Source organism: Mastigoproctus giganteus, chromosome 11 (genome assembly GCF_048544385.1).
Source record: "Mastigoproctus giganteus isolate SK-2022 chromosome 11, ASM4854438v1, whole genome shotgun sequence".
NCBI classification, from domain to species: Eukaryota; Metazoa; Arthropoda; class Arachnida; order Uropygi; family Thelyphonidae; genus Mastigoproctus; species Mastigoproctus giganteus.
The window spans coordinates 113,932,808-114,337,828 of record NC_143585.1 but is presented as its reverse complement, the minus strand read 5'-3'; the positions used below and the strand labels follow the sequence as shown (position 1 = coordinate 114,337,828).

The following is a 405,021-nucleotide window of genomic DNA, read 5'->3' as shown; positions in this document are numbered from 1 at the left end:
AAGGTAGGATTTGGAGGTGAGGGTTTTCAATGGGATGAGGGGACCCAGTTATGTCCACGAAAACATCCCCCAAACCATGATACCACAGCCACCAGCCTGTTTTCATTCAACCGTGCAGTCTGGTTGCGGCTGTTCACCTGCTCACCCGTCCATCGGCATGATGGAGCTGGAACCCTGATTCATCACACAAGGCAAATCTTTTCTAGTTAACCCAATATCCAGGAATGGTGTTCCTATGCCCACTGCAAGTGTCGATGACATTTTACTGAAGGGATTTCAGTCAGCATGAGCAAATAAACAGGTCACTTACTCTATAGGCCTATTGACAAGATGGTGTGCTCAGAAACAATTCTGTGCACCTTGGTTGTAGGCTGCCATTAATTGAGGGATTGTGAGTTGTCTGTTGTTCTGGACAGCAAATACTAACCTTTATTCACCTCTACCTTCAAGCAGTAGTGGTCTCCCCTTCTCAGCAATGTTGAGTGGTTGTGTGTCCCTCTTCAGACCCTTCCCACCACACCTTCACTATAGCAGTCATTGAATATCTGACAGTACCTATGGTTGCTGAGGTCTGCCTTCCTAGCAGTACAGGAATACAGAAGATGCAGGAATACAGCCTATGACATCAAATTTGCAAATGTGAACATTAGGAGTGATTAATGACCGGAACCAAGCAGCACTCCTTCAGGATTATTTGGATAGCCTTGCAGAAGGCCAGATAACTATCAACTACATTTTACTGCTGGAAAATGCAAGATTTTACACTTTGGACAATAATTACCTCAAAACAGCCTCGGGTGCCAAGTGTTTCCATGGCCAACTGATTTCTGAGCTCTATAAAGTGATTTCAAGTGTTTTCCTTCAAAGGAATCACTCTTCTTCTAGTTTAAAGTTAGCTTCTCTTAAGTTTTCATAAAGCATGGTATACTTCATGTTACAAGTATTAAGTTAAGTCAGGAAAAAAAAAAAAAAAAAAAAGACACCTTTCCTTTTATTTTTTTTTTTATTAGAGTTACTAACCTAATAACTGCTTGGCCACTTGTGGCATTACTGCTGCCTCCTCGGGCAGGAGTAAGTTGGTTTTCCCACTCTGGTTGCTGGTGGAGCAGCAACCTGAGTGGGAAAACCAACCCTCAGGGCCAAAAGGAGAGCAAAATGGACAAAGAAACCTTTCCACTATTTGATCCATTGAGATCATCTACTGATAGGGACCAGCCTGATCGTGACTATTATCAAAATAAAGACAAAAAAAAAGTATCCATGTCAACAAGATCACCCCAGCTTTCTCCTTATTCATTCACTGTCAGATTTTCCTGTGAGCAAATTATCGCCATTTATAATCTAGAAATGCTGCTTGGAAAATGCTGCAGGATCACAGAAGACGGTAAGATGAGTACAGTCTGGAGATCTACTGGTAGAAATGATAAAAGCAAAACATTAATGACTACAGAACACAATTGGTGGAATACCTGTGAAAATATCACAAGCCACTGAATACCTCCAAAGGAGTTATAGCAGAATGGGACCTCATTAATATCTCAGAGGAAGAAATTGCACAAAAGTTGGCAGATCAGAGTCATACAAGCAAAGAGAATATCAATCCTGAAATATCGAGAATTAACACCTACACGGAACATAATACCGACTTTCAGTACCCCCAAACTTGCCAACAATGATTAAAGCAGGGCATTTAAATTGTTGTATACATCCATATATACCACACCCCATCAGGAGTTATAAGTGCCAGAAATATGGACACTCCTGGGTAGCATGGCACTATATGTCCAAATTGTGATTCTACAGAACACACACACAAGCTGATTGTACTGTAACCTTCCTTCACCTGTCCCAATTGCAAAGGTAATAGGGACCAGCATATTCAAACAAATTGTGGAAAGTTGGAAAAAAAAAAAATTACAAAACAGAAAACAAAATCGCATACCAGGAAGCCAAAATGTATGTATGTATGCTCAAACAGTCCAACAGAGTCATTCTATTGCTACACAGACTGACATTTCATTCCCTCCAAACACTTCATTTGCTGATTGGGCTAGGTCCATGCTTAATGCTATGCTGCAACCTGCCAAACCAAACCTACTAGAACAAGGAATTAATACTCTAATATGCCTGAAACTACTAAAAAGCAAACAAATCAGTACCAACAGATCATGCTCAGACCAAGAAACAATCCCCTACACATGGATATTGACAACAAGACTGACCCAGATTGACTCAAAAGATTGGAACACTGCAGCATACTCCACCATCGATTCTGATTTCAATTCTTTCAGTGTTGGAAAATGTACCATGCAGTGGTTTTTCAGTTAAGTTACAAAAAATTGCAGCATTGATTCAAAGCTCTTGATGTTGACAAGAAGAGAGGTAATAAGTTGATCTGGTCCTCTTAATTTGAAATTTAGATCATTTAAGTGGCTAGTGATATTGGCCAAATCACATAACCACTTTTGGTCCTCTAATTCCATAATGGGGGAGCCTTTTATATCCATGAAGAGTTTCACTTCATCTTTCAGCTCAGAAGTGCCTACGCATGCACCCTTTGCTTAGTCAGTGAACCTCACAATGGTACAATAAGTCACCATATTCCGCTTCTAGGTCCTTTAACGTTTCTTTAAATTCTCTGTTGTTCAATCCCTTATTTTTTATGAAGTTAATACATTTTGTTACCACTTTCATTACACTGGTCATTCTTAGAGAATGTGCACATAAATTTTGTTGGTGTGTAATACAGTGACACACTATTAACACAGATTCCAGTTGACTGCTCTCCAATTCTTTCTTAATTAAAGCAAGAAGTACTTTTTGAGATCCTACCATAGATGGCACACCATCTGTAATTATACCACTCAATTTTTCTTAGGATAAATTGAAATTACTTATTGCTGATTTCACTTCTAAAAAGAGATCTTTTCCTGTGGTAGTTCCATGCATCAATTTTAAAGTTTGCCATTATCCCATGTACAAATATAGCCAAATGTGCTGTATTTGCTATATCTTTTTATTATTTTTTTTTATTTTATTTTTTTTTTTAGGAGCATTAGCAACTGAGGCCATATTGCTCCAGGGATATGCAGTGGTCATTCTCTGACCTTTCCGCATCTGCTGTATTTGGTGGTCACGGGCTCGAACCCCGGTCTAATCAAGAAGCGTGTGCTACGCACTGCTGCTCCTGCCCACCTGGCTATGGAGGCGCCTTTGCTATATCTGTTATCTCATCTACAGCTATGGAATAAACCACAAATTCTGATGCTGCTTGTTTTAAGGATACTTGGAAATCATTAGCCATGTCTTTTATATGGGCAGAAACTGTTCTCCATGATAAACTAATATTCTCAAACAATCTGACTTTTTCTGGAGTTAAAATTCTTGCAACAGCAACTATACACTCTTTAACAAACTTGCCTTCGATGTGTAGTTTCAGTTTCTTTGCAATTAGCTCACACACTTCACAACTTGATTGCATTACAGATGTATTTTCATGAATAATATACCTTTTGAAAATAGATTGCTGTTGGCAATCTTTAAAGATTCTTGTCTAAACAGTCTCTCAGTTTTTCTATTGCTTATGCTTGGTCAAATAGTGGCATTCAAGATTGTACTTTTTATAAACTGCAATTGGTCCTTTACAAATGAGACACTTTTCATTTACTTCCATGAAAAAATAATTACATGTATTCCCTTTTTCATCAAAGAACTTTTGACTGCAGCTCTTCTTCTTTTATTACTAGTCATTGCTTTTATTAACTTTACAATATTGACTTAAATAGAACTAAGCAAATGAACCATAATGGTTCATTTGCCAGCATTCAAAATTTTTGCAATAATGTGTAACAACACAACCGACAACCAACCAAGACAAAAGACTATCCGTCACCAATAACAAGACCTAATAAGACAAAGCCAATCGTTTTGGGGAAGAAACAAATGCTAAATGGCTATAACATCATTAATTTGTACATATTCCAACTCATTAATGTCATAAGACAAGCATATAATAACTAATTTGTTTATGAAGTGTTTTAAGCAGTCCATAAACAAATTTCAGTCAACAGACAAAATGGCTGTTTTGCCTGTAAGGTTTATGCTGTTTTTTCACTTGGCGTTTTAGAGGGCTTCGTCAATGGGCAGTTGAAAATTTTTGGAACTGCCCATGCTAAAATGGAACTATCCATGCTACCATCATGCTAAAAGAACTAGATCTTATTGCACAAGTGCCAACATTCTGTCTCTTTGGGGATTTCAATGGACATTACCATTATGGGGATCTTTCTACATAAATCAAAGAGGACAACTGATTGAGACCTTACTGAACCAACAACAGTTAACCTTACTAAATACTGGTCATCACACTTATTTACATCTTCCCACAAGATCCACCTTGGCAATTGACCTGTTCTCCAATGTTGTTTCCCAGTATGGAGTGGGCAATCCTAAATGATCTGCACAACAGCAATCATTTTCCAATTATATGCAAAATTCAAACAAAACAATCTCTGTCCAAATTACAGAGTAAAATGGAAGTTCTCAAAAGCAAATTGGACAAAATACTCCGTGTCTCCTTTTTAAATTTATTATAACACTAAACACAACTGATAGCAAATTAAAACACATTAAACACAAATTTTGGCAGCAGCAGCATCTGAAGCAATTCCTCAGTCCTCTGCTGACCAACACAGACATGCAAAACAATGATGGAAATGAGGCTTGTTACAGTGCCAAAAAATAAAAAAATAAAAAAAAAATAGCCTGGAATCTATTTCGTAGGTTTCCCACAACTGCCAACCTCATATTATATATAAAAAAAAAAAAAAAAAAAGGTAAGAGCACGACAAATCAGAAGAAAAGCCAAAAAAAGACTCCTGGATAAAATTTGCCACTACCAACACAAAGAACAAGCAGTTGGCTAATATGGAAGAAAATCCAACAATTAAATAAAAAAGCATTCCTTTTTCTGCTCCAATCTTGATTAAAAATGGAGGAGAACTGTCCTCTCCTAAGGAAATAGGCAATTTCCCTGGAGAGACTCATTCAAATGTCAGCAACAAGATAAGTCTCTTCCTTATAATCAGCCTTTCATCTTAACTGAACTCCAAGAAGCTCTGAACAGTGCAGCAGGACCAGATGGAATCTACTATATAATGTTCACATATCTAAATAATACAGACTTAAACCGATTATTAGTATTCTATAATCGGATATTTTTTGAATGTGTGTTTATCCTTCCTCATGGCATCATTCTGTAATTCTTGCTTTCTCAAAATCAGGAAAGGATCAGTCACTTCCACAAAATGCTGTTAAATAACAACCAATACGATTTCCGACAAAACAGATCCTGCTTGGGCCTTATGATAAGAGCTGAAATCAAAAATGAACATCTAGTAATGATCAGCATAGACAGAAAAAGCTTTTGATACCATATGGAGGTATGGCATTCTTTGAGAGCTCTATTCCCTAGGGTTGAGGGGACAGTTACCACAATTCAGAATTTTCTTAAGCACAGAACCATTCAAATTCATCGCCAGAATGTACTTTCACAATATGGACTGTTGGGGTGCCTCAACGGTCCATACTTAGGCTAAATTGCAATTAGGCTAAATACCATGATGCAGAATATTCCAAAAACTAAAAATATATTTATATGCTGACAATCTTGCCATTTACCAAACATTAACACAATTGAGAGCCAGTTACAACTTTCCATAAATAAGTTAGATACATGGACCTTACAAAATGTTATCACCTGTCAAAACAAAAGACAATTGCGATTCGTTTCTGTAAAAAGCACAAATTACACACCTGGAGCCTGAACTTAAATTAAGAAATCAACCAATCCCTCTTGCCAGCAATATCCGTTTTTAGGTTTAACATTAGATACGAAACTCAATTGACATCTTAGAGCCCTCTGATTGAAAAAACACTAGGAGCTATCTCTGCCATGGCATGGGATGCAGATAGATAGATACACTTTGCATTTGTATTGTTCTCTCATCAGATTTCATCTAGACTAGAGTGCAATCATCTATGACTCAGCTAGGAAAACTGTACTCGCAAAACTAAATATCATACAGCACAGTGCTCTTTGCACTGTTCTTGGGACCTTTCAAATCTCCCCAGTCCAAATTCTCTTTATAGAGACAAAACAAATCCCCACTCCACCTCAAAAGGACAATGTTACTCCTCAATTATGCAGCCAGACTTAAAATACCTTCCAAATCATCCCAATTAATTTCTACACTTCAATCCTGAATGGACAACATTTCATAATAATAAACCTGTTGAAAATAGATCCACTGGTATTATACTACAAGAGTTGATGCACTGCTGAAATGTACGCTTTGAAAAAATGTTTAAAAAGAAACAAAATACCTGGTTCACAAACCTTTAAGGAAAAAACAATAGTTTAATAACTTGTCACGAGCTAATTTTTTAAATGTGTTTTCTTATTTGCAATTTCGATTCCTTCAAATTCTTTCCACTTAACATGCTCTTAACTTTAGCTTTATAATTTCATCAGAATTTTGCAAATTAGCAATATTATTATTATTAGTGATATGGGGCAAGAAAGCCTGAGGCTTATGCTGCACCAGCCAAAAAAAAAAAAAATCCGAGTTACCTTGAGAGAGAGAGAAAGAAAAGTAGAAAATCACCAAGAAAGAGAAGAATGATGATAATCAGCTCAGTACCCTGGGTGTGCCAAGCCCATACCCACCAGATGTGAGCCCATGGAACTTAGCATTGATAATTGAAATAATTCCCAGTAGTAGTTAAAATCATGGAGGAAATGATCAAGGGTGGAATTCAGGATCATTTGGATAGAAATGGAATTCTGAAGGATATGCAGCATGGTTTTGTAAAGTAAAAATCACGTTTAACAAATCTGGTTAGCTATTTTGACAGGGTCACTCGTGAGCTGGCTTTGGGGAGTAATTTGGACGTTTTTTATTTGGATTTCAGCACCGCATTTGGCTAATTCCCACACGGGCGGTTACTTTATAATCTGGAACAGGTTGGAATTACAGGGAAAACCCTTAGATGGCTAGCAGGATGGCTTTAAGGGTGTGATAAATAGTTATTGCCCAGATTGGATTGATGTAAGAAGTGGGGGTTCCCCTTGGTTGGTTGATTTGGGATTTTTTGTTGTTTGGGATTTTTTGTTGTTAATTAGCATCTATGGCCATAGTACATCAGGGATCCCCAAAGGTATTGGACCACTGTTGTTTTTGATTTTCTTGAATGACACAAATGAAGGGATGGAGGGCGTGATGTCTTAATTTGCAGATGATGTAAAGATTGGTTGAGTAGCCAATGATCAGGGAGGGCTCACATCTGGTGAGTATGGGCTTGGCATACCCAGGGTCCTGAGCCGGATATCATCATTCTTCTCTTTCTTGGTGATTCCTTTCTACTTCTGTCAATCAATCTCTCTCTCAGAAATTTTTCTTTGGCTCATGCACCATAAGCTTCAGGCTTCCTCGCACCGTTTGGCTAATAATAATAATAATCACCGACAAGGACGGTGATTATTCTGGGATGGTCAGGAAAGTGGCAGCAATGCTTTGATCCAGGAAAGTGCAAGGTCTTACACCTGGAGAACAGTAACTGTAAAATAATAAATACACTTGGTAGAGTTGAACTAAAGTCAGTAGTGGAAGAACGGGACTTACGATACAGTCAGACATGAAGTTCTCAGAGCATTGTAGACAGGTTGCAAGGATGGCCCATGGTGTCTTATCGATGATTTATCAAATGGTAGTAGCGATAAGGATTTGATTTAGGTTTTTATGGTGCAAAGGCAACTTAGGCCATGATGCACCAAAGCCATTAGAGATAATGATGCCATCCATTATATAGGAATTCAGGAAGAACAGTACATATAGTATACATTATTCTGAGTAAAAATGTTCATATAAATGGTGTCCAATTCTTAATGGATACAGAGATACAGCTGTTTGAAACTGGCGCACATAGCTCGATGAAACATGTGACCAAGTAGCAGTTGTAACCTGATGCTGTTTAGCATTAGAAGTGTTGTTAAGAAAGCCGCACATCTTCACCAATGCTGAATATGCCAATATGGTGTTTGTCTATGGTTTTCGTAGTGAAAGTGCTATTGCTGCTTGACGGTTTCCTAACCACAGAATGCCTGATTCAAGAGCATTTATGCCAAACTGTGCAAGACTGGTACAGTTCCCAGCACTCTATTTCTTCTGAACTGGCAAAATCTGGATGAAACAACACATTCTTCGGTCGGTAGAACATAATCCTACTAGTATCGCATGAAGAATTTTTTCACGTATTGGTGTTCCACAGACAAGAGTATAGCGAACATTACATGAGCATGACTTGTATCCATTTCATATACAGCAGGTGCAACGTCTTCAACTAGGAGACGACGCCCAGTGATTGGAATTTTGTCAGTGGGTAAATGCTAATCGCCAATTAATTTCATTAATACTGCTCAGCGATGAAGCTACTTTCACCTGTGACGGTATCAACAACACTCATAGCTCTCACAGGTGGTCAGACGAAAATCCACATGCCACTTTAGAAACAAATGTTGAACATCGCTTCTCTGTAAAAGTGTGGTTCGGTATTATCGACAATCAGTTGATTGGGTCAAACTTCCACTACTATTGATGTTCCCTTGGCTATAAGGATTTGGTATGTATTTTCAGCATGACAGAGCTCCTGCACATTATACCTGTCTGGTGATACAAATCAAACTTTCCCTGAACGATGGATCGGCTGCGGTGGTCCCGTTCATTGGCCACCAAGGTCTCCACACCTCACTCCGTTAGTTTTTTTTTTTTTTTTTTTTTTTTTGTGGGGATGTGTATATGGTCTTGGTGGCCCCTAGACATTAATGTAAATACACCTAATTTAATTTTATTGTCGGTAATATCCAAACTGGAATTACCACGGGTGTAGGAGGGGGAAAAAAGTATAATTTATGTTGTATATAAGTGTGTTTATGTTGTGCCTAGATAATCCAGGCCACCTAGCCTCCAGACAGCAGCTGACACCTGGGCAACTGCTGCCCATCCCAAGGCACGTGGAGTGCATGGGTCAACTACACTGTGTGTGTGTGCTAACAGCACAAAAATCCCACACCCAATGATAGAAGTGCTAGACCAAAGAATGCCCAATCAGAGAAGCCTGCAAAAAAATATACATAAAAAAAATTAAAAATTAAAAAAAAAATAATAAATAAATCGAAAAATAAAATAACACACAAAATAAAAAATAATAATAAATAAATCAAAAATAAATATTTAATAAAAAATAATAGATAAAAAAGAATAAAGAAATAAAATAAAAGAGAAAAATAAGATGAGAGAAAAAAAAATTCCAAACCGGTATGATCCCGCACCAGCTGCCCTCCCTAGTAAGAAGGAAAAGAAAGGAAAACCCCAGCAAAAGGAAAAAAAAAAAAAAAAAAACGAGTTCGTTACCGATTGTGTATGGATAACGGCACCAGGGGTTCCCCCCCCCCCATCTCCGCGTTGAATGCATTGTTTGTTAAACAGTACTTGGTGGAGGCCAGAGATTTAAAAAATATATGGGTAGTGTGGTTGGATGAAGAACGCAGTATACAAAGAAAAGGTGAATACAAAAGACGAATTGCTCGCTCACATTTTGAATACTGCTGCCCTCATAAAGGAACGCCAAGACGACCTCAAAACAACAAGTCATATTACCACAAGAGCTGAAAAGTGAATTGAAGTTGGCTGTGGGATTTTCGAACATTATTGTGAACTAAAAAAATTGTCAATTATTTGTCTTTTGTACCGTTCAAAAAGTCAATAAATACAAACAATGAGTCATTTATCGTTCTTTAATACCTCTCATAATGGCTTTGTGCGGGACGGTTTCAAGTAGGTGTATCTCCATATCCCTTGAGAATTGGACACGTTTATATGAACTTTTTTACTCAGAATAATCGATACTATAACCTCCCAAAATATTTACTGTTCCTCCTGAATTACCCTGTATACTTCGGCTCTAGGATCAGGGACTGTCTGAAAAAGGGTTACTATGCAATAGCACTGTTTCTAGACCTATCCAAAGCTTTTGATTGCATCATAAAATCCTACTTAACAAGCTCAACGATCTTGGCTTGAGAGGAAAAATTAACCTTCTCCTTGAAGACTACCTTACTGATAGGCCATTTGTCGTTAAAACAAACTAGTCTTTTTCAGACATTTATTTCTCCAGGGGGTTACCTCAAGGCTTACTTCTCGGACCTATCCTATTTGTTCTTTACATTAATGAATTTCTCTCTCTTCTTCCATCTCCCCACCTAGTAGCGTATGCCGATGACATTTCCATTCTAATCACTGATAAAGACCCTAATCAGCTTCAACGCAAGATCTCTGCTCTGCTCTCCGAAATGCATAGTTGGCTTCAAAAGAATCAGCTTATACTAAACCCAAAAAAATCCAAATATATGGTGTTTAGGACTAAAAATAAATCATTAAATATTGATTTAGAAATAACATAAAGGAAAACAATTCGAAAGTTGTTTTCAGGATACCAAGTTTCTAGGAATCTGGCTAGATGATAAGCCGAGTTGGGATAAATGATCACCTTACGAAAGAAAACTTCGTCACTAGCAGGAATACTCGCCCGAGCCTCTGCTTGGGTGACTCCTTCCCTTCGCAGACTAGCGTTCCTTTCCTTAATACAGCCTCATCTCACATATGGAATCATCTCATGGGGTACTACCAGTCAAGATAACTTTGCGAGAATCAATTCAATGGTCAATCGATGTGCTCGTTCAATTTTAGGCCTTCCCTGGAATGCATGGGTGACTTCGAGATATAAGGAAGAGAGACTCTTAAGCATCTACCAACTGATACAAAAAGCCGAAGCGTCCTTTGTCTACAATGATTTGAAAACACCAAACTTTCCTCCACTCTTCAGATACTTTTAACAATACAAGAAGAAATAACACATAATTTAAGAAATAAAGCGAACCTGAAGGTTATGCTTTTTTAGAAAAACCATAGGTCAGAAAAATATAAAATACGCAGGCGCAAAAACCTGGAATACTCTTCCTGAAAATATCAAAAATGCCATTTCACAAAACCGGTTCAAGAAGCTCCTAACTGAACACATGACCATGGATGTCAGATCTAAATCACTTTCCACTCAACTCCTGAACTTTGCATTCCACAATACATACCAGTTTGGAAATTATGTAAACAAGTTGAAGGTATAGCTGTCAAAAAGTTTGTAACACTCTAGGCAATTATTTCATCATTTTTTTCTTTCGTACTTCTTTTTGTAAAAGTACTCACAGTGTAATTATAAGTACTGTTGTTAACTACATCACATATGTGGTTGGTTTTCGGTGGTCTTTGTAATGGAATGTAATGTAGCAACATGTCTAATTTATTTAGGATGTATCTGTGTAATTTCAGATCTGTTTTTATTGTAATCTTTTTCAAAGGGAACACCCCCTAAAAAGCCTCTGGCTCATGTGTTCTCCCTCCCCTTCTTGCTGTTATCTCCCAACAATTATAACACAAAATTGGGATTAATAAATGATCAAAATCAAATAAGGCTATTGTTAGACCACACTTGGAATGCTGTGTTCCAGTGGGGAGGCGCCATCTAAAGGACATCGAGCTTCTTCAAAGGGTAACTCGGCAAAAGGAATCCTTCTAAGGAAAGACTTCGAATATGAGGGTTTATTCGTATATTATTAAAAAATTAATATTATATTATAAATTTATAACCTGCTGGCTAAATTTAATGGAATAAGTTACCTACTCGAGTGGTACAGGCTGACAGTTTAGTTATCAACGGGAAATGCATTGATTGCGTGTTTATTTTTCTCTTATCTTTAATTATTATTTATTTTATTTTTTTTTTTTTGGCTACTGCAGCCTAAGGAACCCATAGGTTTCTTTGCACTATATGGCCATTACTAATTAATTTATTTACAAATTAAGCAAAAATAAGAGTAGGAGTGTGTTAGCATTAGCAATAGTAGAGGATTATAATGCAAGAAAGCAAGCTTATGCAGCATCAGCCAAAAAAAAACAAAAAAAAAAAAAAAAACTTCCACTTCACCCCTCCGTTCGTTCGAAATACCTGCCCACCTGAGCCTTAAATTTATTTAGGCTATTAACTTCCACAACAAGGGATGGAAATCTGTTCCACCAACCAACTACCCAATGGCTAAAGGCAAATTTCGCGAACATCCATCCTACATCTGTCTTTCCTCAATTTGAATTTATGCCCTCTCAGGTGATTATTCTGAGCAAGAGGAAGATTCCCATCAGCATTGAGCATGCTCAAACCATTCAAGACTTTATACACCTCTATCAGATCACCTCGCCGGTGCCTAGTCTCCAGACACTGTAATTTGCAAAACTTAAGCTCTTTCTTCGTAGGAGCAACCCATTGTTCCAATCACTAATCTTGTTGCCCTTCTCTGTACTCGTTCCAGCAACTCTACAACCTTCTTGAAAGGAGCACTCCAGACCTGTATACAGCACTCAAGGTTTGGCCTGACCATTGCCTTATACAAGCGAATAGTCACCTCCTTGTAACTGCTAGAAAAATTCCTCTATATTGTTGATAAGACACTATGAGCTCCTCTTGTAGCCCGTCTGCACGGCTCAGAGAACTTCATATCTGCCTGCACAATTACTGCCAGGTCCTTTTCATTCTCTACCACTATCAGTGTAGTACCACAGAGTTGATACGTTGCTCTGGGTTGCTGTTTCCCATATGTAGTACTTTACATTTGTCAAGGTTAAACTTCATTTGCCACCTCTCAGCCCATCTGCAAAACCTTTCCAGATACTGTTGCAGCAGCATAGCTTCAGTAGCGTCCTTAACAACCCTACCAACCTTTGTATCGTCTGCAAACTTGGACATTAAGCTTGATATACCATCATCAATATTATTTATAAATACAGAAAACAATAATGGACCCAACACTGAACCCTTAGGGACTCCACTAATAACATTAGCCCACGATGAGCGGTGTCCATTGATTACCACTCTGTCCTCTACCCCTCAACCACTCCTTTATCCATAGCAGCAATTTGCCTCCAATACCACACTGGTCCAATTTGTGCAGCAGTCTTCCAGGTGCAAAAGTATCAAAAGTCTTTCTAAGATCCAAGTATATAATATCGAAGTTATTCCCTTTATCCAGCTCTTTTGTGACTGCATCATAGTATCCAATCAAATTGGTCAGGCAAGAATTCCCCTTAACAAAACCATGCTGTGTCCGAGCTATAAGTGAAGTCTTGTCTAGATGATCCTGTAGGGCTTTTTTAACCAGTGCCTCCATTAATTTTCCTGGAACAGAAGTTAAACTCACAGGTCTTAATTACTTGTGTCAGCCTTTGATCCTCCTTTGTGAATTGGGATCACATTTGCACATCTCCAGTCTATTGGAACCTCCCCTGAGGAAGGTCTCATAATTATGGCTAAGGGTTTGATTACTTCCTTTGCTGCCTTCTTTAATATAACTGGATAGATCCCATCCAACCCAGGTGCCTTTCTTGTGTTTATCTTCAACAATTTCTCCTCCACTTTACTCTCAGTTATTACAAGATTATCTAGCTTACTGCCAGAGCTGAATACGCCTCTCGCATTCCCCTCGCTGAATAACTCCTGATGTCTGAACGTCGATGCAAAATATTCATTCAGTTTGTTAGGTACCTGAGTAGGATCATCAACAGTTGAACCATCGATATCAAGTGGACCAATCTGATTCATCGCCCTTCCTTCTAGAGTTTACGTAAGTAAAGAACTCTTGGCTGTTTTCCTTTGCAACCTTTGCCAAATATTTCTCATAATCTGCCTTTGCCTGCCTAACCACCTTTGTAACTTGGTTACAGACCAGCTTATATCTATCATAGTCTTCTGTGTCACGTGTTAATTTATATGTATCCCATGCATTTTTCTTCTCTGCCATATGTCTCATTAGTTCATCTGACATCCATTTAGGTCTAAACCTTGAACAATATTTCTTAGTTCGTATGTAAAGCCTAGTAGCTTCCAAGATAAATTGTTTAAATGCTTCCCATTTTGAATTTGCTTTTGGTAACATCATCAATTGTTCCCACCGTATAGAATTTAAATACTGTCTCAGACCACAGTAGTCACCTTCCCATTTTGAATTTGCTTTTGGTAACATCATCAGTTGGTCCCAATGTATCGAATTTAAATACTGTCTCAGACCACAGTAGTCAACTTTACAAAAGTAAAAACCCTTCCCTTTACCCCTGATGGTAGTTACCTCTTTGAGTAAATCCCACTTCAGCACACTGTGATCACTACCACCTAGTGGTTCCTTTATCTGCAGATTCTTAATGCATGAAGAATCACTACCGATAATCAAATCAAGAATATTACTCCGTCTGGTTGCCTCCCGAACATGCTGATGTAGAAAACAATCATCCAATAAATTCACAAAAGCCTTGCTAGTGTGTGAGTGACCAACCCACAAATTCCAGTCAATATCCTGGAAATTAAAATCCCCCATTATAAGACTCTCTGATTTACTGGCCCACTCTATTTCCTTGTACATTTTCTTATTATACTCATTAGGCCTATAGCACACTCCTACTCTCAATTTTGATCTCCCAGTAGATGACTTTCATCAACCGGTAAAATACCACCACTTTGCTTATTGGAGGCTTGAAGTGGTGAAACCCATGTTTAGTCTCTACAGCAAAGTTTCCGGCATCCCCCCTCTCCCCATACTTCTCCTTCACCCCATGCACGGTACTAAGTACTATGGGTTTTGATACCTTTCGTGTTTGGGGTTCTCATAAAAAAAAAAAAAAAAAACACAAAACTGACTCGACACTGCATTGTCCAACGATGTCGACTGGCTTCACTTCCTTGGCTTTTATGTGTTTCTTAACTAATAGCATAACCCCTCCTCCCTTCCTCTCTTTTCTGTAGACGTTGTACTCCCCAAATTCCAGTTCTGTATTCCTTATATCTGTGTGACACCACGTCTCTGATGTCCCAACAATATCCGCCTTTGATGCTTTGAGCAATACCTCAAATTCATCAAATTTATTTACCAAGCTCCTTGCATTTGTGCACATGCAAGTATACATGCATCTGTTCCTATTCTTCGCTACCCTAACACAATCCATGTGTTTACTTGTACCCCAATGATTCCCAGCAGTCTCTGAAATATCCTGCATCTTATTTTCCAGGCTGCGGTTCATTCCAATAGAAGCAGTGGAAGAATCGATTTCGCCTCTGCCAGTGGCTATTGTTAATCTATTCGTCCTTGTATCTCCCTAAGCTAGCAGTTTTTCGACCCACCTAACACTGCTTCGATAGCATCAGCAAATATTCTTGCACCCTTTCTATTAAAGTGTATCCCATCCCTGTAGAAGCAGTCTCTCCTGTTAACAAACACAGACTAGACTGAAGAAAATTCTGCCATTTGAGCCTTGCACAATCTTTCCAGCCCCGAATCGATTGACAAGGCTCTCATCATATACTCCCTCCTATCGTGTCTGGGCAGAATTCCAGACACTTCAAATTCAACCCTAATTCACGGCTTTTTTTCAACAGTGTCCTGTACTTGTTAAGTAATTCCTACTCTTAATATCATTAGTGCCAACGTGTACAACTATATCACCTTTTGTGCCCTTAAAAGATGTTATCAAACAACGTCATCAACCTTTGCCCCTGGCAGACATACCCTGGTCCACCTGTCTTTTTACACAGCATGTTTCCCGTTTCCCTGACAATAGAGTTACCAACAACTACTAGTTGCTGTGGAACCAGCGCATTCTGCCTTGGAGGTTGCCGCTGTGTTGCGTGATGATCAAGTGCAAGCTCTGGCGTTGATGTGGGCAGCTGAGAGCTTGATGGGCCCCTCAATTTAGTTCCTTCGAGGGCATCCACCTTGTCCTTCAAGCTCTCATATAGGCCCATAACAACGCTGAGTTGTCGCCAGATTTCATTACACTCCTTGCATCGCGCACACACATGGCAATATCATGTCCCGTACCCGATTGCTGCAAAAACATCATGCAAGCTGTGCATTTTAAAAGGCTGTGATTAAGAAGGCAACTCTCACCGTTAGTTCTCCTCTGAGCCACAGCACTCCCATTAGCTTGAGCCTTTTGCTTTGCTGCTCTGGTCTGAGTCATGATTTTGATTAAATTTTAATAAAATTTCAATTTCAGTACAAAATTGTAACAATGAACTTGTATCCCAACACAGTTATAACGCTATATATTTTTTTCAGTGCCAAGTATTATCTACGAGTTCCCTTTTTTAACTTTCGTATCAAGTTATGTGTTAATTAATTATGTTAAGTTTGTAATCTAAGTCGTTATATGTATTTAGTTAAAAGTACAATTTAACTGACAACGAAGTTTAACAAAATTAATAGATTTTACTGATTAATTTACAGTATTACATTATACACAATATACTTATTGACGCTAGCTAGTTCGGGATATAACGTATCGTATAACAAAGCCCGCAAGTTACGAACGGTAAATTTACGGACACTTAAATATTAATTAACTATCAAATCTCGCTGCCTCAATTCAGAATAAACTAACGATCCTCACTAGGTCTATAAGCTACTTATAGAAAATAATTTTATGTAACAATTGGTCAATAAAGCTGCTAAATATGGCTAAAAAACTTATCGTTCAGCGGAGCTGCAACTTGTAACACTTGGATTTGATACCCTTACCGATACTTTTATGCAATTACAAGGCCGAGTAAAGAATAAACACACCAGATTAATCAGAAAATGACAAAATAATGCTATACACTACTAAATTTAAATCAAAAGTTTTAGAAAAACATTAATTTCAAATCAATAAATAAGAAAATCCACTTAGCGACGTTGAACACGTCTGGCTCCCACTAGCATCTAGGTGTTTGTTCACCAAGAACACCAATTCTGCTTGGTGTTATAGGCCTAATGACGCGAATGAATACAATGAATAATTGTACAGAGAAATAGAAGGGGCTAGTAAATCAAAATGTCTTATAATGGGAGAATTTAACTTCCCAGATATTGACTGGGACTTGTACATTGGTCACTCACACACTGGTCAGACTTTTGTGGATTTATTGGATGATTGTTTTCTACAATCGAGCAGCATGTTCGAGAGCGAGACCAGAGAGAGTAATATTCTTGATCTTCTTATCAGCAGTGATCATTCGTGTATTAAGAATTTGCAGATAAAGGAACCACTAGGTGGCAGTGATCACAGTGTACTGATGTGCGATTTACTTAAAGATTTAATTACCATCAGGGGTAAAGGAAAGGGTTTTTGATTCCGTAAAGGTGAGTACAGTGGTCTCAAGACAGTTTTTAAATTCTGTACAGTGGGATCAACCGACGATGTTACCAACAGTAAATTCTAGGTGGGAAGCATACAAGGAATTAATCGTGGATGCTACTAAAATTTTCATACCTATTAAGAAATACTGTTCAAGGTTTAGGCCTAAATGGTTATCAAATGAACTAATGAGACTCGTAACAGAGAAGAAAAATGCATGGGATTCATATAAATTATCAAGCGACTCAGAAGCCTAGGGCAGATATAAGCTAGTCTGTAATCAGGTCACAAAGGAGGTTAGGCAGGCGAAGGCAGATTACGAGAAATTCTCGGCAAAAGATGCTAAGAAAAACAGCAAGGATTTCTTTACTTATATAAACTCTAAAAGGAAGGAGTTGAATCTGATTGCTCCACTTGACATCGATGGTTCGACTGTGGATGATCCTGCTCAGATAGCAAACAAACTGAATGAGTATTTTGCTTCTACATTCACACGAGGAATTATTAAGGTTTGAAAATGGCAGAAGGTTATCAAATTGTAGCAGGGTACTTAATGATTTTGTAATAACTGAGAGCAAAATGGAGGAGAAATTGTTGAAGTTAAACATAAGAAAAGCACCTGGGAGTGGATGGGATATATCCAGTTATATTAAAGGAGGTGGCAAAGCAACTAAGCAAACCGTCAGCCATAATTATGAGAGCATCCTTCCACTCAGGGGAGATTCCCACGGACTGGAGATGTGCAAATGTATCCCCAATTCACAAAGAGGCATCGAAGGGTGACACGAGTAATTACAGACCAGTTAGATTAACATCTGTTCCTGGTAAAACAATGGAGTCACTGTTTAAAGATGCATTGCAGGATCATCTAGACAAGACTGCAGCAATAATTCAGACTCAGCATGGGTTTGTTAAGGGAGTCTTGTCTGACAAATTTGATTGGTTATTATGATGTGGTTACAAAGAAACTGGATGCAAAAAAATAATTCTGATATCATATATTCGGATTTCAGGAAAGCTTTTGACACCGTCGCGCTTGGAAGACTATTGTACAAATTGGAGCAGAATGGTATTAAGGGTAAGTTGCTACAATGGATAAAAGATAGTTAAGTGGGAGAAGACAGAGGGTGGCAATCAATGGGTGCTGCTCTTCGTGGACTAATGTTACTAGTGGAGTCCCACAGGGTTCGGTGTTGGGTCCACTGTTGTTTTGTATATTTATCAATAATATTGATAAATGCAATATTTATCAATATCATTGATAAAGATTGCATCTAGAAAATTTGACCAGATGGGCTAAGAAGTGGCAATTGAAGTTTAATCTTGACAAATGCAAAGTACTGCATATGGGTAGAATTAACCCCAGAGAAAAGTACGAACTGTGTAGTACTACTCTTAAGGTGGTAGAAAATGAAAAAGACCTGGGAGAAATTGTGCAGTCAGATATGAAGTTTTCTGACAATGCAGACAGGCTGCCAGGGCAGGTCATGAGGTTTTGTCAATGATATATGTGAATTTTGTTAGCAGGGTCAGGCCACCCACCCCTTGACTACTGCGTACAAGTCAGGAGGCCTCATTTTAAGAAGGATGTCGATTTGCTTGAATGTGTACAGAGAAGGGCAACAAGATTGGTGAGGGGGAATGAAGGGATCCTCTTACCAAGAGAGGCTTAAGTTCTGCAAATTGCAGTGGCTGGAGACTAGGCACCTGCGCGGTGATTTGACTGAGGTGTATAAGGCCTTGAATGGGTTGAGCACCCTGAATTCTGAAGGGATCCCTCCACTTGTTCAGATTACGAATCTAAGCGGCCATAAATTCAAATTAAGAAAAGACAGATGTAGATTAGATGTGCGGAAATTTGCCTTTAGCCAGCGGGTGGTTAATTGCTGAAACAAACTTCCATCTGTGGTGGAAGTTGATAGGTTAAATAAATTTAAGGAGGAACTGGTGTGATTTTTTTTTTTTTTTTTTTGGCTGATGCTGCATAATTTCATACATTTGCATTCTTGCATCATATCCCACTACTATTACGACTCTTATACTGATGCTGCGACTTTGTAAAGCTTTTGAAAGGTAAGACAGCTCCTTCAGGCTGTCGATAATGAGTGCTAAATCTTTAAGAAATACTTAATTTAAAAGTCGGTTTAATAATTCCGAATATTTAACTTCTAATTCAAAATGTTTGCACAAAGCACAAAGTTAGTAATTAGTCCTCCAAACCTCAATTGCCGTTCGCAATCTACAAGCAGTCCCATCATGGCCTGAGCACACGACCGACTTTATAATTTCCACTTCTTTAGCAATCATCCTCAAATCGCACTGGTGTTTTGGAGATTAGTGATATAATGCATAGTTTTTTTTTTTTTAAATTATTGCCTGTATGCCATTACATTTTGGAACTTTCTTCACAGTGAAGGTCTCCACGCAGTTTCAAAATCTGCCAACATTTAATGGTCCTTGAGGTTGTCACAGACATTCTCTCAGATATGCCAAACAAGCTGTACTTGCTACCTGGGAGTCTAAAACGCTGATGGAACTGATATTGTGTGACACTCAAGTCAAGTCAAGTGGACCCAATTTCGGCGAACTCCGGAGGGTCTCTGACAGCCAAATCCTCTACTTGCACCTTCACGATAGTGAGACTGTTAGTAATCCTGGGTATAACCTCCATGCACAATTACATGGTGGATGACCACACAGGTGTGAACCAACGTAAGCAGGGGTCGAGGTGTGGCACCCACACCACATGGAGGAACGCCGCCCCTCTATGTTACCAGGCAGTACTAGGTGGTAGATGACTCTCATCAACTGGTGAAATATCACCACTTTGCTTATTGGAGGCTTGAAGTGGTGGAACCCATGTTTAGTCTCTAGAGCTAAGTTCCGGTCAACCCTTCCCTATCTCTTCCATCATGCAGTATGATTGGTGACTTTTGAGGTTATGATGAACGTCGTGGCGAGATCCAATATTCCTTACATTTCGATGGTACAGCTCTAAAACGGTGTTCGCAGGCCGGCCGCTAGTTAGTACACCGGACCGAACCTAATGGTAACTCTCTAGGAGGCTTCCGGATCAGCTTGTTTATAATCTTGCTACCTCTACTCTGCCAGATAGTGACTAGAGGGAGTCCGAGTGGTGTGTATGCGGGGAGAATTGTCGAGGCCACGTTATGTCAAGGATCTGGGTATATTATTACCAAGTGTACGCCCTAATCAAAAATTTCATTACTTCATACAGCATGTCCCACCCACTTTTTCTTACTATTGAATACGCCATTAACTGTCAAACTAATAGAGCAAGCTTATCTGCGAAAAGATCTAAACCTCCCAAACACTTCCTAGATTATCTCACAAATACACATGGTCTCAGTTCTAATCTCAACGATGTGCATTTCCACTTGCAGACTGCCAAACCCCATGTACTTTTTCTCACAGAATCTCAGTTATCGGTTGATTCAACTACTGCTCATCTCAGATGCCCAAATTATTCGCTGTATGATTCCTTTCGCCTCAAAGGTGGTACTTGTGCATATGTCCGTTCTGATATTCCCTGTCAGAAACTTGGCAATTTGGAATCTCCTCTGGCTTAAAATTTCTCTTCCTCATTGTGTCAAATTCATCTGTTGTCTCTACCGTTCTCCCAACTCCACTAATCACTTGGAGCTCTTTGACTTCCTCTCTTTGCAACTTGACTTTCTCCAGTCCAACTTTCCTAACAGTGAGGTAATTTTCCTTGGTGATTTTAATGTTCACAACTACAGCTGGCTTCCGTTTTCTAGTCACACGACCCAGCAGGTCGAGATGCTGAGACTTTTGCAATTACTAATGACCTAGCACAAATTGTTCATTTACCTACAAGAATACCAGACAATCCTAATCATATAATCAATACGCTTGATCTTTTTCTCACAAACAACACTTCAAAGTACACGGTCGAAGTGAGAGGTCCTTTAGGCACTTCAGATCACAACTTGGTGATTGTCTTTTCTCCAATGGATCCTTTATCTCATGGCTAGTCCCAACCTCATGTTGTTTGGCAATACAAGAAAGCCAAATGGGATGACCTGCGAGACTTCTTTTCTTCTTTTTCCATGGTAGGATTACTGTTTCAAAACTTCTGATGTCAACGTTTGCTCACGTCTGTCAGTGAAATTATTCTTGCAGGAATGGAATCCTTTATCCCACACTCCACTTGAAAATCTCTTCCTTTATCTAAACCTTGGTTTTCCAATATATGTGCTAAAGCTGTTCAAGAGAAGAATGTTGCATATCGTAATTGGCTTGTTTCTAATTCTTCAGTTTCATTTTCTAAAGCTCGTAACGATTTTTAAGCAGTTATTAATCAGTCCAAACTAGAGTTTGAGCAGGCTAAGAGTAGAAAACTTGCTTCTTGCCCTAATGGTATCCAAGCATTCTGGCCTCTTGCCAAAGATATTGGCCGCAAATTTTGCCCATCTCTGCTCCCACCTCTATCCAAACCAGATGGTTCTATTGTCACTTCAGCCAAGGATAAAGCTGACCTGCTAGCATCCCATTTTTCTTCCAGCTCATGTATTAATGATCTTGGTAAAACACCTCCCACCATTTCCAACACGTCCATTCAATGACTCCTGTGGTCTTCAACCAAAAGGATATCAGGATTTTCACAAATCTCGATGCTAAAAAAGCCCCAGGTCCTTATGGTATTTCTCCACTTGTTCTCAAAACCTGTGCTCCTGAACTTACTCCTATTCTTTGCTGCCTTTTTTCACTTTCTTATTCCAAAGGTATTTTTCCTTCTGGTTGGAAATTTGCTCATATCCAGCCAGTTCCTAAAAAGGGTGACAAATCTCTCCCTTCCAATTATTTCTACTCTATCTAAAGTAATGGAGAAATCAATTAACCGCCAAATCTTAAACTACCTAGAAACCATTCGTCTAATCAACGATCGCCAGTATGGATTCCGTCAGTGTCGATCCGCTGGTGATATTCTGGCTTATGTTACCCATTTATTTACTAATTCAATGGAAAGGTTCGGTCAAACACAAGTAGTTGCTCTTGACATCTCAAAGGCTTTTGATCGTGTTTGGCATAAAGGTCTTCTAAACAAGCTTCCATCTTATGGTTTCCCAACTGTTTTTAGTAATTGGTTATCCAGTTTTCTCTCTGATCGCTCACTGAGGGCGATGGGAAATGGCTCTGTCTTCTAACTTCTCCACTAATGCCAGTGTCCCCCCCAAGGTTCATTCTTTCCCCCACTCTTTTCCTCTTGTATATTAATGACCTTCTTCGATTGACAAGAAATCCTATCCATAGTTTTGCCGATGATAGCACACTACATTCCACTTTCTATTTTGAGAAACCTTGTCCTCCTCAATTAGCTTCAACTTCTCGAAAATCTGCTACCAATTCCTTAAATGCCGATCTTCAGGTAATTTTTCAGTGGGGCAAAGATAACTTAGTTGATTTCAACCCTTCTAAAACTGTCTTGTCTTATATCTCGCAAAAAAGGATTCTTCTGCTCCTATGCTTATCTTTAGTGACACTCCGATTTCTAGGCAAAATGATATATCTCTTTTGGGGATTACGCTGACTTCTAATCTCTCTAGGCACAAGCACATTAGAAATATTGCTTCCTCTGCATCTAAAAAACTTGGTTTTCTCTTTCACTCTCAGCGCTACGTTTCTTCCAAACAGCTGCTCACTCTGTATAAATCGCAAATCCGCCTTGCCATGGAATATTGGTCCCACATCTGGGGTGGTGCCCCCAAAACCTCTCTCAGGCTTCTTGATTCCATTCAGAAGAGGGCAGTTAGGTTAATTAATGATTCATCTCTAACAGAGTCTCTCCACTCGCTTTCTCATAGACGTACTGTTTCTGCTGCATGCCTCTTCTACAGATACTTCCATGGGCACTGTTCTTCTGAATTGGCTTCTATGATTCCCGCTCTCACTTTTAAAACAGTTCGAACACGTGCCGCCACCAGCCAACATCCATTTACTGTCCAACTTGAAACTCACAGAACCAACTTTTCATCTTCCTCGTTTATTCATTCAACTGCCGTTTTCTGGAACAACCTTCCTTCATACGTATTTCCTGAAAATTACAATCTACAGAAGTTCAAGTCCAATGTCAAAAAATATCTTCTTTCATCTTCCCAACCTCCAATCTAAGCACGGTACTAAGTACTATAGGTTCTAATACCTCTTGTGTTTGGTCTTCACATAAAAAAAAAAAAAAAAAAATCTTCTGAAATTCATTTAATATCTTAATTGCCCCCCCCCCCACAAGTCGCTATTGTCACTAGTTCTTTGAATACTGTTGGAATCACTCGAATATTTAGCTACTGTGACCATGTAAACTTAGACAAGAGAAATTTACTGAAAGGCGTGGATCACTCACTTCTCCGAAAAACAGGATAACTGCTTTCTGGAGTAAAAGGGGAATCACAACACAGATTGACCAGAAGCAATTATCCGTGTAGGCAGGGCCGGTGCTATCATTAGGCCAATAGGCAGTCGTCTAGGGCGCAGACCTTAGAGGGGCAGAGTACGGACTTCAGCCTATACTTCCCTTGGAGTTTTGGGGCACTGACTTCATGTTTTGCCTAGGGCGCCAGTCACTGTCGGGTAATATGGCGCCGCCCCTGCGTGTAGGGAATACATCTTAATTGTCTGACTGGCTATGGAAAGCACATTGACTAGCTCGAATTCTCGGTAGGTGGGATAGGTTTACGGAACGGTAATCCTTTTAACCCTTAATTCGCACTTTCTAAAGGTCAAAAAGTGGGAACAATGCATACAATGTTAAGTCTCTCGTAATCTGTATTTTGTTCAAAAGCGTTTAAAAGCGAATTTAAAAAATTCGCTTTTAAAAAGTTCGCTAAACAGAGGTCTTACTGTAACCAAATCAAAAATGAAGCAATTTTAAAACATAACTGGTCGATTGCGCCATTAGATTGCACATCTCATGTCCCCACGGACATGAGATGTGCAAATGTATCCCCAATTCACAAAGGGTTATTGAAGGGTGACACGAGTAATTACAGTTAGTTTAACTTCTGTTATGGGAAAATAATGGAGTCATTGGTTCAAGATGCATTGCAGGATCATCTAGACAAGACTGCAGCAATAATTCAGACACGGCATGAGTTTGTTAAGGGAAAGTCTTGTCTGACAAATCTGATTGAATTTTTTTTATTTTTTTTTTTATATCAATGATATTGATGGGGGCATATCAGGCTTAGTGTCGAAGTTTGCAGATGATACAAAGGTTGGCAGGGTTGTCAATAACAGTAATGTGAGTGTGCTACTGCAACAAGATATAGAAAATTTGGGCAGATGGGATGAGAAGTGGCAACTCAAGTTTAACATTGACAAATTCAAAATAGTGCATATCGGTAGAAGTAACCACAGAGGAACGTACCAACCATGTGGTACTACACTTAGGGTGGTAGAAAATGAAAAATACCTAGGAGTGATTGTGCAGTTAGATATTAAGTTTTCTGCACAATGCAGACAAGCTTGCAAGAGCAGGTCACGGGGTATTGTGAATGATATACAGGAATTTTGCTAGCAGGGAAAAGGAGGTGTTATCCCTTTGTATAAGGCAATGATCAGGCCAGGCCACACCTTGGGTACAGCGTAGTGTCGAGGCCTTATTTTAGGAAGGATGTAGAGTTGCTTGAGCGAGTACAGAGAAAGGCAACAAAATAGGTGATGAGAACGAAGGGATCCTCTTACCAAGAAAGGCTTAAGTTCTGCAAATTGCAGCACATGGAGACTAGGCACCTGTGAGAGTACCTGAATGAGGTGTATAAGGCATTGAATGGGTTGACCATGCTGAATTCTGATGGGATTCTTCCGCTTACTCAGATTACGAACTTGAGGGGGCATAAATTCAAATTGAGGAAAGACAATTGTAGAATAGATGTGTGAAAATTTGCCTTTAGCCAGTGGGTGGTTACTTGCTGGAATAAACTTTCATCTGTCATTGTGGAAGTTGATAGCTTAATTATAAGCTATATTTCCCTTAACAAACTGTTGTTGTGTCTGAATTATTGCTGCAGTCTTGCCTAGGTGATCCTGCAATGAATCTTTAACCAGTGACTCCTTTATTTTACCAGGAACAGAAGTTAAAACTGTAATTTCTTGTGTCACCCTTTGATCCCCCCCCCCCCTTTGTGAATTAGGGATACATTTGCACATCTCCTGTCCGTGGGGACTTCCCCTGATAAATTAAAGGACGAACTGGACCAACTTTTAGAGGGAATGGTTGTGTTAATTTTTTTTTTTTTTTTTTGAGTGATGTTATATAAGCTTGCTTTCTTGCATCACAGGCCTCTATTACTACTGCTAATGCGTTAGATATATCAACAGTAACCCCACGTGCTCACATTTGGCGTGGCACACCCAGGGTCCTGAGCTGGATATCATCATTCTTCTCTTTCTTGGTGATTCCCTTCTACCTCTCTCCCTCAGGGTAACTCAATTTTTTTTTCTTTTCTTTTTTCCTTGGCTGGTGCAGCATAATCCTCTGGTTTCCTTGCACCATATGGCTAATAATAAACCGAAAGTTTCAAAAATCATGTTTTATCACTTCTGCTTGATTTAAAATCTGTAACCGTTTTTTCAACTTCTCCAATTCATTGATGAGTATTGTCTAGCAGAATCTTATCCAAACATAGAAGTAGCGTTATGAATTTTTCTTACCCTGCTTATAACAGTAACTTCATGTGAAAGATCCACCAGTAAACTTCTGGACATATCAATTATATCCACTAACCAACATATCAGTTATATCCATTGAAAATCATGTTGCAGAACACAAATTATGATAAAATTACTTTTGCTTCGGCAAAAGCGAGAAAAATTCGATTAAAATAATACATCTTCATTACATATTTTTAATTTTATGTTATAATGTTAAAAGTACTGTATACGCAATATTTTGTTTCTATGATTTTATGCCAAATGTATAAATAAACAAGATACAAACGAATATTTGTAAGTTTCTATCTCTTGGATATTTTTGTTGTTATATTCTTTGTATTATTTAAATTGTTTTATGGATAAAAGAGATGAAAAGCTGTCTGATGGCACTAGGGATTTCTCCCATCTCCGTGTTGTGAACTCTGTGAAGGCCAGAGATTTAAGTGTGCAAGGAGTGGAATGTTGTGTAGTGTCGTTCTTCTGACCATTTAGCCACTTGGACCCACTGTTGCCCCTCTTTTCCACGAGGCAGGTCAGGCCCCCAGTAGATTTGGCACTCAGCTTAAAAAAAAAAAAAAAAGTTAAATAAACAATCAAGTACTATACTACTACAGTAAGATGTGTAAAATAAGTTAAGTGAATCTGAACGTTTTACGTCGCCATCCAGTATCAGCAGTACTAGAACAGCAGAGGGTAGTAAAAAACGGAAGTACTGTACAGTAGTTCCTATTTGTCTCTGGGGTTTGCATATACAGTTGATGAACTTGCCCCTGTTGTCTTGTGCAACAAAGTATTATGAATTATGAAACAGTTCTATGTTAACTGCCAAACTTGTTGACATCATGATACTAATCACCCTGAACATCAGGACAAAGATATTAGTTTGAGACATTGACAAACTGTCAATGGTAAAAAGTACCCCATAGTAAGTTCAAAAACTGATAATGAAAACGCTACCGAGGCATACTGTAGGATAAGTTACCGTACTGTACTTGAAAGATAAGCCCATAAAATTGCAAAAACCCTAATTAAGTTACGTGCGACAATGGGTGCACAGATGAGCTCCTTGCCACAGACGTTGCCTAAAATAGATGCTGCTGCATTAGATACGATATGAATTAGGCACCGTTACAAGGTTTTGCCTCAGCACCATAAAAGCTAGCGCCAATGGGAACTTTTGTGCTCGGTAAAGTCGAAAAAGAAACTACACAGTCATCTAAAAATACTGTTAAATGTAGCATTCAAGATCTGTCAGCACATACTAAAAAAAACTACTAAAATTGGTGTCGCGACTTAAATCCAGTTTTGAAATTGATGAATCAACAGACGTCTCAGGACTAGCAGTATTATTTGTATTTGTATGTTATTTGAACAAAATTGAGGAAACTTTACTGCTCTGTGAATTTCTTTAAAGTTGCACAACTGGAGAAGAAATGTTTAACGTCATAAATAGTAACATAAAAATCAGTTGGGAAGTGTGCCCAGAATGGGGCCAGAGCAATGACAGGAAAAACGGCTGGAGTGGTGGTGTATATCAATGAGTTGGTGTCATTTTGTTCGAGTAGTCACTGTGTTCCATCGACAAGCACTTGTCGGAAAAACGATGGAAAGAGACCTAAAAACTGAGATGATGCTAGAAAGGTAGTGAACCACATTAAATCTATACCATTAATAGCAGTTTAAGTTACTTTGCAAAGAAATAGGTAGGCCTTCTAGGGAAAAAGTTCTTGTGATTTTTTGAACTTCGCTTGGAAATTTATTCTTTTTTTTATTGCCACACATTTCATTTTTCTCACTGTTTGGTAAATACATCTAGGATCAGTTTTTTTTCCCCCCAAAGCCAAAAGGTTTGGGAAACTGTTCTAGAATACACTGATGTGTATTCTAAAAAAGTTTCTGCTAGGAAATGTGATTCATTGGACCAGACTACCTTCTTCCAATCACTAAAGGTCCAGTTTCAATGCTTGCATGCCCATTGTAGGCACTGTCGGCAGTGAAATGTGGTTAGCATGGCACTCTGAGTGGCCTGCAGCTACACAGTCCCATTTTCAGCAGGGTTCGATGTACTGTGTGTTGTGACACATTACTCCCATCACCAGCATTCCAATTACTGCCAAGTTTTGCCACAGTAGCCATGTACCATCCGGGAGAGCCTTCGCTCACCTCAAGCATCGATGTGCAGCGGTCACCCAACACCTAGCTGGCGGTTCATGGGTTCCCCCTCCTCGGACCGCTTTCAGTAAGTACTAACCACAGCTGACCGTGAGCACCCCACCAGCCATGCCATTTCGGATATGCTCTGACCCAGTCATCTGGTCATTACATTTTGGCCTTTGTCAAACTCACTTAAGTCCACTGCCTTTCCCATCTGAACAAGAGTAACACCGATTAACAGAGCTCAATATCAGGTGTTTTATACTGTGTGCTGACCCACGCGTGCACGCACCGCAGTTGCTTCGATTTGTGCAACGACTCTCTGGTTGTGTTTTGGCTCATCGGTGTATTCTTATGAAGAAAGGAGGGGATGTTTCTAGAACATTGTTTGGATTTCTCTATAAACATTGTGAGCCTTCTAGAAACTTCTCTACTCGTATGTATACGTCGAGTTACGCACCGAGCAAGCATTTTCATATTTCAAAGTGTTCCAGAGAGGAGTGGTGAACAAATGTTTTAGAGAATATGTGATTGTAAACAAGTGTTGTGTGCATTAATGTAAATTGTGAACTGCTTTAGAAATAAAAATCTACAATTTCTTAATTACTGTTATGTGCATGTAACACATGAGAAACATCGCATGAAATATGTTGCATTCTTGCTGAAATTAGCCTGACAACTTTTGCTACATTTGCGGTATTAAAATCACAGCAGAAGAGGCTGTCACAACTTATAAAATAGGCCTATGAACTCTACTTTGGATGTAAGGTTTGGAGATCAAGATAAAGTATGGGCTCCAAAGATTTCCTGTAATTCATGTTCAAGGACATTCTGCCTTAGGACTAGTCATAAATCAATGCCTTTTGCTGTTCAGGTGATAACCTCGAGACCACATAAAAGATTGTTACTTTTGCATAACCAATATTTCTGGGAAATCCAAGCATAAAGTAGAACATCCCGACATACCTTCTGCTCTAAGGCCGGTTCCTCAAGATGATACAATGAAAGTGCCAAAGCCATCAAAAACTTGAGACTTCAGGTCTGATTCAGGATAGGAAAAGGAGTCTCCAGAAGATGAATAACCCAGATCAAGTATAGATCCAGACTTCCCAACTCTTGATACAACAAAGCTGCATCTAATACCAGGCAGAATTGAATGATTTGATCAGATTTGATCAAATCTGATCCAAAACCAAGGCTCAATTACTAGGACCATGGCCTCAGCAGTGGAATCTTCTTGAAGAGGGTGTCACGTTTTCTTTTTATAGGAAGAGGCAATCTAACATAACCTATTACTCCATGGATGGTACACTTTGGTTTATTATAACAATGCTCAGGAATTAATGAAAGAGTTACATCTGGAGCATGTCCCCGAGCAGTGGGGGCTTCTCATTGATTCATCCAAGATTATTTTTAAAGCAGTTTTGCTCCATAATGGAAGTATCCATCTATGCCATTGGCCCATGCACTTCACATGAAGGAAAGGTATAAGGACCTACAGGTTCTTTTGCAAAAAAATATGCTATCAAGAACATCTGTGGTAACCTAAAAGTGGTAGCATTCCTGATTGAGTGCCAGGTGAATAAACTACTGCTGCTTTTTATGCGAGTCGGACAGCCGAGCAAAGGATTGCCACTGCAGAGTTAAAAAAAAAAAAAAAAAAAAAAAAAATCAGCCAGAACATTCAGAAACTACACTATTCCTTTGGTGGACAAGTGAAAAATCTATTTACCTCCATTGCACATCAAGCTAGGCTTGATAAAAAGATTTGTGAAAGCCATGGAGGAAAAAAAAAAAAAAAAAAAAAAAAGGATTTTCATGTTTCAGGCAAACAGGAAAATCCTCAAATCAGTGATGCCAAGATTAAAGACAAAATTTTGTGGGTTCTCAAATCAAATTGCTATTCCAAGGTAAGGAATTCACTAAAAAATGAAGGCGCCTCTGTAGCCAGGTGGGAAAGAGCAGCAGTGCGTAGCACACGCTTCTTGATTAGACCGGGGTTCGAGCACGTCACCACCAAATACAGAGGATGCGGAAAGGTCAGGGAATGACCACCGCATATCCTGGAGCAATATGGCCTTAGTTGCTAATGCTCCTAAAAACCAAATAACAACAACAACTAAAAAATGAAATGCTACAGAAATAAAAGCTTGAAATGCATTCAAAAACGTGTCTGCCTAAACTTTTTAAACAATGAGAAATCACAAAATTACAGTGAAATTTTGGATGAGCTAATTTTAGCATACAGAGAGTTGGGATGCAACATGTCATAAATTAAAGCTTCATTTCCTACATTCCCATTTAGACTTTTTTCCCTGAAAACTTGAGAGCAGTTTCCAATGAAGACTGAACAGTTTCACCAAATTATTTTCCAAATTGGAAAAATATACCAGGGAAAATGGAGTCCAAATATATTGGCAGACTATTGTTGGAATCACATATAGAGGACACCAATGGATGTTATAAAATGCAAAAAAAAACAACAAAAGTGTTTTGTTATCAGATAAAAATTTCTGTAAATAGAATTATGTTAACAGACCTATTTTTCAACATTTAGAATGGTAAATTTGAGGAACTAAAACAAACGGCACAGGGGAGCAGTGGCACGTTATCCTACAAGCAAAAATGACATCTGCCTAGGGCCCCAATCAGATGGAGGCCCAAAATCAGTTTCAAAATTCATTGCTGTTTTTTCCCTAATGTCTGCATGGGTAGCACAGTGGTATTGTCACCATCCTCTCCATACCATGTGGAAAATGTCGGTTCAAATCCAGTCAATGACACGAGGAACTTTAATGGGCCTTTTTCACTCCATGGCAAAGTTAGTTGGTTTCAGGTGTAGATAGCAAGGGGATTTTTTTCATCCACCAAAACAAGGAAATTGACCAGAGAACACATGCAATTTACAGATATGGGACAAATATGGGCATATACAAGAAATTATGGGTGGCCCTAATATAATAGTTTCAGTTTTTGTTTTTACTAATATTTTAAGTGATTTTTATCGGAAACTGAACTTTCTATCTGCCAAGGCCAATGAATGTTAATTGAAGATTAATTTGAAAATTATATTTTTTTTTACAAAAGTGGTTTTACTGATTTCGATGAAATTTTATATTTAGTTATGTCATATAATTTGTTTGTTTTGTCACAAAATGCAATTGAAATTGTTCTTTATTAGTTTTTTCTTTAGGCAAAATTCCAAGGGCCCAAGGCAAAATGGAATTTTGCCTTGGGCCCTATGAAGGTAAAATGTGCCACTGCACAGGAGAGACAAAGGTGGAGGCAGTTCATCAGAGGAACTGACCAGTCACAAAACTGAATTACTGATGATAACATTTTAAAATATATGAAATCTTTTTAGTAGATTCCTTAGTTTTTGACTTTAATCCCTTTTCCCTTAAAATTGCTTTGTGTTACAGCAATATAGTTGCTATATTTCAATCCACCAACGTCATTTTAACAGGGGCAATTTTTTTTTTTTTTTTTTTTTTGCCGACCAGCATAATAAGTGTACTCACTCTACACACCAGTTAAAAGGCACCAGTGAATAAAAGTTAAACTGGTGGTTCTTTCTGAAACAGTTGGATAATAGAAACATGACATTAAAGCAGCATTTCTTAATGCATTCTGTTCCTTCTGCATTCTGAAATCTACCAAGTAATTGTTTGATTGTTTAGGATAACATGATGATGATTTGTTAATCTGTTGCAGTGAATTACTCCCAACATAATCACTAACCAGTAGCTTAGCTACCCTTTTTCGGGCCTGGAGGCAAAGAACATGTTCGGGCCCCTACTTAATTAATGAAAATTGCAAAAAGAGGAGACAGCCAAAGACGCTGGGCCCTTAAAGGGCCAGGAGGCAATTGCCTTGCCTGCGTACATGGTAGCTACGCCACTGTTACTAACCCTTTTATATATATATATTTCTCCCAGCTATAGATTGTTATTGGAGTCTTGTACATGGAGCTAGCATACTCTATTAAGAATAGGAATCCAGCTAGGTATTCTGAAGGGTGAACATGGCCTTTTTTTTGGGGGGGGGGCACAATATAGAAAAAAAACATCTGAAAATATTTTCAAAAAGATTACCAAATAACACACACTACACAAAGCAATCACTCAATATTCTCAATTTTCTATTTCACTCTTTGAGTGAAATAGAAAATCTGTTTTCAGATGCAGAGGAAGCAATATTTGTGATGTGCTTATGACAATGGAGATTAGAAGTCGGGGTAATCCCTAATAGTGAGACGTGATCGTGTCGATACCTAAGTATCATGAGCACAGAAGCAGTAGACTCCTTTTTACAAGATAAGACAGGGCTGAGTTTTAGAAGGATTAAAATTTACTGTTATCTTTGTCCTATGGGAGAATTAACTGGATATTGGCATTTAAGGAATTGGTGCCAGATATTCGAGACAATGAATATGTTTGCACAGGGCAAGGTGTGTCAAACTGGGAGGTGGAATGCAATGTTCTACGAGCGGCAAAACAGTGAATAGAATTTCCAGTCAGTGGAATGTCGTTAATATACAAGAGGAAAAGTGTAGGAGAAAGAACTAAACCTTGGAGAACACCAGCATTAGTGAGAAAAAAAAAAAAAAAAAAGACAAAGAACCTTCTACCACCACCTGTGAGCAGACAGGAAGAAAACTGGACACCCCACATTTAAAAAAAAAAAAAAAAAAAGTTGGCAAACCATAAGATGGGAGAATATTTAGACATTTATGCCAAACACAAAAACCCTTAGAAATATCAAGAGCAATTACTCGAAATTCACCAAACCTCTCCATTGAATTTGCCTACAGATGAGTTAAAATAAGCCAGTATATCATGAGTACATCAATCCTATCAACCCTGAAAAAATCCATATTGGCAATCATTGTTAAATGGAAGGTTTCAAAAATAGTTTGAGTTGATGGTTAATTTATTTCTCAATTACTTTAGACAGAGTAGAAGTGCAATGGAATGATAATTGGATGGATATGAGCAAATTTCCAATTAGAAAGAAAAAACACCACTGGAATAAGAAAGTACTTAATGATGACACAGAACAGGAGTAAGCTCTGGAGCACAAGTGTAGTCCAGAACAATTGGAGAAATACCATTAGGAATTGGGTTTTCTTGTTCCATGCAGGGTACTGTGTACTGAAAATGGAAGGAGGTGGTTTACCTACCAAGATCATCATTACTAATATACAATCGTGATAAACATTAAACAGTAATAAAACCAAGGAAAATAATAGAAATGTAGGGGATCATTCTATTTTGCATTTTTTTAATGCCAAACACCACAAAAGGCTCCACTGGAGAAAAAGACCAGCACCAAATTGTGGTCTGAGTTCCCTACAGAAAAACCCTTCCCATTTCACCCATTCGGTCACTTTAAATGTTTGTCTAGTTCACCCTTAAATTTATTTAAGCTATCAACTTCCACAACAGATGGAAGTCTATTCCAGCAATCAACTACACGCTGGCTATAGGCAAACTTCCACGCATCTCTTCTACAACTGTCTTTCCTCAATTTGAATCTATGCCTCCCCTCAGGTTCTTAGTCTGAGCAGGGTAGAAGTATCCCATCAGCATTGAGTCTGCTCAAACCATTCAAGGCCTTATATACCTCAATCAGATCACCTTGCAGGTACTTAGTTTCAGATGCTGCAACTTGCAGAACTTAAGCCTTTCTTCGTAAGTGCACCCCTTTCTTCCTCTCTTGTTGCCCTTCTCTGTACTCGTTCTAACAACTCTACATCCTTCCTAAAATGAGGCCTCTAGACCTGTATGCAGTACTCAAGGCGTGGCCTGACCACTGCCTTATACAAGGGGATAATCACCTTCTTGTCTCTGCTAGCAAAATTCCTATATATCACTGACAAAACTTCATGACCTGCTCTGGCAGCACGTCTGCATAGCTCAGAGAACTTTGTATCTGACTGCACAATTACCCCCAGGCCTTTTTCATTCTCCACCTCCCAGAGTGTAGTACCACACGATACGTTTCTCTTGGGTTACTGCTACCCATATGCAGTACTTTGCATTTATCAATTTTAAACTTCAGTTGCCATTTCTCAGCCCATCTGCCTGACTTTTCTAGATCCTATTGCAGTAAGTAGCATACTGTCTGTAGTGTCATTAACAGCCCTACAAACCTTTGTATCATCTGCAAACTTGGCCATTAAGCCTGATATACCTTCGAGAAATACACATACAACGAATACACAAAACGACAATGGGCCCAGCACCGAACCCTGGGGAACTCCACCAATAACATTAGTCCACATAGAGCAGTATCCATCTATTACCACTCTCGGCAGTCTCCCACTCGACCATCCCTTTATCCATTGCAGCAACTTGCCCTTAATGCCATACCACTCCAATTTGTACAGCAGTCTTCCATGTGCAATAGTATCAAAAGCTTTTCTGAAATCCAAGTATATGATATCAAAATTATTTTTTACATCCAGTTCCTTTGTGACCACATCGTAGTATCCAATGAAACTGATCACACAAGACTTCCCATTAACAAACCTGTGTCTGAACTATTACTGAAGTCTTGTCTAGTTAATCCTGTATCACCTCTTTAACCAGTGACTCCATTATTTTCCACAGAAAAGAAATTAAACTAACAGGTCTATAATTATTTGTGTCACCCTTTGAACCCCTTTTGTGAATTGGGGATATAAAACACCATTATGCCTGGCATTTGTGGATTATGAAAAGGAATTTGACTCCATACAGCATAAGGCACTGGAAAGACAAGGCATAGATACCCCATATATTATGATTTTGAAGAAAATATATGAGAATGCTATCTCCTTTATTAGACTAGACAAAGACAGTAGGAAATTTAAAATCGAGAAAGGAGTTCGACAAGGAGACACAATATCTCCGAAGTTGTTTACCTTTGCCCTTGAGGAAGCTTTCAGAAGATTAGACTGGTCGCAGAAAGGAGTCAATGTGAATGGAGAGTAACTAAACCATTTACAATTTGCAGATGACATTGTGGTCATAAGCCACGATCCCAAAGAATTAGAGGAAAATCTTAATCAGTTATGCACAGTTAGTAAGGATTTTGGACTAAAGATGAATATGGCTAAAACAAAAGTAATGATGAACAAGTATGCCACAGAAAGGGACATAATGATTGAAGGAGCAGTAATTGAAAAGGTGGAGTCATATACTTATCTGGAACAATTTATTAGCTGTAATAATGATAAATGCCTGGAAGTCAAGAGAAGAATAAATGTTGGATGGATAGCATTCAGGAAATATAGTCACGTACTGAGGAGCAATATCCCAGTTTGTCTGAAACGTAAAATAATGAATCAATGTATACTCCCCACCATGACTTATGGAAGTGAAACTTGGACACTCACCAAAAGAATGGAAGAGAAGCTGAGAACTATTCAGCAAAAAATGGAACAAATTATATTGGGAATCAGACTGTTAGATAAAAAGAGAAACACATGGATTAGGCAGCAAACTCAAGTAAAGGACATTCTTATCAAAACTAAAGAACTAAAATGGTCTTGGGCAGGATACCTAGCTAGAAGACATGATGACAGATGGACTAAGAAAATAACAGAATGGTACCAAAGAAAAGCTAAAAGAAAACATGGAAGACAACGGCAGAGATGGATAGATGAAATTCATGAGTTTGTGGGTAGTAAATGGATGGCCATTGCACAAAACAGAAGGACTGGAAAGTTGCTGAAGAGGCCTTCATCCTGCAGTGGATTGAAAATGGCTGTTGATGATCAATAGTCAAACCATCTATGTTAAGTGGTAGACCAATCTAATTTATCCCGTCCTTCTAGAGTTTACATAAATAAAGAACTCTTTGCTGTTTTTCTTTGCATCCTTTGCCAAAGATTTTTAGTAATATGCCTTTGCCTGCCTAACCTCCTTTGTGACTTGATTACAGACTAGCTTATATCTGCCGTAGGCTACTTAGATGACTTATGCGAAAAAGATCAATTCGTGTGTTTAGGACTGTTTACTAGATAAATGAACAAAATGTGAAAGGTCATTAGTAATTGGAAAAATCTCAACAGCTTGATCAGCTGGCCCCACATGAGTAGAAAACTGAAGCCCGCTGGAGTTGTAAACATTAAAATCACCAACGAATATTACACTCTGTTAGGAAAGTTGGACTAGAGAAAGTTGACCTTCAAAGAGAGAGTTGACCTTCAAAGAGTTCCAAGTGATTAGTTGATTTGGAATATCAACAGAGGCAAGAGAAATTTGACAGGATGGGGTAGAAAAATTTTAAGTCAGAGAAGATCGAAAAGTGGAGATTCCAAATAACTAAATCTATGACAGAAAAAATCAGAATGAACATATGCACAAGTGCCACCTTTAAAGTAAAAGCAATTGTACAGAGAATAATTAGGGCAACTGAGATAAGCAGCAGTTGAATCAACCAATAAAGGAGATTCTTTCGGAAAAAAGTGAGTGGGGCTTGCATACTGTTAGTGGAAATGGACATAAATGAGATGGAACTGACACCACGTTTACATTTATATGTGACATGAGGAATGTTTTTGAGTTTTAGATCTTTTCACAGATAAGTTTGTTCTGTTAGTCTGACTATTTATGTTCAGTAGTAAGAAAAGGCGGGGAGGATGTTGCATGGAGTAATGAAATTTTTGGCCATATTGCTGTGTATGCTATATCCCTAATACCACTCCTCAGTCTCTAGTCAATATCTAGCAGAGTACAGGCAGTGAGATTATATACTAGCTGATCCGGGATCCTCCCAGAGGGTTACACCAATATGTTCAGTCCAGTGGACTATCTATCAGCCGGCCTGCAAACCCCATTCTAGAGTTGTACCCTCGAAATGCAAGATTGTACTCTGCTACCATGACAATCATAACTTCAAAAGCCATCATTCATACTGCATGATTGGGGGGCTGAAAATAATGTGAAGGAATTAATGCAAACTTGACCGACTTTTTATCAGTTATTTATTCGATTATATCACAAATTCAGAGCTAATACAACTTGTAAATGATCTGGTTTGAGCCTTTATCACTCCTACTCTCATTTGTTTTCCAAAGTGCCTATGTCACAACAGATGGACTAAAAATTGTACTGTAACCCACGTCATCTGGGTGCCCCGAGATTCTATGTGATTCTTAACCAAGAGCATTACTTCTCCCCCCCCTCCTGTCCTCACCCTATTCAAATTCCTTATTGCTGATGTCTGAGTGGAATGATGCTTCTAATATCCATACTGTCTGTATTTGTTGACATAAGCAGTACTTCAAATTCATTAAATTTGTTTACTACACTACTAGAATTACTGTACAAGCATACATGCATTTTCACTTTAGTGATACTAACACAACACATTTTCTTGTCCCATGGTAATGCTCAGCAGACCTTGTAATCTAACTTTTCAGTGCTGCATGTTCCAAAGCAGTACAAGAATTTTTCATGTCTGCTTGTGGCTGCTGTTGTCTAGCAGTTTTCCTGACTTATCTAACTCTGCCTCGGTAGCATCAGCAAAGATTATTGCTTCTATTTAAGTATATCCCATCCCTGTAAAGTCTTTTCTGTTAACAAGCACAGACCATGCTGTAAAAAATTATCTCACGGGCCTTACAGTTAGTCTGTTAAACCGAATTCATTTACAAGGCTACCAACATGTATTTCCTCCTTATTGTCTGAACAGATTTCAGATACTTTCAAATTTATTCCTAACTCATGACATTTTCCCATTCATATTAAGTAGTTCCTCACATCTGCTCTTAATATCATTACTAACACATACAATATCACCTTTTGTGCCTTCATAAGATGATAGCTGCTGTACAGCATCCTCAACCTTAACCCAGGGCAGACATATCCTGGTCCTATTCGACTTACTCATTTTACACAATATATTTCCTGTTACCCAGAGAGGCCACTGCCGACTGCTATCTCCAATGGGGCCAGCATTGGTTCAAGCATTGACCTGGGCAGCTGAGTGCTTTGCTTGAATCCTCTCCCTTTTATTCATTTGAGGGCACCAACTTTGCTCAAGCTTTTGCATAATCCCATCAGAATGATGAATTCGCACTTAACTTCATGTTCTCTACAAAGGAACCGCCTTTAGCTCTATTTTTAGATAGTTTTGCAGAGACAAGCAGAACACATAAAAAAAAAAGCTCCCAAGCCATAACTTTCTTGTCATTTTGACCCTTTTCCTTCACTGCTCTAGTCTCATGCATGATTTATTCTTAATTCATGAATACCACACGAAACTAAGAGACATGAGTATAACACAAGCATTGTATAAACTATATATGGATTGTTCAGCAGAAGTACCAAGTACTTACTATGCTAATTTTAATTACATTATAAGATCGCATTTGTATTGCTATACATTTATAGTTCATGTACTCAATAAAACTGTTCTAGCATAACTATAATTCTATGGAATTATATAGAAGACTACTATTAAATCTCATTTATATCATTCTATAACAACACTATAATTGATAATACATTTATAAAAATGGCAAAAAACTACAACTTTTTGAGCAATTTTAAATATCACAAAAACAACACACACTAATTTTATCAGATTAGCATAAATAAGTATACTGTTTACTTTAAACAAAGTAAAAAAAAAAAAAAAAACAATTAAGTAAAATTTTAAGTAAATAAAGTCAACTTGGCAGCTCCGAAAAAGCGATTTTCAGATCTACTTTTAATATCATTATATCAACGTTTACGAGAATATCACCTTTTGTACCCAGGCGATATTATGTTGTAAAAGGTGATATTGTTAGAATATCATTTTTTGGTAAAATTTACCAGAGGGCCGATTATGGGTTTAAAAGATGACAGGTGCTCTATGTCATCAACTTTTATCCCAGACAGACATACTTGGTCCTATTCCACCTATTATTTTAATAATCATATTTCTTGCTTACCTGACCATAGCTAGCCACCCACAACTGCTACTTCCTGGGGCACAAAACACTTTGCCGTTGAGGCTCTCGTAGTCATGTGTTGCACGAGAGTAGTCTCCAAGTATTGGGTTGGGCGGCTGAATGCTGGAAGGGCTCTTTTTTTTTTTTTTTTTTTTATTTCTTTGAGGGTATCAACCCTGTTCTTAACACAGATTAGTCAGTATTAATCTGTTGTTTCTAAAACCATCATATATTTTGCAACCTTTCTTCCTCAAGTTCAATTTATGCTGGTGACATGCATAGTCTAAGCAAGAGGAATAATCCCATCAGCATTGAGTTTGCTCAATCTATTGAGACTTTAACACCTCAATCATCAGATCACCTTGCAGGTGCCTTGTCTACAGACACTATAATTTGCACTCCTTCAGGATGACCTAAATAGGCTTCAAGAATGGTCAGAGAAGTGGCAGCTGTGTTTTAATGTAGTAAAATGCAAGGTCTTACATTTGGTGTTGTTGTTGTTGGTGGTTTTTAGGAGCATTAGCAACTAAGGCCATATTGCTCCGGGATATGCAGTGGTCATTCCCTGACCTTTCCGCATCCTCCGTATTTGGTGGTGACTGGCTCGAACCCCGGTCTAATCAAGAAGCGTGTGCTACACACTGCTGCTCCTTCCCACCTGGCTACGGAGGCGCCTACATTTGGTGTGGTTAAATTAAAAACATTAGAGGAAGAAAGGGATCTCTGATTTATTACACAGGCACATATGAAGTTCTCAGAGTAGTATAAACAGGGAGGCCAGGAAAGCCCAGGGTATTTTGCCAATACCCTGGGTATTGAACAATACATCTCTATCTACAATACCTCCCTATCTCTACAGGGCTATTGAACAATAGCCTGAGTCCAAGTAAGGAGACCTCATATAAAAGAGTTAGCTGATTGAAGAATGGCAACTTGCTTAGTGAGATTGGTAAAGGACAATTATAAAAGGAAAAACTTTGCTTATGTGGGCTACAGGGCTTGGAAACCAGGCACCTTAGAAGGGACCTGATTGAGGATTATAAGACTCTGGGACAGGGCAACAAAATGAACCTTGGGCAAAATTTTCACTATTATAAAAGAATTCCAGAACTAGGGGTCATAAATTCAAACTACATGGAAAGTGGTTTAGACTAGATTATAGAAAGTATTATTTTAGCCAGTGAGTTTTACCTACATGAGGAGGAAAGCACATAATTTGTTATCTTATCTACACTTGTTTTGCAAGGAGGTCTAAGAAAATTAGGCATATGGGTTGAGAAGTGGCAAGTCAAATTTAACATTGACAAATGTTAGGTACTGCATATGGGTAGCAGTAATCCCAGAATAACATATCAACCCAGCAGCATACTCAGGGCAGTGGAGAATGAAAATGAAAATACCTGGGGGTAATTGCCCATTCACACAAGAAGTTCTTTGAACAATGCAGACAGGCTGCTAGGACAGCCCATAGAGTTTTGTCAATGGTATATACAGGAATCCTGTTTTATAAGGCAATGTTAGATCACATATTGAATACTGCATATGGGGTCTAGAAGACTCATTTGAGGATGATCCCATTCCAGTGGATGAGACCCATTCCAATGGATGCAGAGAAGAGCAGCAACAAAAGGATACTCTAATCAAGAAAGTCTACAGTTCTGCAAATTTCTGCATCTGAAAATACATACCTGCAAGGAAATCTGATTGCAGTGTGTAAAGCTTCAAATGGATTGAGTATGCTAAATGATGATGGCATCCTTCCTCTTGATCAGGCAACACACATGACAAGGCATAAATTTAAATTGAGGAAGGGTGGTTGCAAGTTATTTTCACATTCCAACAATCAACTGCTTGGTGGTAAAAATTTACTTGTAACTAGCAGGTAGTGGATTATTGGAAAAAACTGATGTTTCAAAAGTGGGTATTTTGAATAAATTTTAGGAATTAAGTAAATTATTAGAGAGGTGGGCAGATTTTTTATTATTATTATTTTATTTTTTTGCTGATGCTGAATAACCTTGCTTCCTTGCTAATACTAATTCTGATCACATACTCTCTCTCCTATCATGTCTGCCCAGACTTGCAGAAAACTTAATTTATTCCTAACTCAACTTTTTCTTAATATAGCATTGCCCTGTAGCATTGTCCTACTTAAATAAACCCTTAGCTCCCCTACTCTTAATATTAGTACCAACATGTACAACGCCATCACTTTTTGTGCCCTTAAATTTCCCAAAGTGTGGTCTGTGGTCCAGTACCGGTCCATGAAAAGAAAGTACTGGTCATTGAACAACTTATTTGAAATATACCCACATAAAACTATAAGAAAATTTCCTCAAGAAATGAAAATTTAATAAAATACCAAATATCCAGTTATACTAAAAGTACTCATTAGCCCAAAAACGGATTCAAAAATATGTAAATTTTATGTAAACGATAAACAAAGAAACGAATTACCTATCTTTTATTTATATTTACTGATGTTAATGAATACCTAATTGCATTATTACTGGTATGTTAAATGTCCTAATGGTAGTGTCATTATTTCATGAACTTACAAGTATAATTATTGAAAATACATTAATTTATAGCCATATGTGGTGCGTGGGAAAAAAAAAAAATCTGCAAACACTGGTCCGCGCTTGAAAAATTTTGGGAAACCCTGTTCTATACTATCAACTTTTGCCCCTGGCAGGCACATGCTAGTTCTGTTCAATCTATCAACACATGAATTTAAAATTATGCTATGTTTTTTCCAGCTATCACACATAGGAAAACAACCTTTTCTAGTATGGGTTTACAATAAATTATTTGCAAAGTTGACAAAGATATTTCATATTTCAACTATAACATCCAATGAGAAAGTAAACTATGAAAGATTAATTAAGTGTATTTACATCTGTTAGGGAGTGTATTAAGGCATCATCATGCCAGCTAGGTAAGGTGTTATTTACACCTTACCTAAATGGAATGATGAAGTTTTGGCTTTCTTAAATTTATTTATACATACAGTATTCTGTAAACTATTGCATAAATAAGTATCTCACATTTTTATATGACCATGGCATTGCATTTTTATCAATAAGTATGTATAAACTTGAACTTTAAGAGCCTACTTTAATGGTAAATCAAAACAATATTAAATTATTTCTGAACTTAAACACTTGATATCAAGTGTATGACAAAAAGCAACTTTTTTTATTTATTATTATTTTTTATTTATTTCGCAAATGTGGCATAAAGAACCACTTCCCCAAACCAGCTCGGATACATCTTTTTATACCACCTGGTATTGGTAATGTCATTAAAGAATAGGAAAATGGCATGAAACAAAGTTCCGCAGGCTATCACTTCATTATTGAGAAACATGGATTTAACTTTAAGGGGCCCAGAGTAGCCCACTACCAAAAAAAATGGGACTATTCACATCCAATGAAACATCAACAGAAATGCTGTAAGAGTGGCCATTCTCTCCCACTTGGCTTATCCTGTTACAGAGAATATATCTGCCAGGGGCAAAGGTTGATGACATAGAGCAGATATCATCTTTTAAGGGCACAAAAGGTGATTTTATTGTACATGCTGGCACTAATGATATTAAGAATAGGAGACTGGCGGAATTACTTAACAAGTACAGGTCACTGTTGAAAAAAAGCCTTGAATTGGGGTTGAATTTGAAAGTGTCTGCAATTCTGCCCATACACGATAGGAGGGATTATATGATGAGAGCCTTTTCGATCAATTCGACCCTGGAAAGATTGCGCAAGGCTCAAGGGGTAAAATTTTTTTCAGCCTGGTCTGTACTTGTTAACAGGAGAGACTACTTCTACAGGGATGGGACACACCTAAATAGGAAGAGTGCAAATATTTGCTGATGCAATCAAGGCAGTGTTAGGTGGGTCGGAAAACTGCTAGCTTGGGGGGGGGGGATACAAGGACTAATAGATTAACAGTAGCTGCTGGCAGAGGTGAAAGTGATTCTTGCACTGCTTCTATTGGAATGAGCAACAGCCTGAAAAACAAGATGCAGGGTATTTCAGAGACTGCTGGGAGTCATTGCAGTATAAGTAAACACATGGGTTGTTAGGGTAGCTAAGAATCGGAACAGATGCATGTACAATTGCGTATACACCAATGCTAGGAGTTTGGTAAATAAATTTGATGAATTTGAGGTGTTGGTCAAAACATCAAAGGCAGATATTATTGAGATATCAGAGACATGGTGTCACACAGATATAAGGAATGCAGAAATGGAATTTGGGGAGTACAATGTGTACAGGAAGGACAGACAGGATAGGAAGGGAGGAGGGGTTATGCTATTTGTTAAGAAACACATAAAATCCAAAGAAGTGAAGCCAGTCGACATCGCTGGACAGTGCAGTGTCGAGTCAGTTTGGTATGACATAAGCATTGGGAGATCAAAATTGAGAGTTGGAGTGTGCAATAGGCCTAATGACTCTGATGAGTATAATAAGAAACTGTACAAGGAAATAGAGTGGGCCAGTAAATTAGAGAGTCTTATAATGGGGGATTTTAATTTCCCAGTTATTGACTGGAACTTATGGGTTAGTCACTCTCACACTAGCAAGACTTTTGTGGATTTATTGGATGATTGCTTTCTACATCAGCATGTCCGGGAGGCAACTAGAGGGAGTAATACTTCCTCTAGTAGTGATTCTTCATGCATTAAGAATCTGGATAAAGGAACGACTAGTGGCAGTGATCACAGTGTGCTGAAGTGGGATTTACTCAAAAAGGTAACTACTATCAAAGGGAAGGGAAGGGGAAGTAAAGGGAAGGGTTTTTGCTTTCGTAAAGGCAACTACGGTGGTCTCAGATAGTATTTAAATTCTATATGGTAGGACCAACTGATAATGTTACCAACAGGAAATACAAAATGGAAGGCATTCAAAGAATTAATCTTGGAAGCTACTAGGCTTTACATACCAACTAAGAAATATTGTTCAAGGTTTAGGCCTTAATAGATGTCAGATGAATTAATGAGACATGTGGCAGAGAAGAAAAATGCATGGGATACATATAAATTAATGGGTGACATGGAAGCCTCTGATAGATATAAGCTGGTCTGTAACAAAGTCCCAAAGGAGATTAGGCAGGCAAAGGCAGATTTTGAGAAATTTTTGGCAAAGTATGCAAAGAAAAACAGCAAACAGTTCTTTACTTAAGTAAACTCTACAAGGAAAGGGATGAATCAGATTGGTCCACTGGATATTGATGGTTCAACTGTTGATGATCTTGCTCAGGTGGCTAACAAACTAAACGAGTATTTTGCATCTACATTCACACATTCATATGAGGAGTTATTCATGGAGGGGAACACCAGAGGTGAATTAGACTCTGGCAGTGAGCTAGATCATTTCGTAATAGCTAAGAGGAAAGTGGAGGAGAAATTGTTGAAGATAAACATAAAAAAGGCACCCGGGTGGATGGGATCTATCCAGTTATATTAAAGGAGGCAGCAAAGGAAGTAAGCAAACCCTTAGCCATAATTATGAGAGCTTCCTTGGACTCAGAGGAGGTACCCATGGACTGGAGATGTGCAAATGTGACCCCAATTCACAAAGGAGGACCAGAGGGTGACAAGTAATTATAGACCTGTTAGTTTAACTTCTGTTCCAGGGAAATTAATGGAGGCACTGGTTAAAGAAGCACTGCAGGATCATCTAGACAAGACTTCAGTTATAGCTCAGACGCAGCATGGTTTTGTTAAGGGGAAGTCTTCTCTGACCAATTTGATTGGATACTATGATGTGGTCACAAAGGAACTGGATGCAGGAAATAACTTTGATATCATAAATTTGGATCTTAGAAAGGCATTTGATACTGTTTCACATGGAAGACTGCTGCACAAACTGGAGGCAAATTGCTGCTATGGATAAAGGGATGGTTGAGTGGGAGAAGACAGAGTGGTAATCAATGAACACTGCCCTTCGTGGACTAATGTTATTAGTGGAGTCCCTCAGGGTTCAGTGTTGGGTCCTTTTCTGTATTTATAAATGATATTGATGATGGTATATCAGGCTTAATGTCCATGTTTGCAGACGATACGAAGGTTGGCAGGGTTGTTAAGGACACTAAGACAGTACGCTGCTACAACAGGATCTAGAAAAGTTGAGCAGATAGGCTGAGAGGTGGCAAATGAAGTTTAACATTGACAAATGTAAAGTACTACATATGGGAAGCAGTAACCCCAGAGTAACATATCAACTCTGTGGTACTACACTGACAGTGGTAGAGAATGAAAAAGACCTGGGGGTAATTGTGTAGGCAGATATGAAGTTTTCTGAGCAGTGCAGACCATCTGCAAGAGTAGCTCATGGTGTCTTGTCAATGATATATATAGGAATTTTTCTAGCAGGGATAAGGAGGTGATTATCCCCTTGTATAAGGGAATGGTCGGGCCACACCTTGAATACTGTATACAGGTCTAGAGGACTCATTTTAAGAAGGATGTAGAGCTGTTGGAATGAGTACAGAGAAGGGCAACAAGATTAGTGAATGGATCGAAGGGTTGCTCTTACGAAGTAAGGCTTAAGTTTTGCAGATTACAGTATCTGGAGACTAGGCATCTGCGAGGTGATCTGGTTGAGGTGTATAAAGCCTTTAATGGTTTGAGCATCCTGAATGCTGATGGGATTCTTCCTCTTGCTCAGAATAATTACCTGAGAGGGCATAAATTCAAACTGAGGAAAGACAGTTGTAGAATAGATGTGCGGAAATTTGCTTTTACCCAGCGGGTAGTTGATTTGTGGAACAGACTTCAATCTTTTGTTGTGGAAGTTGATAGCCTAAATAAATTTAAGGCTGAGCTGGACAGGTATTTGGAACGAATGGAGGGGTGAAATGGGAGTGGTTTTTTTTTTTTTTCCTGTACTGATGCTGTATATCTTGCTTTCTTGCATCATATGCGTCTACTAATGCTAATCTCAGAACAACTAAGGTTCCAGTAAATATACAGGTTAATCCCTGATTAACTACTAGGATGAATATCCAGAGAAGCCTTCAGGACACACACACACACACACACACACACACACACACACACACACACACACACACACACACTGACACTTATAAACAATAGCCAAGCTCATTTGCCACACAGCAAAACCAAAGCAATCTCTCTGAGTAGGGCCTCCGTAGCCGAGCGCGCAGGAGCAGGAGTGCAGTAGCACACGCTCTTTGAGTTAGACCGGGGTTCAAGCCCCTGACTGCTGAATACAGTCGATCTGCCAACCCGCACTGGACCAGCGTGGCAGATTATGGTCCATTTCCCTCAGCATGAATTGTTGAGGAGGCTTCCATCCTGCAGTGGGTTGATAATGGCTGCACTTTACTTTACTTTATGTCCCTTCTCCTCCTCCCAGACATCATATGGCATAGCTGGCAGCTTAGGAAGGACTTTGAAATGCTCACTTGAAGGTCAATGTTTCACACCTCTTGTTAGTCATGATGTCAACCTCTTACATTTCAGCTAATTTTCAAGTTTTTGCAAAAAATTTATCGAAAGCATTTTGTTAACTGGCACAATATCATATTGATGAGTCAATTTTTACAGATGCTTTATTTGTGTTGAAGTTTTTTTTCAGGATGAGCTGAACTGTTTCGCCAACCAAATTCACTTCTTCATCAATTAAGAATAAAATCTGTCACTGCTTTGTACACTATCATTGGTATTCCTGTCTATCTTTTAAACTATGCAGAAACCCTTGCTCTAGAACAGCGTTTCTCAAACTGTGTTCCGTGAGATGTGAACAAGTGTTTCGCGAAAAATCGTAATTAATAATTAAAAAATAAATAAATAAATTTTGCTTATTTGTAAGCAGACACCAATTTTTTATCAATATAATTTTTAACTTTTTTTTTTTTTTTTCCCGGTTTTAATATACTGGGATAGACTAATAATCAAATAGGCCGCGGAACACTTTATTTTGGCGGACTTTGCATAGAGAAGTATGCATAGTGGTAATGACACCTACGAAAAGTAGCAATGTGGTGATCTAGTATGCCATTCATATGGATTTAGCCTGGAGTACATGGGTTGAAGGAGAGGAGGAAGCGAACCGATATAACTAAACTCACTTCCTTGTATAAATTTTTTTTTTTGATAATTATTAGTATTTCAAAATATTATTACTAAAGTATGTGACATTGGATTTGTGGTTGAAAAAAGGAACTTTAAAACAAGAAGCAAAGTACTTCTAGTATCGCAACTGTGGTTGATGAACAATCGCAGCCTTTTGTTCCCCAAAAAATCCAAAGTGAAAAAAAACAGGAACCAACTAATAAAAGACCAAAATGAAAGTATGATGACAGTTGTTTGAATTTCGGCTTTACATGCATTGGAAATAAAGATGCTCCTGATGCACAATGCATCGTATGTAATAAAGTATTACAAACAGTTCTTTGGCTCACGCTAAACTTGTGTTTTGTAAGTGTTCCATCAATATATTAAGAGATTAAAAGTGTTCTGTCAATATATTAAGAGATTAAAAGTGTTCTGTTAATATAATGTGAGATGAAGTGTTCTGTGGCTAAAAAAAAGTTTGGGAAACGCTGCTCTAGAATAGCCCCATAGTGAGATAATTCAGCTGAATGATTATCTTAATTAGCTCACTGGCAGAGATTTTGAAATTTTTATCCTAAAACATTTACTCATTTTTAAGGTAAAGATAAAACATGCATCACATTTTTTCCCAGTAGCTATCAACAGATTAATCCAATTAGTGTATGAATAGTGCTAATGCATTCCTATTTACATATACCGTATTTCCCCATGTATAAGACGCACCTTTTTTTCAAAAAATTTGTGGTCTAAAAACTGGGGGTGTCTTATAGTGGTTGTAGATTTTTTTTTTTTTATTTTTTTTTTTTACTTGCATTTCCTGCTCTTTCGCGCTTGTTGTCTTTGCGCTCATTGTTTCGCACTTGTTACCGGTATATTAGGTTACGTTTTGCCACGTTCTGCCCAGAAATGGGTCAGAAAAGATTTTCGTACAGTGCTGAATTCAAGTTAAAAGTGATCCAGTTTGCAAAAGTGAATGGAAATCGTGCTGCTGAACGTAAGTTTGGTCCTCCTCCAACTGAGAAAACAATCCGAGACTGGCTACGGGAAGAAGAAACCCTACTGAAAATGCCACGGCAGAAGAAGGCCATTAGAGGCACGTCAGCAAAATGGCCTGATTTAGAGAGGGAATTTAACATATAGATTGAGGAGCAAAGGGCAATTGGAATTCCTGTGTCCACAAAGATGGTTCAGCATGAGGCAAGAAGAATTGCTGATGAAAAAGAAGTTACTGATTTCAAAGGAGGACACAATTGGTGCTTCAGGTTCATGAAACGGAATGGACTAAGCATGTGTACACGCACCAGACTTGCCTAAAAGATGCCTGAAAGCTATGAGCAGAAGGTCCTTGAATTTCATCGTTTTATCATTCAATGTCGGAAGACATCAGTTTGAGTTGGGACAGATTGCAAATATGGACGAAGTCCCCCTTCAATTTGATGTCCCAAGTAACAGAACTGTTGATAAGAAGGGGGAAAAACTGTAACTGTGAAGACAAGTGGACACGAAAAGAGCCATTATACAGTTGTTCTAGCTTGTTGTGCCGACGGAACCAAGCTGCCTCCTATGCTGATTTTAAAACGCAAAACAATGCCAAAAGAAGACATTCCTCGAGGAGTGATTGTCCACGTTCATGACAAGGGTTGGATGGATCAGGATGGGATGAAGATCTGGTTTGAGAAAGTTTGGAGCAGGAGACCAGGTGGGCTCTTACGCAAACCTGCCCTATTGGTGCTTGATCAGTTCAGGGCACACAGAACAAAAAATACAAAGAAGATTGCTGCCGAGCAAAAAACAAAACTTGCTGTCATACCTGGAGGCTTGACATCCCAGCTCCAATTACTTGATGTCAGCATTAACAAACCTTCAAAGCTGCCATGAGAGACAAATGGAGACAATTTGACACCAGCAGGAAGAGTGAAGAAACCAACTATAGGAGAAGTTTGTACCTGGGTGAAAAGATCCTGGGATAATACAAGATTGAGATTGTTGTCAAGTCATTTAAGAAGAGTGGCATTTCAAATGCCATAGATGGAACTGAGGACGAGGCAATATATGAATTCGCCATCAGACACAGATGAGGACAAGCTAATGGACGGGAGTTTTGACAGTGATGAGTTGTATGAATTTCATGATGAATAAAACTTGAGTTCAATAACTTTATGTAATACATTTTTTTTTCAAATTTCGGGCCCCAAAATTAAGGTGCATCTTATACATGGGGAAATATGGTAATTCTCACAATTCACCTTAGGATGGCAAGTGTGAGATGGAGGAGAGAGAAATGTATGAATAATGACTCCAAAAGTTTAATTCAAATCAATTTTATGTATAGTTTTTGCATGGAGAGGTACAGGTAATTATAAAAATAAATCTTTTTTTTTTTATCTTTCTTGATTTACATGTACATTATTTTGCAAACGTATCTGTTCATACCACTAAGAAATAATGACTTATTAACAAATTTTAAAATTATTTGTATAAAACATTCATAATGATATTTCTAAATTTCCACAGTTTAAAATACACGAGCATTTCTGAATGGGCTTAACTATACATATAGAAATGCAGAACTTTTCAATATTACATTAACTTACTAAGAGAATTAAGAACATGTATAAAAGCCATTTTTTCTCAAAAGATGATTATGATGTGAATTAATATTTGGATATATGATACATGAAAGTGGACATGACAGATATGTTTTTAAGTGTAACAATAAACTTATATTCTTAAGCAATCACTTTGCAATTTTACTGCACTATATACCATCAAAAACTAAATAATTCATTCAATTCACAAAGAATATCTTGAATTGCAGTAAAACTTAAGACTAAAAATTAAAGATAATTTTTTAAAAGATTTTCTTTTTTCAAATCAGATCTCTTTCATATGAACTATCCTATGAAAGAAACCTGATTTTAAAGGCAGTTTTACTTTTTGGAATCAAAAAAATAAATAAAATAATGCAGAGCCTATTAAATTAATTTTTTTTAAATTTCACTATTTCTTCGTTCTACTTCATATATTAGAGGATATGAATAATTTTGTACCATTAAAATGGATGGGTCTGATCCATCCCAAAAGGCAGAAAAAAGTTTTGATAAAAAAATAATAGTAATAATGATGTTCATGGTGTTAACTTGGATTTTAAAGCACAAGAGAATGACATTCAAAAATGTAATAAAAAGAAAACTTTGCATACAGTAATACTGTATTCATATGCACATTTAATTATCGAGGAGAGGAGTATTTCATAAAAATTTATAAAATCAAAATCTATATAATAATTATTAATGGTACAAATTAATTTATATTTAGTTATAAAACTTCTCAATAAATAAAGACTGATAATTATATAATTAAGTACATTTAATCTGCATATTTTTATACAAAATGAAACACTCAATCCCCCAAGTATTAGCATTAATCTATATTATAAATTTGGCAGCTAAACATAGATAAAGCTAATAGTTGCAAATCAAGAATTGGTTTCATTCTCAGAGCCAAAAGAAACATGGGTATAGATGAAAACTTAAACACCAAATAATCCAAAAATATTCCACAGTCAGTAAAACAAAAACAAATAATAAATTAAATTTCCCAGAATGGGCAATCCTCTTTCTAGGTGAAACATTTTGGTATGTCCTCTGCCTACATGAATTGACCAAAACTTGCACAGTGAAGAGCTGGTGATCTCTGGGAATGTGATTGTTTGCATTGCAGGCGTTCTTATAGAAACTACCAAAGCAAGGAACAGTATTATAGTAGGGAAATTTGGCTCCAATTGTAACAAAAAAATGGCTACAATTGGAGATGTTGAAGCATGTTTAATGGGAATTAAGATGTTAAATGTCCTCTCCATTCTAGAAAATGAGAAAAATGAACATCTCAAAAATGGAAACTTCCTTGGGGGAGCTAGAGAAGAGGCAAACAAAAGAGTGTTTGCTTCTCCTCTATGTTGCAGATGAGTGGGGAAAGAAATCCAGGATGGCTGCTAAAGCTGCTTTTTTTTTTACTTGCTGTAAGATATGAAAAGGTTAAGGTTGATGAAGATGTCCTGTTCTTTAGTTTGTTTGTATGCTGAGAATTTCATGTAAAGTATACCTCACCCATTAAAACAACTTTCACATCTCATATGAAGTCACATTTTTGATTCCCTAGCTGTTTGTAATTTTCCATGCAATTAAAGCTTTAGTACTTCAGACTTTCTCTGCCGTCTGTCATCTACAGCACTTTTACCTTAGGCATTTTCTTCGACAACACCATCATACCCTGCTTTAAAGCAAGCAAAGTCTACAAGACAGTTTCCTTCCCACAAAAGGCATGGCTCTTCACTACAGTTTCAAACAGTTAATGTTTCAATGTAGGTCAAATATTTTATTAAAGGGAATCATTATACATTCCCTGGTAACTATTTTTGTTTTCATTTCACAGTTTGACTGCTGCTTTTGGTTTACTTTGTGTTGTTATTAGTGTATAGTATGATTTCAGATTAGACCGAGGTTCGAGCCCGTCACCACCAAATACGGAGGATGCGGAAAGGTCAGGGAATGACCACCACATATCCCCGGAGCAATATGGCCTTAGTTGCTAATGCTCCTAAAAACCAAACAACAACAACAGTATGATTTCAGTGGATTTCTTTGGGGGGAAGGAGACGTAAAAACCACAATTTTGGATGCGAGCTACTCTATACTTAATTCCTATATAATGTCATTTAAAGAACACATCCAAATTATCTTTGTGTATATTTAAAAATTCACAAAATCCCACATGAAAAAATTGTATAAATTGGATCGACACAGCATTAGTGGTAAGTTACTACTAAAAAATAAAGGATGGTTAAGTGGCAGAAGGAAAGCTTAGTCTGGAAAGAGCAATGGTCCTAAATGACCATTGCTCTTTCCAGAATCCCATGCTGGATCTCCCTCACTATACCTGATATTTATTAGTGCTATCAATGCAGATATTTCAAGTTTGCTAATGATGTAAAGGGAGCAGGGTGGTGGCATTAAGATGTTAAATTTGATTCATCGTAATAAATCAGGGTGTAGTACTTCAACATGATCTAGATGAACTAGTCAGATGGCCTGTGATATGAAAAGTAAAGTATAAAATTGATCAATACAAGGATACTACTGCATTTAGATTACAGTAATACCAGGATAAAATGCCCTTTGAGTAGCACCAACCTCAAAGTAGTCAATAACAAAAAGACCTATAGGTATAATTGTAGAAATAGTGTTCTCTGAGCAATGTAGACAGGCTGCTATAACCACTCATGGGGGGCCCTTTCAATGATAAACAAGAACTTTGCCAGCAGAGATAAAGAGGTGGTTATCTCATTTCATAAAGCAATGGCAGTCTACATTTTAAGTACTGCATAAAAGTTCTGAAACTTCATTTTAAGAAGGATAAAGAACTATTAGAAAGAGTGTAGAAAAGACAGTAGGAAGACCTAAGTTAAGTCTTTAAGGCTATAAATGGGTTAAGTAAATTGAATCCAAATGGTATCATTATTCTTTCTGTAGCATTGAATGCAAGCATTTTTTAATGCTTGTATAAGCTTTTTCATTGCATCATTCTGCCAAGATTATGCTAAATTAAAGGATTTAAATCTATGTCACAATTTGAAGTAATTCTGAATAGGTGGGAAAAGATGTGTTGGAAGATAACTATCAAAATAATCTCAAACAATTTCAAAAGGAATCTACAAAAGCTATTTTTTAAAAGTGCCTGCAAATCTATAAATATGAATTTTAGGGTTCAAACAATTGAAATAAGATTATCTTATAATCATATATTAATTTGTTCTACCTATGGTAGAACAAATTAATTTGATTATAAAATGTTAAGGATGACTTAAAGTGAGTTTATTTTGTGGGTTATTTCCATTTAGAGTTAACAACCAATTAATACCCTTATTACACCATAATAATTTCCATATATCATCATATTCCATAACCTTCTGATGGTTACTGAGTCACATATACAAAAATATGTTACAATGATCAAGACATCAGTGTGAAGCAAATTAAGTTTAAATTATAAGAGAGCAATCAACCACCTAACATAAAATCAGGCATACTTTCAATACTAACATCTAAAGCCCAGTTCTGATATATTTAATTTATAGTGAGTGAATAAATAAAAAATTTAAGATATACAGTTAGACACAAACTGTGAAAAATAATTAAATAAAATTGGCTACATTTCATATTTCTACATTGAAATTCATTTTGGAGCTGGAATTTTGGGTTCTATAAAAATTATGCACAATTGACCTGTATTACTACAGGTCAATATTACATCACACTAACTCGATTTACAGTTAAAGTGATTTGATTGAATATTAAAGAATTAGACTTTAAAATTTAAATTCTAAATAGTCTACCTCACTAACCATATTTTCCCTACAAGACAATGTACAGATATTTATGTAACATAATACATGACACTTAGGAGCATTTTCAGGTATATAAAGATATGAAGAATTATTTATGACTTAATTTTAATGATATAAATCTTATTTAGATGAATTTTATGCAAACATAATATCAATATTGTGAATAATCTATAATATGGATTACAAGCCATGAAATTACTAAGATATTTATAATGATGATTACTAATAAATAAAATGCACATACTTACTAGGAGAAATAAGATAGACAGAACCATACCACACTAAAGAACTTTAGCTATTTAAAGGGCACAAATGGAATACACACCCTGGGAAACCAGATAAAATGAACCAGGGAACTGGGCAATGGAAATGAGTAGATAGAGGGTAAGGATGATGTCATTGCAATACTCTTCAACCAGCAGAATACAGAATAATCTTATAGTAAATCAATGACATAACAATCTAAGTTCAAAATTGCATGGGAGATACTGGGCCTGAATAACTGAAAAATTAGTTGCAATCGAAATTAATAACATCTTGATTATACCAAACAGGATAATACAGAATAATAATTTATGTACAAACATATTGGATATGCACAAACATATCCAATCTCAAAACATGGAGGGAGGGAACCCCATAATCATTTTCAATCTATTGAAATGTTTCAACACCGGTAGCATATAAATACAAACTAAGGTAAAAATAACAGCTAAAACTTAATATATAGAGTTAGTTAGCCAGGCAGAAGGAACTTCCTGGTTCTGCTTCTGAAATTATTGGCTGAGAACTTGCTGCTCTGTGATTTCTTCTGGATTGGTGACTACATTCTGTAGAATGGTTTTGAGAATCTGTGTCTTGGTCAGTGCTGTGCCCTTCTGGGATTGCTCTATTTGGACATGGGTCCTGTTCATTTGAGTTTTTGGCATGATTTTATCCTTGAACAGACATGGAATTATTGATTTAATTATAATCCTTGATTTCTATAGATGAAAGCATCCCAATAGCATTTGATAAAGAATACTTCTTTGAATGCATACATGCAATAAGCCTACTCAGTGAAGAGCAGAGCACAGAAACTAGGAAAATTCCTGTTAAAAATGACTGCATCAGAGAAAATGGACAGCTGGATCTGATTTATTCACTCCTCAAAACTGAATACCTTTAGAATGCTCCTGTAATCTTTTGTAAAAGCCTTTTATATGACTCTCCAATGTGCACAGTACACTTACAACGTGGTAGACTGAATCCTGAGACTGTGATTCTGCATGGTGTCTGACCATATTATTGTTAGGCTTAGCCCTACAAAAACGTTGACACCCTAACTGTATTCCTTACTTTGGTTAAAAGGCCTATGCGCTCTGGATTCATATTGGTAAAATAAAATTACGGCTTTCTCAGAGTGAATTGTAACAGGTTTAATAAATATACATAGAAACCTACAAAGCTTTCGGCTGGTTAGACAACCTTCTTCAGTTGAAACAAAACATAAAATGACAGTTAGAATGGAGGCGTGAACCAAAAGCTTTGTAAGTTTCTATGTATATTTATTAAACCTGTTACAATTCGCTCTGAGAAAGCCATAATTTTATTTTACCAATTCCTTACTTTGCTTTCTGTTCACTAAGCCCTGGAATAAGAAGGATGGTTATGTGAGTTTCAGATGCAGTGGCTTTATTTGGGTTAGTGTTTAAAAGATAATTGTTTCAAATAGTTGTATTCCTGGTGTCAAGTTTTTCTTGCAGAGCTTGGTCTTGACAGTGCTTTCAAGATGTAGAGTCCTTCACACTCCTACTCTAGTTGAATGAGGGTAACAGGAATTGAAATTGAGGAAAACTGTCTGTCGAGTTTCTATACATTTATCTTTCCAAGCAGTTAGGTTTCTTTCCATGAAAGGCACTGAGTTATTCTCTATTCCTTCTGGAAATTAATCTGACTGTAAATAATTTAGACTGTTTAAAATCTGGAGGTTGTCTTCACCATAATTTGATATTGAAACATAATGGTCCCAAAATGAATTAAGAACTGACTTCTAGCCATGAATATTTGTACTAGCAGGGGAGGCAAAGAAAATGGCATGCAAAGCCATGATTTTTGCTTAAAACGAGCCTTTAAATATTAAAGATGCATTTAAATTTTTAATGTAATTTTAATTTTCATCTAAACCAGAAAGCAGAGTGTTGCAAACATGTAGGAAGAGAAAAATACTATGAAATCAGAATTAATTTGCATTCAAATGCCCTAATGTTTTTTAATTTCAAAGTAATAAAGGAAAATTATGGTGTGTATATATATATATATATATATATATATATATATATATATATATTATAATCAGAAATATGAGCATTATGGATGAATTTACTCACTAACAAAATTTTGCATTATAATTAATTTTTAGATTTTCATTTATTATTTTTTTAATGGATTACAATCACTCATCATACAATCAACCTATCATATTTGGCCCATATGCTTTGCACTAAATGATCAGTTGCTCTCTAATGATGTCATTATCCTTCACTTAACCTTGATATCCTTATCTTCATAAACAGTTGTGTATGTGACCAAGAAACCAGAAGAGGTGAGGATGAAAAAAACAGATTTTGTTCATCCTTTTTTCACATTATTCTCAATGCAATACTGATAACAAAGTTAATTATCATGATATAATAAGTGAATTAATCAGTAGTTACCTTTAACTCATAATAATTTATTATTAATTATTAGCCTAACTTCAAAGAAAATAAAAACAGCAAACATTTCAGAGAGGGAAGTAACATAAGCAATCTAACACTTTGGCTATCCAGAGTGATGAAAGTCTGAAAATCTCTCTGAATATTCTCTTAAAATAAATATTTTAAAAGTTGCAATTTGAACTTACAGCAGAAACAGTTGGAAAAAATGCAGGAATTTTTCTTCATCCTTTGTGTTATTTTCTCCACTTCTGCCACCACCCAGCTACCCATCCCACACAGAGAGAGAGAGAGAGAGAGAGAAATTCATGAGAAACCATGGAGATTAAAATATTTTGCACTGGCACTGTACTTTTTACTACAAAATGTAAGGAAGCTGATGTATGTTCTCCTCTATTTCATACAGAAAGAAAAAAAGGATGTGCATGCACATCCTATTTTTCTTTCTGTATGGTCCCATTCACTTCACATTTTGCATGTGAAGTGAATTCACACATAATACAAAGGTAGAAAATTTTGATATGTGAAATTATGTACACAGAAAAATTCAATTAATGACATAAGGGCAATTATAACTGTTGACATCATAGCCTTCCCCACACTTCTTGGATTGTTGACTAGTAAATATATAATTATAAGTTATTTTGGTCCACACACTTGATGCACTTCATAGTGCTGTACAGTTTACTGAGGAGAACCCTCTGAAGCTGCAGATTTATCACAAATCAGCATTCAACAACACCTGAGTAAGGCTTTGCTTAGCAATCAATGAAGCTAAGCAAATGGCTTAATTGTAAATTAATAAATTTTGACTTCCTTATCTGTTTGGATTTTTAAGAAGGTAAGCCATATGAAAATTTCAGTTTAAAAATTAAGTCCTACATAAACTAAATGGATAAGCACAGAGTAGTTGTTTTGAATCATTACTTACATTACAAGTTTTCAATTATGATATGCATAACAGCACAAAGAGGACAAATAAACATTTAACGTAATTTTCATTTTTAGTAAGAGCAGAGAATACAGAATTCTGGCTAAAACTGGAAATCAAAATTCTGGCTGGTAAAACTGGAAATCAGTGGATGCAAAAATTGAGAGAATTACATTAATACAAAAGGTAAAGGTAAGTAATAAATTAAATACAAACAAAGTACTCCTATGAAGAACTATTTCATGCAAAAATTTGAGTATTCAAAAGACATAATTCTATATAAACATAAAAAAAAAAAAACATGGAATTTGTGCATATTAAAGTTCCATCCTATACAAAACTTTATAAATACTAAAATTTTAATTTACAGTCAAACCTTAACTGTTATTTTAATTAAAGCTTAAAGAGTAACTTTGTCTTTTAATATATCCCTAGAAATGTTAGCATTTAAAATGTTAAAAACAGCAATAGTAATTAATACAACAACCTATCTTTTATCCTTGAACTTTAGTCCTTAATGTTATGAAATAACAGACTAAAATAGCTGCACCTCTCCATAATCAACTTTTCGGCATACTTATTGTATTATGCATTCATACTTAACTAGTAAACAGATAATTGTGTGCGTGCATGTACATATTTGGTTATATGTGCACGCAAGCACATACACACGCACACACCAAAATTATGATTTCAGAAAGCATAGAAATAACCAGTAGTCAAACTTAAAACTACATAAAATAATTGCTTATATTCATTTCACATTAGTCTATCAATAGCTGGCACATGTAAGCAGTCCCCAGATTTTCAATTTATTGTACATTTTATATCTTGCCATTAAGAAAATATTACAGGAGAATATACTACAATAGTATCAAGTAGTCCTTGTAAATAAGAAATATACATAATCTATCACAATGGCAAAAGAATTTTTTTTTTTTTTTCTAATAATAGCTACATTTAACTTCATATGGAGATTAATTTTAAGTATTGCTTGTAATGATCACATTATTAATCTTGCTGGTTCTGAAAAAAAGCTTTTGCAGCAATTATTAATTGTTTCTCATATCACAATATGTGTTTTTGAAATTAAAGTATTCAGTGAAAACTTATACTATTAGTAGTAATAACTAATGTTCTTTATAATGAAGGGATGTTTAATGCTTGTCACCTTCACTATTACAAGGATCCATTGAAACAGAAATGCAGAATATGAGCGATTCTGATAATTACATGGCACTCATGAATTATGACTAGTTCAGTCCACTTTAATTCTAAGGCTATATTCCCGTTGTTGCCACTCTTTCCACTCTTTCTTTACCTGCATCCGCTTTAACTGTCCATCCCTAAATTTAATATAATTTGTTTAATATAGTTAATTTAGAAGTGAAATCAAAAGCATTAGTTAACTTGATTTTTTTTAATAATAATGTCAGAAAAATTATAAATATCACTGAAATGAAATACAGAAATGTTGAGTAGCAGAAAACTGCAAGCACATGCTAGAAATGTGCTTATAGATGTAGTTAGTACACAGAATGCAAAGCAGGGTATGTACGCTGGGAGAGGTAGGGGGGCTGTATTTATTTATTCAAAGCAGAACTGTATTGTAATGCTTTCTTTGTTTGAATGATCATTATTCAAGAAGTTATGGCACAAGGCAATGTATGTTAAATGCTACAGCAAAACACTAAAACATTTGCAACAAAGAACAAGTAATAAGGTGTGCTTAAACTAAAATAGAAGTTGAAGAGCAATTTTTGAATTCAGGGTATATAAAAGGTTGAAAACTTCACTAAACTGCATAAATTCTGAAGTAAGAATAATTTATTGAATAGCAGTGGTTGCCACTCTTAAAAATACAAGTTGAATAATAGAACACTATACATACGTCAGTAGAATACTGAAAGAGGGTAATTAAAAAGTGTGTGTGGGAAGGATATACGTTATACCAGTGTCACAATGGATTTTGGGGAGGAGGATAGACCATGTAAAAACTGCACAGGATATTTACCTCCAAAGAATGACTTGATGGAAACAACCAATATAGCAGGAGTAAACTGCGATCGGTTCATGACGACAAATGGAGATGGACAGTCTGTGGTAACTACTGCAGCTCTGAGAGAATGCTGCATTATACTGATTGGCTGTGGTTTGACTGGTTTTGAATATGCAGTGATATTTGTAGAATGACAGGGGATTAAGTATCCACAAATGTTTTATTTGGCAGAGGTATCTTCAACAATATTACTCTATTCAATGTAAAATTTTCTATCACTGACTTTTCCATATTTAAAGACCAGGCTCTTCAATAATTTTTTGAAGGACCCATTTACTATCAGTAAATACAATTTTTCTTTTTAATTCTTTTTTTTTTTTTACTACTTTTATTTTTAACATAGGATAAACACACTTTTTGGTTGAAGTGCTGCCAACTGTTTTCTGAACAACAAACCAATTAAAACTGCCCAAATGACTTATGAGCAATATCCATGGTGTTTTCTTTCTGTGTGTTGTAAACATTGGTTTTCCACCTGCTTTTATGCTAGACTTGGCTTGTGAGATTATGTGCCATACTGTTGATATTCACATGCCTATTATTTTAGCTATTAAAGTCCATAAAACTCCCATTTCAGTTTCAGAATCTTTGATAGCAAAAGACATTCCATGTTTTCCATTCTAAGACATTCCACTGGTCTACAAGTAAAAACTTGTAGACCAATGGAATTAATATTGGTCTACAAGTAAAAACTTGTAGACCAATATTAATAGAAGCGACACCATCACACATATCAGCACATCAAATATACTACTGACAATGTTGCTATTGACAATGCAGCTTTTTACATATAAGGAGTGATATTTATTTCATCTTTTGCTAAATGATATACAGAAAATTTCATGTATTGTAACAATTTGATAATATCAGCAAAGGCTATTTATTAATTTTAGTCAGTTTTTTTTATGCCACAAAAATCATTATACTTTTGTTTCAACTTATTTTTGGGATGCAGGCTATAAAGTATTATCACAAACCTTGGATGCAAACAGCAAATGCTGCCATTCATTACATGAAAAGAGCAAAATAGGTTAATAATGAATATATGATTGAAAAATGTAGTAGTAGTGGCATGTGATGCAAGAAAGCAAGTGTATAAGCTTATGCAGCATCAGCCAAAAAAAAAAAAAAAAACACACCATTCCCTACAAATGCCTGTCCAGTTCCTCCTTAAATTTATTCAATCTATCAACTTCCACAACGACAGATGGAAGTTTGTTCCAGCAATTAACCACCCGCTGGCTAAAGGCAAATTTCTGCATATCTATTCTACACCTGTCCTTTCTTAATTTGAATTTATGCCCTCTTAGGTTCGTAATCTGAACAAGTGGAAGGATCCCATCAGAATTCCGCGTGCTCAACCCATTCAAGGCCTTATACACCTCAATCAGAGCCACTGCAATTTGCAGAACTTAAGCCTCTCTTGGTAAGAGGATCCCTTCATTCCCCTCACCAATCGTGTTGCCCTTCTCTGTACACGCTCAAGTAAATCTACATCCTTCCTAAAATGAGGCCTCCAGACCTGTATGCAGTACTCAAGGCGTGGCCTGACCATTGCCTTATACAGAGGGATAATCACCTCATTTTCCGTGCTAGCAAAATTCCTATATATCATTGACAAAACCCCATGACCTGCCCTGGCAGCCTGTCTGCACTGCTCAGACAACTTCATATCTGCCTGCACAATTACTCCCAGGTCTTTTTCATTTTCTACCACCTTAAGTGTAGTACCATTTCTCTGGGGTACTTCTACCCATATGCAGTACTTTGCATTTATCAAGGTAAAACTTCAGTTGCCATTCTTAGCCCATCTGCCCAAATTATCTAGATCCTGTTGCAGTAGCACACTGCCATTACTGTCATTAACAACCCTGCCAACCTTTGTATCATCTGCAAACTTCGACATTAAGCCTGATATACCTTCATCAATATCATTGATAAATATACAAAACAACAGTGGACCTAACACCGAACCCTGTGGGACTCCACTAATAATATTAGTCCATGAAGAGCAGCACCCATTGATTACCACTCTCAGTCTTCTCCCACTTAACTATCCTTTTATCCATTGTAGCAACTTACCCTTAATACCATTCTGCTCCAATTTGTACAATAGTCTTCCATGCGCAACAGTGTCAAAAGCTTTCCTGAAATCCAAATATACGATATCAAAATTATTTTTTGCATCCAGTTCCTTTGTAACCACATCGTAATATCCTATCAAATTTGTTAGACAAGACTTTCCCTTAACAAACCCATGCTGTGTCTGAATTATTGCTGCAGTCTTGTCTAGATGATCCTGCACTGCATCTTTAACCAGTGACTCCATTATTTTACCAGGAAGAGAAGTTAAACTAACTGGTCTGTAATTACTTGTCACCCTTCGTTCCCGCTTTGTGAATAGGGGATATATTTGCACATCTCCAGTCCGTGGGGACCTCCCCTGAGTTCAAGGATGCTCTCATTATTATGGCTAAGGGTTTGCTTAGCCGCCTCCTTTAATATAACTGGATATATCCCATCCACCCCAGGTGCTTTTCTTATGTTTAACTTCAACAATTTCTCCTCCACTTTGCTCTCAGTTATTACAAAATCATTAAGTATCCTGCTACAATTTGATAACCTTCTGCCATTTTCGAACTTTAATAATTCCTCATGTGTGAATGTAGATGCAAAATACTCATTCAGTTTGTTTGCTATCTGAGCAGGATCATCAACAGTCGAACCATTGATGTCAAGTGGACCAATCAGATTCACCCCTTCCTTTTAGAGTTTATATAAGTAAAGAAATCTTTGCTGTTTTCCTTAGCATCTTTTGCCAAGGATTCCTCGTAATCTGCCTTTGTCTGCCTAACCTCCTTTGTGACCTGATTACAGACTAGCTTATATCTGCCATAGGCTTCTGAGTTGCTTGATAATTTATATGCATCTCATGCATTTTTATTCCCTGTTATGAGTCTCATTAGCTCATTTGATAACCATTTAGGCCTAAACCTTGAACAATATTTCTTAATAGGTATGAAACTTTTAGTAGCATCCACAATTAATTCCTTGAATGCTTCCCACTTAGAATTTACTGTTGGTAACATCGTCAGTTGATCCCACTGTACAGAATTTAAAAACTGTCTGAGACCACTGTACTCACCTTTACAGAAGCAAAAACCCTTTCCTTTACCCCTGATGGTAATTAAATCTTTAAGTAAATCCCACATCAGTACACTGTGATCACTGCTGATAACCAGATCAAGAGTATTACTCTCTCTGGTTGCCTCTCGAACATGCTGCTGCAGAAAACAATCATCCAATAAATCCACAAAAGTCTGCCTAGTCTGTGAGTGACCAATCCACAAGTCCCAATATATGTTCACCATTTTACCACTAAAATGCAGGAAGTAGGATCCTCCGCATTAACATGCACTGTGATTACATTACCATGACTTCAGATTCTTTAAAATCAATTGGTTATTATTTTTTTAAATTAAACTATATTTCAATAAACAATTGAAATAAAGCACTGCTGAGAATTGATACAATTCTTTAAAAAAAAAAAAAAAAAATTAAGTTTTGGGTTGCACAACTTTACTGGGAAATAAAATTGTGCAACCCTCAACCCAAAACTAAATCAACCATGCTATGAAAAAGCATACCCTGGTCCTATTCCACCTATCCTTTTTGCACAATAGGTTTCTCATTTCCCTGACAATAGCTACCTCCTGTTGGACCAGTGCATTCTGCCTTGGGGTTGCCACTGTGTTGTTACCTGATATGCAAAGTGCAAGCTCTAGCATTGAGGTGGGCACCTCAGAGCTTGATGGGCCCAACTTAATTCCTTTGAGGGCATCTACCCTGTTCCTCAAGTTCTCATAAATGCATTCTGATGTTTATGATAGCTTGATAATATAAAACATATATTCTATTTTTTTTGAAGTGTTCTGGTCTATTAATATGGACTGCTGCAAAAGAACTATAGTTTTCAGCTATAAAATTCAGTAAATTAGTGATCAGTATCATCAATATTGCTTATGTAAGCCTGAAGTGTGTAAACATGTCTGAAAGTTACTATAAATATATAATTATTATTTTGTATTGAATCTGAAAACTTATTAAGTACTCACCTGTAATAATATTAAGCTTTTGTTAACTTATTCTCTTTTGTTAACATATGGGAATTTCAAATAGCTAACTTACCTGTTTCTCATTCTGACCACCAACCAGTGTACTATTGTTTTAAAAATTGAATGCCAGTTGTTGCTAGCAATGGAATAATTTAAAAGGCTTGTTTATTGATGGGAAAAAGAAGATACACGGTTCATAGAGAATATATGGAATACTTTACAGCAATGCATATATTAAAGCTTGTATATAAGAGGGAAATAGAGTTGATTTTAGTGTAGTAAAAGTTTTACTTATGAAAAACTTGTCATATTATTACTGTTTAATATAAAAAAAAAAGTAAGCTGCTTATTTTTTAGCTAAGCGTACATTGGTATAATAATAATCTAAAAGTGACCTTTGTTACTAATTCAAGTTTTTGAACATGATCATCTAACATTTGAAATGAGAATTTTTTTTGATTAGAAGTGCAACTGCAATGGAGGTGATGTTTCACGAGTTAAAAATGTTATAAAATGATCTAACAAGCATTCTACAATTGAAATGGAATTAATTTCTTCACACAGTTTCATTTATTGAAGGCAGAGGGTAAGCGAGCAGAATTTTTTTAATTATGAGCAATGGTTAGAAAACAAATATTGAATATTAAAGAAAGATATAGCAGAGTACCCATCAAATAAGTTTTGGTGGATGGAACCTTTACAATAATAAATTGGCAATATTTTATTCTGGGCTGTTTCAAACAGCTTATTTTATCGAATGCATATCTTATTGAGTGTAAACATGTTTTTTTTACTCCAGTCGTGGTTTAGACTAGATACTGGTGGCCATCTCCTTTTGCCATAAAAGTTAATGTGGTTTTAAAGTTTGAGTTTACACGTTTTCTGAGTTTAAACATGTATATTCAAACATGGAAATTGAGAAGATCATAATGCTTTATTTGGTTAATCTTGGAGCGGCTGTCTTATTTTTTGATATTAAACACAAAAACTTAAGATGAGGATACTGAAAGAAACTAAGCATACTTTGACCTGTGTGGAACAGTTTGTTAACTAAAATAAATATTTCTATTTTTCAGAATAGAGAGGGGCACAGTTAATAGTTTAGTACCTATAAGTTTAGGAAATTGTCCTTTAATGATATCATGTTTGTTGTTTCATTTGAGGTATATTTAAAAAAAAAAAAAAAAAACACCTGCTACACATAGTAATATTTGCCTCTTGAGCATAAGCCCCCTTGGGCTTAGTAGTAAGCATTAGCACTGGGTACTCAAGTCTCTGTCTTCAGTGGGAGCATAACGATTCCCACAACCAATAATCAAATGCAGTAATGCATACAAAAATATCTGAGTTCAAATTGTGTGGATATCACTTCCCCTGCAATCCTATATTATTATATGGTGAAAGTTACTGAAAAAAACTTCAATTCATCTTGATATTGTTCACATACACATCTCAAGAAAAAAAATAAAATACCTTGATAAAACAACAAATGATATTGTTAATAAAGTTAATTATGGAGAAAATGATAAACTAAGTGGCTGGAATACATTCTCCATTTATCTATACTCAGATTTTTACATTTATTTTGACAACTGGCAATTGGTTAGATTTATTGTCTAATTGAAAAAATCTGAAGGTCAGCAATTCCTAGGACTCGAGGTTGCCAGTTTTCAGTTACTGCATAGTATATGTGATGAATATCGGGTAAAAAACAAGTTATGTACAAAAAAAAAAAAAAGAAAGGAAAATCCAAAATGTGGGATTCGAATACTCATACCATTCCAAGTCAACGAGGCCACCTTGTTTGGCAATCTCAGCTTTCACCCTTTTGGCAAAATATATAGCACTTTCATTTGCCTAAAATAATATAAAAAAAATTAAGATAATTATAATACTAAATTTTAAGCAAATAAAAAAAAAAATTTTTTTTTTTTTTAAATAAACAATGAAATTAAATTGAAAATATAAAAATCTCGAATTTAAGGCAAATGCTACAATTGTCTTGTAAAGAATAACTGAACAGAATGGTAAATGTTTCTATATCTGTAGACATCTCTGAAATCTGTATGGTTTAATGAAATGAAAATTAAAAATTAAAACTTATAAGATCTCCTCTGGAAAAAGTGCACACTTTTTGCAGTTCAATTGGCAAAATTAAGAGTTAAAACCAAGACACTAAATTGGTAGTTTTTGAACATTATCCTCAGCTGGTCTGAATAAGAAGTTGGTTGATACTTAAAGAAGAAAAGTCTTCAGATACCTATAATGATTGTGTTTAATTTGCAAATGGTTTCTGAAAAAATATGATGCAACTTAGCATCCCAGCTTGTGAAAATCTCATTAATGAACCATAATAAATTCTGTTCTGGAGAAATTACTTTTAAAGCTTAAACAGCAATAATACACTTTAGTGTCCAACATTATTGTGGTTCCAACATAACAAGAATTGCAACATTGTTTATTTCATTCACTGACACTGAATAAAATAATTCTGTTAAAATCTTATATGCCATGACAAAACCATCCGGGTGATTATTAACTGAGCAGTAGTATTGTAATATCTTTGTGATACAGTATCATGACAGGCCCTAGATTTTAGCATTAGCATTAGCAGAGGCATATGATGCAAGAAAGCAAGCTTATTCAGCATCAGCCAAAAAAAAAAAAAAAAAAAAAACCGCTCCCATTTCACCCCTCCGTTCGTTCGAAATACCTGTCCAGTTGAGCTTTAAATTTGTTTAGGCTATCAACTTCAACAACAAGTGATGGAAGTCGGTTCCACCAACCAACCACCCGCTGGCCAAAGGCAAATTTCCGCACATCTATCCGACATCCGTCCTTCCTCAATTTGAATTTATGCCCTCTGAGGTGATTATTCTGAGAAAGATGAAGAATCCCATTGGCATTGAGCATGCTCAAACCATTCAAAGCCTTATACACCTCTATCAGATCACCTCGCCGGTGCCTAGTCTCCAGACTCTGTAATTTGCAAAACTTAAGCCTTTCTTCGTAAGAGCAACCCTTTGTTCCATTTACTAATCTTGTTGCCCTTCTCTGTACCCGTTCAAGCAGCTCTACATCCTTCTTGAAATGAGGCCTCCAGACCTGTATACAGTACTCAAGATGTGGCCTTACCATTGCCTTATACAAGGGAATAATCACCTCCTTATCCCTGCTAGAAAAATTCCTGTATATCATTGACAAGACACCATGAGCTACTCTTGCAGCTCGTCTGCACTGCTCAGAGAACTTCATATCTGCCTGCACAATTACCCCCAGGTCCTTTTCATTCTCCACCACTGTCAGTGTAGTACCGCAGAGTTGATACGTTGCTCTGGGGTTACTGTTTCCCATATGCAGCACTTTACATTTGTCGATGTTAAACCTCATTTGCCACCTCTCAGCCCATCTGTTCAACCTTTCCAGATCCTGTTGCAGCAGCATAGCGTCAGTATTGTCCTTAACGACCCTGCCAACCTTTGTATCATCTGCAAACTTGGACATTAAACTTGATATCCCATCATCAATATCATTCATAAACACCGAAAACAACAACGGACCCAACACTGAACCTTGAGGAACTCCACTAATAACATTAGTCCACGTTGAGCAGTGTCCATTGATTACCACTCTCTGTCTTCTGCCACTCAACCATCCCCTTATCCATAGCAGCAATTTGCCTCCAATGCCACACTGCTCCAATTTGTGCAGCAGTCTTCCATGTGCAACAGTATCAAAAGCCTTTCTAAGATCCAAATATATAATATCAAAGTTATTCCCTGCATCCAGTTCTTTTGTGACTACATCATAGTATCCAATCAAATTGGTCAGGCAAGACCTGCCCTTAACAAAACCATGCTGCGTCTGAGCTATAACTGAATTCTTGTCTAGATGATCCTGCAGTGCTTCTTTAACCAGTGCCTCCATTAATTTACCTGGAACAGAAGTTAAACTAACAGGTCTATAATTACTTGTGTCAGCCTTTGATCCTCCTTTGTGAATTGGGGTTACATTTGCACATCTCCAGTCTATGGGTACCTCCCCTGAGTCCAAAGAAGCTCTCATAATTATGGCTAGGGGTTTGCATACTTCCTTTGCTGCCTCCTTTAATATAACTGGATAGATCCCATCCACCCCAGGTGCCTTTTTTATGTTTATCCTCAACAATCTCTCCTCCACTTTCCTCTCAGTTATTACAAAATCATCCAGCTCACTGACAATGTTTACTTTACCTACATCATTCTCCTTCCTGAATAACTCCTCATGCGTGAATGTAGATACAAAATATTCGTTTAGATTGTTAGCCACCTGAGCAGGATCCTCAACTGTTGAACCATCAATATCCAGTGGACCAATCTGATTCATCCCTTTCCTTTTCGAGTTCAAGTATGTAAAGAACTCTTTTCTGTTTTTCTTTGCATCCTTTGCCAAGGATTTTTCATAGTCTGCCTTTGCCTGCCTAATCTCCTTTGTGACTTGGTTACAGACCAACTTATACCTATCATAGGCTTCCATGTCACCCATTAATTTGTATGTATCCCATGCATTTTTCTTCTCTGCCACATGTCTCATTAGTTCATCTGACAACCATTTAGGCCTAAACCTTGAACAATATTTCTTAGTTGGTATGTAAAGCCTGGTAGCCTCGAAGATTAGTTCCTTGAATGCTTCCCATTTTGAGTTTGCTGTTGGTAACATCATCAGTTGGTCCCACTGTATAGAATTTAAATACTGTCTCAGACCATCATAGTCGCCTTTACGAAAACAAAAACCCTTCCCTTTACCTCTGATGGTAGTTACCTCCTTGAGTAAATCCCACTTCAACACACTGTGATCACTGCCACCTAGTGGTTCATTTATCTGCAGGTTCTTAATGCATGAAGAATCACTACTGATAATCAGATTTTAACTACAATATTTGAAAGAACTATACTGCAACCTGAATATAATGCACCTCTTCATACTGTAGGTATGATCATGTCCCCCCAAAATGAATTATTAAAATAATGTGTTCAAAGAACTAGAAATTTCATACTGGAAAAAGTGAATACAGGAACTCCTCGACTTACATAATACTCAACTTACGGAAATTCGACTTTACGTAAGTTTTTCCCGGCCCTTGCAAACTTAAAAAAATCATGGAAACTTATCTTGCATCCCATAGGAAGAAATGGAGGTATTGTGAAAACACCATAATGTGAATCCAATAAAACTTTTTTTTTTTTCTTTTTTTTTTGCAATTCGTTCCAAGTCCTTGGAAGTTGAAAATTTCTCTATATTACTAAGCTATTTATCTCTCTAAAAGGTCATATTCATAATGGAAATTGCACTACCCTTTCATCGTTATCATATGTTCCCTTATAAGAATCAATTTATTAAGATTCTTAGCAAAGCTTATTATCTTAGTGACTACAGAACTACTATACCTAACAAAAGCCTTTATAGCTAGAAAATACCCCAAACAGTTAATTCCAGAAACCATATCAGCTGTAAAAGAAAAAATTAATAATCCTTGCATTGATAACAGTAGTACTGATCATACACAAAATACAATAGTCACACTTCCGTATCATAGCCAACTTGCACCTCGGCTCCAGAATATTTTTAGAGGGACGAACATTACACTGATTTTTAAATCATATAATAAACTAAGTACTGTTTTCAGCAAATACAGAGAAACATAAATACAATATTCAAGACATAAACAATATAATATACCAATTTGGATGTAATGCATGCTACATAGGTAGCACCACCACAAAATATGGAACTTCCTGAACAGTCAACATGAAAGCATACTATCATTATAATAGTTTCGAATCAGACCAACCAGGAACGGAACTCAGTCAGCATGTACACTCTTTTAATCATGATCCATTAATAGATAATGCAATTACACTAATTAAACTTAAATCATATTATAAGATATCCTGGTATGAAGCCTTAGCTATAGAATGGTTCCGCCAAAATAGATTATATGAAATTTTAAACACTAAATTACCCACGAATCTATCACCAATATGGCAGCTCACACGAACCAAATTTCCATGTGTCTAACATGATGCATCCTGGGTACAACGATACTATAAATCAATACCCAACTCATGTCATTCACCAACTGATGACGACAACATCGAAAGCTCCTCGTCCAGCTTTGGTTTTTCAACACGCGAATCTTCTACTTCATATAATTTTATAAATGACAACTAGGAAAAAGGTGGTGCACTGCCTCTTTCTAGAGACATGTTTTTAAATTAACTAATCTATTAATATAATTGAAAACTTTTACTTTCCTTTATGTAAATTTAACCCTAACCAATAAGGATCTAGAGGTGAGTACTAAGATAATAAGCTTTGCTAAGAATCTTAATAAATAATCAACAGTACTTCAAGCTTTCAGCTGTAAAATCAGTCATTAAGAATCAATTTTGAACAACTTTGTAATATTTTTCTAAAGCACGTTTCTGGAGGTCACGACCATAAAACAATTTGCACTTGCTGGTTTATTGGACTTTTCTGTTCGTGCATCTAATTATAAATGGGTAGTAAACTCAATCTTATTGCATTTGCGATAATACCGATAACTGCAATTGTGTGGTTTTACGCTGTTATGGTGAAATGTGTCTCCCTTCACTGAAATCTTTAATCATATAAAATACAAATTTTCAGAAACTTCTCTTCATTCTTATTTATGTATTACAATGATGAAGGGAAAGTGACCAATGAAAAGTGAAAGTGCTGGCAATGCCAGGAAACAAAACAAAATTGATTTAGAAATGAAGATGAAAATGATTAAGAAGTACAGAGCAGGACAAGGTTTGTCATTTATTGCAAAGGTCTCGCTGCTTCAACAGTGAATACTATTTTAAAGAACAGTGTGCGTATAAAGGAACATGTCAAAGGACCAATGCACTTAAGATCAACAGTGATTACAAAACAGCGTTAAGGTGCTATATCGAAGATTGAACAGCTATTAATAATACGGATCGAAAATCAGATTCAGAAGCGAGTGCGCCCCTGAGTCTAATGACCATTCAAGCAAAAGCAACAAGTATTTATAAAGATATTAAGGATAAGTACGCCGAACCCCAACCCAGAGTTCGTGGCAAGCAACGGGCGGTTTAATAAGTTCAAGCATCGCACTGGTTTCCACAACATTAAAGTATGCGGTGAAGTCGCCAGTGCCGATTCTCCAGCTACAGAGAAATTGTGATGTGTTGGAAAAAATTATTGATGAAGGCGGCTATTCAACACAGCAAATTTTTATAGTCGACGAGACTGCTCTGTATTGGAAAAAAATGCCGGAGCAAACATACATTGCCAAAGAGGAAAATACAATGCTAGGTTTTAAGGTGTCAAAAGATAGGGCCACATTCTTGCTTGGGGCTAATGCAGCGGGATATTACAGATTAAAACCACTGCTTGTGTACCATTCTGGAAATCTTAGTGCATTTAAGGGCACTTGGGGAATAGTAACCCCCAATAAATTATACACTTAGTGGGGTTGAAATAAAAACAGTAGAGAAGGAAAGGGATCCAGAAATTACAATACAGGCAGAATGAAGTTTTCCGGACAGTGTAAACAGGCATCCAGAAATATCAATGATTTATCAAATGTTATCCCATAGAGATAAGGATGTCATAATCCCACTGTATAAGGCAATTGTAAGACCAGATTTTGAATACTGTGTTCAAGTTCAGAAACTTCATCTGAAAAAAAGAAAGCTTCTTGAGAGGGTCCAGAAACGAGCAACTCGAATGGCAAGATCGGCAAAAGGACTACCATATGAGGAAAGACAAGTTATGTGGGCTACAGAGCTTGGCAACCAGGTACCTCAGAGGTGACCTGATTGAGGTTTACAGGGCTCCGAGAGGGATTAGTAAAATTAATGAAGATGGAATTCTCAATGTTATAAAGAATTGCAGAACTACGGGTAATAAATTCAAATTACAGGGTTTGAGGTTTAGTTTAGATTGTAGGAAGTTTTCTTTTAGACAGCGAGTCACTGATTGCTGGAACAAGTTGCCATTGCAGGTAGTTGAGGCTAACAGTTTGAATAAATTCAAAGGTCAACTGCATAGTACCTGTGTGAGAAGGGAAGCATATAATTTATATTTTCTTAACTACTTAGTGTTCTTTTTTGAAAGCACAGCAAAAGCCTATGGCTTCCTTGCACTATATGGCAAATCCTATTACATATGGCAATAATCCAACAGACAATCTACTGATAACTCTAGGAGGCATTCAGATAAAGTTATATAATCTTGTTGCTTCTATTCTGATAGATTATGACTGGAGGGAGTCTGAGGAATGTATATGTGGAAGGCACTGTCAAGGCCACATATGTCAAGGAGATGGGTATATTCTTGCTGTGTGAACACCATATCCAAAAATTTCATGAATTCATATATATTCCTTCCTTTTTACTTGTACTTTATCTACTGAATACATCGTGAATAATCAAACTAATAGAACAAGCTATATATGCACAAAAAACTAAATGTCCCAAAAACTTCATTCATTTCAAAAATATATGTGATCTCAATGATGTCCATTTCAACCTAAACTCAGGCAAACCCCAGTTACTTTTTCTGACAGAGTCAATTATCAGTTGCCTCAAACATTGCTCATTTCAGTTGCTCTAATTATTCACTTTATGATTATGTAAACACTTCACTGACTCACATTTTTTAAAATTGTGTATGGGTTTCCATTACTTGCCAGGGTCAAGGTTTGGGTGACTTATCAATGTTGAGACAAATTTAAAGTAAAAGAGATGTCAAAGTAATAAAGAGTTTAAACATAATTTTAATTTTCCTCTGATGAGAATTGATGTTGTGAAATATATGTGATCTCAATGATGTCCATTTCAACCTAAACTCAGGCAAACCCCAGTTACTTTTTCTGACAGAGTCAATTATCAGTGGCCTCAACCATTGCTCTCTCTCTCTCTTCCCCCCCCCCACTCCTCAGCAGCTTATGAATATATGGCACCTTCATCTTCATAAAAAGAACTAGCAGCTTCTCATAAAGTAGAATTGGCTTATATTGTTTCTCTATTCCAGGTCTCTTGATATTTGCAAGAGAACTGAGTTAAGCCTTTGTCCTGTAATAATCACACTAACTTAACATAAATTAAACAGATATATCCAGGACAACTATGTATGTTTATAAGTAAAATACTAACAACAATTCTAACCCATTTCAGTTCTTCGGTAAATTTGTGGCAAAATAAATTAAATCATGCAGCATATTATAGCTAAAAAAAAAAAAAATTCACTCCAAAAGTTTATCCAGCTCTTCCTTGAATTTATTTAATCAACTTCCAAAACGACAGATGGAAGTTTGTTGTCCAGCAATCAGCTACTCACTGGCAAAAGGAAAATTTCTGCACACATATTCTACTATTGTCTTTCCTCAACTTGAATTTATGCCCACTCAGATGCATAATTTCAGCAAGAGAGAATCTCATCAGCACTGAGAATGCTCAAACCATTTAAGGCCTTATACACCTCAATCAGCTCACCCCTGGAGGTGCATGCCTAGTCTTCAGATGCTGCAATTTGCAGAACTTAAGCCTTTCTTGGTAAGAGCAACCCGTTTTCCACTCGCCAATCTCATTGCCCTTCTCTGTACTCATTCCAGCAAGTCTACATCTTTCCTAAAATCAGGCCTCCGGACCTGTATGCAGTACTCAAGGTGTGGCCTGACCATTGCCATATACAAGGGGATAATCACCTCCTAATCCCTTCTAGCAAAATTGCTGTACATCATTGACAAGATCACACAAACTGCTCTGGCAACGTGTCTGCACTGCTCATTAAACTTCATATATGACTGCACATTTACTCCCAGATCTTTCATTTTTCTACCACCCTAAGTGTAATACATGTTGGTATGTTACGCTGAGGTTACTGCTACCCATATGCCCAACTTTTCTAGGTGCTGTTGCAGTAGCACACTGTTATTAACAACCCTGCCTACCTTCGTATCGTCTGGAAACTTGGACATTAAACCTGATATACCTTCATCTATATCATTGATAAGCATAGAAAACAATGGGCGCTACACCAAACCCTGAGGTACTCCATTAATAACATTAGTGCACGAAGAGCAGTGTACATTGATTACCACTCTGTCTTCTCCCATTCAACCATCCCTTTAGCTATAGTAGCAACTTTCCTTTAATTCCATACTGCTGCAATTTGTGCAGTAGTCTCATGTGCAACATATCAAAAGCTTTCCTGAAATCCAAGTATATGATATCAAAATTATTTTTTGCATCCATTTCCTTTGTGACCACATCATAGCATCCAATCAAATTGGTCATACAAGACCTCCCCTTAACAAACCAATGCTGTGTCCAAATTATTACTGCAGTCTTGCCAAGATGATCCTGCAATGCTTTTTTAACAAGTGACTCCATTATTTTCACCAGAACAGAAGTTAAACTACCAGATCTGTAATTACTCGTGTCACCCTTTGATAACCCTTTGTGAATTGGGGATACATTTGCACATCTCCAGTCAAATGCAGACCTCCTTTATGTACTTCACAGATATCATAAATATACTGGAAGTGTCAGATCATGTGTGTATTAGCAGCCATTTTGCTGTCACACAAGCAAAAATTTTCAAAGATTGCCAATACTGAAATAACTTAATTCTCTCAATTTTTTTTACATACAAAGTTAACAGTTCTGAATTTACAACATGTACTATCAAGTAAGCCTTTCCATTAACTTAACTAAAATGTACAAAGCTCTTTATAGCAATCTTGAAATTACTATATACAACTTGTGGCATAAGCATTTAAGAAGGTGAGTTAAAGAATATCATATCTGTGATTATTTTTTAACTATAATTTTTAAAATTATAGTTAAATAAATCTTAAATAATTCAGCATTCTGACTTCTAAATCAGATATAAAATAATCTTTAAAAAATATATAGAAGGAATATTACAATTTCTTTTACTTCAAAGGGGTAACTGTGCATATGTTCCCTCTGATATTTTTGGCCAGAGACTTCATAATTTGCAATATCTTTTTTTTTTGGCTCTCTGCATTACTTTTCTTCTAAACATCTCTCTTTTAAAAACTGAAATCTGCCCTACCAGGGAATATTGTTACCACATTTGGGGGTGGTGCCCACAAAACCTCCCTTAAGCTTCTAGTCTATTCAAAAGAGAGCAGTCAGATTAATTAATGGCCAGTCTCTTACAGAGTGTCTCCATTTTGTCTCACAGATGTTCAGTTTCTGTTGCATACCTTTTCTACAGATATACTTTCTACAGGCACTGTTCTTTTGAATTAGCATCTGTAATTTCTCCACTTTCTTACAAACCAGGCTGAACATGTACCACAACCATTCGGCATCCATTCATTCCCCATTTTCAAATTTACAGAACTCACTGTTCCTCTTCTTCACTTATTCCCTCCACTGCTGTTCTCTGAAACAACCTCTTTCACATGTATTTGTAAAAATTACAATCTACAGAAGCAAGTATTTTCACACTGTTTAACCTACAACCCATAAATGGTAATAAATACTAAATAACTGTGGTTAAAATACCTTTATTTTTTTATTTTTTTGTTTTTTGAGGTTTTTATAACCCACAATGGCAATTGTTTAAGTACCAATACAGTGTACAGCAAACAAGTAGCAGAAATGTAATCCTTGACTTGAAGACAATTAAAAACTGACACACAAATATAATATATAATGATAGTTAGTTCTGAAAAAGAATTCCCAGCAATCTAAAAAATATTAACATCAAGTTCAAGACAATCTGACTACTGTATAACAAATGTTTGGGCAAAGTCCTAAAATAGTTTTAAAATGCATTAGTGCCTTTGATGAGACATGGACACAACTTTGAACCTGAACTGAAATCACAATTTACATTGAGGGAAAGGATTATTACACTGTACTCAGTAAAGAATTTAAAACTTAAATTTAAACTTAGAATTTCAATTTAAAGCATGTAAATCTCATTGTGTCCAACAACTCTTTTTTTGAATATTATAACGAACACATGGAACTTACTTGGTGAAACCCAGAGATATTTGGGCTGCTGAGATTTATCTGAAAGTTGAATTTCTTGAGCAGCACATTTTCACAATGTTTTCAGCATCAGATAAACATTTACACTGATTTACACTGTTCAAAAATGGTGTTCCATTTGTTCTCTCTCTCTCTCTCTCACTAGTAAATTAATAACAGTAAAACCAACTAGATTTTTAAAAATATCTGTGCATTTACCATGAGAAATACATAATAAAAAAAAAAAAAAAAAAAAAAAAAACTTACTTTTCGTGTCATGGGTGGAAGATACCATACTTCACATACAATGGCCCAGCTAGTCATCATTTTCAATAAATAGCTCATATACCCTTCTCTACTGCTGTTCCAAAAAGGATCCCCAAATCTTGGATCATACTAAAACAGAAAGCAGGATAAGTAAATGTATATTAAAAAAAAAAAAAAAAAAAAAAAAAAAAGAATGGTTATACACCCTACTCCATCCTATGTATTCATGAGGGATACATTTTCAGGAGGATCACAAATAAGGCTATGAATAATGGGAGAAATGTTAAAGGGGTGGCATACTTTTAACCCAGCAGTGGTGGCACCCTAAAAAACAGTAGTGCAGTACCTAATAGTGCCAATTTTCTTTTTAATTGCCGGGGGAAAAAAAAAAAAAACTTCATCATTTCTAAATTTTTCTGGGATAATACCAATATTTCATCTTTACTGAATATATTGCAATATTTATTGTAACTTTTTATTTTAATAAAAAATTAAATATTTAATGCTGTTTTTCACACTTGTTTAAAAAAACTGAAAAAAAGCATTAATCCTTTGGAAAATTAAAAAAAAAATGTTTTAGACAAAATATAGACATGAATCTATTAGTCTAATCTATTTCACTGATTCTCAAAAAGAGACTATTCAGCTGTACTGATTTCAGTAAATTGATTGATCTCACGTGAATAGGAAACAATCATTTGTGAATGGAAAATTGTAATAAATAATCTCCAAAATTACCATTAATACATTACACATACATTTCTGCTTATGTGCATAAAATACTTCTAAACTATTAAAAATATGTATATACAGTATTAGATACTATTATTCACTTCTATTATCAAATTTTTTCAAAATTTATTTCAAATTTGGCACTCTTCACAGCACGTGAAATCTGAAACATACATACCTTGCTTCCCACAGAGCAGCATCCTCTTGAGTGAATATCGTGTTTTGCTTTCTCATCTTTATTTATACAAAAGTAATAAAAAATCTTTTAAAAACAACGTCCATAAGCCCATAACTGGTTATGACAGAGGAAACACAAGTACTCTTGAACTTTAAACAAACATATAATGCAAAAACAACTTCCTAGTAAAGTAGGTGCCAAATAGTTCCCGCACTAGTCCACACAAACATGGGGGGTTATCCCAAAAGTAATTCAGAGAAGCAGTTAATTTAAAATGAATTTATTTATAACATAATTTACTTTAAAATCTTCAATATAGCCTCCTTCATTCCTCATGACTGCTTCCCAACATTCAGGTAATTTTTGAATGCTATTTAACTATCTGCTGAAGTTAAGCTGTCTGGATTGTGTTGAATGATGGCTGCCCCGCAACACTTCTAAAGACAAAATTCTTTGTCCGTACAACAGTTCCTTGAGCTTGAGGAACTGTTTTATGGACTATTCCAGATTCCTTGGCTGTTTCTTCACAAGTCAACATGTTGTCTATAGATTTTATTGGTCTACCCAAGTGCTGTTTACAATACCAGTCTGACCCTAATGGAATTCATATCAGGACTGTGATGGGGAGTTAGTGCTTCCCATTTATAATAGGTGAAAACAAGCTGTACAGATGTGTGATATGAGGCCTTGAACTGTCATGGAGTATGAGCACATGAGCTTCAATACTTGGTGGCCACTTCTGATGAATTTTTGGGCAACATTTCTGACAAAATGTTGCACAGTAATCTCCAATTACTGATCTTCCAAGTAGCACATGATCAACAGCAGTAATGCTCTCATAATTGTAAACCACTGTGACCATTTGTTTGATTGTTGCCAATGACATTTAGAAGGGCATGGTGAAGATGGATGTTTCTACTGTACTGATTGTGATTTCAGTTCAGGTTCAAAGTTGTGTCCATGTCTCATCAAAGGCACTAATGCATTTTAAAAACTCCCAATTTCCTATTAATAACTGTAATTTATGCTTTGCTCATTGTTCATCTGACAGCAAATGTAGGATCCATCAGGCAGTGGCCTTTCATTTTTGTAACACCTCGTTAAAATTTAGTGAACAGATGGTATTCCAGATTCCTTGGCTGTTTTTTCACAAGTCAACATGTTGTCCGTAGATTTTATTGGCCTACCCAAGTGCTGTTTACAATACCAGTCTGACCCTAATGGAACCTCTGAGAACAAAGTGAAATCTTGCTATGATCTATTGTTGACTCACCACATTTCTCACAACAATGCATAAATATGGATTGCCATCCTACCATGCAGTTTTAATTTTGATAACGGATTTTTGATCTCAAACTAACCTGAAGTGAAGTAACATCACCAATATCTACATAAACATTCAAAGCAGGAACTGTTTCAACCATACTAACGTTGAAGTTAAAACTCTAAATTATTATTCTGCTTATTATTATAAACTATATTCAAAATTATTATAAAATGTCAGTTGCACAGGCATACAGAGTGAAGGGCACATGAGCAGTGTACATTACTTTTGAGATAACCCTTTAAAAAAAATAAAGTTCTCAAATATAGTCAAAAATAAATATAGTTATACTTTTACTGCAAGAGGAACTATTCCATTAAAAATTTGACTATACTTAGGAAACCAGAAAAAATTTTGAATTTCCTATTGCAGGAGCATTATTTTAGAAATGCACCTCTATCAGGTACTGCACAACCACCACACACAGTGGGGTTAATTAACTGCATACATATTAGCATTAGTAGAGGTATATGATGCAAGAAAGCAAGCTTAAGCAGCATCAGCCAAAAAAAAAAACTTCCACATCACCCCTCCATTCGTTCGAAATACCTGTCCAGCTGAGTCTTAAATTTATTTAGGCTATCAACCTCCACAACAAGGGATGGAAGTCTGTTTCACTAACCAACTACCCCCTGGCTAAAGGCAAATTTCCACACTTCTATCCTACATCTGTCTTTCCTCAATTTGAATTTATGCCCTCTCAGGTGATTATTCTGAGCAAGAGGAAGAATCTCATCAGCATTGAGAATGCTCAAACCATTCAACGCTTTATACACCTCTATCAGATCACCTCGCCGGTGCCTAGTCTCCAGACACTGTAATTTGCAAAACTTAACGCTTTGTTCCATTCGCTAATCTTGTTGCCCTTCTCTGCACTCGTTCCAGCAGCTCTACATCCTTCTTGAAATGAGGCTTCCAGACCTGTATACAGTACTCAAGGTGGCCTGACCATTGCCTTATAAAGTAAAAAAAAAGTAAAGTGCAGCCATTATCAACCCACTGCAGGATGGAAGCCTCCTCAACAATTCATGCTGAGGGAATTTTTTTTGACAATTGCCTTATAAAGGGAATAATCACCTCCTTATCCCTGCTAGAAAAATTCCTGTATATCATTGACAATACACCATGAGCTACTTTTGCAGCCCGTCTGCACTGCTCAGAGAACTTCATATCTGCCTGCAGAATTACCCCCAGGTCCTTTTCATTCTCTACCTCTGTCAGTGTAGTACCGGAGTTGATACGTTGCTCTGGGGTTGCTGTTTCCCATATGTAGTACTTTACATTTGTCAATGTTAAACTTCATTTGCCACCTCTCAGCCCATCTGCTCAACCTTTCCAGATCCTGTTGCAGCAGCATAGTGTCAGTAGTGCCCTTGACAACCCTGCCAACCTTTGTATAGTCTGCAAACTTGGACATTAAGCTTGATATACCATCATCAATATCATTTATAAATACAGAAAACAATAATGGACCCAACACTGAACCCTGAGGGACTCCACTAATAACATTAGTCCACGATGCGCAGTGTCCATTGATTACCACTCTGTCTTCTCCCCCTCAACCACCCCTTTACCCATAGCAGCAATTTGCCTCCAATGCCACACTGCTTCAATTTAGCATTAGCATAGGCATATGATGCAAGAAAGCAAGCTTATTCAGCATCAGACAAAAAAAAAACAAAAAAAAAAAAAAACACACACCACTCCCATTTCACCCCTCCGTTCGTTCGAAATACTTGTCCAGTTGAGCTTTAAATTTGTTTAGGCTATCAACTTCAACAACAAGTGATGGAAGTCGGTTCCGCCAACCAACCACCCGCTGGCCAAAGGCAAATTTCCGCACATCTATCCGACATCCGTCCTTCCTCAATTTGAATTTATGCCCTCTGAGGTGATTATTCTGAGCAAGATGAAGAATCCCATTGGCATTGAGCATGCTCAAACAATTCAAAGCCTTATACACCTCTATCAGATCACCTCGCCGGTGCCTAGTCTCCAGACTCTGTAATTTGCAAATCTTAAGCCTTTCTTCGTAAGAGCAACCGTTTGTTCCATTCACTAATCTTGTTGCCCTTCTCTGTACCCGTTCCAGCAGCTCTACATCCTTCTTGAAATGAGGCCTCCAGACCTGTATACAGTACTCAAGATGTGGCCTAACCATTGCCTTATACAAGGGAATAATCACCTCCTTATCCCTGCTAGAAAAATTCCTGTATATCATTGACAAGACACCATGAGCTACTCTTGCAGCTCGTCTGCACTGCTCAGAGAACTTCATATCTGCCTGCAAAATTACCCCCAGGTCCTTTTCATTCTCCACCACTGTCAGTGTAGTACCGCAGAGTTGATACGTTGCTCTGGGGTTACTGTTTCCCATATGTAGTACTTTACATTTGTCAATGTTAAACCTCATTTGCCACCTCTCAGCCCATCTGTTCAACCTTTCCAGATCCTGTTGCAGCAGCATAGCGTCAGTAGTGTCCTTAACAACCCTGCCAACCTTTGTATCATCTGCAAACTTGGACATTAAACTTGATATGCCATCATCAATATCATTCATAAACACCGAAAACAACAACAAACCCAACACTGAACCCTGAGGAACTCCACTAATAACATTAGTCCACGTTGAGCAGTGTCCATTGATTACCACTCTCTGTCTTCTCCCACTCAACCATCCCCTTATCCATAGCAGCAATTTGCCTCCAATGCCACACTGCTCCAATTTGTGCAGCAGTCTTCCATGTGCAACAGTATCAAAAGCCTTTCTAAGATCCAAATATATAATATCAAAGTTATTCCCTGCATCCAGTTCTTTTGTGACTACATCATAGTATCCAATCAAATTGGTCAGGCAAGACCTGCCCTTAACAAAACCATGCTGCGTCTGAGCTATAACTGAATTCTTGTCTAGATGATCCTGCAGTGCTTCTTTAACCAGTGCCTCCATTAATTTACCTGGAACAGAAGTTAAACTAACAGGTTATTCCTTGTGTCAGCCTTTGATCCTCCTTTGTGAATTGGGGTTACATTTGCACTTCTCCAGTCTATGGGTACCTCCCCTGAGTCCAAAGAAGCTCTCATAATTATGGCTAGGGGTTTGCTTACTTCCTTTGCTGCCTCCTTTAATATAACTGGATAGATCCCATCCACCCCAGGTGCCTTTTTTATGTTTATCCTCAACAATCTCTCCTCCACTTTCCTCTCAGTTATTACAAAATCATCCAGCTCACTGCCAATGTTTACTTTACCTACATCATTCTCCTTCCTGAATAACTCCTCATGCGTGAATGTAGATGCAAAATACTCGTTTAGATTGTTAGCCACCTGAGCAGGATCCTCAACTGTTGAACCATCAATATCCAGTGGACCAATCTGATTCATCCCTTTCCTTCTTGAGTTTAAATATGTAAAGAACTCTTTTCTGTTTTTCTTTGCATCCTTTGCCAAGGATTTTTCGTAGTCTGCCTTTGCCTGCCTAATCTCCTTTGTGACTTGGTTAGAGACCAACTTATATCTATCATAGTCTTCCATGTCACCCATCAATTTGTATGTATCCCATGCATTTTTCTTCTCTGCCACATGTCTCATTAGTTCATCTGACAACCATTTAGGCCTAAACCTTGAACAATATTTCTTAGTTGGTATGTAAAGCCTGGTAGCCTCCAAGATTAGTTCCTTGAATGCTTCCCATTTTGAGTTTGCTGTTGGTAACATCATCAGTTGGTTCCACTGAATAGAATTTAAATACTGTCTCAGACCATCACAGTCGCCTTTACGAAAACAAAAACCCTTCCCTTTACCTCTGATGGTAGTTACCTCCTTGAGTAAATCCCACTTCAACACACTGTGATCACTGCCACCTAGTGATTCATTTATCTGCAGATTCTTAATGCATGAAGAATCACTACTGATAATCAGATCAAGAGTATTGCTCCCTCTTGTTGCCTCACGAACATGCTGATGTAGAAAAACAATCATCCAATAAATCCACAAAAGCCTTGCTAGTGTGCGAGTGACCAACCCACAAATTCCGGTCAATATCTGGGAAATTAAAATTCCCCATTATAAGACTCTGATTTACTGGCCCACTCTATTTCCCTGTACAATATCTTATTATACTCATCGGAGTCATTAGGCCTATAGCACACGCCTACTCTCAATTTTGATTTCCCTATGCTTATGTCACACCAAACTGACTCGACACTGCCCTGTCCATCGATGTCGACTGGCTTCACTTCCTTGGACTTTGTATTTCTTAACTAATAGCATAACCGCTCCTCCCCTGTCCATCCTTTCTATACACATTGTATTCCCCAAATTCCAGTTCCGCATTACTTATATATGTGTGACACCACATCTCTGATATCCCAACAATATCTGCCTTTGATGTTTTGAGCAATACCTCAAATTCATCAAATTTATTTACTAAACTCCTAGCATTGGTGTACACGCAAGTATACCTGCACCTGTTTCTATTCTTAGCTACCCTAACACAACCCATGTGTTTACTTGTACCGCAATGACTCCCAGCAGTCTCTGAAATATCCTGCATCTTGTTTTTCAGGCTTCTGCTCATTTCAATAGAAGCAGTGCAAGAATCACTTCCACCTCTGCCAGTGGCTACTGTTAATCTATTAGTTCTTGTATCCCCCCAACTAGCAGTTTTCCGACCCACCTAACACTGCCTCGACAGCATCAGCAAAAATTCTTGCACCCTTTCTATTTAAGTGTATCCAATCCCTGTAGAAGCAATCTCTCCTGTTAACAAGTACAGTCCAGGCTGAAAAAAATTCTACTCCTTGAGCCTTGCACAATCCCTCCAGGGCCGAATTGATCGACAAGGCTCTCATCATATACTCCCTCCTATCGTGTCTGGGCAGAATTGCAGACACTTTCAAATTCAACCCTAATTCACGGCTTTTTTTCAACAGTGACCTGTACTTGCTAAGTAATTCCGCCGGTCTCCTACTCTTAATATCATTAGTAAATATTAAGATTATTAAGATAAGATTATTAAATATTAGTAAATATTGTGCAGCAGTCTTCCATGTGAAACAATATCAAAAGCCTTTCTAAGATCCAAATATATAATATCAAAGTTATTCCCTGCATCCAGTTCTTTTGTGACTACATCATAGCATCCAATCAAATTGGTCAGGCAAGACCTGCCCTTAACAAAACCATGCTGCGTCTGAGCTATAACTGAATTCTTGTCTAGATGATCCTGCAGTGCTTCTTTAACCAGTGCCTCCATTAATTTACCTGGAACAGAAGTTAAACTCACAGGTCTATAATTACTTGTGTCAGCCTTTGATCCTCCTTTGTGAATTGGGATCACATTTGCACATCTCCAGTCTAAGGGTACCTCCCCTGAGTCCAAGGAAGTTCTAATAATTATGGCTAAGGGATTGCTTACTCCCTTTGCTGCCTCCTTTAATATAACTGGATAGATCCCATCCACCCCAGGTGCCTTTCTTGTGTTTATCTTCAACAATTTCTCCTCCACTTTACTCTCAGTTATTCCAAGATTATCTAGCTTACTGCCAGAGTTGAATACACCTCGGGCATTCCCCTCACTGAATAACTCCTCATGTGTGAATGTCGATGCAAAATATTCATTTAGTTTGTTAGCTACCTGAGCAGGATCATCAACAGTTGAACCATCGATATCAAGTGGACCAATGTGATTCATCCCCTTCCTTCTAGAGTTTACATAAGTAAAGATATTTTTGCTGTTTTTCTTTGCATCTTTTGCAAAAGATTTCTCATAATCTGCCTTTGCCTGCCTAACATCCTTTGTGACTTCGTTACAGACCAGCTTATATCTATCATAGGCTTCTGCATCATGTGTTAATTTATATGTATTCCATGCATTTTTTTTTTCTCTGCCATGCGTCTCATTAGTTCACCTGACATCCATTTAGGCCTAAACCTTGAACAATATTTTTTAGTTGGTATGTAAAGCCTAGTAGCTTCCAAGATAAGTTCTTTGAATGCTTCCCATTTTGAATTTGCTGTTGGTAACATCATCAGTTGGTCCCACTGTATAGAATTTAAATACTGTCTCAGACCATCGTAGTCACCTTTACGAAAGCAATAACCCTTCCCTTTACCCCTGATGGCAGTTACCTCTTTGAGCAAATTGCACTTCAGCACACTGTGATCACTGCCACCTAGTGGTTCATTTATCTGCAGATTCTTAATGCATGAAGAATCACTACTGATAATCAAATCAAGTATATTACTCCTTCTAGTTGCCTTCCGAACATGCTGATGTAGAAAACAATCATCCAATAAATCCACAAAAGCCTTGCTAGTGTGTGAGTGACCAACCCACAAATTCCAGTCAATATCTGGGAAATTAAAATCCCCCATTATAAGACTCTCTGATTTACTGGTCCACTATTTTCCTGTACATTTTCTTATTATATTCATCAGAGTCATTAGGCCTATAGCACACTCCTACTCTCAATTTTGATCTCCCAATGCTTATATCACACCAAACTGACTCGACACTGCACTGTGCAGCGATGTCGACTGGCTTCACTTCCTTGGATTTTATTTGTTTCTTAACTAATAGCATAACCCCTCCTCCCTTCCTATCCTGCACACATTGTACTCCCCAAATTCCAGTTCTGCATTCCTTATATCTGTGTGACACCACGTCTCTGATATCCCAACGATACCAGTCTTTGATGCTTTGAGCAATACTTGAAATTCATCAAATTTATTTACCAAACTCCTAGCATTGGTGTACATGCAAGTATACATGCACCTGTTCCTATTCTTAGCTACCCTAACACAACCCATGTGTTTACTTGTACCGCAATGACTCCCAACAGTCTCTGAAACATCCTGTATCTTGTTTTCCAGGCTTCTGCTCATTCCAATAGAAGCAGTACAAGAAACTTTCATCTCTGCCAGTGGCTACTGTTAATCTATTAGTCCTTGTATCCCCCCAAGCCAGCAGTTTTCCGACCCACCTAACACTGCCTTGATAGCATCAGCAAATATATTATATGGTATTGATACACTTTCAATAAAATTTGTTTCAAATTAACTTTAAATGGCAGTGTTAACCTTTTGACATTGTAATTTGTTTGAAAATAGTGCAATACCAGGGCAACTCATTGTGAAGCCAAAATTTATTCTAATGTGGGTGATAACACTTTTGCATTAAGTAGGTAGTTTAAATCCTGCTAGCCACAGAACACAGGAAAGGACAAGAAGACAGCCTTACAACTTCTTATCATTTCAATAAGGGGCAAACAGCATTAGCTATTGAAGAAGCAATATTCAAAAACAATTCAAATCAAATTTGTGATTTGCAAATAGGGTAGTGCTTGTTTCCCTATTCTTTAACAGTGTATTTTAATGCACTGTTAAGAAGGCCATATTAGCAATAGCATATTATGCAACAAAGCAAGCTTATACAGCATCAGCCAAAAAAAAACCCACTTCCCATTCGCACCAAATGTTTGTAAAGTTCTTCCTTGAATTTATTTAAGCTATCAACTTCCACAAAGACAGTTGCAAGTTTGTTCCAGCAATCAACCACCTGCTGGCTAAAGGAAATTTCTGCACATCTATTCCGCAACCCTTTCCTGAATTTGAATTTATGTCCCCCCCCCTCAAGTGCGTAATCTGATCAAGAGAAAAAAATCCCATCAGCATTGGGCAAGTTCAAACCATTCAGGTTTTAAACACCTCTATCAGATTACCTTGCAGGTGCCTAGCCTCAAGATGCTGCAATTTGCAGAAATTAAGCCTTTCTTGGTAAGAGCACCCCTTTGATCCATTCACCAATCTCGTTGCCCTTCTCTGTACTTGTTCTAGCAACTCTAGATTCTTCCTAAAATGAGGCCTCTGGACCTGTATGCAGTACTCAAGGTGTGGCCTGACCATTGCCTTATACAAAGGGACAATCACCTCCTTATCCCTGCTAGCAAAGTTCCTGTATATCATTGACAAGATCCCATGAGCTGCTCTGAAAAATTCATATCTGATGCCACAATCACCCCAGGTCTTTTTCATTCTCTATTACCCTGTGTGTAGTACTGCATAGTCGATACATTACTCTGGGGTTACTGCTTCCATATACAGTACTTTGCATTTGTCAATGTTAAACTTCAGTTGCCAGCTCTCAGCCCAACTGTCAAACTTTTCCATATCCTGTTTTGGAGGCAAATTGCTGCTATGGATAAAGGGGTGGTTGAGGGGGAGAAGACAGAGAGTGGTAATCAATGGACACTGCTCATAGTGGACTAATGTTATTAGTGGAGTCCCTCAGGGCTCAGTGTAGGGTCCATTATTGTTTTCTGTATTTATAAATGATATTGATGATGGTATATCAAGCTTAATGTCCAAGTTTGCAGACGATACAAAGGTTGGCAGGGTTGTCAAGGACACTACTGACACTATGCTGCTGCAACAGGATCTGGAAAGGTTGGGCAGATGGGCTGAGAGGTGGCAAATGAAGTTTAACATTGACAAATGTAAAGTACTACACATGGGAAACAGCAACCCCAGAGCAACGTATCAACTCTGTGGTACTACACTGACAGTGGTAGAGAATGAAAAGGACTTGGGGGTGGTTGTGCAGGCAGATATGAAGTTCTCTGAGCAGTGCAGACGGGCTGCAAGAGTAGCTCATGGAGTATTGTCAATGATATACAGGAATTTTTCCAGCAGAGATAAGGAGGTGATTATTCCCTTATATAAGGCAATGGTCAGGCCACACCTAGAGTACTGTATACAGATCTGGAGGCCTCATTTGAAGAAGGATGTAGAGCTGCTGGAACGAGTACAGAGAAGGGCAACAAGATTAGTGAATGGAACAAAGGGGTGCTCTTACGAAGAAAGGCTTAAGTTTTTCAAATTACAGTGTCTGGAGACTAGGCACCAGCGAGGTGATCTGATAGAGGTGTATAAAGCCTTGAATGGTTTGAGCATGCTCAATGCTGATGGGATTCTTCCTCTAGCTCAGAATAATCACCTGAGAGGGCATAAATTCAAATTGAGGAAAGACAGATGTAGGATAGACGTGCGGAAATTTGCCTTTAGCCAGCGGGTGGTTGGTTGGTTGGTGGAACAGACTTCCATCCCTTGTGGTGGAGGTTGATAGCCTAAATAAGTTTAAGGCTCAGCTGGACAGGTATTTTGAACGAACAGAGGGGTGAAGTGGAAGTGGGGTTTTTTTTTTTTTTTTTTTGGCTGATGCTGCATAAGCTTGCTTTCTTGCATCAAATGCCTCTACTAATGCTAATGCTAATGCAGCAGTATACCATCGTTACTGTCATTAACAAACCTTCCAACCTTTGTATCATCTGCAAACTTGGACATTAAGCCCCTGTTATACCTTCATCAATATCATTGATAAACTTAGAAAACAACAATGGTCCCAACAGTGAACCCTGGGCGAAGAGCAGTATCCACTGATTGTCACTCTCTCTCTCTCTCTCTCTCTCTCTCTCTCTCTCTCTCTCTCTCTCTCTCTCTCTCTCTGTGTGTCTTCTCCCACTGAACCATTCCTTTATCTATAGCAGGAATTTGCCCTTAATGGCATACTGCTCCAATTTGTTCAGTAGTCTTACATGTGCAACAGTTTCAAAATCTTTCCTGAAATCCAAGAATATGATATCAAAATTACTGTTGCATCCAGTTTCTTTGTGACCACATCATAGTATCCGATCAAATTTGTCAGGCAATATTTCCCCTTAACAAATCCATGCCGTGTCCAAACTATAACTGCAGTCTTGTCTAGATGATCCTGTATTGCTTCTTTAACCAGTGACTATTACTTTTTCCGGAACAGAGGTGATCACACAGTTCTGTAATTTCTCATGTCTCCCTTTGATCCCCCTTTGTGATTTGGGAATACAGTTTGAGGATCTTTTGGAACAATTGGAGCAGTGTGGCATTGGAGGCAAATTGCTGCTATCGATAAAGGGGTGGTTGAGGGGGAGAAGACAGAGTGGTAATCAACGGACACTGCTCATCGTGGACTAATGTTATTAGTGGAGTCCCTCAGGGTTCAGTATTGGGTCCATTATTGTTTTCTGTATTTATAAATGATATTGATGATGGTATATCCAGCTTAATGTCCAAGTCTGCAGACAATACGAAGGTTGGCAGGGTTGTCAAGGAAACTACTGACACTATGCTACTGCAACAGGATCTGGAAAGGTTGAGCAGATGGGCTGAGAGGTGGCAAATGAAGTTTAACATTGACAAATGTAAAGTACTACATATGGGAAACAGCAACCCCAGAGCAACGTATCAACTCTGTGGTAGAGAATGAAAGGGACCTGGGAGTGGTTGTGCAGGCACATATGAGGCGCCTCTGTAGCCAGGTGGGAAAGAGCAGCAGTGCGTAGCACACGCTTCTTGATTAGACCAGGGTTCGAGCCCGTCACCACCAAATACGGAAGATGCGGAAAGGTCAGGGTATGACCACCGCATATCCCGGAGCAATATGGTCTTAGTTGCTAATGCTCCTAAAAACCAAATAAACAAACAAACAAACAGGCAGATATGAAGTTTTCTGAGCAGTGCAGATGGGCTGCAAGAGTAGCTCATGTTGTATTGTCGATGATATATAGGAATTTTTCTAGCAGGGATAAGGAGATGATTATTCCCTTGTATAAGGCAATGGTCAGGCCACACCTAGAGTACTGTATACAGGTCTGGAGGCCTCATTTCGAGAAGGATGTAGAGATGCTGGAACAAGTACAGAGAAGGGCAACAAGATTAGTGAATGGAACAAAGGGGTGCTCTTACGAAGAAAGGCTTACATTTTGCAAATTACAGTGTCTGGAGACTAGGCACCGGCGAGGTGATTTGATAGAGGTGTATAAAGCCTTGAATGGTTTGAGCATGCTCAATGCTGATGGGATTCTTCCTCTTGCTCAGAATAATCACCTGAGAGGGCATAAATTCAAATTGAGAAAAGACAAATGTGGGATAGACGTGAGGAAATTTGTCTTTAGCCAGCGGGTGGTTGGTTGGTGGAATAGACTTCCATCCCTTGTCGTGGAAGTTGATTTCGTTATTTTTTATTTATTTATTTATTATTTATTTATTTTTTGGCTGATGCTGCATAAGCTTGCTTTCTTGCATCAAATACCTCTACTAATGCTAATCTCCCCTGAATTTAAGGATGCTCTGTTATTATAGCTAGCAGTTTGATTACTTCCTTTACTGCCTTCCTAAATATAACTGGATAGATCCCATCCACCCGAGATGCCTTTCTTATGTTTAACTTCAACAATTTCTCCTCCACTTTTCCTTTCAGTTATTACTTCCTGGTTATCAAACCCTATTAGAGTTTGATAAACTTCAGGTTTCCACTTCTCTACAGAATTCCTCATGGGTGAATGTAGATACAAAATACTTATTCAGTTTGTTAGCTACCTGAGCAGAATCATGATCATCAACAGTTAACCCATAGTCACCAAGTGGCCCAATGTGATCCAATCCCTTCCTTCCAGTCATAGTTCAAAAAATAAATTCATACAATTCAAATATAGTCAGAATCCGGCTGCTAGTAGCATTTTTAATTAGCAGTAGTTCTAAGTAAAAAATGCTGTAATTGTTGGTGCAAGTTTATCATTCACGCTGGTGTAATGGGTTTTACTGTGTCTGTTCAAAGATGGCATGACCTACAATGAAAGGACTAGTGGTGATTTTAAATTTTATTTAGAAACAGTTCACAGGCCCAATATTATTCAATATTATTTATAATTAAAAAGCAAACTTTTAATAAACTTCTGTATCTATCCAAAAATAGTGAATGAATGGCACACTCCTGTGCAATGGCACAAAAAGCACAGGGTGCTTTTTGTCATGTAATCTTTTTGATCACACTGTCTGACTGTTATGTGGGAAGCAATTCCTGTATAGCAAAATTTCTCTGTAACAAAATTTTTGAAATGGCTTAGGAAATTCATTATGCAGGGTTTGTCTATGTATATAGACAAAACATTGTGTGCGTGCACATGTGTACAAATTATATTTTTTCTTTTTATTCAAAGAAATGTCATTAAGCAACTATGGTGTCCAGCATGATGGACAGTATTACAAGCAATACATTTTAGGTGACTTGAGTAAAATTCTTTCATGAAGGTTATAAAATTGACTATATCTCTATTGAGTTTAAGTCATGTGATAAAACATTACTGCTGTCCCTAGATAGGGCTAGTAAATAATCCAAACAGGTACTGGAAAGCTATAGGTCCATAGATCCAAAAAATTGGAATGCCAAGAAATGTTAAATGTCATTTCCTAGAAGGGGACAGTAGCAGGAACAAGTCATGAAAACCTTCATAATTATTTTAACCTCTTTAATCTAAAACTAAATTTGGCTAAAACTCAATACATCAGCTTCTCATTAGTGCTCATGAGACCCTCCCTTCTGCCAATTCTTCTCCAATTACAGTTTCAGAATATAAGTTTCTTGGAATCTTTTTAGACTCCAAACTCTCCTTCAAAGCTGACGTGGAACATCTTAGTAAGAGAATTTGTAAAAGCTTCTGGCTAGTGAAGTTAGATTTAGTAAAGGTTGAAAATAGAGATTTTAAAATGTCTAAATATTTAGAATCATATATGCTTCCAAACTCTAGTCAGCATCAGCCTGCTTCTTATCTGAAACAGATGGGTAAATGGAGCAAAAGGGTGCTTTTAACTAGAAAGGCTTTGGTTCTGAAAATTGCTGCATCTTGAGACCAGGCACCAAGGAGATCTGATTGAGGTGCTTAAAGCCTTGAATGGATCGAGTAAGCTGAATGTTAATGGTATTCTTCCACTTGCCGAGGCTGATCATATGAGAGGGCATAAATTCAAGTTGAGGAAGGGTGGTCACAGAGTAGATGTGTGGAAGTTTGCCTACAGCCAGAGGCGTCTCCGTAGCCAGGTGGGAAGGAGCAGCAGTGCGTAGCACACGCTTCTTGATTAGACCGGGGTTCGAGCCCGTCACCACCAAATACGGAGTATGCGGAAAGGTCAAGGAATGACCACCGCATATCCCGGAGCAATATGGCCTTAGTTGCTAATGCTCCTAAATAACAAACAAACAAACAACAAAGCCTACAGCCAGAAGGTGGTTGATTGATGGAACAGGATTCCATCTGTTGTGGAAATGGATGGGTTAAATAAATTCAAGGGAGAACTAGACAAATTCTTGGAGGGTATGGATGGGTGAAGTTTTTTTTTTCTTCTTTCTTTTGGCTGATGATGTATTATAAGCTTGCTTATATAGCATCATTTGCCATTACTAGTACTACTATCTTTGCTATAGAAACCTGGATCCTAAGTGGACTTGGAAACGTGCTCATTTTCCAATCTCCCTGTCCAGATCATGGCTTCTTGAGGATTTTAATTACCCTCACCCCACCACAGACACACCTTTGTAGTAAGACTAACTTCACATGAAACCAATGCCAGAATTAGATCACATGAACATCTGGGATTTTGATGGAATTAGCATTCTATCATACTGTCTCCAAAACATGCCTGTATTAACTTCAATTCAGAATGGACTGGTGAAATTTGATTGCCATTCACTACATCAGCATTTCTCAAACTGTGTTCCGCGGAACACTAGTGTTCTGTGAGATGCGAACGAGTTTTCTGTAAAAAATCATAATTAATAATTAAAAAAAAAAAAAAAAAAAATTTTGCACATTTGTAGCGTATACCACTTTTGTATCTTTATAATATTTAACAATATTTTTTCGGTTATTGATATACTGGCATAGACTAACAATCAAATAGACTGCGGAACACTTTATTTTGGTGGGCTTTGTAGACAAGTATACGTAGAGGTAATGACACCTAAGAAAAAGTAGCAATGTGGTGATCTAGTATGGCATTTGTATGCGATTTAGCCTGGAGTACATGGGTTGAAGGAGAGGAGAAAGCAAACCGATATCATAACTAAACTCACTTCCTTGTATAATTTTTTTTTTGATAATTATTAGTATTTTGAAATATTATTATTAAAATATGTGACCATGGATTTGTGGTTGAAAAAAGGAACTCTAAAATGAGAAGCAAAGTTCTTCTAGTAGTGCAACTGTGGTCGATGAAAATGAACACAATATTGTCACACTTCAAAGTGAGGATGAACAATCACAGCCTTTTGTTCCACAGAAATCCAAAGTGAAAAAACAGGAACCAACTAATAAAAGACCAAAATGAAAGTATGATGACAGTTATTTGAACTTTGGCTTTACATGTGTTGGAAATAAAAATGCTCCTGATGCACAGTGCGTCATATGTAATAAAATATTAGCAACAGTTCTTTGGCTCCCGCTAAACTTGTGTTTCGTAAGTGTTCCATGAATATGTTGTGAGATGAAAAGTGTTCCATGAGAAAAAAAAGTTTGAGAAATGCTGCACTACACTATGCAATACAGCTAATAAATAACCTCAATTTTGATACAGACCAGTGGTCACAAAATAAAGAACACAGGCATATTCATTTAAGAAAAATGCACTGCTCAGGCATAAATGTGAATTGTGCTTTCTGTTAACCTCATAAAATCTCTTATTTTAACAATGAATTGTTACCTTCCCCTTATATAGCTCTGCTAGTCTCTGTGCTGGTGTCTCCTGGTTAATCTTTGTACTCAACTTGGGTTTATCAACGAGTATTATTATTATTATAAATTAGAAAGTTTGTTTTTAAGGTTTTCAAATTCAGAGTTGACTACAAAGGGCATGAAGTTATCACAAAACTATCCCTTTTAACAGAAAAATGAGCAAAACACTAATATTTGATACCATTATGACTATTGCTGATATGGTTTCCTTAATATGTTTTAAAGTACTTTAAATATTTTGAAAATCCTCCAACAACAGATGTTTGTTGCAATTTTGTTGTGCAAAAATTCAGAAAACAGAATTTTTCTGTTTTCAATGTTTTGTTTCCCCCCTCCCTAAGGGATATAAGAATACCTTGGTGAGGGGCTTTGGTCTAAAATTGATTCACAGTGCAAAGAGTGTATTCATAAAATCCCAAATCATAGCCAATCTCCAAAAGCAGTTTTTATCATTCCTCTTTGATGAATTCATTTTGTCTCAAACTAATTATCAAAGACCACTTCATAAAAGGCATTTGCATTTCTAGTGCTGGGATGGAGGGGGTAACCTATGCACATCAGTTCAACAAGTGCTAATTCTAAAAAAAAAAAAAAAAAAACATCTACAGTTGAGAATATATTTCAATTGTTTATATATTTAGGTCCCCCAGGAACCCTTTATATCATGGAGCCAATGGGATGGGAAATCATAGAGTTAGGTTCTGGGCACTAAAAAATTTTAACCCTGTGATTTTATAATAAAATTTTAAAAATTTTAATTAAAAAAAAAGTTTTTTGGTTCAAATCATCGTTCCAGTGTCAGCAATTGCTCCATTTTTTCTAAAATGCTTACTTCTGCTGTAACTAACTTGTGTAGCACTCCATCGATTGTTTTATTTTATCAGCATTCTTCTTAATTGTAGTAATGGTCAATGGAAGCATATTCATAGCACTGCACACACATTAGGGTCGCTTTCACCAGCTTCCATCCTCCAAATTACCTACATCCTGTTTTCCAATGTGATAAATCAACTTGCCTTTTTCATGTTTACATTCGCATTAGGATTTATTAAACTTCTTTTACCAGATATGGTGTCTCTTTATTCTATTAAATTAAAAACTTTATACTATTATTAAATATTATTTAATTTATTAATAGCACAATTAATAATAATAAAAAAAAATGTTAGCACAATAAATTTCCAGCACGTATAAATGGCATAAACAACAACCAACTGAATGCTTCACTGCATGGACCTTTACAACCCACATCCACAAATGGCTACTTTGAGGGCAGGAAGCTTTCTTGTCTCTCATTGGCTATGATACGGACATGCTAATTACTGATTGGCTAAGATTGTTCTTGATCAGGTGAACAGTGATGATACATAGTACAGTATGATGCTGATAAATTTTGTCTGATGATTTTAAACTTTCAAAATATAAAAAAAATTTGCAAAAAATTAAATAAATAAAAATAGCCTTGTGGTTAGCATTAGCAGAGGTATATGATGCAAGAAAGCAAGCTTATGCAGCATCAGCCAAAAAAAAAACACTCCCATTTCACCCCCTCCGTTCGTTCAAAATACCTGTCCAGCTGAGCCTTAAATTTATTTAGGCTATCAATTTCTACAACAAAGGATGGAAGCCTGTTCCACCAACCAACTACCCGCTGGCTAAAGGCAAACTTCTGCACATCTATCCTACATCTGTCTTTCCTCAATTTGAATTTATGCCCTCTCATGTGATTATTCTGAGCATGAGGAAGAATCCCATCAGCATAAAGCCTTGAGTGGTTTGAGCATGCTAAAACCACTCAAGGCTTTATACACCTCTATCAGATCACCTCGTAGGTGCCTAGTCTCCAGACACTGTAATTTGCAAAATTTAAGCCTTTCTTCGTAAGAGTAACCCTTTGTTCCATTCACTAATCTTGTTGCCCTTCTCTGTACTCATTCCAACAGCTCATTCCATCCATCTTAAAATGAGGCCTCCAGACCTGTATACAGTACTCAAGGTGTGGCCTGACCATTGCCTTATACAAGGGGATAATCACCTCCTTATCCCTGCTAGAAAAATTCCTGTATATCATTGACAAGACACTATGAGCTACTCTTGCAGACCATCTGCACTGCACAGAAAACTTCATATCTGCCTGCACAATTACCCCCAGGTTCTTTTCGTTCTCTACCACTGTCAGAGTAGTACCACAGAATTGATACGTCACTCTGGGGTTACTGCTTCCCATATGTAGTACTTTACATTTGTCAATGTTAAACTTCATTTGCCACCTCTCAGCCCATCTGCTCAACTTTTCTAGATCCTGTTGCAGCAGCGTACTGTCATAAGTGTCCTTAACAACCCTGCCAACCTTCGTATTGTCTGCAAACTTTGACATTAAGCTTGATATACCATCATCAATATCATTTATAAGTACAGAAAACAACAACGGACCCAACACTGAACCCTGACGGATTCCACTAATAACATTAGTCCACGATGAGCAGTGTCCATTGATTACCACTCTGTCTTCTCCCACTCAACCATCCCTTTATCCATAGCAGCAATTTGTCTCCAATGCCACACTGGTCCAATTTGTGCAGCAGTCTTCCATGTGCAACAGTATCAAAAGCCTTTCTAAGATCCAAATATGATATCATATATTTGGAAAGTTCACAAAGGAACTGGATGCAGGGAATAGGTTAGTGACCAGCACTATTGGAAATCGGCACAAAATGAGGGCTATCTGTAATTTGAGTGCACCCAATGTGGCATCCTGTTTACTAAAATGTAGAACCCTATACAACCTGGAAATATTAGTAGAGATTTTGAAGCGCATGTAAAATTTTAGTTTCATGATAATGCAATTTTTTTTTTTTTTCATGAAAACTCCAAATGAAAGATATTACAATCTCTCTTGTTTGGGTATTACAACCTCTTGTTACGGTATGGGCTGAAGGTTCAGAAGATGAAAGAAGATACTTGTGGACATTAGACTTGAATTTCTGTAGCCTGTGATTTTCAGAAAATACATATGAAAAAAGGCTATTCCAGAAAATGAAAGTTAAATGAATAAACAGGGAAGAAAAATTGGTTCTGTGAGTTTGAAGTTGGACAGTAAAAGAATGTCGACTGGTTGTGGCACTTGGTCGGACTGCTTTGAAAGAGCGAGCGGTAATTATAAAAGCAATTCAGAAGAACAGTGCCCATGGACATATCTACAATAAAGGCATGCAGCTGAAACAACACCTATGAACCAGAGAGTGGACAGACTGTTCACTGCCCAAGAGGCACTGCCCAACACGTGAGACTAATATTCCATGGTAGAGCAGATTTGCAATTGGTACAGAGTGAACGGCTTTTTGGAAGAAAAGTAATGCCAAGAGCCAAAGAGAAAGATTAGTTTTTTTTTTTTTTTTTTAGATGCAGAGAAAGTAATATTTGTAATGTGCTTATGCACAGAGAGATTAAATGTCAGGATAATCCCCAAAAGAGGTATATGATCTTGCCTATAAATTAGAGTGTCATTGAAGATAAGCATAGTGGCAGAAGAATCCTTTTCTGCGATATAACACAGGACTGAGTTTTAGAAGGATTGAAATCAACTAAGTTATTTTTGCCCTATTGGAGAATTACCTTATATCAGCATTTAAGAAATCGGTAGTGGATATTTGAGAAGTTGAAGCTGTTTGTTCTGGGCAAGATTTCCCAAACTGGAAGGTGGAATGCAATGTACTATCATCAGCAAAACCATGGATAGGATTTCCAGTCAATGGCAGAATGTCATTAACATTCAAGAGGAAAAGAGTGGAATAAAGAACTGAACCTTTGGGAACACTTTCATTAGTGAAGTTAGAAGACAGAAAGTCATCTAGTCAGAGAGGAAATTGATACCCAATTACAAAAAACAGTGGCAAACCATAAGACGGAAGATTTAGAAGAACTATACCAAACACTATCAAAAACCTTTGAAATGTCAAGAGCAACTGCTTGAGTTTCACCAAACCTTTCCATCAAATTTGTCCATAGATGGGTAACATAAGCCAGAATATCACGTTCAATGTTCGTGTCAATGCACTTGTGGATTGACACGAACGGAATCCATACTGGTGATCATTGATCAGACGGAAGGTTTCTAAATAGTTAAGAGTTGGCAGTTAATTGATTTCTCTATTACTTTAAAAAGGATAAAAGAATTAGCAATATGCCAATAACTGGATTGGAGGGATGTCACCCTTTTTAGGAACTGGCTGGATATGATCAAATTTCCAAATAGAAGGGAAAACACCTTTAGAATAAGAAAGTGAAAAAAGCTGACAGAAAAGGAGTAAGTTCAGGAGCAGAGGTTTTGAGAACAAGTAGAGAAACAGAGAAATAGCATCAGGACTTGGAGCTTTCTTAGCATCAAGATTGTTGAAAATCATTCTGACATCCTTTTAATGGAAGACCACAGAAAGCATTGATTGGAGTGTACTGGGAATGGTAGGAGGTGGTTTACCAAGATCATCAATACACGAGTTAGAAGAAAAGTGGGATGCTAGCAGGTCAGCTTTATCTTTGGCTGAAGTCGCAATAGAACTATTTGGTTTTGATAGAGGTGGGAATAACGATGGGAAAAGTTGCAGCAAATAGCTTTGGAAGAGACCAGAATGCTCAACTACCATTTGGAAGTTGAGAATACCAAACAAGAAGCAAGTTTTCTACTCTTAACCTCTGCGAAATCTACTTTGGAATGATTAATAACTGCTTTACAATTGTTGTGAGCTTTGGTGTCGAGAGAAAATGAACCTGGAGATTTGGATACAAGCCATTGTGATTTGCAACATTCTTATCTTGAATAGTCTTGGCAAATTTTTTGGAAAACCAAGGTTTAGATGAAGGATGAGATTTTAAGGTAGAGTGTGGAATAAAGGATTTCATCCCTACAAGAATAATTTCATTGACATGATCTGAGCAAATGTTGCCATCAGAAGATTTGAAACAGTAATCTAACCAAGGAAAGGAAGAAAAGAAATCTCGCAGATTATCACATTTTGCATTCTTTTAATGCCAAACAATATGAGGTTGAAATTGGCTATGAGAGAAAGGATCTATTGGAAAACAGACCATCACCAATTTGTGGTCTAGGGAGCCTAGAGGACCACTTACCTCACCTATGTACTTAGAAGGGTTGTTTTGAGAAAAAGATCAAGCATGTTGGCTGCATGGTTAGGACTGTCTGGTATTCTGGTACATGTGACTAAAAAACTGAAGCTAGCTGGTGTTATTAACATCAAAATCACCAAGGAAAATTACCTAACTGTTAGGAAAGGTTGACTTTAGAAATTCAAGTTTCAAAGACAGAAAGTGAAAGAGTTCCAAGTAATTAGTGTAGATCTTTACTACTGTAGATTCAATAGTAAGAGTGGGAGGGAGGACAATGGCATAATGAAATTTTTGGATATGGTGTAGACATGGCAAGAATATACCCAGCTCCTTGCCATAACGTGGCCTTAGCAATGTCCCCCCCCCCTGCATACACACTAGGACTCTCTCCAGTCACTATCTGGTAGAGTAGAGGCAGCGTTGGAAAACAGACCATCACCAAGTTGTGATTGAGGTGACAAGAAGACCACTCACCGCGACTATGTACTTAGAAGGGTTGTATATGAGAAAAAGATCAAGCATGTTGGCTGCATGGTAAGGTATTCTGGAAGATAAATGAACAATTTGTGTGAAGTCATCAGTAATTGCAAAGCCTCAAGCCTCAGCGTCTCGACTAGCTACTTGAGTGTGACTAGAAAACGGAATCCAGCTGGAGTTGTGGACATTAAAATCACCAAGGAAAAATACCTCACTGTTAGAAAAGTTGGACTGGAGAAAGTAAAGTTTCAAAGAGAGGAAGTCAAAGAAGTCCAAGTGATTAGTGGAGTTGGGAGAACAGAAGCAACAGATGAATTTGACAGAATGAGGTAGAGAGGTTTTAAGAATGAGAAGATTACAAATTACTAAGTCTCTGACACAGAATATCAGATTGGACATATGTACAAGTACCACTTTTGAAGCAAAAGGAATCAATCATACAGCGAATAATTCGGAAAACTGAGATGAGCAGTGGTTGAATCAACCGATAACTGAGATTCTGTAAGAAATACAAGGGGGTTTGGCAAACTGTAAGTGGAAATGGACATTGAGATTAGAACTGAGACCAAGTATATTTGTGAAATGAACTAGGAAGTCTTTGGGAGGTTTAGATGTTTTCATAGATAAGCTTGCTCAATTAGTTTGACAATTCATGGTGTATTCAATAGTAAGAAAAAGTGGGGGGGGGGGCATGCTGTATGAAGTAATGATATTTTTGGATATGGCATACACAAGACACTAATATACACAGCTCCTTACAAAACATGGCCTCAACAATGCCCTTGGCATACACACTACTCAGACTTCTTCCAGTCACTATATGGCACAGTAGAGGGCAGCAAGATCATACACTAGCTGATTTGGAACTCTTCTAGAGTTATCAATAGGTTTGGTTCAGTGGACTATCTAGCACTGCTTCAAATACCGTTTTAAAGCCGTATTCTTGAAATGTAATGAAGAGTAGATCTTGCATGGTGTCCATCATAACTGTAAAAGACATCAACCCCCCCCCCACACACACACACAGATATGGGGGTACCAGACCACAGTTTTGCTCTGGAGACTAAACATGGGTTCCACCACTTCAAGCCTCCAATAAGCAAAGCGATGGTATTGCCTGGCAATACAGAGGCAGCATTCCTCTGTGTAGTTGGGCATCACACCTGAAATCTTGCTTACATTGGTTCACACATGGGTGGTCACCTCCAGTATACTAGGTGCCATAGTTTAGGCTTTGCACTTGGGGGTTATACTTAGGGTTGCTAACAATTCCACCATCGTGAAGGTGAAAGCAGAGGATTTGGCTGTCACAGACTGACTGGACTTTGCTGAAATTTGGTCCACTTGACTTGAGTGTCACTCGGATATCAGTTCCATCAGCATTTTAGACTCCCAGGTAGCAAGCTCAGCTTGGCATACCTGAGAGAATATCTATGACAGCCTCAAGGGACATTTGAGAATTGTGTTCTTTAGAAAATACAACAAATAACAAGTTATTGATGCTTTCAAAGACCGTTAAATGAATGTTTTTTTTTTTTTTTAAATGAAAACCCCAAAGATGAGAGGTATTAAAACCTATACTACTTAGTACCATGCTTGGGTTGGAGATTGAGAAGACGAAAGAAGAAGTACGTTTGAGGGAACGTTGTTCCAGAAAACGGCAGTTGAATGAATAAACAAGGAAGATGAAAAGTTATTGGGTTGGAGATTGAGAAGACGAAAGAAGAAGTACGTTTGAGGGAACGTTGTTCCAGAAAACGGCAGTTGAATGAATAAACAAGGAAGATGAAAAGTGATTCTGTGAGTTTGAAGTTGGACAGTAAATGGATGTTGGCTGGTGGCGGCACATGTTCGACTGTTTTAAAAGACAGAGTGGGAATTATAGAAGCCAATTCAGAAGAACAGATACTTCCATGGGCACTGTTCTTCTGAAGGCAATTCAGAAGAACAGTACCCATGGAAATATCTGTAGAAAAAGCATGCAGCAGAAACAATATGTCTATGACACAGCGAGTGGAGAGAGACTGTTAGAGATGAGTCATTAATTAACCTAACTGCCCTCTTCTCAATGGAATCTAGAAGCCTGAGAGAGAGGTTTTGGGGGGCACTGGCCTGGATGTGGGAATAATATTCCATGGTAGGGCAGATTTGTGATTTGTACAGAGTGAACAGCTGTTTGGAAGAAAAGTAAAGGCGAGAGCGAAAGAGAAAACCAAGTTTTTTAGATGAAGAGGAAGCAATATGTGTAATGTGCTTGTGCCAAGAGAGGTTAGAAGTCAGGGTAATCCCCAAAAGAGATATATCATTTTTCCTAGAAATCGGAATGTCACCAAAGCAAAGATAAGCATAGCAGCAGAAGAATTTTTCTGTCTAGTCTGTCTAACAGAATTACAGCACAGCATCAATTCACAGAGCAAACTAACACCTACTATTGGACAGCAAGATTTAGTTTTACAAATACTCAGCTTATTTATAATTAGAAAAACAATTCTCTGTTAATATTTCCTTTCTGATAAGAAATAGGTTTTTTTTTTAAAATTGATTTTATGCCACTTTAGGCACTAAAACACTAATAAAATCAGGGATGTTTATTTGTCTAGAACACATTGAAAACAGATTATAACTTGTCTATGAAATGTCATAATTCCCCCCCCCCCTCCTTCTGTATACTAACATCAATAGTAAAATCTTTTGATTATGCTTCCAGTGCAGGTGTGAGTAGAGGAAAGTTATCAATTATCAGTTGGAATTTCTGCAATTGAGCAGTAGAGAAGAGATGATAGTTGAAATAATGTTGTTAATAAATTTATACTGCCAAAACAATGCTCTAACTATTATTGAAATTATATCACTAATTTTGAAAATTTGTCAAGACAATAATAATAAAAAAAAAAACTATCCCAATATGTTTTCATGAAAATTAGTTTCCTAATATTGGATAGTATGAATAATCTGAATATAATTTCATTTCAAAAGCAATAAAATGAAAGGAGACATTTAGGCAAACTTAACCAGTATACCTTTATTTATTATATAAAAGATAAATGTTGAACAAATATTATAATTTAAAGCCTCTCCACCTGCACAATCTTCATAGCACCATGTGGTATTTGTTGCATTTTATCTAATAGAGTGCAACCTTGATAATACAACATGGATGACAATTTTAACACCTGTGTTATCAGTGGATGAAACTGTTTTAAATGACAAATGCACTGTTAATTTTTTTAATATTTTTTTTTATGATGTGTACTTTAAAATAAAAAAGTGAAACTGATAGAATGTAACACAGGTGCTTGGGGGATAAACTTGAATGCCTGCATTTTATAAGCCAGCCATGTTATAAATGAAACTAAAATTTACTCAACTTTTTATGAGTATACAGAATCCAAAATAATCTAATTTTAGATTATTTTAGATTCTGATGATGACTATGATGACTAAACAAATGATGACTATTGACAATAGTCATCATTTGATGACTATTGTCAATAGTCATCTACTATTGACACTATTCACAGAAGTTGTGATTTCTTCCTTACTTGGGTGAGGTGCAGTTGAAGCAGAGCATACGCTTTAATCCAAGCTGCCTGTTTATTTGCCCTTAGACTGCCATAAAGTACTTCGAAAATAGCCTTGTTTGTTGTTCTGAAAATACTGCTACCCAAGGTTGTGATCAGTAATCTGTCTTTTCCAATACATTTCTTCCAGCAGTTTTCAAATGCCAGTGAGCTAACTTTCTTTCATGATAATCCAACATTGTATGAACGTTTGCACTTTTCAATGTTAATGGCTTCACAAATTCTAGAACTGGAATTTCAGAGCTAAAAACATGAGAAAGTTGCTTACCACAGCAGTAGTCTTTAAAGGCTGGAATGCCTTGATCTATGGGTTATATCAGTGTAGTTGTGTTCTTTTTCAGAAATGCCACTCTGATCTTGTCATGTTTTGATTTGAGGGCATCAGCTGAAGGGTGGGCTAGACCAGTGGTGTCCAACCTTTTCCTGTACAGGGGTTATATATTCAGAATTTAGATTTGTTGTGTGGGCTTCACTGAATGATTCAAGAAAAATTGGTGTGTTATGTTTCCAATGAGGTGTACTGCGCATACTTTTGCACAGCCACCAAGGTCAAGTAGAAGTCATGCCATAATTGGAGCCCTGGAACATTTTGATAGCACCTTGTATATACATGAGCTTCTGGTTGGGCATGCACATATTTGATACAAAACATAGATAAAAGGAACAGAATTCATAACACCAACATATGGCTTCGTAGTGCTTTAAAATAAAAAAAAAAAAAAAAAAAAAATAGGTGCCGGTACTGATTCTTTGCTATCAGGAAAAATTGAAAATTAAAAGGACATGAAAAGTACTCTAAAATCTCTTTGTGTGTTGCTTGCTCAATGACGTTTCTGAAGCAGTCATGAATCGACATATTTTGCTGGATCGAAGCAGGTTAGTGGTGGGCCTACGGTTTTAAGAAACAGTAGTGAAGAAACTGTTTTTGTCATCAACGAAGAGCTGGTTGGGTTGGCGATCAGATTCATTTGTGAAAATCCTCGTTCACATTCACTCGATGAAATTGGTATCGTACTCAGAGCATTCATCAAATGCTTCAATTCTTCTGAAACCTTCTTATCAATTAGGTACCCCCGAATAAGTTTTTCGGGGGTACCTAATACTTGTACGCTGACAAAAACTTGTCAGCGTACAAGTTTTTGACTGCACCTTAAGGTGCAGTCAAAAACCTGTACACCGAGAAAAAGAGTCACTGGACTTTATTATTAAAATACCTAAATAAACAATAAAGCTTTTTTCTCATCTCTAATGATGTTACCTTTCATTAATAAAATTTTTGCAATATTTTTAATTGGCTATCAACCGCAAATTGTTTATAGATTTATTATAATTTGTTTATAGACTGTTTCTCTGGTACGCATTCAATTAAAACCGATTACAATTATACCTCAATCAGCACGGTGTCACATAACACGGAACAGTTTCAGTACCAATTATCAGTACTATGTGAGGTATTGCTGTACTTGGATTTCAGGAAAGCTTTTGACACTGTTGCGCATGGAATACTACTGTACAAAGGATAAAAGAGTGGTTGAGTGGGAGACAGCAGAGAGTGGTAATCAACGGATGCTGCTCTTTGTGGACAAACGTTATTAGTGGTGTTTCCCAGGGTTCAGTGTTGGGCCCTTTGTTGTTTTGTCTATTTATCAATGATATTGATGAAGGTGGCTTAATGTCCAAGTATGCAGATGATACAAAGGCAGGCAGGGATGTTAATGACAGTAATGGCAGTGTGCTACTATACAGGATCTAGAAATGTTGGGCAGATGGGCTGAGAATTGGCAACTAAAGTTTTAACATTGACAAATGTAAAATACTGCATATGGGTAGAAGTAATCCCAGAGCAACGTACCAAATGTATGGTACTACACTTAGGGTGGTAGAAAATGAAAAAGACCTGGGAGTAATTGTGCAGTCAGATATGAAGTTTTCTGAGCAGTGCTGACAGGCTGCCAGTGTAGGTATGGGGTTTTGTCAATGATATACAGGAATTTTGCTAGCAGGGAAAAGGAGGTGATTGTCCCTCTGTATAAGGCCAAGGTCAGGCCATACCTTGAGTACTGCGTACAGGTCTGGAGGCCTCATTTTAGGAAGGATGTAGAGTTGCCTGAACGAGTACAGAGAAGGGCAACAAGATTGGTGATGGCAACGAAGGGGTCCTCTTACCGAGAAAGGCTTAAATTTTGCAAAATATATTGGATGGGGATAAGGCACCTGCGAGGTGATCTGACTGAGGTGTATAAGGCTTTGAATGGGTTGAGCATGCTGAATTCTGATGGGATTCTTCTGCTTGTTCAGATTACGAACCTGAGGGGACAAATTCAAATTGAGGAAAAACAGTTGTAGAATAGATATGTGGAAATTTGCTTTTAGTCAGTGGGTAGTTCAATGCTGGACCAAACTGCCATCTGTTGTTGTTGTGGAAGTTGATAGCTTAAATAAATTCAAGGAGGAACCGGACAAATGTTTAGGGGATGGATGTGTGAAAATTGTTTTTTTTTTTTTTTTTTTTTTGGCTGGTGCTACGTAAGCTCATACGCTTGTTTCTACTATTACTAGTTAAGCAAGGTGGCAAAGCCTGCACCAGAGTCACCTTAGTTTCCTGACAAGGGAACATGGGGGTACAGATTGCACCAGCAGGAAGAGAGAGAGAGAGAGAGAGAGAGAGAGAGAGAGAGAGAGAGAGAGAGAGAGAGAGAGAGAGAGAGAGAGAGAGAGAGAGAAGTAGAAAGGATTCACCAAGAAAGAGAAGAATGGAATGATGATATCCAGCTCTGGACCCTGGGCGTGCCAAGCCGATACTCACCAGATGTGAGCTCCTGGGGTTAAACATGAGGAGTATAAATCCAATACATGTTCATGCTCCACTAGGAAAAAATTAGAGAGGGGAGAATCCTCAGAGAAGAGGGAAGAAAAGCCATGGGAGGCAAGTGCTCCCATGGAAATGGACAGGATAACGGAAATAGTTACACTCTTGGTTAAAAAACACAAAATCTAAGACAACAAAGTGCAATGTTGAGTCAGTTTAGTGTGAAATAAGGTAGGAAAACAGAAATGAGAGGAGTGTGTTATAGGCCTAATGACTACGATGAATATAACAAACAACTGTACAGACAGAGTGGGCTACTAATTGAGATTGTCTTATAATGAAGGATTTTAACTTTGCAAATACTGACAAACTTGTGGATTAGTCACTCACATAGTAGCAAGGCATTTGTTTTCTATACCAGCATGTTAGAGAGGTAACAGATGATGCAATACTCTTGTTCTGATTAGTATTACTGGCAGCAAATAAAGCAAGTAAGAAGCTTATAATAACATCACCAAATAAAAAAAAAAAAAAATCCACTAGCTGAGGGCAAACTTTTTGCATATCTATCCTGAAACCATCCTTTCTCAATTTGAATTTATACCCCTATCCTGTGTATGGTCTGAGAAAGAGTAAGGATGACAACAGCATTGAGCTTAGTCAATCCATTCAAAGCCTTGAAACACCTCAAAATCAGATCTCCTTGCAGGTGCATAGTCTTCAGATGTTGCAATTTGCAGAACTAGTCTTTCCTTGTAAGAGAACCCATTTGTTTCTCTTGCTAAGTGTCTCTGCACCCATTCGAACAGATCCTAAAATGAGGGTCTCAGACCTGTATGCAGTACTCACAATAGAGCCTAACCATTGCCTTATAAAACATGATGATCACCTCCTTATCCCTGCTAGCAAAATTCCAGAATATCATTAACAAAACCCCATGAAACTGTCCTGGCAGACTGCTCAGAGAACTTCATATTCTACTGCACTATCACCAAGTCATCTTCATTCCACCCCACATCAGGTACCACACAGTTGGTATGTTAATCTGGGATTACTGATAACAATGTTCAGTACATTACATTTGTCAATTAAACATCAATTGCCACCTCTCACATCTTGTTGCAATGGCATACCCTGATTACTCTGATTAACTTCTACAAACAGACATCTGATATGCTTTCAACAATATCATTAATAAACATAAAAAGCAAAAATGGGCTCAGCACTGAACCCTGGGGGACTCCACTTATAACATTTTTCCAAGATAAGCAAGTGCCCATTGATAACCATTGTCTTCTCCTACTCAACCATCCCTTTATCCATAGCAGCAACTTGCCCTTGATGCCACACTGCTCTCCAATTGGCATAGCAATCTTTTATGGGCAACAGTATCAAAATCTTTTCTGAAATCTATGTTAAAATTATTTTTTGCATTCATTTCTTTTGTTACTGCATCACAGATCTAATCATACTGATCAGACAAGATTACCCCTTAAGAAATTCATGTTGCAACTACAGTATAACTGCATCCTTGTCTAGATGGGCCTGCATTATTTTTTCTAGATTAGAAGTCAACCTAACCAGGCTGTAATTATTCATATCTTAAGAAATTTTCATCCTTTAATATCTCATATCCTTTTATCTTCCTTTGTTTTATTCTTTTAAACTTTTATTTCAGTAAATAACCAAGTCTCAGTTAGCAATATGATATCATAACCTGAAAGATTTAAATGCAATAAAAATTAGTGAGTTTACCAACTACACTTCTTGCATTCCAATAAGAACAAATGTAAATATTATTTAGTTTTACTGGGTTTACATTGTGAAGGTTCTTACTATTCACTAGTTGATAAGACATATATTTATCTTTTTCGCTACTTTTCTTGAAAACCATAAATGTATAAAGATGAACTCTGGAAATATATTTGGAGTTAAAAATATTTCCAGATCACCCTGATTAAGAAGCTGTAAAAACTGTGAACAAACATCAGCCAGTTTTGATGGTAATTTTTTTTATTTTTTTTATTTAATTTTAAATTCGAACGATCAGAAAAATCAAACTAAATTATTAGTGGTCACTTCGGTGGAGTTTCTTGTTAGGATAAACTTCTTAAATTTTGGTTTGGTTCCAATAAGACTAGTTTTTAAAGTACCCTGTAATTTATTACAATTACAGGGATCATTTCAATAAACATATGTGGCTAGTTTCTTCTATAATCAGCAGATCAGAGGCTGAATCATCAATGGATTTAATTCTTGGTCATTTCAATAAACATATGTGGCTAGTTTCTTCTATAATCAGCAGATCAGAGGCTGAATCATCAATGGATTTAATTCCCCCCCCCAGTTCAAGTGAATCGCAGTTACAAATTGTAAGCTAATTTTTTGTTGGTCAGCATGTTTGTTTTTGTAAACAAAGGAAGTTTCTCGATATCACTCATTATATTAGTTCTTTGATCTTGTAAATTGGATTGGAAAATTGATAGGGCTGGATTTTCTGTTTGAATACTTTGCATTAATTAAATTTTTAGTTGTTCTCAGTGTTTCTAATTGTTTGTACGTGGATAAGTACTTGCAAGATTTATCTTCAATATATATGGATCTGTCAATTTCTGTGATCCCTTCTTGCAAAACTTTGATTACTGAAGGACGAAAACTCCTTAAAGAACATCTTGTAGTTGTAGTTTTAGCATTAGCAGAGGCATATGATGCAAGAAAGCAAGCTTATGCAGCATCAGCCAAAAAAAAAAAAAAAAAGCTCCCATTTCACCCCTCCATTCATTTCAAATACCTGTCCAGCTCAAATTTATTAAGGCTGTCAACTTCAACAACAAAGGATGGAAGTCTGTTCCACCAACCAACTACCTGCTGGCTAAAGGCAAACTTCTGCACATCTATCTTACATCTGGCTTTCCTCAATTTGAATTATGCCCTCTCAGGTGACTATTCTGAGCAAGAGGAAGAATCCCATCAGCATTGAGCATGCTCAAACCATTCAAGGCTTTATACACCTCAATCAGATCACCTCGTAGGTGTCTAGTCTCCAGACACTGTAATTTGCAAAATTTAAGCCTTTCTTTGTAAGAGTAACCCTTTATTCCATTCACTAATCTTGTTGCCCTTCTTTCTACTTGTTCCAACAGCTCTACATCCTTCTTACAATGAGGCCACCAGACCTGTATCCAGTACTCAAGGTGTGGCCTGACTATTGCCTTATACAAAAGGGATAATCACCTCCTTAACCCTGCTAGAAAAATTCCTGTATATCATTGACAAGACACCATGAGCCACTCTAGCAGACTGTCTGCACTGCTAAGAAAACTTCATATCTGCCTGCACAATTATTCCCAGGTCCTTTTCGTTCTCTACCACTGTCAGTATAGTACCACAGAGTTGATACGTTACTCTGGGGTTACTGCTTCCCATATGTAGTACTTTGCATTTGTCAATGTTAAACTTCATTTGCCACCTCTCAGCCCATCTGCTCAACTTTCTAGATCCTGTTGCAGCAGCATACTGTCATTAGTGTCCTAACAAACCTGCCAACCTTTGTATCGTCTACAAACTTGGACATTAAGCTTGTTTTACCATCATTAATATAATTTATAAATACAGAAAACAACAATGGATCCAACGCTGAACCCTGAGGGACTCCACTAATAACATTATTCCACAATAAGTGTCCACTGATTACCACTCTGTCTTCTCCCACTCAACCATTCCTTTATCTATAGCAGCAATTTGCCTCCAATGCCACACTGCTCCAATTTCTTCAGCAGTCTTCCATGTGCAACAGTGTCAAAAGCCTTTCTAAGATCCAAATTTATGATATCAAAGTTATTCACTACATCCAGTTCCTTTGTAACCACATCATAGCATGCAATCAAATTGGTCAGGCAAGACTTTCCCTTAACAAAACCATGATGTGTCCGAGCTATAACTGAAGCCTTGTCTAGATGATCCCCACAGTGCTTCTTTAACCAGTGCCTCCATTAATTTTTCTGAAACAGAAAAACTAACAGGTCTATAATTACTTGTGTCGCCCTTTGATCCTCCTTTGTGATTGGGGTCACATTTGCACATCTCCAGTCCATGGGTACCTCCCCTGAGTCCAAAGAAACTCTCATAATTATGGCTAAGGGTTTGCTTACTTCCTTTGCTGCCTCCTTTAATATAACTGGATAGATCCCATCCACCCCTGGTGCCTTTTTTATGTTTATCTTCAACAGTTTCTCCTCCACTTTCCTCTCAGTTATTACAAAATCATTTACCTCACTGCCAGAGTTTAACTCACCTCTGGCATTCCCCTCCCTGAATAACTCCTCGTGTGTGAATGTAGATGCAAAATACTCATTTAGTTTGTTAGCCACCTCAGCAGGATCATCAACAGTTGAACCATCAATATCCAGCAGACCAATCTGATTCATCACTTCCTTCTACAGTTTACATAGGTAAAGAACTCTTTTCTGTTTTTCTTTGTATCCTTTGCCAAGGATTTCTCATAATCTGCCTTTGCTTGCCTAATCTCCTTTGTGATTTGGTTACAGACCAGCTTATATCTATCATAGGCTTCCATGTCACCTTAATTTATATGTATCCCATGCATTTTTCTTCTCTGCCATATGTCTCATTAGTTCATCTGACATCCATTTAGGTCTAAACCTTGAACAATATTTCTTATTTGGTATGTAAAGCCTAGAAGCTTCCAAGATAAATTCTTTAAATGCTTCCCATTTTGAATTTGCTTTTGGTAACATCATCAATTGGTCCCACCATATAGAATTTAAATACTGTCTCAGACCACAGTAGTCACCTTTACGAAAGTAAAAACTCTTCCCTTTACCCCTGATGGTAGTTAACTCTTTGAGTAAATCCCACTTCAGCACACTGTGATCACTACCACCAAGTGGTTCTTTTATCTGCAGATTCTTAATGCATGAAGAATCACTACTGATAATCAGATCAAGAGTATTACTCCCTCTAGTTGCCTCCCAAACATGCTGATGTAGAAAACAATCATCCAATAAATCCATAAAAGCCTTGCTAGTGTGTGAGTGACCAACCCACAAATTCCAGTCAATATCTGGGAAATTAAAATCCCACATTATAAGACTCTCTGATTTACTGGCCCACTCTATTTCCCTGTACAGTTTGTTATTATACTCATCAGAGTCATTAGGCCTATAACACACTCCTACTCTTAATTTTGATCTCTCAATGCTTATGTCACACCAAACTGACTCGACACTGCAGTGTCCAGCGATGTTGACTGGCTTCACTTCCTTGGATTTTATGTCTTTCTTAACTAATAGCATAACCCCACCTCCCTTCCTGTCCTGTCTATCCTTCCTGTACACATTGTACTCCCCTAATACCATTTCTGCATTCCTTTTATCTCTGTGACACCACGTCTCTGATATCCCAACAATATCTGCCTTTGATGTTTTGAGCAATACCTCAAATTCATCAAATTTATTTACCAAACTCCTAGCATTGGTGTATACGCAAGTATACATGCACCTGTTCCTACTCTTAGCTACTCTAACACAACCCATGTGTTTACTTGTAAGATATGTAGACTCCCAGCAGTCTCTGAAATACGCTGCATATTGTTTTCCAGGCCACTGCACATTGTTGTCATTCTTTGGATAGAACGTGAAGTTATTTCATGGTTTGAGTTTTGTCAAAGGATCAAGTAGATTTGACATAAGCATTAGGTTTTGATTTAGTAGCATATAAAATTCAGCAATGCTCCACAGAGTTGCAATTACCCAGATGCAGCAGCACATCATATGCAATTATAAATTTAAACACTATATGGTAATGTAAAATTAAAAAAAAAAAAAAACAAGAAATGGAGATCCAGAACTTAAGAACCCATCCAATGACAAGTTAATTTCTTCTGCTTATTTAATTTCCCTTACTGATCACTAGGAAGTCAGAGTACCATATATTTTAAAAAGTTAGTGCTTTAGTTAGTGAATGTGATCAAGAGACCTGCTCAGATGCTTAAATGTAATGCTTGCTTCTGTAATGGGGCACAAAAATAAGATATATAAAAGCTATCACAGGGCTAGAGTTGGAGAGGAGGTAAATGGTATATTTTTATATTTTATTTTGATATCAAATTCAATGTGGGGCAATTGCCCTTTACTTTTAATGTTTCAACATTTAACGATATATTTTTTTTTTTGTTAATTCAGAATTTGGTGAAAAATAAGTTTTATAAAAGTTTTCAAAAACTTACTTTAATGGCTACTGGATAAATTGTACCACCAACTTCAAAACAGCCTTTTTTGAACATCATCACTGATGTATTATTGATGCAGGTACCTTTAAAATATTTCAATCCAATATATTAAAGTAGGATACTGAAATAGATGAGAAAAGTATTCATAAAACCATTAACCTTTCAAAAGTGCATGTACAGGGTTGTCCACAAGTAAAGAAACATGTCTGACTGTAAATAACAAATCTATTATAAATAAATATTTTAATTAATGCGAGCAAAATAGAAAGGATATCCTATCTTGAAAGTAGTAAAACTTAAAAAAAAAAAAAAAAAATTACATCTGTTGAACATGGTCACCATTTCAGCCTTTACAAAACTGTAGTCAGTCTTTTGGGTGACTTTTTGAATGACAAACAGCAAGGCACAATTCTTCCTCAGAAATGTTCTCAAATTCTATACTGAAGCTCCAGCAGAAACCTGAGCTTTCTGCTATTCTTATTCTTTCTTATCTCCTTTTCTGTTTTTATTATTCTATTCTTAAAGGATTAATAATTTATCCCATAAGAATCTGATGGTGTTAAATCTGGCAAGCACAGTGGCCATTCAAACAAACCCCACCATCCAAATCCATCAACCTTGGAACTTTCTAAGAATTTGTAAAGTTTTACATAGTGCGCTGGTGTTTCATCCTGCATAAAGAGCAATACTAAAAACTCATTTTGGATGGTATTAATGGAATGATTGTCTTTTAGCAGTCGCAACCAACTAGTTTCTCCTGTTATAGCTCCCTCAAATAAAAGAGGTTTGAGAACATTGTCCAAATTTTAGCCCAGAATGTCAAGTCAGGAGCATATAAATCTTTGGTAAAGAATAAATGTGGACTAGCAGTTTCATTAAGTTTAAATGTGGCTTCATGAGTTGATAAAAAATTGTCAACAATATCTGGGCTTGTATCATTCACGGCCAAGATCCATTCTTTTATTTAAATCTTTCATCTTGGTTGTCCAAACTCAAACTATATAATAATATGGGATGATAAACCTTTTAAGTTATTCATAATTCTATTTAAGTTTGTTTTAGGTATTTGAAGTTCCAAATACCTAAACATTGTTTTAGGTATTTGAAGTTCCTTCTGCCTTCTTCCACTATTGAGGCAGAAGCCTTTGAAAGCTTCAGTTATTTTAGCACTTTTAATCTAGTATATTTTATTGCATTTTAATTCAGTATTTTATTATCATTTTATTTGTACATTCACTGTAAACTACATTTGTTTTATCCTATCTTAATTCAGTATTTTATTATCAGTAACATTTTATTTGTATAATCACACTTATTTTGTTTTGTTTGATCTACTGTAAATTTATTGTAAATTTAAATATAAAGCTTTTTTTAAGATTTTGGTTTTCATTTTTACTTAAATGGTTGGTGATAAATGCTAAAAATCATAATATGAATATACCCACTCCCAGAGGCCTATTTGAAGGCCTAAACCTTGTTTTAGGTATTTGAAATTCCACTTTGAGATTTTTCAGAATTCTTTCAGTATCCTCTCTTACAAGTTACAAATTGGCAGATGTCTTTGAGATCTACAAGATCTACCATATTTTGGTAGTTTGTGTCCTGTTCCTGCTTCAAACTTGTTCACAATTTTTTTATGGTCGTTATTATGGGAGGTTTATGCCCAAAAAGCTTCTTGAACTGGCATAATAATAATTAAAAAAAAAAAAAAAAACCCGTTTTCCAAATAGCCTATTTACATTGGCAGTTATTCAAAATTTCCATATTTATGGACTACCCTGTGCATACAGTCAAACAGGGTTATTGTGTCATTGAAGGAATGGATTATTATCAACGTTACAACCATGTGATGTAACAAATAAATGGGAGTTGACATTTTTTTAAAAATTACATTGAAATTTAGTAGTGATAATAATAATATAATTTAATAAAATAAAACTGATAGTATAAACCAGAGCTATGATGCTCAATACATTCTATGTTGATTTCAATATTTGTAGAAGAATAAGAGAAATTTACCTCAATATGATACGTAGAACACTTCCATATGATATTCTCCAGAAATTAAAATGAATATAAGTTTAACGCAAAATGATTACAGTAAAAAATACATTGAAAACAATTAAAAAATAATTTAAAAAGTTTGAACGTAAATTTTGAAAACCGATTTTCCATCCTGAAGCTGACAGAGCTTCGACTGTATATTATAATCACAAAAATGGCCAGAGAAATACAGAAATTACATGCTATGCTGAACAATCGCACAGTCTTTTCTTCTTTCGCAACACAAATAAATGACCTGGTATACAACATTTCTTGCGGTGATTGCGACTTGTCTTAATAAGGATCGACATGGTTTCTACTGAATTTTAGAGTAAAACAGCATGTCCTCATTTCGTGCTTCACATTAAACAGCATCAGAATTAACCTTTCATGCTGTTAATGAAAAACATACGTTTTTACACAACGAGGCCAAAATACTTAGTGTCCGGTGTAATTGAACATGGTCAATTACACTGGACACTAAGCGCAAAGATTTGTCTTTGTGGACATGCGCAAAGACATCTCTATTTAAGATTCATGCTCACATATACTCCATAATTTCCATTCCTGTGATCATGACGATGGAAAATTGTTTTACAAAATTTACGCTCAGACTTTTTAAATTATTTTTTTAATTGTGTTCAATTGATTTTAATTATTTTGATTTTAATTTTATGCACAGGTGCGAAGACAAATAGTCTATTTAATAATATGTTAAGATATTTGTGCCACCATTCAATGTAGAGGACAGAAATAAAGTATTTTTTGATGTTACTATTGTTGGTTGGTTGTAGTTTTTTGTATTCAATCCTTAGCTTGTACCCTAATTCGGTTTATTGTAGCAAGGGGGTAACCCTTGTTTAAGAATCTGCTGGTTAATATCTGTATTTCTGAGTCTAAAGCAGATTCCATCGTTGAATATTTATAGGCATTGAAAAACTAATAGACCTTTTGTAGGTCTATTATCTTTAATCAATTTCCCATACCCTGGTCCTGTGTTCCACCCATCCTTTTTGCACAATATATTCCCCGTTTCCCTGACAATAGAGTCACTGACAACAACTTGTTCCTGAGGGACCAGTGCATTCTGAATTGAGGATTTCCGCTGTGTCGCCTGATGTTCAAGTGCAACCTCTAGCGTTGATGTGGGCAGCTGAGAGCTTGATACCCCTCCCCAATTTAAATCCTCTGAGGGCATCTACCTTGTTCTTAAAGCTCTCATAAAGGTCCATAACAACAATGAGTTAGTGCTTAACTTCCTCACACTCCTTACATTGAGCACACAACAAAGACATCCCCCTTGGCAATATCATGCCCATTCCTTAGTCAACAAACATCAAACAAGCAGTACATTTCAAAAGGCTGTGATTTAGTGGACAACCCCCTCCCCACGCCTCATTTCTCCCCTGAGCCACAGCACTCCCACTACCTTCATGCAACTAGGCTGAAAATTCTAAACATGATATGGTTGCTATAATACTGAAATAGTCTGATTTAACAGAAATCAGTCTGATTTTTTTCCCCCTACCAGAAGCATTTAACCATATCATATTCAATTCACAGATTCACTAATACATTCACAGACTAATGGATTCACAGTAGCCACAGGCAGAAGTGAAGGTGATCCTTGCACTGCTTCTATTGAAATGCATTTTAGCAGCAGCCTGGAAAGCAAGGCACTGGGGATTTCCAGAACTGCTAGGAGTCAATGGAACAAGTATATCATTGGCTGTGTTAGGGTAACTAAGAGTAGGAAACAGGTGCATGTATACTTGAATGTACACCAATGCTAGGAGTATGGTAAATAAACTTGATGAAGTTGAAGTGCTGGTAAAGACATTAAAGGCAGAATTGTTGAGATATCAGAGACGTGGTGACACACAGATATATGTAATGCAGAATTGGAACTTGGGGAGTACAATGTGTACAGAAAGGATAGACAGGAAAGGAGGGGTTATGCTGTTAGTTAAGAAACACAAAATCTAAGGAAGGGCATCCAGTTCACATAGATGGATAGTGCAATGTTGAGTCAGTTTGGTGTGACATAAGAACTGGGAAAGCAAAAATGAGGGTAGAAGTTATAACCTAATGACACTTGTTATAGCCTAATGACTGATGAGTACAATGATCAATTATACAGAAAATTGATTGGACCAGTAAATCAGAGTGTGTTATAATGGGGGATTTTTTTAACTTCCCAGATATTGACTGGAATTTGTGGGTTGGTCACTCGCACACTACCAAGGCTTTTGTGGATTTATTGGATGGTTTTCTACAGCAGCATGTTAGAGGCAACCAGAGGGAGTAGCAGTCTTGATCAGATTATCAGCAGTGATTGTTCATGAATTAAGAATTTACAGATAAAGCAACCAGTAGGTGGCAGTGATCACAGTGTACTGATATTTGTTTAGCGTTTAGCATTAGTTGAGGCATATGATGCAAGAAAGCAATCTTATACAGCATCAGCAGAAAAAAAACACCCTTCCTATTTCACCCATCCAGTCACTCCAAATGTTTGTCTAGTTCAGGCTTAAATTTATTTAAGCTATTAACTTCCACAACAATAGATGGAAGTGTGTTCCAGCAATCAACTACCCGCTGGTTAAATGTAAACTTCCGCACATCTATTCTACAACTGTCTTTCCTCAATTTGAATCTATACCCCCTCAGGTTCTTAGTCTGAGCAAGCAGAAGTATCCCATCAGCATTGAGCCTGCTCAAACCATTCAAGACCTTATACACCTCAATCAGATCACCTCGCAGGTGCCTAGTCTCCAGATGCTGCAACTTGCAGGATTTAAGCCTCTCTTGGTAGCAGCACCCTTTTGTTCCTCTCACCAATCTTGCTGCCCTTCTCTGTACTCATTCTAGCAACTCTACATCCTTATTCAAAATGAGGCCTTCCGACCTGTATACAGTACTCAAGGTGTGGCCTGACCAGTGACTTATACAAAGGGATAATCACCTACTTGTCTCTGCTAGCAAAATACTCCATGCTCTGGCAGCCTGTCTGCACTGCTCAGAGAACTTCATATCTGACTGCACAATTAACCCCAGGTCTTTTTCATTCTCAACCTCCGCGTGCAGTACCACAGAGTTGGCATGTTTCTCTTCGGTTACTGCTACCCATATGCAGTAGTTTGCATTTGTCAATGTTAAACTTCAGTTCTCAGCCCATCTGCCTAACTTTTCTAGATCCTGTTGCAGTAGCCTAATGTCTTTAGTATCATTAACAACCCTGCCAACCTTTGTATCATCTGCAAACTTGGACATTAAGCCTGACATACCTTCATCGATATTATTGATAAATACACAATGATAAATACTTACAGAGGTGTCACACAGATATAAGCGGTGCAGAATTGGAATTTGGGGAGTACAATGTGTACAGGAAGGATAGTGGGGACAGGAAGGGAGGAGGGGTTATGCTGTTAGTTAAGAAATACAAAATCTAAGGAAGTGCATCCAACAGATGTTGGTGGACAATGCAACATTGAGTGTTTGGTGTGAAATAAGTACAGCCAGTCCTTGTATAGCACGGTAGTTGTGTTCCTAGAAACCCTTGTGCAATGCAAAATTGTGCAATATAAACAACAGGCACTATGGGAAAAACAGGGTTAGGTGACGACTACCCAAGATTGAACGCACATTTTTAACCAAAACATTACCAAACACAATAAATTATCGTAATAAAATATTGCTTATGCTTTTGCTTCTATCGTAAGCAAACTTGTTTTTTTTTTTTTTTGATTTTCTATCCAAACAGATGTCAGTCGTTCCATCTCTTCCAATTCTTTGTATCTTGATCTAACGGATTTTAATTACACTTTGAGTTGTTCCTGCTATAGAAAGTTGTTTTTATCTTCTTTGCATTCTTCGTAATTCTCGGTGTTGCCTCATTTAGGCCTGTAGCACGTGCAATATCAAATGGTCTTTAATTTCACTCAAATCGTTTCACAATTTCATATTTTTCTCTATCGACAGAGACGGACTGGCCATAAGCCGTACCGGAGGCCAGTGTGATTTTGGCCATAAACGCTAGTGTGAGGCCACTACAAATTTTCCCGGGTAAGAATTTTTGACCCCGCCCACCTCTGTTTATTGATATTGCTTTTCTTTTTCTCTCTAAATCTGTAGTGTCTTCACCAAGACGCTTCCTTTTCACATATTTTAAGTATTTTACTCATTTTTAGGAAATAAAGCACAATTACAAAATGAGGAGGCACGCTTGAAGTATTTTAAGTATTTTACTTTTACTTTAAGTATTTTACTCATTTTTAGGAAATAAAGCACAATTACAAAATGAGGAGGCACGCTTGATACACATAAACAAAGCTGCGCGCGCGTGTAGCAACTGAATAAACAACACTGTAAAGGCAGAGACAACTCTATTAACACCTCACTAGCTCACATTTTACTAAAGCACATTTCTGGGGGTTACTACCATAAAACAATAAAAACAATTTCCAGCTACGTTCTTGCTAGTGGAATCTGTTATAAACTGGTAGTAAACTCGATCTAATTGCATTTGCGATAATACCAATAACTGAAATTGTGCGGGTTTTTACGTAATTACGGTGAAATGTGTTTCCCCTTCACTGATGTAAAAAACGTAAATACATTTTCAGAATCTTCTCTTCATTCCTATCATGTTGCGTTCAGTTAGGCTGATTCCGTGTTCGACTGCCATTTCTTGTAAACACAAAGGTGAATCATGCATAAGCAAATTCGGTTCGTGTTATATATAATATCGTTCCCCTATTTATAAATCGTGTATGATCGAATTCGTGTAGTGTAAACACGTGTTATACGAGGACTGATTGTACTGGTTTGTTTGTTTGTATTTTATTGGCGCATCAGCAACTCAGACTATAATGCGCCAAGAACAGGTAAAATAAAAATTTTAGTTCTCGGTGACCTAATTGGTTAGGCCACCACGTCACGGTATATAATAACAAATAGTTAAAAATAAATCAATAAAGAAATAACAATAACGTTTGCTGATTGTACTGGGAAAGGAAAAATGTGGAGATGGGTTACTGCTACCCATATGCAAAGTATTGCATATGGGTAGCAGTAACCCAAGAGTAACCCAACAGCACGACAAAAGAAATGGCCCTCAGTCCCCAGCAGCTTTCACTCTCCCTCTTAGATGTATGTTATAGGCCTAATGAATCTGATGAGTATAATTTGCAATTGTGCAGGCCAGTAAATCAGAATGTTTTATAATGGGGGATTTTAACTTTCCAGATATTGATTGAAACTTGTGGGTTAGTCACTCGCACACACTAGCAAGACTTTTGTGGATTTATTGGATGATTGTTTTCTACATCAGCATGTTCGGGAGGCAACAAGAGGGAGTAATACTCTTGATCTGATTATCAGCAGTGATTATTCATGAATTAAAAATTTTCAGATAAAGGAACCACTGGGTGACAATGATCACAATGTACTGATGTGGGAATTACTTAAAGATGTAACTATCATCAAGGCTAGAGGGCTTTTGGTTTTATAAAGGTGACTACAGAGGTCTCAGACAGTTTTGAAATTCTGTACAGTGGGACCAACTGATAATGTTACAACCATTGAATTCTAAATGAATTCTAAGCCTTCAAAGACATAATAGATATAAGCTGGTCTGTAACCAAGTCACAAAGGAGATTAGGCAGGCAAAGGCAGATTATGAGAAATCTTTGGCAAAGGATGCAAAGAAAAACAACAAAGAGTTCTTTACCTATGTAAACTCTAGAAGGGAAGGGATGAATCAGATTGGTCCACTGGATATTGATGGTTCAATTGTTGATGATCCTGCTCAGGCGGTTAACAAACTAAATGAGTATTTAGCATTTACATTCACATACGAGTAGTTATTCAGGGAGGGGAATGCCAGAGGTGAATTAAACTCTGGCAGTGAGGTAGATGATTTTGTAATAACTGAGAGAAAAGTGGAGGGAAACTGTTGAAGATAAACATAAAAAAGGCACCCAGGGTGGATGGGATCTATCCAGTTATATTAAAGGAGGCAGCAAAGGAAGTAAGCAAACCCTTAGCCATAATTATGAGAGCTTCTTTGGACTCAAGGGAGGTACCCATGGACTGGAGATGTGCAAATGTGACCCCAATTCAGAAAGGAGGATGAAAGGGTGACAAGTAATTATAGACCTGTTAGTTTAAATTCTGTTCCAGGAAAATTAATGGAGGCACTGGTTAAAGTAGCACTGCAGGATCTTCTAGACAAGACTTCAGTTATAGCTGGGACACAGCATGGTTTTGTTAAGGGAAAATCTTGCCTGACCAATTTGATTGCATACTATGATGTGGTCACAAAGGAACTGGATGCAAGGTATAACTCTGATATCATAAATTTGGATCTTAGAAAGGCTTTTGACACTGTTGCACATGGAAGACTGCTGAAGAAATTGGAGCAGTGTGGCATTGGAGGCAAATTGCTGCTATGGATATAGGGATGGTTGAGTGGGAGAAGACAGAGTGGTAATCAATGGACCCTTCTCTTTGTGGACTAATGTTATTAGTGTTCTCCCCTAAAGGGTTCAGTGTTGGGCCCATTTTTGTTTTGTATATTTATCAATGATATTGATGAAGGTATATCAAGCTTGATGTCAAAGTTTGACAAGGTTGTTAATAACAACAATGACAGTATGCTGCTGCAACAGGATCCAGAGAAGTTGGGCAGATGGGCTGAGAAGTGGCAACTGAAGTTTAACATTGACAAATGCAAAGTATTGCATATGGGTAGCAGTAACCCAAGAGTAACCCAACAGCACGACAAAAGAAATGGCCCTCAGTCCCCAGCAGCTTTCACTCTCCCTCTTACGGCAGCGAGAGGATCAGAGTGGAAGCAGAGGGTGCTAAGAATCTCTGGGTACGACCAGGCTGCCATACACGGAAACTGAACTTGGCCTGTTATAACGTAAGATCACTCATCGGTGAAGACAGGATATTAGAGCTGGAAAAGGAATTAGAAAATGTGAATTGGAATATCATCGGTTTGCTGAAACAAGAAGAAGAAATGAATCACTTATAAGTTTATCAAGTGGAAATCTGTAGTACACCAATGGAAACAGTGAAAGGAGTGAAGGTGGAGTTGGGTTTCTGGTCCATAAAGATTTTAAAAACAACGTTTTAGAATTCAAAAGTACATCACCAAGGAGGCCAAGACTAATACTCAAGATTTCTAAGAGGTACAAGCTAAAGATTATAATGATTAATGCACCAACATCAAGCCATGATGATGAAGAGGTTGAAGAAATGTAGAATTATGGGGGAGTTCAATGCTAAGGTTGGAAAAAGGCAAAACAGCACAGAAAGAGGACTATAGGAAATTTTGGAATTGGTGACAGAAACAGATGTGAAAGACTTGTGGAATTTGCAGAATCTCAAGGACCGTCAGTAATGAACACTTTTTTCAAGAAAAGGGTGATCAGAAAGTGGACATGGAAGAGTCAAAATGGATTAACAACTAATGAAATCGACTTCATCCTCACTAACAGAAGATATATTGTGAATGATGTTACCGTCCTGAATAAGGTAAATGTTGGAAGTGATCACAGAATGGTAAGATGTACACTTTATATAGATGTAGGAAAGGAAAGGAAAAAACTGACTCAAGTAAATAATACAAAGGTCTTTGAGATAACAGAGGAGGAGAAAAAGCAGTATGTACTGGAACTTAAGAACAAGTTTGAGCTTTTGCAGACTGCTCAGGACCAAGATATCGACGAGGAATACTACAGCTTTCTGAAAGTGATAAAGTCCAAGTAACCTATAGAAGCTGAGAACTACACAATGAAGAATGGAATGAATTATACTGGGAATCAGACTGTTAGATAAGAAGAGAAACACATGGATTAGGCAGCAAACTCAAGTAAAGGACATTCTTATCAAAACTAAAGAACTAAAATGGTCTTGGGCAGGACACATAGCTCGAAGACATGATGACAGATGGACTAAAAAAAATAACAGAATGGTACCCAAGAGGAGCTAGAAGAAAACCTGGAAGACAAAGGCAGAGATGGATAGATGAAATTCATGAGTTTTTGGGTAGTAAATGGATGGCCGGTGCTCAAAACAGAAGGAACTGGAAAGTTGCTGGAGAGGCCTTCATCCTGCAGTGGATTGAAAATGGCTGCTGCTGCTGCTGATGATGAACCCAAGAGAAATGTACCAACTATGCGGTGTTACACTCAGGGTAGTGGAGAACGAAAAAGACCTGTGGGTGGGGGGGGGGATTGTGCAGTCAGATATGAAGCTTTTTGAGCAGTGCAGACAACTGAAAGAGTAGGTCACGAGGCTTTGTCAATGATATGTTGTTCTTATTTGGTTTTTAGGAGCATTAGCAACTAAGGCCACATTGCTCGAGGGGATATGTGGTGGTCATTCCCTGACCTTTCCGCATCCTCCATATTCGGTGGTGACGGGCTCGAAACCCAGTCTAATCAAGAAGCGTGTGCTACACACTGCTGCTCCTGCCCGGCTATGGAGGTGCCGTCAATGATATACAGGAATTTTGCTAGCAGGGATAAGGCGATTATCCCCTTGTATAAGGCAATGGTCTGGCCACACCTTGAGTACTGCATACAGGTCTGGAACCTCACTTTAGGCAGGATGTAGAATTGCTAAAACATGTACAGAGAACAGCAACAAGACTAGTGAGGGGGAACAATGGGGTGCTGTTACCAAGAGAAGCTTGAGTTCTGCAAATTGCAGCATCTGGAGACTAGGCACTTGTGAGGTGATCTGATTGAGGTGTATAAGGCATTGAATGGATTGAGCAGGCACAATGCTGATGGATTCTTCCTCTTACTTAGATTACAACCCTGAGGGGGCATAAACTGAAATTGAGGAGAGACAGTTGTCGAATAGATGTGCAGAAATTTGTCGGTTAGGGAGTAGTTGATTGTTGGAACAAACTTCCATCTGTTGTGGAAGTTGATAGCTTAAATAAATTTAAGGAAGAAGTGGACACACTTTGGAGTGAATGGATGGGTGAAATGGGAATTTTTTTTTGGCTGATGCTGTGTAAGCTTGCTTTCTTTCATCGTATGCCTCTGTTGATGCTAATGCTAATTTCTGCAATTTGTGAAATTACATCAGGATTGTCCTTTATGATTTTCTAGAAATTATCCAAAAGGTTAGCTGCTTGAAGTGCTTTATTAATAGTTGGAACTTTCAGTTCTACATCTTCAGCTTCTTCATCTACACCTTTCCCACCCATTTCATTCTTCACCTTGTAAACAATATTTTCATCTCTATAAACCTACAATGTGATTTATGTCATCACCAATGATGTAAGTTATTGGTATTTGGTTTTTTTAGGAGCATTAGCAACTAAGGCCATATTGCTCCGGGAATATGCGGTGGTCATTCCCTGACCTTTCTGCATCCTCCGTATTTGGTGGTGACGGGCTCGAACCGCGATCTAATCAAGAAGCGTGTGCTACGCACTGCTGCTCCTTCCCACCTGGCTACGGAGGCGCAATGATGTAAGAGTCTAGATCAGGTATCACCATCAGTATGCCCATGGGCGCCAAACAGTTTATGTGCAAACATGAAAAATCGGACTTGATATTGCAAACCGAAGTACGATGGTTAAGTAGAGGGAGGATTCTGGAAAGATTTTGCGAGTTACTTCCTGAAATTAGAATATTTCTCGAATCCAGAAATGAGGAATGTCAACAACTTAATGACCACACTTGGTTGCTAGATTTAGCATTTCTCACAGATATGTATCTAAAACTTAATGTATTAAATCTTGAACTTCAGGGTAAAGACAAGAATATTGCTGAAATTAGTTTAATTAGTGCATTCAAAGGTAAACTAAACTTGTGGGAATCTGACATAAGAAAATGTCACTGTTACGCTTCCCTTATTTGAAAAAAGTTTATTATCGAAACTGCCACTGAAAAGAATTTTAATATTCAGCCTTTTGTGGAACATCTTGAAGAGCTAAAGTAAGAATTCAGATGGCATTTCCAGGATTTCAAGAAAATTGAACCAGTTATGAAATATGTTCTAAATCCCTTCAATAATTTAGATATTTTTGAGATTTCAGTATTAATTGGAACCTTATTTAAAACAGACATTGCAGAATCTGAACTAGAAATTGTCAACCTTCGAAGTGACATTGTTTTACAATCATATAAAAAAGATGACTTGTGGAATCAGATGGACAAGAATAAGTATCCTTTTTTAAAAAACATAGCGCAAATGGTGACCTCTTGCTTTAGTTCAGATTACTTCTGTGAGTCATTATTTTCTAGCAAAGATCATAAAGTCAAAGAATAGATTAAACTTACAGATGCACATCTGATTGTTTGCGAGCTGGGTGTTCAATCTTATAATAGTTTACTTCTCTGCTTTTTTTTTCCCTTGAATTTTAATGTTCTCTCAGGAGTCAACTTGAGAGTCCTGTTTCATCAGCATTAAACATATTTGTCTGCGTAACTTCAGGCACTTTGGGCCACATGGAAATTAAACAAAATGGTTTTAGCATTCACATATATTGATTCACTTAACTTTTACAAAATATATGAGGTGAAAGTTCCCAGACTAGTGCAATAAAAATAACACAAGGTGAAAAAGTCCAAAAATGGTTTTATTTTTATTCAAAGTAATCACCAATTGAATGAATGCACTTGTTACACTGTTCTAAAAGTTTCTGAAAACAGTTGAAGGCATTCAAAGAGATGTTCATTTTGGCAGTTAGATTTTTCTTTATGTCCTCAACATCACTGAAATCTCTTTCCTTTGAGGGCAGCTTTCCCCTTGGGAAAGAGGAATAAGTCTGCTAGTACCAGATCAGGAAAGTAGGTTGGATGGTTGATCTGTACAATGACATGTTTCATCAGAATGTCTTAACAAGTGTGGAATGGGCAGTGGCATTGTCGTGCAACAAGAATCAGATGCCTTTCTCTAGAATTTGTGGACTCATCTGGGAAATGCGCTTCAATAGTCTTTGAAGCGCTTGTATGTAGAATGCAGCATTGATCTCTCCCCTTCATGCAAAAATTCCTTGTGAATCACACCATTTTTAAAAATATGTGATCAGCATCTTCTTGATCATGGAGTTCTATTAATGAAACTTTTTGGGCCTTAGGAATGATTTTGAAGTCCACTGCATGCTCCGACACTTCATCTCTAGGCCATGTCGAAACACCCAACATTTCCAGTAATAATACAATTGAGGAAATTTAGAATTGTCTTGACAAGTCCATATGAAGTCTTTGCACGATGACACTCTTCATTGCTTTGATCATTTCTGAAGCTGTGCAGCACAAATTTTGCACAGACCTTCCTTTTCCCTAACTCTTCATGCAGAATTTGACAAATTGTCTCCTGATTTATATCCAACTCATCAACCATCATTCTGAGGGTCAAACCTTGATTTCTTGCCACAATTTTCTGAACTTTTGCAACTCTTTACTGACTTTGAGAATGAAGTTGATGGATGCCCACTTCTTGGATCATTGCACACATCCTATCCATCTTTGAACCACTTATACCATTCAAATACAGTTGTACAACTTAACGTTTTATCACCATAATTTTTTTTAGCAATTAATACATTTCTGTTGCAGATTTTCCCATTTTAAAGCAAAATTTAATATTCATTCATTGCTCCATTGCAAAATTGTGACAAAGAACATTAACGCTACTAATGAAACTACTTGCAACCTATCAGCCTATTGGATAAATCTCTGTACCCACCATCTGCTTCAATAGATGGATGGAGGAAATTTGAACTACGACATATCACTTCCATTTATTTTCAAACTCAGAAATCATGATTGCAACAGCACCAGCCCAGGAACTTTACTGCAACAGGACAAGCCCAGGAACTTTATTGCCACAGCTCATAACATTGTAATGCAAGTTGAATCAATCTATCAAACCAGTGGAACACAAAGATCTCAATTCTAAATAATCTCCCAAAATGTTCATCTTTAATCATTCAAAGTGGTCGATTTACTGGGAAAATTTCATTCCTTTGCTGTTTAAATCACTTTAAAAGAGTCTCATCAGCATCAGAACATTTCAGTTTATGTTTAATTATGTTACAGATCTATTCAAATATTTCAATTTTTTGGTTTGAATTCTAAATTGTGTTCATTATTGAGTATGATAAGTTAAATTCACAAGAAAAACATATCTTCTTCCTATTTTTCTTTCATTTTATCCTCCAGACTTAAAACTTTTTGCTTGCTGTCCATAATGATGCATCATTTTCAAAGAAACCAATTTGTAATGCAATACAAAACATGTGACAAGGAATGGCTTGATTATATAATCAAGCTCCATAACACAAACAGCATTAATAAGAGTGATGTCGTGTAGTTACTTATGACTGTAGATGCCATAATACAATGTTAGCCTTTAAAAGAAGCAAAGAAATAATTGAATTAAAGTAGACTATGCATCTTAATGCAGATTTTAGTGAAATATACTAAAATCTGTGAAATGCAAAAGATGACTATAAAAAAAAAACTGATTGTTACATGGCAAATATGCCCATAACATTGTTGGTCAACTCTCCGAAAAGTTTAATGTTATAGCCAAGGTATTTTATTTTAAAATGATTGTAACCAAAGCAAAATGGAAATTTACATAGAAAATTTTTCTTATATTGAAACAATCAAGATATTATAGCAGAGTTGTTTTTTTTAATCAAGTTTGATTGTATACAGAATTTCCAATGGGGGGAAGGCTCTGTGAAGCAAAAATGTATATATACATTTTTAAAGTTGTTTCAATGCAGTGTCTACAAATCAAGACTGTATATGTACATGCTATTTTGAAACTCTACACGCAAGTGGTGCATCCATTAACCGTATTTACAAGTAATAATAGCTGTTTTCGTATTTACAATAGTTTAAAAATCAGTGTACAAAGATGCAAACTTTAACAAGGTTTAAGACTACGTGGGCTGACAAAAAAAAAACTGAAATTAAAGGAATTCCTTGGAATTCAGATCCAGAAGTTTATGAAACTGAATCAAGCAATACTAAATCTAAAGGTTATTATAGCAAAAAAAAAAAAAAAAGCAATAACTAGTTTCTATATGTTTTAACTTTATTTTCTTTACTTGATTTTATTCTTGAGAAAATAAAATGTTCAGCTATAAAGCTGGACATTTTATGAGGGGTGAAATGGGAGAGTTTTTTTTTTTGGCTGATGCTGCATAAGCTTGCTTTCTTGTATCATATGCCTCTACTAATGTTAATAATGTTAAAATAAGAAAAAAATTAATATTTAAAAACATTATTTTAATTATTTATTATTTTATCTATTCAACTTCCAGATTATTTGAAATCACTCAAAGTAGCCTATTGTATTGTCCAGACACGCACTTGCAAAAGGGTTAATAATGCCTATGAAATATATAGTACTTCACATCTTTGTACATTAATTATTTACTATTATTTTTTTTAATTATAAACTTTCCATAATCAAAGTACATTTCAATTGGCTGTAGTATTATTTATTTTAATTTTTTTTTTTGCTAGTCACACTCTTGCTGAAGCAGTGACCTATCCAAATTTCTTCCTAACTTTCTTTTACTGTATAAACTAAAATTGTGGGTGAATAATTATAAGATGTCTTTGCATCAGAACTGGGTTTCTCACAAAGATGGAATTAAGCTAAATTAAAATAAAGACCTGTAACATTTAACCCTTCCTCCATAAGTGTTATTATACTTTGTATACTGATTTTTATATGAGAAAAATTAATCTTCACTTTAAAAAGAAGAATTTAAGAATATTTAAATAATTGACACATCTTGATTTAACTATAGAAAATATAATTAATTAATTTAGAAAGTAGATAACTCTCTGAACAATTCAATCCTTTTATCATGCAATTTTATATACAAAATCTATCCTCATGAACTATTTAATGGTACTTATTCTGAAGTAGTCAAAAGAACTCTAAAGTTGGCCAACCTGACTGACAACCTAGATATACATCTGTAAGTGCTGATAAAATTACCTTCATTGCAAAATTCAATAAGCCAAGAATAAACAGTTTAATTAGAAACATAGTTGATGTTATGTAATTTTACTGCATTCTCTTCAAATGCAGTAAAAGAACATACAGTAAACCCTCAATTTAACGGACTAATAGGGGAGAACAGGTGTCCGTTAACGGCGAAAGTTCGTTAAATTGAAAGTAACGGGGAGGTGGCATTTTTTATTGTTCTTAATGTGAAAAAAAAAAAAGCTTTAATACAATATACAGTACTGTACAATATAAAATTATGTTGCAATTTGGCTTTTGATTTATGGATATTAGAAACAATTTGTTTTTTTACGCTGTAAATTTCACAAACATGCTACTGAGATGCCTTGTTCTAATTTCTCAATTAGCTCTAATTTCTGTGCCACATTTAAGTTCACACACTTTCTTTTAACTCCTCTATCACTTGATGCCATTTTATATTGTAAGGATTGCAAAATTATTTAATAAATAAAGTCAATTCAGAAATCACAGAAACACTGTATACAACCTGACTGCATGATAGCTTGAGGCAGACTGAGACCAAAACAAAGCAAGTCGGTAGACCTGCAGTTCAGTGTCCCGAGTCACGTTCAGCTCACAAGTCACCGCCTGCTCTTATTTGTTATCTGGGAAAACAGCTATTTGAACACGTTTTCAGAAAGAATAAAAAACAATTTCCTGAATTTGATTATAAAAATAAAGGTAGGAAATAATCAAAACAATAATGGAAATAGGTAATTATTATTAACTTTTAATTAACAATGACACTGAAGTTTTGTATAACCTAAAAAAAATAATATGGTCGAGATTAATATGTACATTATTGTATTATTATTTGTCTGGTCCGTTAAATCCAAAATCTGTTATATCGAGGTCTGTTAAATTGAGAGTTTACTGTAATTTCCCAAGTTGATCAAAGTATATTACTCTTTAAATATTTACATTATAGGTAACAAGAGTAATTTTAATAATTACTCTTGTTACCTGTAATGTAAATATTTAACAACTTTGTCAGTTTTACTGTCAACTTTGACAGTTTATGTCAAATATACTACAGGCAGTTCTCACTTTATGAGTTCTTGGGTTTGTGTTTTTTTCCCCCAAGTATCAAGTATCAACAAAATCGAAAATATGAACATTAATTGCAAAAAATGAATGTTAAACATTCATAAATACCGCATTCCAATAGCTGCGTAGCTATACAATACAGTGTACCCCTACTGATTAATACCGCTTTACGATATTAATCAGTTACAGAGACACCATCGTATCATGAAAATATCGTAATGTGAAACCAATAATATTGTTTTTTGGTAATTCATTCCACGACCTCGGAAGTTGAAATTTTCGCTGTATAACTAAGCTATTTATCTCTCATTTTTAAGGTCACAAGCGTGACCTTAAGGCCATATAAAAGGTTGTGAGCGCTTGTAAATTGGTTTGTAAATTGTATTAGTTACCAATTCAAATCATTAAAATGCACTACACTTTCATCATTATGTTCCGTTATAAAAATCAATTTTGAACACCACTGTGATATTTTTCTAAAGCACATTTCTGGAGGCCACGACCATAAAATAATAAAAACAATTTGCACTTTCCGGTTTATTGGGCTTTTCTGTTAGGGCAAGAAATTATAAACGGGTAGTAAACTATCTTCTTGCATTTTCGAAAATACTGATAGCTGGAATTGTTTTTTTTTTTATGTTATTAGGGTGAAATGTGTTTCCCCTTTACTGAAATCTTCAATCATATAAAAAACATAAATTTTCAGAATCTTCTCTTCATTACTTTTTTTTTTAAGCTTCATAAACCTCATTACTCCACGTGAATCGTGTTAGTTGCAATTTGTGTGTATGCTGTTAAAAAATGCATGCAATCGTGAAATTTATAATTAAAAGAGAAGATTACCTTGGAAAAAAACACCTCTTGAAACATTTTTGAAGACGACGACTCCTTGTGAAACAAACCAACGAGTGCCGAACCAATAATGAGTGATCAATGAGTGTGAATTTAGTTGATGATAATGAAGAATAAACATTCTTTAACATTTGTAAGTCGTAAATAATTTCTCTATTATTATAATTTGCTTGATTTTACAGGCTATGTTTTAATTTCTTTATAAATCAATTATTGTTTAAACAAACTAATTAGCTAACTAATTTCATTGTTGAGAACGTAACCCCTATTTTTAACCTTACATCTATGGGAAATAAATTCCCACTTTATGAGCGTGCGCACTAGGAACAAATTAACTCGTAAAGTCAAGAACTACCTGTACTACGTTTCTATTACAAAAATGTTATCAAATGAAAGTGATATCAAAGTTATATTTGCTGTAACAGAATATTAAGAATATTTAAATTATGCAGACATCAGAGCGATGGTGCAGACATCAGATGTCTGCACCAGATAGAGCTGCATTCAAAATGATGTCACGTGTGGAGAAATCATTTTGTGTTCTCTGTTATTGGGAAACAAAATCATGTGTTTTGGTATAGTGATTATTCCAAACTAAATTTCACAGAAATCCACCAACTGAAGGCTCATCATTAAGCAGTACAGGTAGTTTGTGGAGTGTGGATAAATCTGCAAGGGCAAAAGCATAGGCTGTCACAGCACAGACATGACTGTAGAATGTGTGCAGCAAGTGTTTTCATTTCATTTGTTACAAACCCTAAAACCCCATGACATGAAAGTTTCTAGGTATGAATTATGAACATCCACAAACTATGTTATACTGTTGAAAATTTCATAGACAGACTGGTGTTTACCGATGAAGACATATTCTATCTCAGTGGTAAAGTGAATTGACACTTTTGTATCTGGGGGAGTGAGAATCCACATGAAACTGTGGAACATGAATGGGACAGTCCAAAAGTAAACATTTTCTGTGCAATTTCCATGAAAAAAAAAAAATTTATGGGTCCTTCTATTTTGCTGAAGGCACTGTGAACAGCATTTCCTACCTTGACATGCTGATCGAGTGGTTGCTACCACAGTAGGATGGGGCTCTGTCACATTTCCATAGGGAGGTGCAAAAGTTTTTGAATGAGAATTATGTCCCCATTGCTGGATTGGCTGTGCTTCCCATGATAACAATCTTTACCTCACTGGACATCACACCCTTAGATTTTTATCTATGGGTTTTGTGAAAGATTTGGTGTCAGTATTAGACCAAGAAATCCAATACTGTACTAGGGACAAGTGGCATATATGTTGTGATCCAATTTTTATTTCTGGGTCAGGGTGCATTTTGCATTTTTTGAAGAAATCAAATGCATTTTTTTTTCCACCCAAAGATGTGATATCTATTTTTCCTCTGTCTATATATATATATATATATATATATATATATATATATATTTTTTTTTTTTTTTTTATTTAGTTGCCTTTTAAGTGAACACATTTTGGGAGCAATATTATGTAGTTAGGTCATCTCCATATAAATATCTTATTACACTCACTGGTATTTCTTGTGGTATGTCATTTATTCTTATTACAAATAAGAAGGTACTATTTACTGAACCCTGCAGAACTGCTGTATGTAGATGCAGTATGAATGTTGATAAAGAGCCTCAAAACCCAAAGTCATGTAGGTCACATAAGATGCCATATTTCCAAGTCATATCAGAGGTCTTTTCGATGTCCAAGCATATCACCCCAGGGGCTCACATCTGGTGAGTATGGACTTGGCACACCCAGGGTCCTGAGCTGGATATCATCATTCTCTCTCTCTCTCTCTCTCTCTCTCTCTCTCTCTCTCTCTCTCTCTCTCTCTCTCTCTCTCTCTCTCTCTCTCTCTCTCTCTCTCTCTCTCTCTCTCTCAGGGTAACATGGGAATTTTTTTTGGCTGGTGCAGCATAAGCCTCAAGCTTCCTTGCACCATATGGCTAATAATATGCCTATACATTCATTCCTTAAAAAGGTATCACAGATGCTATAATCTGCTTTTACATGATGTCTAGTATTGATCTGTCTTTCCTGAAACCATGCTGATCTGGGTTTATAAAATCCATATTAGACTATCATATTATTCACTCCAAAATCTTGGACAGGCAACAGTAAGAGCAATTGAACAATAGTTAACTAGATTTGAATGGTCCTTCCTTAGTACTGGAAAGCCAGTATTACAGTTTGTCCAGATTGTGGGGTAAATTCCTTCCCAAAATATTATATTATATGTATAAAAAAAAAAAAAAAAAAAAAAAAAAAAATTGTAAAGTAAGAAGTGACTCTTCATTAAGCTGCTGAATAATTTCATTGAAGATCCTGTGCGGACCAATCATGCCTGGTTTACTGCTTTATGCAGTGATCTTAACTTATGGCGAGTGGCTGGTTATGGCATTTTCTGAGTAGTGTGGAATTTATATCTCTTTTCAGCTTACTGTTTATGAACCAAGAAGGATGAGAAATACAAGACTGGCAGCATTTAAAAGGTACATCCCAGCATATTTGCAATCTGTTCTAGTGTCTTGTACATCCCATTTTATGATCTGAGTTGAAATTTACCATTTTTCCAGCAATTTGCTGGACTTGCCTCCATTTGAAGTAAACCACATTGTCTATTTATTGAAGAAGCAACTGCATCCAAGAATTCTTTTGACTTTTCCATCTGATACTGTGAGCCTTCACCCTTGCTTGTTTATATTTGATGGGGTTTTCAGTTGTGGAAAACTTGTCAAAATGATTCCATGCTTTGCCTTGTTTTGCTATATGAGGGTCATATTTAGGCCTGCTGTAGCCAAGCAGTCAAAAGCAAGAGTGCAATAGCACATGCCTTTGAGTGGACCATGGTTCAAGCCAGTGACTGCTAAATACGATTAATGATTGTATTCATGATTTATTGTAAACTGCTCTGTCCTGGTGGTCGTGCTAGAATATAAACAAGAACATTATTCTACCAGGACTTATTTAATATGATTTTTGACTCTGATCTTTTTATTCCTTTTTTAAAGCCACTTTTGGGGCACTGGTAATTTGTATGTTATGAATGCAACTATGTTGAATTCCATCTATGTCCAAGAATACAATCTTAGTTTCTTCTAAAATGGCACAACCATTATACTATTTCTGGTGTGCTGGTTTAAATTTTCAATTTTCCTTTTGTGTGCATATCAGTTCACTCCCTATAATCAACTAAATTATAAAAAAAGCAGCAAGAGCTGCTTTGCATAATCTGCTACTATTAATACTAATAAATCTAATGAAACTAAGACAAACAAATACATCTCAGAAAATTATTTCACAGTTCAAAGTCATGCAGGTCCCTAGACAACTAGATTTAACTGTTTCTTTCTCTTCCCCACCAAATTAGCAGTGCTGCTAGGGAGGTCTCTCATGGAAAATGACACTGATAGTGGAGTTAAGAATGTTGAGATAATAGTAATAGAGGCATGTGATGCAAGAAAGCAAGCGTATGAGCTTATGTAGTACCAGACAAAAAAAAAAAAAAAAAAAATCACACAACCATTCCTTCTAAAAGTTTGTCCAGTTCCTCCTGATGATGGCAATGTTGCTTGGCACAAATGTCTATCTGTTCCATTTGATATAAGTGAGTTGGGAATTCTGGGAATACAAGTTATCAAGTATCAAGCCATAAGTTTCCAGTGGTGAGTAGATTCTGATGTTTAACAGGTCTGCTTCTGAGAGGAGAATGGGCAGAACCTGTTGATGTCTTTGCCAAACAAGTCACTGTTGTTTAATGGTCATCTTTGGAATTAATGGAGTGGGGAAGAGGGGAGGGAGCTTTACATGAAAAAGGCTTAATTGTGTAGCCTTCTAGAATTGGTGGGAGAGGATTTGAATGTTATAAAAGATCAAAGCTGTAAGCAATGCTCTGCAATATGAGATATTGAGGATGCTCTCCAGTGTTTTCTAGCATGGTGATATAAATAACTGATGCAGATACCAACACATTGTCAGTGAACCTTGTAGCCTTCCATTCCTCCTCAGTTTTAAGGAAGAAAGAAAGTGAAGAAACAAATAAGCTAATATATTTTTTTACAGCATATTATGAAGGTTATTTTTGATCCAAATACTTCAAATAATCAATAGGTAAACTACATTATTTCTAATTCTGCAGTCACTGAAACAGAGGTAGAAGAAATCTACAACACATGATATTTAGATTCTTAAAAAACTTACAGGTCAACTGACTTATTTCAAGTATTTAGGCAAAGAAGCTGTAAGTTTCTATCCAATGGTAAAGAAGATTTTATGTATTATTTTCTGCGCAAATAAATGATGTTTGCCATCATTTATTTGCCAACTTATATCTCAGATCACTCCTTTATCAAATTACAGCTCTCCTTCTCACCCAATCACTTCAAAAGTGGAGGTGCTTATTGGACAATTCAACAATGGCCTTCTTCAAGACAGAGAATATATTTCTAAACTACAAGACCTGATATCCTGATATCAACCAGCTGGTGGCACAATTCAAATACAGATTGGAACCCATGAACACATGGTGGCCTAAATTTAATAGTCAACTGAGATCATTCTCACAAATCTACAGCCATCAGAAAAGCCAGCAAAAGCATATTAACCTCTACCAACTTGAGCAAAGACTGAAGCAACTACCACCTGATAGTCTGGCCCATCAATCAACACTACAGGCCATTCAAACTCACTTGGAACACTAAGCCAAAGGCCCCTAACTGAGATCAAGACACGCCCACATAACTCTTTCGGACGCTCCAACAAAATACTTTTTCTCATTCGAACGTAGTCGTCACAAAGCAACCACCACCACTGCCATTCAGCTCCAAGACCGAAACATTACTGAAGACACTGGAGCAAATCTTTTCTGAAGTAACCAGATTTTATCAAGAAATATACAGTTCCAAGAAATCTCTACAAAGGCAACCGAGAAAATCCTTTCAGGACTCAAAAAAATCCACCCAACAATCCAACACAGCATAGAGAAACCAATTACCCTAAAAGAACTTACAGTAGCATGCAAAGCACTTCCCAAAAACAAATCTCCAGGTCTGGATGGACTAACTTCAGAATTCTTCCAAACGTTCTGGAATCAACTGTGAGTGCTTCTCTTATGGATGCTTGAAGAAGCACAATCCCACAGTCTACTAGATTCGGTCATTACTCTGTCGCATGACTGATACCCAAGGAAGGAGATCGCACAATCCTCCAAAACTGGCACCAATATCTTTAATGAACACAGACTGCAAAATTTTTTCCAAATAGATTAAAATCCACTCTCCCTGATATCATCGATCACCAACAGACATACTCAGTACCAGGAAAATCAATACACAACAATCTTCATCTGATCCGTGACCTTATCTCCACTGCAAACAGCCAACAAGAATTTCTAGCACTAATTAGCCTTGACCAGGAAAAGGTATTCAACAGAGTTGAACACTGCTACCTGCTTGAAATGCTGAAAGCATTTGGATATGGGCGCTACATCATCCAAACTATCCATCTGCTATACAAGGATGCCAAATTCTGTTTGAAAGTCAATAACCAGCTCGCCCGCAACATTCCTAACTCCAGAGGGATAAAATAAGGCTGCCCACTCTCTGGGCAACTGTACACAATTGCCACTGAACCTTTCCTCAATAAAATTTCCACCAGCCTACAATCCTGACAAACACTGCTACCAGAGCCTCACCTTAAAATAACCTACTCAGCATATGCCGATGACATCACAATTGTAATTTGCCATGACAGTGAGTTTGAAAACATCCAAAAGACTCACGATCTCTATGCCCAAGCATCAGGTGGCAAATTGAACCACTGGGCTGGCAACTAGAAAACCAGAACTGACTCCCCATCCAATGCACATGGTCCAGCTTGATTGATTGATTGTTTTGATTTTATTGGCGCATTAGCTACTAAGGCTATAATGCGCCAAGACCAGGTCATTTATAACAAAAATTTTCAGTGACCTAATTAGTTAGGTCACTATGTCAAAAAGTATAAAAAATGTATAAAAGGTATAAAAGAAAAATGTAAATTTTATACATGAGCAAAAATATTTATTGATTTTAAAAAGCTAAAAACAGCAGACACATTGTCATTGTCGGATAAAATCTGACTGAGTGTATACGGCTCAGTCAGATGATTAAAAGTGGTAAAACGGATATTGCTAAAATCTGGACAATCAATTAAAATGTGTCTGATAGTTAAAATTGTGCCACAGGACTCACACATAGTAGGGTCATCAGCCCTCAGCAAAAACGAATGAGTCAAATGACTATGTTCTATGCGGGTCCGGGCAAGAACAACTTCCTCCTTACAATTCCTGCACAGACTAGACTGCCACGGTTCAATTACAGGCTTTATTTGATATAATTTATTCGCAGTCTGTCTATTCCACGAATCATGCCATTGGGAGTGTATCTTTTGGTGTATTATTTGCCTGTAGTCTGTATAGGGGACTAACAGGCAGCGATTATTATTGGGAATTGCTGATTTGGCTGCGGTGTCAGCCAAATCATTTCCACTAATCGCAATGTGGCTAGGAATCCAGCAGAAGCGGATATCATATTCACGTTCACGGAGGATTTTTTTTTTTTTTTTTTGATTTGGTAGTTGTTGGCGCATCGGCTTCTGTGGCCATATTGCACCTCCCAAGGTTTTTGCAGTACTTTGATCCAAGCCCGAGGCGGGAATCGAACCCGCGACCTTTGGGTTGCCGGGCAGGTACTTTACCCACTCGGCTAGCCCGGTCGGCTAGTGAATCTTCTGCTGAATGCTAGACAGAAATGGATGAGAATTATATCTCACAGTTGTTAAAGCCTGTAAAACGCTGAGAGAGTCAGAATATAAAATGAACCGTTGGTATTGGCATTTACTAATGTGATCCAAGGCTAACTCTATAGCATGCAGCTCTGCAGTAAATATGCTGCATTCAGAGGGAATCTGCTCCGATGTAGTGCTGTCTGTAAGGACAGCAGCAGATCCCACATATGATTCCGACTTCGACCCGTCTGTGTAAACTGGCGCGATCGGAATGTTCAGCTCTGTGTGCTGAATAAAGCTGCAGGTAGACAGACGGAGTGTCCGACTTTCCCCAATTTCTAAGGGACAAGTCACATGCCAGGGTGGAAGGGGTTGCTTTGGTGTTTGGGCAACCTTGTCTAAGTTGATATTAAGTTCTATGAGTAGCTCTTGGAGACGAATACCAAAAGGACAATTGGCAGTCTTACGGGCGTTGTACAAATTTTCCCATTGTGGCTCAAAAACGAATGGCCACGTAGGATGGTCTGGCAGGGATTTCAGTTTTAGAGTGTACTTTAGAGACAACTGCTTACGTCGAAGCGATAACGGTGGCTCGATTGCTTCGATGTATAAACTCTGGACAGGAGATGTTCGAAATGCTCCAGTAGCGATACGGAGAGCCTGATGATGGGTCCAGATGGTCCAGCAAGGGACAGAAATACCTAAGAGTGAATCTAGGCAATACTCCCTTTTCTCCCAGAACTGACCTAAATTTCTGAGCTGTTTCAACAGGATACTCGGGGAAATGGAGAAGAGTGTGTGCTACATCTTCACTGAGAGGGAGAGTGCTTGTGGTCAACCAGCTGGTGGCAAGCATTCTCTGGCACACCCTCAAAGTTCTCACTTCACCTAGTGACTTCCTCCACCAAATCCAAGCATCTATCCGAAGCTTCCTTTGGAAAAAAACCAACTGGATGTCCTTCTCTAAACTCTGCCAGCTGCTCACTCAGAGGGGTCAGGGGCTGGTCTCTCTTGAAGACAAAAATCACAGCCTTCCAGATCACCTTTCTTCTAAAGAAGTTGCAAATGAAAAACTCATATTTTGCCGCTGCCACCGTTAAACTACTAGCAACAGCCACAAGAGGGCTCTCTCTGTCAACAATCTTAAGAATGGACATGGCACCAGCACCCCTAAAACTACCTTTCTTCTACAAAGATGCACTGCACTGCACCACTGGAAGAAACTTAACCTTCACCACACTCGTGAGGGAACATCACTTCCCTCAATACTCTCAGAATCCCTCTTCTACAATAAAAGAATAAAAGACCCCACAACTGATGATCACCTCATTTTTCCTACGTGGAACTGGGCAAGAATTAGGACCTTAGGCAACCTCCTGACCACTCCCACCTAGAATGGAAAAGTTCTGAAGACCTGCCGATTAAAATCATAAATGCACAGCAGCAGCAAAAGCTAAAATCGGCAATTGCAAAAGTCCTTCCAGACATCACTACAGCTAAAGGGACTGGAGATGTCGCGGGATCCTCACCAGCACCAACCTTCGTCATCACAACACCAGAAAACACTACCTCTGTCTTCTGCACCCCCAAAAAAAGTGTATCAGCTAATCATGGTATGCCAAACAGCCATGATCTTCCCATCATCCACTTGCCAAGTTCTTCCAGCACCTTTCTCCACACATCACAAGCCACCCAGCTAACTTTCAATGGAACCTTCCATATAGGACAAAATGTTCCAAATCTGATGCAATCTTCCAGTGGAGACTGGCAAAACATCCTTCCTACCCTGGTCAAGCTACAAAGTTACGCACCTCAAACTACTGCCTCTTCTGCGCCACTCCAGGTGCCCTGCGAACAAGGCAAATATGTACTAGATGCAGCAAAGCATGCCTGCAACCATGCCTACACTCCAGAGGACTACTGGTACCTGCTCCACTCTGAGCAGACAGCACACACCACTTGCAACTTCTTATTTGTTGCCACCAAGGCCGTCATTTACAACTTCTACTTGAAGCACACGAAAAGCAGTGATGACATGCCTCCTGTCGACACACCAGCACAAAATCTCAAGTGGAGTCTACAGAGCAGACTTCTACTCGAATTCCACTGAAAAAAACCAGACTCTGGATCATCTTAACAGCGAATGGAACAGTGGCAGTCACCTCTTCACCATCACTGAAGAGTCCATCACCTTTAACATGTGAAATATGAGACTGATCCAATGCCAAGAAACTGTGTTCTTAATTCCTGAAATTGATATGTTGAAATGTTTGTATTTCTTTCTAAAAAGTTTCTTTATTTTTCCTTTTTTTTGCTTTTGTACATAGAATGTAAATAGTTGTTGAAAATGTATCTACTGTTTATGTTTAAATGGAAAAAAAAAAAAAAAAAAAAATCGATCTATTGGGGGAGAGAGAGATGAATAATCTCCAAATTCTTCCCACCTTATATTTAGTCATCCACTAAAAACAATGCACAAAAGCTACCTCAGCTTACCACACGGAATTAAATACATTCCTTCTGTTCCTATTCTTCCACTGTCTGTTCATATTTTGCTACATGCTATATCTATTCACATTGAATGAACCATTTCTTTAAACATGCTTTTTTAATATTTGTGCTACCTATACAGACTACATGAAAAAGAGAATCACTCTACAGTGGGTAAGTCAGACTTTTCATAATGATTATATCTCCTATATTGACTTAATATTGCAAAGTTATTTTGCATTACTTATAATAACCCTTGAATAAATGAAATGTAACAGCAGAATATTAATGTGATAATTATTGAATCTAACTACTATGCAGAGCATCATCGCAGAAGTGGCAGTTTATATTCAATGATTATTAATACCTACCTTCTGGAAAAATCAAAATGGGCAATTTATCTGGATCTTCGCAATGCTCTCTTAGTCTGAAACAGTGATCAAAAGTTCAATATTAATAACAGAAAGTAATGTGCACACAATGGTTGTTTAATGAAAAGTAAAATAAAAAATACTATATAAACAATTACAGATAGATTGGTGAAAACTATTATTAAAATCAAAATTGGCTGCGATTGTTAATTGTTAAAGGCAAAACTGATACACAAGGCCACTAACTTTTCTTTTTCTGTTATTATTATGGTGCCTAACCTGTGTACTTTATCTTTTAAATGATGAAAATGGGAAATCAGTTTTTCTTACAATTTTTCTGTGAGACGTGTCACAAGGCCCAGGTGTAAAAAATGTCACCTCTGGTCACAGGACATATGCCCCATATCTCACGCTGCCTCTCCCCTATCACTGATTTACATTTATGCCATTTCTTCAGCTGATATGAACTTGCAATGTTGCATAATGTAATCCACACTCAGTGCAGTGGAGGATGAAAAATATGTTAACCATGCAGTCAAATATGAAGTTTTCTGAGCAGTACAGATAGGCTGCCAGGAGAATTCATGGGATTTTGTGAATGATATACAGAAATTTTGTCAAACAGGGATAAGGTGATCATCAAAGTGTATAATCCAATGGTTAGGCCACCTCTTGAATACTGCACACAAGTTTGGAAGAGCTTGTGTGCAAGCTCTTCCGAGAGTGAAGAGCAACAGAATTGGCAAGGGGAGCAAAAGGGTACTCTTACCAGGAAAGAGCTTCAGTTTTGAATATCTCAATCAGATATCCTCACACCTGCGAGATCTGATTGAGGTATTTAAGACTTTGAAAAGACTGAGTAAGTTCAGTGCTGATAAAATCTTTCCTCTTGTGAGTTTAAACACACAAGGGAGCATGAATTCAAGTTGAGGAAGGCTGATTTGTAGGTCGGATTTGTGGTAATCTGCCTTCTTCTGCTGCATCCTTCATCACTTGTTTCTGGTTCAAAATGTCTGCATGTCTCATCTACAACTGCTGTGAACCAAGAAGTTTTCCCTTCCTCTTCATATTATATCAGGTACTGCAGACAGACTGAATGTGGTTAATTGTTAAATCAAACTCCCATCTGGCATTGTGGAGGTGGGTAGTTTGAACAAATTCAAACTGTTAGAGGGAATGGACAGGTGAAATGGGAAGCATGTTTTTTTTTTTTTTTGCTGATGCTGTATAAGCCTGGTTTCTTAAATTAATTTGCCACTAATACTACTACCAATAATAAATGGATTAATATTTTCAGTAATAAATGGATTTAATATTTTCACAACACTGCAAGCATAAACTGCAAAAACAGCATTAATCTCTACTATAAACCCCTAGAACTGCTTCCTTATCTCACTTATTCTTATTTCATGACATATAAACCACGATATCACTCTAGCAACAATAACATTCTCTGTCTCCCTTACTCAGAAAACGTGTTTCAGACTGTTTAGGTGTCAACATAACTGTTCCAGTGTTGTAAAAAGGAACGCACATTTATGGAGCATAAACGAGTGAAAAGAGATTAAACATGACTCTCTTATAACTATAAGAATACCATTAGGCTTTCATGTTCAGTGATATTAATTTTAGATTACAGTACAATCTTTAACACTGAAACACTTATGTTAATATAATGCAACAAAAACAAAATACAGTCAGTCCTCGTATAACATGTGTTTACACTACACGAATTCGATCATACATGATTTATAAATAGGCGAACGATATCATATATAACAAATACCGAATATAACAAGTCGTATATAACAAGTACCGAATGCGCTTATGAACAATTCGCCTTTGTGTTTACAAGAAATGGCAGTCAAACGTGGAATCGCCCCAACTGAAAGCAACACAATAGGAATGAAGAGAAGATTCTAAAAATGTATTTATGTTTTTTATATCAGTGAAGGGGAAACACATTTCACCACAATAACGTAAAATTCCAGCTATCTGTATTATCGCAAATGCAATAAGATATAAGATAAAGTTTACTACCAGTTTATAACAGATTCCACTAGCAGGAACGCAACTGGAAATTGTTTTTATTGTTTTATGGTAGTAACCCTCAGAAATGTGCTTTAGCAAGATGTGACCTAGTAAGGTGTTAATAGAGTTGTCTCTGCCTTTATGGTGTTGTTTATTCAGTTGCTACACACACACAGCTTTGTTTATGTGTATCAAGCGTGCCTCCTCATTTTGTAATTGTGCTTTATTCCTTCAAAATGAGTAAAATACTTAAAAAGTGCGAAAAGGAAGCGTCCTGGTGAAGACACTACAAAGCAATATTGATAAACAGAGGTGGACTGGGTCAAAAATTCTTACCCTGGAAAATTTGTAGTGGCCTCATACTAGCGTTTATGGCCAAAATCACACCGGCCTCCGACGAACCGCGGTTTCCCCGGTAAGGCTTATGGCCAGTCCGCCTCTGTCGATAGAGAAAAAAAAGTATGAAATTGTGAAACACTTTGAGAAAAATGAAAGACTATGTGATATTGCATGTGCTACAGGCCTAAATGAGGCAATGCCGAGAATTACAAAGAATGCAGAGAAAATAAAAACTTTCATAGCAGGAACAACTCAAAGTGTAATTAAAATCCATTAGATTACGACACAAAGAACCGGAACAGATGGAACAGCTGTCATCTGTTTGGATAGAAAATCTAACAAAAAAACAAGTTTGCTTATGATAGAAGCAAAAGCAGTAGCAATATTTTATTACGATAATTTATTGTGTTTGGTAATGTTTTGGTTACAAATGTGTGTTCAATCTTCGGTGGTCGGCACCTAACTCTATTTTTCCCATAGGGCCTGTTTATATTGCAAGATTTTGCATTGCACGAGGGTTTCTAGAAACAACTATCGTGCTACACGAGGACTGACTGTACTAGAACAGATAACAATGTATTGCCATTTTTTAATTGTGGAGAAATTATTTTTAACTTCAAGTATATTACGTATAACAATTGACAGTTACTAAACTTAAGAACTCATTTCTTCCATAAAGGGTATGGAGCAAAAGTTATTTATGAAAGCTGTATACAGTGATGCTGTTCCTTCTGAATAACAGATAAAATAATGGTCTAAGCATAAGCAAATAGGGTAAAGAATCCACAGAGGTTGACCCGAGTGGGATGAAATCTCCAAAAATGTTCCAAAAAAAAAAAATCGAAGAACTAGTTTAGCATTAGTATATGATGCGAGAAAGCAAGCTTATGCTGCATCAGCCAGGAAAAAAAAAAAAAAAAAAACTTCCACTTCACCCCTCCATTCATTCCAAATACCTGTCCAGCTGAGCCTTAAATTTATTTAGGCTATCAACTTCCACAACAAGGGATGGAAGTCTGTTCCACCAACTACCCGCTGGCTAAAGACAAATTTACGGACATCTATCCTACATCTGTCTTTCCTCAATTTGAATTTATGCTCTCTCAGGTGATTATTCTGAGCAAGAGGCACAATCCCATCAGCATTGAGCATGCTCAAACCATTCTAGGCTTTATACACTTCTATCAGATCACATCGCCGGTGCCTAGTCTCCAGACACCGTAATTTGCAAAACTTAAGACTTTCTTCATAAGAGCAACCCTTTGTTCCATTCACTAACCTTGTTGCCCTTCTCTGTACTCATTCCAACAGCCCTACATCCTTCTTGAAATGAGGCCACCAGACCTGTATACAGTACTCAAGGTGTGGACAGACCATTGCCTTATACAAGGGAATAATCACCTCCTTATCCCTGCAAGAAAAATTCCTGTATCTCATTGATAAGACACCATCAGCTACTCTTGAAGCCCGTCTGCACTGCTCAGAGAACTTCATATCTGCCTGCACAATTACCCCCAAGTCCTTTTCATTCTCTGCCACTGTCAGTGTAGTACCACAGAGTTGATACGTTGCTCTGGGGTTGCTGTTTCTCATATGTAGTACTTTACATTTGTCAATGTTAAACTTCATTTCCCACCTCTCAGCCCATCTGCTCAACCTTTCCAGATCCTGTTGCAGTAGCATAGCGTCAGTAGTGTCCTTAACAACCCTGCCAACTTTTGTATCGTCTGTAAACTTGAACATTAAGCTTGATATACCATAATCAATATTATTTATAAACACAGAAAACAATGAACCCAAAACTGAATCCTGAGGGACTCCACTAATAATATTAGTACACGATGAGCAGTGGCCATTGATTACCACTCTCTGTCTTCTCCCCCTCAACCACCCCTTTATCCATAGCAGCAATTTGCCTCCAATGCCACACTGCTCCAATTTGTGCAGCAGTCTTCCATGTTCAACAGTATCAAAAGCCTTTCTAAGATCCAAGTATATAATATCAAAGTTATTCCCTGCATCATAGTATCCAATCAAATTGGTAAGGCAAGACTTCCACTTAACAAAACCATGCCGTGTAAGAGCTATAACTGAAGTCTTGTCCAGATGATCCTGCAGTGCTTTCTTAACCAGTGCCTCCATTAATTTTCCTGGAACAGAAGTTGAACTCACAGGTCTATAATTACTTGTGTCAGTCTTTGATCCTCCTTTGTGAATTGGAGTCACATTTGCACATCTCCAATCTATGGGTACCTCCCTTGAGTCCCAGGAAGCTCTCATAATTATGGCTAAGGGTTTGCTTACTTCCTTTGCTGCCTCCTTTAACATAACTGGATAGATCCCATCCACCCCAGGTGTCTTTCTTGTGTTAATCTTCAACAATTTCTCCTCCACTTTACTCTCAGTTATTCCAAGATTATCTAGCTTACTGCCAGAGTTGAATACACCTCGGGCATTCCCCTCACTGAATAACTCCTCATGTGTGAATGTCGATGCAAAATATTCATTTAGTTTGTTAGCTACCTAGGCAGGATCATCAACAGTTGAACCATCGATATCAAGTGGACCAATCTGATTTATTTCCTTTGTTCTAGAATTTACATAAGAAAAGAACTCTTTACTGTTTTTCTTTGCATCCTTTGCCAAAGATTTCTCTTAATCTGCCTTCACCTGTCTAACCGCATTTGTAACTTGGTTACAGATCAACTTATATCTATCATAGGCTTCTGTGTCACGTGTTAATTTATATATATCGCAAGCATTTTACTTCTCTGTCATATGTCTCGTTAGTTCATCTGATATCCATTTAGGCCTAAACCTTGAACAATATTTCTTAGTTGGTATGTAAAGCCTAGTAGCTTCCAAGATAAGTTCTTTGAATGCTTCCCATTTTGAATTTGCTGTTGGTAACATCATCAGTTGGTCCCACTGTATAGAATTTAAATACTGTCTCAGACCCTCGTAGTCGCCTTTACGAAAGCAATAACCCTTCCCTTTACCCCTGATGGTAGTTACCTCTTTGAGTAAATCCCATTTCAGCACACTGTGATCACTGCTACCTAGTGGTTCCTCTATCTGCAGATTCTTAATGCATGAAGAATCACTAATGATAATCAAATCAAGAGTATTACTCCCTCTAGTTGCCTCACAAACATGCTGATGTAGAAAACAATCATCCAATAAATCCACAAAAGCCTTGCTAGTGTGTGAGTGACCAAACCACAAATTCCAGTCAATATCTGGGAAATTAAAATCCCACATTATAAGACTCTCTGATTTACTGGCCCACTATTTCCCTGTACAGTTTCTTATTATACTCATCAGAGTCATTAGGCCTATAGCACACTCCTACTCTCAATTTTGATCTCCCAGTGCTTATGTCACACCAAACTGACTCGACACTGCACTGTCCAGCGATGTCAACTGGTTTTACTTCCTTGGATTTTGTGTTTCTAAACTAATAGCATAACCCCTCCTTCCTTCCTATCCTGTCTATCCTCTCTGTAGACGTTGTACTCCCCAAATTCCAGTTCTGCATTCCTTATATCTGTGTGATACCATGTCTCTGATATCCCAAAAATATCCGCCTTTGATGCTTTGAGCAATACCTCAAATTCATCAAATTTATTTACCAAACTCCTAGCATTGGTGTACACGCAAGTATACATGCACCTGTTCTTTTTCTTAGCTATCCTAACACAATCAATGTGTTTACTTGTACCGCAATGACTTCCAGCAGTCTCTGAAATACCCTGCATCTTGTTTTTCAGGCTGTTGCTCATTCCAATAGAAGCAGTGCAAGAATCACTTTCACCTCTGCCAGCAGCTACTGTTAATCTATTAGTCCTTGTATCCCCCCCCAAGCTAGCAGTTTTCCGACCCACCTAACACTGCCTTGATTGCATCAGCAAATATTCTTGCACCCTTTCTATTTAAGTGTATCCCATCCCTGTAGAAGCAGTCTCTTCTGTTAATAAGTACAGACCAGGCTGAAAAAAATTCTTCCCCTTGAGCCTTCCACAATCTTTCCAGGGCCGAATTTATCGACAAGGCTCTCATCAAATACTCTCTCCTATCGTGTTTGGGCAGAATTGCAGACACTTTCAAATTCAACCCTAATTCATGGCTTTTTTTCAACAGTGACCTGTACTTGTTAAGTAATTCTGCCAGTCTCCTACTCTTAATATCATTAGTGCCAACGTGTACAACTATATCACCTTTTGTGCCCTTAAAAGATGATATCTGCTCTACAATGTCATCAACCTTTGCCCCTGGTAGACATAGCTTGGTCCTGTTCCACCTATCCTTTTTACAAAGAATGTTCCCCGTTTCCCTGACAATAGTCACCAACTACTACTAGTGCCTGTGGGACCAGCGCATTCTGCCTTGGGGGTTGCCACTGTGTTGCGTGATGACCAAGTGCAAGCTCTGGCGTTGATGTGAGCAGCTGAGAGCTTGGTGGGCCCCTCACTTTAAATCCTTCGAGGGCATCTACCCTGTCCTTCAAGCTCTCATAAAGGCCCATAACAATGCTGAGTTGTCGCCTGATTTCATTACACTCCTTGCATAGCACACACACAAAGACATCGCTCATTATTAATTATTATAATTACCATATGATGGAAGGAAGCCTGAGGCTTTTGCTGCACCAGCCAAAAAAAAAAAAAAAAAAAAAAAATTCTGAGTTACCCCTGAGAGAGAGAGAGAGAGAGAGAGAGAGAGAGAGAGAGAGAGAGAGAGAGAGAGGGAGAGGGGGGGGTCAGAAATAGAAGGGAATCACCAAGAAAGATGATATCCAGCTCAGAACCCTGGGTGTGCCAAGCCCATACTCACTCAGTTCTCCTCTGAGCTACAGCCTTTTGCTTTGCTGCTCTGAGTCATGATTTCGATTTAATTTCAATAAAATTTAAATTTCAGTACAAAATTATAACCCTAAACTTGTATCCCAACACAGTTATAATGCTATATATATTTTTCAGTATCAAATATTATCTACGAGTTCTGTTTATATAACTTCCGTATCAAGTTATGTATTAATTAATTATGTTTCGTTTGTAATCTAAGTCGTTATATGTATTTAGTTAAAAGTACAATTTAATTGACAAAGTTTAGCAAAATTAGTAGATTTTGCTGATTAATTGACAATATTATATTATATACTATACTAACGCTATCTAGTTCAGGATATACGTTGTATCGTATAACAATGGCACAAGTTACGAACGGTAAATCTATGGACACTTAAGTATTAATTAACTTCCAAATCTCGCTGTCTCAATTCAGAATAAACTAACGATCCTGACTAGGTCTATAAGCCACTTATAGAAAATAATTTGATGTATCAATTGGTCAATAAAGCGGCTAAATAACTTCTCGTTCAGCGGAGTGCAACTCGTAACACGTGGATATGATACCCTTACCGATACTGTTATGCAATTACAAGGCCGAGTAAAGAATAAATTTTTTTTTTTTTTTTTTTTATGAGAACCCCAAACACGAGAGGTATTAGAACCTATAGTACTTAGTACCGTGCTTGGGTTGGAGGTTGAGAAGACGAAAGAAGATATTTGTTGATATTGGACTTGAACTTCTGTAGATTGTAATTTTCAGGAAATACGTATGAAGGAAGGTTGTTCCAGAAAACGGCAGTTGAATGAATAAATGAGGAAGATGAAGAAAAGTTGGTTCTGTGGGTTTGTAGTTGGACAGTAAATGGATGTTGGCAGCACGTGTTCGGACTGTTTTGAAAGAGAGAGCGGGAATTATAGAAGCCAATTCAGAAGAACAGTGCCCATGGAAGTATCTGTAGAAGAGGCATGCAGCAGAAACAGTGCGTCTATGGGAAAGCGAGTGGAGAGACTCTGTTAGAGATGAATCATTAATTAACCTAACTGCCCTCTTCTGAATGGAATCAAGAAGCCTGAGAGAGGTTTTGTGGGCACCACCCCAGATGTGGGAACAATATTCCATGGCAGGGCGGATTTGCGATTTATACAGATTAATCAGAAACACACAAAATAATGCTATACTACTAAATTTAAATCAAAAGTTTTAGGTAAACAATAATTTCAAATCAATAAATAAGAAAATCCACTTAGTGGCTTTTAAACACATCTGGCTCCCACTAGCCTCGTCAGCAGTTATGCAGGATAGAAGTATTAAAGTGTATCATTGCCAGAGAGAGAGAATGTAATATTTCTGAAGGATCAGTACCAACTACCTTCCATGAACACTTAGCCATGTGAAAGTCAGAATGCTTGCACTTTCAAAAACCATGCAGGTCTCAGGTTTGCAAGAAAAAAAAAAATTTATACATGCATGATGCAGATCCACAATTTTTCAAAGAACTGTAAACTGGTAATGAAACAATAATTCATTACTGGGTTCCAGCAGCATAACAAGAGTCCATGCAATGGAAATATCCTGAATCACCACCACCCAAAAAATTCAGAACTCAACCTTCCACCAGGAAGTTCCTGGGCACCGTTTTTTGAGATATGGAAGAAATTCATTTGATAAACAACGTGCCACATAAAAAAAAAAGTAATCACTGATGCTCTCAAAAATTGAAGATAAGACTGTAAACTGAGAAGAGGGATACTGACTTACTTCTTTGTGACAATGCTCCTATACACAAGTCCCATAAAGCAGTTGCTGCACTGAGAGATTGCTGATTCCAGGAGTCAAACCATTCTAGAGTCCAGACTGGCCTGCAGTGATTATATCCTCTTCAGAAATCTGAAGGCATTTATGTGGACATTGATTATTAAATTCTGATGATTGCAAAGGAGCTGTAATAAATGCCTTTTTCAGAGACCAGAACAAAGATTTCAATTTTTTTTCAGGTATTTTCCTTTTGAAGAAGACATGTTTTGAACTCGTGTGTGTGTGTGGGGGGGAAACAGCTGTTTCTTTCCCCAGGAAGATAACCTTTTTAGTGACTATTACAGCTGTAAAAAGAACAGAAGGGAGTATACTGCTTTGTAATACACCTACTGACGTTACAGAGAAGAACATCTTATCACTGAATATATTACATGCAGGAATCAGTGCTGAAGAATACTTTAGAAGAAAGATTAACTATGGTCTGGAGATTTTAAAGTTTCCAGAAATAAAGCCAAAGTTGAGACTACATCGAATGCAGCAGAAAATCATCTAAGCCAGCCTGTCACTCAGCCTTTCTACAAAGCAAGTTCTATAATGGGTACTGAAAAACATTCTAGAGATTAGTTACTGTTCATGCTTGACAATATGTGGCAGATTTTAACCAAGAGTAATGTAAATGTAGCACATTTTCAAGATGTGCTAAAGGCAAGGACAAAACATGGAGTTTGGAAATGTTTCCAATACTGGAACTACAACACCCATTACAATAAGTCCCTGTAAATGAATACACAGCATAGAAGACAGTGACTTTTTTTTTTCTTTTTTTTAAATAAAAATAAAAAAAACTTTATTGTGCCTCATACTCACATAACATATAAAAGATATCTGCTTCCTTACCGTTTTGTAACCTGTTCTCTATCCTTCATCTCAAAGCGATCAAACCAAACATGAGAAGTTGCTCGTGCTAAAGCTCTTTGAAGAACGCCTAAAAATCCACCTTGACGTTGACCTACCTAATAAAACAATGCTGATCAAATACAAAATTATGCAATACTTATACACCACTAACTTCCTGTTAAATTAATAAGTTTAACCTTTTATGGGAAGCATTATAAAATTATTAAATTTCAGATAAGGAGCAGCACTTCTCATTTCATTAATGATCTGAGGCTGGAGGAGAAGCTGTTCTTAAACCACCATCTTTTCGCCTCTATGGAGTTTGGGTTCTTTCTTTTCCACTCCATTAGCTATTTGTTCCACTCAATATATTGTACACATATTCCACTCATTATATGTGTACAATATCACACATTTTAACACAGACGCCACCACAGTACAATATTATCCTTAGAGGATGCTAGTGCATACTCCATCTACAATTCATTTTATTCTGTTAGCAGCTTTGTTCAAAAAAGAGTTCTTCACTTGGACATAGTAAGCCTACTTATAACTTTGTTTTTCTTTCTTCATTTGGTTCTGTGTTGAGCCAACTATAATCAATATGCACTATGTTTTAATCTTAAAGTATTCAAATTTGTCATACTAATAAATTTTAAAACATATAATACATATTTATTTAGACAAGAATAATTTGGCTCTAGATATAATAATCATACTGCACACCAATTATTGCCAAAACAGAGGATCACATATTGTTACTTTTTCTTTCAATCAGGGTAGCTGACAAATGAAAAGTCACCTTGAGATATATATAATCTATATATGTTATTTTAAACATTGTATTACTCATTTTTAAACAAGTTAGTGAAAAGCATCATTTTAGTTCATAGTAAATCAGCGAAATAAACAAAAAAAAAATGGCATCCTCTTTGGTACATCTCATATTGTGAACGCCTTCACAATGAGTTGCCCTGATATTGCTTCACCAGTAGAGAAGACTAATGTTACTTATTCTCGGTGGATACCACCACCACCCAGACTGCACAGTTTCAAAGTATGTTGGCCTCTCATCAGTAACTGGGTTGTCATTCATTGTATCACCAGAGTACCTACTTATCCATAGATGAGAGGCCAAGAAGCTTCGAAACAGTGCCATCTGGGTGGCAGTATCTGCCGAGAATAAGTAACATTAGTCTTCTCTACTGGCGAATTGTTGCTTATTAGAGGTAATGCAATACATTCACATGAGATTTAACAGAAACTATGCCATTTCACCTACTTCAGTGATTTACTAAGAACTAAACTAACCTTTGTACTAACTTGTTTGTCTAGTGAATTTCCTGTAGTCAGGCTTTCAGCTCTAAACCCATTTTTAGTAACTTTTAAACATTATTTTATATGGGTGCATACTCTGCTTGCATATTGCTGAGATCTTTCATATTTTTGCTATCCCAATTCATAGAGAAATGTTCCTTAAAATTATACATTACCTAATTAGCATTAGGCATATGATGCAAGAAAGCAAGCTTATGCAACATCAGCCAAAAAAAAAAAAACACACTCCCATTTCACCCCTCCGTTCATTCAAAATACCTGTCCAGCTCAATCTTAAATTTAGGCTACCAACTTCCACAACAAGGGATGGAAGTCTGTTCCGCCAACCAACTACCCACTGGCTAAAGGCAAATTTCCGCACATCTGTCTTTCCTCAATTTGAATTTATGCCCTCTCAGGTGATTATTCTGAGCATTTTGCTCAGAATAATCACCCGAGAGGGCATAATCAGAAATACTCAAGGTGTGACCTGACCATTGCCTTATACAAGGGGATAATCACCTCCTTATCCCTGCTAGAAAAATTCCTATATATCATTGACAAGATACTATGAGCTACTATTGCAGACCATCTGCACTGCTCAGAAAACTTCATATCTGCCTGCACAATTACCCCCCCAGGTCCTTTTCTTTCTCTACCACTGTCAGTGTAGTACCATAGAGCTGATACGTTGCTCTGGGGATACTGTTTTCCATATGTAGTATTTTACATTTGTCAATGTTAAACTTCGTTTGCCACCTCTCAGCCCATCTGCTCAACCTTTTCAGATCCTGATGCAGCAGCATACTGTCAGTAGTATCCTTAACAACCCTGCCAACCTTTGAATCGTTTGCAAACTTGGACATTAAGCTTGATATACCAGCATCAAAATCATTTATAAATACAGAAAACAACAATGGACCCAACACTGAACCATGAGGGACTCAATAATAACATTAGTCCATGATGAGCAGTGTCCATTGATTACCACGCTCTGTCTTCTCTCCCTCAACCATCCATTTATCCATAGCAGCAATTTACCTCCAATGCCACACTGCTCCGATTTGTATAGCAGTCTTCCATGTGCAACAGTATCAAAAGCCTTTCTAAGATCCAAATATATAATATAAAAGTTATTCCCTGGATCCAGTTCTTTTGTGACTCCATCATAGTATCCAATCAAGTTGGTCAGGCAAGACTTTCCATTAACAAAACCATGCCGTGTCCGAGCTATAAATGAAGTCTTGTCTAGAGGATCCTGCAGTGCTTCTTTAACCAGTGCCTCCATTGATTTTCCTGGAAAGAAGTTAAACTCATAAGTCTATAATTACTTGTGTCAGCCTTTGATCCTCCTTTGTGAATTAGGGTCACATTTGCACATCTCCAGTCTAGGGTACCTTCCCCTGAGTCCAAAGAAGCTTTCATAATTATGGCTAAGGGTTTGCTTACTTCCTTTGCTGTCTCCTTCAATATAACTGGATAGATCCCATCCACCCCGGGTTCCTTTTTTATGTTTATCCTCAACAATTTCTCATCCATTTTCCTCTCAGTTATTAGAAAATCATCTAGCTCACTGCCAATGTTTACTTCACCTCTGGCATTCCCCTTCCTGAATAACTCCTCATGTGTGAATGTAAATGCAAAATACTCATTTAGTCTGTTTGCCACCTGAGAAGGATCATCAACAGTTGAACCATTAATATCCAGTGGAACAATCTGATTCATCCCTTTCCTTCTAGAGTTTACATACGTAAATAACTCTTTTCTGCTTTTCTTTGCATCCTTTGCCAAGGATTTCTCATAATCTGCCTTTGCCTGCCTAATCTCCTTTGTGACTTGGTTACAGACCAGCTTATATCTATCATAGGCTTCTGCGTCACGTGTTAATTTATATGTATCCCATGCATTTTTTTTCTCTGCCATGTGTCTCATTAGTTCACCTCACATCCATTTAGGCCTAAACCTTGAACAATATTTCTTAGTTGGCATGTTTTGTTTGTTTTGTTTGTTATTTGGTTTTTAGGAGCATCAGCAACTAAGGCCATATTGCTCCGTGAATATGCGGTGGTCATTCCTGACCTTTCCGCATCCTCCGTATTTGGTGGTGACGGGCTCGAACCCCGGTCTAATCAAGAAGCGTGTGCTACGTACTGCTGCTACTTCCCACCTGGCTACGGAGGCGCCAGTTGGCATGTAAAGTCTAGTAGCTTCCAAGATAAATTCTTTGAATGCTTCCCATTTTGAATTTGCTGTTGGTAACATCAACAGTTGGTCTCACTGTATAGAATTTAAATACTGTCACAGGCCATCGTAGTCGCCTTTACGAAAGCAAAAACCCTTCCCTTTACCCCTGTGTCTGATAAATTTGATAGGATATTATGATGTGGTTACAAAGGAACTGGATAAAAAAAGTAATTTTGATATCATATTTGGATTTCTGGAAAGCTTTTGACACTGTTGCGCATGAAAGACTATTTTACAAATTGGAACAGAATGGTATTAAGGGTAAGTTGCTACAATGGATAAAAGGATGGTTGAGTGGGAGAAGACAGAGGGTGGTAATTAATGGGTGCTGCTCTTCGTGAACTAATGTTATTAGTGGAGTCCCACAGGTTGGGTCCTCTGTTGATTTGTATATTTATCAATGATATTGATGAAGGTGTATCAGGGTTGTTAATGACAGTAATGGCAGTGTGCTACTGCAACAGGATCTAGATAATTTGGGAAGATGGGCTAAGAAGTGGCAACTGAAGTTTAACCTTGACAAATGTAACCCCAGAGAAACGTACCAACTGTGTGGTACTATACTTAAGGTGGTAGAAAATGAAAAAGACCTGTGAGTATTTGTGCAGTCAGATATGAAGTTTTCTGATCAATGCAGACAGGTTGCGAGGGTAGGTCATAGGGTTTTGTCAATGATATATAGAATTTTGCTAGCAGGGAAAAGGAGGTGATTGTCCCTCTGTATAAGGCAATGGTCAAGCCACGCCTTGAGTACTGCATACAGGTTTCATTTTAGGATTTGCTTGAGCGTATACAGAGAAGAACAATAAGATTGGTTAGAGGAATGAAGGAATCCTCTTACCAAGAGAGGCTTAAGTTCTGCAAATTGCCGTGGCTGGAGACTAGGCACCTGCACGGTGATCTGATTGAGGTGTATAAGGCCTTGAATGGTTTGAGCACGCTGAATTCTAATGGGATCATTCCACTTGTTCAGATTACAAACCTAAGAGGGCATAAATTGAAAAAAAAAAAAAAAAAAAAAAAAAAAAGAGACAGAAGTATGGAAATTTGCCTTTAGCCAGTGGGCGGTTAATTGCTGGAACAAACTTCCATCTGTCGTGGAAGTTGATAGGTTAAATAAATTTAAGGAGGAACTGGACAGGCATTTGGAGGGAATGGTGTGATTTTTTTTTTTTTTTTTTTTGGCTGATGCTGCATAAACTCATACACTTGCTTTCTTGCATCACATGCCACTACTACTACCCCCGAATGGTAGTTACCTCTGAGTAAATCCCACATCAGCACACTGTGATCACTGCCACGTAGTGGTTCCTTTAACTGCAGATTCTTAATGCATGAAGAATCACTACTGATAATCAGATCAAGAGTATTAGTTGCCTCCCAAACATGCTGATGTAGAAAACAATCATCCAATAAATCCACAAAAGGCTTGCTAGTATGTGAGTGACTAACCCACAAATTCCAGTCAATATTTGGGAAATTAAAATCCCCCATTATAAGACTCTCAGATTTACTGGCCCACTCTATTTCCCTGTACAGTTTCTTATTATACTCATCAGAGTCATTAGGCCTATAGCACACTCCTACTCTCAATTTTGATCTCCCAATGCTTATGTCACACCAAACTGACTCGACGCTGCACTGTCCAGCGATGTCGACTGGCTTCACTTTCTTGGATTTTATGTCTTTCTTAACTAATAGCATAACCCCTCCTCCCTTCCTATCTGTACACACTGTACTCCCCAAATTCCAGTTCTGCATTCCTTATATCTGTGTGACACCACGTCTCTGATATCCCAACAATATCTGCCGTTGATTTTTTGAGCAGTACCTCAAATTCATCAAATTTATTTACCAAACTCCTAGCATTGGTGTACAGACAAGTACTGTTCCTGTTCTTAGCTACCCTAACACAACACATGTGTTTACTTGTATCGCAATGACTCCCAGCAGTCTCTGAAATACCCTGCATCTTGTTTTCCATGCTGCTGCTCATTCCAATAGAAGCAGTGCAAGAATCACTTTCACCTTAATAATTCTGTTTAAACTCTGACATGATTACTAGGTCAGAAAAGTTTACAAATCACTTTGACAAAGAATACCAACACAGGCTTGAACCATGGTCTACTGAAACACGTGTGCATTATGAATTTTTCGTGCTTGACTACTGATATATATCAGTATACAGGCACATGAACTAATTTAGTCTTCATTACAAAACTTCAACACCCTAAATGAATGATGGCTGACAATAACTAAATGGAAATATCATGGTTCTATAAAGCCAGGAAATATTTGGGTATACCGCAGAAATTGACAGATGGTTGGGTTTGTTTGTTTGGTTTTTAGGAGTATTAGCAACTAAGGCCATATTGCTCCGGGAAATGCGGTGGTCATTCCCTGACCTTTCCGCATCCTCCGTATTTGGTGGTGACGGACCCGAACCCCGGTCTAATCAAAGAAGCGTGTGCTACGCACTGCTGCTCTTCCCACCTGGCTACGGAGGGGCCTAGAAATTGACAGAAAGAGAGGAGGGTAGTCAAAGAGTGGTATGTGTATACCATTGTTCCTAGCCGAAAGTATTTGATCCTCATCAAATACTTTCAACTAGAAACCCATCATAATTGGTCCTGGAATATCAAAAAGCTGTATTACAGAGCAAAAAATCACAATATACAGTTTCTGATCTGATGGCCACTGCAGCAAAACTTCTGGGTCTAGCAGATGTTCTGATAAAATTATTTATCACTATGTGCAGTCCCAACTGTGAAGTCTGGCAGGTGCTGTCGCCATGTGGGGTTGTTTTTCATAATTTTCTTTTGGACCATTGGCCATAGACATACTGAATATTTTTAATGTACTGTGGCAAAAGAACGGAGTGCGCCCTTTTCTGTTCCAGCACGACAACGTACCATGTCATACTGCACAACCTGTAATGACTTGGTTTGAAGACATGGGCATGAAAAAGCTTCACTGGCCTGCCCAGAGAACACCTTTGAACACCTTTGGGATGAACTCTAATATCAGCTTTAGGCCAAACCAACATGACTGCAATCAGCAGCTAAATTTAATGCTGTGTTGAAAGAGCAATGACAAAAATTCTGCTTCCCTATCATGAAAATTGGTTTGCAGACTACCCACAAGGATACACTGTGTAATAAAGAGTACATGTGGGATGTTACATTAAATATCATTAATAAAAGTCAATAAAAGGTTCTTTGAAACATGCAGATGTCCAGTTACTTTTGGCAATATGATGTATTTTATTCATGAATTATATAACCATATGTATATGTATAATATATATGTATTGTGTATTATATAACCATGTATTATGGAATATTTTCTATAGTTACCTGTAAAAAAGTGTGGACAATCTAGATGACACTACAGTTTCCTATAATACTGTCCTCTAAATGTAATGACTAAAGTAAAAACTAGTTAGATATTGTATTTTGAAAGGAACTGACCGGTTTTATAGCATGTTAGGGATAATAACATAGGTGTCATCAATATACACAAAAATGTTCCAAATCCTCCAGCTTTTCACATATGTACAATGGAGATCTAACCAAATCCAAAGACATTTTTTTTTTTTTTATGTGAAACATTCCTTGAGGATACCTACAAAATCAACAGAGTAAATCTGATTGTCCCACCACTAGTCTGTGCTTAGCATTTGATGCGGCGGTAGTGTGATTAGAGCATGTGACGCATTTTTCGTGGCCAATATGATATCGAGTTCTAGTGAACCAATTTATAACATTCAAACGCCATTCCATTCGTTTGAATTTCGTCAAACGGAATTAGTAAAACACAATAAAACAATTTTTGAAAATAAAATTTAAGTGTTCAACGATGCTGAAGTCAAGTGCAGAGCGTTCTTGAGAGTATCGAGCAAGAATGAAAGAGACAAGACCAAAGAAATAAAGACAAAGGTAGCAAAGAGTGTGCGAGAACGAAAAAGACTACAGAGATTGTGTAAAAGACAAATAGAAAAATCAAGCGTTGGATTTAGCAGTGCCTTCAACCAGCAGGCCCACTCCATCTAACAATGATGCACCCGAAGTGACTTATTATTATTAGCTATATGGTGCAAGGAAGTGTGAGGCTTATGCTATACCAGCCAAAAAAATTTTTCTGAATTACCCTGAGAGAGAGAGAGAAAGAGAAGGGAATCAACAAGAAAGAGAAAAATTATGATATCCAGCTCAGGACCCCCTGGGTGTGCCAAGCCCATACTCACGAGATGTGAGCCCCTGGGGTTATATACAATGGTACATTTCTTCAATTGTGGAGCAGATGAGTTTAAATGATCAAGCTCCTTTTCCTTACACTGAGTATTATTTTTTGAGAGAGAATAGTTTTCTTTACATGGCCAGTATTTTATCAATTTGTTTACCAGACAGAAGTTTCAAATACTGGTCTAACTCCATATCAAAACTGGACAGCTTCACAGCACTACACATATTGATACAAACAGGCCTGGTAATAGAAACGTAGGCACTGCCTGTGGTGGATAATGGAAGGACACAAACACGTAGAATGAAGGTTGCTCAACTACTAATTGTATTGTATGGGTAAAAAAGGTAAAGTGCAGCCATTATCAACCCACTGCAGGATGGAAGCCTCCTCAACAATTCAAGCTGAGGGAAATGGACCATAATCTGCCACGCTGGTCCAGTGCGGGTTGGCAGATCGACCGTATTCAGCAATCAGGGGCTTGAACCGCGGGCTACTCAAAGAGTGTGTGCTACTGCACTGCCGCTCCTGACCACTCGGCTATGGAGGCCTCTCGATTGTATGGGTACTTACACATAAAACGGTGGTTGACCGCTTTCTGATTGGTTGGTTGGTTGGTTTAGTGTTTAATGGCGCATTGACTGCTTTCTGAGAACAAGCGCTTTCAAACAGCTTAAGAGAATCATGTAAGTTAATGGAAGTGCAGATAATAACAGCTTATCAGAACTAATCGTAGCTAGTGTTAATCTGCCTGCTTAGGAATGAATTTTAGTTTAAACTTGCTGGTTTTCAGAGGCTGTTGCTGGATGCCAATTGGAGAAATTAATTTGGTAGAAATGAAATGTTTTTTTGTTCTAGAGTCACACAAATCTTTTTTTGGGGTAGTTTTTCTGTGTTAGTCTGTGTTTTTGATAATCAGTGATTAGTCTTTTTAAAAATATATAATTAAATGGGTTTTTTTTTTTTTTAGTTTTCCTTTTGCAAAGCTGATAATCCTACATGTCCTTATACATAACACTCAATTTACACAAACAGTACATTTGCGATGCCCTCCCCAGAACTGATAAGAGATGCTGATCAACTTCTTGTATGAATGTTACTTTAAGTTTGCTGGATTGTTTACTCATTTAAGTTTACTCATTAAATTTTACTCAAGATGTTGAGGGTCTAATTTCAGAGATCTACTTAAGGCACACAATATGAGACAAGGGTCACAGACATTACTCAAATCAAAATAGACAGGAATAGAGAAAAGCAGTGTAACAGTAAGTCTTTCCTCCAACAATGGATCAAGCCCCTGGGATATTTTGTGGTTGATCATCCTGCCTGTAGGCCACAAGCAGCAAAACCTATTGAATAAACAGGGTGAAGAGGTGAAATTTTAATTAGAAGGGATGCAAATTTACTGGGAAGTAAATTAATAGCCAAATTATTTCTCAGTAAAGTGACAAATGGCGTACACTGTATAATTGTATAGTTACTTTTTAAGCTTCTTGTGAAATACAGTCAGTCCTCGTATAGCACGATAGTTGTGTTCCTAGAAACCCTCGTGCAATATAAACGACAGGCCAAATGGGAAAAGTAGGGTTAGGTGCCGACCAACCAAGATTGAACACACAATTGTAACCAAGACATTACCAAACATAATAAATAATCGTAATAAAATACGTAAGTATTTTATTACGACTATTACGTAAAAAAATATTGCTAATGCTTTTGCTTCTGTCGTAAGCAAACTTGTGTTTTGTTTGATTTTCTATCCAAACAGATGACAGCCGTTTCATCTCTACCAATTCTTTGTCTTAATCTAATGGATTTTAATTACACTTTGAGTTGTTTTTATTTTCTCTGCATTCTTTGTAATTCTCAGCGTTGCCTCATTTAGGTCTGTAGCACGTGCAATATCACATGGTCTTTCATTTTGCTCAAGGCTTTTCACAATTTCATATTTTTTCTCTATCGACAGAGGCGGACTGGCCATAAGCCTTACTGGAAGAAACCCCGGTGGGCCAGAGGCGGGTGTGATTTTGGCCATAAACCATAGTATGAGGCCACTATAAATTTTCCCGGGTAAGAATTTTTGACCCAGTCCGCCTCTGTTTATCGATATTGCTTTTCTTTTTTCCTCTGAATCTGCAGTGTCTTCACCAGGACCCTTCCTTTTCACACCTTTTAAGTATTTTACTCATTTTTAGGGAATAAAGCACAATTACAAAATGAGGAAGCACGCTTGATACACATAAACAAAGCTGCGGGCATGTAGCAACTGAATAAACAACACGGTAAAGGCAGAGATACGCTATTAACACCTCACATTTTACTAAAGCACATTTCTAGAGGTTACTACCATAAAACAATAAAAAAAAATTTCCAGTTGTGTTTCTGCTAGTGGAATCTGTTATAAACTGGTAGAAAACTCAATCTAATTGCATTTGCAATTATACCGATAGCTGGAATTATTGGTTTTTACGTTATTATGGTGAAATGTGTTTCCCCTTCACTGATATAAAACACATAAATACATTTTCAGAATCTTCTCTTCATTCCTATCGTGTTGCGTTCGGTTGGAGTGATTCTGCGTTCGACTGCCATTTCTTCATATAGGCCTAATGACTCTGATGAGTATAATAAGATACTGTACAGGGAAATAGAATGGGACAGTAAATCAGAGAGTCTTATAATGGGGGATTTTAATTTCCCAGATATTGACTGGAATTTGTGGGTTGGTCACTCACACACTAGCAAGGCTTTTGTGGATTTATTGGATGATTGTTTTCTACACCAGCATGTTCGGGAGACAACTACAGGGATTAATACTCTTGATCTGATTATCAGTAGTGATTCTTCATGCATTAGGAATCTGCAGATAAAGGAACCACTAGGTGGCAGCGATCACAGTGTGCTGAAGTGGGATTTACTCAAGGAGGTAACTACCATCAGAGGTAAAGGGAAGGGTTTTTGCTTTCGTAAAGGCGACTATGATGGTCTGAGACAGTATTTAAATTCTATACAGTGGGACCAACTGATGATGTTACCAACAGCAAATTCAAAATGGGAAGCATTCAAGGAACTAATCTTGGAAGCTACCAGGCTTTACATACCAACCAAGAAATATTGTTCAAGGTTCAGGCCTAAATGGTTGTCAGATGAACTAATGAGACATATGGCAGAGAAGAAAAATGCATGGGATACATACAAACTAATGGGTGACATGGAAGCCTATGATAAATATAAGTTGGTCTGTAACCAAGTCACAAAGGAGATTAGGCAGGCAAAGGCAGATTATGAGAAATGCTTGGCAGAGGATGCAAAGAAAAACAGAAAAGAGTTCTTTGCCTATTTAAACTCAAGAAGGAAAGGGATGAATCAGATTGGTCCACTGGATGTTGATGGTTCAACAGTTGAGGATCCTGCTCAGGTGGCTAACAAACTAAACGAGTATTTTGCATCTACATTTACACATGAGGAGTTATTCAGGAAGGGAATGTCGTAGGTGAAGTAAACATTGGCAGTGAGCTAGATGATTTTCTAATAACTGAGAGGAAAGTGGAGGAGAAATTGTTGAGGATAAACATAAAAAAGGCACCCGGGGTGGATGGGATCTATCCAGTTATATTAAAGGAGGCAGCAAAGGAAGTAAGCAAACGCCTAGCCATAATTATGAGAGCTTCTTTGGACTCAGGGGAGGTACCCATAGACTGGAGATGTGCAAATGTAACCCCAATTCACAAAGGAGGATCAAAGGCTGACACAAGTAATTATAGACCTGTTAGTTTAACTTCGGTTCCAGGAAAATTAATGGATGCACTTGTTAAAGAAGCACTGCAGGATCATCTAGACAAGAATTCAGTTATAGCTCAGACACAGCATGGTTTTGTTAAGGGCAGGTCTTGTCTGACCAATTTGATTGGATACTATGATGTAGTCACAAAAGAACTGGATACAGGGAATAACTTTGATATTATATATTTGGATCTTAGAAAGGCTTTTGATACTGTTGCACATGGAAGACTGCTGCACAAATTGGAGCAGTGTGGCATTGGAGGCAAATTGCTGCTATGGATAAAGGGATGGTTGAGTGGCAGAAGTGGAGAGTGGTAATCAATGGACACTGCTCAACGTGGACTAATGTTATTAGTGGAGTTCCTCAGGGTTCAGTGTTGGGTCCATTGTTGTTTTCTGTATTTATAAATGATATTGATGATGGTATATCAAGCTTAATGTCCAAGTTTGCAGACGATACAAAGGTTGGCAGGGTTGTTAAGGACACTACTGATGCTATGCTGCTGCAACAGGGTCTGGAAAGGTTGAGCAGATGGGCTGAGAGGTGGCAAATGAAGTTTGACATTGACAAATGTAAAGTACTACATATGGGAAACAGTAACCCCAGATCAACGTATCAACTCTGTGGTACTACGCTGACAGTGGTAGAGAATGAAAAGGACCTGGGGGTAATTGTGCAGGCAGATATGAAGTTCTCTGAGCAGTGCAGACGAGCTGCAAGAGTAGCTCATGGTGTCTTGTCAATGATATACAGGAATTTTTCTAGCAGGGATAGGGATGTAATTATTCCCTTGTATAAGGCATTGGTCAGGCCACACCTTTAGTACTGTATACAGGTCTGGAGGCCTCATTTCAAGAAGGATGTAGAGCTGCTGGAACGAGTACAGAGAAGGGCAACAAGATTAGTGAATGGAACAAAGGGGAGAAAGGCTTAATGAAAGGCTTATGGAAGAAAGGCTTAAGTTTTGCAAATTACAGAGTCTGGAGACTAGGCATCGGCGAGGTGATCTGATAGAGGTGTATAAGGCTTTGAATGGTGTGAGCATGCTCAATGCCGATGGGATTCTTCCTCTTGCTCAGAATAATCACCTGAGAGGGCATAAATTCAAACTGAGGAAGGACGGATGTCGGATAGATATACGGAAATTTGTCTTTAGCCAGCGGGCAGTTGGTTTGTGGAATAGACTTCCATCACTTGTTGTTGAAGTTGATAGCCTAAACAAATTTAAGGCTCAGCTGGACAGGTATTTCGAACGAACGGAGGGATGAAATGGGAGTAGTGGTTGTGTTTTTTTTTTTTTGGCTGATGCTGAATAAGCTTGCTTTCTTGCATCATATGCCTCTACTAATGCTAATCCTAATTTCTTGAAAACACAAGGCGAATCGGTGCATAAGTGAATTCGGTTCGTGTTATATAAGATATCATTCCCCTATTTATAAATCGTGTATGATGGAATTCGTGTAGTGTAAACACGTGTTATACGAGGACTGACTGTACTACTAAACAAAATTAACAGAATCAGAAGAAAACAGTGTAACTCGTGCAACTTGCGATGAAGGGGGACAAAATTTGGTGTGGTGGTGGTGTATTATAGAATAACAAGGAAATGAGAAGAGAGCGAAAAAATTCGTAACAAAAATGTCACATTACAGAAGTCGACACAAGATGCTCGAAAATATGATCACGACATTAGTATGCCGTATGATCCCCTCCAACAGCTAAACAGGCCTTAATGGTGAACCGAAAGTTTCAAAGGAGATTTACGAAAAATGATTTCTGTTCTGTATACTACATATGCAATCGTCTATGGTTCGAAAACAACACAAAGAAACCAGCTGCTAAAGATGCACCATTGATGCAGACTGCATTTTCTAATGTTGATAGGATCCTTATGTGCAATAGCTGTAGAGGATCACTTAAGAACACCATTCCAGAGCTATCCAAGTTGAACGGCTTTATCTACCCAGAAATTTCATTGCATTTGTTGAAGTAACTGACTGGGCTAGCCGGATTGGTAAAGTGCTTGCCTGGCAACCCAAATGTCACGGGTTTGAATCCCACCTCGGGCTTGGATCAAAGTACTACAAAAACCTTGGAAGGTGCATTATGGCCATAGAAGCCGATGCGCCAACAACTACAAAAAAAAAAAAAAAATTGTTGAAGTTGGATTTAGTGACAGAAAGGCCCTCCAAGCTTAGCATTTATGCAGAAAGCTCTTTTATTTCGTAATCAATATATACAAATCAACATATGCATTTTATGTTATAATACAAGAATAGGATTGTTTACCTTTCAAACATTATTTAAATTAGGATTTTTCAATCTGCAGATTTCTGTTCAGATTGCCTGTTAAACATCGAGTATAACTGATTCAAGATAGACCTTCTAGAGAAATGCTGAGTCAAAGTTTGTTTAAACAATGGCTCTGTTGCCTACACTTCAAATACTCTTGACTGTCAAGAGTATTTCTGTAGCTTTAATAAAAAGAAAAGATGAAGGCAGCTCCTCCACTCCCCCATACACAGCTAAGTATCTTCTCATGCACTACAATGCTATGAGCAATTGATAAAATGCCAAGTATGACTTGAAATAATTCATTAGACAAGCTTCCTTATGTACTTAGTTCACCAACCGTGGACTGCTCTACATCAATTCTTTCATAACACCATCTGGCAGGTTCTTGCACTCAAATGGGAAGTATTGTTACAACAAAATATCTACTGTTTCATTTACTTCATCATCTTCAATGATACTGTTTTGGAAACTTGTCCATAAAAATTTTCAAATCTAAAAATGATGCACTGCCAATTGATGAAATTTATGATATCTTGCAGCATTTATAAGAACATTTTTCAGTAATACCATACTATTTAATAACATGCAGCAATAAAATAATTTCGCTGAGCAAAAAAAAAAAAAAAAAAAAAAAATGTATTGTTTTTGCAATTCTACACAAATTTGGCAGTCATCATCATCATCGTCAGCCATTTTCAATCCACTGCAGGATGAAGGCCTCTCCAGCAACTTTTGTAAACCCCAAACATGAGAGGTATTAGAACCTATAGTACTTAGTACCGTGCTTGGGTTGGAGGTCGAGAAGATGAAAGAAGATTTGTTGACATTGGACTTGAACTTCTGTAGACTGTAATTTTCAGGAAATACGTATGAAGGAAAGTTGTTCCAGAAAACGGCAGTTGAATGAATAAATGAGGAAGATGAAAAGTTGGTTCTGTGGGTTTGTAGTTGAACAGTAAATGGATGTTGGCTGGTGGCGGCACGTGTTCGGACTGTTTTGAAAGAGAGAGCGGGAATTATAGAAGCCAATTCAGAAAAACAGTGCCCATGGAAGTATCTGTAGAAGAGGCATGCAACAGAAACAGTATGTCTATGAGAAAGCGAGTGGAGATACTCTGTTAGAGATGAATCATTAATCAATCTAACTGCCCTCTTCTGAATGGAATCAAGAAGCCTGAGAGAGGTTTTGGGGGCACCACCCCAGGTGTGGGAACAATATTCCATGGCAGGGCGGATTTGCGATTTATACAGAGTGAGCAGCTGTTTGGAAGAAAAGTAACGCTGAGAGCGAAAGAGAAAACCAAGTTTTTTAGATGTAGAGGAAGCAATATTTGTAATGTGCTTGTACCATGAGAGATTAGAAGTCAGGGTAATCCCCAAAAGAGATATATCATTTTGCCTAGAAATCGGAGTGTCACCAAAGATAAGCATAGGAGCAGAAGAATCCTTTTTGCAAAATATACGACAAGACAGAGTTTTAGAAGGGTTGAAAAAGGCTGAAGGGTTGAAAGATTGGCATTTAAGGAATTGGTAGCAGATTTTCAAGAAGATGAAGGTGATTGAGCAGAGCAAGGTTTCTCAAAATGGAAAGTGGAATGCAATGTGCTATCATCGGCAAAACTATGGATAGGATTTCCAGTCAATGGAAAATATCATTAATATACAAGAGGAAAAGAGTGGGAGAAAGAACTGAACCTTGGGGGACAATGGCATTAGTGGAGAAGTCAGCAGACAGAGAGCCATCTACCATCACCCTCAGTGAGCAATCAGAGAGAAAACTGGATAACCAATTACAAAAAACAGCGCAAATCATAAGATGGAAGCTTGTTTAGAAGACCTTTATGCCAAACACAATCGAAGGAATTTGAAATGTCAAGAGCAACTACTTGTGTTTCACCAAACCTTTCCATTGAATTAGTCCATAAATGGGTAATGTAAGCCAGAATATCCCCAGTGGATCGACACTGACGGAATCTATACTGGCGATCGTTGAAGCTTAAGTTCTGCAAATTGCAGTGCCTGGAGACTATGCTCCTGTGAAGTAATTGAGGTATATAAGGCCTTGAATGGGTTGAGCAGGCTAAATTCTGATGGATTCTTCCTCTTTCTCAGATTAAGAACCTGAGAGGGCATAAATTAAATTGAGGAAAGACAGTTGTAGAATAGATATGTGAAAATTTGCCTTTAGCCAGCGGGTAGTTGATTAATGGCACAAACTTCCATCTGTCATTATGCAAGTTATTAATAGATTAAATAAATTCAAGGAGGAACTGGACAACCTTTTAGAGGGAATGGATACGTGAAATGTGTGTTTTTATTTTATTTGTCTGATGCTACATAAACTTGCTTTCTTGCATCACATGCCTCTACTACTAGCAGCAACATCACTGGGATGTCCTTTCACCACGTATAGCTGCCCACAAATAGGGGATAAATCTAAGGCAATGCATCCAGTTGACATGGGTGACCAGTGCAATGATGGGTCAGTTTGGCCTATGCAGCAGGACCAACTGATGATATTACCAACAGCAAATTCTAAATGGGAAGCATTCAGAGAAGTAATCATAGAAACTACTAGGCTTTTCATACCAACAAAGAAATACTGTTCATTTGAAATCTATTTAGACTAAATAGATTTCAAATGAACTACTAACACATGTGGCAGAGAAGAAAATTGCATGGGATGCATATTAATTATCAGATAATGCAGAAACCTATGGTATATATAAATTAGTCTATAATCAAATCACAAAGGAGGTTTGGCAAGCTAAGGGAGATTATGTTGTTGCTATTTGGTTTTTAGGAGCATTAGCAACTAAGGCCATATTGCTCCGGGAATATGCGGTGGTCATTCACTGACCTTTCTGCATCCTCCGTATTTGGTGGTGACGGGCTTGAACCCCGGTCTAATCAAGAAGCATGTGCTATGCACTGCTGCTCCTTTCCACCTAAGGAAGATTATGAATCTCTGCCAAAATGCAAAGAAAGTAGAAAAGATTTCTATATTAACAGTAGAAGGATGGGATTAAATCATGTTGAGCCACTTGATGTCAATGGGTTAAATATTGATGACTCTGCTCAGGATGCTGAAAATTGAATAGGTATTTTGTATCTACATTCACACATGATAAATTCTTTAGGAGAGGGGATGCCAGAAGTTTATCAAACAGAGAGCTAAATGAGTGATAAATGAAAGAAAAGTGGAAGAGAAATAATAATAGTATTTGCTATATAGTACAAGGAAACCATAGGCTTTTGCTGCACTGGTTAAAAAAAAAAAACCAAGTAGATAAGAAAATACAAATTATATACTTCCTTCCTCACATAGGCAACTATCCAGTTGACTATGTGAGGAAGTTTCTATTTATTCAAACTGTCAGCCTCAACTACCTGTGAGGACAACTTGTTCCAGCAATCAAGACTTGCTGGCTAAAAGAAAACTTCTTACAATCTAATCTAAACCTCAACCCCTGCAATTTTAATTTATGGCCCCTAGTTCTGAAATTATATATAACAGTGAAAATTCCAGTTTCATTCATTTTGCCCATCTCTCCAAGTCTTTCTTCTTCGTACAATCATCCTTCTGCCGATTTCACCATTTGTGTTGCCTGTCTTTGGATCCTTTCAAGTAGCTCATTTTCAGATGAGGTCTCCATACTTGAACACAGTATTCCAAATCTAGTCTTACAATTGCCTTATACAGAGGAATTATAACTTCCCTATCTTTATAGGATAATGTTAGATAAATCATCAATAGGACAACATGGGCCTTCCTGGATGCCATTTTTTACACTATTCAGAAAACTTTGTATCTGCCCATATCATAACTCCCAGATCCCTTTCCTTCTCCTCCTCAGGGTTGCTATTCCCCAAGTGTAAGACCATGCATCTAGTAGCATAAAAACATAGCTGTCACTTCTCTGACCATCTCTTAAGTTATCCTGAAGGAGCGCTGTTTGGCACTGATTGTTAACGAATCTACCAATCTTTACATTATCTGCAATATTGACATCATGCCTTCTAACCCTTTGTCGATGTCATTTCTGAAAATGATAATCAATAGTGGTTCAAGAAAAAATCCTTGAGTGACCCCATTCCTGGTGTTAAACCAATCTGAAGAATATCTATTAATCACAACCTTCTGCCTTTTGCACTGAAGCCATTCAATTTCTCATCTTAATCTTACCAGTAATCCCAATCTATTCAAGCTTATATAGCAACCTCTCACAAGGGACTGAGTCAAATGCTTTGCTAAAATTGTTCCCTAATTCCAGCTCATGAGTAACTGTGTCAAAATATCTACTAAGTTAGTTAAGAATTATTTTCCCTTAACAAAACCGCATTGAGTGTCCTCCAGAATGCCACTCTATTGTTTCCCTACATCGAGCTCATGGGTAACTGTGTCAATATAGCCTACTAAGTTAGTTAAACATTATTTTCCCTTAACAAAACTATGTTGGGTGTCCTTCAAAATGCCACATCTATCTAAATGTTCCTGGATTCACTTTTAATCATTGCCTCTAAGAATTTTACTACCACTGAAGTCAGACTAACCAGTCTAGTTTCCGGTTTCACTCTTAGAACCACTTATGTATTTGCAATATGTTGGTACTTTTCCAATCCAAAAGAATCTCCCAAAGTCTAAAGATGCCCTCATAATTAACCCCAATGGTTCAATACACTCCCTGGCGGTCTCCCTCAAAACTACCGGGAATATGCCATCAACTCCTGGAGCCTTACTTGTCTTTATGCTCAAGAGTTTTTCTAATAAATAATCATCTGTAATTACAAAATCACTAATTTCACGTCTCACTCTCTCTCACTTCTCAGCATGAAGAGTTGTTTTGTCAGTAAAGACCGATAAAAGTACCTTTTCAACATCTGCTAGGTTATCTAGGACTTTTTAACACCAGTGTACAAGGGTCCAATCTGATTATCTTTCTTCTCCATTGTATTCACATACATCAAAAATTCCTTATCCCCATTCTTTACTCTCTTAGCCAATGCTTTTTCATACACTGCCTTGGACTCCATAACCTTATTTGTGGTACTACTACAGAATATTTGTATCTGGTGTAGGCCTCAGTACTTTTCTTTGCTCTAACTATCCCATGCTATCTTTTTCTGCTCTATTTGACTTGCCAGCTTAGCAGTCATCCATTTCCACATCCTCCTCCTGAAATATTTTCTTAATGGCATGTATGTGTTCATGGCTGTAATTTTTGCTTTAAAAGTATTCAATAATTCATATGGGTTGCAGTAATGCCACAGTAATTTACACTCAGGGTGGTGGAAAATGAAGACCTGTGGGTTATTGTGCAGTCAGATATGAAGTTCTCTGAGGACTGCAGACATGCCTGGCCAGCTCATGGCATTCTATCAATGATGCACAGAAACTTCGCTAGCAGGGATAAGGATGTGATTATCCTCGTCTAAGGCCATGGTTAAGTTGCATCTTGAGTACTACATACAGGTCTGGAGGAGTCACTTCAGAAAGGATGGAGATCTGCTGTAACGATGCAGAGAAGGGCGACCAGATTAGTAAAGGGAACAAAAGGATGCTTTTACCTTCAGTTCTGTAAATTTCTGTAAATTGCATTGTCTAGAAACAAAGCACCACAAGGAGATCTGATCGAGATGTTTAAGGTCTTGAATGGATTCAGTAAGCTAAAATGTTGATGGCATTCTTCCTCTTGCTCAGACTACACACATGAGGTGGCATAAATTCAAGTTAAGGATGGTTGCAGGATAGATGTGTGGATGTTCATTTTCAGCCAGCAGGTGGTTGAATGTTGGAACAGGCTTTCATCTGTTGTGGAAATGGATGGTTTGAATGAATTAAAGGAAGAACTAGACAAATTCTTAGAGGATATGGATGGATGAAGTGCGTGGATTTTTTTTTTTTTTTTCCTTCATTTGTCTTGTATCTTTTGCATCATTTGTTTTCTTGCATCATTTGTCCTTACTACTACCATCACCACCCACAGCCAAGTGAAATGCACAAAGGTTAGTGGCAGTGATTTGAACGATCAACTGAACATGATTACAGAATAATCATTCCGTTTTTATCTGAAACAACAGAGAAATTATTCAGTAGTTTCCAATCAGCTTGCAAAATGCAGATAAAATACAACACTAAGAAATTCTGCAATTCTGCTTGATTCACCTGTTCATTTGATTATTTCTGAAACAATCAAATAAATATGCAGTATTACCTAGATCAGCAGCTCCGAAACTACTGAGATCTAGAGACCTGTTCAAAAATTAAAAAAAAAAAAAAAATGTGTGCAGACTCCTATATATATATATATATATATATATATATATATATATATATATATATATATAAAAAAATCATACCCTCCTTTTTATTTTTATTACGAAATATTCCGTTTTCCAACTATTTCAACATTATTTAAATATATGTATAATTATGTCACATGATAGTATTGGGAGAATTGCTAACGCTGCGCCTGTACTGCCATCTATAGTTTATTATTCGCTTATATAAACAGGTTAAGTTTATATTTGTCAGTAGTGTGGCTTTGCACTGGAGTGCTCGAGTCTGTTCTATTTTTGATTTTCGCTGCATCAGGACCACTGCTGTTCAATTCCCTGCATTGGTGATTTGATCTTACGATCGATTCTCCTTTGCAGCGATTTGTTTAGCGTTTGAAATGCAGCGATTCCCTGACCATTATTGGCCTTGTGGTCCTCTGTTGAGATGGGGCATAATTGTCAGTCTATTTTTGTCTATTTTTGTTTTGTTTTATTGTAGGGGTTTAAATCTCTGTTTGGTGATATTTCACATAAATTTGGACCTGGTACCTGTCAGAGGAGGCACCGTTAAATTTCTATTTAATTGGCTTTTAAATTTCAAAGAATTATTATTAGTACATTTAGATTTTCTGCTGCAATATTTTTACTCTTGTTACCCCTCTTGATTTGAATTTAGGTTTAATTTTGTCTTTTCGCTCTTGTCTTGCCGTAATGCTAGCATTATTTTATTTTTATTTTAAACCTTTATTCTAATTTATATGATTATATTTCAAGCATCATGTAGAGGAATATGCTTTTTGCTGCCTCTGATGTATGCTGTACCTTCCTTTTTATCTTTATTATGAAATATTCCATTTTCCAACTATTTCAACATTATTTAAATATATATATATATATATATATATATATATATATATATATATATATATATATAAACATTACTTTATACCCCTTCTGAACATTTTACAGACCCTTTGGAACTGGTCTACAGACCACCAGGGACCCCAGTTTGGGAAACACTGACCTAGACCAACCCCTCCAATCATTTTATTTGTGTCAGTTCACTACATAGAACAAATCATTTACATTAAATTACCTGTCATTTCCCTTCAGCAAACAGGATACTGAATCTCTAGGACATTCAATGACTAAAATCAGCAATTAAGTTTATTTCTCGCTCACTGGCCACTGCTACTATGCTAAATAACTTATTCTAGAGGGACTTGATGACTTAGGTCACTTTGTGCAATGATTGGAATGAGCAAACTCACACAAGACTCATTTTGCCCACTTATAAAGGGTAGCTTCAGTGTTGGCATTATGACCCCATCCCTGAAATAAGCCATGGTTTTGCAGTTAAACTTCCCTAAGGGAGAATGAGTTCAGTGATGACAAGGAGCTCAGGTGTAACCAATGCATGTGTTTGTAAGGATTTGAGGATCTTGCGTTAATGGCTGATTCTGGAATGCTGCCTGGCTTGCTATAATCATATATCCTACAGAATATATGGCACACAAGGGGCAAGCAATAAAGTACTGATTCATAAGAGAAACGGCTTTGGCAATTCACTCCTAAACCAGACACAACATCTGGGACAAATGCTTCACTGCTCTAGTCCAAGAAATAATTTCACTTAAAATATTAAATTATACCTATGGCACTGTACCTCTATATTACATACACACACACACACTAGGTAAATAATAAATCTATCCTTTCCATGAAATAAATCGATACAGTAATCTCACATTAATACCAACACAACACAAAAAACAGGTGGAGAGTTATGCAGGGTGTTGTATAACTGTCTCCCCTATGGGTATTTACCCTTGCCAAGAAATATTTGAGTTAGGGATTTCAAACTAACTTGGCTAGCAATTCCATCCTTCTGTATGTACCTACCTTCTAGAGCTATATATTTTCCCATCTGTGGATAGCTCTTTCAGGTTTCTTGAATAGAGCTCATTCTAAGCAGAAAACTGGCTTCCACTTCATGAATGACCTTCTCATCAGCATGAAATCTGTGGTCCCATAATGATTTCTTCGTTTCAGGGAATAGAAAAAAGGCAGAGGGTGCAAGGTCAGAAGAAAATAAGGTGTGTGCTGCAGATGTTCAAAGCCAAACCTAATTGCAAAATCCAATGTGCAAGGAACCTTGTGAGCAGGAGCATTGTTATCTAGGTGGATGCTCCTGGATAACTTCCCACGTCTCTTCAACTTGACAGCCTCTCATAACTTTCCCAGGAGATTTCTGTAGTATTCCCCAGTGATGCTGTTGCCTTTTGGGAGGTAATCTGTGATAATAATTTTAGAGTCCCAGAAGACCAACTAAATACGGAGGATGCGAAAAGGTCAGGGAATGACCACCGCATATCCCCCGAGCAATATGGCCTCCTTAGTTGCTAATGCTCATAAAAATCAAACAACAACAACCAGAAGACCAAACACATGACCTTGCTGGCAGATAATTGAACCTTGGTTTTTATGGGCGTTTTCTCATTTTCTATATCTATTTTCTCCTATGTTTCGTTACTGGGTCACTGTGAATAACCAGCATTCATCATCAACATTTCTCTCTACGAAGCTCCAATAATTGTGTGGAATACTCTTTCATGTGGAGTGTATGAGGAGGTGTCAATCTCAGAACCCATAAGGCTGCCTTAGACATGTACAAGAACTCATGCATTATGGTGCAAACGGAACCATTGCTAATGTTCACTTCATTTTCTATAAAATTTATAGTCACATATATCTATAAAGACTAGCTGTTCCACTTTTACCACAGTGGCAGGGTCTGTGGCTAAGATGGGTTCCCTTCCCTTGGACCATTGTGCACACTAGCCTGCTCACATCTGAACCATATTTTCCAACTTTTCATTTCAATGGGCAATCCGCTCCATATACAACTTTCATCCCCTTGTGAATGTTTTGCTTCGTCTTGCAAATAAAGAAAATTTTAACTGGCTTCAACCTTTTCTAGCATACATCTTCACTGTATTCATGGCTCAAGTTCAGTAACTGATGGATCTAGAAAAACAAATAAATATACACTAACTTATGAGACTTGAGTCAATGCTCATTGGCAGCAGCAACAAGTACCCACCTCATCTGTCACTCCTCTATAATAATTTGCCCAATGCATTCTTAATTTATTCAAATATCCACTTCTACAACACCAGATGGAAGTTTGGTACAACAGCAAAAAGACATCCTTTTTCAATTTAAAATTATGTCCCCTGGTGCACGCTGTCCACAGAAAAGTAAAGATGCCAGCATTTTGTCTGCTCAATCCTACTTAATAGTGCTGCAATTTGGAGAACTAAAGTCTTTTATGTCCTTGATTAATCTTTCGTCTTCTGTCCTTGATTAATCTGCACCCATTTCAAGAGATACACATCCTTCTTAAAATGAGTCTTCCACACCTGTATGCAGTACTGAAGACGCAGCCTAACCAATGACTTACACAATGGGATAATCATCTCCTTGTCACTGCTGCCAAAATTCCTGTATATCACCACTGGAACCCCATGTGCTATCCTATAGCCCACTGCTCTGATCAGAGAACTTCATTGTTGGATTGTACCACCATCACTAGGCCTCTCGTTCTTCACCACCTTCAGTGTGGTTCCACCCAAGTAGGCCAGCAGTTATTCCACTTCTCAGTCCATCTGCCTAATTTTTCTAGATCTTGCTGCAGCACCATGGCTTGATTCCTGCCAGCATTAGTATCATCCACAAAATAAGCCAATAAGCTTGATATGCCTTCACGAATAGTGTTAATTAATATTAAAATCAATGAACTTAGAACTGAAACCTGAGGGACTTCCGATTTAGTCAAAAAAAATTCTCATTATAACCACCTTTTATCCACAGCAGGTCTTGCTGCTAATGCCACAATGTTACAATTTGTAAATCTTTCATTACTGTTATTTTGTCATAATAGCTAAGATCTCCCAACAAATAAATGTTAAGCTTTCAGTTGCAGGATCATGACAGTAGTGCAGTCATGATCCTGCAACTCCATTTTCCTTAAAGAGAAGTCAAGCTTGAAGGTCTGTAATTACCCCTTACTTCTAGAATTTATAAAAGTAAAGAAGTCCATGCTGCTTTTTTTTTAGCAACCTTTGCCAAAGATTTCTTGTAATCTGCCTTCATTTGCCTAGTCTCCCTTGTGACTTGATTACAGACTAGCTTATATCTATCATAGGCTTCTGTGTCGCCTGATAATTTATATCCTACCCATGCATTTTGCTTCTCTTCCACTAGTCTCATTAGTTCATATGACATCCATTTAGGTCTAAACCTCAAATAGTATTTTTTAACTGTTATGAAAAGCCTAGTAGCTTCCACAATTAATTCCTTGAATGCTTCTCAGAATTGGCTGTTGGTAACCTTGTCAGTTGGTCCCACTGTACAGAATTTAAAAACTGTCTGAGACCACTGTAGTCACTTTTACGAAAGCAAAAACCCTTCCCCTTACCCATGATGGTAATTATAAAACCGCAGCCATTATCAACCCACTGCAGGATGGAAGCCTCCTCAAATTCATGTTGAGGGAAAGGGCCATAATCTGCCATAATGGTCCAATGAGGGTTGGCAGATCAACCGTATTTATTAGCCAGTGGCTTGAACCACGGTCTACTCAGAGTGTGTGCTATCGTACTCCAGCTCCTGACCACTCGATTACAGAGGCCTTATGGTAATTATATCTTTAAGTAAATCTCACATCAGTACACTGTGATAACTGCCACCGAGTGGTTCCTTTATCTGCAAATTCTTAATGCACAAATAATCACTGCTGATTACCAGATCAAGAGTATTACCCTCTCTGGTTGCCTCTTGAACATGCTGCTGCAGAAAACAATCATCCAATAAATCCACAAAAAGTCTTGCTAGTGTAAATTGACCAACCCACAAGTTCAAATCAATATTTGGGAAGTTAAAATCTTCCATTATAATTCAATCTGATTTACTGGCCCATTCTATTTCTCTAAACAATTGTTCGTCATACTCAGTCATTAGGCCCATAACACACTCCTACTCTCATTTTTGCTTTCCCAATGTCACACCAAACGGACTCAACACTGCACTGTCCATCTATGTCAACTGGATGCACTATCTTAGATTTTGTGTTTCCTAATTAACAGCATAACCCCTCCCCCTTCCTATCTGTACACATTGTACTCCCGATGTTTGTTTGTTTGTTTGTTTTGTGGTTTTCAGGAGCATTAGCAACTAAGACCATATTGCTCGGGGGGGGGGATATGCGGTGGTCATTCCCTGATCTTTCCGCATCCTCCGTATTTGGTGGTTATGGGCTCGAACCCCGGTTTAATCAAGAAGCATGTGCTATGCACTGCTGCTCCTGCCCACCTGGCTACAGAGGCGCCTTGTACTCCTGAAATTCCAATTCTACATTCTTTATATCTGTGTGACACCACATCTCTGATATCCCAACAATATCTGCCTTTGATGTCTTGACTAGCACTTCAAACTTGTCAAATTTATTTACTGTATTCCTAGCATTGGTGTACATACACCTATTCTTAGTTACCATAACACATCCCATGTATTTATTTGTTTCATGATGACTCCCACCAGCCCCTGAAAACCCCAACACCCCCCCCCCTCCAGGCCGCTGCTCATTCTAACAGAATGAATCACTTTCACCTCTGCCTTCTAGTTTGTGAATCCCCCTCCCCTAAGGTATCAAGCTTTGCGACCCACAATGTGATTTTTGTGTTGGCTCACGAGTGATTTTGTCTGCGAGTAACATCAGGTAAATGCAAAACTTGGCACCAAGCTGAATGTAGGAACCTGTGCAGCAAGGCATACAAGTTTACGAAGCTTAAAAAATGTATAACGTCAAATGTGTGAGAGCTATATTCCCATTTACTATAGTTCTATTGGTCGGAGACACACTGTTGTTATTTGCTGTATTCATAAGCACATTTCTGGAGATCACTACCAGAAAACAAAAACAATTTGCAGTTCCTGATTTATTGGGCTTTTCTTTTAGTGCAATCTAATTATAAACAGGGAGTAAACTCGATCTTACTGCATTTTGGTCCTTGAGGTTCTTAGATATGCCAGACAAGCTGTGCTTGCTACCTGGGAGTCTAAAATGCCGATGGAACCGATATTCAGGTGACACTCAAGTCAAGTGGACCCAATTTCGGTTAAGTCCGAATGGACTGTGACAGCCAAATCCTTTGCAAACCTTCATGATGGTGGGACTGTTAGTAATCCTGGGTATAACCCCCATGCACAAGCACACTGTGGAAGACCACTAAGGTATGAACCAGCATAAATCATGAAGGCATAAATCTCTCAGGATAAATCATGAAGCTTGACATTTTTGCTTCATGGTTTGAAAGTGAGTTGGTACAATCAGTGAGATGCCACTTGCTTTTCAAAAATCTTAAAGGCTCTGTTACTGTTGATTCACTGCCCAGCAGCTAACCCTTTGGCTAAAGTGAAGTGTATTTATGTTAAAAAAAAAAAAAAAAAAAAAAAAAACTGCAGTTGAGGGGGTGGGGATGGTAACATTTTTTTGGCTATAACTGCTTCACTTATAACGGAGGTATTAAAGTTGTCACCTGACATCTGCATTATATTGAGATTATATTGTATTTCCATAGTCTGCCAATTTCAAAATTTCAACACTAATTGAAAAGTTCACTATTGTATATACATCCTGGCAATAGTTAGTCACTTACGATTAATAATTTATGTTTAAGGAATGGCACATGAAATTTGTTGTCTATGAATACTTTTGTACAGTTCTTTAATACTGGAGATTCCTGATTCTGCATAACCACACATGAAAACAATTCTTATGTCCAGGAGAGAATAATATCAGAATGGACTTTTAAATGATAGTTAACCAATGGGAAAAGACTGACATGAAATTAAATGCCTCCTTTCTATTGTAAAAATCAATTTTATACTTTTGGTGTTGTTTTGATATCATTACTACACAGTTAGCATTGTTGACATCAATTTTTTCTAAGATAATTCCTTTAAGATATAGATGGTTCTATATATATATGCAATTTATTGTGTCTGATGTCTGGATAAATTTAAAGGAGGACTAACAAATTATTAAATGGGATGTGAAAACCGAGTGAATTTATTTTATTTTATTTTAAGGCTAATGTTAGTTTGCTTCCTTACATCATTTTACTATTACTAATTCAAAAAAAAAAAAAAAAAAAAATGGATTCACATACCTTAAAATGCACATAATCCTTTTTTCAGCTCAGAGTGACCAGTTCTAGAGCCAAATGAAAATTATAAATTTTTGCAGTTATTTCCACCGTTTCCTTCTAACAGCTCCATGTTTGTCTGTGGATGGTAACTATCTATGACATATTTTCTTTTCTTCATACCTTTTGGAATCTCTCCCCACATGAATTAAGTTGTCAATGGGTTCTCAAATGTTACACCAATAAAGTGCCCAGCTTCCCAATGATGAGATGCCAGGAAGCACTAAAACAATGGCTAGGGAGTGGAACCATATGATAAATAAGTAACTTTATAACTAATATGTTGCTTCTTCTCAGGGAGCTGTAACTTATTCACAGTGCAGCATACAGCTAACTCATGATGGGATATGTAATTTGAGAAATCAATGGCTTTGAAAAGACTCATCTTTTAAATATTGTCTGTATGTTCTACTTATTTATTTAAACTTAAATTACCAAATATTTTCAATGTCGTGTCTCTTCTCAATTTGGAAATTATGTCAAGGATGAATTTCTTTGCAGATATATCTCCACTGACCACAAATTCTAAGGTACCAAATAGCTACATTGCGAAATAGCAATTTATACTATTATTTCTTCTATGCTTTAAGGAAATAAGTACATGCTTAAAGAAAAAGTAAGTTTTATAATTTCAAGAAATTCACTAAGATAATACTATACACTACAAAATAAAAACACAAGCAATAAATGTCTATTTATCTATAAATAAATAGAAATTTATGGTTTATTGATTAAAAAAAAACTATATACAAGAGCCTAAAAAAGAAAGTAATATTCAATTAAATTTTTTTTTCATTCATATCTATAATTTGTTAATAAATTGAATTGTTAAAGAAATAAACACACAAAGCCATAAATATCTATCTATAAATATCAAGTGAGCTTTAACCCCCTTACCAAAGCATAGCAGTTGTCACAGGCCAAAATGACTACATCTATAGGGGACGTATGGTTAGCAACGCAAATTCCTCCACCTTTTGCCCTATTCTGTCTTTAAGAAAATTACAATAAAATAATTAAAATACCTAAAATTAGTTTGAAAAATTACTAAGTATTTTCACTTAAAACTTATATTTATTACAGTAATGCTTATATTTGCGTTACACTGTACTCAAGGTACACTCTACTTCATTGAGATTTGTAATAAATATTTAAAAGATATGAATATAGATCAAAATTAGAGGAAATGGCAACAAGATATATCTTTTTGAATAAGGTGTCCTATTATCCTAACAAAGATGAAACAGGATGCCAAATAGCACTGTTATTTTTACATTTTATTTAGGAATTAAAAGAAAATTTTATATTACAAATGGCATTTTATATTAATAATGTTTCAGTTTAAAAGTAAGAAAACAATTGCATAAATGATAGCTTCTGAATTTTGAAATGCTGGATATTGGGCAATTGCAATATTAAGAAACCAAAAGTTTTTTTTTTTTTTTTTTGAAAATAGCTAAAAAAAAAAAAAAAAAAAACCTTGATTTTTTTTTTTGAAAGAGGCTTTACAAACAAAAAAAAAGGGGGGGGGGGGGGGGAGGTTCAGAAACAGGAGGCTTTTTTAAAGTCCACACTACAGTAGAAATTAAATTTCACTGGCAAAATGCAAATTTCGATAAAAATACAGTCATAGGGCAGCTTTACCAGTCAATTATTACAAACCGGTCCCCTGAAAGTATAATAGCTATGACAGCCAGAGCTTGCTTCCGGGGTGTCTGAAAAACAAACACCGATGGAACTGATATTTAAGCCTTAAGAGTCGAGTAGACCAAATTCCATTGAAGTCTGACTGTTCTGCAACCAAACCCTCTGCTTGCAACTTGCCAATAGTGAGACTGATAATAACCCTTGGTACATTAATCCATGTGCAAGGTTTAATAACACTATCTTGGTGTTAGTATTAGTAATGACAGCAGGTGCTCACATCTGGTGAGTATGGGCTTGGCACACCCAGGGTCCTGAGCTGGATATCATCATTCTTCTCTTTCTTGGTGATTCCCTTCTACTTCTGACTCTCTCTCTCTTGGTAATTCAGAATTTTTCTCTTTTTTTTTTTTTTTTTTTTGGCTGGTGCAGCATAAGTCTCAGGCTTCCTTGCACCATATGGCTAATAATAATAATAAAAATAAATAATAAATGACAATTAAACAAGAAAGCAAGTTTATACAAAAGGATAGCCAAACTTAACCCTGGGAGATTCACAAGATAGTTCTGTAGGTTTGAGGGCCACCACACAACATAATTATTTAACTATTATTATCCTCTCCTCTAATAATTTGTCTAAATCCTTCCTAAATTTATTCAAACTACCCACTTCCCAAAACTAGATAAGTGTTCCAACAATCAACTACCTTGTACCTGAAAGCAACTTGCCACACATCTAACCCAAAACCATCTGTCGATTTAAGGTTACGTCTTCTTATGTCTATGTGGTCTGAGCAAGAGCAAGGATGCCATCACTTTCAACCCATTCAAAGGCTTCACCTCATTCACCTCAATTAAATCTCTTCCAAATTTCCAAGCATTGCAGTTTGCAGAAATAATGCTTTTCCTGTTAAGAGTTAGTTCCCTTTTATTTCTCTCACTAATCTCATGGCTCTTCTCCACATCCAGTCGAATAGATACACATCTTCCTTAAAATGAGGCTTCTAGACTGTATGCAGAACTTAATATGCGACCTAATCAATGTCTTATATAATGGGATAATCACTTCAATGTATCTGCTGGCAAAGTTACTGTATGTCACCGACAAAGCCCCATGAGCTATTCTAGCAGCCCATCTGCACAGCTCAGAGAACTTGATGTTGGGCTATAGAGTTGCCAAGGTTTCTTGTGTTCTCTACCACCACACCATCATTGTTATACAACTTAATTGCTATGTTAATCTGGGATTACTGTGCATTTACCAGTTTAAAGTCCGTTAAGAATATTAAATATCTTGACAGAGGTTTTAGATTTGACAACACCCATATCAATTTTCTATCTGAAAAGGTTGCAAAATTTGTTAACATGATAGCAAGAATTACTAGGAAGGATTGGGGTATTAAAGGTAGGGAAATAACTCTTCTTTATGACTGTGTTTTCCTTCCTATTGTTTCTAATGGTATCTCAGCTTGGATAGACTGTGTTAATTTTAAAAAATATATAAGAAAACTATATTCCATTTAGAGGATGATGCTCCTGAAGATGGCTCTAGTTCATAGAACTGTCATCAACAACATCAACATGGAACTCCTTTTATTATTCATGATCTTGAGTTGGATTTGGCAAATGATCCTAAGAATGAGGCCAAGAGAATCTTAGATATCTTAATGACTTTTTGGAATCATAGATGGGCTGACTCAAAAGTGAAATAACTCGAAGGTTCTTTTCCCTCTGTTGTTGATGTGCTGACAGAAAAATGGTTTGTGCCTAATCTACAAACTATATTTTAATTAACCAATCATGGCTCATTTTTAGAAAATCTGAATCAGCTGGGTGTTTTGGAAGGGTTTCAGTATCACTGCACAGCTCTGGAGACATGCAGTCATGTTTTATATTATTGTTGGCGCCTCCGTAGCCAGGAGCAGCAGTGCGTAGCACACGCTTCTTGATTAGACCAGGGTTCGAGCTCGTGACTACCAAATACGGAGGATGCGGAAAGGTCAGAGAATGACCACCGCATATCCCTGGAGCAATATGGCCTTAGTTGCTAATGCTCCTAAAAACCATATTACAACAAAATATTATTGTCATGAGTACTTGGATCTCAGAAATGAATTTTCATTTGCTAGTCCTAATCTTGCTCACCTGACTGAGGGCAATGAGGCTCAATTAAAACTGAGGAAGATTTTCAGGCTTTTCAAAAATTTTCCAAGGAATTATTTCAGAGAATATTACTGCTCCTTGAACTTGAGGAGAGAACAGTAGAAGGCTTATAGACATGAATTCTGAAATAAACAGTGTAATTGACCTGGTAGTTAATGATCATCACGTTCCTTGGTAAACAGGCTAATCTTATTGGACAATTTATGTAGTTACTAGTGACCAGTTTGTTATGTCTTTCTCATGTTAACTTCGTAAGGTCAGTGGTTCCTTGCATCACGTTTGGTCTTATTCATGTCATATAGCTCATTGTGCCATGTGCTTGTCCCGTGGTTCTTTGTGCCGCAATTTATATTTCTGATTTATATTTCTGTATATCATATGAATCTGTATATAATATATTAGAAAAAAAAATCAGAGCTACAGGGCTCAATAACTTCCACGATTTTAATATACTAAAAAGTAAGAGATTACCTCAATCTTTTTCATGGAATGCTTCCAGTCAATTTTCTCTCATATGTGACGAATAAACTAAGATGAAAAAATTGGGAAAAAACGAATTAATGAATTCCTTCACTCATAGAGATATGACCAAATACGATGAGCAACAGAACCAAAAGCCGAGAGCCCCAACCCGATCCCGAAACACATCAAACCACCGCAGCAAGACCATGAGTGCGAGAAGACATTGTGTCATAATAAATAGTAAAACTGGTTCTGATAATAAATAATTAAAATCACTGGTTAAAAACACTATTAAAATAACAAACTAAAAAGATTAAAAACTATTTAAGATTAAACAGATTAAAAGTTACGATTTGGATGAATACTCAAATTAAACAAAATGCACAACTGTTTCCCTTCCTTAAGCAGACCATGCTTTTCGGGTGATCGCCGTGTTCACAGAATGGGAATATCACCAAGTGTTTGTGTGTGTATTTGACTCTGAAATTACCTCAAAAGATTGAGGTAATCTCTTACTTTTTAGTATATAATATATGTACATAGCAGAGTTGCTAGTTTATGGCTAAGGGCCACTTGCTAATAAAAAAAGAAAAGAAAAAAAAGAAAAGAAAAATTAATGTGCATTTACCATTATTTAATCTCAATTTCTTAGGTCTTGCTGCAGTAGTATGTCATGATTCCTGTCATTAACAACCCTGCCAACCTTTATCATATGCAAACTTAGACAAACTTGATATCCCTTCATCAATAGCATTAATAAATGTTGTATAGTAAGGGGCTCAACACTGAAGCCCAAGGGACTTCACAAGTAGCATTAGTGATCATCATGTTCCTTGGTAAACAGGCAAATCTTATTTTTTTATTTATTTTATTTTATTTTTTTCTTTTTGGCTGGTGCAGCATAAGCCTTAGGCTTCCTTGCACCATGGCTAATAATAATAATAAGAGCAGTGCCCATTTATAACTACCCTGTCTTCTGCCACTCAACCATTCCTTTATCCATAGCAATAACTTGCCCCAATGCCACCTGCTTCAATTTTTCAGCTGTCTCTTGTGTGAACAGTGTCATAACTCGTAGGTTCATTTACCTAAGAGTAAGCTTTGCTGAAATCTAAGTACATAACGTCAAAATCACCAAGAAAGAGAAGAATGATGATATCCAGCTCAGGACCCTGGGTTGGATATCGTCATTCTTCTCTTTTTTGGTGATTCCCTTCTACTTTTGACACTCTCACTCTCTCTCTCTCAGGGTAACTCGCAAACTTTTTTTTTTCCTTCCCTGGTGCAGCATAAGCCTCAGGCTTCCTTGCACCATATGGCTATTAATGATAATATTGATTTTATGATAACTGAGAGTAAAGTGGAAGAGAAATTGAAGCTAAAAGTAAATAAGGCACCCAGGGTGGATAGGATCTATCCAGTTATATTAAGAGAGGTGTTAAAAGAGTCAAGCAAACCTTTTTCCATAATTATGAAGCATCCTCGAATTCAGAAGAGGTCTCTATGGGATTGGAGATGTGCGAATGTATCTCCAATTCAAAAAGAGGTATAAAATGATGAAGTGAGTAGTTATAGACATTTAGCTCAGTATTTGATATGCTTCTGTCATCACCATCCCTAAAATTGGTTAACATGTGAATATAAATACAAAATATCTATTCAGTTTGTTATAAACCTGAACAACAGTTCATCAACAGTTGTACCATTCATAACTAGTGGACCAATGTGATTCATTCTTCCCCTTTTTAGTGTTAATGTAAGTAGAGAAATCTGCTACTCTGCAAAATTCTCATAATCTGCATTAGTGTGCCTAACCTCTTTGTGATTTGGTTGCAAAATAGTTCATACCTACTGTAAGTTTCTGTATCTCCTGATTATTTATAATCAACCCTGGCACTTTTTTTTTCCACCACTAATGTTATCAGTTTATGCAACATCCACTTAGGTCTAAGCCTTAAACAGCAAGGTTGGTGTGAAATGCCTATTAGCTTCAACAATAACGTCTCTAAATGCTTACCATTTAGAATTTGTTGATAACATCATCAACAGAACAGAATTTAAAAACCAAAGGTGACTACCATGAAACCGTGATAGTTACATTTACAAAAGCAAAATTCCCCCTTTACATTTGACAGCAGTTACATCTTTAAGTAGATCAATACACCATGAGTCATCTAAATCAGCTGGTGTACAATCTTGTCAATTCCACTCTGCAAGGATGATCAGTGTCCCCCAGTGGTTCCATTATCTGGAAATTCCTAATGCACAAAGAGGCACTGAAGATAACAGGTCAAGAGTATTGCTTTCTTTTGTTGCCTCTTTAACATGCTGGTTTAGAAAACAATCATCCAATAAAGCCAGAGTAATCTTGCTGCTGTGCAAGTGATCGACCCACAAGTTCCAATCAATATTGGAACTTGTGGGTTGATCAATTGAGAGAGTGGGTGCGAGATTACATGTGAACAGGTGAAGTTTTTACGGCTACAGCAAATAGAAGTTTTTGCTTTTTTATTGACTTAAATTGGCATATTAATTTATTTTTTTAGAGTTGCTTTATATTCCTAGTAACAATACTTTAGTTTAAATTGAATTTAGATAGAGATTTTGTAGGTTATTACTTAGTATCGGTAAGGGTATCAAATTAGCATTAGCAGAGGCATTTGATGCAAGAAAGCAAGCTTATGCAGCATCAGCCAAAAAAAAAAAAAAAAAAAAACCACTTCCACTTCACCCCACTGTTCGTTCAAAATACCTGTCCAGCTGAACCTTATACTTATTTAGGCTATCAACCTCCACTACAAGGGATGGAAGTCTGTTCCACCAACCAACCACCCGCTGGCTAAAGGCAAATTTCCGCACATCTATCCTACATCTGTCTTTCCTCAATTTGAATTTATGCCCTCTCAGGTGATTATTCTGAGCAAGAGGAAGAATCCCATCAGCATTGAGCATGCTCAAACCATTCAAGGCTTTGTACACCTCTATCAGATCACCTCGCTGGTGCCTAGTTTCCAGACACTGTAATTCGCAAAACTTAAGCCTTTCTTCGTAAGAGCACCCCTTTGTCCCATTCACCAATCTAGTTGCCCTTCTCTGTACTCGTTCCAGCAGCTCTACATCCTTCTTAAATTAGGCCTCCAGGCCTATATACAGTACTCTAGGTGTGGCCTGACCATTGCTTTATACAAGGGAATAATCACCTCCTTATCCCTGCTAGAAAAATTCCTATATATCATTGACAATACACCATGAGCTACTCTTGCCGCCCGTCTGCACTGCTCAGAGAACTTCATATCTGCCTGCACAACCACCCCCAGGTCCCTTTCATTCTCTACCACTGTCAGCGCACAGAGTTGATACGTTGCTCTGGGGTTGCTGTTTCCCATATGTAGTACTTTACATTTGTCAATGTTAAACTTCATTTGCCACCTCGAAGCCCATCTGCTCAACCTTTCCAAATCCTGTTGCAGTAGCATAGTGTCAGTAGTGTCCTTGACAACCCTGCCAACCTTCGTATCGTCTGAAAACTTGGACATTAAGCCTGATATACCATCATCAATATCGTTTATAAATACAGAAAACAATAAAGGACCCAATACTGAACCCTGAGGGACTCCACTAATAACATTAGTCCACGATGAGCAGTGTCCATTGATTACCACTCTCTGTCTTCTCCCCCTCAACCACCCCTTTATCCATAGCAGCAATTTGCCTCCAATGCCACACTGCTCCAATTTGTGCAGCAGTCTTCCATGTGCAACAGTATCAAAAGCCTTTCTAAGATCCAAGTATATAATATCAAAGTTATTCCCTGCATCCAGTTCTTTTGTGACTGCATCATAGTATCCAATCAAATTGGTCAGGCAAGACTTACCCTTAACAAAACCATGCTGTGTCCTAGCTATAACTGAAGTCTTGTCTAGATGATCCTGCAGTGCTTCTTTAACCAGTGCCTCCATTAACTTTCCGGGAACAGAAGTTAAACTCACAGGTCTATTATTACTTGTGTCAGCCTTTGATCCCCCTTTGTGAATTGGGGTCACATTTGCACATCTCCAGTCCATGGGTACCTCCCCTGAGTCCAAGGAAGCTCTCATAATTATGGCTAAGGTTTTGATTACTTGCTTTGCTGCCTTCTTTAATATAACTGGATAGATCCCATCCACCCCGGGTGCCTTTCTTGTGTTTATCTTCAACAATTTCTCCTCCACTTTGCTCTCAGTTATTACAAGATTCTCTAGCTTACTGCTAGAGTTGAATACACCTCTGGCATTCCCCTCACTGAATAACTCCTCATGTGTGAATGTCGATGCAAAATATTCATTTAGTTTGTAGCTACCTGAGCAGGATCATCAACAGTTGACCCATCAATATGTGGACCAATCTGATTCATCCCCTTCCTTCTAGAGTTAACATAAGTAAAGAACTCTTTGCTGTTTTTCTTTGCATCCCTTGCCAAGGATTTCTCATCATCTGCCTTCGCCTGCCTAACCTCCTTTGTAACTTGGTTGCATATCAACTTTGCATTTTTCTTCTCTGCCATATGCCTCATTAGTTCATCTGACATCCATTTTGGCCTAAACCTTGAACAATATTTCTTAGTTGGTATGTAAAGCCTAGTAGCTTCCAAGATAAGTTCTTTGAATGCTTCCCATTTTGAATTTGCTGTTGGTAACATCATCAGTTGGTCCCGCTGTATAGAATGCAAATACTGTCTCAGTCCATTGTAGTCGCCTTTACGGAAGCAATAACCCTTCCCTTTACCCCTAATGGTAGTTACCTCTTTGAGTAAATCCCACTTCAGCACACTGTGATCACTGCCACCTAGTGGTTCATTTATCTGCAGATTCTTAATGCATGAAGAATCACTGCTAATAATCAAATCAAGAGTATTACTCCCTCTAGTTGCCTCCCAAACATGCTGATGTAGAAAACAATCATCCAATAAATCCACAAAAGCCCTGCTAGTGTGTGAGTGACCAGCCCCCAATATCTGGGAAATTAAAATCTCCCATTATAAGACTCTCTGATTTACTGGCCCAGGTTTTGGGTTTGATAAGGGACAAATCCAGGTTTTGGGTTTGATAAGGGACAGGTTTTGCAGCTCCCGCAAACGAAAGTTTTTAATTATACTTGGACACTTCATTGACTTAATTGTTAGATTAAATTATTTTCTATAAGTAGCTTACAGACCTATTCAAGCTCCGTGGTTTATTTTGAATTTAGATAGCACGATTTGGAAAGTAAATAATACCTCGTGTCAGTAGATTAACCGTTCGTAACTTGCAGCCATTGTTAAACAATACGTGTGCTAGCATAAGGTTTAATGGAAAATTAGATAGAGAGTATAGTAGTATCAATTAATCAGTAAAATTTATTAATCTTATTAAATTTTCATTGTCAATTGAATTGTACTTTTTTAACTAAATAAATATAGCGACCTAGTTATTACAAACGTAACATCCCAAATTAATACATAAGTTGACAGAGGATAAGAAAGTCATATAACACAACTCAGAGATAATATTCGATACCGAAATACATATACAGGGTGATTCACTACCAGTGCGACAAACTTGCAGGAGAAGTAGGGGGCACAAAGACGAATCGGAATCACATAGCATTGCAGAGTCCAAAATGCCTTCGTCATGCGGTAGAGTACATTGAACGGGAGGTCGCGTGAACAGCGATCCCGCTGGAAGTCAGCATTTGCGAACTGTTTCTGTTGAAGAAACCAAGTAGCAAAAGTCCTCCGGAGTGGATAATCCGCAGGCTCCAATGATTGGATGTGTTGCAGATGGTATGAACTCATTTGCTTTTTTGACAGTATTCTCCATACAGTGGATTGGGAAATACCCAATCGTTGGCCTATCACTCAAGTACTCTTACTCGGATTGCCTTCTGCAAGACGTAGGACATTCTCCTCATTGTCTAGCGTCCTAGTCGTTCGCTCTCGATTCATGGTACCTCTCGTGAAACAACCAGACTCACGTAACCTTCTGCGCACATGTGTGAAAATCGTATGATGAGGAGCACGCCTGTGCGGGAAACGTTCCTGGTACAAGCGCAGAGCGGCGCGCCGTTACAGTCCGCAGCTCCATAGGCGAGGTGCATGTCGGCCAGTTCAACGTTTGAATACTCGTCCATCCTACTGCCTCAGGAACAGGTTTGCAAATGCTGACTTCCAGCAGGATTGCTGTTCACACAACCTCCTGTTCAACGTCCTCTACCGCATGACGAAGACATTTCGGACCCTGCAATGCTATGTGATTCCAATTCCTCTTTGTGCCCCCTACACCTCCTGCAAGTTTGTCGCACTGGTAGTGAATCACCCTGTATATAGTGTTATAACTGCATTGGGATATAGGTTTAGGGTTATATTTTGAATTGGAATTTTATTGAACACAAATAGAAATCATGACTCAGACCAGAGCAGCAAAGCAAAAGGCTCAAACTAGTGGAAGTGCTGTGGCTCAGGGGAGAACTGAGGGGAGCGGTTGTTCTCTGAATCACAGTCTATTGAAATACACTGCTTGTTTGATGTTTTGGAGCAATCAGGAACGGGACATGATATTGCCAAGGGGAATGTCTTTGTATGTGCACGATGTAAGGAGTGCGAGGAAATCAGGCGCCAACTCGGAATTGTTATGGGCTTATATGAGAGCTTGAAGGACAGGGTGGATGCCCTCCAAGGATTTAAATTGAGGGGCCCATCAAGCTCTCAGCTGCCCACATCAATGCCAGAGCTTGCACTTGAACATCATGCAACACAGCGGCAAACCCCAAGGCAGAATGCACTGGTCCCAAAGGAACTAGTTGTTGTCAGTGACTCTATTGTAAGGGAAATGGGGAACATATTGTGAAAAAAGGATAGATGGAACAGGACCAGGGTATGTCTGCCAGGGGCAAAGGTTGATGACGTAGGTCAGATATCATTCTTTAAGGGCACAAAGGGTGACATTGTTGTACACGTTGGCACTAATGATATTAAGAGTAGGAGACCGGCAGAATTACTTAACAAGTACAAGACAGTGCTGAAAAAAAAGCTGTGAGTTAGGGTTGAATTTGAAAGTGTCTGCAATTCTGCCCAGACAAGATAGAAGGAAGTATATGATGAGAGCCTTGTCAATCAATTCGGCCGTGGAGAGATTGTACAAGGCTCAAGGGGTAGAATTCTTCTCAGCCTGGTCTGTGCTTGTTAACAGGAGAGCCTGCTTCTACAGGGATGGGATACACTTAAATAGAAAGGGTGGAAGAATATTTGCTGATGCTATCGAGGCAGAGTTAGGTGGGTCGGAAAACTTCTAGCTTGGGAGGATACATGGACTAATAGATTAACAGTAGACGCTGGCAGAGGTAAAAGTGATTCTTGCACTACTTTTGTTGAAATGCAATTAAGCAGCAGCAAGGAAAGCAAGGCAATGGGAATTTCCAGGACTGCTGGGAGTCATAGTGGAACAAGTAAATACACGGGCTGTGTTACGGTAACTGAGTAGAAACAGGTGCATGTATTCTTGCATGTTAATAAATTCGATGAGCTTAAAGTGCTAGTCAAGACATCAAAGGCAGATATTGTTGGGATATCAGAGACATGGTGTCACACAGACATAAGCAGTGCAGAACTGGAATTTGGAGAGTACAATTTGTACAGAAAGGATAGACAGGACAGGAAGGGAGGAGGGATTATGCTGTTAGTAAAGAAACACAAAATCTAAGGAAGTGCATCCAATTGATGTTGGTGGACAATGCAATGTTGAGTCTGTTTGGTGTGACATAAGCACTGGGCAAGGAAAAATGAGAGTAGGTGTATGTTATAGGCCTAAGGAATCTGATGAGTATAATGAGCAATTGTGCAGAGAAATAGAGTGGGCCAGTAAATTTTAGAGTGTGTTATAATGGGGGATTTTAATTTCCTGGATATTGACTGGAATTTGTGGGTTGGTCACACACACTAGCAAGGCTTTTGTGCATTTATTGGATGATTGTTTTCTACAGCAGCATGTTTGGGAGGCAACTAGAGGGTGTAATAGTCTTGATCTGATTGTCAGTATTGATTCTTCATGCATCAAGAATCTGCAGATAAAGGAACCACTAGGTGGCAGTGATCACAGTGTGCTGAAGTAGGATTTACTCAAAGAGGTAACTACCATCAGGGGTAAAGGGAAGGGTTAATGCTTTCGTAAAGGCGACTACGATGGTCTGAGACAGTATTTAAATTCTATACAGTGGGACCAACCGATGATGTTACCAACAGCAAACTCAAAATGGGAAGCACTCAAAGAACTTATCTTGGAAGCTACTAAGGCTTTACATACCAACTAAAAAATACTGTTCAAGGATTAGGCCTAAATGGATGTCAGATGAACTAATGAGACATATGACAGAGAAGAAAAATGCATGGAATACATATAAATTAACACATGATACAGAAGCCTATGATAGATACAAGTTGATCTGTAACCAAGTTACAAAGGAGGTTAGGCAGGCAAAGGCAGATTAAGAGAAATCTTTGGCAAAGGATGCAAAGAAAAACAGCAAAGAGTTCTTTACTTATGTAAACTCTAGAAGGAAGGGGATGAATCAGATTGGTCCACTTTCATATCGATGGTTTAACTGTCGATGATCCTGCTCAGGATCAAACTAAATGAATATTTTGCATCGACATTCACACACGAGAATTTATTCATGGAGGGGAATGCCAGAGGTGTATTCAACTCTGGCAGTAAGCTAGATAATCTTGTAATAACTGAGGGTAAAGTGGAGGAGAAATTGTTGAAGATAAACACAAGAAAGGCACCTGGGGTGGATGGAATCTATCCAGTTATATTAAAGAAGACGGCAAAGGAAGTAAGCAAACCCTTAGCAATAATTATGAGAGCTTCCCTGGACTCAGGGGAGGTACCCATGGACTGGAGATGTGCGAATGTGACCGCAATCCAAAAAGGAGGATCAACGGGGGAGACAGGTAATTACAGACCTGTTAGTTTAACTTCTGTTCCAGGGAAATTAATGGAGGCACTGGTTAAAGAAGCATTGTAGGATCATCTAGACAAGACTTCAGTTACAGCTCGAACACAGCATGGGTTTGTTAAGGGGAATCTTGTCTGACTAATTTGATTGGATACTCTGATGCAGTCACAAAAGAGCTGGATGCAGGGAATAACTTTGATATTATATACTTGGATCTTAGAAAAGCCTTTGATACTGTTGCACATGGAAGACTGCTGCACAAATTGAAGCAGTGTGGCATTGGAGGCAAATTGCTGCTATGGGTAAAGGGGTGGTTGAGGGGGAGAAGACAGAGTGGTAATCAATGGACACTGCTCTTCGTGGACTAATGTTATTAGTGGAGTCCCTCAGGGTTCAGAGTTGGGTCCATTGTTGTTTTCTGTATTTATAAATGATATTGATGATGGTATATCAGTCTTAATGTCCAAGTTTGCAGACGATACGAAGGTTGGCAGGGGAAACAAAACGCCGCAGTGGAAACAAAACGGCGTGTTATGTAGGGGAAACAAAACGCCGTCTCAAAGACCATCTGGGGGAGCACACTAAGGCAATAAGAAGTGCGGACTATGGTAAGTCTGCCGTGGCCGAGCATTTTTGGGAGAAGCAGCACCTGATCTCCCCGGACGAGGCTATCATCACCGATTGGGCAAATAAGTTCTGGGACCGCAAGTGGCTTGAGAGTTTGCGGATCTGTTCCACAGTGAACATTAATAGAGATAGAGGAATGCGGATCCATCCCCTCTTTGAGGCTACTATCCTCAGAAAGGATGAACGGTTCCACATGACCCACTCTCGAGCCACTTCCGATTCCATAACACAAGAGAACGGAACACGTGATGAGTACCGTGAACCTGCTGGTATTTAAAGACGCACCGCAGAACAAAGAAAATACCGCTGAAGAAGAAGGTAGGAGCCTTCGAAAGCTATGGTTTTATCGCTTTTAATTTAGTATATTTTAATGTATTTTATTGTTCTTAACCCAGTATATTTTAATGTATATTTTATATGTATATTTCATATATTTTAGTTGTAAAGTTAAATATAATTTATTGTAAATACAGGCAAATAATTTATTATAAATGCATAGTTATCAAGATTCCAGTTTTCGTTTTCTTTGTGTTTTATTTCTACATAAGGTTGGTGAAAAACATTTAAAACTACAATATGAATATACCCAACCTCAGAGGCCTGTTTGAAGAAGGTTGGCAGGGTTGTTAATGACACTAATGACAGTACACTGCTGCAACAGGATCTAGAAAAGTTAAGCAGATGGGCTGAGAGGTGGCAAATGAAGTTTAACATTGACAAATGTAAAGTAATACATATGGGAAGCAGTAATCCCAGATGTAATGTGTCAACTCTATGGTAGCACACTGACAGTGGTAGAGAATGAAAAGGACCTGGGGGTAATTGTGTAGGCAGATATGAAGTTTTCTGAGCAGTACAGATGGTCTGCAAGATTAGCTCATGGTGTCTTATCAATGATATACAGGAATTTTTCTAGCAGGAATAAGGAGGTGATTATCCCAATGGTCAGGCCACACCTTGAGTACTGTATACAGGTCTGGAGGCCTCACTTTAAGAAGGATGTAGAGCTGTTGGAACGAGTACAGAGAAGGGCAACAAGATGAGTGAATGAAACAAAGGGCTGCTCTTACGAAGAAAAGCTTAAGTTTTGCAAATAACAGTGTCTGGAGACTAGGCACCTGCGAGGTGATCTGATTCAGGTATACAAAGCCTCGAATGGTTTTTGAGCATGGTCAATGCTGATGGGATTCTTCCTCTTGCTCAGAATAATCGCCTGGGAGTGCATAAATTCAAATTGATGAAAGACGGTTGTAGGATAGATGTGCAGAAGTTTGCCTTTAGCCAGCGGGTGGTTGATTGCTGAAACAAACTTCCATCTGTCGTTGTAGAAGTTGATAGCTTAAATAGATTCAAGGCAGAACTTGACAAACATTTGGAGCGAGTGGATGGGTGAAATAAGGTCAGTTTTTTTTTTTTTTGGCTGATGCTATATAAGCTTGCTTTCTTGTATCATGTGCCTTTGCTATTGCTAATATCTGGAAAGTGTTAGTTCACACCTGGGTGGTGACCAACCAAGTATGAACCAATGGAAGCAGAGATCAAGGTGACATTTAAACACAGGGGAATGACCTCCATATGCATCACCAGACTCTCATCTTCTGGTGTAATATTACCACTTTGCCTGTCTAGTCATGAGTTAGTCCCTGTCTTCACAGAAAAACTCTAGCAGCTACCATGTCTTCCATGATGGAATATAAATTGCATCATCATTAAATTGTCTTTTGAGGTTATGATGGACATGGAAAAATGCAATATTCCTCTTCCTCATATTTCAAGGGTACTGCTATAAAATAGCTGTAACAAGCTGCCTACTAGATAGCGACCCCCCCCCCCCCTCTCCGGACTTAAATCTCTAGGAGGATCAGCGAGTCTATAATCTTTCTAGCTCTACTCTGGGAATTCTGAGTACATAACTGGGGACATTGGCCAGGCCACTTTATATCAAGGAACTGAGTATTTTCTGCTGTGTGTGTGTGTGTGTGTGTGTGTGTGTGTGTGTGTGTGTGTGTGTGTGTGTTATATCTAAAAATTTCATTAATTCCTACTTTATCTACTGAATCCTCTACTTTATCCACTGAATCCATCATGAATAGTCCAAACTAATAGAATAAGCATATCTGCAGAAAGATCTAAACCTTCCAATAAATACTACTTCAATCATTTCACAAATATACATAATTTTAGTTCTAATCTCAATGATGTCCATTTCCACCTAAAATCTGCCAAGCACCACTTACTTTTTCTGCCAGAAACACAATTATCAGTTTCCTCAACTACTACTCATCTCAGTCCTAATTATTTGCTTTGCTTTGTTTCCTTTTACTTCAAAGGTGGTGGTTATGGATAGGTCTACTCTGGTATTCTTTGTTAGAGAATTCCCACTTTGGAATCTTCATTTTTTTTTTTTTTTTTTTTTTTTTTTAACTCCACTGATTTAATTTCTCTGTCCTATTTTATAAATTCATCTGTTTTCTCCATATTCTCCCAACTGTACCAATCACTCTTAATTCCTTGACAAAGTTAACTTTCTCCAGTCTAATTTTCCTTGGCGAATGAATGTGGACCTCCATTGATTTGCCACCAATGCAGCTTAGAGGCACCAGCCTGTCACCACAAACTCCTCTGCTTACTCAACATGAGTGTTAGGCTGAGACATCAACACCTGACGCCATTTATCTGGCTTCAGCGCTTCCAGCTGCGGATGGACCACCATCATAAACTCGAGCCGGACTGCTTCAAATTTTCTTCTTGCACTGACCTGGCTGGTGAAGACTCCAAGGCTTTTTTTAATTACCACTGATGTCACCCAACTAGTTCAATTCACAGGCAGGCAGGCAGGCAGACTTCACCACTTTTGACCTTTTCCATACCAACAACCTCTCAAAGATAATTAATTTGGAAATCTTGTTTTAGGTTTCCAAGTTAATTATAGAAATGCAGGTTAAGTGTGTTCATAGATAATTCAGATTTGTGAGTTAATTTAACTTGGTATACAAGCTTTAATAAAATAATTGCCAACTGTAGTCCTTAAATTGTTTATTTATTCATTTAGAGTTTGTGAAGCAGTTTTCCATTTGACCAATAATAGTGGTCCTCTTGCTACATCAAGATTTGGTGATAGGCTTTCTCCAATGCAGCCTCTCCTATTATTCTCTTTCTAAGTTGGATTACTGTTTTAAATATTCTGATCCCAAAGTGTGTTCAGATCATGTCAATAAAATTATTCTGATAGGAATGAAATCCTTCATCCAACCTAAAATTTCATCCTTAATGTAAACTTTGTTTTTTTTATAAATGTGCTAAGGCTGTTCAAGATAAGAAAATAACATATCACAACTGGCTTGTACAAAAAATCTCTAGCTTTGTTTTTTGCACACACGAAAGCTTTAAAGTGTTATAAAGTTATTAATCAACCCAAACTCAATTTTGAGCAGGCTACATGAGGAAACTAGCATTTTGTCTAAACAGTAGTTGGGCCTTCTACCCTCTTGCCAAAGCTAGCAGCTGCAATATCTGCCCATTTATATTTCCACCTCTGTTACAACCTTATGATTCTACTGCTCCTCAGCTAAAGATAAAGCTGACTTAACAGCATCCTACTTTTCTTCTAACTCTTGTATCAACAAACTTGGCAAATCATCTCCTTCCATACACAATTCCCTGAATTCACCACCTCCCATTATCTTCTGACAGAAGAGTATTAGAATTTTGAACAATCTTGATGCCAAGAAAAGCTTCAAGGTCCTGATGAAATATTTCTGTTTGTTCTCAAAACCTACACTGTTGAGCTTGTTGTCATCTTTTCATTTTACATTTTCTTATTCCACTGATGTTTTTCTTTCTGCTTGGAAATTTACTCGTATCCATCTAATTCCTATAAAGTGTGACAAAACCTTCCTATTCAATTACTGCCCCATTGCGCTTAACTCCTACTCTTTCCAAAGTAATGAAAAAATCCATCAACTGCCAACTATCTTAAGACCTTTAGGCTTATCAATGATCACCAATGTGGATTCTGTCAGTGTTGAAACACTGGTGTTATGGTGATATATTGGCTCATATTACTTATCTTTGGACAAATTCAATGAAAAAGTTTGGTAAAATTCAAGAAGTTGCCCTTGATATTTCTACAGCTTTTGAGTGTTTGGCATAAAGACTTTCTAAAAGCTCCCATCTTATGGACTGCCAACTGTTTTTGGCAACTAGGTACCCAGTTTTCTTTGACTACCAGTTCTTCTTTCTGCTCTTTTCCTCCTGTAAATTAATGACCTTCTTCCACTGACTGGAAATCCTATTCATAATTTTGCTGATGACTGCACACTCAGCATATATTCTACCAAACCATTACACACTTGAGTATACCATTACACTACTTGAGTAGCCTCCCCTTGCACAAACATCAACTACTTAAATATCCACCAACAATTCCTTAAATTCTGATCTTCAGATAATTCACCAATGGAACAGAGAAAACTCAGTTAACTTCAATCCTTCTAAAACTTAGTCCTGTCTTATTTCTTGCAAAAAAAGAGGCTATCATTCCTATATTCATCTTCAATGAAACTCCAACATCTAGAAAAAATGACATCTCTGTTAGGGATTAACCTGACTTTAATCTACCCAAGTTCTTTTCTTTTGCCCTATTTACAATGATTTTTGTTCACAGTTGCTGTCTGTCACTGGTCCTGTTACTCCTGGTCAGGAATCTGTCTTCATTTCCTCTCCTACTTTCGTTCAGTCCTTTCAGAATTTCTCACTCTGTCTTTGTTAAAAGACAGACAATGATTGTCTGAATTATAAACCTATTTTGTATTTATCGATCAATACCTATACTTAACTTTGGTGCCTACATAGCCAGGTGGGCAGGAGCAGTAGTACGTAGCATTCGCTTCTTGATTAGACTGGGTTCGAGCCAGTGACCACCAAATACGGAGGATGTGGAAGGTCAGGGAATAACCACCGCATATCCCCAGCGCGGATAAAGGGTGACGGTTGGCATCAGGAAGGGCATCCGGCCGTTAAAAAAAAAAAAAAATTCGTGCTAAAACAATAAAAGCGCTGACCCCATATACATGTATATATAATGGGAAAAGGTGAGGACAAACCCCCCCCCATACTTAAATAAACTTTATTAAATTCATAATTTCCAAATTCTCTCAGAACTTCAAGCTTCTTCCCTAAATTTGTTAAATTCTTAATTTTAAGGGAATGGATCCAAAAATTTACTTGTTGCTATCAGCCTGTTAGCACAAATTGTATAGGCTATAACATTTTGTCTCAACTGTTCACTCCATATTCCTTTACCATGAAATTTGACATTTTGTAAATATGTTCATATTTTTTAAATAGTAATTAAATTTACATTTAAATAATACCTTTGTTTTCTTTAGATTTTGTGGTAAAATATACTCTTTACTACCTTTAATGTTTATTTAATTCTAATCAAAACTTGAATGTTATGAACTCTGACAGAGAATAACATAAGTTATGTCATTATTTTGTAAAATTTATTGTGTTGAACACCGCTTCATGTCTTGGACCGACTGGACATTAATGGTTAACTTTTTTTTTTTTTTTTGAATATGTAATAATTTCTTTTGTATAATTCTGCATATTTTTGTATATTTTGTATCTGTATAATTTTGTAAATTTTCTGTATAATTTCTTTTGTTGCAAACAGTTTATATAACAATTTGTTTAAGGTTGTATAATTTTCTGTATAATTACTTTTCTTGCAAGCAACTTTGCTTGCAAGAAAAGTAATTCTTGAGTATCTTTTCAACTATTTCAGGTTATCTATCTCTAAACAAAATTTCCTTCAAATTGAATTCCTAATTTAAACTGAAATGGTTTCTTTTGTATTTACTTTTTTTTCCTGCCTACAGAATGATGTCCTCTATCACCATAGTGAAACACAGTGGAGTTGAACTGGCGTTCCAGGTGCCACCATTCATCAGACACATACTATTACTACTACCACTACAAGCACATGCAAACATTACTAGTTCATAATAACTGCAATGATACTACACCAACTGTTACAAACTTTTATAAAATAAAATAGTATAATGAAAACCGGATAAAATTAAACTGGTAATAAAATGAGATACACTGTCTGTACAATAAAATAAAATATGGAATATACAGGTAACCCTCAATATAACACGGTAGTTTGGTTCCTACTAATCTCACGTAATGTGAAACCATGTTACACGAGACTAAAAACCAGTACAAAAAGGGGGATTACATTCCAAAAGCTAACAAAAATACACCATTTTTTTTATAATGGTCGGAAACTAAATTTTTATGACAGTAGTAACTTAAATAGTAATAAGTGAACAAACATCTTACCTTACAAACTGTGATACATATATGTCAGATAATGTACGTTCATTTAATTTTCTCTCTTCATTGCTGCTAAGCACAATTAAACGAGAATGTTTTCTCTGTTGCAGAATATCTTCACCTTCTGAAATTTCTTCTGCCGCATCTAGATTTCGTATACCTTCTGTAAAAAATCAGTAATCTGGGTTTGTTTGCTTTTGCTCGATAGATCTTTGTAAATTTCTTGTTATGGAGCTAAACATTTTTGAAGCACCCTTTTGAACTTGGTGCTCCTTTCAGTAGAAGGATCTGCATTCAAAAAATAAGATTCTAATTGCTCATTTAAGTTTATGCCATCTCATATGCTTTTTAGTGAAAAATTTGGAACTTCACAATTTAACTGCACTATCATCCTCTGAATTGATTTGGTTTAACTCTGATGACATTTCCACCAAATCCACTTTACCAGCTTCTTTTTCAACCAGTAATTTGTGAACATCTTCGGTAGTCATATCATCAAAACCTTCCCCTCCTACCAACTTAGCAAGTTCTACTATCGCACAGATAACATTTTCTGCCGGTTCAACCATATTTCCTGAATGAACTGACTCTGGCCATACATTTTTCCAACATGCATTTAAAGTTGACGATTTTACTTCTTTGAGCAATAGAGCTATGATTCCAATGCAGTCCACAATTGAAAAATGTTTCCATGCCTCCATCATTTCAATAGATTTGGAATCAGTTTTTTCCAAAATCCATTGTAACGATTTTATGATGTAATGAGTTTTAAAAGTAGATATAATGATCTAATGGCTGATCTAAGGCTTGATCTAACGGCTGAATTAAAGAAATTGTATTAAGTGGTAGGAACATTACTTCAACATTTGGATGACAAACTTTTTGGATGGCCTGGTGCATTATCCAATAGTAATAAAACTTTGAAATCTATATTTTTCCACTTTAAATAGTTTTTCACAGCTGACACAAAACAATTTAGAATCCATTCTTTAAATAAATTGGTAGTTACCCAAATTATACCTAATTTCCTTTGGAGTAATTTATGGATGGAATTTAATTCACAACAAACTTATTACAATTATTATTACAATACGCTTCTTAAGAACAAAGTTCAGTAATATATACCCGGAAAAATTGATCAAATAAAATCCAAATTAACTTTACAAAAACCTTAAAAGTTACGAACTGCATGCTTCGAAATCACAATCTTTTATGCTCTCAAACAAGCACAAGTTCAATAGCAGAACCTAACGCAGGGATTTCCCAATAATTGTTGGGGTTTTTTTTTTTTTTTTTTGGTTTTTTTTTGCATAATGATTAGTGATTTAACAGCGGGGATTTGCAAAAAAGAATGCAAATGTTGAAAAATTACATTCAACATAATACAGGCTTTACCCCACACAAAAGATCAAAAACACTGTGTTATGCACGGTTTTCCGCAATTCTCTAACCATGTTATATAAGAGGATTGCTGCAATTTATTAATAGTTTTAGAGCGAAACTGTGTTGTAGAAGTACCATGTTATATGGAGGATGCCTGTACAATGAAATGAAATAATGCAGATCATGAAATAAAAGCGATAAAAACACAACTGTAGCTTTCAGAGGTGTCTGCCTCCTTTATCAACAGTAAAGCTTAACATACAGCACATCCTTAAATATCAGGAGGATCACAGTTTACAGCACATGTTACCACAGGAGCACGGACAGTATTCTCCATATGTGCACTGGAACCGGAAATGGTTCAGGAGCATGCCAGGTGGAACTGCTCATTCCGCCCAAGGACCACAGCTTCAAAGAGGGAATGAATATGGATTCCCTTGCCTCTATTGATAGTGTTACACTCAGAAGAGCAAATTCGCAAGCTCGTGAGCCATTTGTGGTCCCAAAATCTGCACGAATGGTGGTAAAAAATAACAGCTTTGTCACAAGAGATTTGATGGTTCTCCTCCCAAAAATGTTCTGCCACAGCAGATTTCCCATAGTCTGCGATCTTTAAATTGGTGTTTTGTTTCACCAACATAACACTCCCCACAATTATGTTGGTGAAACAAAACGTCGATTTAAAGAATATATAGGGGAACATATTAATGCAATAAATACTGCGAACTATGGGAAATCTGCTGCGGCAGAACATTTTTGGAAGGAGAAACATCAAATCTCTCCTGACGAAGCTGTTATTGTTTACCATTGCCAAGCCATTTTTGGACCACAAATGGCTCAGGAGCTTGCAAATTTGCTCTTCTGATCGTAACATTATCAACAGAGACAGGGGAATCCATATTTATCCCCTCTTCGAAGCTGTGGTTCTTGAATGGGATGAATTCCACCTGACACACTCCCAAGCCATTTCCAGTGCATGTATGGAGAATACTGTCCATGCTCCTGTGGTAACACGTGCTGTGAACCATAATCCTGATAATATTTAAGGATGTACTGTTGATAAAGGAGGCAGATGCCTCTGAAAGTTACGGTTGTATTTTTATCGCTTTTATTTCATTGTATATTCCATATTTTATTTATTGTACAGTGTATCATATTTTATTACCAGTTTAATTTTATCTGGTTTTCATTATACTATTTTATTTTAATAAAAATTTGTAACAGTTGGTGTAGTATCATTGCAGTTATTATGAACTTGAACATTCAACTCCAGAGGCCTATTTGAAGAATTGCAAACATTACTATTTGCATGTGTCCATATATGGAGTCAATAATATTTCAGCATCATATCTACTTCACTAAGGTTCATTTCAATAAAAGCACTATGTGACAGTTATGCAGCAATAATACATATCACATTTTTAAGTTTACGTTATTAAATATATATATTACGTTACCGAGTTTACCATTACCCTTATAGAGTTGTAAGTTAATTATCACAGTTAATATTATTATCTACTAACGCCAACCTACATGATTCAAAATTTCGAGATACCTATTTACCATTACACTACAAAGTTACGAGATAAGATATTGGTGCCAAATCACTGATACAAAGGTTCTATGTATATTAAGTAGTAACCTACAAATATCTCTTGCTAAATTTAAAAATAAACCAACAAATGTGACTAGGACCATAAAACTATATACAGAATATAATTTAATATGGTAATTAATTCAATAAAATGGCAAAATTTTTCAAAAATGTATTCATTCTTAGAAGCTGAAAATTCTTTGTGGAAAGAATTTTCAGCAAAACTTCGTGGACTAGCATATGTGGAAATTCTCAAACCAGATTTTTGATTAGGCATAATGTTTAGGAGGTTGTCAGCTTTTAAGATGGTGTGGGGATAATGAATGCATTATTATTCATGTTGTGGAGTAATGATATTAAACACACTGAACTGAAATTTTGAATACAGGTTGATCATGCTTTAAAAAAAAATGCTGAATGTTAGATTAGAATGTATCTGCAACTCTGCCCAAATGCAATAGGAGAGATTGTGTGCTGAAAGACTTGTGGTTTGAATGAAGAGGGAATCTGCAAGCTTCTTGGCAGGGTTTTTGTTTTAATCAATATGACCTACACTTGTAGGCAGAAAGAACACATTTTGTACAGATGAACATATTTGAAAAAAGGCTATTCAGGGTTCTCTATCAATAGAACTAAGGAGGCCTTAGGGGTTCAAGAAATTGAAAATTAGGTGATGGGGGTAATACAGATACATGCTTATCTAAAAATATGGGTCAAAGTAATGCTTTCACAAATCAAGAGCTCTTGTTGACTGCCTCAACAACTGTGATATTTGCAAGGTGTTGAGGGTAGAACAGGCAATGTTCCAAATGAATGGAAAGCAAATGCTAAGGGAAACAAGCTTAAATAACTTCAAGGGATGTGTCAGCATAGCAAACTATATAGGAATATTTACTCTGAACTGTATCTACAGTAGTCAAGAGAATCAATAAAATGAGCAAATTTGAACTCCCAGTAAAGACAGCTAAACACTTACATAATAGAGCTAACAGAAGCATGGTGTAATCCAGAAATTTGGTTTGGGTTTTATTGGCACATCAGCAACTGAGGTTATAATGCGTTGTAATCCAGAAATAGGAGATGATGAGTTTTGAAGTGTTCTGAACAATGAATTTAGGAAGGCTACGGAAGACTGGACTGATGGGTCAGTTCTGCTTCTCATCAAAAGAAAGTTTAAGTACAACAAAAAGTTTTCACAGATCCAGAAGTTACACATGCTAGTATATAATTTGTGTGGTGTGATTTAGTTTGCAGTATAAAAAAAGTATACTGAGAGTTATGTAATCTACAATCAGATGATTGTAAAGATTATGACAATAACAGCCTCCACATGCAGATAGAATGGGCAAGGATCACCGATAAAACAAAAGTTTCTTTTTATGGGAAATTTCAATTTGACCCTTATTGATTGGAGCAAGCAGAAGGGAAACAGTGAATAAAATTTAAGTCAATCAGATGATTATTATTTGTATTAACCCGTTACAGAAAGTACTTGGGGCAATAATATTCTAAATCTCATCAACCACAAACAAGATAATGTCACAGGGCTGACAGCACACAAATAATCAGCAGGAATTAATCACAAAGTTCTAAATTTGATAAATAATGGGGAGAGATGTCACAGTTGTTGAAAGCAAAGAATATTATAACATTTCTATGGGAAAACCATGTTTAACCAATTTGGTTAGCTATTTTGACAGTCACTCACGAACTAGATGTAAAAAATTATTTCAACTTTTTTCAACGAACTACTTGACTCTGTCCCAAATGAGAAGTTACTGTAAAAGATGGAACATGTTGCAATAACAGGGTGGTTGCATGGTAGGGAGCAGAGGGTTGTGATCAATGGTTACTCTTCAGATTGAGCTAACACGTGCTTTGGGACAACTGCTGGGACCGCTTAAGGAACAGCAACCGCCCAAAATAACTTATACACTTGGTAGGATTAGATTAAAAACATAGAAGAAGAAAGAGATCTGGAAGTAATGCTACAGTCACAAATGAAGCAGTGTAAACAGGTATCGAGGAAGGCCCACGTTGTCCTACCACTGGTTATTGAATGTTTGTAGAGATAGGGAGGTCATAATCCCCCACTTCCATTGAATAAGGCAATTTGAAGACTAACTTGGAATACTGTGTCCACATAATGGAGACTGTAGTAAAAAGAAGCCATCAAGTTTCTCAAAAGGTTCCAAAGACAGGCAATGCTTCTAGTGAGCTTGGCAAAATGGCACCTGTTATGAGAAAAGACTTTTAATATGTGGGCAACAGAGCTTGATAACTACACACCTCAGAAGCAGCCTAACTGAGGTATACAAGGCTCTGGAAGTAGAAAGTAAAATGAATGAGGGTGCAATTTTCACTATAATAAATGATTCCCTAATTAGGGGACATATATTCAAATTCTTCCCCGATGGTATTCTCCACCTTGTCGCGGTGGGGGGGGCTTGCGTGTCCCGATGACCCGGAGAGCTAAGTCGGCAGTAGCTTACCTACTGGTAGGGCCTCCCAAGCCGGAGAGGTCAAAGGGTAGGGGCCAGACTACGAGAGATCCCCCGGGCCTCTCTCTCGAGAGATAACCCTCCAGGTTGGGGGTTGCTGCAATGGGCTAGCTCCTCGTTCAGTGTAAAAAATACACAAATGCTAAAACACCTACAAGTGAAAATGAAAATGGACTGCACTTTCGGTAACGACTCGGCAAACTGAAAAGGACTATGATTTTGGGATGCTGGAATATTCAAAGCCTTTCAACTAAAAGAAACTTTCTTTCGGATGAATTGCACAAATTCAAGTTAGACATCGTCGTGATATCAGAGACAAAGAAAAAGGGATGTGGAGAGGAAATAATGGGAGAATACTACCATTTTTGGAGTGGAGTTGATAAGAGTGAAAGGGCAAGAGCAGGAGTTTCTATTGCTGTTAAAAAGAAATTGAGACACAACATCAAAAACTGGCAATTTATTAATGAAGGAATGATCTCATTGGAACTGAAAATATACGGGAGAGAAATATGTATTTTGGGAATATATGCCCTGACTAATGACACCGCCGATACCTTGAAGGATGAATTTTGGGAGGATCTGATAGAACTAATAGAAAAAATTCCTAAGAACAAAGAGATATTTCTAATGGGAGATTTCAATGCAAGAGTAGGAACTGAACAAAATAGCAAAGTTATTGGAAGATTTGGAGAGAAAGAGAGGAATGACAATGGAGATAGACTATGCAATCTTTGTGAACAGTTCGACTTAATATAAACAACACATTTTTCCAACACAAGGATATCCATAAATATACTTGGTCACAGGAGGCAAGACAAATTAGATCAGTTATAGATTACATTATTTCAAAACATTCAGGGACATATGTATTGAAAGATGTCAGAGTTTATAGAGGAGCTGAATGTGGATCTGACCATTTTCTTGTTAAAACAACACTGAGGTGGAACTGGATTAAGAAAATATGTGTGGACAACCAACAATGCAGGGAAGGAGAAATTCTACAAGTGGATCAATTTAACAATGACCTACTCCAGGACAACAGCATTAGAAACAACTTCACCCAAAGACTGGATGCTGCAATTAACATAGAGATAAAAGGTAATACTGAAGAAATCTATGAATATTTAAAAAATACTGTTAAAAAAACAGCTCATGAAATCCTAGGCAAAAAGAAGGGCCAAGGACCAAAAAAGACCTGGATTACAGAGAAAGTAAGAGATGCTGTAGAGGAAAAGAAACTTGCATATCAGAAATGGCTGGGTGATAGGAATGATGCATATAGGAACATTTATGTTGAAAAAAAGAAAATAGCCAATCGGTTGGTAGAAGAAGCGAAAAATGAAGAATGGGAAAGGAAATGCACAACTATTAATAGCAAATTGGGGGTTCAAGCAATCAGTGGAATCATGGAAGGTCCTTAAAGACTTGAGAAAACAGAATAAACACAATGCTGGTTTGCAATTAATACCTTTGAAAGACTGGACTGAGTACTATGAAGGACTTTTAAAAGAAGACCGGGAAGAGTTCAAGACGATGGAGGATTTTGGTATAGAAGACTCGGGCTTAAAAGCTTCTGTTAGGGAAGTGGAACTCCTGCTAAAGGAAGGAAGGAATGGCAAATCACTTGGACCTGGAGGAGTTTACATGGAACTTCTGAAATATGGAGGAAGAGGAGTGGCTGTTCTGATACAAAAACTGTTAAATAGTATACTGAGAGGAGAAGAAATACCGAAAGAAATGATAACAGGATATATTACATCAATTTATAAGAAGGGCGATCGGAAAAGCTGTTCAAATTACAGAGGAATATGCGTCCTGAACCCGCTGTTAAAGATCCTTGGAAAATGGATCAGGAACCATTTAGAAGCCTGAATCGAGGTATCAGAAGAACAAAGTGGTTTTTCTGCTGGGAGGTGAGGTCATGTATAGATCATACCTCAACAGTACAACAGATCCTTGAAAAATGCCGATCAAAAGGGGAAAAAATCTTTATGATTTTCATTGACCTTGAAAAGGCATATGACAGTGTTCCAAGAAAACTCTTATGGGAAGCACTGAAAGAGGCAAATATTGATGGACAACTGATTAACATTATTAAGGCAATTTACAGGAATAATAGATGCAGAATTAAAGTGGGATCAGCTTTGTCACCTGAATTCCACACTTCAAAAGGCTTATTAAAAGGTTGTTGCATGTCACCAACACTTTTCAAAATTTATATTGACATCTGCCTAAGATCCTGGTCAAAAACATGTAATAAAATGGGATTGCCGATTAATAATAACACCTATATTCACAATTTACTTTTTGCAGATGATCAGGTGGTGATAGCACAAGACTTAGAAGATGCAAAGTATGCATGCCGTCAATTGTTTGAGGAATATAAACAATGAGGTCTTCTTCTTCTTCTTTAATACTGCCGAATGGCGTTTGCGACTTCGTTTTGATATTGTTCTCTGTCTAGCGCTGCGTGTAGAATTTGTGCTGTTGTCATGTGAAGCCAGGTGTTGATGTTATCTAGCCATGCCATTTTCGGTCTGCCTGGGTGTTTCTTGCCTTCGATCTTTCCCTCCAGGATGAGTGGTAGTAGGTGATATTTTTGTTGGTTCCTAGTGATGTGACCTAGGTATTTGCATTTCCTGCTGATGATGGTTTTGAGCAGGTCCCGTTCCGTGTGCATGTCCTGCAGGACCTGTGCGTTGGTTATCTTGGCTGTCCACGGAATTTTCAGCATTCTTCGGTAGAGCCACATTTCGAAGGCCTGGAGCTTTTTTGTAGTGGCTGATGTTAGAGTCCAGGTTTCTACACCGTAGAGCAGTATTGGCCAGATGTAGCATTTCAATGTGCGTAATTTGAGCATGATGCTCAAGCTTCTGTCGGTGAGGAGGGTTCTCCATTTGGTGAACAAGCCTGCCTGGCTTGTTCAATTCTGCTTTTGATTTCGACCTCATGGTTCAGCTGGTCATCAATGAGTACTCCGAGATACTTGAAGCGGTGTATTTGCTCTAATTTTTCGTTGTTTAGTTTGATCGTGATTTTGCTTGCAGTCCTGCTGACCTTCATCACCTTTGTTTTCTTTTTGTTGATTCGTAGCCCCCATGCTTGGCTTTCTATGTCCACTTCGTTCAAGATGGTCTGTAAATCTTGTTCTGAATCCGCTATTAGTGCTGTGTCATCGGCATATCTTAAGTTATTGATGTAGTGTCCGTTAACTTTTATGCCGGTGTTCTTGTCAGCCAGTGTTTGGTCGAAGATCATTTCCGAATAGATGTTAAAAAGAATGGGAGATAATGGACAGCCTTGCCGGACGCCCTTTTTTATTGGAATTGGGTCTGTCAGGTCGTTGTCATAGCGAAGCCAGGCTGTTTGATTCCAGTAGAGAGTTGTAATAAAGTTGATATCATTGTTTTCAAGCCCACGTTTTCTCAGTCAATTTTAGCAAGACTGAAATGTTGTCTTCAGGGCCAGGACACATTCTAAATATTGCAGGTTTTAAAATCAAACAAGTTGATAAATTCAAATATTTGGGATCAATCTTACAAAGTGATGGATCATCCCAAGCAGAGATCAATAAGAGAATTATAGACGGCAGAAAGGCTATCGGCATGTTAAACTCTGTTCTGTGGAGCAAAAATATCCTAAATAAAACAAAGAAACTTATATTTCAAACGATTGTACAAAGTCTTCTATTGTATGGAGCGGAAACCTGGACATTGAATAGGCGAGTGAAAAACAAATTGCTCTCCACAGAAATAGATTTTTGGAGATGCTCAGCAGGAACTTCTAGAAGAGATAGAAAACGGAATGAAGACATAAGGGAAAAAAATGGAAGTGAAAAAGACTATTATTGACACCATCAAAAAAAAGCGTCTAACATGGTATGGACAGGTAAAACGGATGCAAGAAAACAGATATCCAGAAGAAGAGGAAGAAAACAGGAGAAGAGGAAGACCTAGGAGGACATGGATGGATGGATGGAGTACGGGAGTGCATGACAGCCAGAGGCTTAACCAACCAAGACACCTTGAACCGCACTTTATGGCGGGAAAAAATTCCTAAAAAGAAATAACTTGTAGGCTGAGGAAACCCATTGTAAATGGAAACACTCCTCTTGAAGAAGAAGATATTCAAATTTCACAAAACTGGATTGCATAAAATTCTTTTAGCCAGCAAGTTGCTGATTATGGAAACGAGTTTCCTCCATGGGTGGCTGAACATAATGGCTTTGTTAAATTCAAAAGGTCAGCTGGATAGGTACCTACATGAGGAGTTTATTTTTGTATTAATTTAGGTATTTTGTATTGAAACAGGTAGTTTTTTTTAATTTTTTATTGACTATTTTTTTTTTTTTTTTTTGGCAGATGTAGCAAAAGCCTCTGGCTTCCTTGCAAGGAAGCCAAAGGCTTATGGCTAATTATTCATTTATTATAACCAGAAAAGTAATGCTTCCTAAACAGATGACCAAATACACTTGCATCACTGTAGTAATATCACATACAGTAGAATCTAGATGTACAATTTAGATTTAACTGCATATCAATACAGATTGTCTACAATATATAGTTAGAGCATAAAACAGTTATTTGTTATGAATACACTATTTATAGGAAAACACTTTTTTTTTTTTTTTTTTTTTTATGAAAACCCCAAACACGAAAAGGTATCAAAACCTATAGTATTTAGTACCATGCATGGGTTGAAGGAGAAGTATGGGGAGAGGGGGATGCCGGAAACTTTGCTCTAGAGACTAAACATGGGTTTCACCACTTCAAGCCTCCAATAAGAAAAGTGGTGGTATTTCACCGGTTGATGAAAGTTGTTGTTGTTGTTATTTGGTTTTTAGGAGCATTAGCAACTAAGGCCATATTGCTCCGGTGCGGTGGTCATTCCCTGACCTTTCCGCATCCTCCGTATTTGGTGGTGACGGGCTCGAACCCCAGTCTAATCAAGAAGCGTGTGCTACGCACTGCTGCTCCTTCCCACCTGGCTACGGAGGCGCCTGTTGATGAAAGTCATCTACCACCTATTCATGAACACTTTTCACTATTTATGTTGTACATGCAATTAAATACTTTGTCTGACTAAATACAGTCAGTTCTCGTATAGCACAATAGTTGTATTCCTAGAAATCCTCGTGCAATGCAAAATCGAGCAATATAAATAACAGGCCCTATGGGAAAAATAAGGTGCCGACCACCCAAGATTGAACACACATTTGTAACCAAAACATTACCAAACTCAATAAATAATCGTAATAAAATATTGCTAATGCTTTTGCTTCTATCGTAAGCAAACTTGTTTTTTTGTTTGATTTTCTATCCAAACAGATGACAGCCGTTCCATCTCTTCCAATTCTTTGTCTTGATCTAATGGATTTTAATTACACTTTCAGTTGTTCCTGATATGAAAGTTGTTTTATTTTCTCTGCATTCTTTCAACTTCTCCACGTTACCTCATTTAGGCCAGTAGCACTTGCAATATCACATGGTCTTTCATTTCGCTGAAAGCGTTTCAAAATTTCATATTTTTCTCTATCGACAGAGGGGGACTGGCCATAAGCCTTACCAGGGAAATCCTGGTGGGCCAGAAGCCGGTGTGATTTTGGCCATAAACGCTGAGGCCGTTACAAATTTTCAGGGGTAAGAATTTTTCACCCAGTCCACCTCTGTTTATTGATATTGCTTTTCTTTTTCTCTCTAAATCTGTAGTGTCTTCACCGGACGCTTCCTTTTCACACCTTTTAAGTATTTTACTCATTTTTAGGGAATAAAGCACAATTACAAAATGAGGAGGCACACTTGATACACATAAACAAAGCTGCACGCATGTAGCAACTGAATAAACAACACCGTAAAGGCAGAGACACACTAACACCTCACTAGCTCACATTTTACTAAAGCACATTTCTGGGGGTTACTACCATAAAACAATAAAAACTATTTACAGCTGCGCTTCTGCCAGTGGAAACTGTTATAAACTGGTAGTAAACTAATTGCATTTGCGATAATACCGATAGCCAGAATTGTGTAGTTTTTTTACGTTATTATGGCGAAAAGCGTTTCCCCTTTCCTGATATAAAAAACAAATTCATTTTCAGAATCTTATCTTCATTCCTATCGTGTTGCGTTCAATTGGGGTGATTCCGCATTTGCCATTTATTGTAAACACAAAGGCGAATCGTGCATAAGCGAATTCGGTTTGTGTTATATACAATATTGCTCTTCTATTTATAAATCATGTATGATCGAATTCATGTAGTGTAAACACGTGTTATACAAGGACTGACTATATGCTGATCCGTCATGTAAATACCCTTATGCACTTCTTTTGTGCTTTCTTCCATTACAGAAGTTCTCCTTTTGAGCAGATTACCTGCTCCACAATTGCATAAATCACAATCCGACATTTGAGTCCATCAATTATGGTCTCCACACCAGCCTAATAAATATATTTAAAAAAAAATAATAAATAAATAATAATAATAAAAAAACAGAAGAAAGGCAGACAGCCTCAGCAAATAGAGACTCAACTTAGCACATAGAAGACTGTCCACACCAAATTCAAATCCTTTGAAAAAATTTTTGTGTCACAACATTGGATATAGTGAAGGTGCATTTATTTTCGATTCATTTATGCTTTGGGCCCAAGACCAGATTCCAGCAGTAAGGATAGTCTGATATAGTGATAGTAGTAATAAAGTACATGTAACCAGTTGTCAGATTCCTCACAAATCAAAATCCAATGTAATTTTGCACTTAAAGGACCATGCCCAGTCAGGAGGAATTTCAGAAAAGTGCCAAGATAGAACCAAGATTTAACTACTTTGTTAAGGGTGAAGTCAATCTTCTGAATGCTTCAATTACTAGATCTTTGGCAGAGTCTGACCACTGCTCCTGCCAGATTTTTATCAGCCCACTCCAGCATCTGGACTTTTCTATTTTGGAATCAGCTTATGGGTTGATCCTCCGTAGCCGAGTGGGCAGGAGCAGGAGTGCAGTAGCACACGCTCTTTGAGTAGACCGGGGTTCAAGCCCCTGACTGCTGAATACGGTCGATCTGCCAACTCGCACTGGACCAGCGTGGCAGATTATGGTCCATTTCCCTCAGCATGAATTGTTCAGGAGGCTTCCATCCTGCAGTGGGTTGATAATGGCTGCACTTTACTTTACTTTTTTATGGGTTGATCGAAATGTTAATTTCGACCAACCCCTGCATTGCTGTTTCTGAATGAATGAACAATGTACAGGGGGAAGAGATCCAGTGATAACATGCAGGGCCATTGTAGACATTATTCTGCAAGCATGTCAGATGGCTAATAGCATAGCCTCTGGATAGTGTACAGCTTGTTTTTGAATATAATATTAGTTGTCTCACAATACTAGGCACCAGCACCTTACGTTATTGGAATGAATACAGCCTTATAGTACATTTGTAGGACTTTGCTTTTTAGACTGCAGATATCGATAACCATGCAAGTAAATTTTTAGTTTCTTGGCCATCTGTTTAAAGTATGGTAAAAGGAAAGCATATTGTCAAGGGTGATACCTAGGTACTTGATTTGAAGGGCCACTGGAAGAAACATCCTGCTGATTTTAATGGTAATTGGTCTACCAGAGTGAAGCCTACCCTCAAGGAGAACTATGTTAGACTTAGAGATAGAGGGTGAATTTGTTTTCCAAGGAGCAAGAGGATAGTTCATTCAGAGCAGAATTAGCAGTAATTTTCACCTGGGCCTTGCACTGCCCTTGGAAAAGGATAGTAAGGTCATCTGAATATGCTATTTGGTAAGTGTTTTTAAATTGTTTCTGCAGTGATCCATCCAGGATGATATCCCAAAAGAGAACTCAGGATGGAGTGATGCTTGGCCTTATGAATTGCATATCTGTTTAATATGCAGCTGCATATTAAACAGTAGAACTGTCTGGGACACCCAAGGAAATGAAGCTTTTCAAAAATGCTTGAGAGAAAGAAAGAGAGACTCTCAAAATCAATGAAAATGGCAAGCATGCTTAGAATCAGAGGATTAAATTTTATAAGTCAACAAAAGCATTTTTGCAGAACCTAAATGGACAAAAACTGTCTGCCAGAAAAAAAGAACACTAATGGAAAGAATTCTGCCTGCAATGAGACATTCCAGGATCATGCCCAGGTTGACAAGTAGGACAATGGAATGGTAGGTCATTGTGCCTGAGAGGGTTCTTATCTACTTTTAGTATGTTTTTAGCAGAGCTGTTTTCCAGCAGACTGGAAAGGTTTTAACACTTCTTGGAGTTAGTTTTATCAAGTGGAAAGCTCTACCAGATCTCATTAGTGAAATATTGAGTGTTTTGGGTTCCTGATATTAGAGTTAAGTGGAAAATCCAGGGCAAGGTTATTAATCAGTTTAGTATAGAGTTTACAGTTTCAGCCCATGTAACTGTTTCCAAGTTATTGTTGAGGAAAATGTTATAGATTTCTGGCAAATTTGTTTTGTTTCATAGAAATCTGTACATTATTCCTGGGGCTATTATTTCCAGTTGTTTATACGGTTCTGCTATACTGTAATTTCTTTGCATAGTTATTACTTCAGAGTACTCTTTCTTGAGGGCTATATCTTAAGTCTGACAAACTACTTCATGAAGTGGCCACATTTTTCTCTTCTTTGAAAGAAAAAGAATGTGGAAGATCCTCCTAGCATGTTGTACAACAGTTAGTTTGTGCATCCAACAGGGATTGGTTCTGGGAGTAAGGTTTTTTTTTTTTTTTTTTCAGATTGATTTATGTTGCCTTGAAAAGGGTACTTTTCATTAGGTTGGAAAGTTCAAAGGCTGAAAGAGATTCCAGATATTAGCTAGCCACTCGGGAGAGAGTACTTGGTTAATGAATGTAGTAAATTTATACCATCTGACATTCGTGGTAGCAAATTAGTTAATTCATGTGGTTTCCTACATTGCTTCCATAAGAAATGGAAGCAAGGTGGGAAATTGAAGACAAAGGCTACAGTGGGTCCACTCCATTTTGAATGTCCCTGTCCTTGATTTTATTTGCTATATTTTCAGGACAGAACTCAATATTTAACTCACCCTGTGTTTCTAAAGGTGAAAGGATTCTCAGGTAAGTTGAAAGTACTTAAGGTGCTATATTACCTCTATTCACTGAGAAGGCAATATACAGAGAGATGTGAACTAAATTCCGGACCACACAGCCATATTACTATATGATAATTTCCCCCCCCCAACTACCATACATGATTTTTAACAACCATACAAAATTATCTGTCAGGCCCCCAGGTACTTACAGAAAATGTTAGGATGGCAAAAGCTGATTATGAGAAATCATTGGCAAAGAGAGTAAAGAATGAAAAGGAATTTTTCACAAAGAAAAATATAAGAGAGAGAGAGAGAAAGAGAGACTGACCTTTGGACTGGAGTTGTGCCATTGTACCACTAATACATAAAGGCAGTTCTAAGAGTGAAGTGTGTAACAATAGATTTATATCTAAATAACAGCATCATTTAAATAGAAATGGAATTCTAAAGGAAACAGTATGATTTTATATAAAAAAAAAAAACCATGTTTAACGAAGTTAGCCATTTTTATAGGCACTCATGAGATAGATTTAAGAAATAATTTCAGGATTGTTTATTTGGATTGTAGCAAAGCTTTTGAATCAATCTCGCCAAGAGGATACTGAATAACCTGGAATATGTTAGGATAACAGAAAAGATTCTTAGACAGAGTGCAAGGTGGCTGCAGTGCAGGAGGCAATGCTTTGTGATTAATGGTTACTCTTCAGATTGGGCAAAGATGAGAAGTGGGGTCCCTTAATGATTGGTAATGAACCACTGTTTCTGATTTTCTCAAATGATGTCAACAAAAAGACAGAGAGTGTGATGTAAAAATTATCAGATTACATTAAGAGCAGTTGATGATCAGACCAAGCATTATTTCTTCAGGACAACTTAGGTAAGTTTCAAAGATTGTCAGAGAAGCAGCATATTTTAATAAAGCAAAATGCAAGGTTTTATATTTGGAGAACAGCAACTCCAAAATAATATATATTTTGTGGGTTGTAATATGAGCCAACATGAAATCCTCTGCACAGTGCAGGTAAGTGGCAAGGAGGAACCATGCTATACTATTTATTTTTAATTGAACATTTTCTTGTACAGATAGGGGGGTCATAATTTCTATGTATAAGGTAATTGCAAGACCATACTTGGAATGTTATGTCCAAGTATGGAGACTGCACCAAAAAGAAGAACTGAGTTTCTTGAAAGGGTCTAAAGACTGGCAATGGTAGGTGAGATTGGCAAAAGGGCCTCCATATGAGGAAAAACAAAATGTGAGCTACAGAGTTTAGTAACTAGGCATCTTAGATAAGACATAATTAGGGTCTATAAGGCTTTGAGAGATGAGGTATAATGAATAAGTGTGAAATTTTTCAGTTATAAATGGTTCCAGAAGTATGCCATATATTCAAATTATGATGGAAAAAGATTAAAATAGATTGTTGGGGATTTTCTTTTAACCAGTAAGTTGTTGGTTACTGGAATGAGTTGCCTCCGTGGGTAGCTGAAGTTGATAATTTGAGGAACTTTAAAATTCAGCTGTGAGAAGGAAGCCAAAGGTAGTTTAGGTTTATTGTTTTTGATTGGTGCACAAAAGCCTGGGATTCCTTGTAACTAATACTAATTATCGTAGGCATATTCTACTGAATTTATTATTTTATATATTTTTGCCCATACAGATTTTTTTTTTTTTTACCATATAGACTCAGTTTGGCAAGTATACTATAAAATAAAATATGTATTATTAATAAAATAACATGGCCGTAAACTTAACTCCACTTATCTAGCATAATGGTAGAAATTTTCTAGAAAGCTATTTCTAGAAAAATTTTCCTCTATGCTTTACTATGGGAAAAGCCCCCCAAGCATACAACATCTTTATTAGTTTTAAGGATTTCAGTAAAGTAGTTTCTTTATTAGTTCTTTATTAGTTTTAAGGCTTTTGTTAAAATCGAAGTGTTTTCTGATAAAACATCGCCAGATGAGTAATCTGGCCAGTTTTAGTAAAAAAATAACGGAAAATAAACACTTCGATTTTAACGAAAGCCTTAAAACTAATAAAGAAACTACTTTACCAAAATCCTTAAATCTAATAAAGATGTTGTATGCTGGGGGGCTTTTCCCATAGTAAAGCATAGGGTTAAATTTTTCTTGGAAAACCTCAATGAATTACAGTTAGTTTTTCACAAAACCTCGCCAGTTTACATTTCTAACGTACTTTTACTAGAAACCACTGCTACTTTACCGAAATCCTTAAATATAATAATTGCTGGATATAAAAGGTTGCTATTCTTCCCTGTACAATATTATTTTGAGTTTGTACTGTATTTCCCACTTAATAAGCTCATACAGTGAGATATGTTTCTAATAAGAGCAGAACAATTCTTCCTGGATCAAGTACAATGAATAGATGGCAAATGCAGAAGCAGCATGGTCAGCACAGCTTACCATAGCTGTGAACACTCTCCTGTTTGTACCACTTTTACACATAGCATTGCCTATCTATATTATGACAGAGTCGAGAACACACTGGAGAGTGTTCACAGCTATGGTAAGCTGTGCTGACCATGCTGCTTCTGCATTTGCCATCTATTCATTGTACTGGATCCACAAAGAATTGTTCATTCCACAATGTACCACACATTAGGCTGAGATTATGCAAGTTTGGCAGCCTTGGAAGAGACAGAAAACTCACAATAATGATCTTCAAACTAGTCCAACATTACAGCTCAGTGCTACAGAGACTGCTCTTTCCAGGAAGACAGCCACCATAAACAGGTGCACATGGTCAAAAATGGGCTTGAATGAATTTTCAGTGATGTGCACTGATTGCAAGACAGACCAAGGTCTCACATCTTAACATGCCACAAACCATTAATACTGCTCTGTAGAACACCCTTCATGTTGCTAGGTTTGAGAATCTCAACTTGAGTATACTACACCTGCATTTGTCCATCCACATGTTGCAGTTGAAAATAGAATTCACCAAACCAGGCAACCTGTTTCCAGTCATCCACTGTTTAATGGCTCTGCTGCTGTGTCCACTGTATGTGCATACAAATATCCAAGATGAAATGGATCAGGACATCCCACATTGTATTGAATGGTCAATTAGCTCCATTATGGCACATTTGTTCAGCTAGACAAAGTTGGATTCTTCTCTTGCTCCTTTGATCAACAATGTATGACTAGCCTGCATGGGACCTCTGGCTATGGTTTTTTCACAGCTGGCCCACTCTTGATACACACAAGAGAGCTGTACAAGAACGTCAGACAAGGGAAAGATTGTGTCATAGCATATTTCTAGACCAATCTTTGCATGAAATGCCAGTCTACTGAATACTGTAATGCCATGTTCTGCCCTTGTAGTACCTGTTGTAGGGACAGTGCTGTGCTATGAGGTGGCGGCAGCAGCAGCAGATGCCTTATTCGAAGTCACAGTTAGAGAGACCCTAATGTAAAGCTATCTCAGTGTACATTGAATACCATTATATAAAGCTAGTGAATTATACATGAATGATGTTGTATATACATCATTATAAAGTTGTTAATCTTTGCCAAACAAAGATTAACAACCCATACTAGTATTTTTTTTTCCTACATATAAATAAATAAATTTTCTGTTTATACTCCGGCACGACAACCAAGTCAGTAGAGTTTACAATAAATTGTCAATACAAATATTTATCGTATTTAGTAGTCACGGGCTTAAACCCCGGTCCACTCAAGGAACATGTGCTATGCACTCTCGCTCCTGACCACTGGGCTACGTCAGGCCTATCATCATCATGATAGGCCTGACGTAGCCTATATGGCATTAATATTCCTTAACCAATTGCCTAGATATGTTTTTTTTTGGTAGTTGTTGGCGCATCGGCTTCTGAGGCCATAATGCACCTCCCCAGGTTTTTGCAGTACTTTGATCCAAGCCCGAGGCGGGATTCGAACCCGCGACCTTAGGGTTGCCAGACAGGCACTTTACCCACCTGGCTAGCGCGGTCGGCGCCTAGATATGTAATCAAATAAAACTTGGTAGGAAAAATTCACTGAGGATAATGCATAACATTTACAGAAATTACTACATTTTTTTTAAAAATATAAAAATTTCAATGGATAGGATAAAAATAGAAAAATAAAACTTTACCTGTTGTGGAATGTAACAATAGCTGAAAAAGCACGAGATTTAATTCGAAAACACATAAGACTAACATGCCAGTATATCCACTTTTTTATCCTGTTGGAAAAGTTAAAAAAAGAGAAAATCCTATTACTGAAAAAAAACTCAATTCTCAACACTGATAGAATAAATGTATGTAACCAAATTATGTACATGAAAGTCGCTTCACCAAATATGCAATAAACATCCTCCTATTCTATTTGTGCGAGATCCGTTATACTTAAAAAATGTCAGCTATAGCTGATTTTATGAAAAATGATGAATATACAACAGTCAATAATAGATCAAGACAATGTACATCACGTTGACAGGTCATGAGGGGTCAGAAATCCTTGTCTGCTTCTCATTTAGCATGAAAAGCAGACAAGGATTGAATTTCGCTAATTGAACTAATCTATAATGGCAACTAATCTAGAATGGCATCTATATGACTAAAATGAAAATTTTACACTGATTTAACAAGAGATCTATTTAATAATAAGATTACACTCTGCAAATCAGAATTTCAACAAAAAAGGTTAATACACCAATGTACACCAATGCTAATAAACCAACTTGATATTACGAACGCCACGGTATTTAATGTTATAAAAATAACAAGTTTTGCAATATATGCTTTCAGAATTTAAACAAAAAAAGTTAATAAACCAACTTGATATTACTAACGCCACAGTATTTAATGTTATAAAAATAACAAGTTTTGCAATATATGTATAAGCATTTCTTTTCAGGTGTAAACACCGATTTCCCCTCGGGGTGTGTTTTCTTATTTTTTAGAATATTAGAACCCTATAATACTCTAGTACGGTAGATTTTCAAAATAACGACATCTTTGGGAATTCAAGGTGCCGAATTCGATTTTTCCGTTATCTAGAAAGTTTTATTTTCAATATATTTAATGCAACAATAATGAGGCTAAATAAGAAATAGAGAGACTGAGAATGTAATTTTATTAACTGCACATAAAAACAAACATGTTGACAATCTAGTGTTATATTCTGCCATTAATACACTCCTGCTTATGCCCCCCTGATCTATTTTCTTTATTATATCAAGTTTAGTCTGCATGGCAGCACGGTGGTATCGTCACCATCCTCCCCACGCCGTATAGAAAAGGCCCAGGTTTGAATCCCATCAATGACGCGAGGAACTTTTTTCATTCTGTGGCTGAATTAGTCAGTCTCAGGTATAGGTAGTAATGTTTATACCCCCAGAAACTAAAGTTTTTCATCCAGTAAAACAACAAATCGACCAATGTTGTTGTTGTTATGGATTTTTTGCCACAAGGGCCTCCTGGGCCATATAGTGCCTTTTCATTATTAGCTTGTGATTGAATTATTAATATAATTGTTATCAGAGGCCATTATATACATTTATTAACAGGAAATACATTTATTAACTTGTTAACAGGAGAGACTGCTTCTACAGCGATGGGATACACTTAAATAGAAAGGGTGCAGGAATATTTGCTGATGCTATCGAGGCAGTGTTAGGTGGGTCGGAAAACTGCTAGCTTGGGGAGAGACAAAGACCAATAGATTGACAGGAGCCACTGGCAGAGGTGAAAGAGATTCTTGCACTGCTTCTATTCGAATGAGCAGAAGCCTGAAAAACAAGATGCAGGATATTTCAGAGACTGTGGGAGTCATTGCAGTACAAGTAAACACATGGGTTGTGTTAGTGTAGCTAAGAATAGGAACAGTTGCATGTATAGTTGCGTGTACACCAATGCTAGGAGTTTTTGGTAAATAAACTTTATGAATTTGAGGTATTGCTCAAAGCATCAAAGGCAGATATTGTTGGGATACCAGAGACGTGGTGTCACACAGATATAAGGAATGCAGAACTGGAATTTGGGGAGTACAGCGTCTACAGAAAGGATAGGAAGGGAGGAGGGGTTATGCTATTAGTTAAGAAACACATAAAAGCCAAGGAAGTGAAGCCAGTCAGCATCGCTGGACAGTATAGTGTCGAGTCAGTTTGGTGTGACATAAGCATTGGGAGATCAAATTTGACAGTAGGAGTGTGTTATAGACCTAATGACTCTGATGAGTATAATAAGAAACTGTACAGGGAAATAGAGTGGGTCAGTACATCAGAGAGTCTTATAATGGGGGATTTTAATTTCCCAGATATTGACTGGAATTTGAGGGCTGGTCACTCACACACTAGCAGGGCTTTTGTGGATTTATTGGATGATTGTTTTCTACATCAGCATGGCAACTAGAGGGAGTAATACTCTTGATTTGATTATCAGTAGTGATTCTTCATGCATTAAGAATCTGCAGATAAAGGAACCACTAGGTGGCAGTGATCACAGTGTGCTGAAGTGGGATTTACTCAAAGAGGTAATTACCATCAGGGATAAAGGGAAGGGTTATTGCTTTCGTAAAGGCGACTACGATGGTCTGAGACAGTATTTAAATTCTATACAGTGGGACCAACTGAAGATGTAACCAACAGCAAATTCAAAATGGGAAGCATTCAAAGAACTTATCTTGGAAGCTACTAAGCTTTACATACCAACTAAGAAATATTGTTCAAGGTTTAGGCCTAAAATGTCAGATGAACTAATGAGACATATGACCGAGAAGAAAAATGCATGGGATACATATAAATTGACATGTGACACAGAAGCCTATGACAGATACAAGTTGATCGGTAACCAAGTTACAAAGGAGGTTAGGCAGTCGAAGGCAGATTACGAGAAATCTTTGGCAAAGGATGCAAAGAAAAACAGCAATGAATTCTTTTCTTATGTAAACTCTAGAAGGAAGGGAATGAATCAGATTGGTCCACTTGATATCGATGGGTCAACTGTTGATGATCCTGCTCAGGCAGCTAACAAATTAAATGAATATTTTGCATTGACATTCACACATGAGGAGTTATTCAGCGAGGGGAATGCCAGAGGTGTATTCAACTCTGGCAGTAAGCTAGAGAATCTTGTAATAACTGAGAGTAAAGTGGAGGAGAAATTGTTGAAGATAAACACAAGAAAGGCACCTGGGGTGGATGGGATCTATCCAGTTATATTAAAGGAGGCAGCACAGGAAGTAAGCAAACCCTTAGCCATAATTATGAGAGCTTCCTTGGACTCTAGGGAGGTACCCACAGACTGGAGATGTGCAAATGTGACCCCAATTCACAAAGGAGGATCAAAGACCGACAAGTAATTATAGACCTGTGAGTTTAACTTCTGTTCCAGGAAAATTAATGGAGGCACTGGTTAAAGAAGCACTGCAGGATCTTCTAGACAAGACTTCAGTTATAGCTCGGAGACAGCTTGGTTTTGTTAAGGGGAAGTCTTGCCTGACCAATTTGATTCGATACTATGATGCAGTCACAAAAGAACTGGATGCAGGAAATAACTTTGATATTATATACTTGGATTTTAGAAAGGCTTTTGATACTGTTGTACATGGAAGACTGCTGCACAAATTGGAGCAGTGTGGCATTGGAGGCAAATTGCTGCTATGGATAAAGGGGTGGTTGAAGGGGAGAAGACAGAGAGTGGTAATCAATGGACACTGCTCATCGTGGACTAATGTTATTAGTGGAGTCCTTCAGGATTCGGTGTTGGGTCCATTATTGTTTTCTGTATTTATAAATGATATTGATGATGGTATATCAAGCTTAATGTCCAAGTTTGCAGACGATACAAAGGTTGGCAGGGTTGTCAAGGACGCTACTGATGCTATGCTGCTACAGCAGGATCTGGAAAGGTTGAGCAGATGGGCTGAGAGGTGGCAAATGAAGTTTAACATTGACAAATGTAAAGTACTACATATGGGAAACAACAACCCCAGAGCAACGTATCAACTCTGTGGTACTACACTCAGAGAGGTGGAGAATGAAAATGACCAGGGGGTAATTGTGCAGGCTGATAGGAAGTTCTCTGAGCAGTGCAGACAGGCTGCAAGAGTAGCTCATGGTGTCTTGTCAATGATATACAGGAATTTTTCTAGCAGGGATAAGTAGGTGATTATTCCCTTGCATAAGGCAATGGTCAGGCCACACCTTTAGTACTGTATACAGGTCTGGAGGCCTCATTTCAAGAAGGATGTAGAGCTGCTGGAATGAGTACAGAGAAGGGCAACAAGATTAGTGAATGGAACAAAGGGGTACTCTTACGAAGAAAGGCTTAAGTTTTGCGAATTACAATGTCTGGAGACTAGTCACCGGCTAGGTGATCTGATAGATATGTATAAAGCCTTGAATGATTTGAGCATGCTCAATGCTGATGGGATTCTTCCTCTTGCTCAGAATAATCACCTGAGAGGGCATGAATTCAAATTGAGGAAAGACAGATGTAGGATAGACGTGCAGAAATTTGCCTTTAGCCAGCAAGTAGTTGGTTGGTGGAACAGACTTCCATCCCTTGTTGTGGAAGTTGATAGCCTAAATAAATTTAATGCTCAGCTGGACAGGTATTTTGAACGCACGGGGGAGTGATATGGGAGTGTGTTTTTTTTTTTTTTTTGGCCGATGCTGCGTAAGCTTGCTTTCTTACACCATATGCCTCTATTAATGCTAATTAAGTCCAATATACCTTCATCAATATCATTGATAAATACAGAAAACAATACTGGGCCCGAACCCTGAGGGACTCCACTAATAAAAATCAACCCCAGGGGCTCACATCTGGTGAGTATGGGCTTGGCAAACCCAGGGTCCTGAGCTGGATATAATCATTCTTCTCTTTACTGCTTTCTTGATGATTCCCTACTTCTGATTCTCTGTCTCTCTCTCTCAGGGTAATGCGGGAATTTTTTTGGCTGGTGCAGCATAAGCCTCAGGCTTCCTTGCACCATATGGCTAATAATAATAATAATAATAAACATTAGTACATTAAGAGCAGTGTCCATTGATTACCACTCTGTCTTCTCCCACTCAATCATACTTTTATCCATTGTAGCAACTTGCCCTTAATGCCATACTGCTCCAATTTGTGTAGTAGTCTTCCATGTGCAACAGTATCAAAAGCTTTCCTAAAATCCAAGTATATGATATCAATTAATTTTTCATCCAGTTCCCTTGTGACCACATCATAGTATCCAATCAAATTTGTCAGACAAGACTTCCCCTTAACAAATGCACGCGGTCTGAACTATAACTGCAGTCTCGTCTAGATGATCCCTGCAGTGCTTCTTTAACTAGTGACTCCATTCCCTTCCCTGGAACAGAAGCTAAATTAACAGATCTGTAAATTTAGCTTCTGTTCCAGGGTTTAGCTTCTGTAATCTAATCATAAGATCTCTAATTACTCGTGTTACACTTTGATTCCCCCCCTCCCCTTTGTGAATTGTGGACACAATTGCACATTTCCAGTCCATGGGGAGGTGCCTTCATAGCCAGTGGGATTGATTGATTAGACTTCTTGATTAGACCGGGGATTCGAGCCCGTCACCACCAAATACGGAGGATGCGGAAAGGTCAGAGAATGACCACCGCATATCCCGCAGCAATATGGCCTTAGTTGCTAATGCTCCTAAAAACAACAACAGCCCATGGGGACCTTCCCTGAGTCTAAGGAAGCTTTCATAATTATGGCTAAGGGTTTGCTTATTTCCTTTGCTGCCTCCTTTAATTTAACTGGACACATCCAATCTAACCCAGGTCCTTTTGTTTTTATATTCAATTTCAACAATTTTTCCCCCACTTTGCTTTCCATTTAGTACAAAATCATTTAGCTCCCTGTTCAAGTTTAATAAGCTTCTGTCCTCCACTTCCCTACACAATTTCTCATGTGAGTATGCAGATGCAAAATCCTCATTCAGTTAGTCAGCCTGACTATCTGAGCAGGATCATCAACAGTCAAACCATCAATATCAAGTGGATGAATCTAATTCATCCCCTTCCTTCTAGAGTTTACGTATGTAAAGAAGTCTTTGCTATTTTTCTTTGCATCCTTTGCCAAAAATTTCTCATAATCTGTCTTCATTTGCCTAACCTCCATGGTGACTTGATTACAGACCAGCTTATATCTATCATATATAAGAAAAAGAAATTAAACAAGCCCCACTGAATATGACATTGTCAGGAAAAATTGAGGAGTGTTTGGACATCTTAAAGGACAGAAAAATAAATATACTTGGATTGAGTGAATCAAAATGGAAAGGAAATGGGTATAGAGAGTTATAAGGAGGCTATTACCTGTATTGGTCTGGGAGTAATGTAGTGAAGAAGGGTGTAGCCATCATTTTAGACCACAGGATTAAGGAAAGGCTACTGGAGGTGATTAATATCAGCGACAGACTTATGTCAATTAAACTACAAATGAATGACAGCAAAACATTGAAGATAGTACAATGTTAAGCACCGCAAACCGGTTGCAAAGAAATAGAGAAGCTGGAGTTTAGGACAAGCTCGAAGAGAACATCACAGATGGAGATATAGTTATCATGGGTGACCTTAATGCAAAGTCAGAGTGGAGAGACAAGGACTAGAATACGTTATGGGTCTGCATGGTTGGGGACCTAGGAATGATGGTGACAGGCTGTTGGATTTCTGTTTACGGAACAGCTTGGTCATAGGAAACACCTGGTTCGAGAAGAGAAAGAGGTCACAAAGTGGCAAGATACGGTTGGGACAGTCAACAGGAATCCCTCCTTGACTATATACTTGTGGATAAAGAGCAACACAGAAGACTAGTGGACATCAAGGTCATTCCTAGTGTCTCCTTGGGTAGCGATCACATGTTAGTTGTTGGAGTTTTAAGATTCCCTAAATTGAAGAGGATCAAAATAACAAGGGAGAGAAAACTAAGGTGTGGAAGTTGAAAGAAGAGGAAAAATTGGCGATGCTCAGAGAAGAGTTCAGGAAGATTGTACCTAAGACAGTGGTGAACAGCATGGAATTAGAATGGAAAGCATTCAAAGACTGTAGAGTAGGACTGACAGAGCAGGTTTGTGGAAGGACAAGTAATAGAAGATGAAAAGAAACCCCTGGTGGAATGATAGGATGAGAGAGGCTGTGAAAATCAGGAATAATGCATTCAGAACAGAAATGATGAGAATAAAGAGAGATATGAAACTGTGAAGAGAGAGGCTAAGAGGATAGTTAACAAGGTGAGAAGATGGTGTGGTTGGAAGAATGGAGTGAAACTCTACGACCAGATATCGACGGTAATAAAAAGACACTGCATGATATAGTGATATGGTGAGGAATAGAAGAGATGGTGAACAGAGCAAATACTTGATGGATGAGAATGAGAACCTAATAACCAAGGATGAAGAGATAAGAGAAACATGGAAGTATTTTGAAAATCCGTGGAACATGCAGGACAGCCAAGTAACTCCTGCTAGTATGGATGAGATAAATGGAGAGATGCTGAAGGCTACAGGAGAGGCAGGGATAGCATGGACATACACACTGTTCCATAAGATCTAGGATGAGAGCCAGGTGCCGAAGGACTGGAAAGAAGGTTTGATCATCCCGTTGTTCAAGAAGGGGAACAGGAAAAAGTGTTCCAATCATAGAGGCATCACACTGACATCACATGTGATGTAAGCTGTATGAGAGAGTGTTATAGCGGAAGATAAGAGGAATGACTGAAAATAGGATGGCCGATGGACAGTATGGCTTTAGGCCTGGCAGATCGACGATGGATCTAATTTTCTGCATCAGGCAACTGAAGGAAAAGCGTTATGAACACAAAGAATTATGGGTGGCATTTTTGGATAAAGAAAGCGTTTGATGCCGTAAAAAGAGAGAAAGTGTGGGAGGGTTTGAGAAACTTAGGGATAGAGGAACATCTTGTGGAGAGAATTGAGAATATGTGCACCAATACAGTGAGCAAAGTAAGAACAGTGATGGATTGACGGAGAGCTTCGAAATAACATCAGGTTTGAAGCAAGGAGGCATCCTGTCACCACTACTATTCATGGCAGTCATGAATGATGTGCAGTGTAGAGTGGTGGAACAACTTGGACAGGACCAGATGAAAGTTATGCTCTTCACAGATGACCCCTGCATATGGGGAGATTGATTGATCGATTTTTTGTGGTGCAAAAACCATATGGGGAGAGAGCAAGGAACAAGTGCAACGGCAAGTTGATATATGGGCTAGTATGGCCAATGAATTTGGACTAGTTTTCAGTCAGGAGAAGAGTGAAGTAATGGTTCTAAAGAGGAGTGGCAAGCTTGACGGATACATTACAATGCAAGGGAAACAGCTAAAAATGATTAACAACTTCAAGTATCTAGGAAGCACCATTACAAAGACTGGAGTGATAGCAAAGAAATAAGCAGAAGGATACAAATATAGGCAGACAAGAGATCTGATCTGGAACAAGTGTAAGAAGGCTATAATCAGGCCTATTGCATACCAATTCTGACGTATGCACCTGAAACTTGGACTATGAAAAAAAAAAAAAGGATGAAAGCAGAATTCAGGGGGCAGAAATGAGATTTGTGAGAAGCATAGCCAGAAAGACAATACGCGACAAAATCAGGAATGATGTGACTGAGGACAGGACCTTTCAATCCATGACAGGATTGAACGGTCCCGTTTGAAATAGTTTGGATAGGTAAAGAGGATAAATGAGAGGCGTTTGCCAAGAAAAATGTTTGATTTACAATTAAGGGACAAAAAAAATCCAAGGGGGAGTACAAGAATGAGATGGCAAGACATGATAAAGACATGTCATTAAGAGAGGAAGAAACTCGAATGAAATCAATGATAGAGAGTAGTACACAGACAGGGCATGGTGGCAAGGCTTCATACGTCGACCCGTAGAATAGCGGAACAATAACATGATAATGATTATATCTATCATAGTCTTCTGTTTCACCTGATAATTTATATGCATCTTATGCATTTTTCTTCTCTGCCACAAGTCTCATTAGTTCATCTGCCATCCATTTAGGCCTAACTCTTGAGCACTATTTCTTAGTTGGAACAAAAAGCCTAGTAGATTCCAAGATACTTCCTTGAATGCTTCCCATTTAGAATTTGCTGTTGGTAACATCATCAGTTGAACCCATTGTATAGAATTTACAAATTGTAAACAAAAACCCTTCCCTTTACCCCTGATGGTACTCACATCTTTAAGTAAATATCACATCAGCACTGCCACCTAATGGTTCCTTTACCTGCAGATGCTTAATGCATGAAGATTCACTGCTGATAATCAGATCAAGAGTATTACTTCCTTTAGTTGCCTCTTGAACATGCTGCTGTAGAAAACAATAATCCAATAAATTCACAAAAGCCTTGCTTGTGTGTGATTCACCAAGCCTGAAGTTCCAGTCTGGGAAGTGAAAATCGCTCATTAGAAGACCTGATTTACTGGCCCACATTACTTCTCTATCCTTTCTGTACACATTGTACTGATCAAATTCCATCTGCACTGCACATATCTATGTGACACCACATCTATGATATCCCAACAATATCTGCCTTTGATGTCTTGACCAGCACCTCAAATTCATAAAATTTATTTAATAAACTCCCAGCATTGGTGTACATGCAAGTATACATACACCTGTTCTTACTCTGAGTTATCTTAACAAAGTCCATGTATTTACTTGTTCCATAACTCCTGGAAGTCGCCAGCACCTTCCTTTCCAAGCTACTGCTTATTCCAATAGAAGCATAGCAAGAATCACTTTCACCTCTGCCTGCAGAGACTGTTAATCTATTAGTCTGTGAATCCACCCCTAAGATAGCAGTTTTTCAACCCACCTAACACTGCCTCGACAGCATCAGCAAATATTCTTGCACCCTTTCTATTTAAGTGTATCCTATTCCTGTAGAAACAATCTCTCCTGTTTTTGTGTGCAATTTCTGATCTTTTTAATATAATACCCACATAAATGTAACAGTTTTGTAAAGCACTTACCTACTGGAAATAACAAGAATATCTTGAGTATTAATACATCAAATAATTCACAATATGGTTTAAAAGTTAAAATATAATACTTACCTTCCTTCAGGTATATATCCAATTGCTGCTGTGCATATTAACAACCATCCAACAGCAAAAACAGTAATAAAAATCCTAGTTTGAAAGAAAGAATAAGACAAAGTCACATTGCATGTTTTATCTCTCTCTCTCTCTCTCTCTCTCTCTCTCTCTCTCTCTCTCTCTCTCTCAAGAATAGGGAAGGGAAATTGTACAAGGTAACTTCAGAAAAAAAATAAATAAAAATAAGTTTTTTTTTTAGTTTTAACTATTTGTAAACTTACCTAATGGGTAAAAGCACACAATAGCGTAAAAAGAATCCTACACCCCACAAAACAGAAAGTCTTACACTGAAATAAAAAAAATGAATTTATAAGTTACTTCCTAGAATTTTTAAACATACAGCTATTAGCAGAAAAATCACACCATGTAGTTAATTTTAAAATGGAGTAGCTCAAAAGTAACTAAGCAATACTACTAAACTGTACAAACTGTTAGTTAACAAACTTAAACAAGTTTTATATCATTAAAATTGTTTAAGGTACACCCCTCCACCTGATATAAACTAATGTGTCCTAGCTTATCTCATACAGAGGGGAATCGTGTGATTTCCACGCTAGCACACTCATTTACTTCTTTCTGCTCTGTTTCTTAGATATTTAACATATGTGATCACATTACAATGTTATCACCAAGAGAATGCCAGAGGCACAAGTCTCCTGTCATTATTAATCATTTAAATACACTTGTTTCAGTATATCTTAAATCAGTGGCAGATTTGAGACCTATGGCAGTGACACCCTTTATTTATGGAGAAGACTGCCAAGGTTAGTGCTGTTGCACATTGATATGAACAACACAAATGTGGAAGAACCTCAGTGCATGATTAAAGAAATCCTAGGATGCATAGCAACTGTTGTAACTAACAAAAGAATGTTTCAAAAATTGAGACATTATTCGTGGAAGATCACCGTATTAGCATCAAAGAACTAGCTGCAGAACTCTAAATTAGTGTAGGATCTGTGGAGAACATTATCCATCAAAAGTGCATACGACTAAAGTGTCTGCTAGGTGGGTTCCCAGACTTCTGACCCCCTTGCCAAAAGAAAAAAAAGCACAATGTGAACATGAAATGATGTCAATATGACAGGAACGGCAAGAAGAGTTTTTTTTTTTTTTCCCCTCCCCACAGCTAGTCACCATGGTTGAAATTTGGATCCATCACTATGATCCAAAACCAAACAAATATCAAAGTCATGGAAGCATGCAGAAGCACCACCTCCAAAAACCAAGGTGCAACCAAGTATTAACAATATGAAGCTGTTAGTTTTTTGGGATCAGCTTGGTGTGATACTAACAGATTACCTTCAAAAGGGCTGTACTATGAGAGTGAAGTATTACTTGCACCTCCTCATAAAGCTACATGCTGCTGTAAAAGAAAAAAAATGACGTAAAAATGTCAAAAGGTGTGCACCTGCACATTCCTCACATGCTGCAGTGAGGTGTGCCCACAAGTGTGGGTTTCAAATATGCCATATCCTGCTTATTCCCCCAACCTTGCACCCTCAGATTTTCTTTCCTGCTCTGAAGTCCTTTCTTTATGGAAAACACTTTGCTGCTGATGAGGAGTTCATTTCTGCAGCTGAGTCATGGTTTGAAGGACAGTCAGAGGATTCCTACAAAACTAGCCTGCAGAAGTGTATTGAGAGGCGGCAAAAATGTGTCATTTTGTGTGATAACTATGTTGAAAAAGCGTAATACATGGTGTTTGTTTCAACCTTCTATCAAAACTACCTCTGGGTATTCACCCAGAGGTAGTTGTGATAGAGGGGTATGTCTGCCGGGAGCAACTATTGATGATGTCACCAACAGATTGTCAGATTTTAAAGGGGGTAAAGAGAATATTATTATTCATGTGGGGACTAATGATATTAAACGTACACGATCTGACGATTTGTTGGAAAAATACAGGACCATGCTGAGGAAATGTTGCGAGATAGGCCATAATGTCTATGTGTCTGCAATTCTGCCCAGACACGACAGGAGGGATTATATGTTAAGAGCCTTGTGAATTAACTCAAGACTTGAAGGAATCTGCAAGGCTTTAGGGGGCAAATTTCTATCAGCATGGCCCACACTTGTAGGTAGAAGGAATTTGTTTTGTAGAGATGGGATACACTTAAACAAAGGTGGTGCAAAAGTTTTTGCCAGTATTATTGAGGATACCTTAAAGGCTCAGGGAAACTGCTAGTTAGGGGGGATGTGGGTAATACTGACACGCGTTTATCTGATAATACTGGTCAAAGTAACTCTTGCACATACCTTAAGAGTTCTTATCTGTTACCCCAACTGGACGTATTATCTAGATGTTCTGGGGGCAGAAACGTTTCACGTGAGCGGGTAGCTAATATCAGGGAAGAGAGCTTAAAAAACTTCAAGGGTTGTGTTAGGGTTGTTAAATATACAAGAACAGTAAATCTTAATTGTTTATACAGTAACGTTAGAAGTGTTGTCAATAAAATGAGCGAATTCAAACTGTTGGTTAAAACAAGTAACGCGGACATAATAGGGCTTACAGACGTGGTGCCACCCGGAAATTGGGGATGATGAGTTTAAGTACGGCTTGTATAATGTATTTAGGAAGGATAGGGTAGATAGAAGGGGTGGTGGGGTAATGCTTCTTATCAGAAGCAGCCTGAGTACGACGATAGCTTTCCCGGATTCAGACATTTCACATGCTAGTATAGAGTCTGTATGGTGTGAGATAGTTGTAAACAAAGGTATAATGCGAGTAGGAGCAATCTACAGACCAGGTCATTGTGAAGATTATGACAAAAGCCTCTACATGCAAATGGAATGGGCAAGTAAGCATCAATGCCTTATTATGGGTGATTTCAATTTGCCTGTAATTGATTGGAGTAAATGGGAAGGAAACTCGACATGGGGAACAAAATTTTTAAATCAACTAGATGACTGTTATTTGTATCAACATGTCAGGGAAAGTACTAGAGAAAAGAATATCCTAGACCTCATCATCACACATGAATCAGATGACATAACAGGGCTGACAGTAGAGGAACCAGTAGAAGGAAGTGATCACAGAGTTCTACGGTGGATGATGACAAGAGAGGTAGCAGAAGTAAAAGGCAAAGGAATGGGTTTTAATTTCAGAAAAGGAAATTACGATGCCTTAAGGTACTACATGGCCTCTATTAACTGAGTAAATATCGTGCAGAAAATGAATACATTTGAACTGTGGTACGCTTTTAAAACATTAATCACAGATGCCTTGAATGCGTATATACCATTAAAAAAATACTCCACGAGGAGGGTTCCAAGTTGGATGAATAGTGAAGTTGCCACATTACTTGAGCAGAAAAAGTGGCATGGAAAGGTTACAGAGCAATAAAAAGTACTGAAACCTATAACAGCTACAAGGTGATGTGTAATAGAGCCACAGAAAAGGTTCGACAGGCAAAGGCAGTTTATGAGAAATCACTAGCAAACAGAGCAAAGAGGGGGAATAAGGAATTCTTCATATATATAAATGCCAAGAAGAGCAGGTCAAACCAGATCGGACCTTTACGTAAGGGAAAGGGGACAGTATTAAATACACCAGCTGCCGTTGCAGATGAACTCAACAGTTATTTTGCATCGATATTTACAAATGAAAAACCTTCTGTGGCAATGGGAAATTGTGGGAGCGAAGTTAAAAAATATGTAATTAATGATATTGAAATTTTGCAAGATTATTTAATGAAAAAACTTTCGAGCCTACAGACCAGTAAGGCTCCTGGAGTTGATGGAATATACCCTATAATCTTAAGGGAGGCGGCAAGCGAGTGCATTGAACCACTGAGGCTAATTATACGAGCATCACTAGACTCTGGGGAGATTCCCTTGGATTGGAAAAGTGCAAATGTATCTCCCATACATAAGGGTGGCTGTAAAAGTGAAGTTGGAAATTATTGACCTGTCAGTCTGACTTCAGTAGTAGGGAAAATCATGGAGGAAATGACCAAGGGTGGAATTCAGGATCATTTGGATCGAATTGAAATTCTCAAGGATACTCAGCATGGTTTTGTAAAGGGAAAATCATGTTTAACGAATCTGGTTCGCTATTTCGAAAGGGTCAGTCACGAGGTGGATTTAGGGAATAATTTTGACATTGTTTATTTAGATTTCAGCAAAGCTTTTGACTCAGTCCCACAGGAACAGTTGCTTTATAAGCTGGAACAGGATGGAATCACTGGGAAAATCCTTAGATGGATAGAAGGATGGCTTCAATGCAGGAGGCAGAGGGTTGTGATAAATGGCTATTCCTCAGATTGGGTTGATGTAACAAGTGGGGGTTCCCCAAGGATCAGTATTAGGACCACTGTTGTTTTTAATTTTCATAAACGACATTGATGAAGGGATAGAGGGCATGATGTCTAAATTTGCAGATGATGTTAAAATTGGTAGAGTAGTTAATGATCACTGTCAAGCTGAGCTTCTTCAGAGAGACCTAGATAAATTTCAGGAATGGTCAGAAAAATGGCAGCTATGCTTTAATCCAACAAAGTGCAAGGTATTACAACTGGGAAACAGTAATCCCAAAATAACTTATTCACTTGGTGGAGTTCAACTAAACCCAGTACTGGAGGAAAGGGACTTGGGTGTTACGATACGGTCAGACATGAAATTCTATGAGCATCGTAAACAGGTTGCAAGGAAGGCCCATGGTGTCCAATCGAACTTTTGCAAGTAGAGATAGGGACGTAATAATCCCATTATATAAGGCTTATGTTAGAATATGTTATGTTACTTGGAATATGTTACTTTGAATACTGTGTTCAAGTATGGAGACCGCACCTAAAGAAAGACATCAAGCTTCTTGAAAGGGTGCAAAGATGGGTAACTCGCCTGGTGAGATTGGCAAAAGGGCGTCCTTATGAAGAAAGACTTCGAATATGTGGGTTACAGAGTTTGGAAACTAGACACCTTAGGAGATTTGATTGAGGTGTTTAAGGCTCTGAGAGGCATCAGTAAAATGAATGAGGACGAAATTTTCAAGATTATAAATGATGCTAGAACTAGGGGACATAAATTCAAGTTACGGGGGGAAATGTTTAGATTGGACTGCAGAAAGTTTTATTTTAGCCAGCGAGTTATAAATTACTGGAATAAGTTGCCTTCATGGGTGGTAGAGGCTGACAGTTTGGGGAAAGTCAAAGGTCATCTGGATAGTACCTTCGGCTAAGGGAAGCGCATAGGATGATAGGTTTAATTTCCTTTTTTTTTTTTTTTTTTTTTTTATTAATTATTATTATCTATTTATTTTTGGTTTTTATCATTGTTTTTTTTCGGATTTTGTTTTTTGGTTGGTGCAGCATCAGCTGTAGGCTTTCTTGCACCATGCGACTAATACTAATACTAAATAGAAAGGGTGCAAGAATATTTGCTGATGCTATCGAGGCAGTGTTAGGTTGGTCGGAAAACTGCTAGCTTGGGGGGATACAAGGACTAATAGATTAACAGTAGCCACTGACAGAGGTGAAAGAGATTCTTGCACTGCTTCTATTGAAATGAGCAGAAGCCTGAAAAACAAGAGATGCAGGATATTTCAGAGACTGCTGGGAGTCATTGCGGTACAAGTAAACACATGGGTTGTGTTAGGGTAGCTAAGAATAGAAACAGGTGCAGGTATACTTGCGTGTACACCAATGCTAGGAGTTTAGTAAATAAATTTGATGAATTTGAGGTATTGCTCAAAACATCAAAGGCAGATATTGTTGGGATATCAGAGACGTGGTGTCACACAGATATAAGGGATACAGAACTGGACTTTGGGGAGTACAACGTCTACAGAAAGGATAGACAGGATAGGAAGGGGGGAGGGGGTTATGCTATTAGTTAAGAAACACATAAAAACCAAGGAAGTGAAGCCAGTCGACATCGCTGGACAGTGCAGTGTTGAGTCAGTTTGGTGTGACATAAGCATTGGGAGATCAAAATTGAGAGTAGGAGTGTGCTATAGGCCTAATGATGAAAGGGAAATGAAAGGGAAATAGAGTGGGCCAGTAAATCAGAGAGTCTTATAATGGGAGATTTTAATTTCTCAGATAGTGACTGGAATTTGGGGGCTGGTCACTCACACACTAGCAGGGCTTTTGTGGATTTATTGGATGATTGTTTTCTACATCAGCATGTTCGGGAGGCAACTAGAGGGAGTAATACTCTTGATTTGATTATCAGCAGTGATTCTTCATGCATTAAGAATCTGCAGATTCTTTGTGATCACTTTGTGAGCACACTGTGATCACTGGATCACAGTGTGCTGAAGTGGGATTTACTCAAAGAGGTAACTACCATTAGGGGTAAAGGGAAGGGTTATTGCTTCCGTAAAGGTGACTACAATGGACTAAGACAGTATTTAAATTCTATACAGTGGGACCAACTGATGATGTTACCACCAGCAAATGCAAAATGGGAAGCATTCAAAGAACTTATCTTGGAAGTTACTAGGCTTTACATACCAACTAAGAAATATTGTTCAAGGTTTAGGCCAAAATGGATGTCAGATGAACTAATGAGGCATCTGGCAGAGAAGAAAAATGCATGGGATACTTACAAATTAACACATGACACAGAAGCCTATGATAGATACAAGTTGATATGCAACCAAGTTACAAAGGAAGTTAGGCAGGCGAAGGCAGATTACGAGAAATCCTTGGCAAGGGATGCAAAGAAAAACAGCAAAGAGTTCTTTACTTATGTAAACTCTAGAAGGAAGGGGATGAATCAGATTGGTCCACTTGATATTGATGGGTCAACTGTTGATGATCCTGCTCAGGTAGCTAACAAACTAAATGAATATTTTGCATCGACATTCACACATGAGGAGTTATTCAGCGAGGGGAATGCCAGAGGTGTATTCAACTCTAGCAGTAAGCTACAGAATCTTGAAATAACTGGGAGTAAAGTGGTGGAGAAACTGTTGAAGATAAACACAAGAAAGGCACCTGGGGTGGATGGGATCTATCCAGTTATATTAAAGGAGGCAGCAAAGGAAGTAAGCAAACCCCTAGCCATAATTATGAGAGCTTCCTTGGACTCAGGGGAGGTACCCATAGACTGGAAATGTGCAAATGTGACCCCAATTCACAAAGGAGGTGACACAAGTAATTATAGACTTGTGAGCTTAACTTCTGTTCCAGGAAAATTAATGGAGGCACTGGTTAAAGAAGCACTGCAGGATCATTTAGACAAGACTTCAGTTATAGCTAGGACACAGCATGGTTTTGTTACGGGGAAGTCTTGCCTGACCAATTTGATTGGATACTATGATGCAGTCACAAAAGAACTGGATGCAGGGAATAGCCTTGATATTATATATTTGGATCTTAGAAAGGCTTTTGATACTGTTGCACATGGAAGACTGCTTCACAAATTGGAGCAGTGTGACATTGGAGGCAAATTGCGGCTATGGATAAAGGGGTGGTTGAGGGGGAGAAGACAGAGAGTGGTAATCAATGGACACTGCTCATCGTGGACTAATGCTATTAGTGGAGTCCCTCGGGGCTCAGTGTTGGGTCCATTATTGTTTTCTGTATTTATAAATGATATCGATGATGGTATATCAAGCTTAATGTCCAAGTTTGCAGACGATACAAAGGTTGGCAGGGTTGTCAAGGACACTACTGACACTATGCTGCTGCAACAGGATCTGGAAAGGTTGAGCAGATGGGCTGAGAGGTGGCAAATGAAGTTTAACATTGACAAATGTAAAGTACTACACATGGGAAACAGCAACCCCACAGCAACGTATCAACTCTGTGGTACTACACTGACAGTGGTAGAGAATGAAAGGGACTTGGGGGGTGGTTGTGCAGGCAGATATGAAGTTCTCTGAGCAGTGCAGACGGGCTGCAAGAGTAGCTCATGGAGTATTGTCAATGATATACAGGAATTTTTCCAGCAGGGATAAGGAGGTGATTATTCCCTTGTATAAGGCAATGGTCAGGCCACACCTAGAATGCTGTACACAGGTCTGGAGGCCTCATTTCAAGAAGAATGTAGTGCTGCTAGAACGAGTACAAAGAAGGGCAACAAGATTAGTGAATGGAACAAAGGGGTGCTCTTACGAAGAAAGGCTTAAGTTTTGCAAATTACAGTGTCTGGAGACTAGGCACCAGCGAGGTGATCTGATAGAGGTGTATAAAGCCTTGAATGGTTTGAGCATGCTCAATGCTGATGGATTCTTCCTCTAGCTCAGAATAATCACCTGAGAGGGCATAAATTCAAATTGAGGAAAGACAGATGTAGGATAGATGTGAGGAAATTTGCCTTTAGCCAGAGGGTGGTTGGTTGGTGGAACAGACTTCCATCCCTTGTAGTGGAGGTTGATAGCCTAAATATCTTTATCAGGTTGGTCCTTTTTCACACTATTTTCGGCCCTTGCTTTTCTCTTCCTCTTCTTAGTTTGACTTTTTGATTGTGAGCCCTGAGGCAGGCATAAGATAGATGAAGATGCAGAACCTTGAGGCAGAGTTCTTGGAATAATTCTCCTAGAAAAAAACCTTAATCTCAGTGAGATCTTGTGCCTGTGATAAGATTTCCTGACTAAAAACCCCAGGGGCTCACATCTGGTGAGTATGGGTTTGGCACACCCAGGGTCCTGAGCTGGATATCATCAGTCTTCTCTTTCTTGGTGATTCCCTTCTACATCTCTCTCTCTCTCTCTCTCTCTCTCTCTCTCTCTCTCTCTCTCTCTCTCTCTCTCTCTCAGGGTAATTCAGATTTTTTTTTTTTTTTTTTTTGCCTGGTGTAGCATAAGCCTCAGGCTTCCTTGCACCATGAAGCTAATAATAATAATAATAATTAGTTTAAGGCTCAGCTGGACAGGTATTTTGAACAAACAGAGGGGTGAAGTGGAAGTGGGTTTTTTTTTTTTTTTTGGCTGATGCTGCATAAGCTTGCTTTCTTGCATCAAATGCCTCTACTAATGCTAATGCTTTTGCAAAAAGATTGGTGAGGGGAACAAAGGGGGAATGCTCTTACAAGAAAGTCTTAAGTTATGCAAATTTGCAGCACCTGAAGAGTAAGCACCTGCAAGGTGATCTGATTGAGGTGTACAAAGCCTTAAATGGGTTGAGTAAGCTGAAAACTGATAGGATTCTTCCGCTTGCTCAGATTAAGAACCTGAGAGGGCACAGTTTCAAATTGAGGAAAGGAAATTTCAAATAGATTTGGGGAAATTTGCCTTTAGCCAGCAGGTAGTTGACAGCCATTTGGAACATATGGGGGTGTGAAATGAGAGGTTTTTTTTTTTTTTTTTTTTTTTGGCTGATGCTGCATAAGCTTGCTTTCTTGCATCGTATGCCTCTATTAATGCTAATCAGCTTAATTACATATGATCACCCCTTAACAAATCCATGATGAGATTTCCACATAGCCATATTCCTATCAAGATGATTTTGCAATACAGTAAACCCCCGCTATTCGCTGGGGTTAGGTTCCTGAAAAATGCCGCAAATACCGAAAACACGAATACTGAGTTATGGCTCCCATAGTAATAAAGGGGTTCCGTTCCAAAGTATGAAATATATAAGAAAAACTAGTCTAAAATTTTGTCTATGTATGTATTATATGTACCTTCATAATATGACTATGTACATAGACAGCACATAGTGAAATGCAAGCATATGGCATCGAAATGAAAATAAGAAACAATTTAATATTAAATGTAATATTTATTAGAAATTTCAAACAAATCTTTAAAATCAGCGTCTTTGCTAGCTAAAAAACTTATCCCGACAGTGTTATCACCAGTTTCGCTAAAGTGTTGATAAAGGAGTTTTGCCTTTTCACGGATGAGTGAATTTAACGGAATTTTATTTTCAGTTCGGTCTTCTATCCACAGACTTAAAGCTTTTTCCAATTTAACATCACGAGTTACAGAGCAAATTTTTGAAGTAATTAGCGCGTTTTCATGGACACTACGGCAGATTTTTTCTTCCGATTTCTTGATTGATCGTACCATTGACTCATTGATTTTATAATGTTTTTCCACTGAGGAGACACTTTCACCATTAGAAATTTTGTCTAATAACTCAATTTTATTTGCTAATGTCATCACCTTTGATCTTTTCACATTTCCCTTGTTATTCGTAGCCATATTTTTGTCCACAATAAAGTGCCTTTATTGTGGACAAAAATATGGCTTCATTGTGAACTTGTCCACAATAAAGGCACTTTCTTCCGTTAACACACTCGAAAAAGTCTGTTTTACACTGCAAAACGGTAGATTTATCACTTTTGTAAGCATATCAATTTATAAATTTATTCAATTTATAAGCATATAAATTAAAAGCAAACAACGACACCTTCCATGACAAGCACATAACACATACTGAACAAGGATTAGTGAGACACATCCACGCTCGCGATTTTGTCACCCCTCTCCCCCACCCGTTGAGCGCTGTTTTTACCGGGAAAGAATTTTAGCCACGCCCATGTTTTTTTATGGCGGAAAATGTTCACGGCACTTTAAAATTCACATTTTTTCAGGTTTCATTTTATGTTAAATCAGCGACCGCGAATAGCAGGGGTTTACTGTACTTCTTTAGCCTTGTATTGGCATCATACAAAAATTACAAATTCCTCTCTGGAAGCAAAAATTGGAAAAAAAAAAATTCAAAATTCATTTTTTTAATACCTCCTATAATTTCAATCATTTCTGAACATAACTGTGAAAAATCCATGTTATATAGTAAAAAACATTTTTAATTAAATTTTGAAAATTAAAACTCATTTTTGACCTGTCAGAGAAATGTAAATTTAAAACCCCACTTTTCACCTATGCTTTGATTCAAGGAGAATGCGTCACTAACAGCCGCACCTCACTACATGAAATATGAAGTGCATAACTCCAGTTTATAGGGACCTCCTCTGAATCAAAGAATGCTCTCTTAATTACCACAAAAGGTTTGCACACCTACCTTGCTGCTACTTTCATTATAATTGGATAAATGCCATCAACTCCAGGTGTTTTATTCACTTTTAGCTTCAACAATTTCTCAGTTTTCACAAAGTCACTTAGCTCCCAGTTATAACTTGGTAAACTTATGGTATTCCCATCCTTAAAACTTCTTCATGTATGAATGTGGATGCAAAATCTTTGTCAGCAATCTGAACACACAGGATCATCAATATTTATGCAATTCCTATCTAGTGGAACAATGTGGTTTATTTATCCATTTCCTTTCAGTATTAACATAAGCAAAATGATCAATCCCCCCAATATACTCTAGGTTTTTTTAACTAGCAAATTTAATATTCAGTACAAGTTAATTAAAATGATTTCGTTACGAAACTGGTTACAATTATATTTTTTATCACTTTTACAGTTTAAACTCAATTACACTTTACACAACTAAATTAATACAGTACACTAGTGTAAAATATGTACAGTAGGATTTCAAAGTCTGCGAACTCTGTATGTAATCCCACTCGCACCCTCCCACATAAATTCATACTTATGTTTCTGACTCCGTTCTAACTTTTCCATTTTATGATAGCAGTTTGTGGGAAGGGAAAGAATAGAAAGATCAACATCGTAACAGGTGCACAGTATTGGTTTTTCATTCAGACTAGTAAGAAATCTATGCTTGAATTGGATGATATGTCACAATAAATAAGGCTGTGTCTTTAGCTTTAACATGGTCTCCTCTAAAGGTGAACTATTTATGAGCACAGACTTTACCCAAGTGCACTTTAAGATTTATGTATATGCAATTTACACAAAGTTTATATACACGCATAAGTGGTTTACAGGAGTTTGCTGAGCTTTATCTTAGTTTGACCTTTGTATAAGAATCTTCTATGGGTAGGACAGGCCCAACTTATGTGAATTCTCACTTATACAGAGTTATCAGGAACCCAACCCTCAAGTACGTTGAGACCCTACAGTATGTACAATTTAAATTGTTATGCAGATGATTTCCTTTAGTACATTTTGTCCAGAATGTCATGGTACAACAACCAGCAGTAGCCTGCCAACATACAATCATTCCAGAAACCTTAGTAGTGATTTTCTATTGACTTAACAATTCGATGGAATTGATCCCCCTGCTCAACATTCAATGTCAAGGTTTTCGTGGGGGGGGGAGAGTCTAAGGTACAGCAAATGAAATTTCAACAACATATGACAATTTCTTTATATGCATTGAGCAGTTCCAGAAATCCATCCCTGTAACGTGGAAGACCTGTGGTTTCTACAAAGGCATTGCGAGCCTTTGTAGATTTTAAAGGTTGCAGAGCTACTTCAGTTGGAGGTTGCTGCCAAAGATGTGGAGGGTTAATAGAGGAAGAAGAGAAGGAATTATCTAACGAAGAACTTATTGACTCACAGGCAGCAATAGTGAAAGAAGAAAATGCTGACGAAGCTCAAGATGAACCAAATGAGCAACCGAGACGCTTCATCACCAGAGAGATGGCAATGGCAAGGTTTGAGAAAATGGATCCTGACAGCGAACGATTCTTAAAAGTTAAGAGGGGTGAATGATATGCTTGCTTCCTACAAAGAAATCTACAATGAAAAGAAAAAGCCACCGTCCTGTCATCCATTAATATGTTCTTTCGTAAGGTTGAGCATCCGACCCTTTCTAAATCTCCACAGCCCTCAACCGCCACAGCAGTGTACTTATCAGCTGAAGACGTTGATTCTGGCAACGAAGCTCGAGAGGTAAAACTTACTGACATTATTCCTGTCTCCTCTCTTTTTTTGTAATTTTACAATTTTGAAATTTTTTAAATGCATGCTTTTGTAATTTTTCCTGCACACGAGATAAAAATGAATAAATACAATAAATAATTCTATTTATATGTTCGTCAAACATTTTTTTGATTCAATCAATTCGGCGAGCACAGTTTCGAGTGCTGCACAAGCATGGGCAAAATTCCAACTTACGGAGCATTCCGCAGAATGCAACTCTTATGTAAGTCAGGGAGTTCCTGTAAAGAAGAAAACTAATCACGTTGGACTCGTTTGTACTGGGTGTGGAAAAGTCTTAGATAATCCAGCTGATGTTGCTCATGAATTGAATGGATACTCCACATAAGTCTTTACTGACAAAAGACCCTTCATGCTGAGGAGAGGCTGCGTGTGAGGCTGAGCCATATGAAATTAGTGATTTTGAAATTAGATGACTGTTTATTAGAAAAACTTTCAAGCCTAAAGGCAAGTAAGGCTTCTGGAGGTAATGGAGTATAATCAGTAATTTTGAGGGAGGCAGACAGAGAACATATTGAACACCACTGGACTTGGGAGAGATTCCATTTGATTGGAGATGTGCCGGTAAACAGAAACTGGTTAGTCTGACTTCGGTGACAGGGAAAATCTTAGAGGTAATGATTAATAGTGAAATCCAGGGAATTTTGATGGAAATGGTATACTGAAGGAGATACAAACATGGTTTTGTTATCATTTCTAACTAAACCGGTAAGCTATTTTGATACAGTTACGAGTTAGATGCAGGGAACAATTCTGATGTAGTTTTTTTGGATTTAAGTAAGGTATCTGACTCATTTCCTCGTGGGTTACTGTGTAAGTTGGAACATGTTGGGATTACTGAAAATTTCTAACATGGATTGCAGATAGCTGCAGGGCAGAAGGAAGAGTGCTGTGATTAATGGTTATTCTTCATTGGTGTAACATCATAAGTAGCATTCACAAAGATCAGCTCTTATTTCTGATTTTAATAAACAACATTGACGAAGGAATAAAGGGCACAATGTTAAAATCTGCAGTCAACATAAAGACTGGAGACTCGTTAATGATCAGTGCCAAATTACAAGGGAAGAGGCTTAGACTAGATTGTAGGAAGTTCTTTTAGCCAGCAAGTCATTGATTAGTTTCTGGGGATGGATATTGGCTCAGTTGACAAGGTCACCTTTGCTGATGACCCTTTTTCTTCTGGTTAAGGAAAAAACACTACAGCTGTTCTGGAGCATGCAAAGTTTGCATTAAATACCCTACAGGAATGGGCAAACACCCATAAATTACAAATACATAACACTAAATCAATACTGCTAAAAGGTAAACTAAATAGATTGCAACAAATCAAAATACATAGTGATTTCTTGCTTGCACTGACAAGTGAAAAGAACTTAATTAGTAAGTGAGAGAGTAAACACGGTAATACATAAAAAAAAACTGACACAAGGCACAGATATTTAGGAGATAACGTATTAAATTTAGCAAATACAGAACATACATAGAGGCTTTTGGCTACTGTACGTAGCCTTTTTCAACTAATTGAGCACGCAAGCAGTTGTTTTTTTGTGATGTAGCTAACCTTGGAGTATGTAAATACATGAAGTCACAGAGGAGAATGGTTTACAGGTAGTTGTGAATGGTGACGTGGGCAAGGAAGAGAGAAGTCAGGAAAGGGAAGGGAAGGGAGAAGCAGGAAGGGAGATAGTTGACTGCTGTCGTAGGTAGCTGCCGAGTTCGTGGACTATGACAGGCTCAAGATTGGATGTATGCAGGTGCCACGGTCCCTGTTGATCATATTCCCAATGACACTGATATGTGCTGATTCCAGCCAACGGCAGATCCTGAAATTTCGAGAGAAGCCTATGATTTTTGCATCCTTGGGTGTGATATCATGGCTCTCCTACCAATAGTGAGCAGCTAGCGCTGAATGGGTAGTCAGCTTTATTGATGGCGGTCCCCTCAGCCGGTCTTCCAAACAATGGATGGCCTCCCCATTGTAGCTTGCATTGCAGTCCTGGCATGGTATGCGGTAAATGATCCCACTCCACTTCAGAGGGGGTATGTGGATTGGAGTTTCATTCTGGGTGTTTGAATGGTACAGATGTTGCAGCTGTGAAGGATTCTGGTTATGCTGTGCGCTAGACTAGAATAAGTTGGGATGCAGGCGACACCTGTGAAACGAGAAGTGTCAGGTTGTCGGGAGTCTGGTGAAGTGTCCGGTGCTGTGACAGCGTGATGTCCGTAGTTATGGGGTCTGCTCGGGGTAGCCACATTTTCTGAGGTCCAACTTAACCCTACGTATTTCTTCACGTGTGCCAGTAGCATTGGAGAAATGTGTCCAAGCCCTGTTCATTAGTGAATGGGTGATGTTATGACATGCATTTGATTGACAGGAAAGGTAGTTGGTATATTGTCCAGCACGTGGATTTCTGATATACTGAGGTTGTGACCTGTGAACCCTCTCTCTTTAACCACATCTAAAAATGGAAAGGCCTGGTCCTTCTTGGTTGATATAGTGAATTTTAAAAAAGGTAATTGGCTGTTGAGATAGCCTAGAAATGTCATCTCAGAGCACCAGGGGAGTATGATGAGGATATCATCCATATATCCACACCAGAGGGTGATGGGGGGGGGGGATTAGAAAGAGAATCTGTTTCGAACTCTTCCACGACCAGGTTTGCCAGGTGAGGACTGATGGGAGGCTCTCCCATCAGTCCTCACTTTGTTTACATTCAGTGCTCTCAAACATGAATATGGAATGGTTGAAGCATAGCTGTGTTGCTTCATAGATAGCTGATATGGAAAGTTTAATCCTATTGCATAAGGTATGGTCACCTTCCAGTTGATGGCAAACACAGCCTATTGCACAAGAGATGGGAGATGCATGTGTATAAGGAGGTGACATCATAGGATACAAGGAGGTCTTGGTCATTGATGCTGTGGTTCTTTAAGCATTGTATGAGTTCCTGCCTGGATTGGATTAAATATACATGAGCAATTGTATATATGTTCATATGAATCAGTAAGTATAAAGTGTTTGATGTGTACATGTTCTTGGGTATATGAGTGCATGTTTCCCCTTGGCTATGGGTTTGGTTTGCGTAAATAATGGATGGCAGTTCATGTGTATTCAATGTTTATGCTAGGCTGGAGTTCTCACTCACATCTGATAATGATCCAGTGAACATAGTTCATTGGATCATTGTTGGTTCATGGTATTAACTGAATGTTGGTGAACATAGTTCACTGGATCATTGTTGGTTCACGGTATTAACTGAACATTGTAAACTAAGTTCCAATGGCTGTGTTCCAGGGAACTTGGCTATGGTTTGTATGTGTAAGTAATAGATGCCAGTTAGCATGTATTGAAAGTTTATGCTAGGCTGGAGCTCTCAATAATGTCTGCAATGAGGACATGAGTGAGAGCTTATGTTTCCACACAGATTTGTCCACTGGATATTGATGGTTCAACAGTTGAGGATCCTGCTCAGGTGGCTAACAATCTAAACGAGTATTTTGCATCTACATTCGTGCATGAGGAGTTATTCAGGAAGGAGAATGACGTAGGTAAAATAGACATTGGCAGTGAGCTAGATGATTTTGTAATAACTGAGAGGAAAGTGGAGGAGAGATTGTTGAGCATAAACATAAAAAAGGCACCTGGAGTGGATGGGATCTATCCAGTTATATTAAAGGAGGCAGCAAAGGAAGTAAGCAAACCCCTAGCCATAATTATGAGAGCTTCTTTGGACTCAGGGGAGGTACCCATAGACTGGAGATGTGCAAATGTAACCCCAATTCACAAAGGAGGATCAAAGGCTGACACAAGTAATTATAGACCTGTTAGTTTAACTTCTGTTCCAGGAAAATTAATGGAGGCACTGGTTAAAGAAGCACTGCAGGATCATCTATCAGTTATAGCTCAGACGCAGCATGGTTTTGTTAAGGGCAGGTCTTGCCTGACCAATTTGATTGGATACTATGATGTAGTCACAAAAGAACTAGATGCAGGGAATAACTTTGATATTATATATTTGGATCTTAGAAAGGCTTTTGATACTGTTGCACATGGAAGACTGCTGCACAAATTGGAGCAGTGTGGCATTGGAGGCAAATTGCTGCTATGGATAAGGGGATGGTTGAGTGGCAGAAGACAGAGAGTGGTAATCAATGGACCTGTTTTGCCAACGTGGACTAATGTTATTAGTGGAGTTCCTCAGGGTTCAGTGTTGGGTCCGTTGTTGTTTTCGGTGTTTATGAATGATATTGATGATGGTATATCAAGTTTAATGTCCAAGTTTGCAGATGATACAAAAGGTTGGCAGGGTTGTTAAGGACACTACTGACGCTATGCTGCTGCAACAGGATCTGGAAAGGTTGAACAGATGGGCTGAGAGGTGGCAAATGAAGTTTAACATTCACAAATGTAAAGTACTACATAGGGGAAACAGTAACCCCAGAGCAACGTATCAACTCTGCGGTACTACACTGACAGTGGTGGAGAATGAAAAGGACCTGGGGGTAATTGTGCAGGCAGATATGAAGTTCTCTGAGCAGTGCGGACGAGCTGCAAGAGTAGCTCCTGGTGTCTTGTCAATGATATACAGGAATTTTTCTAGCAGGGATAAGGAGGTGATTATTCCCTTGTATAAGGCAATGGTTAGGCCACATCTTGAGTACTGTATACAGGTCTGGAAGCCTCATTTCAAGAAGGATGTAGAGCTGCTGGAACGGGTGCAGAGAAGGGCAACAAGATTAGTAAATGGAACAAACGGTTGCTCTTACGAAGAAAGGCTTAAGTTTTGCAAATTACAGAGTCTGGAGACTAGGCACCGGCGAGGTGATCTGATAGAGGTGTATAAGGCTTTGAATGGTTTGAGCATGCTCAATGCCAATGGGATTCTTCCTCTTGCTCAGAATAATCACCTCAGAGGGCATAAATTCAAATTGAGGAAGGACGGATGTCGGATAGATGTGCGGAAATTTGCCTTTGGCCAGCGGGGTGGTTGGTTGGTGGAACCGACTTCCATCATTTGTTGTTGAAGTTGATAGCCTAAACAAATTTAAGGCTCAACTGGACAGGTATTTCGACTGGTTTGGTTTGGTTTGGTTTTATTGGCGCATTAGCATCTAAGGCTATAATGCGCCAAGACCAGGTAATATATAAAAATTTAACATCTCAGTGACCTAATTAATTAGGCCACCGTGTCCAGATCTAATTACAATGATAAATCAATAAACGAAATAATAATAACATGAATTTTAAATACGATTAAAAACGTTTATTGCTTTCAAAAAGCTAAAAATAGCAGACACATTGTCATTGTCAGATAAAATCTGACTGAGTGTATACGGCTCAGTCAGATGGTTAAAAGCGGTAAAACGGATATTGCTAAAATCTGGACAGTCAACTAAAATGTGTCTAATTGATAAAATTGTGCCACAGGACTCACACATAGGAGGGTCATCAGCCCTCAGCAAAAACGAATGAGTCAAATGACTATGTCCTATGCGGGTCCGGGCGAGAACAACTTCCTCTTTACGATTCCTGCGCAGACTAGACTGCCACGGTTCAATTAAAGGCTTTATAAGATATAATTTATTCGCAGTCTGTCTATTCCACGAATCCTGCCATTGGGAGTGTATCTTTTCGTGTATTATTCGCCTGCAGTCTGTATAAGGGACTGACAGGCAGCGATTATTATTGGGAACTGCTGATTTGGCTGCATTGTCAGCCAAATCATTTCCCTTAATCCCAATGTGGCTGGGAATCCAGCAGAAGCGGATATCATATTCACGTTCTCGGAGGAAGTGAATCTTCTGCTGAATGCTAGACAGAACTGGATGAGAATTATATCTCACAGATATTAAAGCCTGTAACACGCTGAGAGCGTCGGTATACAAAATGAACCGTTGGTATTCGCATTTACTAATGTGATCCAAGGCTAACTCTATAGCGAGCAGCTCTGCAGTAAATATGCTGCATTCAGAGGGAATCTGCTCTGATGTAATGCTGTCTGTAAAGACAGCAGCAGATCCCACATATGATTCCGACTTCGAGCCGTCTGTGTAAACTGGCGCGAAGTCAGAATATTCAGCTCGGTGTGCTGAATAAAGCTGCAGGTAGACAGACGATGGAGTGTCCGACTTTCCCCAATTTCTAAGTGACAAGTCACATGCCGGGAAATGAGCATGCCAGGGTGGAAGAGGTTGCTTCGGTGTTTGGGCAACCTTGTCTACCTTGATATTAAATTCTTTGAGCAGCTCTTGGACACGAATACCAAAAGGTCGGTTGGCAGTCTTACGTGTGTTATACAAATTTTCCCATCGTGGCTCAAAAACGGATAGCCACGTAGGGTGGTCTGGCAGGGATTTCAGTTTTAGAGCGTAGTTTAGAGACAACTGCTTACGACGAAGCGATAACGGCGGTTCGTTTGCTTCGACGTATAAGCTCTGGATTGGAGATGTTCGATATGCTCCAATAGCGGTACGGAGTGCCAGATGATGGACAGGATCCAGCCAACGAAGTACACTGTCTCTGGCCGAATTGTATACCAGGGACCCGTAATCTAGTCTGGATCGCACAAGTGCACGGTAAAGCCGAAGGAGGGTACATCGGTCTGCTCCCCAAGATGTAGAGGAGAGAGAGCGGAGGATATTTAGCCCTCTTGTGCACTTGGTGCGGAGTTGACGAATGTGATCAAGAAAGGTCAACTTTTTATCAAATACGAGTCCCAGAAATTTTGTATCCGCCGCAACTGGAATAGCATTTTGTCCGAGCCTTAATTCAGGTTCAGGATGAAGATTACGCTTACGACAAAAGTGTACGCAAACGGTCTTCTCCGGCGAGAACCTGAAACCATTTTCAAGTGCCCAGGAGTTGAGGCGATCAATGGCTTTCTGCAGTTGTCTTTCAATAACCCTCATGTTGCATGACTGACAAAATATGCTAAAGTCATCAACATAGAGGGCACCGTTTACGGTTGGAGGAAGTTGTTCTGTGATGGAATTTACTTTGATGGCGAAAAGCGTGACACTTAAAACTGATCCCTGTGGTACTCCCTCCTCTTGGCTAAAGGAACGAGAGAGTGAGGATCCCACACGAACTTGGAAAGATCGATCGGCTAAAAAGTTTTCAATAAAAATGGGGAGTCGTCCCCTAAGACCAAGGCTATGCAGATCTTTTAAGATGCCAAATCTCCAAGTTGTGTCATACGCTTTCTCCATGTCAAAGAACACCGACACCAAGTGTTCGCGTTTTAGGAAAGCATCCCGGATGGATGTTTCCAATCTAATAAGATGGTCCAAAGTGGACCGGTTCCTTCGGAAGCCGCACTGGATGTTGGAGAGAAGGTCATTTGTTTCTAAGTACCATATTAAACGAGAATTAATCATTCTCTCCAGGATTTTGCACAGACAGCTAGTCAGAGCTATAGGACGATAATTGGTGGTGACTTTTGGATCCTTTCCTGGCTTAGGAAAAGCAAGGACGATTGCCTTCCGCCAGGAGTCCGGAAACTGCCCTTCAATAAAGATTCTGTTATAAAGAAGGAGCAGATAATCCATAGATTTTGGTGAAAGCCGTTTAATCATTTCATAATGGATGCCATCTGGTCCAACAGCACTTGCATTAGAAAGAGTGAGGGCTCTCTTCAGTTCCTGCATAGTGAATGCCCCGTTGTAGGGATAGAGGCCCTTGGACTTGAAATTAAGTGCCTGCTTTTCGATTTTATGTTTCAGGACCAGGAACTCTGGGGAATACGAAGATGTTGCGGAGATGTTAGAGAATGTTTCCCCAAGAGCATTGGCTATTGCAGTTGGATCTGCAATAGCGCATCCATTATAATCTAGGATTGAAGAAGGGTGGGATGTATATTTTCCCTTCATTTTCCGGATTTTATCCCAGACTACCTTAGAATTGGTAGCCTGGTTAATAGATGATGTAAAACGGATCCATGATTCCTTTTGACTCTGACGGCGAATGTAGCGTGCTTTGGCTCGTGCACGCTTGAAGGCTATTAGCTTACAAGTGGTAGGATATCGACGGAATATCCCCCACGCTTTGTTTTGAGCCTTTTTTGCTGCTGTGCATTGTGAATTCCACCAAGGTTTGGGAAATGGTGGAAACCGGGCAGATGTTTTTGGAACAGCATTCGCAGCTGCTTGGACAATGATTTCTGTGATGTACGTTACTGCGTCATTGATAGGCTCCTGACTGACTGTACTGAGTTCAAAATTTGCCTGATGTTGGAAGGCATTCCAGTCAGCCTGATCAAACTTCCACCGTGGTAACCTAAAAGGAAGACATGGTCTCCCACTGTGTAACAAGGTTATCACAGGGAAGTGATCACTTCCGTATGGATTCTCCTCCACTTCCCAAGTGAGTGATGGGAGTAGAGAAGGGGAGCAGATAGAGAGATCAATGGCAGAAAAAGTACGGTGGCAGAAAAAGTACGGGTAGGCATATGGAAGAAGGTGTTTGTTCCAGTATTTAGAAGGGAAAGGGCATTGTCATTGAGCATACGCTCTATGACCCGTCCCCTTCCATTGATGTTAGCACTACCCCACAGGGTGTTATGTCCATTAAAATCCCCAAGAAGTAAGAAAGGGGGTGGCAACTGCGTTAGAAGATCATCAAGTTCTTCCTGGGAGATGTCAGTCCCAGGTGGCAAATAAATAGAGCAGACCGTTAATAAAAATCCCACTGTAAGGCGAATTGCAACAGCCTCTATGCTGGTTGTAATTAGCAAAGGCTGAACTGGGGTCTGATTACTCACAAGGATAGCCACTCCTCCATGAGCAGGACCATCCGCAATTCTATCCTTACGAAAGATTGTGATGTTATGCATGGTGGGATCATCATTTGCCTTTAGATATGTCTCCTGCAAGCAAAAGCAAACTGGCTCATGCTTTTGCAGGAGGGCCTTGATGTCATCTGTATTTCGCCGGAATCCACGACAATTCCATTGTAGGAATTTAGCCATTATTTTGGCTTGGTGGGTCCATCAGGCGGCTTCCGAGGTGCTGAGGGCTTACTTTTATCAGTCTTGGCTTTATCTTTTTTGGGGAAGAATGGACGCTGTCCGGTGTCCATTTCTTCCTCCACGAAGAGTTGCAAGACTGAATCGTCCGGTACCTCCTTGTCCACTACATCCATTGATTCTGTTAATTTTGGTTGCTCTTTTTTACCACTTGGTTTTGTTAGTGGTGGAGCACTAGGAGGTACGGATATTGGAGTAGCAGCTGATTGTGTTTTTGTGGTGGGCTTTTGTGAACTCAATAAATAGCGTGCAATCGGCGTGAATGACTCTCTTGGTGGTATAGTCATATCTGTTTGTGTACCGATAGTGCACTTCGCAGAAACCTTCTGAGCATATGAAGGCTTTCCGCTATTTATTGGTTGTATGCGTTTTCTGGCCTCTGGGTAGGAGATGTTTAGCTCCGTTTTTAACTTTTGTATCTCCTTTTCGTCCTTCCACCGCTGGCATGCTCGAGAGTATGCAGGGTGCTCTCCTTGGCAGTTAATACAGTTAGGCTTAGGAGCTATACATTCCTTGCTCTCGTGATCTTTAGCACCACATCGAGCACAGGCAGGGTTACCACGACAAGCTGTTTGTGAGTGGCCGTACTTTTGACATTTAAAACACCTCAGTGGGTTTGGAACGTAAATCCTCACTGGGCAGTTTAAGTACCCTGCCTTGATGGAACTTGGAGGCCTTGGGGTGTTGAATGTCAGGATGAGAACTCGGGTAGGGACAAGATTCCCATCCTTACGCATGGATATTCGCTTGACAGCTGTTACTCCTTGTTCTTTTAATTCAGAGCAGATCTCTTCTTCAGAAACGTGAAGAAGATCCCACTCTGATATCACACCTCTTGAAGAGTTCAAAGTTTTGTGAGGGGTTGTGATGATGGGTATTCCCCCTATAGATGTGGCTTTCAAAAACTTTTCAGCTTGATTTACATTTGATGCTTCTATTAGAATATCTCCAGAACGCAGCCGTTTTACGGATTTGGGTGAACCTGCCATCCCTTCTAATCCTTTCTGGATGAAGAAGGGTGACATTTTCCCAAGTGACTGCTCTCCGGTGGAATGGAGAATGAGGAAAAGAGGTGTCACAGATGTTGTTTTCTCCTCAGTTCTGGCTCTTTTAGCTGAATTACTTTCACTCTCATCTAACGATCGATTAGGTAGGGGCCTTGTTGGGGCCCCAGAAGAAGGATTTAAATTACTCATGAGAGTAAAGAAAAAATGTCTGATGCCTAAGTACCTCACCCACCACGGAGCCCTACGAGGGGGCGCCCACCCGTGAACTAGCAGGTACTGCGTACACGAATGGGACGCCGAGTTCGCTTAGAACACCATACCCACGTTACCAATAAGTCTTTATCCCGTCCCAGGACCAAAGGGAGGGAGACTTATTGGAACGCAGTTGACCCTAGCAGTATAGAACCACCCGCCGATTGATCCCAGTCGAGCCGGTCCGGGACCGCCCGTCTTGTCGAAGCAGGGGTCAAAGTGGTGTATTAAGGCTGGGCCCCTCAACCACCAGGATCCCCCTTTCCGCTTCCACGGGTCGCGGCGCACGGCTGCACACGCCGGATTCCAAAGATGTAACCCTGGAACCAAGGTATGGGCGTTAGATCCCAGTGATGCTAATCTGGAAACCCAGCAGCATCACTGGGAGGTCCCCTCACCACGTACAGGTGCCCACGTTGAGGGGAGGTATTTCGAACAAACGGAGGGGTGAAATGGGAGTGGTGCGTTTTTTTTTTTTTTTTTTTGGCTGATGCTGAACAAGCTTACTTTCTTGCATCATATGCTTCTACTAATGCTAATGCTATTCGGGAATAGATAACAGAATTCGTAAACAATGATAACTGAATGTAAGAATCGAAAAATGTATCTATCTCCCTGTACGGTCATGCATATGTCCCGATATACTTGTATAAGCTAGAGTGTGTGTGTGTGTGTGTGTGTGTGTGTGTGTGTGTGTGTGTATGTATATATACACACACATACAGTCATACCTCGATTAACGAATAGGATGTGTTCCACAAAATTACTTCGTTAAGTGAAACTTCGTTTTCAGAGGTAAAAATACTATGGCCAGAACAGGGATACGTTCCTATGTAAAGAAAATGAAAAGCTTTTTTTCGAACAAAGAAAAGTTTTATTAAATAAACAGTCAACTTACATACAAAGTGAAATCACATTTTAAAATACGAGTCTAAAGTTGATTGTTTATGCTTTTTTTCTCTGTCATTTAACTATTGCCTATACACAGAGTTATTGCATTTAACACTGATCGCTTAACAATAACACTTCTTCCTAAATCAGGATCATTTTCACTAAAAAAATTCAAAATGTTTTCAATGTCATTTAAGCACCTTTTTAAATCTTTGGTTGTTAATACTTTTTCGGCAGGAACTTCTTTAACTTAGTCTTCATTTTCTTTGTCTTCATTGCTAACAAGGTTTTCTAAATCTTCCACTGAAAAACCATCATCTTCGGCATTCAATAAATTTCTAACATCCTCTTCATTGACATTTTCGAAACCTATTGATGGAGCCATCTGGATAACTTCATTTCTAATTTCTTGGATGTTATTTTCTTCTTCTAGTACAACTTCTGGCCATATTTTGTGCCCAACTTCATTCATTTAAGCATTTCTTAGTGACTTCTTTCCAAGAACTATCAATGTTTTCAACTGCGTTTTTAATGGTGTAGTTTTTCCAAAAAGTTTTAACTGTCATTTTCTCTTTATCCTCTAGTTCAATTGAATTGCTTAATGTTCAACGCAAATAATAAGCTTTAAATGATGCTATTACTCCCTGATCCAATGGATGAATCAGGTAAGTTGTGTTTGCCGGAAGAAACACAACTTTGACAGGAATGCATGTGTCTAAAGTGTTAAGATCAGTAGGATGTTCCGGAGCATTGTCTAACAAAAGAGCTTTTTCTTCAAAGCTGTTTTTTTGACAATACCGTTTTACTTCAGGACAAAAGTGGTTAAACCAATCAGTAAATAACTCCTTGGTAACCCACGCTTTTCTATTTGCTTTCCATATTACAGCTAAATTCGTTTTTATGTTACCTTTTAATGCCTCAGATTTTCTGAATAGTAAACTAATAACAATTTTAATTTATAATCGCCAGAGGCATTTGATCCAAAGAGTAACGTTAAACGGTCTTTGGCTACTTTGAACTCAGCAGCTGATTTTTCTTCAATAGAAATGAAGCTTTTTGATGGTAGCCGTTTCCAGAACAAACCACTTTCGTCAACATTGAACACCAAATTTTGTGGAAAATTTTCACGTTCAATTATTTCCTTTAATTTTTCTGGAAACTTATTTGCAGCTTCAACATCTGCACTTGTAGCTTCTCCTGTTAATTTTACACTATGAATCCTGTCCCGTTTTTTAAATTTCTCGAACCAACCATCAGAAGCCCCAAAAGTTTCCGTAATTTCTTCAATTTGTTTAGATTTCAGGTGATTAAACAAAAATAATGCTTTTTCTTGAATCGCCATTTGACTTAAAGGCATATGACATTGTGACATATCATCTATCCACAAACTTGACATTTTCTCCATTTTTTCTAAAATTGGACTCCTTAAGCGAGTTAATTTTGCCACTGTAACATCTGTACAATTCTGAGCAGACTGTTTTATTTTTTCTGATTGACTTAGTATGGTTGTTAAAGTTGATTGCGCTAATCCTAAAGAATGTGCCACATCAGATTTTCTTTCGCCGCTTTCAACACGTCATACGATATTTAGTTTCGTTTCCAAAGAAATTGCTTTTCTTTTCTTTGATTCTGACATTTTAACTAAAAAAAAAATATTTCTATTAAAATTTACAAAATCTACATTATGTAATGCTATCAAAGAACCTACCTTAATTATTGCAATGTGCCACACTGAAACAACATCAATCATGTATTGCAATGCACCACCGAAACATACCCTATGAAGTGTAAACAATTAAATTAGGGGAATGACACGCAAAATTTTATAACAGACACACCCACAGCTCGGGAGCACATAACGAGTTGCCTTCAGTCACCAATCAGATGATTATCAGGCGTTGGCCTTAAATTGGAATTTTTTTATGTTAAATGGGGCTTGAAATTGCAGACTTTGTTATATCAAAGCTTCATTATCAGAGGTAACATTAGCCGAGGTATGACTGTGTGTGTGTGTGTGTGTGTGTGTGTGTGTGTGTGTGTGTGTGTGTGTGTATATATATATATATATATATATATGATTGTTTATATGCATATATACATATGAGGACATAACTTTTCATAGGTATACACTGGTGTTCAAAGTAAGTGCATCACCCCTTAAAATTGTAATTGTCATCCGAATAACGTAAGTATATGGCAATATTTCTTACAGATTGCATCAGAAAGATTGATATGCATAGGTGATAACGTAATATTGCATCAGCTGTTTACTTTCAGTTATATAAGCATGCTCTGCAAGAGTTGCAGTCATTCCTTGCTTGTGTCAGGATGGCGAGTTACGTGCAGTTGACGCCACGAAGAAAGAGTGCTACTGTTGCTTTACATGAGGAAGGATGTTCTTCCCATCATATTGCTTATAGTGTCTTGTAATCAGTCGACAGAGAGTAGATTTCTTTCCAAACTCAAGAATACTAGTTCTGCTGATAGGAAAAAAGGAACCGGATGCAAACGAATCTACGCCAAAACAGGACCGCATTTTGAAGAGTTTATGCCTTAAAAACCGTAAAGCTTCTTCATCTGAGCTGAAAAGTGAATGGGAAGAACATACAGGAGTGGTAGCAAGTGCAGTAACAGTCAGAAGACACTAATTCAAAATTGGACTTGCAGCCTGTTGTCCTAAGAAGCCCCTCCTCACACAAAAAATGAATAAGACCCAGATTCATTTGGTGTAAGGAGCATGTAAAATGGATCCCCCCCCCCCGAGCAGTGGAAGTCAGTTATTTTCTTGGATGGGAAGAAATTCAACCTGCATGGCTCTGATGGGAGACAAACAATTCGTAGACGTGGTGAAGAATACCATACAGACTGTATGGTGTCTACAGTGAAAATTCTTACCAGCCAAGTGATACGGGGGTGCATTTCGTATCGCGGAGTAGGTCACCTGCAGTTTATAAAAGGTTCCGTAAATGTCAATGGATACCTGGCTATATTGGAAGGCAAATTGCTGTGAACAATTAGAGACAATTTCAACCTGCCAAGTAACTGCATCTTTCAGGATGACTCTGCTCCTTGTCATTAGGCGAAAAGTGTAAATAGGCACTTCTGTAGTTACTTAACTTCATTTCTGCATTAGAGGTTCGAGAGTAATGTGTTTACATTTGTTACAGGTGGAAAAAAAGGTTGGAAGAATGGTCCATTACAACTCTTAGCTGGCCAGGAAACAGCCCGGACCTGAATCCTATAGAGAACTGTTGGCATCATGTGGAACCTACAGTTGCCAGAAAGAAACCAAAAATCCTTCGTAAACTTCAGGAGGCCCTAATTTGTGTTTGGAACCACGAACTATCAGTTGATTATCTTCAGAAATTTATCTTGTCAATGCCTCGACAGTGTGCTGCTGTCATCAGGGCCAGAGGCAATTCAACTAAATATTAGTTTGCACTTGAACTTTTCATTTTGTTTTCCATTTAAAATGATAAACTGAAGCAAACTGAGGACTTCTGATAACATTTCAGCCATAATTGTTGTGTTTACTAAAACTGTTGTATAAAGGTTGCAATGCTCATTTTGGAATATTTTGAGAGCACCTGTCAAATATTACTTAGCTTTGCTTTAACTATTAATAAATATCTTTTGTTTATATTTCTATTTGTGATGCTAGTCATTAATGTAACATACCATCACAAAAAAGGGTTAGAAATGTGAAATTCCTAGGTGATGCACTTTCTTTGAACACCAGTGTATATTAAGATGAATGCATGAATGTTTATGAGTGCATGTATATATATATGTCATTTGTGTGTTTGGGCTGGGTAGGAAATAAGCCCACTTAACCTGCAACAAAAAAAGTATGTGAAGAAATGTGTGCACATGGGGAGTGTATGAGAATATCCATTAAGTGTTTATTGTGTGTTAAATTGTGCCCTGAATATATATATCCATATAATAAAAAATAAATAAATAAAATTTTCAACCCTGCAGGTTAAGTTGTTAGAATGTGTATGAATGCCAAGTGTAAACTGTGCAATGACTGAGTGAATGCTTGTGACCAGTATAAAAAAAAAAAAGTGTGTATGTCTTAATATATATTGTCTATATTTAGATGGTAACTGTCATGTCTTTTTTTGAAGGATGATGGATGTAAGGTGTCAAATCAATAAGAGAAAGTAATGTCATGTGCAATTAGTTTGTTTGCCCTTAAATATATGTCAGATAAAAAAAAAAGTAATTTTGTATATTAGACTGTAGCAAGGGCAACTTAGGAAACTGCCCCCTGCCTTGCTGACATCATGCCTCCCTTTAGATGCACCACATGGGATCTGCTGACATTGGCTGCAAATGGCCTGGCCAGTGTTGGATTTCCTACCACATTGCACTGTGCACCCACAGTGCAATCTTCCTCCCTGACATACCCTCTAACCCTTTGACTTTACTCTCTTGCCTCCCATCCAAGCATTTCACCTGGTGGATTCTATCACCCCAAATCTTTCTGTTATGAACAGTATGCCTTCCCCATGGAGAAAGGATGGAATCCCACCACAGGAGTATCCCTTTAACTTCTGTTTCCAGGTGGAAGTCTCCCATCTACCTTCTTTACCTTCATCTGTACTCCCCTACTCAAACTGTCTTCCCAGTGCTCCTTTCCAACAAAAACTTTTTTTCTTTCTTTCTTTCTTTTTTTTTTTTTTCTTTTAGGGACCCTTCCTAGCAAGCTTTGGTGATGCCAGGGTTTGCCATAGCTAAAGAACCTTACACTATGACCCAGTTCACCTCCTTGTGGTGCAGTAAGGACCCACAGTAAAGTGGCCAAAGGAACATACTTCCAACAATCTCACACTACACTACAAAATAATTCACACTATCCCTGGTCTTTACTGGATTTGTACTGCAACACAGAGTTTGAGAGGACTCCCACTGCCACAAGATAGTAAACACTACTAGCAGTACCCATTGCAAAAACTTTGCAATTTTCAAATACATCTTAAAAATACTAAAAAGGGCAGAATAGTAAGAAGTCCACTAAAAACTCACCTTTCATTTTAAAAACTGATCACTCCTCCCTGTACCTCATCTCCATGTCTTTAATGTCCTGGTGAAACCTCTCACTCTGTTCTTCACTTTTACTTCCTCAATTTTCTAGGAAAAGTCTATGTGGAAGTGTAAAAATGTACCGTGACACTCATGTTGAGGCCCAACTTTTTAAAATTTAGTAGTCTTATAATATTTCTTTGAAAACAACATTTTTTGTATTCTTGTGCTCTTCTGGTAACCTTATCTTAACATATTGGAATGATCTGACCTGAGACATTGCTACATACAATTGGCCATGACTAAATACAGGGTAAGTAAGCGAAATTCCGACTATCAAACATTTGCCCTTGACTTTTATTTATAGCCATTGCAAAAGCCAATAAAAAAGGGAAACTGTCATCTCTTAAATGAGAATGGCAAAGTCAAATCGGATGAAGTCGAATCTACACGCGATAAGAGTACCCGTTTTCCATTAGCTTCTGTTATTATTTCTAGATCCAAACAATTCTGAAGCATAACTTTGATTATAAGTCTCTTACTATTTATCAATCCTTCTGAAATTGCCATATTCAATTCCGCAGTAAAATAACAACTGCTACTACTGGATATCATCATTCTTCTCTTTCTTGGTGATTCCCTTTTGACTCTCTCTCTCTCTCTCTCTCTCTCTCTCTCTCTCTTAGGGTAACTCGGGAATTTTTTTTTTTTTTTGGCTAGTGCAGCATAAGCCTCAGGCTTCCTTGCACCATATAGCTGATGATAATAATAATAATAACTCTAAATTGTTGAGTGGTAAAACCACTTAAACTGAGGCTGTCCAGGATTTCGGTTGGATATTGCAAAAGTTCTTCAGTATCTTCAGATATAATTGTGTTAACACTCATATTGTAATTAATCACCAGGCATCATTTGCAAAATTTCTAAATTGATTTTTTTGCACTCTTCATTTTTTGCAGCAAGAATAGCATGCAACAAATTGCCATTTACATAAGTAAGGTTGAGGCCAAAAACAAAAGGAATCAAACCTTCATGAACTATTAGATTGGAATCCGATTTAGTTTCAAATATGTTTTAAACGTAACAAATGGCAATGAGTGTATGAGCTGGCGTGTGCAGCGTGGGGACATATAGTGAGCGAGCAGTGCAATGGAATCCTGACGATTAGTTCTTTCTTTTAAGATAGGCAGCACTAGTAGAGAATTATTTTATTTTCAGAACAAAGGACATGATTATGCGAACATGCAAATTGTTAATCAGAAAAAAATGCCTTATAAACTTAGACAACTGTTTGTTTAACAGTTAAACATCTTCTTGTGGCACCATCTATGAAGTGAATGTTGAACTATTCTCGTTGGTACTACAAAACTGGAGCATTCCTTAAAATAAAACTATTCAGAAGAAATAGCTTCTATTTCTTCTGAACACTTAGGAAGAAATAGTTTCAATCTGAAACCACTTCCAGCCCAACCAGTTAACCCTACTGTTGATAGAGTAAAGAAAACTGCTTCCATATTAAATATATAGATACCCAATCAGATTGGTCAGACAAGATTGTCCCTTAACAAATCCATGCTGTGAATGCAGTACAGTTTGCATTCCTGTCAAGACAGTCCTGCATTACTTCTTTAACAAGTGACTCCATTATTTTCCCTAGATCAGAAGCCAAGCTAACAGGTCTAATTAGCATTACCAGAGGCATACAATGTAAGAAAGCAAGCTTATGCAGCATCAGCCAAAAAAAAAAACCCCCTCCCATTTCACCCCTCCATTCGTTCCAAATGCCTCTCCAGCTCAGCCTTAAATTTATTTAGGATATCAACTTCCACAACAAAAGATGAAAGTCTGTTCCACCAATCAACCACAATCAATCAACAACACTGGCTAAAGGCAAACTTCCACACATCCATTCTATAACTGTCTTTTCTCAATTTTAATTACTTGTGTCATGCTTTTATTCCCCTTTGTAAATATGTCCAGTTCATAGAGACCTCCCCTAAATGCAAGGATGCTGTCATAAGCATGGCTAAAGATCTGCTTACCTCTTTTGCTGCCTCCCTTAATATAATTGGATAGATCCCATCTACTCCATGTGCCTTTTTGATAGTGAGCAAGTGATCAGAGTACATGGAGAGATTGTATTTGTTCTGACAGCTCCGCAAATTAGACTACAGTGGGGCAACCTACTTAGGTTGGCCTCCACAGCAGTCAACAATTCAACATTCACTTTCCATGCTGTGACTGCAGTGTAACTGCACTCCTGTCTAGACGGTCCTACATCGCCTTTAACCAGTGACTATTTTTATCTAGAACAGTAGTAAGTTACAAGGTCTAATTGCTCATGTTATTCTGTGAATTATGGATACATTTGCATATCTCCAGTCCACATGGACTTCAATTGAATCCAAAAATCTTCTCATAATTTAAGACTACGACTTTGCTTACCTTCTTTACTACCTCCCTTAATATAATTGGATAGATCCCATCCACCCAACGCACAAGAAGCAAGTTTTCTCCTCTTAACCTATTCAAAATTTAGTTTGGATTGATTAATAACTGCTTTACAGTTGTTGCAAGCTTTAGTATAGACAGAAAATGAGCCTAGAAATTCGGATATGATCACATCTTAAGTATGCAATTTTCATATCTTAAACAGTATTAGCACATATACTGGAAAACCAAGATGTAGATAAAGAACAAGATTTTAAGGTGGAATGTATAATAAAGAATTTCAATCCTATAAAAATTATTTCACTGCCATGACCTGATCAATAGTGACATCAGGAGATTTAGAACAGTAACCCAACCAATTAAAATAAGTCCAGAAATCATGCGTATCATCCCATTCAGCATTTGTGTAATGCCAAACAACAAAAGACTGAGAATGGCAATGAGAGAAGTTCCACTGGAAAAGATCTGATCACCAAGATGTGATCTCTGAAGAATTGCTAGTGAGAAAGAGATATAGAACTTGGTCTGTGGTAAAGATTGTCTGGTATTCTGGTTAGTAAATGAATAATCTGTGCAAGGTCATTAATAATTGCAAAAGACTCAGCAACTTGACCAGGTGGGTCTGTGTGATAGTAAACAGAAGCCAGCTGGAGTTATGAACATTAAAATAAATAAGGAAAATTACCTCACAGTTAGGAAAGCTGGACTAGAGAAAGTTGAATTTCAAGGAAAGGAACTCAGAATTCCAAGCGATTGGTAGAGTTCAAAAAACAATAAAGAACATTGTTCCCACATCTGGTAACAGTGCCCCCAAAATTTCCAGCACCTAGCCTATTCAAAAGAGGAGGGTCAGGTTAATTAATTGCCCTTCTCTTACAAGCGGCACCTCTGTAGCCAGGTGGGAAGGAGCAGCAGTGCATAGCACACGCTTCTTGATTAGACAGGGGTTCGAGCCCGTCACCACCAAATACGGAGGATGCGGAAAGGTCAGGGAATGACCACCGCAAATCTCGGAGCAATATGGCCTTAGTTGCTAATGCTCCTAAAAACTAAAATAACAACAACAACAATTCTCTTACAAACCTCCACTATTTGTAATACAGGAAGCAGAGGTTTCTATGAGATAGACCATTAATTAACCTGATCAAAAGGAAACACTTGGCACCTGTGGCTGGTTATGATATGGAAGAATGATAAAAGAATTATCGTGAGGAAATGATCTCTATCTTTTAGAGGATTAAGCTTTTGTGAAATCTATGTTATTGTAGTATCAATTAAACTGATTGCATATTCAGTTTACAATTCTAATCCATCCTGTATTTCAGTTCTGCATTTAAAAGAATAGATTGGGGATTACTCTAATTTCTATCTCTTGATATAAGTGCATAACAATATTGTTTCCTCTGCATAAAATAAAAAATAATAAATAAATAAAATTCTCTTTCACTCTCTACATGTTAAACTATTTTTGATAAAACAAAAAATGAAGCAACTTTTTTTTTTCCAGAAGACAGAAAACATGTAAATTGGCTCACAAATGCACACATACTTGTATAGTTAAAATAACACTAATGTAATATGGCCTAAGATTCTAATGCACAAAACCACCAAAAACAGCACTTTAAGTTGAAAAATTTTTAACCACATGCTCAACATTGATGTTAAAGAATTTTGCTCAGACAAAGAGTAGCTGAGAACTTATAAGACTATAAGTACACAGTGTATAAAAATACACTGTGCACCTCTATAAATAGGATATATGAGGTGAAAGGTCACTGTTAATCACAACATAGTGGTAACCTTAATGTATAAACATTAACTTTCCTTCACTCTTAGCATGCCCAGAATTTGTCTGCTATTTTATAGAAAAGTGACCAAAATTGGTTGGCCATGAGTTTTGGCACTTGAGGTAGAGATTTTTTTTGTAGAAAAAGTGTTTAATAATGGTAGTGATATACTAAAAGTGTAACGAGGGAGTTTGCCGGTCAATTTCCTGATAGTGATATGCTGAATAATAACTGTATAAAGCAACTATTTGTCAAGTTCCATTCACCAAGTTAAGTTCATGGTGGTGCAAGGTCTTGAAGGTGAAGTCTTACTGGAGGAAAAACTTAAATGAGGTTTCAACGAGTGTATTAATGATTCCTCAAAAGGAGGTTATCACTGTAAACTGATGCTTGCATGAGAGAGAGAGCGAGAGAGAGAGAGAGAGAGAGAGAGAGAGAGAGAGAGAGAGAGAGAGAGAGAGAGAGAGAGTGTGTGTGTGTGTGTGTCAATCATGTTGGCTGGGCTGATAATTGATTCCATATTTTTTCAAGACAAAATAAATATAGATATCTACTTATAATTAATAAAAAAGAGCTGTAAAGCTCAATATGTTCTATGTTTATGTTAATCTATAACAATTTAGAGAAATTTACACCTCTATTTTTGGAAGAACACTTCAGTGCAACACTCTTGCATTTAAATGAACTTAATTACTTAATTTCTTCTAACGCCTTCTCTCACCCAAAGACATACCAATGACTAGATGCATTCAGAATCGTTAATCAAGGTTCGCCCCCCCCAAAAAACCCCAACTGCAAAATACATCAAACCACCACCACACGACCGCGAGTGAAAGAAAACTATGTTCAATAATAAAATCAAATGATGAATGATTATGGCATATGATGAATACTGTTGTTACTTCAAGACGTAGTGCCGAAAAGCTCATCTGCTTAAGGAAGGAAAGTAGATTTTTAAAACGCATTAAATTATTTTTTTTATTCATCATACGCCATAATCATTCTTTGTTTGATTTTATTATTTTATTACTGGGCATAATGTCTTCTTTCACTCAGGGTTGTGTGGTGGTAGTGGTTTGATGTATTTTGGGGTTGGGTTGGGGGAACCTTGACTAATGATTCCGAATGCGTCGGATCATTGGTATATCTTTGGGTGAGAAAAGCCTTTAGAAGAAGTTTTAAGTTAAAATGCTGAAGTGTTCTATGCAAAAATACTGAAGTAAATTTCTCTAAATTTTTATAGATCTACATATCTACTGCAATTCTATTCTTTATCCCTTCACTGGAAAGTTGAATGAAAATGAAATTAGCAATGAATATTTCAAATAAGACAATACCACTCTTCATACTGCTAATGTTGCTATGCAACTCTGGGACATGAGACAGATTCATTTCAAAGTAAATTTGATCCCCATGTTCCCCTGATCTCATAAGGATTTTCCCCCCTCTGGGGAGTAATGATAGCTGATTTTTAACACATTCACTGTCTTTAAGCATATACGCGTAAAATGGCACTAGAAGTGCCACAATCCGTATCTGAGTTCAAAATGCACCCTAGTGCTGTGCCATAACATGTAAGCAGTTAACCAATGAGTACAGTAAACCTAAAGGCACATGAAATTAATAACTACTCTGTATTGGCATGCTGACTGAACACTCCGCAGTCATGCTTTACTTTTTTTTTACAGTCTTGGCACAGTTTTATTTGTCTTTGATTGTGCTGATGTTAGTTTATAAACATGGATAAACTTTTTACAAAATTAAGATTTGTTCTGATTTACAGCTCAACACAAAAGCATTCAATTTCTGAATTCTAAACTTTTAATTTTTAACCATTAAGTACAAATTTTTAAAATGCTGTGGATGTTGGAACGTTGATTTTTTTTTTTTTTTAAACTTTCTGAAAATTATGCCATCTTGAACAGGCTCTCTCACATTTAGGTGGCAATGAACATGTTAAAGATAATCCCCACAACCTTCAAGAGCTGGAGGAAATCACAAACACAATTGCCAATGTAAGTTATAGACTTTATTACTATCTCCATAAATATGCAAAGGCTTGTGGATGCTTGTTTCTATGCATGTGGTCACCATTTTGAAAACCTTTCGTAAAAATCCATAAAATAAATATTTTTCTCATTTGAGAAAAGAACTGTACTGTGCTAGACAGTCATAATATGGACAACTAACTTACAAAAGTATTAAGATATTCCATACATTTTGAAATGCTACAGCTTCTACTTCTGTGGATAACCACAAAATTAATAGCAGAAGCAACAATAATGACTTCACATCTTGTTGATACAAAGATATTGAAGAAGTGTCCTAAGTACCAGAGATGTACCCAAATGAACTGGAGGCCTAAAGGACTCAGGAGAGTTGTGGTCTCTTGGTTGAAAGTCATGCAGAATGCCTTGGGAGGAGGAGGAAGGGCAGGAAATATCAGCAGAGATTGCACTGGGTGTGACCTATTGGCCATGGGAATAGCTAATCTGAAATGTTGCTCTATGTCATGACTAGAAATTGTCTGTTGTGATATACAGTAATTTTGTCACAACCTGAAAGCTTTTTCGTAGTAAAAAGAGGAAAATATTACCAAGTGATGTTAATGAATGGAAGTTTACCAGTGCGTGCACACACACACACACACACTAATGGCAAGCTAAGCGTGTTAAACATTTCATTTGCCAACTATTAAAACAGCTTCCATACCCTACAGATAAATAACATCAAAACAACATGCGAAAATATTTTTTCAACATTGTAAAACCTAATCACTGACATCCTCTGAATTACAAAAATTTCAAACTTCATACAAGAAATAATTAAAGCCTTTGCAAGTAATTTATGACAGCAAAAATAGAATTCTCAGTAATATTATCTCATATGCAAATGAAAGAGCATTTGTTTAGCAAATTTTCAACAAAGTCATCACTAAGGCAGTTCAAACATTTGTCTCTATGTATAAGTTTCTGAATTCGTGCCGTGTATGAAACTTTTGAGAAAGGACACTTCACTGCAGGGCTGTAATAAGAAAACAAGCTTTAGAAAAATAGCATGGATGACTCTGTTCTTAAAATCTTACAATTATGATATTCATAAGAATTCATTGTGGCCAAAAGGGCCAACAGCCAAGTAGCGTGAGAATGTATTACGGCTTAAGCAAACTAAGGCTATGAGGTGTCAGTATATTGTACATCAACAGCCAAAAATCTAACTGGACTTATATGTCACCTAGTTGTTCATAAAATTAAAGTAATATAACAAGATTTTGTAACTGGTTTCCTATAAATCACTAAGTTCAAAATCCTGTTATCTTATTAATGTAAATCATCTCTTAAATAAGACAGAGCACATTTAAAATAATTATTTAATACAACATATTTTCTTTGGACAAATCCAATTAATAAAATTTCCTGGTTTTTTTTTGAAGTTCAGAAAAATTTTTTTTTTCCTTTTTCTTTTTCTAGAATGTCAATGAGCTATCTAAATTTACACAGTTCTTGGCCAATTTCTAACCTTCGGCAATAACAATTACTCTTCTTTTATTTGGCACTTCTGCCATTTATACACAGGATTAAAATTAGATTAAATCCTCATCAATCATTACTCTGGCCTCCATAAGTGTTTGGGTAACTGTTATTCACTAAGAAAATCAGAAGGTATGCAAGTCTTCTTCCTACTTGTAACTAGAAGGAAATTTCTCATGAACATAGAAGTGAGATAACCTTCACTTATTAATACAGTTTTGCTTTTTCTTTTAAATCACAACCAGTTCAAACTTGGTGGTCATATCACTGTCTGACCAAACAGAATTTAATGTAAAAAAGTACTGCATAGAAGTAACCCCAGAGAAACATATCAACTGTACAGTACTGCACTCAGGGTGGTACAGAAGTTTTCTGAGCAGTGCAGACAGGCTGCCAGAGCAGGTCATGGGGTCTTGTCAATGATATACAGGAATTTTGCAAGTAGGGATAAGGAGGTGATTATCCCTTTGTATAAGGCATTGGTCAGGCTGCACCTTAAGTACTGCATAGAGGTCTGGAGGCCTCATTTTAGGAAGGATGTAGAGTTGCTAGAACAAGTACGAAGGACAAGATTGTTGAGGGGGAACGAAGGGGTCACCTTACCAATAAAGGCTTAAGTTCTGCAAGTTGCAGCATCTGGAGACTAGGCACCTGCAAGGTGATCTGATTGGGTGGAATAAGACCTAGAATGGGCTGAGCAGGCTCAATGCTGATGGGATGCTTCAGATTACAAACCTGAGGGGGCATAAATTCAAATTGATAAATTCAAACTTGGAAGTTAACAGCTTAAATAAATTCAAGGAAGAACTAGACAAACATTTAGTACACATGGATGTGTAAAATGGATTTTTTTTTTTTTTTTTCTGGCTGATACTATATAAGCTTGCTTTCTTGCATCATATGCCTCTAATTTTTAGCATTAATGCTAAAAATTCTCAAAGTAACAAGCTAAATCCACAGGAAAACCTTATGACTCCATAAAAAAAAAAAATAATAATAAATAAAAAAAAAAAGCACTCTTAAGCCAAGTTTGTTCTGATTCAGAAACAATTTCTAACATTATTCACACCTACACACAAACTTTAGGCTTTCAATTAATTTAAGGCTCAAATATCTCTATTCCTTTTTAAAATTTTTCTACCAGAACCCTCCTTTTGCATTCCATTATTACCAACAGCTGTCAGATGCTTAAAGTTGCTATGAACCTTTCAGAACTATGTTGTGATCACATGTTATGATCCTTCCAGCTAGCAGCAGCCATTTTAAATTCTCAGCTGAGAAAAAAAAACAAATGGAGTAAGTACAGAGATTCTTTATTAGCAAAACAAAGCAGTTTTAACATGTTTAATATAATTCGTGACAGATTATGAATTCCAGAACACAGAAATAAAGTACAATTATCTAATAATTAGAATTCAGCAACCAAATCATTAAATTTAAATGCTATAGCATTGGCAATAATGTGTCTGATTTTGTAACACTACATTCAGATATGGCCATAGATGTTAATGATATATTTTTATATAATGTGATAGGCATTTAAAGAATTCATACATATACACAGAAGAGACTTTTACAGGCTTAAGTGAGCTGAAAGCTGTCAATCAGTCTAGCTCCACTATAACCTTTTGTTCTCACTCTGAACAATAACCATTTCCTCATTTGTGACTATGCTGAGCAGTCTTCAGCTAAACATCTAGGAAGACACAAGTAGATAAGACTTCCCCCACCCAAAATTAGCATATGGAGGTGGCTTTGAAAAGCAGTCCCTGCCTTCAGTTCAAAATGTTAATGATAATTCATGTAACAATGTTACACGTATGAGAAGTCAATATGCAAAGAGGCCCAACAAAAAACCTGAAAGATGTGCTGTTGTTGCACAACAATGTATGATCACTGAAGTTACAATTTTTGGCACAAAGAAGAGCATTTGTTGGTCAGACTAATGATTGTAAAAACTGTATTACAGTAAAATATCAGTGTAATAAATATTGAAGTAAAAAAACATTCAATAAAACTGAATCATTTCCTGCTGCCTGCCAATTTAATGTGTATCTTTATATAAAAATGTTTACTTTAATGGAATTATCAGTTTAGCACAATAAAAATTCATCCTGCCATGAAAAAAATATAAACTAGAGAAATATATACTTTTAGATCAATGGGTTCTAGCAATGCTGCAATGATTTATTAACTAGGCAGTTAATTGCCTGTTCAAGATTAAACTTCACTAAGACTTTAGATTAAGACTTTAAGATAGGATTTTTGACTGTCTACCTTAGTAAAGTCTTATATGAAAAATTTTGGAAGTGACAGCAGTTGTTTATTCAGAATTACATAATACAGAATGTACTATAAGTGTGTGCTAGATGAAGCACCACCATTACCGAAATGCCTTTGGTTTACAGTTGTGTGTGAAGAAGTATGGTTTATATTGTATCATCTAGTGGGTGTGCTTACTACAATTTTATATATTTGAAAATAGAAGAAATTATAGTTTCACTTTTATAAAGCACTTTTTTTCCCCAAAAGAATTAATAATAAAAAAATGTTTTTGTTGAGAATTAAAAGCATCCACCCTTTTTAAATTTGTGAATTTTTCATTAAAAAATGAAAAATTGCATGTAATATGCAATAATCAGCCTGACATTTTCTTTATTGCGTTTCATGAATATATTTTGGTCATCCACATTTCACTGCAGTAAAAAGCCTTAAATCTCAGAATCAAAGAATTACACTTTTCACAAGAGACCTGATGGGTAAAATAAAGGAAATAAATAGAAATCATAAAAAAAATTAATTTATTGCTTTTGATTTTTTTTTTTAGGTAATAAATAAATACACTAATAAATCTGATAAAAATGTCATAAAAGTAATAAAAATAAAATATAAATGCAGAATGGCTATGAGAGCTGAACACAAGCACAAAGGCGTGATAACTATAACTGCAAGGACAGACTGATGAACACACAAATAAAGCAATGATTTTGTAACACTACATGATTATGGTTATGTGATGCAAAATAATCTGGAAAGGGGACGACAAATGTTACTAATTGGGCTCTGGAAGTAGCAAGTGGTGGTCACCCAAAATGCTAGATATATTACAGCAGTAGCTATCATGCTGTACAGATGAATATAAGATCCCTTATTATGGTTCACAGTGGAGTCCATAAAATGCTTTTAGCAAGGATAAAAAGGTTTGATATTGTGGGCACAGCCAATGATTAAGATTACTGTGTTGCTTGAACCAGTAGCATATGGAAAGAGGAGAATGAGCAAAGCCAACAGAATGAATGGTAACCTCATGAGCCCATCCAGTTCAGGCAAATGTCAACACTGAGCATTCAAGGGGCCAGATGGAGGGAAGAAGAGGTGCAGCGACTTGCCAATGCAGAAGTTGAGTTGAAAGCTTTTCTCGATAAGGACATCAATCAGTTGCTGCAAGCCTGCTTTCCTCAAAGAACTATTCAGACCATAAAATACAGAAGACAGTTGCTGTCCTACCGAGCTTTGGTGCAAAGATTATAAAGCCAAGTAGCCACCAATCCTAATCTTCCTACTGTTACTATAACAACTGCCTCAATTCCTATACCAAAAGAGTACCTCTGAAGGAGGCCAGTGGGGTGTCTGGTTCTGCCATGGACCTGGGTATTCTAGAGCCGTGTGCAGTGCCACGGCTCTAGAATACCCAGCCCAAGCTTTACAATCTGATTCTTTTCAGTTGGAAGTTTGGGAGAATAGTGTCCCTCGGAGACTAAGAAGGAAGAGCTCTATGATGCCATTACAGCATCCTTAGCACAGTTGCCGAAATCCATGTTTAGTTATTAGATGACAAAGTTTTTTGGCAGAGGCCTTCAATGATAAACTGGATTTTGAGGAGTTGGATTGGTTATATTAATACTGTTCTGATGGGTGCAGATATAACTATTAGGAGGCCCAGGATGGCTTCCCTAGTTACTCAGGATGACCACTTATTTCTAAAAGAATGAGAAGAAAAATGGAGTATGCTGCTACCCAAATTCTATAGATAATAGTGGCTCAGGGGATAGATTTTTCAACCGAGGCCTTCTTTAAGTTCTGGTCAGACTTATTCTGTGAAGATATGTCTCGTTTTCATTATACTGCTAGGTCAACTAACTATCAAGCTGATGATGAGCTTTGCAGAGTGTTATACAAACTGATCACCTCGGATGAATTAAAGGCTCCTTTTCCTGGAGTTCATTCATTACCAGATGGTGTGTCATCTCTATTTCTACATAATATTCCAATTCAGATGCTCCTCAATTTGTTGCATGTGTTCTTATGGACAAATCAGCTTCCAAAATCTTTATACAGAGGACACACCATGTTTATTCCGAAGAAGAATAATCCCTCTGAGTATAGACCAATTTCAGTTTCTTCTGTTATAGCTAGGACATATTATAAGATACTAGTGTCCTGCCTGTCTACAATTATTAAGATCAATTCTTGACAGAGAGTTTTTGTTCCGATTGATAGGACCACAGTGAACATTGAAATGTTGCAAGCTCTTCTATATAAATTTAGGAAGAATTTGCCATCTGTATCTTGCAACTCGATATAAAGAAAGCTTTCGACTCATCCAGCTATTACAGAAGCTCTTCAGAGGTATCATGTACCTGTGTCATTTCTAAATTATGTGAAGGTGCTATATAATTCTCCAAGTACTTTAATGAGATTCCTCAGAAAAGTCATCGCTTTAATCCTACAAGGGGTGTAAGACAGAGTGATCCCCTATCCCCTCTATTGTTCAACATGGTAATTGATATAGTTAAAAAGTTTACCAGATTATGTGGGCTGTCTCCTTTTGGGGCATAATGTAAACACGGTGGCATTTGCTGATGACCTCGTTCTAGCAGCCTACACCTCAACAGGTCTTCAGTGCCTTTTTGAGAGAACTAATGTTTTCTTGAATAAGAAATGTTTATTTATCAACTTGGATAAATCATGGACACTCTCGGTGGGAGAAGAAGGTGAAGTCCAGACATGGAGGTTCTTTTTGGGTGAGGAGATGCTGCCTGCCCTTAGTCTTAGATAAATGGGAGTATTTGAGTGTAGAGTTCTCCTTTTACTGGGAAAAACTTTGATCGGGACCAATCTAAATCTATAATTGGGGAGGCTGAGTAAAGCCTCTATTAAACCCCAAAAGAGATTGGTTATTCTAAAGTATTTCTTAATGCCCAGATTTTTCCATAGTTTAGTTCTGGGCAAAATTACAGCTGCACGGTTGAATACAAGTTAAATTAGTGGTGAAAAGATGGTTACATTTACCCAAAGAAGTTGTAACTCCTTATCTTTGTGCGGATGTTTCTGTTGGGGGGTTGGGACTGCCTTCCTTTCTGCAAGTAGTCCCAATCCTTAAGCAGAAAAGTCTTGAAAGCTGCAGTTTTCTTCTTCCCCATTTATTTGGGCCATCGCCTCCTCTTCTCCCCTGAAGGACAAGGTGAGAAATGCAAAGAGGCTTCAAAGTGGACAGCAGGAATGTTATTAATTCTAAAGGCAAGTTGAGAGGACACTCCTTTACAATTCCTTTAATGAACAGGCTCTGGAGAATTCAATGAAAGTTTTGGCTCAGCATCAATGGATCAGAGATGGGACCCAGCTCTTAGCTGGTCGCTTTTGTTGATCTGGTCAAGACATGCATAAACTCCCTCCCTCCCTCCCTCCCTCCCTACCCTCTCCAGAATATCAAGAGGGAGATCATTACATCGATCTTGTATGGCTGGCTCATGTTGCCTTGCAGTGTCACCGGTCCCATGGCATGCACTTTAAAATGCACAATGCAGTTGTAAGTCTTGTAAACAACCAGTTATGTCAAAAAGGTTGGTTGACTCTTCTGGAGCCTCAGTATACACTACAGAGGATTTGAGAAAGCCAGATCTCCTCTGTGTAAAGGATTCTATTTCATACCTCTTAGATGCCCAAGTAGTCGGTTCCAGATATTCACTAGAGACATCTCACTACTTAAAGAAGAGGGAGTACAATGGAAACAGTCTTAAACATCAAATCAATAATGAGTTGGGAACTATGCCTTTAGTTTCCGCTATTACTCTAAACTACACAGGAGTCTGGTGTCAGACCTCTGCTAGACTTTTACAGCATCTGTGATTATCCAGAAGTGACTTGAAATTGATCTCTCTGTGGGTTGCATGGCACTCTTGGCTGCTTGTGGGTGCACCAGCAAATGACCACCATGGTGCGAGAACTAACTACGGTAGCTTTTCAACATGTATTTATGTAGGCTACCACTGCCATTAAAGTAGGAGTAATAAAAAAAATTAATATAAGATCCCTTATTATGGTTCACAGTGGAGCCCATGAAATGCTTTTGGCAAGGATCAAAGGCTTGATATTGTGGGCACAGCCAATGACCTTGACACCTGAAGATAAAGATTACTGTGTTGCTTGAACCAGTAGCATATGGAAAGAGGGAAATGAGCAAAAGTCAATGGTATGAATGGCACCTTCATGTTCTGCAATGCGATCTTTGGGCCCAAAAAGCCATTTGCAAAAATTGCTGTATGTCACTGGCTAGACATTACAGTGGAATTAAGAAATTTTTGTTGTTGCAGTGGGACAAGTGTTATAATGCCTTGGTGACTGTTGAAAAGTAGCAAAATAAATGCTTCTTCACTTGCATATAATATATTATTGGGATTTTTTTTTTTTTTTTTTTTTTTGCTATAATAAATAATTTGCAAAGACATTGTCCTTAAATTTTAAAAAGTGACTATACATGCTTTACCTTATAAAATGGTAATTTTTATTAGTCCTTGTTAACAAATTCCATGATGGCAATTCTATAAACAAAAAATAAATACTTATATACATACAGCAAACAGTTATTTATAATTTATAAAAGACACAAAATAAATATATTTTTCTATTATTAGGAACACTAGAAAATGAGATGAAATTGTGCAAACTACTTTTATTTTTTAATGAAATTATACCCTTAATTCAAGAATTATTCTCCTTTGGTTTTTTAACCAATAACCCTTGACAAATAATGAACTAATCATATTGGCAAAACAATGCAATTTTCTTAAAGACTGGTAACAGATCTTGGCCTTAAATCATTAAGTTATTAATGATTCTAGAAGGCAAAATCGTTACTACTTTGTGACGGGTTACAAGACAATATGACATATTGTGACCCATTGGGTTACTACATTTTATGAACAAGCTATAACTGGAAAACCTGTTATGTTGCACTATAATCCTTTCAGGCTATAATTCTCTTAAGTATTACACTATAATATAAACATCATTTTCCTAAAGGCTGTTAACACCTGTTGGCCTTATATCAATTAAGTTATAATGATGTTAATTACAGTCCAATGGCTGCTAGTTATTGTCTTACTAATCAATATTAAACATAATAATAAGAGCTTTTTTTTTTTTAAGAAACTCAAGGAAAACTACTGCTTTTCCAGCTTTAAGCTTTCAATTGCTGTTTATAGGGAAACAGGATGTTGGTTCGTATTCTATGGAACAATCAAGTTCTTGAGCAATGCTTATTCAGCAAAGTAGTGTTGAAAAATCCACAGGTGGTCTGGCACATGGCATTCTCATCATATAGTTTAAATTTAATTGCCAGAGCTTCATTTATGCATAATTTACATTCATTATTTTTATTTTCTTTTATTAGGATTATTGCGTTACCTAACTTTGGGTTGTGCATGCACACCATTTCTCTTTACATGGAAAGTCTGTTTTATCCTCTTCATTTTTAAAACTTGATTTCTGATAATATGCTCATCCGTTTGATATGTCTGGCAACTTAATCATATAGACAACAATAATTAATTCATTTCACAGCTGACTTTAATAGAATTTTTAAAAAAATGAGCCAACTTTTGAATAACATGAAGAAACGTAATTTTATATTTGTATCATGGTAAATGTCTTTAATTTTATATACTATGGAACTATGGTACTGAAGGATTATTATTTGGTAGTAATAACCCTTTGGCTTTTATAGTGGTTTTTCTTTTCTTTTTTTTTTTTTTTGGATATTAGAACTGGATTTTGATCGGGTTCATTTATCGGGAAGAGAAACAAGTCTTACACAGAATGCTGTACTAATGTAGATATTGTGGTTGGTATTTAAATCTTATTTTGATGTAAAATATTTAATTGCATTTTGTAATTATGTTTGCAGAATAGTTTTTTTTTTTTTTTTTTTTTTTTTTAACACTATATGGGTGGTGAAAGTGTTGGACTATCCTGAATGAATTGGTGTTCTATAAATAAAAGTAGATAAAGTTATCTATTGTCTTTTGACAGTCTAGGATTAAAAAAGTTACACCATCATTTTCTTCAAATTCAAGTGTATATTTTAGTCTGGGATAGAATGTTTTGAATGGGTTTAAAAGGCTATCTATTGTATTTCAGTTACTCATTATGATGATATCATCTGCAAGCTCTGATCTCAGGAATTCACAATATAAAGTCAGCTAGCTGACTAAGTCCAAAATTTACACAATTTATTCATAAGGCACACTGCTCCTGCTACAAGCATATTAAATATTTCAAGTCTTAGTACTTCATTGAATTGTATCAACATACAGATCACCTGGATAGCACAACAATGGTGTAACTGTGCTACCACCTCTTTTCTTTTTTTTTCCATAAAAAAGCACAGTATTCTGCAAATTGTTATAGTGTACTACTGATTGGTCCATCATCCATTAACCAGTTTTGAAATTCATTATGTATTCTCTCTCTCTCTCTCTCTCTCTCTCTCTCTCTCTCTCTCTCTCTTTGTCTGTCTGTCCTTTTACAATTGCATAACAAGCAGAGCAAAACTGAGAAGTGAATAATTTATGACATGGGAGGGCAGTGTTCTGGCTCTCATTTTTAGTCTTTGTAACATGGGTTGAAGGAATTACCAGCCTGTGCATTTTTTCTATAAAAAAAATTATTTTATTTGAAAATAATTCTTTATTAATATTAGTCGTTAATAAAATTTTTTTAAAAAATTGATTTTAATGCACTTTTACTATTTTTTGTGAAAAGAAAAAAAAAATGAAGAAAAAAGTTCCTTGAGGAATTCATGAGGAACAAATTTAATTCAACTTTATTTTTTTCAAACTATTTTTCAATCATAAACTGAATTTTGACATGAGGAAATGACACTAACAATTCCTTGTTGCACTTTTTAATGGGGTAACTTTACAAAGAGCTCACTGCTTTACATGCCATATCCAACCTAGTGTTTAAATAGACTTGTTAGAAATTTCCACTATTTTAGCAGTCTAGTTAAACATTTACCAACAGATTTCCAAAGTAGACAGACAGACAGAGAGAGCGAGAGCAACTTCAAAACCTTCACTTCAGCAGCATGCATCAATACAAACTTTGATTGTCTTTCCTTTTTTGCAGTTAAGATTATTGCAGTTAAGATTGCAGTCAGATTATTTCTAACTTGGTATTAAATGAATGTTAGTCATTTCATAATAAGCACCATCAAATATTCACACACTTTCCTCTGAAAGTGGGTAAAATACTTGAGGTCATGCAGCAACCTTTTCAGCACACAAATTAATCAGATGACAAGCATTGCTTATTTACAACTGCATATTATAATATGCATGCTACCGCTTTTGGGGACTACCAGGTCATGATCATCTCTGAGTGTAGATAATGCCTACAAGTACTAGACATTTAAAGAATACTTGTTTCAGGTTGGTCAGAGAAAAAATGCCCAATATTGTACCCTGTAGAGTACTAGTGTCCACTGGGGGGTATGTGAAAAATAATGACAAAATTAAATAATGAAAAATAAAGACTAGACACCATTTGCACAGCCATTTACTGTGCCACTGTAGTAGCCACCAGGGTGAACAGAAGAAAAACCAGAGACCAATAGACAACAAAATTCAAAGGCAAAGAACCACCAGCCTCGGAAATAAGGCCAAAGAAGAGATAAGAGTGAAGACAAGCCAACCGACTGGGTCAAGTTGGCCTACAGTGACTACTACAAGGTCTTCAACTCTCTGCCTGATAAAGACATTGAAGATCTACAAAGTCAACTTGACACTGACACACTTCCTAGAGGCAACCAAGGTGAAATGGAGGACAACTATCAAGGTTGAAAACATCATAACTAGACCTATCCTCATTAGAAGAATAATCTTCCAGGGAGATGTCCTGAGTCCACTATGGTTCTGTCTAGCATTCAACCAACTGCACACCATGCTCAATAACAGCAAGTATAGATACATTATAAAAGGGAGAAAAAATCTGTACACCCACTCTCACCTGACATACATAAATGACATCAAACTAGGTAGCAACAGAGAATCAACTTGAACAGTTACTCAAGATCACCAAGAGTTCAGTATTGACACCAAGATGCAAGACTATGGACTGCATCAATGCTATCCAGTCAGGCAAAACTACCAGCTGAAGACCGGTGAAGAGATTGAAGCCATGACAGAGGGAGAGACCTACAAATATCTGGGGATGATATTTGTAGGATTTAGAACACAAGGAGATCAAGGCCCACCTGACTGAGCAATACCATCGGCAACTGATTGCCTACTAAAATCAAATCTGAATGACAAACAGTCACAGCCATAAACAGTTATGCAATCCCAGAAGAAACATACTCCTTTGGGATCACAGATTGGACCAACACCAAGCTGGAGGAAATTATGAGATTGACTGGGATAATCATGATGAAAAGCCACCAACACCATCAGTTAACAACCATCAAAAGACTGACCATAGCCCATAAAAAAGGAGGGAGGGGACTGAATTTACAGAATTACTTCCAGGAAAACACAGCACCAATCTACCAAACAATACGAAAGACAAATGGCACACAACACTCAACTTAAACAAGGAGATCCCGTTCAGACAGCAGAAACAAGGAAAGATGGGAAAAGAAGGCACTCCATGCAGACAATACAATGATCTCCATCAAATAAGATGGCTCCCAATGCTTGGACCATGAACAGAAACTCTTCCCCAAGACAAAGATTTATCCAAGACCAAGTAATCAACACCAGGAATTACATTGGCAAAGACCCCAAAGTAGCAGATTACATGTTGATGACACCATCTGGCTCCAAAAACAATCCAGCACATCACCAAGGGATTTAAGGTGATCACCCAGATGGAGTACACACAAACATGACTAGGTCACCAGGATAATACATCAGAAGCTAGGGAAAAAAATACCAGTTGATCAAAGAAAGTGTGCTGTATTAAATTATGAATCCCAGGCTGTACTAGAAACCACTATACACAAAATATACTTGACCAATACTATAATAATGGACAAGATGATCCCGCACAACAGGCCAGACAATCTTCATCGACAAGAAGGGCTACCTACCTGATCAACATCATCATCATCATCAGCCATTTTCAATCCACTGCAGGATGAAGGCCTCTCCAGCAACTTTCCAGTTCCTTCTGTTTTGAGCACTGGCCATCCATTTACTACTCAAAAACTCACGAATTTCATCTATCCATCTCCGCCTTTGTCTTCCAGGTTTTCTTCTAGCTCCTCTTGGGTACCATTCTGTTATTTTCTTAGTCCATCTGTCATCATGTCTTCGAGCTATGTGTCCTGCCCAAGACCATTTTAGTTCTTTAGTTTTGATAAGAATGTCCTTTACTTGAGTTTGCTGCCTAATCCATGTGTTTCTCTTCTTATCTAACAGTCTGATTCCCAATATAATTCGTTCCATTCTTCGCTGTGTAGTTCTTAGCTTCTCTTCCATTCTTTTGGTGAGTGCCCAAGTTTCACTTCCATAAGTCATGGTGGGGAGTATACATTGATTCATTATTTTACGTTTCAGACAAACTGGGATATTGCTCTTCAGTATGTGACTATATTTCCTGAATGCTATCCATCCAAAATTTATTCTTCTCTTGACTTCCAGCCATTTATCATTATTACAGCTAATAACTTGTCCCAGATAAGTATATGACTCCACCTTTTCAATTACTGCTCCTTCAATCATTATTTCCCTTTCCGTGGCATACTTGTTCATCATTACTTTTGTTTTAGCCATATTCATCTTTAGTCCAAAATCCTTACTAACTGTGCATAACTGATTAAGATTTTCCTCTAATTCTTTGGGATCGTGGCTTATGACCACAATGTCATCTGCAAATCGTAAATGGTTTAGGTACTCTCCGTTCACATTGACTCCTTTCTGCGACCAGTCTAATCTTCTGAAAGCTTCCTCAAGGGCAGCAGTAAACAGCTTCGGAGATATTGTGTTTCCTTGTCGAACTCCTTTCTCGATTTTAAATTTGCTACTGTCTTTGTCTAGTCTAATAAAGGATGTAGCACTCTCATATATTTTCTTCAAAATCATAATATATGGAGTATCTATGCCTTGTCTTTCCAGTGCCCGAAACATTGCCTTATGCTGTATGGAGTCAAATGCCTTTTCATAATCCACAAATGCCAGGCATAATGGTGTTTTATATTCATTTGCTTTCTCCATTAGCTGTGATATTACGTGAAGGTGATCCATAGTTGAGAATCCTGTCCTAAAGACAGCTTGCTCTTTTGGTTGATTCTCATCAAGTATTCTTTCTAATCTGTTAGTAATGACCCTTGTGAACAACTTGTAGATATGGGATAACAAGCTAATTGGTCTATACTTTCCAATTTCTGATTTATCTCCTTTCTTATGCAGCAAAACTATGATTGCATTATTCCACTGCTTAGGCATCACACCTTTTCTAATGCACTTTGTGAAGAGCCTTGCCAGTTTTTGTGTTATGTCTCTTCCTCCCAATTTTAACAACTCTACAGTAACTTCATCTTCCCCCGGAGCTTTCCGATTCTTCATTTTATTCAATGCGTGTTCTACCTCATCAGGAAGAATATCGGGTATGTCGTATGTGTTGCTACTTTGCAATCCATCTTCCTCACTGCTGGTATCATTCCCTCGCTCCTTGTATAATTCTCTATAGTAGTCTTCTGCTATTTGAATTATGCCTTCTCTGCTGTTTATAAGTACACCATCGCTATTCTTCAGTTTCAGTATCATTTGTCTTTCTGTATTACTGCTCATGGCTGCTGATTTAAATCCTTTGTTTTCCCTTAATGCTTGTTCTACTTTTCTTGTGTTAAATCTTCTTATGTCCTCTCTGAGTCTCTTTCTAATGGCTTTGTATAACTCAGTATACTCAATTTTCTCCCTGTCAGTGTTTTTCTTGCTCTTCATTTGTCGTCTTTGGTTCATCATGACAACATAGCATAGCAGTACCCAACACCCAGCAACCTCCAGGAAAACCTATGAGGAAAAGATCAGAAAGATATTTGTGGCAGCATATGGAACAAGTAATGATTACCAGGTCAACCACCGGCAGGTTGCCATAAGAACCTACCAGCAACAGGCCTCCCAGACAACACTTACATAGAACTTCAGAAAGCCACAATCCTGAACACCTGCAGGCAAGTAAGAGTTCCTCGACCAACAGTAGTAGTAATAATAATAATAACAGTAACCAGACACAACCAACCACACCATGCACTTGGTATCAGTACCTGTCACAGGGTAGAAAAGATATATAACTAATATTAAATATAAAATCAAAACAAATCAAGAGTTTAATTATTTTTTACTATCGTTTTCAACTCTTCTTTTACTACCTTTTTCAACTATTTCATTATTCTAATATATATAAAACTGATATTTGAAGTAATATTGAGAATGATATTTGAACATGAGTTGAAGAGCAAATTTTCACATACAAGTAACATAGTGCAGGAAGTATCAAAGATAGAACTACTCTGTTTTAAATTTTAAGTAAAAAATTTATTGAATGGCAGCTGCCACTCTTTGAAATACAGACAAAATACAGTTTGCACTATTATTCAGCCTGTACTAAGAGTGGCAACTGCCATTCAATAAACTTTTTACTTCAAATTTCACAAGAGTAGCATTCTATCTTTTACACTTTGTATATTAATAATATTTGTGATATAAAGTAAATTTTTCTTATGCTACAATGGCTTTTATATTAACTTCAGTGAAAACACAAGGAACTTGTGTGTGTGTGTGCACTAAAGTTAATATAAAACCACTGAGTGAAACTAGTTGTGCCACATACTAAGGTGGCATTCACAGAATCAAGGAGAATGCATAGCACACTGAGACCAAAGTGCTAAACAAACTGAAAAAGGTTTGAAACTGCTGTTGTAGTTACCTTCCAACACTAAAACCAAGATGCTTTTGATTATCTCATCACAATGAGATATAACTTAGACACTGACTACCTGTATCTATAGCAACTGAAAATGGCACATTTTTCAAAGCCATTACCAACCTCTTCTTTCCCCTCTCTATCCAATTTCACTAAAAATTGCATTTCTCTTACTCTTTCTCCATGGTGTACTTAGCATTAGCATAGGCACATAATGCAAGAAAGCAAGCTTATATAGCATCAGACAAAAAAAAAAAAAAAAAACCCTGATTTCACCCATCCACTCGCTCCAAATGTTTGTCAAGTTCTGCCTTGAATAATCTATTTAAGCTATCAACTTCTACAACAACAGATGGAAGTTTGTTCCACCAATCAACCACCCGCTGGCTAAAGGCAAACCTCCGCACATCTATCCTACAACCGTCTTTCCTCGATTTGAATTTATGCCCTTTGAGGCAATTATTCTGAGCAAGAGGAAGAATCCCATCCGCATTGAGCATGCACAAACCATTGAAAACTTTATACACCTCGATCAGATCACCTCACAGGTGCCTAGTCTCCAAACACTATAATTTGCAAAACTTAAGCCTTTCTTCGTAAGAGCAACCCTTTGTTCCATTCACTAATCTTGTTGCCCTTCTCTGTACTCGTTCCAACAGCTCTACATCCTTCTTAAAATGAGGCCTCCAGACCTGTATACAGTACTCAAGGTGTGGCCTGACCATTGCCTTATATAAGGCGATAATCATCTCCTTATCCCTGCTAGAAAAATTCCTGTATATCATTGACAAGACACCATGATCTACTCTTGCAGACTGTCTGCACTGCTCAGAAAACTTCATATCTGCCTGCACAATTACCCCCAGGTCCTTTTCATTCTCTACCACTATCAGTGTGGTACCACAGAGTTGATACGTTATTCTGGGATTACTGCTTCCCATATGTGGCAAATGAAATTTAAAACTTGTCAATGTTAAACTTCATTTGCCACCTCTCAGCCCATCTGCTCAACTTTTCCAGATCCTGTTGCAGCAGTGTACTGTCATTAGTGTCATTAACAACCCTGCCAACCTTCATATCGTCTGCCAACTTGGACATTAAGCCTGATATTCCATCATCAATATCATTTATAAATACAGAAAACAATAATGGACTCAACACTGAACCCTGGGGGACTGCACTAATAACATTAGTCCACGAACAGCAGTGTCCATTAATTACCACTCTGTCTTCTCCCACTTAACCATCCCTTTATCCATAGCAGCAATTTGCCTCCAATGCCACACTGCTCCAATTTGTGCAGCAGTCTTCCATGTGCAACAGTACCAAAAGCCTTTCTAAGATCCAAGTATATAATATCAAAGTTATTCCCTGCATCCAGTTCTTTTGTGACTACATTATAGTATCCAATCAAATTAGTCAGACAAGACTTCCCCTTAACAAACCCATGCTGTGTCCGAGGTATAACTGAAGTCTCGTCTAGATGATCCTGCAATGCTTCTTTAACCAGTGCCTCCATTAATTTCCCTGGAACAGAAGTTAAACTAACAGGTCTATAATTATCTGTGTCTCCCTTTGATCCTCCTTTGTGGATTGGGGTCACATTTGCACATTCCAGTCCATGGGTACCTCCCCTGAGTCCAGGGAAGCTCTCATAATTATGGCTAAGGGTTTTCTTACTTCCTTTGCCACCTCCTTTAATATAACTGGATAGTTCCATCCACCCCGGGTGTCTTTCTTGTGTTTATCTTCAACCATTTCTCCTCCACTTTACTGTCAGTTATTACAAGATTAGCTAGCTTACTGCCAAAGTTGAATACACCTCTGGCATTCCCCTCCCTGAATAACTCCTCATGTGTGAATGTCGATGCAAAATATTCATTTAGTTTGTTAGCTACCTGAGCAGGATACTTATGCTTATTCATTTGCATTTGTCTGATTAGAATGCATTTCCCACTACTTGAAGCTGAAAAATCATATCAACATACAAGTACACAAAATAAACGTAAAATCTTTCCACATTTTATAATATAGAAAAAAATCTAAAATCTGTAAAATCTAAAATGTGTCTTCTTAAACACTACATTGTATTTAACTGGCATCTTATTGAAGGACATCATGAAATCAAATTTAGCTTCAAACTGCATTAGCATCATACAGCTTTATGCATAGATTTACAGAATTTTTTAAAAAATTATAAATTTAGTGACAAAGCCAGTTTCATGAAAAAAGACTGAGAAAAATTATGTAAGAACAATGAGCAGGAGAATGCGGGGGGGGGGGGGGTTTCCCAGTCATAAATTGAGAGACTTGGAAGCTATCTAGGCTTGTAAAAACTGAGATACAATCATCACACCATCCATCATGGCATTTCATGATCACTTCCTGATAAGGATTCCTGTACTGTCAACCCTATGATACCATGAGGATCATGGGCAACAATCTTTCTGTACCATGCTAATGAGGTGACATTTATTTAATTGATTTTAAAAATTATCTCCCTTAGCAAGTTCCTTTTCCCCCCAACTACTCCAATCAATATATTGAAGACTGAAATCTTTCACAAGAAGGTGCTCACACCTACTCACCCATTCTATCTATATATAAAGGCTTTCATTATGAACTTCACACTCCTGATTGTTCATGTAGAGGTTAAAAACACAAGGGATGCCAGAGCAAATTGTCTGTCCAATTGTTAAGAATATAGAAGTAAAGAGTTCTTCTATACTGACATTACCCTTGCCTTCTAATGTGCTAGAATTTTTTTACTTACTTGAATCAGATTGAAATATAACAATTGTTATGCATAAGATGCACAAAGAAGAATATTAGCATTTATTAAGAGGTACAAGTAAGTGTGCATGCCCAATTCTTTAGTCTAATTAAGCTAGCAGTACCATCCCTTCCCCTCTCAGGAACAGTGGGAAAACATTCATTGCTGGTTACTCACTGGTTGGGGATTAGTAATTGTTACTTTGCGTACCTTCTTACTGGTGTCTTTAGTCTTGTATTTGCTGCAGTTCGGACTAATTTACGTTAGTCAAATTTGCAAAAACTGTGATCCCCTCTGAGAAGCCACTATATCCTTTATGTTACTATATAAAATACCACAAAGTTCATTGCTAGGGAACATGTTCTTTCATAACAATGGTAAGTTGCATAGCTTCGATTTTATGTTTGAATAGATTAAAATTGATCCTTTGTTAATTATCATTATATAATATTGATAAAAATATTATGCAAATAACTTATGATTTTCATGCAGTAAATGTCACAGGAACCTTAAAAAGGATAGATTTTTTTTATATAATTTATATATTTATATCTTCTTCTATATTTGTTATTTTTTTGTTTATTATTATTGTTGATTATTATTATTCTTTTTTATTTATTTTTAGTTATTTCTTATTTTTATTTTTTGGCCAGCCCAGCAAAAGCCTGTAGCTTTCTTGCATGACATGGCTAACACTAATAGAGATGAATGATGTCAGGTTATTATGTGATGTTTATAATTTAATTCAACATAGGAATAAATAATTTATTATTATTTATTTTTCCCTGAAAATTGTTTTAATTTTTTAAGGTATTATCTGGATAAGTTTGCAGTGCTAGAATAATGTCAACATTTTTTGCAACAAACATCTCTACAAATTTAAGTTTTGCAGTGATTAATAGTGTCATGTTTCTATTTTGTGGTACCAACATATTTTTAAAATGAAACAAACTTTGTTTCATTGAAACTAATGAATATTTCTAGCTCAAAAACACAGCATTTAAGGAAAGTTTAATTATTATTAAAAAATAAATAATAAACTTAAGTATTGCAATCTACTGATAAAATATCAACCATTAGTGTAATTTAAGCACAATTCAAAACACTAAATACTTTTCTCAAAACTTAAGATTAATATTTATCCTCTGTCAGGTAATGACATAATACCCATGTTATAAAAGTGGGCTATACTACTGCTGGATTAAGGACTAAGGATTGAGTTAAATATTAGTCTAATCTTAGACTAATATTACATCTTTTCACCTGCTTTGTTAGAAGCTGGAGGGCCACAGCTTTGGGTCCACTTTTATCCAAAAGTTTGTTTCCTGAGTAACCTCTCCCAATCAGTGACCAGCTAGCATAACATGCTTTATGGATATTAAGTTTTCTAATCAGTATATGCCATTTAAAAGGTTGTAGTACATGACTCTTTCGCTGCAAAGTGTGCAGTTCCATTTTCTGTTATGTCAGAATGCTCTAGGATCCAGCATAATGTTACAGTTTGGTTGTACTCAAGCATTGTGTTGCAAGCAACTTATTGCATACGCATTTATTATACAGTGAGATGGTATTGCTTTTTATGGCAGAGAGAGAGAGAGAGAGAGAGAAAATTACTGAGACAAGTGTGATTGAGAGATAGGTTATTGTAATTGCTCAATACTGGGAGAAGACTAGGCAGAGACATTTGTAATGACTATTTTCCCCACTTTTGAAAATAGTCATCAAACTGCAGGGATATTGATTCTAGATAAGTCTAGTGGTGTCCTAAAATATTTTGCTTATTTCAGTATTCTAAGGTTGAATCAGTTCCTTAAGTCTAAGTGGAGCAGGTCAGTTTTAATTTGGCTTACTGTTATAAAATGAGTCATTCATTTGATATTGTACAGGCATCTCCAAATTGGGGGAGAGGGAGGACTGGGAATCTTTGCAATACACAACAAGAGAAGCATTTTTCTGCAGAAGTGTAACAGAAGTTCATGGGTTTGAAGTAAAGGCTGTGAACCAGGGAGATTCTACTTAAAGCACTATTTTGAATGGAGTGAAGTTTAATCACAATAAGGTACTTTTCCTTGCAGAGTCATATATACTGGAGAACCACAAGTACCAACTGATCAGAGCTCTATAAAGACAAAGTAGGGTATGCTGATCAGCACCCATGACATGGAAAAGAGATCTGAGTATATTTAATTTCTTTAAACAGATGGTTTGAAGATTAAGTCACATGAGTTTGAAAGTTCAGTGTCCTGTTTAGTATTATGAATAGAAAACAAATGGTATGGGCAAGTGGAATTGGGACATGATTGACCAGCAGCTCACAATCAGGATAGCCTGAACACTGTTTGCAGAAGCAAGTGGTGGCAGATTGCTGTTCAGTTAGGCAGTAGCCATTATATAAAGTCCAGGGTTCTATTTCGGCTATAGCAATTTGGAGCTATCTTTTGACAGCGTTCAAGTGCTGAGATTCTCAAGAGATGGTTAGGCTGTCTGCACACATTTAAACTTAAGTGGTTTTTGGAATGTTTTGTGTCATACTATTTACCAAGATCACAAATACGGTTGCACTCAGTATGGTACCCTGCAGAATACTCTCCTCTTGAATGTGAGATGTCAATAGTATGTTTCAGATATCAGACCTGAAAGGTGTATGGTTTTAAGTTCTGAATTATCTGAGGGAGGAGGCACTTAAGTCCTAAGTGATGCATGTCCTTAACAATACCATAATGCCAAGTAGCATCAAATGCTTTCTCAACACCTAGTTTGAGATTAACTAAATATCTTGTGACAAAGGCATTGCAGATATATCTGCTTAGAATAAGTAACATTAGTCTTCTCCACTAGTGAAGCATTACTTATTCAAAGCAGTGCAATACCTTGGCCACTCTATGTGAAGGTATTCACAATATGAGATATAATTAAATTATGCATTCATACTACCTGGGTAGTAGAAATTATGTATGTGCAGTACATGCATAAACTATCTCCTTCAAAATTCAGATAAATTAGGCAGATGGGCTGAGAAGTAGCAACTGTTGTTGTTGTTATTCTTTTTTTTGGGAGTAGCAACTAAAGTTTAACATTGACAAATGCAAAGTACTTCATATGGATAGCAGCAATCCTAGAGTAACATGCCAACTGTGTAGTACCACACTCATCTGTTATTTTTTTCAGGATGTGGAGAATGAAAAAGATATGGGTAATTATGCAGTCATATATTAAGTACTCTAAGCAGTACAGGCAGGCTTCCAGGACAGCCCATGGGGGTTTTGTCAATGAATAAGGAGGTGATTATCCCACTGTACAAGAGATTAGTTAGGCCACATCTTGAGTACTGCATACAGGCCTGGAGGCCTCATTTTAGGAAGGATGTACAGCTGCTGGAATGGGTGCAGAGAAGAGCAACAAGATTCGTGAAGGGAATCAAAGGGTGATCTTACCAAGAAAGTTTTCAGTTCTGCAAATTGCAGTGTCTGGAGACTAGGCACCTGTAAGGTGATATAACTGATGTGTTTTAAGGCTTGCTTCCTCTTGCTCAGACTGGACTGTGCACATGAGGAAACAAATTAAAACTGAGAAAAGATGGTTGCAGGACAGATGTGCAGAAATTTCTCTTCAGCCAGCAGGTAATTAACTGTTGAAAAAACGTCCATCTGATATTGCACAAGTGAGTAGTTTGAATATATTCAAGAGAGAACTGGACAAAATGTTTAAGGGGATGGACATATGATATGGGAACTGTTAGAGGGGGTTTTCTTTTTTTCTTTGCCTGATGTTGTAGAAACTTGCTTGATTTCTTGCATCGTTTACAACTGCTATTTCAGTTTGCTTTCATTCCTTACACCTTCACTTCTATTACCTTTACCCACAATATCATTTTCTCAGCTTTATTCTTTAATGTCTATAAAAATTTCAATTTAGTCTAACACAACAACTTTTCTAGTCTAATCCAGTCTTATTTTATGTTTTTGTGTAATCTCCCCACAGTCAAATCAAGCGTGACTTTTCTAATACTTTCTTGCCTTGTTGCTTTGGATCCACTTCTTGTGATCACATTTGGTTTATGAAAACTAATAACATTAAGCAGCTGTAACATTAAATGGAGGGTTTTTCTTCTTTTTTTTTTGGTGAAATATAAGAAGTTATCTTAGCAATCTTTTATTTATTATTCAGTGTGTATATATATATATATATATATACATTATGAAGAAAGTGTAAAGGTTGTTTAATATTCTATTTTATTTTCGCACTCTCCACACTCTACGATTACTTAGCTTCTTAATATTATTCTTTTATTATATATATATATATATATAGTAGTAATATAAAACTTTAAAGAAGAAAAATAAGCAGAACAAGGAAAATAACAAAAGTTATTGTGTGTCTAATGCTCCAAAACAGGCAGTACAGCAGTAAAGGAAGCAAAAGGATAAAAATAATGTTTGGTTTGTAAAATAAATAAAGTGTCTGTGAAAATGGAAATGAAAAGTACACACAGTGCCTGAACTAAGAGAAGTTTTAAGGGATAGTCAAAAGTGAAAATGAAGTAGTGGTTAAACAGGTGAAAGAATTTGAAAAACCTAGTACAAAAATGAACTGGGACTGAGGAAGCAAGCAATATACAAAATTTTTTTTTTACAAAAAGAAAAAATAAAAAAATAATAAATAACAAAAGAAATAAGTAAATAACACTGTATTCAGATATGGGAGGGCAATTTTAGCAAGAGGTTGAATCAGGGGATGGCAAAAAATATGCAAAATCTGAATATAGTAAATGAAAATACGATACACAGCCAGAAAATTAATCAGGGAATTAATCACTACTCCTGACCATGTACCAAGCACTGAGTTTCCAAACTTGTCTGTAGTATTAGAGAAAGGGGAGAAGGAAATATGCACCCTTTATTGTAATACTAATAAACAAGGTAGTCCCTACTCAGGGTAAAAATTAAGTTAATAATGTACTTCAAAATAAATATAAATTTACAAAAGTGTAGTGTGAAATATAACAGAAATGTATGTGAAGTGCGGAAAGGGAGAAAAAAGATGAAAAATTTTTCACCTTCTTTTGACCACCTGTAACATTAAATTGAGTTTCAGTTCTACAAATTGTAGTGTCTGGAGAGTAGGTACCTGTACGGTGATATAATTGATATCACCTTACAGGTGCCTTTTTCCTTCATATTCGACTGCACAATTACCCCCAAGTTTTTTTCACTTTCCAGTTCCCTGAGTGTAGTACCACGCAGTTGGTACATTTCTCTTCGGTTATTGCTACCCATATGCAGTACTTTGCATTTGTCAATGTTAAACTTCAGTTTCCACTTCTCAGCCCATTTGCCCAACTTATCTAGATCCAGTTGGAGTAGCATACTGGCTTTACTGTTGTTAACAGCCCTGCCAACCTTTGTATCATCTGCAAACTTGAACATTAAACCTGATATACCTTCATCAATATTATTGATAAACATACAAAACAACAAATGGGCCCAACACCAAACCCTGGGGAACTCCACTAATAACATTTGTCCAAGAAGAGCAGTGTCCACTGATTACCACTCTGTCATTTCCCACTAAACCATCCCTTTATCCATTGTAGCAACTTACCCTTAATGTCATACCTCTCCAATTTGTACATCAGTCTTCCATGTGCCACAGTATTAAAAGCTTTCCTGAAATCCAAGTATATGACAACAAAATTATTTTTGGCATTCAGTTTCTTTGTGACCACATCATAGTATCCAATCAAATTGGTCAGACAAGACCTCCCCCTTTAACAAACCCATGCTGTGACTTAAGTATTACGGCAGTCTTGTCTAGATGATCCTGCAATGCTTCTTTAACCAGTGATTTCATTACTTTCCCCGGAACACAAGTTAAACTAACAGGTCTATAGTTACTTGTGTAACCTTCTGAATCTTCTTTGTGAATTGGTGATACATTTGCACACGTCCAGTCCATGGGGACCTCCCCTGAGTCCAAGGAAGCTCTCATAATTATGGCTAAGAGTTTGCTTACTTCCTTTGCTGCCTCCTTTAATATAACTGGATAGCTCACATCCACCCCAGGTGCCTTCCATATCTTACACTTAAAATAATCTTACACTATCTTAAATTATATCACGAATACTGCGTAAAAAGTAGGAATCTCACAGAGGACAACCGTTAACTAAGAACAAATCACAGAGCACCTAGCCATAGTTGATAATGTAGAGCAACTTGCTAATATGAGACCCCAACTGTAATTTGAAAACAAGAGCCAATCAAAAATGTGATTTTCGTGTTCAGCAGCATAAAATTAGTCAAGATTGGGTATTTTCGTTTTCATAACATTTTGTGTTGACTAGTGTTATTAGTTCATTTTTCAGCTTTGCTGATCAGGAAGATGCTTACTCCCTGGGTGCCATAATGAAGTGGCTACAACTGCTCATCTCAGACATTTCTGATTTGAAGGATTATCAAACACTATATTCTTCTTTGGAGTGCCTTGTAGCTTTCCTTGAAGAGACAGGGCATTGACAGCCAAACCTCTCCATATTTTTTCCAGGTATATTTTTGACATCCTTTCTCTGCACATTACACAACTTCCTTTTCCACTCCTTTAGACTATTTCTTTTCTAAATTTGTGTCAGTCTGAGAGTCCAATAAAGGAGACATATCACATTACAAGTTTTTCATGAAATTTTTTACTTCTCAAATTTCTCTTCCACTCAGGATAAATTTATATCTGAAATAAGACTAACTGTCTAAAAACTTTGTAGTTTTTCTTCTTTCTCCAATCACTTCATTCATTTTATATAAGGGTGGACTTTATTTATCTCTTTAAATTTTCATTAAATTTCTTCAGGTTTCTGCCCCCCCCACCCATTTGGTCAGCAACTACAAAAATATTATATGCATCTTATTACTCCCTATCTCACAAAGGGCTGGTTGAAATTGCCCTTTGTTCACTTAGCTGCTCAGTTATTTCCACTACAGTTACAATAAGCAAGTCTCATTTAGAGATAACACATTTGGAGGGTTTAGGGTGTTGTTTAGCCATTCAGTTGGGTCCAACTCTTGGCGACTCTATAGGCAAAATCTTTTCACAATCATTTGTTTTTAACAGCTTCCTTAAGTTCTTGTAAATTCAGCCCTCTGTCCTGCTTCATGGTATCAATCCATCATATTCTTTGTTGTCCTCTTCTTCATGTTCTGCTGACCAACTGCCATAAGTGCTTTTTCTAACGAATTGGTGCATATAATGTGTCCAAAATAAATTAGTTTTGGCCTAGCTATTTTAGCTTCTTGCGAGGTTTTAGGATTGATGCAGTTTAAAGTTTCTTTTTTGTAATCTCTGCATAGCAGCCTTCTCCAGCACCACACAAATGAGTAATTTTTTTTTTATATCAGTTTTTTTTTTTTTTTTATTATCCAGCTTTTGCATCCATAAGTTGATGATATTGACATTGACAAGTCAGCACTTTGTTGTCAAACTGATGTCTTTGCCTGTCCAATTTTTAACCAGTCTGTATCACCGTATATTGTTCTTTCAGTGGCTTCTCGACTGGTATATAGTGATTTTATTAGCAGAACCAAATGCCCTGGAATGCCCATTTCTATCAAGCAATTCCATAATTTGTCTTCCACACACTCAAATGTTTTGCTGTAGTCTATGAAACATAGGTGTATATCTTTGTAATACTCCCTGGCTTTCTCCATGATGCAACAAAGATTTGCAATATGGTCACATGTGCCTCATCCTTTTCAAAAACCAGCTTGTACAACAGGCATTTGGGCATCCATAAATGGCACCACTCATAGTTGTATAACCTTTAGCAATATCTTGCTTGCATGAGAAATCACTGCAATAGTGTGGTAGTTTGAAGTCATATACATCTCCAATTGATTTTTCCCAGAGCTTAGGCCAAGAGTTGATTTCCCAGAATTTTTGACTATTGCTAGTGCTGCAGGAAGGAGGCATTTTAATAGTTCCACTGATATTCCATCAATTACTGCTGCTTTTCTTTTTGGTAATTGATATAGTGCCCAAACTACTTCTTCCACCAAGATATTGGTCTCCATTCTTCTATTTCAGGCTCTTGACAATCAAATCAACAGCCTGAAGCAGAAAATCAAGTGCATATAATTCTTCTGTGTATTAATTCCATCATTTTTTAACATCTTGCAGGTTATGAAGTTCTTTGCCATCATAGCCTTTTATTGATCCTTTTTGTGGGGCAAATGGTGTTCTGACCTTCTAGGGTTTTGGCTATTATTTAGAATTCATTGAAAACATTTTAAAAGTCATTAAAGATCATTAACTTTAATAGCTGTTCAGAGCATTTTAATTTTTCAGTTTCAGATCCCCTAACTGGAGACATCATCCTTTTTTGGGGATTAGTCAGTCAAAAACATTTTGCATCCAAGGTTTGGGTCTTCTGGTCTTTAGCATACCCATACTCAATTTTGCTTTGCTTTCTACTACCTCAACACTGTACAGTCTCAACAATTGCACATGTTAGTTCCAAATCTGAGAATGTTCAAAAGACAGGATTTCTGGGAATCTCGCAAAGAAAAATAGAAAAGTTGGCAGGCAATCAATCAAGACAAGAAAAGAATGCAAGAAGCTTTCTTCATCCTGTGTAATTTAATGTTTCCATTAAATTACACAATGTTTCCCTTTTTTAAAGTTTTATCAATTACAGTTAAAAGAAAGATGACATGCTTACCCTCTGCTGCAAAACGTTGCGTAACTTCATCTTCAATAATTGACTATATAAAAGCAAATTTTACTTTGTCTGTTAATCTGATAACATTAGTACATCAATTAACAAAAAATGCACAAAATTTAAAGTAATAAATTTTAGCTTATTGATAAAATAAACTATAATTTCAGTAACATATTCACTAGAATTAGTACCGAATTATATTAACACCAAAAATTTATTTTAAAAAAATTATAAAAATTTTACAAAGCACCGAAACAAAATTTGTGTCTTCTGAAATTTACAACTTACAAAATTATGGAATCATAATCTCAGACTAAGTAGCACCAAAGTAGTGGATGTAATCTATGAATTATATGTATCCTTCTCAATTCTTGAAAGTGCCAGATTTTAAAGAATACACTTAAAATCTTATGCCTTTAAGATTTGAGACGTGCTGGATTTTAAAATTTTCCTTATTTTAGTGAGGTATACCTAGCAGTTGAACACTTTCAGAGAAGCACATTTCAATGAATATTAAACAACTAAGCTTATTGTAAATATTTACACCAACTAAGTTATAGTACAAGTTGTAAAAATGTAAATGGTAAAAATATTCAATTTGTTAAATATAAACAAATGACAATAAGAATAGTCACAGCAAATGTCAGAACATGATGAAAATAAGAAAAAATTATTCTCCTTCTTCAGAAATAATCATTATAATGATTATTCCTCAAAGCAAGTGGTTAAGTATTTGGCAGACATGCCTCTATTGATTGTATCAAATCATGATAAATCAGTCATTCTGTGATGGCAGTCACATGGAAATTAATTTGGCTATAGACAACATAAGCAAAGCATTTCCAATTGAGGAAAGTCTCATTGCCCAACAGAAAATGTTGTGGAGTGATGATAAATACCTTAGAATTCCTTCAGGAGAAACTAACGTACTGCAAAGCTTACTGTTTGATGAGCACATAGACTGTCCTTTCCCAGCATTTATCTTGGACAATTCAGAACATTCAGAGAGAATTTACCTACGACTCCGTTCACAATAGCAACGAGCAAGCTCAGACAATCTCATCAACACAGTGTTACTCCATATCACCTCCTTTACATAGCAATGAAGATAAAGAGATTAAGAATGAGAGGCTCTTTAACCCCTTCATGGATTATCCCGAGATATCCCGGGATACAATAATACTCGAAGCAAAAATAATACCTCCAAATTTAGGACAAATGTATTTTGCAGGGCATTTATCTGGCTAATTTTGCATTAACTAGGTAAATCTAGAGATTTCTCAGGATTTTCTTACGCCTGGCAGCAGACGACTGGTTTTCATTTTACTTATATTGTACAGCAATGTCAGAACAGTAGCACGCATTCCTCTGCCGCCAGTAAGCAAAATATAATTTGCTGTCCTAAATACAGAATACCGAATCCACGAAAATAATTCACAAAAACAATATCGAAAAATATTTTGGCACCCTCTTGAACTGCCGTCCATAAGCGATGCTTACCTTGCCTGTCCACTTGCGGTGGCCATGTGTCAAAATGTAGTTAGTTCACGCTTATTGCTTGTGCGTTCCACTTGATTTTTTAAATTTATTTATATAATGAGGAATGAAGAGTTTTTCTGTGCCTTTCTTTTAGCTCAAGCACTAATTTATTAAAAAAAAAAAAAATCTATAATTCACACACTTTTTGGCATACACAAGATAACTCGGGATAACCCAAATGGGTTAATTACTCCTATGTATTTTCTACAAAAAAATTAATAAAAATTACAAAAAACTATACAATGAGTATTCGCATGAATACTCATTGTATACTTTTAATCTGTAAAATAAAAAAAGTCGATCCATTATGGCACATTTTCCAGAAAAAAATGTTCCACGAAGGGGTTAACCGTGGCTTTCAAATACATACATAAAGATACTAAACTGATGCAAGCAAGTTCAATCCAAAGAATACATTAACAGCTGCATCGAAAACAATTTTGCCTTCCTAAGGACAATTGCAAACTCAACTTAAGCATGACTATTTGCTATGATTAGATAGCTGTAAACCTACAGTGTTCTTGGCTCTGAATGCCAATGAAATCAGTTGGCTGCACTTGCTTCAGCTATTGTACAAGTTACAGAATAACGGGCACAATATTAGTAAGAATGACACGAGCAACAAGGACTTCATGCAGAAGGCAACACTAGTGAATGAAGATGCTGTAACTTGTGCGATATACTTCAAGAATATTGTGGATGCAATTATGAACATATTTCAATTGAAACATTATAGCCTGTTTGGTCAATTTTACATGGTCAACTTTTTCAAGTGCATTTAATTTCAATGTCGCAGTAGACCACATGCACACATTTTGCTGTGGCTAAATAACACTCCCAAAGATCCTCTGTGAGAACAAAGAAGGCACCATCACAATGATCGACAAGTTAGTGTCTGTGTCCACTAGCGAGGCTTTGGGGAACATCAAGCTTCAAACTTGCATACATTCACATGTTACAAGAAAATAACACCAGATAAACAACAGACGAGTTGATATGAAGCACCATTCATGCCTTGTTGCTCAACCACTATATTAGGGGTTAACCGTGGCTGACAGACGGTTGTAAAGTAAAATACGCCACTCACTACAAGATGTGGCAAAATCTAGAGGATAACAATTACACTGATATTGTTGCCTTCTTCAGGGTGAACAATGTAAATTCCTATGACTATTACTTGGATGTGCTCAGAGCTGGCATAAATCAGCTAAAAGTATTTCTCAGACATCAACCGAATGAGAATTGGCACAATCCATTCAACCTGTTCAACTGTAATATTGAAATCAAACACAGACATCCATTTCATTACAGAGGAATACTGTTGAGCTGCATGTGTCATTGTGCACATGAACAAGGTGAACCAAGGGATCAGTAATTTACAGAGACAAAGCACCTGGAGTTTGACATTGTAAAAATCATGAGAAAACTATCCAGCGACGTGTTCAACACACTGAGATCACAAGTCAAGAAGCTGCCTGGTACTTTCTGTCGGCCCATGTTAGAGATCTCCACAGTAGTACTTTTCATTCCCACTGTTTGACCAATCAAGCGACAAAGAGTAAGGCAATGTAACGAAGAGATGAACTAGGAGAATCTTGCAGAGGATTTGTGTGACATATGGAAAGAGAATTGGTTTGACAAATACCACACCACTTGGATCATGTTACCCTGTAATGCTTTATTGAAAATTACACATGCAATGCTAACTGTATCTGCAAAAAACAACATATCCATGCATAATACGCTATCAAAACTATAACATGGCTCAGGATCTCAATGAGTACAAGTGCAAGATGGTAACACTGTACACTCCATTTTGTAATGAGAAAACAGATACTGTAAGAAATAACATGTCAAGATTAGCATTAGTAGAGGCATATGATTCAAGAAAGCAAGATTAGGCAGAATCAGCCAAAAAAAAAAAAACCCTTCCACTTCACCCCTCCGTTCATTCGAAATACCTGTCTAGCTGAGCCTTAAATTTATTTAGGCTTTCAACTTCCACAACAAGGGATGGAAGTCTGTTCCACCAACCAACTACCCGCTGGCTAAGGCAAATTTCTGCACATCTATCTTACATCTGTCTTTCCTCAATTTGAATTTATACCCTCTCAGGTGATTATTCTGAGTAAGAGGCAGTATCCCATCAGCATTGAGCATGCTCAAACCATTCAAGGCTTTGTAAACCTCTATCAGATCACCTTGCCGGTGCCTAGTCTCCAGACACCGTAATTTGCAAAACTTAAGCCTTTCTTTGTAAGAGCATCCCTTCGTTCCGTTCACTAACCTTATTGCCCTTCTCTGTACTCGTTCCAGCAGCTCTACATCCTTCGTGAAATGAGGCCTCCTGACCTGTATACAGTACTCAAGGTGCAGTCTGACCATAGCCTTATACAAGGGAATAATCACGTCCCTATCCCTGCTAGAAAAATTCTGTACATCATTGATAAGACACCATGAGCTACTCTTGCAGCCCGTCTGCACTGTTCAGAGAACTTCATATCTGCCTGCACAATTACCCCCAGGTCCTTTTCATTCTCTACCACACAGTTGATACGTTGCTCTGGGGTTGCTGTTTCCCATATGTAGTACTTTACATTTGTCAATGTTAAACTTCATTTGCCACCTCTCAGCCCATCTGTTCAACCTTTCCAGATCCTGCTGTAGCAGCATAGCATCAGTAGCGTCCTTAACAACCCTGCCAACCTTTGTATCGTCTGCAAACTTGGACATTAAGCTTGATATACCATCATCAATATTATTTATAAATACAGAAAACAATAATGGACCCAACACTGAACCCTGAGGGACTCCACTAATAACATTAGTCCACTATGAGCGTGTCCATTAATTACCACTCTCTGTCTTCTGCCATTCGACCATCCCTTTATCCATAGCAACAATTTGCCACCAATGCCACACTGCTCCAATTTGTGCAGCAGTCTTCCATGTGCAGCAGTATCAAAAGCCTTTCTAAGATCCAAATATATAATATCAAAGTTATTCCCTGCATCCAATTCTTTCGTGACTACATCATAGTATCCAATCAAATTGGTCAGGCAAGACCTTCCCTTAACAAAAACCATGCTGTGTCTGAGCTATAACTGAATTCTTGTAAAGATGATCCTGCAGTGCTTCTTTAACAAGTGCCTCCATTAATTTTCCTGGAACAGAAGTTAAACTCACAGGTCTATAATTACTTGTGTCAGCTTTTGATCCTCCTTTGTGAATTAGGGTTACATTTGCACATCTCCAGTCTGTGGTTACCTCCCCTGAGTCCAAGGAAGCTCTCATAATTATGGCTAAAGGATTGCTTACTTCCTTTGCTGCCTCCTTTAATATAACTGGATAGATCCCATCCACCCCAAGTGCCTTTCTTGTATTTATCTTCAACAATTTCTCCTCCACTTTACTCTCAATTATTACAAGATCATCTAGCTCTCTGCCAGTGTTTACTTCATCTATGGCATTCCCCTTTCTGAATAACTCCTCATGTGTAAATGTAGATGCAAAATATTGATTTAGTTTGTTAGCTACCTGAGCAGGATCACAAACAGTTGAACCATCGTTATCAAGTGGACAATCTGATTCATCCCCTTCCTTCTAGAGTTTACATAAGTAAAGAACTCCTTGCTGTTTTTCTTTGCATCCCTTGCCAAAGATTTCTCGTAATCTGTCTTCCCCTGCCTAACCTCCTTTGTAACTTGGTTACACATCAACTTATATCTATCATAGGCTTCTGTGTCACATGTTAATTTATATGTATCCCATGCATTTTTCTTCTCTGCCATATGTCTCATTAGTTCATCTGACATCCATTTAGGCCTAAACCTTGAACAATATTTCTTAGTTGGTATGTAAAGCCTAGTAGCCTCCAAGATAAGTTCTTTGAATGCTTCCCATTTTGAGTTTGCTGTTGGAAACATCAGTTGGTCCCACCATATAGAATTTAAATACTGTCTCAGAAGTTGGTCCCACCATATAGAATTTAAATACTGTCTCAGACCATCGTAGTCGCCTTTATGAAAGCAATAACCCTTCCCTTTACCCCTGATGGTAGTTACCTCCTCGAGTAAATCCCACTTCAGCACACTGTGATCACTGCCACCTAGTGGTTCCTGTATCTGCAGATTCTTAATGCATGAAGAATCACTACTGATAATCAAATCAAGAGTATTGCTCCCTCTAGTTGCCTCCCGAACATGCTGATTTAGAAAACAATCATCCACAAAAGCCTTGCTAGTGTGTGAGTGACCAACCCACAAATTCCTGTCAATATCTGGGAAATTAAAATCCCCCATTATAAGACTCTCTGATTTACTGGCCCACTCTATTTCCCTGTACAGTATCTTATTATACTCATCAGAGTCATTAGGCCTATAGCACACTCCTACTCTCAATTTTTATCTCACAATGCTTATGTCACACCAAACTGACTCGACACTGCACTGTCCAGCGATGTCGACTGGCTTCACTTCCTTGGATTTTATGTGTTTCTTAACTAATAGCATAACCCCTCCTTCCCCCTTCTTATCCTTTCTGTAGACGTTGTACTCCCCAACGTCTTGCATTCCAGTTCTGCATTCAGGTAACCCCTGCTTAACGCTGATAATTCGTTCCGTAAAAACAGAGCGCTAAGTGAATCCGCACTAAGTGAGCGCCATATTCCCATAAGGTAATATATGTATTTGTGAGTTGTGGTCGGTGCCATAGGATATTTCCTAATCAATAATAAACGGTAGTGAAAAGACGTACAAATGTCGGTTAAAATATTTAATATTCAAATATTTGTACATATAAAATATTCTGCATTACATACGTATATAATTATGTGGTAACTACTTATGTATCAAAATTAAACTTAAAATTCCAATTAAAATCATGTACTTAATTGATCTAATTTAATTGATGAATTTAATCATGAAAAATGTGTCGATTTTGGGTTGAACTTTGGCCCTCTTCCAAATAAACTAAAGGGGGTTTTAATTTTAAATCCCCTGCAGCGTTACCACCCAACAATAAAGTCAACTGATCCTTCCCAGCTTTGAAACCTGGCATGCTTTTTTCTTCTTTCAATATGAAACTTCTTTTAGGCATTCGTTTCCACAAAAGTCCTGCTTCGTCTATGTTAAAAACTTGCTGAGAAGTATAACACATAATATCCCTCTTCAATAATTTTAACAAGTTCTTTTCTGAAAGTTTCGGCTCCTTCTGCATTTGCGGCTTCTCACTGGATTTTAAATCTATTCAACCAGCCCTTACTAGTTTTAAATGGTTCCACTTTTTTTTTTTTTAGGTGAGTTTTCTTCAGATCATCATATTGGCTAATCTTTCTCTTTTTTTTTTTTTAATAATATTTAACTTAACTGAATTCTGCATTGGATATTATCTTCAATAAAATTAGTTAGTCTCTCCATTTCAATCCTAATAGCCGGCCTAGCCCTAGTTGCTTACAGTGGAACAGCTATCTTTCCCGCTGCTTAAATTAATTCTTTATTTTTTTTATAATTGTTCTTACAGTTAAACTTGCAAGTCCTAAATTATGGCACACATCCGCTTGTATTTGACCAGAATCGATTCGCTTCAAAACGTCTAATTTAATTTTCAAATTCAGTAGTTTTCTTATATTTATAGTCTTCGTACTGCGCTCAGATGTTGTTGCTTTTTCTTTCTTATCGGCCATTATTAACTCTTCGAAAATGTAACTGCATTGGTTGCATTAATTACGATACAATGTTCAAGTAAACTGTCCGTTTCGCACAATGTCTAATACTGTACTGAGTGATGACTAGACTTCGGATAAATGCATATAACGCAAATATTACAAGCAACGTACTTGATCATTTTTTAAAATGTTGATCTCGGAACTACGTAATAAGTCACTGTACTGCAATTAAATTAGCGTGTAAGAAAATTTCTCAAGTAGCGTGGGAAACGTTTTAATGCTGTTTTAATATTCATTTTCAAGCTATCCGCTCCATCAAATGAAGCGATTTCGTTAAATATGCCAAAAAATGCAATCTGTAAAAGAGCGTTATAGTGATCTGTGACAGCATTATAGTCAGATACGGGTTATAATATAAGAACAGCGTTATAGTGAATCAGCATAAAGCGAACCGCGTTATAATGGGGGCCTGCTGTACTTATATCTGCGTGACACCATGTCTGATATCCCAACAATATCCGCTTTTGATGCTTTGAGCAATACCTCAAATTCATCAAATTTATTTACCAAACTCCTAGCATTGGTGTACACGCAAGTATACATGCACATGTTCTTTTTCTTAGCTACCCTAACACAACCCATGTGTTTACTTGTACCCCAATTACTTCCAGCAGTCTCTGAAATATCCTGCATCTTATTTTCCAAGCTGCTGCTCATTCCAATAGAAGCAGTGCAAGAATCACTTTCACCTCTGCCAGTGGCTACTGCTAATCTATTAGTCCTTGTATCCCCCCCAATCTAGCAGTTTTCCGACGCACCTAACACTGCCTCGATATAGCATCAGCAAACATTCTTGCACCCTTTCTATTTAAGTGTATCCCATCCCTGTAGAAGCAGTCTCTCCTGTTAACAAGTACAGACCATTCTATAAAAAAATTCTCTACAATGACAATGAAGAGCTCATATTAGAACAGTATAAATCCTATGAATCAAACGTGGGCATTCGCAAAACAATGGAAATTTGTAAGGCTATGTGTCAAGCAAAACAACGGCAACCCCAACGATGCATGCAGTAATAATCTGCAGAGCCTTGTTACGTGACTCCAAGAAGACCCCTTTCAAGACTTTTATAATCATCTAGACAGTGAGATGAATGAGGATCTAAAGCTTGTCACGCTCAACCAACTTGACGCAACTGCAAAAACTTAATGACCAACAAGGACTTTTGTAATTTAATGGGAATGGCCAACAACAAGCAAAAGATTCTATTAGTGCATGTAATTTGGAGTCTTATCTCCAAATTGTGAACCGATTCAGATATTCTTGACCAGTCTAGCTGATTGTAGCAAAACGTTTGTGATTCACCTCAATGGAAATATACAACCGCTTCGGCAATACAGACTGGTATTGTAATGCCTACATTACATGTGCTTTAACTGGTAAGGCTGCCGTTGTGATAAACAGAACCACTATGCACACTACCCTCAAGAGATCCACTTCAAGAAATCTACCTCTTTCTGTGAAAGTCACACAAGAATACAGATCAGTCAGAATGCTAATAATCGACGAAGTCAATATGATCAGTGCTGAGCTGTTATCGCAAATGAACAAGAGGCTAAAACAGATAACTGGAAATGTCGAAATGAGCAGGACGTTCCTAATTGGGGACTTAAGTCAGCTGCTTCTGATTCATGCAATCCATCTATAAACAGATAAAACAAAGCATCGGTGGCCCCACTCTCTGGCACAGTCTCAAATACCATAAGTTCAATCAAGTTATGCACCAGTCAGACATCGCATTCTCATCTGTGTTAAATAAAATTGGTAACAGCTAAATTATATCAGAATGAGCAAAAACGTATTGAGTCACGTTTCTTCACTCAGGTGGAATTCTATTGCTTCTGCCCAAACGGTATACAACTCTACTTGTGAAATAATTCCGTCGAAGAGTACAACTGCATGATCCTTAGTGCCACAGAGGAGAAAGTGTAGTCAGTCACAAGAGACATTGTAGGTTGCACGAATGCAGAGCAAGAAGTACATGCTTGCCAGAACCTCTATAAAATGTCGGTGTCAGTTATTGACATTGGCAGATTACCCCACGAGCTCCCACCGGTCATCGGATAGCTGTATGTCGTCGCTATCAACATACAGCTGACATTACCAATGGGCTCGCTAATGGCACCATGAGCTCTCAAGAAATTAGGTGGCAGGACATGCCAGAGTAATCTAAGTACTGGTGTATCTGGTCTGCCTCCACGGGGCGAAGTGCGGGCAACGTTGGGCCTCATTTGGAGTCTGGCGGCTAAATGGCCAGAGAAACAACGATACACAACACTACACGTAAACAATACCCATCTACTTTTTAATCTCCGGCCTTTACAGTGATCTGTATCACAAGACAATGCATACCACATGGAGATGGGAGAAACCCCTGGTGCCGTTTGACCCTAAACATACTTTACACTTAATGGCACCATGAAAAGACTGGGGATTAAAAAAACAACACTAATGTTGTATTATAAGGCAGCCTTCACCCCTGCGATAACTTATGCTGCGGAGTGTCGTACAGCAAAACAACACTTGCAGTCAATAGAACCCTGGATATGATACAAAGGACCATTTTATCAACAACCACACGAGCATGCAGAACAGTAAGCACACAAGTGTTGCAGGTTTTTGCTGAAGAACTCCCCTCAATTTGGAGGCTGTAAAAGCTAGCTTGCTTTTCCTGCATGCTGGGGAGGGTCGCTGCCACCTTCCAGGATTTCATAATTGACTCAGCGAGTATTACAAAAACAGGAAAAGTCCAATTACAGGCCTACTTACTCCAGAAGTGGCAACACAGATGGAACGATACAACAAAAGGAGAAATCACATGAAAATTTCTCCCCAATCTTAGCAAAATATATCCCAAGCAACCAGCCTGGTACTTTCCGGGGATGCACTTGACTTCGCTGCTTACTGGTCATGGCCCCTTTAACGAGAAGCTGCTCAGATTTCACCTTGTTAAGGACCCCAACTGCACATGTGGGGTTTGTTTGTTTGAGAATTTTTTTAGGCGCATGGGCATCTATGGCCATAGTGCGCCGTGTGGGAAGGTCGAGAACTGAAACCATTTGGTCTATGACTGCCCAGAATACGAAGATCTCAGAGGCATCCTGATCACAAAGATACACTACCTTCCAAAAGGACTGGAATCCCACTTTACTGACCCAGAAGAGGAATACAGAGCACTTTCTCAATATGTGCAGGACCTCTTTGAGAGGAAAAAACTGCTAATTACCATAAATCGTGTCTGATGAAAGACCACAAGTTAAACTGTACAAGACCATAAAATACTATCAAATAGAGTTACTTCAGAGAAAAACCCTGAGACAAGAAAGTGAAAAACACAAGGATGGGGCTTACCCCATGAGCAACTGGACTGAATCGACTCGAAACTGAATAAAATAGACAACGCAGCACAGCTGCCAAAGACCATTTGGCGACTTGAAGAGGGCACCCTAGTCTCTCTCATCTTTAATACCCCTACCACTCTGGGGGCGGAGATGGTCTTACTTTTCTCCCCTCCTCGCCACTCCCCTTCTGGTGGGGCATGGGCATACCCCACTGTGACTTGGGGTCGCCTCCTCTCTTGACTCCATACTTCTGTCTTTCCCCCCCAGACTTAGTCTCCCCACCCACTCTACCTGCACATATATGCAAGCGAATGCCCTACACATTGGAATTGATTTAATCATCTCCAAATTACGTTTTTTGCCCATACACTCGGCCTTTCAGAAATTTAGCGTTATTTTTCATCGAATTTACCAAAAAAAAAAAATTTTTTTTTTTTTTTTTTGGTCCTAGCTGCAGAAATCTCAGGAAATTAAGCGGCAGGACCTGCCAGAGCAAATCTTAGTCTACTGTTGTTTCCTGGTCTGCCTCCACGGGGTGAAAGTGGGGCAACGTTGGGCCCCAGTAGGGGTTCAGTGGCTAAAGGACCAGATGAACAACAGTACATGACACTACACATATACAATATCCATACTTTTAAATCTCTGCCATTTCCCAGCGAACTGGTTCACCCACAATGAAAACAACGCGGAGATGGGGAGACCCCTGGTGCCGTTTGACCCTAAACACACTACGGCACCACAAGTAAATTAACCAAGATCGAATACAACAAAGAACAACAGATACGACTGTGGCACGAATTTACCACCTCGCCTAAGATCAGAGAGTTAGCTTGCAAGAAGGCAGCAAGATACATGCAAGCAAACAACAACAATCCCGCAGCCATGCCACAAGACGAATCACAAGTATATTGTTGAATAACTACACAATCTGTGCAAAAAGAAATCACTTTCATACCGGCTTGTGCAATAACAACACACAATAACAAGTATTGTTCGATAATGTTTTACGAGCATGAAAAGGAGTACGAACAGCAGCTGATTTGTCACACATAACTGACCGACCAGCAACAAGGAATTCTACCACAGCCTGAGAAGCACTACATCCACCATCAACCTACAAATGAGTTTGCCAGGCTTACGACTAATCAGCTACAAACAAGACAGGATAGCTTGTTCAAACTGATCCATGACAGGAACTCTCAGTTCTTTTACTCAACTACCAAAGCCTAAGAGCACACCACACCGACCACACTGACACTGTTACACAGCAATGCCAAATCTTGCTGCTATCTGAGACTCGGTTAGACAATAATGAGAGTGTCAACATGCTGAACTTCAATTGCATGGTTCAATTCAAGCGTGAAGCCAAACGGACAGCTGTAATCAAAATATATCACAAGATGGATGAGGTACACATTGTTACACCATACTCAGATTGGTTCGACATTCAGTTTTCAGCCCGTTGCCAATATCTGTACAGCGGAATGATTGTTACCCAACAGCCATGTGACGCTTACAATAGTTCTCTGTATTTCTCCTAACAGTGACATACAGGATATAATTGATTTTATTCATTTCATTTTGCTGTCATACTCAATTCAAGGTGCAGTGCTGTTAAATATTTCCATAAAATATCCATGATCATGAGCAGCAATTTCAAAGTTACCTTCGCATTGGACTGTTTTTCCTGAAACATTTGATGTAACTCTAAACGCTAATCCCTCAATTTAAACTACAGGATTGGGTACCTCAATCGACACTGTTTTTCAGATACATTTAGATACGTTGCAATTGCAAGTATATGTCTCTTACTTTAGTTATCATAAATTCGTTGTATCTTGTCTTCTAGCTGAAATTATGGAAACTTGTGATTGATCAATAAAATATTTACAATACAAGAAGCTTTTATTTCATAATCAATATATACAAATCAAAATATCTAAAAGAAAAGAGAAGGAGGTTTCACATAAAACCACCTACCCCGGGAGCTCGGCACATGCACCATTTTTTCAAATTAGTACTGAAAAACCAGTATTTTTGTATCAATACCGGTATTTAAATACTGGAAAAAATGACCAGGATCCCAGTATTATTCAGGATCTTGATATTGTAAGCCCTAGTTTCCTCCATTTACAGATTTATTACAAATCTCCACACCCTTCACAGCATGTGAAATTTGAGATTATGTATATTGCTTCTGGCAGAGTAGTGACAATTTTGAGATCCGGTTTTGTGCTATTATCTTCACTCTGAAAACAACAATAAATAAATCTTTCAACAAACAACTACGATAAGACAGTAGATGTTCACTGAACTTGTGAGATTGAAAACAAGCAACCTGAAACTTTAAACAAACATTGCATCAACCACTTGTTCAATACCATGCCACTCCTCAAGCAAAAACAAAATAGGTGCAAAAATGGTAACAGGGCATTTGGCAGATGCTTTTGCCAAATTTCTTTAAGAAAACAATAATAAAATAACTTCAAATACTATTGCAGTAAATTGTAAATTTTGACTATGTTTAGGATGTCGAAAAATTTTCAGACTTTTAATCATTGATTAACGATTAATACAGGAAGGTTATTTGAGGGGCACCTGTCAGGTGTCCAACCACCACTGCTAGGTTAGTATTAACAGATTTTAAAATGTTTATTTTTAATTTTTGTAAAACTTGCCATATTTTAAAGAATTACAGATTGTAGAGTGCCAAGTTTTAAGAAGTTACTATAATTTCAAAACTGACTGAGAAGTAAATCTTTCCATAGTGTATATACACTCTCAAACTTACTGAGAACCTTTTTATAAACACACACGAGATACTTAATACATTCAGATTAAATCTGAGATGGATAAATTAAAAATAAGTATTTAGTATTAAAGCAGTATTGGCAAAGTAATTCAAGGAAGGATGCTTATAAAGCATCATCAAATGAAGTTCTTAACATCTGGAGAGTTTCATCTTTGATGAAGAGACAGATTTATAGACATCACCTATCTTTATTGATGTTTATTCTGACTTCCAATCTACCTGGCATAAGTTTTCTCCTGCATTTTTCACTCTTGGCATTACTTTTCTTCTAAAACAGCTAGTGACTGTACAAACTTCAAATCTGCCCTACCTTGGAATATTGTTCTGACATCTAGAGTCATGTCCCCAAAACATAGTTCAATCTCTTTGATCATTCAAAAGAGGGCAATTGGGTTAATGACTTGTCTCCTACAAAATCTCCCCACTTACTGTCACATAGATATTCAATTTTTAGCATTATAGATACTTTAAGGGTGCTGTTCCTCTGAACTGGCATCAGTAATTCCAGTGCTCTTTTCCAAACCAATCCAAACAAGTGCCTTAACTGATCAAAATTCATTCACTGTCCAACTCCAAACTCACAGAAATAACTTTCCTTCTTCCTCATTTATCCTTCTACTTCTGTTCTGTGGAACAACCTTCCTTCACAAGTAATTTTTAATGGTCACAATCTAAGAAAATAAAGTTTAATGTCAAAAAGTATTTTCTGTGTTCTCACCCTTCAACCTATGCATGGTACTAAAGTTTCATATACCTTTAGTGTTTCGGTTTAGCAAAAAAAAAAAAAACGTGATCTCTTCTATATGTTTTTTTCATACATTTGTTACAGACAGCCTAAACCTCCACGACTTTAAAGTGGCCACAGTGTGCACACACACACACCGCTACCAACATGCATGAATAAACATACACCAAAAAGTGCCTTTTCTGATGAATCAGATTTCCTACCATGTCAATTTGGATGGTACAGAAAAGAATCGCTCCAATGTCCTGGTTCAACAGAAACAGCCAGTTGGTGGCAGCGTTTTGGTATGGAAGATGCTTTCCTGCAAATATCTTTGAGCCCTCAATACCCTTAGGCTGCACTCTGAATGCTAAAAACTATTTATCATTGCAGCTGCTCAGGTACATCCCACAACCTTGATTGCCTTCCCATATGGAACAGGTCTGTTCCAGAAAAATAATGCACCTAGCCACTTTGCTGGTATTGTTTGAAAGTGATCTGCCAAACACAGAAGTGACTTCTACGTGCTATCTTCGCTGCTAAATTTGCCAGTTATTAATCACACAGAATATCTCTGGGATCGCATAAATTGACAGATCTGGCATTTGGATCCTTTACCACAGACTACTGCAGATGATAAAATGCAATCCTGGCAACATGGTACAATGTATCTCATGCAATGTTCAGGGGGCCTTACAGACTGTGTCTCACTGTGTGGCAAGAGAATATATCCACTATTGGGTAGGGGGTCATAATGTTTTAATGGGATAGTGTAAATATTCAAGTCCTACATTGATAACAAATGAACCAATGAAACTTATGGGACAAATTAAATAAGAAAAAGAAACATTGAATCATTAAATTACCTGTGGACACAGAAGTCTACAAAGAATATAAATTAGTTTGCAATCAAGTTACTAAGAAAGTTAGGCAGGCTAACACAGCTATGCTTGTGACGAAAGTACTAGAAGGAAAAGGTTCACTGGATATAGCATAACTATTCATGATCCTGTTCAGGTTGCTAACAAACTGAATAAATATTTTTAATCTACACTTACACATGAAGTTTCCAGGATTGCAGATACAAGAAGTATACCTAATTCTAACTGGAAACTAAATGGTTTTATAATAACTAGACTGATGGTATCTAACAAATTATATTAACAACAACAGAAAAAAAGAGGTATGCAAACCTCTAGCAATAAGACAGAATCTTTGGATGCAGGGAGTGTGAGTCTCTCCTATTAAATTACAGAATTATAAGCGTGACCTGAGCAGAGAAAATAACAGGATCAGTGGTTAACTTAGTAAAACAGGACCATCTTGACTGGAATGTAGTTACACATCAATCACTGCACAACTTTGTTAAAGGGAAGGTCTTGTCTCTCAAAGCTAATTAACTATTATGAGGAAACAACCAATAAACTGAATACAAAACCTTTTGTCATAAACTTAAGATTTCAGTAAAGCTGTCTGATAGTATGAACCAGAGCTATAATGCTCAATACGTTCTAGGTTTATATCAATATTTGTAAAAGAATAAGAGTTTACCTCAACATGGTAGGTAGAACACTTCCATATGATACTCTCCAGAAATTAAAACAAAACAATTTTTAAAAAAAATTGAAAATCTTACATTACAGTAAGAAATAATTAATTAAAAATCAAATGAACACAATTAAAAATCAAATTATGCAATTAAAAATTAAATAAAATTAATTTAACGAAAAAAATGCAAAACAATTTTACTTCCCGAAGCTGACAATGCTTTTTGACCGTATGTTGTGATCACAGGAATGAAAATCACTGAATAGGGGTGAGCATTGAACTTAAATAGGGATTATTTGTATTCATGCATGTATGTAAAGGACCACGAGTTGGTGATTAGATATGGCCGGTGAACATTAACAGAATTCTCATGTAATTTAATTGAGAGTTTCTGCAATTAGTCTCGTATAATTATGTTGGACACTTAAGTAATTTACCGACCAGGCTAGCCAGGTGGGTAAAGTGCCTCCCTAGCAGCACAAAGGCCGCGGGTTCGAATCCCGCCTCGGGCTTGGATCAAAGTAAAATGTAAAATCTTTGGGAAGTGCATTATGGCCACAGAAGAACTGCACCAACAACTAACAAAAAAAAAAAAAAAAAAAAACTAAGTAATTTGGCCTCGTTAAATAAAAAAAGTGTTTTTCATTAACGGCTAATTCTGAAACTGCAGAACGAAAAGCATGAACTGAGGCCGTGCGTTGATTAACATGAAAATTCAGAGGAAACTGCGTAGAACCCTGATAAGACGAGTCACAATCACCGCAAGAAGTGTTGAATACTAGGTCATTTATTTGTCTTGGAAGCGAGGAAAGGACTGAGCGATTGTTCAGTAATGTGTAATTTCCGTATTGGCCTGGCTACAATTTTAAATTCGGTATCTTTAAAGAATAAGTTAAGTTGTTTGTGCCACTGTTCAGATTCTTAACCAGGGGTTACCCACTTGCTACAATAGACAGAATTAAGGTACAAGCTAAGGATCATCATCATCAGCCATTTTCAATCCACTGCAGGATGAAGGCCTCTCCAGCAACTTTCCAGTTCCTTCTGTTTTGAGCACTGGCCATCCATTTACTACCCAAAAACTCATGAATTTCATCTATCCATCTCCGCCTTTGTCATCCAGGTTTTCTTCTAGCTCCTCTTGGGTATCATTTGTTATTTTCTTAGTTCATCTGTCATCATGTCTTCGAACTATGTGTCCTGCCCAAGACCATTTTAGTTCTTTAGTTTTGATAAGAATGTCCTTTACTTGAGTTTGCTGCCTAATCCATGTGTTTCTCTTCTTATCTAACAGTCTGATTCCCAATATAATTTGTTCCATTCTTCGCTGTGTAGTTCTCAGCTTCTCTTCCATTCTTTTGGTGAGTGCCCAAGTTTCACTTCCATAAGTCATGGTGGGGAGTATACATTGGTTCATTATTTTACATTTCAGACAAACTGGGATATTGCTCTTCAGTATGTGACTATATTTCCTGAATGCTATCCATCCAAACTTTATTCTTCTCTTGACTTCCAGCCATTTATCATTATTACAGCTAATAACTTCTCCCAGATAAGTATATGACTCCACCTTTTCAATTACTGCTCCTTCAATCATTATTTCCCTTTCTGTGACATACTTGTTCATCATTACTTTTGTTTTAGCCATATTCATCTTTAGTCCAAAATCCTTACTAACTGTGCATAACTGATTAAGATTTTCCTTCTAATTCTTTGGGATCGTGGCTTATGACCAAAATGTCATCTGCAAATCGTAAATGGTTTAGATACTCTCCGCTCGCATTGACTCCTTTCTGCGACCAGTCTAATCTTCTGAAAGCTTCCTCAAGGGCAGCAGTAAACAGCTTCGGAGATATTGTGTCTCCTTGTCGAACTCCTTTCTCAATTTAAAATTTCCTACTGTCTTTGTCTCGTCTAATAAAGGAGGTAGCACCCTCACATATTTTCTTCAAAATCATAATATATGGGGTATCTATGCCTTGTCTTTGCAGTGCCTGAAACATTGCCTTATGCTGTATGGAGTCAAATGCCTTTTCATAATCCACAAATGCCAGGCATAATGGTGTTTTATATTCATTTGCTTTCTCCATTAGCTGTGATATTACGTGAAGGTGATACATAGTTGAGAATCCTGTCCTAAAGCCAGCTTGCTCTTTTGGTTGATTCTCATCAAGTATTCTTTCTAATCTGTTAGTAATGACCCTTGTAAACAACTTGTAGATGTGGGATAACAAGCTAATTGGTCTATAATTTCCTATTTCTGATTTATCTCCTTTCTTAATGCAGCAAAACTATGATTGCATTATTCCACTACTTAGGCCTCAAACCTTTTCTAATGCACTTTGTGAAGAGCCTTGCCAATTTGTGTTATATCTCTTCCTCCCAATTTTAACAACTCTACAGTAACTTCATCTTCCCCTGGGGATTTCTGATCCTTCATTTTCTTCAATGCCTGTTCTACCTCATCAGGAAGAATATCGGATATGTCGTATGTGTAGCTACTTTTCAATCCATCTTACCCACTGCTGGCATCATTCCCCTGTTCCTTGTATAATTCTCTATAGTAGTCTTCTGCTATTTGAATTATGCCTTCTCTGCTGTTTATAAGTACACCATCACTATTCTTCAATTTCAGTATCATTTGTCTTTCTGTATTACTGCTAATGGCTGCTGATTTAAATCCTTTGTTTTCCCTTAATGCTTGTTCTACTTTTCTTGTGTTAAATCTTCTTATGTCCTCTCTGACTCTTTCTAATGGCTTTGCATAACTCAGTATACTGAATTTTCTCCCTATCAGTGTTTTTCTTGCTTTTCATTTGTCGTCTTCAGTTCATCATGACAAGTGTTTCTTGACTAATTTTTTCTTCTTTGGATTTCTTTTTCCCTATAGGTTTCTTGGGCTTTATCACTTTCAAAAAGTTGTAACATACCTCGTCGATATCTTGGTCCTGAGCAGTCTGCAGAAGTTCAAACTTGTTCTTAAGTTCCAGTACATATTGCTTTTTCTCCTCTTCTGTTATCTCAAAGACCTTTGTATTATTTACTCGAGTCAGTTTTTTCCTCTCCTACATCTATATCAAGTGTACATCTTACCATTCTGTGATCACTTCCAACATTTACCTTATTCAGGACAGTAACATCATTCACAATATATCTTCTGTTAGTGAGGATGAAGTCTATTTCATTAGTAGTTAATCCGTTTGGACTCTTCCATGTCCACTTTCTGTTCACCCTTTTCTTGAAAAAAGGGTTCATTACTGACAGTCCTTGAGATTCTGCAAATTCCACAAGTCTTTCACCAATTCCAAAATTTCCTATAGTTCCCCTTTCTGCACTGTTTTGTCTTTTTTCCAACCTTAGCATCGAAGTCCCCCATAAAAATAGTGTAGTGGGTTTTCTACTCATCTAGAAGACACTCAATTTCGGTGTACATTTCTTCAACCTCTTCATCATCATGGCTCGATGTTGGTGCATAAATCATTCCCCCCTCCTCTACTGGGTGAATTTAATAGTGTTTCATGTTCATCAAAGGGCGTGTATAAAATGCTACATACATAGTAATGCATACATTTTTATTAACTATTAAAAAATAACATTTTTGATATTGGTAACAATAACATCAATTAAATTAATAATACAATAAAAAAAAGACTATTTTCATTCATTTTTGTTAAAAAATAAAACAAAACAATTTTTTGCTTGTAACAGATAAATAAAATAATTTTATTAACAACAAAAAATTGATTCAAATTATTTAAAATATTTGTTTCCGTGATTTAAATATGATGAAATGTTAAACAATGTCTTCAAATGATAATTCTTTAAACAATGTCTTCAAGCTTCTAAGTTGTCACTTTCCATACATAAGATGCTCAAGGAAGAGTTTGTTTTGAAGCATGGTTGTACAATATTCATTTTTTTACCCTCTTAAGCCTGCTAAATGATCTTTCTCCAGAACAGTTAGTTATTATCAAAGTAAGAAAAATTCAAAATATAGTTTCAACATTTGGAAAAACTGACTGTATTTTGTCTTGAATTATTATATTGTATAAATTTTGATAATTAAACTCATTTGTTTGGGAATAATTTTTCTTTATATATGTATAGACGAAAATGTTTTATATCTTCGTATAATTTATCATCTATGTCTTCGGGGTAATTATTTACTAAACGACATTTTCTCTGAGCTCTTAGTCTGTCTGGTCAAAATTTAATAAAAATTTGAGAAATATTCTTATATACTTCAGCTCTTCTTTGTAAATTATTTTCTAAAGAATCCATGATAGGAATGAAAGATTTTACCCTAAATTTATCTCTTGCACAAAGATAGTCAACATCAAATGCATTTCTATCATTAATCTGTACTTTTCTAGATCTTTTCTTTGCACTCTTATAATCTATGTTATCTGGTAATTTTCTTTTGCATTTTGTTCAAATTCATCAAATCTATTTCTGGTTTCTTTTATGAAATCTGATAAATATGCATACAGTTTTGAACATGTATTTAATGATATTTGAGAGTCTTGTAATATTTTACTGGTTTTGTGATACCGTTCCAATATATAATTCCATAATACAAGCATAAACATAAATTCAAGTTCTTCTATTTTTTCATGAATAATAGAGACTTCTCTTTTGGTTTCACCATTTTCATATTCATCATCCTGAAATTTAATTAGAGTATCGATAATTGAATCATAATTATTTATAATTGCTCTTGTAGCTTTAATATGTGCTTCCCATCTAGTGTCAGAAAGACGTTTCAGAACTTCACATTTGGATCCCAAAACTAATTTTAAATTAGACCATCATTTTGTTGAAGCAGAGAAAAATGTATAAGTTTGTTGCAAAATTGAAAAGAAATTTACTCAGTCTACATAACAATCAACTGTAGCATGGCCGAAATTTAACGAATGTCCGGTGCAGAGAATATATATGGCATATTTATTTTTTTCTAAAATTTTTTGCTGCATACCCTTATATTTCCCCAGACATGTTGGTAGCATTATCATAGGACTGTCCTCTACACTTGCTAAAATCAATGTTACATTCATTTATAATATAATCCAAATTGGCCAAATTTTCTCCAGAATGGTTTTCTATTGGAAGGAATGTTAAAAATTGTTCAACGGGATGACTATCGTGAGGACATACATATCTTACAATAACAATTAATTGATCCAATATGTGACAAATCAGGTGTGGAATCAATGGACAAACTAAAATAACTAGCTTGTTTTAAATCTTCAATAATAGATTTTCTTACTTTTTTTTAGCCATTAAATCAATTTCGTTGCATGTTGTTTTAGATAAATATGATGGTTTTCCAGACCCAGAATTCCAATAATGACCAATATGATCAGCAAGAAAAGGATCAAATTGAGCAATCAGTTCTAATAATCTGAGAAAATTTCCATTTCGAGGTGAATTAAATTTCTCATCATCGCCTCAAAATAGCAATCCTCATTCTGCCAAAGTAGATATAACTGCAACAATACATTGAAGCACCTGCCTCCAATAATTTTTTTTTTTTTTTTTATAATTTGTTTATCTAATTTGGAACTAAAGTGGATCCACTTTTCCTTGATAAATATGTGAGCAAAGCTACTCTATGATCAGTTGAATTCTCGTGTTGTTTAATTAAAAGGGGATTTCGTCAATCCTTAAAGCCATCATTGGCTAAAGCGCAACTTGAATTTGAAGAGCTTGCATACAAAACAGGAAACACATCCAGTTGATGAACAATATACTAGCCACTCTCGACTATACTTTTCACCATTATTTTTTGTGGAGAGAGTCCTTGGGAGCAATACCTTCCTTGATTTTTAAATATCTGTTTTGATTTTTCAAATGAATCCTTCCAGCACTGACAGTCAACAGGTCCTTTTTGAACCCAAAACAAGATATCATCCTCAGTTAAAGTACTCCATAGACCCACATCACTGTATTTTGTATACATGTTTTGTTGATTCTTTTCCGTATCGCAGTCCGAAATATCAGGATCAGATGTAGTTGCCTTAAAAATATCTATAGGAATAGTTTCTGTTTTATAGTCTGCAATATCAGGATTAGATGTAATTGCACTAGAAATATCTGTAGGAATGGTTGGTATTGAAACGTCAGGTCGATTCTCAATAGATGAATCTTCTATTTGTGTTACTTTAAAGTAAGTGCCAACTTTGGGTAAACTAGATAAATAAGCCTGTAATAACTTCTTATTCTTCCTCTTGATACCCACTTGCAAAACTTCTCTTCATGTTTAATCCTAAGAAAAATTCATTTTAGATAAGTAAAAAAATGTAAAACCGAAAATTTTGAAATTTCAGTAAATAATAATTATTCACTATTGCTTTTATTACAATATTGCAAATAACATTATGCAAGTTAATCATTTATTTAGAATATTAAACTGATTATTTTAGACTCTAAAGCGTTTAGGGCATAAGCCTCAAGCTATGGGAGAGTCTAGATTATGTATAAATATAGTTCAAGCGCATCAGAAATACATAGCTATATCTGAATAAATCAGAATATTAGTAAAACGGCATCGTTTTAAGTTATATCTCATATTGTGAATACCTTCACAACGAGTTGCCATGATATTGCACTACTTCGAATAAGTAACGCTTTACCTAAGGAGAAGACTAATGTTACTTATTCTCAGATGGATAACACCAACCAGATGGCACCGTTTCAGGACTATTTGACCCTACTTCGGTGGGTGGATAGGTACCCGAGTGATGCAATGATGGCAAAACAGTTATGAAGTATAACTCCACAAAATGAGAGATGCCTGATGGTGTATCATGTATTTAGACTCTAAAGCATTCAAGGCATAAGCCTCAAGCTATGGGAAGAGTCTAGACTGTATAAATATAGTGCAAGTGCATCAGAAATACATAACTATATCTGAATAAATCAGAATATTAGTAAAACAGCAGCAAAGGAAGTAAGCAAACCCTTAGCCATAATTATGAGAGCTTCTTTGGACTCAGGGGTGGTACCCATGGACTGGAGATGTGCAAATGTGACCCCAATTCACAAAGGAGGATCAAAGGGCGACAAGTAATTATAGACCTGTTAGTTTAACTTCTGTTCCAGGAAAATTAATGGAGGCACTGGTTAAAGAAGCACTGCAGGATCATCTAGACAAGACTTCAGTTATAGCTCGGACACAGCATGGGTTTGTTAAGGGAAAGTCTTGCCTGACCAATTTGATAGGATACTATGATGTGGTCACAAAGGAACTGGATACAGGGAATAACTTTGATATCATATATTTGGATCTTAGAAGGGCTTTTGATACTATTGCACATGGAAGACTACTGAACAAATTGGAGCAGTGTGGCATTGGAGGCAAATTGCTGCTATGGATAGAGGGATGGTTGAGTGGGAGAAGACAGAGTGGTAATCAGTGGACACTGCTCTTCGTGGACTAATGTTATTAATGGAGTCCCTCAGGGTTCAGTCCATTGTTGTTTTCTGTATTTATAAATGATATCGATGATGGTATATCAAACTTAATGTCCAAGTTTGCAGACGATATGAAAGTTAGCGGGGCTGTTAAGGACACTAATGACAGTACACTGCTGCAACAGGATCTAGAAAAGTTGAGCAGATGGGCTGAGAGGTGACAAATGAAGTTTGACATTGACAGATGTAAAGTACTACATATGGGAAGCAGTAAACCCAGAGTGACGTACCAACTCTGTGGTACTGCACTGATAGTGGTAGAGAACAAAAAGAACCTGGGGGTAATTGTGCAGGCAGATATGAAGTTTTCTGAGCAGTGCAGACAGTCTGCAAGAGTAGCTCAGTGTCTTGTCAATGATATACAGGAATTTTTCTAGCAGGGATCATGAGGTGATTATCCCCTTGTATAAGGCAATTGTCGGGCCATGCCTTGAGTACTGTATACTGGTCTGGAGGCCTCATTTTAAGGATGTAGAGCTGTTGGAACAAGTACAGAGAAGGGCAACAAGATTAGTGAATGGAACAAAGGGTTGCTCTTACGAAGAAAGGTTTAAATTTTGCAAATTACAATGTCTGGAGACTAGGCACCTGCGAGATGATCTGATTGAGGTGTATAAAGCCTTGAATGGTTTGAGCATGCTCAATGCTGATGGGATCCTTCCTCTTGATCAAAATAATCACCTGAGAGAGGGCATAAATTCAAACTGAGAAAAGACAGATGTAGGATAGATGTGCAGCGGTTTGCCTTTAGCCAGCAGGTAGTTGGTTGGTGGAACAGACTTCCATCCTTTGTTGTGGAAGTTCATAGCCTTAATAAATTTAAGGCTGAGCTGTACAGGTATTTGGAACGAACGTAGGGGTGAAATGGGAGCGGTTTTTTTTTTTTTTGGATGATGCTGCATAAGCTTGCTTTCTTGCATCATATGCCTCTACTAATGCTAACTGATTGCCTATGTGATATGCTCTTATCCTTCTGCATCAAAAGTTCATTAACTTCATCAGTTGCAGCATATTGTACTATTGGCTCCCCAGGGGCTCACATCTGGTGAGTATGGGCTTGGCACACCCAGGGTCCTGAGCTGGATATCATCATTCTTCTCTTTCTTGGTGATTCCATTCTACTTTTGACTCTCTCTCTCTCTCTCTCTCTCTCTCTCTCTCTCTCTCTCTCTCTCTCTCTCTCTCTCTCTCTCTCTCTCTCTCTCTCTCTCTCTCTCTCTCTCTCTCTCTCTCTCTCTCAGGGTAACTTGGGATTTTTTTTTTTTTTTTTGGCTGGTGCAGCATAAGCCTCAGGCTTCCTTGCACCATACAGATAATAATAATAACTCACCTCAGTTTAAATAGATTTATTTTATTAAATAATATTGTTGTAACAATATGTATATTATTGTTAAACTGTTCTTAAAGCCTTGCTCACTTTAACAAGATCACACATACATAAAACACTGAAAGCAAACTGTCTGACAAAAGATTAGCTACCCAATTTTGCACCTTCCCCTATAAGCAGTGCTGTAGTTGTAAAATTAGCAGAAGGTATATGCTATGAATGTTACGAAAAGCAGAGTATACTGCGCATATTGAATTCATTTCAGTCGCATAGAATAAAACAAGTGATTTTTCAACATATTTTGTATTTTGGTACTCAGTATATGAAAATCTTCTGATAATCAATGAAATTAAATTTTTACCGAAACAGTTGGCAATCAACATCAAACTATACAACACTGTAGGCGTGTCCACTTACATTTGTTATACTTGCTGTTGAACAAAACAGGACAGCATTTGTGATCGCCGACATCATGGATCATTTATAATTTGTGAAACTAATGAAAACTGGAATAATAAATTTACTTACATCTTCAGCCTTTCTGTCACAAGTTAGAAAGGAATGGTGGTGGTGGGTAAATTTTTTTTCATCCTCTGAGAAACTTGTAGAATCAGTACACTTGAAAATTTAGAATCACAGAATAGTACATGATGCTGGATAACAGCTGCAGAATGTTCTCTGCCAATAAAGCAAACAAAAATCTGTGATTGGCTGAATTTTTTTCTTTCATTTCCCAAGTTACTCCAAGTAACTTTGCAACAAATTTTCACACCACAAGCCAAAACAGAACAGATCCATATATAAAAGGGTTATAAAATATATTAACCATTGCCAGCACCAAGTCTGTTTCCTGCTGGCTGTATATAGTGTGTCTCAAAACTATTGGTACAAATGTTTAAGGGAGGCAAGTAACATCTAAAGGAATGTGAATCGCACAGGAACCCATAACCGGAAACGTCATGGGAAAGTAGTAGCAGAGGCACAAGCAGAAATGACACAAGACAGTAATTAGTGGCAAACATTTATTTGACATAATATTAACAATGCAGTACGAGATGGATGCATTTCATAATGTTACTACAGATGCTCGAAGGTTCCACCATGAGACGCGATGCATGTGTGACACCGACGCAGCATGGATTGGCAGACACGGTCGAACACACCTGGAGTTTCTTTGACAGTAGCAGCAGCGCAGACGAGTCTCGGCACGAGATCCAGTTCCGTCTCCACAGGCGATTCATACATGATAGATTTGAGGGCCCCCCACAGAAAGAAACCAAGGCTCGATAAATCAGGTGAGTGTGGGAGCCAGTCAACGGGTCCACCACGGCCAATCCATCGACACCCAAAACGCCTGTTCAAATGGTCACGAACACACCTTCCATAATGGGCAGGCGCCCCGTCATGTTGAAACCAAATGTTGCATCTCACATTTGCTGGAACATCGTCAAGTAACCCTGGTAGAACTTGTTCAAGAAAGATCCGATATTTAGTGGAGTTCATGCGGGATGGTAACAAGTATGTGCCGATTAAGCAGTCACCGACCATACCTGCCCACACATTTATTGCGGAGCAATGTTGTGCCACATGGGGGCACACACACCGTGGGGGCCCTCTGCTAATCCATACACTAGGTGCATGTCTGCCAGCTCACAGTTCATATATCGATGCATGCTCTTCGTGCGGCGACTACAACTTGAACGAGTAAACCAGAAATTTTCCCTCTTGCGAACTGATGAACAGCGGTGATGTTTCCGTTATGGGTTCTTATGCAATCACATTCCTTTAGATGTTACCTACCTCCCCTAAACGTTTGTACCAATATTTTGGAGACACCCTGTAGAAGAGCAATAGACAGGGGTAGAATATTGTTGTGAAAATGGCAAATGAACCTTAAAAACCACAAATTTAACAAAACTGTATGCTTTGCAGTGACTGAAGTTATGCTTTACTTTGCCTGGTCATTGTTTATTCTAAGCTGTGAACACCACAGAGAAAACGTTAATTACAAGAAGGGTCCCCCCCAAATTTGCTGTTTCAGAATGTGAAACAGCCAGGATCAAAGGATCCACAATTTAGATGTGTCTCTCGTTAGCATATAAGTAAGTAAACAATCTCCGATTTTACACTTACAGTTTGCAAATTGATAATTTATTGATTCCAAAAATAGGCACGCATTGTAAATACAACCAAAAGTAAAAACAAAAAAATAAACTGCAGCCATTATACACCCACTGCAGGATGGAAGCCTGCTCAACAATTCATGTTGAGGGAAAATGGACCATAACTTGGCACACTGGTCCAGTGTGGGTTGGCCAATTGACCGTATTTAGCAGTCAGGGGCTTGAACCCCAGTCTACTCAAGGAGCGTGTGCTAGTGCACTCCCGCTCCTGACTGCTCTGCTATGGAGGCCAACCAAAAGTATATTGCGATAAATTGTTTTTCACGAAACGTAAAAGCAAAGTCTATAATCACAATAATAATTTTAATTTATTTGTATACTGATGTTCATCTCTTATAAATTATTATTATTTTTTTATTATTTTAATCTATACTGACGTGGAGGTCCATTGTAATTTGAGGCCCTAAGCTGTAGCTTGTCTAGTTTATGGTAAATCTGGCCCAGGCAGTAACTGTACAATTAAAATATGAAGTTATGTAAATAAGCATTCTGAGAAGTTCTCTGAATGCTTATAGGCACAACAGCACTTCAATCTGGTTGTGTGATGCTTATATGCATCAGAAGCAGTGATCCATTTAAGCCTTAAATGGATAGTGTAAACTAAATGCAGATATACTTCTAGGACTGTTCATGGGGTTTTCTCAATGTAGTAGAATTTTGGCACTAGGGACACTGTGCAAGGCAAACGTTAGGCCACATCGTGAGCATGCACAAGGTAGTAGTAGTGGCATGTGATGCAAGAAAGCAAGTGTATTTGCTTATGCAGCATCAGCCAAAAAAAAATTTCACACAACCATTCCCTCTAAATGTTTGTCCAGTTCCTCCTTAAATTTATTTAACCTATCAACTTCAACAACGACAGATGGAAGTTTGTTCCAGCAATTAACCACCAGCTGGCTAAAGGCCAATTTCCGCACATCTATTCTACATCTATCTTTCCTTAATTTGAATTTATGCCCCCTAGGTTCGTAATCTGAACAAGAGGAAGAATCTCATCACAATTTAGCATGTCCAACCCATTCAAGGCCTTATACACCTCAATCAGATCAGGATGCAGGTGCCTAGTCTCCAGCCATTGCAATTTGCAGAATTTAAGCCTCTCTTGGTAAGAGGATCCCTTCATTCCCCTCACCAATCTTGTTGCCCTTCTCTGTACCCGCTCAAGTAAATCTACATCCTTCCTAAAATGAGGCCTCCAGACCTGTACGAAGTACTCAAGGCGTGGCCTGACCATTGCCTTATACAGAGGGACAATCACCTTTTCCCTGCTAGCAAAATTCCTGTATATCATTGACAAAACCCCATGCCTGCCCTGGCAGCCTGTCTCCACTGCTCAGAAAACTTCATATCTGACTGCACAATTACTCCCAGGTCTTTTTCATTTTCTACCACCTTAAGTGTAGTACCACACAGTTGGTACATTTCTCTGGGGTTACTTCTACCCATATGCAGTACTTTGCATTTGTCAAGGTTAAACTTCAGTTGCCACTTCTCAGCCCATCTGACCAAATTTTCTAGATCCTGTTGCAGTAGCACACTACCATTACTAACCCTGCCAACCTTTGTATCATCTGCAAACTTCGACACTAAGCCTGATATACCATCATCAATATCATTGATAAATATACAAAACAACAATGGACCCAACACCGAACCCTGTGGAACTCCAATAATAACATTACTCCACGAAGAGTAGCATCCATTGATTACCACCCTCTGTCTTCTCCCACTCAACCACCCTTTTATCCATTGTAGCAATTGACCCTTAATACCATTCTGCTCCAATTACCCTTAATACCATTCTGTGCAACAGTGTCAAAAGCTTTCCTGAAATTCAAGTATATGATATCAAAATTATTTTTTACATCCAGTTCCTTTGTAATCACATCATAATAACCAATCAAATGTCAGACAAGACTTTCCCTTAACAAACCCATGCTGTGTCTGAATTATTGCTGCAGTCTTGTCTAGATGATCCTGCAATGCCTCTTTAACCAGTGACTCCATTATTTTACCTGGAACAGAAGTTAGACTAACAGGTCTGTAATTACCTGTGTCACCCTTCGATCCCCCTTTTTGAATTGGGGACACATCCACACATCTCCAGTCCATGGGGACCTCCCCTGAGTCCAAGGATGCTCTCATAATTGTGATCAAGGGTTTGCTTAGTTGCTTTGTTGCCTCCTTTAATATAACTGGATAGATCCCATCCACCCCAGGTGCTTTTCTTATGTTTAACTTCAACAATTTCTCCTGCACTTTGCTCTCAGTTATTACAAAATCATTAAGCATCCTGTTACAATTTGATAACCTTCTGGCATTTTCAATCCTTAATAACTCCTCATGTGTGAATTTAGATGCAAAATACTCATTCAGTTTGTTTGCTATCTGAGCAGGATCATCAACAGTCGAACCAATCTGATTCATCCCCTTGTTTTTAGAGTTTATATAAGAAAGGAAATCCTTGCTGTAAGGTATAAAAGCCTTATTTTAGGGAGGATAGAGATCTATTGGAACAGGTTCAAAGAAGAACAACAAGATTAGCCAGAGGCTCAAAAGGCTACTTTTACCAAGAACGATTGCAGCTCTGTAAATTTCAGGGTCTGGAAACTAGGCACCTGGGAGGAGACCTAACTGAATGCTTATCAAATTTGCTGTCACAAAATTTAATAGAGTTTATCAAATGTGCACAATTTTTATAATACTGAGAAGTAACTTTAATGTTGCACCCCAAAATTCCAAAAATTGGTAAATAATGATCGAAAAGTAAAAGTCTAAAATTAATAGCTAAAAAGCAAATGCTTACATTTAGGCTGGGCTGCAAGTCAGAACAAATCAATTTTATCAAAAATTTTTTTTTTTTTTTTATGAAAACCCCAAACACGAGAGGTATTAGAACCTATAGTACTTAGTAACGTGCTTAGGTTGGAGGTTGAGAAGACGAAAGAAGATATTTGTTGACATTGGACTTGAACTTCTGTAGACTGTAATTTTTCAGGAAATACGTATGAAGGAAGGTTGTTCCAGAAAATGGCAGTTGAATGAATAAACGAGGAAGATGAAAAGTTGGTTCAGTGAGTTTGAAGATGGACAGTAAATGGATGTTGGCAGCACGTGTTCGGACTGTTTTGAAAGAGCGGGAATTATAGAGGCCAATTCAGAAGAACAGTGCCCATGGAAGTATTTGTAGAAAAGGCATGCAGCAGAAACAGAACATCTATCAGACAAAGTTTTTTGGATGCATGATTTGGATGGATATGTCTATGAGACAGAAAACCAAGTTTTTTGGATGCAGAGGAAGCAATATTTGTAATGTGCTTGTGCCAAGAGAGATTAGAAGTCAGGGTAATCCCCAAAACAGATACATCATTTTGCCTAGAAATCAGAGTGTCACCAATAGAACAGGATTTCCAATCAATGGAAGAAGGTCATTAATATACAAGAGGAAAAGAGTTGTTTGTTATTTGGTTTTTAGGAGCATTAGCAACTAAGGCCATATTGCTCCGGGGATATGCAATGGTCATTCCCTGACCTTTCCACATCCCCCGTATTTGGTGGTCATGAGCTCGAAAATCTGTCTAATCAAGAAGCGTGTGCTATGCACTGCTGCTCCTGCCCACCTGGCTACGGAGGTGCCGAGGAAAAGAATGGGGGACACCAGGATTAGTCGAGAAGTTAGAAGACAGAAAGCCATCTACCATCACCCTCAGTGAGCAATTAGAGAAAAAACTGGACAACCAATTACAAAAAACAGTTGGCAAACCATAAGATGGAAGCTTGTTTAGACCTTTATGCCAAACACAATCAAAAGCCTTTGAGACATCAAGAGCAACTGCTTGTGTTTCACCAAAAATTTGCCATTGAATTTGTCCATAAATGGGTAACATAAGCCAGAATATCACCAGTGGATCGACACTGAGGGAATCCATACTAAAGACCATTGATCAGACGGAGGGTTTCTAGGTAGTTTAAGAGTTGGCGGTAGATTAATTTCTCCATTATTTTAGAAAGAGTAGAAGTAATTGCAATAGGATGATAATTGGATGGGAGGGACTTGTCACCCTTTTTAGGAACTGGCTGGATATGAGCAAATTTCCAAGTAGAAGGAAAAACACCTTTGCAATAAGAAAGTGAAAAAAAAGAGGCAAAGAACAGGAGTAAGTTCAGGAGCACAGGTTTTGAGAATAAGTGGAGAAATACCATCAGGACTGGAGCTTTCTTAGCATACAGATTCATCAAAATCCTTCTGACATCCTTCTGACGGAAAACCACGGGAGGCATTGAATGGAGTGTGTTGGGAATGGTGGGAGGTGTTTTACCAAGATCATTAATACACGAGTTGGAAGAAAAATGGAATGCTAGCAGGTAAGCTTTACCCTTGGCTGAAGTGACAACAGAACTATCTGGTTTTGACAGAGGTGGGAACAGAGATCGGCAAAAGTTGCGGCCAATAGCTTTGGCAAGAGACCAGAATGCTCGGCTACCATTAGGGCAAGAAGCAAGTTTTCTACTCTTAGCCTGTTCAAAATCTAGTTTGAACTGATTAATGACTGCTTTACAATTGTTGCGAGCTTTGGTGTAGGCAGAAAATGAAACTGAAGAATTGGAAACAAGCCAATTACGATATATAACCTTCTTCTCTTGAACAGCCTTAGCACATTTATTGGAAAACCAAGGTTTAGATAAAGGAAGAGATTTTAAGAAGTGGAGTGTGGGATAAAGGATTCCATTCCTACAAGAATAATTTCACTGACACGATCTGAGCATCAGAAGTTTTGAAACAGTAGTTCAACCAAGGAAAAGAAAAGAAATCTCCAGGTCATCCATTTTGCATTCTTGTAATGCCAAACAATACGACGTTGGGAATAGCCATGAGATAAAGGCTCCAATGGAGAATAGACAATCACCAAGTTGTGATCTGAGGTACCTAAAGGACCAATCACTTTGACAGTGTACTTAGAAGGGTTGTTTGTGAGAAAAAGATCAAGCGTGTTGGCTGTATGGTTAGGATTGTCTGTATTCTTGTAGGTAAATGAACAATCTGTGCAAGTTCGTTAAAAATTGCAAAAGCCTCAGCATCTCGACCAGCTGGGTCGGTGTGACTAGAAAACGGAAGCCAGCTGAAGTTGGGAACATTAAAATCACCAAGGAAAATTAACTTGCTGTTAGGAAAGTTGGACCGGAGAAAGTAAAGTTGCAAAGAGAGGAAGTCAAAGAGCTCCGCGTGATTAGTGGAGTTGGGAGAACGGTAGAGACAACAGATGAATTTGACAGAATGAAGTAGAGAGATTTTAAGCCAGAGAAGATCGAAAAGAGGAGATTCCAAATTACCAAGTCTCTGACAGGGAATATTAGAAAGGACATATGCACAAGTACCACCTTTGAGGCGAAAGGAATCATACAGCAAATCATACAGCAGAAAGAAATCATACAGCAAATAATCATACAGCGAAAGGAACCATACAGCAAGGAAAAGAAAAGAAATCTCCAGGTCATCCATTTTGCATTCTTGTAATGCCAAACAATACGACGTTGGGAATAGCCATGAGATAAAGGCTCCAATGGAGAATAGACAATCACCAAGTTGTGATCTGAGGTACCTAAAGGACCAATCACTTTGACAGTGTACTTAGAAGGGTTGTTTGTGAGAAAAAGATCAAGCGTGTTGGCTGTATGGTTAGGATTGTCTGTATTCTTGTAGGTAAATGAACAATCTGTGCAAGTTCGTTAAAAATTGCAAAAGCCAATGGGCAAATGGGCAACTGAGATGAGCAGTAGTTGAATCAACCAATAACTGAGATATTGTCAGAAAAAGTACATGCAGTTTGGCACCTTGCAAGTGGAAATGGATGTTGTTGAGACTAGAATTGAGACCACGTATATTTGTGAAATGAACTAGTAAGTGTTTGGGTTTGGTTTGGTTTTTAATGGCGCATTGGCAGCTATGGCCATAATGCGCCAAGTGTTTGGGAGGTTTAGATCTTTTTGCAGATAAGCTTACTCTATTAGTTTGACAATCCTTGGAGTATTCAATATTAAGAAAAAGTAGGGGGGGTGGGACATGCTGTATGAAGTAATGAAACAATGCCCCCCACATACACACTACTCGGACTCCCTCCAGTCACTATCTGGCAGAGTAGAGGTAGCAAGATTATACACTAACTGATCTGGAAGCCTCCTAAAGAGTTACCAATAGTTTCGGTCCGGTGTACTAACTGGCAGCCAGCCTGCGAACACCGTTTTAGAGCTGTACCCTCGAAATGTAAGGAAGATTGGATCTCGCCATGATGTTCATCATAAACTCAAAAGTCAGTTATACTGCATGATGGAAGATATGGGGAAGGGTTGACCGGAACTTAGCTCTGGAGACTAAACATGGGGTCCACCACTTCAAGGCTCCAATAAGCAAAGTGGTGGTATTGCGCCAGTTGATGAGAGTTGTCTATCACCTAGAAAAAGGTGGTAGATGACTCATCTACCACCTATCCAAAGAATCATCTACCACACACCACCTATCAAAAGTTTATTCCATATATATAAACTAATCTCAACACAAGAAGAATCAAATAAAAAGAGTATCAAATCTATAAACAAAAACTAAGCACTGCTGCAAATAATAGCCCAGAGTTCATGTGCTGGTATTGAGCAGTTGTTAATTTCATGCCTGCCTGAAGTAGCTGTGTGGTGAGGAGGGAGAGTGCAATAGCATGCACTCTTTGGATGGACTGGGATTCAAGTCTGTGACTGCTAAATACAATAACATTCATATTGATGATTTATTGTAAACTCCACTAACCTGGTGATCGTGCCAGAGTATAAGCAAGAACTTTTTTTTATTATTATTTATTTCCATAGAACTAATTTATTGACTGCTTTAGAATGACTGTCTGTATGTATTAAAGCACTTCACTTGGGTGCATTTTTAAAAGCTTATATACATAATAGCACCTCACTCTGGTACCATTTGAAACTTATGTTTTATAAGCAGAGAATGTGTTAAATGATTTAAATAGATAAGGTAAGCTAAATGCTAATGGTATCATTGCTCTTTCACATGTAAAACGTACATAAATTTAAATTGGAAAAAGATTGGCTGATGGATAAAGGTGTGACTGCTTTCAGCCAAAGAGTACTTTCATAGCATCTGGCGTTGTGGAAATGGACAGTTTGAATAAATTTGATGAAGGATTAAGCAAATTTTTAGAATGGACAGACAAATGAAGGATTTTTCTTTTGCTGTATAAGCCTGCTTCCTCACATCAATTATTATCACTACTCTCACTCACTCACTCACACACACACACACACACACACACACTTCTTGCATCATTTTGCTCATAACTTCTTTAAGTGGTATTTTTTTTTCTTCCATAAACAATACTAAAATTCTTGAATGGAAGGAAAAACTAACCTCAACTCCAGCTTTAATAAAATCCATGGCATCAGATATTTGAAATTCTTTTTTAAGGGTATTGAAAGAGCAGTTTCGAGGAAGATTCCCTTCTCTTACATTAGGAGGCAATGGAAGGAGCTGGACTGTTTCTCTACTAATAACTATAAGAAAAATAATTAAAAGTTAACAAACTATATTTTTTATAAAAATATGCGCCTATTTAAGTAGTATGCAAATGTGAAATTTGCAGATAAACACTCATCTCTTAAAATACAATCCTACATTAGGTAAGGCTTGCTAAAAAATAAGTAAATAGAAATAACATTTATACAGTAAATCAGTATTAGTAAAGTGATGCATTTAAGCAAGTTTGTGGCATAAGGAAAAAAAAAAAAAAGAAACTGATTGAAACCAAAGCATTTCCTAAATGTATTTCCTTGTTTCTTTTAGGCATTTGTCCAATCCTCAAAACTTGAATAAATTCCATCCTCTACAAGATTAGGAGAACATTTTCACAATCAGCCACATGCGCCTCCGTAGCCAGGTGGGAAGGAGCAGCAGTGCGTAGCACACGCTTCTTGATTAGACTGGGGTTCGAGCCCGTCACCACCAAATACAGAGCTTGCGGAAAGGTCAGGGAATGACCACCGCACCGGAGCAATATGGCCTTAGTTGCTAATGCTCCTAAAAACCAAATAACAACAACAACAATCAGCCACTCTCAATGAAAAGTGATTTCACTGTTAAAAAAAGAGCAAATTCTTCACTGCAGTCTTAGCAAAAGACTTCTCAATCTGCCTTAGCACAGGTAACCCGCTAAATGACTTTATTACAGACTAATTTATGTTTACTGTAAGATTCAGGATCCCTTCATAACTTATAATCGCCCACACATCATCGTCACTAAGGTCATCAGTTATTTCGACATCTATTTTGGTCTATACCTTGAACACCCTTTCATAAGCATGAAAAGCTTGGCAGCTTCCAAAGTAACTTCCTTGAATTTTTTCCATTTAACATTTATAGGTCTATCTTACATATGCGTGCACACAATTTATATTTGTTAAAAAATACCATTTGTTTCATTATTTCTTTGAATAAATCCCACATTAATACACTGTGGTTACAACTTCGTATTGGTTCACTGTCATAAAGATTATTAATATCCGAAGAATACTTCTTTCCCTTATGGCATCTCTAATATGCTAATTGAGAAAGCATGTCATCCAGTCAAAATGTTCCACTAAGTCACTAGACATCCAGATAACAGCTACCAGGTGAATGATCTTGAGCAAGAAATTGGAACTGTTCAGATTCTAATTAACTGCATAATTGTCAATGTATTATACCAGTTAAATATTGTACACACATACGCATGTGTGCACAATATGCGCGCACACACACACAGTAATCCCTGTAAAATCCAGCAAACTACAATCCAGAATTCTTTAAAATCCAGCATATTTTACAAAATTGGAAAAAAAAAAAAAAAAAAATGCTAAGATTAGAAAGCCAACACGAGAACGACAAGAAATGTTGGATAACTTACAAGGAAAATTAGTTTCCCCAACACCAGACTCTAGCGCTGCTCACTTTGTAAACAGATGGTAGGTGTTATCAGTCTGGAGCCGAAATAGAGAAGGATATTGATTGACAGGTAGGCATGGCAAACAAAATGATTGGAGGTGGGCACGACAGATAAGCTATGTGTAGTCACAGGTTGGCATTATGTGTATTTATGAGTAAAGAACGGAGCATAATAGTTTTGTGTTGAACAGTAAACAGGTAATATCAACGATGAATCTTTTAAAGATGGAAGAAATTTATAAGGAAAATAAAACGTTTGTTGATTTTTTGATGAAAATTAAATTAATAAAAGTTTCATTCCGTTCATTTATGTTCTTCATTGTTTGTTTCTCGTTATTAATATCAGATTTTTGGAGTTCATGAGTGTTTTCACTATATTGCTGATTTAGGTTTGGTTACGAAAAAAGGAAAATGTTTCTTTATTTTTCATTAAATTTCGTAACCTGACCTTAAATGGTTAGAAAATAATAGGATAAAAATTCTTTACATATATATATATATATATAGGGTGTCTCAAAAATATTGGTACAAACGTTTAGGGGAGGTAGGTAACATCTAAAGGAATTTGAATCGCATAGGAACCCATAACCGGAAACGTCACTGTAAGTCAGTACACTGCGCTGTTCATCAGTTCGCGAGAGGGAAAATTTATGGTTTACTCATTCAAGCAGTAGTCGCCACACGAAGAGCATACATCGATATACGAACTGCGAGCTGGCAGACATGCACCTAGTGTATGGATTAGCAGAGAGCCCACACGGTGTGCGCCCCCATGTGGCACAACATCGCTTCGCAATAAGTGTGTGGGCAGGTATGGTCGGCCCGTACCTGTTACCATCCCGCATGAACTCCGCTAAATATCGGATCTTTCTTGAACAAGTTCTACCAGGGTTACTTGACAATGTTCCAGCAAATGTGAGACGCAACATTTGGTTTCAACATGACGGGGCACCTGCCCATTATGGAAGGTGTGTTCGTGACCATTTGAACAGGCGTTTTGTGCGTCAATGGATTGGCTGTGGTGGACTCGTTGCCTGGCCCACACGCTCACCTGATTTATCGAGCCTTGATTTCTTTCTGTGGGGGGCCCTCAAATCTATCTTGTATGAATCACCTGTGGAGACGGAAATGGATCTCGTGGTGAGATTCGTCTGCGCTGCTGCTACTGTCAAAGAAACTCCAGGTGTGTTTGACCGTGTCCGTCAATCCATGCTGCGTCTCATGGTGGAACCTTCGAGCATCGGTTGTAACATTATGAAATGCATCCATCTCATACTCCATTGTTAATATTATGTCAAATAAATGCTTGCCACTAATCTGTCTTGTGTCATTTCTGCTTCTTGTGCCTCTGCTACTACTTTCCCGTGACGTTTCCGGTTATGGGTTCCTATGCGATTCACATTCCTTTAGATGTTACCTACCTCCCCTAAACGTTTGTACCAATATTTTTGAGACACCCTGTATATATATAGTGAATAGCTATTGAGGTGTTGATTGACATTATGATAGGCGTGTATCCGCACGAGTGCCTTTAAAAATAAAAGTATAGTAATAAAAAATTAATATTTTGTTAATAAACAATATTTGTAAAATAATAAGAGAAGTTTACCTCAATGTAGTACGTAGAACACTTCCGTATAATACTCTCCAGAAATTAAAATGAAAAAAATCGAAAAACTTATAGAGTAACAAATAATTTAAAAAATAATTAAAAATCAATTTAACACAATAAAACTCAATTTAATACAGTCATAAAAAAATTTATTTTTTATGAATGTATTTCTAAATATGACTGATTCTAAAGAAAAAAAGGTTAGGTTAGGGCATGTGCGATTAAGGCAAATTACCATTAGTGCTTCTGAGTGCTACTAAGGTGATACTAAACCGATGTTATCGTATGTTGTGTTCGTGCACCAATCAGCACATCATTTGCCACGCCTACTTGTCAATCAGTATATCATTCTCAACTTTGCGCCAGACTGATAACACCTACCATCTGTTTACCAAGCGAGCAGCACTATAGTGCCGTATCTGGAAAATAATTTTCCACGTAAGTTATCTGACGTTTCTTGTTGTTCTCGTGTTGGCTTTCTTTACCTTCACCAAAAAAAATTTTACAATCCAGAAATACTGAGTTATGTTGCACTGCTTTCAAAGAGATGGCTACACCAAAAGGATAATTGGCCATTTGTTTAAAAAATGAGGCTGCTATGACAGCTTGTTTCAAGACTACCTGGTTCCCTACTAGATAGTAGACTGTCTCTAGTGACAGACAGACAAAACAGTTGTAAAGAAGTTGTTTGATATGAGTTACCACGTGGTATAAGGAACCAGTTCAGGTTGTAATAAAGCTAAAGCTGTCTGCTGAAAGTAGTGCAATATCAATGCAACTCATTACAAAGGCAAATATGTTTGATCTGCTGTAAGAATTAATACTACTACCTTATCCATGCAGTTTAAATATTGTTGGCCAAAAGTACAGATGAAAAGACAAGATAACCATATTAAATGTTTATAAAAGTAAACAAGTTCAGCTGTTTGCTTGATAGTCATTGAAATGTGCTCTTTTATACCACTGAACTATTAGGCATACCTCTCTAAAATTTGGGAAAAAATTTTTAAATCCAGTGCCTCTCAATCCTTGAGTGCCAGATTTTAAAAAAAAAAAAAAGTGTCCACACACAGACACACACTGCAATAACATAGATCACACTATCATATCAGTTTTCCAAACTGCCTCTCAAGTGGAGAGGCACAAACTTTGCCAAGAGCAGTGACATTCTTTAGTACCCCACCACATGTTAGTTTATACTATGCTGACAACTCAACTAAGCAGATCTCTATTGCGCATAAAATTGTGTGAGAATAAAAATTATTTCTACCCAATAATAATAATAATGTCATTTTGTGAAATAACACTTAAACTGCACTGTAAAATCATAATTTAGATTAATTAGCAATTACATTCAGGCACTTCAGATTTCAGTGATAAAACTGAGCTAACAGAACTACAGCATGGATTTGTTAAGGGGAGATCCTGCCTGACATTCTGATCACCATATACTTAGATTTCAGTTCCACATGAATGACTGTTGTATAAATTGTAGCAATAAGGCATCGTGGGCAAGTTACTACTATAAATAAAGGTTCAGTTAAGTGGTAGAAAGCAGGAGCTCTTATGGACTAATGTTTTGAATAGGCTACCCTGTTCAGGGCCACTTACCATTTTTAATATTTATAAATAATGATATTGATGTAGGTATTTCAAGTTTAATGTCTAAGTTTGCTGGTTATACAAAGGTTGACAGGGTAGTTAATTATATTAATCAGAGTACACTACTTCAAAAAGATTAATTTGGCAGATGGGCTGAAAAATGGCAACTGGGGTTTAACCTTGAGAAATACAAGACACTACATTTAGGTAGCATTAAATTCAAGGTAACTTATAAGAAAAAAAAACCTAGGAGTAACTGTACAGTCCAACATTAAATTCTCTGAGCAGTGTAGACAAACTTCTTGAACAGCTTATGAGGGTTCTGTCGGGAACATTTCCAACAGAGACAAAGAGATAAATTGTATAAAGAAATGGTTAGGTCACGACTTGAATAATGCTTACAGGTTTAGACCTCACTTTAGGAAATATGAAGGCATGATAGAAGAATGCAGAGAAGAGCAAGGTTAGTCAGTGGCACAAATGGGTAATCTTATAAAGAAAGACCTGAATATTTCAGCATTTGTAAACTAGGCATTCAGGCTACTTCTTAGAAAGCTGTAAATGTCTATACCTGAGGAAAGACTTAAAGAGTACTGGGTTTCAGTGAAGGCTAAGTAGGACACAAAGATAAAAGAAAGTAGCTAATGTTAAAAATAACATTTTTAACAATTAAAAATGTTCCGTTTACAACCTTGCCACAAGATGAACTGCAGTAAATCCGAAAACAACAGTAGGTGCATGGAAAAGAAAACTTAATTCTGCACAACAGGGCAAAAAGGATATTATTTTTTGCAAGAATATGGATAAGAAGATGAATCTGGATATATGGAGATGGAAGAAGATATAGAAACAGCAGTTGAATGGAAAAAAAATTTTGAAAGTGAAGCAGGAAGTGATAAAGAAGGAAAGAATATAAAAAAATTACGTTACATGAAACCAGAAACCACTTCCTCAATACTCAAAATTTGCTAAACCGGTTGAGGATTTAAATTTTTTTTTATGCTCTAATATAAATGAAATAATAAAAGAAAGGACTTTTACTCAACAGAAAATTTGATATCTTCAAAAAAGACCAATTTGGAGAGACCATTCACATTGATTACATTTATAGTTATTAACACTGAACACATTAAGGTTAACTGTTCAAAACAGTATTCGTATTCTACTTTATTTGACCTCATATATTCAATTCTGTTTTGAATATAAAAATTTCTAGGAAACTTATCCTAAATTCTAATATATTATCCTACATTCAAATTACAAGGGTTGAGGTTTAGATTAGATTGTAAGCCAGCAAGTCATTGATTACTAGAACAAGTTGCCCTCACAGGTAGTTGAGGCTCACAGTTTGAATAAATTCAAACCTCAACTGGATAGTTACCTGTGTGAGGAGGGAAGCATATAATTTGCATTTTCTTATCTACTTCGGGTTTTCTTTTTTTTTTTTTCTGGAGCAGCAAAAGCCTGTGGCTTCCTTGCACTACATGGCAAATACTATTACTATTGTAAAAAATATACAGCAATGAGGAATTAGTTTGAATGAGGTGATTATCAGAAGATCCTGATAGGAGAGGGAATCATTTGGATTTCCTATTTTTAAATAAGATCACTGTCTTATTGACAGTTTATGCCTTTACAGTCTGATACAAACCTAATTTACTGTATTTATAAAGGAATAAACAACCCAACAAACAAACCAGCCCTGGGAACCACAAAAAGAAGGCTAAATTGCATATGTGCAAGAACTGGTAGTTAGTATGTACTCAAAAGAAATTGGATAGGGATGAACTTTAAAATAAAACTAGAGGAATCTCAAAAAATTGACAAAAACACTTGTTCACTTGAATTTGCTTATTTTATATTAACCTGGAAATGAAAACAATTATATGTCTGATAGAGGATGCCTGTTTGGAAAGCTAGATGTCACAAATCTACATGGTGTGTTTTTCTTTTAATACACCATTTTGAAACAAGATTGCTGCCTCTAGTCAAACACAAGCAACATCAATTTAGAACTCTTGCTTTACAGTCATCTCAAAACAAATTTACAGTAAAATAATCTCTAATTTTAAGAAAGTCATTCATTCAGCAAAACTGCAAAAATCAATTTCTTTCCCATTAATTTAAGAGTAGTTGTTGTTATTTGGTTTTTAGGAGCATTAGCAACTAAGGCCATATTGCTCCAGAGATATGCAGTGGTCATTTCCTGACCTTTCCGCATCCTCCGTATTTGGTGGTCACAGGCTCGAATTTAAGAATAGTAATCATAGACAGGATGGTGCAAGACAATGGATACATATAATATGTAAAGTAAAATAAATGCCTAACATACATATGCATGTATATTAACTTTTTTTAAGACAGGCTCTCTAGACTTCTTGCCTGTAGTTCTAGCTGGAGATGGAAGTCATAATGGACGGCAAAATATTTTATCTTCCATTTTCACAAAAAATTATTAGTGCCATATACAGTACAGGACAAAGATGGTGACTAGCCATAAAAGTTCAGAGTTTGAGCATAAAAGGAATTGCAGTAGTACTGGTCAAATGATTCGACGGAAACAATCCATAAATTATGACCTCTAAAGGAGGGAAGGAATAGAATGTTTGTTATTTGTTTGTTATTTGGTTTTTAGGAGCATTAGCAACTAAGGCCATATTGCTCCGGGAATATGTGGTGGTCATTCCCTGACCTTTCTGCATCCTCCGTATTTGGTGGTCACGGGCTCGAACCCCGGTCTAATCAAGAAGCGTGTGCTACGCACTGCTGCTCGGGAAGGAATAGAAAAGTAGAGGTGTGGGGAGGAATGTGTAAATACTTAGTACCATGCACGAGTTGAAGGTTGGGAAGATAGAAAAGGCTACTTATTGATATTAGACTAATTTCTGCAGATTGTAATTTTTTTTTTTTTTTTTGGTTTTTTTTTTTAGGAGCATTAGCAACTAAGGCCATATTGCTCCGGGAATATGCGGTAGCCATTCCCTGACCTTCCCACATCCTCCGTATTTGGTGGTGACAGGTTCGAACCCCGGTCTAATCAAGAAGCGTGTGCTACACACTGCTGCTCTTTCCCACCTGGCTACGGTTGTTTGTTTTTTTGTTGTTTTTTGGATTTTAGGAGCATTAGCAACTAAGGCTATGGCCTTAGTTGCTAATGTGGTGTGGCCTTAGTTGCTCCAGGATATGTGGTGATCATTCTCTGACCTTTCCACATCCTCCGTATTTGGTGGTGATGGGCTCAAACCCCGGGTCTAATCAAGAAGCGTGTGCTACGCACTGCTGCTCCTTCCCACCTGGCTACGGAGGCGCCAGATTGTAATCTAAGAATATATGTGAAGGGAGGATGTTCCAGAAAGTCAAAAGGGATAAAGGAGAAAGAACAGGGCCAGTGTAGCTTATGAAGCACCTTTGTGTGAAGTCCTATCAGAAACCCCACCCCCAAAAAAATAACAAATAATTCTAGAAAGTCATTTTATTAATATATTTTGTAATGATCAATGAACACAAAATATATTTTGGAATTTAAAAAAACTACAATTATATTCAAATGGTTCAAACAAAAAAAAAATGGCTTTTAACAGCTGTTTATCATACCATTACATTAATACATAAATTAAATTAGGATAACAGAAAAACAATCAAATAAATATAATAAAAAAAGTGCCAACAAACACATTTAGGTATAGTATTCTAAATTTTATTATATCTAGTAACAATTTGAAATTACAAAAAATAGTTGAGTTAAAAAAAAAAAGACTTATTTTTTGTTCTCTGTGTTGCTGCACTAAGAATAATCATTATCTTATCACCCTTGCATGTAGCTTCAGGTGAAAAAGGCCTAAGTTCAAATCCCATCAATGATGCAACAAATATTATGGGATGTTTTCACAGTGTGGCTGAGTTAGTCGGTCTCAGGAATAGTTGCAGGATTTTTTTGCAACATCCAGTCTGTAAAGATATGTTCAGTCCAGAAACCTTGGTAGCAATTTTTCTTTGACTCTGCATCTTGATGGTTTCATTCCCCCAGCCCCCTACTTGTCCCTCACCATGACAATTTCCAGGAAAGAAGTCTAAAGGTGAATGCAAGAAATAAAGTTTGATTAGACAACATTCAAGGTCACTGCTTTATGTTCATGGGTCATTTGAAACCCTACCATGTTTTAAAATCAGTTCTGTAGGAGCTCTCCGATTTGAGCCCCATAAAGATTTGGCTTGACAGGTGGAAAGAAAATCTTCCATAGATCCAATAATTGAACACATTGCATTGCACTGCTTGTTGCTGGCTCAAATGTGCTTCTTTGAAGCCAGTCACATCTGTTGTAATGGTCTGGAGTGGGGTAGAATGGCTGTCTCAATGGCAGAATAAATATAATATTTTGTTAACCTTCCTTGAAGGCCCGCCAACATACCAAGTGAAATTGCCACAAATATTCCACTGTTGAGTGCTCTATTGATTTTATTTGTTTTTGAAATTAACACTGACATCATAGATTTCCTTTAAAAAAATCTAAATCAGATGATTACACATCTAGAAAAAATGAAAATAGCGTAGATTTATGAATTTTGACTATTCTGAAATTTTGTAAACGTGAAATATGCCATGGAGGGTTTCTGCATAGTTCCCTATTTTAACCACAATGAAAATGGAAAAAATTCATTAAGTAAATTTCTGTTATATAGTGGGAAAAAAATAACACACACACACTACAATGGGGCGTTTCAAAGTTTTTCATAAATCAGCTGTTCAAAACTTGGGATGCATTTTCCCATAGACACAAACGTAATTTACAAAAGTGCATACAACAAATATATATTTTATTACAAAAATTAAATTCATAAAAATTCTTTAACTCTGTGATTATTCAAACCAAAAAATTGGAGATCTTCCATCATTTGTAATATATTCTCTCAGCAGTTCAATCTTCATCAGTTATCCAAAATTGTATTGACTACTGAGATAATCAAATGAAAAACTCACAGTAAACAGCAGTCTTCTTCAGACTACAGTCATTTTATTCTTCACTTGATAGTGGAGCTTTTCTTTCAGAGCCATAAAATTATTTTGTATGCTGCAACAAGTTTGAAATGAGTAAACTTGGTAAATCATTGTTAATTAGTGAGGAAAAGAGTTCAGTCCTACAATTATTCATGAACTGCAAGTTTATCCAATGCTGTATCGATATTATAAATAATACCCATACAGCTTTCAACCATTTGTATTTGATTGGGGAGGGGAATCAAAGACCATACATAAAACAAATTTAGGCAGTGTTGTTCGTACATAACTTGGAAATTGCCCATATTTCCACTACATAACTCGGGTAAATTTGACTGCACAAGGCATGGTGTGCTGCTCCTGTTGCACACACTTAACTAGAACTTTAGGTCAATGGTCAGTCAACAATACATCTCCGTTGTCTTCTGTGCCATAAGCACTCATTTGCATGATGGGTAATCTACACTGCACATATCTCAGATCACAATGAAACTTTACTGCAAAAAATATTTGTCTCCTTGACAAGTTATGAATTGTGCCAAAAACAGCTAGCCACACAAAGTGAAAAACTAAGTAGTAGATGGTTGAGTATAATTTATGGCTGATGTTTTCATAATAAAATAAAAAAATTTTAGATAATAATGTAATAATGATCTAGTAAACATTTAGTTTACAAAATTTAATTTTTGTAAACGATTAAACTCCAGATGGCAACCCCACCTTGATTGGATGCCTTTGTGTGGTGCACAAGTTGCACACCCACATGCAGTGGCCCTGAGAGAGAAGAAAAGTTGGTTTGGTGAATTAAGCTGGACAGTAAATAGATGCAAACTGGTTGTGGCACATGTTCAGAGTGGTTTGGAAGAGAGAGAAAGAATTACAGAAGCCAATTCAGAAGAACAATGCCCACAGAAGTATCTACAGAAAATGCAAGCAACAAAAACAGAACATCTATAAGACAGAGTGGAGTGACTTAGTAAGACAGGTCATTAATTAAACTGACTGACCTCTTTTGAATGGAGTCTAGATATCAGAGAGGCATAGGGAGCACCACACCAAGATGTGAGAACAATAATCCATGGTAGGGCAGATTTGAGATTTGCAGAGCAAGTAGTTGTGTAGAAGAAAAGTAAAGACAAGAGAGAAAAGAAAACCCAGTTTTTTGGATGCAGAGGAAACAATATTTGTAACATGCTTATGTCTAGAAATCTGAGTGCTGTGGAAGATAAGCATAGGAGCAGCAGACTCTTTCGGGAAAGATACAAGACAGGACTGAATTTTAGAAGGAATGAAATTAACTAAGTTATCTTTGCCCCACTGGAGAATTACTTGAATATCAACATTTAAAGAATTGGTGGTGGAATGCAATATGCTATCATCAGCAAAACTATGGATAGGATTTCCAGATAATGGATGGTTATTAATATAAAAAAAGAGGAAAAGAGCGTAAGAAAGAACTGAACCTTGGGGAACACCAGCATTAATGGAGAAGTTAGAAAACAGAGAGCCATCTATTATCACTCGCAGAATGCACTCAGAGGGAAAACTGGATACCCTATTGAAAAACAGTCAACTATCCATAAGCACTTATGAACTTTATGTGAGACAATCAAAAGCCTTAGAAATGTCAAGAGCAACTGCTTGAGTTTCACTAAACCTTTCCATTGAATTTGTCCATAGATGTACAATATAAGCCAAAATAGCACCAGAGGACCATTGGTGATAGAAATCATATCAGTAATCATTGATCAGATGAAAAGTTGCGATAGTTTAGGGGTTAGTGTTTAATGGAATTCTCCATTACTTTGGAAAAGGGTAGAGGTAAGTGCAATGGGACAATAATTGGATAGAAGATATTTGTCACTCTTTTTAGGAACTGGCTGGATATAAACAAGTTTTTAAGCAGAAGGACAGTTTTGATGGACACTAGTGGGATAAAGTGTAAAAGGTAACACAGAACAGGAAATAAGTTTGAGAACACAAGTTTTGAGACCAAATGGATAAAGAACTAGGACCTTCTTGGCATAAAGATCAATCAAGATTCTTCTGATATCCTTTTGATGGACAAACCACAGGAGGCATTAAGTGGAGTGTACTGGGAATGCTAGGAAGTGATTTTCTAAGACTGTCAAGTTGAAAGAAAAAGTAGGATGCGTCAATCAACTTTATCTTTAGCTGAGAAGGAAATTGAACTTCAGGTTTTAACAGAGGTAGGAGTATATATGGACAAAAGTTGTGGCCAAAAGCCTTAGTAAGAGACCAGAATGCTCAACTACCATTTTTGGACAGGAAGAAAATTTTCTACTCTTAGCCCATTCAAAATGTAGTCTGGACTGATTAACATCTGCTTTACAATTGTTGCGAGCTTTAATGTATGCAGAAAATAAACCTGGAGATTTGGATGCAAGCCAATTGCAATATGCAACAACAATCTTATCTTAAATGGCCTTAGCACATTTATTGGAAAACCAAGGTTTAGATAAATGATATTTTAAGGTGGAGTATGGAATAAAGGATTTTATCCCTACAAGAATAATTTCACTGACACAATCTGAGTGAACATTAACATCAGAATATTTAAAACAGCAATTCAACCAAGGAAAATAATAGAAAATGTTGTAGATGAACCTATTTCACTTTCATGAGAAAAAGGCTCCGTTGCAGAACAAACCACCACCAAGTTGTGATTCGCAGTGCCTAGAGTACCTTGACCATGTACTTTTAGGGGTTGTGACAATAACTAAATACTCAAGACTGTTGAGTATTTAGTTATGATTGTCTACTATTCTTATAGATAAATGAACCTGTGTAAGATCATTAGTAATTGTAAAAGCCTGAGCATCTTGAACAGCTGGATCCGTGTGACTAGAAAACAGAAGCCAATTTGGAGTTAGTATTAGTAAATGAAAAAAAAAAAAAAACCCTATTTCTCCTGTTCATCCATGAATTTATTCGAAGTGCCTACTTCCATGACACAAGATGGAAGTTTGTTCCAACAATCAACCACCAACCCGCTGACAGCAAATTTCCAAACATCTTGCATTTATGTCCCCCACCAAACAAAACTTATGTCCCTTCGTGTGTGCAGTCCTGAGGAAGAGGGGGGACTTCATCAGCATTGTGCTTACTAAATCCATTCAAAGCCTTAAAAACATCAAGTAGATCTCCTTGAAGGTGGCTAGTTTCCAAATGTTGCAGTTTGTAGAATTAAAGCCTTTCCTGGTATAAGGACACTTTTGTTCCTCTCACTCATTTCTCTCCTCTGCACAGTTCCAACAGATCCACATCCTTCCTAATGTGAGGTTTCCGGACCTGTATGCAGTACTCAAGATATGGTTTAACCATTACCCTGTACAACTTGATAAACACCACTTCATCTTGTCCCTGCTGGCAAAATTCCTATACATCGTTGACAAAACCACGTGCTCTCCTGGCAGCCTGTCAGCACTGTTCAGAGAACTGCTTATCTGACTGCACAATTAGCATTAGCAGAGGCAAGAAAGCAGGCTTATACCGTATCATCCACAAAAAAAAAAAAAAACCTTCCCATTTCACCCATCCGGTCACTCCAAATGTTTCATTAGCATTAGCATTAGTAGAGGCATATGATGCAAGAAAGCAAGCTTATTCAGCATCAGCCAAAAAAAAAGAAAAAAAAAAAAACAACCACTACTCCCATTTCACTCCTCAATTCGTTCGAAATACCTGTCCAGCTGAGCCTTAAATTTGTTTAGGCTATCAACTTCAACAACAAGCGATGGAAGTCTATTCCACAAACCAACTACCCGCTGGCTAAAGGCGAATTTCCGCACATCTATCCGACATCCGTCCTTCCTCAATTTGAATTTATGCCCTCTCAGGTGATTATTCTGAGCAAGAGGAAGAATTCCATCGGCATTGAGCATGCTCAAGCCATTCAAAGCCTTGTACACCTCTATCAAATCACCTCGGCGATGCCTAGTCTCCAGGCTCTGTAATTTGCAAAACTTAAGCCTTTCTTCGTAAGAGCAACCCTTTGTTCCATTCACTAATCTTGTTGCCCTTCTCTGTACTCGTTCCAGCAGCTCTACATCCTTCTTGAAATGAGGCCTCCAGACCTGTATACAGTACTCAAGGTGTGGCCTGACCAATGCCTTATACAAGGGAATAATCACATCCCTGTCCCTGCAAGAAAAATTCCTGTATATCATTGACAAGACACCATGAGCTACTCTTGCAGCTCGTCTGCACTGCTCAGAGAACTTCATATCTGCCTGCACAATTACCCCCAGGTCCTTTTCATTCTCTACCACTGTCAGCGTAGTACCACAGAGTTGATACGTTGATCTGGGGTTACTGTTTCCCATATGTAGTACTTTACATTTGTCAATGTTAAACTTCATTTGCCACCTCTCAGCCCATCTGCTCAACCTTTCCAGATCCTGTTGCAGCAGCATAGTATCAGTAGTGTCCTTAACAACCCTGCCAACCTTTGTATCGTCTGCAAACTTGGACATTAAGCCTGATACACCATCATCAATATCATTTATAAATACAGAAAACAACAATGGACCCAACACTGAACCCTGAGGAACTCCACTAATAACATTAGTCCACGTTGAGCAGTGTCCATTGATTACCACTCTCTGTCTTCTGCCACTCAACCATCCCTTTATCCATAGCAGCAATTTGGCTCGAATGCCACACTTCTCCAATTTGTGCAGCAGCCTTCCATGCGCAACAGTATCAAAAGCCTTTCTAAGATCCAAATATATAATATCAAAGTTATTCCCTGCATCCAGTTCTTTTGTGACTACATCATAGTATCCAATCAAATTGGTCAGACAAGACCTGCCCTTAACAAACCCATGCTGTGTCTGAGTTATAACTGAATTCTTGTCCAGATGATCCTGCAGTGCTTCTTTAACCAGTGCCTCCATTAATTTTCCTGGAACCGAAGTTAAACTAACAGGTCTATAATTACTTGTGTCAGCCTTTGATCCTCCTTTGTGAATTGGGGTTACATTTGCACATCTCCAGTCCATGGGTACCTCCCCTGAGTCCAAAGAAGCTCTCATAATTATGGCTAGGGGTTTGCTTACTTCCTTTGCTGCCTCCTTTAATATAACTGGATAGATCCCATCCACCCCGGGTGCCTTTTTTATGTTTATCCTCAACAATTTCTCCTCCACTTTCCTCTCAGTTATTAGAAAATCATCTAGCTCACTGCCAATGTTTACTTCACCTACGACATTCCCCTTCCTGAATAACTCCTCATGTGTGAATGTAGATGCAAAATACTCGTTTAGATTGTTAGCCACCTGAGCTGGATCCTCAACTGTTGAACCATCAACATCCAGTGGACCAATCTGATTCATCCCTTTCCTTCTTGAGTTTAAATAGGTAAAGAACTCTTTTCTGTTTTTCTTTGCATCCTTTGCCAAGGATTTCTCATAATCTGCCTTTGCCTGCCTAATCTCCTTTGTGACTTGGTTACAGACCAACTTATATCTATCATAGGCTTCCACGTCACCCATTAATTTGTATGTATCCCATGCATTTTTCTTCCCTGCCATATGTCTCATTAGTTCATCTGACAACCATTTAGGCCTGAACCTTGAACAATATTTCTTGGTTGGTATGTAAAGCTTGGTAGCTTCCAAGATTAGTTCCTTGAATGCTTCCCATTTTGAATTTGCTGTTGGTAACATCATCAGTTGGTCCCACTGTATAGAATTTAAATACTGTCTCAGACCAGCATAGTCTCCTTTACGAAAGCAAAAACCCTTCCCTTTACCTCTGATGGTAGTTACCTCCTTGAGTAAATCCCACTTCAGCACACTGTGATCACTGCCACCCAGTGGTTCATTTATCTGCAGATTCCTAATGCATGAAGAATCACTACTGATAATCAGATCAAGAGTATTACTCCCTCTAGTTGCCTCCCGAACATGCTGGTGTAGAAAACAATCATCCAATAAATCCACAAAAGCCTTGCTAATGTGTGAGTGACCAACCCACAAATTCCAGTCAATATCTGGGAAATTAAAATCCCCCATTATAAGACTCTCTGATTTACTGGCCCACTCTATTTCCCTGTACAGTATCTTATTATACTCATCAGAGTCATTAGGCCTATAGCACACTCCTACTCTCAATTTTGATTTACCTATGCTTATGTCACACCAAACTGACTCAACACTGCACTGTCCAGCGATGTCAACTGGCTTCACTTCCTTGGATTTTATGTGTTTTTTAACTAATAGCATAACCCCTCCTCCCTTCCTATCCTGTCTATCCTTTCTGTAGACGTTGTACTCCCCAAATTCCAGTTCTGCATTCCTTATATCTGTGTGACACCACGTCTCTGATATCCCAACAATATCTGCCTTTGATGTTTTGAGCAATACCTCAAATTCATCAAATTTATTTACTAAACTCCTAGCATTGGTGTACACGCAAGTATACCTGCACCTGTTTCTATTCTTAGCTACCCTAACACAACCCATGTGTTTACTTGTACCGCAATGACTTCCAGCAGTCTCTGAAATATCCTGCATCTTGTTTTTCAGGCTTCTGCTCATTCCAATAGAAGCAGTGCAAGAATCTCTTTCACCTCTGCCCGTGGCTACTGTTAATCCATTAGTCTTTGTCTCCCCCCAAGCTAGCAGTTTTCCGACCCACCTAACACTGCCTCGATAGCATCAGCAAATATTCTTGCACCCTTTCTATTTAAGTGTATCCCATCCCTGTAGAAGCAATCTCTCCTGTTAACAAGTACAGTCCAGGCTGAAGAAAATTCTACCCCTTCAGCCTTGCACAATCTTTCCAGGGCCGAATTGATCGACAAGGCTCTCATCATATACTCCCTCCTATCGTGTCTGGGCAGAATTGTAGACACTTTCAAATTCAACCCTACATCACGGCTTTTTTTCAACAGTGACCTGTACTTGTTAAGTAATTCCGCTGGTCTCCTACTCTTAATATCATTAGTGCCAACGTGTACAACTATATCACCTTTTGTGCCCTTAAAAGATGATATCTGCTCTACAACGTCATCAACCTTTGCCCCTGGCAGACATACCCTGGTCCTGTTCCACCTATCCTTTTTACAAAGCATGTTCCCCGTTTCCCTGACAATTGAGTCACCAACAAATATTCTAGTTCAGCCTTAAATTTAAGCTATCAACTTTCACAACACATGGAAGTCTGTTCCAGCAATCAACTACCTACTGGCCAAAGGCAAACTTCTACAACTGTCTTTCCTCAGTTTGAATCTACGCCCCCTCAGGTTCTTAATTTGAGCAAGCAAAAGTATCCAGTCAACATTGAGCCTGTTCAAACCATTCAAGGATGGGATTACCCCCAGTTCTTTTTCATTCTCCACTACCCAGACTAAGTAGTAAGACAGTGGAGAATGAAATCCCGGATCAACGTACTGCAATTAGTATGTTGATCTGGGATTACTGCTATCCTTATGTTCAATGTTAAACCTCAGTTGTAACTTATCAACCCATCTATAATTTTTATAGAACTTGGTGAAAGTCCTTGCTGCAAGAACTTAGTGAGTTGTAAACATTAAAATCATCAAGGAATATTAAGTTACTGTTGGGAAGGTTGGACTAGAGAAAGTATAGAATCAAAGAAAAGAAGTCAGAGCTCCAAGTAATTAGTGGATTTGGGAGAACAATAGAGGCAACCGATGAATTTGACAGAATGGATTAGAGAGACTAAGCCAGAGAAGACAAAAATGAGGAGATATGAAATTACTGTCTCAGACAGGAAATATCAGAGCAGACATGAACAGGTGCTATCTTTGAAGTAAAACAAATAGTACAGCATATAATTAAGACAACTATGATAAGCAGTGGATGAGGCAACTGATAATTGGAATTCTGTCAGAAAATGTAAGTGGGACTTGGCAGACTGAAGGTGGAAATGGATATAACTGAGATTGAAACTAAGAACACGTATATTTGTTAAATGAATGATGAAGTTTTTGGAAGGTTTAAATCTTTAGTCCTATCCTATCCTTAAGCTGGCAAGGGTTACTTCTTTTCAGACCTGTCTTTCACTGGTTTTCCACTGTTCTAATTTGAAAAAGTTTATTATAGGCTTGTTCGTTCCATATTTTTTGCCACTGTTCCTTGCTATTCACTTTGATACAACATCTGCAGTCTGCAAAATGATACTTTGATGATGGTATGATGCCTGTTGCCATTTTTGCTGCATGGCCAGCTTGTTCATTTCCTTTAATTCCTGTATGTCCAGGAATCCAACAAAATGTAATGTTTTCTTTTCTTTTAATCAGTTTGCTTAGGGTCAGTAATGAGGTAAAAATAAAGGTGGGGACATGTACAAAGTAGTGAAATTTTTAGATATGGCATACAGCAAGAATATAACCACCTCCTTAACACACACACACACACACCTTCAGTTCCTGTCTGGCAGAGTAGAAGCAGGAAGATTATATACTAGTTAATCTAGATGCCTCCCAGAGAGTAACTAATAGGTTTGGTCTGGTGGACTATCTAGCAGCCAGCCAGCCAACACCATTTCAGAGGGATACCCTTGAATTGTAAGGAAGATTGGATCTCACCATAATACACATCATAACCTCAGAAGACATCAATTACACTGCATGGTGGAAGAGATGTGGGGGTTGCTGGTGTGTTGTTCTGAAGACTAATGGTTTCACCATTTCAAATTAATAAGAGTCATCTACCACCAAGTACAGCCTGAGAGAGAGAGAGAGAGAGAGAGAGAGAGAGAGAGAGAGAGAGAGAGAGAGAGAGAGAGAGAGAGAGAGAGAGAGAGAGAGAGAGAAAAAAATTGCTCTGTATGTGGTGTGGATGCCACACCTCAACCTCTGCTTATGTTGGATCACACCTCAGTAGTCACCTCAAGTATACCAGATGCAAAACTTCAGGGCTTGCACATAAGGGTTATACCCAGGATTAATAACAGTCAGACCATTGTGAAGGTACAAGAAAAGGATCTGGTTGTTGCAGAACGAATGGACTTCACCAAAATTTGGTTCACTTGACAAGGGTTACCTGAATATCAGTTTCAACAGCATTTTATACACCCAGGTGGCAAGCCCTAGCTTGTCATACTTGACATAAAGTCAAACCTCAAGAACCTATATACTTACATGTAACTGAATTCAAAGTGTTTATGAAAGATAACTATGTTTATTCATCTTCCAGAAACCATTTATACAAGTATTCTTTTACACTATCAGAACACACTATTTATACTAAATAGCATGTGATCACTGTAATAACATTGCATATTTTTTTGTGCACCCAAATAGCAAAATTTTATGCTTATAATTTCCACTGAGTATCTTGCAACAATTGGTCCTCCAAAACATCTAACGTAATGAAACAACTATAATGAATAAGTATATTGTGTCACATGTGATTATAATATAAAGGTAATCTTTCTCCTTCTCCTCCAAATAATTTCTAAAAATCACCTTTGCAATAATGTAAATCAACATTAGTGCAAAATTTAAAATACATTAAAAGCAAACCAACAGATTTTGGTACACTCTGGAGGGGTTTTTTTTTTTTTTTTTTTTAAAAATACTACCACACTGTTTTACTGAACATTTTTAAACAATCAGTTTTTTTCTTTCTTTTTAACTGAGCAGTAGCCAGGTAGTGAAGAATCACTGTAAATATGATGGGAGAAATGAGTTTAATTTATTTTTGTTTTTAAAGTGCCATGCAATGAATAGAATATAACTGCAAATGAATGAATACACAGTATCTACAATTCATTTTCATTTACATTATTTTCTTTTCCTTACACATCCCTTTCCTTGGTACCTTAAAGAAAACAATTAAAATAAAACTAAATGAATTTTAAAACCTTTGAAATAAACATTTAATGTCAACAATTTTAATTTAAAAAATTATATCAAAAATAATTTTTAAAAAATGATATACCAGACTTTGAAGGTTCTACAGGTGACTGAAAATTGCGATTATTATCCACCTCCTCCTCTGCCACTATCTCCTCCTCCTCCTCCTCCTCCTCATTTCTGAAAGTCACTTTTCTTCTTTCCTGTTTTGCACTTTTCACTTTTCTTCTTTCCTGTTTTGCAATATTTTCACGCCCATACTATAAAATAATCACAATTAATGTTTTATAAAGAATTACTTTTAGCTTTGACATGCTGAAAAACCTTTTTAATGTATTACATTTATGTTGTTTCATTTCAATTCAATACCATTTAAATAATTGTATTGGATTTTTGTATTAAATTATGATTAAAGAATCAAACTTTAAACATAAATCTGCAAAATTTAAATCCTATTTTGAAAAATGCAGATTTAACATAATTTACACAAACTGATATATGAAGCAACAGAAATAAGCAAATAAATAAATTTATCTTGGAAAGGTAAAAATTGCAGAACCTGCTATCTCCAATTATTTGTTTATCAAAAGCTGCCATTCAGATCAAGTGAACTCAAATCACTTACTACCACCTGCAGAGGCAACCCATTCCATCCATTAATCAACTCACTGGCTAAAAGAAAACTTCCTGCAATCCAGTCTGAATCTTTACCCCTATAATTTGATTTTGGCCTCTAATTCTAAAATCCCTTATAACATCTAAAATTTTGCCTTCGTTCACTTTGCTATCCCCTCTCAAAGCCTTATAAACTTCAATCAGGTCCCCCTCTAAGGCTTCCAGTTGTCAAGCTCTGTACCCACATAACTGAAGTCTTTCAACTTGAATCTATACTTTCTCAACTTGAATCTATATCCCCTCTGGTTCTTAATCTGGTTCAAGCAGAAGTATCCCATCAGCATTGAGCCTGCTCGAACCATTCAAACTCTAATGGTTGCCCTGTTACATCACCACCATGCAGCTTGCCAATCTTTAGATCCTTTCAAAAATCTTTTTGAAATATCTTTTTGTAGGCGAGGCCTCCACACTTGGACACAGTATTCCAAGGGGGAGGCATCTTAAAATTGTCTTATACAGTGGGATTATAACCTCCCATTTCTAGAGGATATTGATAGAACACATTGGGCTTTCCTAGTTACCTAACTACACTGCTCAGAGAAATTCATATCTGCCCATGTCAACTCCAAGAATCCCCTTCTGCTCCTATTGTTTTTAATTTGACTCCACCAAGTGGAAAACCTTTGCATTTAGCTGCATTAAAATATAACTGACACCTTTCGAACCATGCCTGAAGCTTGTTCATTAACCTCTCACTCCCAATCATTATATCTGCAAATTTCATTTGTCATTTATGTCAAATGAAATCACCAATGTCGTTGTTGTTATTTGGTTTTTAGGAGCATTAGCAACTAAGGCCATATTGCTCTGGGGATATGCGGTGGTCATTCCCTGACCTTTCCGCATCCTCTGTATTTGGTAGTCACGGGTTCAGACCCCGGTCTAATCAAGAAGCGTGTGCTATGCACTGCTGCTCCTGCCCACAGAGGCGCCTCACCAATGTCAATATAACAAAGAACGGCAGTTGTCCACGAACTGCTAAAAGCTCTTGCATCACCTTTGTTCAAATAAATACTGTCTCTAAAAAATAGATTCTGTCTAGTCTTCTAAGTGCAGGCCATGCTTATAAAAATCTCACTGCAAAAGTTTTGCAGATTCTCTTAAGTCTCTTAATTTGCAAGGCTTTCAGCATATAATCTCTCCTATTGTGTCTAGACAAAATTCCAGACATACACATCTGGCCTAACACAGCTTTTTTTTTTTTCTGCATGGTCCTATATTTAACCAACAAATCATCAGCTCATGTTCATTTAATATCATTAGCTCCACATGAATATTAATACTCTTTCTCCCTTAAAAATCTGACAATCTGCTGATGACATCATCAATTGATGTAGATTTGCTTGAGCATGTACAGAGAACGGCAACAAGATTGGTGATGGGAATGAAGGGAACCTCTTATCAAGAGAGGCTTAAGTCCTGCAAATTGCAGTGGCTGGAGACTAGGCACCTGCAAGGTGATCTGATTGAGGTGTATAACGCCTTGAATGGGTTGAGCACCGCTGAATTCTGATGCAATTCTTCCACTTGTTCAGATTACGAATCTAAGGAGGCATAAATTCAAATTGAGGAAAGATAAGCAGATGTAGAATAGAAGTGCAGAAATTTGCCTTTAGCCAGCGGGTGATTAATTGCTGGAACAAACTCTGTCCTTGTGGAAGTTGATAGGTTAAATAAATTTATGGAAGAACTGGACAAACATTTAGAGGGAACTGTTTTGTAATTTTTTTTTTTTTTTTGCTGTTGCTGTATAAGCTCATACACTTGCTTTCTTGCATCACATGCCACTACTACTAATTGTTGCTCCTGGCAAACACACCATGCTTCAAGTTCACCTTCCCTTATTACAAAAAAAGTTATACATTTCCTTGATAGGGTCTCCTAGTAAAAGTAATCATCTAGAACCAGAGCACTATGCACTACTATTCTAGTGACCAAATCAAGTGCATCACTTGGCAGGTCACTAGACAAGTCCCTGATGAGCTCAGTTTTATTTTTCTCTAGGGGCAGTACCTGTTTCTTCAGTGAATTAAATTCATCAAATAAGCTTGATTCCTTCCTTTCTAGAACTAATATTAAACAGTATCTGTTTTTGCTATTTCAATACTGCTACAACTAGGGGTAAACAAATATTCCAACTTTTTTTTGGAATAGATTTTTACTGTTATTTGAGAAAGTACTGGTAGGAAAGACAAATGCTTGTTACTAGAAATACCAGTTACAGCCACTCCCCAACTTACATAAGGGTTGCATTCCAAGGAACTCTACATAAGTCAGAATTTCTCCCATGCTTGTGCAGTACTTGCAACTGTGCTCACTAAATTATTATTAGCCATGTGGTGCAAGGAAGCCTGAGGCTTATGCCACACCATCCAAAAAAAATTCCCATGAGAGAGAGAGAGAGAGAGAGAGAGAGGAGAGAGAGAGAGAGAGAGAGAGAGAGAGAGAGAGAGAGAGAGAGAGAGAGAGAGAGAGAGAGAAGTAGAAAGGAATCACCAAGAAAGAGAAGAACGATGATATCCAGCTCAGGACCCTGGGTTTGATTGAATCAAAAAAATAAATGTTCGACAAACATGTAAATAGAATTATTCATTGTATGTATTAAATTTTTTATCTCATGTGCAGGAAAAATTACAAAAAGTGTGCAATTTAAAAAATTCCAAAATTATAAAATTACAAAAAAAGAGAGGAGACAGACATAACATCAGTAAGTTTTACCTCTCGAGCATCGTTGCCAGAATCTGTCTTCAGCTGATAAGTACGCTGCTGCGGAGGTTGAGGTCTGTGGAGATTTAGAAGGGATCAACCCCTCAACTTTACAAAAGAACATATTAATGAATGACTAGACAGTGGCTTTTTTCTTTTCATCGTAGATTTCTTTGTAGCAAGCATATCATTCACCCCTCTTAACTTTTAAGAATCTTACGCTGTCAGGATCCATCATCTCAAACCTCACCATTGCCGATGCAATTTCACAAAATGTAATTGCCATCTCTCTCTCTCTCTCTCTCTCTCTCTCTCTCAGCTCCTCATTTCATTCAATTTGAGCTTCATCAGCATTTTCTTCTTTCACTAACGCTGCATGCAAGACTAAGTTCTTCATTAGATAATTTCTTCTCTTCTTCCTCTCTTAACCCCTCCACGTCTTTGGCATCAACCTCCAACTGAAGTAGTTCTGCAACCTTTACAATCTTATCTGTAACCTCTTCATATGATTCATCTTTTTCAAATCGTTCGAAGCCTTCTACATGCCTTGGGCATATTTTCTTCCATGCCATTTAAACAACTTTAAGTAATTTCTGCCAGGCCTTATTAATGTTGTAAGATTTCCAGAAGTCTATTAACGTAAAATTTTTCTCACCTTCTACTGCAGACAATGTTGTTGTTGTTTTGGTTTTTAGGAGCATTAGCAACTAAGGCCATATTGCTCCGGGAATATGCGGTGGTCATTCCCTGACCTTTCCGCATCTTCCGTATTTGGTGGTGACGTGCTCGAACCCCGGTCTAATCAAGAAGCGTGTGCTACACTGCAGACAATGCCTGAGCAAATGTAGTGCATAAATAGTATGATTTTAAATTTGAAATAACACCCTGATCCACAGGTTGGATGAGTGAAGTAGTGTTTGGCAGTAGAAATATGACTCTCACATTTGAATTGAAATCATCTAGATGCGTAAGATGTCCAGGAGCATTATCTATCTAATAGAAGCAAAATCTTGAATGAATGTCTTTGTCTTTACAATAATTTTCAACCTATGGAATGAAGCAGCATTTAAACCAATCCTCAAGGAGAGATATTGTTATCCATGCTCTCTGGTTCGATCGGAAATGCACAGGTAGGGTGGCTTTATTGATACCCTTAAATGCATGAGAATTTCCAGAATGGTACGCAGGCAGTGGTTATGATCTGTAATCTCCACTGCATTAGCCCCAAGAAAGAGCGTGGCCCTATCTTTTGACGCCTTGAAACCTGGCATTGTATTTTCCTCTTTGGCAATGTATGTTCGATTCGGCATTTTTTTCCAATACAGAGCAGTCTCGCCAACATTAAAAATTTGCTGCATTGAATAGCCGCCTTCATCAATAATTTTTTTCCAACACATTACAAAATTTCTCCGCATCTGCAGAATTGGCACTGGCAACTTCACCGCATCCTATAACGTTGTGGAAACCACCCATTGCTTGCCATGAACTTTGCTAGAGGTTCGCTGTACTTATCCTTAATATCTTTATAAATACCTGTTGCTTTTGCTTGAATGGCCATTAGAAATCATTGAATAGGATACGTGTGCTAGCATAAGGCTTAACGGAAAACTAGATAGCGAGTATAGTAATATCAATTAATCAGTAAAATTTATTAATCTTATTAAATTTCATTGTCAATTGGATTGTACTTTTTTAACTAAATAAATATAGCAACCTAGTTATTACAAATGTAACGTCATAAATTAATACATATAAGTTGACAGGGGATAAAAAGGTCATATAACGTAACTCTGAGATAATATTCGATACCGAAATACATATATACAGTGTTATAAATGCATTGGGATATAGGTTTAGGGTTATATTTTGTATTGAAATTTTATTGAACTTGAATAGAAATCATGACTCAGACCAGAGCAGCAAAGCAAAAGGCTCAAATTAGTGGAAGTGCTGTAGCTCAGGGGAGAACTGAGGGGAGCGGTTGTCCTCTGAATCAGTCTACTGAAATGCACTGCTTGTATGATGTTTCGGGAGCAATCAGGAATGAGACATGATATTGCCAAGGGGAATGTCTTTGTGTCTGTGTGCACGACGTAAGAGTGCGAGGAAATCAGGCACCAACTCGGCATTGTTATGCGCTTATATGAGAGCTTGAAGGACAGGGTGGATGCCCTCGAAGGATTTAAATTGAGGGCCAGCAAGCTCTCAGCTAACCACATCAATGCCAGAGCTTGCACTTGAACATCACGCAACACAGCGGCAACCCCCAATGCAGAATGCACTAGTCCCAAAGGAACTAGTTGTTGTAGGTGACTATTTTCAGGGAAACAGGGAACATATTATGCAAAAAGGATAGCTAGAACAGGACCAGGGTATGTCTCCTAGGGGCAAAGGTTGATGACATTGTAGGGCAGATATCATCCTTTAAGGGCACAAAGGGTGATATTGTTGTACACGTTGGCACTAATGATGTTAAGAGTAGGAGACCGGCAGCATTACTTAACAAGTACAAAACAATGCCGAAAAAAAGGTGAGTTAGGGCTGAATTTGAAAGTGTCTGCAATTCTGGCCAGACACGATAGGAGGGAGTATATGATGAGAGCCTTGTCAATCAATTCGGCCCTGGAGAGATTGTGCAAGGCGCAAGGGGTAGAATTTTTCTCAGCCTGGTCTGTGTTTCTTAACAGGGGAGACTGCTTCTACAGGGATGGGATACACTTAAATAGAAAGGGTGCAAGAATATTTGCTGATGCTATCGAGTTAGATGGGTCAGAAACTGCTGGTTTGGGGGATACACGGACTAATAGATTAACAGCAGCAGCAGCTGGCAGAGGTAAAAGTGATTCTTGAACTACTTCTATTGAAATGCAATTGAGCAGCAGCCTGGAAAGCAAGGAAATGGGAATTTCCAGGACTGCTGGGAGTCCTAGTGGAACAAGTAAATACATGGGCTGTATTAGGATAACTAAGAGTAGAAACAGGTGCATGTATACTTGCATGTACACCAATGCTAGGAGTATAGTTAATAAATTCGATGAAGTGCTAGTCAAGACATCAAAGGCAGATATTGTTGGAATATCAGAGACATGGTGTCACACAGACATAAGCAATGCAGAACTGGAATTTGGGGGAGTACAATGTGTACAGGAAGGTTAGTTAGTTATTTGGTTTTTAGGAGCATTAGCAACTAAGGGCATATTGCTCCGGGATATGCGGTGGTCATTCCCTGACCTTTCCACATCCTCCGTATTTGGTGGTGACGGGCTCGAACCCCGGTCTAATCAAGAAGCATGTGCTATGCACTGCTGCTCCTTCCCACCTGGCTACGGAGGCGCCAGTGTACAGGAAGGATAGACAGGATAGGAAGGGAGGAGGGGTTATGATGTTAGTTAAGAAACATTAGCATTAGCATTAGTAGAGGCATTTGATGCAAGAAAGCAAAGCTTATGCAGCTTCAGCCAAAAAAAAAATCCACTTCCACTTCACCCCTCTATTCGTTCAAAATAAATGTCCAGCTGAGCCTTAAACGTATTTAGGCTATCAACTTCCACGACAAGGGATGGAAGTCTGTTCCACCAACCAACCACTTGCTGGCTAAAGGCAAATTTCCGCACGTCTATCCTACATCTGTCTTCCCTCAATTTGAATTTATGCCCTCTCAGGTGATTATTCTGAGCGAGAGGAAGAATCCCATCAGCATTGAGCATGCTCAAACCATTCAAGGCTTTATACACCTCTATCAGATCACCTCACTGGTGCCTAGTCTCCAGACACTGTAATTTGCAAAATTTAAGCCTTTCTTCGTAAGAGCACCCCTTTGTTCCATTCACTAATCTTGTTGCCCTTCTCTGTACTCGTTCCAGCAGCTCTACATCCTTCTTCAAATGAGGCCTCCAGATCTGTATACAGTACTCTAGGTGTGGCCTGACCATTGCCTTATACAAGGGAATAATCACCTCCTTATCCCTGCTAGAAAAATTCCTATATATCATTGACAATACACCATGAGCTACTCTTGCAGCCCGTCTGCACTGCTCAGAGAACTTCATATCTGCCTGCACAACCACCCCCAGGTCCCTTTCATTCTCTACCACTGTCAGTGTAATACCACAGAGTTGATACGTTGCTCTGGGGTTGCTGTTTCCCATGTGTAGTACTTTACATTTGTCAATGTTAAACTTCATTTGCCACCTCTCAGCCCATCTGCTCAACCTTTCCAGATCCTGTTGCAGCAGCATAGTGTCAGTAGTGTCCTTGACAACCCTGCCAACCTTTGTATCATCTGCAAACTTGGACATTAAGCTTGATATACCATCATCAATATCATTTATAAATACAGAAAACAATAATGGACCCAACACTGAGCCCTGAGGGACTCCACTAATAACATTAGTCCACGATGAGCAGTGTCCATTGATTACCACTCTCTGTCTTCTCCCCCTCAACCACCCCTTTATCCATAGCAGCAATTTGCCTCCAATGTCACACTGCTCCAATTTGTGTAGCAGTCTTCCATGTGCAACAGTATCAAAAGCCTTTCTAAGATCCAAGTATATAATATCAAAGTTATTCCATGCATCCAGTTCCTTTGTGACTGCATCATAGTATCCAATCAAATTGGTCAGGCAAGACTTCCCCTTATCAAAACCATGCTGTGCCCGAGCTATAACTGAAGTCTTGTCTAAATGATCCTGCAGTACTTCTTTAACTAGTGCCTCCATTAATTTACCTGGAACAGAAGTTAAACTCACAGGTCTATAATTACTTCTGTCAGCCTTTGATCCTCCTTTGTGAATTGGGGTCATATTTGCACATCTCCAGTCTGTGGATACCTCCCCTGAGTCCAAGGAAGCTCTCATAATTATGGCTAAGGGTTTGCTTACTTCCTCTGCTGCCTCCTTTAATATAACTGGATAGATCCCATCCACCCTGGGTGCCTTTCTTGTGTTTATCTTCAACAATTTCTCCTCCACTTTACTCTCAGTTATTACAAGATTCTCTAGCTTACTGCTAGAGTTGAATACACCTCTGGCTTTCCCCTCGCTAAATAACTCCTCATGAGTGAATGTCGATGCAAAATATTCATTTAGTTTGTTAGCTACCTGAGCAGGATCATCAACAGTTGACCCATCGATATCAAGTGGACCAATCTGATTCATCCCCTTCCTTCTAGAGTTTACATAAGTAAAGAACTCTTTGCTGTTTTTCTTTGCATCCCTTGCCAAAGATTTCTCGTAATCTGCCTTCGCCTGCCTAACCTCCTTTGTAACTTGGTTACAGATCAACTTGTATCTATCATAGGCTTCTGTGTCATGTGTTAATTTGTATGTATCCCATGTATGTTTCTTCTCTGCCATATGCCTCATCAGTTCATCTGACATCCATTTAGGCCTAAACCTTGAACAATATTTCTTAGTTGGTATGTAAAGCCTAGTAGATTCCAAGATAAGTTCTTTGAATGCTTCCCATTTTGCATTTGCTGTTGGTAACATCATCAGTTGGTCCCACTGTATAGAATTTAAATACTGTCACAGTCCATCATAGTCGCCTTTACAAAAGCAATAGCCCTTCCCTTTAGCATTAGTAGAGACATATGATGCAAGAAAGCAAGCTTATTCAGCATCAGCCAAAAAAAAAAACACACACACACCACTCCCATTTCACCCCTCCATTCTTTCGAAATACCTGTCCAGTTGAGCTTTAAATTTTTTTAGGCTATCAACTTCAAAAACAAGTGATGGAAGTCGGTTCCACCAACCAACCACCCGCTGGCCAAAGGCAAATTTCTGCACATCTATCCAACATCCGTCCTTCCTCAATTTGAATTTATGCCCTCTGAGGTGATTATTCTCAGCAAGATGAAGAATCCCATTGGCATTGAGCATGCTCAAACCATTCAAAGCCTTAAACACCTCTATCAGATCACCTCGCCGGTGCCTAGTCTCCAGACTCTGTAATTTGCAAAACTTAAGCCTTTCTTCGTAAGAGCAACCCTTTGTTCCATTCACTAATCTTGTTGCCCTTCTCTGTACCCGTTCCAGCAGCTCTACATCCTTCTTGAAATGAGGCCTCCAGACCTGTATACAGTACTCAAGATGTGGCCTAACCATTGCCTTATACAAGGGAATAATCACCTCCTTATCCCTGCTAGAAAAATTCCTGTATATCATTGACAAGACACCATGAGGTACTCTTGCAGCTCGTCTGCACTGCTCAGAGAACTTCATATCTGCCTGCACAATTACCCACAGGTCCTTTTCATTCTCCACCACTGTCAGTGTAGTACCGCAGAATTGATATGTTGCTCTGGGGTTACTGTTTCCCATATGTAGTACTTTACATTTGTCAATGTTAAACTTCATTTGCCACCTCTCAGCCCATCTGTTCAACCTTTCCAGATCCTGTTGCAGCAGCATAGCGTCAGTAGTGTCCTTAAAAACCCTGCCAACCTTTGTATCATCTGCAAACTTGGACATTAAACTTGATATCCCATCATCAATATCATTCATAAACACCAAAAACAACAACGGACCCAACACTGAACCCTGAGGAACTCCACTAATAACATAAGTCCACGTTGAGCAATGTCCATTGATTACCACTCTCTGTCTTCTGCCACTCAACCATCCCCTTATCCATAGCAGCAATTTGCCTCCAATGCCACACTGCTCCAATTTGTGCAGCAGTCTTCCATGTGCAACAGTATCAAAAGCCTTTCTAAGATCCAAATATATAATATCCAAGTTATTCCCTGCATCCAGTTCTTTTGTGACTACATCATAGTATCCAATCAAATTGGTCAGGCAAGACCTGCCCTTAACAAAACCATGCTGCGTCTGAGCTATAACTGAATTCTTGTCTAGATGATCCTGCAGTGCTTCTTTAACCAGTGCCTCCATTAATTTACCTGGAACAGAAGTTAAACTAACAGGTCTATAATTACTTGTGTCAGCCTCTGATCCACCTTTGTGAATTGGGGTTACATTTGCACATCTCCAGTCTATGGGTACCTCCCCTGAGTCCAAAGAAGCTCTCATAATTATGGCTAGGGGTTTGCTTACTTCCTTTGCTGCCTCCTTTAATATAACTGGATAGATCCCATCCACCCCAGGTGCCTTTTTTATGTTTATCCTCAACAATCTCTCCTCCACTTTCCTCTCAGTTATTACAAAATCATCCAGCTCACTGCCAATGTTTACTTTACCTACATCATTCTCCTTCCTGAATAACTCCTCATGCGTAAATGTAGATGCAAAATACTCGTTTAGATTGTTAGCCACCTGAGCAGGATCCTCAACTGTTGAACCATCAATATCCAGTGGACCAATCTGATTCATCCCTTTCCTTCTTGAGTTTAAATATGTAAAGAACTCTTTTCTGTTTTTCTTTGCATCCTTTGCCAAGGATTTTTCGTAGTCTGCCTTTGCCTGCCTAATCTCCTTTGTGACTTGGTTACAGACCAACTTATATCTATCATAGGCTTCCAATGTCACCCATTAATTTGTATGTATCCCATGCATTTTTCTTCTCTGCCACATGTCTCATTAGTTCATCTGACAACCATTTAGGCCTAAACCTTGAACAATATTTCTTAGTTGGTATGTAAAGCCTGGTAGCCTCCAAGATTAGTTCCTTAAATGCTTCCCATTTTGAGTTTGCTGTTGGTAACATCATCAGTTGGTCCCACTGTATAGAATTTAAATACTGTCTCAGACCATCATAGTCGCCTTTATGAAAACAAAAACCCTTCCCTTTACCTCTGATGGCAGTTACCTCCTTGAGTAAATCCCACTTCAACACACTGTGATCACTGCCACCTAGTGGTTCATTTATCTGCAGATTCTTAATGCATGAAGAATCACTACTGATAATCAGATCAAGAGTATTGCTCCCTCTTGTTGCCTCACGAACATGCTGATGTAGAAAACAATCATCCAATAAATCCACAAAAACCTGTTGGTAACATCATCAGTTGGTCCCACTGTATAGAATTTAAATACTGTCACAGTCCATCGTAGTCGCCTTTTCCAAAGCAATAGCCCTTCCCTTTATCCCTTATGGTAGTTACCTCTTTGAGTAAATCCCACTTCAGCACACTGTGATCACTGCCACCTAGTGGTTCATTTATCTGCAGATTCTTAATGCATGAAGAATCACTACCGATAATCAAATCAAGAATATTACTCCGTCTGGTTGCCTCCCGAACATGCTGATGTAGAAAACAATCATCCAATAAATCCACAAAAGCCTTGCTAGTGTGTGAGTGACCAACCACAAATTCCAGTCAATATCCGGGAAATTAAAATCCCCCATTATAAGACTCTCTGATTTACTGGCCCATTCTATTTCCCTGTACAGTTTCTTATTGTACTCATCAGAGTCATTAGGCCTATAGCACACTCCTACTCTCAATTTTGATCTCCCCAATGCTTATGTCACACCAAACTGACTCGACACTGCACTGTCCAGCGATGTCCACTGGCTTCACTTCCTTGGATTTTATGTATTTCTTAACTAATAGCATAACCCCTCCTCCCTTCCTATCCAGTCTATCCTTTCTGTAGAGGTTGTACTCCGCAAATTCCAGTTCTGCATTCCTTATATCTGTGTGACACCACCTGTACTTGCTAAGTAATTCCGCCGGTCTCCTACTCTTAATATCATTAGTGCCAACGTGTACAACTATACCACCTTTTGTGCCCTTAAAAGATGATATCCGCTCTACAACGTCATCAACCTTTGACCCTGGCAGAAATACCCTGGTCCTATTCCACCTATCCTTTTTACAAAGCATGTTCCCCGTTTCCCTGACAATAGAGTCACCAACAACTACTAGTTCCTGTGGGACCAGTGCATTCTGCCAACGCTGAGTTGTCGCCTGATTTCCTTGCACTCCTTACATCGTGCACACACAAAGACATTCCCCTTGGCAGTATCATGTCCCGTACCCGACTGCTCCGCAAACATCAAGCAAACAGTGCATTTTAAAAGACTGTGATTCAGAGGGCAACTGCACCCCTCAGTTCTCCCCTGAACCACAGCACTCCCATTAGCTTGAGCCTTTTGCTTTGCTGCTCTGGTCAGAGTCATGATTCCGATTTAATTCAATAAAATTTCAAAACAAAAATTAAATCCTTAAGTTATATCCCAAAACAGTTATGTTATATTTTTTTTTTCGGTATCTAGTGTTTTCTACGAGTTACCTTTATACAACTTCCATATCACGTGTACCACTATAGTTATGTATTAATTATTTGTTACGATTAAGTCGTTATATATATATATATAGAGTAAAAAATACAATTTAATTGACAATAAAGTTTATCAAGATTAATAGATTTACTGATTAATTGACAATATTATATTATGCACTATACTACATTAAGCTTATGCTATCGTGTAAAAATGGCGGGAATTCTCGAACGGTACTTCTACGGACTCGTAAGTATTGATTAGCTTCCAAATCTGGCTATCTCAATTTAGAATAAACTAAGGATCCTGACTAGGTCTATAATCTACTTATAGAAGATAATTTGATATAACAATTGGTTAATAAATTGACTAAATTTGGTTAAAAAAAAAAAAGACCTCTCGTTCAATTTGTAACACGTGGATTTGATACCGATACTAAGTAATACCTACAAAATCTCTGTCTAAGTTAAACTTTAAACTAAGTATCGTAACTAGGAATATAAAGCTACTCTCTAGAAAAGAAGTTAGTATGACAATTTAAGCTAATAAATCAGAAAATAAATCAGGAAAACTTCTGTTCCAAGAGCTTCAAGGAGCTTCGTCCGCACAGGCTAACCTCGCACCCAGACTCCTGCATTTGCTGTTGGTAACATCATCAGTTGGTCCCACTGTATAGAATTTAAATACTGTCACAGTCCATCGTAGTCGCCTTTTCAAAAGCAATAGCCCTTCCCTTTATCCCTTATGGTAGTTACCTCTTTGAGTAAATCCCACTTCAGCACACTGTGATCACTGCCACCTAGTGGTTCATTTATCTGCAGATTCTTAATGCATGAAGAATCACTGCTGATAATCAAATCAAGAGTATTACTCCTCTCTAGTTGCCTCCCGAACATGCTGCTGTAGAAAACAATCATCCAATAAATCCACAAAAGCCTTGCTAGTGTGTGAGTGACCAGCCCCCAAATTCCAGTCAATATCTGGGAAATTAAAATCTCCCATTATAAGACTCTCTGATTTACTGGCCCACTATTTCCCTGTACAGTTTCTTATTGTACTCATCAGAGTCATTAGGCCTATAGCACACTCCTACTCAATTTTGATCTCCCCAATGCTTATGTCACACCAAACTGACTCGACACTGCACTGTCCACCGATGTCCACTGGCTTCACTTCCTTGGATTTTATGTATTTCTTAACTAATAGCATAACCCCTCCTCCCTTCCTATCCAGTCTATCCTTTCTGTAGAGGTTGTACTCTGCAAATTCCAGTTCTGCATTCCTTATATCTGTGTGACACCACGTCTCTGATATCCCAACAATATCTGCCTTTGATGTTTTGAGTAGTACCTCAAATTCATCAAATTTATTTACTAAACTCCTAGCATTGGTGTACACGCAAGTATACATGCACCTATTTCTATTCTTAGCTACCCTAACACAACCCATGTGTTTACTTGTACTGCAATGACTCCCAGCAGTCTCTGAAATATCCTGCATCTTGTTTTTCAGGCTTCTGCTCATTCCAATAGAAGCATTGCAAGAATCTCTTTCACCTCTGCCGCTGGCTACTGTTAATCTATTCATCTTAGTCTCCCCCCAAGCTAGCAGTTTTCTGACCCACCTAACACTGCCTCGATAGCATCAGCAAATATTCTTGCACCCTTTCTATTTAAGTGTATCCCATCCCTGTAGAAGCAATCTCTCCTGTTAACAAGTACAGTCCAGGCTGAAAAAAATTCTACCCCTTGAGCCTTGCACAATCTTTCCAGGGCCGAATTAATCGACAAGGCTCTCATCATATACTCCCTCCTATCGTGTCTGGGCAGAATTGAAGACACTTTGAAATTCAACCCTATTTCACGGCTTTTTTTCAACATTGACCTGTACTTGTTAAGCAATTCTGCCGGTCTCCTACTCTTGATATCATTAGTGCCAACGTGTACAACTATATCACCTTTTATGCCCTTAAAACAAAATCTAAGGAAGTGCATCCAATTGATGCTGGTGGACAGTGCAGTGTTGAGTCTGTTTGGTGTGAAATAAGCACTGGGAAAGGAAAAAAGAAAGTAGTTGTGTGTTATAGGCCTAATGAATCTGATGGGTATAACGATAATGGGGGATTTTAATTTCCAGGATATTAACTGGAATTTGTGGGTTGGTCAGTCACACACTAGCGAGGCTTTTGTGGATTTATTGGATGATTGTTTTCTACAGCAGCATGTTCGGGAGGCAACTAGAGGGTGTAACAGTCTTGATCTGATTATCAGTAGAGATTCTTCATGCATCAAGAATCTGCAGATAAAGGAACAACTAGGTGGCAAAGAGGTAACTACCATAAAGGGTAAAGAGAAGGGTTTTTGCTTTCTTAAAGGTGACTATGGTGGTCTGAGACAGTATTTAAATTCTATACTGTGAGACCAACTGACGATGACAACAGCAAATTCAAAATAGGAAGCATTCAAAGAATTAATCTTGGAAGCTACTAGGCTTTTCATTCCAACAAAGAAATATTGTTCAAGATTTAGGCCTAAATGGATGTCAGATCAACTAATTAGACATGTGACAGAGAAGAAAAATGCATGGAATACATATAAATTAACATGTGACACAGAAGCCTATGACAGATATAAACTGGTCTGTAACGAAGTTACAAAGGAGGTAAGGCAGGCGAAAGCAGATAACGAAAAATCTTTGGCAAAGGATGCAAAGAAAAACAGCAAAGAGTTCTTTACTTATGTAAACTCTAGAAGGAAGGGGATGAATCAGATTGGTCCACTTGATATCGATGGGTCAACTGTTGATGATCCTGCTCAGGTAGCTAACAAACTAAATGAATATTTTGCATCGACATTCACTCATGAGGAGTTATTTAGCGAGGGGAAAGCCAGAGGTGTATTCAACTCTAGCAGTAAGCTAGAGAATCTTGTAATAACTGAGAGTAAAGTGGAGGAGAAATTGTTGAAGATAAACACAAGAAAGGCACCCAGGGTGGATGGGATCTATCCAGTTATATTAAAGGAGGCAGCAGAGGAAGTAAGCAAACCCTTAGCCATAATTATGAGAGCTTCCTTGGACTCAGGGGAGGTATCCACAGACTGGAGATGTGCAAATATGACCCCAATCCACAAAGGAGGATCAAAGGGAGACACAGGTAATTACAGACCTGTTAGTTTAACTTCTGTTGCAGGAAAATTAATGGAGGCACTGGTTAAAGAAGCATTGCAGGATCATCTAGACAAGACTTCAGTTATAGCTCGTACACAGCATGGGTTAGCGTTAGCATTTGCATTAGTAGAGGCACATGATGCAAAAAAACAAGCTTATGTAGAATCAGCCAAAAAAAAAAAAAAAAAAAAAACCCCATTCCCATTTCACCCCTCCATTCATTCAAAATACCTGTCCAGCTGAGCCTTAAATTTATTTAGGCTATCAACTTCCACAAGGGATGGAAGTCTGTTCCACCAAGCCAACTACCTGCTGGCTAAAGGCAATTTTCCTGAAATCTATCCGGGGAAGTCTTGTCTGACAAATTTGACTGGATACTAGGATGTAGTCCCAAAAGAACTGGATGCAAAGAATAACTCTGATATCATATATCTGGATCTTAGAAAGGCCTTTGATACTGCTGCACACGGAAGACTACTGCACAAATTGGAGCAGTGTGGCATTGGAGGCAAATTTCTGCTATGGATACAGGGATGGTTGAGTGGGAGAAGACAGAGTGGTAATCAACGGACACTGCTCATCGCGGACTAATGTTATTAGTGGAGTCCCTCAGGGTTCAGTGTTGGGTCCATCATTGTTTTTGGAATTTATAAATGATATTGATGATGGAATATCAGGCTTAATATCCAAGTTTGCAGACAATATGAACGTTGGCAGGGTTGTTAATGACACTAATGACAGTACACTGCTGCAACATGATCTAGAAAAGTTGAGCAGATGGGCTGAGAGGTGGCAAATGAAGTTTAACATTGACAAATGTAAAGTACTACATATGTGAAGCAGTAATCCCAGAGTAACGTATCAACTCTGTGGTGCCACACTGACAGTGGTAGAGAATGAAAAGGTCCTGGGGTAATTGTGTAGGCAGATATGAAGTTTTCTGAGCAGTGCAGCAGGACTGCAAGAGTAGCTCATGGTGTCTTGTCAATGATATACAGGAATTTTTATAGCAGGGGAAGTGATTATCCCCTTGTATAAGGCAATGGGTCAGGCCACACCTTGAGTACTGTAAAGAGGTCTGGAGGCCTCATTTTAAGAAGGATGTAGAGCTGTTGGAACGAGTACAGAGAAGGGCAACAAGATTAGTGAATGGAACAAAGGGTTGCTCTTACGAAGAAAGGCTTAAGTTTTGGAAATTACAATGTCTGGAGACTAGGCACCTGCGAGGTGATCTGACTGAGGCGTATAAAGCCTTGAATGGTTTGAGCATGCTCAATGCTGATGGGATTCCTCCTCTTGCTCAGAATAATCGCCTGAGAGGGCATAAATTCAAACTGAGGAAAGACTGTTGTAGGATAGATGTGTAAAAGTTTGCCTTTAGCCAGCGGATGGTTGATTGCTGGAACAAACTTCCATCTGTCGTTGTAGAAGTTGATAGCATAAACAGATTCAAGGCAGAAGTTGACAAACATTTGGAGTGAGTGGATGTGTGAAATAAGATGTGTGTTTTTTTTTCTTTTTGGCTGATGCTACATAAGCTTGCTTTCTTACATCATGTGCCTTTGCTAATGCTAATGGACTCAGGGAACTTGCTTCTGAATCTGATTTTCCATCCATATTATTAATAGCTTTTCCATCGTCAATATAGCAACTGAATGCTGTTTTGTGATCACTGTTCATCTTAAATGCATTGATCCTTCAACATGTTATTTTATATGCGCACTGTCCCTTAAAATAGTATTCATTGTTGAAGCAGCGAGAACTAATTCCCTTGCAATAGATGACAAACTTTGTCCTGCTTCGTACTTCTTAATCATTCTTCATTTCTAAATCAATTTTGTTTTGTTTCCTAGCACTAGCACCACTTGCACTTTCTGTTGGTCGCTCTCCCTTCATCATTGTAATACATAAACAGGAATGAAGAGAAGTTTCTAAAAATTTGTTTTTTATATGACTAAAGATTTCATAGAAGGGGAAACATTTCACCATAATAACGTAAAAACCCACACAATTGCAGTTATCGGTATTATCGCAAATGCAATAAGATTGAGTTTACTACCTGTTTATAATTAGATGCACTAACAGAAAAGCCCAATAAACTAGAAAGTGCAAACTGTTTTATGGTAATGACTTCCAGAAATGTGTTTTAGAAAAATATAACAAAGGTGTTCAAAACTGAATATTATAATGGGAACATATGATAACGATGAAAGGGTATCGGAATCTCCATTATAAATATGACCTTTTAAAGAGATAAATAGCTTAGTAATATAGCAAAATTGAACTTCCAAGGACTTGGAATGAATTACAAAAAAAGTGTTATTGGGTTCAGATTACAATATTTTCAGAATACCTCCCTTTATCCCTACAGCTGCAAAATAAGTTTCCATATTTTTTTCAGTTTGCACCAGCCGGCAAAAACTTACATAAAGTTGAATTTGCGCAAGTTGGGAAGTTCCTGTATTAAGAATTACTGTTCCTGAAGTAACTCCAGGGGCTCACATCTGGTGAGTATGGGCTTGGCACACCCAGGGTCCATAGCTGGATATCATCATTCTTCTTGGTGAAAATTTTCTTTTGGCTGGCTCAGCAAAAGCCTCAGGCTTCCCTGCACCATATGGCTAATAATAATAACTGATTCTTATTCTGATTGAAAACAAGCAATGAAGTAGCAATCTATTCTTGTTCCAAAATAAATAATTCTCTTTCTTAAGAGCATGTCCCAAAGTTACAGATAAAAGTAACTTGTATTTTTTTTTAGAGGAAAAAATTGTTACTGTTAACAGATAAAGTAACAACTTACCATCTCTAAGGCTTTTGAATAATTTTCAAAAATTCTTGTTTTATCCAAGGTCTTTCCACTACACTATAATCACATTTGATAGCCATTCCTATACCTATAGATACTGAAATTCCTCTAATTTCACTTTTGAAATTAGGTGAATTTCAAGCAGCAACATTATTAACAAATATTATCAAGAAATACTTGATACTATTTGCTACAATATAGGACTATTTGTTATAGATGAAAGACAAGCAGTTAATAATCCTATATTAATTGAAATTCATTCATTAATTGAAATAGCTTAACTTGCCCATAAGGTTTAATTTTTTCGCATAAAACCTTTACATGGTACTGTTTCTACTCCTGAAATTAATCATGCAAGTGCCAATCTGCCCCCAACGGATTCATAATTTCAGTTGCAGGATCTTATATAACCTTTTTTGGCTATTTATGAATAAAATGCACTACTTTCAAATAACTGGAACATTGAGAAGTCTCAAAAAAATTCAAGAATTATCCATCATTAAAAACAAGAATATATATATATATATATATATATATATAGTACAATTTGTATTCAATGAAAGAATCTGACTCCTATGTGCCTCTCTAACAAGATAATTGGAATAGGTTATTTTTTCATCTGTCCAGCTGACTCTAACAAAATGAATTAACCTTAACAGTTACCCAAAACCATGAGGAAATATTGATGGATTTATGCATTTATTCACATGCAATATAATGTTTACTTAATAACGGTTCCGGTTCTTTCTATTCTGGAAATATGTCTAGAATTTTAAAATATTATTTCTAATAAAGATATATTAGAAATGATTTTCTACACATACAGTATATTATTTCTAATAAAGTACAACATACCAAAAGTGGTTTAAGAATTATCTTTTCAAGGTGAAGTGCATGGCATATCACTTACTGTAAGATATACTGAACAATTCTTCTTTACAATACACAATCAGTTGTCAGTGATATATATATATATAAACATCAAGCATTATCTTTAGAATTGCTGACACTCAGATGATTCATCTCAACCTTTTTACAAAAACACCAATTAAGTATTTGCTCATCTGTAATGTTAAGACCCTTTATTTTTAACATTAAAAACAAAAAATTCAAAAGAAATTAAGATAAAGGCATGACAAATTTACAAAAAAAAAAAAAAAAAAATTTATGTAAAAGAAAATAATGAAAACAAAGTTTTCAATAAAAATAAAAAAAAAATTCTAACTGAAAAAAAAAAAAAAAAAAAAAGTTAGATTTTAGAACAGATTCTCAGCTATTGCAATTTTTTTTTTCCCTTTCTTTGTGATTTATGAGTTAGTACAGTATTCTGACATGGTCTGTCTCTGCCTCTCTGTCTGTAATTCAGAAATTTTTTTTTGCCTGGTGCACCATAAGCCTCAGGCTTCCTTGCACCATATAGCTAATAATAATAATAAAACTCTCAGCTAGTGTAATTACAAAATAGGGCTTGCAAGCAGGAGGAAATAGTAACTTATCTTTTCTTTACATTCTTGGATGTTAATAAACATATCAAACGTCACCAAATGCAGAATGCAACATATCAACATATCAAAGATCACCAAAGGCAGAAGGCACTAGTCTCACATGAAGTAGCTATTGTTAATGGCTACTGTCAGTAAAACAAGTACATTATGCAAAACTGATAGGCAGAACAGGATCAGAATATGCATGCAAGAGAAAAGACAAAAGTTTATGATGCTGCAGAAAAGATAATAATATGCCCATTAGGGAAATGAGATTATTTCATAGGAAAAGTCATGAGTTACAGATATATTCTAGAATCTCTCAGCTTATCCTAACTCTCATTGTCTCCATTAGGAAGGGAATAGTGTGATAAGAGCCTTATTAATCAATTCAGCCCTAAAGAGTGTGCAACGTCTTAGGATAGAATTTTTCACAGCATAGACCTGCACTATTTTAACAGGAATGAGATGCACTTAAATAGAAGGCAGTGCAAGAATATTTACTAACTATGGAGGAAGTATTAGGTGAGTCAGAAAACATCACAATGGGCATCAGCAACTAAAGCTATAATATGCAAATGCCAGGTTATATTAGCATTAGTAGGGGTATATGATGCAAAAATGCAAGCTTACATAGCATCAGTCAAAAAAAAAAAAAGAAAAATTGTTCCCATTTCACCCTTCCAATTCACTCCAAACATTTGTCTAGTTCTACCTTGAACTTATTTAAGTTGCTGACCTCCATTACAACAGATGAAAGTTTGTTCCAACTATCAACCCACTGGCTAAAGGTGAATTTCCACACAATTATTCTACAGTTGCTTTTCCTCAATTTTAATTTATGCCCCCTCAGGTGAGTAATCTGAGCAAGAGGAAGAATCCCATTGGCATTGAGCATGCTCAATCCATTCAAGGCCTTATACACCTCAATTAGATCAACTCGGAGGTGCCTAGTCTCCAGAAGCTGCAATTTACAGAACTGAAGCCTTTCTCTGTAACACCAACCCTTTGTTCCACTCACCAATCTCGTTGCCGTTTTTCCGTACTCGTTCCAGCAGCTCTACATCTTTCCTAAAATGAGGCCTCCAGACTTATATATAATACTCAAGGTGTGGCCTGACCATTAGGGATAAGGGTGTGATTGTCCCCTTATACAAGGGGACATTCACACCCTTATCCCTCCAAGCAAAATTGCTGTATATCATTGACAAGACACCATGACCTAATCTTGTCATGTAGTACCACCCAGTTGGTACATTAGTCTGAGGTTACTGCTACCCAATATGCAGTACTTTAAATTTGTCATTGTTAAACTTCAGTTAGCACCTCTCAGCCCATCTGCTCAACTTTCCCAGATCCTGTTGCAGTAGCATACTATCATTACTGTCATTAACAACCCTGCCAACCTTCTTATCATCTGCAAACTTAAACATTAACCCTGATATACCTTCACCAATACCAATGATAAATACCAAAAACAACAATGGGCCCAGCACCAAACCCAGGGATACTCCACTAATAACATTAGTCCACAAAGAGTAGTATTCACTGATTACCACTCTCTGTCATCTCCCACTCAACCATCACTTTATCCATTGTAGCAACATACACTTATGCAATACTGCTCCAATTTGTACAGTAGACTTCCATGGGCCACAGTATCAAAAGCTTTCCTAAAATCGAAGTATCTCATATATCAAAATTATTCTTTGCATCCACTGTGACCACATCATAGTATTCAATCAAATTTGTCACACAAGACTTCCCCTTAACAAACCCATGCTGTTGTCTAGATGATCCTGCATCTCTTCCTTAACCAGTGACTCCATTATTTTCCCTGGAACAGAAGTTAGACTAACAGGTCTGTAATTACCTGTGTCACCCTTCGATCCCCCCCTTTGTGAATTGAGGACACATCCACACATCTCCAGTCCATGGGGACCTCCCCTGAGTCCAAGGAAGCTTTCATAATTATGGCTAAGTTTTGCTTAATTCCTTTGCTGCCTCCTTTAATATGACTGGATAGATCCCATCCACCTCAGGTGCCTTTCTTATGTTTAACTTCAATTTCTCCTCTACTTTGTTCTCAGTTATTACAAAATCACTTAGCTCCCTGTTAAGAGTTTGATAAACTTCTGTCATTCCCCTCCTTGAGTAACTCCTCATGTGTGAATGTAGATGCAAAATACTCATTCAGTTTATCAGCTACATGAGCATGATCATCAATAGTCAAACCATCTAGGTTAAGTGGACCAATCTGATTCATCCCTTTTCTTCTAGAGTTTCCACAAGTAAAGAAATCAAATTTTTGCTGTTTTCTTTGCATCCTTTGCCAAAGAGTTCTCAATCTGCCTTCACCTGCCTAAGCTCCTTTGTAGCTTGACAACAGACTAGCTTATATCTACCACAGTCTTCTGTGTCACCTGATAATTTATACGCATCCCATGCATTTTTCTTCTCTGCCACATGCCTCATTAAGTCATCTGACATCCATGTAGGCCTAAACCTTGAACAGTATTTCTTAGTTGGTATGAAAAGCCTAGTACCCTCCAAGATTAAGTCCCTGAAGCTTAACCTTTTAGAATTTGATGTTGCTAACATCATCAGTTGATCCCACTGTATAGAATTTAAAAACTCTGAGACCACTGTAGTCACCATTACAAAAGCAAAAACCGTTCCCCATACCCCTGATGGTAGTTACATTTTTCAGTTAATCCCACATTAGTACCCTAATCACTACCACCAAGTGGTTCGTTATCTGCAGATTCTTAACACATGAAGAATCACTGCTGCTAATCAAATCAAGAGTATTACTCCCTCGGGTTGCCTCTTGAAAATGTTGCTTTAGTCTGTAGAGCGGATATCATCTTTTAAGGGCACAAAAGGTGATGTAGTTGAACACATTGGCACTAATGATATTAAAAGTAGGAGAATGGCAGAATTACTTAACAAGTACAGGTCACTGTTGAAAAAAAGCCGTGAATTAGGATTGAATTTGAAAGTGTCTGCAATTCTGGCCAGACACGATAGGAGCCAGTATATGATGAGAGCCTTGTCGATCAATTCGGCCCTGGAAAGATGGTGCAAGGCTCAAGGGGTAGAATTTTTTTTCAGCCTGGTCTGTACTTGTTAACAGAAGGGACTGCTTCTACAGAGATGGGATACACTTAAATAGAGAGGGTGCAAGAATATTTGCAGATGCTATCGAGGCAGTGTTAGGTGGGTTGGAAAACTGCTAGCTTGGGGGGATACAAGGACTAATAGATTAACAGTAGCCACTGGCAGAGGTGAAAGTGATTCTTGCACTGCTTCTATTGGAATAAGCAGAAGCCTGGAAAACAAGATGCAGGATATTTCAGAGACTGCTGGGAGTCACTGCGGTACAAGTAAACACATGGGTTGTGTTAGGGTGGCTAAGAAAAAGAACAGGTGCATGTATACTTGCGAGTTTGGTAAATAAATTTGATGAATTTGAGGTATTGCTCAAAGCATCAAAAGGCAGATATTGTTGGGATATCAGAGATGTGGGGTCACACAGATATAAGGAATGCAGAACTGGAATTTGGGGAGTACAACGTCTACAGAAAGGATAGACAGGATAGGAAGGGAGGAGGGGTTATGCTATTAGTTAAGAAATACACAAAATCCAAGGAAGTGAAGCCAGTCGACATCGCTGGACAGTGCAGTGTCGAGTCAGTTTGGTGTGACATAAGCATAGGGAAATCAAAATTGAGAGTAGGAGTGTGCTATAGGCCTAATGACTCTGATGAGTATAATAAGAAACTATACAGAGAAATAGAGTGGGCCAGTAAATTAGAGTCTTATAATGGGGGATTTTAATTTCCCAGATATTGACTGGAATTTGTTGGTTGGTCACTCACATACTAGCAAGGCTTTTGTGGATTTATTGGATGATTGTTTTTTCATCAGCATGTTTGGGAGGAAACTAGAGGGAGTAATACTCTTGATTTAATTATCAGTAGTGATTCTTCATGCATTAAGAATCTGCAGATAGAGGAAACCACTAGGTGGCAGTGATCACAGTGGGCTGAAGTGGGATTTACTCAAGAGGTAACTACCATCAGGGGTAAAGGAAAGAGTTATTGCTTTCGTAAAGGCGACTATGATGGTCTGAGACAGTATTTAAATTCTATAAAGTGGGACCAATTGATGATGTTACCAACAGCAAATTCAAAATGGGAAGCATTCAAAGAACTTATCTTGGAAGCTACTAGGCTTTACATACCAGCTAAGAAATATTGTTGAAGGTTTAGGCCTAAATGGATGTCAGATGAACTAATGAGACATATGGCAGAGAAGAAAAATGCATGCGATACATATAAATTAACACGCGACACAGAAGCCTAGGATAGATATAAGTTGTTCTGCAACCAAGTTACAAAGGAGGTTAGGCAGGCAAAGGCAGATAACGATAAATCTTTGGCAAAGGATGCAAAGAAAAACAGCAAAGAGTTCTTTACTTATGTAAATTCTAGAAGGAAGGGGATGAATCAGATTGGTCCACTTGATATCGATGGATCAACTGCTGATGATCCTGCTCAGGTAGCTAACAAACTAAATGAATATTTTGCATCGACATTCACACATGAGGAGTTATTCAGCGAGGGGAATGCCAGAGGTGTATTCAACTCTGGCAGTAAGCTAGATAATCTTGTAATAAGTGAGAGTAAAGTGGAGAAGAAACTGTTGAAGATAAACACAAGAACGCCACCTGGGGTGGATGGGATCTATCCAGTTATATTAAAGGAGGCAGCAAAGAAAGTAAGCAAACCCTTAGCCATAATTATGAGAGCTTCCTGGGACTCAGGGGAGGTACCCGTAGACTGGAGATGTGTGCAAATGTGACTCCAATTCACAAAAGAGGATCACAGGCTGACACAGGTAATTATAGACCTGTGAGTTTAACTTCTGTTCCAGGAAAATTAATGGAGGCACTGGTTAAAGAAGCACTGCAGGATCATCTAAACAAGACTTCAGTTATAGCTTGGACACAGCATGGTTTTGTTAAGGGGGAAGTCTTGCCCGACCAATTTGATTTGATACTATGATGCAGTCACAAAAGAACTGGATGCAGGGAATAACTTTTATATTATATACTTGGATCTTAGAAAGGCTTTTGATACTGTTGCACATGGAAGACTGCTGCACAAATTAGAGCAGTGTGGCATTGGAGGCAAATTGCTGCTATAGATAAAGGGGTGGTTGAGGGGGAGAAGGCAGAGAGTGGTAATCAATGGACACTCCTTATCGTGGAGTAATGTTATTAGTGGAGTCCCTCGGGGTACAGTGTTGGGTCCATTATTGTTTTCTGTATTTATAAATGATATTGATGATGGTATATCAAGCTGAATGTCCAAGTTTGCAGACAATACAAAGGTTGGCAGGGTTGTTAAGGACATTACTGAAGCTATGCTGCTGCAACAGGATCTGGAAAGGTTGAGCAGATGGGCTGAGAGGTGGCAAATGAAGTTTAACATTGACAAATGTAAAGTACTACATATGGGAAACAGCAACCCAAGAGCAGCGTACCAACTCTGTGGTACTACGCTGACCAGTTAGTTAGTTAGTTATTTGGTTTTTAGGAGCATTAGCAACTAAGGCCATATTGCTCCAGGATATGCGGTGGTCATTCCCTGACCTTTCTGCATTCTCCGTATTTGGTGGTGACGGGCTCGAACCCCGGTCTAATCAAGAAGCGTGTGCTACGCACTGCTGCTCCTTCCCACCTGGCTACGGAAGTGCCTACGCTGACCAGTGGTAGAGAATGAAAAGGACCTGGGGGTAATTGTGCATTCACATATAAAGTTCTCTGAGCAGTGCAGACAGGCTGCAAAAGTAGCTCATGGTGTCTTATCAATGATATACAGGAATTTTTCTGGCAGGGATAAGGAGGTGATTATTCCCTTGTATAAGGCAATGATCAGGCCACACCTTGAGTACTGTATACAGGTCTGGAGGCCTCACTTGAAGAAGGATATAGAGATGCTGGAACGAGTACAGAGAAGGGCAACAAGATTAGTGAATGGAACAAAGGGTTACTCTTACAAAGAAAGGCTTAAGTTTTGCAAATTACAGTGTCTGGAGACAAGATACCGGCGAGGTGATCTGATAGAGGTGTATAAAGCCCTGAATGGTTTGAGCATGCTGAATGCTGAAGGGATTGCTGCCTCTTGCTCAGAAGAATCACCTGAGAGGGCATAAATTCAAATTGAGGAAAGACAAATGTAGGATAGATGTGCGGAAATTTGCCTTTAGCCAGCGGGTAGTTGGTTGGTGGAACAGACTTCCATCTCTTGTTGTGGAAGTTGATAGCCTAAATAAATTTAAGGCTCAGCTGGACAGGTATTTCGAACGAACGGAGGGGTGAAGTGGAAGTTTTTTTTTTGGCTGATGCTGCATAAGCTTGCTTTCTTGCATCAGGGGCTCACATCTGGTGAGTATGGGCTTGGCACACCCACGGTCCTCAGCTGGATATCATCATTCTTCTTTTTCTTGGTGATTGCCATCTACTTCTCTCTCTCTCTCTCTCTCTCTCTCTCTCTCTCTCTCTCTCTCTCTCTCTCTCTCTCTCTCTCTCTCTCTCTCTCAGGGTAATTCAGAATTTTTTTTTTTTTTTTTTGGCTGGTGCAGCATAAGCCTCAGGCTTTCTTCCACCATATGGCTAATAATAATAAAATAATAATCATATGCCTCTACTAATGCTAAAAGTCATCCAGTAAATCCACGAAAATCTTGCTAGTGTGCAAGTGACCAATCCACAAGTTCCAGTCAATATCTGACATTATAAGTCATTCTGATTTACTGGCTCGCTCTATTTCTCTGCTGAATTGCTCATTATACTCATCAGATTCATTAGGCCTAACACACTCCAACTCTCATTTTCCCTTTCCAAGTGCTTCTGTCATACCACACTGACTCAACATTGCATTGTCCACCAATGTCAACTGGATGCACTTCCTTAGATTTTGTTTCTTAACTATCAGCATAATCCCTCCTCCCTTCCTGTCCCATCCATCCTTTCTGTACACATTGTACTCCCCAAATTCCAATTCTGCTCTACTTATATCCGTGTGGCACCACATCTCTGATATCCCAACAATATCCACTTTTGATGTCTTGACCAGCACTTCAAATTCATCAACTATACTCTTAGCATTGGTGTACATGCAATTATACATGCACCTATTCTTACTCATAGTTACCCTAACACAACCCATGTATTTACTTGTTCCGTGATGACACCCAGCAGCCCTTGAAATCCCCAGTACCTCACTTTCCGGGCTGCTGCATAAGCATCGCTTAAACCTCTGCCTGTGCCTCGATAGCATCAGCAAATATTCTTACACCCTTTCTGTTTAAGTGTATCCCATCCCTGCAGAAATAATTGCTCCTGTTAATAAGCACAGAACACACTGAGAAAAATTCTACCCCATCAGCCTAGCACAATCCCTCCAGGGTTGAACTGATTGACAAGGCTCTCATCATATACTCTCTCCTATCATGTCTGGGCAGAATTACAGACACTTTCAAATTTAACCCTAACTCAACTTTTTTTTTTTTTTTTTCCAGCATTAACCTGTACTTGTAAGTAAGTCCACAGATCTCCTAATGTCATTAGTGCCAACGTGTACAACAATATCACCCTTTGTGCCTTAAAAGATGATATCTGCTCTAAAAAGTTATCAGCTTTTCCCCCTGGCAGACATACACTGGTCCTATTCCACCTATCTTTTTGTACACTATATTTCCCATCTCCCTGACAATAGAGTCACCGACAATAACTAGCTCCTGGGAGACATTCTGCACTGAAGGTTGCCGCTGTGTTGCATAACGATAAAGTGCAAGCTCTGGCATTGATGTGGACAGCTGAGAGCTTGATGGATCCCCCAATTTAAGTCCTTCGAGGGCATCTACCCTGTCCTTCAAGCTATCATAAAGGCCCATAACGCTGAGTTGGCACCTAACTTCTTCACACTGCTCACATTGAGCACACATAAAGACATCCCCCTCAGCAACATCATGTCCCATCCCAGAAAGATCTGCAAACATTTCACAAGTGGCACTTTTTTTGGGCTGCGTTGCATTGGAGAATCGCCCCCTTTGATTCTCGCTCAAGTCACAGCACTACTTTGTGCACATTGCTTTGCTGCTCTAGTCTGGTGCATGATTTCCGTTTAAATACAATTTAATTGATTAACAGTGAAAACTAATAAGGTTAATAAATTTAATTGATTAATTTACTATACAATACTAAACTAATGCAGTAATGCTTATTGCGCTATATAGTTTTACATTATACCTTAGCTATCAAATTCGAGATATATGTTATGAAGTTACGCTATACCTTAACAATCACAATGCTAAATTAGTTATATCCTTAGCTAAATACAAAAGATATACCCAAAAAGTGATTAAAACCTTCAAATTTAAATTACAATTAAAACCCTACTATTCTTCTACACTACTGATTATGCTATGATATTCCAGCCAAAACACCAATATAATAGCGATAAGAGTAGAGTTGTAACTTACAAGGTCACTAGCTACATTTAAAAAATAATAATAAAATACGCCAACGAATACTACTATGCCTATTTAATCTATTCATAAAACACAAATTAATACATTAACTAATCAAAAAATACAACATATGTATGCCAAAAAGGTGGTTAAATCCTTCACAATACTTATTGCAATTTAAACCCAACTATTCTTCTGAGCTACTGGTTACGCTACAATATTCCAGCCAAAAACACCACTACGATAGTGGTAGGAGTAGCAAGTTATAACTTACAAAATCACTAGCTAAATTCAAAAAAATTATAAAAGAGAATGACTCCAGTGATCTAATGAATTAGATCACTATGGCAAAATGTATAACAATACAAAGTGAAAAAAGGCATAAAAAGGCAAGTTTTAAATATGGACGAAAATGTTTAATGATTTTAAATAACTAAAAACAGCTGAACACTGTCATTTCCACATAATATCTGAGGTATAAGGCTCGGTCAGATGACTAAAATCAATATAATATAAAGCATGTTTGTGTCTATAATGTGGACACTCAGATAAAATATGCTGTAAGGTTAAAAAGATACAACACCTTTTTAACCTTGTGCGTCTCATAGCTCACACACAGAGGAGCCATCAGCAGGAAAGAATGAGTAAATAACTGTGTCATATGCAGGGGCAAGCAAGCATAGCTTCCTCTCTGCAGTTCCTGCACAATGTTTTGATTACAGGCTTTATATGAGAGAACTTGTGACCTACCTGTGCCAAGATTGTTGTGGGAGAGCAATTTAGAGTATATTACTTAAGAGTATTACTTATTTAGAGTGTCTGTATATATGAGACTAACAGGCTATGCCTGTACTGAGGCTGTGGTGATCTGGCAGCAGTGTCTGCCATTTCATTACCCCTAGTCCCACTGGTGATTGGAAACCAGCAGAAAAAGATGTCAAAAGAACACTCAGAAAGAGAATGTAACATCTGCTGGATCCGGGGCAGCAATCGATGATAAGTATGCTACAATGACAATTACCAATGGTGTATACACAATACACTGTTGGTAATTGTGGGTTTTATTGTGGTCCAAAGCTAACTCTACTGCATTCAAAATCAGCTCATTGTATGTGCTGCATTCATGGGAAATCTTCTCAGATATAGAGTTATCTGGGAAGATGGCAGCAGATCTGACAGATTACTGACTTCGAGCCATCAATGAAGATAGGCAATGTCAGAGTATTTGACCAGTGGGCAGCAGAGTTGTTGATAGACAAAAGATGAGGTGGTGGTGGCCTTACCCAAATTTTTAGTAGGTAGAGAGAAATAAAGAGATATTGTATGAGCATGCTAAGGAGTTGCCTTGGTAGAAGTAGTTGCGTTGGTTTGTTTGTTTGTTATTTGGTTTTTAGGAGCATTAGCAACTAAGGCCATATTGCTCCGGGATATGCGGTGGTCATTCCCTGACCTTTCCGCATCCTTTGTATTTGTTGGTGACAGGCTCGAACCCCAGTCTAATCAAGAAGCGTGTGCTACACACTGCTGCTCCTTCCCACCTCGCTACGGAGGCGCCGTAGTTGCCTTGGTGAATAGGCAACATTGTCTACTATGATGTTAAGCTCTCTGAGCAGCTCTTGGACATAAATATCAAAGGGATGGGTGGCAGTCTAATAGGTGTGTGTGTGTGTGTGTGTGTGTGTGTGTGTGTGTGTGTGTGTGTGTGTGTGTGTGTGTGTGTGTGTGTGTTGTTTAGCTGTTTCTAGCCACTTTGCTACACATGGTGGCCTTAGTTTAGTATGTGTGCTGTCCACTGGTTAGCACACATACTAAACTAAATGTAATATTTCCAGCACCCATTGGAAAAAGCGCGAGTTCTATGGATGCAGCAGTCTCCTATAATCACGTACGGTGGTGAATACCACAAAGAATTTCGCATCCACTGGAGAGAGTGTAATAGCAATGAATGCTAGCAGTTCCCGTACCAAGGAGGCCCAAATCTGGGTATAAGCAGTTTAAAATCCCATCTCTGATAAAATGGAGACCAGCATACTAAAAAAAATAAAACCTATTCCCAAGGGACTAGCATATTTAAGAACAAAAAATAATAAATAATAATAAAATTAATAAACATATTATATTTGAAAAAAAAAAAAAATAATAAAATAAAATTAATGGCCAAAATATTATTACGTTTCAAAAAAATAATAATAAGTTAATTAGATAAAAGTGTTAAAATAATAAAATAATTATTTTAAAAAAGGAAATAAAATAAAAATAAAAAAATAATAAATAAAAAAATTTTAAAAAATAGCTTTGTTGAGGTGAGAAGTCAGCTCAGTAATCCACGTAGTCTGTTGAAAACCTATGCAGCAAATTCCTGTAGCGCTGAGAAGGCATTTTGATTTTCAATAAGATATCTTTCATTTCCAGGAGAGAAATTGTGCACCGTACTACATAATGTTTGTCTTAAATCTTGGTAAACTGGCAGAAGAATAAGACATGACTCCAGTCTAATATGTGTTATAGGATTTTCCCATTGTGGCTCAAAACCAGGCATCCAAGTGGGATGATCTGGCAGGGATTTCAGTATGAAAACATATTGTAGAGCCAACTGTTTCTGATAAAGCAATAACAATAGTTTTCTTCAGCACAAGCTCTGGACAGATGTTCAAAATGCTCAAGTGGCAATACAAACCATTTGACGGTGGATAGGATCCAGCCATCGGAGTATACTGCATCTAGTAGATGCATATACTGGAACCTGTAATCTAATTTGGATTGGTGCATGATAGAGGTGCAATAAAGTCCACTGGTCAGCACACCAAGAACTGAAAGAGACTGCATGAAGGATATTCAAGCCTCTCGCACGTAGCTGACAGATATGTTACAGAAAGGTCACTCTTTTCTAACAAATACAAGTCTTGGGTATAACATTTTGTCTAAGTCTCAGTTCGGGTTCAGGGTGAAAGTTACATTTGCGACAAAAAAGTATGCAAACTGTCTTTTGCAGTGAGAACCTGAAGCCATTATTCACTACCCATGAGTTAAGCCACTCATTGGCATGTTGCAGGATTGTGAAAATATGCTGAAATCATCAACACAGAGGGCACAGTTTATAATTGGAGGACTCTGTTCTGCGATGGAGTTCATTCATTTTGATGGAAAGCAGCATAACACTTAATACTAATCCTGGGGTACTCCCTCTTGGAGGAGGGACCAAAAGAAGGTAGATCCTACACGAATTTGGAAAGAATGATGGGATAAAAAGTTTTTAATTAGGCTGGGAGATGACCTCTAAGGCTGATGCTATAAATGTCTTTTAAAATTCCAAATCTCGAAGTTGCATTACATGCTTTTTCCATATCGAAGAACACTGACACCAAGAGTTCTCATTTTAAAAAGCATCTCAGATGGATGTTTCCAACCTAATTAAATGGTCTGACATGGATCTGTTCCTTTGAAAACTGCACTGAATTCTGGAGAGAAGCCCATTTTCCTCCAAATACCATATAAGGAAGCATTGACCATTCATTCCAGGATTTTGTAGAGATAGTTAGTCAGAACAATACGTAGGTAGTTTGTTGGGACTCTGGGATCCTTTCCTGGCTTAATAAAAGGCAAGCATGATTGTCTTATGCCATGAATCCAGAAACTGTTCCTCCAGATAGATTCTATCATACAGAAAGAGCAGTTGCAGTTGTTCCATGGATTTTGATGAGAAATGGTTGACCATTTCATAATGGATTAGATCTGATACAACAGCACTTGCTTTGGTTAAAGTTGTTTTTAACTCTTCTATGGCAAAAGGCCTACTGTAGGTAGCACGTAATAAGTAGTGCAGAGGAATAGTAGGGTTTTAATTGTGATAAATAAGTAGCTTGAAGATTCTAATCACTTGCTGGACATATCTTTTTTGTGTTTAGTTAAGGAATTTAATTATTAGCAAGGATATACACCGATGAGCCAAAACATTATGACCAGCAAGTCGTTATGCAAATCAAAGCAACTGCAGGTGAACTCGACACATGCACGGGTCAGGACATGGTATAAAAAACACCTGATACTGAGCTCCATTAATCAGTGTTACTCTTGTTCTTCAGATGGGAAATGCAGCAAGTTTGACAAAGGCCAAATTGTAATGACCAGACGACTGGGTCAGAGCACATCCAAAACGGCACGGCTGGTGGAATGCTCACAGTCAGCCGTGGTTAGTACCTACTGAAAGTGGTCTGAGGAGGGGAAACCACAAACCGCCAGCAAGGTGTTGGACGACCACGGCTCAGCGATGGTTGAGGTGAGCGAAGGCTCTCCCAGGTGGTACGTGGCAACAGAAGGGCGACTGTGGCACAACTCACAGGTAATTGGAATGCTAGTGACGGGAGTAATGTGTCACAACACACAGTACATCAAACCCTGCTGAAAATTGGGCTGCCTAGCCTCAGGCTGCTCCGAGTGCCCATGCTAACCACGGTTCACAGGTGACAGTGCCTACAATGGGCACGTGAGCATCAAAACTGGACCTTGAGTGACTGGAAGAAGGTAGTCTGGTCCAATGAATCGTGTTTCCTGTTGCATCTTGTGGATGGCAGAGTACGTGTGCATTGTTTACCTGGGGAAATGATGATGCCCGGATGCACTGTAAGACGAAAACAAGCCGGTGGCAGCAGTATCATGCTTTGGGTGATGTTCTGCTGGGATACCCTGGGTCCAGTCATCCATGTGCCAGGCACTCTGACGTCTACACCTACCTAAACATCATTGCTGACCAGGTACACTCTTTCGTGGCAACGGTCTTCCCCTCTGGTGGTGCTATCTTTCAGCAGGATAATGCTCCATGCATTTGCTCGTAATGCCATATTGCTCCAATTTGTACAGCAGTCTTTTATGTGCAACAGTATTAAAAGCCTTCCTGATGTGATATATAAGTACATGATGTCAAAATTATTTTTTGCATCCTAACACAGCCCATGTATTCATTTGTTCCATGATGTCTTACAGCAGTGCCTGAAATCCCAGACACCTTGCTTTCCAGGCTGCTTCATGTACCAATAGTAGCAACAAAAGAATCACTTTCACCTCTGCCTGCAGCTCTATTTAAACTATTAGTCTCTGTATCCACCCAAGCTAGCAGTTTTCCGACCCATCTATCACTACCGCTATAGCATCAGCAAATATTTTTGCACCCCTTCTATTCAAGTGTAGCCCATCTTTGTGAAAACAGTCCCTCCTGTCAACAAGCATAGACCATCCTGAGAAAAATTTTACCCAACAAGCCTTGCACATTCTCTCCAGGGCTGAATTGATTGACAAGGCTCTCAAAATATACTCCCTCCTATCGTGTCTAGGCAGAATTGTCCACACTGAAATTCAATCCTATCTTTTTTGCCAGCATTGCCCTGTACTTGTTAAGTAAATTCTCATATCTCTTACTTTTAATATCATTAATGCCAACGTGTACAACAATATCCCTTTTGTGCCCTTAAAAGATATCTGCTCTACAGCGTCTCTACCTTTGCTCAGGTATACTCTGGTCCTATTCCACCTGTCTTTGCACAACATATTTCTCATTTTCCTGACAGTAGTCAGTGACAATAACTGGCTCCTGTGGGTCCAGTGCATTCTGCTTTGAAGATTGCCACTCTGTTATCTGATACATACGGGTGAGCTCTGGCATTGAATTGGGAAGCTTGAGAACTTGATTGACCCCCCCTCCCATTTTAATTCCATCGAGGCATCTACCCTACTCTTCAAACTGTCATAAATGTCCATGTGGTGGTGCCTAATTTCTTTGCATCTCTGCACCTAGTACACACAAACACATCCTCCTTGCCATGTTGGTATCAGAGGCAATGATTGGCTGATGCAGCAGCAAAATCAGCAACTCCACAAACTCACATCCGCTTGTCAGTCCCCTATACAGACTGCAAGCAACTGATCTACAAAAAATTATGCGTGCGTTGGCAAGAATCTTGGAATGGGTGCCCTACCAACAAGCTGAATAAAATTAAGCCTGTAATAATGCTTTGGCATTCTAGTCAGTGCAGGTTTCGACGGGAGGAAGTAATTCTTGTTCGGCTATGCATGGGACATTCTCACCTGACGAATTCGTATTTGCTGAGGGCTGATGATAATCCTGTGTGTAGACATTGTAAAGCAAATTTAACTATCCGTCATATTTTAGTTGAATGCACATATTTTTATAATGAACACCGTTTGTGTTTTAACCATCTGTCTTAGCCTTATACACTCAGGCAGATTTTATCCGACGATGACAATGTGTCAGATGAATTCAGGTTTTTACAACTGATTAATCTATATAGTTTTATTTAGATTGCTCTGTTTAATATATTATAAATGTTTTATGCCCTATTTTTGTTTATAATATATTAACTAGATGTTATTTTATATTATTACATATTTATATTTTATTACCTTGGACTTGGTGCACAATAGCCTTAGATGCTGATGCGCCATTAAACTCCCAATAACCAAACAACCAATCAACATCCTCCTTGACTAGATCATATCCTGTTTCAGGAAGGTCTGCAAACATTTCACAAGTTACACATTTTTATAGATTGTGATGAGTTGGAGAATCGCCTCCTTTGATTCTCCCCCAAAACCATAGCACTATTTTGAGCTGTAGTTTTTGCTGCTATTTTTTACCTGTTACTTTGCTGCTCCAGTCTGGTTATGATTTCCATTTAAATATAATTTCATTGATTAACAAGAAAATTAATAAGATTATTTGGCAATACCACACTAAGCTAATAGATTCCTAAAATACAGCGATATGTATTATGCTATCTAGTTTTACTTTACACCTTACACTATCATGTTCGAGATATACGTTATGCTATACTGTAATGATTGCAATGTTAAATTAGTTATACCAATGAGCCAAAACATTATGACCACCTACCTAATATGATGTTGGTCCTCCACATGCAGCCAAAACAGCTCGTACCTAGTGAGGCACGGACACTACAAGATTTCTAAATGTGTCTTTTCCTATCTGGTATCACACGTAACCAACAGATCCTTTAACTCCCGTAAGGTCCATGGTTGAGATGCCGCAGATCGGAGTTGCTGTTCTAACACAAACCACAGATGCTCGATGGGATTGATGTCTGGGGAATTTGGAGGCCAGGGCAATACCTGGAAGTCTTCCTCATGTTCCGCAAACTAGTCTCGAAATAGCAGTGAATACAGGAGCAGGCATATGGAAAAAGGTGTCAACTCCCATATTTAGAAGAAAGAAGTAATTGTCAGTGGGCATATACTCTATGACACGTAAAAGGTAAACTGAACCATTATCAACCCACTGCAGGATGGAAGCTTCTTCAATGATTCATGCTGAGGGAAATGGACCATAATCTGCCTCGCTAGTCCAGTGTGGGTTGGCAAATTGACAGTATTTAGCAGTCAGGGACTTGAACGCCAGTCTACTCAGAGCATGTGCTACTACACTCCCACCCCTGACCACACAGCTACAGAGGCCTACATTTATTTATACATACCCTTCCATTAATGTTGGCAATACCCAACAGTGCTATGTCCATTGAAATTGCCGAGGAGTAAAACTGGGGTGGGCAGCTGCACAATGAAATCAACAAAGTCTGTCTGGGAGATGTGAGATGTCAGTTGCAAGTGGCAAATAAATCAAACAGATGCTTAATAGAAACCTCTACCGTAAGGCAAATTGTTACCACTTCTATGTTGGAGTAAAGTGGCACAAGTTGAAATGGGACCCAGCTGCCCACAAGGATTGCAACTCCTCCATGGGCCCATCCATCCTCAGTTCTGTCCTTATATACAATAATTGTATTATGAAAGAAAAGGTTTTTCATTTGCCTTCAAATGTCTCATACAGGTAAATGCAAACTGGCTCATGTTTTTGTAGGAGGGCTTTGATATCATAAGTATTTTGCCAGAATCAACAATTCCACTGTAGGCTTGGATTTATCTTTTTTAGGGACATGTGGACACTGTCCATTTCTTCCTCTGCAAAAAGTTCCAACACTGAATCATCTTATACCTCCTTCACCTACCTTGACATCCATTTTGTCTTGTGAACTTGTGGTACTTCAAGTTTTTAATCTTTTCTCTAGAAATCACTTTTACTACTAGTGGAGCATTAGGAAGTACGGATTTGAGAGTAGCAGCTGATTGATCCTTCTGTGTGGATTTTTGTAAACTTAACATGTAAAGTGCGATGGGAGTGAATGACTCATCAGGTGGGATAATCATTTCTGTTTGAGTTCCAATGGAACATTTCTCTGCTACCTTCTGAGCATAAGTAGGTTTGTTTGTTAAAGGCTTCACTGTTTTTCTTGCCTCCTAATATGATATGTTCAGCTCTGCCTTGTCTTATTTCTTTTTCTTCTTTCCACCTCTAGCATACACATGAGAATGCAGGATGCTCTCCTAAGCAGTTTATGCAGGTTTTGTAGCTGAACATTATGTAATTTCATGGTCCTCTGCAGCACATTAGCATTAGTAGAGGCATACGATGCAAGAAAGCAAGCTTATGCAGCATCAGCCAAAAAAAAAAAAAAAAACGCTCCCACATTGAGCACATGCAAGGGCTCCACAACAATACAATAAAGGGAGACCACAACAGAATTATGTGTGAGTCTGTATTTCTGGCACTTAAAGCACCTTACAGGATTTGGGACACACTGGACATTCAATACAGCCAGCTTTGATCTCATTAGATGTTGGCGAATTGAAGATGAGGATGATATAAGTTTTTTTTTATATAAAAAAGGGCACTGTTCAACGTTTAAACCAAAATAAAAAGAATGAATGACCTTGGTAGCAGAGAGGGAAATGCATAGGATTATCAATTTTCGTTGGACCCTGAATCCTACAGTATATATAAATTAATCTAACATAGTTACTCAAGCAGTTATTACATCACAAGGCAGATCATGAAAATTATCCTTAGCTAAAATCCTGCAGTGGCAAGGAATTTTTTGCTTAGGTTAGCAGTAAAAGGAAAGAACTATATCAATCCACCTTTTTTATCAGTGGTAATTTTACTCATTGCTGATAAGCTGAATAAATATTTTTCATTCACATGTGAAGTTTATAAACTTGAAGGTACCAACAGATTAGCCAATGCTAACTGATAATGAAGATGTTTGACAGTTGAAAAGGAACCAGAATCAAAATCATTTCAGTTGAAAGAACAATGCACCAAGATCACTCAAGTAATAAATAGTTTTTAAGTGAACTCCTTTCAACATTTAATAAATTTTTAAAATCACTTTTTGAATGTATAAATCTGAAATACGTTAAGGGCTTCAGCGCCTCAGGCTGCGAGAGATTTAGACAACATACAAGTTAGTGCAAAAGCATCATATTAGTACGCAGCTAAACTTTGAATTAGCAAAAATATGCAAAGGCGGCATTGTTTAAGTTATATCTCATATTGTGAACACCTTCAAAACGAGCTGCCATGATATTGCACTACTTCAAGTAAGTAACACTTCACCAAAGGAGAAGACTGTTGTTACTTATTCTCAGCAGATACCACCACCAAGACAGCACCGTTTCAGGGCTATTTGGCCCTTCTGGGTGGTGGTATCAGCTGAGAATAAGTAGCAACAGTCTTCTCCTTTGGTGAAGTGTTACTTATTCGAAGCAGTGCAATATCATGGCAACTCGTTCTGAAGGTATTCACAATATGAGATATAACTTAAACGATGCCGCCTTTGCATATTTTTGCAAATTCAGAGTTTAGCTTTGTACTAATATGATGCTTTTGCAATAACTTGTACGTTGAATGTATAAATTTATTGAAAACAAAGCCTCTATAAAATATATTGTATAAAAAATATTCTGGTCAAGACATCAAAGGCAGATATTGTTGGGATATCACACAGATAAATAGTGCAAAATTGGAATTTGGGGAATACAATGTGTACAGAAAAGATAGACAGAATAAAAAGGGAGGAGAGGTTATGCTGCTAATTAAGAAAAACAAAATCTAAGGAAGTGCATCCAGTTGACACAGATGGTCATTGCAATGTCAGTTTGGCGTGCCATAAGCTCTGGGAAATCAAAAAAGAGTAGTAGTGTGTTATAGGCCTAATGACTCTGATGAGCATAACGAACAACTGTAGAGAGAAATAGTGGACCAGTAAATCAAATTGTCTTATAATGGGGGATTTTAACTTCCCATTGACAGGAAGTTGTTTGTTGGTCACTCGAACACTAGCAATGCTTTTGTGGATTTATAGGACGATTGTTTTCTACAGCAGCATGTTCTACATAGGCAACTAGAGGAAGTAATACTCGATCTAATTATCAGCAGTGATTCTTTATGCATTAAGAATCTGCAGCTAAAGGAACAACATGGACCACAATGTACTGATCTTGGATTTACTTAAAGATGTAACTACCATCAGAGGTAAAGGGAAGGGATTTTGCTTTCGTAAAGGGGACTATGATGGTCTGAGCCAGTTTTAAACAGTGGGACCAACTGATGATGTTACCAACAGCAAATTTTAAATGAGACTCATTCAAGGAAGTAATCTTGGAAGCTACTAGGCTTTTGATAGCAACTAAGAAATACTGTTCAAGGTTTAGGCCTACATCGATGGCAGAGGAACTAATGATGCCAGAAAAGAAAAATGCGTGTGATGCATATAAATTCTCAGTGACAGAGAAGACTATGGTACATATAAGCTAGTCTGTAATCATGTCACAAAGGAGGTTAGGCAAGTGAAAGCAGATTATGAGAAATTAGCTGTTGGAGTGGGATTTATTGGCACAAGGGCTGCTATGACCATATTGCGCCTGAGAAATTAGCATTAGTAGAGGCATATGATGCAAGAAAGCAAACTTATGCAGCATCAGCCAGAAAAAAAAAAAAAAAATACCCTCCCATTTCACCCCTCCATTAGTTCCAAATGCCTGTCCAGCCTTAAATTTATTTAGGCTATCAACTTCCACAACAAAAGATGGAAGTCTGTTCCACCATTCAACTACCAGCTGGCTAAAGGAAAATTTCCGCATGCCTATTCTACAACTGACTTTCCTCGATTTGAATCTATGCCCCCTCAGGTTCTTAATCTCAGCAAGAGGAAGAAACCCATCAGCATTCAGCTTGTTCAACCCATTCAAGACCTTATGCATCTCAATCAGATCACCTTGCAGGTGTCTACTCTCCAGATCCTGCAATTTGCACCTTTCTTGGTAGGATTTTGATTGATTTGGTAGTTGTTGGCGCATCGGCTTCTGTGGCCATATTGCACCTCCCAAGGTTTTTGCAGTACTTTGATCCAAGCCCGAGGCGGGAATCGAACCCGCGACCTTTGGGTTGCCGGGCAGGTACTTTACCCACTCGGCTAGCCCGGTCGGCTTCTTGGTAGGAGAACCCCTTTGTTCCCCTCACCAATCTTGTTGCCCTTCTTTGTATTTGTTCTAGCAACTCTACACTCTTCCTAAAATACAGGCTCCAGACCTGTACACAATACTCTAGGTATGGCCTGACCACTGCCTTGTATAACAGGATAATCACCTCCCTATCCCAGCTAGCAAAATTCCTATATATCATTGACCTGCCCTGGCAGCCCGTGTGCACTTCTCAGTGAACTTCATATTGACTGCACAATTACCCCCAGGTGTTTTTCACTTTCCACCTCCCTGAGTATAGTACCACACAGCTGGTATGTTTCTCTTCGGTTATTGCTACCCATATGCAGTACGTTGCATTTGTCAGATGCTAATGGCAGAACATAACACTGGATTGTCACCATGTTTATGCTTTTTAAGTGCAGTTAATAAAATAGCAATCTTAATTGCTCTATTTCTTATTTAGCCTCATTATTTCTGTATTAAATATATTAAAACTAAAACTTTCCAGATAATGGAAAAATTTAAATAACGGCACCCTGAATCCCCTAAGGTGCCATAGTCTGAAAGTCTACTGTATTTTGCTGGATCGAAATGTTTTAGTAGTGGGCCTACAATTTTAAGAAATTGTAGTGAAGAAATTGTTTTTGTCATCAACGAAACTCTGGTTGGGCTGACTATCAAATTCATTTGTGAAAATCCCCATTCACATTCACTTGATGAAATTGGTATCATACTCAGAGCGTTCATCAAATGTTTCAATTCTTTTGAATCAGTCTTATCAATTAGGTATCTCTGAAATCCATGAATTGTATCTCTTTCATTTAACTGTAACGTAATTGACAATTTTCTAACTTCATTCTCACCAAATGCCAACATTTAATGTTTAGAAGGTTTAATATCTTCGTTGTCCTCATTTTCCTTCTCTCGTCGTCAGGGGCAGCTCTTCCATAGGCACTGCAGCACCCCCAGCTATTTAAATCTAAATAAGGAAATTTTGTGAAGAACAATGCAACACAATGAACATTTTTATTAACAGGACCCGCATATAGTATGCACATCCTATTTCCAGTAATCATTTCAATAATAAACGAATAAAAACACGAAACTGTTTCCAACTTTGAAGTTTAATTAACCGTAGGCCTCACTGAATTCTGACAATTTCATTAGTTTGTAACTAAGCAATAGTAATATTATAATATAGCTCTTGAAATAAAAAAAAAATAATAAAAATTTGAAAACAAAATGATTTAACTAGAAGTAATGAGGCTGCCAAGCTTATTGAGGTGCTTTGCCTTTAGGATATAAGTAAACCAAAAATTCTTCCTCATATATACATACAGCTGAAAATGGAACAATTTTATTATTTTTTCAAAGGGCAATAGATACTCTTATTTCAACCAAAAAAAAAGCTCATTAGGGAGATTTAACTCATAATTAGCTGACAAACATAAATTTTCCTTTAAAGTATTTTATAAATTAGAAGAGACCCAAAATAACAGTAAGAACTGAAGTACAAAAAAGTAAGGAAGACACTGCTACCAAATTCTTATTGTGAATGCCTAGATTTTCACAAATAACGTTAAGAAATAAAAGACTACAAATTTATTTATACATTAGGTTCCGACTCCAAGTACAGAACCACTAAGCTCATTGGGATTAACTTAAAAATAATTATTATATATGGTTTAAATAGAAATCCACTAAAAATCTCAGAGCATGATAGCTAACTGTCAAACACTTGTTCCATAATTTAGTAGCAATTAGACTGCAGCTCCACATAAAACCTATTTCTCAAGTAATTCACTGTAAAACACTCACTCAAGGGAGTCAGTATTTGTATTAGTAATGGCCACATGGTGCAAGAAAGCCTATAACTTATGCTGCACCAACCAAAAAAAAAAAAAAAAAAAACCTGAATAAAACAATGATTAAAAAAACCTAATAATTAATAAAAGAAAAGGAAATTAAACCTATCACCCTATTCGTTTCCTTCACCCAAAGGTACTATCCAGATGCCCTTTGAATTTCCCCAAACTGTCATCCTCTACCACCCATGTAGGCAATTTATTACAGAAATTTATAATGGAATCACTCGCCGGCTAAAATAAAACTTTCTGCAGTCCAATCTAAACATCTCCCCACGTAACTTGAATTTATGTCCTCTAGTTCTAGCATCATTCATAATCTTGAAATTTTCGCCTCATTCATTTTACTGATAACTCTCACAGCCTTAAACACCTCAATCAAATCTCCTCTAAGGTGTCTAGTTCCCAAACTCTGAAACCCACATATTCTAAGTCTTTCTTCATAAGGACGCCCTTTTGCCGATCTCACCAGGCGAGTTACCCTTCCCGTCTTTGCACCCTTTCAAGAAGCTCGATGTCTTTCTTTAGGTGCGGTCTCCATACTTGAACAGTATTCCAAGTGTAGTCTAATAAAAGCCTTATATTATGGGATTATCACGTCCCTATCTCTACTTGCAAAAGTTCGATAGATCATCAATAGGACCCCCCTTGGCCTTCCTTGAAACCTGTTTAAAATGTTCAGAGAATTTCATGTCTAACCATATCGTAACGCCAAAGTCCCTTTCCTCCAGTACTGGGCTTAGTTGAATCCCACCAAGTGAATAAGTTATTTTGGGATTACTGTTTCCCAGGTGTAATACCTTACACTTTGTTGGATTAAAGCATAGCTGCCATCTTTCTGACCATTCTTGAAGTCTATCTATGTCTCTCTGAAGAAGCTCAGCTTGACGGTGATCATTAACTACTTAACCAATTTTAACATCATCTGCAAATTTAGACATCACTCCCTCTATCCCTTCATCCATGTTGTTCATGAAAATTAAAAACAACAGTGGTCCTAATACTGATCCTTGGGAAACCCCACTTCTTACATCAACCCAATTTGAGGAATAGCCATTTATCACAACCCTTTGCCTCCTGCCTGAAGCCATCCTGATATCCATCTAAGGATAGGTATTTGGAACGTGTTAGGGGTGAAATGGGAGCGGGTTTTTTTGGGTTTTTTTTTTTTTTTTTGGCTGATGCTGCATAAACTTGCTTTCTTGCATCATATGCCTCTACTAATGCTAATGCTAAATAATGTGGATTGATTTTTTTTTTTTACTGCAGCGTAATCATGAAAGCTTCAATTCCCCAGAATGCTTTTAGCTAACCCCTTAAATGCTTTAACCTTCCTCTTTTGAAAACTTTCAGACCAAGTCTGTTATAAACCCAACTTCAACATGTAATTTATCATTGCTGCCAAAACATTTCACCTTGTTTTTGTTGCCAAATATTAAATTATGGTTATTAATATTTTTTAGTTATGGTAGTGCCCGATCTCAAACTAAACTAATATGGAAATGCTCAATGAATTCCCCCTATTCCATGCATGCACTAGCTATTTTATCTAATATCAGTTAATTGGGCAATACCCGAGAACACAATTTCTTTTTTAATCTCGAACTGTGGTTATGCTTTCATTCTTTGTTAGAGCCATGGGATCCAAACAAGGAAATAAGCTCCTTCCCCAAACACAAAAACTCGTGTTGATTTCATCGCCCATCAAACATAAATAGGTTTATATTAATTTCATTATCATCTTTCTCTAAAAACATAAAACGGGTTTCTGTTCATTTTGATGCTTCCGAGTGCTGCAGCAGCTTGCATTCAGTCGTTTCGTGTTAATGCCCTATTACTGTTGATAGTTCAGCTCACTTAAAATATTGCACATAGGTCTTTAAAACTTAGAATAAACAAAATTCTAAACATGCAAAATTTGTTGTATTAACTCTTCCAGTGGCGTGTCATCACCAGCTTGAGACCTAGTACGGCGTTTCTTCATGTATTAACTTTTTCCCCTTTTGATATTCGTGCAATTGCACCACCCGGAATTCAGGATGATTAACCACTGACCTCCTCTCTCATTTCAAAAATGCGATTATTGTCATAAGAAGAGGCAACAGGAAGTCTGGACATCACTTCGATATCAAGTGTACCCTATATACCTACTGTCGTGAGCCTCGCTGAACCATCGTTATATTGAACAGCAATGTATTATTTTTATACATCAGAAATATAGAAAATATAATAATAATGCGAATACAAGTGCGAGACATCGAAAAGTATTTACTATGATTTAAAAAATAAAAAAAAATTAAGATAATACGTTACCTCAAATATTTTGAGCAAGATTTCTACATACTTCTTTCGTAATCCAATTGAGAGTCCAAAAATGGCAAGAAACAGAAGTCCGAAAAAAAGTAGTAATAAAGTACGAACAACAAAACCAGTAAAGAAATAAAACGGGAAAGATAACATGTCCTATAAATACACGGTAATACAACTTGCTCTCACATAACCTGCTCAAAATAAGCGCACAGCTTCTTCCCTCGTCTTTAGCTCATTGAATAAACACGTGATAACGTTATGATGATGATATTTTATTATAACAGTACTCATTTATTTATTTGGAGGTTCAAAAATGCAATGCAACATAACTTTAACAGCGCCAATCAAAAGAAAAAGGTTCGTGCTGATAAATTCTTAAAAAAAAAAAAAAAAGACTTCAATAGCACAAATCTACACGTTATCACACATAGTATTTCGTAATGCAGAAACAGTGTAGCTGCCTTCTCACAGTGAGGATGGATGATCGGTGTTCGATTTCAACCACTAACCGAAATTCGAAGTTCAGTTACTTCTTGTCATTGACGGCAGCAGGATTCATGAGACACACCTCTCATTCAACAACAGACGAGGGCATTGAGTATTCCCCAAACCGAGTTTTTCGCCCAGCAATTCATTTCAAATATACCGATCACCTTTTATAATAGAAGATAAAAAGAAAGACAAAAAAAAAAATTTTAAAACAAACAGTATATTCCGAGATGCTGTTCAATCTGCATCTACTCTTTGAACAACTCCAATAATTAATAATATTACTGTTTACCTTATTGTTTCTACAATAACATCGATTCTGTTGTAAATGATAGTAATAACAGTATGCTACTGCAATTGTATCTTTAAAAGTTAGGCAGATGGGCTGAGAAGTGACAACTGAAGTTTAACATTCACAAGTGCAAAGTATTGCATGTGGCCAGAAGTAACCCCAGAGAAACTTTCCAAATGTGTGGTACCACACTAAGGTTCGTAGAGAATGAAAAAGACCTGGTGAAAATGAAGTTTTCGGTGCAGTGCAGACAGGCTGCCAGAGAAGAACCCGGAGTCTTGTCAAGGATATACGGCAATTTTGCTATTATGGATAATGAGGTGATTATCCCTTTGTATAAGGCAATGGTGAGGCCACAACTTAAATACTGCATACAGGGATGGATACCCAATTTTAAGAAGAATGTACAGCTCCTGGAACGAGTACAGAAAAGGCCAACGAGATTGGTGAGAAGAACAATGGGATAGGCAAGAAAGGGTCTGCAAATTCCAGCGGCTGGAGACTACGCACACGCAAGGTGACCTGATTGAGGTATATAAGGCCTTCAATGGTTTGAGCAAGCTCATTGCTGATGATATTCTGCCCCTTCACCGTTCTCAGTTTACTCACTTAAGGGGACATAAATTCGATTTGATGAAAGACTGTTGTAGAACAGACGATTTGCGTACTGTATTTCCAAGAAGGTAATTGATTACTGGAACAAATTGTCGTTGTCGTTCCATCTGTTTGTCGAAATTGGCTTAAATAAATTCAAGGAAGAACTGAACAAACTTTTAGAGTGAACAGATGTGTGAAATGGGATTTTTTTTTTTTTTTTTTGCTAATGCTGTATAAGCTTCTTTTCTTTCGTATGCGTCTACGACTGCTAATGCTTAAGCTAATCGCAAAGTAGTCAGGGTCGATGGCACTCGAAGCTGCTTACAGCGCTTCAAGCAGAAGCAGACTGGGTGAAAAATTCTTACCGGAGAAAACTTGTAGCAGCGTCATACTAGTGAATGAGGCCATACTGTTTATGGCCAAAATCATTACAGCCTCCTGTCCACCAGGGTTTCCCCGATAAGTCTTATGGCGAGTCCGCCTCTGACTTCAATGTGTGTTTATAGTCCTAAAGGAATATTTCTCTTTCTCCAGTGACAAAACTACTACACCATCAGTTTTGTCACTCCGGTGGAAGGAGTCCCGGCAGTTGGTTTAACATAGTTCTTAAGGAGCACGACGAGAACGCTCATAATTCTTGTGGAGAAATGACTCGGGATGACACAAATATTGCCCCAGGTTCGCCTCCGCACGGAATTGAAGAAGGCTAAGGAACCCAATGGATGATTTTATATGGTTGCTAAAGATCACGTGGAAGCCCTTCAGAAGCCTGATTGGGTACCCAGAATTTATAGTTTCGCTACAGCGGAAAAGTGAGAGATTTTATATTTCATTTTCAAGGGAGCTAAGACTTTCTACACTGGTGTGCAAAATTTAAGGACCAACACTATTTCTAAAGGTTACAATCACAAAATCTTTGCTTAAGGTACTCTTTAATGAGGATAGTAGATTCAGTTTCAGCAGAGATTCTGGAAGTCAGCTAATCTGGCGAGAGGTTGGTACACGGTATCACCCCGCAAATTTCATTGAATGGGATCGATATGGCTGTCGAGGTGTTCTCGTGTAGGGAGGCGTTATCTTGGATGGACGTACACAACTCCAGATACTGGAAGGCGGCACAATAACCGGTGCACGCTACAATACTGACGTACTCCTTCCCCGTATGAGTCTGTTCCGAGGTGACGTTGGCCCCGAGTTCGTATTTATGGATGATAACTCCACATCCCATCACTGCAGCTGTGATATGCTTTTGGAAAGTGAGGACATTTTTCGTGTGGATTGGCCTGCCCGTTCCGACGATCTAAATACCATCGAACACATATAGGACGCTTTGGGGAGACGCCTAGCGACACGTCCACACACACCAGAAAATGTTCACTAGCTGAAGATGGTGCTGACAGAGGAATGGACGATGTTACCCCAAGAATTTATCAACAACATTGTTCTAAGTATGGACAGACGGTCCAAAGCCTGCATCGACATTAGAGGAGGCCATATATCCTACTGAGGACCATCTCTTCTCTTTCTTCCATCTTTGGCAGTGATGCATCTGTATAATGGAAGACAGTGCTATGTTGCCATTTTTTAATAAAGTCCCTCTGTACCGTTTTGTTTCCGTTGTTGTGTCGGTGTTGTTTCTTTCATAATTTTTGTACCTCACGGGGTTCCTTTGGTAGACCTTTCACATATCCAGGCCACTCCCATGAGAAGCTACAGGTGAAAACATAACTGGTCCTTAAATTTGGCACACCAGTGTAATTTCCCCACTGCCTTTGTCTGAATATAAGTTTATGGCACGATTTGTAATAATGCAGTCACAAAGGTAGTCATTATTTCATTTATTATTATTTTTTTATTAATTAGCGCTAGCCGTCAAAAGTATAATAAAATGAGCAATGAGCTACCTGTTCCAAACTTCAAACTCGTGTTAAGCAGAACAGAAAAGAAATCGCCAGGACCATTTCAACAATTCCTATCCTATTCGTTGTGGCCTGAAGAAAGATGTATAAAGAGTTCACAATAAAATTTTTAGGTTCAGAATTGTATACAAATAATGAATACATTCTCTCCACTGGACTGAGGGCAAGATTTGATTAAATGCGATTAAAGTTACCAAATATCCTGCTAAAGTTACCAAATCTGAGAACTGGGGTACGAGGTTATCATGCGCTGGACAAGATACTGCGGTTCCGATAAACGCAAAAATTTTATATATATTTAGCCGTATTATTGATTTCATTGTCTCGTTAATTTATTTTCTTGAAGTACCTTTATAGTTCTAGTCGCGCTCCTTGGTTTAATTTGAATTTCGATTGCGATTTTGTGATGATGTGAGATAGCATTAGCATTAGCAAAGGCATATGATGCAAGAAAGCAAGCATATATAGCATCAGCCAAAAAAACACACACCCTTCTAATTTCACCCATCCACTCGCTACAAATATATATATATATATTTGTGAAGAAGACACATAAATTATGAAAGATACTGCAATGCTATTTCTACCTTGGTCGTTCTTTTCAAAATTTGCATTTCGTTTTTTCAAAATTCGCACTTTGTTTCTTCTTGTTTATAACGTTACTCTTTTATTTTCCTCTCTTCCCCCTTTATTCAACATATATCGCTCTCAGGGTACACCGTATTTTCTTTATTAGCACTAGTTAAATAATAGATATATACCTACTGCATTCTACACATAAATAATAATATAATTTTATATATACATTATGGTTGTAGGGTACCTTTGCTTTGCAGTGTCCCTGATCCATAATTCATATTATCGCTATTCATATTCATATCCTATTTCTCTACTAAATTTTAATTTTATTATTCGTAATTATTATATATATATATATATATATATATATATTTGGAGCGATATATATAATATATATATTATATATTGCTCCGGGGATATGCGGTGATAATTCCTGTCTTTTCCATCCTCCGTATTTGGTGACTCACGGGCTGGAACCCAGATCTAATCTAATCCAGATCTAACCCAGATCTGCTGGGAGCCATTGCGGTACAAGTAAACACATGGGTTGTGTTAGGGTAGCTAAGAATAGAAACAGGTGCAGGTATACTTGCGTGTACACCAATGCTAGGAGTTTAGTAAATAAATTTGAAGAATTTGAGGTATTGCTCAAAACATCAAAGGCAGATATTGTTGGGATATCAGAGACGTGGTGTCACACAGATATAAGGGATGCAGAAATGCAATTTGGGGAGTACAACGTCTACAGAAAGGATAGACAGGATAGGAAGGGAGGAGGGGTTATGCTATTAGTTAAGAAACACATAAAAACCAAGGAAGTGAAGCCAGTCGACATCGCTGGACAGTGCAGTGTTGAGTCAGTTTGGTGTGACATAAGCATTGGGAGATCAAAATTGAGAGTAGGAGTGTGCTATAGGCCTAATGACTCTGATGAGTATAATAAGGAACTGTACAGGGAAATAGAGTGGGCCAGTAAATCAGAGAGTCTTATAATGGAAGATTTTAATTTCCCAGATATTGACTGGAATTTGGGGGCTGGTTACTCACACACTAGCAGGGCTTTTGTGGATTTATTGGATGATTGTTTTCTACATCAGCATGTTCGGGAGGCAACTAGTGGGAGTTATACTCTTGATATGATTATCAGCAGTGATTCTTCATGCATTAAGAATCTGCAGATAAATGAACCACTAGGTGGCAGTGATCACAGTGTGCTGAAGTGGGATTTACTGAAAGAGGTAACTACCATTAGGGGTAAAGGGAAGGGTTATTGCTTCCGTAAAGGCGACTACGATGGACTGAGACAGTATTTATTCTATACAGTGGGACCAACTGATGATGTTACCAACAGCAAATTCAAAATAGGAAGCATTCAAAGAACTTATCTTGGAAGCTACTAGGCTTTACATACCAACTAAGAAATATTGTTCAAGGTTTAGGCCAAAATGGATGTCAGATGAACTAATGAGGCATATGGCAGAGAAGAAAAATGCATGGGATACTTACAAATTAACACATGACACAGAAGCCTATGATAGATACAAGTTGATATGCAACCAAGTTACAAAGGAGGTTAGGCAGGCGAAGGCAGATTACGAGAAATCCTTGGCAAGGGATGCAAAGAAAAACAGCAACGAGTTCTTTACTTATGTAAACTCTAGAAGGAAGGGGATGAATCAGATTGGTCCACTTGATATTGATGGGTCAACTGTTGATGATCCTGCTCAGGTAGCTAACAAACTAAATGAATATTTTGCATCGACATTCACACATGAGGAGTTATTCAGCAAGGGGAATGCCAGAGGTGTATTCAACTCTAGCAGTAAGCTACAGAATCTTGAAATAACTGGGAGTAAAGTGGAGGAGAAACTGTTGAAGATAAACACAAGAAAGGCACCCGGGGTGGATGGGATCTATCCAGTTATATTAAAGGAGGCAGCAAAGGAAGTAAGCAAACCCTTAGCCATAATTATGAGAGCTTCTTTGGACTCAGGGGAGGTACCCATAGACTGGAAATGTGCAAATGTGACCCCAATTCACAAAGGAGGATCAAAGGCTGACACAAGTAATTATAGACCTGTGAGCTTAACTTCTGTTCCAGGAAAATTAATGGAGGCACTGGTTAAAGAAGCACTGCAGGATCATTTAGACAAGACTTCAGTTATAGCTCAGACACAGCATGGTTTTGTTAAGGGGAAGTCTTGCCTGACCAACTTGATTGGATACTATGATGCAGTCACAAAACAACTGGATGCAGGGAATAACTTTGATATTATATACTTGGATCTTAGAAAGGCTTTTGATACTGTTGCACATGGAAGACTGCTACACAAATTGGAGCAGTGTGACATTGGAGGCAAATTGCTGCTATGGATAAAGGGGATGGTTGAGTGGCAGAAGACAGAGAGTGGTAATCAATGGACACTGCTCATCGTGGACTCATGTTTTTAGTGGAGTCCCTCAGGGCTCAGTGTTGGGTCCATTATTGTTTTCTGTATTTATAAATGATATTGATGATGGTATATCAAGCTTAATGTCCAAGTTTGCAGATGATAAAAAGGTTGGCAGGGTTGTCAAGCACACTACTGACACTATGCTGCTGCAACAGGATCTGGAAAGGTTGAGCAGATGGGCTGAGAGGTGGCAAATGAAGTTTAACATTGACAAATGTAAAGTACTACATATGGGAAAAAGCAACCCCAGAGCAACGTATCAACTCTGTGGTACTACACTGACAGTGGTAGAGAATGAAAGGGACTTGGGGGTGGTTGTGCAGGCAGATATGAAGTTCTCTGAGCAGTGCAGACGGGCTGCAAGAGTAGCTCATGGAGTATTGTCAATGATATACAGGAATTTTTCCAGCAGGGATAAGGAGGTGATTATTCCATTGTATAAGGCAATGGTTAGGCCACATCTTGAGTACTGTATACAGGTCTGGAGGCCTCATTTCAAGAAGGATGTAGAGATGCTGGAACGAGTACAGAGAAGGGCAACAAGATTAGTGAATGGAACAAAGGGGTGCTCTTACGAAGAAAGGCTTAAGTTTTGCAAATTACAGTGTCTGGAGACTAGGCACCAGCGAGGTGATCTGATAGAGGTGTATAAAGCCTTGAATGGTTTAAGCATGCTCAATGCTGATGGGATTCTTCCTCTAGCTCAGAAAAATCACCTGAGAGGGCATAAATTCAAATTGAGGAAAGACAGATGTAGGATAGACGTGCGGAAATTTGCCTTTAGCCAGCGGGTGGTTGGTTGGTGGAACAGACTGCCATCCCTTGTGGTGGAGGTTGACAGCCTAAATAAGTTTAAGGGTCAGCTGGACAGGTATTTTGAACGAACAGAGGGGTGAAGTGGAAGTGGGTTTTTTTTTTTTTTTTTTTTTGGCTGATGCTGCATAAGCTTGCTTTCTTGCATCAAATGCCTCTACTAATGCTAATGCTAATGCTAATGCTAATCAAGAAGCGTGTGCTACGCACTGCTGCTCCAGCCCACCTAGCTACGGAGGCGCACCCAAATGTTTGTCTAGTTCAGTCTTGAATCTATTCAGCAATCAACTTCTACAACGACAGATAGAACTTTGTTCGGAAATCAACCACCCATTGGCTAAAGGCAAATTTACACACATCTACCCACAACTGTCTTTCCTCAATTTGAATTTATGCCAACTCAGGCGATCATTCTGAGCAAGAGTAAGAATCCCATCGACATTAAGCATGCTCAAACCATTCAAGGTTTTATACAACTCAATCAGATCACCTCGCAGGTGCCTAGTCTCCAGACACTGTAATTTGCAAAACTTAAGCCTCTCTTCGTATGAGCAACCCTTTGTTCATTCACTAATCATGTTGAACTTTTCTGTGCTCATTCCATTAGCTCTAGATTCTACTTAAAATGACACTTCCAGAAATGTATACAGTACCAAGGTGTGGCCTGACAATTGCCTTATAAAATGGATAATCACTTCTTTATCCCTGCTAGAAAAACTCCAGTACATCATCCACAAGGCACCATGAGCTATTCTTGCAGACCGTCTGCACAGCTCAGAAAACTCCATATCAGCCTGAACAATTACCTCTAACAGCTTTTCACTCTCTAACACTGTCAGGGAGTTAGGTTAGGTTGGGGGTGCTAACCTACAGCCGATACGTTCCTCTAGGGTTACTGCTTCCCACATTCAGTACTTTATATATGACAATATTAAACGTCAGTTGCCACCTCTCAGCCCAGCTGCTCAACTTTTTAGAATCTGTTGCAGCAGCCTACTGTCATTAGTGTCATAAATAACCCTGCCAACCTTCGGACCGTCTGCAAACTTGAACATTAAGCCTGATATACCATCATCACTATCATTAATTAATACAGAAAACAACAATGGGCCCAACCCTGAACCCTCGGGACTCCACTAAAAATATTAGCCCACGGAGAGCAGTGTCTATTGATTACCACCCTCTGTCCAACACAACCATCATTTATCCATTGTAGCAATTTGCCTCCAATGCCAGACTGTTCCAATTTGTCAGCAGTCTTCCATTTGCAACAGTATCAAAAGCCTTTCTAAGATCAAAATATATGATATCAATATTATTCTTTGCATTCAGTTCCTTTGTGACCGCATCATAATATCCAATCAAATTGGATATTATGATGCGGAAATGCTGTTTCCAAGCTATAACTGAAATCTTGTCTAGATGATCCTACAATGTTTCTGTACCCAGTGCCTCCATTAATTACCCTGTAACAGAAGTCAAACTAACAGGTCGGTGATTACCTGTGTCTCCCATTTGCACTTGCTTTGTGAATTGGGGGCACATCTGCAGTTCTCCAGTCCATGGTTACCAACATTGAGTCCAAGAAAAACTCAGGGTTTATGGCTAAAGGTTTGCTTTCTTCCTTAGCTGCCTCCTTTAATATAATTGGATAGATTTATGCACCCCAGGTGCCCTTCTTATGTTTATCTTCAACAATTTCTCTCCAACAACACAAAGTTATTGCAAGATTATCTAGCTTACTGCCAGAGTTCAATACACCTCTGGCATTCCACTCCTTGAATAACTCCTCATGTCTGAATGCATATTCATTTATTTAGTTTGTTAGCTACCTGAGTAGGATCATCAACAATTGAACCATCGATATCGTGGACCAATCTGATTCCTCCCCTTCCTTCTAGAGTTTACATAAGTAAAGAACACTTTGCTGTTTTTCTTTGCATCCATCCTTTGCCAAAATTTCTCGTAATCTACCTTTACCTGCCTAATCTCCTTTGTAACTTAGTTACAGACCAGCTTATACCTATCATAGGTTATCCTGTCACCTACTAATTTATATGTGATTTTTTCTTCTATTCCACATGTCTAATGAGATCCTCTGATGTCCATTTAGGTTTAAATCTTGAACAATATTTCTTAATTTTATGAAAAGCTTTGCTTCCAAGATTAATCCTTTGAATGCTTCCCATTTTGAATTTGCTGTTGGTAACATCATCAGTTTTTCCCACCGTAATGAATTTCAATACTGACTCAGACCACCCTAGTCATCTTTACGAAAGCAAAAACTCTTTTCTTTACCCCTAACGGTTGTTGCTTCTTTGAGCAAATCCCAATTCAGAACACTGTGATCAATGCCACCTAGTGGTTCCATTATCTGCAGTTTGTAATGCATGAAGATTCTCTACTACCCCCGATGGTATTCTCCACCTTGTCGCGGTGGGGGAGCTTGCGTGTCCCGATGACCCGGAGAGCCAAGTTGGCGGTAGCTTAGCTACTGGTAGGGCCTCCCAAGCTGGACAGGTCAAAGGGTAGTGGCCAGACTAAGAGAGATACCCCGGCCCTCCAGGTTGGGAGGTTGCTGCAACGGGCTAGCTCCTCATTCAGTGTAAAAAATACACAAATGCTAAACGACCAACAAGTGAAAATGAAAATGGACTGCACTTTTGGAAACGACTCGGCAAACGGAAAAGGACTATGATTTTGTGATGCTGGAATATTCAAGGCCTTTCAACTAAAAGAAACTTTCTTTCGGATGAACTGCAAAAATTCAAGTTAGGCTTAAGTTCTGCAAATTGCAGTGGCTGGAGACTAGGCACCTGCGCCCTGATCTGATTGAGGTATATAAGGCCTTGAATGGGTTGAGCAAGCTGAATTCTGATGGGATCCTTCCACTTGTTCATATTACGAACCAAAGGGGGCATAAATGCAAATTAAGAAAAGACAGATGTAGATTAGATGTGCGGAAATTTGCCTTTAGCCAGCGGGTGGTTAATTGCTGGAACAAACTTCCATCTGTGGTTGTGGAAGTTGATAGGTTGAATATATTTAATTAGGAACTGGACAGGCATTTGGAGGGAATGGTGTGATTTTTTTTTTTTTGGCTGATCCTGCATAAGCTCATACAATTGCTTTCTTGCATCAAATGCTACTGCTGCTACTAGTACTACTATTACATCGTCGTGTTATCAGAGACAAAGAAAAAGGGATGTCCAGAGCAAATAATGGGAAAATACTACCGTTTTTGGAGTGGAGTTGATAAGAGTGAAAGAGCAAGAGCAGGAGCAGTTTCTATTGCTGTTAAAAAGAAATTGAGACACAACATCAAAAATTGGCAATTTATTAATGAAAGAATGAGTTCATTGGAACTGAAAATGTACGGGAGAGAAATATGTATTTTGGGAATATATGCCCCGACTAATGATACCGCCGATACCTTGAAGGATGAATTTTGGGAGGATCTCAGAGAACTAATAGAAACAATCCCTAAGAACAAAGTGATATTTCTAATGGGAGATTTCAATGCAAGAGTAGGAACTGAACAAAGCAAAGTTATTGGAAGATTTGGAGTGAAAGAGAGGAATGAAAACGGAGATACACTATGCAATCTTTGTGAACAGTTCGACTTGAGAATAAACAACACATTTTTCCAACACAAGGATATCCATAAATATACTTAGTCACAGGACACAAGACAAATTAGATCAGATTACTTTAGTTACAGATTACTTTATTTCAAAACATTCAGGGACATATGTATTGAAAGATAGTAGTAGTAGTGGCATCTGATGCAAGAAAGCAAATGTATGAGCTTTTGCAGCATCAGCCAACAAAAAAATAAATAATAAATAAAAAAAATCACACCATTCTCTCCAAATGCCTGTCCAGTTCCTCCTTTAATTTTTTCAACCTATCAACTTCCACGACAGATGGAAGATTGTTCCAGCAATTAACCACCCGCTGGCTAAAGGAAAATTTCCGCACATCTATTCTACATCTGTCTTTTCTTAATTTGAATTTATGCCCACTTAGGTTCGTAATCTGAACAAGTGGAAGGATTCCATCAGAAATCAGCGTGCTCAACCCATTCAAGGCCTCATATACCTCAATCAGATCACCGTGCAGGTGCCTAGTCTCCAGCCACTGCAATTTGCAGAACTTAAGCCGCTCTTGGTAAGAGGATCCCTTCATTCCCCTCACCAATCTTGTTGCCCTTCTCTGTACACGCTCAATAAATCTACATCCTTCCTAAAATGAGGCCTCCAGACATGTACGCAGTACTCAAGCCGTGGCCTGACCATTGCCTTATACAGAGGGATAATCACCTCCTTTTCCCTGCTAGCAAAATTCCTATATATCATTGACAAAACCCCATGCCTGCCCTGGCAGCCTGTCTCCATTGCTCAGAAAACTTCATATCTGACTGCACAATTACTCCCAGGTCTTTTTCGTTTTCTACCACCTTAAGTGTAGTACCACACAGTTGGTACGTTTCTCTGGGGTTACTTCTACCCAAATGCAGTACTTTGCATTTGTCAAGGTTAAACTTCAGTTGCCACATCTCAGCCCATCTGCCCAAATTATCTAGACCCTGTTGCAGTAGCACACTGCCATTACTGTCATTAACAACCCTGCCAACTTTGTATCATCTGCAAACTTAGACATTAAGCCTGATATACCTTCATCAATATCATTGATAAATATACAAAACAACAGTGGACCTAACACAGAACCCTGTGTGACACCACTAATAACATTAGTCCAAGAAGAGCAGCACCCATTGATTACTACCCTTTGTCTTCTCCCATTTAACCATCCTTTTATCCATTGTAGCAACTTACCCTTAATACCATTCTGCTCCAATTTGTACAATAGTGTTCCATGCGCAACAGTGTCAAAAGCTTTCCTGAAATCCAAATATATGATATCAAAATTATTTTTCGCATCCAGTTCCTTTGTAACCACATCATAGTATTATATCAAATTTGTCAGACAAGACTTTCCCTTAACAAACCCATGCTGTGTCTGAATTATTGCTGCAGTCTTGTCTAGATGATACTGCAATGCATCTTTAACCAGCGACTCCATTATTTTACGTGGGAACTTCCCCTGAGTCCAAGGCTGCTCTCATAATTATGGCTAAGGGTTTGCTTAGTTGCTTTGCCGCCTCCTTTAATATAATTGGATAGATCCCATCAACCCCAGGTGCTTTTCTTACGTTTAACTTCAACAATTTCTCTTCCACTTTGCTCTCAGTTATTACAAAATCATTAAGTATCTTGCTACAATTTGATAACCTTCTGCCATTTTCAGATGTCAGAGTTTATAGAGGAGCTGAATGTGGATCCGACAATTTTCTTGTTAACCCCGGGGGCTCACTTCTAGTGAGTATGGGCTTGGCACACCCAGGGTCCTGAGCTGGATATCATCATTCTTCTCTTTCTTGGTGATTCCTTTCTACTTCTGATCTCTCTCTCTCTCTCTCTCTCTCTCTCTCTCTCTCTCTCTCTCTCTCTCTCTCTCTCTCTCTCTCAGGGTAACTAGGGAATTTTTTTTTGGCTGGTGCAGCATAAGCTTCTGGCTTCCTTGCACCATATGGCTAATAATAATAATAATAATAATAATAATAATAATAATAATACAATAGAATACAATTTTATTTATTAAGAGAATTCGTTTACAATAATAATAATAATAACCACACGGAGGTGGAATTGGATTAATAAAATATATGTGTGGACAACCAACAATGCAGGGAAGGAGAAATGCTATAAGCAGAGGCGGATTTAACGGCGGGCGCACCGGGCGCTCGCCCTGGGCCCCGACTTCTGAAGGGCCCACGCAAAACCCCAACAAATTAGTTGAACATATTAGTTCAACTAATAGTTGAACTAATATGTTCAACTATTAGTTCAAAACTTTGTGATTATTATTATGCTATTATTAATTATATTATATTCAAATGTTATTGGAAAAAAAACATTAATAGTACATAATATTTTTTTATTTATTTAAAAAAATGGTTAACATGTATTTTTATTTTCCCTGTCTCTTCTCTCTCTTTTTTTTAAGGGACCCAATATTTCTTCTGCACCCGGGGCCTGAACCGACCTTAATCCGCTCTTGGCTACAATTGGATCAATTTAACATTGACCTACTCCAGAATGACAGCATTAGAAACAACTTCACCCAAAGACTGGAACTGAATGCTGCAATTAACATAGAGATAAAAGGTAATACTGAAGAAATCTACGAATATTTAAAAAATACTGTTAAAAAATAGCTCATGGAATCCTAGGTAAAAAGAAGAGCCAAGGACCAAAAAAAACCTGGATTACAGAGAAAGTAAGAGCAGCTGTCGAGATAAAGAAACTTGCATGTCAGAAATGGCTGGGTGATAGGAATGATGCATATAGGAACATTTATGTTGAAAAAAAGAAAATAGCCAATCGGTTGGTAGTAGAAGCGAAAAATGAAGAATGGGAAAGGAAATGCGCAACTATTAATAGCAAATTGGGCTTCAAGCAATCAGCGGAATCGTGGAAGGTCCTTAAAGACTTGAGAAAACAGAATAAACACAATGCTGGTTTCAATTAATACCTTTGAAAGACTGGACGGAGTACTATGAAGGACTTTTAAAAGAGGACCGGGAAGAGTTCAAGACAATGGAGGATTTTGGTGTAGAAGACTCGGGCTTAAAAGTTTCTGTTAGGGAAGTGGAACTCCTGTTACAGGATGGAAGGAATGGCAAATCACCTGGAGGAGTTTACATGGAACTTCTGAAATATGGAGGAAGAGGAGTGGCCGTTCTGATACAAAAACTGTTAAATAGTACACTGAGAGGAGAAGAAATACCGAAAGAAATGATAACAGGATATATTACATCAATTTATAAGAAGGGCGATCGGAAAAGCTGTTCAAATTACAGAGGAATATGCGTCCTGAACCCGCTGTTAAAGATCATGTTGATCATGTTAAAGATCGTGTCATGTTGATGGAAGGCTCAGAATTTCGCGAAAACAACATGAATCCATGGACCCGTCATGTCTGGCTGTACAAGGTGGTGGTGGTGGTGTTATGGTGTGGAGAATGTTTTCTTGACACACCTTGGGTCCATTGATACCCATAGATTCACACGTCTGAATACCACATTGTACCTCAACATCATTGCTGACCGAGGCATCCGTTCATGTTGACAATTTATCCTGTCAGATGGTTACTTTCAGCAGGATAATGCGCTGGTGCACAAAGTTCGGATCACTATGGAATTGTTCCAGGAACATGACAATGACTTTTCTTTGCTGTAGTGGCCCGCTCAGTCCACGAATCTCAATCCTATTGAACATCTTTGGGATGAGCTGTTTGCTGCAGACCTACACCTTCGTCGAATATCAAGGAACTGCATGATGCACTCATGTCTGCATGGTACTGTTGGGGATGCCCTCAAGGATCGGTGTTGGGCTCTCTCCTCTGGATGCAGTTCTGGACAAATGGCTTTTGAGAGATCATCAAAGTATACTTAAAATTACATATGCCGATGACTTAGTGGTGGACATCGAGTGGAGATCGAGATAGGTGCTTGAGGAGTGTATACAACCAATTATTGACGATTTGGTAACATGGGCGAATACAAACAAATTAAAAATTCCACCAAGTAAGACGACTTTTATGACTTTTGGCAATCACTTCAACTATAACAGACCTTCTAGGATCCTTCTTAATAACATACAGATAGCATATGTCTCTATGACTAAATATTTAGGAGTTATATTAGATGATAGATTAAGTTTTCAGTCGCATGTTTAAAAATTGAAGAACAAAATTCGAAATTTTACTGCCTCAGTGGTTCGGATCTCTAGGAAATAATGGGGTCTTACTAGAAAGACATTATCATTGTATTATAAGACGATCTTTTTGTCTGTAGTTTCTTCTGCCGCAAGGATTGGCAACAAAGTGTTACCAAAGTTTAGATAAAAACAAACTAATAAAAATACACAAAGAAAGCTAATAAACAAAGCTAATATCCTTGCAAAGATCCTTCTTACTAACCATTTACCGCATTCCAAGAACTACTTCGAACAATGCCTTGCAGGTTTTGGGAGGAGTAATGCCACTTGACCGTTATATCGTTTATCGAGGAATGTTGTACCATCTCAAAAAGGGGCTTTCGATCACAGTGTACGGAATTATAACCGATCCCACAAATAAGATAAATCAAAGGCTAGAATTTGGAGTGAATTAACTGGAATTTGGCAACGTAGATGGGATGAAGGCCAATTTGTTCTTATCACTAGGAAATATATACAAAAGGCTGACTACCTAACATCCACAGCTATAAACTAATGATTTACTCCAAATATGTACACTTCCTATCTGCTCACTGGCATGGCTCCTTATGGGCTAAGCTCTTTGAACGTGGACTCGAACCTGATCCATACTGCACATGCAATGACCTCGAAACTTGTATTCATGTTCTCTTATTTTGCTTGGAATATGAACAATTTAGACCGACTTAAGTTGGTCTTGTTTCAGAGTTAACAGAAGAAAACGTCAGTATTCTTGTTCAGTGTGCCAGTATCTTTAAAACTCTTGAAGATTTTGCTGCAAATGTTTTCAAGAAGCGTCTTCAACTAAGATCCCTGGCTCTCAGAGGATGTAATTAAGTGATCTCCTCAACTTATTTCCATCTTTCTCTCTCTCTCTTTTTTTCTTTTCCAGTAAGGATTTTATTATTAATTTTTTTACATAACTATTTTTATTTTATTTGTTTATTATTATTTTTTTTTGCTGGCTCCCAGGTGTGGGCTACCTGGGAGTAGAATTGCACTACCTCCACTGGGTGCGGGATTTAGTGCATATTCGCACATCACAGGTGATAATAGACCCAGGCCTGGATCCTAGTACCAGGGTTGGACACCAGGCAGCAGTTGCCCAGCTGTTGGCTGCTCCCTGGTGGAAAAGCGGCCAGACACAAACCAGAACACACACTAACATCCAAACATTTACACTTTTCCAGGCCTGTTGTACAGAGTTCCTGTACCAAAACAGAGGACAAGGTGGAGACGGGCTTTTAGCCCACCCGGAAACGCGCGCGTGCACATACACACACGCACGCACACACACGCACACGCACGCACGCACGCACACACACACACACACACACACACACACACACACACACACACACACACACACACACACACACACACACACACACGCACGCACTCACGTTTCCCATGAGAATGTATATTTAAAATTGTATATAAATCTTGTATGTAATTTAATGTATAAATCTTGAAAATGTACATAAAATTGTGTGTGTAAATAAATGAAAAAAAAAAAAAAAATGAAAAATGAGGGTTATGCTGCCACCAGGTATCCACTCAGATAGTGCCTGCTCCCTGGTGGCGAAGAGTCCTGTTTTTTTTTTTTTTTTTTTGATACAGAATATATAGGTGAAGATGGACATTAGTCTGGGTGCCACCCTTGACGTGTATACATACAATACAATGAGGCTTATGCTGCACCAGCGAAAAAAAAAAATTCTGAGTCACTCTGAGAGAGAGAGAGAGAGAGAGAGAGAGAGAGAGAGAGAGAGAGAGAGAGAGAGAGAGAGAATCACCAATAAAGAGAAGAATGATGATATCCAGCTCAGGACCTTGGGTGTGCCAGGCCCATACTCACCAGATGTGAGCCCCTGGGGAGTACATGATGAGTTAATGAATGTTTGGCAACCTGGATGCAAGGACTCTGACAAAGGCATTCTGGGTGTAAACGAGTACCCAAAATCATCTCTTAAGGTGCTTGACTTGATTCTTCTGGGTAGTTAATTTATAGATGTAGAATTAATTCCTATATCCAATAAAAATGGCACAATTCTATCGGCTATTGGAATTAATCCCTAACCTATAAATTAACTGCAGGTAGCACTTCTTCCCTGTATGCACATTAGGTTTCTGGGAGCATTGGCAAGAGGAGTCTGTCATGAGGTAAGAATTTAATCTCTTTATATTTACCTAATTTAATATCTGGGTCTATTGTAACAATATTATGATTAACAATTGTAAATATAATTGTATAATCATAATATTGATAATTGTAATGGTAATAATGGCAATTGTAATCGTAATATTGATAATTGTATTTGTAATACAGTATTGGTAATTGTATTCAAATTTTTAACCCCCAACAGCACGGTCTGATGATGGGTATAAAAAAAAAAAAAATCAAATTACTATATTAGGGTTACCCGTAAATGATTACATTAACCCGTATTCGTGTCTGTTAGCATTAGCATTAGCATTAGCATTAGCATTAGTAGAGGCATATGATGCAAGAAAGCAAGCTTATTCAGCATCAGCCAAAAAAAAAAAAAAAAAAACACACACCACTCCCATTTCACCCCTCCGTTCGTTCGAAATACCTGTCCAGTTGAGCCTTAAATTTGTTTAGGCTATCAACTTCAACAACAAGTGATGGAAGTCGGTTCCACCAACCAACCACCCGCTGGCCAAAGGCAAATTTCCGCACATCTATCCGACATCCGTCCTTCCTCAATTTGAATTTATGCCCTCTGAGGTGATTATTCTGAGCAAGATGAAGAATCCCATTGGCATTGAGCATGCTCAAACCATTCAAAGCCTTATACACCTCTATCAGATCACCTCTCCGGTGCCTAGTCTCCAGACTCTGTAATTTGCAAAACTTAAGCCTTTCTTCGTAAGAGCAACCCTTTGTTCCATTCACTAATCTTGTTGCCCTTCTCTGTACCCGTTCCAGCAGCTCCACATCCTTCCTGAAATGAGGCCTCCAGACCTGTATACAGTACTCAAGATGTGGCCTAACCATTGCCTTATACAAGGGAATAATCACCTCCTTATCCCTGCTGGAAAAATTCCTCTTTATCATTGACAAGACACCATGAGCTACTCTTGCAGCTCGTCTGCACTGCTCAGAGAACTTCATATCTGCCTGCACAATTATCCCCAGGTCCTTTTCATTCTCCACCACTGTCAGTGTAGTACCGCAGAGTTGATACGTTGCTCTGGGGTTACTGTTTCCCATATGTAGTACTTTACATTTGTCAATGTTAAACTTCATTTGCCACCTCTCAGCCCATCTGTTCAACCTTTCCAGATCCTGTTGCAGCAGCAGCATAGCGTCAGTAGTGTCCTTAACAACCCTGCCAACCTTTGTATCATCTGCAAACTTGGACATTAAACTTGATATCCCATCATCAATATCATTCATAAACACCGAAAACAACAACGGACCCAACACTGAACCCTGAGGAACTCCACTAATAACATTAGTTCACGTTGAGCAGTGTCCATTGATTACCACTCTCTGTCTTCTGCCACTCAACCATCCCCTTATCCATAGCAGCAATTTGCCTCCAATGCCACACTGCTCCAATTTGTGCAGCAGTCTTCCATGTGCAACAGTATCAAAAGCCTTTCTAAGATCCAAATATATAATATCAAAGTTATTCCCTGCATCCAGTTCTTTTGTGACTACATCATAGTATCCAATCAAATTGGTCAGGCAAGACCTGCCCTTAACAAAACCATGCTGCGTCTGAGCTATAACTGAATTCTTGTCTAGATGATCCTGCAGTGCTTCTTTAACCAGTGCCTCCATTAATTTACCTGGAACAGAAGTTAAACTAACAGGTCTATAATTACTTGTGTCAGCCTTTGATCCTCCTTTGTGAATTGGGGTTACATTTGCACATCTCCAGTCTATGGGTACCTCCCCTGAGTCCAAAGAAGCTCTCATAATTATGGCTAGGGGCTTGCTTACTTCCTTTGCTGCCTCCTTTAATATAACTGGATAGATCCCATCCACCCCAGGTGCCTTTTTTATGTTTATCCTCAACAATCTCTCCTCCACTTTCCTCTCAGTTATTACAAAATCATCCAGCTCACTGCCAATGTTTACTTTACCTACATCATTCTCCTTCCTGAATAACTCCTCATGCGTGAATGTAGATGCAAAATACTCGTTTAAATTGTTAGCCACCTGAGCAGTATCCTCAACTGTTGAACCATCAATATCCAGTGGACCAGTCTGATTCATCCCCTTCCTTCTAGAGTTTACATAAGTAAAGAACTCTTTTCTGTTTTTCTTTGCATCCTTCGCCAAGGATTTCTCATAATCTGCCTTTGCCTGCCTAATCTCCTTTGTGACTTGGTTAAAGACCAACTTATATCTATCATAGGCTTCCATGTCACCCATTAATTTGTATGTATCCCATGCATTTTTCTTCTCTGCCACATGTCTCATTAGTTCATCTGACAACCATTTAGGCCTAAACCTTGAACAATATTTCTTAGTTGGTATGTAAAGCCTGGTAGCCTCCAAGATTAGTTCCTTGAATGCCTCCCATTTTAAGTTTGCTGTTGGTAACATCATCATTTGGTCCCACTGTACAGAATTTAAATACTGTCTCAGACCATCATAGTCGCCTTTACGAAAACAAAAACCCTTCCCTTTACCTCTGATGGTAGTTACCTCCTTGAGTAAATCCCACTTCAACACACTGTGATCACTGCCACCTAGTGGTTCATTTATCTGCAGATTCTTAATGCATGAAGAATCACTACTGATAATCCGATCAAGAGTATTGCTCCCTCTTGTTGCCTCACGAACATGCTGATGTAGAAAACAATCATCCAATAAATCCACAAAAGCCTTGCTAGTGTGCGAGTGACCAACCCACAAATTCCAGTCAATATCTGGGAAATTAAAATCCCCCATTATAAGACTCTCTGATTTACTGGCCCACTCTATTTCCTTGTACAATATCTTATTATACTCATCAGAGTCATTAGGCCTATAGCACACTCCTACTCTCAATTTTGATTTCCCTATGCTTATGTCACACCAAACTGACTCGACACTGCCCTGTCCATCGATGTCAACTGGCTTCACTTCCTTGGACTTTATGTGTTTCTTAATTAATAGCATAACCCCTCCTCCCCTCCTGTCCTGTCTATCCTTTCTATACACATTGTTAGTTGCGTGTGTTCTCTGGTCGACGAAAAAACCCCAGTTTCTGAGTGAAAAAACCTTGCTATCTACGCCTGAGACCGACTAAC

The 405,021-nt window shown here is 37.7% G+C and overlaps 1 protein-coding gene across 2 annotated transcripts; it reads right to left on the bottom strand.

Moving 5' to 3' along the window:
- Positions 1-58,362: 58,362 nt before the first annotated feature.
- Gpat4 (Glycerol-3-phosphate acyltransferase 4) lies at positions 58,363-385,081 on the bottom strand. 2 transcript variants are annotated; one of them, XM_090384714.1, is made up of 15 exons: positions 384,786-385,081; positions 340,769-340,943; positions 321,055-321,197; positions 286,972-287,014; positions 268,056-268,110; positions 224,827-224,892; positions 224,564-224,638; positions 214,602-214,691; positions 176,616-176,709; positions 148,290-148,405; positions 138,417-138,472; positions 110,782-110,867; positions 75,707-75,835; positions 65,173-65,252; positions 58,363-58,567 (listed from the first exon to the last, which is right to left on the bottom strand). In XM_090384714.1, exons 1-15 carry the CDS (start codon positions 384,930-384,932, stop codon positions 58,480-58,482), a joined length of 1,443 nt encoding a protein of 480 aa, XP_090240840.1. In that variant the 5' UTR covers positions 384,933-385,081; the 3' UTR covers positions 58,363-58,479. The 2 variants fall into 2 exon arrangements, with proteins under 2 accessions (XP_090240840.1, XP_090240841.1); XM_090384715.1 differs by lacking the exon at positions 214,602-214,691.
- Between the last annotated feature and the right edge of the window lie 19,940 nt (positions 385,082-405,021).

Excerpts from the sequence above, each read along its gene's own strand:
- Gpat4 (XM_090384714.1), bottom strand. The coding sequence starts at position 384,932 with ATGTTATCTTTCCCGTTTTATTTCTTTACTGGTTTTGTTGTTCGTACT. Across the intron at positions 214,692-224,563 it reads GGATATATACCTGAAGGAAG|GATAAAAAAGTGGATATACT; the intron begins GTAAGTATTATA and ends CTTTTCCAACAG. Across the intron at positions 148,406-176,615 it reads GTGACAACTGCTATGCTTTG|GTAGGTCAACGTCAAGGTGG; the intron begins GTAAGGGGGTTA and ends TTGTTTTATTAG.